The sequence below is a fragment of the Canis lupus genome, chromosome 15 (genome assembly GCF_003254725.2).
Source record: "Canis lupus dingo isolate Sandy chromosome 15, ASM325472v2, whole genome shotgun sequence".
In the NCBI taxonomy this organism is placed as follows: domain Eukaryota; kingdom Metazoa; phylum Chordata; class Mammalia; order Carnivora; family Canidae; genus Canis; species Canis lupus.
The window spans coordinates 9237377-9765488 of record NC_064257.1 but is presented as its reverse complement, the minus strand read 5'-3'; the positions used below and the strand labels follow the sequence as shown (position 1 = coordinate 9765488).

At 39.8% G+C, this 528112-nt stretch overlaps 6 protein-coding genes, 4 long non-coding RNA genes and 1 pseudogene across 37 annotated transcripts in view; 6 read left to right on the top strand and 5 right to left on the bottom strand.

The window, feature by feature from the left end:
- The first annotated feature begins 82908 nt into the window (after positions 1-82908).
- Positions 82909-243678, top strand: OSBPL9 (oxysterol binding protein like 9). 9 transcript variants are annotated; one of them, XM_025420087.3, is made up of 25 exons: positions 82909-83043; positions 113306-113356; positions 137681-137759; positions 173735-173811; positions 193984-194052; positions 198991-199086; positions 199590-199637; positions 201485-201514; positions 202329-202379; positions 211893-211931; positions 214096-214186; positions 215839-215943; positions 221771-221930; positions 228975-229087; positions 229216-229334; positions 233998-234083; positions 235227-235398; positions 236554-236638; positions 237421-237531; positions 237801-237864; positions 237984-238124; positions 240470-240548; positions 241281-241372; positions 242511-242646; positions 242912-243678. In XM_025420087.3, the coding sequence occupies exons 1-25, from the start codon at positions 82933-82935 to the stop codon at positions 242984-242986; spliced, it is 2280 nt and encodes a 759-aa protein (XP_025275872.1). In that variant the 5' UTR covers positions 82909-82932; the 3' UTR covers positions 242987-243678. The 9 variants fall into 9 exon arrangements, with proteins under 9 accessions (XP_025275872.1, XP_025275875.1, XP_025275873.1 ...); XM_025420090.3 differs by lacking the exon at positions 193984-194052; XM_025420088.3 differs by lacking the exon at positions 211893-211931.
- LOC112642682 (small nucleolar RNA U3) lies at positions 210833-210928 on the top strand (annotated as a pseudogene).
- Positions 243679-244353: 675 nt separating the features above from the next.
- Positions 244354-334967, bottom strand: NRDC (nardilysin convertase). Of its 4 annotated transcripts, none has more exons than XM_025420084.3 (33): positions 334404-334967; positions 297354-297666; positions 294679-294812; positions 293698-293767; positions 293461-293542; positions 292500-292653; positions 285130-285203; positions 279209-279304; positions 278008-278130; positions 275799-275856; positions 274081-274154; positions 272636-272705; positions 270050-270127; positions 268647-268767; positions 268513-268571; positions 268168-268222; positions 262873-262977; positions 261072-261195; positions 260451-260537; positions 258240-258359; positions 257080-257131; positions 256028-256178; positions 253213-253340; positions 251518-251680; positions 249919-249950; positions 249549-249687; positions 247634-247681; positions 247289-247341; positions 246785-246868; positions 245977-246067; positions 245661-245777; positions 244711-244800; positions 244354-244570 (listed from the first exon to the last, which is right to left on the bottom strand). In XM_025420084.3, exons 1-33 carry the CDS (start codon positions 334745-334747, stop codon positions 244376-244378), a joined length of 3684 nt encoding a protein of 1227 aa, XP_025275869.1. In that variant the 5' UTR covers positions 334748-334967; the 3' UTR covers positions 244354-244375. The 4 variants fall into 4 exon arrangements, with proteins under 4 accessions (XP_025275869.1, XP_048950247.1, XP_048950248.1 ...); XM_049094290.1 differs by lacking the exon at positions 334404-334967 and adding an exon at positions 333717-333853; XM_049094291.1 differs by lacking the exons at positions 293698-293767; positions 294679-294812.
- A 12-nt stretch (positions 334968-334979) lies between these two features.
- On the top strand, positions 334980-396069 carry LOC112642477 (uncharacterized). 4 transcript variants are annotated; one of them, XR_007402359.1, is made up of 4 exons: positions 334980-335833; positions 335984-336178; positions 349006-349212; positions 396055-396069. It is a non-coding gene; the product is annotated as an uncharacterized LOC112642477 (long non-coding RNA). The 4 variants fall into 4 exon arrangements; XR_003125273.3 differs by lacking the exon at positions 396055-396069 and adding an exon at positions 359581-359595; XR_007402360.1 differs by lacking the exon at positions 396055-396069 and adding an exon at positions 350945-353133.
- RAB3B (RAB3B, member RAS oncogene family) lies at positions 365982-448641 on the bottom strand. 6 transcript variants are annotated; one of them, XR_004805134.2, is made up of 6 exons: positions 438043-438186; positions 429425-429652; positions 392228-392346; positions 389217-389341; positions 373815-376385; positions 365982-371950 (listed from the first exon to the last, which is right to left on the bottom strand). XR_004805134.2 is itself a non-coding variant. In XM_025420081.3 (6 exons), exons 1-5 carry the CDS (start codon positions 438100-438102, stop codon positions 376198-376200), a joined length of 720 nt encoding a protein of 239 aa, XP_025275866.3. In that variant the 5' UTR covers positions 438103-438187; the 3' UTR covers positions 365982-371950. The 6 variants fall into 6 exon arrangements, 5 of the variants coding, with proteins under 5 accessions (XP_025275866.3, XP_035554970.1, XP_048950251.1 ...); XM_025420081.3 differs by having other exon boundaries at positions 376198-376385; positions 438043-438187; XM_035699077.2 differs by lacking the exon at positions 438043-438186 and adding an exon at positions 448536-448641 and having other exon boundaries at positions 365982-376385.
- Positions 410203-423154, top strand: LOC112642471 (uncharacterized). 2 transcript variants are annotated; one of them, XR_003125270.3, is made up of 5 exons: positions 410203-410394; positions 410942-411761; positions 412337-412398; positions 420865-421013; positions 421293-423154. It is a non-coding gene; the product is annotated as an uncharacterized LOC112642471 (long non-coding RNA). The 2 variants fall into 2 exon arrangements; XR_007402361.1 differs by having other exon boundaries at positions 410261-410394; positions 410942-412398; positions 421293-423152.
- On the top strand, positions 437873-438483 carry LOC125752549 (uncharacterized). The gene is made up of 2 exons (XR_007402362.1): positions 437873-438193; positions 438329-438483. It is a non-coding gene; the product is annotated as an uncharacterized LOC125752549 (long non-coding RNA).
- An 8560-nt stretch (positions 448642-457201) lies between the features above and the next one.
- Positions 457202-486772, bottom strand: TXNDC12 (thioredoxin domain containing 12). The gene is made up of 7 exons (XM_025420071.3): positions 486638-486772; positions 473005-473065; positions 464504-464556; positions 463441-463514; positions 461534-461603; positions 460544-460627; positions 457202-458056 (listed from the first exon to the last, which is right to left on the bottom strand). Exons 1-7 carry the CDS (start codon positions 486732-486734, stop codon positions 457977-457979), a joined length of 519 nt encoding a protein of 172 aa, XP_025275856.1. The 5' UTR covers positions 486735-486772; the 3' UTR covers positions 457202-457976.
- KTI12 (KTI12 chromatin associated homolog) lies at positions 468934-470766 on the bottom strand. The gene has a single exon (XM_025420069.3). It carries the CDS (start codon positions 470714-470716, stop codon positions 469697-469699), a length of 1020 nt encoding a protein of 339 aa, XP_025275854.3. The 5' UTR covers positions 470717-470766; the 3' UTR covers positions 468934-469696.
- Positions 486773-487781: 1009 nt separating the features above from the next.
- BTF3L4 (basic transcription factor 3 like 4) lies at positions 487782-508986 on the top strand. 6 transcript variants are annotated; one of them, XM_035699081.2, is made up of 6 exons: positions 487782-487957; positions 494713-494826; positions 505724-505948; positions 506881-507082; positions 507897-507956; positions 508525-508986. In XM_035699081.2, exons 4-6 carry the CDS (start codon positions 506887-506889, stop codon positions 508569-508571), a joined length of 303 nt encoding a protein of 100 aa, XP_035554974.1. In that variant the 5' UTR covers positions 487782-487957; positions 494713-494826; positions 505724-505948; positions 506881-506886; the 3' UTR covers positions 508572-508986. The 6 variants fall into 6 exon arrangements, with proteins under 6 accessions (XP_035554974.1, XP_025275864.1, XP_025275863.1 ...); XM_025420079.3 differs by lacking the exon at positions 505724-505948 and adding an exon at positions 496812-496891 and having other exon boundaries at positions 487783-487957; XM_025420073.3 differs by lacking the exon at positions 505724-505948 and adding an exon at positions 491127-491193 and having other exon boundaries at positions 487890-487957.
- Positions 490077-528112, bottom strand: part of LOC112642468 (uncharacterized) — a 59756-nt gene continuing 21720 nt past the window's right edge. The window contains exons 3-4 of one of the 3 annotated variants that reach the window (XR_003125268.3): positions 493676-493821; positions 490077-491475 (exon numbers count right to left, since the gene is read on the bottom strand). This is a non-coding gene — a long non-coding RNA (uncharacterized LOC112642468). Of the gene's footprint in view, positions 491476-493463; positions 493822-528112 lie in introns of those variants that run through there. The other 2 variants (XR_003125267.3, XR_004805136.2) reach the window with 2 other exon arrangements.

Here is a 528112-nt window from a genome sequence, read left to right as displayed (position 1 = left end):
TGGACCGTGATTAAAATAATAATAATGATAGTCAGAGCTCCCAGTAAGGGAAGACAAGCTAAAAATTATTATATGGGAGTTGTCTCAGACACCTTTCCAGACCACTAATAATTTGTACTGGCTTCCTTTTCCACTCATTGGTTCTGGTTTAAATTTAAAATTTGACACGTGATGGATGATGGGAGTGATGGTCCAAACTCACAAAAAGGCCTTAGAACTTCTGGGACTGGATTTCTTTTTAAATGACACACCAATGAGAGTTTGCAAATGCCTGTCCCAGTTCTCATCAAAGCACTGGGTCATATCCCAAATCTATTTTAGGAGAGTAGAATGTAGCTAATGGAAGATATGTTGTGATCTAATTCATTGTAACAAGAATGAGCTTCATGGAGCAGAGAAAAAACTTGACCATTTTTTCTAGGGCAACTTAATGTCTCTTGGGCTCTAAGCTTTGTATTCCTCATCTGTACATTGGAGATAATAAACACCTATTTTATAGGGATGATATAAAGACTACAAATAATGCATAAATATCCCATATCAAAGAACCTTGACTGAAATAAAGGCCTAATTAATGGTAGCTGTAAGAACACCATTCCTCAAGATCACCATTTAACTCCACCCCTCAGACAATTAACTCTCCAATTACTCAGTGAGTTTTGCAGATACACTGGCCATAAGAAAGGAGCACCTTAAACAGCTGATGTGTATGCCTGTTATAGGAAAGATAGATGTAGTAAAGTTGTGTCTGATGACTTAAATCTGGTTACTGACAATCAACAAATGCTGCTTTCATGCACATTATTTCATTTAATCCTCACAACAACCCTATATGGATTATGATCCATGTTACTTTAAAGAAGAGGAATTTGTCCAAATTCATAGTGACAAAGCTAAAAATTATACATAGATCTTCTGACTCAAACATGCCTTTTACTAGGGCATGTTGCTGGTATCCTGTAGATATTGGTCACCTCCAAGAAGACTTGATAAAATGGTGCTTTTGACCATGGAAAGCTGAAGATGAGCCTCTGGATTTATAATAACCCTAAACCCAAGATCATCCTGAAGAGAACTTAGATCATTAACAACTTTGTCATCAGCCTATCTTTCCATTTTTTTTTAATTTTTATTTATTTTTGATAGTCACAGAGAGAGAGAGAGAATGAGGCAGAGACACAGGCAGAGGGAGAAGCAGGCTCCATGCACCGGGAGCCCGACGTGGGATTCGATCCCGGGTCTCCAGGATCGCGCCCTGGGCCAAAGGCAGGCGCCAAACCGCTGCGCCACCCAGGGATCCCTCCATTTTTGTATCCTACTCTAACTCCCAATCCTCCCCAGCCAATCCTTCAGGGACACCACAGCTACTTTTATTTCTTTATATTCCAACTTTAGAGGTGACAATCATATCAGCTCTTCTTGAACACTGCATATCTGTGATGTCAGCATTTAGAAATACAGGATGCTTGATTGAAACTATGGGGGAAAAAAAACCTGAGGAGCTCTCTGAATACACAAAGAACCAGTTTATTTGCGTGACACTTTGAGAAAGGCCTTCCATATAAATGGTGCTAAGCTACAGGAAAAAAAAAAATTCAACTACAATTGTAATGATAATCTGGAGCTCATGCTTCCAAGCTGTTTGTTGCATAAATATAGCCCATTATTGTTCATGTTTGCCCAGGACAGAAAGAATATGTGAGGCTGCACAATAATAACAATTGTGCTACACAAATAACTGTCTCTGTGCCAGGAACTGAAAAGAACAAGCAGTAAGAGATTTTTAAATGCCACATACACCCAGGGTGTGATAGGGCATTTCAAAACTGTCTTCATAGCTAATTTTTCAGGGCGATGGGGTGTCCTGGGAAGAGTCTGAATTTAGAACTGGAAAGGCCGAGTCTGGTGCAGGCTTGGCTCTGCTACTTCCTAATTTTGTGACCTTGGACAAGTCAGTGAACTATACCAAGCCATTGTTTCCTATAAACTGAAAGTAATGATAGCACCTACCTAGTTGTGCTGTTATGATGCTTAAGTGAGGTTTCCTGTGAAAGCAGTTAGCCTAGTACCTGGCACATAGTGGACACTCGATAAGCATTAGCTCCTTTTTCTTCTTAACTAAAGAATACTTAGGGTTTGAGAAACCAGAAACAAAAATAGAAATCATTTTTAAAGAGCTTCAGGGGCAGTCCGGGTGGCTCAGCGGTTTAGCGCCGCCTTCACCCCAGGGCCTGATCCTGGAAACCCGGGATCCAGTCCCGTGTTGGCCTCCCTTGCGTGGAGCCTGCTTCTCCCTCTGCCTGTGTCTCTGCCTCTCTCTCTCTCTCTCTCTCTCATAAATAAATAAATAAATAAATAAATAAATAAATAAATAAATAAATAAATAAATATTTTTTAAAAATTAAAAATTAAAAAAAATAAAGAGCTTCAGTGGTTTTTCCAAAACCTACCTTAATGGTTTTTTAAAATAAAATTCAGGGGATCCCTGGGTGGCTCAGCGGTTTGGTGCCTGCCTTTGACTCAGGGCACAATCCTGGAGTCCCGGGATCGAGTCCCGCATCAGGCTCCCTGCAAGGAGCCTGCTTCTCCCTCTGCCTGTGTCTCTGCCTCTCTCTCTCTCTATGTCTATCATAAATAAATAAATAAATCTTTAAAAAAAATAAAATAAAAATAAAATTCATTCATCCATTAGTAATAGTTACCAAGTACTCAAGAACAAGGAAGATTATTATATTTATGTCCCAAGAGTTCCATTGGCTTCCAGTGAGCAAGCAAATGCAGTTTTACACTTGTCCTATTTCCTTCCTTCCTTTCTTTTCACTTCTTTTCTTTCTTTTTCTTTCTCTCTCTTATGAAGTGTCCTGGAAACTATAAGAAACCAAAAGAACACCATGGGAAAGAAAATATTTGCACTCAAGACTGTAGGTCCTTTCATCTGCAGATTTCAAAGCATTGTCTCCATCACTAATTACTAGCCCTGCTTAACAAGTGGGACTGCTGAAACACCATCAAATTAAGAAGCTTGCCCTAAATCACAAGGCAAGGCAGAGGATGGGCTGCAGACAGAACAAAGCTATCCTGTTTGCCAGCCTTGGGCTCTAAAATAGGACACATGAGAGTCAACAGAGGCTTCAAGGAACACAAAGAAAAGTTTGGGGAATCTGATTTTGTACTTTTGAATCATTGCAGTGACAAGACCATGGACTTTAGAGTCAACTTTGACTTCAAATCTCAGCTCAGTTCCTTATGAACTGTGTAACCTCGGTCAAATCATAAGTTAAATCTCAGTTTCCTTCTCTAAAATGGAGATATTAATTCCTACCTCTAAGGGTTTAGGGAGAGTTAAATGATGCAACTTTTGTGAAAATACCTAGCACAGTGTCCTACACTTAACAGGTTCATGTCGGAGAAAACTAAGACACACCACATATACACATAATGACAAATAGCTCTTTCAGTCAAAGATTTTCTAAGCCATAATCACAGTTGTGTCTCAGTTTAAAATGATGACTGTGTATTGAACATCTCATAACACAAATAGAGGATGCCTTGTTCAGTCCATCACTTTCTTCATTTATTCAGTGCTTTCTTTCATAGCCCAAGTCTAATCTATCAGCAAGTTTTGTTGGCTTAACTTCCAATATATATCTGAAATTCCAATTCTATTTTCAAAATATATTCTAGATGTAACCATTTCTCACTGTCTTCACTGCCACCATCACTTCTCTCCTGGACGACTGCTAAAACTCCTTAACTAATCTCCCCAGTCTCATGTTTGTACCTACATTTATTCTTCTTATTATAGACAGAGTGATCTCTTAAAAAAAAAAGAAAAGAAAAGAAAAGAAAGAAAGAAAGAAAAAAATGGATCTTGTCATTTCCCTATTTAAGATCCTCTGGGACTTCTCAAACTCCTGACCATCAGCTCCAGTGAAGCCAGGTCTTTCCAGGTAAAATATGAATCAGCAAAGTGCAGAAGAGCAAGTATGTTCTGGGCATACTGAGATATTTTGTTGGATGGAGCATGATGGGGACTGGAGAGGGAGGAACCTGCAGAGAAAGATAGAGGAAATATTAGGACATGCTCAGAAGGAATCATGAATGGGCCAGAAGAGGCTTAGGGAAATGTGTCTGTTTGGAGATTCTCAGACAAGCAAAATCACTACTGGACACAAAAGAAACCATTATTGTTTTGTGTTGATGACATTTTAAAATCTAATCACCTTGATTTTTTAAAAGGGCAGTCTGGAATCTATTTTACCCTTTCAAAAGGAAATCAGGAATCCTGACATCAGGACAGTGGTTAAGAGGCTGGGGGCTTTAGAATCAAACAAATTTGAGATTGGATTGAGGCCCTCCACTTATAAGCTATAGCACCAACGACAAATTATTAAAAGTCTTTGAGCCTCAGTTTTATGTAAACTACATCAGAGTGATAACAAAATTAAATGGACAATGCTTATAGAGCACATTGCACAGTGTCCGGCACACGAGAATAAGTGCTGGATAAATGGAGACTACACATTATGGTAATGATGATGATAGTTAAGTATTTAGTTATCTGTATAACTGCCCTCATATTCTTTTTTTTTCATATTCTTTACCATTACTAATAAACACTGTCAGTGTCTCACCTGTAACAAAGATCTGAAATAAATCTGTCAAATTTTGAAAGTCTGAGGAGACTGTCCTGATTCACAGCAACGTTTGGCCCTGAAAGATAACAAAAAAAGGTACATATTTTACTGGAGGCATTATCCACTCAATCCTACAGTCCAGAAAAATCAATGTATGCAAAAAGGAGAGTAGCATCACATATGCATTTAACTGTATATGAATGTAATTATACACCCTCAGTGCTCAGTGTTTAAAGGAAGGGGTTTTTGTTGTTACTTTCAATATTATCTCTTTATGCAAGCCAAGGATTTCAGCTGATACTCAAAGAGGCAAGGATTTGATTTAAGGCTGAAGAAAATAATTGGCAGTGTTGAGCTTATGCAAAGACAGTATGTCTGTATATTATACTGAATAAGTTCTTGAATTTTTCAGGGATAACCCTGACAATATACAATTTTGGCTAAGTGTCAAGCTTAACCTCAAGTAAGCTACAGCTGTTCTTTTTGCAAAATTATACATTATAAGTGGGTCAGATGAAGGAAGTAAATGGTTAAAAGTGTGGATTTATTTATTTATTTATTTATTTATTTATTTATTTATTTTTATTGGTGTTCAATTTACCAACATACAGAATAACCCCCAGTGCCCATCACCCAATCACTCCCACCCCCCGCCCTCCTCCCCTTCTACCACCCCTAGTTCGTTTCCCAGAGTTAGCAGTCTTTACGTTATGCCTCCCTTTCTGATATTTCCCACACATTTCTTCTCCCTTCCCTTATATTCCCTTTCACTATTATTTATATTCCCCATATGAATGAGAACATATAATGTTTGTCCTTCTCCGACTGACTTACTTCACTCAGCAAAAGTGTGGATTTATTGTCAAAAAGGCTTGGGTTCAAATTCTGATTCTGGCCCTGGGAACCTGGAAAAGTTACTTAACTATTCGGCCTAAGATGGGTGAAATGGGAATGATGCTCCCTACCTCACTACATGTTTTGGGCAGTTTTGTTACATCAAGATGCAGTGGGGTCTGGAAAATCATCAACTTTGAGGAATTGGATTCAAGAAAACCAATTGTGTTTGAAAGGCCATAAATAGGGGATCCCTGGGTGGCACAGCGGTTTGGTGCCTGCCTTTGGCCCAGGGCACGATCCTGGAGACCTGGGATCGAGTCCCACATCGGGCTCCCGGTGCATGGAGCCTGCTCCTCCCTCTGCCTGTGTCTCTGCCTCTCTCTCTCTCTCTGTGACTATCATAAATAAATAAATAAATTAGTTTTAAAATTTTTTTTAAAAATTGAAAGGCCATAAATATGAAATTCTATATAAAACAAATTATCCCTATAATTAAGTATCCACCCAAGGGGACGGTGAAAAAAAAATTTTTTATACTGCTTAACAGAGAAGATTCTGATTGAAACTTTAAGGGAACATTATCTCAAGCCCATAAGAGAACATTAACAACATCCTGCAAACTCCTAGACAGGTGGGCTCATTTTCAGACCACTGATTAGAACTACCAATGACAGGTTTACTGAAGTATGGGACTTATAAAGAGCAGATAAATAGGCTTCTTCCCATTTATTAATTTATTCAACAAGTTTTTAGTACATACGATACCTCAAGCATTCTGCAAGGTAGAGGAGTCACAAAAGTGAATAAGACATATCTCCACCCTCAAGGAGCACATAGCCTAGAGAAGAAGGACAAGCAAAATGGCAATTATAAACACAATGTGGGATGCCTGGGTGATTCAGTGGCTGAGCGTCTGCCTTCAGCCCAGGTCATGATCCCAGGATCAAGTCCTGCATCAGGCTCCTCGCAGGTAGCCTGCTTCTCCCTCTGCCTGTCTCTGCCTCTCTCTGTGTCTCTCGTGAATAAATAAATAAAATCTTAAAAAATAAAAATAAAATAAATAAACACAACGTGATGAAGTTAAAAGAATAAGATCTCAGTGATGTAGAAATACACAGAAGGAATATAACATCTGTGCTATGGGACAAGGAAGGGGAGGCTTCCTAGTAGAAGCTGTATATATAAGCTGATACCTGCAGGGTTGCCTGAGTGACTCAGTTGGTTAAGTGTCTGCCTTTGACTCAGGTCATGATCTCAGGGTCCTGGGATTGAGCCCCACATTGGACTCCCTGCTCAAAGGGAGCCTGCTTCTCCCTCTCCTCCTCCCCCTGCTTGTGCTCTCTCTCTCTCTCTCTTTCTCTCTGTCAAATAAATAAAAATAAAAATCTTAAAAAAAGAAGACCTAAATAAATGGAAAGACTTTTCATGTTCATGGAGAAGACTCAAGGTTGTTGAAATGGCAATACTTCCCAAATTGATCTATAGATCCAGTGCAACCCCTATTAGAATCTCAGCTAACTTCTTTGTAGGAATTCACAAGCTGATTCTAAAATACATTTGGATTTGCAAGACTCAGAATAGCCAATCTTGAAAATGAAGAACATAATTGAAAGATCATACTTCCTAATTTAAAACTTACCACCAAGGTAGAGTAACCAAGACAGTGTCTACCAAGACAGACTGGCATAAGGGAAGACATATAAATCAATGGAATGGAATTGAGACTACAAAAATTTATGGCCAGTTGGTTTTCTTTTTCTTATTTTTTAAAGTAATCTCTACACCCAATATGGGGCTCAAACTCATGACCCCAAAATCAAGAGTCTCATGCTCTACCAACTGAGCCAGCCAGGTGCCCCTTGGTTTTCAGCAAGAGTGCCAAGACAATTCAATGGAGGAAAGAATAGTCTTTTTTGACAAATTGTACTGGGACAACTGAATATCCACAAACAAAAGAATGAAGTGTGGCGCCTATGTCATTCCATATACAAAAACCAACTCAAAATAGGTCATTGATATACATGTATGTTTATAAAGATCTTAGGAGAAGGTAAGTTTCTTAACCCTAAAACTCTAAGAGGAAAATATAGATAGATGTAAATCTTTATGCTTTGGATTAGGTAATGCTTTCTTGACTATAACACCAAAAGCATTAGCAACAAGAGGAAAATAGATCAATTGAACATCAGAACCAAAAACTTTTGTGCTTCAAGGGGAGCCATCAAGAAAGTAAAGACAATCCAAGGAATGGGAGGGTATATTTGCAAATCACATATCTGATAAAGGAGTTGTTCAGAATATATTTTAAGAAGACTTTCAGCTCAATAACAAGAAGACAAATAACCCAATTTTAAAAGTGGGTAAATTCTTTGAATACACATTTCTCCAAAGTATACAAGTGGCCAAAAACTGCACAAAATACACTCTAAGTGCAACATCATTAATGTTAGGGAAATGCAAATCAAACCACAACGAAATAGCACTTCACACCCACTAAAATGGTTATAATTTTTAAATAGACAATAACAACTGCATATCTACATGCAAAAGAATGTTGTTGATATTGTTTCAATAATCCAGAATTGACAAGGATGTGAAGAAATTGGACTCCTCACACATTGCTGGTGGAAATATAAAACGATATAGCCACTTTGGAAAACAATTTGGCAGTTCCTCAAAGAATTATCATATGCCTCAACAATTCTACTCCTAGGTATATAGCCGAAAGAATTAAAAACATATGGTTGCATAAAAGCTTGCATATGAATATTCATAGTAACATTACTTATAATAACCAAAAATTTAAAAACAAATGTCCATCATCGACAAATAGATAAATACATGTGGTATATCTACACGATGAAGTTATTATTCAGCAATAAAAAGGAATGAAGTACTGATCCATGCTACAACACGAATGAACCTTGAAAACATTATGCTAGGGACACCTGGGTGGCTCAGTGGTTGAGCATCTGCCTTCGGCTGAGATCATGATCCTGGGGTCCTGTAGGGAGTCTGCTTCTCCTTCTGCCTGTGTCTCTGCCTCTCTCTGTTTGTCTCTCATGAATAAATAAATAAAATATTTTTAAAAAAGAAAGAAAGAAAAAAGGAAAGCAAGCAAGCAAGAAAGAAAACATTATCCTAAATGAAAGAACCCAGACATAAAAGGCTTTTATGCCCCACATTGTATGATTCCATTTATATAAAATCTCCAGAATAGGCAAATCCACGGGGAAAGAAATTAGATTAGCAGTTGTCAGAAGCGAGGGAAAGGAGGATAGGAGTGAGTGCTAATGGACACAGAGTTTCTTCTTGGAGTGGTGAAAATGTTCTGCAATTAGATAATGATGATGTTTGTGCAATTCTGTGAATATACGAAAAACCACTTAAATGTACATTAAAAAAAATAGAGAAAGATGTCACTCTGGCTCTGTATAAAGGATGGAGCAGTGGGTAAAAGATGCTTTAGAGGGGATCCCTGGGTGGCTCAGCGGTTTAGCGCCTGCCTTTGGCCCAGGGCACGATCCTGGAGACCCGGGATTGAGTCCCGCGTCGGGCTCCCCACATGGAGCCTGCTTCTCCCTCCTCCTGTGTCTCTGCCTCTCTCTCTCTCTCTCTATGTCTATCATAAATAAATAAATAAAAATAAAAAGTAAAAAATAAAGCTGCTTTAGAGAAAAACAGATAAGAGTTGTTAAGGCCAAAACTATAGTAGAGGCATTGTTGATACACTTAAAGGAGAATTGATTCTAGAGACGCCGAGAACACAGAATACCATCGTGGTTGATGTGGGCTCGAAAGGAAAACGCATCTTGAGTGAGACCTCAGCTCTGCTACTTGCTAGTCCCATGATTAGAGTTAAGTTCCTTAGCATTTCTGAGCCTCAGTCTCTATCATCGGTAAGACAGAGGTGACAAAAACATAGAATCTACTTCACAAAGTTATCATGAGGATTTGTTCATTAATTCAAAAATAATTATTCAGTACCTGTTATTTGCTAAGCTCTGTTCTAGATACTGAGTATATAGCAGTAAACAAAACAGACAAAACTCTGCCTTCTTGGAGCTTCTATAAATTATAAAAAGTATAAATATATACAATATGTATAAAATCATAAGTTGATATGGAGAAAAAAATCAGGAAAGAAAGAAAGATAGATGGAAGAGTATGTGAGAAGGGGGAAGGGTTGAGATTTTAAGGGTGGTCAGAAAAGTCCCCATGGATAAGGAAACATTAGAGAAAGGACTTAAAGTAAGAAGAGACTGACAAAGAGTATATCCAGGGTTGGGAGAAATTGAGGCAAAAGGTACAGCAGTGCAAGGCAGGGGTGTGCTTAGTGGGTTTGGAAACATCCAGGACATGAATATGGCTGGAGCAGAGTGAGGGTGAGGGTAAGGATGAATGATTAAGAAAGGAGGTCAGGGGGTGCCTGGGTGGCTCAGTTGGTTAAGTGGCTGCCTTTTGCTCAGGCCATGATCCCAGGATCCTGGGATGGAGCCCGGCAATGGGCTCTGCTCAGCGGGGACTCTGCTTCTCCCTTTTCCTCTGCCACTCTTCCACTGCACTCTCTCTCTGTCAAATAAAAAAATAAAATCTTAAAAAAAAAAAGAAGTCAGAGAGGGTATAGTATCCTGTATCAAATGACATATTGTAGGCCATTGTAAAGACTGTGCCTTTTACACTGAATGAGATGGAAAGTTACTGAAGTTTTGAGTAGAGGAAGAACATGGTATGGCTTAGGTTTAAAAAAGATTATTTAGACTACTGTGGAAAAAGTAGATTGTAGATAACAAGAGCAGAAAGCAGTAAAATAAATATGATATCATTTTAACAATCCAGGTATGATGGCTTGGGTCAGAGAATTAACATGGTGGGGAGGATGGAAATTTGTGGGGAGAAGTGGTAAGAAGTGGTCAGATCTGCATATATTTTGAAGGTGGGATTTGCTAAAGGTTTAACTGTCAGGTATGAGAGGAAGAAGAGCCAAGGATGATGCCAAATTTTTGCCTGAGCAACTGGAGTAATGGGGTGAGATAGGGAAGAAACCAATTTGGGAAGAACATCAGGAATTTTGTCTTGCACCGAGTTTGAGATACTTTTTAAACGTCCAAGTTGAAATGTGAAGAATGCAATTGAAATATGAGTTTGGAGTTAAGGGGGGGAATATGAGTTGGAGATATAAGTTTGGGTGTCAATAGCATATTGGGGGCATTTAAAGCCATGAGACTGGGTAAGACTATCTGTACAATGAGTATCTGTAGATCTAAGAAGTCCAACTGCAGCCACTCCAAGTTAAAGATTAAGGAAATGAAGTGAAACCAGTAAAGGAGAAGGAACTGAGAAGGAGCAACCAACAGTGAGCTTAGAGTAAAACCAGGAGAGTATCGTGTCTGTCCTGGAGTCAAATAAAGACAAGTGTTTCAAGAAGAAATGAGGAAGGAAGGAGGGAGTTAGTAAACGTATCAGATCTGACTCTGATCATAGAGTCAGTTAGATGAGAACTCAGAATACCTCCAGAGTTATCAACATGGTGGTCGTTGGTAATCTTGGTAAAAACAGTTTCAGTTAAGAAAGGGGATAAACCTGATTAAAGTGAACTCTAGAGAAAATGAAAAGGTAGGACTTGAAATCAAGGAACATAGATAATTCTTTAGAGATATTTGGCTGAAATGAAGAGCAGAGAAACAATGGGGTAGCTAGAAGAAGTTATGGAATCAAGAGAGATTTCTTTTTTAAGATGAGAGGTACCAAAAAAAAAAAAAAAAAAAAAGATGAGAGGTACCATAGCACTTTTATTTTTAGATTTATTCATTTATTTGAGAGAAAGTATGCACATGGGGCTGGGGAAGGGGCAAAGGAAGAGGGGGGAGATCTCAAGCAGACTCCCCACTGAGTGCAGAGCCAAATGCAGGGGTCCATCTCACAACCTAGAGATCATGACCTGAGCTGAGATCAGGAGTCCCGGCTTAATTAACCCACTAAACCACCCAGGCGCCCCATCATAGCACTTTTTAAGCTGATGGGTGATCTTTTGGAAAGGGAAATACTGATAACATAGATGAGAGAGTGAATTGCTGAAACATAGGGGCAATGATTGGCTTTCAGAGTACCGTCAAGGACTGGGGTATGCAGGCATGAATCATGCAGGCAGGTGAATTATCTGTTGAGAGAGAAAAAAAGAACATGCTGAATGTTTGAGGCGGGGGAAAGTATGAAATAATCATTTAGGGAGAGTGGATGGGCTTTTAAAATAAAATAATCACCAGATAGCACTAATGGCTTACTTGAGGTTAGTGGTAATGAATTTGAAGAGTCCAATTGACAACTTTGTGTTTTTTTCTTCAACCATTTTCCAAAAGGTAGAGAGAGGGTGGCGAGTTAGATTGCCCAGGGTAGGGGTTTTGAGACGCAGAATAACAAAGCAAGAAGAGGAAAAGAGGAGATATATCAAGGGAATGATTATAACATTGGACTTTGGACCTTGGAATTTAAGTGGGTAAGAAGAGAAGTGAGGACATAAGACGGGTAAGGAATGGTCAATAGGTGTTGGGATCACTGGCCCAGGAACTATTAGAGAATTGTTAGACTTGGAATGTTGGAAAGACAAGACTGCTAGAAAGGTAAGAAAGATTTTTGGTAGACTACTAATAGATGGAAATAATCCCTAAAAAATAATAGTTGTATTAAGACCCAGTCCATGCCCTCAGAGTGCTCACTAAGTAGTGCAGAAGACAAAGCAGAGATGAATACTCAAGATAAGTCCAAGCAATGCCTGTGGGAACCAAAAGGAATCTTCAAGTAAATGTGAGGGTCAGATCAAGGAAAGCATTCAAAGAAGGTGCCATTTGAGGTGAAGCTCAAAATGGAGCAAGTGGTGAGCCCAGCCCAGTATACCACAGCACCTAAACTGCAGCAAGTGTTCAGAAAATAGTGGATTGAATGGGAACCATCGCAGGACAGGAGACTAGAGAAGGGGCTGGGACCAGGTTAGGAATTCTTTGAAATGGTAGGCTAATGCGTGAGCATTTTTCTGTAGACTACAGGGAGGTTAGGGGCTCTTCTGCATAATTGAGCCTGTTTATTAGCATGATAAGAAGTCATATTGGTTTCTGTATTTTAATCAGTCTCAAGTTGCTTTCTTCTCCATTATGTATTTACGTCATATTTAGAGTTTTGTGTTTCACTAGGGTTTTCTGAATAAACTCATTTCCAGTCTACTGCACTGATCCTGTTAGTTTCTTTTTTTTTTTTTTTTTTAAGATTTTATTTATTTATGAGAGACCCACAGAGAGAGAGGCAGAGACATAGGCAGAGGGAGAAACAGGCTCCCCGCGGGGAGCCTGATGTGGGACTCGATCCCGGGACCCCAGGATCACACCCTGGACTGAATGCAGGCTTTCAACTGCTGAGCCACCCAGGCATCCCTTGTTAGTTTCTTTCCAAACAATGTACTGCCACATGCCCGTTCACTTTTTTTCCAACTTCACCTTCATCCCTCAGTGTTGGCAGGAAAGTCTGACATGTTACCCCTTAGGGCCCTGCCAGGAAGGAGTGGCTGTGACCAGCACTAATCTGTCCTGAGCATTAGGACCAGTTGAAGTGGACAAGAGTTGAAGGTGAAGAGTCACATCCTACCAGGGTAGAGAGGGACCCAAGGGGCACAGTCTCACAACAGAGGTCACAGTTTTTTCAGGAACTCAGTATCAATGCCGGTGGTGGGGTCAGTCCCTTTGTAGACTATATTTATGATGTCGTTTGCAAGTATCAGAACCTTTGTCTTTATAGACTAACCAGGTGGGTGTTGAAACTATTACCTTCTCTACCACATTATTGTGGCTTCAGCCAAGTCCCTTCCCTCCTCTGGACCCAAGGGCCTGTCTACACAGTGAGAGGGCAGGATTCATCCTTCTCTAGGCCCTCTTCCAACTCTGACATGCTCTAATCTTTCTGTTACCTTTTATTCTGTATTAAACTCATAACACGTGCCAGACATTTTTCTAAGCCTGAGACCATCATTATCACTCCTACTCTTACTCACCCCAAACCCTTGCTATGAATTATGTTGGGCTTTTCTTGTTTAAAACATTTGTAAAAAGTGGTGTGTTAGGTTTATTTCATACACACAGTTGAGAGAAAAATCACACAAAGGGCTTTGTTCTGTTCCAGCAGCTGAAACAGTAAAACTACCGGAATGATATGAAGCATCATTTTGTACTGCCCTCAAGTGGTGACCCAAATGTCTTCCTGGCTGCAGTTTACAGAATAAAATATTCTCAGAGGAGCCCGAGGCAGTTGTATTTGATCAAACGTCTTATCTTATAGACCATGGGCTGAGGCTCGTCATCATTCCCGTCGACGTACAAATCTGTTCCAGTTTCTCCTATCTTTAAAGAGCTATTTTATAAGCTTAACTCCTTCTCTAGTCTTATTTTTTTTTTTAAGAATGTATTTATTTATTACTAATGAGAGAAAAAGAGAGAGGGAGAGGCCAAGACACAGGCAGAGGGAGAAGCAGGCTCCAGGCAGGGACCCCAATGTGGGACTCGATCCCGGGACCCCAGGATCAGGCCCTGGGGCTCAAGGCAGCGCTAAACCAGCTGAGCCACCCAGGCTGCCCCCCTCTAGTCCTATTTCTCTGCTCCCTTTCACAGCCAAAGTTCTCAATAGAGTTAACTGCATACTCTATTCCCTGATCTCCAATTTACTTATAAACTTTTTACTTCAAAATAATCTCAAACTTTAAGAAGAGTTGTAACAATAACTCCTATGTGTTCTTTAGTCCAATGCACCAGAACTTTATATTTTGCCACAATCTTTTAATCTGTGTGTGCATATGTGTATGGATGCACACATATATACAAGATTTTCCCCCTAAACCATTTGATTTTTAGTATTTATTCCTAATATCCTAAATATTCCTCCCCCCACTCCCAGTATAATGATCAAATTTAGAAAATTTAACATTGATATAATCCTTATATTTAGTCCATATTTAAAGTTCTCTCATTGGTCTGATACTGTCCTATTTAGCAGTTTTCCTTCTGATCCAGGGCCTTATCTCTAATCATTTATTGCATTTAATTGATCCTGTAGTCTCCTTTAATCTAGAACAGTTTCCCAGTCTTTCATTGTTATTCATGATATTGATATTTTTGAAAAGTATAGATCAGTGTTTTGTAGAATTTCCCTCAATTTGGTTTTGCTCCATGTTTTCTTATAATTCAATTTCCTTTCCTTTTCTTTCTCTCTCTCTCTCTTTTTTTTTTTTTTTTTTTGAGGCAGTAGGAATACTACCCATAGGATATTATGTCCTCAGTGCATAAGATGAGGAAAAATATGGTGTCACTTGGTCCCATTATTTACGGTATTCACTTTGACTGGTTGGTTAAGGTGCATATGCCAGGTTTTTCCACTGTAAAGTTAGCAGTTTTTCCTATGTAAATAATGAGTAATCTTTGAAAAGGTACTTTGAGACTATATAAACAAATTGTTCCTTCTCAAACTTGTGCTCAAAGTTTTCAACATTCACTGATAATTGATAATCTCTACTACTTCTATATCTTCAAATGCTGATTATGCTAATGACTTCTAAATTCATATCTTCATCCCAGACCTCTCTTCTGGGCTCCAGATTTAAAACCAACTGCCTGATTGATATCTCCCTGGATCTCACTGACATCTTAAGTTTAACATGTTTATTTTTTTTTAAGTTTAACATGTTTAAAATAGAACTCCTAATCAATGTCTGAATTAATTACTCTAATGATTTCAAAATGGTGATTTTATAATTCCATTATTCCACCTACATTTTTTAGTTGGCATTCTACTATAAGCAAGATCTTTTTCTTTTCTCTTATTTATTCATATAGTTATTATCATTAGTATAGACTCATAGATTCTTATTTTATTTAATAGACTATGTCATTATTCATTTTAATGTTCAACTTGTTCCAGATTTGCCCAGTGAGATCCCTTCATACTGGGTCCTGTATCCTTTTCACACACACCTATCTTTTTATTAATAAATAATTTTTTTTAAGATTTTATTTATTCATGAGAGACACAGGCAGAGGAATAAGCAGACTCCATGCCGGGAGCCCGACGTGGGACCCGATCCTAGGACCCCAGGATCACGCCCTGGGCCGAAGACCAGCGCTAAACCGCTGAGCCACCCAGGCATCCCCCATCTTTTTTTTTAAAGCACTTGTCTTGCTTTTAATACAATGTTCCAGGTTCATCTTGTACTTTTTCCTGTATAGCCTTAGAAATCATCCATCTTTCCAAAGAGCTCCCCTTTTAGTGGGCAATGGTATTTAAAAATCAAGATCTGGGCACTAGATGTGCTCATTGTTACTGGGATGTAATTGCTTTTAGACTCTTTAGGTAAACAGAGCCACAAGGAAAAAAAAAAAAAAACAGAGCCAAAAGGAAAAATATAGTTCAACTATTTTTAATCATGAATACATTACTAGTACACTCTAATTCCAATTCAGCACCACAGGATTCTTTCTCCCATTACTTATTTGCATCTCCATTTTCTCACAGTGAGAATTCTGACTCCCATTAGCATCATTGTCTTTTTTCATTTGCTCTGTGTTAACACACAAAATAGTTTCAGTATCTATCTATTCAGTATACCATCAAAGTAAGAACACTTCCAATTTATTTGATGCTTACTTAGCACCTACACACACACACACACACACACATACACTCTTCACTGAAATTGTTCTTATCAACATCATTAGTGATGTTTTTTTCTATCCTTATCTTTTTTTTTTTAAGATTTTATTTATTCATTTATGAGAGATACACACACACAGAGAGGCAGAGACACAGGCAGAGGGAGAAGCAGGCTCCACGCAGGGAGCCCCATGCAGGATCCCATCCTGGGTCTGCAGGAGCAGACCCTGGGCTGAAGGTGGCACTAAACCGCTGAGCCACCTGGGCTGGCCTTCTATCCTTATCTTATTTGACCTTTCCACTCTCAGCTGACCTCTCCAATTTTCTTGACACGCTGTACTCTCTTCGTTTTTTTGTTCCATGCTCTTCTGGTTTTACTCTCTCTTCACAGGCCTCTCTTCATTCTCCCTGTTTGTTCAACCACCCTAAAATGCATTGCTCCCCAGGACTCTTCTTGGCTCCCTTTACTGCTCTCTGTATAGTCTCTTCCTAGGTAATCTCAATGGCTTCTGTGCCTTTAAATGCTGATACAAGGAAGGGAGGCTTTGAATGCTGATTATGCTAATAACTTCTAAATTCATATCTTCATCCCAGACCTCTCTTCTGGGCTCCAAACTTACAACCAACTGCTTAATTGATATCTCCTCGGATCTCACTGACATCTTAAGTTTAACATGTCTAAAATAGAACTCCTAATTTCTCTGCCAAACCTGTTTCCTCCAAGCTCCTCCTTCTCAGTAAATGTCCCCTCACTCCACCTGGTTGCTCTAGCTAGAAACCTAGGAGTGAGTGTTGATTCCTATATTTACCTCACCTCAATATCCAATCCAACTGCAAAGTACGAATAGTTTACCTCTAAAAATATGTCAAATTAGTCCATTTCTCTCTGTCCCACTGCTACCGCTGCACTCAACATCACTTACCTAGACTATTCATCAGCCTCATGACTGGCTTCCTTTCTATCCCTCACACATTCATCCTCTATATAATACTACCATGACTTTTTTTTTTTTTTTTTTACCATGACCTTTTTGAAAACAAAATAATAATACAAGCTTTTATTGGGTGTTTATCATGTGCCAGAAACTGCTGTAAGCACTTTATATATATTTAATCTTCACAATGATTCTATGAGGTAAAACCCAATTCTACCCCTAATTTTATAGAAAAGGTAACTGGGGTACAGAGAGATTAAGTAATTTGCCCAAGACCACACAGCTGGTAAATGGTAGAGTATGGGTTTGAACCTAGAGTGACTCTTTAGCTTTCAAGCTTATCTACACATTCTATTGGATCGTGTTACTCAGTCTCAAATACTTTCACTGGGACTCACTGGGACTAAATTCACTGGAACTAAATTCTCAACTCCATACATAGGCCTTCCGTGTCCATGACATGCCTCTTGCTCACTCCTCCAAACTCATGTCGTGCTGTTTCCTTTCCTTCCCTTTCCTTCAGCAGCATGGCTGATTTGTTTTGTTTCCGTTTCTCAACTTCATTGAACATGATAAGCCCTTTCCTGCCAACCAGCATTACTTATCCTCCACCTCAAATACTCTTCTCCCTGGCTTCTTCTCATTCTTTAGGTCTCTCTTTAATTATCTGTTCTGAGAGAACTTCCTTTGCAGTGCTATGTCTTAAGTGTTTCCCTCCTGATATGTTCTATCTCAGCTTCATATTTGTTTTCTTTTTAACCCTTAAAACAATGTCTAATTACCTGTTTTGTTTACTTATTTTGTCTTTCTTCCCCACCAAAATTAAGTGCAATGAAGGCAGAAGCTGCGTCTTATGTATTCAGAGCCTAATATGGAGCCTTGTTCATAGAAGGAACTCTGGGAACATTAGTTGAATGAACATGTATTATTGTTTTTTACTTCATAGCTTCTGTTCACTCATAATTTCTGCTTCCTCATCACTTTAGTTTGTCTCAGCCTAGACGCCTCTCCTCTTACATGGAGCTCTACTCAACCTTATGTCCTCTCTCTTTGTATCCTTTTAGTCATAGTTTTTATTGCTACCAATTGCCTCAATCACTTCATATTTTCCAACTCAAACTCCTGGGAGAGAAATATTGATTTGTCCAACTCATTTTTTAGGAGGCAGACCACATTTGTAGGTCATTGGCAAGCTTGTGGGTTGCTTGCCTTTAGGTCAGATTCCCAGTCCTAGTCCAAACAGTTGTGTGGGTCAGGGTGTGTGTAGGGGGGGTGGGGGGTGATGTTCTCCTTGGTGCTGCCTTTCATCAGGGCTGAGGATTTAGTGGGCACGATGATTGATGTATGAGCACAAGTGGCAGCCATAGTGGCACTGGTGGCAGATACTTAATCAGGCCTTACTTAATGGTCAGGTTCCCCAATAGTTGCCTTTAGGAGGCAGGCCTCACAGTATTTTGAGTCCTTTGAGGACTCAAACACAAAAATAAACACAAAATGAAAGCTGTCACATTTACACAGGTTTCTTTCTTTTTTTCTTTTTTTTTTTTTTTACACAGCTTTCTAAAACTAAAAAGAGTGTATCCATGTGCATTTGTAAGTCCAGCAATCTTGTGAGGCAAAGGATATTGTCTGTATTTTACAAATAAGGAAACTGAGGCTCAGTTTCCTTGCCCAAAGTCAGACACATACTAAATAAGAGCCAGCACCAATTCCCAGGTCTCTAGATTCCCATGCCTGGGCTCATTCCTCACTACCTCATTTGAATTTCTCATCAAATGTTCTGAAGAAGCTTAATGATGATCGAAGTTTTCTCTAAAATAGCACTATAGATGGGCTCCATGGGCTCTGGGTTCTCAAAACACTTATAAAGTATCTAAGGATTTACAGAGCACCTGCCATGTGCCAAGCACTCTGCTTTACAAATACTACCTCAGTTCAACTTCACAATACTCAACGGGAGGTAGATATTCCAATCCCCACTGAAGAAACTGAGATTTAAGACATTAGGTCACTGTTCCAAGTTTAAGATCTAGTATATGGCACTGCTGGGATCCTACTTTGGATCTTTCTGACTTCAAAGTCCATCTTCCTTACATTACTAGACTGTCTCCCTTCTCCTTCTCAACTATGTCACCTTGGTCAAGTTACTTAATTTACATGACCTCCTATTTCCTTGTCAGTAAAATAAGGATATTAGTCCTAATCATGGATTATTATAGGTTTATGAGCAATCATGTGCTAGAAGAGCCTATTCCAGTAAACATAGTAGGTACACACTTTCAGTCTAGTGTGGATCTCAATCTTCACATGTGAAAAAAATTAGAATTATCAACTTCAGTTGCCTATAGCAAATAGGATCTCTTGTTAGACTCTTTTCTGCTGGCAAGTATTCCTGGTCCAAGTTCTGAAGACATAAGGTTTTGAGGAAAACAACAGTTATTCCTTAGGAAAACAGAGCAAATCAATGTACTTCTGAGATGTGAAAGAACCTGGATTCAACCTAGCTGTAATGTAGCAGAACAGAAATTAATGAGAGCTCAATAAAGAGATTTGAGTATGTGTCTCACAAGCTTAAGATTTTCTCTAAGGCCAAAGCATTTTACATATTATCTTATTTAATCCTACCACAACTTTAAGAGGTAGGTCTTCTGGGGCACCTGGGTGGCTCAGTCGGTTAAATGTCTGCCTTTGACTCAGATCTCGATCCCACAGTCCTAGGATGGAGCCCCTCATCAGGCTCTCTGCTCAGTGGAGAGCTGCCTTCTTCTCTCTCTCCCTCTGCCTGCAGCTCCCCCTGCCTGTGCTTTCTCTCTGTGTGTCAAATAAATAAATAAAATATTTTTTAAAAAAAGAGGTAGGTCTTCTTATGACCTCCATTTTTCAGGCTCAGAGAGTTTAAGTCATCTGCCTCAGGCCACACATCTAATTTGAGGTAGAGAAAGAACCAGAGCCCAGTTTGGCACTATTGGATCAAACTTTCAGCTGTGTGCCATCTGGCAAGTCTACTAGCAAGTTAATCTGCTCTGAAACTCCAGGGCTCTTTGGATAGAAACTTACTCCCCAGTCAAACACCATCCTGACATCTTGCCCATTCATTGGTCTCTGGAAAGAAAAATCAGTTCTACAGGCATTGGCAAAATTTAGAGAGAGTGCTAGCTAGAATGACACTTTCCTATATAGCAATATGGACAAATACCAACAATAAATATTGATAAACAATACAAATAGATGTAAATACATACAGCTAAACAAATGATACCATGTGAGAAATGCAAGAGCAAGAATAATAACTAATCTTTGTACAGCACTTTTATGATTCATAAGAGATATGATTCATATATTTTTTAAGATTTTATTTATTTATTCATGAGAAACACAGAGAGAAAGAGGCAGAAACATAGGCAGAGGGAGAAGCAGGCTCCATGCAGGGAGGCCGATGCGGGGCTAGATCCCGGGACCCCAGGATCACACCCTGAGCCAAAGGCAGCCACTCAACCGCTGAGCCACCCAGGTGTTCTGATATGATTCATATCTATTACCCAATTTGCTCCTCTACCACCCCTTGGGGCACCCGGGTGGCTCAGTCGGTTGAGTGTCTGCCTTCAGCTCAGGTCATGATCTCAGAGGCCTGGGATCAAGCCCTGCATTGGGCTCCCTGCTAGGCCAGGAGCCTGCTCCTCCCTCTCCCTCTGCCTGCCATTCCCCCTGCTTGTGCTCTTTCTCTGTCTCAAATAAATAAATAAATAAATAAATAAATAAATAAATAAATTCTTTTAAAAAAAATAATAAAATAAAATAAAATCTTTTTTAAAAAATGAGGCTTGAAGAAATTGATTGAGTGTGGAGAAGTGGACATATATTGTTTTGTGGTCTCCTAGCCTCCATTCTTCCTTTTGTAATGGTACCCTGTGTCTCCTATAGAAATCAAGTACCTTCCATCTCAGTAACAGTGATTGAATCAACATGAGCACATGACACATCAGATCTTTGAGTGTCAAGCTTGGAACTTTTGTTTAGGCTTTTGTTCAAACTGTTAAGATGGAGGAACTCTCTTAAACCCATGGATATAAGTCTGAAGTCGGTGGCTACTACCACCAGAAATGTAATATTGTATATAAAATTTAAGCCTGCAGAAGAAAATTCAGTCTCACCAATGGAAAGTAGAAATGGAAATTAAAAATAAAAAGGAGGGCAGCCCCGGTGGCGCAGCGGTTTAGCGCCGCCTGCAGCCCAGGGCATGATCCTGGAGACCCTGGATTGAGTCTCACGTCGGGCTCTCTGTTTGATGCCTGCTTCTCCCTCTGCCTGTGTCTCTGCCTGTGTCTCTGCCTCCCTCTCTCTCTCTGTCTCTATGAATAAATAAATAAATAAATAATCTTTAAAAAAATAAAAAGGAATGCATAGTAAATGGAGGTAGGACTAAATCTTAATATTTAGTAATTACATTAAATGCAAATAAGTTAATCTCACCAATTGAATTTTTAAAAATCACATCCAACAATAAATTAGCTATAAGAGACACAGTTAAAACATAAAAAGATAGGAATATTAAAAAATAAAAGGATTAAAAAATTAAAATAAAAATAGAAAGATGAAATACATGAGGAAAATATGAACTGGGTTGTGATCTTACTTCTATCAAAAAGAAATTTTAGTCTCAAAAGATAAGTGATAAGAATAATTATTAAAAAAAAGAATAATTATATATTCATAAAAGAAACAACAGACATACACATAGATGCACTTAATTATATAGTCTTAAAATATAGAGAACTGCAAAGAGGAATAGATAGATGCATAATTATAGCTGAAGATTTTAATATCCCCCTCATAGAAACTGATATATCAAGGCTTGGATATTATAATTACCATATTTTAACAATTCTACACCTTATGCAAGGCTGGACCCTGGTAGAATTAAAGAGTAATAAATGTGAAAAAAAATTAAAAATAGGAAACTACTGTAGTTTGTGACCAAGGATAAGGGAAAGGCAAAACTTCAAAATCACAGACTATAACACAATAATGTTGATGGGTAATAAGGATTCCTATTCAAAAACACACTGTAACTAGATGAAAGACAAAGTGACTAGATGAGAGAATGGGAGATGTTTGAAATACTTAGCATACAAAACTCTTGCAAATAAATAAGAACAGCAACCTCTAGTAAAAGACATGAACAGAGAAAAAATTCAAAAATCAAAAGGCATATGAGGAGATGCACAAAAAAATCAGAGAAATATTAAAACAACAATGTGCTATTTTACATCTATTAAACTATAAAAATTAGAATATTTGAGAATGCTTGCTGGTGCAGTTGTGGGACGCTGGAGCCCTTATGCATGATGGCAGGAACACAGACTGCTATAGCTATTGCGGAAAGCAATCTGATATAAATTTTGAGAATTACGAGCTTATGAACTCTGAGCCCACAGTTCCTCTTCTGGAATACATCTCAAAGAAAATCTTCGGCAGACACACAAAAAATTGAAATATTAATCGCAGTGTTATTTATGATGGTAAGGACTTAAAGGTAACCTGTTTGGTAATCTATCACTGGAGCATAGGTGACTAAAATGTAGCAAATCTTTATATCATGAAGTATTACACAGCAGTCAGAAGCAATGGATTAGATGCATACACAGCAACATGAATGCATTTGAAAAACAGTATTCAGTGAAAAATCTGAAGAAACAAAATGAGATTTAAACACTGTACCATTTATATAAATTAAAATACATCCATACCAAACACAAATTCACATTTTATAAGACCATATATAAATGAAAAAATATATACCAACCCGAACTTAGTTGCCTGTGTGGGGAAAAGTAGGGAACTAAAAGAGAAAAAATAAATAACAAAACTTAAAAGTATAATCACCAACCTAAGATGATTAAATGCCATGTACTAAGGTGTGTGGTTAACTAAACCCTCTACACCTAAAGTCAAACCAACCAATCAATAACTGAACATGAAATTGGAAGGAAAGACAATAGGTATTGTATAGTTGTCTCTGGATTTGGGGATAAGGAAACATTTTTATAGTTTTCTTAATACGTTTGTAGACTTAAAATTTTTTACATTGAACACCTGTTACTTTCTGAAATAAAATATATAATCAGAATTGTAAAAAACAACAAACTTTGGGCACCTGGGTGGCTCAGTCAGTTGAGCATCTGATTCTTGGTTTTAGCGCAGGTCATGACCTTGGGGTCATGAATTTCAGCCCTGTGTTGGGCAATGCAGTCAGTGGAGATCTGCTTGAGATTCTCTTCCTTTTCCTCTGGTTCTGTCCTTCTCCCTAATCTTGTGCTTGTTCTCCCTCTCTCTCTCTCTGTCTCCCTCTCTGAAATAAATAATTAAATCTTTAAAAAAAACCACCTTCATTTGGAGGATTATGCTTCAGGGGTATAATGGTGGTGTTCAAAAGACTTGGAAGGAAATACAAAAAATGTCAAAGTTGGGGTCCCTGGGTGGCGCAGCGGTTTAGCGCCTGCCTTTGGCCCAGGGCGTGATCCTGGAGACCCGGGATCGAATCCCACGTCAGGCTCCCGGAGCATGGAGCCTGCTTCTCCCTCTGCCTGTGTCTCTGCCTCTCTCTCTCTCTCTGTGACTATCATAAATAAATAAAAATTAAAAAAAAAAAAGTCAAAGTCTGTGCAGAAAAGGTGGAAAAATGCATATATTTACCTGTGTTAAATGACCTTAATTTGGGCAGCCGGAGTGGCTCAGTGGTTTAGCACCATCTTTGGCCCAGGGTGTGATCCTGGAGTCGCGGGATCAAGTCCCACATAGGGCTCCCTGTGTGGAGCCTGCTTCTCCTTCTGCCTGTGTCTGCCTCTCTCTCTGTGTGTCTCTCATGAATAAATAAATAATTTTTTTAAAAAATTACCTTAATTTCTAAAATAATGTTTGTACAACTATCAAAATAAAGACAAAAGAAATTTAACAAAAGTAAAAGCAGTTTTTTTTTAAGTTATGTTTTTATTTTTAAAGTAAACTCTATGCCAATGTGGGGCCTGAGATCACAACTCCAAGATCAAGAGTTGCATGCCCCAAAGCATAAGCTTTAAATTTTAAAGATCTATTTATTTATTTGAGAGAAAGAGAGAGAGCTGGGTTTGGGGGGGGCAGAAGGAGAGGGAGAAAGACTCCCCGCAGAGTATAGAGCTTACCACAGGCTTGATCTCAGGACTCTGAGATTAAGACCTGAGCCAAAATCAAGAGTAGGATGTTCAATCGACTGAGCTGCCTGGACACCCCTATTTTTAAAAATTTATTTATTTATTTGAGAGAGAGAAAGAGAGAGAGGGGGCAGAGGGAGAGGGAGAGAATCTAAAGCAGACTTGCCCCTGAACACAGAGCCAGACGTGGGGCTCAATCTCATGAAACCAAGATTATGACCTGAGTTAAAATCAAGAGTTAGATGCCCAACTGACTGAGCTACCCAGGCACCCTTTAAAAAAAAAAAAATGTTTTTTAAGATTCCCAAAGCAACAGCTTTAAAAAGATATTTAGGGGATCCCTGGGTGGCGCAGCGGTTTAGCGCCTGCCTTTGGCCCAGGGCGCGATCCTGGAGACCCGGGATCGAATCCCACGTCGGGCTCCTGGTGCATGGAGCCTGCTTCTCCCTCTGCCTGTGTCTCTGCCTCTCTCTCTCTCTCTCTCTGTGACTATCATAAATAAATAAAATTTAAAAAAAATAAAATAAAATAAAATAAAAGATATTTAAATACATCCTTACTGTTAACTCTTTTCCCCAAATTTTGCATTAAATTCAATATCTTTATCTGGTGATATTTGGAAATACATAACAATTGGTAGAGCATATGCCCAACTATTTAGGGCAGACATTGGTTGTAAACGATGCTCCCATCAGACTGGAATGCTGAAAATATAGACTACCCACAAGCCAGCCCTCCAGTCTCAACACAGTGTTCAGGCTCAGGCACCAAAGGCCTTGCTCTTTTTCACAATGGGAAGATGCTTATGTTATAGAAATAGGTATAAAAATGAAGGGTGCCAAAATATGCCACCCAAAAAACTGCTGTTTGGCATACACCTTATTTTTAGTGAAATGCACTTGAAAAACAACAGATACAATAGGGACACTCTGATCTCCTCTTTTCTTCCTGAAAACAGGAGATAAAACTCCCACGTGAGAGCTGCTCTGCATATACCAGGAGAAAAAAAAACATTCTTATCATCAAGGACAGAAAGTTGAAACTAAGGGAATTATGCACAAACAGACCTTGTTCAAATAACTCTTATCTTCCTATAGCCTCCCTGTACATTTTCGTTATTTTTTCCACAATTGCTTCTCTTTGTTCAACCTAGTATAAAAGCATTTGAGTTTTGCTCCTTCTTTGGGTCTTCATTTCCTTATTTATACTAAATAAATTTTTATGCTTCTCTTCTGTTAATCTGTATCATGTCAATTAAATTTTCAGGCCCTGCCAAAGAGCCCAAAAGGTTAAAGGTAAAGTTTTGCCTCCACTACAAAAGCCACATTTTCCAAGCCAGAATATTCTAAAGATTATAAGGCTCAGAAACTACAGTAGGCACAAACCTACAGGAAAAAAGGAGGAATACTTGCTGTTCCTCCCTTACCACCCACCTCCTGGTATTTGGGTGCCCTGCTTTTTGATTCTGAAATTTGGTCATACTCTTAAACATTCTTCATGACCTGGCTTAAAAGTCCTTCCTTCATGAAATCTTCCCTGAAAATACCAGCCAGAGTTTTGTTTAATCTTTTTTTTTTTAAAGATTTTATTGATTTATTCATGAGAGACACAGAGAGAGAGAGACAGGCAGAGACACAGGCAGAGGGAGAAGCAGGCTCAGGCAGGGAGCCCGATGTGGGACTCGAGCCCAGGACTCCAGCATCACACCCTGGACTGAAAGCAGGCTCTAAACCACTGAGCCACCCAGGCGTCCCTTGTTCAATCTTTCAACCAATATTTATTGAGCATCTACTATGTTCCTGACCCATATGGGTAGCCCTGTGCTAGCGTACAGAGGTGTGCCTGGGCCTGAATCCCCTGGGATTAGTCCTTGATGCATTTCTTGTAAAACAAAGGCAGGAAGGAGTCAGCATTTAATTCTCACAGCTGAGTTTGGGATAGGTCCTATTATTAACCCCATCTCACAAATGTAAAAAATGAGGCACAGGAAAGTCAGATCACTTGCCCAAGAAAATACAGCTAATAAGGAAATAGAGCCAGGAATCAACCACAGTGGCCTCAAAGAGCTGGCAATCACACTAGCTGTATCACTTCTTAGTATGAAAAGGCTGTCACACTTCATTCGATGTCTTGCCTTACGTTTTTGTTTTTTTGAAAAATTTATAAGAGGAACATTACTTTTTGCTTTTTTATCTTAAAATGGTATTTCTTCGGTGTGGTATGATGCCTACTCTCCGGGTTCACTCACTCATTCTATAGCCTAGTGCAATGAAAGGGAAAGCTTTGGAACCAGACGAACCTGACTTCAGATTCTGGCCCAGGCCCTTACCAGTGGTTTGACTCTTAGCAAATGACTTGCCTGTTCTAAGCAGTTTCTACATCTGTAAAATGAAGACAATAATAGGTATCCCCTAGGATTGCTGCTATGAGGTTTAAAGAAGCGCATCACAGGAACTCTTCAAATTTATGGGAAAGTGCTTTGCAACCTGTGAAGAGCTATGTGAATGCCTATGATAATGATGTGGTGAGCGGGTGGTAAGAGAAGATAAGTGTAAGACCAGCAACCCTGCAAACAAGTAGCAATTTTTTAAAAATTAGGGTACAAAACAACAGAGAAGCAAAAGGACTTTCACAAAGTACCTTCTTTATGTTAAGAGGAAGTCTGATTTTGTTTTTAAGGGCTTGATATATCTGTAAGAAGAAAACATCATCACCCACAAGGATAACCATCAGAAGTACTCAGTAAATACTAAGTAATACAGATATTTACAGAAAATAGAGTTCTCTGGATATACTGAGATAAATTGAAAGTGAGGATCAAGTTTATATAGAGCTTATTTATCAACAATTAATTCCCTAAACACTGTGATGATGATTGTAGAGTAGTGAGTATTAGTTGACTATATATTTATATCAGGCAATATACACACATGGCCCATGTAATCCATACAAAAACCTCATGAAATGAGGAATTATCACTCTCCTTCCAGTGACAAGGAAATAGAAGCCCCAGGAGGTGATGTGACTTTCCCAAGGTCATAGAGACTAAGGAGGTAGAGTAGAAACACAAACCCAAAGTTTGTTCAAAAAGAGCACATAATTTTGCTTCCCAGATTTTGCCAACCTCGTGACATTTCTCCTTCCAAGCAACATCACTTGAGTCTGAGTGCAAGGTTTTTTACCCAGTTCCAGTTCATCCTTCTGGTCAACACAGATTTCCCCATTTTCACCCAGAAAGGCTCTTTTGGCATCATCTTCCTTCCGCTGCCTGTTATGTCCTGCTTCCTCAGCAGAATCCTCTTCACTTCCCTCTTCTTCAACTCCCCAGATGTCATCCTCCTCTCAGTCCTCCTCCTTTTTTTTTCTTCTTGGCTTCTCCTGCCTATTTTCTTTTTCCATTTCTTCACATAGTTCCCTCCATTGCTTCTCTTTGTCCTGTTTAGAATGTGAAATTTCAAAATAATTTACAGATGGTATAAACAAAGTTAACCCAGTTTAGAAATGTCTGGTGTCTTTCCACAGTCTTAAAGATTTCTGGGAAGGTGTTTGTTTACATACAAATTTTCAGTATGTGTGTGGTGGAGAGAACTCTGTGTATGTGTAATTTGTTCACAAATAAAATTGGTTCAGACTCAGCAATCATTTATTGGATGCCTACCGCACTGCTAAGCATAGTGCTAGACAGACTACACACATTATTTCTCTTCCTCACAACAATCTGTAAGGTAAATGTTACTAGTCCCACTTCCTAGATGAGCGATCTGAGGTTCAGACCGATCAAATGACTTGCCCACGTTGTACAGCTAGTGGGCGGTAGAACTAGAATTAGAAGAAACCCAGGTTTTCTGGATCTGAGGCTGGTCTTGTTTCTGCTCCATCCAGTAACACAATCTTTATGGAGCTCTTTGAATTTGCCTTTGACCTGTGATCAGTACAAACTTGCATTAGGTCAGAAATGGGACTCCTTCTTAGTTCTCTAATGTGTTCATCTAGGTCCCAGAATTTGACCCCTAAAGCCAACTTCATAGATTTTTCTACTCAAAAGTTCATTTAAGAAAAAAAAGGGGGGGGGGGCAGCTCCGGTGGCTCAGCGGTTTAGCGCCGCCTTCAACCTGGAGTGTAATCCTGGAGACCCCAGATCAAGTCCCACGTCAGGCTCCCTGCATGGAGCTTGCTTCTCCCTCTGCCTGTGTCTCTGCCTCTCTCTCCTTCTGTGTCTCTCATGAATAAATAAATAAAATCTAAAAAAAAAAAAAAAGTTCATTAAAGGAGGGATACAAAAAAAAAAAGAAGGGATACAGTCTAAATTCCTATAGGGCTTTCATCATCCAGAGCATCTGGGCCAACTGGTCTTTTACCCAGTTTGGGGGGAAAAAGCTAGACTGAGAACCTGCATGCCCAGTAGGGATGGGAGAAATCCTGCTGGGAGAAAATGCTTAACATCTTGTTGTGTTTCCCATGTTTATTAGAAGAAAAAGCTTTCTCTTTCAATCAGGACTTCATTTTCTTATGTCTGGAAAGCACTGCCTACGATTAAGAACTCTAGTTCTCCACTTCCCTCTCATTGCTCTACTCACTCATCAGCGTCCCCCCCTCCTTCCTTTCTTTATCAAAACTGCTCTTTGCCGAAGGTAACTAGAGACTGCCAACCCCATGGACTCCTCAGCTCCACCTGGACCTACAACAATCCATTGAGTCCATCTATTTTTCACTAGGCCTCATCCCTTTCACGTCCTCTCTTTTCTCCTTTCTTTATTTTTGTGTGATCACTCTCTTGCAAACATCCTCGGTTCCCCTGCCCTCCTTAATTAAGCAAACCCTCAACTCTGATTAAATCCAACTCTCCATGCCTGCCCCTAGGCAGAGAAAATATCTAAAGAAAACAGTAAAACCAAACCGGTTGTTCTCATTTTAAATCCATTATGAAAAAAATAAAAATAAAAATAAATAAATCCATTATGACTAACCTCAGGTGAGCCCTTCGTGCTAGTCAGTGAGCCCACTGTATTTCTGTGGTTGATTCACTCTCCTTCTCCTTGAATAACTATTTTTCACCTTCTTCTTTTCCTCAAACCTCCAACACATCTTTCTCAATCTTGGGTTAAGTTGTTAGCCTCACTTCCTATTTCACAATCAGAAGAAAATTTCCACATACTCTGTGGCAGCCATGGTGTTATGCCACTTGGAATTCCCTTGAAAAAGAATGGGTCAGTCAGTGGTGAGGAGTGCAGTGAGCTGCTGGCTTGTAGCTTTAGCACCTTGGGATCTACTTCAGCATTTGAACCCAGGACCTGCTGTCCCAAAGCACACCACAGACAGTGGCTGGGCATGGAGGCAGTGCTAGGGTTCAGCTATTTCTAACAGGGTGCTCCTCTACAGGGAGTCTTTCCACTGGAGCCCTGTTGGGTGGATGAGACTTTCTCAGAGCTGTGCTGCACTCATAACAATTCTTACCCAATCCTTCTTTCCCCCTCTTCTTGCCCAGGTGTTGGACCTTTCTATTTCTATACCCTCTACCCTTCAGTTCTCCCAAACTTTATTCCCAATTAATATACTACATTTCTAGCTGCATCTTGGTGTCTGTTTCCCAGAGAATCCAACTGACAAATGCCCTTCACTACCATATCTACCCACCAACCTGTTTTTAATTCTAATATTGTAATTCTTTACATCTGCAATTATGGATGAAATACCCATTCTCCTATGGAAAGCCAACTCATCTTCTTGGGCACAAAATCTCATCCACTCTCATAGTCTCAGGAGTGTTGCTCCAGAAATTCTCTTCTGCATTTCCTATATTTATTTCTCTCTTTATTGAATCATACCCCTTAGCATACATACATGTAGGCAGAAAGATAGCACTCTGTCTCTCTCTCTCTCTCTCTCTGCCTCGAGAGAGAGAGAGAATATATATATATTCTTGATATATATATATATATATATATATATATATATATATATATATATATATCTTGACCAAAATTTTCTGGTACCTACCACTCCATTCTCTCTACCCTTTTTTACAGCAGAATTCTCAAAAGACTAGTCTATATTTGCAGTCTCTAGTTCTTCTCTTTCCCTTCTTTCTTGAACCCATTTCCCCCCCCCATCTCTCCACTGAAACTATTCTTGTCAGAGTCACATGAACTCCATGTACTGAAAACAGTGGTCTATTCTCAGTCTTCATCTTTCTTGACCGTTTGACACAGTGATCATTCCTTCTCCCCTTAAAATACTTCACTTGATCTGTAGGATACTACTCTTCCTTGGTTCTTTTTCTACCTTAATTGCTACTTTTTCTGTCTTCTCTGCTTGTTCCACTTTGTCTTCCAGATCTCTAAATATTGGGGTAGCCCAAAACTCATCCTCAAATCTCCTTTACTCAATCCTTAGGGGATTTCATCCAGCTTCATGGGGCTTTAAGTATTACCTATAGGCTGATGATTCCTGAATGTATATCTCCTAACCAGATTCATATTCAATTGTCTCTTTGACATTTGGATGTCTAATAATCATATCTGACTTAACATTTAACAATTGTGTCTTTTATTTCTGTCCCCACCCCAGCCCCAAATATACTCCTTCCTTGTTCTCTATCTCGGGAATTCCATCCTCTAGTTACTTGAGTCAAAAACCTTGGAGCCATCCTTGTTTACTCTTACTCATATTCCATATCTAATCCATCACTTCTGAGAGTTTTGTCTTAAAATGGATCTAAACACTTCCTCCTGGGATCCCTGGGTGGCGCAGCAGTTTAGCGCCTGCCTTTGGCCCAGGGCGCGATCCTGGAGATGTAGGATCGAATCCCACGTCGGGCTCCCGGTGCATGGAGCCTGCTTCTCCCTCTGCCTATGTCTCTGCCTCTCTCTCTCTCTCTGTGACTATCATAAATAAAAAAAAATTTTAAATTAAATTAAAAAAAAAAACATCTCCTCCTGTCTCCACCACTATCATCTGCTTCTGCCTTTGGTCCACTGTAGTCTTTTTTTTGTTCCTATCGTCTTTTACAATACAGCAGCCAAAGTAATATTTTAAACCGTGAGTCAGTTCATATCATTCCTTTCCTAAAAATGTTTACAATGGCTCCCCATTTTACTCAGGGGTATGGACCTAACTACTCTCATCCTTTCTCACTCAGCTCTAATCACCCTGGGCTTCTTACTCTTGAGTAAGCAAGTTATGTTTCTACTTCAGGGAATTTGCATTTGCTGTTCTTTCTACCTAGGTTTTTCTTCCCCAGATACCTGCATGGCTTGCTCTTTCCTCCAAGTCTCTTAGATGCTGTTTACTCAATGAAGCCTCTCCTGACCACTCCTATAGTAAAAGAACAAAAACCTCATGATCATAGCCTTCTGTATTGCTTTATTGTTCTCCATAGCTTATCTCACCATCACACTCATATGTATTAACTTATTTATATGTTTCTTATTGGTCTCCCCTGAGTGTAAGCCCCATGAGGACAGAAACTTCTGTTTGATTTCACTAACATATCTTCAGGACCTACAACAGTGCTTTGAACAGGCATTCAACAAATACTTGTTGAGTGAATGTATGGTTTAATAATAATGGGTGCCATATATTGAGTACTTACTATATGTCAGGAACTTATAAGATAGTTATAGATGAGAAAACTAAAGATCTAAATAACTAAGTAACTTGCCCAAGGTCATACAGCTAGAAAGTGATGGAGCCTGGATTTGAACTTCAGCATTCTTGCCCTAAAATTTATGTTCTTATCCAATATGTAATATTGCCTCAACAAAACAGTATTAGATGATAACCCCAAAGTAAAAACAAAACAAACAAACAAACACAGACTAAAAGTGTAAAAAGGTTTGATAGATTTTTATTTTGCTATGATGACTACTTCGATGCTTCCTTAGAATTATTAAGTATGAAAGTTCCTGTGAAAATATTTTTTTTTGAGTGCTTGTGCTTTGCTGGTATTCTAAGCATAAGCTTAATCTGCCTACTGGGTAATCAAACCTGCCACTGGCCACAAACTTGCTTGAATGGACTTTCCTGAAGAACCAGGGAGTTGTGAAGCCATTGTCTGAATCATTACTCCACCCATAAAACAGTTCTAGGACAGCAGGAAAGCTGGTGAACAGCACTCACACCTCCCTTCTTTCTCCAAGTCATGCATCAGAAATGGGCTCAGTAGCTGCCTTCTAGATCACCACACTGTGAGCAGGGAGCGTGACACAGAAGGAGTGTAACTCAACAAGTTTAAGGCTGTGCGTGACCTTGGGCAGTTTATACATACTCTCTGAATCTCAGTTCTTAGATCTGAAAGATGGGAATAATATCTGTCTTGTTAGGTGATTTTGAGGGCTAAGTGGAATAATTTTTGGAACGTGCTCAAGTACAAATGAATGTGAGTTCTTTCCACCTCCCTCCTCTCAGGAACATATGACCAGCAAATGAGATAATGACTATTAGGCTGATTTTGCAAATGCAAAGAACACTGTCCAACTGAGGAATCAGACATCTGGAATTTAGGGTGGGGGAGTTCCTTATTTTCTTATTCCCCAGGTCTTATTTCCAACCTCTTCAGAAAACTCTTCATCATTTTTAAGAAGGAAATTGTCAAAGATGTTACCAGATTTTACCCATTGAAATGAAAACAGCAGAATTAGAATGAGGTTGAAGGGCTTAAAAATTCCCTTGGGGGCCTTGCTAAGTGCAAATTCAAAGGCCATGGGCCCAGAGATTTTAATCAATAATTGCAGCAGAATGAGGGAATACAAAAGTGATTAATAATACAGGGGGCCCAGATTGTTGTACTACCTTAGCTGATACTCGAGGTAGAGGTTAATTTACTGTTTCCCAAGATTTGTGTTTCTCAAACCTCTGACCACTATTATGAAGAAATTCTCATCATTCTGCTAGGCTCCAAATTGCTGCCCACTGGCTCTTGTGCCAGCTCAGATTGATGGCACTTACCTTTGATGTCACTTAGAGATGGCCTTTTTAAGATTCTCTCCTTAATATAATCAGAAAAACTAAGAGAACATAAGAAAAGGATTTGACAAGAAGTATGAGCAGAGTTTAGATTCTCTACAATATTTCTCTATTTTCTTAAAATAACATATTTAGTATTTACAATTAAAGGAAAATATGAATTAAGTCAATGGCATGTAATAAGTCCTCTGTTTGTTGATTTAATAATAAAGGAACAGAACACAATGAGCACAAGTCACGGAGACAGACAGACCAGCTCAATCACATACTAGTTGTATGACTTTGGACAAATTACTCAATTCCCCTAAGCCTCTTCCCTCATAAGTAAAATATTGAGAATAACTCCCTTGAAGTATTGTCATAAGAATTAGAAATAATATATGTAAAGCACAGTGTCTGGCAGATAATAATCACTCAATAAATGGTAATAATTATCATAACTTTTCAAAATCTGGATATGTTTCAGAAAGAGAAAAAGGTCATTCCATATTTCTTCACTTTAGTAATATGTTAAATAAATCAGCAAGTTAATCGTGTGGGAGCAGTTCTGTGACCAAAAGAAAGTTTGCAGTATGAGTTATCATGTGTCCCTCCTCCAAGGTTTGAAAACAGTTTTGTTTTGTTCTGTTTTTTAAGTGGGAAGACTTCTTTTTGGCTTATATCATCCCCCCAACCCTACCTCCAATAGAAGAATAAATGACAAAATAGCCACTTTGAATAGAGGTTGTTATTTTGCTCTGAGCCATTTTTAGTTGGTTTAAATAATTCTTTGTACAATTTTAAGAGATTTTTTTTTTACCTTTGGGATTTTTTTTCTCTTTTGACTTATCAGCAGTCTTGTTAGAGAACAGCTCCTTTATTGGCTCTTCCATTTTCCTTTCTCCCACAAAAAATGTTCCTAATCTTCCCTGTTCTTTTCAGTGCTCCTTGATTTCCATCCCCCCACACTAAGCTTGTGGTTCTGCATTTAACTAAAAATCAGGTCACAAGGGCCAGTTCTGCTTCCTAAAACTTACTAGTGAAGGGATGTTGGTCCACATACATCCTCTCTGTGCCTCCATGTTTTCATCCAATAAATGGAAGAAAATAGACCGTACCTGCTTTCTTCATACAGTTCTCAGAAGAAAAGAACCACGAGAAAGTACTTAGTTAGACTGTAAAGCCTGGAGAGTCAGCTCACTGAAAGTGCCGTTTCCTGTGTTATATCCCACGTGCATCATAAGGCGGAAAGAGTATAGGTTTGGGCACTTTATTGACTATAGCATCTTGACAAGTCAAGTCACCTCTCTGAGGCTTCGGCTTCCTTATCAGTTAAGAGAGAGATGGTAAGTCCTACCCTCCCAGCCTCACAGACCATAAGACTTAAGGGATATCGATGTGCTTTGCACTGTGGCTAAGCTATCTTCATTGCCTTTTGTATCATTATTCCTTCAAAGATCATAAGGGGTCCCAAAAGTGAGAGACATAATTTTCTTTCTCTGTGGCCATCTCCTCCCAGCCTTTGTCCTGATGAAACAAGGCAACCACTTCTGCCTAAACCACAACAACAAAAGCAAGGGGACTGTGTATGGAGGTATCAGAACAGAGGGCGAAAGGGTCAGGGACCAGGAAGGAAAGTTAACCAGCTTTCTAGGCCAGGTCCCACTGGGAGGACAACTGGGCTCACAGAGCATCTAAAGGCTGGAAACCCCAGTTGAGGCAGGACAGGTGAGGGAATTCCCACCCATCTCCTTGCTGAGAGTCACTAGGCTTTTCCAATGAGGTGCAGAGACCCAGTGGTAAACTAGATGTGTCCAGTTAGTTGTGTCAGGGGAAGTAGGACCTGGGAGTATCAGACCTGATTAGAACCTAGAAGGAGGGGATCCCTGGGTGGCTCAGTGGTTTAACACCAGCCTTTGGCCCAGGGCGCGATCCTGGAGTCCCGGGATCGAGTCCCACGTCAGGCTTCCGGCATGGAGACTGCTTCTCCCTCCTCCTGTGTCTCTGCCTCTCTTTCTCTCTCTGTCTATCACGAATAAATAAATAAATAAATAAATAAATAAATAAATAAATAAATCTTTAGGAAAAAAAAAAAAAAGAACCTAGAAGGAAAGGATGCCTGTAAGGGTAATGTGAGCATGACACAGAACTGTGTCATAAGAAAAACAACAATCTAAAGAGATAATGCTGGAGTTTTAGAAATGTAGTCTCTTGGCTTTGTCTCAGACTTGCTGGATTAGAATCTGCATTTTAATAAAATCCTCCAGTGATTCATACGCACATTAAAGTGTAAGAAGCATTCCTTCAGCATGGTTTAAATTCTCAAATAGAAGGTTTGCCTGCTTGGGGAGGTTGATACAACTCAGAACAATTACTGCCAAATAATTTTAAAATTTTATGGAAAGTATTGAACAAAGATACAGTTTTAAATGTATAAATTAATGTTTTCAGTAAAAAAAAAACTACAATGCATTTTAAGGAAACAATCAGATTAGGCATATTAGCATGACCATGCATTTACACAAGATGTAGAAAGTTCCTATTATTTATTAAAAAGAAACAACTGAAAAAAAGATAATAATGGGAACTTGTTCAAACTGTATCCACATTCTTCGGATAGGAAAGGAAGGAAAGAAGGACGTGTGTCTCTTCCTTCCTTCCTTCTGTCTGTCCTTCCTTTTTCTCTCCCTCCCCTCCCCTTCTCTCCTGAACCCCTTGCTGTGCATGTGGTAATTTATATATATCATCTCCTTGCCCTCCTGTGCTGGTTTCACTGAGCCAGAAAACCAAGAAAGGGGAAAATAAATAAACCAAGAAAGCTTCATCCAGGGGGTATTGTCCAACTGCCCTTTGGCAGCCCTTTACTATAGAAACCACTGGCCAGAGACAGATTTCCCTGGCTATGGAATCTTCCAGGATACACTCAAAGACAAGTGACTACAGTTTCTAGAGGCTCTTTTGTATAGTGGGTGTAGTTAATAAAGGCTGACAGGCCTTTGTTTGATTCCTGTCTCTATCACACACCTAGCTGTGTGCTCTTGGGTGTGTCGCTTGACATTTCTGAGTCACAATCCTGTCAAATGTAAACTGGGCTAATAAGAGACAATAGTACTTATTTTATACAGAGTTAAGAGAATTAAGGGAGATAATATAGGTAAAGCACTGATTCCATGCCTGTGTTTAACAAAAGTGAATTCCCTTCCTCTGCAAGGGAATTCCAAGACTATGTAGATTGAAGGGTTTTTCGTTTTGCTTTTTTGTATAGATTGTAGTCTTTCAGAGGCCTCCGCTGAAGCCTTCATTCTAAGGCCGGCACTACTCTCTTCTCCACAGTTGGGAAAGAATCCTCCCCATTTTTAATAACAGGTCTCAGGGAAGAGACAGAGGGAACGATTTTATGAAGGCCCAAGTGTCTGAGTCCTCCTCTTTCCCTTCCAACCAGAACCAGGAAAGATGGCAGAGAGCGAAAGCTGGGTCAAGAATTACCATCATGGGGCCCCTGGGAAGCTCGGTCAGTTGAGTATCACCTCTTGATTTGGGCTCAGGTCATGATCCCAAGATTGTGAGATGGAGCTCTTCTTCAGGGCCCACATTTAACAGGGAGTCTGCTTGAGATTCTTGCTCTTGGGGCACCTGGGTGTCTCCGCGGTTAAGCATCTGCCTTCAGCTCAGATCATGATCACAGGGTCCTGGAACTGAGCCCCATATCGGGCTCTGCTCAGTGAGGAGCCTGCTTCTCTCTCTCTCTCTCTCCCTCTGCCCCTCCCCCTACTTGTGCTCACTCTCTCTCTAAAATAAAATAATAAATATTTTTAAAAGTTTTTTTTAAAAAAGGTTTGCCATCATGACTGGGCCAATCACAGCTGACATCTATCTGGGGATTTTATTTTTATTTATTCATTTATTTAAAGATTTATTTAGGGGCAGCCCGGCTGGCTCAGCGGTTTAGCGCTGCCTGCGGCCCAGGGCCTGATCCTGGAGACCCAGGATCGAGTCCTGAATCAGGCTCCCTGCATGGAGCCTGCTTCTCCCTCTGCCTGTGTCTCTGCCTCTCTCTCTCTAATAAATAAAATCTTAAAAAAAAAAAAAAAAAAGATATATTTAACCTTTAAATAAGCAGGTGGTGGGGCAGAGGAAGAGAGAAAATCCTGAGGCAGACTCCCCACTGAATGGGGAGCCTGAGCCAGGCTCCATTACAGGACCCAGAGATCATGACCTGAGCCAAAAATAAGAGTTGGCTGCTTAACCAACTGAGCCACCCAGGTGCCCCTGGGGATTTTAATATTTTAAAATTTTACCATAGTTCTGATGATTCTCTTTGCCCAAAATCACTCCCAAGAATCACGCAGGACCAGCAGGGCAGTGTAAAGTACTGGAAGCCTGATTCTGGACTCAGAAAGACCTACACTCAGAGCACCTGGGTGGCTCAGTTGATTGGGCATCTGCCTTTGGGTTGGATCATGATCTCAGGGTCCTGGGATGGAGCCCACATCAAGCTCTCTGCTCAGCGGGGGTCCGCTTCTCCCTTTCCCTCTTTCTCTGCCCCTGCCCCCCACTCATGCTCTCCCTGTCTCTCTGTCTCTCACTCCATCAAATAAATAAAATCTTAAGAAATAAAAGATCTAGGGCAGTCCTGGTGGTGCAGAGGTTTAGCGCCGCCTGCAGCCCAGGGTGTGATCCTGGAGACCCTGGATCAAGTCCCACATCAGGGTCTCTCTGTATGATGCCTGCTTCTCCTCTGCCTGTGTCTCTGCCTCTCTCTCTCTGTCTCTATGAATAAATAAATAAAATCATTAAAAATTAAAAAATTTTAAAAAAGAAATAAAAGATCTACACTCAAATATCAGCTTTTCTGTTTACCAAATGTGTCTTGGCAAATTATTTATCTTTTCTGAACCTCAGTTTCCACATTCAGAAATAGGAGATTTCATAGTGAGAATTAAGTAGCGTTTGCAAAGTCTCTAACATGGTGCTTGGTACATGGTAGGGGCTCAGTACATTTTAGCTATTGTGGTTATCAGGACAAGTATAATTAGTCCCATTTTAAAGATGAGCAGTTTGAGACTTAGAAAGATCAAGACTCATTCAAATCTTGTGATTTCCAGTTTGCAGCTCCATTTTATGAAAACTTTAGAGGAACTCTTGATCAGTGGCTCTGAACCCAGAGAACTTTACCTGCCAAAGGTCCAGACCAAGAACACTGATGTTCTAATAGTAACAAATGGTGGGGTCAGGCTTACGTTTAGGGTTGTCTATTTCTGGATGAATCCACTCCCCCTGGTGATTGGGATGATCGACGATCTGATGTTTCCATTGTCCCTAAACAAAGAACCAAAGAGTGAACATGGCATTAGTATTTTTCCATTCTTCTCATACCATCAGAAAGACCAATCAATTTATAAAGACAATTGTGCACCAGAGCATGATTCCTATAGCTTCTTTCCCTTTTTTTGAGCTAATACATGAGACTCTTCAAGTTCTCCTTTCCACCCAGAGGTTGCCGAACAAAGTAGCAGAGACCCATTCTGAGCCTGGTCCCATCTCTGCATGTTTGTTCATGAAGTTAAGAAAATATAGCCTCACAGGGAACACCATCTAAGGACTTTGGCACTTGGAGCCATTCTCTTCCTGGTATGTAACACAGCAAACTGTGGCCAAATAAAATCATGCTAGCATCAGTTTTATCTCTGGACCATTCAATAGCTTATTCCTTTAGTTTCTTCTCACTTCTGACATGAGGTCAGGAATTAGTCCTTAAAGAGAAGTTCCCCATTCCTATCCTCAACACCTTTGGCTCACTCATGTCTCACCTTTCCCTTTTAGGACCAGTGCTGAGATTTCCTCTTCTTAGACCTATTTCCTGTTTTGACCATGTTCCTTTGGCTGCTTTCCACCACTTTGGACAAACCTCTTGTCTAGGGATGCTTGGACCTCCCCTACCCGGCATGACCTTTACCAGAACATCCCCTTTCAGGTAGGCACAGCCTTGAGAGCAGAGCCCAAGGCTACAGTCTTATGGACAGTGGGGGGGGGGGGGGGGGGTGAGAAGAAAACCACAGGATCTGAGTTTCTCTTCTACAAATTAAACTTTACATCTCTTCTGTCTTAGTTCTCATACCCATTGCAAGGAGAGACACCCCCCCCCCTCAACTTATACTTTGGGTTTGGTGTCAGAGGTCCTTCCCACTCCCCTTCCATTGCTTTGTTCCAGTCATCTGGCTTCTTGACATTTCTGTCTAGGATGTATTTGAAGTCTTCCCAAACCTAAAACAAAATGTTCCTCCTTGAGGACAGGTGAGTGGGCTAGGACGAAACTGGGGTCATATAGTCAGGCTACACCTGGCTCCTTAATCCTGCCAACCTCTGTCCTTACCCCTATGAAAGCCCAGCTCAAGATTCTGGAAATAAACCCAAGACAGGAGATAAAAAAGCCTTAAAGCAGCTCCAGCTCCTCCTCAAGTTCACTATTACTTTGACCTTGAATGTTTTACCTCAAATAAGACAGGAATTTCCCTTGTGTCTGACCCTCTCCCTCCCTCAGTCATGTCCCCTTATTGTCAGAACAAGTCTTCTAGCCTGTATCCCTCTCTTGGTGATCTGCTTTGTACCCAGGATGCTCCAAGACCTGTAACAGTCTTCCCTTGTACTCCTAGCCCCTTCTATTTACCAAGACAAAACTCTAAGTCACAAACAGCCTACCCTGACTGACGTTCATGTCTTCTGCTCTGGAGCCTCCAAAATTTTGCTCTACCTACCTAGAAGTTCACCCTGGTGCTGACCATTTGCCCAGACCGACTAAAAGTTTCAATGCAAGCCTACTAGACTCAGAGGCGTTCAGTAGCATTGCAACTGGGAAAGTTCTAGTTCCTGAGCTGTTTCAGTTGCCTTTTCATTCCTGACATGCAACAGTCAGCATCCCACCATGAGGACGATAGTCTTAATAGATCCCTGCCTTCTAACTACTTTCCTTTTCTTCCAGCTCTACTCAGCAGGGAGCATAGAGACCTGGAGCCTCTCTCCTCTCCCCTTGAGCCAACCCTGACTACATCAGGTGCATGGTCCTCAATACAATTGAAGGTCTATGGTTAATCTTGCTGCTCTGAGCCTGCCTGCTGGGCCTGGAAGAAACCCAGCCCCTATTTTTCCTGTGGTGCTGAAGACACAGACACAGCCTGATCATCTGTCTTAATTCCCTGGGTCCACTTCCCTCCCACTGGACTGGAGCGCTTTACTAAATCACCCTACACATGGCTGGGCCACCGCCCACCTCTCTGCAGGCCTCTTCTTCTTTTTTTTAAGATTTTATTTATTTATTTGTGAGAGACAGAGAGAGACACAGAGAGAGAGGGGCAGAGACAAAAGCAGAGGAGACCGATGTGGGACTCCATCCCGGAACTCCAGAATCACGTCCTGAGCTGAAGGCAGACGCTCAACCACTGAGCCACCCAGGTGCCCCATCTGCAGGCCTTTTCTTAGGGAGTTCTTAGGGATTCCAGCTGCTGGGTCCTATATTGCTCCTGTTTAACCCCAAACATCTCCTCTGCATGAGGCTGAATCTGCTCTGACCTGTGGAGTAGCAACAAAATAGGTGAGGCCCTCCATGACTTGGTTCCAATAGACCTTTCCAACCTTATCTCCCCCGTCTCCACCTTGAACTTTATACTAAACTAGTGCTTCCAGTTCTTTACACAACTATTGCTTTCTACCTAATTTTTGTGTTTGTTCCTGCTGTTGTCTGGGTCTGGAATGTCTTTCCTCCAATTCAATTTCCCGCTTCCCTGCTCTAATAAATTCGGTGTTTGAAATTCAGTACATTATTAACACATAAATCCCATTTACTAAGGACTTATTATATACCAGCTTCTGTACTATGTATGTTAGCTAATTTAATCTACACAACAACCTTCACCAGTGGGTATTATAGTAATCCCAGTTTGTGAAATTGACTTTCATAACAATTATGTTCCTTGCTCAAAATCTAACTGCCAGTAGATTGGAGTCTTACAGGTAGTAAAGGGTAGAACTTGGATTCAAATCCATATCTATCTGACTCCAGAGTCTATGTTTCCAACCCCTAGATTAACCCAATCACTCAAGTATTGCCTCCTCCTTCTCAGACCACCACCTGCACCCTAACACAGGCTAGGTTAAGAGCCCCTTTTAGGCTACACATGATTTGTGCTTCCCTGACTCTCAGCACTAATTATACAGTGTGACCTTTGTCTGTGTACTTGTCTGCATCCCACAGTAGATTCTGAATTCCAGAAGGATTCCCAACCCCTGGATTGTCCCATTCGTAACTATAGCCAGTAGAGCTTCCCAGTGAATGACAATAAATCAGTGAAAACACTCGATTTCTCAATTTACTGCACTCCCGTATCAGTTACTCTGGAGTCAGAGATCCAGGTTCACATCCTGATGCTAATGTGTATGTACTTGGCAAGTCACTTCATTTTCTGTCAGTTTCCTTATTCATAATGGAGAACAGAGGACACTTCACAGAGGCTACCAGAAGGATCAATAGTCTCAACAAATGTGAGTTACTTCCCTCTTTCCTCCACACCTCTTTGGACACCAATATTTAGCTGGATACCTCCTTGAGGGATTAATGCCTCAGTTTCTGCTTCTATTCCCAGCCTTCTTTTCCTATCCTCATAGCTGACATCTCCACCTGTTTTCCAGCCAAACACTGTCTAATCTCAGGTTTCTTATCTTTAGGATCTTCTATTTGCAGACATTCACCCCATTTCCTTGGTTTCCAGGCATAGAGGTCTTTTATCTTTTTGTGAGGCAGTAGGTCCCAGTCATCCTCCAGAATCTCACCTGCCATTTGCTAGTTGTTGATTTTGACCTCACAAGTAGCATTGGGGCAAATGATCAGAGTGTATAGGTGGATGTATTGATCTAGAAAGGAAACAGGAAATATTTCAGCCCATATTGGACATCTTTGGACCTCAAGCATTAAATGCACCACCGAGAATAGTTCCTGAATACCACCTCCTACATATACACAAACATACTTCACCACATCCCTCATCCCATTTCTGTGGTTAACCCAATACAGACTCTGGATCACATTCTCCTAAGTACACACTCCTTTGGTCTCTCCTGGCCCCCATTCTTCTTCTATGACAGTTCTGGTCATTCTCTGACCTTGTCTTTTTCTGTCTGTCCCCCAGATTGTAAGATTCTCAATAGGAGAGGTCATGTCTGATTCATTTATTATGTCTGCAGCTTCCAGCACAGGCCTACCCCAGAGGACGACCCCGGGGAGCCTCTGCATGTACAGTGCCTGCAACGGCCTTGAGCCTGAACACAAGTTCTCCAATGACGCAAGCCCTATGGGCTTTTCTAGACCCGATTCCTGCCTGGTTGTGCCAAATTTCTTGCAGTACCACTCTTTCTCAAGTGTTCTTGACTTTTCTCATGTGATTATCCTTCCAGGAATTAAATCCTCCCTAAAATTATCACTCTTTCACAAAACCAATTCATGTTCATCTTTTAAAACTCAGCACAGGGGAGACCTCTAAGAAGCATTTCTTAAGCCGCCAGGTTATGTAGGGGGCTTCTTTTGTGCTTCCCCAGGCCCTCAACATACTAGGTAGTCCTCTCCTTTTTTGATTCATACCTTCACCAGACTGTGAATTCTGTGAGGTCAGGGGCCATGTCTGGCGTACTCTATCACCAGCCCAAGACCCAACACAGAGTTAGCATTTGGTGAATGCCTGTTGAGTTGCTACATGAAATCCAGCTACTATCTTCCAACCAACTTAATCTCTCTAATCTGATGTTAATAAAATATACTCGTCATCCATATTTAAACTCAGCACTCCTCACCTCCCCCATCCCTTCAATATCTAGTAGTGGGTAATTAGGCCATGGCAAACATTCATGCAAGAGGGGTCTTTATCTGACTCCCTAGGCTCTTAGAAACTGCCCCTAGGTGAACTCCTATACTTTATAGCACTTTTCTATATCTATTTTCTGAGAGTATTTACTTCATAGGGTTATTGTAAGGATTAAGTGAGATAACATATATAAAATGCTTATCCTTCTCCTTCAGCTGAAGACCATCTCTCATACTCACCTGACATTTGATGGTCTTGTTGTTCTCATGGTATTTCCCTGGGTAACAAAGGATGACCTGTATTTTGTTGTTGCCAAAGCCACAGATGTCAGGGACTAGAAATCAACCCCTGGTGCATGATTTTGCATCACTTTTAGGCATTTTGCCTGTTCTGAGGCTAAGACAGATATAGCCTATGTATTATTATTATTATTTTTAAAGATTTATTTATGATAGACACAGAGAGAGAGAGAGAGAGAGAGGCAGAGACACAGGCAGAGGGAGAAGCAGGCTCCATGCACCGGGAGCCCGACGCGGGACTCGATCCTAGGACTCCAGGATCACGCCCTGGGCCAAAGGCAGGTGCTAAACCGCTGAGCCACCCAGGGATCTCCAAGCCTACGTATTATTAATCAGGGTCCCAGCAAGAAATAAATAGCACACTCAAATTTAGGATTACTTGAGGGGAATTTAATAAAGGAACTATTTACAAAGATGGGGGCAGGACAGAGAAATGACATAAAGAATAGTGCTGTGCTGTGAGCTAGCAACAATAGGGCTATTCCTACCCCTATCCTTGCAAGGAGCAAGAGTGGTTACCAGAACCTAGAAGAAAAAAATTCCTGTGGGGCGGGTTGCCAGGAGGGAAGCTGTGAATTTCAGTAGAGAGAAACAGCTCTCTTCCCTCCCTCTGGTCTCCCGCCAAGGCTTCCATCGACCAAACCCAACCAGAGAGCCCCTCCTGTGCCAGGTATCTCATACCATATCATTTAGTTCTCATGACAGGCAGCTGTTACTATCTCCACTTTTAGCTGGGAAAACTGTGGCTCAGAAAAGTTAAGTAATTCACCCAAGGTCAAAGAGCTAATAAGTAGCATTGCTGGGATTCAGCCCAAGCCTACTGAGAAACAGAGCCTGGGGTTCTTTGTGCTTTGTGAAAACTTCAGGGGCAATTGTTGATCAGTGGCTCTGAGCCTGGAGAGCTTAACATGACAAAAGTCTGAGAATAGGTTCTAACCTAGTTTTTCAACCTCATTTCCCAAGTTATTGCTCTCTGACTATCCTAAACACACACACACACACACACACACACGCACACGCATGTGAGGTGCTCCAGCTACACTAGTTTCATCATTTTTCTACTTGCATTTCAATTTCATGCCTCTGAGGTTTTGCAGTTTCCTTTGTCCTCGTTATATTCCCTCCACCTCCTTCTCTGCCTATTAAAATCTAACTCATTCTTCAAAGAACAATTAATACTCCCTTTAAAAAGCCCCCAGTTGGACTGAGTCATGCCATCTTTTGTTGTCTCATAGCACCTCACCAATATCTTTTTAAAAGTATGTCTTTCATTCTGACCTTAAAAAAAAATTCACATGCCTGTGTCCCCACCAAATAGAAGGCAAAAGTGTGGAATAGAAAAAAGCACAGGCTTTAAACCACATGAACTAAGTTCAAATTCTGGCTTCCCACTTGCTTACCTTGGGCAAATTTCTTGCCTTTGTTTCCTCATCTGTAAAATGGAGCTGATAACAGCTGAAACTGGTTTGGTTGTTTGTTTTTCTTAAAAGATTTTGTTTATTTATTCATGAGACACACACACACACACACAGAGGCAGAGACACGGGCAGAGGGAGAAGCAGGCTCCATGCGGGGAGCCTGACGTGGAACTCGATTCCGGGTCTTCAGGATCAGGCCTTGGGCTGAAGGTGGCGCTAAACCACAGAGCCACCCGGGCTGCCCAAGGTTTGGTTATTTGAACATTGAATAAATAATATTCATATGAAAAAATCACATTTCAAATTTTTTTTTCAATTTCCCTACTACACCACCTCGCACATACACACATGTAAGTTCCTCATTAGGAGGGTGGATTCTTAAGCAAACAGAGATGGGCAAAGACTCCTTTAGGCCTCCAGAGTGCTATATCGTTTTATACAGGAAAGAGATTGAAAGATGAGGAAGAAAGAGTTGGGGGGAGCGGGTGCAGAGAGGAAAAGGGAAAGAGGCCGGAGAGGAGGATTTTGTCAAGAACTTGAAGCAACAGATCTGAAACCCCTTAGGAAAAGAAAAACTTAAGGAGAATTCTAAGGAAATTTTCCTGTATGACATGTAATATGACACTTTCCTCTGACTTTGTATAAAAACATTCAGTAAAATCCACATTCTTCATCAGTGCTTTGGGAGTAGGTTTAGTTTTTGTTATTTGTTGGTTTTTTCATCTCAACCACCATTTAAGGTTGGAGTGAAGTAAGAGCTAGACTGCCTCAAGGAGGCCTAGCGACACGTTGAGGTTACAGATGCAATGTTCTGGGCTCATTATAAATGCTGGGCCTCCTGTGCCTTCTCTCATCAAGGGCAGGAATCTCCCTCAGAGCACAAAGCCTACTGTGGTAGGTACATTTGAGAGTGTCTAAACAGTTTATGGCTCTTTTCTCCCTTTTTGAGAACTGGGGAATGTCTCTCTGTAGTGCAGCCTTGTTAATACCATGCAGCTCTCTACCTCTTCTATTTACACTAACATTTAAGTTTAAAGTTGCTTTTTTCAGGTCATTGAGGAGTCTTACTGCATAAGAAGGTGGATTAGAGGGATCCCTGGGTGGCGCAGCGGTTTGGCCCTTGCCTTTGGCCCAGGGCGCGGTCCTGGAGACCTAGGATCGAATCCCACGTCGGGCTCCCGGTGCATGGAGCCTGCTTCTCCCTCTGCCTGTGTCTCTGCCTCTCTCTCTCTCTCTCTGTGACTATCATAAACAAATAAAAATTAAAAAAATAAAATCTTAAGAAGGTGGATTAGAAATTTCCTGTTTCAGGTCAATCTGAGTCTCTTCCACAGTTACCATGGCTCTCATTAAGACCTCAGGAGGAAAAAAAAAAAAAAAGACCTCAGGAGACTTGTGACGGCTATCGGAGAGCTTAAAAACATGATGTACTACTCAGATTGTGATGCATATCCTCCTGGTTCAGGGTGTCAGGAAAGAGTTTCATGTACCCACCACTACAATCGATGCCTTGCTCATGTTTTACTGAAAACTGAACCACCAAGGTCTCATTCTCATTGCTGAATGGCTTAAACCTGATTGAAATGGCATAAAACTTGGCATCTTCACTGGTCTGGACAACTGGGAGCAGAGAAAACAGAATCTTGGGATCCCTGGGTGGCGCAGCGCTTTGGCGCCTGCCTTTGGCCCAGGGCGTGATCCTGGAGACCCAGAATCGAATCCCACATCGGGCTCCCGGTGCATGGAGCCTGCTTCTCCCTCTGCCTATATCTCCGCCTCTCTCTCTCTCTCTCTCTCTCTGTGACTATCATAAATAAATAAAAATTAAAAAAAAAAAAGAAAACAGAATCTTTAAGCTTAAATATTCACAGAGCAACCAGGGAGACCCTGTGTTCAGTTTCACCAGTCTTGGGTACTTTCTCACACACCTACTATGTGCCACGTGCTATGCTGGATTCATTACCTTCTTATTCAAGTCCCAGAGGAACTCTGCAAAATGATAATTATGTCTACTTTACAAATTAGAAGTCTAAGTCATAAAGAGGTGAAGTAACATGCCTAGGGCCACATTGCTAATAAAGAGCTAAACTGGGATTTTAATTCATGTTTATCTGATTCTTTCTTCTCCTTATATAGTCTGCCTTTACTTTTCAAGAGATAGTTAAATTTCATTCTGCAGCTTTACAAAACAAGGCCCTGTTTATCCTGAGACCCCCAGAACATTTCTAGTCTAAGTACATTACCTTATAGATGAGGAAACCAAGCCCCAGAGAAGGAAATTACTTATCCAAGATCACTTAGTCACAGTAGAAGCCAAGTGTCCTGACTTCCAAGTCCGTGGTCTTTCCATTATTCCATGCTGCTGCCCAACTTCCTGGTTATGACTCTGTCACTTTAACTCTTGGAACCTGTTGCCTCATCAGAAAATGTGGATAATATTCCTACCTCACAGGGAGCCCATGAAAGTTGAATGGGTAAGAGAAGTGAGACGGACTTTGTAAACTGTCAACATAAAATGCAAGGGGCTATCATTACTTATGTTTAAAGAGGATCCTTCTTCCATGATTCCATAGCTCTCTGTACTTCCCTGGATCACAGTAGATTGCAACTAGGTTTATTTCAGTCTCTGAATAGTTTTTAAGCTCCTGAAGAGCAGGGGCATCTTTATGTTCCTAACTTCTAGCCAAGGCCTGGCACAGAAGAAGTGTTCAATAAATATATATTAAATTGCAGAGAAGAATCACAGCTCCTGATTCAGCTATCTCTCAAGCTTTTATTGCACACCAGTGTCTGTGCTAAGCACTTTCATGTCTGATACTGCATTAGAAGCTGTCTGCTTACTTCCCCAAAGACCTCACATGAGGCTAGAGTAGCCAGAAAAGACGTCAGGCGAAGAGAGTGGGCCCGAGGGAAAGAGCACTGAACCCATAAGCTGAAGACCAAGCTTTGAATCTCTGCTTTACCAGATCCTGCTATGTGGTCCAAAGCAATCCCCCTTCTTACTGAGCCTCATTGATACCCAAGAGTCCTTCTAGACAACCAAGGAGAACCTAATGAACTTGAGTAAGATGAGACATGAGGGGCAACAAACAAGAAATCAATCACACAGAGGAGATGCGTGGCGGCGCAGACTGCCCCCAGAGCCACAAAGAAGGTGTCCCACGAGTCACTCAGTCTGCAATTCTCTCTCCTTTGGAAACAATTTTCCAGAGTGGATTTAAATGAGATTTTAAAATGCTCAAGCCGGTTTATAATTCTCTCCTGTAATAAACATGAAAATGAGATTCATAATAGTAGCCAAGAGAGAGAGATGGGAAGTTACTCCAGAGGACAATCAATGGGTTCTATTTATAGGATAAAAGCTTTCTCAGACAAGAAAACCCTTGCCTGTAGACCTTGTCCTCCGAGCTCCCCCTTCCTTCATAATATTATTTGGCTCTAAGAGCAGCCCTGTCTGATGAGTGGCACTTGAGGAACTTCAGAAAGCTCAGTCTGGTGGAAGAGACAGACAAGTTCGTAGGTCCCTAAAGGGAACTTGTCAGATCCATGTCTGTGTGCTGACAGGGAGCCCGATCTGGGGCTTGATCCCAGGATCTTAGGATCATGACCTGAGCCAAAGGCAGATGCCTGACCGACTAAGCCACCCACTTGCCCCTGAATACCTGTTATTTAATAAATGAGCATTATTATTTTTGTGGACAGTTCATTCTTCTCTATCTACTACTTTTTTTTTAAAGACTTTATTTATTTATTTGTTCATGAGAGACACAGAGAGAGAGATAGAGACACAGGCAGAGGGAGAAGCAGGCTCCCTTTGGGGAGCCAGATGCAGAACTCGATCCCAGGACCCCGGGATCATGACCGGAGCCGAAGGCAGACGCTCATCCACTGAACCACCCAGCTACCTACTTCTGTTTATTCTAAGGAAGAGAAATGAATTGATAATATGGATAAAAACAATGGCATAAAAGGCAGAACTTTTTTCCTGTCAATTTGTATATTCCTGAATTTCAGCATTTACCTTTATCCTTTTCCTGCAGTAAATTTTCCCGCAGTAAACTGACATTACCACAAACCAGCCTATGTTTAGATTCCACCAGTTGCATTTTCATCCATCAATGGGAAGAAAAGCAACATATAGAAATGATTTGTGTTTTCTTAAAGACAATAAGTGCAATAAGTGCAGCTGAGGTTGACCATGCCTGCAGGGACTGTACAGGATAACACCGATATTTTCTGAAATCTCTTCTCCTATCTGATGCCTAAACTCTACCATTTACTCACTATCATGTGGTATGGCTCAACTACCCAATATTTGAGCCACTTCCACATTAACGCTCCACCCTACCATCCTCCATGGGTGTGAAGTCCTAAAAACCACCATGGCAATGTATGGTTGAAAGGCTTGGGGCATTCTCTTCAAAATAGAGAGAAAAAATATGGTTAGGGGAACGAAGCCCTTATACATATTTATGTCTAGTAAGATAAAATAATAAAATCACCTCAGCAAGTAAAGAGATTAGTAATACCATTTTATACTTCTTGAATTAGTAATGATGATATTAAATAATCAATTTCCATTTGCCCTTCTTTATTGCTTAAACTTTTTAGACTCTCCCTTGCAGTTTTGAGGAGATGCTGATAAATTTGTTTTGCTTTGGCATAGATGGCATTCAGACAAAGAGGCATTCTTTTTGGGACCTGGCACTCCATCCAAACTTTCAGTGCCTTTCTGATTTTATGCCTCAGAGTTGCTGACTCCCACTACCTGGTCCCGTGGTGGTCCCAGAGTCACAGGGCAATTTGGCAGCTCAAGATGGAAGAGGCCTCAGCTGTAGCCTTTATTTCATCTCCTCTCCACAGCTGAATGGATATTCTCAAATTCCACTACCCAATATCTGGGGTTATTGCCTAGTTCTGCCCATGAAAACCCCACTGCAACCCACATCCAGTAAGACCTCCCTCAGCTGGCTCCGTCAGCATCTTTACTCAAATCTGACAACTCACCTACCTCTTGCCAAGAGGCCTGGGGGATGGATTCGCTTTCCACGGTCTTCCCCTGTCTCTCCCAAGATGTCACTGTTAGACAGGCCAGGACCTCTCCACCACCTCAGAGGCACCACGGCCAATACGTGTATGTTGTAGCTGCTCTTCAAACCAGATGTGTATTTACTGTGTGTTCTATAACCTCTGATTCCTTCACCCAACACCGAAGCTACCTAGTCCATCTTTTTTTCTTCAGTCACATCCTGGGATCCAATGTATAAATTCAATATTGTATGTATTGTGCATCACTCTCCTAAAGGATCTTACTTCGTATACTATATATGTCAGCATATGGCGTACATTGCCATATAATGTAAGAACACAATGCAACCAACTATCTGTCATATCAACTAAAGTACCAAATAAATTCTGAACAGTGAAAAAAAAGATAACAGAGGATGAGTGTGACCACCTCGCCCACCACTCCTGACGGCGGGGCCCTATGAGCTTCTTTTCATACTTCGTTGCCATGGTTAGACTGGAGCGAACACCACTTCCCTGATTGATACCAAAGTCAAAAGATTTGTTATGTGTTTGGCCTTCATGTGGGTGCCTAAAAATTTCGTCTCATAGTTAATGCTATGAAAAGATACCATTAGTTTCATTTTGTATCTAGCAAGTAGTGGACCTGAGATGTGAACCCATGTGTCTGATTTCAGACCCAGCCTTTCTTCTGGAATAAGGGAAGATACAGGGGAAAGTGCTATGAAGAACAAAAAATTGTATAATCATACTAACAGCTACTGTTCAGCAACCCTATGTCAAGCATTGTGCTGAGCGCTTCCCATGCATTATCTCACTACATTCCTATAATGGCTCTGTGACAAATGGGCTATTTTTCTCCTATTCAAAAGATGAGAAAAGTGAAGGTTAGAAACTTGTCCAAGAGCCCAGTTCATAAGTAAGTAGGCAAGCCAGATTCAGACCCAGGCCTCCATAACACTAAAATCTTTACTTTTAACACTTGGCAGGTTAAAAGTATGGCTTCCGACAAGGTGATGTGTGTGAAAAGCCCCTTATAACCTAGAGTGCACAGCAAAGGTAAGAGACATAGTACTTTAGAGTTTGTAATTAATACAATTGTTTGTGTATAATTTGAATAATGTCTGTCTTCCCAGACAACACCACAGACTGGTAAGTTCCGTAACTATTTTACTTACTGTTGTGTACCAGTATCTCACACAGAGTTAATTGCCAAAATATTTGTTAATGACTGAATGGATGTATGTATGGCCTGCCTTTGCATATGCCATAAGATTCTCAGGTTTACAAATGGATTGATTCATTTACTAATCCATTAGACACATGTTACTTGAATTTAACAAGTATGTAGAAACAGTTGTACAACTTTAATCTTGAACTTTATGGTGAGAGAAGTTAGGACAGAATTCAGAACTTTTATAGGTAATTATTTTTCTGAAGGAACAATATCGATACATATCAAACCTGACACAATTCAAGATATCCCAATAAGGAGTCTTTCTTGTTAGAATAGTGTCACATGGTTTAATAAAGCCCTACTTTAATGTTTTATACTTCTCTTCCTAGCATCATTATATTTTAACATCATAGAAGGCTCAAGCCAGAATGACTCTTAGTAATCATTTCATCTGACCTCCTCATATTACAGGCAAGGAAACTGAAGCCCAGAGAAGGAAGTGACTTGCGCACAAAAGTTGTCAGTTGCAGAGCTGAGATTAGAACCCAGTCCTTCTGTACCCTGGCTCTGGGTTCATTATTCCTTCATTCAACAAATATTTCTTGAGCAAGGTACTTTGTGCAAGGTACGAAGCACACAGACATGGATCTGACAAGTTCCCTTTAGGGACCTACGAACTTCAGAAAGCTCAGTCTGGTGGAAGAGACAGACAAGTAGACAATCACAATTCAGTGTGGTAAGGACAGTGATAGAAGGAAGCACAAGGGCAGTGAAATTCAGAAAAGCTCTATCTGTTCTCCTAAGACAGAGCAGACTTCAGAAAAGGCAAGCCTGAAGAAGTAAGAATTGAAGGCGAAGAAAAGGTGAGTAGTGGGTGTTCCAAGTGGAATGGCCTCCACATGAAAAGACCCAGAGGCATCAAACAGCATGATGCTTCAGGGAAAGTGCAAACTGTACCATATAGTGTCCAGGGAGGAGGAGAGGAAAGCAAATAGGGGCCCGCTCAAGGAGAGCTCTTATTGAGAGCAAGAAAGCAGTGTATCAACCAAGGTTGGATGCTATTATATTTTTTCCTCTGATAAATCTTTCCTTCAAATCGGTCAAATATTGGGATGCCTGGGTGGCTCAGTGGTTGAGCATCTGCCTCCAGCTCATGGAGTGATCGCGGGGTCCTGGGATCCAGTTCTGCACAGGGCTCCCCGCAAGGAGCCTGCCTCTCCCTCTGCCTATGTCTCTGCCTCTGTCTGTGTGTCTCTCATGAATAAATAAATAAAATCTTTTAAAAAATTGGTCAAATATTGTCCCCAGAGATCCAGTCAACAAAAAAAGAAAAAAAAAAGTTTGTGTTGTGGCCAAGATTGTGAATCGGAGAAACCGCCAAGGAGCCGACACCGATGCAATCACACGACCTTGTTTATTTACAAGCTCGAGCCTGGGTCCAACTATACCCGACACAGCGGAGCAGGGACTTGGACCCTGAGACTAAGAGGCTTAGCAACTTTATAGGTGCCAGTGGCCAATGGGATAGGCAGAAAGTTGCACAGTCATGCTGGTCCTCTGAGCCGGATTTCCGGTTAGGGTATGTCCTGGTCTTTGACTAGGGCGGGGCAGTGCCCTAAGTAATAAGCAGGTCAGCACAAGGCGGGTGCAGCCCGGAATAGAGCCAGTCCTGCTCTGCTTGTCCAGGGGTAGGGGATTTTGTTAAATTTCCTGGGTCCCACAGTTTGGAAACTGGTACATCTAGCTGATGAATGCACATAATCATATCCAAGTCTGTAGAGATATAAACCAAGGAGTCCACATAGCCATGGTTCCTATGTCAAATGAACTTATCTCCACATTGCACCTCTCACCATGTCTGGCTTGTGAAGTAGCTCAAATCCAAAGACTGAGCTAGGGACTCATCTCTGCCACTAGCTTTAGCAGCCTCTTAAACCTCACTGAGATTGAAGTTCTTCATCTATAGAAAGAGGTTACCTAACTTACTGAGTTTCTGGGAGAATTAAATAAAATAGCATGCAACACAGTGTCAGGCACATTGCAAGTGCTCAATAAATACTGCTTGAAGCTAAATCTCTGCACGTGTGTGTGTATACAAAGATGTATAACATGAATGGTCAAGAGAGAGGACTATTTTTCAGCCTTGAAGGTAAAAGTTGTGCCTTCCTCAATGCCTAATCCTGAGCTTGGGACGCTATAGGTCTTTTAGAAAATGGTTGTATAATTACATGAAAATATACATTTGCTATATTTATTCAACATCATCATTATATTTTACAAAAGATAATTTTCTAGATAAAGTTCAATTCTTCAGGTGCCAACATTTTAACTACCATTTTCAATGGAAAATTTTTGTAAATGTTTTAAGAGACTCTGATCTCTTCTATAGAGTATCTCCAACAAAAATGTAAAGTTCCTTGAAGACTGTAACTCTGTATTAGGTTATAATGCACAGCAGAGTTGTGGGTTTGCTTTGACATTTTTCTGTCTCCATTGTTTCTGTTCTGCTGTGAGCATGCACACTTCTCCCTGAGGTCAATGCATTTGCCTCTGGGAATCTACTCAGCTCTCAAGACCCGGAACCCACATCCCTGCTTACCTGCCTACCAGCCTCTCTGCCCAATTACTTGCCTTTCTTTTTACCAGCCAGTCTATCAGTGTGTTGGTCACATAGATTGTAGCCATTCACATATTTATCAACTGATAAAATGCCTCGTGGGGTAGTGAAGAGCACTCGATAACAATCTGAGCCTTCCCGCCTATTTTCGTATATGACTTGAGCCAACCACTTTTCTGAATCCGTTTGCTTCTCTGTAAATAAGGTTTTTATTTAAACTCTTCAAAGAGAGGACTACTGTACACATAGTAAGTGCTCAATGTTTGTTGAATGACAGATTGGCAAGAGGATAAAGTTAAATATGATAAGAATTGTGGGACCCAGGAAATTTAACAAAAATCCCCTACCCCTGGACAAGCAGAGCAGGACTAACTCCATTTTGTGCTGCACCCGCCACCTCCTGTATGACCCCCACATGACCTGCTTATTGCTTAAGGCGCTGCCCCACCCTAGTCAAACCGCTGGGCAGACCCTAATAGGATATCGGCTCATAACAATGTAACCCCGCCTTGTGCCCGCCAAAACTGGGCGCCAATTCTGACCAAAGTAATAGACCAGCTCAAATGGATACTATAGGGTAAAATGTAATTCAATCAGCCACCTGCGTGTGGACCGGCATGACTGCAACTTTCTGCATATGTTACAATCCCATTGGCCACTGGCCCCTATAAAGCTGCTATGCCTCTTAGTCTCGGGATCCAAGTCCCTGCTCCGCTGTGTCGGTTACACTTGGACCCAAGCTCGAGCTTATAAATAAACCCTTGTGTGTTTGCATCGGTGCCGGCTCCTCGGTGGTTTCTCGGATTCGCAATCTTGGGCACAACAATAATTAAAATTATTGTGATTATTAATAATTATTAAAATAGTCATTGAATGAGCATCTCTAGTAGGTCCTCCATTCATTTTATAGGTTGTCATTTTTAAACAACTATACCCCAGGAAGCACGAAGCCAAGTCTGTTGGTAAAGTGAGCATTAGTTAGGAGCCTAATTACTCGAAGTGGAAGACACCTTACATATTTAGAGCTCCTGTACTCTTCCAGTGTGAGCGCTAGACATCAACGTACTAATAAGAATCTCTGGAGCCCAGCCTTCAAGGAGCTCACAGTCTAATGAGAAAGGCAAATAAAGTGTGTTTTTCTTATAGTTCTTGATTTTTCAAAGGAAAATAATTTTTTGTAGAAACTGTAAAAAAGGGCAGCCCCGGTGGCGCAGCAGTTTAGCGCCGCCTGCAGCCCGGGGTGTGATCCTGGAGACCCAGGATAGAGTCCCACATCGGGCTTCCTGCATGGAGCCTGCTTCTCCCTCTGCCTGTGTCTCTGCCTCTCTCTTCGCTCTCTCTGAATGAATAAATAAATAAATCTTTAAAAAAAAAAAAAAAGAAAAGAAAAAGAAACTGTAAAAAACCCAGAGGCAACTGATAAGCAGTGAAAACACCTAAAATCTACCTCGCAGAGATGACCATTGCCAATATTCTGATCTATTTCCTTCTAGCCTTGTTGTTTTCTGTATGTTAACAATGGCCCCTGCTCCCACCTCCACACCCCTGCAGCCTCTGCAGAGACCCTTACCATCAGTTTGCACTTGAGACCTGGAAAGACCAGCTGGATCTGGTCTCTTTAGTTTGGGCATCTGTCCAAGGTGATTCTTCCTCAGGCCAAGCATGTCCAAGTATCCACAATTGGCAGATGGTCTCAATCGCATATCAGTTGGAGGCCTGAGCAGCAGGCTGCTTCTCCGTCCTCTGAGCTGTCCTCCATGGGTGCGAGCCAGCTGGGCACAGAGGCCCTTTGTCTCAGAATGTCTCTTTGGCCAAGTTTTCATGGTCAAGTTTGAGAGTTGACAAAATTAACTTACACACACAAAAAACCCCCTTGTAACTTCTGCATCATTTAGATCCTCATCTGGATTCTAGTTTCTTTCTGCCTGATTTTGTACTTTTGCAAATGGCACTACCATTGCCTTAGCCCTCCCCTCACACTTATTTGTATCACTAATTCAGTGATTCTCCAATTCAATAAACCAACATTCCTGCATATTTTAATGTGCCAGCCCCTATGCAAGGTCTCAGATTCCAAAAGCTCATTTGCCCCTGAGGCCACTGGTAATACTTCCTGCTGGCCACCTGACACCTAGCAGCTTGTAACAGTGGCCAGTACTTCCTTTATGGAGGCAAGAGACCTGAGTTCAACAAGCATCTCTGCCACCGACTCACTGTGTGACGATGGGAAAACCACCTCTCCTCTCTGGGTCTCAGTTTCATCCGTACGACGAGAAGGTTGGATTCTAAAGGCCTGGCATGCCCTCTGGATGCTGGGCTGCTTTGTGGCCTGGAGTAGTCTGGGAAACAGCAGAAAGGAGCTTAAGTCAAACCCTGAAACAAATCCTTTACATGGTCCTGCCATGTCATATCCTCTCTCTGGACCTCAGTTTTCTCATCTATATATGAGAAGAAGGAGGCCATTTGGGGCTAGATGAGCTTGCTGGGCTCTCTCAGTTCTGACATCAAAGAATCTAAGATTTACCTTTTTTGAGGTTGCTACTACTACTCAAAAAATGTGAGCTAGAAGGACTTCAACTTACTGCAATCATGGGAGGCACTGAGGCAGAGGTCACACAAGAAAGATCAATTTTTATATCATATGGCCTAAGTTCATTTTCTGGCTTAGCCTTTTAATAACCATGTGACATCAGACGAATTATTCAACCCCTCTGGCTTCAGTTAGACTGTCTATAGACTGGGAAAAAGAATAACTTCTTCACAGAGTTGAGGTGAGGGTTGGAGTATGTAAAGCATCGTGCCTACTGAGTAAGACTGTGCTTAATAAAGGTTCCTTAAGATTTCTGATATAATTTCGTTGTAAAAACTAAAGTTTAAAAGGAGGAAATTTATTTCCAAGCAGAACAACACTTCTCTTAATTTTTTATTAGTGTTTTTTTTAATTAAAATACTAACTAGGGGGATCCCTGGGTGGCTCAGTGGTTTAGCGCCTGCCTTTGGCCCAGGGCATGATCCTGGAGTCCCGGGATCGAGTCCCGCATCGGGCTTCCGGCATGGAGCCTGCTTATTCCTCTGCCTGTGTCTCTGCCTCTCTCTGTCTCTCTCTCTGTCTATCATAAATAAATAAATAAATCTTTAAAAAAATAAAAAATAAAAGACTAGTTCATGGTAGGAAATAAAACATTAAATTCACTGGAACTCCATCATCTACCTTTCACATTTCGGTATATTCTATTCTTTTTTCCACACGCAAATGTATTTTATAATAGTGACAATGTATATCTTAGATATGGTCTTGTATATTTTATATCTAAGCCTCTATCATAAAAATTTCCCTATGACATTAAAGACTTTGCAAGCATTCTATGGATGTATCATATTTTACTTGACTGGGCTCCTACCATTGGACATTTAGGTTTGTCTCCAAATGTTCTCAACTATTAATCATTCACCTCCAACTCCACTGACTTTCCCTCCACACCAGTTTAGCCATCTGCCCTTACATTCACATGTTGGGCCTTATCATCACTAAGGACTCTTCCATTTCTGAAATTTCAACTCAAACTTCCCCTCCATGATCGTGGACTCCCACCCTCCAATTCTCATACTTTGTTACTTGAAGTACATCTGTTCTTTGATCCTCTCCATTTTTTTTTCCAGTTGATGGGCTCCTTCCTATCTAAATTTCACAGTGCGGGGATCCCTGGGTGGCTCAGCAGGTTGGCGCCTGCCTTTGGCCCAGGGCGCGATCCTGGAGTCCCGGGATCGAGTCCCACGTCGGGCTACCCGCATGGAGCCTGCTTCTCCCTCTGCCTGTGTCTCTGCCTCTCTCTCTATGTCTATCATGAATAAATAAATAAAATTTAAAATAAATAAATAAATACATAAATTTTACAGTGCTTCTTTCTTTCCACAAACTTTTGAGTATTTTCTGTGTGCCAGGTACTGCACCAAATGCAAATCTGTAATATTGAAAGAGATGTGGATCTATCATCTTATCACTCCTCTCAACCCCCTTGCCCATATGCCATTCTGCAAAACCATCACCTCTTTCATCCAAACCTGCCACTCTCAATTTACATTCCAAATTACCAAACTGAACTTTCTACTTCTCTCAGTTCTCCAAAATAGTGTATACCCGTTCTATTCATTTTCTGGTCCTCATCTACTCTTAAACTTACTGTAGTCAACCTTCCACCTCCACCACTCCACTGAGTCATCAGATGGTATTCTAACTATAAAATCCAATTAATGTTTTCCAGACTTTGCCTTATCTTTTGGCACTAACTGAATGACTTGAGAAAGTCATTCAAAGATGAATGGATAAAGAAGATGTGGTCTATGTATACAATGGAATATTACTCAGCCATTAGAAATGACAAATACCCACCATTTGCTTCAACGTGGATGGAACTGGAGGGTATTATGCTGAGTGAAATAAGTCAATCGGAGAAGGACGAACATTATATGGTCTCATTCATTTGGGGAATATAAAAAATAGTGACAGGGAATAAAGGGGAAAGGAGAAAAAATGAGTGGGAAATATCAGAAAGGGAGACAGAACATGAGAGACTCCTAACTCTGGGAAGCGAACTAGAGGTGGTGGAAGGGGAGGTGGGTGGGAGGTGGGGGTGACTGGGTGATGAGCACTGAGGGGGGCACTTGATAGGATGAGCACTGGGTGTTATTCTATATGTTGGCAAATTGAACACCAATAAAAAATAAATTTATATTTAAAAAAGAAAGTCATTCAACTTCTCTGAACTTCAGTTTTCTCATCAGTGAGAGATAATAGCATCTTTCTGATAGGACTGTTGAGAGAGTCAATAAAATAATGCATAAAGAAAAAGAATTCACTGTTACACCATAGGCATTCAGCAGAAATTAAGATCTGATTCACTGAATTTGATTTCCTGGGTCCTTGACAAGCAGGAAGGGTTTATCTTAGCTATTATGAGCATTCTTATCTCTAAAAAGGTCATTTCCCAGGGCAATTCTTTCATTCACTCAAAAAAATAAATAAATAAAAAATTAAGCACCTACTATGTGCCATTCTAGGGGTTGCAGATACAGCAATGAATACAACAGAGAAGCACTCTGTTATCAAAAAGCAAAACCAACAGTGACAAGAGAGAGAACGGGTAAATGCACAAATAAGAAACTTATCATATACTGAAAAGCATTCTAAAAAATTAATCATGCAGAAGTTCACAAGGGAACTTTTAGAGGAGCTGGAAATGTTCTACCTATTAATTGTGGTGGCGGTCACACAGTTTCAAAACGCATTGAATGATACATTTCATACACTTCAAATGGGTACATTTTATTGTATATAAATTATAATCTCAAATTTTCTACAAGTAACAATTAAATTTATAATGAGAAAAAATGCCATTTCGTGAAGAAATTTTTAAATAATATAATAAAAATATTTAAAATACCACCAGGAAATTGTGTTAGCTCTGAATTTGTCATGTACAGTCACATGCCTTCCTTCTGAAGGAGCTGGAAAAAGCATCATAATCCCAACAGTGATATCCTGTCAAATCCAAACAACCTCCATCCCAGTCAGGAGGCCTGGGCCCTCTCCCTCATTCTGTATCCATCTGAGCCTCCATGTGAGCTGACACTGCAATATGTCACCTTTGCAAACTTACAGACAAGTCACCACAGCCACAAATTTCCATTGTGTTTATTCAACTCCTTTTTTTCAGGAAAAGTAGCCATCACTGAGCAGTAGTTCTGTGTCACACCTTGGACCAGGCACAAAGGATAGAGCTTGTTCCTGTCCTCAAGGGGGATGAGAATCTGTTGGGAAACATAATGTGTTGCTGTGCAAGGTGATTTATGCTAAACCAGTGGTGAGCAAGGCTGTTGTTAGGGGAGCACAAAGGAGGCACCTAGTGACAGCCAGCCTGGTGCCCGGGAGAGTTCCTCAGTGAGCTAAGGAATAAGTAGCCTTTCATTCCATGTCCACTGCTACCGTCTTTGCTCAAGTCTGCCCCATTTCATGCTTGGATCGCAACATAGCTTGGAGTTATCAACTCCACTATCACCCTCTTCAACTGGACTTCCAGACTGACTGTAAGAGCCATTCATATTTCTAAAAAAAAAAAAGAAAAAGAAAAAGACAAAATTTAACTCCTTACTTTCCAATTTTACTCTTTGTATCCCTCCTCTCTCCACACCCCAATATGACACTGGTTTCCTCAATTCATCTTATTGATGATTTGTGTTGAATCTCTGCTATTTCTGCTCACTCTCGGTGGACTCTCCTTCCTTCTCTGTGTTTGTCTAGAAAATGTCTGCTCATCTTTCAGGCTCTGCTAAACGATCTGTTAGATCTTTTATGAAGATGCTCTTGATTTCTCTCCCAACGAATTAGAAATCAACATTCCCTCATTTGAATTGCTACTATAGCATGTAACACCTTTTTTGCACTTACTGGTTTACACATCTATCTTTTTCATGAGGTCATAAACTCTTTAAAGACAGGAGAATAATCTTATTCATCTCAGTGTCCCAAGTACCTACCTCAGAAGCTGGCAAACATTTTCTGTAAAGTGCCAGATAGTAAATATTTTAGGTTCTGGGGGCCAGATGTTCTGCACCAAACTACTTAATTCCGCCCCTTTATAGGGCAAAAGCACACGGGAATGGGCCTGGCTAGGCTCCGATAAAACTTTACTTACAAAAACAAGCAGCAGGCCGGATTTGCCCAGTTTGCTCATTCCTGACCCAATATATCACGGACTTACAATAAGTACCTGATGAACTTATTTTCCACGTAGAACCAAGTGGCAGAGGCAGGGTTTGTATCACAGTACGTTCTGTAGCAGATGGTAATGGTTTCTTGTCCATTCTTTCTTGGTATTTACTTCTATACACCAAAGGCCTCTTAACAAAGAACACCTACAGCTCTTTGTCTTGAAATTTGTTTGTTTTTATCTTTGCGGCCCGAGAACATACTTGGCTTGTGCTGAGAGTAAACTGGGAGTTTTAGAGATTTAATGTCACCAGAAGCAGCCTTGAACTCAGTGATGTATAGGGAGTTGGTGAATAATTCCTCACCCCGCCATTAGGATACCCTGAATGTGTCCTATACTGTCACTAAGAGCTCCCCAGCATAATTGAGCTTCAGTTGGCAACTAGCATGGTAACTAGCATGGTAATGTATACAGGCCTTCACTCCCCTGCCTCAGGACCCTACTCCTGCCCAGGTTTTCTGACATCCTAAATAAGCTACTTGGATTCTAAACTAAACCAACACACACATTCATTCTACTACACCAAAATGTTTAGCCAGAAGACCCCAGCTAAAATGCTTCTGGTACCTAAAAAGTAACATACAAATTATTATTTTTCTTCAACATCACTATTCCTCAGAGAAATGCAAATTAAAACCACAATGCACCTCACACCTGTCAGAATGACCAAAATCAAAAACACAAGAAACAAGTATTGGTGACATGGAGTAAAAGGAACACTTGTGCACTGTTGGTGGGAATACAAACTGGTGTAGCCACTATGGAAAACAGAATGGAGGTTCCTCAAAAATTTAAAACTAGAGGGGCACCTGGGTAGCCCAGTTGGCTAAGTGTCAGACTCTTGGTTTTGCCTCTGGGCATGATCTCAGGGTAATGGAACTGAGCTCCCCATCAGGCTCTGTGTTGGGTATAGACTCTCTCTCCCTCTGCCCCTCCCTCCCACTCTCTCATTCTCTCTCCCTCTCTCTTTTTATTTTAAATATTTTATTTATTTATTCATGAGAGGCAGAGAGAGAGAGAGAGAGAGAGAGGCAGAGACATAGGCAGAGGGAGAAGCAGGCTTCTTACGAGGAGCCTGATGTGGGATTCGATCCTGGACCCCAGGATCACGCCCTGAGCCAAAGGCAGATGCTCAACTGTTGAGCCACCCAGGTGTCCCGAATCTTTTTTTTTTTTTAAGATGTATTTATTTACTTGAGAATGAGAGATAGGGACTTGTATTAATATGATATTTGGTAGGGCACTTAGGTGGCTCAGTGGATTGTGTCCTTTTTTCCTTTTTTTTTTTTAAGGCAGCTGAACATGCCCCTCTTTTAAAAAAAATATTTACTTATATGATAGAGAGAGAATACAAGTAGAGAGAGGTGCAGAGGGAGAGGGGAAAGTAGGCTCCCCATTGAGCAGGGAGCCCAATGCCAGCTGGATCCCAGGACCCTGGGATCATCACTTGAGTTAAAGGCAAATGCTTAACCAACTGAGCCACCCAGGAGTTCCTAAGTATCTGACTCTTTATCTCAGTCCAGGTCTTGATCTCAGGGTCGTGAGTTTAAGCCCCGTATCAACTCTACACTGGGTTAATACATATATTTGGCAATAAAAATACATATATTTGGTAATAAAAAATTCACAAAGCTCTTTTTTTTCATTTGAATAAAGTCTTACTACTGTGTTTAAAAATAAATTACCAGTATCCCCTAGAATATTGACACAGGATAATCCAGCTATTGTTTTTTAAAAAACAAAACAAAACAAAACAAAACCCAGGGCTCTTAGAGACTGGAATCTAGAATAGGCTCTGCTATAAACCAGCTGTGTGACCTTGGGGAAAACACTTAACTTCTTAAACAAAGAGATTTTGTTCCCTTTCTGGTAAATAGTCACTTAACTGGGTTTTCGTAAAAAATGAAATAAGCTATCTTATTAAAACTGTCCCATTGGGTTCCCTAAATGGAACTCTAAGATGGTTTTGTCTCCAAGTCTAAAAATCCTTTTCTTAATCTTCATTCTCCTTGGCCTCAGTTAATTTATTATAGGGGTACGCAATATTGTTATTCCTAATACCGTTTCATTCATTATCTTTTTCACCTGCATGTAGCTTGTGTTCTCATTTATGTTACTAGCTTCCATAGTCAGGGACTCTATCTTATGCTTATTTATAATTAAATGAACTCATATATTTGAAAATGGTTTACAGACTGTGAACTGCCTTGTTTTTATTCCATCAAGATGTTTTGAGCACCCACTGTATGCCAATCATTGTACCACACATTAAGGATACAGAGAGAAGTAAGAATTGGTCTCTGGGGGCGCCTGGGTGGCTCAGTCAGTTAAGCATCTAACTTTGGCTCCTGTCATGATCTCACAGTCCTGGGATCAAGCCCCCTTTGGACTCCTCACTCCGTGGGGAGTCTGTTTGCCCCTCTGCCCCTCCTCCCACTCAGACACTCTCTCCCCCGACCCAAATATATAAAATCTTGAAGAAAAAAAAAAAAAGAGTTGGTCTCTGATTCAAGAGCTTAGTGAAGGAGACAGTTTATGCTGATATATAAATAAATTACCACACAGTGAGATGTATAAAGATAGGGGTATGAGAGCACCAGTAATGGAAAGGCTATGAGAGCACCAGTAATGGAACTGATTTTCCTGAGAGACAGCCAGACAAAACCAGGTTCCGGTGCCAATTCCATCGTTTGCTAGCATGAGATCTTAGCTAAGACACTTAACCTTTAGATCTCAGGTTCCTAACCTGGGAACTGAAAATAAGTATACCTTCCACACTAAATTGTCCTGAGGATTAAATAAGATGATAAATGCAAAGAATCCAGCATAGGGTTTCTATATAATTGTGTCCAGCACAAGTGCATTCCTTTTCTTCTCTCCTAGAAAGGGAAGGTAAGAAAAGCTTCCAAAGGAAACAGCATTTGAACTGAGCTTACCATTATAAAAAGTTCACATTCTTACTCAGGAAGAGAAGCTAATACTTGCAGAATAGCTACTAGGAAAAGGTATTCTCTCTGGGGTCTCCCAGAATGAAGAGAGGAATAACATTCCTTTTTTTTTTTTTAATATTTATTTATTTATTTATTCATAGACACATGAGGGAGAGAGGCAGAGACACAGGGAGAGGGAGAAGCAGGCTCCATGCAGGGAGCCCGATGTGGGACTCGATCCTGGGTCTCCTGGGTCTCCAGGATCACACCCCAGGCTGCAGGCAGCGCCAAGCCGCTGCACCACCAGGGCTGCCCCAGGAATAACATTCCTAACAAAGAGGACAGTATAGGTAAAGACACAACATTTTGAAAATATGTATTATGCATTTGGGAAATGGCATAACCTTCCAGATACAGTGGGATTAGGGGGAATCAGCGAACCCATGGTGGGAGATAAGGCTAGAGAAGGAGAGCAGGGCAGGACTGGATAACTGTTTGCAAAATTCTTTGACTTCTGCTGTCTATTGTTTGGAATTAAATGTTTGGCTAGCCCTGCAGAACTGCAGACACACTGTGTTTAGACAGGAAATGGTTCTTACGGATCCACAGGGTTTCCACCCTTAAGTGGGAGCATATCAATTACAAAGATCTAACCTCCTATCTAATTCCCAAGCCTACTCAGTGATTTCCAAAACATGGGCCGTGATACATAATTTATGCACTCACTTTGTAGCTTTGTAATTAAATCTGCAGAGGATTTGGAGATAGGCAGCAACACTGGCACAGCTCCTTGCATGTATAAACATACCATACAGGACTAGAGAATTGATTGTTTTCAAAACCCCCTTTCCTATCTACACAGCTAATGATAGATTGTGGTACTCCATACCACCAATGCGGTGTGATAGATCGTGTTACAAATGCAATTGAGTGGACCCAAGGCCTGGATGCACTGACAAAAAATTAAAAAAGATGTGAGCTGATTGACCCACACAATCCCTCCTGACCCAAATTCCTGTCACAGTCAGGGTCTGTACCATACACTCCGACTTTCTGATGTCTATTATGTACATCCTAAACCCTTCTCTAGGATTTCTGGTGAAAGATATCTGACAGTTGTCAAGGGTTTGCCGTATTGTGACACCGGGCAGATAATTTCACATTCGTATTATTGAGTGCTCATTCTTTTTTCTTTTTTTTTTTTTTTTTTTTTTTTTTTTGAGTGCTCATTCTGTGTTGAGTGCTCTAGGTACACAGTTGAAAATAAATTGGGCTTGGTTTCTGCCCTCATGCAGCTTCCAAGTACCACAAGTAATCCTATAACAACTCTTCAAAACTGGAATTTTAAGGCGCAGAAAATGAGAACTAGATGAGGTCAGTAATTGGCCCCAGAGCCAAATTACCATTTGGCTCAAAGACACTGTTTAGAACCCAAGAAAATGTTTTCTAACATTAATTTATTTTAAAACCAGAAGAAGGGGTGCCGGGGTGGCTCAGTCAATTTAGTGTCTGCCTTCATCTCAGGGCATGATCTCAGGTCCTGGATCGAGCTCCACATTGGACTCTGCTCAGTGGGAAGCCTGCTTCTCTCTCTCCCTCTGCTGCTCCCCCTGCTTGTACTCTCTCTCTGCCAAATAAATAAATATAAACTTTAAAAAAATAAAGTCAGAAGAAAATAATGACTATAAAATAATGAACCCAACCTACATTATGTTTGTCTTTATGCCATGCAGTCATAAATATATTTAAACACTTTTTTTTATGAGGAAGGGGCTCAGGAAGGCAAAAGTACCTCGGACCTACAAAAGTCATCATATGGCTCTAACTGCCCAAGATGACACTGATGGTAGGTGATAGAACAAAATCAGGCATGCCCTGGTAAGCCTGACATCTCTTTTGATTAGATGCATCAAGAGGATGGCCTTTACTGCTCTCCTGGTGCCTGGTTCATAGGAGTAGCCCAATAAGTGCTGAATTAAGTTGTATTGAGTCACTCTAAAGTGCTTTACACAGTGAACAATCTGTTGATTGTACATTCTTACAGATTGAAGAAAATCCTGTGGATGCTGCAAAAATCACATGGGCCTATCTGATCTGGAAAATAAACCTATAAATGAAACCTAGGCATTTTATCAATCTGTATAATTTTTGTTTGTTTGGTTTTTTTGTTTTTGTTTTTTTTAATTTTTAATTTATTTATGATAGTCACACAGAGAGAGAGAGAGAGAGAGAGGCAGAGACACAGGCAGAGGGAGAAGCAGGCTCCATGCTCTGGGAGCTCGACGTGGAACTCGATCCCGGGTCTCCAGGATCGCGCCCTGGGCCAAAGTCAGGCGCCAAACTGCTGCGCCACCCAGGGATCCCCCAATCTGTAAAATTTTTGGATGAAAAGATCAAAATGGGCATCTTTCTTTGCTTGCAAACAAAGATATTTGTTTTATACTATATACTGGACACCTGACAAATCTCTAATATTAGTACGACATCCTAAAAAGAAATATAATTATGCATATAATGAAATTTAAAGATTCACCCATTTGTTTAACATTCACTCTGCTAAGAAGTGAAAGTAATAAGAACAGAATCCACACTGTCCTTGAGGAGCACGTGGTCAACTTAATCTATTTGTTTCACAATAAATGAACAGACTGTGTGGAAATATTACAAAGTAGTATGAGGGATTCCCACTTCTCTGGGCTGAAACATAATACCAGCATTCACATGGTGAGGGTGACAATGGTAGAGATTATCACTGTTAAGAGAGCACTCTTAGTGTCCGTCATGTCACATTCCTTTTAAAACCCCAAGCCCCAGTGCATAGAGCAGCGATTCTCAACTGGGGACCAATCCTGTACACACACCTCCAGAGAGACATCTGGCAATGTTAGGAGATATTTTTAATTGTCACGGCTGTTTGGGGTGGTGTCAGCTGGTGGGTAGGGGGGTGCTAGTGGCATCTAATGTGTAAAAACCAGGGATAGTGCCAAACATCCCACAAATACAAAGGACAGTCCCCTGCAACAAAGAATTATCTGGCCCCAAATGTCATCAGTGCTGAGTTTGAAAGACCTTGGCTAGAAGAACCAAACCCAAACTCCTGCTGGCGTTCGAGGCTGGGACAAGTTTGGCCTCTCCCACCTTTTTTGCTTTATCTCCTGTGCCTTCTTCCTTTGACCCTCCATCTTCCCAGAAGCCTTATGCTTCAGCCCTACTAGATTGTCACACAATTTTATTTTTTAAAAAAGATTTTATTTATTTATTCATGAGAGACACAGAGAGAGGCAGAGACACAGGCAGACACAGGCAGAGGGAGAAGCAGGCTCCCCGCAGGGAGCCCAATGTGGGACTTGATCCCAGATTCCTTTAGGCCCTGGGCCGAAGGCAGATAGATACTCAACTGCTGAGCCACCCGGGCGTCCCAGATGGTCACACAACTTTACTATTTTTTTTATTTTTTATTTATTTTTATTATTATTATTTTTTAAAGAGTGATTGAGCACTTAGACTCTGAAGTCAGGCAGCCCTGGCTGTGTGTCCGGGCTTTCCCACCAGTCAACTGCGTATACTAGGGTAAGTTACCACCATCTCCAAGACGTGGTAACTTCTGTAAGATGAGGGTAACTACACTTGCTGTTATCTGAGGACTGCATCCTCCCTGCCTGTACTGTCTATCGACCCTTGTCTCCTCAGGACTTAGCACGAATTCTGCCCACAGCAGATGATCAGCAAATATTAGTTGAATTGGAGTTTTGACACCGGGCCCCATGGGATGAAGAGGATGCAGCTGCTGCTGCTGCTACAGGACGTCTGCATGTTGGGGGTGTGGACACGGAGCCGGGTCTACTTGTGTAAGGTGTTAGAAGACCAGGGTAAGGGGCCCTCACCAGGCTGGGGGTGGCAGGGTAGGGGAGCATGTGGAAGGAGATGGGAGACCAGACCTTACCTGCTGCTCATCAGTCACCTGCCCCTCCAGTTTGAAGTTCAAATCCCTGTTGGTTCCTTCCTGACTGTGGGACCCTGGATGAGAAGCTCACCCTGCCTGTGTACCGATTTCCTTTTCTATGAAATGAGGACAACAATATGGATCTTGCAAAATTGTTCTGAAAATGAAATGATATAAAGTATGCCAAGCATTGCCCCAGTAATAGTAGGTGTGCAATAAATGCTTGTGGTCCTCCCTTCATCCCCAAACACAAACAAATGGACTCTAGAAGGAAAATGTGGGCACTGCTTATGATAGTGAAATTTTTTATATTTCGTGAAATATCAGAGCTCAGAGGATCTTGCAGGCTACCTTGCCTAACTCTCCCTAGAACGTGTCAGGAGCACCAGGGAATTACAGCAGAGTTTACTTGCTGAAGGACAAATGTTTAACGGTACTGTTTCAGCCCATAAAATAATCTCTGTGTATGTGTGCCCCTGTATATAATCTGATTCTTTGAAAGTCGGGTGAATAGGACATTTGCCTAGAATCAGGATTTTTTGGAGTTGAGTCCATATTCACCTTGAAAACCTGGATAAGCCCTTTCCATTTTGTGAGACTCAATTTCCCAGTCCATGATACACCTAACACTGTGTCAAGAGCAAGGTGCAGAGGTGGTGCAGAGATAGTAATGCATACGGGGTCACCTGGGGTCACCTGGGATAGGGGTCACCTGGGGTGGCTCAGTCCGTTGGGCAGCTGCCTTTAGCTCCGGTCATGGTCCCAGGGTCCTGGGATCGAGCCCCGCATCAGGCTCCCTGCCTGGCGAGGAGTCTGCTTCTCCTTCTCCTTCTGCTGCTCCCCCTGCGTGCGCACGTTCTCTCTCTCTCTCTCTCTCTCTCTCTCTCTCTCAAATAAATAAATAATTAAAAAAAAAAAAAGCTGACCAAAGTTCAGATGAGAGACAGAAAAATCATTTGGGAGGCTTCGGTAATCTTCTTAGAGAAAAGTGGAGGGGCCTACATGGGGGCAGGGGAGTGGTGGGAAGGTTAGGGGAGGAGCAACCAGGAGAGATGGAGAGATGTTCAGGAGTTGGCTCAGCTTCACAGACTGGTTGTGGGGGGATCTTCTGACAAGGCACAAGCCTCATCCAAGTGTAGGTTGGTGGTCCCCCGGTTCCTGATTGGCCTCCGCTATCCTTGCAGTAAGCCCTGTGAGGCTGAGCTGCTGACTGCTAGCTCCTGGGCCCACCCCTGCCTGGGCGCCTTTACTCCCCCTGTGACTCCTCCTGCGGAAGGCTGACATCGTGGACAAACCCGCAGTTGCTTCCCCAAGGACTGAACTCCCCTTACGCAACGCGGCAGGAGTGAAATGCCCAAGGATGTTATGGACAAATATTTCTGAAATTGTCCTTGGAATCAGAAGAGGGGCTTCAAGTCTCAAGATAGTTGATGAGGCCAAAATTATGAATGAAATCCAGCGCCTTGTACGTAGGAAACATTGCTCTACATGACCTCACCTCCAGGAAGGCTTGCCCGCACCTCCCCCAGTTCCCTCCACTTCTGTGCTTCTTGTATGTGTCAGCCTTGCTCACACTGTGGTTGTTTTGTTTTGTTTTTTAAAGATTTTATTTATTTATTCATGAGAGAGACAGAGAGAGAGGCGGAGACCCAGGCAGAGGGCTGAGACCCAGGCTCCACCAGGGGAGCCCGATGTGGGACTCGATCCCGGGTCTCCAAGATCACACCCTGGGCCAAAGGCTGGTGCTAAACCCCTGAGCCACCAGGGCTGCCCTGTGGTTGTTTATTTACCTGATTCTCTTCTGTGTTGACAGCATCAAAGTCAGTGCTTGGCATAGAAAGGTGCCCAGTAAAGGATTGTTGAATGTTGAATCTAACTCTGACATACACACTCACACACACACAAAAAAATCACACTCCATTTGAGAATCGATGCTTCAAGAAATCTTCCTGCAGTAGGATTTAGAGACATGTACTTGTCGAGGTCAAATGCCTACTTTAAAGGAATCAACCCAAAATATGATAATTATGCCAAAAGGACAGAGGTCAGAGAAACATGCTGAGGGGCTGATGATGCTCACTGGTGGTGAAGAGTTGGCTAGTGGGTCATCAGGGTCCTAAGGCGTATCCCCAATTTAGTATATGCAGAATCCAATACTACTGGGGTACTCAGACTAGGAAGATGTAGGCACTGACTTATTCTACCAAACTCAGGAGTAGCTGGTATATGAACCATGTCCACAAATTCATGAGCATCTCAGACCTAACATGTCTAAAGCAAGCTCTTGTTGCAAAACAAACTCCAGACTTGTTCTCCATCAGTCTTCTCCATATTAGCAAATGGCCCAAACATTCATCTGGTTCTTTAGGTCAAAACTCTACGAGTCATCTTTGATTCTTTTGTTTTATTCTCCTTTACCAAATCCACCGGCAAGTCCAATAGAGTCTATCTTCAAAATATTTTGAATGTGATATTTCGACCTCCCATATTGTTACCCACCCTAGTCCAGGCCATCACCATCTCTCATTTGGACTACTGCAGTACCTTGAATAGCTTCTTTGCTTCTCTTTCTGCTTCTCCCTATCTCCTCTCGTCAGAATGATCCTTTGGAAATGTACATCAGATGGTATCATTCTGGAACTCAAAAACCTCCACTGCCTTCCTGTTAGATTTAAAATACTGAATAAATAAATAAATAAATCTTAAAAAAAAAAATATCCAGCCTTCTCACCGTGACCTACAAGAACCTCCATAATCTCCCTACCTCTACAGTCTTATCTCTTTCTTCATTACATTCCATCCACATTGTCTTTCTTGCTGTTTCTCAGACACTCCATGCTCAACCCCATTCCAAGGCCTTTGCACTTGTGATTTCTGTCTAGAATCTTCTTCTAGGTCTTCACATGGTTTACTCCTTCTCACCATTCAGGTTTCTACTTAAGTGTCTCCTTGGACAGGCCTTTCTTCTTCATCCTAGCAAACATTACTTCACCATATACAGTTATGCCCTCCTCCTTTATGTGACAGTTTTTAAAAACTCAACATTTTTGAGATATTATTTATTTATTTTTAATATTTATTTATTGATTTTAGAGAGAGAGAGAGAGAGAGAGACCACTCAGCCACTCAGGGGGGAGGGGCAAAGGGAGAGGGAGAGAGAGTCTTAAGCAGACTCTACACTGAGTGCAGAGCCTGACTCGGGCTCAGTCTCACAACCCTGGGGTCATAATCTGAAATCAAGAGTCAGACCCTTAAATATCATAGCATATATATCTCAGATTACTTTCTTTTTTTTTTATAAATTTTTATTTATTTATGATAGTCACACACAGATAGAGAGAGAGGCAGAGACACAGGCAGAGGGAGAAGCAGGCTCCATGCACCGGGAGCCCGACGTGAGATTCGATCCCGGGTCTCCAGGATCGCGCCCTGGGCCAAAGGCAGGCGCCAAACCGCTGTGCCACCCAGGGATCCCTCAGATTACTTTCTTATTGATAAATTCCTGGAAGTTCTTGATGATATTTTGCGGCAGCAACAGAGAATGTCCATGCTGGTCATATGAAAGGATACCATAGGTAATTGGTAGCCACAAATAATTTATAAAACTCAAATAATTTACAAACTCAACCTTTTGAGTCTTCTGCTTAGGCTCCTGAGAAAGTTTGGCAATCAGAGGAGGAGTCCTTTTGTCATTGTCATTCATCAACTTTCTTCCTTAAAGTTGTGGCACTTGTCCCAAGCTTTCTTCTCAGCTCCAACCCCTGCAATTGAATGGGTCATTTCATCTTCCATGTGAATGAATTATCCAGTATAGTGGCCTCACAATTCCTTGACTTCCAACTCTCCTATAGTCTATTCCTCCCAACACACTCCAGTTCTCCACTCTTATGGCTATTTCCTCAACCTTCCATCACCTGAAACTGTTCTGCTAGTGAAATGTGAAATTCCTCTCTCTGGTTATAACCTTCTTTTCCTCCAAGCTCTGTCTTTCTCTCTCTCTCTCTTTTTTAAAGATTTTATTTATTTATTTATTTATTTATTTATTTATTTATTTATTTATGAGAGAAAGAGTGAGCAAGATTGAGAGGGAGCATGAGCAGGGGGAGAAGCAGGCTCTCCAATGAGCAAGGAGCCCCAGTGGATGCGGGGCTCAATTCTGGAACTCCTGGATCATGACCTGAGCCAAGGCAGATGCTTAACCAACTGAGCCACCCAGGCACCCCTCCTCCAATCTCTTTTAATCCTACTAAAATTTCTAACCTTGCAGGAGATCTTATCCAGTCTCTTGTCTCCTTTCTCCTAATCTGTCCTCCTTTTCTGCCACAGTCAGCCTAAATCTCATTATCCCTCACCTCAATCAGTACTCTCAACTCCTTTCTTCCTAGCCATTTTGCCATACCTATCCTCTAAATCCTCCTAACTTGGATTATTCCAGTTATGCATCTTTTCTGTGCCTACAGTCAAGTTGCTAAGAACTGCTGGGAAAAAACAAAAACAAAAACAAAAACAAAAAAACCCCCAAACCAGATAAGCCAGAAGAGCTAATAGTTTTTATCCTTAAACTCCCACTGCTACTTGGGAATCCTTTCATTTCACAGGGCCCTTCCTACCTGCCTTTCACACCTCTTAAAGTTCACTATCCACTCTACTTCCTATCTCCCACCTCCAGTCCCGCCCCATATATCTCCTCTAATTATTTACCAATGACCTTCTGACTCACACAGAAAGAGTCCCCTGAGGAGGAGACCCCTTAATTTTCTGCATTTGACTTTTAAATATTTTCCTTCAGCCTTGGCTTCCCCAAGTCCTCTCATTTTTCTCTATTCTAATTGTCCATTTTCAGTCGATTTTTCTGGGCTTTTCCTCCGCCCCCCCCCCCTTTTTAAAATGTTGCTGTCCTCCAGGGTTCCATTCTGACCCATATACTCTGTCCATATTCCCTGTGTGATTTCAATGCTTCCCATGCCTTCAACTACCACCTCTGGATTAAAACTATCAAATTTATAATTCTAGTTCAGATTTCTTTCCTACACTCCAAATTAGTATTTCCTTTTGCCTGCTGAACATCTACTTCCATCTGGATGTGCCACATACTTCAAATTCAACATGTCCAACATTACATTTATCAGTGTTTCCCCAAATCCACACCTTTTCCAGAGTTCCTAAGCTAGAAGTTTGGAGTTCACCCGACTCCTCCTTTTTCCTCAACCTTTAACATTTCTCTACTCCATTGTCTTCTTTTTCATGCCTTCGGTTCCTGCTTTAAGCCAGTCTTTATCCTCTCTCCTCTAGACTCTTTTTACAGACTGGTCTTCTTGACTGGTCACAGTACATAGAGTTATTCTTTTTTTTTTTTTTTTTTTTTTTTTTAAGATTTTATTTATTCAGAGAGCGGGAGAGAGAGAGAGAGGCAGAGTCACAGGCAGAGGGAGAAGCAGGCTCCATGCAGGGAGCCCGATGTGGGACTCGATCCTGGGTCTCCAGGATCACACCCCGGGCTGCAGGCGGCACTAAACCACTGTGTTACTGGGGCTGCCCTAGAGTTATTCTAAAATGTATACTAATGTCACATGTACTTTCACAATACATTGTGGATGAACTCATTCAAGACATTATAAGGTATATTGCTCTCTATATTAGAAGAGTGTGTAATCTACTGTGGGACATAGTAAAGGGTAAGATCAATTCTATCTGGCTGTTGGCATAGAGTGAGTGTCTGAAGAAAGCCTCACAGTGAAACTGTCATTTGAATTGGGACTTGAATGATGAGGAAAAGTTTCCCAAAGCAAAGAAAGAAGGAAAGGAAAATCCAGAAAGAGGGAAAAACAAAAGAAAGGGAAGAGCTCAGTTCAGATCAGTTTCACAAACATTCAATGTGGGTCACTATGACTCAGGCAGTGTTCTAACATTGGATGTATAGAGGTGAATAAGTCACTGGCCTCAAAGAGATTGTAGTCCAGAGGAGCTACTTAAAAAAAAAAAAAAAAAAAAAGATTTATTTATTCATTTCAGAGAGAGAGAGAGAGAGAGAGCAGAAGGAGGAGCAGAGGGAGAGAGAGAATGCCCTAGCAGACTCCCCACTGAGCACAGAGCCCAACTCAGGGCTCGATGCAGGGCTCAAACCCAGAACCCTGAGATGATGACCTGAGCTGAAATGGAGAGCCAGCCCTTGGAGGAGCTACTTCTTGACTACTGTTTATTGAGGAGGGTGGCTCAGGAGATTTAGCTCCTTAATCTCTATTAGCTCCTCTAAGCCAACCAAATAAATATAAAATATAAGTAAAAATTGTGTTTCCAGCAAACCAACTTCCCATCACCTTTCATCCACATTGCCTAATGCTGCTAAATTGCTCCTACTGTTTCATTACTGTCCATATCGGGCACTGTGGTAAATTTGAGGAGGTACATACAACCATGTCCTCAAAAAAAAAAAAAAAGTCTGAGGCAAGGAGGCACTCAGACTGTGAATCAGTAGATGAATAGGGTGTTCTAGACTCTCTGCCAGAAGTTTGTTCAGAGTGCAGGTGGGGTACAATGGAATGAGGAGTCAATTCCAGAAAAAAAAAAAAAAAGAAAAAAGAGAGAGAGAGGCAGAGTCACAGGCAGAGGGAGAAGCAGGCTCCATGCAGGGAGCCCGATGTGGGACTCGATCCCGGGTCTTCAGGAGCACACCCGGGGCTGCAGGCAGCGCATTCCTCTTTTCCCGTTAGAACACTTACAGAGCCTAGATCTTACATGTTTTCTCTTCCTTCTCCAGCTCCCTTCTGTCTCAAAATCACAGCCATATTTTTCAATTCCAGCTGAGAGAGGGAGGATGTTTCTGAAATGTTTAAAGCCCAGGGTGAAAAAAAAAAAAAGAAAAAGCCCAGGGTGACTGAGACATGGGTCTCCAAGGGTACTTTAGGTGAGGAGGGCAAAAGATGACCGCATTCCTCTTTTCCCCTGTTAGAACACTTACAGAGCCTAGATCTTACATGTTTTCTCTTCCTTCTCCAGCTCCCTTCTGTCTCAAAAATCACAGCCATATTTTTCTTAAGTTGACATTTCACTTTCTTACTCCCTTGCTAGAGGAAAAATGGGAAAGAACTAGGACCTGTTTGTGAACAAAATAGGCTATGCTTTTTTTGTTTTTTGTTTTTTTTCCCCACATTTACACTTGATCTTCTGTTTACATGCAGCAAAGGACAGTCAAGTTTTTTTTTAGGTTTCTGTGTTTTCCCTTAAAGGCAGCATTTTGTAAATGTTGTTTTATTTGATTCCCAACAACTGCCAATTAAGAAACATGACAACAATAACAGCAACAACAAAAAGCAGTTGGTGGGAAGTTTAAGAAGAGAAGGTAGCAAACCATCAACAACAGAATGCATTGTGAAGCAATTTGCACCTAACATCTTGGCTGTGGAAAAGTTGGAAATCATCTTTGTTAGTAACTAAAAAAAAAAAAAAAAAAATCACATTTCTAAACAGCTGTGTAAAGGAAGGAAACTTCATATTGAGAAACACAAAGCCATTTTTGTTCTTCCTTAAAAACACAGAAAAAAACAAACTTGATTACTTAAATAATCATTCAGTTATACACAAGTTAGAGAACTTGGTATTGTCTTTGATTCCTCTTATTTCCTACTCATTTAATTCCATTGTTGAGTGAGAGTTTGTTTGTTGTTGTTTTTGAAGATTTACTTATTTATTTGAGACGGTGGGAGCGGCAGAGGGAGAGAATCTTCAAGCAGGCTCCCTACTGAGTGTGGAGGTGTCTCTGGGCTCCATCTCATAATCCTGAGCTAAAACCAAAAGTTGAACACTTAACCAATTGAGCCACCCAGGTGCCCTTGTTTAATGAGTTTAAAAATTACATCTCTAAATTCTTTTTTTTTTTTTTTTTTAAAGATTCCATTTACCTATTCATGAGAGACACACAGAAAGAGGCAGAGACACAGGCAGAGGAAGAAGCAGGCCCCAAGCAGGGAGATTCGATCCCGGGATCCCAGGATCCCAGGATCAGGCCCTGGGCTGAAGGTGGCGCCAAACCGCCGAGCCACCCGGAATGCCCTCTAAATTATTTCTTAATAAATAGCATAGTGTCTTTCCCACTCTCCATCTCTGTTGTCACTGACCAAATTTAGACTCTTTCTCCTGCTTGGTTGGCTTTTTAGAAGTCAGTTTGTCTTCTTGCCTCTAGTCTTACCCCTCTCCAATTTGTTCTCAATTTTGCTGAGAGTGTTCTTTTAAAAATCATATCTTCAGGGTAACATTTACTGATATTCTAAGTGGCAGGATAAATTAGTCCCTGTGTCTGCCCTTGATGAACTTATGATGTTCGATGGTTAGTATCATCTCTACCTTCTGATTCTGAATCTAATCCTCATTTTCTGTTCTGCTTCAGCCCTTACCTCATTCCATGAGAGGCCAGTCACTGAGGATTGTGGGAATGAGAGCTGATGTATTTCTGCCATGTTTAATTTTAGATGATGATCTAAAGTATGTAGTTGGATAGTTGGTGTAGAATGTAGACAGAGTGCTGTGCAATTAGACATGGTCTTAGGAATCAAGAACTGCCCTTGCTCCTGGCTTTTCTGGAGGACCTGTGTTTTGACATTTGAAGCTAAGTAGAACCTGCTAATTTCTGGTGACCTTAACAAAAGTTAAAGTTAATTCAGTAGTTGATGGTATAGCCTGTGTCATGTCTAAGACATTTATTTACACATAGACGATGCACATACAGCTTGCAGCTGGGGTGGAATGGATCTGGGGTGAAAAGACCTAGATTCCAATTTTGGTTCTGCTATTTACTAACTGTGTGACCTTGGACAAGTCGTTCAATAACTCTGTGTTCCAATGTTCTCATCCAGAAAATGGGTGTAATAATCTTAAAGGATTGTTGGGATTAAAGAAGAAGATGTAGGTGATCATTCTTAGCATAGTCTTTAGAACTTAGGTCAGTTTCAATAGAATATATAATTCAGATCAAACAATAATTATTGAGCACCTCTGTGTACCAGGCACTGGGCTAGTTTCTAGGGCTACGAGGATAAATACCTAGTTGCTGCTCTTAAGGAGCTAATAGAGAGGGCAGCCCTGGTGGCTCAGTGGTTTAGCACTGCCTTCAGTCCAGGACATGATCCTGGAGACCCAGGATCAAGTCCCACATCAGGCTCCTTGCATGGAGCCTGCTTCTCCCTCTGCCTGTGTCTCTGCCTCTCTCTCTCTCTGTGTGTCTCTCATGAATAAATAAATAAAATCTTTAAGAAAAAAAAAAAAAAAGAAAGGAGCTAATAGAGAGGTAGTAATTAACACTATGCAAATCTTTTTACTCAGGCTGAATCCTGATGTTTCAAGATCCCAACACTTGGTTTATCCCCAGATATCAGCAATATGAAGATTTCTACTGAATAATGTTTCTAGAACATCAGGTTTTTATGAGAAATGTGTAGTGTGTAGCGTGGCTATGTAACATAACAAAAAGTTAGATATGCATTTATATGGACTCAGATACTCACCAATTGATACTATTAATACTGGGTAAGTTGGTCAATCTCTTTGAATCTCACTTTGTTTAGTTGCAAAACACAGAGGCTAATACACTGACAGGGTTATTGCAATGATTAAATGTGAGAAAGTATATCACACTCCTAGCACAGTCCCTGGTGTAGGTTAGATACTCAATAAATGGGAGAATTAATGAGAAAAAATATATCCAAGAAGAGAACAGCTTTGTACTATACTCAGTTGCACTCATATTTCATGCCCCAGGTTAGCTACTGGATAGAAACTATGGTTCTCATCTTTAGCTTTCTTGAAAGTGTCAAACAAGTGCCATGTTCTCAATAAATTATGTTGAATTATAACCTACAAGAAAGGGGCTATCCAAGAAAAGGAAGGAAAGTAACTTTTATTGGATGCTGTCCCCTTCATATATATTCTCATTTACTCCTTAAATTAGATTGAGATGGGGATCCCTGGGTGGCGCAGCGGTTTAGCGCCTGCCTTTGGCCCAGGGCGCGATCCTGGAGACCCAGGATCGAATCCCACGTCGGGCTCCCAGTGCATGGAGCCTGCTTCTCCCCCTGCCTGTGTCTCTGCCTCTTTCTCTCTCTTTCACTGTGTGCCTATCATAAATAAAAAATAAAATAAAAATTTAAAAAAAATTAGATTGAGATGGTTACTTTCATGATTATAGAAGAGGAATTTAAGTCTTACAAAGGCTTATCCAAGCCACAGCCAAAATGGGAAAGCTAGGATACCTCATCCTTGGCTCTCTAATTCTAGGGTCAAGTTCTTTCTATTCCATTTTGCTGTCTCTCATGGAAAAGTACTGGAAAGTCATATAAATAAAGATAAAGAAAATATTCCTCATGCATATTGAGATCCATGGACTTCTCTTAAAAAGACAAATTGTGGTTTGCACTGAAGAACTCAAATTCTCAAATTGCAGTAGTCAGATAGACTCTTGACTCATTCTCTGAAATAACTCTTTTAAACCTTCCTCTCCTTTTTGTGCCACATTTCCTTGGAAAAAATCCTGAGAATTAATATTTATGGAGTGTTTAGTATCTAGTGGGTATTGCTCTAAGCTCTTTACACGTATGAATTCATATATCCACAGAACAACCTGCTATTATTTTCTTCATTTTAAAGATGGAGAAATTTAAGCACAAAGAAGTTAGAAAAGTTGTCTAAGGTCATAATAGCTACTAAGTGATTGGTCTGAGGATTCAAATCCAGGTACTGTGGCACCAGAGTCTACATTCTTAACCACTAAGCTTTGAGCCTCTTCTCAACTAGAAGCAGAGAGAAACTCATTCATTTCTCTATTATCAAACTAATCCATGCATTTAAACTCATACTCTCTGCTCTCCTTCTTGTTACTAGGATGAAGTATTCCTGCTCCTGGTTTCACTGGTGAATTTCACCAAACATTCTAGGAAGAATCAATGTGAATCTTTCTCAAACTCTTCCAAAAAAATTGAAGAGGAATGAACCCTCCCATACTCATTTTACGAGGTCAGCATTATCCCGATCCCAAAGCTAGACAATGACACTACGAGGAAACTACAGGCCAATATCCCTTGTGAATATAGTTGTAAAAATTTTCCACTGTGAGATTCATCCCTGGGATGCAAAAAACGGTTCAACCTATATGAATAAAAAAATATGACACCTCACATTAATAGAGTGAAAGATTAAAATCATATCATCATCTCAATAGGTGCAGAAAAAGCATCTGACAAAGTGCAACATTCTTTCATTATAAAAACCCTCAACCAGTTGGGTATTTACATAATAAAAGCCATATATGACAAATCCATGTTTCAATGTTGAAAGGTTGAAAGTCTTCACACTAAGATCAGGAATAAGACAAGGGTACACACTCTCACCACTCCTATTCACCATAGCACTGGAAGTTCTAGCCAGGGCAAGCAGGCAAGAAAAAAAAAATGTATTCAAATTAGAAAGGAAGAAGTCAAATTGTTTCTGTTTGCAGATGACATGATTGTATAAAAAAAAAAAGTTTTAAAGACTTCACCAAAAACCTTAGATCTAATCCATGAATTCAATAAAGTTGCAGGATACAAAATCAATATCCAGAATCAGTACTATCTCTACATGCAAACAATGAATTATCTGAAAAATAAATAAATAAAACAATGCCACTTACAATAGCACCAAAAGTAATAAAATACTTAGGCATAAATCTAACCAAGGAGGTGAAAGATCTGTACACTGTAAACTATAAGACAATGTAAGAAATTGAAGAATACACAAATGAATGGAAAGATATTCTATGTTTGTGGATTGGAAGAATTAATGTTAAAATATCCATACTATCCACAGTCACCTATAGATTCAATGCAATCCCTCTCAAGATTCCAAAGGCATTTTTTTACAGATGGAAAAAAATCCTAAAATTTATTTGGAAGTACAAAAGACCCTGAATAGCCAAAGCCATCCTGAGAAAGAAAAACAAAGCTGTTTAAGTATGGCGTTCTCTAATTTCAAACTATATTACAAAGCTATAGTAATCAAAACAGTATGATACTTGCTTGAAAACAGATATATAGACCAATGGAACAGAAATGAAAGCCCAGAAATAAATCCATGCATATACAGTCAACTAACATATGTATCTATTTCAAACTGGAAAATATTCATCAGAGTTGCTCTTTTATTTTTTATTGAAGTATAATTAACATAGTGTTATATTAGTTTCAGGCGTACAATATAATTCAACAATTGTATACTTTTCTCAGTGCTCATCAAGATGAGTATAGTCTTAATTCCCACCCTCACTCCCTTTTAAAAGATTCTATTTATTTTTTTTGAGAGAAAGAGGGAGATCAGGAAGAGACTGAGAGGGAGAAGCAGACTCTCCAGTGAGTAGACAGCCCAACACAGGGCTAGATCCCAGGAGCTTGAGATAATGACCTGAGCTGAAGGCAGATGCTTAATTGACTGAGCCACCCAGGGGCCCCCTCTTAATCCCCTTTATCTATTTTACCCCTCCTTCCAGCCATTTCCCTTCTGGCAACCACCAGTTTGTTCTTTGTATATGAGTCTGGTTTTGTTCTTATTGTTGTCTCTTTTATCCGTTGTTTTGTTTCTTAAATTCCACATATGAGTGAAATCATATGGTATTTATGTTTCTTTGACTTATTTCACTTAGCATCACACCCTCTAGGTCCATTCATGTTCTACAATCAACTAATATTTGACATAATAACCTAGACTATTCATAATTGGTGCTGGGAAAATTGGATATCACGTCATATGCAAAATAATAAAATTAGACCCTTCACAAAAATTAACTCGAATTAAAGATCTGAAACATCTTCAAATCATAAGATCTGAAAGCATAAAACTCCTAGAAGAAAACAGGAAAAAAGCTTCCGGACATCGGTCTCGGCAATGATTTTTTTTGGATATGGTACTTACAACATAAGCAATGAAAGCAAAAATAAACAATTGAGATGTGTCAAATTAAAAGACAATCAAAAGGTTAAAACTTCCAGTTATAGGATAAATAAGTTTTGGAAATGTACCTCATGGTGACGATAGTTATAATATATTGTGTATTTGAAAGTTCTAAGAGAGTGGATCTTAAAAGTTCTTATCACAAGAAAAAATTGTGTGATGAGGTGGTAGATATTAATAAAACAGTGCGGTAATCATTTCATGATGTATATCAAGTTGTGTATGTAATCACACATATTTATATGTATATATAAATAATTATGTGGTACACAAACTTATCCAGTGTTGTGTCAATTATATCTCAATAAAACTAGGAAAAAAGATAATGAGGAGATTAAGCATGATCAATTTAATCTTACTTTAGATTTGTACCTAGTTTGATTAGCTAGCAAATAGGTTCTCTGTTTAGCTCCCTCAGTGATATTCTGTTTCCTAGAGTTTGTGTTATCAGCAAAGAGAAAGGATTCACAACACAGAACCTGAATAAAAGTACTTTTTAGGTTCAAAAAATAAATAAAAGACAAAGAAAACCCCTCCCTTGACCTCAACTCCACTTCTAGCAAATGCCTCACTTCTCAGCTCCCTTTTTATCTCTTTCCCTCATATCTTCATGGCTGTCTCTTTCTTATCCTTTACATCTTAATTTAAATGCCATTTTCGTACCCCTCATCCCCATATAAAGTAGCCACCCACTGGCTATCTATTATATCAACTTATATTTTTTGCAAGATTTTTAAAAGATCAGTATTAGATATTTTTCTTATTTACTTTTTTGGTTAGTATTTGCTTTTTATCATCAAATTTAAGCTTTTAGAAATCAAGGAACCTGTCTGGCTCCTTTGCATTGCATTCCCAGGACTCGAACAGTGTCTTATAAAGCAGGACAATATTTTCATTGTCCTTATAGGCTCTAAGTGATCCATGCTTACATCTCCGACCTTGTTTCCTATACTTTCTCTCCAGCTCACTGTTCCACTGTAGAGAGCAAAATGGAATCTCTCATGTTAAGCAGGAGCCTGTATCAGGCAATGAAGCAAGTAGTTAAAGGTATAGCACCTACAATAGATCTCTGGGACCAACATCAGCTAACACCCCAGAACTGATAACAAGCAGAACCAGAGGAGTTCTGCAAGGTCCCAAAACCAATTAAATGCCTTCAAAACGGGCGGGGGGGGGGGGGGGGATTCTTGCAGCAAATTGTCAGACTCTTCAGACATGACCTCTCCATGACCACTTTAACAAGGCAACTGCCGGGGAAGGTTCTGCTCAACTGATCTCTGACCAGAACTGAGATCCTTCACTGCTTGAATATAATAAGCAGTAAGTGCTGAGAACTGACCTGGACCAGACTGAGGCCTTATCTCAGCTGTGTGTCCACAGACTGACTTTGCATTGGTTCCTTAATTTCCTACATCTTTCTGTATTTTTTGTTTGTTATGTGATTTGTCTTCTGTCCTGCTCTCTGTGCTGTGTAAGAAGCTAAGTTTAATCACATGGTGAAATAACATTGAGTCTGGAAGCCTGAACCTGCTTTATAATTATGATTAGCTTTGCTTTATGATTGAACAAAGCTGACATTGTGCAAAGACTCATGTATGTGCTTCACAGTGTGCTCATGACATCCACTGACACTGAACCTGCTGTTCCTTCAACATGTCTGGTCTTTTTCTTTTTTTTTTAATTTTTATTTATTTATGATAGTCACAGAGAGAGAGAGAGAGAGGCAGAGACACAGGCAGAGGGAGAAGCAGGCTCTATGCACCGGGAGCCCGATGTGGGATTCGATCCCAGGTCTCCAGGATCGCGCCCTGGGCCAAAGGCAGGCGCCAAACCGCTGCACCAGCACAGGGATCCCTGTCTGGTCTTTTTGAAATTTTTTTTTTTTAATTTCTATTTACTTATGATAGTCACACACACACACAGAGAGAGAGGGGCAGAGACATAGGCAGAGGGAGAAGCAGGCTCCATGCACCGGGAGCCCGACGTGGGATTCGATCCTGGGTCTCCAGGATCGCGCCCAGGGCCAAAGGCAGGCGCCAAACCGCTGCACCACCCAGGGATCCCTGGTCTTTGAATTTGTTATTCCTTCCCCCGAAGGCTCTTCTCCCAGGTTCCCTCCTTCACTTTCTTCCGGTCTTTGCTCAAAAGTTACCTTCTCATTCAAGCATTCTTCATTTGGGAAATTAAAATTGCATCTCCTACGTTCTGCCTCTCATTTTTCTCCATAGCACTTACCAGTGATAATTTGCTATTTATTTTGTTGCCTGTTTCCTTCTGCCCCTCATGAAGTCTGCGCCGAATCCCAAAGCCTAAAAGTGTGTCTAGCACAAAATAGCAAGTATGTCTTACGTGAATGGATTTCTTTCTTTGTGTGTATGTGTGTGTGTGTGTGAATGGATTTCTGAGATGAATGCATATATGAGTATCATATATGAAATCTTTGGGACCCGTAAGGTATCATCATGGGTAATAAAATTATTTATGTGACTCAGTAATCCTAGTGGTATTCATGCTTGCCTTTCTCACGTCCCTGGGAAGGTCTAAGGTGACGGCTGGGGGCAGGGGCGGGGGCGGGGAGCTGACCGCAGCAGCAGCGGCTGGCCCCGCCCGGCCCCGCCCGGCCCCGCCCCTTCCCGCGGCGGCCCCGCCCCCAGCCGGTGAATACCTTATAGCGAGTGACGTCAGGCCGTTTGTTGTCATTGGCGGCTCCCAAGATGGCGTCTATCATGGAAGGGCCGCTGAGTAAATGGACCAACGTGATGAAGGGGTGGCAGTACCGTTGGTTTGTGCTGGACTACAATGCAGGGCTGCTTTCCTATTACACGGTGAGACCTCAGGGGGCAGAACTCCGAGCGCCCCAGGGGTCGCTCCCGGGGCGGGGTGCTAAGCTGGGGGCGCCGCCGTGCGAGGGGTTCCCTCGAGGGGAGGCCTTACGTCCGGGGGAGCCAATGGCGGTGGAGGAGATGCCGGCGCAGCCAATAAGCAGGCAGTGGCTGTCTGGTTTACGGGCTAGGGGCGAGCCGAGTTCCGTTTTTAGGGTCCTGCGTGGAGCTGTGGTGGGATCCAGCGCGGTGTAGGCAGGTGACGGCGGTGGTAGCAGTGATTTAAAGGCTCGGGCCACGCAGTCTGTGTGCCCTCCCCCCCCCCCCCCCCGAGACCCCGAAGCCGGCCGCGCCCCTTAGCTTCCCTCCTGGGATTAAAGAGCGCGGTTTCCTGCGGGCGACGGTCACACGAGCGGGGCCCGGTGCTCAGGCTTGCGGGCGACACGGGGGAGTCTGAAGCCCCTCGCGTCTGCCCGGACGGAGTGTGTCTTTTATGGGACGCGCTCCTCCGTCCTGAGAGAGGCGAGCGGCACCGAAGCCTTAACTTTTGCAGCCGAGGGCTTCCTCCCCAGGCGTCTCCTGTTAGCGAAAGCCGCCTGGAGACTGCGGTGTCTCCTGAAAGTTGTGTCGCGGAGGGGGCTCGGGGTGGGGCTCCACCGTCATTCAGCGCTAACTAGCGGCGGGGGCAAGTGCCGGAATGGCCTTGAATCTTAGGTTCTGACTACCCGTTCCACACCTACCGCATTAGAAATAGAAGGTGAGTGGTATTAGAGAAATTACCTAAAAAGGTGCCGTCTCCGAATAGTGTATAGTTAATAATAGCCACTGAGAGGGAAGAAACCACTTAAAAGGACGAAATAGAACTCCCTGAAGGCTTCAGAAAATTAGAAGAAAAAATCATCATTTGAGAAGGATTAATATTGATGAGAGAAATATTTATTTGTTCATTTAAAAATATTTATTGAACTCCCACTGTATGTTAGTTATTATTGCTTTGGGCTAGGTGTGTGTGTGACACACGTGTGCGTTTGAGCAAGAATCAGCAGAGATCAAGGTCCATTCTTTTTCTTGGGAGCCAATATTCTAGTTTAGTGGCTCCCATAATTCATTTCACTCACAATAACTATGTAAGGTATGTACTTGTGATCCTCATTTTATAGTTTTGGAATTTGAGGCTCCAGGCTTTTAAGTAATTTGCTCAAGATCACAAAGCTAGCAGTAAGTGGTGTGATCAGGATTCCAGATTCCTGGCTTTCTGTTTTCACTGCACTTCACTTTCACTGCAGGGAGGAGGAAAGTGCAAGCTGTGAGTTACTAAAGGCAAGTCTACAGGAGTAAAAAAAAAAAAAAAAAAAAAAGTTACTTTCAACGCCCTTTAACTACTTACATCCTTTCTCTACATAATTTTTATTTTTACTTTTTTAAAGATTTTACTTATTCATGAGAGACACACAGAGAGAGACAGAGACACAGGCAGAGGGAGAAGCAGCTCCCTGCGGGGAACCTGATGTGGGACTCCATTCCAGGACCCTGATGTGGGACTCGATTTCCAGGATTACGCCCTGAGCCAAAGGCAGACACTCAATTACTGAGCCACCGAGGTACCCCATCTACATACTTTTTAAAGGGAGAAAAAGACCAAAATCTGAATGAGATTTAAGCCTATCATTCACGATTATCTTTAGGTAGCCATGAAGGAGATGCAACTGAACACTGTATCTTGAAAACTCTGGAGTAATGAAATCCTATAGCTCAGATAAATGAAGAGTAATGTTGGGTTTCAGTAGATACCATAATTAGAAATTCCCACTGACCCTTTCCAGCCTATTCAAGGTAGGGTAATTTCAATAAGTGGCAATATGGAATTAACTTAACTCTACAAATCCCAAATTTGTATTGGTTTAAATCTAGGGCCGTACTCTAGAGGCCGAAAGCTGGGTTCTTAGGAGCTCGTAGCCCTTTTTCCTGTTTTTCTGCCTTTTCTGCATCCTTTTACTGCCTCCTTTCCCTTTTAGTTTTTAAATACCTTGATAAATCTCTCCTTGCCCTAAATACAGATTTTTCATATACTACTTCTCTCCTTTCCCCCTTACCCTTCTCCCTTCTCAGAAGGGAGAAATATGTAATTTTTCCCTTCTGAGACCAGACTCAATGAAACATCATCCTTGCCAGCTGAAGGAGATATCCTATTTCTCACTAATGTCTATTTAGAAGTCTCCCCCCACTCCCCCAGTTTTTTGGTGTCAAAGCATTTGCTTGTAGAGAAACATCAGGGAAATATTATAAAGTAAAATTATCTTGTGAAAATAAAATAATACCTAATCCCAAATTAGAGGAGGAGGAGGTCCAGCAAACATGAAAAGAGGATAGGTATCTACTTAAAGACAAAATAGGAGACATGTTGAACATTGGCAAGGACTTCTGTACACTTGGACATTATTTTACTATGTTAGGATTCAGAAGGCTGGGCAGCCCTGGTGGCTCAGCGGTTTAGCGCCGCCTTCAGCCCAGGGCGTGATCCTGGAGACCCGGGATCGAGTCCCATTTTGGGCTCTCTGCATGGAGCCTGCTTCTCCCTCTGCCTGTGTCTCTGCCTCTCCCTCTCTGTGTCTCTCATGAATTAATAAATAAAATCTTAAAAAAAAAAAAAAGGATTCAGAAGGCTTAGAAGATACAGTTTAGTGATTTGTGTGGGGCTTATAACTTGGAGCTACATCTTCCAGAAAGAGTATCTGAAGTAGTTATATTAGCCTTTTAACAGAGTAATAAATAGCAAGTCACCCTGTTCCTTGTTTTCAGAATCACTTAGGCTCTGGTCTGGCTCGTGGTTGGAGGTCTATTCCAGCATGGCCATGAAAACCCTGAACTAAAGTAGATTGGCCTTGCTTTAGAGTTGTCCTGTACTGAAAATTGATATTGGAATAATCTTAGAGTTGGGTTAGAATCACTGGGATTGCCGTGAATTGAATAGATTCGCCTAAATGTCACCTCAGCCTGGATCTTTTTCTCTGGGCCTAGGCCCAGACCTAGACCTGTTCTCTGGGAATGAATGATCTTTTTATTTTATCTTTCTTTTATTTTCATACTCTGTGAATTTTCAGTTTTTTAAAAAGAGCTTCATATAGTATTGTTCTGCCCAATACAGGAAGAGAGAAACTGATTATCTCTTTTAGGAAAGTAGATTTAGGCAGTCTTTTTAGCTCTAGTTCAATCTTTTAATTATTAGAAACAATGTAATACAGTTCATTCAGCAAGTATTAATTTGGGGTTGACTTTGTAATAGGCATTGTGTTATACATGGTAGAGGTACAGAATGAAGGAGAGATTCCCTTCTACCTAGGAACTCACATTCTAGCAGCAGACACCTAAACATAATTTCAAAACAATATGATAAATTCTACAATAGAAATAAGAGTAGAGTGCTGTGGGAACATTGCCTGGAAAAGGCAAGGGAGACATTTGAGCTGAGATTTATAGGATAAAGGAAGAAGAGCATTTCAGGCAATAGGTGGGAAACTTGAGAAAATGAAAGTGCATTAAGAAGATACTGAGAATTTCTGAGTAGCTCTCATGTAAAGATGTGTATAGGAGATAGGAAGATATTGAGTCCAGAAGGCATTTGGAGCAGCTAAGGTATAATTTGGGAACAGTGTCTGAACAGCTACCATTTATGTGAATCATGATCATAGAGGAAGATGAGAAAGGAAGGAAAATTGTGGGAATTATAGGTATATGAGGAGTTAGAAGGTTAGAAAGTTAGTGAAGATCATGCCTTTTGTAACCTTTTGAGAACCTACTGTGTGCCAGGTGCTATGCTGAAAAAGGTGTTAAAATGGCAAATAAAATGGAAATAATCCTTGCTTTCATGATACCTAGAGTATCCTGGGGGATACAGCAAGTAAGACCTGTGATCTGGGAAGCATAGGATGGATGCTTTTGGGTATGTAGGTATGTTACTTGACTCAGTCTTGGAAGGTCAGGAAAGGTTTCCTAGAAGAAACAGATTTGCTGTGACCTGAACGATGAATAGAAGTTAACTATGTGAGCAGAGAGAGGTAACTGCTTGAGATAGAGGGAATAAATGTTTTCAGAGGAGACAAGAATCAGGAAATTGACAGTCATGGAGTTTGAGCTGTGAGATGGACAGTACTGAGATCTAGAGAGGTAGGAAGGGGCCAGATAATGAAAGGCTTTCTTGGTAAACCACCTAAGGAATTTAAACTTTACTCCCCAGGGCATTGGAAAGTCATTTAGGTGTTGTGAATACTTTTTATTAAAGAAAATTTCAAACATATATAAAAGAGGGTAGTAAACTGAATTACTGTCATCCAGCTTGTACAATTATCAACATATGGCCAATCTAGTTTTGTTAATACTTCCACCAACTCCTTCCTTCCCCCATTGGTTTGTTTTAACGCAGATCCCAGATACTGTATCCTTTCATTTGTGAATATTTCAAATGTATTACTAAAAATTAAGGTCTCTCTCTTTTAAAAAATGTTAAAACAATGCAATTATTACAACTAAATATTATTATTATTTTTTTACAACTAAATATTATTAATACTAATTTACTAATATCAAATATGTAGTCTGTGTTCAATTTCCTTAAATGTCTCAAACATCTTTCCCTCATCAGTTGGTTTGAGTCAGGATTCCAAACAAGATCCACACATAAATTTATAGGTCCTTCTTCCTTTTTATTTTTCTCTCTCTCTCTTTTTTTTTTATCACTTGTTGAAGAAACCGGATCTCACTTATCCTGTAGAATTTTCTGCATTCTGGATTTTGCTGGCAACATTCTTGTGGTATGTTTAAACATGTTCCTTTGTTGTCCATATTTCCTACAATAGAGGAACTGTATAAACTGATAATTAGAGCTAGAAGCTTAATCCTGTTTTTTTTTTTTTTCTTTTGGGCAAGAATTTTTCATATGTGAAACATTACATCAAGTGGCACATGATGTCTGGTTGTCTCTGATTTTAAAATTGATCAAGAGGTACAGGTAGGGATCCCTGGGTGGCGCAGCGGTTTAGTGCCTGCCTTTGGCCTGGGGCGCGATCCTGGAGACCCGGGATCGAATCCCACATCGGGCTCCCGGTGCATGGAGCCTGCTTCTCCCTCTGCCTGTGTCTCTGCCTCTCTCTCTCTCTCTCTCTCTGTGTGACTATCATAAATAAATAAAAATTAAAAAAAAATAATTTGGGGAAAATTGTAACTAATTTGACAGATAAAAAGGTCTTTAATATACAGCAAGCTTTACAAAAAAAAAAAAAGAGGTACAGGTAAAATTTGTATTCTTTAAAGAAGACTGTCATTACAGAGAAATAATCAAGTCACATTGACAGGCCTTAGTGACTGGATAGGAGTGAAAGGGGAGGAGTCATTTAATGAAATGCAGGTTTTTGGTTTTACACGGATGAATGATAGGGAAGTTAGGAAGAACAGGTTGGGGGAGCGGTTGCTTTGGGGGCATATTGAAATTGATGTAAAAATGTCCTATAGTCTGGAATTGAGGGGAAAAAATCTGGTTAGATACATATTAGCTTTATATATGGAGAATTGAGAAAGTGAGAATAGATAGGATGCTGAGAAACATCATTGGATTAGTTACTGCTTTATAACAAAGTATCCCAATACCTAGCAATTTAAAACAAAAACCATTTATTATCATAGTTTCTGTGGCTCAGAACTTTGAGTGACTTAGCTGGATGGTTCTGGTGTAGGGTCTCAAGAAGTTGCAGTCAAGATATTGGCTCAGATTGCAGTCCTGTGAAAGGCTTGACTGGAGTTGGAGGATCTGCTTCCAGGATGACTCACTCTCACAGCAGTTGGCAGCAGGCTTCAGTTCCTTGCTGGCTGTTGGAATGTGGCCTCAGTTCTTCATCAGCTAGCCTCTCCATTGGGTTAGGCTAGTGTTTATCATAGGCTTTATGGCTTCACCCAGAAGGAGTGATCAAAGTGAAAGCAAGGAGGTAGCTGCAATGCCTTTTATGACTTAGTCTGAGAACATGACTTCTGCCTTATTTGGTTCATTACAAATGCACCATACAGTTTAGCTTATGCTCATGGGGATGGGAATTTCAGGCATCGAGAGGGGAATTAGTCCCTACCTTTTGAAAGAAGTGTCAAAAGAATTTGTGGACAGTTTTTTAAGCCATAGTCATATTCAAAGAATTGGCAGAGAAGAAAGCCTACAGAGGAGAGTGACAAGGGACAGCCAGAGATGTAAGAGAAAAACCAGAAGAATGTGGCAGTCAACGTGTAGGAATAGTGAGTTGGCTTGAATATTGTTGAGAAGACTGAATAGGTAAAGACCTGTAAAAATATCCACCAGATTGATCAATTTGGACAATTGATGACCTTGGTGAGATCAATTTCTGTGGGGTGGTTAGTTTGGAAGAAAGGCAGATTGGAATGGTTTAGAGAGTAAGGTGTAAGAAGTAGAAAAAGTAGATTGCTCAAGATGTTTCATTGTGAAAGAGGCAGAGAGGGATATAGAACTAAGGGGTAGGGATTCTGAGAGGATTTTGTTTAAATGTAGGGACAAGAATCAAGGTCCATGTTAAAAATGAGGGTAGAGTCAGGACTTATGAGCATAGTGAAGATTTAGATCAATGCCATGGGACCTGGAAAAAGGAATGGCTAGGGACACATTAAAGGTTATTCCAGTTGTTTGAGGAACTAGATGAGATTATAAAGTATGATTTGTTTCATCATTACACAAAAATGTTTAACTCTCTTTATATTTTGTTTTTGTAACATTTTGGAGAGAAAGTTAGAAAGTGAATTAATTAGTAAGTTACCAGGGCGGCTCAAGGTATTCTTAGTAAAAAGAATCATTAGAAAAATCATATGTTCTTCACTATTACATGCTGCCTGGAAGAGACTCATAATGATTCTGCATTTCAGAACCACTGGTAGTTGAAACACATTTAAGTGTCATCTGAAGTCTTTAGCAGTGTTTGGAAGATGATCAAAAATTTTGAAGAGCTTAAGTATATGTATTTTTCTTGCAAAGATGTAAAAGAGGTAGTTTCAGGTTCTCCTAGAAAGGTATCAGCACCACTCTCATCAAACAGTTAAAAGTGAATTTATACTTTTGTAAATAAACTCTTTTTGACAGTTTTTATTGAGCTTAAATGGTATATGTTAAGAAGTCCAAAACTAGTAAAGTAGCTTTTGAATTGTAAAAGGAACAAAACACAGAGAGGAGAGAGAGAGGCAGAGACACAGGCAGAGGGAGAAGCAGGCCCCATGCTGGGAGCCTGATGTGGGACTCGATTCTGGGTCCTCAGGATCCCGCCCTGGCCGAAGGCGGCGCTAAACCACTGAGCCACCCAGGCTGTCAGAAAAATTGTATCTAATCTAATGTCATGAAAAGAAAACAAAGGTTCTAAAATGGTAAGTAGTATCAGTGAAGATATATATGGAAATTTTGTATCGTTTGTTTTCTTGACTACTCTAGTCTGCCTTGATTTTTTTTCTCCCCTGTTTTAATACCCTTGAAACTTGCTCATATAATTCTTTGGGCATTTAATCATTTTATATTTGTTATCATTAACTAGCTGTATCCATGGTACATTCTATATCTGTACAACAAGTTTGTAAACTTCTTAATGGCAATACTGAGCATCATGATCTTCAAGTCCTACAGTGTGGCACATTGTTCTTGTAGTGAATGGAATGTCCAAGGCCCTTAAAACTAGGTTTAGAGATGAGATTCAAAAGGCTGTTTTGGAATTGTGTCTCATGTATCCTTTTAAGTTTTTCAGACTATACTACTAATAAATATATATGTTTCCATGGTTTATGTAAAACATGAGTGAGCTTATATCCACAACAGTGGCTTTTGTTTAATTATCTGGAGCCTGTAGAACTGTGTGGGATCTTTTGCTTAGTGTGTTATATCAGATAATAATAATTATTATTATTTTTAATTATTATTTATTTTATGTTAGTCAGAGAGAGAGAGGCAGAGACATAGGCAGAGGGAGAAGCAGGCTCCATGCACCGGGAGCCCGATGTGGGATTCGATCCTGGGTCTCCAGGATCGCGCCCTGGGCCAAAGGCAGGCGCTAAACTGCTGCACCACCCAGGGATCCCTGTTATATCAGATAAGCAGTCAGCTCTTGCTTCTGTTGCAGGCAGTTTTGTGGATGGTAATAATTTGTGGAAGGACAGAAAATAGATTGTTCTTAAATATGCCACTCTATATGTGGCATATTGTCATAGGATCAGCTTTTCAAATATTTATATAGTTCCAATCAAAGCTAGGAGAATGCACAAGTGATTTAAATTAAGGATTTAATTCTTTTTATTTATAGAGAAAGACAAATGGCCAATCCAATTATTTATTTTCTTTCTCACTTTATCATGAAAGATTCTCTTGGACTAGTTCCTTTAAAAAAAAAGGGACCTAATTTTTTTTTTCCCAAAAGTTAAGTTTCAAGGTACGTGGAATCCTACAAATGGACTTATATTCAAAAGAAGTTGTTTTGAGGTATTCATAATTTTTTCCCATTTACATGACAATGTTAAGATTATTATGAAAATTGGTTTTCTGTTTCCTGGAGTTTTGTTCACATTAAGCCTTCATGCTGAGATTGTCTACCTATTTCATTTCTTGTATTTTATTTTAGCATTACTATAGCACAGATGGGTAAATATTTGCTTTGTTGCTCTGGCAACTGTCTACATTCTCTCATTTTCTTTCCTCAGTCATTCAGAGAAGGTGCCATGCCTCCCAGAGACATTTAGTGGGAACACCTTAACATCTTATACTCACACTTAATAGTATACCTACTTTCCTGCCAACGCTTATCTGCATCCTTCCCCATCAGAGTGGAAGAGGTAATCCTTGGGGGTTCTGGATTCCATCTGCTCACAAATTTTCAAGGACCTCAGTCTATAGATTTTCTCTTCTCTTTTCTCTACTCCCTTTCTCTCATGTATCTTAAACTTCCTTTCTGTGTATGGGCTTTTGTGGTTTAAGAATATTTGTTTTGCAATACAACTAGACATCATTGTAACAATTTCACAAAAATGTGAAATTTTTTAGGAAATCTTTGAGTTGCCTGTTGCTTTTTTCTTGTGTGTGTGTGTGTAACAGTTTTATTCAGGTAGTAATTTACATACCACCTATTTGAATTAAATGGTTTTTAATATATTTGCAGAATTGTGTAACCATCTCCACAATTTTAGAAAACTTTCATCACCTCCAAAAGAAACACTGTTTCCACTATATTACTAGCAATATTTTACCCCAGTCTAGGCAACCACTAATCTACTTTTGGTCTCTGACAGGTTTGCCTATTTTGTTCATTTCATATAAATAGAATCATATTATAAAAGTCGCCTTTAAATGATTTTAATGTGGCTTTTTTTCATTTAACATAATGTTTTAATTACTTTCTACTGCTAAATATTTTGTGGTATGAGCATTACACATTTGTATTTATCCATTTATCTGTTAACAGACATTTTTTTTAAATTTTTTATTTATTTATGATAGGCACACAGCGAGAGAGAGAGAGGCAGAGACACAGGCAGAGGGAGAAGCAGGCTCCATGCACCGGGAGCCTGACGTGGGATTCGATCCCGGGTCTCCAGGATTGCGCCCTGGGCCAAAGGCAGGCGCTAAACCGCTGCGCCACCCAGGGATCCCCAGTTAACAGACATTTAAGTTTTTTCCACTTTTTTGTGTATTGTGACTAATGCTACTATGAACATTTGTGTACATAAGTTTTGGTGTGAACATGTTTTCATTTCTCTTAGATGTACGTAGGGGTGACTCTATGTTTAGCCTTTTGAGGAATTGCAAGACTGTTTTCCAAAGCAGCAGCATCATTTTACATTCCCACCAGGGGTATAAAAGTTCCACGTTCTCTGCATCCTTGCCAGTACTGTTATTATCTGTCATTTTGATTATAGCCATCTCAGGTGGGTGTGAAGTAGTATGTTGTTATGGTTTATTTGTTTGCTTGTTTGTTTATTTATTTATTTATTTATTTGTTTATTTATTTATTTATTTATTTATGATAGTCACACAGTGAGAGAGAGAGAGAGAGGCAGAGACACAGGCAGAGGGAGAAGCAGGCTCCATGCACCGGGAGCCCTACATGGGAATTTTTAGCCCTACATGCTAATTTTATTTTATTTTTTTTTTAGAGAGCCCTACATGGGAATTTTTAGCCCTACATGCTAATTTTTATTTTATTTTATTTTTTTAGAGAGCCGTACATGGGAGTTTTTAGCCCTACATGCTAATTTTTATTTTATTTTTTTTTTAGAGAGAGAGTGAAAGCAAGAGCAAGGGTGGAGGGGTTGGGGGCGAGGGGCAGAAGGAGAGAAAGAGAAAATCTTAAATAGGCTCCACACTCAGCACTCTGAGATCATGACCTGAGCTGAAATCAAAAGTTGAATGCTTAACCAGCTGAGCCACTCAGGTGCCTCCAGATCATTTGCTAATTTTTATTTTTTATTTATTTATGATAGTCACACAGAGAGAGAGAGAGAGAGAGGCAGAGACACAGGCAGAGGGAGAAGCAGGCTCCATGCACCGGGAGCCCGACGTGGGATTCGATCCCGGGTCTCCAGGATCGCGCCCTGGGCCAAAGGCAGGCGCCAAAGCGCTGCGCCACCCAGGGATCCCCCATTCGCTAATTTTTAAATTGTGGAATTGTCTTTTTTGAGTTGTAAGGGTTTTTTTTTTTTAAATATATTCTAGATACAAATCCCTTATTAGATACATGATTTGCAAATATTTTTTTCTCTAAGTGTCTTCTTTCTAAATATTTTATTTATTTGATAGAAAGAGCACACGAGTGAGCATGAGCAAGTGGGAGAGGCAGAGGGAGAAGCAGACTCAAAATTTTAAAATTTGTTTATGTCTAATTTAACTTTATTTTTTCTTGCTTGTGCTTTTGGTGATATAAAACGATCTAAGATCACAGAGTTTTACACCTACTTTCTTCTAAGAATTTAAAGTATTTATTTATTTATTTGTTTATTTAGAGTTTAAAGTTTAAGCTCTTATGTTTAGGTCTTTGATTCATTTTGAATTAATTTTTTAAAAAATTTTATTTATTTATTCATGAGAGACACACAGAGAGAGAGAGAGAGATTGGCAGAGACACAGGCAGAGGAGAGGCAGGCTCCATGCAGGGAGCCCGATGTGGGGACTCGATCCGGGGTCTCCAGGATCACGCCCTGGGTTGAAGGCAGGTGCTCAACCGCTGAGCCACCTGGGCTGCCCTTGAATTAATTTTTGTATATGGTGTGAATTAAGGGTCACATTCTTTTTCTTAAATTTTATGTTCTTATTTTTTATTTTTATTTTTTGTATGTGGCTATCAAGTTATTGTAGCACCATATATTGAAAAGACTGTTCTTTACCTTGGCAGCCTTGTTGAAAATCAATTGACCATAAACCTGAGGGTTTATTTCTGGCCTCTCAATTCTACTCCATTAATCTTTATGTCTGTCCTTATGTCAATGTCACACTGTTTCAAGTATTATAGCATTGTAATACATTTTGTAATTGGGAAGTATGTCTTTCAGACTTTTTCTTTTCTTTTCTTTTCTTTTCTTTTCTTTTCTTTTCTTTTCTTTTCTTTTCTATTCTTTTCTTTTCTTTTTAAATTGTTTTGCCTATTTTGGGTCCTTTGAAGTTCTGTATGAATTTTAGGACCTACTGACTTTTTCATTAACAAATTCACATGGTCGTATTTCTCCCACATTGAAAATATCTCTCATTCTGTGTCTCCCTGGATATTCCATCCTGAACCTCTCTTCTTAAACTTGTAGTCAGAGTTTTCTACAGTGTATCCATTCCATCCATCTTACACTGACTCTGCAGCAGTTTTTACCTCCAGATTTTACTGAAAATCCTAGCAGAGGTCTCCAATGATAGCTTTGTTGCTACACTCAACGAGTACTTTTTGTTTTTCACACTTAATTTTAATAGCACTGTCTCTGCAGAATTTGGTGATATTGATTTTTATTTCTTTTAAAACAATAGTTTTATTGTTCTTGAAGAGATCACACCTTCAATTTTAGGAAAATGAAACAGTACTGAAAAGTATATACAGTAGAAGGAAGAAAAGTCTCATTTGAAATTCCCGTGTTTTGGAAAATAGCTTTTCTAAAAACTGTTTCTGCTTAAATATACATGTATGTTTATTTTATGTAACTAGATCATCTTATACATGATATTCTCCAACTTAACATTTTATTAAAGATTTTTCATGGGCAGCCATGAAACTTGTTCCTGCCTCAGGGCCTTTGTATAGGTTTTCTAGTTTTTCAGACTGTTATTACTTCAGGTCTGTAGCATGGCTGATTCCTTCTTGTTATACAGGTCTTCATTCAGATGTCACTGCTCTGAGAAGCCTTTCCATAACATCCACCTAAAGTAGACCTCACTGTCGGTCACTATCACAATGATCTTGTTTTATTTTTTCATGGCATTTGTTGTTAGCTTCTGAAGTTACTTTTTGTTGTTTATTGTCTGTATCTCTCCTCTGGAATATAAACTCCACGAGAACAGAAACTTCACTATTTTATCTGTAGCATCTAGAGCTGTAGCTGGCATTTTTGAATATTCAGTAAATATTTATAGAATGAACAATAGTGTGAAGTAGTTGATATTATTTCTATATAATGAAGACATTGAGACTTAAGAAATCACATAATAGGGACACCTGAGTGGCTCAGTGGTTGAGTGTCTGTCTTTGGCTCGAGGTGTGGTCCCAGGTCTGGGGATCGAATCTTGTATCCGGCTCCCTGTGAGGAGCCTGCTTCTCCCTCTGCCTATATCTCTGCCTCTCTCTCTGTGTCTCTCATGAGTAAATAAATAGAATCTTAAAAAAAAAGGAAAGAAATCACATAATAGGGCAGCCCTGGTGGCTCGGTGGTTTAGCGCCTGCCTTTGGCCCAGGGCGTGATCCTGGAGTCCCGGGATCGAGTCCCACGTCGGGCTCCCGGCATGGAGCCTGCTTCTCTCTCCTCCTGTGTCTCTGCCTCTCTCTCTCTCTCATAAATAAATAAATAAATAAATCTTAAAAAAATTAAAAAAAATAAATAGCCTTTTTGAAAAAAACTATCCCCCTGATTGTGAAAGTAAATTATGTTTGTTGTAAATCTTAACTAATCACAGACTTGAACATTTCTTAAGCCCTTAGGCATGGCTCTTGAATTGCTGGGAACATTTTTACCAGTTTTTTTTTTTTTTTTTTTTGGTAAAACTTTATTCTGAGTTCCAATCTCCAAAGTTGAACAAGGAGCTTTTGGAGCATATCCATTCTAAATTGAGGCTGAGGACGAGTCTTAGAATTAGAACTAAGTATCCAAAATTCTGTGGTTCTGACTATTGTTCATGCTAACTAAATTATTTTGTGTATTGTACAAATTTTTTCATCATTGACTTTTTGTATGCTCTTCTCATGGTTTGTCTTTTCACGACCTTATTATTTTGGGCCCTTACTTAGTCTTTTCCAAAAACAGAAAAACATTCCTGGGCAATTTTTGCCAGAGAAGTGAAGTTGAAAGATAATAATGGATTATCACAGCACAGAGAAGTACTAATATATAACACAAACCACCTGAAGTTTAACATGCATGCTTCTGTCATTTCCTTCAATTGTTTTTTGTGAAATAACATTAATATTATTTAGTATTCTGGGCAGTATTTGAGAAGCAAAGCAAAAATAGAAAATTTACCTTGAGGTCCATATATATTAACATCCTTTAAGTAATTTGCAGAATTTAGACTATTATTTAGTATTTAATTTCTAACTTTAGAAAGAATATGAAAACTCTAAGTTATTGTAACTGTGTTTAATTAAACTGTGAAAATGGTTTTCTTCACTGATCTATTGGCTTGAAATTCTGACTTGAAGATACTGTCTTTTTAAAGAAATAATGAGAGAATCGAGACTTTACAATGTAGTAGGTCAAGATGTAATACCACAGGGGCACCTGGGTGGCTCAGTTGGTTAAGCATCCAACTCTTGATCTCTGCTCAGAATTTTATCTCGGGGTCGTGAGTTCACCCCTGCATTGGACTCCATGCTGGACATGGAACCTACTTAAAAACACACACGTTTATATGCTCACAAACCTTTACCCATAACTTTGAAATCCCTTAATCTCTGAATTCCAAAGGTTTTTCCCCTAAATTTATTATAATCTCATTTGGAAGTAAAGTCTGTCTTGAACTGTGTGGCTGCTTTATGGTCTTTATGACAGTTAGTGTAAATATATGTTGCACTACAGAAATATTAATATGCTTCATTGTGAAATTAATTAAATCCTGATACCCTAGATCCCAGTGCAGGTATGACACAGTTTATGTGCTATGTATGTATGTGACATGTATTTATAATCTAGTAACCAAGTGTTTAACATGCTAGAGGTAGTTTGGAAGATAGGGGTACACTCTTTGGAGCACTCCTTCAAGTCTTTATAGGGTAACATTTACAGTATTGAATTCAGAAGGATTGCTGATTTGACACTCAGCCTTGTTGACTCAAAATCTTTGAAGGAGGACTTAACCAGATTTATAGTAACTGTGGTAGAAATTTATGACCTTTATGGCCGTTGAAATTAGACCTGGATATGAATCCTATGTCTCCCACTTGTTGTTTATGAGTCCATGGGCAAGTTACTAAACTTTTCTGAGACTTTGTTTCCTCGATTATAAAATGGATATAATAAAAGAACTTAAAAGATTGATGTGAGAATTAAATAAAATTGTGCTTAAAGTACTAGCACAGTATCTGGAATAGAAGTGCTCAGTAAGTAATGTTAACAGAAAACTAAGGTTTATGACAGTGTTTGACATACAACATTCACTAAATATACACTGTATATACTATTATACAAACTAATATTCCAATTTATTCATAACAAGAAATTAACTGTTGAGACTGTATAAATACTTAGGCTTTCTGATTAGTGCATTGGTAAAAGCAAGCTATATGGATTACAAAATTTCTAAACAAAAGTAGACTGAGTTATGTGTTACAGATATTTAATGGCATTTGACATTGATATCATGATACAGTATCTCCATATTAGAGACATACCTATTATGAGAACTGAATACGTTTAATCTTATGGTCAGAAAAACTTTTTTTTTTAAAGATTTTTAATTTATTTATTCATAGAGACACAGAGAAAGAGAGAGAGAGAGAGGCAGAGACACAGGCAGAGGGAGAAGCAGGCTCCATGCAGAGAGCCCGATGCGGGACTTGATCCAGGGTCTCCAGAATCACACCCTGGGCTGTAGGCGGCGCTAAACCGCTGCGCCACGGGGCTGTCCATCAGAAAAACTTTTATTCTGGCCTTCTGGTTCTTGCTCTGGCCGTCTTCCTTCAGTTCTATTACTATTAATACTTTCTTACACTTAGCATAATTAGTCATAATTAGTATAATGATTTCCAGGCTGTTCTAGCTCTTACAGATAATCTTGTGTATATTTCTGTTGGGATATATGTCTTTTCTTTAAAGGAAGGCAGCTGTCTTCCCAGGACCTTAGACCCCTAATGTTACTATCACCTTGTATCCTGATTGAGTATACATTCCTAAGGCTTTATCTGTTGTGTAAATAGACACTAAATCTTTTGTGCAAAATGAGGCATTCTGTAATGGGGGATGTGGGAGACGAGGGAGTTATCTGGGATAACATGAGAGATGATTGATGGGTAAATTCTTCCACTGTTGTGGGCCCGTGGCTCTTCAAAGTTTTTATTGGTGTAGATTTCCAGGAGCATGATGACATTTTGGTCTTGAGTGCCCATAAGACCTTAGCTAGTGAAGACTCTCTGGTACATTAAATACTATCAAGATTTTTTTTTAAGATTTATTTATTTATTTATGATAGACATAGAGAGAGAGAGAGGCAGAGACACAGGAGGAGGGAGAAGCAGGCTCCATGCCGGGAGCCCGACGTGGGACTCGATCCCGGGACTCCAGGATCGCGCCCTGGGCCAAAGGCAGGCGCCAAACCGCTGAGCCACCAGGGATCCCCCTATCAAAATGTTTTAAGGAGTCTTTGCTCTCTAAATAAAAAGGAGACTACAAGGCAGTCTGGTGGCTTGGTTTAGCGCTGCCTTTAAAAAAAATCTTTAAAAAAAAAAAAAGGAAAGACTACAGGAATGGGTATTACTGCTGTCATTTTCTATTTTGTAATTGCTGCTGTAAGCAGTGTTATCTGTATGGAATTCTGGCAAGTATTATTTATTTGCTTTTATTGAGATATAATTTATATCCAGAAAAAAAAAAAAAACAACCCACAGATTTCAAGTGTACAGATAGGTGAGTTTTGATATTTGTTTATTTTTATTTATTTATGTTTTTTTATTTATTCATGAGAGAGGCAGAGACACAGGGAGAGGGAGAAGGAGGCTCCATGCAGGGAGCCCAATGTAGGACTCGATCCCAGGACTCTGGGATCACGCCCTGAGCCAAAGACAGATGCTCAACCACTGAGCTACCCAGGCGCCCCTTCACATTTGTTTATACTCTTTTTACCAGTATCCCAAAATATAGTGCATTGCTGTTATCCTGCAGAATTCCCTCCTGTCTCTTTGCTGTCCATCTTACACCCTAGAGTCAGCCTCTTGTAATTTCTGTCTTTATAGGTGAGTTTTGCCTAGCAGGTTGACTACCTGTGTTCCAGGATATATGGCCCAAGATGCAACACTAGCTATGAGTACAACCTAATAATATACTGTTGGGAATGAAGTAACATATGACATAACTGAGACAGTGTTTACATTTATTTTAAAAGGAGAGAGAACATTTTGACATTTGTCCATAAGTACTCTACCATCAATGTATTAAATGTTTATTCTTTGCAAGGGTATAGCAGGGCTATTGGATGGGGGAGGGCAGAGGATGAATCAGAAACCCTGCCCTCTAAGAGGCACGCACATACATTATTTTCATACAAGATAGTAGTATGTGGTTTAAGAAAGGTAAGATGGGATGCTATGTGTTAAAAAGTTCAGAAGGAGACCTCACTTTTAGCTATGAGAGATTCAGAGTGTGTCAGATGAGACTCTTACTTGATCTTTTTAATACAGATTTAGTTTATTTCAAGCAAAGTAAAATTAACATTCAAATAAGAATTTAAGTGTCTTTATATAACAGGTTTGGGGACACATTCTTTGGTTTATAAGGATTGTAGAATTAGTTTAAATGGCAAACTCATCTTCCCCTGTGAATTTTGAATATGTTTGTGCAAAACTTTTCTAGGCTCATTTGCTTCATAGAGTAAATCTAAATCCATGGTTACATTTCCAATTAAACAGGTTTCGATTGATGACACTTTATATTACTGTGAATTAGTTAGTTCATTAAGATACTTTTGAATACTTAGTATAGGCTGGAATTTGCTGAACTAATCTTTAAAAGCTTATAGTCCTATTGGAGGTACAGTTAGTTAACTAGTTATAATTAAGATAAAACTAAGTGGTAAGTTTGATGCTAAGTTTTATTTGATTTAATGCTTATATAACGTTGGAGACTTGCTCTTTAGTTGTTTATGGTAATAATTTTAAATGTAATTGTAAAAAATTTGTTTAAAAGAGATATAGAGGCATCAGAAATGAGGAAAAAAGTTTCCCCTGTTTAATTGTTGAATAGCCTAAATTGGGAATGAATTGGCATATTTTGAGTGAATTATGTTGAATGAGTGGGGTGCCAAGAGACGAGGCTGGGGCTATTCATTTATTTTTTTAAAGATATTTTTATTTATTCATTTGAGAGAGAGGGAGAGAGAGGGGGAGCATGAGCAGAAGGGAGGGGCAGAAGGAGAGGGAGAAGCAGACTCCCCACTGAGCAAGGAGCCTGATGTGGAGCTGAATCCCAGCATCCCGAGATCATGACTGGAGCCTAAGGCAGACGCTTAACCAACTAGCCACCCAGGCTAGTTTAGAATTTATTTATTTATTTTAGAGACACAGAGAGAGAGAGAGAGAGAAAGAGAGTGAGAGTGTGTGTGTGTGTGTTTGTGCGTGTGTGTGTGAGTGAACGAGTGTGTGTGAGCATGAGCGAAGGAGCATGAGCGAAGGGGGAGGGAGAGAGGGAGGGAATGAATCTCAAGCAGACTGCACTGCTTGAGAGGTGGGGCTCTATTCCAGGACCCTGAATCATGACCTGCGCCAAAACCAAGAGTTATATGCTCAACTGATGGAGCCACCTGGGCAGGTTGGGGCGGCTGTTCATTTAGCAGACATTTATCTAATACCTTCCAGGTCCTAGGCATCAATTAAGTTCTGTAAGATGGGGTGGGGAATAATAGTAATATGAAGATAATCAAATCCACTGTATGACAAGGGAATAGATGTAACAAATAACTATAAAACAATAACTAGTGCAATAGTAACATTCATAAATTGAATAGATTACAATAAATTGTACCTGAGCATAGGAGCTGGATTGAGAAGGAGTTCACAAAGGAAGTGTGAGCATGAAGAAGGAGAAACTATTGATTTGTTGCTTGTTTTTTGTAGGGGCTATGTATTATTCCTAAAGCAGATTAGTTGTGTGTGTGTATATGTGTGTATGTGTAATGGGAGTAATGTCTGTAGAGGGGATTGAGCTGATGGTAGGAGACATGCTTAAAAGTTTGGTCTAACGGGCATAGGATTAGTTTAGGGCCAGCAAAAATGATTGTGCATCTCCTGCTATATTTAAGGTAGAAACAAGGAAGGGGCATGAATCTTGTGCCTTTTACATGCCAGGTATGTTATGCTAAGTGATTTACTTGTTTTAACTCAGTACTTGCAATGATCCTATGAAAATAAGTAATAGCTCAGGGAACTGAGCTGGAATTCAAAACCTTATCTCTTTTACTGTACAGCCCATGTTATTTCATTAAACTGTACTATCTATAGGATAATATAAGATCTATATCTCTGGGTATACTTAATGAAATTTTTTTTTTACAAATGGAACTCCCTTTTTTAAAAACACATATATGCTTAAGGGATTGAAAATAATTTGTACATTTTAAAGAGATATTTCATGTGTCTATAGCCTTAGAGGCATAAATGGGGAGTATTTTGAGCCATTCCTAACTTAAATTACTTTGAAATGTATGTAGCCATCCTTTCAGAAGATGTTTTTTATGTAGTATACTGAAGTTCAGATAAAGTAATAAAATATATCCGGGATGTAACAAGTAAGAGGCCCTGCTGGACTGCCTTAACCCGTTTGAAAGAACCAGTTGTACATTAAGCTGGTTTAAGAGTGACATTGAGCTCAGTAATTCTCAGTGTCTTTAAAATAACCTAAGGATTTAGGAAAGAAACAGAGCAGGCTGATTACTCTATAAATTAAGATTATTTTGTGCTGTTCTTTCGAGAACACAGGTTATTGACACACCACTCTGGTTGGGGGCTTTTTGTGTGTTTCCTAATACTCATTTCACAAATGATTTCAAATCCCATCCTCAGATGAAAGAAAAACTTACCCTTCCCACTGCAGGCTGATAGCCCAGAAGGTTTATTTAAAAATAAAATTCAGTAGCATCCCTCAGTAATTTTTTGACTGTCCACAAAGCATTTTAAAGCAACTTGAGGTTGAAATTACATTATATTCTATTTAACTTTTGTTCAGTGGGTTCCTGGTGAACTACTGCTGAGATTATATGTAAAGCGAAGTCCATTTACTTTAACTAGCATACAGATAATGTAATATGTATTTTTTATTATTTTATGTATTTGAAATAGCCCTTGCCGAGACAGAGAACAAGCTTACTAATGAATCATTCATTTCTTGCTTTTCCTTCTGCCTGAAACTTTCCCCCCAGATTCTTTAGAGGCTTTTCTCATTTACATCTCAGTGCAGATATCAAGTCCTCTAAGAGTCTTCCCAAACCATCTACATTATAGTAGAACCCCCACAATAAATTCTCTCACAAAGAATTTCTGATCAGCACCTTGCTTTATTTTCTTAACACTTGTTACTGGCTGAGATCTTGTTAATTTGATTTACTTAGGAGAAATACCTATTCAAATCCTTTACTCATTTTTAAGTTGAATTGTCTTTGTTGTTGAATTATAAGTGTTCTTCATATATTATAGATACTAGTCCTCAATCAGATGTATGATTTATAAATGTTTCCTTCCATTTTGTGGTTTGTTTTTTGCTTTCTTGATAGTGTCCTTTGAAAAGCATATTTTTTTTAAAGTTTGATGTTCAATTTATTTTTCTTTTGTTGCTTTGTACTTTTGATATCCTAAGAAACCATGGCATAATCCATGGTCATAAGGGATTATACTTGTCTTTTCTTCTAAGAGTTTCATAGTTTTAGCTTATTATTAATAGTTTAATGGTTTCATATGGTATTGGGTAGGGTTCCAATCTTATTCTTTTGCATAGGGGTATGTATATCCAGTTGTCTCAGTACTCGTTGTTAGAAAGATTATTCTTTCCCCCATTGGATAGTCTTGGCATTGTTGTCAAAAATCAATCGACTGTAGCCATATATATACGTTTATTCCTAGACTTTCAATTCTATTTCATTGTTCTAATTACTGTCTTTGTTAATGTAGCTTTTTATTATTCTGATATTAAGAAGTGTGAATCCTTCAACTTGCTGAACTCATTCATTACCTCTAATAGTGTTTTGGTGGTAGTGTTTGATATCTCATTTTCCCAGCTAGAACCTTCAGTACAATGTTGAATAGAAGTGGTGAGAAAGGGGGTCACCTGGGTGGCTCAGTGGTTGAGCATCTGCCTTGGGCTCAGGACATGATCCCAGGGTGCTGGGATCAAGTCCTGCATCAGGCTCCCACAGGGATCCCCCTTCTCCCTCTGTCTATGTTTCTGCTTCTCTCTCTGTGTCTCTCATGAATAAATAAATAAAGTATTTTTTTTTAAGAAAAGGAAGTGATGAGAGAGGACATCCTTGTCTCTTGTTCTTGCTCTTAGGTGTAAAGCCTTTAGTCCATTACCATTAAGTATGATATTAGCTGTGGGTTTTTATAGATGCCCTTAGTTACCTTTTATTCTTTGTTGAGTAGTTTTATCATGAAAGAATGTTGGATTTTGTCATACTTTTCCTGTTTTTGAGAAGATTGTTTGATTTTTGTTCCTTATTTTATTAATATGGTATATTATATTGATTTTCATATGTTGACTCAAAATTGCATTCTTGGAATAAATCCTACTTGGTTATTGTCTTAGTATATTTGGGTTGCTATAACAAAAATTCCATGGACTGGATAGCTTATAAACAACAGAAATTGGGGGATCCCTGGGTGGCTCAGCGGTTTAGCGCCTGCCTGTGGCCCAGGGTGTGATCCTGGAGACCTGGGATTGGGTCCCACATCAGGCTCCATGCATGGAGTCTGCTTCTCCCTCTGCCTGTGTGTCTCTGCCTCTCTCTCTCTGTCTCTCTCATGAATAAATAAAATCTTAAAAAAAAAAAAACGAAAACCAAAAAACCAACAACAACAGAAATTATTTCCAGTTATGGAGGCTAGGAAGTCCAGGATCAAGCACTGGTAGATTTAGTGCCTGGTAAGGACCTTCTCAGATGACCATCTTTTTTACTGTAACCTCATATAGTGGAAGGGGCGAGGGAGCTCTCATAGGCTTTTTTGTTGTTGTTGTTATTGTTATTGTTAGGGCACTAATCCCATTCATGAGGCTATTCCAAAGGCTCCACTTCCTGATACTATCATCCTGAGGGTTAGGATTTCAGCATATGAATTTGGGGAGGTAGAGGGACACAAATTTAGACTATAATAGTTAAGCTATATATAATCCTTTTTACATGTTTTTGGATTTGGTCTGCTAGTATTTTGTGGAGGATTTTTGCAACTTTATTTGCAGATGCTTTTTTTTTGTGATATTTTTGTCTGGTTTTGCTACCAGAATAATACTTGCCTCATAGAAAAAGTTGGGGAGTCTCACTTATTTTAAAATTTTAGAAGAGTATGAAAAGTTGTTGTTAATTCTTTAAACATTTTTTGGAACATTTTATTTTTAAAGATTTTATTTATTTATACATGAGAGACACAGAGAAAGAGGCAGAGACACAGGCTGAGGGAGAAGCAGGCTCCCCACAGGGAACCTGATGCGGGGACTCAATTCTAGGACCTGGGGGTCATGACCTGAGCCAAAGGAAGATGCTGTACTGCCAGTCACCCTGGTGCTCCTCTTTAAACATTTGATGGAATTTATCAGTGAAGCCATCTGGGCCTAGGGGTGTTTTTGTGAGAAGTATTTTGATTACTAATTCAATCTCTTTACTTGTTGTAGGTCTATTCAGATTTTTAATGTCTTTAGTCAGTTGTGACACTTTGTTATTAGAATTTGTCTATTTCATCTAGATTATTTAATTTGTTCATCATGTTACTTTATTTTTTTTTAATTAATTAATTTATTTATTTATGATAGAGAGAGAGAGAGAGAGAGAGAAAGAGGCAGAGACACAGGCAGAGGGAGAAGCAGGCTCCATGCACCGGGAGCCCGATGTGGGATTTGATCCTGGGTCTCCAGGATCGCGCCCTGGGCCAAAGGCAGGCGCTAAACCGCTGCGCCACCCAGAGATCCCATCATGTTACTTTAGAATCCTTTTTGTTTATCTAAGATTGTTAGTAATGTCCTTCTTTTATTCCTTACTTTAGTAATTTGAGTCCTCTTTTTTTCCTTGGTTAGTAAAGCTAAAGTTTTGTCCATTTTATTGATCTTTTCAAGGAACCAAGGTTTGGTTTCATTGATTTTTTTTTTTCATTTTTTAAAATTTCATTGATTTTTGCTTATTGCTTTTATTATTTCCTTTCTTATGCTTACTTTAGGTTTATTTGCCCACTTTGTGTAGTTACTTAAGGAATAAAGTTAGGTTCTTGATTTTAAATCCTTTTTTCTTTCTTTCTTTCTTTCTTTTTTTTTTTAAAGATTTTTATTGATTTATTTGAGACAGGGAGAGGAGAGAGAGAGCACAAGCAGGGAGGAGGGTCAGAGAGAGAAGGAGAAGCAGACTTCCTGCTGAACAGAGAGCCAGATGCGGGGGCTCCATGTGGGACTCGATCCCAGGACCTTGAGATCATACCTGAGCTGAAGGCAGATACTTAACTGACTGAGCCACCCAAGCACCCCCAGATCTTTCTTCTTAATATAGGCTTTTACAGTTATAAATTTCTAAGAATTGCTTTCACTAGCTTCTGAAGTTTTGGCATGTTATTTACATTTTCACATTGCAAATATATATATATTTTTGTAAATTTATTTTTTATTGGTGTTCAGTTTGCCAACATACAGAATAACACCCAGTGCTCATCCCATCAAGTGCCCGCCTCAGTGCCCCAGTCACCCCCACCTCCTCTTCCCCCACCCCTAGTTCATTTCCCAGTTAGGAGTCTCTCATGTTCTGTCTCCCTTTCTGATATTTCCCACTCATTTTTTCTCCTTTCCCCTTTATTCCTTGTCACTATTTTTTATATTCCCCAAATGAATGAGACCATATAATGTTTGTCCTTCTCCGATTGACTTATTTCACTCAGCATAATACGCTCCAGTTCCATCCACGTTGAAGCAAATGGTGGGTATTTGTCGTTTCTAATGGCTGAGTAATATTCCATTGTATACATAAACCACATCTTCTTTATCTGTTCATCTTTCGATGGACACCGAGGCTCCTTCCACAGTTTAGCTATTGTGGACATGCAAATATTTTCTTATTTCCCTTTTAATTTTTTTCTTTGATCTATTGGTTATTTAAGAGTATGTCATTTAATTTCCACGTATTTATGAATTTCCCAAATTAACTTTTGTTGTTGAGCTCTGCTTTTAACACATGATCAAAGAACATACTTTATATTGTTTCCATCCTTTCAAATTTATTCAGGCTCGTGTAATGGTCTAACATGTGGTCTATCCTGGAGAATGTTCCATGTGCACTTGAGAAGAATGTGTTTTCAAGGAGTTTTCTTTCTTTTTTTTTTTTTTTTTTAATTTAATTTTTTTAAGTAATCTCTACACCCAGCATGAGGCTTGAACTCATGACCCAGAGATCAGGAGTCACCTGCTCTTTTGACTGAGCCAGCCAAACACCCTGCAGGCAGTTTCCTTGTTAAAGTACAATGTGTTGCATACATTGCTTCCATTCATAGCCCACTGGCCAGTGTATAGATAAATAGCTTATACCTACCTACCTGAAAGGGACCCTTGGTATGTAATATCCAACAGGAAACCCATGTGTTCAATTAAATCTTGGGGTGGAGGATTTTATTACTGAAAAGAAGAGGAAAATGAATATTGGGGGATGTGTAGTCTATTACAGGCAGCATTAGATTGTATTTGTGGTAATTTACTTTGAAACTTTAATATGAATTGTAATCTAAATCAGTACCTTGGGGTTAGGTGATTAGCATAGGATTATTAAAATAATTTAAAAATATTTATTTATTTTGAGAGAGAGCGCACAAGCAGGAGGGGCAGAAGGAGAAGGTGAGAGAATCTCAAATAGACACTGCTGAACAAGGAGTCGGATTGGCTTCTGTCGTGACCTTGAGATCACAATCTGAACCCAGATCAAGAGTTGGACACTTAACTGACCACACCACACAGGTGCCCCTTAAAATAATTTTTTAAAAAGATTTTACTTATGAGGGACACAGAGAGAGGCAGAGACATAGGCAGAGGGAGAAGCAGGCTCCCGGTGGGGAGCCTGTTGTGGGACTGGAACCTAGGACCCCAGGATCATGACCTGAGCCAAAGGCAGGTTTGATTGAGCATCAATCACTGAGCTACCCAAGTGCCCCTAAAAATAATTTTTGATTGCATGGTTTGTCGTAACAGGACCCACTGCCCTTGTGTTAATAAATATGAGAAAGCAGCAAATTCAACTGCAAAACCCCCAAATCTTTGCTGGTTCTGGAGCCCCTTGGGGAATAGAATGTATCAACTGTGTATCTCCTCACTTCATGGGGGATCCTCATCCAGCCTAAAAGACTGTAGCATCCATTTCAGAGTGATCTTTCTTGAGGTGCTTGACCTTGTACTGGAGGCAGAGTGAGGGATCTCGTCTAAGTTACAGGTTGTGTGACTGTTCCAACCTGCTAAAAATCTGTTGACAGGTCTCGGAACATTGGTAAGATAATATTTGGAAGGAAGATTACTGGAGTCGGAGTTGCTCACCCTACCTTTTTTTTTTTTTTTTTTTTCTCTCGTTAGCAAAGCTATTTGTATCAATTTAATAAGACCCTGATGTTCAGTAAGTGGCATTTGCTTAGGCAAGTTTGCCTCAGGGCAAGGTGTAGCTGGATCCTGGCAGCTAGGACTTTCCACCTCTCATCTCTCACCTCATTGTGTAGGCTTTATTTACTACTTTCTTCGTGTGGAAGATACATGTTTCATGGCAACTATATACTTCACAGCTTTAGGAACAGATAGGAAGAGCTAGCTCTTCCTTCACCAGTAGAAAACCTTCCTGGGAAAGGACTCTATTTTGCCCTGTGGGGTAGTGCCATGGATCCAGGATAGTCCAAGGCAATGATATGAAGAAGGACTCGGAGTCTCAGTGAATTTTAATCTGTAGGGCAGAGGGACCAAGACTCAGACTCAAAATGGACTTGGACTCGAACCCTGAGCCTGTGTCTCCTCCAGTTTTTATTAAGAGAGCTAGTGGATGAGCTATAGGAATGATTAACTTTGGGAAGCAGAGAAAAACATGTTTACTTCAAAAGGTAAAAGAATAGGCTATTGACTCAAGGAGGAGGGAGCTGTATCTGGAGAACCACGCAGTCAAGAGTCAGTGTGCCGGTCAAGAGTCAGTGTGCCCTCTCAGGACCTCCCAAATTCCCAGAGTGTGGAGGACTCAGCCTCTGTAGCTGGTTCCCCGCAGGGTAGTGGATCCTGTGATACCATTCCTTCAGCGCTCACTGTGCCTGGGGTGGCTTCATCACACCAACTTCCCTTTAGCTGCATATTAGAGCTGAGTGGAGAGAGAATGAGGAAGAGGACCGTATGCCATTGTGGAAAAAGATTCCAGGTTAATAGCAGATTATGGTCTGGGGGAATGATTTGCAGGGCAGCCATTCCAAATCATGCCTGCTGTGTCAAACTCTGCTACATTTTACATATGTAATGTTGAATGCTTATTTGATCTCCTTGGTGTCACTTCCATTCGTAATACGTGAATGATTCTTACCATACAAGTTTACTATGTATAAAGTGCTTGTCATACAGAGGGCATCAGTAAGTGAGAATCTACTGCTTTGCTGCTGCTATTGCTATTATTAATGCCACCATCATTCTTTTTGTCCAAGTTCTCATATTTAAGTGTTACTTTTCTAAAACACACCTTTGAGACAAATGTTACTACCCTCCTAAAAATCCTCAATAGCTCTCCATTAACTATTGAATAGTTTGATTTCCTTAACCGCTCAATTATTTTTTCAGATTCTTCAGGATCTGGTTCCCATATCTCCTTTTTAGTCTCATCTTTCTCCACATTCTTCTTTGCACTATGTGCCTGGGTCTATAAGTTTACTCTCCTTTTATGAATAGTTTGTGTGTTGAGTTTTCTGTACCCATGCTTTGGCTGGTGGTGTTCCCTTGGATTGGAATGCCCTCTTTTTCCTACCTTCCCTCTCTTATTAGAACCTTTTTTTTTTTTTTTTTAACGTCCCACATTGAAACTTGAAACCAAGTTGCTTCCCTGTTGTCTTCCCTGATCTTTTCCCATAGCAGGGAGCCCTCTATAGCTCAGGGTACTTTGTACTTATATTTATGTAATTTATTTTTCATTGTATCAATTATTTACATGCTGGTCTTTTTTCTTTTTTGGACCTTTTTAAAGAATCTAGGCCAAATATTTTATAGGATGCTCACAATCTGGATTTGTCTGATTGTTTTCTAGTTATATTTGTTTTAATTATTTTTACTTTATTTCTTTCAGTGTTTTCTAATTCATAGCCTTAATAGTAGTACCATCATTGGGGCCTGTCTTATTCTTTTCCTGTTTATTATAATCATGTTTTTTAAAGTGGAAGAGGAATTAAGGTTGAATATGTTGGTTCTTACCTTTATTTGTATTCTAACTCTCATTGGGTATTTTCAAACCTAATTATTATTTTTATGTATGCCTTGACACTTTTGAAGAAAAGTCTGAGGTATAATAAAGGGCTATTAAATTCTTAGGGAAAATAATAGTGAAAGGGAATATAAGGGAAGGGAGAAGAAATGTGTGGGAAATATCAGAAAGGGAGACAGCACATAAGGACTCCTAACTCTGGGAAACGAACTAGGGGTGATGGAAGGGGAGGAGGGCGGGGGGTGGGGGTGAATGGGTGACGGGCACTGAGGAGGGCACTTGACGGGATGAGCACTGGGTGTTATTCTGTATGTTGGTAAATTGAACACCAATAAAAAATAAATTTATTATTAAAAAATTCTTAGGGAATGTTTTTGTTAACTGTATTTTTGCTAACTGTATTGTTAGTAAAGAACTCTAACGACTGTGCTTGGTATTGAGAATTTTAAAATAAAATGTATGAATTCTTGTTGGATTTTAAATGGAATAAAGAAGACTGTCTTTAGTTTTTTAATCATTTAAAAAATAGTCATTTTGAACATGATGAATCCCTATGGCTTGGTACTCTTTAAGAATTAACTTTGATTTATCATTACAATACTGTTACATTCATAAGTTTAGAATCAATGAAAACATGACAGGCTATATTCATAGAAACTACTACAGACAAGGGGATAAGGTAGATCTTTATGTACAGACATACACATATCCCCAATAATTTTTTCTTGTTTTATTGAGATATAATTGATTATAGCATTGTATAAATTTAAGGTATACAATGTGATGATTTGATATATGTATATGTTGCAAAATGATAACCATAATAAGATTAGTTAACATAATCTATTACCTCTCATAGTTAACCTTTTGTGTATGTGTGGTGAGGACTTTTAAGATCTTCTATTAGCAACTTTTAAGTATACAGTATAGTATTGTTAACTATAGAAAATGCTGTGTATTTAAATCCTGTACAGTTATCTTGTAACTGGAAGTTTGCCTGTGGCTCAGTACATTGGAAGGAGGGCATCCATGGTTTAAAGTGAGACAGGGGGATCCCTGGGTGGCGCAGCGGTTTAGCGCCTGCCTTTGGCCCAGGGCGCGATCCTGGAGACCCGGGCTCAAATCCCACATTGGGCTCCCGGTGCATGGAGCCTGCTTCTCTCTCTGCCTGTGTCTCTGCCTCTCTCTCTTTCTCTCTCTCTCTCTCTGACTATCATAAATAAGTAAATAAAAAAATTAAAAAAAAAAATAAAGTGAGACAGTTTTTTTAAAGCATAATTTCATGATGTTGACTTATTTTATGTCTTTCTTACATAGGAGAGTACAGAAAAATATCAGTTGTTGAGGTATTAAATATTTTAAAAACAGATTATTTGAGGATTCACTTTATTACACATGACTAAATTTAATTTTGGGAATATTTATTGAATATCAGCATAAGGCTTATTATGCAGAACATAGCCTTTACTCGGCCTAGTCAAGTAAGGGAGACTTAAAGAGTAAGCAGCACTTCCTTAGTAAATATTTTTTTGAGCATCTAATGGTGCCAGACACTGTTCTGAAGCATAAGTCAGATACAATTCCTACTCACTAAGGAATATGCAGTCTTGTGGGTGAGTTAGATAAGTAAATGACCCCTTTATAGCACAGGGTGGTGTATGCCATGACAGGAACATACAGGAGATTCTGGGAAAAGGATGGGAATGTAAATCAGAGGTAAGGTAAGGTGTTGATGAGTGACATCAAGGCAGAAAATCAGGGTCAAGGATCTCAAAAAAATTTGGGGAATTGAAAAGAGATAAAAGCAATATTTATCAAAATGTGGTCCTCCATCTGCTGAGTCATTATCACATTATCATTATCAGTCAATCTTAAACTTCTGGGTGATTCTTAGCCTTCTAGATAATTCTCAAACTCTCTAAAATCTGAGAAATACTGAGCTAGAGTTAAGGGGCATGAGGTGGAATTAAAATTGGTGTAATATGTACTACATTAAAGACACACATAAAAAAAATAAAGACATAAAATTCTAGGGCTAGGTTTATTTGTTAGACTATAAAAGATTTTCTAGTTTTTTTTTTTTTTTAAAGATTTTATTTATTTATGAAGGACACACACAGAGAGAGAGAGAGAGGCTGAGACATAGGCAGAGAGAGAAGCAGGATCCATGTAGAGAGCCTAATGCAGGACCTGATCCCGGGACTCCAGGGTCATACCCTGAGCTGAAGGCAGATGCTCAACCGCTGAGCCACCCAGGCATCCCAGACTATAAAAGATTTTCATTTCATTTTATTTTTTTTATAGTTGACATTCGATATTATGTTAGTTTCAGGTATGACATGGTGATTCAATACTTATACATGTTATTCAGTGTTCATCACAATAAATATACCTGCCATCTGTTACCATACAAAGTTATTACAGTAGTATTGAATATGTCCTCTCTACTGTACTTTTCATCCCCAAGACTTATTTATTTTATAACTAGAAATTTATACCTCTTAATCCCCTTCACCTATTTTTCCCATCTGCCAACCTTCTTCCCTCTGGCAACCACCAGTTCTCTATTTATAAGTCTGTTTGTTTGTTTTGTTTTTTAGATTCCACATATAAATGAAATCATAGGGTATTTGTCTTTCTCTGTCTACTTATTTCACTTAGTATACTACCTCCAGGTCCATCCATGTTGTCATGAATGGCAAGATTTCATTCTTTGTTATGGCTGAGTAATATTCCATTGCATGTATATTTGTGTGTGTATACCCACACTCTCTCTTTTTTACCTGCTCATCTGTTGATGTATAGTTAGGCTGGTTCTATTTCCTGGCTATTGTACATAATGCAAAAAACATAGGGTGCTTTTATCTTTTCTAATTAGTGTTTTTATTTTCTTCGGATAAATACCCAGAAGTAGAATTACGGAGTTGTATGGTATTTGTATTTTTAATTTTTTGAGGAACCCCCTTACTGTTTTCCATAGTGGCTTCACCAGTTTACATTTCTACCAACAGTGCACCAACATCTCTACCACCACTTTAGTAAAACTCAGTCATTTGAAACTAATTTCTATCTTAAAGTGACTTGGAGGGTTGGAGAGGGATGGGTGAATGGAGGGATATTACTACTGTAAATTTTTTCTCTTTATCCCCAGGAGATTCTAAAAATAGTCTATTTTTTATTCATGGAATGTTTTTGTTTTTCTTTTAGTCCAAGGACAAAATGATGAGAGGCTCTCGCAGAGGATGTGTTAGACTCAGAGTGAGTATTTATTCATTTTTATGAAAACCCAATTTTTACAGGAAAAAATATTTTGATGGAATCATGGAGGTCTGTTTTCTCACTTAATTGTTGGCACAGGCAGCCAAGGCTCAGAAAGAAAAAAATTATTTCTCCAGCTTAACTACTAGCCAGTGCCAGAACCAGGACTAGAACTATATTCTTTTTGTTAATGTTTTAATGTTGTATCCATGACTTAATGCAGCTACTGATTTTTTTTCTTTCACCTCTATTTTATAGTCAGGGACCAGGACTAGAAATTAAATAAGTTATAGTGTTGGTAATAGAACACATAGTAGAAATAGCTTTGAAAAATCCCTGCTTATAGTTGCTTTATTTTTCCTATTCAACACTATTTAATAAGGGTTTTTGCAGCAGAGATGTCCAATAGAAGTATAATGTGAGCCACATGTTAATTTAAAATTTTGTTGTAGCCACATTTAAAAAGAAAAAGAAACAGGTGAAGTTAATTTTAATATATTTTGTTTAGGCCAGTATATCCATAATACTATTATTTCAACATGTAAACATTAAAACAATAATTAATGAGGTTTACATTTTTTTTTATATTAAGTCTTCAAAATCCAGTGTGTCTTTTATGCTATAGCATATTTCAGTTCAGACTAGCTGCATATCTGGTGCCCAGTAACCACGTAAGGCTAATAGTGGCTACCTTACTGGACAGTGCGGCTTATAGTTTCACACTGCTTTTTTTTTTTAAAGATTTATTTATTTATTCATGATAGACACATAGAGAGAGGCAGAAACACAGGCAGAGGGAGAAGCAGGCTCCATGCAGGGAGCCCGACGTGGGACTCAATCCCGGGACTCCAGGATCACGCCCTGGGCCAAAGGCAGGCACTAAACTGCTGAGCCACCCAGGGATCCCTCACACTGCTTTTAATTGCTTGTTCAGTTTCCGTCATTGTCCAAATTGCTAAAGGCAAGAAAGAGTACATGGTTGGGGATACAATTTCTAGTACTCCATTATATCTGAAGGTGAGCCTACCTTTATCATAACTAGGTAAATCAGCTTCTAGTAGTCTTGTCTTCTGGCTCCTGTTTCTACCATTTTTTTCCTGCACGTTTGCTTTTGAAGATGTGAATATATTTGGTCATATTTGATTTGCATTTTTCTTTCTGCCATTTTTTTCCTGTATGTTTGCTTTTGAAGATGTGAATATATTTGGTAAACATTATTGCCTTTATTAACAGTAGCTAATTGGCAGAATTGGGAAATAACTGAGAAAGAAACCAAATTCTTCCCCTCCTCCAGTTTATTGAAACTAAAAAGCCCCCTCCCCCCACAGTGGATATTTCTCCTTCACCACCTCCAGCTTGTGGCAACTACCAATCTGTTCTCTGTATCTGTGATACAGAGTGGGTTTTTTTCTGTTGTCTTGTTTTGTTTTGTTTTTTAAGATTCCACATATAAGAGAGATTAGACAGTATTTGTCTTTCTCTGACTTATTTCTCTGGTCTCCTGGTCTATTCTTGTTATCACAAATGACCCAATTTAATTTATTTATATGGCTGAATAATAGTACAGTGTATGTGTGTATACATATTTAGATATATAAAGATATTTATAGATAGATATATAAAGAAATACATAACACAGTTTCATTATCCATTCATCCATTACTGGACACTTAAGTAGTTTCCATATCTTTGCTGTTACAAATAATGCTGCAGTGAATACAGGGGTGCTGGGTCATATAGTAGTTTTTTTTTAAATTTGGAGGGACCTCCACACAATTTTTCTGTAGCAGCCACAGACATTTACATTTCTCTCCATACTGCATGACAGTTCCCTTTTCACCACATCCTTACCAACACTTGTTATTTCTTGGCTTTCTTTTTTTTTTAGTTGCTTCATAAAAACGTTTATGAATTCTACCTTAATTTTCTTTCTTTTTGTTATTGAGGTAAAATTGGTATAGAACATTATATTAGTTTCAGGTGTATGTTATAATAATTTGATATTTTATATGATACAAATTGATCACAATAATTCTAGTTACCATTCATCACCATACAGTTGACTTCCTTCACCATTTTGTATTTTTCAACCCTCTTCCACTCTGATGTCCAATCTGTTCTCTGTATCCATGAATTTTGTTTGTTCATTTGTTTTCTTTGAACAAATAACCTAGAAGTGGAATAGCTTCATCATATATATGGTCGTTCTGTTTAATTTTTTGAGGAACTTCCATACTGTTTTCCATAGTGGCTGCACTAGTTTACTTTCCCACCAACAGTATACAAGATTTCCTTTTCTCCATGTTTTCTCTGCTTGTTATTTCTTGTCTTTTTGAGGTGTGAGGTGCTGTCTCATGGTTTTGATTTTCATTTCCCTGGTAATTAATGATTTTTTTTTTTTTACGATTTAAGAGAGAGAGAGAGAGAGACAGAGAGAGAAGCAGGCTCCATGCAGGGAGCCCACCGTGGGTCTCTATCCCAGGTCTCCAGGACCCCACCCTGGGCTGAAGGTGGCGTCAAACCGCTGCGCCACCAGGGCTGCCCTGATTAGTGATGTTAAACATCTTCTCATGTGCCTGTTGGCCATCTCTATGCCTTTTTTGGAAAAATGTCTGTTTAATCCTCTGCCCATTTTTTTTTTTCTCTTTCCATTTTTAAATTGGGTTGTTTGGGGATTTTTTTGCTGTTGAGTATGCGGGTTCTTTATATATTTTGGATATTAACCTCTTATTGGATATATGATTTCCAAGTATTTTCTTCTGTTCAGTAATTTGCCTTCTCATTTTTTCTTTAAAGATTTTATTTATTTATTCATGAGAGACAGAGAGAAAGAGACAGAGACAAAGGCAGAGGGAGAAGCAGGCTCCATGCAGGGGGAACTCGATCCCAGGACTCTGGGATCATGCCCTGATCTGAAGACGCTCAACCACTGAGCCACCCAGGCATCCCCGCCTTCTCATTTTGTTGATGATTTCCTTTGCTATGAAGACTTTAGTTTGATGTTATCCCACTTGTTTATTTTTGCTTTTGTTGCCTTTGGTTTTGGAGTCAGAACAATGCTAAGGATTAGCTTACCACTTAAGTTTTTTCTGAGTTTCATGTTTTCAGATCTTTGTTCAAGTCTTTAATTATTTTGAGTTAATTTTTGTGTATGCTGTAAGATAATGGCCTACTTTGATTCTTTTGCATTTGGTTGTCCAGTTTTCCCAGGACCGTTTATTGACAAGATTGTTCTTTTCTCATTTATGTTCTTGACTCCTTTGTTGTAAATTAAATGACGATATGTGTGTTTTTCTGGGTTCTCTATTCCATTCCATTCCATTCCAGTGGTCATTGTGTTTGAAAAATCCCCACCCGTTAAAAGCTCAGTTCTATAAGCCTGCCCTCTCCCCACTACTTCAGAGGCTAGTTGTAAGCCCCAGGCTATTACCTCTATCTGACTGACCAACTACAAATTGGAGATTCCAACAACCTCTTCCTTAAGTTCAGTTAGTTTGCTCAAGCAACTCACAGAACTCAGGAAAACATGTTTACCAGTTTACTAAAGGATGTGAATCAATAGCCAGATGGAGAGATATAAAACAATATTCGGGGAAAGAGTGTGGAGCTTCCATGCCCTCTCTAAACATACCACTCTCCCCCCATCTCCATATACTCACTAACCTGGACCCTCTCTGAACCCAGTCCTTTTGGGTTTTTATGGAAGCTTCCATGCATAGTCATAATTGACTAAGTCTTTGGCCATTGACTGATTCAGCCTCCAACCATTTCTCCTCACCCATGGTTGGAGGTGGGGAGGACTGAAAGTTCTTTTTTTTTTTTTTTAATATTTTATTTATTTATTCATGAGAGATAGAGAGAGAGAGAGAGACAGAGGCAGAGACGCAGGCAGAGGGAGAAGCAGGCTCCATGCAGGGAGCCCGATGCGGGATTCGATCCCCGGTCTCCAGGATCACGCCCTGGGCTGAAGGTGGTGCTAAACTGCTGAGCCACTGGGGCTGCCCCAGGACTGAAAGTTCTAACTTTCTTTTTTTTTTTTTTTTTTTTTAAGTTCTAACTTTCTAATCACATAATCTGTTCTCCGTGTAATCAGCCCTCATCCCCTCCCCCACTTTTAAAAGATTTTTATTTATTTAAGAGAGTATGCTTGTGAACACACAATCCAGGGTGGAGGGAGGGGAGAGTGTGGGGGAGGGGGAGGGAGAGGGAGAAGTGGTCTCTCTACTGAGCTGGAAGCCCGACTTGGGGCTTGATCCCAGGACTCTGAGATCATGACCTGAGTTGAAGGCTGACACTTAACTGTCTGAGTCACCCAGGTGCCCCAACCTGCCCTCATCCATAGGTGGGTTCCCAAAGTTGATCCATTAACATAAGAAAAGACACTTTAATCACTCTTAGTACCTAGGAAATTCCAAAGGTTTTGGGAGCTTTGAGCCAGAAACTGTAGATGAAGATCAAACACATATGAGAAATATATTTTGGTCTTCTGAATAACCAAATGTATATTTCTTATAAATCACAATGTTACATATTGATTTCTAGTTTCATACTATCATGGTCAGAGAAGATGCTTCATGTGATTTTAGTCTTCTTAAATGTAAAGAGACTTGTTTTATGATCTAACACTAGCTATCCTGGAGAATGTTGTATGTGCACTTGAGCAGAATTTATATTCTGTTGGTTTTGGATGAAATTTACTGTATTTATCTATTAAGAAGTCCATTTGGTCTAATGTGCCTTTTAAGGCCAAAGTTTTATTTGATTTTCCATCGATTATCTATCCATTTGTGAAAGTGGGGTATTGAAGTCTCTTACTATTGTATTGCTATCAATGTCTCCCTTTAGGTCTGTTAATATTTGCTTCATATATTTTGGTTCTCCTATGTTGGGTGCATAAATGTTTACAAATATTATGTCCTATTGTTGGATTGACATCTTCATCATTATATAATATCTTTCCTTGACTTTTATTACAGTTTTTGTTTTAAAGTCTATTTTGTGTGATACAAGGATAGCTATACCAGTTTTCTTTTGGTTTCCACTTGTACACAGTATCTTTTCTGCCTCACCACTTTCAGTCTGTGTGTCCTTCAATCTGAAGTGAGTCTCTTTCAGGTGACATATAAAGGAGTCTAGTTTGTTTATGCATTCAGCCACTCTGATTTTTGATTGGAGAATTTAGTTCATTTACATTTGAAGTAATGTATTTATTACTGTTTTGTTAATTGTTTTCTGGTGGTTTTTGTAGTTCCTCTTTGTTCTTTGTTCTTTTCTTGCTCTCTGTCTTTGTGGTTTCATGTCCTTCTTTACTATTATGTTTAGATTCCTTTCATTATAGGTTTTGCTTTGAGGTTCACATATTACAGCCTATATATGTGTGTGTATGTGTGTGTGTATCTATGTATATCTGTATTTTAACTTGATAGCAACTTAAATTTGAGTGCATTGTAAAAGCTATAAAGCTATATTTTTGTTACCCTCCCACTGTGTTTTATATTTTTGATGTCATATTTTACATCTTTTTATTTTGCGTATCCCTTAACTAGTTATTGTAGTTATAGTTAGTTTTACTACTTTTGTCTTTCAACCTTTATACTAGCTTTAAAGGTGGTTAATCCATCACCTTTGCTATATATTTGCCTTATGCATAAGATTTTTACTTCCACGTGTTTTCCTGTTAGTGCCTTTTCTTTTCACCCTAACAATGTCACTTTAACAATTCTTAAATGGCTGGTTTTGTGATAAGCTCCTTTATCTTGTCTGGAAAACTCTCTCCTTCACTTTTGAATGATAACTTTGCTGGGTACAGTATTCTTAGAAGCTTTTTCTTTTGGCACTTTGAATATAACATTCCACTCTCTTCTGACATGTGAAGTTTCTGCTGAAAAATCAGCTAGTGGTATTTTGTGGGTTCTCTTGTATATCACAAGGTTTTTTTTAGAGTCTCTTTAACTTCTGACATTTTATTTTTTAAAAAAGATCTTATTTATTTATTTGAGAGGGAGAACATGAGGGGAGGAAGAGGCAGAGGTAGAGGAAGAAGCAGACTCCCTGCTGAGCATGGAGCTGGATGTAGGGCTTGATTTTAGGACCATGAGATCATGACCTGAGCCAAAGCCAGATGCTTAACTGACCTCAGTCAGGCTCCCCCTAACTTCTGACATTTTAATTATATACTGTGTTTTGGTATAGATATCTTTGGGTTCCTTTTACTTGGGGATTCTCTGTACTTCCTGGACCTGAATGTGTGTTTCCTTCCCCAGGTTTAGGAAATTTTCACTCATTATTTCTTCAAATAAGATTCCTGCCCCTTTCTCTCTCTTGTTCTGGGAGCCCCATGATGTGAATGTTACTTTATTTGATGTTGTCTCATAAGTCCCCTAAGCTATATTTACTTTTTTCATTTTTTTTTTTTCCTTTTGCTGTTCTGATTGGATGAGTTCCATTGCCTTGTCATCAAGTTGACTGATCTTTTCTTCATCTAGGCTACTCTTGAACCCCTTTAGTATTTTTTAAGTTCAGTTATTGTAGTCTTCAGTTCTGTGACCTCTATTTGGTACTTTTTAATATTTTCTATTTAAGTTCTCATTTTTTTAACCCATCCTTCTCCCCAGTTTGGTTAGCATCTTTATGACCATTGACTTGAACTCTTAATCAGGTAAATTATTTTTGTTTCAAGGGTTTTTTTGTAGGATCCCTGGGTGGCGCAGCGGTTTGGCGCCTGCCTTTGGCCCAGGGCATGATCCTGGAGACCTGGGATCGAGTCCCGCATCGGGCTCCCCGTGCATGGAGCCTGCTTCTCCCTCTGCCTGTGTCTCTGCCTCTCTCTGTGTGTGTGTGACTATCATAAATAAACAAAAATTTAAAAAAAAAGGTTTTTTTTATGAGGTTTTACCATGGTCTTTCATTTGGAACATATGCCTGTTTCTCACTTTGTTTGACTCTCTTTGTTGGTTTCTATACAGTAGATGAAACAACCACCTTTCCCAGTCTTGAAGGAGTGATCACTGGCAGGAGATGAACCTTGTCATTCAACCCTACCTCAGCTCTTGGTTGTCTCAAACTTTTGTGCTTGTCTAAGCAGTGTGTCATATTTGTAAAAGCTCCCAGTAGTTGAGGATGTCCAAGACCTGTCAGAGTGCCAGAGGAGAGGATCTCAGTACCTAAATTCAAACTGACTGGGAAGCCAGACCCCGGGGCATCAGCTTTTACATGCATGCAATTATATATAGTATTGTGGGACTGCAAATGTAGGCCCCACTGGCCATCAGAGTCAGGCCATTTGGAGGTATCCCCTGGATGGCAGTCACACAGAAATATTGGGGCTGCAGATGTGTGTAAGAGCTCTTTTTTAGGTGATATCAGAAGTTGGAGCAAGATGGTGTCCACAGCCTGTGTTCCCTGAGAGCGGCTCCATAGGTCACTAAATATATGCCAAATGTGAAGCCTACCCCTCAAGCCAAAACTATGGGACAAGCCAAGGGGCCCTCTTCACAGAAAGACTGGGGAGTCTGCCTTGATCTACTGTTTGTATAGTTGTAATCTTCCAAGAACCATCTCTTTTCTTACCACAGTCTCGTGGAACCCAGCAATGCAACCTACCCTGGTCACCAGAGCCAGGTGATTAAGGGCATCCTCTGGGCAGTAGCCAGGAAATTTGGGGCACTAGGGCACCAGACATGTGTAAAACTTCCCTCCAGGAGACACTAGTACTCTGGGGTGTGGCAGAGGGTGAATGTGAAGGTAGTACCCACCCTCCAAGTCCTCTGGAAAGGAGTATAGTTGGCCCCAATTTGCATGTTTAATTAGAAGCTTGTCCCTCAGGCTGCAGTCATGATGCTTAGCTAGTAGGGGTTTCCTTCACAGAAAGACTGGGCTCCTGGGTCTGTTGCCTCTTGTGCCCTGGGGTGGTAGCTGTGTAAGATTTTTTTCTCTGTTGTTGGCACTGGGTGGCTCAGTTAGTTAAGCCACTGACTCTTGATTTTTGGCTCAGGTCATGATCTCAGGTTTGTGAGATCAAGCCCCATATCAGGCTCCACCCCCAGTGTTGAGTCTGCTTAAGATTCTCCCCTGCCCTCTGCCCTTCCTCCCATTTGTGCCCACTCACACACACTTTCTAAAATAAATAAATAAAAATCTATAATATAAAAATAATTTTCTCTGTCGGTTATAGACTGTGGGGCCCACAAGTGTAAGTAAGCCCCCCCTGGTCACTATAGCAAGGTGACATAGAGTTGTCCCCTGGTAGCAATTGCAAAAATCAGAGCACTAGACAAGTATAATTTCCTTTCTGGGTAACACTGATTATTACCCCATGGGACAGGAATGCAAGCTCCTCTGGCCTCCAGATCAAGGGGCATCCCCTAGGTAGTAGCCCCCAAAATTGGGGCAGCAGACAAATGTAAAAGCTCCCTTCCAAGAGAATGGTGGTCTGGAGCATAGCAAAGGGAGAATGTGAAAATGGCATCCATCAGTTTCTATCCTGGTGAGTGTTTCAGGAGGCTCCTAGATGCCTGCATGTTTGGCTGATGCTTTCATGTCAATAGGTGAGCCTCCTTAACTTTTTTTTTTAAGATTTTATTTTATTTTTTAAATTTATTCATGAGAGACAGAGAGAGAGAGAGAGAGAGAGAGAGAGAGAGAGAGAGAGGCAGAGACACAGGCAGAGGGAGAAGCAGGCTCCATGCAGGGAGCCTGATGTGGGACTTGATCCTGGGTCTCTAGGATCAGGCCCTGTGGTGAAGGCAGCACTAAACCGCTGAGCCACCCAGGCTGTCCCTTAACTTTTACACTTGATCTTAGCCAAAAGGCCGAGAAGCGATTGCCCCTTAACTTTTAATTCAGTGTGATCAGCTGCCCGTGAGCTGGGCCTTGGGGTGGGTGAGTCAGAGCATCTGAGCCCTTTAAGAGCAGTTTCCTAGCTCACTGGAGTCTTGTGGGTTTCCAGATGCAAGCCTAGTTGATTTTCAAAATTGTTTTGTCTCCAGTGTATGTCTTAAAAGTTGGGATGCCCAATGTGAGGTTTGAACCCCTTGCTCCCCAAGGAAAAGCTCTGGATTTTGAGTTCTCTCTAGGTTGTAGGATGCAGTACCTGGAGTATAGTTTATGGTAAAATCGTATTCCAGCCTCTCCTACCCACATTGATGTGGTTTTCTTTTTGTTTACTAGATGTGTAGTTGTCACTCAACCAGCCTTTAAGGTTTTTTTTTAAGATTTTATTTATTTATTTATGAGAGACACAGAGAGAGAGGCAGAGACACAGGCAGAGGGAGAAGCAGGCTCCATGCAGGGAGCCGGACGTGGGACTCGATTCCAGGTCTCCAGGATCAGGCCCTGGGCTGAAGGTGGCACTAAACTGCTGAGCCACCCGGGCTGCCCAGGGTTCTTTTTTTTTTTTTTAAAAGGAAATTATTCCATGTGTAACTGTAGATTTAGTATGTTTATGGGAGGAGATGAGTTCAGGATCTTCCTATGTTGGGCAACCCCGGTGGCGCAGCGGTTTAGCGCCACCTACAGCCCAGGGCGCGATCCTGGAGACCTTGGATCGAGTCCCGTGTCAGGCTCTCTGCATGGAGCCTGCTTCTCCCTCTGCCTGTGTCTCTGCCTCTCTCTCTCTCTCTCTCTGTGTCTCTATGAATAAATAAATAAAATATTAAAAAAAATAAAATCTTTAAAAAAAATTAAAATCTTTAAAAAAAAAAAAAGGATCTTCCTATGTTGACATCTTGAATTGGAACCCAGGAAGAAAATCTAATGGAAAAATTCTCATGCTGAGATAGAAAAATAAGTATGGTAAATTTGCAGGTTGGAAATGAGACAAGCTTGTTTTGAGCAGATGATGTATATGTGATAGCATAAAGATTTTTAAAAATTCAACTAATACTATTTACTGTTTTTTTTTTTCTTTCCATTGGTTTCTCTTTTGTCATCTTGGTTTTACTGCTTTTCGAAGCATTTGTTATTGACCTTAGTCTCCACTCTGTCTAGTATTAACTGCTTTCTTGGCTTGAGATAGCTAAGTAGTGAAACTTTGGCAGAGCTGTGCTGTGAGACAGCTCTTTAGTTGGCTTCAGTCTGGGTTTGGGCCACTGTCTCATTGTTACACTTAATGTACTATTTTTTTTCTTTTAAATATAACTTAATTATTAACCCTTCTGACTACCACCCAGGTTAGGAAAGAATTTTGGCAACTACTCTGGAAGCCTCTTTATATGCATCATTTAATTACAGGCCTCTTCCTGTTTCTTATATAAAACAGGCCCCTATTTTTTTTTTTTAAGATTTTATTTATTTATTCATGATAGTCACACCGAGAGAGACACAGAGGCAGAGACACAGGCAGAGGGAGAAGCAGGCCCCATGCAGGGAGCCTGACGTGGGATTCGATCCCTGGTCTCCAGGATCACGCCCGGGCCAAAGGCAGGTGCCAAACCGCTGCGCCACCCAGGGATCCCCCCCTCCCTATTTCTATTATAGTAATCACTTCTTGGATTTACATTCCTAAATTCTATACTTTTGTCTTGCTCTTCTTTTCAACTTTTACCTCTTATTTGCAATTTATCTATTGAAGAATCTAGACGCTTTGACCTATAGTTTTCCATAGTGTAGAACTCACTGATTGCACACAGCTATAATCCTGCATACTCCTTTCTCTTCTGCTTTTCCTGCAAATTAGGAACTGGATGGAGAGACTAGATCAGACTCAAGTTCGATCCCTTTGGTAAGGCTATAGGTGGTGGTGTGTTGTTTTATCAAAAAGTATATAATGTTTGGCTTTTGCTCCTTACTGATACTAGCAGCTACTGATGCTCAGTTCCTAGATTGAACAACTTATTTGGAAGTTGCAAAATTATGATATTTCATCATTTTGTTCTAATTTTTATCAGAAATAATTATAAGGAATTAGTTTTCTTCATGAATTTGGTTATCTAGTGCTGTAGATCAAATAAACAGGATAAGTGCTTAATTATTTCCTTTTACTTACCCAGTTTTCAAGATAAGGAACTGACTTAATGGCATCCTGGATGGCTCAGCGGTTTAGCGCCGCCTTCAGCCCAGGGCCTGATCCTGGAGACCCGGGATAGAGTCCCACGTCAGGCTCCCTTCATTGAGCTTGCTTCTCCCTCTGCCTATGTCTCTGCCTCTCTCTCTCTCTCTGTGTCTCTCAGGAATAAATTAAAAAAATCTTAAAAAAAAAAAAAAAGGAACTGACTTAAAACAACACTGGTTTATATATATCCAAAAAAAATTGAAAGCAGACTCAAATGGTATTTGTACAACTGATGTTCATAGCAGAATTACTCACAATAGCCTGGAAATAGAAGCAACTCAGTATTCATTCAGTGGATGAATGGATAAGCAAAAGTGAGCTATATACACACAATGGAATATTACTTAGTCTTAAAAAGGAAGTAAATTCTGATGCATGCTACAACATAGATGAACCTTGAGGACATTATGCTTAATGAAATAAGACAACCAAAAAAAGATAAATACTATATGATTCTACTTATATGAGGTACCTAGAGTACCAGGAGTTGGAAGGGAGATTGGGGAATTAGTGTTTAGTGAATATATAGTTTTAGTTTGGGAAGATTAAAAAGTTCTGGAGATGGAGATTTGTGATGGTTGCACAACAGCATGAATGTACTTAATGCCACTAAATTGAACACTTAAAAAATGTTTAAATGGTAAATTTTGTATTTTACCATAATTAAAAAGCCTCTACCTAAACAAAACAAAACAAAACAAAACAAAAAAAAACCCAAAACAGAAAACCACCTTTACCTATTTACTAACTCATAGTTCTGTAGACCAGACATTTCAAAAGCATTCTCTGCCTCAGGTCTCAGAAAGCTGAAATCAAGGTATTGAGGAGGCCTGGGCACTTATCTGGAGGCTCTGAGGAAGAATCTAAGGGAGAATCTGTTTCAAGGTCATTGGCAGAATTCAGTCCTGTGATTGTAGGACTGAGGTTGCTGTTTTCTTGGTAGCTCTCAGTTGGTTCTCTCAACTTCTAAAAGCTGCACATATTCTTTCTCATGTGACCCCTTCCATCTTCAAGGCAGCAGAGCAGGAGCATTGAATCCTTCTGGTGCTTTGACTCTAACTCCCATTTTGCTACCAGCTGCAGAAAACTCTGCTTTTAAAAAGCCTCAGGTGATTAGGTCACACCCACCAGATAATCTCCCTTTAGCTGGAATCATTCCAATGATAACTTATTCTGTAATAAATCACTTCAGAGATGGCTCATCATACTCATTAGGTTTCCACCCACATGGAAATAGGAGGAGATTATATAGGGGCAGGTGTTATTTAGGGGCCTTTTGTTTTGTTTTGTTTTTGTTTTTGTTTTGCTTACCATGCAGCATGACAGAGAAGAACCAGACATACCGGTGTTTGAATATTATTTTTGCCCTTGTTGACTGGAAGAGGGAAGTTATCTGTAAGCTTCTTGAGTTTGAGTTTTCTCTTTAAAGTGGGGATTATAATATCCTTGCAGAATTTTGTGAGGATTGGGCATCTGGCACTTAGATGGAAGCTATTAATTAATTTTGTGTGTGTGTGTTTTAAGAGTTTTTTGGTATTTTCAAAAAGCTGGACTTGCCATTTGGCTTCCTATTTATGAATCATTTGGAGAGTTTGTTTACAATTAGGTTCCCAGGTCCTATTCTCTAGATAACACTGTTTCAGAATAGGGCCTAGAACCTGTTTTTTTTTTTTTTTTTAAGATTTTATTTGTTCATGTGAGACACACACACACACACACACACACAGAGAGAGAGACAGACAGACAGACAAAGAGAGAGACAAAGAGGCAGACACAGGCAGAGGGAGAAGCAGGCTCCATGCAGGGAACCCGATGTGGGACTCGATCCTGGGGCTCCAAGATCATGCTCTGGGCTGAAAGCAGTGCTAAACCACTGAGCCACCCAGGCTGCCCTAGAACCTGTTTTTTTTAAAGTAGATTTTGTTTTGGGGTTTTATGCAGCCAAGTTTGGGAACACTGGTGTAGTAGAAGGAATCAGAGACCTGGGGTTAAATCTCAGTCAGCTTTACCTCTATGACTCTGTGCCGTTGGGCAGTTTTTTTTTTTTTTTTTTTTTAATTTTTTTTTAAGGGCAACAAACGTTTATTGGCTCGTCTAAAAGCCCGACCGGAGAGGGGTCTTCTGTCGCCATCACCCCCGCCAGCCTGAGGTGGTCCCACTCAGAGGTCCCCGGGGGCCACCCCCACTGCGCAGACGCTGGAGATGGGGGGTGCGGTAACAATTTCAGGAGAAGCAATCCTTGGCGAGGTTTTGTTTGACAGCAGGTGTGGGTAAGGGGGCTCCGCGTCCGAGACCCGCGGTGCCGGGGGCGGGGCAACCAGCCGGGTGACGTCAGGCGGAGCGCGCTGCTCCCCGGGCTTGGTGTGCGGTTCGCCCCTTGGCTCCTTCCCCGCCGGCTTCCCGAACCTTCCCCGCAGCCTGAGGCCGCCGGCCCAGGTTCTTAGGCATGGCCCGTCCGCCCTCGGTCCGCGATGAGCCGCGGCTTCTCGTTGCCTTGGTCGCCAGGTCCTTCTGGGTCAGCGCTCGCCCTGCGGGCCCCGCGGCCGCCTTGTCTGCCTTGCCCGCCGCCAGGCCCAGGCCCAGGCCCAGGCCCGCGCGCCCCTCCGCCCCGCCTCCCCTCCGACGCCCCGCACGGCCGCCGCGTTCTTGCTCATTGATCGCTGCCTGTTCCGGCCCGCGGCCCATTTCTTGGAATCCTCCACATCTGCTCCTGTCTCTGAGCTGCCAGGACGCCTGCCCGGGCTTGGCCTGGCGTCCGCGGGGCCCTACTCACACCTGCTCGCACCTGCTCGCACAGCGCCGTCACCGGGTCCCCGTCCCCGTCCCTCGGCCTCGGCCGGCGCTCAGGCCCGGCGGTCCGTCCGGCGGTTCCGCGGCCCCACTGGGCAATTTTCTTGACCTCTGTGAAGATAACCTGTAACTTGTAGGGTTGTTGTGAGGCTTAGCAATTATATACACGGTTTGGCACATAATACGTATCTAATTGAGAACTGCTGTGGTTGATAATGGTGATGATAGATAATGCATTTATCACCTAGATTCTGAGTGAGCTTAATGAACTACCATGGACTTGGGCCACAGAAGTCTCCCCACTTCTTCATCCACCCCAGACTGTGTTCCAGCTGCACTATACTTTGTGTTCCCTCACTGTGTTTCTTCAGTCCTCAGTGCTTCTGATATCCTGGTATGTTTCTTTTCTTACGTCAGAAATTCTGTGCCCTTATCTGGTGAGCCCATCTTTTAGAGACTTTTCAAATGTTCCTCCTTCTGTGTAGCATTCCTGATCCACATCCTTCTAATAGACCTGATCCTCCTCTATGTTTTCATAACACTTGCCACTTATATCCATGAAAGTATTTATTGCATGGTATTCCATGTTATTTTTTCTGTTTCCTCTACTCGATAGTAAGTTCACACCCTCTGTCACAAACAACAAAAACAAAGCAGAGACACGTATGGTTTTAGGCTACATAAAAAGGAGAATAGGGAAAGGAACCAGTAGTTACTGAGTTATTAAGCTCTTTGGATCAAGCACTGTGCTGGATGATTTTCATATGTATTTCCATGATAACCCTGTCAGGTAAATGGTATTACGAGGAGACAGATTCAAGCTACTTTCAGTAACTTAACAAGGTCAAAAAATATTGAATCTGGTATTAAATTTGTGTCTGTCTCATTCCAAAACTCTTGTTTAATCCTTAGCGTTACCAGGCTTCTATTATTTTTGATTTATAAGAGTTAAATCAGTACCTTGTACCTTGCTACAAGGTAGTGTCAAACCAGCGGAGGAAAGCAGAACAAAAACCATTTCCTTCTCATCTTTTATGGTCTTTGACTATATTGGTGGCAAACTGTATGCCACTAGGTGGTGCCCTCGCCTAGTAAAAGATGTAAAATGTTGATTGAGACCTGGGGGTCTGATTCCAGCCCCCTGAACCCCCTCCTACACACACATGCTAGCCAAAAGCAAAATATTGCCATTTATAGGGAAAATCTGCAAAAGGGAGAAATAGCAATATAAAAAAGGTAGTATGTGATACAAAGAACAAGCCATATACAAAATGGAATTCAAGTCTAGATTCTGCTATTTACTAGCTTTGTGTGTTCAGACAATTCCTGTATTCAGCTCTGAGTCCTATTTTCTGGAACAGGCATCATATAATTTACTCATAGAATTATGGATATCAAGTTAATTGACATATTAAAAAGTACTCCAACACCATGTTTGGGAACTTAGGTTCTTAATGAATGGTAGTTGCTGTTGTAATTAATAAAATGAATCTCAGATGCAGAAGAATTCTGCAGGGCCTTCAGAATCACCAAAGTAAGGTAAATTATACTGAAGATTCTTATGTTAAATGTATTGTGAGTTTTTGAAAACTGTTAATCCATATATGACTTCAAGTAACAATTTTTACCCAGTCTAATGAAACTGAATACTCCATTTACCAGTTGTGCTGGTCATCAGAATTGACTGATTGCCTGACTGATAACGTCATCTGTTCCCTTTTCTTTTAGTCCATCACAAGAGAGGTCAGCAGCATATCATGATGGATTATTAATAGTTTTAGCACTGACTTTTTCTGCTAGTGCCTTATTTCATTGACTGTACGTTATTTTTTCAAATGTTAACATCTCAGACTTTAGGATTCATCCTACAATCATTGCCATCTTAGAATGAATGCAAAAAAGTATTTTTAGGTGAATGTATAAGTGAATGTCTTCACTTTCAGAGGTGCCTGGCTGGCTCAGTTGGTAGAGAGTGTAACTTTTGATTTTGAGGTTGTGAGTTCAAACCCCATGCTGGGTGTAGAGATTACATGAAAATAAAGACTTAAAAAAAAAAAAAAGGAGGTCTTCACTTTTGTCCCCTTAGATCTGCATCCTATCAGAACTTCTACCTATTGTTTTGTCATTTCACTATGAAAAATCACTCTATTGATTTCTGCCTTTTTTGTGAAATCAGTAGCTTTTTTGGTAAGCATCATCTCTTCTTGTGAATTTGACACTGAAAATGTCCTCTTTTAGGCAAGATATAAACTTATCTTACACTTGATCTTAGCCAAAAGGCCAAGAAGCGATATAAACTTTTCCTAAATCTCTGTGAGTGGTACATAGGTATCATTTTGTTGTATTTTTCTGAATGTGTGTAATATTTCATAATTATAAATTAAAAATAAGAAAGTGATGAAATGTTAGCCAAATGAAAGCTTGGAAATTGTATTAATACGAGACCTAATAGATTTTAAGAAAAAAAAATTTAAATTGTTACAGGAAAAGAGAATAACAAAAAAGCAGTATTACCTAGATAACATTCTTAGACAACAGCAGAATAAGTTAGAAATCTCTTAACAAAATAGCCATTCACTGCCTTACACACATACCTCTAAATAATTCATTGGTGAATGTAGAATTCATAGTTGAAATTATGAATTATTTAAACCTGAATAATAATGAAGGGGCCACATGTTAAAACTGCATCTAAGGCAGTCTTTCATTTATGATCTTATATTAATATAAAACAGATTGAAAATTAATGAGCTAAGCATTAAATTTAAAAAAATAGAAAAAGGTAGTAATAAAGTAACAAGAAAATGACAGGAAATTTTTAGAGCAGAGTCCTTTCTTTATTAATATAGATGTCAAGGAGTGCCTGGGTGGCTCAGTCGGTTGGGCGTCTGCCTTTGGCTCAGGTCATGATCCCAGGCTCCTGGGATTGAGCCCCACATCAGGCTCCTTGCTCAGCAGGGGAATCTACTCCACTTTCTCCCTCTCCTTCTGCCCTTCCCCACCATGCTTGTGCTCTTTTTCCTGCTTGCTCACTCTCTCAAATAAATAAAATCTTAAAAAAAAATATAGAGATGTCAAAATCCTAAATAAAATACAGCAGACCATACCCAGTAGTGTATAAACAAAAGGTATTAGGACCAAATGGAGTTTATTCTGGGAATGCTGGGATGCTAATTTTAAAATTAATAAAATAATTTTTAAAAAGATTTTTTATTTATTTATGAGAAACAGAGAGAGAGAGAGAGAGAGAGAGGGGCAGAGACACAGGCAGAGGGAGAAGCAGGCTCCATGCAGGGAGCCCGATGTGGATCTCGATCCTGGGTCTCTAGGATCACACACCAGGCCACAGGTGGCACTAAACCGCTGAGCCACTGGGGCTGCCCTAAATAAACAAAATCTTAAAAAGAAAAAAAAAAAAGACTAAAGGAAGATCTGAACATTGGAAAAGCTCTGTACTGTTCCTGCTTGTTAAACTCATTCATATATAGACTCTTCTCATATAAATTAATCTATAAACACGTGATTTAGTAAAAACCACAATTAGACTTATCAAAAAACTTGACAAGGTGTTTTTAAAAGTCACTTAAAATAGTAAAGAGCCAAGAAAAATTTGAAGAATAAGGAGTTGAGGGACTTGCCATTCCAGATGTTAAGACTTTTTTATGAAACTGTGGTAATTAAAATGATATGGTATTAGTATAAGGGGAAAGAAATTGATCAATGGCACAGAGGAGAATGGGAATTTAGAATATGACAGCATTACAAATCAGACATTGTCACTCACTAAATGAAGCTGGATCAACTTGCTGCTTATATGGAAAAAATAAAGTTTACTTCCTATCTCATACACAAAAGTAAATTCCAGAGGTATTAAAGATATAAAGTGAAAATTCATACTTGTAAGACAGTATAGAAGAATGCCTTTATGATACCAAAACAGCATAGGATGTTTTAAAGCACAAACCATGGTAGAAGATAACCTTGGTAGATTTTATAACATTCGCATTTGAAAACTCTTAAACACCACCAACAACCAAAAGACACCACAATCAAAGAGAAAGACAGCCCATGGACAGGAGAGAACATAAATACAATGCATAAACCTGACAAAGGATTAATATCCAGAATATATAAAGGAATCCTACAAATGAATAAAAAAGACAAAAAGAAAACCCAAATAACACATACAAATCAAAAGAAGAATGCCCCCAAAAGAAAATGTATGAAGGGTATGTACATTCAGTTCATGTAAGAGGAAGTAAGAATGGCAATAAATGTGAGTAGGTTCTTATTAATATTGGAAAATGCAAATTAAAACTCCAGCAAGATAGTATTTTTATCAGATTGCCAAGGATTTATAAAGTCTGATTATACCTAGTGTTGGCTAGTGATTAGGGGTATAGGAATTTTCTTTTCTTTTCTTTTTTTTTTTTTTTTTTTTTTTTTTAATTTTCATACAGTGTCAGTTGGGATATAACAGTACAACCACCTAGGAGAGCCATTGTGCAGTATTTAGTAAAGTTGAAGATATGCCCAAATCCACACTAAAATAGAACTCTATTCCATTGCAGAGCATGTGCTTGATATTTTCTTACAGAAGTGTTACCAGGAGACGTGTAGTGATGGTTATTGCTAGATTACTGGAATAGGAAAAATTAAAAGTAACCTAAATGTTCTACATAGTAAAACTGATACATTGTGGTATACTTAGATTATGGAGTACTATATAGCAGGTAAAATATAGGTCTATATTGTCAAAATGTGTGTATATATACACACATTTGCAACATGGAAAGTATGTGTGTATGAATGTATACATATATAAATGTATAAAGTATATATATATTTACTTATTTATTCAACATGAACAAATCTCAATATTGATTGAAAAAACCAAATTACTATTCTCTTACTATTAGCTAGAACAATGTCTAGAAAATTTAATAAATTCTTGCTTAATCAATGAATGATGTTAAAGTAGGTCCTCCATGCAGTAGCATCTTTGGTGAGCAGGCTACACCTCAAGCTTTCCTGCTTCCTTCTGTTTTGTCGACTTCTCTTTTTCCCCTCTAGACGATGTGCTCTTCCAGGGTAGAGATCTATTTTATTACTGTTTATATTTCCTGGCTATTAGTGTTCCTGGCTCAGAATAGGTATTTAATAAATGTATTGAAGTAATTAGTGAATACTGCTTATTATAATAGTGCCCTTATGTTAAGGAAGGGCTTTGGATCAGGAATTGCAAGACCTTATTTCTTCTGTCTTTTGGTTGTGGGACGCTGGGCAATTTTTCTTTTCTTTATTTCCTTTTTTTTTTTTTTTAACCTCTCTGAGCCTTAGTTTTCTAATTTCTAAAGAGTAATACCTGTTCTAAATTTCCAAGATTGTATTTATTTGTTTATTTATTTATTTTTAAAGATGTTGTTTATATATTCACGAGAGACACAGAGAGAGGGACAGAGAAGCATGCTCCTTGAGGGGAGCCCGATGTGGAACTTGATCCCTGGACCCTGGAATCACGCCCTGAGCCTAAGGTGCTCAACCACTGAGCCACCTAGTCTTCCCTCCAAGGTCATATTTAAATGTATTATATGAATGTAAGAGATGTTAATATTTTAGCAGGGAGACAAAGGTATGTAGTTTTGGGTTTACAGTGGGAGTAGCTGTGCTGTGTATTCTCAGCACTGTCTATATTGTTTTTAGGAGTTGTGTGAGCAATCTGTGTCCCAGAGGAGTCATCGTTTCTTTTTTATTATCTTTGGAGCCAGTTTACCAACCCAGTTTTCTCTTCTTACAAAGGGAGGTTGGCTCTAAAATAGCCAGAACTCTGTTTTGTGGGGGTTTTTTTGTTTTTTTTTTTGTTTTTTTTCACTAAGCTCTGAGAGCAAAACTTTCTGTGTTTGGTATCACAACTGTGACTCATGTCTGAAGTATGTTTGTGTATATAGAGGAAAGAACAAGAGGGAAAGTCAGGAAATTCATCGGATTGCACTAGACTCCAACTCCAGTTACTTTCTATCTGGAACTTGGATAGTGTGACCCTGCAGCAGCAATCTTGGTTAGCCTAAGTACTGATCACCTGAAAGATTGATCATCTTATATCTTCAGAAGAAAAATCATGAAAAGTCACTGAAAGAAATATATGTTTGTTATGTTGATATAGTGGGTTATAAAAGCATGGTTGAAATAAAAACTTTGGTATTTTGATGGATTAGTATAGTAAAGAACTTTAATAATAGGATATTATTTTATACGTGGATTAGCAAAGGGAGTTTTGCTTTATCAAATGTAAAAAATAAGTGCTATAAACTCAGATAAAGAGAGACGATGGATGTTTGGTGGAAGAGAGCCTGGGACAATTGGTAAGCCTCAAGCTATCTAACTGTAGGATTTGATAAGAGAGGAGAAGTAGGCATGGAGCAAATCACCAAGAACATTAAAGGCTAAACTATGGCAGAGGGACCATAAACTCTAACCAGGATACTCTTAAGAATAAAAATTGATTGGGGACACTCTATTAAATATTATGCTAGGACAACAGGAATAATCAGAATGTCCCAGACAAATCAGGTCATTTGGTCACTTTTTTTGAAGGTAAAGAGGAGTCGTTAATAGGGTTACATATCTGACAAGGATTGGGGGGTTAAAAAATTTAGGCAGGAGGCTTGGGCAAGTCTAAATAATCTTGACTGAAAGGGAATGAGAGAGGTGGGCCAATTACTAAATGAAGATGTGTAATTGAAAATAATTGTTGTTTAAACAGGGTAAAAAATTTGAAAACACGTAAGTGCTGTTATGAGAGAACCAGTAGTCAAAGAAGTTGACAGTTGGTAGAGTAAGAGACCTAAAGAACTATGATAGGGGATGGAATCCCTTTTCCATATGACAAGTGGAAAGGAAGCAAGAGTGGGTATAGATGCAGGTGAATGTTCAGGGTAATGGCAAGACCTAATAGGACTGGGAGATTGTTATCTAGCTTCCAGTCTTCAAAAAAGCATTTTTTTTGGACAGAGGAGGGGAAAGTGTAATGGACGAGAAAAGAACACTTTCTCAGGTTGTCACAGGTATAATAGGTAGAAATAATTCTGAAGCACAGCTTAGGTAGTTAAGGGCCACTGAAGAAAGAAGTGGTCAGCAGCAGCAACAGTGTTTTAGACTGGTGGTATATGACAAAACTGGAGAGTGCTAAAGTGGTCATTGGAGACCTGTGAGAATGTAGTTTGGTGTAGTGGTGGAAAGAAGCAAGATTGCAGGAGTGGGTGAAAGTTTAAGGTGTGGCCAATTCCCAAAAGTTCCACTGTGAAAGCAGTGAGAAAGGAGGTGGTAGCTAGGGGGAGATAGGGAGTTTTGCTTTTGTTTAACAAATGGTTGGGAATTGAGCTTGAGGAAGGACATGAAAGAAGTGTACTTACTTGGTGTGTTTGGTTTTTTCCCCTAGAATGTGGAAGAAATGTTGGGGATGAGTACATACAGGGCCCTCTGTGTGTTAAGGAGCAAGGGGCTGTTTGATGACAATGGAAAGGTTGGTTGTGCCAGATTTTGAATAGTCTTGAATGGCATTATGAAGAAACGTTTACTTTATCTATTAGTTCTTGGAGACCCAAGGAGGGTTTTTAAACATTTTTATCTCCTATGAGAGTCTGTGCTTCAGAAATATTACTGTGGCAGTAACAAAGACAGGACTTGAAACGGTAGCCAGACTGAAGGGAGACAGATTGCCTCTTAAACATGTAGTGATGAGAGCCTGAATTAGGGCATTGGCAGTTCATGGAATGGAGAAGAGTTGGTATATTTGAGATTATATTTCAGAGGTGGAATGAGTACAACTTGTGATGGAATGAAGGAGAACACGTGTAGAACCTACAGGTTTCCATCTGAGTTGACTAAGTAGTAAATTCATATCAAGGGACCCAAAAGAAAGAAGACATTTGGGATTGGGGTGATTTATAACAGCTTTGTTAAGATATAATTCATGTCCGGGAATCCCTGGGTGGCTCAGCAGTTTGGTGCCTGCCTTCGGCCCAGGGCGTGGTCCTGGAGTCCTGGGATCGAGTCCCACGTCGGGCTCCCTGCATGGAGTCTGCCTCTCCCTCTGCCTATGTCTCTGCCTCTCTTTCTCTCTGGGTCTCTAATGAACAAATAAATAAAATCTTTCATTTATTTATTTATTTATTTATTAAAGATTTTACTTATTTATTCATGAGAGACAGAGAGAGAGAGAGAGAGAGAGAGAGAGAAAGGGGCAGAGACATAGGCAGAGGGAGAAGCAGGCTCCATGCAGGGAGCCTGACATGGGACTTGATCCCTGGTCTCCAGGATCACACCCTGGGCTGAAGGCAGCGATAAACCGCTGAGCCACCTGGGCTGCCCAATAAAATCTTTTTTAAAAAAAGATATAATTCACATCCAATGCAATACGCCCATTTAAAGTAAACAATTCCATGTTTTTAGTATGTTCACAGAGTTGTACAACCTTTCCTAGAATTTTAGAATGTTCTCATAAAGAAACCTATACCCATTAGAAGTCACTCCCTCTTTTACCCCACCTCTTCCCCTCCCCCCAGCCCTAGGCAACCATTAATGTATTGTGAATCTCTATGAATTTACCTCTATTGGACATTTCATATAAATTGAATTATATGGTCCTTTGTGACTAGCGTCTTTCACTTAGCATAATGTTTTCAAAGTTCATCCATGTGGAGATCACTTTTTGCTTTGTTTTTTTTTTTTTTTTTTTTTTTTTTTTTTTTTTTTTTTTTTTTTCACTTTTTGCTTTGTATTATTCTTACCTCTATGCATGTTTTATCTCCTCCTCTGCAATATAAGTACCTTGAGGGCAGGGACTGTTATATATTCCAGAGCTGTATCTAGCGCATATTTTTGTATTCAGTTGTAACTTAGCAAATATTTAACACATCATAAACTAGAAGTTAACTCAGTTAAACACAAAATAAGTTAACCAGAATGATGTGCTTGCACACATACTTGTCCACTGAGGTGTGTTTATATTCATGGTCATGGAATAAGTAGGTACCATGCTAGTGGTTCTGGTTCTGACATTAATTGTGTGACCTAGGGTCAGTCATACTTTCAGAAGACACTTTACTTACTGAAAATGGGGATAAAAATCCCAACCCAATCTGAAACTAAGGAATAACTAAAATAATTCAAGTAGATGGGATTTGGATAGAATTGAGGTTTATCCAGACAGCCTCTGAGAAGAGATTAATAAATGTTTGGCTCTCTTACCTAATCCTCTTGGGATAGGAGTAGCCTTTATTCATTGGATTGAGTATTTTGACCCTTTTTGATTCTTTTCAACCCCCATTTTTTTTTTAAGATTTTATTTATCTATTCATGAGACACACACACACACACACACAGAGAGAGAGAGAGAGGCAGAGACACAGGCAGAGGGAGAAGCAGGCTCCATGCAGGGATCCCAGGACCCCAGGATCACACCCTGGGCTGAAGGCGGCGCTAAACCTTTGAGCCATCTGGGCTGCCCCTCAACCCCCATTTTCAAGGTCCTGGCATGCTGCTGCTTTTGTCACCATCCTGGGGCATTTTACCTATTTCATGTTCTCTAGCTTTTGTCCCTGAAATTCTTTAGATACTTACTTCTTAAGGACACTGACCAATACACTCCCTGTTTTGCATAGCTTCCTATCTTTTAATTCCTGTTGTCTTAATGGGCTGCTTGTAGTTGAATACAAAAAACTAAAAGTTTAAAACCCACCCTATCTACCTTCTTCAAACAAACAACTTATAAATGCATTCCTCTTCTCCCCCATCTTTTGGAGAGTTGTTCATGCTTTTATTTAAAAAACACATACTGGATGTGTACTTGAAGATCATGTATCAAAATAAATATATAATCTTGGCTTCAAAGATCTTGTGGCAGTTCAACAGGAGGAGGCAAACATATAAACATGATCACAGCAGAAAGTGGGAAGTGCAGTTGCAAAGCCATGTACAAGTGGTTATGGAAACACATCTGGAAAAAGTGATTGGGACAATGTTTTGAAGCAAGTGTCACAACATTTCTGCACTAACAAGTGTAACACAGAAGCAGCCTGATGAAGAGGATCTGTGTTCTTTGGCCTCAGAACAACTGGGTGCCGTGGAGGTTTCTGGCTCTCCATTTTAGAGAGTGGTCTAAAGCTCAGAAAGACTCAGTGGCTGACTCTTGAACACAGATTCTAGAGTCAGCTTCTATGTTTGTCCCCTCCCCCTTCCACTGCAACCATGCCTCTCATGTAAGGATAAAAGGTAGCCATGCAGAGTATACTACAGTGCCCTGCCATCCCCTCTCCTTTAATTCTTCCTCCCTAAGCAAAAGTGGGGTATCAGATTCCTCTTTTCTGTGTCTAGCCTACTGCCAGTATCCTCGGTGCATTGAGCATACAGCATGGGCTGTAGCAGTAGTGAATATTGCTGATGTCATTGTTTGCCTTATTGGGATTTTGCTCTTTGTTTCACAGGGAGCTGTGATTGGTATAGACGATGAGGACGACAGCACCTTCACAATAACTGTTGATCAGAAAACCTTCCATTTCCAGGGTGAGCTAAACGAAGAGATTCTTTCTCTTCACAGTCCCAAATGCTTCTTTTCCTCCTCTTTTGGGTGTTTGCTGGATGACTTGAATGGTTTTGCAACTGATCCTGCATGAATGAGTGCACAGGAACGTTCTGGATGAAGTGGTACTGCAGGTTAGGCAGGGATTTGTATCTGCAGTGGATACAGATCTATTTGAGACGACTGTGGATCTGGCTGCAATTGGAGATTAAAAATTTAAAGGATAAAAATCAGTGAAGGGGAGAGAGTAATGGGCTGCTGCTGCTGCTGGCTTGTGTTTACAGAAGGTTGCTGATCTTCTTTATCGAGGAGTATGGTTCTGCCTCTGCATGAAGAGTCTAAAGACTGATTGTGAAGGTTGCAGTGTTTGTCGGTGTAAAACTAAAAATGTAAATTAAATTGAAGCTAGTGGCAACCTTTGGCTTAAAGGTTTTGCTTTGCTTCAAGAACTGCAAGTTTACATTCATTTCATCTGCATTTCTGTGTCTTGTCTGCCAGCCATCATTTCTCTGCTATTATCCTTTTTATAGTTAATAACACCAATGCCATCTGCCACTGCTATGTTTTAGCATTGCATGCTATGGTTCACTGGTAGAAAGGGTAAGGTACTGTATGATCATTCTCATTTCATATTGCTTTGAAAACTCTAAACCAGCAAATAAAAGCCAATTTTTATGATGCTGTCCTAATGTACCTCTCATCTATTAGGAGTGTTTATTTGCTTTGTTACTAATGTTTTTGTTATTTTGCCTATCCAGAGTAACCTCTATTTTATGTTTAAAGCAGTCGAAGAAACTTAGAAATGAGACGCTTTGGAGATGTTAGCAGTTTCTCTGAACTGCAAGTGACAATGCACTGAGATAGATGCTAGGTATACCAGTGTAAATAAAGATTAAGTTAAGTTGATAGCTTAAAAATGTCTTGGTTATGAAGACTAACAGTGACAGGGTATGTTACATGAGATTTGAGGCAGCTATTGTCCTTCCATTGCTAGGGTAGTATATTGAAATTATTTTTCTTCATTATCTTGTTTAAGCAATTGACACATAGAAATGAAAGATGCAGCTTATATATGAAAAAGACAAACTAGTGCTTTTAGAAAAACGCATCCTTAAAATATTTATGGTGTTTGGTCATACTCTTTATTCAGAGCTGCTTAACTAATGATGCTTTCCTGAAATTTTCCACTGCATTTAACTTTATAAAACATTTTAAATATTATGAAATATTATAAAAGTGGAGGGCCATAATTTTTAGTTTGAATATATAATGCTGCTTATAAACTAAAGCAGGTAACACCCCCACACTGAAACTCTTTACTTGAATGAAGATAAATACTTTAAGGCATTTCAAGAAATAGCTGCTGGATGCAGGTGAAGGCTGCAGTGTGGAATTCTCTCCTCTGCAGTTATTAAGGAGATCCTCCTTTGGACTTCCAGAAGCTGCATTGTTTACTGGTTTAAAGGAGAGGAGATGCAGACCTCTAGAGCAAGGGCACCTGTACCTTCTGTTTACTTTTAGATTACTTATGTTAAATATTCCCATATTTTTGTGGCTTGCTTATAAAACAAGCAATTCCTTCAATTCCTTTAATGATTTAAATGGCAAGTGTAAATGAGACTTAAATGTATTTTTTAAGTGATTTCTTATTCTGGGACTGTCAGATTGATTAGTTTATTTTCTGCTATTATAGTAAAGGGAGCTTCAGGCAACATGAGATTATCTGGCTTTTGTAAAGAACTCACTAGAACTCTCTGTATTCTATATATTCTTGGCAGTAATGAGAGTTATTTCACATAGGTCCTTACTCATAAGAAACTCTGAAAATTTGATAAAAAGCTCTCAATGTCTCATAGATCTTATATTCAAGTATGTTGAAGTTTTTGTTTACCAGAACTTTTTAAAGCAAATAAATTATCAATTGATGCATCTCTAAAGCAAATTCTACTTACTATCAACTATTAAAGGGAAAACTAGAATTTGTTGAGATACATTCATTTATTCAAGATCCATTTTAGACATTATTTTAAGTTCTGGGGATACAGTAGTAAACAAAACAGATAAAATTTCTTGCCCTCTTGGGTCATCCATTCTGGTAAAGGAGAAAGCCAATAAAATAGAAAGTTACTTATACTTAGTATATATATGTATGTGTGTATGCTAGTAAAATATAAATATTGAGAGTACTAAGTACTGGGGAGAAAAAAATAAAGCAGGAAAGGAGAAAATGAAATAGAAGTGAGATTGTGTATGGACAGAGGGAGGTGTTGAAATTTGAGAATGATCTGGGGAAGACTCATTGGGATGGTGCCCTTTGGTGAAAGACCTGAAGGAAGTGAGGAAACAAGCTTTAAGGCTTTATTAGGGATGGTGGTACATCATTACTAGCCAGAGGGAATATTAATTGCAAAAGAATGTTTCTGCCATATTTGAAGAATAGCAGGGAGGCCAGCTCTGGTTGGAGTGCAGATAATTGTGGGGAAGGGTAGTGGAAAATGAGGTATGCGAAGTAACAGAGAAGCTGATCATGTGAGGCTTCATACACCACAATAAGGACATTGAATTTTACCAAGAGAAGCCATTAGAGGGTTTTGAGCAAAGGAAAGACATGATGTGATTTTTTAACAGTATCACTCTGGCCACTCTGTTGAGAATAAAATGCAGGAGGTAGGTACAGAAGCAGGGAAACTCTTTAGGCTATTGTAATTTAGAAGAGAGATGATGGCTCCCACTGGGTAGCAGTGGGGATGGGGAGGCAGTGAGAAATGGTTAAATTAAGTATGTGTGTTTATCAACTTTATCAAGATATAATTAATATACAATAAAATGTACACGTTGTAAAGTTCAATGAGTATTGACAAATTTATTTAGTATAACTGCTACCACAATCAAGATATTGAACATTTCTATCACCCAAAAGATTCCTTTCTTCTTTTAGTTTCTACTCCCAGCCTCTGACCCCAAGCAGCCATTAATCTACTTTCTATAACTATAGATTTTTCTTTTGGAGAGTTTCATGTAAAAGGTATCATACATTATGTTTCCTCTTTTGTCTGGCTTTATTTTAGCTCAGCATATGGTTTTTAATATTCATTATGTTGTTGCTTGTATTGGTAAGTATTGTTGCTTGTATTCTTAAGTAGTAATGTGTCATATGGTACTATATTTTAAAGGTTAAACTACAGCATGTGAGAGAAGAGTCTAGGTTGACAGCAAGATTTTTGGCTTGCCACAAGAATGGAGTTGCCATTAGCTGGGGTGGGGAAGATTGCTGGAGGAATTAGTTGGGGAGGCATTGTGGGCATCAGGAGCTTAGCCTTAGACATGTGTATAAACAATCCTAGCTACCCTGCAGACAGAGATGTCAAGTAGGCAATTGAAGTATAGAGTTTAGGAGAAAAATTCATGCTGAAGAAATAAATTTGGGAGTCATTGGCATATAGATGGTATTTAGAGCCACAGAATTTAGTAATATGTGTAGAGAGACAAGAGAGGTCCAAGTAATGAGCCCTGAAGCACTCCAGCATCTATTGAGACGGCAGAGAGCTGAGGTAGAACTAGCAGAAAAGATTGAAAAGAAGCAATGAAAAAAGAGGAGGAAAACCAGGTGAATGCAGTACCCTGGAAGCCAAGAGAAAGTGTTTCTAAAAGGGAAGAGGCATCAGCAACTGTGTCAGATGCTCCGGATAGATCAAGTAAGTTGAGAGATGAGAAGGAATCAAAGGATTTAACAATTAGGAGTCTACTCATAACCTTGAGAGGAACATTTTTTTCTCAAAAGTTTTATTTGAGAGAGAGTGCACACAAACTGGAGGGAGAGAGAGGGGGAGACAGAATCTAAAGCGGACTACAGGCTGAGCATAGAACCTGACGTGGTGCTTAATCCCACAACTGCAAGATCATTACCTAAGCTGAAACCAAGAGTTGGCTGCCCAACCGGTTGAGCCATCTAGGTGCCCTGAGAAGAACGATTTTTAGATAGAAGTACACAGTGCTTTCAAGTTCTGCTATAAAGGGAAGAGGAGCAATACAGTAGTAGCTGGAGAGGAGAATAAGAACAAGAATTTTTTTTGCAGGATAAGGGACAAGCATGTTTTTATGGTTTTGGCAGTGATTCAGTAAAAGGAAAAATTGATGCAACAGAGAAAGAAGGAGAAACTTCCCCAAAACAATAGATTTTTTGTTTTTTGTTTTTTGCTGGATGAGTGTTTTTGTTTTTGGTTTTTTTTTTGTTTTTGTTTTTGTTTTTGTTTTTTTGGATGAGTGTTTTTGAAAGGCAAGAGAGGATAGGACCTAATACGCAGGTGAGGAGGCATTGCCTTTCACTAAAAGCTTAGACAGTTTATCCACAGGAGCAAGAAAGAAGGTCAGGTGTATGACCTGAATATGTATGAAAAATATGTAGATAGGATATTACCTAGTATCTTATTTTGCATGATGGTGTGAATGTCTGGCTACCCTCCATGTCCTGTATCCTGAAATCATTTGTTTATAATAAAGAGGATTGGAACCAAGAAAAAAAAAACAAACTTCCCCAAAACAATAGATTTTTTGTCATTCTCAATTCTGGTAACTTGATATTTCAGGATATCTCCAATTTTAAAGAGATGCTTTAAATTTTCAAAACAAAGTCAATTTAAATTAACTTCAGATTTGAAATAAAAAGAAAGTATTCTATAGTTTTTTTTCCCCTTTAGGTAATTATTAAAATCCTAGCATGTTAGCACTTAAAAATGTTTGAAAATTACAACTCCATTCTATCCTTTTTCAGACATTAAAAATATTTGCCAATTTATCTTTGTAAACTGGCTCCTTTTTCTTTTGATCTAGGGCAAAAAATGATCCCCTTTCCTGTCAGTCAGCCAAAGTTGTTTGCATATAGACTCCCTCATAGACATTGGATGGAAAGCAGTTTTGGTATTAGACTAGCTGTTGAGTTCAAACATTAATTGTGTATGTAGTATGTGTAACTTCCCATGCTCAGAACTGAGAATATACTGGTAAATAAGACTTGGGCCATGATCATTGGAATGTAATGTGAAATGTACTGTTGTAGTAGAAATATATCTAAGACACTGAAATAATGAAGAGGCAAAAAAGGCAGTCATTCAGTGTTTCACAGAAGAGTTAAGAGTTTTTTTGTTACCAAGTAATTGTTTTTATAATAATCAAAATTAAATCACAGTAGCTCTAAAAATTTCAAGATGTGCAGAGGTATATAATGTAAAAATTAAAAGATTCCTATCACCAGGCTTTGTCTCTCTCCTTTTCCTCTTTGCCTCCTTTCTGTGGCAGAGGTCTGAAAACGGAGAGGTTTGTTAGGCTGAGGGATGTTGCAGCACATGCAAGGGCACAGAACTGTGATGCTGCCAGTGTGTTCAGAGAACTACAAATGTTGGTACTGTTAGAACGATGAGGAGGAGATGAGGCAGAGGCTTACATCTACTATAAAGAGGTTATATTTTTATACTGAGGTCAGTGAAGAGCCAGTGAAGCAGTTTTAAGCAGAGAAGAGACAGAGAAAGACATGGGCGTTAGATAAATAGCTCTGATTGTTGGATATTTATTTTATGTCAACACTATTCAGAGTTTGATTTATGTTAACTCTGTTCTCATGACGTTATGAAGTAGGTACTGTTACTGGTTTTATTTTTGGATAATGAAACTGGGGGCCACAGATACAGGTTTTGCAAGGCAGAACTGGTATTTGAACACATACAGTTGTGCTCTAGGGACATTCTCTTTTAACTACTTCAAAAAAGTTGTAGAGCTTTGCTAAGTAGTTTATAATTTTATCAGGAAAAGAATTAATGTAAAACATAAGGAATTTTACAATTCAATTTAATGCAATTAAAAATTTTTGTGATATTAATGTTCTACATGTTCCATTACTTAGTAGAAATAGTATAGTAGTGATGGTGGTAACAACCACTATTACTACTACTAAATATCTGTTATGAACCAGGCGCAGTGTTCAACAGGCACTGTACATTACTTCCGTAGTTCCTAAACTGCATAACAACATGGGTAGTTTTAGAGTTAGAGGTTTAGAGAAGCTAAGTGTCCAGGATTGGGGGATTAGTGCTTAGGTCTCTCTAGATTAGTAGTTCTTAAAGTGTGCTTACCAGACCAGCAGGATCAGCATCACCTGGGACCTTGTTAGAGAATCTCTGGCCTGGCCCCAGGCTTGCTGAATCAGAAACTCTGGGAATGGGCCTTCTGTAGTGATTTTGATGCACTTTGAAGTTTAAGAGCCATTGGTTGGGATCTAGTGGTTTCACATGTTACTCTGTTTACTCTCCTAACAACCTTACACATTAGATGGAGTATCTCCAAACTATATATGAGTGAAATGAGACACAGAGAATCAGGTGACCTGATCTTGATCTTAGGTTGTCTCTTACTATGCCCTAACCTATACAGAAGAGGTGTCTTGCCTTAAAGCAAACCTGTTGTGCGAAAAATCTAAATTTTTTAAAGATGGAAAATTAGATATCCTTTACTTTCAAAGGACTTTATGGAAGACACGATTTGGGCCGTATGTTCTCCAAAGTGATTTCGAGTAAGAAATTTGTTTGCAAATTTTATTTGGATATACTTTTAAAGCAACACAAATTGCATAAGACAAAATACAACCTTTTAAACATTAAAAAATTAGAAGAATCTTCAGGTATTGTGTCTTAGTGGAAGTCATCTGTGCTTGGACTGAGAGCTGACCTTTTCAATACAGTCCATTAGAGCTTGCTCCACTTACTAAAATGCAGAATTACTACAAAATCAGCCCAGTGGTGAAGGAAAGTGTTTAATTCAGGAAAGTTATATTGATCAAGTATATTCGACCAACATCATCCCTACTGCATTAATTTTAATCAGTGCAGCATAGTACATCCTCATTATTAATCATTTAGAAGAATAGATGGTACATCATCAGACTAACCCTTGGTTGCAGGCTTAAGTATCTTCTGCTTTAAAATAATCATCTCGGGTGCCTGGATGGCTCAGTGGTTGAGCTATGCCTTTGGCTCAGGGCGTGATCCTGGGGTCCAGTTCCACACTGGGCTCCCCGCAGGGAGCCTGCTCCTCCCTCTGCCTATGTCTCTCCCTCTCTCTCTCTGTGTCTCTCATGAATAAATAAATAGGGATCCCTGGGTGGTGCAGCGGTTTAGCGCCTGCCTTTGGCCCAGGGCGCGATCCTGGAGACCCGGGATCAAGTCCCACGTCGGGCTCCTGGCGCGTGGGGCCTGCTTCTCCCTCAGCCTGTGTCTCTGCCTCTCTCTCTCTCTCTGTGACTATCATAAATAAATAAAAATTAAAAAAAAATAAAATCTTTAAAAAATAAAATAACCATCTCACCCTATTAGTAAACAAATTCCAATACCTTCTGTTGATTAATGACTTTTAAATAATTTCCCCCTGCAGTTTTGTATTTTTTATTTTTACATGATAACCCCTCCTCAAAACCAAATAAATAACCATTTAAAGACATTGTGTAAAGGAAGTAAATCAACCATAATTCTTTTTTTTTTTTTTTAAGGTTTTATTTATTTATTCATGAGAGACACAGGAGAGAGAGGCAGAGACACAGGCAGAGGGCGAAGCAGGCTCCATGCAGGGAGCCCAACGTGGGATGCCATCCTGGGTCTCCAGGATCATGCTCCCGGCTGAAGGTGGCGCCAAACTGCTAAGCCACCAGGGCTGCCCTTAACTATAATTCTTAATTACATACAGGCATTGAAGTGAGGGAAATACCACTGAATTAATATCAAAGGTTTGTTGTATTGCATGAAGTTTTGATCTCAGTTGGTATACTTTTTCTCTTCTTAATTTGCTTTCTATTAAGATCCTTAACTGAATATTTGCAATTATTTTCCCAAGTTTAATCAATTATAGATTGTTTGGCTTAGTTTGTAGCTAGGATTAGAGTGGATATTTAAATTGACTTTTTAGTGCTTGCTTTGGCAGCACATATATATTAAATTGGCTTTTTATTAGTAAGTTATATTTTTTATCCTATCATTCCCTTTCCCCTAATTTTTAAGTAGTAAAATTAATACCTGCTTACTGTAGAAACTTGGGAAAATGTAGAGTAATATAAAGATGATACTAATAATCATCCATAATCCTACCACCCAGAAATAATTATTAATAACAAGCTTGTGGATTTCCTTCTGATCTTTTAGTTGTTTGTGTGTATGTATATGTATTTTATAAAACTGAGTTATCCTATATACACTTTCCAGATTTAAAATTTTTTTTAGGGATGCCTGGGTGGCTCAGCGGTTGAGTGTCTGCCTTTGGCTCAGGGCATGATCCTGGGGTTCAAGGATTGAGTCCTGCATCGGGCTCGCTGCATGGAGCCTGCTTCTCCCTCTGCCTGTGTCTCTGCCTCTCTCTCTCAGTCTCTCATGAATAAATAAAATCTTTAAAAAATTTTTTTTAAAGATTTTATTTATTTTAGAAAGAGTATGTGGCAAGTGGGGTGAGGAGCAGAGGGAGACAGAGATGAAGAGGGAGAGAAACAGACCTTCCTGCTGAGCAGGGGTTCTGCTGCAGGGTGAGATTTCATGATCTTGAGTTCATGACCTGAGGTGAAACCAAGAGTTGGACACTTAACTGATTGAGCACCTAGGCACCTCTCTCTATTTTAAATAATACTATATTGAACATCCTTGCACATAAATCTTTAATAAAATCTCTGTTTACCCTCGGATAGGTAAACTCATAAGAGAATTTGTCAGAACAAAAAAACATAAATAATTTTAATGTTCCTGAAGCAATTCTTCGTAATTGCTTTCAAGAGAGATTGTGTTAATTTATATTCCCTCTGCTTCATCATACCCTTCATCAGCACTTAGTATTATCGTTTTTTTAAACGATTTTATTTATTTATTCATGAGGGACAGGCAGAGGGAGAAGCAGGCTCCATGCAGGGAGCCCGGTGTGGGACTGGACCCAGGACTCCAGGATCATGCCCTGGGCCAAAGGCAGGCACTAAACAGCTGAGCCACCTAGGGATCCCAGTATTATCATTTTAAAAGAATGTCAACCCAATGCCCCTCCTCAAAAATATATTTTGATGTGTTCGTTTCTTATTTGCTCATTCCTTTGTCCATTTTGTTGTTGGTGCTGTGCTCATCTTTTTCTTATATCCTTCTTTTATGAAAGCAAATAGGAAATAACCTTAGTCATTCATTAACCCTACCATCTGAGAAATTGCTAATAAACATTAAATAATCTTTTTATCCAGTTTGGAACATGGCTTGGTAGGTGTTAGTGTGAAGAGTAAATGAAGACATGTGAAGGAAATCATTATGTGTACTTGAAAATTGCACGAAAGTAGAGTACATGAGGGGCATGTAGTCCTACCACATACCGCAAAGTCCTTAATGGCTCTTAGACATAATATTTATTCATAAGATATATTCATACATTTTAATTCCTTTCCTTAAAAAACAGCCATATAGACAGTAGAGTAGAATCTTATTGCCACAGTCTAAGGAGTGTTCTGTTGATGATACAAGTTTACTGTTCTCAGCATGCATAGCATAATGATTTCTCAATTACATTATGTTTATAGGATTTACATTTATTGTCATTCTTACTGACACTTTAATTTTTCTCCTAATTAAAAGAATGGTAGAGTAGAATGCAAAATATATTAAAGTGGTTGCATGAGCACTGTTCTTCAAATGGAGATGCAATGCTGCAAGAATTAAATTGTTGTATGGCAGGCTTTGCATAGTGTAGTGGCACTAAATGTCCATTTGTTGCTTGATATAAGAAAATTCAGATTTTCCTCTGAGGAATCAGTGTACAAGGAATTGCAGGGTATATGAAAGTTGAATAAGAAAGTACTGCTTGGGATCCCTGGGTGGCGCAGCGGTTTGGCGCCTGCCTTTGGCCCAGGGCGCGATCCTGGAGACCCGGGATCGAATCCCACATCAGGCTCCTGGTGCATGGAGCCTGCTTCTCCCTCTGCCTATGTCTCTGCCTCTCTCTCTCTCTCTCTCTCTCTCTGTGACTATCATAAATAAATAAAAATTAAAAAAAATTAAAAAAATAAAAAAGAAAGTACTGCTTATATAAAATGTAATATCATATCTTAAGAAACTTTGGGGACTCAACAGTAATTTGAGGGGCAATAAGCATTAAATGATATGCACTTGTAAGTATAATAATTCAAGGAAAGGAGTGATAATGATAGATTTTACATGGTTTTCAAACTTTTAATGAAAGAATTTTATAAATGCAATCTTACTTAGAAACCCAAGTGTGAGATAGAAAAAATACAATTGCTCTGGTTCAAATCAGAGGGTGAAAGGGCCTAGAACTCTACCCTAGGCAGCTCCTAGGCACTTTGAGAAAATACTAGTATTTAAATTTATTTCTTCCCTCCATCCATTTATTTACTCATTTTTATAGTCAACAAATATTTGAGTGCTTACTATATACTAGGCACTAGGCTAGTTTCTGAGTATAAAGTAGTAAGCAAAGCAAAGTGCTTATCCTCAGGGACCTCACATTTTGAAAATCATTATTCTAGAGGAGGTTTTCTGATTGTACTATTTCAGATAGTTCCCTGACTTCAGGTTAAATATCCCTGAGTTAAAGCTTGTGGTAACACCTGGACTGTACTCATCCTTGTTTTACTTTTTAGACAACTAACTAGCTGATGATGAATTCTAAGAAAATACTCTGCCACGATCTCATCTTTATCTTTTCAACCTCTTTCATTAACTCCACATAACGTTTATGAACATTTTTATAAAAGATTTTATGTATTTATTCATGATAGATATATATGTAGAGAGGCAGAGACACAGGCAGAGGGAGAAAAGCAGGCTCCATGCAGGGAGCCTGATGTGGGACTCGATCCCGGGTCTCCAGGATCACACCCTGGGCCAAAGGCAGGCGCTAAACTGCTGCGCCACCCAGGGATCCCCATGTTTATGAACATTTTTAACAACCCCAAGAGACAATTTTGAGGAAAACTGAGATATAGAACACTAAATCATTTATCTAGGGTTCACAGTTTAGAACAGTAATTACAGTACAATGTAAATTGTAGAAGAGAGAACTGGTGGAGTCAGGGAAGCATCACAGAGGATATGATTTTGTGAAGTTTTACCAAACTTCAGAGAAAGGAAAAACACATCCCAGGTACAGGGAAAGTATGTGCAAAAGATTGTAAGTATGAAAAAGGGTGACTTGTTTGAGAAATGTAAGGTGTGTATTATGTTTTAGAATAGATGGCAGGTAAGGGGAAGGAGATGTGAGTTCAGTCTGGAACTAAATATATCTTCAAAGGCCTTATGGGAGCTCCTGTCTGGCTTGGTCAGTGGAGTGTACAACTCTTGATCTGGGGTTATGAGTGGCTGCCTGAGTGGCTCAGTTGTTTAGACATCTGACTCTTCATATCAGCTCAGGTCTTGATCCCAGGATTGAGAGTTCAAGCCCTATGTTGGGCTCCACACTGGGTGTAGAGACTACTTATAAAACATTTTTTGTTTAAACTTAAACAATTTAAAAAAGTCTCATGTGCCAGAATGTTAAAACATCTTCTCTAGGGATCCCTGGGTGGCTCAGTGGTATGGCGCCTGCCTTCAGCCCAGGGCGTGATCCTGGAGTCCTGGGATTGAGTCCTGCGTTGGGCTCCCTGCATGGAGCCTGCTTCTCCCTCTGCCTGTGTCTTTGCCTCTCTCTCTCTCTCTCTCTCTCTCTGTGTCTCTCATGAATGAATAAATAAATAAATCTTAAAAAAAAAACATCTTCTCTATAAATTAGGGAGAAGCATTGGGTATTTTAGCCAGGGAAATGTCATTATCATATTTGTGGCTTCAAAGAAACACTGGGAGCTGTTTGCAGGATGCTCTGGGGAGAAGTGAGATTGGAGGCAGGGAGCTCAGTTTGGAACTTCCTGCAGAGGTTTTTGGCAAAAGGTGATGAGAGCTTGAATGAAGTAGTAAGAATGCTCCAAAGGGGATAAACACAAAAGATGTATGACAGAAATTGGTAATTAAAAAAAAAAAAAAAAGAAATTGGTAATTAACTGCATGTAAGAGGATAAGAGAAAGGAAGTTCAGAATTAGCCCTAGCTTTCTGACAGAGTAATGGGAGGATTTATCAAGGACTGTGTCTTTTTCACTGCTCTGTCACCAGTGCCTACCTGCTATGGACATGTATGCTTTAAGTATTTTATTGGATGAAAGCATAATTTTGGAATATATCAGGGTAAATGCAGTTGTTAAGTAAAAATATGTAGTTATTCCACTGAAGGAAGGTTCAGGGCTTCAGATTCCTGAGAAAACAGTCTTCATTTAAAGAGTCACAAGACCATTGACTTAGACTTGAAAAGAAGTACTCAGATAAGTGGAGAGCAGTATCTGACTTTTATTTGCACAGGGTAGTGGAAAGACTTAGTAGAATATAACTGTTTGAAGTATGTACATTGATTCTTTTTTATTATTTATTATTTTTTATTACTTTGTACATTTATTCTTTTTTTTTATGTACATTGATTCTTGACCATCTTTTTGTGTGTGGGTTTGTAACTATCTTGAAGAAATTTTTTTTATTAAGATTTTATTTATTTATTCATAGAGACAGAGAGAGAGAGAGAGGCAGAGACACAGGCAGAGGGAAAAGCAGGCTCCATGCAGGGAGCCCGAAGTGGGACTCAATCCCGGGCCTCCAGGATCATACCCCAGGCCGCAGGCAGCACTAAGCTGGCACTAAACCGCTGCGCCACAGGGGCTGCCCTCTTGAAGAAATTTTGAATATGAATTGAATGGAGTCCTTTCTGTTTAGGAATCTACATTTTTATGTAAATGAAATAAATCAAGGTAATTCCATAAATGCATTGTAGTTTTAATAATGTGGACAGGATGGTTCATAGTGAACAGAGAGAAGCAAATCTGCGATCTAGGCTGTCTGGAAAGAAGTACTCTTTTCTAGTTTTATGTATAGACACTAGAACCAAGCTGGTATTGTCTGTCTTTTTTTTTTTTTTTTTTTTGAGTATGATGTATCATCAGAATTTCTTTTAATGTTATTTATACTTTGTACTTAGTGAATTGGTTAAGCATGGTGACTTGGTATAAATTATTATAATACAAGTCCTAAATTGTAGGAAGGGCTGAATCAATGACATTTTACTATATCTAGATTGTGTTTTATAAGGTAGAGTTAAAGCTTTTGGAATATGTGAGTTTATGTCTGAGTTTATACTTCAGTCTTGGTCTGGAAATACATACTTTCCTAAAGAATGGTGAGGATAGTTTATAGCTAAATATAGAGAAAGAAGGAAGTAACTTTTGGTATCTCCCTGCTTGAGCAAAATTCCTTGGAGGTCTACTGGGGACAGAGTGAAGCCTTCAGAAAAGTTGTTCACTAGGAATATGGTAAGATTATAATGTAGAAGTGCCTCTACTGTGCTTTATACTTAAGGATATTCTTACGTATTTTTTTGTCTTAAAGGGCTTCCTTACCCACAGTGTGCAATAATAACATCTGTTTTTTAAAAACTCTTGAAGCATTTATTTAAATAATAAAAATCAATCATTAGGCCGTATCTATTTTGGCCTTGTTTGCCTTGGAAGTAGATCAATTAAGTAGCAAATGCTCTTTTCTTATAGGTATATTTTATTGCCTTGCTTTAGTTTTCTTCCTGAATTTTCTAACATGTATTAAATTTTTTCCCTTTCCTTTCATTGCCTAATACAAAAGTTGAGTGATTATGTAGCTCCTTTCTTCCTTTCTGAATAACATTTACCCTTGGCAATCAGAGAAAGTACTTTTGCAGTTCTGTGTTTCTCCTCATAAACTGATACTTGGCTTCAGCTTCTCAAAATCACTCTATATCCCTTTTCAAATTCAAAATAAAATTTTGCAGCCTACCATTCCCAACTTGTTTTTCTTTTTTTATTCTCTATGCTGTGGAATAGCACTTCTACTTACCAAATTAACCAAATATGAGGGCTTCTCTTTCTCTGTTTTTATGTTCTCTGCATTCTCCTTTTATCACATGAGTCACCATGTCCTTCGGATTCTACCTTTCTGTATCCCCTAAGTCACTGGCAGAGTCCAAGTCTTTCTCACTTCTTTCTTCCCAGTTTTGTGACTATATTATTTTTAACTTTTTCTCCTTTGTTCTAGTCTCTGTTCTGCCAAACCACCGTCCCTATGATGTCTGGGTGAGCTCTCTAAAGCCTAACTTTAGATTCCTAGCTCCCTACCTCCAGTATTAGAAGTCTTAAAAGTTGAAAATTCAAATCCTAATTTTTTTTTTTAAAGATTTCTTTAATTTATTTATTTATGATAGTCACACAGAGAGAGAGAGAGAGAGAGAGAGAGAGAGAGAGAGGCAGAGACATATGCAGAGGGAGAAGCAGGCCCCATGCACCAGGAGCCCAACGTGGGATTTGATCCCGGGTCTCCAGGATCGCGCCCTGGGCCAAAGGCAGGCGCTAAACCGCTGCGCCACCCAGGGATCCCAAATCCTAATTTTTCTTAATTCAAGATTAAGGGATAATGACCCCTTTACTAAAACCTGGAGTTAAAGTGGTTAGGGAACATCTTCCACTGGAGCTGAGATCATTAGGATATATTTGTATATAAATTTGGTGAGGATTTTCATTTACCAGGAATAAATTGACCTAGAAGCATGTGATTGTAGAATGTATAGGAAAGAACCTATTTGATTTTCACTGTTTTGACTGAATCAAAGATATCCAGTTGCCCAATACAATGCTGACTCTGTCCAGGAGAAACACTGTATTGCTTCAGATAATGAAACAGAAATTATGGGGGTGAGAGAAGCACTTTTGTGAATATTTGCTTGTGTTTTATTCAACAGTTTGGAGATTTCAGCTAGAACTATTTCTAGATCTTTGAAGGAGTCAATTGTGGCAGCTTTAACGGATACTAAGCAGAAATAAATAATGATTTCATAGGAAATCAAACTTATTTTTAGATTTCAAATTTTAAATGGAACCATATACTGAATAATGAAATCAGTGGATCATTAGTCCCCATTCAACAGATACTTATCAAACACTTGTTTGCCTGGGTTGATTCTCAGGGTTTGAGTTAACATCCATAAATAAAACAAAGATACTTGCCTTAGTGGAGCTTACATTTTAGTGGCAAGAGATAGACTATAAGAAACATACACATACACACACATTTAGGAGTAAGTACAATGGAGAAAAGAAAAAGTAGAGCAGTATATAGGGAATTGTCCATGCTGGTCTGCAGGGGGGCCATGTTTTATGCTCGTCAGGAGACCTCATTGAAAATGTGTCATTTGAGAAGACGACAAATAATCATTTGTCCTGTAAATATTTATTAGTTGCTAAAAACATACTATACTTTGAGAATTAAGAAAATATGCCTCAGATTCCATCTCAGATTTCAGGTGAATGTAAATGTAAACAAACAAGCATTATATTGATATAGATGCTTTGACAAAAGTGTAAATAGATTTTTCTTTAATCTGATCTCACCATTGCTCTTATTATGGTAAGCAGATTTTTAAAACTCTGGCCCTTAAACCTGGCTATCAGAACATTGGCTTAGGTTACTTTAGGCTTAGAGTTATATGAATTGGTTTTTCTCTATATACACCTCCTTATTACTTTCTTTAAAAAAAAAAAAAAAAAAAGACCCTCTGACTGCCCAATCTGTCCAAACCTGTTAAAAATTACAGTGGCACTTTGAACCACCTGATTATCTAAGTGGAATGTTTTTATTCAGTATCAGTCCAGTTATTCATCATGTACCCATGCACAAATACATAATCAGTACCTATGAAATACAAGGCACTTTACTAAGTGCTGGGATACAACAAATAAGCTTCTGCTTTGTAGGAGCTTACTTTCTAGTGGAAGAAGCAATCAATACATAATCAGCAAGATGTTACATATATTTTATACCAGTGGTTCTCAAACCTTTTGGTCTCAGGACCACTTTACAAACTTATTGAGGACTCCAAAGAGTTTTTATGTGGGATTATATATTGATATTTACCAGGTTAGAAATTAAAACTGAAGGATTTAAAAAATTATGTATTTACTTAAAATGATCTATAATAAATCCATTATACTAATACAATGTTATGAGAAAATAACCATATTCCCAAACAAAAGAGAAATAGAAGAATGATACATAGTTTTACATTTTTGTAAATCTTTTTAATGTCTTCCGTAATAGAAGATAGCTGGATTCTTTTTTTTTTTAATATTTATTTATTTATTTATTTATGATAGTCACACACACACAGAGAGAGAGAGAGGCAGAGACACAGGCAGAGGGAGAAGCAGGCTCCATGCACCGGGAGCCCGACGTGGGATTCGATCCCGGGTCTCCAGGATCACGCCCTGGGCCAAAGGCAGGCACCAAACCGCTGCGCCACCCAGGGATCCCGATAGCTGGATTCTTATATCTGTTTCTTCATTTAATCTTTCTTTTAAGATTGTATTTATTTATTAGAGAGAGAGAGAGAGAGAGAGCACCAGTGGAGATGGAGGCAGAGGGAGAAGCAGACTCCCTGCTGAGCAAGGAGCCCGATGTGTAGGACTCCATCTCAGGACCATGGGATCATGATGAGCAGATGCTTACCCGACTGAGCCACGCAGGTGCCCCTGCGTTCAATCTTTTTGATATGTTTTGGTTGAAATATATGAAGAAAATATAGTATCATACTGATATATAGTTAGGAAAGGAAAGAGTATTTTAAGTCTTTTTGGATAATTGTGAATATTCTTTGATGGTTCATCAGAACTCAACAAGTGATAGTTTCTTAAACTAGAATAATGAAATTTACGAGAATACTGTGCTACATTAAAATCCATTGGTCTATCTGACACTTTGAAAGGATCTTTTACCCTAGGTACAATTTTGTAACATCATGTATTTGTCATATGTAGATCTTAAAATATTGACACATATCATTATGTGACATAAAGAATCACATTTGTTGGTATTTCCCTAAACTCACCACAAAAGGCCTTAAGTAGTGAAAATTTGTCAAGGTCATGGTGATTGGCAAATACAGGTTTTTAAAAATTCTAATATTTGGGCAGCCCGGGTGGCTCAGTGGTTTAGCGCTGGCTTCAGCTCAGGACTTGATCCTGGAGACCTGGGATCGAGTCCCACGTCGGGCTCCCTGCATGGAGCCTGCTTTTCCCTCTGCCTGTGTCTCTGCCTCTCTCTCCCTCTCTCTCTCTCTCCCTCTCTCTCTCTCTCTGTGTCTCTCATGAATAAATAAATAAATAATCTTAAAAAATTCTAATATTTGCTTGAAAGCCTGGATTTTATGACCGGCAGCACATACTATAAGTTTTCCCTGAAATGACAGGCTCACTAACAACATTTACAGAGAAATGTCTGTCAAATACCCCAGTTTGAATAATATAGTTTGTTAGTTATTCTTTCAAGTAAAAATGCTGTTCCGTGAGAAAAGTGCCACTTAGTTCATAACTCAATTACACAAGTACTTTTCCTTGAGATAATTGTTATACTTTGGTAAGCAGAAGTGCTTGTGCATAGTTCCTGTTTGTCACATAGACTATTATAAAGCATACTTAAGGGTTGAGATTTTATGTTTATTTCTTCAGGGGCACTCTTGAGTGAAACAGGAATGTTTTTCTTAAAAGTAGGTGGTGGTGAAGAATATAACAACTACCCATTCAGTTTGAAGCTGTTGCCTCCAGTTGTATTAAGGTGCCAGGAGTTTTATCACCATTGTTCTTGCACCATCAGTGCAAATGTCAACACACAGATAGCGTCAGTATTATCATGAAAGTAGCTTTGCCCTAGGAACACCTTGACCTTGACCTTGACCTTACTGGACCCCTGGTGGTGGTATATATCTAATTTCATCTTGTTTTCACAGTAAATCTAAATCTTTGAAGTAGTTGTGATATTAACCCCTTTTGGAATTTGAGGATACAACTAGGAAATTAAAAAAAAAAAAACAACTCAGAAATTTGTGGATACACTATTCTCCTCAGGTCAACACAAAAGTAGTAAAAGTGGGACTTGAACCCAAGTTTTTGACTAGAGTTTTTGGTTTTGTGCTTTCTATTCTGTATACTATCTCAAAAGTGTGGAAAGGTTTATATTGTTATCTCTTAAGAAGGATTTTGTTAGCAAAAGGGACTTGGGACTTAGGATAAGGCTTATTTAACAGGACAGCCCGGGTGGCTCAGTGATTTTTTTTTAAGATTTCATTTATTTATTCATGAGAGAGACACACAGAGAGAGAGAGAGGCAGAGACACAGGCAGAGGGAGAAGCAGGCTCCACGCAGAGAGCCTGATGTGGGACTCTATCCCTGGTCTCCAGGATCACGCCCTGGGCTGCAGGCACTGCTAAACCGCTGCGTCACCGGGGCTGCCCAGCTCAGTGGTTTAGCGCCGCCTTCAGCTCAGGGCCTGATCCTGGAGACCTGGGATCCAGTCCCACATCAGGCTCCCTGCATGGAGCCTGCTTCTCCCTCTGCCTGTGTCTCTGCCTGTCTCTCTCTGTGTTTCTCGTGAATAAATAAATAAAATCTTAAAAAAAAAAAAAAAAAAGCTTATTTAACAGAAGTAGGGTTGCTTGAAGTCCAGAGATTTCATTTGTATTTGTTGCTTTCTGAATCCTATGTCATTGCAAAATACTAAACTTTTTTGTTTCTCTATTCTGGAAAATAAGGATAATAGTAATATTTATCTCACATAGTTATTGTGAGGATTTAATTAGATAATACATGTTAATTGCTTAGACATGTGTCAGACTACGCTGATACAAATGAAGTGCTCAAAAGAGTTAGCTTTGATTATTTATACAGAGAGAAGACTCTGGCACTTCAGCTGAGGGGGGAATAACTTGAAGAAAATCTGGGAAGTGTGACTCATGAGAGCATTAATTACAATGTAACTGAAATAGAGTGGTTCCTGAAGGAGTATAATGGGAAGTAAGTAGGACAAAGGTAGATTTGCACCCTGATTATTGCTTGACTGTAGTTATTAACTGCTGTTCAAAGTTGTACCCCTAATGCCTGAAATAATGGCTGGCATATGGTATGTATTTATATCCTACCCCAATACTGGAATATTTGAATACATTTAAGGAAAGAGAGAGCAGGTCTTCCTAACATGAATAACACACATAGAGAAGGTGACATTTCAGCATAGCCCAGAAGAATGCGTAAGATTCTAGTAAGCAGATATATTAGAGTTTATCAGAATGGGTGAAGATAACATCTCACTCAACAGTGGGCTACCCAACCAAGTGATTGTACTTTCTAGGATAAATTAATTCAGATCATGAATTGTTTTGTCCTTGTTTATATCTCTAACACAGTACCTGATATATATTGGGGCTCAGTAGATATTTGAGCAATGTCTCAACACTTAATTTTGTAAACATGTTTTTTATGTAATGTTTTTATTTCATAATAACTTTCAGAGAAAACAAGACCTTCCTGATTTTGGAGGACAATTCTTCTTTTTACTCCAATTACAAAACAGGCAAATAACCCCTTCCTTTTGCAAATAGGTAATAATGTATTTATAGTTGTTATATCTTAATGGAGAAGAAAATGTGACTATAAGAGGACACATTCCTAAGCAGTGTGTCAGGAATGACAAAATACAGGAATTTTGGAAATGTGTCTGAAAATCTACTTCAAAAAAAATTACTTCAAATATGTATAATGTAGGGAATGTTAATAGATATATAATAAAGAGTGAAGATTGTAGAATGCTGAAAATGTAAGTATTTTACTTAATGAATATTGTTTTTCCTTCTGTGCAACTTACATTGTTTCTATATAAGCCAGGCATTATAGGAATTAGAGGAGTTACTAGTAATCCCTTCCCTACTTGTTTACTTTGGCTAATCATTTATTAGATTATTAATAGAATTTTTTTCTCTTGAGGCTATTTGTTATATTGATATTTTAGTATATGTCAGACACTATAATAAATATTGTACAAATTAATAATCTTATTTAAATGTCACAACAGTCTTGTAATTCTAACTACTACTATCATTCCCACAGGTAATATCATCATTCTTAGATTATATATAAGAAAAGTAAACTTTTTTTTTTTTAAGATTTTATTTATTTATTCATGAGAATACACAGAGAGGAGAGAGAGAGAGGCAGAGACACAGGCAGAGGGAGAAGCAGGCTCCGTGCAGGGAGCCCGACATGGGACTCAATCCCGGGTCCCCAGGATCACACCCTGAGCTGCAGGCGGCGCTAAACCCCTGAGCCACCGGGGCTGCCCAAGAAAAGTAAACTTTAGAGAGTTTAAGTAACTTGCTCAAGGTCTGGCTAAATAAGGGCAAAAGTAGGTATCATGGCCAACCTCCTAGCTTTTATACTACACTAAGGGACACTGGAAAGCAATAGCTTTGTGGGACATTGGGTGGCTTAGGGCAGTGTTTTCCAAACTGTGGAGATCAGCATTTTTTAAAAAGTGAGGTATAACACAGAGAAAATATCAGTGTGTATGACATGTGGTTAGAGCAGACATTGTTTTGTGAAACTAATGTTTCAATTTTATATGTGTATGTAGACATAGATGTGACTGTGTATTTGTGAACTGGGACATGGTTATAAAATATATATATATATATTTAAGCTTTCTATTTATTCATGAGAGACACAGAGACAGAGGCAGAGACACAGGCAGAGGGAGGAGCAGGCTCCATGCAGGGAGCCCAATGTGGGACTTGATCTCAGGACCCCAGGATCACACCCGGAGCTGAAGACAGATGCTCAACCACTGAGCCACCTAGGTGTCCCTATTTCTCTCTCTTTTTAAAAATATTTTATTTATTTATTATTTATTTGAGTGAGAGAGATAGTGACAAGAGAGCACAAACAGGGAGGAGAAAGAGAAGCAGGCTCCCCACGGAGCGGGGATCCCAAATGGGGGGCTTGATCCCAGGATCCTGGGATTATGACCTGCATCTAAGGCAGACACTTAACCGACTGAGCCACCCAGGTGCCACATAAAATGTATTTCTTTTCTTATTTTTTTTAAGGTTTATTTATTTTATTTTATTTTATTTTATTATTTTATTTTATTTTATTTTTTTAAAATAGTACTTATCTTTTTTTTAAATTTTATTATTTATTCATGAGAATACACAGAGAGGAGACAGAGAGAGAAGCAGAGGCACAGGTGGAAGGAGAAGCAGGCTCCATGCAGGGAGCCCGACGTGGGACTCGATCCGGGGTCTCCAGGGTCACGCTCTGGGATGAAGGCAGGCACTAAACCGCTGAGCCACCTGGGTTGCCCTTATTTATTTATTTGAGAGAGAGAGAGAGAGAGAGAGAGAATGAACATGGGAAGGGGCAGAGGGAGAGGGAGAGAGAGAATCTCAAGCAGATTCCCTGCTGAGTACAGAGCACAACACTGGGCTCAGTCTCACAACCCTAGGGTCATGACCTGTGCCAAAATCAAGAGTCAAATGCCACCCAGGCGCCCCAAAATCTCTTTCTTATTGTGGGTCACAGCCAAACAAAATTTGTAACCTACTGGCTCAGAGAATGGAAAGAGTTTGAAAATGTAATGAAGAGGAGACATAGATGCTAGAGAAGAAATTTTAGAGATAAACTGAGTGTATAAATAATACTATAAAAAGAGGAAAAGTTGAGATGCCTGGCTGGTACCACTCCCATTCTTGATCTTGTGGTTGTGGGTTCAAGTCCCATGTTGGGTGTAGAGATTACTAAAAAGTAAATAAACTTAAAAGAGGAAGAGTTAACCTATCTGTATATATTTGGGGGAAATAATGCAGTATTTACAAGTTGTTTTAACTAATTTGTTAAATTTAGGGCCCTTTGGACGCCTGGGTGGCTCAGTGGTTGAGTGCCTGCCTTCAGCTGAGGGCGTGGTCCTGGAGACCTGGGATCGAGTCCCACATTGGGCTCCCTGCATGGAGCCTGCTTCTCTCTCTGCCTCTCTCTCTTTGTGTCTCTCATGAATAAATAAAATCTTAAAAAAAATTTAGGTGCTTTTAGTAGGGATTCACTCATAATTAGTGTAGCTTTAATTTCATTTTTAGAGAGCTGCCTTTGCAGGTGGCTTGTGAATTGTGTGTATCATTACTAATTTTTATTTTTCATATGAACAAATAATTTATTATGAGTAAATAACCAGACATCTTATTGGTGTTTCATATACACAAAGATATTTTTCCTATTCAATTCAGTAGGGTAGAGATTTGTTTACTGACTTATGGGAGAATAGGGGAAGGTGAGTCAGGTTAGTTAGAATAATAGAGTATTGAATTTTTAGGTAGAACAGATGATTTAGTCTAAGCTGCCAATTTTATTTTTAATTATAAAAAGCATATAACATTAAATTTATCTTAATCATTTTAAGTGTACAGTTTAGTTGTGTTCAGTATCTTCACGTTGTTAAAAAATCTCCATAACTTTTTCATCCTGTGATTCTGAGACTCTATACTTGCTAAATGCTAATCCTCCCTCCCTTTTCTCCATAACCCTTGGTAACCACATTTTTACTTCCTGTTTCTATTATTTTGACTACTTTAGATATTCCATATGAGTAAAATCATACAGTATTTGTCCTTTGTGACTGGCTTAATTTGCTTAGCATAATGTCCTCAAATTTTATCCATGTAGTAGCTTGTGATAAGACTTCCTCCTTTAAAAATGCTGCATAATATTCCATTGCATGTGTATTCTACATTTTTTATAGCCAGTCATCTTTCAGTGACAGTGGGTTCTATCCACCTTTTGGCTTTTGTGAATAATGTGCTGTGAATGTGCAAATACCTCTTTGAGATTCTACTTTGAGTTCTTTTGGATAAATACTCAAGTGGAATTGCTAGATCATATGGTAATTCTATTTTTAATTTTCTTTTTTTTCTTTAAAACTTTATTTACTTATTCATGAGAGACACATAGAGAGAGGCAGAGACATAGGCAGAAGGAGACACAGACTCCCTGCAGGGAGCGTGGTGAGAGATTTGATCCCCGGACCCTGTAATCACGACCTGAGCCAAAGAGAGACGCTCAACCACTGAGCCACCCAGGTGTCCCTATTTTTAATTTTCTGAGGAATCTTCATACTGTTATCCATAATGGCTCTGCCATTTTATATTCCCACTAACAGGGCACAAGTATTCCAACTTCTCTGCATCCTCATCAATACTTATTTTTTGTTCTTTTGATAGTGACCATCCTGATAGGTGTGAGGTGATATCTCATTGTGGTTTTGGCCTGAATTTCCCTGCTGATTAATGATGCTGAGTATCCTTTCATGTGCTGATTGGAGTACTTGTATGTCTTCTTTGGAGAAATGTCTATTCAAGTCCCTGGTCCATTTTTTAATTGAGTTGTTTTAATGTTGTTGTGCTATAGAAGTTCTTAAATATTCTGGATCTTAACCTCTTATCAAATATATGATTTGAAAAAAAAATTTAAAAAAAATACATGATTTGTAGTTATTTTCTCTCATTCTGAAGATTGGTTTTTTCTTTCGATTGTTTCCTTCCCACAGAAAATTTTAAATTTGTTGTAGTTCTATTTGTCTATTTTTTTTTTCATTTTATTTCTTGTGCTTTTGATGTCATACCCAAGAAATCCTTGCCAAATCCAGTGTTCTGAAGCTTTCTTTGTTTTCTTCTAGTTTAATAGTTTTAGGTCTTAAATTTAATCTAGTTTGTTAATTTTTGCATATGGTATAAGGTAAGGAAGAGTCCAAATTCATTCTTTTGAATGTAGACATCCAGTTATCCCAGCACCATTTGTTGAAGAGACTGACTTTTCCCCATTGTGTAGTATTCCCCATTGTGTAGTCTTTTCATAAGAGCCAAAATCATTTGGCCACACATGCCAGGGTTTATTTTTGGGCTTTCTGTTCTTTTCTATTGGTCTATATGCCTGTCTTTTATGCCAGTAAGCCTCCAATTTGAAGATGGTATAGTGACTTGCTAAGGTCAACACTAGAAAAAAAATAACAAAGCATGGGCTACACTTTCTTTTTAAAAAGATTTTATTGATTAGAGAGAGAGAGAGGGAAGGAGGAAGGGAGCAGGAGAGAAGGGAGGGGCAGAGGGAGAAGGAGAAGCCGACTTCCTGCTGAGCGGGAAGCAGGAGGAGGGGCTCAATCCCAGGGCCCTTGGGATCATGACCTTAGCTGAAGGCAGACGCTTAACCGACTAAACCACTCAGGCATCCTGGGGCTATATTTTCTGATGCTTAGTTCTATATTCTCTTACAGTAATTTGCCACATGTTTACCTTTGCTTACTGTGTCTTCTTTACCTTTGAATGCCTCCCTTGTTAGCACCTCCCCCTACTATATATCTCTTCTTCCTCTCCACACCTCCCTCTCCTTCCTTTCTTCATTCCCTTCACCACACCTTTCTTCATTCCCTTCACCACACCCCCACACCTTTGCCTCTGTTTCTTAGGTTTAAGAACTCAACTCTAATCTCTTTGTTCCAGTTCATCTCAATAAACATACACCCCTTGGGATAGGTTCTTGAACTCAGCTTACACTGATTTACTCAGTAATTCTGTATATAGTAGCAGTTGTCGTTTGCATGTTTCTCGCTGTCACTTGAATGTATGTTCTGTATAGACAGGGACTAGGTCTTGTTTGAATTATATCTTCAGTTTCTAAACATTACTCGGTTATACAATAGCTATTCAACAAATGTTGGACCGATAGATGGATGGATAAGAGGATAGATGAATAGATCTAATACTGTGGTAAACACTATGGTTAATATTATCAGAAAACCTAAAATCTTATAGAGATGGAACTTAAACACGTGAAAAATGTAAATAACAGTATAGGATGAGTATAAGATTAAATTTTTTTTTTAATTTTTATTTATTTATGATAGTCACACACACACACAGAGAGAGAGAGAGAGAAAGAGAGAGGCAGAGACACAGGCAGAGGGAGAAGCAGGCTCCATGCACCGGGAGCCCGACGTGGGATTCGATCCCGGATCTCCAGGATCGTGCCCTGGGCCAAAGGCAGGCGCCAAACCGCTGCGCCACCTAGGGATCCCATGATTAAATTTTATAGATAGTAAATACTTGATCAGAGAATAATTGGATGATGCATTGGCATTTGTAAGTCCTCTAGGAGTTCAAAAGTGAAAGAGATCACTGCTGCTGTACTAGTTTGGTAAGGCTTCCTGGGGGAGAACTGGGACTTATTCTGAGGCATTTGGGGATTTAGATAGATAGGAGGAAGAATAGAGTCCATGTTAAGGTTAAAGGAGAGAGAAAGTATTCCATGAATAGGAAGATAATTTAGAGTGTTAGAGGTCATTGAGAAGATATTTTGGTTCATGTAAAACAAACGTGAAATGGAAGGTGTAGAGAGATTTTACTGTTAAACAAGGAGGTTATGTGAATTCTGTAGAATATGGTAGAATGTTGAGGTTTTTTAAAAATAGAAATAGTATTTCAATATAAGCTCAGTCTGAGGTGTGTAGGCTGCATTGAAGGTAGCAGAGTAGAGCACATTTACTACATTTGTGATGATACTTTGTTTACAGACATGAGACTATATGAATTCTTGAATCAGCATGTAGTCAGCAGGAATTGAAAGAAAGGAACTGAAAGAGGGACTATATGCAGGAAGAATCTGATGAGCCTTATATCTGATTTCAATTTTGAGGGGTGGCAGACTTAAAGATGAATGCCATTTGATGGCCTGATGGCAATGAGAATGGCATCTGTTGTCATGTCCCAGCCATTTCTCAATTCAGGCCTTACTGTTGGAACCACTTACTAACTGGTGTGGCCACCTCCAGTTTTGTCCCATGTTTCATTCTCCACAGCACTGCCAGATTAATGTTCCTGATGTGCAGATTAGATCATTGTTGTTCTCATGCTTGAACTTTGTAAGGGCTTTCCATTGTCTTAAAGATTAAGTCCATTTATACTTCTTGGGCTGGAGATCATAATCTTTTGCTATTTCTTCCTCCCCAAATCAGTCCAATGTTCTAGACACTTTCAAACCAGTTTCCCAAATATACCTCTTTTACATCTCAGTGTCATTGTTACTGTTCTTTCAAGATCTTATCCTTCTCTACTTGACAAACTATTCTATTTTATAATACCTAACTCCTCAGGATGCCTGGGTGGCTCAGTGGTTAAGCATCTGCCTTTGGCTCAGGTTGCAATCCTGGGGTCCTGGGTTGGATCTGGCATTGGGCTCCCTGCAGGGAGCCTGCTTTTCCCTCTGCCTCTCTCTCTCTCTCTCTCTCTCTCTCTCTCTTTGGTCTCTCATAAGTAAATAAATAAAAATCTTTAAAAACAACAACAACAGGGGATCCCTGGGTGGCGCAGCGGTTTGGCGCCTGCCTTTGGCCCGGGGCGTGATCCTGGAGACCCGGGATCGAATCCCACATCGGGCTCCCGGTGCATGGAGCCTGCTTCTCCCTCTGCCTGTGTCTCTGCCTCTCTGTCTCTCTCTGTGTGACTATCATGAATAAATAAATAAAATCTTTAAAAAAAATAAAAATAAAAATAAAAACAACAACAACAAAAATACCTAACTCCTCAAGGAGCTCTTCCCTGATTTTTTATTTACTTCCTTTGATGTTTATAGAGGTAAATACAAATCTGTCTTTACTAGATTTTGAGCTCCTTGAAATCAGGGCCAGTCATAATAAATGCTCAGCAGTAATAATAATAATAATATAATGCTTATTGAGCACATCCCTCATGTCATTTACCTGTCTAAATGTTTTATTTGTATTAACTCATTTAATCTCTGTATTAAACTCATTTAATAACCCTATGTGGTAGATACTATTACTGTCATTTTACAAGTGAGAACACTGAGGCTTAGAAAGATTAAGTAACTTGTTGCAAATTATATCGTTAATAACTAGCAAAGTTCAGGGTTGAACCTAGAGTCCATGTTCTTTAACTCCATATGTCACAGTGGCTTACTATGACATTCTCTAAATGGTGTCTTTAAATTTATCAGTCATTTTCTTTATAATTAGAAGTTTAGTATCTTGTTTAAGAAGTTTTTTTCTATCCCCAAATTATGATATTCTTCTGCTTTACCTTCTGGAAACTTTGCTGTTCTTTCACAGTTAAGAATAAAAGAATCACCTGGAATTAATTTTTGTGTGTAATACAAGGTAGGGTCAGGGTTCCCCCCCCCCCCCGCATACTGTCTTACCAGCATGTGTTGAAAGATTATTACTTCTCTTTGGTGCCACATTTATTACAAATCAAGGGTCTATGTGGGCCTGTTTCTGGGCTCTTAGTCTGTTTCCTTGCTGTGTTTATGTACCTTGCTCCAGTACCACATTTTCTTAATTTATAGGCTTATAATATGACTTTGTATTTGGTAGAGTAAATCCTCTAAGAATGTGACACTCTTTTCCAGAAAGCTTTCGCTATTCTTTATCTTTTGTACCATTTTGTATTTGTATTTTAGAATCAGCTTGACAAATTTCCAAAAATGCCTTTTGGAATTTTGATTGGCATTGCATTTAACATATAGATTAATTTGAACTATGTTGCAGTATTGAATTTTCTAATACCTGAAATGGTTCCATTTACTTATATTTTCTTTGACTTATCATAATTTTAATATTTTTAAAATTTGAAACAATCTCATACTTACAGGAACGTTGCAAGTACAGTACAGCCCCCCAAACTGAAAGTAAGTTGCTAATTGAATGTCCTATCACCCCTGAATGCTTTATTTTATATTTCCTGCAAATAAGGAAATTTTCCTGTATACACAGTGTACAACCACTAAAATCAGGAAATTAACAATGGTGCATTAATTCCTTCTAATCCTTAGACTGTTCAAATTTTTCTAGTTGTCCCAGTAATTTCCTTTATAGCAACAGGATCTGGTTTAGCATCACATTTTATGTTTCGTTTTCATAGCTCTTTAGTCTCTTTCAGTTTGGAATAGTTTCATAGTCTTTCCTTGACTTTTATGACTTTGACACTTTTTAAAAAAAGATTTTATTTTTAAGTAATCTCTGCATGCAACATGGGTATTGAACCCACAGCTCTGAGACCAAGAGTATTATGTTCCACCTTTTGAACCAGCCAGGTTCCCCTAACTTTGACAGTTTTAAAGGTTGTAGGCTAATTATTTTGTAGAATGTCTCCCAGTTTTTTTTTCCCTGATATTTGTTCATGATTTGTTTGAGATTGCATATCTTTGGCCCAAAGATCACAGAAATGATTCTATGTTCTTATTGCAGGGTTGGTTTGTCCCACTACTGATAATATTAACTTTGATCACCTCATTAAGGTGGTATTGCCAGGCTTTGTTGTTAAATTTCATCTTTTACCCTTCGTAATTAATATTGCGTGGGGAAGTATTTAGAAGCTATGACAATATCCCATTCCTCATCAAACTTTCAGTTTATGTATATCAGTAGTAACATGGTTTCCTGTTTTACTCAACAGACTATAATTCTTGACTATCATTATTTATTTTGATGTTCAGATTGCTCTCAGTTTGGACAGTGAGATTCCCTTTTAGCTGATTTCTGTATTCCTTTGACATGTTCCCTATAATTCTCTGAGTATTTCCTTGCTTTATGGCACAAAATATCTCTTTACTTCTTTACTTTCTGGCACACACACAAAAAGATGTTCCAGGCTTATTTTCTCCCTTCCCCATCCTAGTTTCATAATCAACCATTTTTCCAAGAAGCCCTGGTACTTTTTAATGGAGACTGGTATTTAGAAATCAATACCTAGCATTAGGTGTATTTGGTGCTGTTCGGCTCTCATAGCTAAGAGACATATAAATGTTACATACATGTGTGTGTATCCACATCCATATGTATTTATTCACTTTCTATTGAAAACTATGAGTTCATATCAATACCTTTTTCCCCAGAAATCATTCTTTCACCATATTTGTAATATTATTTTCCATCCCTTTAAAGTGAGAAACCCTTTATCCTTGTTATGTTTATGTATTTGGCCAATCCTTCTGTATGTAATTAGTTTCCCATCATTACCCATTTCCTTGTGTGAGTGTCATCCTTATTCCACTCAGCCTTGGAAAGTGACTTAACCAACCAACCATTTAACCAACTGAGCCACCCAGGCACCCCGATGACCTGTGCTGGGTTGATTCTGCCCCCTGCAAAGTGGACTCCTTCTTCACGTTTCTTAGATTCTGACTCCTCATGCTGGACTTCTGCACTGTGTAGATTTGTTCTTCATCCTGTTTGGGGCTTTGATGCCTCATGCCACCTTGTCCATTGGTATGATGGACAGTAGCCTCTCTCATGCGCAGTTTTGCTTTGTGTGGTTTCAGTTATCCACGATTAACTGAGTTCTGGAAGCAGACGATCCTTTTGATGTATTGCCAGGTTAGTAGTAGCCTAATGCTACTTCACAATACCTATATTAATTCACTTCATCTCATCACATAGATATTTTATCATCTCACATCATCACTAGAAGGGTGAGTATAGTACATTAAGATATTTTCAGAGCACATATGAATGTGAGAAATAGGCCACATTCACATAACTTTTATTATAATATATTGTTATAATTGTTCTATTTTATTAATGTTTTTAATTTCTTACTGGGATATCTTACTAATTTATAAATAAACTTTATTATAGGTATGTATGGGAAAAAAACACAGTATATTTAGGGTTTGGTACTATCCATGGTTTCAGGTATCCATTGTGTGTTTTGGAACATATCCCTTGTCAGTAAGTGGGGGGGATTATTGTAGGCCCTCATCATCTTGCTCAGGCTCTGATGTCTTGAGCTAGATCTTCCCCTCATTTGGTATAATACTTTTAACTAAACCACAGAGTTCATTTGATTTTTCCCTCTAATGTTCCTTTTCTGTTCCAGAATTCAATCCAAGGTCCCACTGCATTTAGTTACAGCAATTCCTTATTTTCTTGTCTATGATGACCTTGACTTTAAAAAAAATTTTTCACTTTTAAAAGATTTTATTTATTTGAGAGAGTATGAACAGAGAGGAGGGGCAGAGAGAAAGGGAGAAGCAGACTCTCCACTTAGCAGGGAAGCCCCAAACAGGGCTCAATCCTAGGGCCCTGGGATCATGACCTGATCCAAAGGCATCTGTTTAACCAACTGAGCCACCTAGACACCCTGATGACCTTGACATTTTTGATGAGTATTATTTTGTAGACTCTCAATTTGGGCATATATTATGTTTTCTTATGAATAGATTTGAGATTGTATATTTTTAAGAATACTACAGAAGTGATGTTTTCTTCTCAATGGATTGTATTGGGAAGTATATGGTATCAATAAATTTATTACTGGTGATGTTAACCTTAATCACTGGACTCAGATGGTGTCTGCCAGATTTCTCCATCATAAAATTACTACTTCTCCCTTTGTAATTGATAAGTATCTTTGGGAAGATACTTTGAGTCTTTTGCCCCCTGATTTTAACTTCAATATACAATTAGTGGATCTTGCTTATGATAATTACTGTTGTGATTTTTGTGGTAATGATATTTTTAAAATCTCTCTCATTCCTTCTGTACTAATGAATTGTAGCTCTTCTAAAGAAAGAGCTGTGCCTTCTTTCCCATTTATTTACTTATTTAATTACTTATATCAGTACTGGATTCTTGGATATTTATTTTATTCTGTGGGTTATAGGCCAGTACTGTCATTCTGTAGCTCTAATTCTTTAGGCCTTGGCCAATGGAGCTCCTTCAGGTTGACTCCTGTTTCCTTTCGACATGACCCCATTTTTTTTCAAGCACTTCCTTAGTCTACCTACCTACCTACCAACAATAGGTAGGTAGTTTATCAATTTCATTATTTCAGGTAACCAACTTTAAACTTTATTGCTCTGTTTTATGTTTGCTACTCTATTTGATTATTTTATGTTCTTTATCATTTCCTTTCTACTTTGAATTTAATTTACTGTTGTTTTCAGTCTTTTAGGTTCTCTAGACATGGATTTAAGGCTAGAAATTTCCCTTTATTCACTGTTTTAAACTGTGTCTAGCAAGTTTCAGTATATCCTGTTTTCATGTATGCATTTCTAACCATATTCTAATTTTTTTTTTTAATTTTATTTACTTGAGAGAGAGAGAGTGACACAGAAGCACAAGCGGTATAGAGGGTGCGGAGGGATGGGCAGAGGAAGAGGGAGAAACAGGCTTCCCGCTGAGCAGGGAGCCCCATGTGAGCCTTGATCCCAGGACCCTGGGCAGAGATTTAACTGACTAAGCCATCCAAGTGTCTCTAAACATTTTCTAATGTCTGGTGAGATATTTTTCTTTGACCAGTGGATTATCTAGTAGTATTTTCATTGCCCCAAACATCAGACTATATTTTTAAAAGATTTTATTTATTTGACAGAGCAAGTGAGAGCACAAGCAAGGGGGGCAGCAGAGGGAGAGGGAGAAGTAGGCTCCCCACTGAGCAGGGAGCCTGATGTGGGGCTCGATCTCAGGACCTTGGGATCCTGACCTGAGCTGAAGGCAGACGCTTGACTGACCTAGTCACCCAGGCACCCCTGAATTTTTTCTAATTTACACTTCTTCTTCTTCTTCTTTTTTTTTTTTTTTTAAGATTTTATTCATTTATTCATAGACACAGAGAGAGAGGCAGAGACACAGACAGAGGGAGAAGCAGGCTCCATGAAGGGAGCCCGATGTGGGACTCGATCCTGGGTCTCCAGGATCACACCCCAGGCTGCAAGTGGCACCAAACCGCTGCACCACCGGGGCTGCCCTAATTTACACTTCTATAATTGATTTCTAGCTTATATTTTCACTATAAGTATGTTTTGTATGATTTCAACCCTTTAAAAATTGTTGAGAATTATTTTAGGGTTCATTATATGGTCAGTTTTTAGAAATGTTCTGTGTGTGCTTGAAAAACATCTCTGTTTCATATTTGTACAGTGTTCTATGTATGCCCATTAGACCACGTTTATATCAGGGATTGTTCATATCTTCTAGATTCTTACTCATTTTTTCTCTTCTTCATCTAATTGGTTAACGAATGAGATGTATCAAAATTTGCCACTGTAATTGTGGTATTTTGTCTATTTTTCCTTATATTCTATAACTTTTTGCCACATACATGTATTTCTTGAATCCATATTATTAGCTACATAGAAATTTATATTTTCTTGATAGCTTGAACCTCTTTATTTGCAAAGTGAGCCTCTTGATTTTCTGGTAAAGCTTGTTTTATGTAATTTTAATAATAGCTTTTTTGGAGTTAGTGTTTCTATGATCTTTTTCTTTTTCTTTTTCTTTTTTTTTTTTAAGATTTTATCTATTTATTCATGAGAGACAGAGAGAGAGAGAGAGAGAGGCAGAGACACAGGCAGAGGCAGAAGCAGGCTCCATGCAGGGAGCCTGACATGGGATCAGGCCCTGGGCTGAAGGCAGTGCTAAACCGCTGAGCCACCCGGGCTGCCCCCTTTTTCTTTTTTTAATGGTCTTTTTTTTTATACTCTTATTATTAATATTTCTGTAACCTTTTATTTAGTAATCGTCTCTTGTATGCATCATAAAATATTATTTAAAACCCCTTTTTTAAAAGGTTTTGTTTATTGAGAGAGTGCACGCACATGCTAAGTGAGGGGAAGGAGCAGAGGGAGAGGGGATAGGGACAATGAGACTCTGTATGAGAGTGGAGCTGGTTGTGGGATTTGATCCCAGACCATGAGATCATGACCTGAGCCAAAACCCAAAAGTCTGATGCTAACTAACTGAGCCACCCAGTCATCTCTGAACTCCTCTTCTTTCTCCTCCTCCTCCTCCTTCATCCCTCCTCCTTCCTCCTCCTCCTTCTTTCTTCTTTCTTCTTTCTTCTTCATTTATTTTATTTATTTGAGGGAGGGGGGAAGGAGGCAAAGGGAAAAGGAGAGCAATCTCAAGCAGGCTCCACACACACAGCTGCCATGTGGGGCTCAGTCTTTCCACCCCAAGATCATGACCTGAGCTGAAATCAGGAGTTGGGCGCCTAACTGATGGAGCCAACCAGGTGTCCCTCCCTTCTTTAATTGGAACATTTACATACTTCATCTACATTTAATTTAATAATTGTTATTTTAGGGTTAAAAATGTATCAGTTTACCATATATTTTCTTTTTGTCTTGTATATTATTTCTTCTTTCTTTCTTGTCAGGTTTTGGATTTTTTTTTCATTATTGAATTTTTAAATTTATTATGTTGGAAGTTAAACATGTAACCTTTTAGTGATCACTCTAAAAATTATAACAAATCCTGTAGCTGCTAAAATCTGATGTCAATTGGTAGTTTTATCTTCTTCCTAAACAATACAGAACCTTAGAATTCTTTAACTCTGTTTTCTCTTTCCCAATCTATTTGCAGTTGTTTTATATTTAGTTTTATATGTATTTTTTCACAACCTCACAAGATATTATTTTATGTAGTTAGTATTCATTTAGTTTGCCTATGTGCTTATCATTTTTTAAATAATTTTTTCAAGTTTTTATTAAATTCCAGTTAGTTAACATACAGTATAATAGTAGTTTCAAGTGTACAATTTAGGGATTCAGCACTTCCGTTCAGTAGCTGATGCTCATCACAATTGTACTCCTTAATCCCCATCACCTGTTTCCCCTGTCCCCCTACCCACCTGACTTCTGGCAACCATCAATTTGTTCTCTGTAGTTACGAGTCTGTATCTTGGTTTCCCTCTCTTTTATTCTGTATGTTTTTTGTTTTGTTTCATGCTACATGTGAGTGAAATCATATGGTATTTGTCTTTCTCTGACTGATGTATTTCGCTTAGCATAATACATACTAGCTCCATCTGTGTCCTTGCAAATGGCAAGATTTCATTCTTTTTTATGGCTGAGTAATATTTCATTGTGTGTGTGTGTGTATCTCACATCTTCTTTATCCATTCATCAATCCATAGACACTTGGGCTTTTTCTATAGTTTGGCTATTGTAGATAATGCTGCTATAAACATTGAGGTGCATGTATTGCTTTGAATCCGTATTTTTGTAGTATCTGGTAATGCAACTGCTAGGTCCTAGGGTAGTTCTATTTTTAACTTTTTGAGCAACCGACATAGTGTTTCCAGAGTGGCTGCACTACTTTGCAGCCCTCTCTCCATATCCTCGCCAACACCTGTTGTTTCTTGTTTTGTTGATTATAGCCATTCTGACAGATGTGAGGTGATATGTCCTTGTGGTTTTGATTGCTATTTCCCTGATGATGAGGGATATTGCAACTTTTCATGTGTCTGTTGGCCATCTGTATGTCTTCTTTGGAAAAATGTCTATTCACATCTTCTCACTTTTTAGTTGGATTGTTTTTGGGTATTGAGTTGTATAAATTCTTTGTTTATATATTTTGGATACTAGCCCTTGGTCAGGTATGTCATTTGCAAATATCTTCTCCCATTCCATAGGTTGCCTCTTAGTTGTGCTCATTGTTTCCTTCACTGTGCAGAAGCTTTTATTTTGATGAAGTCTTAATAGTTAAATTTTTCCTTTTGTTTCCTTTGCCTCAGGAGACATTTCTAGTCAGAAAGAGGTTATTGCCTGTGTTCTCCTCTAGGATTTTGATGGTTTCTTTTCTCACATTTAGGCTTTCATCCATTTTGAATTTATTTTTGTGTATGGTGTAACAAAGTGGTCCAACTTCATTCTTTTGTATGTTCCTGTCCAGTTTTCCCAACACTCTTTGTTAAAGAGACTATATTTTTCAATTGAGTATTCTTTACTGCTTTGTCAAAGATTAATTGACCATATGGTTGTGGGTTCATTTCTGAGTTTTCTGTTCCATTGATCTGTGTGTCTATTTTTGTGGCAGTACCATATTATTTTGATGACCACAGCTTTGTAATATAACGAGAAGGCTGGAATTGTGATGCCAGCTTTGCTTTGCTTTTTTCAAGGTTGCTTTGGCTATTTCGGGTCTCTCATGGTTCCATACACATTTTAGAATGGTTTGTTCTAACTCTGAAAAATGCTTGTATTTTTTAAAAAAAGATTTTATTTATTTATTTGAGAGACAGACACAGAGATAGAGACCAAGATAGTAAAGCAAGGAGGAGAGGGAGAAGCAGGCTCCCTGCTGAGCAAGGAAATTCCCCGCTCCCCCAATGTGGGGTTCCATCCCAGGACTGTGGGATCATGACCTGAGCTGAAGGTAGAAACTCAGCCAACTGAACCACCTAGGCGCCCTGTATATGGTACTTCGATAGAGATTACATTAAATGTGTAAATTGGTTTGGGTAGTATAGACATTTTAATGACATTTGTTCTTCTAGTCCATGAGCATGGAATGTCTTTCCATTATTTGTGTCCTTTTCAGTTTCTTTCATCTGCGTTTTGTAGTTTTCAGAATACCCGTCTTTCACCTCTTTGGCTAGGTTTATTCCTAGGTTTCTTAAAGTTTTGTGTGCTTATTATTTTTGTTGCTCTGTTCTTTCCTGCTTACCACCTTCTATCAGACATTATCCAGGTACGCATGGAGATACTTTTTCAAGTTTTCTTTAGTGAATGTCTTCTCCTGGAATTTATATTCCTCATGAGAAAAGTGTCTTTAATATGAGGCTTATCTTGTAGAAGTTTGTCTTCTAGATTTTGGCTTGTTAATTCTTTTCTACCTTGTTGTTTTCTATTGTCCTCAACCAGATATTTTTATTTATTTTTATTTATTTTTATTTATTTATATATATTTTTTCAACCAGATATTTTTAAATAATTATTCCAGGTTTTCTGGTTGTTCTTATTGAGAAAGTAGCTTGCATATTATTGAGCATAATTATTTCCTTTGTTGTAAATTGCTGCAAGTAGAATTGCATGTTTAGAAAGGATAGGAAAGTGAATGTGTTAAGAAAATGGCATGACTAAAAACCTTTCAAATTAGTACTGAGGTTTAAAATTTTTATTTTCAAACATGAAGTAAGAGAATAGGAATTAATGTTTTAATTTTTATAATCTTTTATTCTAGCTCGTGATGCTGATGAGCGAGAGAAGTGGATCCATGCCTTAGAAGAAACAATTCTTCGACATACTCTTCAGCTTCAAGTAAGAGTCTTTACTTGTCTTCTGGATAGTTCATTAGGGTTTTTTTTGTTGTTTATTTTCTGCTTCTAAAAATAACTGTGATATGATATAATGAAAACTTCTTATTTCTGAATTGCTTATTCTTGCCTTTATAGTGTTATAAAGTTATAGTCATTTTCTTCTGCTTTCTATAGGGTAAAATACTGATTTTTATAAAAAATAAGACAGTGTAAGGCAATATTGAATGTGAAATGCTATGTTAAAATGTGCCAGATCATTTTGAAATTTAGTATTTATAGTTGGTTATTGATATAACCAAATTACATAGCAATGCATGATAGTAGATAAGTGCTGAGAGGTTGACCTACTGTTCTTGTTATAGGATTTATTGGCAGTTACCATATGTGTTAGGCAGGACTCTTTGGGATGAAAGTAATAGGAAAAAAACCAACAAACTAGTTTAAGAAAAAAGTAAATCTGGCAGAGATTTGAAGTAGGCACTTCAATAATGTCATTAGGACCCAGAACCACCATTTCTATTTCTAGGCCTTCTTTCTTCTAGGGTGGCTGTATTTTTAGATAGGTTCTTTTTGTGGTATTAAGATGGTTGCAGCAATTTCAGCCTCTTATTGTTGAGATGTATAACGTACTATTAGGAGAATACTGTAGGAGCTCCAAGCCCACGGAAGACTATTGTTCTTTCTGAACCATGATAGGACTAATAGGATTAGTGCTGATTACCTTAGCTTCAGCCATTATCTAAATCCTGACCAATCACAATTTTACAGTCATATGTTCCATTCCTGGAACTGGGATGTTATTTGCTTCACCAGAAACACTTTGCTGATAGGGTAGAAGATGTTACCCACCAAGCAAAGTCAGAATAGGGAAAAAGATGATACTGAGAGACAAAAACAACAAATGTCTACTCTATCATACTGAAGATAGTTTTCCACGTTTATTTTTCAACAAAATAGCTTATATTGTGGCATTGGGGGATTTTGTTTTAATTATTTTAATTGATAGGATTGAGTTGTACAAAACTGACATTTTATAACTCCTTTTCTCTACTTTTTGTCCTGTACCAGGAATTGGCTTGATTAGACAAGGTGTGGTATAGGGCATCCCAGGTCATACAAGATGGTGAACTCCTCATGACTTGAAAGTGTTCAAATAGAGGCTTAAAAAACATTATTCAAGGATGTGGTTATTAAGAGAATATAAGAAATTAATATGGAGTTAAACTAGGAGATCTGTAAGTTACTCTTTAGCTATGTTTTTTAAAAGCAACTTCGTAATTTCTAAAGGTGTCTTTGTAATTTAGTCTGTTTTATAAATGAATGTGGCATCATTTCAGCAAATTTGTGATTCAGTATGATGATAAGTGTTTCAAGAACCCTATTAGCCTGGGGTGGGGGTTGGGCGGGAAAGAATTAGACTGAATGGGGCAGTTGAGATTCCCTCCATGGTTGGTGAGACTGACATTCAAGTCTTTCTGTGATCTGTTCTCAACTTGCCTTTCTAGTCATTTCTACCATTATATCTCTCCATCAGCTTTTTACTAGAGTGTTGTTGTTTACTTACTTTCCTCTGAACCCATCTTTTCATTTCTGGTCTCCACCTTCTTGCTCATCATGTTCTCTCTTTCTGAGGTGTCATCTGTTTCCACTCTGCCTTTGTATACCACCCCTTTTCTTCAAAGCCCAGTTCGATTCACTAAGTCCCTATCATATTCTTTTTGTTTCTCTTTTAAAGTATGTGTAACTCCAACCTCCCCAATTAGGATGCAGATTCCTTAAGGTTGGGTACCTAATCTGATACAATTTTGGAATTTTTGAGCTTTTGCTCAGAGAAAATAGCAGGAAAAGAAAATTTTAAAATCTTAGGCTCCGGTAGCTTTGATATTTAAAAAACATGTAATTCAAGAGAATCTTTGTATGAATTTTTCCTAAAGTTAATGTATGCAGAAGATAGGACATCTAGAACTATGTAATTAAATGTTAATTTGATTGGCAAAAAAAGTAAAGATTTTCCTCCCAGATATAGTGAAGTATGACAAAGAACTTGACTCTGGAGCCCAAATGTCTTGGTCTATATCCCAGTGCCGCCATATACATTCAACTTTTTACATTGAACTTAGTCTGAGTTCCCATATCTTCATCTATAAAATGAAGATAATAAAAATACCTACCTTTATAGAGTTGTTTTGAAGATTAAATGAGTTAAGTGCAAATTTGTTGAAATCGTTCCTAGCTATAGTGAAAACTTGACAAATGTTGGTTATTGTTACTAATGATACTACTCTCATCATCATTTCCATTTTCAGTACTTGACATTCTAAAGAGGGCTCAGTAACTGTTAGATGAAGAAATAATTGAAAGAATGAACAAAGAAACAGATGGTGTATCGGTTGCTTTTCCATTGCTGTTTATCGAGTACTTTGAGATGTGTATTGTTCTATTAGGCACTGTGGAGTAGGTGCTCATGGAGCTCTCTGCCAAATGGGCATGGGATAAGGCATTTACATGTCTTCCTTTTCCATTGAATTTCATCTTTGCTTTAGCCATTAAACTATACTTTGGCCTTGTCATTACTGAGGGCCCCATTACCTCCAAAATACTGAATTTAAAAGTATTTTCTCTTCAACTACAGTTTTCTTACCTTCACCCCCTACCACTTTACTTCTGAACTTTTCTTCTCTCATTTTTTTTTTCCTTCTCTCATTTTGGTCTGAGCTCTACTTCTCCATTTTTCCTGGCCATTTAATACCTTTCTAGTTTAGCCTATGTCATCCTCCAGTGTAGATCTCATGTTTGCTTCTTCAACACTGATTTTACCATCACCCTTAGAATTTGTTGTCTCTGGATGTGTACCATTCTAGCTTCCATTCCCCAGGGCCCCCATTGTCTGGTTTCTCTGCTTCTAGTACTATTAGAGATCATAATATTGAGATGGTATATCACAGTTTATTAATATCAGAATATTAATATAATTAATATATTGTAATATATAATTAATATATTATAATATATAATGTATATAATATATAATGAAATATAATTAATATAATTATTATTTAAATTAATATAATTAATATCAGAGTATTGAGATGATAATATCACAGTCTAAATTTTGTCTGACTTTAATTGGATTTCTATAGCTATTTAACAGTCTTTTTATTGACTCCTTGATTTTCAGTTAAATCCCCACAGTGGAATATTTTTCATTAATGTTTAATATTTAATACAGCCTGCTTCCTTCTTTATAGAAAAAGGTATTTTTTTTTTAAGAAAAAGGTCTTTACTTCAGTAGTTCTTAGTGATTTCACCTATATTTACTTTCTCTGCTTTGCATATTTCAAAGAAAATCATTCTTACTTAACCAGAGTTAAATATAATACCCATACTCGTGACGGTGTGATGTTTCCTTTGAGATTATGACTTTACTCCCTCTTTCTCCAGTAGCCCTTAAAATTTTCATGGATTCAGCTAAAACTTCTGTGTAAGTAACTCTTCCTTCCTTCCCACACCACTCCTCTTCTTTGTATATATCTTTTCATATTTAGCTTTAGTCTCACATTCTTTCCTTTTGGATTTTCCAGTTAGGTGGTTCCCTGGAACTCAACCTCAACATGGCTAAAACTGAGCCTGTCATCTTTCTTCCTCAAACCTGTCTCTTTATTTCATTTTTCCATTTCTTTCTTTCTTTTTTTCTTTTCTAAAGATTTATTTGAGAGAGAGAGTGAGTGAGAGGGGGAGAGCAGGAGCATGAGCAGGAGCATGGGCAGAAGGAGAGGGAAAAGAAGCAGACTCCCAGCTGATCAGGGAGCCTGAAGTGGGGCTCGATTCCATAGTCGTAGGGATAAGGACCTGAACTGAAGGCAGGTACTTTACTGACTAAGCCACCTAGGTGCCCATCATTTTTCTGTTTCTGTTAATGACAGTGTAATTCTCTGAGCCACTGAATTTTGAAAGGTAATAACTTCTAACCTGCCAAACCCGATGGGTGTGTGTGTGTGTGTGTGTGTGTGTGTGTGTGTGGTCTTGCCTTTTTAATAGGATCGCTCATACTTCTTTGATGTTCACTTTGACTGTCATGTAAGTTGCATAGTGCTATTTCTAGTGCCCACATAATATTCCTGAATTTGTCTTGCCAGTCTCTCTAAGTCCTCACCATCCCTATTCCGCAAATTTGCCTCTGTAAGATTAATTACAGTCATTCAAGAACTAGTGCACATATTACCTCTTCATTTCATCTCTTTCTTACCACTATAATAAAAGTAGTCTCTTACCTCTTTAACCTCTGTTATAATTTCCCCTTCTGTGTAACCCATATAACATTCTAGTATGTAATAATAATGGTAGCAAGTAATATTTGAGCACTTTTACGTACCAGGAACTGCATGGACTTTACATGCATTATCTCTTATAATAATACATTTATTATATAACTCATTTCCCATTTAAGCTTATAAGTTTCAAAAAAAAAAGATTATAAGTTTCATGAGGTGAGAGAAAACCTATCTTTTTAATAGTATTTCTCACATAGACTTGTGCAAAGCCCAACAATCCCTGTCTAACCTTCTGAATATGGTTTAAGAAGTGGTATATTACAGTAGAAAATATTTGGAGCCAGGCTGACCAGGACTTGGGTCTTGGCTCTACCTTCTTACTAGATGTATACTATGGGATAAGTATTTAATTCTTTTAAACCTCTTTTAAACCTTAGCTGATCTTTAATAGTAAGTATAAAACTTCAGTCAAGTAGCTATGTTAAGATGTTTTAATATATCTAGTACATTATACCTTGTATGTAGAAAGTACTCAGGAGTATTCTATTCTTCCTTCCATTCTGATTAACAGTAAATTCATCTAGAGCATCTCTTGTACTTTTTTCCTTTCCTTCCATCTTTCCTCATTTCTTTTCCTGTTGTTCTAGCTCCTCTGTGGGTATCTTAAGATTTATTTTTTTAATTTTTTGAGAGATACACGCATTGGGGGAGGGGCAGAGGGAGAGAATCTTTCAAGCAAACTCCAGGCTGAGTATAGAACCTGGTGCAGGGTTCTATCGCAGGACCCATGAGATTATGACCTGAGTTGAAACCAAGAGTCAGATGCTTAACTGACTCAGCCACCCAGGCACACCCTGTTTGTGGGTATCTTAAAATTGCAATTAAGATAGTCTGAGGATGGGAGACGACTACTAAAATCTTCTCTCCTTTCAACTCCTATGGAAGTTGAGCTTCCAGTAGTCATTCTAAGCTTGTATGTTAGCTTGTGTTATCTTTTCACATATTTACACCCAGCTAAAGTAGGAGGGGTAAGAGGGGCTGTTGAGCTTCTTAATTTGTTCTTTGTAGCCTGTAAGAAGTCTTCAGTGGATATTTGATGATACTGATTAATGAAAGGAAACCTTTCAGATTCTTTATTTGCCCCAGTAAGCTTTAGTATGAACTAAATGCTGAGAGATTGTCAAGCAATGGGATTGATCATTGGAAAAAGATAGGATGCTACATTCTGTAGGTTTTACAGTATCCTCTGATATTAGACAAAGTATATAGTGAATCATACGTAGCAGCTTACCTGGATATCATACATAGACGTAAAAAAGTTGTGTAAACCTGGACCTATTTTAGAAAAAAACTCTTGCAAGCCCAGGATTCCAGTGTAAGTATTATATATATCATGTTATTTAATGTGGGAAACCAAAACTAGGTATAAACTTCTTAAATTTAAAATTTTATAGAACTAAACTTATATCCAAAAGAAAATTGCAAGTGAAATACAAATAAAACACAAAGCAATAGGGGCATCTGGTGGCTCAGTGGTTGAGTGTCTGCCTTTGGCTCAGGTCGTGATCTCAGGTCCTAGGATCAAGTGTCACATCAGGCTCCCCACAGGGAGCCTCTGCCTATATCTCTGCCTCTCTCTATGTGCCTCTCATAAATAAATAAAGTCTTTAAAATAAAAATCCACAAAGCAATAAAATCTAAATTGACATTTATTTAATGTGATAAATGATATTGCCTATAAAAATGGGTCACTACTCATAATTCGAAAATGGTACCAACTGTTAGGGTATAGATTTTTGTTTTTTAGAGTTCTATTATTTTATTTTATTTGAGAGACAGCTTAAGCAGGGGGTGAGGAGCAGAAGGAGAAGCAGACTCCCCACTGAGCAGGGAGCCTGATATGGGGCTCGATTCCAGGACCCTGAGATCATGACCTGAGCTGAAGGCAGAAGTTTAATTGACTGAGCCACCCAGGCACCCCAGGGTATAGATCCTTTATAAGTTTTTTTTTTAATTTTTTATTTAATTTTTTATTTTTTATTTATGATAGTCACACATACACAGAGAGAGAGAGGGAGAGACATAGGCAGAGGGAGAAGCAGGCTCCATGCACCGGGAGCCCGACGTGGGATTCGATCCCGGGTCTTCAGGATCGCACCCTGGGCCAAAGGCAGGCGCCAAACCGCTGCGCCACGCAGGGATCCCCCTTTTTAAGTTTAATACGAGTACAGTACTGTGGATTGTGATGACTGTCATCTTGCCACTTTTCTCTGACTACTGGGAAATCTTCATTTGTACATCACATCGTATGGGGTTATTTGGCCTTTACCTCACACATGTGCACTTTCATGGCCAAGGCTCTTCCGTGACAAGTAGTAGTACTTGGTGCCAACTTGATCATAAACAAAAATTGGCAATGAAATATCTTGGCACCACTTGGATTTAAGGTTGTTCCTGGAATGATTCAATGTGTAGTTATACAGATTTCTATAGGTTATCAAAAATGAAAATGTAAAAGATTATGGTAGATACCTATTTATTTATTTATTTATTTATTTATTTATATTTTATTTATTTATTCATGAGAGACACAGAGAGAGAGAGAGAGAGAGAGAGAGGCAGAGACACAAGCAGAGGGAAAAGCAGGCTCCACGCAAGGAGCCCGACATGGGACTCGATTCCGAGTCTCCAGGATCACGCCCTGGGCTGAAGGTGGCGCTAAACTCCTGAGCCACCCAGGCTGCCCTAGATCCCAATTTAAAAACCTTCTTGTGGATTTATACTAATTGAGTAGTAGAGACTTTTACATTTTTTTGCTTTTTTGCTATAACTTAGCTGATTTACACTAAATGGCTTCTGTGGTTGCTGTATGGGTCAAGAAGTTGGGTTATAATTGTCCTTATCTATATATAAGTTTATTTTTTTTAAAGATTTTATTTATTTATTCATAGACAGAGAGAAAGAGGCAGAGACACAGGCAGAGGGAGAAGCAGGCTCCATGCAGGGAGCCTGATACGGGACTTGATCCCGGTTTCCCAGGATCACACCATAGGTTGCAGGCGGCGCCAAACCACTGGGGCTGCCCATATATATAAGTTTATGTAGGCCACTGTAGACTCTATCTTAGGTGGTTATCAAATTCACATTTCATTGACAGTGTCCTGTAATTTTCTAATTTTTGCCCTTTACATTCACTGTTCATTGGCTTTGATCTCAAGCCCTTAGAGAGAAAGGACATGATACTTTGTGTAAGAATATGGCTGAGGGGAAACTAGAGAGGGCTGGTAGAAACTTCACCAGAAATGCCACTGAATCAGTGAGTAAAACATCATTATTCATAAAGGAAATGTGATACAATGCAGATTGCAAATCATTATTGAAGCTGAAAAAAATAATGGTGCCATTTTGAAGCCTTTTTTTTCCAAATTAGATACTTCTGTTAATTACATATATGCCAAACTTTTGTTATAGACAAATACAAATTTAGTAATTAGGTATAATTTTGGATAGTAACTGAAAAATTAATCTTTAGTATTAGGATACCTTAATTCCACCCTCTTTTCTGTAATGGCTCATGTCTGTAACTGGGTAACTAAAAATAATAGAAATCTTTTGAATACTATTCTTTTTTTATTTATTTATTTATTTATGATAGTCACACACAGAGAGAGAGAGAGAGAGAGAGAGAGAGAGGCAGAGACACAGGCAGAGGGAGAAGCAGGCTCCATGCACCGGGAGCCCGACGTGGGATTCGATCCCGGGTCTCCAGGATCGCGCCCTGGGCCAAAGGCAGGCGCCGAACCTCTGCGCCACCCAGGGATCCCTGAATACTATTCTTGACTGTTAAGCTATTTCACTGAAGATTAGCGTTTTGAACATATATTTCAATTTTTCAATGTATAAATATCTATTTGATAACATTGTATTGTTTCTTTTGCCACCTTAGATTTTGTTTTTGTATCATGTAGAAAAACAGATGTGTTTTGTTTTTCTCCCTTGAAGTGCTTTGTTTCCCCAAGAAAATGATTGCCATATAGATGTGTCACCTTTTCCATAGGTAAAATGGTATGGAGAAGTAGCCAGATACTTGGGTTTTCTGTAACAAAGGAAAATTCCCCTAAAAGTTGTTATTGCTATTACTGAGGGCAGATGAATTTCTGGCTCCTAAATTGGAATTTAGGATTCTAGGACTCATTTTTTAAAAAAGATTTTATTTATTTATTCATGATGGACACACAGAGGCAGACATATAGGTAGAGAGGGAAGCAGGCTCCCTGCAGGGAGCCCACTGCAGGACTCGATCCCAGGACCCCAGGATCATGACCTGGGCCAAAGGTAGATGCTCAACCACTGAGCCACCCAGATGCCCCTAGGATTCATTTTTTTTTTTTTTTTTTAATTCAGTTCTCTTGTCCTAGTGGTGGCTCATCTATCTAGAGCTCTTGGGAAGCATAAGAACAAATGGTCCAGTTGTATAGCTGCTAAAGGTTATTTCTTTAACTGCCAGAAATTTATCTTAACTGTACATCTTTTAGAACTTATATTTATGGATATCTTTTAGAATTTATATTTCCTGCCTTCTCTGTATAAAAATAAAGTTTAAATAAAAAAGTAGTGCATGCTTAATTCAGAACATATGGAGAATACAAAAAGTAATGCTTTTGGTAAATAATTAGGTGTATTTGATATGACCCATGTGCTATACTAGTTATAGAGGATATAAATTGTGAATAAATAACATGTTGTCCTTGTCTTTACAGAGCTCAGGCTAGTATCAAGTAGAAAATAAAAATCATGAGGATTGAAGTTTTAAAAACTATGGTAATGATATAAGTCATGCTTCTAAAAAATTTGTAGCTATGTAGAAGTGCATAAAATAAAAGCAAAAGCATTTCCCACACTCTTTCTTTCTGTTTTTTTTTTTTTTTTTTTTTAAGATTTTTTACTTATTCATGAGAGACAGAGAGAGAGAGAGGCAGAGAGAGAAGCAGGCTCCATGCCGGGAGCCTGACTTGGGACTCCATCCAGGGTCTCCAGGATCAGGCCCTGGGCTGAAGGCGGTGCTAAAACGCTGAGCCACCCAGGCTGCCCTCCCACATCCCTTTTTAGGGATAAACACATAGTTCTCATTTGTTAACTTCTTAATGTAAAGTTAGAGGGCATAAAAGTGGAGGTGATTAAAATGAAGAGTAATTACAGAATATAAAGCCATCTCACTCATCTTGTGGCAAGGAGCTATATACTTCCAACCAAATTTGGCAACTTGTGTTGGTTTTGATTTTAACTTGTGTGTGTGTGTAAGATTTTATTTATTCTTGAGAGACACATAGAGAGACGCAGAGAAGTCCTGTAGTTTCTTTTCTTTTTTTTTTTTAGTCCTGTAGTTTCTTGGGATAAAATGTGTAAAGTTGCCTTGTATCGTGTAAAATGCTACATTTTTTAATGCACATTATAGGAAAATGAGAACTATGCATCTGTAAGAAATAGTTATCTCTAGCATGAAACTGTAGGAGGGTAGACTTCGGACTGTAGCTGTGATCTTTTTAATGAGTAACTAGAACCTAGAGTTTTATATATGCAATTGGGGAAGACTCAGTTGTATTGAGACCATCATATACTCTATTGCTGTTACCCCAATCTTAACACTTAAACCTATTAATAAGAACACTAATGATACTTCGGTCTACTAAAATTTTACTGGGACTCTACTATTTACACTATTCTGTCAAAAATGACAGTGTACTAGATTTTTTAAAAAAGATTTATTCATTTATTCATGAGAGACCCAGAGATAGGTAGAGACATAGGCAGAGGGAGAAGCAGGCTCCCCAGGGGGAGCCTGATGCGGGACTCCATCCCGGGATCCCGGGATCCCAACTTGAGCCAAAGGAGCTACAAAAATTAGATGCTTAAGAATATAGTAGAGTTGCAGATATATAACCAGAAGGAAAAACAGTAAGAGAAAGAAAATGAGATTGTCCTGCAGAGCAGTAAGTTAATTATTTATGTCTGTGATTCCCTGCATTTTGGATGACTCTGTCAAAGTCCTGCTAAGTCCGAACTTTTGGTCTAATTTGTAGTTATGCCATTTGGTTTCTTGAAGCATCTTCACAAGCCACCTACATTCCTTATATAGCTGTGGGTAGCAGCAAAGCCCCGAAGTTCCCCGGACTGATGAACAAGGCCCCGGAGCTTTGCTTTCCTGGAGAAAGTATCCTCCCCCGTCGCCTGCGCCCCCCGCCACGCGACACAGACAACTTTCCGGAAGGAAGCAAAAGCAGTTATGGAGGTGAAACTTGGTCCCACAGCTGCCCAAATTCTAGGGACAGCGAGCTAGAAGTCGGTGGATGTAGGGAAGCAAGTAGTCCGCGATGCGTGCTTCCCCAGCCGCCGAGTTCCGGGGATTCCCGAGGCTGAAGACCTGAGGCCCAGCCGAGCCCCCTCGAGCAAGGCCCGCCCTTCCCGGGGGGTGAGCTCGGCGAGCAGCGGCCGCAGCTCCCGAAGCGTGGGTGGTGGCGCGGCCGTGGGTGCTCCGTGGGTGCTCGGCGCACAGCCCCCAAGGTGAGAGCCCGGGGGACCCGGGGTGTGGGGATCCGGGGGGCGGGGATCCGGGGTGCGAGGGGCCGGCAGCGGGAATCCCGGAGCGGGGAGCCGGGAGCGGGGGAGCGGGGAGCCGCGCCCTCCGCGGGGGGCCTGCCCCGCCCTCCTCTCCACCCAAAATTGTCCTAACGGCCAATCGTCCGTCGCTCACCTCGTTTCCAGCAGGTGACCGGTGGCCAATCGCCAGCGGTTTCTTTGCCAGGAGCCGCCAGGCGCGGCCAATCGGTGCGGCCTCCAGAGCCGGCGGGCGGGGCGGGCGGGGGGCCCCCGGGCCGGCCGTGCCCCAGTGGGTGGACTGGTGGACTGCCCCGCGGCGGGGGACTCGGCCGGAGGGGCAGGCGGGGGTGCGTGGACGCGGCCCGGCGCCCCGCGGAGGCACAGAGGGCGGGGCCTTGGCGGATGGCTTTCTTGCTGGCCACTTGCGGAGTGAGTAGACCCCGGGGTCTGGGAAAGGGGCCGCCCCCCGAGTCCCGGCGCCCCGGCGCCCGGGCCCTGCTCCCCGGGGAGCTGCCCTCTCCGGCCGGGATGCGCTGGAGGCCGGGCCCCGGGCCACGGGGGTCGTTCGCCGCCAAACCACAGGGCAAGACTGACTCCTCCTCTTTTTTCTCATTTTCTTTTTCGAAAGCGGTCCCGAGCCATAAATACAAAAGTTAAGCTTTCTCGTAATGTGAAAGCTTAATTTTGATCAGTTGCCCATTAATAGAGTCTTCAGTTTCAGGCCAAACATTTTGTTTTGTTTTTGGCACTGTGTGTTTCAGGCTGGCCCAGTAGCTTTTTGTGTGAAATAATTATAGGTGCCATTCGTGAGCTTGCGTGGGGAGGGGGATGGTTTTACACTTCTTGAGCAGTTTGTGCAAAAAAAATATTGAAAACTTTGGAATAGTGTGAGGTTCTCATAAAAACTGCAGGGGAAGGTATAGGTTCTAAGCACAGCTCAGTTATGGGAAGTTGAGTATAATGAATAGTCCAGGAAGCATGTATCAGGCATGTATTTTTTTCAGCATTCATACTGTACTTCCAAGTATTTTTATTAGGAAAGAGTGACAAATGTATTGAACCAGAAAACTTTCTGCTAATTTGAAGTAACCTTTCGTTTCGCTTGTCAATTTAAATTGTTTACATTTAGCTGTGTTCAGGAAATTAAAAACAAATCGAGTAATTATTTCTCCCGGTTATCAGCAGAGATATTTAGGGATGCAGTTGGCTTTCAGAGCTTTTGTAGTGAAATTTAACTTGGAAATTCTCGTCCATTGTCTGTGAATCATCTTTCAGAACATTGCCTGTATTGAACTAAATAAAAAACCCTTTTAATGAATAGTATCGATGTCTCTCATTGTCTTAAAAAATTTTTTTTAAAACTTTCCTTTTGTGTGCAGCCCAGCAAGAAACAAATTAAAATACTATATTACCTTTCCCAGCTCAGGGAAGATAATAAACTACCAAAAGACTAAAAGTCTGAGAGCTTAAATGAAAAATAAGAAATACCACAGAGAAGCCAGATCTGTTTCCCGACTGTCCTGAGTTTTTGACAGAGATGGCATTATGCTTGAAGTGCCCCTCAATAAATACTAGCCTGCAAAGGGGCTGTAGGTCACATGCATTTTGATGTTTCTGAAGTTTTGGTTGGGATTTTTTTTAATGTAAAAATATTATATTCAGTAGTAATCTTAACTACCCAGCCATCCCCAAATGCTAAGATGATGAGCGGAGCATTTAAGTTTGGCTCAGGCGGGAAAAAGCATTGTGATCGAGCCATATTCTGTTGGTTGGAAAATCCCATAGTTACATGGTTTGCAGTCTAGTACTTGAGAAAGATAATATCAGGCTTTTATTCTGAAATGCAAATTCTAGGTATCCCCTGGGATATGTCAAGTTCTATCAGTGTCTAGACTTCGTAGTGTGGAGTGATAACTGATGTTTATGGGGATTCTATAGAAAAAAAGACAGTTTTAATGATTACTGTGGTTAGCCTACAGATTGCGTTTAGAAAGATTTTTCAGTAAAGATTTAAACAGATTATGTTTGAAAAAATAGCTGTTAGCCTGAAAATATAATTAAACCATGTATTTCTCCCTAAATATTTTAATTAATTGAAGTTTCACTATACATAGGCAATTAGTCATTTAAAGCTATTTTCCATTACTCTTATTTTCCAGGTCCAATCACCAGATCCTGTTAAATTTGCCTTGTTAGTATCTCTTCAATTTGTCCTCTTTTTTTCCACAGGATAATACTTTAATTCAGGCCCTCATCATCTCTCACCTAGACTTTTGCAAAACCTTCTAACTAGTCTTCCCTCTACCTACACTCTTTATCCTGAATCAAATCAGATTGAGTAATACCTGTGCTTTAAAATCTGTTTTGAATCCGTTTGCCAAACTCAGCTGCCTATCAAGTCCTTCAAGGCCCTTCACAACCTGGTCCTGATTTATCTTTATAGTCTGAACCCAGCTGCAGGTGGGTGCTCTACCCAAGTTACCCGCTGCAGCACTGTGAACTATTAATCATTTATTTATTTTAAAGATTTTATTTATTTATTCATGAGATACACACAGAGAGAGAGGCAGAGACAAAGGCAGAGGGAGAAGCAGGTTCCCTGCAAAGAGCTCCATGTGGGATCCAGGGGCTCCAGGATCACGCCCTGGGCTGAAGGCAGGTGCTAAACCACTGAGCCGCCCAGGGATCCCCAAACTATTAATCATTTAAAACATGACTTAGTCTCTCAGGTCTTTGTCCTTTCACAGCCTTTCCCTCTTTAATTATAATTGCTCAGAATTCTAGTCAGTAACACCTCCAGTTCTTCCTTTAGCATACAGCTCATATGTTACTTGTTCTTTGATGTTTTCCTTCAGGCAGAGCAAGTTAGAGTTACTCTTGTCCTTTGTGTGCTACTATAAACACTTTGTTCATATCTCTGTATTATAGTGTTCACTAGGTTGTCGTGTAGATTTTTTGTTCAGGTGTTTGATTCTTGCATTACACCTTAACTTTAGAATTCAGAGGCCCTTACTCATCTTAGAATTCCCAGGGCCTTTGTCAATAGTCTAGTGCTTGGCACATAGTAGGTGCTCACTGAATGCTTGTTAAATGATTAAAATATGTGACTTAATGATATCCTAAGTGTGCAACCCTTTGGCTCACTTGTACTGGAGTTAGATTTATTCCTGTAAAGTAGAAATATTTCCTAAGTCGTCAAGCTCCCTGGTTGCAGCCACACCTGAGAGACAGGATTGGAGAAAATGTTTAGAAACAGTGTTATAAATGGTGAGCACATTCCCAGGCAAACTCCCCTGCCCCCCTAATCTATATGATCTGTAATATGACTTAAAGAATATTAATAGCAGTACCAACACTAATTAGTTCTATGGTAGTTAGTATCATAGGAGGTCAGAGCATGTTGCTGGGAAGGGATGAAATTTGAGCTTATTCCAAAAGATTAGGTAATGATTAATTATATTTGCTATCTGCGTTAAAAATGTCCTTTGAAGTCCATGATAGTACTGATTGTACCTGGCACAAAACAGATAATCAGTGAATATTCGTGTTGTGAAGGAATGGTTGGTGTGTGTGAGTGTGTGTGAGAGAGAGTGGGGGGATAGGGACAGACTTGTCCTTTTACATTAGAGTTCATTTATTTCTGGAGACACCTTTAAGAACTTTGCTTCTTTGCTCTATTGACTGAGCACCTCACTGTTTTTTTCAAAATGTGCCGTTTCAGTCATTATTCTACTTACTTGGTTGTTTCTTGCATTCCAAAGCCTGTTTTAAAATCTGGTCTTTCTCACTCAGTTTCAAGGTTACACTAAATGATAAAGTTTGCTTGTGTTTTAGCATTCTTTGTCATACTGTGCAGGACTTGGCTGCAGTTGGAATCTGTAAGTTCTTACTGTCTTTATTTAAATGATATTATTTTTTAAGGTAAAAAAGGGGACCCCAGGCTTTTCAAATGTGGTGTAAGGTATTTACTCACTTGATGAACATGGTTATTTACCTGGAGATATTGGCTTCACAGACTCCTAGAACTGGAAGGGATCTTAAAGTTTTAATACAACCTTTACCTAGTTTTATAATGGAGAAAACAGTTTCAGAAAAGCCAAGTGACTTGTCTAAGGTCACATAGAGACTAGAATAACCAGACTAGAGTCCAATGATTCCTGCTCTTTTGACTCTGGAGGGAACCGGGGTGCTACCCTGCTGTTGCTCTCCATCAATTGCTCTTCTCACTCTCCAAAACTTTAATTTTTTCAGTTCAGCCACTAATTTTTATTTCGTTTCAATTCATCTGAATCCGAAAAAAATATATTTTCCCAGAGCATATTGTTCCTTATTTGACTTCCTTCTGCTTTCCAGTCTCTTTGTGCTTATACTAACCTCAGACTCTGAGAGTATTACTTTTTTGGTTATTCTCCATTTCCCTGCAGATTACTTCTTTGCTCCAGAAGGCTGACCTGAAGTTCACTCCTTTAGATTCTGGTTTGGGAATAAATACCCCAACAGTTCTCTCTTTTCTTCTGACACTGCCTCCCATTGGCTAAGACCAACTGGAGGAGGAGCTACTTAAAGGACACTTTAGTTACAGTAGCTCCTCTTCCAGTTGGTTCTTGATAACACTGTTTCCTTCCTTGTTCACTCAGGCTTGGGCTAGACAAGGCTTCCTGCTGTTCCTATTTCCTGGGTACCTCAGCATCCCTTGTTAGTTTACCTAACCCTGCCCTCATTTCTATGGTCATTCCATTAAAGAGAAGTTCAAATATTCCATTTCATTATGCTGTTTCCAGCCTGTGTCCACGGCTGTAATACTTTGCCCCTCACATCTCTCTGTCCACATCCTGTACTTCACAGTGCTACCTCTGTAAAACCTTTCTCCTCCTTTCTTCAGTTTTTCCCTCTGATCTCCTTGTACTTTTCTGCTCTTATTTTACCATGCTTGGATCAGTTATTTGTAGACAGATGTTATTTTCTCTTATGGATTTGAAACTCCTAGAATAGGGTCTATGGCTGCTTCATCTTGGCATCCTCAAACATCTAGCACAGTGTAGTAGTCAAAAGAGATACCCCCAATGAATTACTGAATTCATATTACTTCAAAACTTGACATACTAAAATACTTAGTTTAAGGATTCATGTGTTTGAATATGAGTTTCTCCTAGTTATACTTAGAGTAAAGCTCCAGTATTTACCTAAAACTTTAGTTTTTGGTAGGCCCTTAATAGTAGTGAGACTTCTTTGCTTTCCAGAATGCTGTTAAAACTGACGATAGGTAGTAATCTGAGGTCAGAGAGAGAAGATTGTATTGTATTTTTTTCCATCCCATACTAGTAAGCTACTTAGAACTTATATAGATCTGTGTGTTTTAACATTCTTTGTCATACTGTGACAAAGTTAACTTATGGCTTTATGAAAGGTAGAGCCAGGAACCTGACCAACTAGCAGGTGAAAAGAAAAACTCTGGCTGATTGCCAATACCATGTAGTCAGATAGTGCTTTGTTAGGGGGAGTGATGTTGTAGGTGTTTTTGTTTTTTAGGAGTTTGCTTTCTTGAATGTTGAGTCATTATGTTAATGGCAGGAAGGATGTAGGAAAAAAAATAGGTATTTTGCTTCGTTTTACTGGCTATTTTCTTTTTTGGCATTTATTCCAATGTAGTGTTGATTGCTAATTTTCTAGTGCTTTTTTATTTTCTCCCCAAGTTTGTGCTTTTTATGTATAAGTGGTATTATAAATTTGTTACACTACATTTTGCTTGGAAAGTTGTACCTGAGCAGCTGTATTGCCAGATTTACTCTCAAGACACTTTAGGATTTTGTAGTTAATTTTAAGAGAATAGGGATCCCTGAGTGGCTCAGTGGTTTGACGCCTGCCTTTGGCCCAGGGCATGCATGATCCTGGAGTCCCAGGATGGAGTCCCACATCGGGCTTACTGCATGGGGCCTGCTTCTCCCTCTGCCTGTGTCTCTGCCTCTCTCTCTCTCTCTGTGTCTTTCATGAATAAATAAATAAGATCTTTAAAAAAATAAGCAGGTAACTTTAAAAAATTTTTAAGAGAATAATGCTGATTGATTTTGCAAGCTAAAACAGTTATAAAACTTCTGAAAAATATTTACACACTTGCACAGTTTCCAAATATTTTTATGTAAGCTTTTGAAAGAAATATATACTTATTTTTTAAAATCAGACAAATGAATCTATAAAGTAAAAATTTTTAGAGTCCCTGTCTCAAATGGTTCCCTTCCTTAATCCCAGTCCCCAGTAATAATATATGATGGATGTTGTGTGTTTTATTTCTTGTGTTGTATTTGAGGGGAGTGTGTGTATAAATAAAATAACTTAAAAATATAAGTTCTATATTATTATTCATGTCTCTATTTACCTAGCATAAATTAAGCACCCAGTTAATATTAATTGACTTGAATTCTGACAAAGCCAATTACAGAATTGTAATTGGTTTTCTACATTCAGAGCCTATAAACTCATATTTCATTTAAAATAATTTTTTAAGTAATCGCTGCATTCTGATACTTCAGAGGCAGTCTTACATGCCTTCTACACATTTATATCTCTAAAAGGCTAGTTACATGCTTTATAGAGAAGGAGCCCATAAAATTTATTGTCCAAACTAGAGCACTTTTGAGACAACAGACATGAACATTCATTATCCCAGACAAACTAAGGTATATGGTCATCCTATTCATAAACTTCAGATTTTTATGTATTTAGATTTTTTAAAAATTTTTTATTTATTTATGATAGTCACACATACACAGAGAGAGAGAGAGAGAGAGAGAGAGAGGCAGAGACATAGGCAGAGGGAGAAGCAGGCTCCATGCACCGGGCTCCAAGCACCGGGAGCCCGAAGTGGGATTCGATCCCGGGTCTCCAGGATCGTGCCCCGGGCCAAAGGCAGGCACTAAACCGCTGCGCTACCCAGGGATCCCATGTATTTAGATTTTGACAAGACTTTTTACATGACTTTATTAAAGAATAAATTAGAGTCTTGAAAAGACAAGCTATCAATGATTTAAAAATAGAGGAAATGGTGCAAAATCCTCCTATTTTGTGCAGTTGAGTAACCAAGTCACTTTATGGGATCAGTATTTTTGTTTTTGTCTGTAAGTCAAAAAGTTGCAAAATAGTGTATTAGAGATTATGAAGAATAAACGGTTGTACTAAGATTTAGGATTAAAGTTCATGAATTTTGACACTGATGTCTATACCTGATTCCTGTTTGACAAAATAGCTCTCTTTCCCAACTATATGAGCAATGCAGATTTGTTTGTGGTATATATATATATTTTAAACAAATTTAGAGACGCCTGGGTGGCTCAACGGTTGAGCATCTGTCTTTGGCTCAGGGTGTGATCCCGGGGTCCTGGGATTGAGTCCTCCATGGGGCTCCCTGTGAGGAGCCTGCCTCTTTCTGTGCCACTCTGCTTCTCTTACTCTGTCTGTCTCTCAGGAATGAATTAAAAAAAAATCTTTTAAACAAAAGAAAATACTATTTACAAGCCATTTTTTACAGATAAAAGTGATTCTATTTTTTGAAGAGCTAATGTACTTTCATTTCAAAAAATTGGTTTATATTATGGTGGAAAAAGGCTTTCTTTATATTGTTTAACGCTTTGTTACCAAGGTAATAATTCAATACAATTTACCTTTTGTGATTCAGGCATAATACCCAATCCTCTTCTGAAAATCTCATGGAATTTTTTTTTCTGATCTGTTTCCTATAACTATTTAATGATTTGTGTATTGTTCATACCTTTTAAAAATTATTTATTATTGTCAGTTTATCAACTTTACTGTTTTCCTTTTTTAAAGGAACTTTAAATACAATTTAACTTATGCTTACATCCTTTTATTGATTATAGATCTCTATTAAAATTGTTTTATGGTATTATCTGGTTGTTAATCGATTTTGTTTTATCCATCAAATATTCATTGAATGCCCTCTTTATGTTAGGCCCTTATTTTAGAGCCTGGAGATGCAATAATTAATTATGGTTATTTATGATTACAAATTAGGAAGGAGAAGTAGAAAGTTTAATCTTGTGTTACTTTACACATACTCTTTCATCTATCCAACAACTCTGAATGACTTGTTATTATGTCCATCCCTAGATGAGAAAATGATAGTGGAGAAAGTAGTTTGGCCAGATCATACAGGTTAGAAAGTTGCAGATTCAGGATTTAAAACTAAATCAGTCTAAAGCTGTGCTCACTTTACCTACAGCAAGTTCCTTCAGGCAGTTTTTAGATTACATTTTAGTCCTCTTATGCCGTGAATTCTTTTCTGGTATTATTGTTATTTAAGAGAAAAGTGTAATGGATTGAAGTCAAAAGAATGAGAATCCCAAAAGTCAAAAGAATTTAAATCCCAGTTAAAATCCCTACTTCATGATTTGGGTAAATGCTCATAAAATAGAGTTAATGTCTATTTTCCTGTCTTGTGATGATCAAATTAGAAAACTAAGTGTCTAGCAGAGGTTCTGATACTTGGAATTTTTTTTTGATATATAATGTACATCCATGGTGAATCCCTGGCGGTAGAGAACTAACTGTTCACTTAGAACTACAGAAAAAGACTTTACCTTTTAGGATATTCTTGGGGTACCTAGCATGCTGGTAAGATAACTATAGATACCATGTTGATAAAAGAGAACCCGATTTGGAGCCTTAGATTTTTAGAACATTGACTTAAATGGAAAATAACCTGAAATTACAATGAAGGAAAGCATTTAATATTAGGCTTAATTTTGTTAACAGTTTCAAATTGATAATCCTCAAATGAATTGATAGTTGAGTATTCTTTAGGATTAAAAATAGAAATTCTTGTTGTGAGAAATTCTCTATACCTCTAAATCCTGTTCTTCATTTACCTGAAGTGGATAAAGCATAGAGACAATAGGGATTATAAATGCTTAGGAATTTTCAGTAATCCAAGGAAATAACAGATTAGTATATTCCACATAAAATCGTGATCTTATTAATATTTCGGGTTTCTTTAATACACATTTTTCATCATTAAACCAACTTGTAAGGCATTTGGTATAAGGAGACAAAATGGTGTCACTTCTCAAAAAACTTAATTTGCTAACAAATTTCTAAGAACAGAAAAGTCAGTAAGTTTGACATAGTGTGTTCTTTTTTTTTTTTTTAACTTACCACTTGCTGCTCATGTACCTACTTTTCCTCTGAATAGTTATAGATTTTTCTCTTATTATTCCTTTACTTTATTATGGATGTCAGACTCACAGCATGGTAAAGTAACTTTCTATTCTCTCTTTTCCTTACTTTTATGGAAGATCAGTACCACACTTGCTTTTTTCCAGTCTTCTGGTATCTCTCCAGTTCTTGAATTTTCAAAAATAATTGTAAGTGATTCAATTGTAAGTATGCTCTATACTTCTTTCATTGGATGAAAGCATATCTGTGATGCATGTCATCTCAAATTGCTAATTGTGAACATAAGCTTTCCAGATATTCTCATATTTTAGTCAAAATGACATTTCTGCAAAGTTTTCATTATTTTAATTATAGGGTATATGTTTTGCTAGTTTTTAAAAATCATCTACTTTTGTCTGGATTCATGTTTATTTTTCATTAGGAGGCTTATTTTCTTTGATGTTTTTCCTTTATTAAATTTTTAAGCTGTTACTCCCTTCTGTGGTTCTACTACTGATAACTTATTCTGTGTTCTTGTTATTCTGAACTTTTCTATGAGACTTATATGAACTGGTTTCTCTATTTATAATTATTTTTTCTCCTTTTGCAACATTTTTATTATATACTGTTTTTTTCCTATGTAAGAGAAAACATTGAATATAGGGTCCTTAGTCCTTTATGTTTTTGCTATAAATAAGATTTGATATGAAAATAATTACTCATTTGTTAATTTCTTTTTACAGTGTTGTTATTCAGCCATAGCCCTTCCTGTTCTGTGTTATTCTCCTCAGTTCCTCAAATTACTCATGACTTTCTTATTTCCTGATTCTGACCTCAACAAGACCTTAAACCACCTTTAACCACCCCTGTTCATTACTCTTCCCGTCACCAGGAATTACTTTAAAAGCTCTTACTCCCTGCCTCAAAAATTGCCTCCTGTACTGTTACACTGAAAGAATACCTCTACAAAGCAACTACAATTCATATGTATTTCAGACAGTTTTAAGGACATCCTTGCAATACTTTTTTTTTTTTAATGGAGGTGAAGTATTTGGTTATATGTATGTATAAATAGTGTTTAATGTCCTAACTAAAGTTAATAGGAATTCATTTAATTTTGTAGACATTTGTTAGTTTTGAAGTACCTTCCGAGAAGAGAAGTTGAGGTATTTGATATAGGTATTAGAAAGATAGTAGGAAGTATTTATATGCAGCTTTGAGGCAGTTTGATATTCTTCTACCAGTCTAGATACTATTTTTGAAGTTGGGTCAGATGTTTCTCTCTTGATATATTTTAAACTAGATGAAAAGATTCTAGCTGATGTAGAGTCATGTGGTACTCCTCTTTAAAAATGTACTTTAGCTTTCTTTCTTAGCAAAGAAGACTAAAGACTATTTTGTTTTTAGTATATTTGCCACATAAATTTTTTTCCTTTGCACTGATTTCTAATTTTATGGATTTATCTTAATTTATAGATTGGGTTTAATTTCTATTATAATTTAACTCTTTTATACCACAGACCATTTACCTTTATTTCTCTGTAATGGTTGTGTTTGACTTAAACTTTAAATGAATTCACACAGAAGTCGTCATTCGAGAACTATGGCGCATCAATATAGTAAATTAGGGAGCAGCAGCAACATGACTGCCAAAAGTGCAACATAATCACTTTGGTCACAAAGTGTCTACAAGGGACATGGACAAAAAAGAAGGAAAGACAGACATGAAGAAAGGAGTGAAGGAGTAGATAAAAGGGAGGAGAAGGAGAAAAGAAACGCAAAAGAAACCTAGGGAGAAGTCATGGGGAAGACCTGTGGCACGCCATCAGCAGTTGTCAGACACTGCAATCCATGCCACATACATTTATTCAAAGCTGAACTAACCCTGAGCAGTATAGTTTTGGATGAGTGGCATAGAGAATGTGTATCTGCTTGACTCCCAACCTGCTTGTTCTCAAGAGCTATTACAAGATGTCCCTGTAAAAAGTATGAAGTCACACCCTGTCTTAAAAGGATTTGCCCTGTTCTGAGTTCTTTTCAAAGGAAGATAGACCACTCTCAAATGGTGTAAAGGACTATATTCTGATGATTTGTTTTAAAACAAAACCATTAAAAAGGACACGAGTAAGTGTAGGGTTTTATATTGTAAATGTTGGATAGAAAGAGCAATAGTTAGGACTTCAAGGGAATTTTTATGAAATAGTATATGTTAGGAGGTAATGAGCCCCTTGTCTATTAAGCTACTCAAGTGAAGATTAGAAGACTTTCAAAAACATTGTAAAAGTAACTTCTTTGAATAGGAGGTTGGACAAGAAGGCATTGTTTTTGTGTACTATAAATCATAATATGTAGCAAAAACTTTTATTTCTTGTGTGCATTATTCTTACAAGATTTGAGGAAACAGTTTAATTACTATCGGTTGTCTATGTTATTGATAACTTTGAATGTTTTATTGATTGCAGATAGGGCAACTATATATGTAGTTTTTTGTTTTTGTTTTTGTTTTTTGTTTTTTTAAAGTACACCAAAGATTTATGGATTACTGTGCAAGGAAGTTTAGGCCAGTTCTGAGATTTTATGCTAATAACTCTAGTTATAACCACTTGTTATACATTACATAAAAACAGATTGGTGAGTAGATCTTTGACTTGGATGTTATGATGTGTGGAGTTTATTCTAAGGTTGAAGGAATGAGGAAGACTATCTAGAGGCAGGTTTGAGAAGAGAGCCAGAGTGAGGTTCTAGGATTATAGCAACAATAAGGAGTTGTTTTTTAAGAATTAATTTAGATGGGTTTTAGATCTCAGTAATTTGAATCTGTTTCCATTTGTTTACTGGTTTCCATCTGTTTTTAATCAGATAAGAGATTTGTTCAAAAGGATGTGTTAATTAGATTTTTACAGTGGTAGTTCTAAATAGATTCAAAAGAGGGAAACTTAAAAATCACTTTTTCTTATTTACATGCTTCACTTTTTATTCATTTATGAATGTGCCATTGACCTTTTTAATATCTAGCAAGCATAACATATTTTACGGATTTTAACTGGATCTTATAGTTATTAATAGTCATGTTATATTGCTGTGTGAAACAAAACAAAAACTAAGCCAAACAGTTCTTCTAATTTTTTCTGTAGTACAGTAATATGGAAGGAAATCACTCCCTTTTTTTGTAATACAATACTATAGTGTCTCCAAAATACTAATAATTGATTTATCCTTCCTTTTATGCATCCTTTATTATCATATTGTATATAATAAGTGTTCTTAATAGAAAGCTTTTTGTTTATCTTTAAAAATGAAGATGTTGGGCAGTCCCGGTGGTGCAGCGGTTTAGCGCTGCCTGCAGCCCGGGGTGTGATCCTGGAGACCCGGGATCGAGTCCTGGGTCGGGCTCCCTGCATGGAGCCTGCTTCTCCCTCTGCCTGTGTCTCTGCCTCTCTCTCTCTCTCTCTCTGAATAAATAAATAAATAAATAAATAAATAAATAAATAAATCTTAAAAAAATGAAGATGCTTATAGTTTTATTACATACATTATTATTATTTTTCTTCAACTTTGTTTTTTTGTGACATCTCACCGAGAAGGGATTTTTCAATACTCATTTTAAGCAGTTTCTTTACATGTATGTGGGGGGAAAAGCAAGCTGTTAAATTTTGTTAGTTTTGAAGAAACTTGAAAAAGAAAATATATTTTACAAAATAAGTTGATTTTCCCTGGTCTATGACTTAGGGTTTTGTTTAATTTTTTTTTGTTGTTGTTGTTGTTTTGTTTTTGTTTTTGGTTTTTTTTGCTGTTCAGATTCAGAATTTGAATTTTAGTTTGGCAAGAACAACAAATAGTAATAGTAATTGATAGTGATAGTAATTGTAGTCTTTAGTAGAGGTAGTAGCTGCCACATTAATAATAGTATGAGGAGAATGATTATATTTGGCAGATAAGAAAACAGCAGCTTAGAGAGACACAATATTTTGTTAGTGGCTGAGCTGCAATTAGAGACCATGCTTGCCAACCCATTGTTGTTTTCCATAATACTGTACAGTCTCAATCTGGTGTTTGTGATAATGGCTGTAAAAGTGCTTTAGTAATAATAAAGTATTGTGCAAAGCTTAGGTGTTGGTATAATATACAATGAACTCTGGCCTCCATTTATTAAAATGAGGAATGTGAAAATAATCAGCATGTTTTGACCAAGAAGTGAAAATCAAGTGTGGTATGTTGAACCACTGTATTTTGCCCATTCAGTACAGAAGTTTGCGGTTGGGTTGGGATTGTGACATTAGTGTTTCGGGACCCTTATTTTATTTCCCTGTTTAATGCATGTTATTTGGGCATGCAAATATAACAAACTGGTAGTCTCCCAAATTTTTGTCTTTTATACCCAGGATTGTTGTGTTTTTCAGAGATGATTAAAAACTCAAGTTTCTTTTGAGTAAAGTTAAAACATAGGAATCATGCTCTTGAAGTTTAAAATTTTTAGTATACAGAAAGTAGGACATGCAAATACTGGACTGTTAAACTGAGAAATAAATGGGCCCCCTAAATAAATAAACATTTACACCATGTCCAGAGTGTAGTGTTCATGCCAAGGGTGAATGTGAGTGGGAAACTTGAGACAAAAGTGTTGTCAATTTCACTTAGAGGGCCTTCTTCTTAGAAGAGGTGAGAATTTTGAGATTCTTTTTTCTTTTAATAAGGGAGGAGGAGAAGGCATCAGAACTAATGGGGTGGGTTAGGGAATGGGAGAACTAAATAGAGTATGAAGTTAAGATTAAGGGACTGGAGGAATCCAACAAAAAGTGGAGGTAAAATAGGAGGTAATCTAGGTGGTAATCTAGGTCTTTCAGCTAAATTACTGGTGCTCTGGAGGTTACTGGAAGTAATTTTGCAGGAGAGAAGAAAGTGATTGAAGAGCAGGGTAAATCCTAATTTAAGCAGCAGCATGTGTTTGATAAGGGACAGCTAGAAGTTCATGAGAGAGATTGATGTATCGCTATTCTTGGATAATTTAAATATACCTATTATTTATATAAAAGTACTATTTTTATTTTAAAAATTGAAATGTCCTATATGAAGGATGAAGTATCTTCTGTACTGTTAAACATTGCTAGGGTACTGGTAGATTTATTACAAATTTTCTTTTTCTCTAGGGTTTGGATTCAGGATTTGTTCCTAGTGTCCAAGACTTTGATAAGAAACTTACAGAGGCTGATGCTTACCTACAAATCTTGATAGACCAATTAAAGGTATGGTATTAGTTTATATCCTGAATTGGGATAAAGTAGTAAATGGTTATTAACAAGCTTGATTTTGAGTGTAAAAAATTATCTGATTTAAAGCTGACATACTAAAAGATCTGGGTGGCCTTTAAGTATATTGATAAGTAGTGTGTGTGTATAATGTACTTTTTTGTCATTAAAAAAGTAAATACGTAGACATAATTAGAAAATTAGCATGTTCTGTTTTAAAATTCTGTGAAACTGGTAAATTTTAAAGTAGCTCAATTTCTGAGACCTTGGTTTTTCCATTTTGAGGAGGAAGGTTGGGGGAGGTGATTTCTCTAACTTCATTTATCATTAATGAAATTGTCTCCTTTAATTCCTACTTTAAAATTAATTATAAGCAAAAGTCCTGGGAAGCAAATGGCTTGTTGATAAACTTGGATGTATGCTTTTTTCTATGTTTAGTAAATATATACAGTATAGTAAAATGGTTTGATACTATAATCATTTTCTTTTTAATCCTGTAGCTTTTTGATGACAAACTTCAAAACTGCAAAGATGATGAACAGAGAAAGGTAAGTTCTATAGTCATTATTTTGCCTTAACTATTTTAAAACCAAGAGCCTTTTAGAGAACAGAAGGACCTCAGGGGTTTTTGGCTACTATAATAGTACTACTGACTATTTATGATGGTACTACCATATAGAATTCATGGGGGAGTTTTCTGGTGATTTTCTATGTTGATTTCACAATTAAACAAAAATTTTAATATGATGCCCTTTTTGTGAGTACCACCTTCCTAGGATTAAGTTCTTTCCTTTTGAGGTTTTAAATGTTGAAGCTGGTAAGAATTTACAGAATAAGCTGGAAGCCACAGATGAGGAGACAAAACGAGGATTGCTTTATTATTATTTTTTTAAGATTTTATTTTTAAGCCACTTCTCAATACCCAACTTGGATATAAAAGTTGCATGCTCTATCTACTGAGCCAGCCAGGTGCCCCTGAGTGTTGCTTTAATAGTGGTTCCACTACTGCCCCCCACCCTTGAATTTCTGAGAATTACTTTGTAGTTTGAATATTATTTTCTTTTTTCCAATTAACGTATTTCCTCCTTGACTAGGTTTCCTATTGCAGTATCATTTATTTTTTTTGTTTCTTTTGACCATAGGTTTGTATCTGGCTCTTTTATACTTTGGTAATAGTACTTGTAGTAACTCATGTTTAGCTCCCCTTCCATTCTAAGGTTTGGAATTTAGCTCCATTTCATTTTTAAGCAACTAGTCAAAGTTTAAGGTGATTCTAAAAGAAGTGTTTTTTTGAAATTTTTTACTTAAATTGAATTTAATTAACATATAGTGTATTATTAGTTTCTGAGGTAGAGTTTAGAGATTCATTAGTTGCGTATAACACCCAGTGGTCATTACATCAAGTGCCTCCTTAATGCCCATCATCCAGTTATCCCATCCCTCACCCACATCCCCTCCAGCAAACTATAGTAAAGAGTCTCATATGGTTTATCTCCCACTCTGTTTCCATCTTATTTTATTTTTCCTTTCTTCCCCATGTTCATCAGTTTTGTTTCTTAAATTTCACATATGAGTGAAATCATATGTTTGTCTTTCTCTGACTTTCTTATTTTGCTTAGCATAATACACTCTAGCTCTATCCACGTCATTGCACATGGCAAAATTTTGTTCTTTTTGATGGCTGAGTGATATTCGTTTGTGTGTGTATGTGTTGTGTGTGTGTGTGTGTGTATACACACACCACTGCTTTATCCATTCATCTGTTGATGGACTTCTGGGTTCTTTTTTTTTTTTAATTTTTATTTATTTATGATAGTCACACATACACAGAGAGAGAGGGAGAGACACAGGCAGAGGGAGAAGCAGGCTCCATGCACCGGGAGCCCGACGTGGGATTCGATCCCGGGTCTCCAGGATCGCGCCCTGGGCCAAAGGCAGGCGCCAAACTGCAGTGCCACCCAGGGATCCCGACTTCTGGGTTCTTTTCATGTTTTGGCTATTGTGGAGATTGATGTTATAAACATTGGGGTGCATGTGCCCCTTCAAATTACTGTGTAGAACAAATGTTTTAAAATCACATAGTGAGTCTATAAAAAAGACTTTTTTCCATATAAGGAATAATAATGTTTTGTGTTATTTAATGTTTTGTGTTATTATTAAAAATCTTGAATCACACGAATCTTATTTGAGGATATAATCCATAAATGTTTGAATTTTTGTTTAAATGTTTAAGTTTTTAAAAGTATAACAGAAGGTACTCCCTTCCCAACTTGCCTCCACTTGCTTAGAGTAATGGGTACATTTTGGTAAAATTCTTTAAATGACCACTAAAAAACAGTGATGGTACTTCTTTGGGCTTTTGATTATTTTCATTTAAACTTCTCATTTTTCACAGAAAATTGAAACTCTCAAAGAAACAACAAATGTAAGTTATGTGTTTAGTAAACTCTAAAACTCTTTGCATTAGAAAGTGCTTTAAGGTGTTATTTCTATTTTAAACTGCTGCTTAAATTAATAAATTGCTCTGTTAATAGGAGCAATTGAGATTTTAATTTTTATAAATTTTTGCAAGGGTGTGTATAATTTTATAAAGGAATTAAAAGGACTTGAATAATCTAACAAATTCATTTTATATACCATTTTATCTGTTTCTGGTCTTGTCTAAGATCCTTGGATAAAAGGTGTCATCCGTGCACAACATATATTCTCTTTTCTATAATTAAAACATATTGTGATTCAAGTTTTCTGATGTATTGGCCTTCTGACATTATATAATAGGCTACTAATAAGATTTGTAGTTTGACAAAAGCACTTTGGCAAAGTAGTAGTGTTCTAGGTTCACCTATATTGTGATAGGATCCTTTAACCTTCATAATTCCATAAAAGTCTTGAATAGATGTTTTAGAAATTTACACTGGGATTGCTTGCTGTTGATCTAAGAATTTGGAAGTTAATCAGACTCACATCTTTTTCTTTTTGAAGTGTTGAAAAACCAGTTAGAATGTTATTTAGTATAAATTAGCAATTTTTTTGCATTCTTTAATTTATAGAATTGCTAATGATAACTTCATCTGACACTATCGGTATATTAGAACCCACTGGATATTCAGAGAGGGTATTTCTTGTGTATTATGGAATTAAATCCTGTACATCTGAACTGATTTTTTTTTATAAGCTTTAATGTCATATAACTGTTTTATTTGATGCAAGATCCTAAAATCAGTGTTCTGTTTTTACAGAGCATGGTAGAATCAATTAAACACTGCATCGTGTTGCTGCAGATTGCTAAAGTAAGTAAATTTTACTTTTTATTACTTGCATTTAATGAGATTTAAAAATTATAATGGTGTTTTTCTTTAATAGAAGATGACTTGTTTCTGAAATATATACTTTTCTACAGTAAATTGTATTGTGAGGTTCCTGGTACTATTGAACAACTGTTGTACTGGGATATTACCTTGGTAGCATGTGCCTGTTTTTGACATGGTAATTTCTGACCCAATGACTGGGAAGGAGGGGAGCACATTTGAATTACTTATCCCTTTGTTCATTTTATACATTATCACTACTTGGAGCAAGGATCTATTTTGTAAAACCTTTCACAGAAAAGTTTTTCTTAGAAATTAAATTTTAGCAAGAGTTCTTTTTCTCATCCACAATAAGGAGTATTAATAAAGATACATATTTATTGTGTTGTAGATTTTTTTTCTGGTACTAAACTACATTAGTGAACCACTACTTTAAATTGCTGTTCTTTATTCATACCACAAAATGTATTTTGAATTGTTGTGGTTCAGTAAAAATTTCATGGCTATTGTGCCTGCTTTTCTGAAAAATGTTGGTGTATTCAACTTAAGTATAGATTTGATTGCTTTGTATTTTGCAAAATAAGCATTTTAGTGTTTGAAAATAAGAATTAAAAAGGAAATTCTGCTCCCATTATTTCTACCTGACTGTACCTCTGTATTTCCAGCTAGTGGCTTGAAAAGGGTGGGCAGGCAGTTCATCTGCCAATAAGAGGCTACTATTGGGATGTTTGCATGAGTTTTTAATTACTGGCCTATTTTACCTACTCAGTTGTATTTGTTTGCCCAATAATGGTCACTTTTAACCTAGTATTGTTAATGATACAATCTTATAGGACAGTCCATTTGTACTTAGATAGTAAGGATATTCAGCATATAAATTAAAGGAGGGCAGTGTCATTTTCTTTTGAGGCTGATTCAGTATTAAAGTGTCACAACATAAGGGCTTATGTTCACTTTCTAGGGTTTTTTTTTTTTTTTGTGACAACTCTTGTCTGATTCCTGTGTATGTGTCTAAATTTTTCATCTACTTTTGTGGATCAGAATATATACTAAAGGGAGGATAGGGTTAGAGGTATAAAAAGGTGGTAAGGTTTTTGTTTTTCTTCACTGTGCAATTACATGGGTGGGTGGATCACCTACTATTACCCAAAAGCCTCTGGAGTGTACAGATAACCAGTAAACTACACCATGCTCAGTGTGAATTGGTAGGTATTTTAGGGATGCATACTGCCACCTTTGGAAGATTGAGGAAGTAGAAGGGCTGAGAGTGTTAGGCTGGTTTGGATAATCTATAAATTACTCAAAAACAAGGCACCTGAGCCTCTTTGAGTAGGTCACCTTTTAGCTGCCCATAAAGAACGTTTTTGGTGTTCTGTCTTTGGAATGAGTTAGAATTCAAATTACTAGTACTCCTTATTTGAAGTTTCCTTTTTTTTTTTTAAGATTTTTTTTATTTTTTAAGTAATCTCTACATCCAACATGGGGGCTCAAACTTATAACCCTGAGATCAAGAGCTGCACGCTCCACTGACCAAGCCAGCGAACTGTCCCTAGTAATTTCTACTATTTAGTCTGTACCTCCTACTCTGTTTTCTTTAGCCCAGCTTGATAGTTACATTTCAAGGTCCTTCAGAATGGGTAACATAGATTAAGTAAATGGAATTTGGCTTTTTAACTCTTTTTAGAAGGAAGTTTTTCATGGCTTTTAATGTACAAACACATCCCTTAAGTTATACATGTACTCTATATAAACTCTGTGTATCTCTAATGTAAATCAGACCATTTCACTTACCTGCTCAAATCCTCCTAAATGGTTTCTCATCTCCCTTGGAATGGAATCTAAACTACTTACAGTAACTTAAATCATTTGAACCATCGTTACTCTCTCACATCTCATCTACCCTCACTTGATTACACTATTCCAACAACACTGGCTTGTTTTCCTTTTCACAGGCCAGACTTTTTCTGCTTCAGGGATTTGTATTTGCTTTCCGCATTACCTGGAAGGAACTTACCCCAGATTTCCAAGAGTCACTCCCTCACTTTATTCAGATTTCCACCCACATGAAATCTCTTTGAAGAGATCTTCCTGACCACTCTAATCTCTAACCTCTCATTTGTGATGAGAGGTCTTGCATCACTGGCCCAATTTACATGATATCTTGTTTATTGTCTCTCTGCAACCTGATTTATAATCTCCTTAAGGACTTTGTTTACCATTGTATTAGTCTGCTTGGGCTGCCATAACAAACCACCACAAACTGGGTGGCTTAAAGAACAGAAATTTATTTTCTCACAGCTTTGGAGGCTAGAAGTTGAAGATCAAGGTTCCTGCCAATTTGATTCCCTGTGAGGGGAATCAAACTTGTAGATAGCCACCATCTCAGTATGTCCTCACACAGCCTCTGCTTGGTACATGCACAAAGAACAGAGAGAGAGAAGAGAGAGAGAGAGGGAGAGTGGGGAGGAATAGAAGGGAAAGCGGGAGAGTGGGGAGAGAGAGGATGAGGAGACTTCTCTGGTATCTTATAAGGACACTTACTGGGTCAGGGCCCCATCTTTAGGACCTTATTTAACCATAATTTACTTCATTAGAGACCCCATCTCTAAATACAGCCATACTGAGGGTTAGGGCTTCTGAATTTGGTGGTGAGAGGTAGGGACACACAAATATTCACTCCATTACACCACTTATCCTCAGTGCCTAGAACAGTTTCCTGCCACATAGTAGGGGCCTGATAATTGTGAATTTTGAGTGGATGTTTCTAATACATAATTTTTATTGGCTGCACAGTTTCCACTTTATGATTTTTTTATTTAGCCACCTCTCTGTTGTGCTGTTGGTAAACATTGCAGAACTTCTAATACTGATGGGAATATAAGTTGTTACAGCCATTTTGGAGGACTATTCTTCATTGATAGGTTAATAAAATATTGAAATCAGCTACTTTGAGAGAGAGATTGCCACCTGAGACCCCAAAGGAATATAGGAATATAAGAAGATAGTCAATTTGATACCTCTATTATTTGGAATTTATTTAGTATTAGCTTTTTAAATTTATTTTTTAAAGGGATTTATTTATTTATTTGACAGAGCACAAGTAGGGGAACAGCAGGCAGAGGGAGAGGGAGAAGCAGGCTTCTCACAGGGAGCCTGCTGCAGGACTCGATCCCAGGACCCTGGGAACATGGCCTGAGCCTAAGGCAGATGCCTAACCAACTGATCCACCCAGGGACCCCAGTATTAGCTTGTCAGAAGCAGCATGCTATATAGGTAGGATTTTTAAACTCCTTCCAGTTTTGATTCTTTAATTCTCATTAGCAGAAGTTTCCCTCCTGCCTCAATGATTAATAATGCATTGGTTCCTGAATTTTGCTATCCATTAGAATCATCTGGAGATGTCTCATGCCTGGCTCCCACTCCCAGACATTGTGTGGTAATTGCTATGGGTTATCACCTGCGCTTTGGGATTTTAAACTCCCAGGTGGTTGTAATATGCAGCAAAGTTTGGGCATTACTTGGTTAGTGAGATTTTCAGGTGGCCTCTGTTAGTTCAGAATTTGTTCTTTGTACCATAGATGGAGACAGCTGGTGTTTCATGGGAAACTGTGGAAGAAGGTGAGGGAGGTAGAATAGAGTGGAAATAATCTGGGAGGCCCTGTATCTGAGGACTTGACCAGAGATTAGGTGATAAGACCATATGCCACAACTCATATAAGCAAGTGAAATTAATTTTAACACTGCATTTTATTTAACCCAATATATCCAAAATCATTTCAACATAAGCAATATAAAAATTCATTAGTGAGAAACTTCATATTCTATCTTTTTTTCTTGTACTGAGTTTTCAGTATCTTGGTTGTATTTTACAATTTGAACTAGCTCCATTTCAAGTACTCAGTAGCCATGTGTGACTAGTAGTTCCCACACTGGACAGTATGTACAGGTCTAGATTATCCTTTCAAAGTAGGTTGTATATTTAAGTTGTCTTTGGATCTCAGGTCCTCTCCCCAGGACATTTTTCTTTTGTAGAGTTTTTTTCCATAAGTGTTTATAAATATCTCATTAGACTTTTTAAAAAGATTTATTGATAAAAAAGATTTATTGATATTTACACTATAAAGTTCACTCATTAGCATGCGTCAGAACTTAATTCCTGTTCATTTCTGAATAATATTCTATTGAATGGATATTAACACATTTTGTTTATTCATCAGTTGATAGACTTTTGGGTTCTTTCCAATTTTTTTTTGGCCATTATAAATAATACTGCAATGAATGTCATTATAATGGCTTTGTGGAGGTGTATTTCCGTTTCTTTTAACTTTACACCTGGAATTGGCATTAATAGGGTCATATGGTAACTCTGTGTCTAGCTTTTTTAGAAACTGCTAAACTACTTTTCAAAGCAGCCACACCATTTTACACAGTGTGTTACAATTCCATTTTACACAGTGTGTTACAATTCCATTTTCTTCACATACTCACCAGTGTTTGTGATTTTCTTCTTCTTCTTTTCTTTTTTTTTTTTTTTTTTTGGTGACTTAAAACAGCACTCATTTATTAGCTCACAGTTCTGTAGATCAGACTCTAAAGTAACTGGGCTGGGTTCTATGCTTAAGGATATCACAAGGCCCAAATCAAGGTTCTAGACAGGTTGAACTATCTGGAGGCTCTGGGAAAGAATCTACTTCCAGGCTTATTCACGTCTTTGTTGTAGGACTGAAGTCCCCATATCCTTGATAGTTGTTAGCTAGAATTCACTGCCAGCAACTAAAGACCTCTCTCTGGTCCTTGCACAGACTCTCCCCATTTTCACAGCCAGTGGGTGACCTAGCCTAGCCTATCCTTCTCATCGTTTACATTTTTGACCTTTTTCTTCTGGCACTAGCCAGGGAAAGTTTTGCTTTTAATATTAATAGCTCATGAAATTGGATCAGTCTACCTGGATAATGCTTGTGTCTTATGGTCAACTGTAAATACCACATGATTTTACTTTTTGGAATCTGAAAAACAAAACAAATGAACAAACAAAAGCAGAAACAAACCCATAAATGCAGAGAACAGTTGGTGGTTGCCAGAGAGGAGGGGAAATTAAGGGAGTGGGAAAAATGAGTGAAGGGGAGTGCGAGGTACCGGCTTTCAGTCATGGAATTGAGTAAGTCATGGGGATGAAAGGTACAGTATAGGGAATATACTCAATGGTATTGTAATACCATGGTGACAAATGGTATTTGCACTTGCGGTAAGCATAGCATAATGTATAGACTTGTCGAATTATTGTGTTGTACATCTGAAACTAATATAACATTGTCAGCTGTACTTTAATTAATGAATAATAGATTCATGGAACCTATATATATCACTCCTGTCATTGTTTTGTTGTTGTTGTTGTAGCCATTCTAGTGGTATCTTGTGGTTTTGATTTGCATTTTCTTAAGGAATAGTGATGTTGAACATCTTTTCATGTGCTTTTTAGCTATTCATTTATCCTTGGAGAAATGTCTATTAAAATTCTTTGCTGATGTTTTAGTTGGGTTCTTTTTAATCTCATTGAGTTGTAGGAGTGATTTTATATGTTCTAAATACAAATCCTTATCAGACATGATTTGCATATTTTTCTCCAGGTTTGTGGGTTGACCTTTTCACTTTCTTGATATTGTCCTGAGAAGCATGCATATTTTTATTTTTTATGAAGTCTAGTTTATCAATCTTCTATTGTTTGTACCTTTGGTGGCTTATCTGTCATTGCCTAATCCTAGATCACAAAGATTTATTCCTTTTTCTTCAAAGAGTTTTATAGTTTTAGCTCTATTTGTATGTCATCCACTTTGGGTTCATCTTTGTAGTGTGAGGTAGGGGTCTAAATGTATTTTTCTGGGAACGCCTGGGTGGCTCAGCGGTTGAGTGTCTGCCTTCGGCTCAGGGCCTGGATCCCGGGTTCCCGGGATCGAGTCCCCCATCCGGCTACCTGCATGGAGCCTGCTTCTCCTCCCTCTGCCTGTGTTTCTGGCTCTCTTTCTGTGTCTCTCATGAATAAATAAAACCTAAAAAAAAATAATAATGTATTTTTCTGCCTGTGGATATCCGGTTGTCCTAGCCTCATTTGTTGAATCTCATCAAACTTGAATTTGTGTTTTTTTGTTTGTTTGTTTGTTTGTTTGATATAATTGGTAAGTGTGTTAGTTGCTCCATAATTTTTTTTTTGTTTTTTTTTGTTGTTGGTCCATAATTAAGGGAGTTTTTACTAGACTACATTGACTTATTACAGAGATGAGGATATATTTCATATATGTTGTTGGTAGGCATGGTTTTAAAAAACTGAAGTCTATAATTTTGGTCAGAAGTCTTACCAAATTATGTTGTGCTGATGTTTTGGTTCATTATCACATTTCCAGATCTCAGTCATGCTGGTATATTTGGAGAATAGCTTTTGTATTAAGGATTGAGGGATTTATAACCAGATAAACATATAGTTTAAGTGGGAAGTAGCATTAGACCTTTGCTTTGTTTCTTTAACATAATTCATTTTGAATGCACTCAAATCTTGAGTTCAGTAATTCTTGAGATTTAGCTTTAACAGAACCTGATTAAAGGTTACAAAACAAAAACAAAACAATTTTTAAAAAAGAAGAATGGAAGTGGGGGTAAGGCGGGGATGAACATAGCCTTTTTAGGTGATAGAACAAAATCCCTAAAGTACATGATGAGAATGATAAGGCATTTAATAGTCTATGATTTGACTGTGCCTTAAAAGACAAACCACAACAGTAACAAAAATAATGAACCCTAGTTTAAAATATGCTGTAGGTAGCATACATTATTAATTGAGAACATTTGGGGAAAAAGTTTGTCAGATACTGAAGTTTATTTTAAATTATACCACAATTAAAATTTGTGGTTTTCTTAGATAATATACATATATCTATTGTAATATATCAGTAATCAATCACTGCATAACAAACTAGTCTAAGCTGAGTGTCTTAAAATAGCAACAGTAATTTAAATTTTGCTTTCAAATATGCAATTTGGGTAGACTTCATGACTTGTTTCTGTTTCATGCAATGTCATCTGTAATGACTTGATGTGGGGCTAGAGGATTTATTTACTTTCAAGGTGGTTCACTCATATATGCCTGGAAAGTTCAGTTGGGAGCCTAGATTCTTCTCCATGTAGCTGCTTGGGTTTTCTCACAGTATGGTGGTTGGGTTCCTAGAAAACTTGGTGAAAGTTTGTAACATTTTCATGACCTTGTCTTAGAAATCACATATAGTCACTTTCTGTTGTACTTACTGGTAGAGACCATCACAAAGGCCCACCTAAGGTTCTAGGGTAAGGGACATGAACAGTCTTTCTTGTTGGGGCCATTTCTGGAAATTTTAATCTATCACATGTATGTAATATTTCTTTCTAAGAAACCCTTTGGAAAAATCAATTTAATATATAGAAATTAATAAGGGAAAGCCAGAATTAAAATGCTGTCTGAGCAAGAAACTTTAAATTTCTCTTTCTTCTTAATAATTTATTTTCAACTGTGTCTATTAAGAATTAGCTGAAACTTTGAACATATAGTATATATATATTCGATATATATTGAATATATATTCTAAATATATAGTTAATTTTGCAAATAGGGGAAAACCTCAGCATGAATTACACAGTTGACAAAGTGCAGTTATTCTCAAGGATATGTAAAAGATACCGACTGTGCTGGAAGTTCCCAAAGACCACCTTTAGGTTTGATGATCTTGATGATTTGCTTGGAGGACTCTCAGGACACAGTGTATAGTCATATTCATAGCTATCCTTTATTAGAGCAAGTGATCCAAAGCATTATCAGCAAAGGGGAAAAGCACATAAGGCAAAATTCAGAGGAAACCAATGCACAAGCTTCCAAATGTCTTCTCCCAGTAGACTCACAGAATGTGCTTAGTTCTTCCAGTAACAAATTGTGACAACATATGTAAAATGTTGTCTACCAGGGAAGCTCATTAAAGCCTCAACACCTATGGTTTTTGTTGGGACCTTGTCATGTAAGCTCCCTCTTCCTAGCACTTATCAAGATTCCAGACTTCAGAAGGAAATCAGTTTGTCAGCATAAACCATGTTCTTTGCCAACAGTTTAGGCACAGTGAGCCGCTCGTATACCAGACAGAGTGGTGGGAACCCTCCTGAAATCCAAGTTCCTAGTCATTAGCCAAAGGCTAACTTGCCAGCAGGCAGGCCTGCTATGTCAATGCTTTTTTGTACCTGCACTTAAAAAAAAAAAATTCCAAACCTTCACATTGCTCATGGTTGACCCTTCAATATATTGATTTCTGAGCAAACTAAGTAGTTAAAGAAAAGGTTACAGATAAATGAGATAAAACTTGGCCATTATGTTTAAAGCCAAGACCAAATAATGGTTTCTCTTAAGACTTTAAAATTTCCTGATAAAGACTATACTTTCAGGGATCATTTCTATAGTTTGTTACTAGAGAAGTTTCTCTGAACGTGTAGGGTACCAAAAAAAAAAAAAAAAAATTTCCTGATAGTTAGGAGCTAAAACTTAAAACAGTTTTATTTAAAATTAAACATGTTATCTACATAATACAAATAAATGGATTATAATTACAGAACCTAATATGTGTTGGTAACTTTCCACCACCTTCTTCCTGAAGTACATCCTTGGAGAAGCAAAGCAAAATAGCATATTAAGAACATGAATTCTGAAATCAGACTTTTGGAATCCTGGCTCTCCACCCTCTGTCTCATTTTTCTCATATGTCCAATATTAGTAGTACCTACCTTATAGAATCGGTAGTATTTATTATTCCACTTGGAATAATAAATGCAAAATATTTGTTAGTGTTAACTTCTAGGTCATTCCATGGATACCATGGGTATATAATTCTTATACCTTTGTTTTTTTAAAAGATTTTATTTATTTATTCATGAGAGAAACAGAGAGAGAGAGAGAGAGAGAGAGAGGCAGAGACACAGGCAGAGGGAGAAGCAGGCTCCATGCAGGGAGCCTGATGTGGGACTTGATCCCGAGTCTCCAGGATCACGCCCTGGGCTGAAGGCGGTGCTAAACCGTTGAGCCATCCAGGCTGCCCTGATTCTTATACCTTTTAAGTGCAGTAAGAGTGTTAGGGTTGTGGGTAGTTGGTAAAATTTACTATAAAATTATCTTCAATCCTAAATTAGTATATCTGCTTTTAATAGTTGGTACTGCTATGACTACACAGTCTCATCGGATATTTCTATAATGAACTTAATTAAGGATCTGTTTAGAAAAATAATTGCCATGCTATTGGTGGTGGTTGTGTAGCCAATGATAGAATTATGTTTGGCTAGCAATGTACAAATGGAATTATAATCTCAGTAGAAGCAGAGAAATGGTTTTCTAACACTGTTACTGACTAGTAAAGTAAGGTTTCTTAATAGGGAAGAAAGTACACAAGGACTTTAAATAAAAGAATGAAGTTAATATTTTTAACATTTTTCCTTAAGGACCAGTGTAATGCGGAGAAGCACGCAGATGGAATTATAGTAAGTTTAATCTAATCTTTTTGTTTCCCTTTACTTCTGCAGAGCATTATAACCAGTCATGTCAGGAGAAGCCTGAACTTCTACTCATTTTTCAACACAAATTCCTCTCTTCACCTACTCACTGCTTTTTGTTGTTGACTCTTGCAATTTTCCTTAAGCTCCTAAAGTTGGCCATCTTTCAGCAATCATTTGCAGGGAAAATATTAAAATTTTTCTAAGTGTTGGTTCAGATTGAATCACTTTGCATGTGTTAACATGAAGGGTTAATCATGGTGTGAAAATACAGCTTTTATGACTAAGGCATAACTCACAATGCTACATTTCTTGTCAAACTTCTTTTTTTCCCAGATGAAAGCAGAAGGGGAGGGATTCAGTATTGAAACATATCTTAATCTATTTAATATTTGTTTATCAGTTTCTATTTTACTTTTAGATTTTACATGTTGTGTTAACTGTCATTGCTATTGTGGTATACCTTGTGTTTTTATTAGAACAAATTGCAACATGACTTCTCTCACTTACAGCCGTTTTCTTATTCTTTCCTCCTCCTCAGCTTTTTACTCTTCCCTTAGATTCAACTTCTTTAAAAAGAAAGGAAAATTTTATTATTGGTATTTCCCATCTGAAAATAGAGTTTGAAGATTTATAGTTGGAGTGACCCTATTTTTATGATAACTGAATGACTTCTGTTTAGACTGTATTTCTAAAGCAGGAGGCAGCCCTCCCTTTTTTGCCCCAAGACTTTACAGATGCCAGCTTGTCTAGGTCTGGAAACTTCAAAATCTTCAAAACCATCTCATGGTTATACTTGAAAGGATAAGCATGTTATCTTATATTTGGTTTAAAATGAAAAAAAGTTAAATATGTTGTTTGCGTATTTCTTAAGAAGCCAGAGATAAGTATTTTTAAAGTTTGAATTAGAGACATTGGAATTTTTTATCTTTTTTCACAGTGTGAATTCAGAGTTTGAGCCATGGTGTTATAATACGATTATGTGATATGAATACAATCTCCTGCAATGTTCTCTCTCTTCCAGAGCTATCAGTTAAGACTGTGAGCCGCATGGAAAAGGACTATTTCATTTTTTGGTTTTCATCTGGTGTAGTCTTTTAAATGATAGATGTAAACTTTACTCTGGCAGAGACCTCAGTTTAAACATACCCACCTCCTCCAAGTAAAAAAAAAAAAAAATCAATAAACTACGGAGTCTTGTTTTTAAAATGTCATCATGCTGGCAGAATAAGTTCTTGGCTTGAAATCAGAAAAATTTAGATTTTTTTTCCTCTAAAATTGCAACTACATGTTTATTTTTTATTTTTATTTTTTTAAACTTTTTTTTTAAATTTTTATTTATTTATGATAGTCACAGAGAGAGAGGGAGAGAGGCAGAGACATAGGCAGGGGGAGAAGCAGGCTCCATGCACCGGGAGCCCGATGTGGGATTTGATCCCGGGTCTCCAGGATCACGCCCCGGGCCAAAGGCAGGCGCTAAACCGCTGCGTCATCCAGGGATCCCAATGTTTATTTTTTTTCTTCTTAATCCTCCAAAAGAAAGCCATCTTCTCTGCACCACCCAGTTAGAAGATATATCTCTTTGCCTTTAGTGACTGTAAAACTAGATACCTATGCAGTGTGTGCAGTGACACAATAGAAGGTGGTAGTGGTATGAGGTGGAAAGATAAAGTCCTAGTGGTGCAAGTACATTCACCAGGTAGAGTTGTAATGTTTAAAGATAGCAAAGCAAGAGAGAACATTTCTCTCTGTCTTTGATAGAGAAACAGTATTTGTGGTGAATTGAGAATTAAGTGACAAGCACCAAACTGAATCTAGAAGTTACTGTTTTGGCTTCCTAAAATTTTCCCACACCGTTTTACAACTCTTGACAAGTTTTTCCTTTTAGCTTTACCTTCCTATATGACAGAGATTCTTTCACTATCCCTCCTTCCTGAGGTTTTTTTTTTTTTTTTTTTTTTTTTTTAATAAAAACTCTTAGACTTCTGTATCATAGAGGTGTTTTATTTCCTCTTTCCATTTTGATCCGCTTATCTATATAGCTACCCTAAGGACTTTGCTGTCAGAAATGTGGGCATTTCATACATTTGGGAGGGTCAGCGCTGAAAGGGCATTTAATTAAAAATAACTATACTGTGTTTCTTTATCTCAGAGTACTATTAATCCTGTAGATGCAATATATCAACCTAGTCCCTTGGAACCTGTGATCAACACAATGCCCACCCAGACTGTCTTACCTCCAGGTATGGTATTTGCAAAAATATTTCAGATTAATTGATTAGAAAAAGCTTAATTTGTACAGCTGTCATAGTAATCTTGAAGGGCTTGTTTTTGTTTTTTAATAAGTAAAAGAAGTCACAAAGTGGTACAGCAGAAAATGAATTAGGAAAAGGTGATAATATTTTTGGTATTGAGGTTTTTTTAAATGCAGTGAAATAACTTTTGATTTTCAAAGTGATATGGAAGGAAAACTAATACTTGAATTAGCTGGTGGGACACAATCGTATGACCCAGCATTTGTGCTACGAAGGAAAGCTTAATCTACCTTGGTCTACTTGAAGGTAATCCGGGAACTTTATATTTTGGGGTATTTTTTATAACTATGAAGAATACAAATGGTTTCTTCATGGTGGACTCTAAGGTAATAGAAGGACAGGATGACATTTGTGATGCCTGCCTATTAGATAGACGTGTATTTTTAAGTATAGAGTGATCAATAATATTTTAACTAGCAAATGAAGGCTTAGGGACAATACCCATGTAACCAGTTCTTCTTACCTTTTGTTGTATCCAGCATCTCTGTTTTTTCAATGATGTGGTTAAGTCAGAAATTGTAATGAAAAAATGCCTTTAAAAATATGTAAAAGTACATGAAATCCTTTTGTGAATTTGGATTCATTAAGAAAATGAGCTTAATGTTTTGTGGGGCTAAAGAAGTACTACTGCCCTATTTTATTTTATTTCTTTAGATTTATTTATTTAGAGAGAGCGTGCGCACGCGCATGTGTGTACGAGCGGGAGAGGGGAAGAATCTCAGGCAGACTCCCTGCTGAGTGCAGAGCCTTATGCAGGGCTCAATCCCACGACCCTGAGACCAGACCTGAGCCGAAATTGAGTCAGCCACTCAACTGCCTAAGCCACCCTGGCGCCCCATGTACCCTATTTTAAAATGATTTTATGTGGTTTGATGCTTAGAAAGACTTTATCATCAGAAGTGTTTGCTGATTTTTTTTTTTCAAAGATTTTATTCATGAGAGACCGAGAAAGAGAGGGAGGCAGAGACACAGGCAGAGGGAGAAGCAGACTACATGCAGGGAGCCCGACGTGGTACTCGATGCTGGGTCTCCAGGATTGTGCCCTGGGCTGAAGGTGGCGCTAAATCGCTGAGCCCCCCCACCCCTCCCCCCCGTGTTTACTAATTTTATAGAGTATTTTTATTGAGATTTTGGCTGCTGTGATTAGTCTTATTTATTTATTTATTTATTTATTTATTTATTTATTTATTTATTTATTTATGATAGTTAGAGAGAGAAAGGCAGAGACATAGGCAGAGGGAGAAGCAGGCTCCATGCACCGGGAGCCCGATGTGGGATTCGATCCCGGGTCTCCAGGATCGCACCCTGGGCCAAAGGCAGGCGCTAAACCGCAGCGCCACCCAGGGATCCCGATTAGTCTCTTGATATCCTGCCTAATGTCTTACTACCTGGTAGCATATCACCATTGAGTTTAAAGGGGATGGAAGGTCAGGAAGGAGTAGCATGGAACTTGACTGACTTAATGGAAGACAGTTTCAAAAATTACTGATCTTTAGAATTTTGAATTCCATACAATTGCAGTTAACACACGTGTATTTGGCTTTTTCTCTTAACTTCTTTTGTATGTTCAAATCTTCTAGAACCTGCTCAGTTGTGTAAGTCAGAGCAACGCCCATCCTCCCTACCAGTTGGACCTGTCTTAGCTACCTTGGGACATCATCAGACTCCAACACCCAATAGTACAGGTACAGATTTGTGTAATTTCTTTAATTCTCATAACTCATTAACATTTAAGATTTGTGTGTGATGACTGATGGAAAAAAGGGTGAAATGTGTTGTATATTTGTGATGGAGATACCATAATTTTACCATTACAGTTCTATACTTTGTGGATAGAGCCAGAAGCTCTAGTAATAATTACATTTTAAATAAAATATTGCAGAATATTGTTTACCTTAGGAAAAGATTTATTTTAAGATCTTATTGGCTTTTTAAAGAATTTTGCTTGAGTCAGACCTGTATACTTTATTATTGTAAAGAAATCAGTACAAAAGTGTAGAGAACAAAGCTGAAAGTCTCCTTTATTTTCCCTCTCATTTGCATGTGTTTACATGTATTTTCATGTACATATGTACGTATATACCTATATTGGTTTTTTTTTTTACTTAAAAACTTCACTTATTTTAAAGATTTTGTTTGTTTATTTATTTATTTATTTATTTATTTGAGAAAGCGAGCACGAGCAGGAGGAGGGGCAGAAAGAGAAGCAGACTCCCTGATGAGCAGGGAGCCCACAGTGAGGCTCAGTCTCAGGACCCTGGGATCATGACCTGAGCAGAAAGCAGCTGCTTAACCCAACTGAGCCACCCAGGTGTCCCCCAAGTCTTTTCTTGAGTATATATATATAGTTAGCAATGTGACATTAGTTTCATGTGACAACTTAGTGATTTGACAAGTGTATATATTATGCTATGTTCTCCCAAGTGTGTTGCTACCATCTGTCCTGTTACGTCTCTGTTACAGTATTATTGACTGCATTCCCTATGCTATGCCTTTTATTCCTGTGACTTATTCAATCCATAACTGGAATTCTGTATTTCCCTCTCCCTTTCATCTGTTTTGCTCAACCCTCCACCTGTCTCCTGTCTGGCAACCATCATTTTGTTGTCTGTATTATATGTCTGATTCTGCCTTTTGTTTGTTTATTTGTGGGGGGTGTTGGGTTTTTTCCCCCACTTATGAGTGGAATCATGTGGTATTTATCTTAGTTAGACTTATTTCATTTAGCATAATAACCCTCTAGGTTCATCCATGTTGTCTCAAATGGCACAATCTCATCCTTTTTTATAACTCTGTAATATTCTCTCTGTGTGTATACACACCACATCTTTCTTTTTTCACCTGTTGATGGACCCTTAGGTTGCTTCCATATCTTGGCTATTGTACATAATGCTGCAGTAGGTATAGAGGTGTGTATATCTTTTGGATTAGTGTTTCCAGCACTTGTTATCACTTGTCATTTTGACTTGTTACTACTTGCCATTCTGTCTGGTATAAGGTGAAATCTCATTATGGTTTTGATTTGCATTTCACTGACTCATGAGAGATGTTTGTTGACCATCTGTATGACTTCTTTGGAAAAATGTTAGTCCTCTGCCCCTTTTTAAATCAGATTATTTGTTCCTTTGGTATTGAGTCGTGTAAGTTCTTTATATAATTTTGGATATTAACCCCTTATTAGGTACGTCATTTGCAAATATCTTCTCCTAGTCAGTACAGTGTCTTTTTGTTTTGTCAATAGTTTCCTTCACTGTGCAAAAGAGGTTTTTTTTTTGATGTAGTCCCAATAGTTTATTTTTGCTTTTGTTTGCCTTTCCTCAGGAGACTTATCTAGAAAAAATGTGCTGCAGCCAATGTCAGAGAAATTCCTGCCTGTTCTCTCTCCTAGGATTTTTATGCTTGAAAGTCTCACATTTAGGTCTTCAATTCATTTTTGAGTGTATTTTTGTGTATAGTATTAGTCAGTGGTCCGATTTTATTCTTTTTGCATGCAGCTGTCCAGTTTTCCCGGCACCATTTATTGAAGAGACTGTCTTTTACCCATTGTGTATGTTCTTGCCTCTTTTGTCATGGAATAATTGACTCCATAATCATGGATCCATTTTGGGGATCTCTATTCTGTTCCACTGATCTGTATGTCTGTTTTTGTGCCAGTACCATACTGTTTTGATCACTACAGCTTTGTAGTATATATTGAAATCTGATATTGTAATGTAAGTGGAGGTATTCCACTTTATTCTTCTTTCCCAGGACTGCTTTGGCTATTTGGGGTTTTCTGTGGTTCTCTACAAATTTTAGAATTATTCGTTCCAGTTTTGTGAAAATATATTGTGTATTCTTATTGTTTTAACCTGAGTGACATCATGTGTTTCTATGTCTTTCTTTTTGCATTTAACAGAACATTTAGACTGCTTTCTGTGTTTATACCATTAGGTCTACAGTGTTCTTTTTGTGGCTGCCAGTGCACATATGACCTGTTTCTCTGCTTTTTTTTGTTTGTTTTTGTTTTGTTTTGTTTTGTTTTTTTGTTTCTCTGCTTATAGACATTTAGGTTGTTTCCTGTATTTTCCTATTACAAGCAGTACTTCAGTGAATATCCTTGTACAGCCACTTTTGGCACATATATATTTTTTAAGGTTAGATTTATCATTCTTTCATATTTTTTGTCATAAGCAAAAAGAAATACTTCATCTTAATTTTATTCTGTTTATTTAGACTTATGATCTTTATTTTTTCTGTAATTTACAGGGATGCTATCAGTGTTTGTATTAGATACTGATTAGTTTTCATTGAGATACCTGTTGAACCAAATTCAAAGGAGAATTTAGTGCTTTTGTCCCTATTATACCTTGGGGAAGTAGGAGATAAGCCCCTGTTTGTTCCTCCACAGATTTACTTCTTGGACAAGACTTTTCCTCTGTAATAATGAAAAATTACCTTGTGACATTAGCCCATTTTGAAATTTGAGTTGGTAAAGATGCTGATGCTGTTACTTTACATAAGAAAAATATTACTTTTCTTTAATATTAAACAGCATGGGCTTCTGAATTTAGAAAGAAAGCAAAAATAGCTCTTATTTGAAGGTCTTCGGAACATGCTGATAAGCAATTTGCATAATAAGGCTGAAATGTTTGACTTTTTTTCTGTATTTCATTACTTGTATCACCTTTTGTTCATTTTAAAAACAGTACCTGTGTTTTGTTTTGTGTGTGTGTGTGTGTGTGTGTGTGTGTGTGTGTGTGTGTGTGTTTGTGTGTTTTGTTTTTTAAGAAAGGATACTCCATGGGCACCTTGGAGGCTCAGTTGGTTAAGCGTCCAACTCTTGATTTCAGCTCGAGTCGTGATCCTCAGGGTCTTGAGATGGAGCTCATGTAGTGACTGTGGAGCTTGCTTAAGATTATCTCTCTCCCTATCCTTCTCCCTCTTTCTTTCTCTCTCTCTCTCTCTCAAAGAAAAAAAGGATATTCTGGTTTCTTTTCAGATTGTGTAAATCTCTCACTTTTTACTAAAAGGATTATGTCAGTTTGGAAACACAGCCAAAATTGTCTATTTGGAGATACATAAAATTAGTTACAAACTTTGAAAAAGTGAGCCCTCTTTCTGTGTACATTTAGGATAATTATATATATTTTTTAAACTTTTATTTATTTATGATAGGCACACAGTGAGAGAGAGAGAGAGGCAGAGACACAGGCAGAGGGAGAAGCAGGCTCCATGCACCGGGAGCCTGATGTGGGATTCGATCCCGGATATCCAGGACCGCGCCCTGGCCAAAGGCAGGCGCTAAACCGCTGCGCCACCCAGGGATCCCTAGGATAATTATAATAAGTAATTTAGAATATAAATTATTTCAGATTTTTTAAATACAGCATTTTTGAGTAGGTAAATTTAAAGACGTTTTAGAAATGAAATTAACGTATGATTTATGTCTTAATTTTTCAACCTAATTTCATCATCTTCACTTTTAACTTTCTAATATAAAAAAGAAATAAGGTAACAACTGAGAAAAATAATATTGTTTGTTTTTCTTATAAGGATAACTCAAAAAAAAAAAAAAAAGGATAACTCAATTCTTTTGTTTGCAATTCCCAAACACGTTTTCTTTTTGGACAGATTTTCAGTTGTGTGATCACCTGGAGTGTTTGCATGTTACTTTTCATTTTTGATTCCTGGATGGTTTGGAGGCTTTCTTAAAATACCTGTTTCAGCAAGAGAAAGCCTCTTTCCCATCTTACTGCCACTATTGCAGGGGGCCAAGGGGCGGGGGAGGAATTTAGAGTCATTTGCTAAGATGAACTATTTTTGGAATTTCCACAGTAAGATTACCTTTTTTGGTGGCAGACTTTTTCTGTTATGTTTTTAAAATATCTTTGTGAACTAGGCAACTAAATGTGGCAGGTGGATGTGCTTTTTCTCTAATTATTGAACCATAGACACAAGGGTGGGCTAAAAATCCATGGGTGACTCTGGATTTGTTTTTCAAATTTTAAAAATTATTTTAAAAAATGTATTCATGAGAGAGAGAGAGAGAGAGGTAGAGACATAGGTAGACAGAAGCAGGCTCCCTGTGAGGAGCCTGTTGCAGGACTCGATCCCAGGACCCTGGGATCACAACCTGAGCCAAAGGCAGACGCTCAACCACTGAGCCACCCAGACGTCCCTCGTTTTTGTTTTTCTTTTAAAGATTTTATTTATGCATGCATATATGTATGTGTGAGAGAAATCACAAATGGGGAGGAGGGGCCGAAGGAGAAGCAGACTGCCAGCTGAGCAGACAGCCTTGATGTGGGACTTGATCCCAGGTCCTAGGATCATGACCTGAGCTCAAGGTGGACGCTCAATCAACTGAGCCACCCAGGCACCCCTCTAGGATTCATTTTTATTGCTGCTGTTTCTCAACTTCTAGGACTATGGCCTTGGCTTTTAGACTGTCAGCATTGACCTAATTAAATCTAACCTCTGCCAGGCATCTGTAGGAGTTAAGCTCAAATTGCTTGAGAGTTGTAGATGCTCTGTAAATTCTTGTTGAATTACTCTCAGTAGTCTTCCATTGTTTGATACTTTGTTCTTTTCTTTTTTTTTTTTAATTCTTGAGAGACACAGCTGGATAGAAAGGCAGAGACATAGGCTGAGGGAGAAGCAGACTCCCTGCGGGAAGTCTGATGTGGGACCCGATCCCGGATTCCGGGATCAAGCCCTGGGCCAAAAGCAGACGCTCAACCGCTGGGCCACCCAGGTTTTCCATTGTTTGATACTTTTATTGTTTTATTTTGTTACTAGACCATGGATCATGATCACAGAGATTAGCTAGTAGTCTTCTTTCTGTGGCTCTCTCTGTTCATTTCAGTTTCCTTAGACTACTTAGGTACAGAAACATGTTCTTCCTGCTTCTTTCCTTTTCCACATTCTTCCCGTGGTAGACCTCTGTTTTCCTCTGCTCCTGAGCCCCAGACACCTGACTTTAATTTAGGTAGAAAAGGAGTTTGGCATATGTGTGGTGCTTTCGTGTTTTAATGTGACAGCTGAAACATAATGACTAATGTGAATGTGTGATGTGATATCCTGGGCAATATTTTAACATTCATGTGGTCTTTGATATTCTTTCCATTGTGCATTCTCATTGTGTCGCTACTGCATTTTTAAAATATCTGGATCCTACAGTATAAAATAGGAATCCCGGCTTTCCCCTGATACTGTATTTGTTGTGGGACTTTTGACCCCAGCACTCAAACACTGTGATTATAATCAAAAGAGTTCCCTTTCTAATTATAGATCATTATAGAATGGGAACATATCAGTTCTTCATTTAAAAGTCTGTGTCCCATTCTATGACATGATTTGCCTTTTTCTATGTCTAGTTTAAATGTTGATTTTCTTTACAAAGGGTGTAAAGACTTCTACCAACTTAATTTTTCTTGATTTTAGAAAAGTCTGTTTTGACCCCATCTCCATGAATTTTTTCCCCTTTATTACCAACATTGTCTCTTAATTTAAGGTATTTTCATTTCCTAGGCAGTGGGCACTCACCACCTAGTAGCAGTTTGACTTCTCCAAGCCATGTCAACTTGTCTCCAAACACTGTCCCTGAGTTCTCTTATTCTAGCAGTGAAGATGAATTCTATGATGCTGATGAATTCCACCAAAGTGGCTCATCCCCAAAGCGCTTAATAGAGTAAGTAAATGAACTCTGTGTATTTAAATGGCTCTTGATTTTAAAAATCTGATTTTGAGACTGGTGTGAATGATGCACTCGTTAAGCGTCTTTTGTGATTGACTTACTGAGCAAATCCAGTTCTATGAGAATTGTGATTTTACTTTTGACTTCATTCAAATAGAGTAAGTTAGCATCAGCTAAAGTAATATGCCAGTATTGTTCATTGAACTCCTGGCATTATTTCTGTAGCGCCAAAATTAGCAGAGGTTCAAGTAAGCAAGAAAGCTAGGAAGTATTGTACAAGTAAGAGGGCACCAATATTTGTTTTATATTAGAGTGGAGATAACACCTGTAAGCTAGGCATTATACTAGTGGAGGAATGATCCAGAGGTGAAAAAAGACCCAGTTTCTGCCTTCAGGGAACTTGCTGTTTATTGGGAGAACAAACAGACATTAATAATCCAATGTCATACAGGCTAAGCCCAGAAAGCCATGGGAGTATTTTGGAGTCCTTAGAAGTGAGGGAAGGATTCACAGAGGAGGGAGGGGGTGTGATCCTAAGTAAGAATATGAGTAAGGAGAAGGAACATGGTGGTAAGGAGGGAGAAGTGGAAATGTTTTCTTGAAGCTAGAACCTTATTAAGGCAGGCCTATAGGCAAAGGGTGGGGAGTTGGGTTTCTTTGGGGGATCTGTAAGTTGTTAAGTTTGGCAGTAGCATAAGTTGTTAAAAAAAAAAAGATACAGAAGGGGTTGACGGGCAGGTCATCTAAGATTCTAGCCTTTTATGAATTTTGAACATTTTCTGACAAAAATTAGCAGTTGCTGGTCAGGTCTGCGTTTTAGAAAAATAGATTTGCCTAGGTATGTAGATTTGAATGAAGTGGAGCTGTGTTACAGGTAAGGAGATCAGCCTAAACCAGGTAGTAAATTGAGAAATGTTGATTAGACTTAGCTATGGTAATTGCACAGGAATGAGGGAAGCGTGTAGATTCCAGAGATACTAAGCAAGCAGATTTTGATAGATACCAATAATAGGTTTTCCTTCATTCAAAAATATTAGACCTGTTTTACACTATTGAAAAAGCTAGGTGTGTTCTATGCACAGACAAGGCTTTATATGTGTGAAGTCATTGACACGAGAGCTGATAAGCAAAATACACCCTACTGGTGTAGGTGTTGCTGTGGTTAAGCTTTTGGATTTTTTCGGAAAGAATAGGTTCTGAATCTGGTTTGCTTCAAAGGTGTGTGTCTTGGGGTACTTGGCTGGCTCAGTTGGTAGAGCATGCAACTAGATCCTCTGGGCTTTGAGTTCAAGCCCCACTCGAATGGATGTAGAAATTACTTTAAAAAATTTTTAAAGGGCAGCCCCAGTGGCGCAGCGATTTAGCGCCGCCTGCAGCACAGGACGTGATCCTGGAGACCCTGGATCGAGTCCCACATCAGGCTCTCTGTATGATGCCTGCTTCTCCCTCTGCCTGTGTCTCTGCCTCTCTCTCTCTGACTCTATGAATAAATAAATAAAATCTTTAAAAAAAAATTTAAAAAGAAACAATGGTGGGTGATCTTGGTCAAGTTATTTAGCCTATGTAATATTCAGTTTCCTCATTTGTAAAATGAGGATAACAATGGTTTCTACTTCAAGGAGTCATTGTGAACATTTAAATGAGAATAATGTCATGGGGCAGCCCTGGTGGCTCAGAGGTTTAGCTCCGCCTTCAGCGCGGGGCCTGATCTTGAAGACCCAGGATCGAGTTCTGACCAGCCCCCATCCTGCTGCCCTGTAATACACAGAACCTGTAAGGCACAGCAGCCTCCCCACACCCCTGACAGCAACGACAAAGGTCAACCCAACAGGGCACCTCAAGGAAGCAGGACCAAGCCACTAATGCAGGCTGAGGGCCTGAAGCAGGCCTCACATTGTCCTATCCTCAGCGCAGCGCCAGGTGAGGGGTGAAGAGCCCTCCTGACGTGAGGAACAAGGGCTACCACCCAAGTGAGAGGAGGTAGGATGGCAACAGCCCCACCCCGCTTCCCAGGAAAGGAGATCTCTGAGCCATAGGTCCACAGCACGTGGGCCTGAGCCCACCATCTCTCGTGGAGAGCCCACCTCCACCACTTCAGGCTCCATCTGCACTCTCCCCAAGTGCTGCGCCTCAGGCCTTGGCTGGCCTCTGCTCCTACAGACGTCCATCCTCAGGCTGGGTCACCCCTCCACACAAGGGCACCTGAGGGAGCCCAGAGCCCACTTCCCACTCAATCCAGCCTTTGACCGTGGTTACCTTTTTGCTCTCAGAAAGCTTGAGGGGTTTGCTTCCCTCTGAAGCTTCGGGACAAGCATCATCAGTGCTCTCATCTTTGCTGTCTTCCTCCTTGCCCTCCTGTTTTGGGGACTCTTCATAAACCCCGTCCTCATCTTCTGTGGACTTCACCTCTGGAGGCTCTGACATCACAGAAACCACTTCATTCCAGAGGACCTGCTTCATGTCCTTGATTTTTTCCTTCCCCTCCTCCATTTCTGTTAGATCACCTAAATCCGTGTCCCACGTCAGGCTCCCTGCATGGAGCCTGCTTCTCCCTCTCGCCTGTGTCTCTGCCTCTCTCTCTCTCTCTCTCTCTCTTTCTCTCTCATGAATAAATAAATAAAATCTTAAAAAAAAGAACTTAAAAAAAAGAATAATGTCACTCAAGTGCTTAATAAAGTATTTGGCATGTAATCACTCAAATATATAGAAAGTAAATTAATGTTTATTTGCTTTAATGTTACTGTGTTGTAGAGATAGTTGGCTTAATTTTTGTTGGGTATTTTTTCCAACTCTGCTGCTTTTTCAGGAGTTGGTATATTGTTATAGCTTGGAGTTTGCTTTGTACGACAATGCAAATTTGGGAATGATTTTATGTGAGTTTGTAAGCCCCGTACCATCAGCCACCTAGTCCTTAGGCCTCAAATCTTGGTTTCTTTTAGTGAGAAATACTGTGTGGGACTCTAGTTTTCTTAAGCGTACACATGAACTGAGAAATATAGTATTCCTATATATGGATCATAACTGCTCAAAATCTCAAAACTTGTAAGGAGAATAATGACTGGTTCAGGAAGTTTTGTGTCTTAGTGGATCAAATTTAGTTTTTGAATGTGGGGGGAGAATGAAATATCTGTGACTTGGGTGTGATACAGTATCTGTTAAGACAGGAGACTAAAGGAAGAGGAATTTGAACCCACAATTCAAGACCAGTTTAGCCCAAAGGCTTGGTTTAGCATCTTGGTTTCTTAATGATATATGTGGGAAAATAAACTATTGAGAAACTGTTATTAGCAGTTTGCTAATAGAAATAGCACTTTATTTATTTTTTAAGGATTTTGTTTATTCATAAGAGACTCCGAGAGAGAGGCAGAGACACAGGCAGAGGGAGAAGGGGGCTCCCTGCAGGGAGTCCGATGTGGGACTTGATCCCAGGACCCCGAGATCATGACTTGAGCCAAGACAGATGCTCAACCACTGAGCCACCGAGGTACCCCACGAATTTCAATTTAATTTTGTAAATTGTTTTTTTTATGACAGTGGGGTTAAAAGGAAATAAGCATTTGGAATCCAAAGTAAAGCTTATTTTTGATTTTTGATGTTTCCAAGCAAGTTTCCTTTGAATGGAATTAAGGATAGTATCTCACATTGAACTAGAGGACTCTGTTTTGATATTCAGTTGTACTTAAAGTTACAACTGAATATCAAAACAGAGTCCTCTATCGTCCAGAAGCATATAACTGTATACAGGAGAGCTTGTAGTATCTGGTTAGCTGCTGCTTCTTTTTTTTTTTTCTTCTTTCTTTCTTTCTTTTCTTTCTTTTTCTTTTCTTTCTTTCTTTCTTTTCATTCTTTTCTTTTTTCTTTCTTTCTTTCTTCTTTCTTTCTTCTTTCTTTCTTTCCCTATTTATTTATTCATGAGAGACACACAGAGAGAGAGGCAGAGAGAGAAGCAGGCTCCATGCAGGAAGCCCAATGTGGGACTCGATCCCAGAACTCCAGGACCATGCCCTGGGCCGAAGGCAGGCGCTAAACCCCTGAGCCACCCAGGGATCCCTAGTTAGCTTCTTTTTAACATCAGAGTCTGGCCCCAGTTTCAAGGGGTTCTCCTGAAATTTTTATAAAATAGAAAATTTTATTATTGTACCTGTAACGGGCATGTCTACAAAGTCACCTATAGGCTCATAGGCTTTTTTCTTTTCTCCTTCTATTATAAGCTTCCTTCTCTGGGCTTTCCTGGTACCCATCCCATGACAAATACACAGTTGATGAACCTCCCATTTGAAAGGATCCAGGGTTAAATTCTATGTCCTGCTAACCCATTGGATTCCTTTTTTCCCCTCAGTTTTATGTTCTCCTTGTATGCCCTAATCTGGATTCCCAAACTGGTAGGGACTGCAGATGGTTTATTTGGCCATCAAGGTGTTTGTTGATTTGGGGGCAGGGTGTTGTTTTTTTAAATGGGCTTAAGTCCATTCAAATGGAGTGTGTTGGCCCCTGGGGCTGTATTCCTTACTACCTAGCCCAGTTCACGTATTTATGTTCTCTGCCTGACCTTGCTGGGCATTGAGCCTGTGACACCTGCTGGTCATCGGCTGCTACTACTTATTTTCGGACTCACAGCTCAAGTTTCTGTCTACTGTTTTTCTGTCTCTGTAGAAAGAGAACTGGAAAACTTAAGTCTTTCACTATGCACTTTCCGAAGACCTGTAGCAATGGCAGCTTCAGTGTGAACTGTTAGTGAGCAGTGTGGCTGTACACGGTTATAAACTAGATGAAAGTCCGTGTTGGAAAGAACTTGTGCTTTGGAGCCAGACATGGATTTGAAATTGCTCCAGTACTTACCAGCCGTGTGAACTGAGGCCAGTCACTGAGTCTCTGAGCTGAGCATCCATGTGTGAAGAGAATAATACTGTGTAGGGTTTTTAGGGAGCTTAGATTGTTATGGAGATGAAAACACAGTGTTTGGCTCTTACCAAGGGGCTCAGTAAGACTTTGGATTCTGTTACTGTAATTCAGCTCAGCACTTCACATTTTTTGGTTTAGTTTATTTATGATATGATTACATACTATACAGGTTAGCCTGTTGCAGATAAAGCTTTCCTGTAAGCGTATTATTCTTATCAATGTTGCTCTTATTTTTTAATTAAATTCTTTAAATTTTTTGGTCCCGATTGCAATAAATTATGGAGAAATGAGGATCCCATTTTTTTTTTCATTTTGAGAGATTTTGAGCATTTCATTTGGCCCAGACATGGTTTCTTACCTGAGTAAAAAAGAAAAGCACAGCATAGATCTAACCTTTAGAATTGTATATAAAATAAGATACATATTTGAAAGGATTTGGGGTTTTTGATCTATTGATTTAAAATATTGATTCTAGGGGATCCCTGGGTGGCTCAGCGGTTTAGCATCTGCCTACAGCCAGGGGCATGATCCTGGAGACCTGGGATCAGGTTCCACATCGGGCTCCCTGCGTGGAGCCTGCTTCTCCCTCTGCCTGTGTCTCTGCCTCTTTCTGTCTCAAATAAATAAATAAATAAATAAATAAATAAATAAATAAATAAATAAATAAATAAATCTTAAAAAAATAAAATATTGATTCTATTTTGATGATGTATCAAAGAGCCACAAAACATTTTGAAAATAACTTTCATGCAGCTCTTTTATTTAATGATTTATTTAATTTGATTTCTCTTACCTAGGTCTTTTACTCATATTTTCCATTGGCTCTCAAAGCTGTGAGGTAGACATTAGTTTCAGTACCTTGTGATGTATACTACTAAATTATCAAAGAAGCAGTAGTTACCTAAGGATTTTTGAAAAATAGATCAAAGAAAGTAAGTAACTAGGACAAACTACGTTTAAATTAGAATACACATTGTTCTAATACTGTAATATTAGAATGTTCTAACGTAGGCAGAGCACAGAGGATTGTTTGGGTAGTGCAGCTATACAATACTATAATGATGTATACTTCTCTACATTTATCAAAATTCATAGACTGTTGTACCACCAAGAGTGAACCCTAATGTGAACTGTGGACATCAAGTCAGAGAATGATGTGCCAGTGTAGGTTCATTAGTTATTACAAGTGAGCACACTCTGGGGTGGGATGTTGATAATATGGGAGGGAAGTTGGGCATGTTTGCGGAAAGGAGCACATAGGAATTCTGTAGTTTCTACTCAGTTTTGCTGTGAAAAACTGCTCTAAAAATGAAGTTTATTAAATAAATCAAAAGAAGGTAAGTAATTAGGGCAAACTGTGTTTAAATTAGAATATATAATATGCTTTGCATCCATAAATCTGTAACAAAAAACTGGTCATGTGTATACTATTTTATATATAATATCTGCAGTATGAAAAATTTGGTTTCTTTTTATATTTAATAAGTAAATTATGACTTTGATTATTTTATTAATATACAACTAATTCTGGATAAGTTACAGTTATAAGTATAATAATAGAGGAAACTTTGTTTAGACCCTATTAATATTTTAACCAGCTCATAATTTCAGTTACCATAAATTTGCTTGTAAAAAATACCGTGCTTTTGTATTTTGTTATTTCAAATACAGTTTTTAAGTGACTGGAAATACTGTTAAATACCAGTGTGGGCTTTTATCAAAGGATCTCAAAAATACAGAGAAAACATCTTCTGAGACTAAGTATGACAGACTTGGCAATTTTTGAGGTTCTAGAAATTGTTGCAGAGAATTATATTTTTCTGTAAAGTAACGTGACAAGAAAATGAACTCTAGCTTTAAACTTAGATGCAGAAGCAAAAATCTTACTAATATTTGATGACCTTTTAGCATGATTTGGTTGAGCACACACTATGCAAAAAAAGTCTCGTAAAGCACGAGACAGGAAACCTAGTTCTCACACTTTACAGTTTCCAATCTCAGAAGAAGGGTTCGGAACTGTGTATGTGTGACCAGCTCACTGTCATTGATCGGCCTGTATTGGTTTCAGATAGCCTTGTAGGTTAATGCCTTACTCTGACTCTCAGTTGCTTAAGAAGGTGATTACTGGTTTTTCAGTTCATCCGGATCTGCCTCAGTCTTGACACACAGCAGCTCAGGAAATAGTCTGAAGCGCCCAGATACCACAGAGTCGCTTAATTCCTCCATGTCCAATGGAACAAGTGAAGCTGGTAAGTGACATTGGAGAATTTGACTCTTTTTCCTAAAAATATTTGTTTGAAAAAAAGATTTGTGACACTGGTAGCATCACAGGTTGGTCTGACTTAACACCAGTCTAAGCAGATCTGTTTTATTTTAGACCTTTTTGACTCACATGATGATAGAGATGATGAAGGGGAGGCAGGATCAGTAGAAGAGCACAAAAGTGTTATCATGCATCTCTTGTCACAGGTTAGGCTTGGAATGGATCTGACTAAGGTAAGAAACAAATTTGGCATTTGCTGTTAAGTCTTACTGTGTATGTGCGGGTTCTCGGTGATTGTGTAGTGAATGTGGCTTGAAAATGTAGCGTAATGACATAACTTCCGTTTATACATTTGTGGTTTAATATATATGTAGATGAGTAAACTGAGAATTTTTACAAATGGGTGAAATACATGAAGCTAGAATTCATAGAAATAGTATATGTGGATAATATGAATTAAGTAAGATTTGGGTCTTACTGGGGTCTTATATTATGAATTAATTAATAATGTTGGGCCTGATTAGTAGTTTGGATAAAACCTAAAGCAGTGTGGTTTGTCCAGAATCAAAATGAGCAGAGTTCTGATCTTGAAGTTAGAGGACCTGTGTTTGCATCCTGCCTCTGCTATCACCAAACCATGTGACCTTGAGCACGTCTCTTCCTCTCTGATCTTTGCGTTTCTTATGCAAGATGGACATACAGTGTCCACCTCCCAGGGCTGTTAAGGATTGGAACATGTAGCAAATGGGAGATTGATTGTATGACAAACCTTGAGCCACTCAATTAGTTTAGTTTAAATGTTAATTTGATTTTAAACTTGGTTCTCTAAACAGAATGCCCTGTTAATTTAGGAGACTAATGCATATAGGTGCCTATTGTATTTCCCTACCACTGTGCTAGAAACCTCATCCTTGCACTTAATTCTCCCCACAGCTCTGCAGAGGTGTTGTTAAAATTTTATGGATGAGGAAACTAAAACTCATAGAGACTGAGTAACTTGACTAGCAAAACAGATTCTGATATGATCTGTGATTTCAAAATTTGCAGTCTTTTTACTGCCAGCTCTTATCTTAAAGACTTGAGCTGCAGTCACTTAGATTGTTGCTCTATCTGGCTTTAGAAAGTTAATAAAATTTAGGATGCTCACTTCTGTTATGACCAGATCAACTCCAGTGCTAGATAGTCTTTGATACCTGTCAGCTTCACTCTGGTTTTGGATTTAGAGGGCTGTTGAGGAAAAAACTAATATATAATACTTTCTAATAAGTGTCTGTAATAAAACCTTTTTACCTCAAATCTAAATGAAAACAGAAACAGCAATAATTTGTGGAATCCAACATACTTGCCAGGAATGTTCTAGGTAAGAGAATATTTGCAGGAGTTTGTCCCAGAACTTTTTCCATGATCATTAGATTGCATAATTGCTAGGTCAGAATTCTCACTTCAAATTTGTTTGTTAGAGCTTAATTTTAGATGTTGACATCTAAATATTTCTTTTCTGTATCTTCCACTGTGGTCAGTTTTGGTCTAATGGAAGACTCCTCAGAAGATAGCTTGAACAGTACTAAGTGTATTAGCTCCTATAATGAGAAAGCTAGAAGTAGAGTGGTTCTAGGATTGATTAATTCAATCAGTTGTGTGAGAAAGAAGCTAGGTTCCTTTTGTCACTTTGTTCTTCCATCCTTAGCATGTTGACTTTCACACTCAGGCTTGTCTCCTTGTCATTGCAAAATGGCTGTCACACTTCCAGTCTTCCCATCCTTAGGCAAATAATGTCAGGAGGCAGAAAAATAATTTTTCATGGATTTTGTTGTTGTTGTTGTTGTTGGACATTCTTCTCCTGAAGTGGCCCGTCAGACTTCCAGCTGAATCTCATTGGCCAGAGCTATGCATGTCCCACGCCTAAGCCAGTCACTAGAAAGGGAGGTTAAATGATAGGAATAGATTAATCTGCATTCACCCCCTTGAGATCCAGGAGGACCCTGTGACTCTTACGGCAACCTATAGCCTCAACCTGAGCAGAATCAGAATTCTGTTACAAAGGTTGAAGCAGGAATGTGCACAGACAACCAAAAGTGTCTGCCACAATCAAGTGTGTAATCCTTGGCTCACATAATTTTCTCCGCCAGATAATCTATATTTGGTTCATAGCTATTGTATGTGCTTGTTATATTATGAAAGACATAATTCTTTTCTAACCAAAAATGTTAAAAATTAGCTATTTTAGAAATCTTTACTGGCACAAGTGGATGGCTGTGATCGCCAACAGATTCTGAAATCTCAATGCCATTATGTATTCCAAAGTATTGCAATAATGTCATAAATTTTTATCTCATTCTCCTATTTATAAAATGTATCTTTTCACTTCAGATACTTTCTAAAGTTATTTCCCAAATACTTTGTACTGTTTGGAAATACTACAGAGTCACATCTCATTTACCTTGCTTGGTCTTCAAAATAGTTCTAAGAAAGATATAAGCAGGACATATAATTATTCTCCTTTTACATAAACTTAGGTTATTTTCTAGGGCTGCCTCATACCTAAGTGGCGGCAAAGTAAGTACTGGAACCCAGGTTGAAGAAAACCTAGACCTGTTCCAGTTACTTGACATAATGGCATGTATAAGGGCTAAAAACATTGAAGATGATCTGTTTAATGAGAGTTCTCAAGAATTTTTTTAAGTAGAGAGGAAAAAAATCTTTTTTTTTTTTTTTTCTGATTACATATAAAATTTTGGGTTTTAGCCATTTCTTCTTTTTGAATGACCTGTTCAGTTCTTTTGTTCATTTTTTTTCTGTTGGTAATAGTAATCTTTTTCTTGTTGATTTACAAGAGCTATTTATGTATTAAAAGTACTTATTCCTGGGGGGCCTGGGTGGTTTAGTCCTTTTAAGTGTTCAACTCTTGATTTTGGCTCAGATTATGATCTCAGGGTCATGAAATTGAGGCCCGTGTCCAGCTTTGCACTGTGGGTAGAGCCTGCTTGGGATTCTCTCTCCCTGTCCCACCGCCTCTCCCCCCCACCACCCCGTGCTCTCGTGTGCTCGTGTGCTCTCGCTTGTTCGCTCTCGCTCTTTCTCAATCAAAAAACAAAAAAAAAGGTACTTCTGTTTTGTTCTTCAGCATTCTTACTTGACAGTTTGTAGTTTCTTCAAGAGTAGTAAAAAATTGGTTGCACCAAGTCAGCACATAAGCTTACCCACCAGTCTAAACAGATTTACATTATGAACATACATAAGATGGAAACATACATAAGAAAATGTTTACTTAAAATGTACACTCTGGAGTTGGATTATAAACATTCTAAATGTTAGAGCCGTAGTGCCCTTTTCTAAGCTGTGTCATCCCATCAGCATCTCCTATAATCTTTATATACCCAGCCACAGTGGCCCCTGGGTCAGTCGCTGTTACACACGAGTTCCTGTCTCCATGTCTTGTTTCCTGCCATGTCCATGTCTTGTTCTTCTGTTTTCTCCTCTGTTGCAGTCATACTCTTATCTAACGCTTTTCTCTAGTTCCACCTCAGTGAATCATTTCCCAGCTCTGCCCTCATTCTGGTCCACCAGCAGAGCATGATCTTTCCCTCTCCTGAACTTCCAGGATGCTTTGAATGTCTTGTATGTTTGTCACATTCCACCTAAGTTGGTTTTTTTTGAGATTTAATTTATTTCTTTGGAGAGAGGGAGGAGGGACAAAAACGGAGGGAGAGGAAAGGGAAAGAACCTCAAGCAGGCTCTTTGCTGAGTGCGGAACCTGATGCAAGGCTTGGTCCTGAGATGATGACCTGAGGTGAAACCAAGAGTCAGACGCTTAACTGATTAAGCCACCCAGGTGCCCCAACACTCCACCTAAAATTTAAATACTTGTAGTATTCTTTCCTGTTTACCTTTGCCTTCACCACATTTAACACAGGATCCTGAATAGAGCAGATATACAGTAATTACTAAATTTAAGAGAATTTTTGTTGACTTTGGTGCTCCACAGTGAATAACTTCTATTCCGATAGACATTTCAAAAACTGTTCTTTCATTCTCTAATGAAATTCTTCTCTTTTTATAATTGATTGTTCCTGATCTTTTTCATTCCTTCTTCCCAGTTTCCTCTTTATACTTTTTCCTGTGCTACATTCCCAGCCCCTCTGCATTTTTCTTCCTGGGCTCAGCCCCATGGTAGAGAGAGTTCATGGATTCCCCCATCTTTATTCTTTCCTTTATTCTTTTAATACTTAAAGCATTAATTAGCATTAAATTAATGCTAAATTTTCTTGCTGTGTAATAGTATTCATGTGGTCCTTGCATTCTAGGAGATCATTTATTTGAGGACAGAGATGTGTAAGTAGATCAATTACCTAATTAAACTGATGGTAGTAGAAAAGCAGCATTAGAAAGTGCACAGACCTCTTAGTGTCAGACCCAGTTTGAATTCCACATCATTATGGAGCAGTGAGAAAATTTCGCACTCTGAGCTTCATTTTTCTTGACTGTAAAATAGGGATAATAATTTCTTCAGAACAGGATTGTTGTACAGTTGAGTAACATGATGTGTGTCTAAGTCCCCTGCAGGTAGCAGGCATCACAGGGTAGCTGCTGAATGTGGTTTGTCATTGTTATGCTGATTCGGGAGCTGTAGGGAGATGGCGCAGGGAAAGTGACATCTGAACCTTCAAAATCTGTTTTCTGTTTCCTATCTGCTGGGCAAGTTCATGGGCATTTCTGAATCAGAATAGTTTGGGAAGTAGGTATCAGAAGCATGCCTGGGCAGTATAGGGTGGGTATTACCATGATTGCAATGAGAGTTTTGGGTTTGGGTTTTTTTTTTTTTTTTAAAGCAGTTCAGCAATCTGTTTATCTGTAGTGCAATTTGATCCTCAAGGGTCAAATGTATATGTTTTTCAGGTAGTTCTCCCAACATTCATTCTTGAAAGAAGATCTCTTTTAGAAATGTATGCAGACTTTTTTGCACATCCGGACCTGTTTGTGAGGTATTTGACTGAATACTGTAGTTTCCAATTTTTAAGATGTTACTCAGTAGCTTTCTGTTGGTACAGGATAGATGGATTCCTGACGAAATTCAATTATCTGAATTTGGCAAACCTTTCTAAAGCACCTAGTGCTTGCCAGAAAAGAAAGTTGCAGTGTCTGCCCTTGAGGAGCTTACTGTCTAGCTTCCAGATTCTGGCTCATAACTTTTAAATATCAGTTTGCAATATTAGATATATGTACAAAGGGGAAGATAAAGTTGGCACCGATTTACAAGGAGGTGAGTCCACATTGCTTTTCAGTGGTAGCAGGAAATTTTTCTTCATAGAGGATGTTATAATCCGTCTTCTCTGATTGTATTCCTTGGCCTGGGAGTGGGGTTGACTGGAGCTAGATACAGATCATTTTGAGGTTTCCCGATGGGTGGGCACATTGACTGACACTGGTGTACAGTTGACCCTCGAACAACATGGGGGTTAAAGGTGCTTACCCCCCACATAATCGAAAATCGGTCTGTACTTTTGACTCCCCAAAAGCTTCACTAATACTAGCCTACTGCTGACCAGAACTCTTGCTGATAACACAAATAGTATTAACAGATTTTTGTATGTTTCATATGTCATACATTGTGTTCTTTTTTTTTTTTTTTAAAGATTTTTATTTATCTATTCATGAGAGAAACAGAGAGGCAGAGACATAGAGGGAGAAGTAGGCTCCCTACACGGAGCCCAGTGCGGGACTTGATCCTGGGACCCCAGGCTCACGACCTGAGCCGAAGGCATACGCTCAACCACTGAGCCACCCAGGCGTCCCTGTATGTTGTATTTTTAGAATAAAGTAAGTTAGAGAAAAGACATTATTAAAATCATAAGGGAAAATACATTTACAGTACTTTACTGTGTTTATTGAAAAAAATCCACATGTAAGAGGACCCGCACAGTTTAAACCCATTCAAGGGTCAACTGTATACATTTCTCAAATTCACCGAGTAGTTTGTTCTGTCACATACATTATACCTCAGTTCTAAAACGTCTCGGTCCTGGGTCCTCTCAGCCTGGCTTAGGGTGGACCACGCTGAGGAGGGCGGCATCAGCTTGTGTCCTGTCAGAAAGCAAGACATTAAATTTTCTCTTTCTCCCTTGCAGCATTAGTGACCAGAAGGATGCCAGAGATCGAATGGTTCAGGTTGTGAAATGGTACCTCTCCGCATTTCATGCAGGAAGGAAAGGATCAGTTGCCAAAAAGCCATACAACCCTATTTTGGGTGAAATCTTTCAGTGTCACTGGACATTGCCAAATGATACTGAAGAGAATGCAGTGAGTTTTGTGCTGATGTTTTTAGTGATCTTAAGTTGCATACTGATTCAAGATTGCATTTTATTTGGGGGTAGATAATGTAAAGGCAGTATCCAAAGATGCTCAGCACCCACAGAACAGGGTTGTTGGGTCGGTCAGCATACTCTAGATATAGTGAACATGGAAGGGGTGGCATGAGATGAGATTCAGAGATCAGGTCATGCAAGGCCTTGTGGCCCATAGTGGTAATTTTGTGGCTTTTTGTTTTAAAAAGATCACTGTAATGATTTTGTGAAAAATGAATTGGAAAGGGGCAAAAATAGAAGCAAGGAGAGACCACTGAGGAAGTTTTGGCATTATTCCAGAAGAGACACAGTTTATTTGAGCTATATTGGGGAGGTAATACTGTTAAAAGAAAGGGGACAATCAGAGATGAGCCCTGCATGTGAGCTTTAGCAATTGATTGATGCCATTTACAAAAAGGAAAAAATATTACATTTGGGGAAGGGAAAATCAAGAACTCTAATTTGAAATATAAAGCATGAGTTGTACGTGTAAATGGAGTTGTCAGGGAGTCAGAATTTTGAGTCTGGAGTTAAAGGGAGAGATCTAGGCTAGAAATGAGGCTTTTAGAGATTTTAGTGTGTTTAGATGACATTTAAAGCACTGGAATTGGGTGAACTTACCTAGTAAGAGAGAGAAGAGCAGACCTGAGTCCTCAGGGCCCCAACATTTAGTAGCTGATTTGAGGAAATCTGCGGAGCCCTAGCCCACAGTCCCTGGCTCAGGATAGCCTCTGAGCAAACCATCCAGTCCTCTCTCCCTTTCTGTGGGATTCGTCACGTGTGTCCTTACTGAGGACAGAGGCAGTGCTGTGTGTCGTCCTTGCTTACTTGGCTGACATTGCTAAGTGCCTGCTGTCTGCGCACACCTGGCCGAGTCAGGCACCTCCTGCTTGCCTTCAGGGATGTCGTAAGGAGGTCTGGTCGGGGGACACCGATACAAAGCTGTAATTCCAGCAGTGACATTAAGTGCCATAATGACATTATGTGTAAGGTGCTGGGATGTGTGGAGGAGAGAACAGTTAAGCACTGGGGAGGTGGACTCCAGTTGTTAGACTATCCACAGTGTCCCTTGTTTATCCGTATCAAAAGAAAATGTTATGTTTGCTTACAGGAGCTAGTTTCCGAAGGGCCAGTTCCCTGGGTTTCCAAAAACTGCGTGACATTCGTGGCTGAGCAGGTTTCCCATCATCCACCCAGTAAGTCACCGAGCTCCTCTGCACCGTCCACTCTCAAACTGTTCTGTCTAAAGGGGGTCATTAAAAGCTCCATATAGCTGGGGCACCTGGGTGGCTCCGTCAGAGAACGTGCAACTCTTGAACTCAGGGCTGGGTGTGGAGCCTACTTAAAAAAATAATTTTAAAAAAAGCTCCACGATTGAGGTCACTTTAGTTGGTTTTGTGGCTGTCTGTATTTTTCTAGCCTTATGAAGATTGGCTCCTCCTATCTGTTCCTTGTGTAGGTACCGAAGGTTCTCTTCACTGATTAACTGCGTGTAAAAAGCAGAGATGTGGGAAACGAACTTGTTATCCTTCTACGGTCATCTTACACATAACGAGCTGTGCTCTAGAGACCTCAGCCATTTTGAGAGTTTATATAAATTAGAACAGTATGTTCCTGACATAGTGGGCAAAGTGTATATCCCTAATGTCTCCATTGCTCAACGGTGTTAAGACTGGAAATACTGGGTGGGCCCAGGTTGGGGCTAGGGCAGCAAGGACATGTGTGCTGACCAGAAGATTTCTAAGTCTCCAGGATTGCTACAGCCTCATGGTTCAGGGAGGTTCCTGCCCATATGGCCCTAAATGGTGCTTGCATTGGGATAAACAGGGTATAAAAGGCAGTTAGGTACCCCCTGGCCTCTTTCGATGCTATTCTTTGAGGGACATAAGGATTTTCCCCCTGAAGCCTGTTTTTTCTCCAGATGGAGTGGGAGAGGTGACTGTAGCTATGTAGTGTATTAAAAACAATTTTTGTTCAGTTTCAGCCTTTTATGCTGAGTGCTTTAACAAGAAGATACAATTCAATGCGCATATCTGGACCAAATCAAAATTCCTTGGCATGTCAATTGGGGTGCACAACATAGGGCAGGGTAAGTCTCTGCGCATGGGGTGTACCGGAGTATTAATAGAATTTTATTCTAATATGTGCTGGCCCCTAGCCTAGTGAGGGGAAATGGCACCAAGAAGGCCAGACTGGATGTCATTGTTGCATAAAAAGCATGTATTTTGGGGAGGAGAGCAGGCATGGAGGGTGCAAGATTGTTTTTTCCTAAATTGAATGGAGTGTCCATCAACCAGACAATAAAGCCTTACGGCCACTTGACACCACTCCTCACACTCTCTATCCTTCTCCCCACAGGCTGTGTCTCGTGTCTAGATTATGACGAACATTATATTCTCACGTTCCCCAACGGGTACGGAAGGCAAGTAGAGCTGACTCCATTTCCTCCCCTCAGCTGGCAGCAGACCCTGCTGTTCCAAAGCTGTACTTCTCCTCTCATCCTCTGAACTGTCAGCCTTACCTGTGCTTTTGATTTTGCAGGTCCATCCTCACAGTGCCCTGGGTGGAGCTGGGCGGAGAATGCAATATCAGTTGTTCCAAAACTGGCTATAGTGCAAATATCGTCTTCCACACTAAACCTTTCTATGGGGGCAAGAAGCACAGAATTACTGCTGAGATTTTGTAGGTATTTTGTTTTTCTGCTTTGGTGCTCTTCTGCTTCCCTGAAATACTTTTTGTCTTGAACTATAACTTTTATTAGGAATTGACTATTTTAATGGTTTTGCCTTTGTAAACTTCTTTCACAACCTATATTTATGTCTGTTCCTAAAACCTCGTATCAGAAAGAGACCTCAAATCTGGGTTCAGTACAATCAGAGGTCATTCATTGATGGGATTTCCTTCCAAGGAACCCAAGAGGAGTCTTCCCAGATTGCCAAGTTATGCAGATCCTAGATTCTGGACTCCGTACTGCCGATTGGACCACAGGGCTAGTGTGTGCAGTGGACACTGTGATTCCCAGTGCAGTGTCTCCCGCATCCTCACAGTCCCTTTATCTGGCCTTTGCTGGGGAAAAAGAGTAACCATCACATCTCGGCTTGGTTCCGGCTAGGGTCAAATGAATACAGCTGTACTGTCTGGGTCACAAGTCAGTTGGGTGGATTCAGAATCTGGCTGGAAGAGGAGAATCTGCAGAACTTTGTCTTCCCTGCGAGGCCTTACTGGGACCAGTGTTGCAGATGGAAGATAAATGACTGTGGTTAACCAGTTTTCCAGGGAAATAACTGGGACGACATAATTAGCATCCAAAAATATCTTGAACAGGAAGGACCATGAACACATGATGAAGTTTACTAAACTTCAGTCAGAGAAAACGGGCAGAGCTCAGAGAGCAGCCGAGCCACCACTGGAATGCACGTGCACCCCCAAACAGTCAGGTGCTGGAGACCAGCAGGTCCAGGGCAGGCGGGCGGGCCTGCTTCTCAGGGTCTGTGGAGGTCACCGGCACCCACGGGAACCGCTGGCTCCGCAGCATTTCCCTCCATCGTAGTGATAGAGTAGGAAGACTGCCCTCAAAACAGGGAGCAGAGAGAGCCCAGCCCTCCGAAGGGGCTGGAGCACAGGGTGAATCGCGGAGCTGTGTGGCTCTCAGAGTCGGTCTCCCGACTCCCTTACACTTAAAAATTAAGAACCCCAAAGAGCTTTTGTCTTATGTCAAATAATATCCATTGATATTTCGCATATTAGAAATTATTTTAAAATATTTATAAATAGGGGTGCCTGGGTGGCTCAGTGGGTTAAGCATCCGGCTCTTGATTTGGGCTCCTGTCATGATCTCAGCGTCGTGGGATTGAGCCCCACGTCAGGCTCCGAGCTCAGGGCAGAGTCTGCTTGAGTTGTCTTCTCCCTCTGCCCTGGCTTGTGCACAGGAGTGTCCTCTCTCTCAAATCTTTAAAATATTTATAAATACATTTACAAAGGACAGCAATAGCATTTTTTATGAAAAACCTTTTCCAAAACTCTTCTTTAAAACATTTGTGAGAGGAGAGGCATTGTTCATTTTTTGAATTTTGTAAATCTCTGATACCCTTACTGGAAGTTTGCGGGTGTCCCGGCCCCTGGGAAACACTGTATACTTGTGGGAAAATGAGGGTGCAAAGGGCAAGTTGACATCTTAATATGATGAAAATAGTTTTGACCTAAGAGTGTCTTGGGGAGCCCCCAGGTCCCCACCACCCTGAGAAGCGCTGCGCAAAGGCTTTCTAAATGTGGGATTCTACTGTTGTTCTTCCCCTTTGTCCCCCCTTCCAAAGCCCCCAAATCAGAAGAAACTCGTTTCAGTCCAGGAATGGCAGCTTGCACCCTTCTCCCCTGGGCATTTGCCTTTCTGAGCCTTTTAGAGCCACTTCTGTGTTCCTGCCAAACCCTTCCTAACCTGTCCTTTGTTGTGATGTTTCACTTCCCAAATTCCACACCTGCCACGCATCCCAGTCCTGTCCTCTAGAGGCCTGTTGGGTTTTTTGAGGAAAGGATCCTTCCTTGGAAAGAGGTCAATTTGACCGTTGGACCTCTGGACCCTTCCTTGGGATGGAAAGCCTGCCGTCCCGTGTTACATCCTTAAGTGAGACCTCCTGTGACCTTCATTTCAGCCCTTTCGCCCTTGCTCTCCATTGCTCACACACACACCCCATGGCACTTAGCACCCACAGTCTGAGGCGGTCTCCACATGAGGCTGTGAACAGCCTCAGGGCAGGCACGGTCTCCGCGTTTGTGGCCCCAGTACGCCCAGCGCAGGGCTCTCTTGCTCATCTGTACCCACTGCTCGTGGGACCTGGAGTCCAGTAGCGTCTTGTTTAGGGGCCTCATTCTTCCAGTTGGCTCGGAAATCCAGTTCTACGGGGCTGCTTTTATCGGAGACTTCACAGCCACTCCTCTGTGTCCTGCCCTGGGGGGGAGGGGTGCACTGACCAGATTCTTGGGAGAGCTTTCAATTTAGGACTAACAGAAATGTTTCCTTTTCTATCTAGTTCTCCAAATGACAAGAAGTCTTTTTGCTCGGTTGAAGGGGAATGGAATGGTGTAATGTATGCAAAATATGCAACAGGGGTAAGAACCTGTATTTCACTCTTACTTGAGGTGACGTTGAAGTGTAGCCTTCCTTCATCCGGAAATGGAAACACCAAGGCCAGATCTAGTGCCATCTCTTCAGGGAAATCCTTTTTCCTCCCCAGCAGTACAGTGAGATTTCTTTTCCCCCTCTCAAAACACTCAGTGTATGTTTAAAAAAAAAAAAAACAAAAAACAAAATACAAAAAAAAACCCTTGACATATATAGTAAACACCCAGTAAATGATGGCTAGATCATTACACTGGATGCTAGGTTTATAAAATTAAGTGCTAAACTAATTTGTCTGTGTTTGTATACACAGCTTGACTTTTTATGAGAAAGGTCTTTCCTGCCTGGCACCACGGGGACAGAAGCGAGTAAGCTAGTCCTTGACCTCCAGGAAGTCGCCAGCAGTACTAAAGTAGAAGGAAGGTGGCCTGGGGTTGACAGGAGCAATGAACTGGATTCTGGACTTGGAGACACTCAGCCTGAAAAGTGCTTCAGCGTTTAACATTAGAATCAGTTGTTTATGGGCCCGAGTTTTCTAAGAGATTAGCACTGAGCACGTAGCACAACCGCGCCGTCTGGGCTGAGGGGCGTGGGAAGCCGCGGCCCGCCTGCCAGTCGGGGTGGGATTTGGTTAGTAGGTCTGTTACAGGCTTCTGGAAAAAGGACTCTTCGTCCCAGAACAGGTGGGACAATACAACATCTACCTTCATTTTGTTTCCTAGGAAAATGCAGTTTTTATAGATACCAAGAAGTTGCCTATAATTAAGAAGAAAGTGAGGAAGTTGGAAGATCAGAACGAGTATGAATCCCGCTGGTAAGCGTGCTTCTGGGGCCGTGGCAGGCGGGGCCTCGAGGCCCGGGGCCTAGGGCTTAAGCCAGCCTGGTCGCCTGCTGCCCTAAACTGGGAACCGCCTGAGTTGGCGTGAGCGCCCCGGAGACGAACCCGTACGTGTCTGACGCTGGGGAGAGTAAGCATCCGCTGTGTTCTGGCCTGTCAGCAGCCTGTGGGGCCCAGTCGAGGTGTCTGCCCTCAGGTCGTACCCGGCGTGTTTCCGCACAGATCTCTGAAGGGACTTTGAAAACACTAGCCACAGTGTCAGGCTTTCAAAACGCCTCTTACTATCATCAAATAGTTTGAAACCATTGGAAAATTAGACACCAGCAGAATTTCTTCCTCTCCCATTTGCACGGTAGAATCCGGGTCTCTTGGTGACATGAGCATCACCCCCGAAGCTCTTGGTTTAGCGTATTAGGGCGTTTCTAAGTGAAGGAACGGGCTCTCGCACACCAGTACCGCACTGCTGTGTCGGACCCGTTAACAGCCTGCGTAGCTGGACTGCCCCATGGTGCTCAGCCTTCTCCGCGGGGCTACGCGTGCCCGCTTCCTGGCCCCGGTTCCTGCCCTTGCGAGGCGACGCCACACTTCCCCGGTTACCAGCTTCCGGGCCTTGGGAAGCAGCCACATCGCTTAGCCCAGTCTCTACAGTTCACCTCTTGACTCTTACTCTGTTCAGACTGTGTCTCCAAGATTTCATTGTTCAAGGGAGTTTTTTCTGAAATGGAACTTTTCTCCCCTGATCTTACTTACCCTTTTGGTTTTTAACAAAGGAAACCCAAGCCCGGGAGAGGTGAGCCACTAACCCCAGTGCTGCCTTGCTAGCCTTGGTGGAGCCCCAGACAGACCTCAGGGTCGGTTTTGCTCTCCTCTGTATCGCATATCTAGCTTTCTGCCCATCCTTCTCTTCCTTCGACACTAGCAGTGGAATCCTCCGAGCCCATTTCTCTGCTTATGCCAGTGCCTTGGTACCACTTCCAGTTCGTCCCTGAACTGTACTTAAACCCGGTTGGCTTACACTTTGACGATGCTGTACTCAGCGGGTGCTGCACGGTCATTCTCAGGTTTGCTAACTCCTCTCCATTTAGTACTTAGCACTTTGACTTCTTTTCTTTAGCCTTTGGAAGGATGTCACTTTCAACTTAAAAATCAGAGACATTGATGCAGCAACCGAAGCCAAGCATAGACTTGAAGAAAAACAAAGAGCAGAAGCCCGGGAAAGGAAAGAGAAGGAAATTCAATGGGAGACTAGGGTAAGCTTGTTTGGGGAGCCTGCCCCGGCCCTGAGCCTCGCGCCCCCGTGCCCTGAGCTGTACTTCCGCGTCCTTGTCACTGACTGCAGAAGTACCGTACGTACCCCTTGTAAATAAGCCTGCTGATTGCCACGATGAGCCCTGGTCCCTGCCGGAAACTCGTTTTAGTGTAAGGAGGGGAGAAGAACTAAGATGATTTAAAAAACTATTATTTATAGACGTACAATGCAAATGAGTAACGGAGTTCTCCCCCTTTCTTTTACAGTTATTTCATGAAGATGGAGAATGTTGGGTTTACGATGAACCATTACTGAAACGTCTTGGTGCTGCAAAGCATTAGGCTGGGAAATGCAACGTTTACACCTGATGACCAGGGCAATAGGCATAATTAAGCAACAATCTTCCTTTGGGAGAATCTGTTCACTCCCTTCTTATTGCAGTGGTTCCTATCTCAGGGATACTGGACTTTCTGATGCAGATGAACAATTAAAACGAGAAAAGCTTCCCTCTTTTCCTTTTCTGTGGCAGTTACAATTTTGAATTCAGTCCTGAGAAAAACTTCAGGTTTTGAAAGCAAGAGGTCTGCTTTTTTCCCCAAACCCCATGCTCTGAAGAGCATTTATAAATCCCAGTCTTAAACCTTGCACACCTAGTATGGCTGTTAAGATATACACCTATTTCTTAGATCATATCAGCTTGGGTTCTACACACACACATATACATATATATACATATATACCTGATGGCAGATTTTTCACAAATACTCCTACACACACACATATACATATATATACATATATACCTGATGGCAGATTTTTCACAAATACTCCATCTACTGTAAATATTGGTTCCTCTGAGTTTTAGAAACTTAGTGCAATGTATTAAAATCAAGTGTTAGGAAATTTCTTGGCCTCACCTATAACAACTTTTGTTTTGGAATTGGACTATTAAATTGTATCTAACTCTGGACTAACTATATTTAACTATACTCAGTGCTTCTTAAGGCTTCATAAAGTAATTTTTTCAAATTTTTTTAAATGTGTTTCTTTTATTTGGCAGCCTTGAATCCAAGAGCTAAGTAGCTTTACACAAGGACTCTCCTGAAGCAGTGGAGGGTCCATCCTTCTTCTCAGCCCTCCCATGTACTCTGTGCTCGGTGTTTAGCTCCCACCAGGCTATTCTCCAGAGTCCCTTGAACTCTCATACAGCACACATAGGGCTCCCAATATTTATCCAAAAATATTTTATTGCCTTAGTTTAGGAAGAGGGTTTTAGATTCCCACCCCACAAACAAAAAAGAATGCTACAGTAGCAAATGGCTCGTTCTGAAGAAGGGCATTACAGAACTGTCTTTATTTAAAAATACATTAAAAAAAAAAAAAAAAACCACCACCACGTATTAGCACCTAGCACTTAGGCACTAAGACCTGGGTTACACAGGGCCTCTCAGAGTTCCCCTACAGAACGGGGTCCTCCAGCTGAGAACTAGGACAGGCCAGGGCTTCTCTAACTGCTCCAGCAAGCTTTCTGGTCGCACTTGGCACAGCTGCTGCTCTCTGCCAGCTCCTAGGGTAACCCGTGGTTTCTGATTCACAACGTGGGGGGTAGGAGTGTAAATAAAGTTCTATGACGGCAGTGCAAAAATTCAGTGGCACTAGTAGTAGTGTAACTTCATAAGATACCAACACATTTTTAAATACACAATGCTTCAGGCCAACGAGACTGCAGTTTATTTGACTATTTTGTGGTAGGGGAGCAGGCTAAGTGTCGATGTGAAAGCCCTGATGTCGGTAATGGGAATGGTGGAGCCCACCAGCAAGGGGGAAGTCGGCAGGTAGGTTAGCTGCATCACTTCACAAGAGTGGGACTCCTCACCCGAAGGGGAGCCGTCCTCTTCTGGCTCATACTTCCCAAATCCAACGACCTGAAAGAAGCCAAAGACTTGAGAACTAGGCTCACCAGATGCGGGCAAAAACCGGTCAGAACATCTAGTACCAGCCCAAGCTCGGGGAAGGTTGCGGGGCTAACCTGATGGCTTAGAGCCAGCGTGGCAACCATACTCACGTGAACGCTGAGCATTTTACTTCCTGGTCCTCTGTGAGCCTTGAACCAGCTGACGAGGTCAGATTTTGAGAATGACTTCAGTGCTTCAATCTTACAGGGGAGAGGGAAGATAGGAAAGAAAGCTATAAAAGACAAGTGATACATTTTCTGGAAAGGTCTTACTAAACTCCCACACCCCCTAGGTTTGGTTCTGCTCAGCACCTGAGCATATCCTTTATACCTTCTAGAGAAGGATGAAAACGAGACTGTGTGACACCCTCGTGTCTCACAGCAATAGTGGTTAGCCCTGGCAAACGGTAGCGACGCCCTCGTTACAGCGGAGGAGCGCACAGCCGAAATCCACCATCACGTGTGCCGCCTCTGGGGGGCGTGCTAACTGTACACTCTGCCTTGAGAGGATACGGGGGCAGGGGCGGTGGAAACACAGGAAGAGAACTTGGTTGTCCCACAAGGAAAACTGGAGCGCTTACGAGCTGAAACCTCTTGTTAAATGGCCTTTCTGCCTCAGTGTCCTTTTCTACTCCACCATGGAGGGTTACACTGTCAAAGCGCCCTACACTGCAGGTCCCAAAGCTCTTTTGTGGGTTTTATTACTTTGGGCTAGAAGTTGTCAAAGACCTACACCCAGAATCAATAAACCTGGAGATAAATTCCATAAAGACCAGAAGAGCAGAACCTGTTTTTCCCTCCACAAATTTGGTAGGGAGCCTCAATAAAAATATAAAACAAGTATATTACACAAAAAATACCCATACAAAACTGGGCATCGCTTGGCTGCCTATGGTGCTAGACAACCCATCTGGAAATTCAAGATTTGATGAAGCAAACCTAGATGGTCTGCAATAAGCAAACCTAGGTGAGCACCCCGGGTTTCTCTTCCACACAATATTGATTTGCTTGGCAGTGTGACTCTTAGAAAATCAGGAGTTCTGGTCAGGACTTCCTACTACCTCATGGGCAAGGCGGTCAAAGAGATACTGCTGTGTCACCACTTCGTTCCAGTTCCTGTCCACCTCCTCCCCAAGGTGGGTATCCTCACATTCCTTCAGCTTGATGAGAGCTGTGACCTGTTCCATCAAAAAGAGAGACCTTCAGGTACAGCATCACCCCAGTCGTCCCAGAACACTTGGTCCTGTTCAGTCTGGTTTGTGACAGACCTGCCAGCGTGACGGGGAGGGACGAAGCTAGGAGACACGGTCCAGTCAGGTGGGGCTACAAATCTCAAGAGCCAGCCAAAGGAACAAAAGACCAGACCAGCACACGCACCTGGGTGTTGAAGGCATCCTCAGTGAGGTTCTCTATCTTCTCCTCAAAGCTTGAAAGAAACTCTTCTATCTTCTTATCAACAATTTCAGAACTGAAAACACGTTCAATGACAAGTCAGCAGAAACCTGGCCTCAAGCAGAACGCAAAGGAGAAAAAGGGCTGCGGCATGTTTCTAGGAAAGAGACTGGGGTATTTTCTTCCCCGGCCTCAGCCCTCTTCCTCTAAGCTGAGTGAGAGACAGAACAGCAAAGGACCCAGCCCCTCAGCACTGAAGCAGTGACCAGCCAAGCCTGACCGCCCCAGAGCGCGACCCAGCGAGGCTCCTCCCCTGCCTGGTTCTAGCCTAGGTGCCGAGTCAGGCACCTGTGCTTTGCTTGTGCTCGGGCTCGCCTGGAGAGAGGAAACACTGACAAGCCCTGCAGCCCCTGGAACCATCACTGATCCACCACTGATCTGTCCCGCATCAGGCCACCTACGACCCACCCTCTGTCCCCACCCTCCACAGCTGTGACTAAGTGAAGCAAACCCTACTAGATCAGAGTTCCTGAGGTTTATTTATTTATTTTTAAAGATTTATTATTTATTTATGATAGAGAGAGAGGCAGAGACACAGGAGGAGGGAGAAGCAGGCTCCATGCAGGGAGCCCGATGTGGGACTCAATCCTAGGACTCCAGGATTGCGCCCTGGACCAAAGGCAGGCGCTAAACCGCTGAGCCACCCAGGGATCCCAGTTCCTGAGGTTTAAAGGATGTGCCAATAACCCCCTCTCCAGGCCAAGAATAATAATAGCTGGGCCCATCTACTCACTTGTATTTAGTTGCCTGAGTCCCCACGGTGACAGAGAATCCTAGGATCCCAGATGTGTTCCTACATGTAGGGTAAACATGGTACCTACAGCCAGAATGAAGAATTCTATGAATGCAGGCAGTTCCCAGAGCCCTGTCCTCAGAAGCTAGGGATGAGTGGGAAGGGTTTCTATACATCCTGACTGGACCTGACTCCTGAAAGAAAATCTGCAAATGTGTATGCATCTACTTCATTTTCGGGTTAGGGTGTCCACCCCTCTCCTGAACTGAGGACTACACACTAACTTTTTTCCTTGTCAATCTTTGAAACTTGACCAAACAAAACCTGATCATAGATGGTTCAAGATGCAAATTCTAGAAGTTCTGACCAGTCGGTATGACTCTAAAGCATGGAAGGACCAGTGAGCTCTGAGAGGCTGCTCAGTCAGGGTATCTGGTAAACCTCAGCCTGCAAAGTTAGCCCCAGACCTTCATGTGAGCTCGGTGCTCTCGCCAGCAGACTTACCCAAGGGTCTGCTTGGTTCGAAGGAAGTCAAAACAAGGCTCTTCCATGTGCATCTGTAATTCAACATACTACCCATCAGCCCAACTCCTCCCAGCAGAGAAAAGCTCCACTTCTAACTCCCAAGTGTTCCACGTCACCCCGAAGTCCAGCCTCCCTACTGCCTTCTTCCTAAATCGCCCAAGCCCCCTGTCCATGCTCATATCAGAGGAGAATACGAAAATAACCATCTCACCAACAAACAGGCCTCTGACCCCTCCCGAGTCCCTAGCTCCCGGGCAGAAAGGCCCGTCCTCCGAGTGGGTCAAGGGCTTCTGAACACCTCAACTCTCCTTTATTACAACTTACCACGAGCAGCTCCATGAGAGTGTATTCTTTCAGACTCCTGGTACCTGACTGAAAGGAGAGGTTGGTCAGACCAACTGACAATCCAATGGCTTATGGGACTTTTGAAGAATCCAGCTATTCTTGGCAACCACTTTACTCAGGTATCCATCCCATTCTTCTCTTGCCCCAAGAGAAGTGATCACACCCTCTGCTGCCATATTCTCAACAATTTTGTTTATACATGTGCCTTCCCACTAGACTAGTTGGCCTGTGAGGACAGAAATCATGCCCGATTATCTGCATGAGGTGACTCCAGTAATACCCAACCTGCCAGCTCCTGCCCAAAGAACCCAAAGGACCAAACCTAAAGTCAAGTATTTGCAGTTCAAGGTCCTAAGGAGAAAAGCAGGAAATATTTGGGATCAATGAAGGATATCTGGACCTATTCCTCAGAAAGAAAGGGTATGAACAGAAGCTTCTAAGGTCATATACAGGGACCCAAAACAGCTGATAAGAGAAATACCTAAAAGGCAGATACCACACTTGGGAGACCACATCCCGGCTCTCCTGGAGAGTAGCAAAATAACATGGTTAGAATGAAAGGGGGCAGGAAGCCAACAAGCAAGGATGCTGCTAGTACACCCCACTGTCAGGCTCCTCTAACAGACCCATTTCTTTTCCTTCCCACTTCACTTGAGGAAGGGGCTGAAAGCCTATGTGCCCTGCAAGTCCTGTTTAGTCAGGCAAGGAGATTTCCTGTTCAAGATGCTCTCTGGGAAGAGGGAAGTGGTTTCCTAAGGAAAGTTTGTTTTAGAAGCCAGTGCTAAGAGGTAACGGATAGAAAGCACCTCAATAGACATGGTCTTACGATATGAAATCTCACCTAAACGGGAAAAGTACTATGGATTTTGAACAGCAGAAATACTGGAAATGTGGACAGGGCCAGGCCATTCCATTTATGAATTTTTTTTTTGGGGGGGGGGGGTGGGGAGCTGGTAGTCATTTCAGCTTCAAATAAGCTGAGAATCTGGATAAAAACAAAGTAACTATAGCCAGAGGGTGAAGGGCTCCACACACAAGCTGGGTCTCTATGGAAAGCCATAAGTTCAGGGCCAGAAACACAATAAAAGGACAAGGCAACAGACAGTAAGGCCATATACCCCTGCCCAAAGCCCAGACCAGGGAGATCGTCACAGGGCCTGATGGAGAAGTGACTTCCTACTGCAGGATACCTAGGAACCACAGAGTTTAAGAAGTCTGAGATCAATCTGGACAGGCACAGGTCCCAGCTGTTCTAGAAGTAAGTGGGACTAACCACAAGCTATGGGCCAAGTGAGACTGTTGCAAAGCTCTTATTTTAAGCCCCATCCCACCTTTTGAGAATGGTGTGGAAAGAACACAGGATCTGAGAACAGAAGGAACAGGTTTAAGCCCCACACACCTCAGGCAAGTAAAGGACTCTGGACCTCAGATTCATCAAAACAGGTGATAAATCCTGTATCTCAGATGCTTTGAAACTTTTAATTACGATTCTGGTAGTCACTCTGTTTTGCTATATATTGATGGCTTGGTTATGTTTACTTTTGTCTCTTTTTCAAAACTGTCCTTTTAACAAATGTCGTCCTGCCACTTGGGGTTCTATCAGGAGGGATAGGAACTTCCAACCACTCTTCAGTCTCTGTCCCTCTGGACTAGTAGTTGAATGATTCGATGAAGCACTGGGATTGAGAAAGGATCCATTTCGCTAACAGGAGCAATTTTTAAGTGCAATTGCTTCAAGAGGACAAATGACCCTACGGATAAAACCACAGAGGTAACTGCAGAAGGGCCTTGAAAGTCATAGGGTCACTACTCCCGGGTACTCGACCTTCCACCAAACTTAGTGCCCTACCAGTCTTAGGCACGAGGATGGCTGTGTATAAAGGAGCCAACTGACCTGGTAGTACACCGTGACCTCTGAGTTGGCATCACCCTTGTTCAGAGCTCTCACTTTGCACAGGTGGTGGCCACCGGGCAGCTCTACCACCTGGAACTGCACAGGCATCTCCTGCTCCAGGGGCATGAAGTTCAGCTTGCTGCAAAAGAATGAGTGGGTCACTGAGCAGCGCCTTTCCCCTCTTCCCCTCACCCAAAGACGACTGTGAAGAGGGCGTCCGGCCATCCACAGTCCCTTCTGAGGGACTCTGTTTACATAGCCAGCCTCAAGGGAGCACCGTTCATTGTGGATTTAGCGGTAACTGAGCTGTGGCTCAAAGCCTTCGTGCTAATAGGAAGGTCCTACAGAGAAAACTCAAAGCAATACTCACTCAACAACATATTTCAGGAAATCCATGGATTCCTAGGAGGCAAAAGAAAAAAATAACTATAGCAGGCTCTCTGGACCCTAATTGCACTCAGAACCAACTAATATCAATATTATAATTGTTCGAGAAACCCTGGAAAGCAGTACGAAAGCAGATCTAGTCTGCCAACCACACTGATTATGATTGTTGAATATTAGGCGCCTCTCAATCGACCAGCTGCTCCTCTGTTCTCCCACTGACACTGTTTACCTGCACACTGTGACGTGGTCAAACTTAACTGCCCAGTTTAGCCCACTAGGCCGCGTCCTCTATGACACTTGTGACTATGTTTTCAAAACCTCGGTCTACAAATATAGACCCAGCACAGAGCAACAGGATAACACAGAACACTAAGTGAGTGCAGCCTCTCCCCTCTCCAGGCTTCTGTTTTCTTACCTATAAAATGGGGGGGTGTAGGGAGGGTCTGCTCATCTCTACAGTGGTTTCTACCTGGAGCAACTCATGGTACTAAGTCCTCTAGACCAAAAGGACCCCCTGCCCAGTACTCTCATCATGCTCAGAAAAGCAGGTAGCTATCCCTGCTTTTAAACTTCTTTTTGTGGGAAGGAAAGAAACAAAGGCTAGTTTCGGGGCAGGGATAAAGACAGAGTGGAAGTAGAGAGGAGACAGCAGCCAGTCTCCAGAGTGGCCAGTTATATATCCCATCAAGGGGCCAGTCCCAAGAAACTGGGAAGCCATGAAGGAAGATGGTCTAGCCAAACAAATTTAGGGAGAGTCCCAAACAACCATTCTGGGCCAGAAGAGGCCTCAGTTGGTTACAAGGTCCACAGACCTATCCTACTCAATATGTATCACAACAAACTCCTCATATGCCCCCAAATCTACTATTTTCCTACTCTTCCACCAACCCACTGGTTCAAGCAAGAAATCCAGGCATCATCCTAGACCCTCCCTCCTCTCACTTCCACATCTAATTAGTCACTGAGTTTTGGCCATCCTCTACCTATTTCTTTATTCATTTACTTTGCCTAACCTCAGGCTTCAACATCTTTAGCCTCATTTTGTGTGTGTGTGTGTAGTAAAAGCATATAACAACATTTAGAATCTTAACTACTGACAGTTACATAACATAGTGTTAAATATACTTACAATATGTATTCTAAAATGGAACTCCAGAACCTTGCAAAAAAGAAACTCTATACCCATAAAACAGCACCCCCCACCTTCCTATCTTCCCAACCCTTGGTAACCACCACTCCACTTTCTGTTTCTAGGACTTTGACTACCCGTGTGCATGTGTAGACATCCCTCACCATACCCCAGAGCTCCCACTTCAATCTCTAAATTAAACTGTTGTTTCCACACACCATCTTCAACAAGTAACCAATACCGTGTATTTACCACATCCGTTTCACTCAAAGCCCTGTCCATTACCAGCAGTCTTCTTCAAGAAGAAAGTCTTGCCCAGCATAGGGTGGCTGTGCTATGACAACTCTGACCTGTCAAGACTACAGAGCTTCCCTTTTTGCAGAACTAATGCAATTCCAGAGCCCACAAGAGCATTCAGACTTAACCAATAGCAACACAACACCTCACACTCACTGTGCTGGTGACATTTCCTTGTACCAGGCCTTCAACAAAGAGCTGGGATTTGAACTCCTTGACGAAGCTCAGCAGAGACTCAAGGGAAAGGCCATCCATCAAAGCCCGGTACTTGTCAATCATAGACCAACGGGCATATTCCAGGATTAAGAGCCGCACATCTCTATTCAGAGGGCAAAGAAAAAGTTTCATTGTTTTGAAATAAATTTTAAGATAAAAAAAAGACTTGGTTCAATTTCTACAGATGACATGTTTTTGAAGAGACACAATTTCTATCATAACTTAAGATAATCACCAAAAAGCACTTAAAAATACACATATAAAGTTATACATCGATTTGCTCACGGGTACAACTCACTTATCTTAGTGGCAAAGTAAAATATTTCACATTAGTTGCCAGATGAATCACACTCCAATTTAGAATCATTACTATTTTTATTTGAAATCTCACTAGCATGTTGTTAATTACTAGAGGCCAGTATTATGAGTATCTATGACTACAGTGACAACACAGTATACGTAGTGGCTCTAGGCCAGAATCAGACCAACCCCTACTCCGCCTCCCCACTCTAAACTTCCCTCTCTCCTCACACTAAACTATTTGTACTTGGCTAGTTACTTAACATCTGTGACTCAATTTCTTCATTTGAAAAATGGTAAGTAATAATGACTACTATTATAGGGTTTGGGAGAGAGTTAAATATATATATAGTTTTTATATCTAGCAAATAACAAATCTCTAATAAAGAGGTATAATTATTAGTCTACTATATTTTAATAAGCTAGTATTCAGGAGTTATTGGATACAGAGCTATTTTTCATCATATTGATAGTTCCAGATGACTATCCTTTCTAATTTCTATCTGGTTATTAGTTTTTACGACATTTTGTGACCAGATTATCAGTTATTACAGGTATGACTCTTAAATGCCACCTGCCTTGCTTCTGAATTGTTCACTTACGGGCTTCTTTGTAACTGTGTCAAAAGTAGGGCCTCTACATATGTTTGTGCTGTTTGCCATTTATAGATGGCCAGCAAGGAGTCACGCAGGGGCTTGTAAGCCATGTGCACAAAGGGCTATCTGCTCAGAGAGGACTCTCTTCTCCCTCCCACAAAGGCTCTCCCTGTTGACAGATGGCACCCTAAAGGGGTGCTTTTTTTGATTCACATAGAGGTACCTCTCGACTACCATTACCCCTGGACAAAAGAACAGGCTCTAATGAACGACCCAAGGGGTTACGAGTGGAGGCTTTAATCACACTCTCAGAAGCCTTTTTGCTCTCCTTTGGAAACCTGAATTCTGGATAGTTGCAGTTGCCAGATAAGTGATGGGTTAAGCAGTTTAACTCAGTTACCCAATATACTAAAACCAGTAGTAAAGCAATTTTGAGCTACCACAAGGCCAGCACTTCTTTAACTTATTTACTTACAAACTTTGGGGGAAAATGCCCTTGTTTATTGTTCGCCTCTAAGTATAGTAAGCAGGCTTATTTTAGTCCTTCTCACACCTACTTAAGCTGGGTTAGAAATCCTATCACCCAATGGATGGTTTCTTAAACCACAGCCAATTCTAATTCGTCTGAAAAACAGCACTGAAACCATAGTCTCATTCCCCACACCTAACCCCTAGAAAGGCAAACCACTTTGACCACCTTCAGGCCTTCAAAATACAAGCTGATACTATGTATACCCACTTGGCCAGAGTCTCAGGCTTGATGAGGATGTTAAAGTAGGTTTTCTTCAACTGTTCAGTTATCATTGTAAATACAGCTGGTGTGGAACTGAACTCCGCTAAGTAATCAATAATGAGCTGAAATAGTAGCTAAAGAGAAAAGAAACAAGCACTTTAAGTAGAGAAGCACGAAATCCACGGTTTTGGGGCAGAGGTGGGGGGTGGGGGTGAAACCTGTTTCCATTGGTGTTTACCAGGGGCCCAGCATGGTAACAGGTATTTGTAGGAGAAATGAGAAGTACTGGTGATTCGAAGAATCTTCAGGAGCTAAAATCCTCAATAATTGTGAAATTTGGAACAATGATTCCTTTTTTTTCCTTTTTAGTAATTTTCATGGGTATTCTTAAACACTTTTTTCTTCCAAATAAATAATTTTTTTATTCAGCATCTCCACTGCACCTGAATGTGATTTTAACTGGGAGGACATTACATTTATATATTAATTTTGGTAATGATAACTTTCTATCAAGCTGTCCTATCCAGAAACATAATGAGTCTCTCTCTTAAAGTCTTTTATAATATGCTTCAGTAAGATTTCTGATTTTCTTTACATAAATTCTATACTCTTCTTTATTCCTAGGTATTTTATTTTTCTCAATATTATATAATACAATGTTTTTTCTATCCATTTCCACATGGTTATCGTTACTACAGGGAAAAAAAAAAAACCCACTGATGTTGATACCGATCTTGTGACCAGTCACATCGCATTATTTTTTACACTTCAGAGACTTGGGGTGCCTGGGTGGCTTAGTTAAGTATCTGCCTTTTGCTCAGGTTATGATCCGTCTCCCATCAGGCTCCCTAGGCAGCAGGAAGTAAATTTTTTTTTTACTTCCTACATATTTTGTATTTTTTATTCCTATTTTGTTTTTCTTGATACTACGTAATGGAACGTGTATTTTAAAGTAATCACTAAACCCAACATGGGGGATCCCTGGGTGGCGCAGCGGTTTGGCACCTGCCTTTGGCCCAGGGCGCGATCCTGGAGACCCGGGATCGAATCCCACGTCAGGCTCCCGGTGCATGGAGCCTGCTTCTCCCTCTGCCTATGTCTCTGCCTCTCTCTCTCTATGTGACTATCATAAATAAAAATAAAAAATTAAAAAAAAATAAAAAAAAAAATAAAAAATAAACCCAACATGGGGCTCAAACTGACAATCCTGACCGAGATCAAGAGCTACATGCTCTACCAACTGAGCCAGCCAGGCAACACCCCCATGAAGGTTTGTATTTATTGTATTTAACTAATTTCCTTCTATTCCTTCTTATTAAGAATGCCCACTTAATTTATCAGATTTTTTTTTGGCATTTATTACTTATTCATCTAATGTTCCGTTTGAACTGTTATAATGATTTGTGTTCAGCAACTTTCAAATACTGAGCAACAAACCTTTCATATTCCTAGCTTTTGGTCACATGAATTTTTCTTTCTGTTACATTATTGGATTTTCAAATTTTTAAAATGTCTGAATCTATATTATATAGGGTGAAACTGGTATCTAGGTTGAGAGAGAAAAAGAGAGAGATTTATAGATTCTATGCCAGGTTTTAATATGAAGGCTAGGTAAGCTTCATAAAATTAAGAGTCTCAAATACTTGTCTATGGCTTATTTTTTTAAAGATTTATTTTTATTTATTTATGATAGACATAGAGAGAGAGAGAGAGGCAGAGACACAGGCAGAGGGAGAAGCAGGCTCCATGCCGGGAGCCCAACGCGGGACTCGATCCTGGGACTCCAGGATCACGCCCTGGGCCAAAGGCAGGCGCGAAACCGCTGAGCCACCCAGGGATCCCCTATGGCTTATATTTTTAAAAAGCTCCCAAGGTAATTCTAAAATATACCTCCTAAATGACAACCAATGTATTAGGCTTTAATCTGCGTGGACCTTAAGCTATATTATATTAAGGCCTCTGAAGATTAACAAAAGTCAAATATTCTACAATGTCTCCTCCTAAGGCCAATCTTTGTTCTCTGGGGAAGATGATTAGGGCAAGGGTATAAAGAAAAGAACTATACTCGGGTTTTTGCTAAGACACAGAGGCCTCTTAGCGCAGTTCTAATTTCTGCCAGGTACTTTGCTCCAGATTTTTTCTTGTTTGAACCTAGTTCCCTAAATCTTGATATATGTTCTACAAAAGAAATCAAGATATAACATTTGTTGTTGGATATACTGCATTATTTTAGCTGGTATTTAATGGTCTATCCCTCTTAGCCAGCATTCCATGTTCTCTCTCCTTTTGCTTATGAAAGTTAACACTGAAACATTCCTTATCAAAAGATAAATTACTGACAAGGTATAGATCATGTTTCTCAAAGGCTCCTAAATTTAGAAGGAAAATACAACACATACCCGAAACAAAGGGACAGAGTGAAGGAAGAGCTTGGAAGGATACAAACACTTGACTTCTACTCTGTCAGGCAATGTTCCAGGTGCTTTAAATTTGTTATTACCGTGTGAGTATGAAATTAATCTCAAACCGGTCCAAAATGCCAGTGGTGGCCACCGAGAAACTGACAGCAAAAGGAAGTGAAATCAAGCCTGAAGCACAGGCTACATTGCATGCATTGCTAGTAATTAATGAATAGATGTTGCTCTTATGTGTGGCTCAAGTTAGAATAGCTGTCACCAGCCAAGAAAACACGATAACCCACATTAACAAACATTTCTTTCTATGTACAGCAACCCATGCATAAGCCTCTATGATTGCTGCTTTAGGGGCAACAAATAAAATCCAAAGCTCTCTACGAGCAAAACAGAACATCTGTACTTACAGGTAGTTTGTGGTTGAATCCTTTCACTCGAATAATTAAACCATGTTCTCCAGCTACCAACTTATACTCTAGCTGTGCCACATCTGCTTCATAAGCTGGTTCCGCAAGGTTATGGGTAAGGATATTGACAAAGATATCAAAGAGGACCACACTGAGAATATAAAGTGAAAACAGCATCATTAATTGGCAAGAAATAAACACGAACAAACATGTTTTGGAGTAGGAAACAAAGTGGTTATACTACTTTTACAAAGACAGTGGTTACACTACTCCAGAATGTAAAACCGTATACTGAGTTCAAAAGTAAATACAGTTTACCAAGGACTCAATTTTATAGGCACACTACAGAACACCTCCCTTCAGCAATGCTTCCCCATCTTTGAATTGTTATATACACATACTGAAAAATGGGGTAAGTGTAAAAGGCATAAAAAACAATTGGCCCAAAGGCTCTGGGCCGTCCCTGAAGCCTAAAAATCTGAGGGAAGGGAGGCAGCTAATACATTTTTTCAAGTGGTATTAATATTAATGCTGCCTGTTATTCTAAGGTTAGATTCCACAGTTTACATGGCAAAGGAAAGGAAGTAGTAGACTAACATTTCCTGAGTACCTTCTATGTTTCAGACACATTTTAGGCTCCGACCTCCCACAGTGCAGTTATCTATATATAAATACATAAGTTATTTGCTATAAAGTATAATCAGATTCCTTGCCAGTTTCTTTTTTTTTTTTTTTGCCAGTTTCTAAATATAGGATCAACAGATGCATTTGTTCCCATTACAGACTAGAGCTGATCCAAACTCATTTCTAATGAACTTTCTCAATCCAGTAATACTATGACTACCCTATATTATCAGCATGTTTTACACCTGGGTGCTAGAGATAAAGCAGCCACAATTCCATTTAATGTTTAGTATCAATATGAATAATTTGTTTGCGGCACAGAAAAAAATACACAGATCAGCAGCACAGCTCAGTACTGATAGAGAAAATGACAGAATGATTCAAAATGAAACTAAACATATTTTCCAGTAAAGTGGACAATTGCTTACTTTGCTGCAGACTTCTGTATCAAAGGTGAAATCAGATGGAAACGTATATATGCTAAAAGAAAAAAAAACATAGATGAGAAAATACAGGCCAGAGGCCTCAGATATTTTATATACCTGCTATATGCCCCTAACATCATGTTTCCTAAAAATTCTGAAATTAACTACTAGCCCTTAAATCCTTGTTACATTTTTATCCTGACATGTCTTTAAAAAGTAGTATTTACCACTCTAAAGAGTGTCCAGAAGGCACACTTTAGTCTATGGGAAGGCCAGACACATAAACAGATATAGAAAGAAGCCTAGGAATACTGTATTTATTTATTAACAACTTTGGTCAGAGAAAATGTTTACAGAGGTATACATGTCAAAAACGTTAGAGAACCCCAATACTCACAGAAAGTCATAGCAGACTTTCCAAAGAAGCTGAATTTAAGAACATTTTTGAATGTTCTTAAACAATGTTTTGAAATACTGATTGATTAATTCAAGAAACACCTTCCCAATAAATTCAAGAATCTCTGAGGGCCACAAAACAGTTGTGTTAAAATTAGGGATCTGGGTTAAATGGCAATGAAGGGCTCTCAGCTTTTTTTGATCCCAAGCTGCTTCCATAAGTTCCTATGTGATGCACAAGAACAGAAAATAAAAAAGCAACACAGTTTAAAGTCAACAACTCTGGAGTCTATTTAACTAATCAGTGTACACTGTGATTCCTTTACAATGAAAAGCAAAATGGTAAAGGGAAAGAGTGGAGGATTTTTCACATTTGTAATGCTGGAATAGGCTATCTATTGTGTTTAAGAATAATTTCCTTCAGCGTACTCTTTTTGTCTCTTTAAAAGTAATGTTTAAAACATACCACCCATTCCCTAAGATGGCTAAGCATCTGGCTCTCCTCTCATTTAACTGCAAGAATTATTTAAAAACATTCTCATTTTAGCCTTGAATCTTTATTTCCTAGAATCTATATGTATATGAGGATTTCTGTGACCTCAAAGAAGTGCAGTATGGTTCTGACAAGTTAAGCCTAGAAAAGATCTTCAACTGGAAGAGGAAGGAGAAAGGGAGACAGGTGATAGACACATGGAAATAGGTTGCTACCAAGTGGAGAAAGAGTCGCTAAGCTTATTTCACCCCTGTTATAGAAGGAAACATTTTACCTTTGGGAATTTTGAATTTGTTGTCTTTCTTATACCACAGGCAACCTTGTGGAGTGTTCACAATTTTAACAGGGTATTCTGTCTCTGGGCAATCAAAAGCCTTCAACATGAAGTCCGTGGCTAACAACAGAAAAGAGTAATAATTCATCATGTAATTCAACATGATTCCCAACAACCTGTTCTTGGGTTTAGAAGTCTAGGTAACTTTTCTTGGTGGCAAAAGTAAGCCAAATTCAAATGCTAGAATACAATACGTTAGTAGAACAATGCAAAAAAGAAAACTCTCTTGGCCTTAAACTAAATGAACTCTGAAATCTATAATTTCCTAAGGACTGGTTCTGACCTTTCCACACTCTGCTTCATTACCTTTCTCAAAGCCAATCTTAACTGTAAGAGGGACCCTTAGGATAGTTGTATAAACCAATTTATAAACAAATCCATTCCTGAATGAGAATGTCAATTTTTGTTATGTTTTATAACAAAAACGTTCTAACAAAGTCAAACTAAGTTAATGAAAAATTCTTTCATCAATATGTAGGTGAGAAATAGCTACTGAAAGGAAAACAGAAATAGAAAAAACTACTTGTTTCTTTATTAAAATGAACTGGCTTGTTTAAGATACTTAAAGTTCAAGATGTGGAACTGAATTGTCTAAAATATGCGAGATTTTTTTAAAAGGTTTTTCTTCTAATTGAGGTTAAATTTACATAAGAAATTAACCATTTTAAAGTGAATAATTCAGAGGTATTTAGTACATGCATAGTGTTGTGCAACTACCATTTCTATCCAGTTTTGAAACATTTTCAGCATCCTAAAAGGAAACTTTTATATCCCATGAAACAGTCACTTCCCATTATCCATTCCTCCCAGCCACTGGCAATCATCAATTTGTGTTCTGTCTCTGTGAATTCATATATCCTGGATATTTCATTTATAAATGGAATCATATATAACCCTTTGTGTCTGCTTCTTTAGCATAATGTTTTCAAGGTTCATCTATGTTGTAGCATATACATCATTTTTTTTAAAAGATTTTATTTATTTATTCATAGAGACAGAGAGAGAGGCAGAGACACAGGCAGAGGGAGAAGCAGGCATCATACAGAGAGCCTGACGTGAGACTCGATCCAGGGTCTCCAGGATCACGCCCTGGGCTGCAGGCGGCGCTAAACCGCTGCGCCACTGGGGCTGCCCTATACATCATTTTTTATGACTGAATATTATTCCTTTGTATATATTTACCACAATTTGTTTATCCATTCATTTACTGATGGACATATGGGCTATTTCCCATTAATGAATAATGCTGCTATGAACATGCATGTACATGTATTTGTTTGACTGTTTTTAATTCTTTTGGGTATATACCTAGGAGTGGAATTGCTGTGGAAAATAGCATTGAATAAATTAGTTATATACAGCTGTAATCTTTGACCTAGACCAGCGGCTTTCTCAAAGTTCCATTTTTCCCATTGTAAGCTAGTAGACAGGGAGACAGAAGCATACACATACACATATATATGGAACAAAAGTTCTTGAAATAGGGGTGCCTGAATGGCTCAGTTGATTAAGCATCTGCCTTTGGCTCAGGTCATGATCCCAGGGTCCTGGGATGGAGCCCCTAGTCTGGCTCCCTGCTCAGTGGGAAGCATGCTTCTCCCTCTCCTCCCAATCAGGCTCTTTCTATCTCTCTGTTGCTGTATCTGTCTCTCAAATAAATAAATAAAATCTAAAAAAACACAGTTCTTGAAATACTCTTTCTTATAAAGCAATAAAACATTTTGCTATTTTCCATCCTAACTGCTTTTTTTTTAATGCTCTCATAACCCATTACACTGATTTCACAAACCTTGTAGTTTAAAAAGCACTAGAACAACCAGCCAAAATAATGGCTAGCCCTACAGAGACTGATATGGAAGATCAGCTATATACACAGAAAAAAGAAAAAGTTTCAGAGTCCCAAGATCTACATTTAAGTAGATCTGTTTTTTTTCCATTTACCAACTGACTAATCTATGACAAGTTGCTTTACCTTTTTAAACCTCAGGTTTTCTCATTCAAAAAAGTAAGAAAACAGTAATGCCTACTCCAGAGTATTACTGGGAAGCTCAAATAGGAATTCAAATGATACTCTGTAAATGTACTATACAGATGCTATTTCCTTTATTAATATATAAATGGATTATATATAATGATTGCTATTTCACTGACCTATGTATTTATTTTCAGCTGGAAGATGAAGATCCGGATTTAATTCGAAATTAGTCTTCCATAGTTCAGCCCAAGAGTTTTCAACATCTGTAGAGATGAAAAAAAACTGATCCAACAAACAATGCAATGTTGAGCATTCTCTTAATAACAAACCAGTTAACAATAAGCCTTCACAAATCGATTCTTCTTTCTCAGGAAAACTATAATTTATCCTGGCATTCTAGCCATTTACTACTCAAAAGTATGGTTGGTAGCATTGTATCACCTGGGAGCTTATTAAAAATGCAGAACTTCAGGCCCTACCCCAGAGCTAGTGAATACCGATTTGTATTTTAATAAGATCTCTATGTAATATATATGTATACTGAAGTTTTAGAAGTACTTTTCTAAAACATAGTCAAAACTCTTCTGCAAACTATCCAGAACATAGGAGTTTTTCACTAGCTATAACAAACATAGGAGAAAGTAATTTTCTGCAAAGCAGTATAAATAATTTTCATTTCTAAAAAAAGTTTATATTATATTTTCCCATAGGACATTAGACAAATCATTAAGGAATAAAAATTCTTCTCAGATGAGTCAGATAAACCTAAATGTAGAACAATCATTAAAATATTTTACCTTCCATACTATACTGAGTCCCAAACCATTTCTCCTTGAGGTCACATTTTCCCTCATTAGCACCAGACAGCAGAACAAGATTTGCTTTTTGCGGAACTAGCTGATTAAGAGCTTCAGCAATGACCTAAGTGGGGAAGTGGGGAAACACACACACAATAACAACCTTAACCTAAGATAGCTCTCTTAAAAAGGCAAAGGACATTACGGAGGGCACATGATGTAAATGAGCACTGGGTATTATATTAAGATTGATGAATCACGGACCTCTACCTCTGAAACTAATAATACATTATAAATGTTCATTAACTGAATTTAGATTTCAAAAAAATAAAAAATAAAATCACACACACACAAAAAAGCAAGCCACATTGTTAGGCATCCCCAAGATCTTATTATCTTGATACTCATGAAACTCTTTATCTATAGTCATGAACACCCTAACTCCTAAAACTTCATTAGTCTATTAGTTGTTTCTTGATAATGCTATAAACTGTGTTCATCTCAAAACCTACATAATAACAGTACTCGCAGTAAAAATAGCTCTCATTTATAGTACTATCTGCCAGGTAGTGTTTAACATATATTATTTCATATCATCTTAAAAGCAACTGTAAAATATACCCATTTTATAAAAAATAATACTCAGGTTCCTGTTAAAAGTTAAGTAATTTGCTCAGATTACAGATTACATAATATGTACAGAACAACACAGCTAGAAGTGGCAAACCCAGAGTTCTAAAGAAGTTTGTACATGATTGATTCCAAAGACTATACTCTTAACCACTAGGTATTAGATTAATTCATCCCCAAGAATCAATAAATTGATCCCATTGCAGGGCCTCCTTCAATAATCCTTCAGGTATGATAAGAATAAACAGAAGACTTTGTGGTTAAGTTTTGAAACCCAACCTACCAATTTAAACACCATTATTCCTTTGAGAAAAAAACAACAAATGAAGTTTGGAAAAAATACTTGGACCCCTAGGCACAATCTTCCTAGGAGATAACAAGAACGTGTGATTACTGCTTCCTCCTTTACCTTTCCCTACCTTTAAGATTTTGGAATACCCTGTATCAAGGTTTCTCAACCTCAGCATTATTAACATCTTGGGCCAAATAACACTTTATTGTGGGGTGCGGTCTTTTGCACTGTCGGATGTTTAGCTGACACTTCTGGCTTCTAACCTACTAGATGCCAAGAGCATCCCCCAGTTGTGACAAGTGAAATGTCTCCAGACACTGACAAATATCCCCTGGGGGGCAAAATCACCCAACTGAGAACTGCTACTCAGTTATGGAGCAAAATGACTTACTCCCAACAAGGAAAGGAGGAAAGTCCTTTATTTGTATGTAGGAAAGGATTTATTTGTATGTAATACTGTCTATAAATCACATGTTTCAAATTCATGACATCTTACATTTCTCATAAACATTTTCAAAATGGTTAAAATGTAATTGCCCAGAGTCTCTAACTGAACTAAAAGGTAAACAAAACAACTCTCTAAATAAGCATAGCAACTAAAGCACATAATTCTTAAAAATCACTTTTTTAGATGTTGTAACACTTGAAAAATAGAATAACAGTACCTAAGAAAAGGACTTGATTTTTCTCCTCATATTTAAACATGATCATATACAGCAATCATGAAAAACTACCCACAAAACTATTTCTTCCATTTAAGCAAAAAATTTGACAAATTTATCCAAGTTTTCTATATTCCCACAGTTATTAAGTAGATCTCTGTATTGTCTCCCCCTTCTCTTTGTCTAAAAGTAACTCTTAGAAATGAAACCTCCTTACTTCTGGCTTGTATTCAAAGAGAAGCTGATCTCCAGTGAGAAAGTCCTGTAGTGGATACAGCTGCATGTTTTCACACATATTTTCCACATACTCAACTGGATCTGTCTGTAAAGAGAGAATTATTTCATGCCAGAAACTTCCATTATTCTTAATTTACTACAAAATGGAAATAATTTTCCTTTTTTTAAACAGTGAAACCAAAAACTTCTGAACAGAAATATATGAACATATGTAATTTTAGCTTAAAAATATGATGCTTACTTGAGCCCCATGTTGGGTGTAGAGATTACTTCTTTAAAAAGGGGGTGGGGGGGGCGGGATTTGATGTTCAGAATTCTAAGAAAATTTAGCCAGAGAAAATTTACCACCTTACGCAATTTAACCTGACACTCCTCTAATCCCCATCCTGAGCCCTACAACACACTAGGCTCTAGTAATGTCAGAGCCTCTTCATGAGATCAATTACAACCCTGAGCTGGAAATGCTTGTTTATATGTCAAGTGCCCCATATGACTGATGTCCCTAAAGACAGGGTCTTCATCATTTTATCACTATAGCACTATCATCTAAAACTATCTGCAAACATGAATCAAATCAATGTAGAAATCAAAATGTGTCATTAGATAAAAGTCTTGATATAAGAAATTCTATTAATCAGTATATTAACCTCCATTTAAAACTGAAAGAGTAATAAAACTATCTGCAAACATGAATCAAATCAATGTAGAAATCAAAATGTGTCATTAGATAAAAGTCTTGATATAAGAAATTCTATTAATCAGTATATTAACCTCCATTTAAAACTGAAAGAGTGACCACAGGTTCTCTAACCTATGAAATGGAAATAGTTTTTCAGAGGAAAGCAATCAATTTAAGTACTTATTGATCACCCAGACGTTCAGAATCTTAAAACTGACAAGTTCTTCAGATACCAAGTGGTTCTATTCCCACATTTTAGAAGAAACTACACTCAGATTGATCAGGTGACTTGTCCAAAATCACACAGTAATGACAGGAAGAGTAGACACTAGAATTCAGGACTCCTAACATAGCAGCAAACACTCCTTTCCAAAATACTACACTATACAGTTCTTTACTAGGCTGTAAGGGTTGTTCTCTCATCTAATGGAAGACAGAAGAGAGATGAAGGTTACTGCATTCATGGAGAAGAAATGAGACATGCATGCATCAAGCTAGTGACCATAAGTCTAAGTTATATACTACATTATCACATAAAAATAGAGTAGGAAAAAATAAAGATTGATTGTTAGCTTTTTTTGGTTCCACTTTCCACTTCAGGAAACACTCCTGAATCATCAAATTGATCATTGTCAGTCAGATGCTAGTATTATTTAAAGTGATACCTTCTTGCTGTTTTCTTTTTTTTTCTTTTTTTTTTTTTAAGTATTTTCACCAGCCACTTACTTATAAATTAACTGCTCTTGTCAGTATGCAACAAAATGAATGATTCAAAATATTTCCTATGGGAAAACATTAAAGACCCTGGCTAAAAGCAGACCTCCAGTGCCAAAGCAATGGAGCCAGTACTAAGAAAAACACTTAAATTCTAACCTTTCATTTTTTAAAGATGTAATCCGCATACAATGAAACTCACACTTTTAATGTACACAATTAAAAATGAAATAAAATATACAATTTAGTGGTTATTAGGATATTCATAAAGTTGTACAATCATCACCACCATTTAGTCGGCAAGTATTTTCATTACCCCAAAAGGAAACCCCAAGCAGTCACTCCCTGAGACCCACTCCCCCTAGCTGCTGGCAACCAACAATCTGTGCTGTATCTAGAGAAATTTCACTCTGGAAATTTCAAATAAATAGAATTATATAACAGGTAACCTGTGGTGACTGACTTCTTTCACTTAGTATGTTTTCAAGGTTCATCCATGTTGTAGCACGAATCAGTGCTTCATTCTTTTTTGTGGCTGACTACTATTCCACAGTATGCATATGCTACATTTTGTTTAACCATTCATTTGTTGACATTTGGGTGTTTCCACTTTGGGGCTATACTGATTACTGCTATAGAAATACTTGTGTAGAAGTATTCGTATGGACAGTTTTCAATGCTCATGGGTGTATACCCAGGAGAACTTATAGTACAGCTCATAGGGTAATTCTGTTTAACTTTTTAAGGAACTGCCAAACTGTTTTCCAAAGCAACTACACCACTTTACATTCCCACCAGTAATGCATGAGGGTTCTAATTCCTCTATTTCTTCTCCAGCACTTTTTACTGTTTATCCTCTAGTTTTTTTTTTTATCTATTACAAACTCTACCTGCCTACTATTACATTATTTTTCTGCCTATAGAAAAGCACTTAAACACCTTTCTTCTAGTTCATATTGTTGATATATAAAACATACTGAGTTCAAGTTTCTATGGGAAAGAATTTTTAAAAATTTAATTAAGTAAGACTGGTTTGAATAATTTGAAAAGGGCAATCCTATTTGCCTTTATTGATGAAGACCAGAAAAAGTATAAAAAGGAGATATTCCAACTTTGTTAAAAAAAAAACAAAACAGAAATTTATAAAAGTCAGTATAAGCTAAGCTACTTGAGTTTATTTAGAAGTTCACATAGAGATATAGACCTTTCTGATTAGTTCTCACTTTGCAATTAAGTTCTAATCTAATATATATTGGATTCGTGTTTTAAAAATCAAGACAAGTATTCATGAATATTGCTAATGGTAAAAAAATGATTAGCTACAAAAATGGGGAGATGTCCATAAAAAGATTATCTTGAAATGACTTGCTAATAGGAAAATGGAGGGATAGAACAAAAATGTCACTCACTCAACCAATGCTAAAAAGCTGATCCCCAAAAAAGGAATCTGGGAATCATTTACATTGTAGTCCACAATTCTCGATCCCATTCCTTCCCTGCCATAGTCCTGACCCACTTGTCACCACAACTGATAAAGACACTGGACAAAATCACTCCTGGCAAGGCAGATGACAGGACTCGTGGAGTTCTACACCTATCAGTCCACTTATAGGGAAGAGTGTCATTAGGGCCCTCTAACAGACTAATAGATGTGTCAAAGCAGCCTGATTTCATAGAATAAGATTTTTATTTCTATTTCAATGATTCAAGTATATAGTGCAGATTATATAGGAATCAACAGCAACTGGAAGTTTACAGTTTTTGTGACCTTGTCCTCATGTACCTAAATCTTCTCTATTTAGAATAGATATTCAGGAAGTCATCTCTGATGATGATCCAAAAAGGCAGCTTCAAGATGCTCTACAAAGGAGTTCTAAATCAGGGGCTTTATATCATAGTTCTTAATTAGGAGCTATGAAGCAGTTCTAAATCAGGCACCACAGACCTTTCCCACAAGATACATCAGTGGACAAATTCGAATGTGCATGGATTTGGTTGGGAAGAAATTACGTATTTATTTTCACTGATCTCTAAATGAGCATTTTCATTCTATTATGAATATAGGCACAAACCACACTTGATTATCAGCATCTATGACTAACCAATAAAAAAATCACAACAAATGGGTCAGAACTACGGCAGGGAAAGAATGGGATGTTGTGTATGGGTGGCTCAGTTGATTAAGCATCTGCCTTTAAGCTCAGGTCATGAACTCAGGGTCCTGGGATGGAGCCCTGCAACAAGCTCAATGGGGAGTCTGTTTCACCCTCTCCCTCTGTCCCTCCCTTCCCATTGGACTCATGCTTCCTCTCAAGTAAATAAATAAAATCTTTTTAAAAAAGAATCAGAGGGGCAGCCCGGGTGGCTCAGCGGTTTAGTGCCGCCTTCAGCCCAAGTTGTGATCCTGGAGACCCAGAATCGAGTCCCACACGTCTGGCTCCCTGCATGGAGCCTGCTTCTTCCTCTGCCTGTGTCTCTGCCTCTTTCTCTCGTGCTCTGTGTCTTTCATGAATAAATAAATAAAATCTTTTAAAAAAATTTAAAAATAAAAAAGAATCACAATATAGTTGTTGCAGATATCTCACACTCACCGTTACTTTAAACCAAAATAATTGTTAGACCTACTGCTAGCCCTTGTTAATATGTTATTGAAGAGACATAGTACTATTTTTTTTACTATTTTGAGTACTTTATTGCAATATTCCTTCATAAACTGCTGTATTTTATTTCATGCACTCAGAAACACTATTTTATGAATTGTGTAATATATATATATATATATATATATATATATAAATTTTTTATTTTTTTATTTATTTATTTTTTTAAGTAGGCTCCACACCCAGCGTGGAGCCCATGGCAGGGCTTGAACTAATGACTATGAAATCAAGATCTGAGCCGAGATCAAGAATTGGAAGCTTAACTGACTGAACCAGGCGCCCTGGTTTGTATAATATTTAACAATATTGTTTCAATGTAATTTCTTGAGTGTGACAAGTATCATGTCTGTAATTAAATCTCAAATGTTTTAGGAAAAAGATACATACATGCACATACATATATAAGGAAAGAGAGGAAAGAAAATATGGAAAACTATTAACTGGTGAATCTAGGTGAGAGATAAACACTGATTACTGTACCATTAAGACAATTTTCCTGAGAGGTTAAAAAGTTGAAGGAATGAAATACTATTCTGAGGAGGGGTCCACAGGATTCAAAAGATTTCCAAAGGGATCCAAGAAGCAGAAAGGGTTTTAAAGAAACCCTGCTTCAAACTCCTTACATTTCAGCCTTATATAATACCTTCCTTTCAAAGACACATAGGACCATTTACTTTTCCACGATTACCCAAAGTTCCTTACTTACATTTTTCCCATTGCTTACAATGTATCCCAACCTTATTCATTTTTCTATGCTGTACTCAATTCAAATCTACCACACCCACGGAGCCTTCCCTGATTCTATTCTGATCAAGGCAACCGCTCTCCTCACCCTGAAATCCTGAAGCCCACCATTTCTAATACTTCATGTAGTAATCACTACAGAAATTAGCCTGCAAGATGTCTTTATAACATTACAATTCCCCAATATCAAGTACCATAGCAAGTTCTCCATGAATGTTCATCAAAAGGACAGATGGATGACTACATAGGTAAAATGACTGATCCGTGTCAGTCTGCCTAATCCTCTCACTGTTACCCCACACACATACTTAAAAACACAAGAGTTAATTTTCAGATAACCTCAAGGCCATCTTGGGACTCACATGACAGAGAGTGGCAGAATTAAAACTCCAGTGACACTTCCAAAAAGAGGAATAATGTCCACACCAGTTTCAACTTGGTCACAGATAACATTCAAAAAGAATTTGACTTCCAGTACCTGTTCTTGGTAATGAAATTCATTATCCTCAATTTTCTGAATCTCTTCAAAAATTCTGTGAAAGAAGAAAATTATAAGTAAAAAATATATTTAAATTTGTTATTAGAATCCTCAGCAGGAAGAAAAGAAACAGAATGGCCACATAAGTGTAAACCCTAATGTTTCACATCTCCTATGCAGTATTCACATGTAGAACAATCAGGATATGGAGCCAGTGAAGGCACTTTAAGCAGGAAATGCCTGGAAAACCATCATGGTAGGACTAAAGCATGTCTTTTTTGGCAGCCTAAAGGCTAAAACATACTAGGATTGATTCCTACCCTAATTCTAATATGTACATATTACCTTTTTTCTGGGCCTAGCTTCTGCAGCATTTTCAAATACTGGAAGACAGTATGAGCAACCTGAAAACAAAACACCTGATTATGCTTTTGCATAAGATAATATCTGTATTTTGAAACTCCATTTTAATTATTTACCTCATAGAAATGCTCATAACCCTCATCAGTCAATGTAATTGAAATGCTGAATACTGAGTAAGTAGAATTTTGCTCAAATCCTGTCTCACCATTTCCACCAAATAGCGCAAGAGCCCAGCATCTATTGTTAGGACAAAAATGAATCCAATCAACATCTTGAGATTAACAGTCTACAAATACTTCAAATTAACAAAATAGATAGCCTTTCTATGTAAAATTTGGGAAGTGCAGGGGCAAACATGCTTTCCAAAAGTAAGTTTAGAAGTACAAATTTTTAAAGTACAAGGCCTCCCAAATAATTGCAGTGCATGCAAGAATCACCAGAAGGAAATAACAACAATATTTATATGTTTAATGGAAACATTAATTTGTATGTTTAATTATTACAACACAGTAAAGCATTAATAATTTTATGAAGACAGTAATTTCTGTTGAAGAGAACAGCACAAAATATTAAAATTATGGTTGCTGGGAGGCATTTCATTCATCCCTCTTGAACCTCCCTCCCAGAAGCAGCTTACAATACTTCACATGTATCCCTACTTAGGATGTCGAATGAGCTCTTTGAGATGAACAGCTAACCTCTATAGACTGTCTAAGAAAAAAGCAATGAGGCTATCTTTTCCTGACTAGAATAATCCCGAAAACCTAAAAATAAGGGAGGAAGGCAAAGTGAAGAATGTGAAATTATAATAAAGTCCAGTAAGGTATAAAGAGTGTACACATCTAAGTGTATTACAATTATGTAAGGCATATATGTAACTAATACCATTTGTTTATTCTTTTGTAATAACCCTGGTCTTTTAGCTTTGAGTGTTGTAGTCCTATTGGTGCTTTAAAGTATTTAAATTTCTCATCTTCCTTTCCATTCTTGAATTAGTGTATAGAAAATTCAAACAAGGAAGTTCTTTAACTACTGGTCCTGATATAAAGCTATCTTTCTATGATTTGACTAGGCAACTAAACCAAGTGCTAAAATGCATTAGAAGACATTCTGCTAACACAGCCGCATATGACATCTACAGTCCCACTATTTGTTATGATTTCTCTGCCCAAAGTAGTTTTCATTAAAGTCCACCTTCTGGGTTGGGAAAGTCTAATTGACTTCTTTACTATTCCAATCTAAATTCTTGATTACAGCTAACCTTTCACATAATTCTGGAATCCATTTACTTATGATTTTTAAAATTTTGTGTACAACAACTTCCAATAGGTGCTAAAAGGTGGCTTTTAAGGAAATGCACATATACAATAAGACTAATTAATTTTGGTGATAAAGTGACTATAATTAAACATTAGATTTGATTCTAGGCGTTTGGCAGATAAAACAACAGGTTATAGAATGCTGTCTATTATTTTTCAGAGATTGATACACTGAAATTACTTATTAATTAAATACTTGCTTTTTTCTAAGGTAAGAAAGAATGCTGCCTTTGCCTTCATGACCAACCAGCCAAGAGATATAATGAAGTGGCTTCACCCTTTAAAAAAAAAAATTTTTTTTACGGTCGAAAATAAAAATAATTAAGGTAGAACAGGAATTCTTACTTCAAAAGTTATGATATTTATGAATATGATTACAAACTTATTATAAATGTTATATAAACATGAAATTATTATTAATTTGATAATAGCAAGTAAAGACAGAAAACATGGTACAATTTAACTTCTTTATCTGAAATCACTGAATGAGTATAATCATTCCAAATGATTCTTTTTATGGTAAAAATCTTTCATTTTTGTTTCACCCAAAATGGAAATAATATAGATTCTTCATCATTTTAGAACCTAATACAGAGAATGATACCTCAGTGTCTGGAAAAGCTTTCAGTATTGCATCAGGCTCTGTAGTAAAATGAAATGTGTTGCTTTATGGGTCAGGAAATCTAGCTTATAGTTTTAGTTTTTCTTTATTTTTTTTTTTTAAAGATTTCATTTATTTATTCATAGAGACAGAGAGAGAGAGGCAGAGGAGAAGCAGGCATCATACAGAGAGAGCCCGATGTGGGACTCGATCCAGGGTCTCCAGGATCACACCCTGGGCTACAGGCGGCGCCAAACCACTGCGCCACCAGGGCTGCCCTAGTTTTTCTTTAAGTAAATGCATGATCTTGAGCAACAGACTTAACCTCATTGTATTTTTCTTTTTCTCTTCACTTGCCCAACTACTTACTCATGGAGTTTTCATGACAATGTAATATAACTGTAACAGGTGAAAAATGCTGCATTATATAATAACACACTTTAAGAGTTTGAGTAGTTGCATATATATTATTTAAATTGTATTTTCCCACTGGAAAATTTATCTACTATAAATTCAGAAATGTATTCCTATCAAAACAAAAATATGTAGAAAGATAAAGTTAGGAAATCTAAGCATTATTTAATATTAAAATTAGTTTACAGAATTCAATAAACTCTTAAAAGTTCAAGATACAGCATTATGATCTCAACTACATTAAGCAATCCCCAAGGCCCACACAACATTGTTTCAAAATATTGAATTTGAATTATATTTATCTTAAAACTGAGGTAGAAGAAGTAAATTAGTTAAAGAATGAATGCTGAAGATTACATAACATCTGCATCTGAACAAAACTAATTGTTTTGAAAAAAAAAAAAACTAATTGTTTTGTATTTGGTTACTCTGTAGGGATAAACATTTGCTTCTTTGTGGGGGAATAAAAAGGTTCCCCAAAAAGGCTAATTCCCATAATTAGAGATTTCAAATGATTCATGATGAAGGACACATTAAAACAAATAAATAGTCCATAAAAAATAACTAGATGGAAACATACAGAAATTTTAACATTCTTTGGAAAACACAATCATGAATGACTGTTTCCTGCTTTTCAGTAATTTTCAGGATTTCTATAATGAACTTCCCTGGTAATCAGAGGATAAACAAGTTTTTGTTAATTAGAAAAATAAGCATTCCCCAAAAAAGGAAGAAGAATATATATAATTTCATTTCCATAAAAAAAGATATGTTTTAAAGTCACTGTTTTAACATCTGAAGGATATATAAAAAACTATTAATGTTGGGCCTATTTTTCAGGAAACAAAAATTGAAAGCACAGCTTTACTTTTTACTTAATACTCCTTTGTCCTATTAATATTTTACAAACGTATTATTTTAACAATAAAAAGTTAAACAAAATAAACTTTTAAATATGTATATAATAATTTTAACACTTTTGGGGACACTCTACTGTAACTACACAATCAATGTATATTGCTTTTTCCTATTTATCCTTGCACCAAAGCAAGTAGATAATACACATGTTCTCTGCTTTCTCACTAGAGGTCTATCATTCTTGTTACCCTGATAGGATGACTAAAAATTTTTACTGAGCTTAGGCAACATTCATTTCCTTCTGCTTGTGTGTTTATCCTCATGGTTTTGTTTTGTTGGTAATGGTTTTTAAAAAATAAGGTAAATTTTTATCAGTTCATTAACATTTGTTTTTCATCAGAAATTTTTTTAATCAGTCAAGTCAGCATGGACCAATCCTTATCTTTAAAGAACTTCTTGGCCCATGCTATACTGCTCATATAAGATAACTGTATGAATATGCTGGGAAAATGTTTTCCTAATCTGTATAACTCTTCCCTAACTCATTACCACTTCAAAGGCATAGGTCCTTGAGATTTAGGCTATAGTCATATTCCAGGCTTAAAATTATTTACCCTTGACTTTTGACAAGCCCAAACTAAATGGTCACTATTGACAAATCATAAGCTAATATATTTTTGTATTCAAAATACTACAGAAAATAATTACAGAAGTTACATTCACACAAAGATACTTAATATCAAAGACTCAGATAAGGCAACTAGCCATAAGAAAACTCTACTTTTTGTACCTAAGAAGATATTAAAATATATAGCAAGGCTTGAAAACTCCATTAAAAGTCCCAGTTTATCACATAAGAACCTTCAAATGTAAACCATTCAGTATGCTTTAAAAATTTGTCCTGAACTCTTACCTGTAATGTTGCTGTTGAGGAGGAAGTGCCCATGTGATGGTCAGAGCATGAATTTTTCTGATTGGAACAACTAAACAAAAACATTTTTCAGAAAAACAGATATAAGTGTTTCTCCATAATTTGTATTATGCTACACGAAATTTTTAATTCAATATATTTAATCCTCCAATAAATAGGGGAAGGTTAAATACAATGAAATTATTATTTCAAGTTGCCAATTTTCCAATTTGAATAACGCAATTTTTATAAATTTCTTTTTAGTTTGATTTCACACATAAAGGAAATAAATAAGAGAACTATGAAAATATGAAATGCTCCTAAGAAGGATCCCTTCTTGCAAGAAAGGATACAGGACTAGGAGTCAGGAGACCCATGGCAGAAATCTAGTCCTACCTCTATCTTGCTGTATGTGTTTATATGACCTTGAGGAAAATCATTGCATTTAAATCTTTCTGTATATGTTTTCTTATGGTATGGTAAGGGTTAGGCTAAAGTAATTCTAAGAGTCTTCCCAGTGCTATTATTCTAGGATTCTATGAAGAGAGAATATAAAGACAGAAAGAATACAACTGAAAATAAGTGGTCTCTGGAAGAGTCAACTTAGGTAGAACGGAGACGGCAGCAGATAAAGGGTCTCACAAAACAGTCACTGATCAAAAGGGAAGAGGACAGAGACTGGCCATGGGGTAAGGAAGAAGAGGAGGGGATACCTAGGCAACCGGGAAAAAGAAAAAATCTGCCATGATAAAAAGAACAAAGAGAAAAGTTGAATTAAGAATATTTCTGCACTATACACTATGGGCAAATTGTTAAGTAAATTAGAGCATAACCATATGATGGCTCATTGGAAAACTCTTACAAATATAGTATTAAATGAAAAAAAAAACAAATATAGTATTAAATGAAAAAAGCGAGAGATAGAATCTATATACTTTATAATCTCAACTATATTAAAATATACCTATAGAAACTCAAAAGGAAATTTGCCATAATGACTTCCCTAGCTGCTAAGATTTAGGGTGATTTTCTCATTTCTTTACACTTCATTTTTATTTTTCTTCATTTAACAAAAATTGTTTTTATAATTGAAGTAAAAGGAAATAATTTCCCAAGTGTTATCCCTCCTTTATTTTTCTCTCTTTAAGTAATAAAGAGGGGAGCACAGATAAAATGAAATAGATAAGAAACCGAAACCAAAAGGGAACAAGGGGAAAACAGGGAGAAAGCATAAAACAGACTCCAGTAGCAGCAGGGCAACAGACTCCGCTGCTAAGTACTGGCCTGCTGTCTGTCACTAATTAGATCTCCTCTGTCCTTCTACTCCTTTTCCAACCCAGATGTACTTTGTTGTGTTGTCATTTTCAAAGAAAATTGGCAGCCTCAAGTAACTTTTATAGAATGCGCTGAAGTTATTTCAAACAGTTTTAAACCTTTGGTTCACGAACCTCTATAAAGTTTGTTAAATGCTGGTGTGTCAAATGGATCCGTTAAATGGCCAAAGTTTGGTTTGGGTAACCCACTGAAAATAAAACAAATATATTAAAATTTAATTGGCAAAAGCCTTTATAAGCAGTATCTTTAGGGATGCCTAACTGGTAGGTATTTATAATCTATTCCACATACTCTTGGATGAAAAGCATTCTAGGCATAAGCAAGTAGATGACAACAAAGCCACCAAATCCTGAGCTTAACCTATTCTCAACCTCAGTCCCATTAACTCAAATATCTCTAAAACTCATAGGAGACAGAATTGAAGGGGGCTCCCCTCCCAATATTTACTGCCTCTATCAGCAACTCCCATATAATGCCATTTCAGAAAGAAAACATACTAGAGATATTTAATTCAACAAAGATATATATGGAATGATTACTAGGTATCAAGCATTGTATCTGGCACTGTGGTATTTAAAAGACATGGACTCTCCTTCTAAAGGCTTCTTATCTGGTTGAGGAAATATTGCTCACTATTTTTTCTAAAACATAGTCAATATGAATTATTATTAAATACCTAGAAGACTTTTTAACCTGTCTGATCAAAGAACCAAAGTTATTAGTGAATACTATTTAAGAAAACTTCTAAAAATGCTTATCAGGGATTGACAGGACCTAATGAATCCCAGAAGTCAATATACCTCTGATTTTTCTGCTACAGTTTCACAGTAAAACACATTTCAATCATACTCATTTCTTATGAAAACAAAACAACTCCATCACTTTGACATGGTTTTCATTTTCTTTCCATACACAAAAAGTACTGCTAATTATCAATGGAAATTTACATAAAGCCAAGTTAATAATAACCAACCAGTTGTCACTACGAATTATTCTAACATTTCCACATATATTTTTTCTTTCATAAATTTAAAATAAGTTATGTCCTGGAATAAGGAACTGGAAAAAAATCTAACTTACCTGATGCAAGAAAAAAACCTGATTTCTTTTTTTCATTTATTATATTAAAATACAAACTACTAGAAGTAGGAAGAAGAACTTTAAGTGCTTTGGAATTAATTTTTTGTTAGTCTTTGTAACACAAATGTAGCAAAAGGTAGACAAAAAGCAGCAGCTTTTTAAACCGGAACCATATATACAATTTCTAATAAAAGATAATTTGGTTCAACTACATGAAATAGACTTTTTTAGTTCATATGGAAAGTCAATCATCACTAAAAGATTATTTCTTTTAAGGGGGAAAGCATTCCAAGTCCCAAGTAACTGACTTAAGAAACAAACTTTCAGAACACAATTTGTTCTGAGGCAGGGGATACAAGTGTGTGTGTATGTGTGTGTGTGTATATATATATATTCTGCCTCTCAATATAATACTTGTTTTTATATCCTAGTTTCAAACACTCTACACAGTAAGAGAAAAATTCTGAATAAATGTAAAAGGAACCATAAATTCTTCAGAATTACTGTTTACCATAAGTTTACAAGCTAATAAGTATTGAACTACAGAAACTATAGAAACTTGGGTTCTCATCTTAGATTTACCACTCAAAAGCTGCGTGATTTGCTAAACCAATTTAGGTCTTAATTTAATCACTTGTTTAAAAAACAAACCCCCTCCTGCATTAAAAAAAAAAAAAAAAGACCTCTGGGACTCATACAAGATTCCTCTTTAACTCTAAAAGTATGTGGTTTATGAAAATGAATGTCTTACTTGTTTGGTATTTGAGAGAAGATTTCAGTCACCCACTTTTCCAAAGTATCCAGTGTTTCTTGTGGGGAGGGCAGGAAGGAGACAGTGAAATGCAATGTTGTTATTTAAGGTAGAAAGGCAATTAAATTTCTCACTGATCTTTAGGTATAAAACAGGGATACTGTAATTTGGGTGTCACTTGCCACTCCTTAAGCAGTAAAACAACAACAAAAAAATAAATAACAACAGTTTAGAAAACCTTAAGACACATAATTTTGCTATGACTTTTGTATTTTCAGCTAGTAAAGTTAGAAAAAGCACACACATTTAAAAAAAAAAAGAAGTTTTTATCATCAAGCTAGTATGGAGGGCCAAGAGAAAAGAATACACCAACCATCCTCCTACTCCATTCCGAAACTTATTTCCTCTAGGAAGGTTTCTCCCAATTAACCCACACCATACTGATTCTTCTTTCTCAGCATATCTCATTAGTACTTTTACACTCATTTATTTTACATTATTTTATATTTGCTGAGGTTTCAATCTGCAAGTCTTCCTCTTAGGTTTCATATAATATGATTTCTATCTTTTGATTCTTTTATTTCAAACAAAATTCTTTTGAAATTTCTAGTAAAGCAGATATAAGTCCAAAAAGAAAGCCTTTAACCCTTACCTCACTGACTCATTACTATCACTGAATATGTTAGTTACACTAGACACAAGTTTCACTAATTTTCAAGAGGTGTCCCAACAAGATACAAATAAACCAATCAAGCTGTGAATTTATTCTATGCCATTTATATAGAATATTTAACTCTTATTTTATGCACTTAAAAACACTATTTTATTAATTGTATTACATATATAAGTATTATACATAATAACATATTTATAATAAAAGTAGGTATGTGTATATATATACATGTATATATATATACATACACACACATATACATATATATATATATATATATTTTTTTTTTTTTTTTTTAAAGCCCAATGTGGGGCTTGAACTAACAACCCTGAGATTGAGACCTGAGCTGAGATCAAGAGTCCTTCACTTAACTGAGCCATCCAGGCACCCCTAGATATTTAACTCTTAAATGGTAAAATAAATGCTAAAGTTTAAAAATAACTGAATTTAAACTGTACAAGGTTCTCTTATCAAATATCTAGGGCTTATTTTAGAAATTTTCCATAAGCATTAATATGCTCTTATATTTGTCATCACAGACGAAGCGAATGCAAAGGAAATAATACATATTTGAAGAAAAATATATGTTTGTGACAGACTTGGAAATAGTAATTAAAAACTATAAATTTTATACTGAACATGGAACTTCTTATTTGAACAAATGCTGTAAAAGGAATCTAGAAGCACATCTGTAGTCTGAACTAAAGAATCTACCATTCTATATCCATAGTTTTACATTCAAATCAACTTTAGTGGACTAATCTTGATCCTAAATGCAAAAATGTTTTATATTCAACTGCCAAGTCAGCTTTAATTTTTGAGAGAGCAAAATTGTATGCAAAATTGTATAAAAAGGAAGAGTCATATCAGGTGAAACATTACTTTTTCAAAAATAAATGTGCAAACTATTTAAGATATGTCAAAAAGAAACAGTTTGACAACTGGACTAAAGAGATTGAAATGTAAAGAAAACTACCATTTCTTTAATGAGAAAAAGTTAACACAAGTTACTGAAGATAATAAAAGGAGAAGAGAAGTATTGGTCAGTACTTTACATTTAAGACATTTTTGCTATCATTACCACGATGGATTTCAATTAATCATGCCATTTTACTGGACCCTATGTAAAGATGAGAAGACACTTTGCCCTGTCAGTGTTTATGATCAATACAGATTAAATGCAAAACCAAAGATAACAGAAGCAGATGAATGTGACTTAAAAAACCCAATTCATGACCTATTAGTACATTTGGATACTCACAGACTAGCCTAGAGACAAGGCCTGTATCTCTTAAAGAAAAAAAAAAAAAAAAAAAACACATTTGCCTGAGAATCAGATGATTTTGTGCTTCCCTAAGCTATGCCACTTGCTATGTGACTTTTCTGAATCCTCCTGATTTCCTTTAGGTCATATTCAGGTCAAGCACTCTTTAGTGCTTAGAAATTAATAGTACACTGTGACACCGATCAAGGCAAACAAAGCCTAAGAAAGCACTACTTCAAAGTAACTAAGGGCCATAACAGATAATACACTACCTTTAGATTGAACCACCAAAGTCATGTAATGAGCAGAATAGTAACGCATCCAGAATTCTCTCAATCTAGCATGTGTATCAATATTATTCCTTTTTGGCTCATGTTTGAGTGTCTCAGCATTTCCTGCAAAATTAAATAAATAAATAAATTAAAATAAATTAAAAAAAGATGATAAAGATCACAGAAAAAAATAAATTTACTTTGAGCTATATTGAAATTAATTTTTAAAGTTTACTTTGTCAAAGTCTCTACACCAAAAATGCATACTCTGCTACTAATATACTGTAACTAATGAAATAATCTATGTGACTCAACAATATAGAACTAATGTAAAACAATAACATCAATATAGGATAAAAATTCACAAGAAACAATTCTGATGTATATTTTAACACATAAGGAATTAATCTCCATTTGGCAATAACTTAACAACAGTAAATGCCCTAAGCTTCCTTTCTTAATAATTAGTTTAGTATTCAATTCAGATATTATCTCTAAATTATTTTATTAATATTTATGTAATCCTTAAAAATAAACCATATAAAGCAAGGTTGTCATAGAAAAATGTATATAATTATAAAAAATATACAGGAAAGCAAATCATCCTTTGAACGAAGTACTATTTAGATCAACTCATCCCAGATTCTACACTATGGTCAAGAGGGTTAATATGAGGTTCTAACTGAATCCTAACACTAAGAAAAAACCATTATGAAAAACAGATATCATTTAAACAGCTTACCAGTTAAACAAAATTTGGTCACAGCTCAAAAACTATTAGAGAAAATCATTGCTGAATCTCTGTTGATAAATGGAAATGTCAAGTTGGGGTAGAGCACAGACTTTATAATCATATAAACAGAGGTTCAAATCTCACATCCACCACTGTGTGACTTAAGTAAATTAAATAAGTTCCCTGAGCCTATTTCTTTACCTTTAAATGGATATATTGACACCCACCTCACAACATTGTTATGATGATCACCTGACAAAATGTTAGGGCTGTTCTTGATAATATCCAATGTTGGAGAACCAAACACATACATGCTCAACTACTTTCTATTTGAAAAGCTGTCTACTTAATCCTAAAAGGTAAAAGGTACCTAGCTACTGTGCTTTCATAATCTGCCATTCTTTATCAACTTTTCATATTTTCAATCTGCTTCAATTAGAAGATATGAAATAAGATGAAGTATCTTACCCCAAAAAAATTTCCCCATAGGATGTCCAGGTCTTGCAAGGCTTCCAAACAACATTTCCTTTCTGTTTGCATCAGAAGGTCTTGCAAGTTGATATTCTGTCAGTTTTAAAGAAACACTTTTAATAAAATACAGTATTTGCTATATTAATGGAAATTCAAGAACTGAACTGCACAGAACTGAAAGTAAGGAAGTAAAAATTATTATGAATTGTGTACTGTAAGACTGAAGTGGGGAACTAAATTACCTAGACCAGGCTCTACTACTTAACATATTCTGTAACTCTGGGCAGTCAGGGCACCTTTCTAGAGGTTTTCTCTTAGTTTCAAATGAAAAAGATAATGACTTAAAGGTTTCAATTCTAGGATACTACGTCTAAGATTTTACTGATCAAGGGCTACTAATAAAATGTTAAATCAAATTCCTTATTACCTGGGAACTCTGTCATATATATTGTTCAAATTTCCTCTAAAACTGTCACTAAGAAAGTATTGATGGTTAAGAACAATTACTTTAAAGTCAGAAATTATCTTGGCTAGAATCCAACTTCTGTCATAGATAAGCTGTACAACCTTGAGGATATTTTCTAACTTCCCTGATTCTATTTCTGCACCTATATAATGAGCGACTAGGACTTAGTTCATAGGATTTTTATAAGGATTAAATAAGATATATTCCTTCAACAATTATTTACTGAACATCTACTATGAGGTAGGTACTACTGAATCAGTTGCTAGAGGCAGAAATGTGAAAAAAAAAGGGGGGGGGGGGACCCAGGCTCTGCCCTTAAAGAGTTTACATTCTAGTAGGGGAGATGAATAATGAACATGAATGAGATGAACAATGAATAAGCCAACAAATTGATTCTAAACATAGTATCAGTGGTGGGTGAGGTAAGAAAAATCTGTGTAAGAGAATGGAGAGTGACAACAGGGTGGGCATGAAAGCTCTGAGGTGACAAGTGAGCAACACCCAAATAAAGTGAGGATGGTATCGTAAGAAATTTTGGGGAAGTCTTCTAGGTATGGAAATTATAAATTCAAAGGCTTTAAGACAAGAAAAATCTTACTGAATTAAGAGGCAGCAAAGAGGCCAATGGAACTGTTTATTAATCAGAGAAGCTGAGAGGCGATAGAAATTAGTTTGCTATGGTCAAGTGCTACAACGCATAGGGTATTATGAAAATAAAAAAGGGTTGTCACCTTACCTAATTTTGTTTTATTTGTGTGTGGGTGAATTTATTGGGGGGGTGGTTAGAAAAAGAGGCTTTCTGGGGAATGACTCAAGCTGAGCACTGAGGGACAAACTGGAGTTTTCTAGGGAATAGTTTTTTAGGGAACAGGAGAAATGGGTGTGTGTAAAACATTTTAAGGAGAAAATCTTAAAGGAGAAGGAGATTATAGAACCTCTGAAAAACAGATGTTGCTTTTTGGTTGAGCAATGTTCAGAATCAAAGCAGAAGAAGCAAGGTATCAGACTGAAGAGATAAGGAAAGAACAATTTTTGAAAAAAACTAGGGAAATGACTGATTCTGGAACTCTGAGTTAAGTACTAACCTCTCTAAGCTGTGATGTCATTACATGTCAAATACAGATAATAAGGAATAATAATCACAATAATGCGTACAATACATGCTCAATTAGAGGTCAGCTATTATTACTTATCATAGGAGTAATGTCAAGACGTTAAGAGAATGACATCAGACTCGGATTTTAGTAAGTTCATTCTAGTTATAAAAGTAGAGAATGGGTTGAAGGGAAGCAAAAGGAAAGACAAGAAAACTGATCAGGGGTCATCGCTGTTATATTTGGTAAAGAGAGTGGAAACAAAAGTGGAGAGGATTGGAAGAAACAGAAGTAAACATTTTCAAAATACTTTAGTTGTAGACTATAAAGTCTAAATCAACAATGAGACAGTAAAAAATATATACATAGCTTCAACAAAGTAAATTCTTAAAAAATTCTGTAAAAAAGTGTGAAGAGGGATCCCTGGGTGGCGCAGCGGTTTGGTGCTTGCCTTTGGCCCAGGGCGCGATCCCGGAGATCCGGGATCGAATCCCATGTCGGGCTGCCGGTGCATGGAGCCTGCTTCTCCCTCTGCTTCTCCCTCTGCCTATGTCTCTCTCTCTGTGTGACTATCATAAACAAATAAAAATTTAAAAAAAAAAAAAAAGTGTGAAGATATGGCTACAATACAAAAAAAAAAAAAAATTCCATTATTAAGTGTGGTAGGTTGAATAAAAGCCCCCGAAGATGTATATATACATCCTAATCCCCAAAACCTGTGAATAGGTTACCTTACATGGTAAAAGGAATTTCAGGGTATGAAATTAAATTAAGATCCTGAGAAGGAGAGGTTATCCTGGATTATCTGGGTGGTTCCAATTATAAACATAAGCGTCCTTATAAGAGAAAGGCAAGAGGGTCAATGTCAGAGAAAAGATGTAAGGACATAAGCAGAGTTCAGAGAGGATTCTACCCTGATGACTCTTAAGATAGAGAAAGGAGCCATAGCCCAGGGACACAAATGTAACTAGAAGGTGAAAAAGGCTTCTCTCTTAAAGCCTCCAAAAGGAATGCACCTAAGGAAATAATTTAGACTTCTGACTTTCAAAGTTTAAAAAAATAAATTTGTGATATTTTGAGTCACTAAGTTTCTGGTAATTTGTTTCAGTGGAACCAGAAAGATAATAGACATGTCAACATATCCACAAAAAGTGACATATCCACACAACTGATAAAAATAGAGTATAAATGGGATGCCTGGGTGGCTCAGCGGTTGAGAGTCTGTCTGCCTCCTAATCAAGTCCTGCACTGGGCTCCTGCATGGAAGCCTGCTTCTCCCTCTGCCTGTGTCTCTGCCTCTCTCTGTCTCTCATGAATAAATAAATAAAATATTTTTTTAAAAAATAGAGTATAAATATCTGAACACTTAGAAAACACATTCTGCTACTTGATTAGATTTTAAAAGGCTGTGGCCATATTCTCAATATCAATCACTAAGACACATCATGTAGGAAGTTATACGTTTGTGTAGGAACTATCCACTAAAATAAAAAGCTAATCATTAAGAACAATTTTTTTCTCCATGATCTTCTTTTAGCAATATGCTAATCCTATTTGAAAACCTACCCAGTGTGACCACTGACATGAGTCTGTTACCAAATGTATTCAAGAAAGCTATAAAACACTGAACACACCTATCTGTAATGCATAAATAAATGCTATAAATACAAGTGTATAACCACTCCTTTGAAAGAGTAGAACAAAAATAGATCATCAATGCAGGGCACAGTGATAGAGTAATGAAGTTAGAACTATCATAAGAAATTAAAAACCAGGGGGATCCCTGGGTGGCTCAGCGGTTTAGCGCCTGCCTTTGGCCCAGGGCGTGGTCCAGGGCGGAGTCCCTCGTCAGGCTCCCGGCATGGAGCCTGCTTCTCCCTCCTCCTGTGTCTCTGCCTCTCTCTCTCTCTATCATAAATAAATAACTCTTTAAAAAAAAAAGAAATTAAAAACCAGGGCAGCCCGGCTGGCTCAGTGGTTTAGCACTGCCTTCAGGCCAGGGCATGATCCTGGAGACCCGGGATTGAGTCCCACGTCTGGCTCCCTGGATGGAGCCTGCTTCTTCCTCTGCCTGTGTCTCTGCCTCTCTCTCTCTCTGTGTCTCTCATGAATAAATAAATAAAATCTTAATTAAAAACCAAAGAAAGAACCTTTTTTATAAGTGGAGAGGAATTAAAAAAAAAAAAAAAGGAAAATGAGAAGATGAATCTGCCAAGAAAGTTGAACTTCACTTCAACTTCTCTTACATGGAATGGGCCATCCAAGCAAGCAGGCAACTACATGTGATTGAGAGAAGAATAATACAAGAAAGACTATCACAACTGAATAGAAGAAAGCAGTATCAGACTACTGAGCTTTCAAAACTGGTTAATAAATACTAAAGTTATTACACCAGTTACAATTTAAGAGCTCCCCCATCTCCCTGATCCTAAGTAAATCCTTCATATTCAGTTCAGAAAGCTAAGTGACTAATGACATAAAATTAGTTCTTTGTATCAGGTCACAAATGGAAGTAGGTCTCCTATCATCAAAAACAAATAAACGAGCAGAGCAAAACAAAAAGAACAAAGCTTTTAGCTTAAGTTCATTTTAAACCAAACTACTTATTGCATCTGTGTGTATACACATATCATATATCACATGTATATATAAATATTTCTGCATAATATTTCAAAATATAATATATTCTCTCTTAAACTTTAAAATTGAATCAAAGGTTTAATTTTGTAAATACCAACACTTCAAACCAATCTAGAAAATATATGAAGAAAAATACACTTCAAAGTATTTAAGACAGAGAATAGTTCCTAGGTCTCAAAAAGTAGGAAAGGCTTTTAGAGTTTTCCTTGGTTATTTTGGTTTGTCATCCACTCAACAAATACTTATCTGGGCCTATGAGACATTGTGGTAGGCAAATAACAAAAATGAAGAAAATAAATCACTGGTTACAAGGAGCTAGAAGAGCTAGGAACTCCATCCCGCCCTCTTTTACAAATAAGTTGAGGGCCACAGCCAGTTAAATTTCTAGAAGTAAAACACAATCTGCTGACTCCCAGACAGATGGCTCGCTCTAGCCATCTGCAGTTTACTCAGCTTAATGAATGCACCAAGTCATTATTACAACTCAACACTGAATTAAGCCAAAGAGGAAAATGCCACAAAAGGAGAAGAAACAAGTATAGAAACTTTCCTCTTAGTTTGTTGCAAATCAAGCCTAGCCTGTATGAATTGAAAGTCCCCCCAAGTCTAGTATTACATGTTTCCAATGCTAAAATAAGGCAAGCAGGGTTATTCTATGGCGGTGCTATTTATTGGAACTCTGTAATTAAGAGATACCTACAGCACAGCTTTATAATGAAGCCTCACCCTATATAAGTACAGTTTTCCTTATAGTCTTCCTTCTTTAAAACTTAAGATAAGGAAAACTGTCAAAAAACAAACTTAAATGCATTTCCTACTCAGGAATTTAGTTTCTTCACCCATAAATATATCATAATTGTTTTCAGGACTACCAAAATTCAAACCACATGCACCTATACACAGAGGTAACAACAGGTAAGCTATTTAAATATCAGAATGGTATTTAAAACCTCAGAGAAAATGTCTCTTCATACAAAAGGAGTTACATGAACTTTTAAGGTTTTAACATCTAGTATCAGCCTTAAGAATTAGGCTACCATCCTGTAAAAGATTAGTCACTATGGTAAAACCCTCAAAAAACAAACACTGAAAAAAAATCTATCATTCTTTTATTTCAAATCTATACTGAATTATAAGACATTTAAAGGTTCAGGAATGGGGATCCCTGGGTAGCTCAGTGGTTTAGCACCTGCCTTTGAACCAGGGCGTGATCCTGGAGTCCCGGGACTGAGTCCACATCAGGCTTCCTGCATGGAGCCTGTTTCTCTCTCTGCCTCTGTCTCTGTCTCTCATGAATAAATAAATAAAATCTATAAAAAATAAATAAATAAAGGTTCAGGAATAAATGACACATTTATTCCAATTAGGCCCTTTATGATATAAAGATAAAATGATCTAATAATAGAGAATGATAAATGGGGGCGCCTGGGTGGCTCAGCAGTTGAGCATCTGTCTTTGGCTCAGAGTGTGATTCCAGGATTCCGGCATTGAGTCCTGCATCGGGCTCCCTGTGAGGAGCCTCCTTCTCTTGCTGCCTATGTCTCTGTCTCTCATGAATGAATAAATAAAATCTTAAAAAAAGAAAAAAAAGATAAATGTGCTAAATATCTAGTTCAATGCAAGAAACAGTTGTAAGACATAAAGCTATTACTTATCTTAGCTATTAGTAAGTTAAGTATAGCTATATCTATTACTTATAAAGATATTATTTATCTTACCACTATCAACAGCTTCAACTTCACGGTCAATTGCATCTCTGATCATTAGTGGATGGATGAAGAATTGAGCCCATCTGAAAAATAAAAAACAAACCCAGCATTTCTGCTTTTATTCAAAAAAAATATTTTCATCACTGAACATCTATCTTTTGATTAAGAAACTGGGATGCCTGGGTGGCTCAGCGGTTAAACATCTGCCTTTGGGTCAGGGTGTGATCCTGGAGTCCTGGGATTGAGTCCCACATTGGGCTCCCTGCATGAAAAACGCTTCTCCCTCTGCTGAGATGTTTTTCCTGTATTCTTGCAATGCTTATACTTCGTTAAAATTATTCCTAAGTATTTTATTTTGGGAATATTATTGTCACAGAAAATTTTTCTTAATTTCATTTTTGGATTTTTTATTGCTTGTGTATAGCAATGGAGGTATTTATGGCTATAAATTTCCTTTTGTGCACAGCTTTTGTTGCATCCTATACATTTTTGTATTTTGAATTTTTCCCTTTTCATTATCTCTAAGTATTTTTTTAACTTCTTTTGTGATTTCTTCTTTGACCCACTGATTATTTGAGAGTCTATGGTTTAATTTCTACACGTGTGCAAAGTTTCCTTATGTTACTAATTTTTTAAAGAATTTTATTTATTTATTCATATGAGAGAGAGAGAGAGAGAGAGAGAGAGAGAGAGAGACAGGCAGAGAGAGAAGCAGGCTCCATGCCGGAAGCCCGATGTGGGACTCAATCCTGGGACTCCAGGATCACACCCTGGGCCAAAGGCAGGTGCTGAACTGCTGAGCCACCCAGGGATCCGCTGTTACTGATTTCTAATTCCATTCCATTATGGTTACAGAACAGTCTCTATAATTTTAACCCTTTCAAATTTATTGGAATTTTTTTTAGACTTTTATATTTATTTATTCATGAGAGACACAGGGAGAGAGAGAGAGGCAGACATAAGCAGGGGAGGAGCAGGCTTCCCGCGGGGAGCCCGATATGGAACTCAATCCCAGGATCCCAAGATCCCAACCTGAGCCAAAGGCAGAGTCCGATGTGAGGCTCAATCCCAGGATCCTAAGATCATAACCTGAGCTGAATGCAGACACTGAATTGACTGAGCAACCAACCACACAGATACCCCTCAAATTGTTCTTTTAGAAGTTACCCTAAAAAATATTATATGGATCCTTTTAACAATGTCTAATGCTAATATTTTACCCCCCAAAATGCCTTTTCTCCTTTATATTACTACTAATATGCTATTATTGCTTTAATCCTGTGCACTTTCTGAATTTCCAAATTATTGTTTTAAATAATCAATGTTCATTTCTATTACATAAAATGATTTTCATTGTTCTTTTTTCATCTCTGACCATTTTCTTTCTACTTGAAATTCTTCAGAATTTCCTTCAATAAGTTGGCTGCTGGCACAGTCAGTTGTGTGTCTGAGGTCTATTTTACAATCATTCTTAAAAGATATTTTTGCTTGGTATAGAATTTGTGGTGGGTAGCTATTTTCTTTCAGGCCACTGGACATACCCTACGTCTCACACCTTCCACTATTGCTGAATAGTCATCAATCTAATATTCCTTTGAAGGAGTTTTCCCTTTTTATCTGGCAAAGATTCTCTATATTTGGTTTTCTATAAAACCACTAGGTTTTCCTACATTTGGATTTATTTTAATGTGCACTTTTGGAATTTGCTAGGTTTCTTTAACGTTGGACTTGATGTTCTGAAAGATTTCCAGCGGTCAACCTTCAAATACTGTGTCTTCTCCATTTTTCTTTCCCCTCCTAGGACTCCACTGGACATTTCTGGTCTATTCTCTATGCCTCTTTTTCTTTTCTCTGTATTGTCCCCTCTTTATGTTGTATTTCAAATTTCTTTTGGCCTATCTTCCAGTTTACTAACTCTTATCTTCAGCTGTATCTACTCTTTTCTTAAACCAGGCTATTAAGTTTTCAATTTCAATCATATTTCAGTTCAAGATGTTCTTTTTATTTTCCAAATCTCACGTTATAGTTTCCTATTCCTTGCAACTGTACTCAAACTTGTACCTTCTTTCTTTTTGTAAGATTTATTTTAGAAGAGAGTCTGAATGGGGAGAGGCAGGAGAGAATCCAAACAAATTCCTTGCTGAGCGGGGAGCCCAATGCAGAGTTCAATCCCAGGACCCCAAGATCATGATGTAAACCAAAATCAATGCTCAACTGACTAAGCCACTCAGGTGCTCCAATGCCTGATTTCATTAAAAACAAAGTATAACCATTTTTATAATCTGTCTCCAATCATTCCAATGCCTAAAATCTCTAATGCATTATTAAAAGTCTGTGTTTTTTTTTTTTTTAAGATTTTATTTATTTATTCATGATAGTCACACAGAGAGAGACAGAGAGGCAGAGACACAGGCAGAGGGAGAAGCAGGCTCCATGCAGGGAGCCCGACGTGGGATTCGATCCCGGGTCTCCAGGATCGCACCCCCGGGCCAAAGGCAGGCACCAAACCGCTGCACCACCCAGGGATCCCTTTGTTTTCTGTTCTCACTCATGTCTTGTTTTGTGTGTCCACCTACATTTGACTGAATGCTGATCATTTTACTTGAAAAACTATTTATAGGAGCACTAATGTTAAGGCCTAGGATGAAGCATTTTCTTGGGTTGTATTTTTTTTCACCTCCACAGATTTACCTCAAGTACAACTGACAAAATTATATTTTTTTTCTTTTTTTTTTTAAAGTAGGTCCCACACCTAGCACCAATGCAGGGCTTAAACTCACAACCCTGAGATCAAACCTGAGCTGAGACCAAGAGTCAAATACTTAACTAACTGAGCCACTCAGGCACCCCCCCTCCCAATTATATATATTTAAAGTGTACAACATGATGATTTTCATCATGCTGAACATTATATCTTCAGAACTTATTCATCTTATAACTGAAGATGGTGCCCTTTGACCATCATCTCCCCATCTCCCCACTCTCCAGCCTCTGGTAACCACCATTCTACTCTGTTTCTATGAATGTGGATTTTTTTCTTTCTTTTCCTTTTTACTCATTTAATTTTAATTTTTTATTTTTCTATTTGGTTCCACATAGGTGACATCATACAATATTTGTCTTTCTTGTGTGGCTTATTTCACTTAGTTTAATGTCCTCTAGGTTCATCCCAGCAGTTGCAAATGACAATTTCTTTCTTTCTCATAGCCATTATATTCCATGGAATATCTCATAATATTCCACTGTCTACCTCTATCTATAGGTATTTCACATTTCCTTCATCCATTTATCCATCAACGGAAGCATTTACTTTTTAAAGAATTTGTGCTTGCTTCTCTCAGGCATCTGAGAACACTACCAGTTCTCAACTGTGTTAGATCACAATGAAGGCTTGAAGTTCACCAGAAAACTCGGGCATTTTGAAAATAGGCTGTAATTCCTTTGAATGGCTGATCTATTTTCTCAATTTCAGTCCCAGCTTACTATAAAGGAGGGTCTTCTATTAGATATCCCACTTTGTGGACATCCAGGGCTTTGATATTTCTTGCCCTTGCCCTGAAATACTGATAAAGTCAAGTCCAAATTTATTGAAATTAGCAAATGCCACCAGGGCAAAAGCAGCTTCCATTTTCATTTACTTAGCAGAGTAAAAATTGATTTCCTCAACTTTTTACGTAAATGATCCAAGATACTAATAAACAATGTGACCTGTGTGACAGAATTGGATTTTACTGACCTATTAAAAAATACTAGCATTTAATACATGCTACATGAGTCCTTTGCAAATGAACCACAGACATTTTATTCCTTAATAAATGTATAATTTTATCATACTTTCTTTTCAAGATTTTATTCACTTATTTGAAAGAGAGAGCAAGCATGAGCAGGAGAGGCAGAGGGAGAAGCAGACTCCTCACTGAGCAGGGAGCCAGATTCGGGGCTTAATCGCAGAACCCCAGAATCATGACCTGAACTGAAGGCAGATGCGTAACTGACTGAGCCACCCAGGCACCTCTATCATACTAACTATAATAGAAGCAATACTTAACATTCTACCACTATCATTTGTCATACATTCATGATTTGGTATTCTTATTAATTTTCCAATTAATATAGTAGCATTCTTCTTTTAATCTGGTAGGTTTTTTGTAAGTAGAAATAATATGCAAATATCTTTTGATATACAAGCAATCCCTAAATCAAAAATGTACAGAACCTCTTTAATAAGAAATAAGTAAAGTTGTTTAACTTTATACCACATTCCATCAAATCTGAAGTGGTCAGCATTTATTCAACATACCCTTTGCCTAATCTTTTTTCCAATAAAATGTTTTTTTTTTCCTTCTTTGTATTTAGATATAACCAAATGTGGGTTTTTCTGGTTGGGGGAGAGGATTGTTGGTTGGTTTGTTTTAGGGTTTGGGTTTTTTTTTTGGTCTTTTTAACTTTTTTTTTTTTTTAAGATTGTATTTATTTATTCATGAGAGACACAGAGACAGAGAAGTAGAGACATAGGCAGAGGGAGAAGCAGGCTCCATGCAGGGAGCCCAGTATGGGACTTGATCTCGGGATCCCAGGACCACACCCTGAACTGAAGGCAGACACTCAATTGCCAAGCCACCCAGGCGTGCCTTGTTTGTTTTTCAGTCATATAAAATCATGAGGGGATCCCTGGGTGGCGCAGCGGTTTGGCGCCTGCCTTTGGCCCAGGGCGCGATCCTGGAGACCCGGGATCAAATCCCACATCGGGCTCACGGTGCATGGAGCCTGCTTCTCCCTCTGCCTGTGTCTCTGCCTCTCTCTCTCTCTCTCTCTCTCTCTGTGACTATCATAAATAAAAAATAATAATAATAATAAAATAAAATAAAATAAAATCATGAGAATTCAACATGACTACTGCTTAAGATTTCTTGGGATGCCTGGGTGGCTCAGTGGTTGAGTGTCTGCCTTCAGTTGAGGGCATAATTCCAGAGATGGGGATCGAGTCTCACATCGGGCTCCTTGCAGGAAGCCTGCTTTCTTCCTCTGTTAGGTTTCTGCCTCTCTCTCTCTCTCTCTCTCTCTCGGTCTCTCATGAATAAATAAAATCTAAAAAAAAAAAAAAAAAAGATTGCTTCACACATACGAATACCTGTTTGGATTTTGTGGACCTTGGGAGCTAAAAACTTTGAAATGAGCAAACATGCAATCATCCTCAAGGTATTCCTGATTTTATAAATTCACAGAAAAGATAACCTTGAGCATCATTTGCTCTGCCTTCGTTGATTTTGTCCCTATCCTTTTGTTTAATCAAAGAAACATTGAGTATCAAATATATGGGCTATGGACATGTCCTTAAGTATACAATTAAAAACAGCTATAAAATAATTCACTCAATACGGGTAGACAGCCATATTAGAGATTCATGAAGAAAACGAGAATGTCATATCCTATCATAGATAACATCATCACAGTAATAGTGTCAATTTTAATGGGATTTTGACAGTTTTAGCAAAAGAGTTGTTAATTTGGGGGTTCAGAAACACATATGTATTCCATTGAAAATAATGGTATATGTTTCCAACTTATGGGAATTTACCCAAAAGATTTTTTAGAGTCAAATTAATCTCTCAAGGGAAGAGAAAATGACCAGAGTTCTCTGGTCATTTATGGTAACTTTATGGTAATTTTTTCTACATAGAAACAGTATTAATTCATTCAACAGGTATCTGTGTGTCTGTCAAATTTTTTTTTTTTTTAAGATTTTATTTATTTATTCATGAGATAGAGAGAGGCAGAGACACAGGCAGAGGGAGAAGCAGGCTCCATGTAGGGAGCCCAACGTGGGACTTGATCCCAGGTCTCCAGGATCACACCCTGGCTGAAGGCGACGCTAAACCGCTGAGCCACCAGGGCTGCCCATGTCTGTCAAATTCTTGGTGCCGGAGAGATATCAACAAAAAAAATTGACAAAAATCTCTACCGTCAAAGGCTTACATTACACTGGTCAAATTCAAGATTTCTTTTTTTATATTACAATCTTATATTTATCTAGAATTCAGCATGAAGTGACTTCTTTTTTCTAGTGTAGACTTTGGTCTGCAACCTTGTGGTGTCAAAACTCTACTAACACATGGACATAAACTTTCTGGAAAACAATTTTGCAGTGAGTATCAAAAGCTTAAAAAGAAGCCTTACAGGAAGCCTGGGTGGCTCAACTGGTTAAGCGTTTGCCTTTGGCTCAGGTTGTGATCCTGAGTCCTGAGATCGAGCCCCATGTTGGGCTTTCTGCTCAGCAGAGAGTGTGCTTCTCCCTTTTCCTTTGCCCCTCCCCATAGTTCCTGGGTGGTCTCTCTCTGCTCACTCTTTCAAATAAATGAATAAAATTTTTTTTAAAAAGCCTTAAAATTCCACATGCAAAAAAAAAAAAAAAAAAAAAAAAAAGCAGATATACTCAGCAATTTTACTTCCTAGAAGTTAAATAATTTAAAATGTGCACAAATATTAAGATATTCATTACAGCAAATTTCCATAATACTAGAAAACTGAACACAATTCAATTAATCATAGCTGACTTGCTGAACAGATATGCTACTTTTATACAATAAAAATAACACAATCTCTTAATACTATGTTTTATAAATTATAAAATGATGTATAAAAATAATTTATCTTGTTTAAAAATATAAAAGGATTCACCCACATATGGAATTTAAGAAACAAAACAAATGAACAAAGGGAAGTAAAGGAACAAATCAAAAAATAGACCCTTAACTACAGAGATCAAATAGATGGGTGCCAGAAAGGTGGGTGGGAGGATGGGTGAAACAGTGGAAGTGATTAAGAGTACACTTATCTTAATGAGCACTGAGAAATATACAGAACTGATGAATCATTATACTGTACATGTGAAAAGAACTTAACACTTAACTTAACACTTAACACTTACTGAAACTAAAACTTTCAAATTAAAATATAAAAAAATATGAATAACATGATCTCATATATATTTAAAAAAATAGATGGCTATATACCTAACATTAGCCAGTTATCTTCAGATTATAAAACAGAATCAGTCATATCTGTTTTCTGCTTCTATTTTTCCATATTTTTTACTAAATTAGAAAAAATAATTTTAATAATGAGCCAACAGAGTATACATTACTTATGAAACTCAAAGGTATTTAAGGGTTTGCTTAATCTTCAATATAAAGACTAAATATTACAAAACATGAGCAAAGGTGCATTTCATACTTTGCTCATTTTTCCAAATAAAGTATATGATAATTCTACAGAATTAGAGTACTGTTTGAAGAGAAATACCACAGAACAATAATCATATTTACATTTGTAAAATGTTATTATATAATTAAAATAAAAACACATTTTGAGTTAGTTACCTATCCAGGGCTTCCTTGAAGTATTTTCTCTGGACATCAAATTGAAAGACTGTACGTTCACAATCAGTTGAAGCATTATCACTACCTCCATGTTTCTTCAGGAAGGCATCAAATCCATTTTCATCTGGATATTTCAAACTACCCATGAATACCACTAAGTGAAAAAGCACACAAAGTCACAGAACACCAAGATATAGACAATGTTTTTATCATCAAGGATGAAATATCTCAAATACAAAAAACTGGAAGAATATATACCAACATGTTAACATTGGTTTTGTCTGGTTAATACTTAATTTTAAAGAAATATTTTATTTGTATAAAGGTTAAAATGTAAACATAAGCATGTATGCAGGTTATTATTATGAAAATTCCTTTTTTTTTTTTTAAATCATGAAAACTCCTAAGGTGAGAAATTTACCCTCAATTAGCTTAGAAAGTCAGAATATAAATAAATAATTCAGGAAAACAAATACAGATTTAAATATCTATATTTGTATAGCATCCACACAGGTTTCATTGTGGTAAATTCATAATTAAACTGAAGATTTTGTTTGTTTTGATATTATGTCTTTTTATTTTCCGTATTTTTAATGCTTTGCCATCTTGGGGCCTTGCTAACTCTGGAAGAGACAGCCCTTCTCAAAGTTATATAGATTAGATTCCTAGAGACAGGCAATTGTCTCCTGATCTGTTGGCCTTAGCATACCTAAAACAATAATAAAATCTACATTTTAAAATAGTTTTCTAAGTGGTTTCATCCTAATCTACAAAACTAGTGCAGTTAAAGAGATTAAAATAAAGTCTTCCCCTATAATATTCATACATATATTTTTTCTTAGCCTTTTCTCTTATTAAACATATCATACTTCTATCAAACCAGTTACTTATCTTTGAAATCAATTCATACAAATTTGGAGGAAAAAATACACTCAGGAATGATATTTCACAAAGATCTTACTGTGCTCCAAAAAGTGTGCCAGCCCGGGCAGGTCATCAGGATCAGCAAAACTCCCAACTCCAACACAAAGAGCCGCTGCAGACTGGAGTAAGTAGAACACATACAAATAGTGAGTCAATCCTAAAGGAATAATACTGTCATCACATTAAGGATTCACTTGGAGATGGATGTTTTTCCAACAGAAAGTAACAAAATTCTTTCCCTGAATATCAGGAGGAGCAGCAAAGTGAAACTCACCAGAACTGTGTCAGTTTCACCCTGCTGCTCCTCCTCTTGCCATCCTGCCAAATGCTGAACAGGTGCAGACCTAAGGGAAAAAGCAGAAACAGACAGAAAAAAAAAAATGGAAGGGGACTAGCCAGCCCACCCAAGTACCATTTCCTGCCAGCATTTCAGAGTATTGAACCAAGTATGTTTCCTGATTTGTTAGATTTTGGAAATCTGCAGAAGTAATACATCTACATAGATTATCTCTAAAGATCTTAGCAATTAAAGACTCTGTGTCTAGTAACTCAGTTACCAGATGTGAGACTTCTCAGTGTCACTCAGAAAAATTTATTAAAACAGGATAAAAAATAACATGTCAGGAAAACATCTAATAAGATAATAAGTAAATGGTTAAAAAGAAAGTCTTTATTAAAAATCTATAGAACTAAGCTTTAAAGAGGCTCTTTAGTTCTTCATTTCTTGTCATATATAGAATATATATATCAGATATTCTTCCAAAACTTTGGACAAATCAGAGTTTCTAACAAAATAGATGATCAAGAGGTACACCAAACTATGGACTTATGATTAAGGCATACCATTATGTCACTGTAAATTAAAAGATTAAAGGACATAAAACAGGAGAGGAAAATAGTTAATTCAAATTCAATTCAAAGCCAAATCTTTGAAGATAGGAAGTTACTTACTTTCCCAAATTTTTCAAATGTCAATTTTAAAAAGCTAACATATTTGTTGGCACAGACTGTTTTTTGATAAATGGCTATTCTTTTAGAAAGACAGCTTTTAAGAAATATCATGTATCTGGTATAAAGTCTAAAACCATGTGTCAGAAAATGAAAATATGTTTTCAGAAGAACCAAACAGCCTCATTTGATACTGTAAATCCCATTTTGAAGACGAAGGCACATAAACTCAGTTAAAACATGGGGAAATATCCACTTCTTCAAACCACAGTCTAACCTGTTCTGTGATGTTTAATAGGTGCCTAACCTGCTTTCAGCTCCAACTACCCCATTAAGATTTCTTGTCTCGACCAGCAGGGTTGAAGACATTTTTGTATAAGTTGACTTAAACCACAGTCTATCAGTCAGCTTTGACCACAGCAAAAACAGGCTCTGCGATTGCTAGAAGAGAAATTCATACTTGAGAATTATCTACCCAAGAAATTCATACTTGAGAAATTCATACTTGAGAACTGACTTAAGAAAACCCTGAACAAATCATTAATTCTGTATATATCATACTTAAATTTCAACCTTGTTAATTTAGCAAAACTTTCAGATCAAGAACACTTCCTTTTGGGAAGAGCAAAGTGGAAGGGGAAGAAAATGATGCCTCAGAAAAGTAAACTTCTTAGCTAGGTAAGTGTCCTCCAAAAACCTCAAAATTATTTCTTCCCACTTCTTTTATTAATTCTCATATTTACCTTAAACAAAGTCCACATTTTCCAAATAAAAATTAAATCATAAAACCACAGCAAAACCCTAAACTACTCATAAGCCACCTTTTATTTAGACAAACTTAGTTTTTCTTTTGCAGACACTCATTCAATGAATATGATCAATCATAGGACCTTTCCTTTCACAGTGTAACCACTGCACCTGAATAAACAATTTGATTGCATCTTCAAACTATAATAGATTCCTGCATTCCTTTCTAATATGATCCAGAACAATCAGTATCTTATGAAGGAATATACCATACTGAGTTTTCAGAAAAGGCAGCATTTAAACCATTTTTAAATGATCACTACAATCTGCTCTCAATGCTCTAGAAAAGGTAAACATCTAGAGTCTGATCCAAATAAGCAAAATAAAAATATCTACCAAAACACTGGATGTACATCTTCATTTGTCAAAGGGGTTCACAACCGCTATATAAATCTAAGGCATTTTATTACGTCTTGACAATAAAACTGGCTGTTAAAACAAGCTTTTAATTTCACCCTGGAGTCTTGCTTATCAGTTGACAGAAGATATAAAGAAGTCCAAAGCATGGGAAGAGTTGCTGATAGACATAGAAAAACCTTTTAGACAGAAAATATTCAGTTATGAAGTTATGACACAATCAGTTTTACAGCTAAAATGGACCTTAAAAATTATGTATATAATCTAGGGACACTTAGCTGGCTCAGGTGGTAAAGCATTCAACTCTTGATCTCAAGATGAAGTAAATTTGGCCCCCATGTTGGGTAGAGAGATTACTTTAAAAAATAGTAATAATAAAACCTTTTTTAAAAAGCATGTATATAATCTAATCTCATTGTTTTAGAAATGAGAAAATGAAAAGGTGTAAAACCAAAGATAGAGCCAGAATTAAAACTCATGGTTCCTGACTGTCAGTATTCTTTCTACCCTGTGACTTTTATAATTTTTTCCTTTCTATTATTGTTCTATTTGGAATTATGAGGTCTATTTTAAATTAATGTATCAGTTCCCAATTTATTTATTCAGACCCTGATAGAGAGTATCAAGTGGCACACACATATACATTTTTTTTTCCAGTATTTTGGTTTTTATTCCTAAAGTTTTCCAACTAAAACCACTTGTCCTATCATGTTACCCTAAAACAGGCATCCTTCATATTAACCACCTTGTGGTATGTTTGACATCTAGATTTTAGTCTTAATAATATGAACCTTATTTCATTTGTATGTTGACTATATGATGTTGAATGTATTATCAATATTCAAGAAACTAGTTCTAACAAACATTTGCTGATCGATTCCCCTATATCTCCAAAATATTATCCTCTAATATAGGTACTCCCTACTGTAAAATGGAGGTATTCTTTAAAAGATATCCAGAGAGAAAAATTCTCCTTATCGAGCCCTACTGATATATTTACTTATTGTTATTAACTTGACCCTCAAACAACACAAGTTTGAACTGCCAAGGTCCACTTAACTTGGATGTTTCTTGATAAATACAATATTGTAAATGTATTTTCTCTTCCTTATGATTTTCTTCATAATGTTTTCTTTAGCTCACTTTACTATAAAAATGCACTACATAATATATAAAATATATTTAATCAACTATTTATCAGTAAGTCTTCCAGTGAAGAGTAAGCTATTAGTAGTTAAATTTAGGGGAGTCAAAAGTTATATAAAGATTTTCAACTGCATAGGAAGTTGATACCCCTAAACCCCACATTGTTCGATAGTCAACTGTATGTATTTTCATAAACAGTTTTGTAAATTCCAATTCTTCCAAATTATTTGGTGCTTTTCCATAAAAAGAAATAAAACACATGAAATTACTAAACAGAAATTACCTATGAGGGACTCTTAGAACCACAGGCCCAGGTGAGGACTCTACATTACCTTGCTCTTTTCTTTTTCCAGTCTCTCCAAAGATAATATACTCTCTCCCTCTACTCCATACTAAGAATTACACATATCCTCAAACATTACCAGTGATTACTTCTAAGAGTTATGAGTGGTTTTTATATTTTTTAAATTTTCCATTCATTTCTATCATGAGCTTTTCTATTTTTATAATCAAAGGAAAATGTTTTTAAAATGTATTTTATACAAAATAAATAGAATTAAAAGATAAATATACACTTTCCTTTTTGACACTAAGAAATAAAACATGAATTTAGGACTTATCCCAAAGAATTCCCAAATTAGAATAAGACATAGTAACAGACATGATTCACACCTGTTTTTCAGTGGTTTTCTTTCTAGCTTCTGCCCTCTCTTCTAATTCTTCCAATTCATTATCCTCAGTATCAAGATCATCATCATCATGTTCATCATCATCATCAAACTCCTCCTCCTCATCAAAACCCTCTTCATCATCATCTTCTATCTCAGCTCCAGAATCTTCATCTTCATCATCGTCATCATCATCATCTTCCTCTTCTTCCTCTTCCTCTTCTTCTTCATCATCTGTTGCATCTCCTGTTTTACCTTCCATATTACTTAGGTCTGAAATCAAAAGTGCCTGCAAGCCATTCCGTAATTTGATGTAGCTAAAAAAGAAAAAAAAAAATCACAAAGCATTTTGAGTCAGCTATTCATTACACACACCAACACAAATGATCATCTTACCAGAATAAAAAAAACAAAAAACAAGTATATATACACATACATACACACCCAACACTATGTTTATATTAATAAAATCGGGTGTTTCTGCAGAGGGGAATCTCAGACACTTAACAGTTCCTGAGTAGCTAAAGAGAAAAGAGACATTTCACTTTATCTTTGAATTCTGAACTACGAAAATACATTTACCTATTCAAAAACCGAATCTCAAAGGAGTGAAACCAACAAACCCACAACTTGGCTTCTCCTACTATTTTTTTAATTTATAAGTCCTTAATAAATATTTTACCATACCACAGGACTTAACAGAAACACCAGAAACTATCACTCAATGCACAGGGCAGTCAGGCCAGCTTAAATAGTAAAGCAAAATCTCATGTATTGAGTTGCTTCCGTTTTGTACAATGTATTTGATATTTTTTATCTCTGTTGCTTCCGTTTTGTACAATGTATTTGATATTTTTATCAGTTTCCAGAGCTGCTTTTATGATTAAAAAAAAGTGGTTACAACTCTAAGAAAATTAAAACTAAATCCCACACAGACTGGTAGCCTAGCAGGAAAATGACTATCCTATTAGTAAAACTGCTATGCCAGTTTGATAACTGAGTGCCTACTATTAAATTCTTCTGCTTATACTTATTCTTTCATGTGTTATTCAATAGCATTTACTTAACAGCCTTTAATGTATCAGGTACCATGCTACATTAAGAGTAAAGTTCGTAAAACCACATTTCACCATCTAGTAAAATATGATGCAATTAAGCCAGTACAATCTGGAATGATAGAGCTAAACATGGAATGTTAGAAAGAAGGAAGCAATAAGAGAAGCCTTTAAAGGAAGGTACAATTAAGCCCTGAAGATGAAAAACCTTTGGAAATGACATTAAATACTATGGCTCAGTGAGTGGTTCCTTTTTTCTCTCCCCTTTCATTTACAACTAATCAGACTTTCATAACTAAAACAACAACAACCAACAACAAAAATGGCCCTAAATAGCAAACCAGGAAACTGCAACATCCATCCATGTAATTCAAAGTGGATAGATTGGGCAACCCGGTGGCTCAGTGGTTTAGTGCCACCTTCAGCCCAGGGCGTGATCCTGGAGACCCGGGATCCAGTCCCACGTCGGGCTCCCTGCATGGAGCCTGCTTCTCCCTCTGCCTGTGTCTCTGCCTCTCTCTCTCTCTCTCTCTCTGTCTGTCTGTGTGTGTGTGTGTGTGTGTGTCTCATGAATAAATAAATAAAATCTTTAAAACAAACAAACAAACAAAGTGGGTAGATTGGGCCATGGAGAGGCTGTGGGAGCCAGTGTCAGCAGGTCCAGCAGCAGAACAGCACAATGTTTTGGGCACAAGAGGTAGAGGGGCAAAGCAGTGGGTTGAGGTCTACCCAGCTGTGGAATTCTGCAGCTGGAAGGACCCATTGCTCTGAGGAGTAACAGTAATGACTGTAGGGAGGGAAAAGAAAGGGAAGTAATCAAACAACCAGAATGTAAAGAAAACATCTCCTGTTGTGTGTCCCCAGGAAAGGGGGACCACATCCAAAGACCTCTGGGTACCCCAACTGGAGGATCCTCCTACCAGGCTCTGGACACACCCAAAGCCTCAAAAGCCAAGTATACCCCTTCCTCCCAACTCTGCTTGCTTGCTTCCTTCTTTCTTTCCTTCCTTCCGTCCTCTCTCCTTTCCTTCCTTCCTTCCCTTTTTCTAAATCATCTACTTCCAACCTTAGCAATAAATCAACTCTGGTGTACTATAGTACCACCTTCTGGAAAACAAAAAGAAAGCTCCTAATTTACCAACCTGTTGAACTATTAAAATCAAAGTAAACAAAACCTTGCTTATGTAAGAAAGGTGTTTGCTATAAAATGCTGCAGCAAAGGCACTTTTCATCAAACACCATCAAAAATCACAAAAAGGAAATGACAATTTTCTAGCAACTGAACCCAAAGACATGGAATATTGCAACCTTAACTGGTAAGAATTCAAAATATTATGAAGAAATTCAACAAGCTACAAAAAACTCCAGGCAATACAATGATCTCAGAAAGAAAATGAATGAACATAAAGAGTACTTTACCAAAGATACTGAAATTCTAAAAAAAATAAAAATCTAAAAAATAGAAATTCCAGAGCTGAAGAAATTAATAAATGAGAGGGATAAAGAGTGCATTGAGAATGTACTAGAAATTGAGCAGATAGGTGGAAAAGAGAATTAACAAGCTGGAAGATAGGAATCTAGAAATGATTCTGGTGAAAAAGAAGAGAAAATTAAGATTTTTTAAAAGTGAGGAAACCCAATGAAAATTATTAAAATTCATTAGGAAAGCCAACATAAGAATAATGGGCATTCCAGAAAAAGAGGAGAGAATGTAGGTGGCATTGAGTTTATTTAACAAAATAATAGCTGACAACTTCCTAAACCTGGAAAAGGAACTGGATACACAAGTCCACAAAGCCAACAGAACACCTTATTATCTCAGTGCAAAAAGACCTTCTTCAAAACACATTATACTAAAACTGTTAAGGGGCGCCTAGCTGGCTCAGTCAGTTGAGCTTCCGATTCTTTCATTTGACTCAGGTCAAACTTCTTTGATCTTGGGATTATAAATTCAAGCAGCACATCTGGTTTAGAGATTAATTAAAAATAAAATCTTTTTAAAAGAATTTTAAAAGAAATAATAAAACTGCCAAAAATCAATGATTAAAAAAAATGTTTTGAAGTAGCTAGGGAAAAGATAGTAACCTACAAAGGAACTCATATTAGGCTATCAGCAAATTTCTCAGCAGAAAACCTACAGACCAAGAAAGTGGAATGACATATTCAAAATGTTGAAAGATAAAAACTGTCAGCCAAGGATACTCTGACCAAGTTATCCTTCAAATATGAGAGAGGGGATCCCTGGTGGCTCAGCGGCTTAGCGCTTGCCTTTGGCCTGGGGTGCGATCCTGGAGTTCCGGGATCGAGTCCCACGTCGGGCTCCCGGCATGGAGCCTGCTTCTCCCTCCTCCTGTGTCTCTGCCTCTCTCTCTCTCTCTATGTCTATCATAAATAAATAAATCTTAAAAAAAAAAATTACAAAAGAGAAATAAAGGCCTTCCCAGACAAAAAACTAAGGGAGTTTACCACCATTAGACCTTACTTAACAAGAAATGCTAAAAGGAGCTCTTCAAGCTGAATGAAAAGACATAAGTACACTAAACTATGATTAAGGTAATACAAAGAAAACTGCAATTCTTTTTTTTGAATATATTAAATTCTGGGGAATGTGGGTGGCTCAGCTGGTAAACATCTACCTTGGCTCTCAGGTCATGATCCCAGAGTCCTAGGATAGAGTCTCATGTCTCTCCAGCTGGGAGTCTGCTTCTCCCTCTGCCTCTCTCCCACTCATGTTCTCTCGCTTATGCACACACATGCACTCTCTCTCTCAAATAAATATTTTTTTAAAAAAATATTAAACTCTTAATTATAAAAATTAAAGGAAAAGAGCATTAAAATAACTACAGCTATTACAACTTAGTAACAAAACCACAGCATAAAAAGAAATAATTTGCGATACCAAAAATATAAAAAAAAAAAAAACGTAAAATGATGGAACCTTTATCGACAAATGAAGATAAATTGGTATCAGAAGAAAAAGAACTATTTTATTTATGAAATTTTTTTTCATAATTGAGTTTTTATTGGTTGTCTGAGGATCAGTACAGACATTTCAATTTGTACAATTCTTAATGTACATACCAAAAATCTAAAAAAATCATGCAGTTGTGATTCTTTTCCAAGTTATTCCAGTGACCTTCTAGCTTAAAATTTGGAGGCAAATTTTCTTAAATAGTATATCAAGCACCAATATCTTCAAATGTTGATATGCTGTTACATTAAGTCCCATTAATTCACAATTTAATATCATATATACTACATACTCAAATTTTTAATATTGCATAGCACATTAACAAAGTTACTAGAAAAAACTGGACTACTACAACCGAGATGTTAGAGTGCACCCCTCCCCCCTGACTTGCATGTACCTATGTTCTCTCTCTTTCTCTCTCCCTCAAATAGATAAAATAAATCTTTAAAAAATATATTCCCCTGGATTGTACAAGAAAGGAGACAGGGAACACTGATAAGACATGGTATATGATATCAATCTGACTTGGCTTCTTTTTCTCCTGCTTCATCCAAGGTTGAACTCTCATTTTTAGTTTCTCCATTTTCTGCAAGTAGTCTTTTCATTTCTTAGCCACTTCAGCCTTTTTTTCCCCTTTGTCTGCACTTTTTTGTCTGAAGATTTATCCTTTCCTGCTGCCTCTTTTGGGTTTCATTCCTACTTTTGCAGGAGCAGGTTTAGCTGACAGCCTCACTGACCTCCTCTTGCGCTCTTTCTTTGCCACCCTCTCAGTGGAGCTGACCTTATTCTTGAGCATCAGGGTGAGTGAGGCAGGTGTGTGCTAGGTGCCTGCAGCCACAGGGACAGAGAACTTTCTCAAAGCTGGGCTGCCTGACCACTGCTGCTCCTCCTGCCCTATATCTATGAAATGTTTTATGTAATCCTCATGATAACCACAAAGCAAAAATCTAGAGCAGAGACAGAAACAAAAAAAAAAGGAGAGACTAAACAAATCACCATGGAAAACCACCAACTTACAAAAGTAGACAGAAATAGAAGGAAAAAGAAACAATGGAGACAACAAAATAACCAGATGGCAAAAAACAAGATGGCAGTAATAAATCCTTACATATCAATAACCCCCCCCCAAAGGTAATGGATTAAACTCATCAATCAAAAGGCAAAGAGTGGCTGAATGAATAAAAAAGCAAGACCCAACTATATGCTGCCTACAGGAGACTCATTTCATTCAGCTCTAAAGACACACATAGTTTAAAAAAACCAAAACGAAAACGAAACCCACATGTATTTGAAGTGGAATCAAAAGAAGGTAGACCTAGCCATACTTTGATCAGACAAAATAGACTTCAAAATAAAGACAGTCATTATATAATGATAAAGGTATCAGCTCATCAAGATAGATACATATAACAATCATAAATGTGTGTTCCCAACACCCAAGCAACAAAATATATTAAGCAAATAATAACAAATCTTAAGGGAAAAATAAACAATAATTATATCAGCAATGGGTAGATTGTCCAGAAAGAAAATCAACAAGGAAACATTGGGATTGAACCACACTTAAGAACAAATGTACTTAATAGACATATGAAACATTCCATTCAACAGCAGCAAAATACATTCCTCTCAAGTGCACATAGAACAGTCTCCAGCTTACATCATAATAGGCTACAAAACAAGTCTCAGCAAATTTAACATTGAAATCATACCAAGTATCTTCTCTGACTGCAATGGTATGAAACTAAAAGGAAAGTGAGAAGATCTATAAATATGTGGAAACTAAAAAAGACACATCTAACCAATTAAGTCAAAGAAAAAAATCAAAAGAGAAAAAATATCCCAATACAAATGAAAATGGAAATACAACATACCAAATATTGTGGGACATCCAAAAGCATTTCTGAGAGGACAACTTATAGCAACAAACACATATATTAAGAAATCAGAGGAGCACCTGAATGGCTTAGTCAGTTAAGCATCTGCCTTCGGCTCAAGTCATGTCTCAGGGTCCTGGGATAGAGCCCCACATAGGCTCCCTGCTCAGCAAGGAGTCTGCTTCTCCCTCTCCCTCTGCCCCTCCCTACTCATACTCACTGTCTCTGTCAAATAAATAAATAAAATATTTTTAAAAATTAGAAATATTTCAAATAACTTAACTTTGTACCTCAAGACATCAGAAAAGTACAAATTAAGCCCTAAATTATCAGAAGGAAGGAAATAATAAAGATCCTAGGAGAAACAAATGAAATACCAACAAATTACCTAAGCTAGAAGAAATGGATACATTTCAGGAACACACGACCTATCAAAACTGAATCTGGGACACCTGGGTGGTACAGTGGTTGAGTGTCTGCCTTCTGCCCAGGGCATGATTCTGGAGTCCCAGGATTGAGTCCCACATCAGGCTCCCTGCATGGGGCCCGTTTCTCTCTCTGCCTATCTCTACCTTTCCCTCTGTGTCTCTCATGAATAAATAAATAACATTAAAAAAAAAACTTAAAAAAAAAACTGAATCAAGAAGAAATAGAAAATCGGAATAAACCAATAACAAAGAGACTGAATCAGCAACCAAAAAACTCCCACCACAGAAAAATTTAGGACCAAATATCATCATTAGGGAATTCTACCAAATATTTAAGGAAGAATTAACATCTCAAATCTTCCTCAAATTCTTTTAACATATCAAGGAGGAGGGAACACTTCCAAACCATTCTACAAACCCAGCATTACAATGATATCACAAGAAAACTATAAGCCAATATCCCTAATGAACACAGATGCAAAAATCAAAATATTACCAAACCAAGTGAAGAATACATTAAAAGGATTATACACTATAACTAAGTGGGAACTATCTCTGGGATGCAAAGAAGATTCAATACATGCAAACCAATAAATGTAAAACATCACATCAACAAAATGAAAGATAGGGCAGCCGGGTGGCTCAGCAGTTTAGCGCCACCTTTGGCCCAGAGCGTGACCCCGAGGTCCCAGGATAGAGTCCCACGTTGGGCTCCCTGCATGGAGCCTGCTTCTCCCTCTGACTGTGTCTCTGCCCCTCTCTCTCTGTCTGTCTCTCATGAATAAATAAATAAAATCTTAAAAAATAAAATAAAATAAAATAAAATAAAATAAAATAAAATAAAATAAAATAAAATAAAATAAAATAAAAGGTAAAAATCAAATGATCATCTCCATACATGCCAAAAAAGCATTTGACATAATACATCCTTTCATGATAAAAACCCTTAACAGACTGGGCATAGAAGGAACATATCCCAAACATAATAAAGGCTCTATGTGACAAACCCACAGTTAATATTACAAGCATACCTCTGAAATACTGTATGTTGGCCCCAGATCACCACAATAAAGCAAATATCACAATAAAGCGATTCATATGAATTTGTTTTCCAATGCATATAAAAGTTATATTTATACTATTCTATTAAGTATGCAAACACCATTGTCTTTAAAAAGTACATACTTTTTTTTTTAAAGGACATACTTTAATTAAGGATATTTTATTGCTAAAAAATGCTAATCACCATCTGAGCTTTCAGCAAATCATAATCACTGATCACAGACCACATAACAAATAAAAAAAATTGAAACATTGTGAGAATTATCAAAATGGGATAGAGAGACATGGAGTGAGTGAATGCTGTTGGAAAAATGGTACCAACAGATTTGCTTGACACAGGGTTGCCATAAACGCTCTATTTGAAAAAAATGCAGTATCTGTGAAGCACAATAAAATGAAGTATGCCTGTATACTAAATGAAGAAAAATTTTAAGTGTTTTCTCTAAGATCAGAAACAAGACAATGATGTCCACTCTTACTACTTCTATTCAAATAGTACTAAAGCCCTACCTCAAGCAATTAGGCAAGACAAAGATATAAAAGGCACTCAAATCAGAAAAGAAGAATTAAAAATTACCATTATCTGCTGATGATATGATCTGAGAGAAAATCTCAAAGAATCAATCCAAAAACTATTGGAATTAATCAACATTTCAGTAAACTGGCAGATAAACTATGAATCAACAAACCAATTGCATTCCTTTATAGTAATGATAAAGCATTTGAAAAACAAAACTATCTCATTTACAGTAGCATCAAAAACTATGAAATATTTAAGAATAAATTTATGCAAGGAAGTGAAAGATCTGTACAATGAAAATAATACTTTGCTAAAAGAAACTTAAAAAGAGGTCAATGGAAAGACATCCCATGTTCATGAGTGAGAAGAATTAATATTATCAAAATGGCCATGCTACCCTACAGATTCAATGCAATCATTGAATATCAAAATATCAGAGGCATTCTTCACAGAAATAGAAGAAACAATCCTAAAAGTTGTGTGGAACCACAAAAGATTTTGAATAGCCAAAGAAACTGTGAGAAAAAAAACAATAAAGCCAGAGGTATTATTACACTTCTGGATTTCAAACTATACTATAAAGCTATACTAATAAAAAACAGTATGACACTGGCACAAAAATAAGACACATCAACCAGTAGAACAGAATAAAGAGCCCAGAATTAAATCCCTGGATATATAAATCCCTGGATATATGGTCAATCAATATTCAATAAAGCTAAGAATACCCAATGGAGAAAGGATATTCTCTTCAACAAATGGTGCTGTAAAAACCAGAGAAACACATGCAGAGCAGTGAAACTGGATCCTTATCTCACACCACTCACAAAAACTGAAATGGATTGAAGACTTAAATGTAGACCTGATACCATAAAATTCCTAGAAAAAAATGTTGGGAAGAAACTCATCAATACTGGGCTTGGCACTTGATGTGATGAGCACTGGGTGTTAAGCTATATGTTGGCAAATTGAACTCCAATAAAAAATTTTAAAAATTTTTAAAAAAAGAAGCAACATTAGAATAAAGTGGCCAGCTGCAGACATGGAAAAAAAAAATACCGGGCTTGGCAATGATTTTTCTAACACAATGTCAAAAGCACAAACAACAAAACCAAAAAACAAATAGTGCTACATCAAACCCAAAAGCATCTGTACAGCCCAAGAAACAATATGAAAAGACAACCTACAGAACAGGAGAAAATTTTTATCCAACCATATACTGAATTAGGAGTTAATATCAAAAAAAAAGGAGTTAATATCCAAAATATATAAATAACAAGGTCAACTTAATAACAAAAACAATTCAATTAAAAAATGAGAACTAAATAGACACTTTTCCAAAAAGAACATCAAAATGGCCAACAGACATGAAAAAGATGCTCAACGTCACAGTTATCTGGGAAATACAAATCAAAACCACAATAAGATACTACCTCATACCTGTTAGAACAGCTATCATCTCAAGAAGACAAAAGACAACAGCTGATGGCAAGAATGTGATGAAAAGAAATCCCTTACACATTGCTGGTAGGTATGTAAATTGGTCCAACTACTATGAAAAACAATGTGGAAATTCCTCAAAAAATTAAAAATAGATCTACCATATGATCCAGCATTTCCACCTCTGAATATATACCCAAAGAAAATGAAAACAGGAATTCGACAAGATACATGCACTCATATGCTTACGGCAGTATTAATCACAATAGCCAAGATATGGAAACAACCCAAATGCCCATCAATGAATGAATGGATAAAGCAGATGTGGCCCATATACACAAAGGAATATTATTTAGCCATGAGAAAGGACAAAATGGATAGACCTTGAGCACATTATGCTAAGTGAGATAAGTCAGAGAAAAACAAGTACTGTAAGATATCATTTATATGTGGTATCTAAATAAGTTAAATCTATAAAAAGGAAAATAGAATGGTGTGTGTGTGTGTATATATATATATACAGATAATATAGAAAATATTGTACTATAATTATGTAATGTGATAAACATCACTACATCAGCAATCATATTATGATATATAAATATATCAAAGTGTATGCTGTATACCTTAAACTTACACAGTGTTACGTGCCAAACTTACTCAACAAAAAAAGAAAAAAAAATGTCTAGCAGAAACTGGGAAGAATAATATGCAAAGAAAGACAGGGAAAGGACCCTCTGGCTTAAGATGAAAGATTGAACAAATGGATTTATCTACTTGTGTATCAAAAATCTCATGTAGGGATCCCTGGGTGGCGCAGCGGTTTGGCACCTGCCTTTGGCCCAGGGCGCGATCCTGGAGACCCGGGATCGAATCCCACATCGGGCTCCCGGTGCATGGAGCCTGCTTCTCCCTCTGCCTGTGTCTCTGCCTCTCTCTCTCTCTCTGACTATCATAAATAAATAAAAATTTTTTAAAAAATCGCATGTAAATAACAAAAAAAAAATTGTGGCTATATTTTGTTTTAGTTTTGTTTGAGAATAAAATCATGACAGACTTAGATAATAGAAAAGGACACTGCTAGCAGATTGGAAATGTTTAGAAATTATTAGAAGACACAGGGTGGCTAGATGGCTCAGGTGACTCTTGCTTTTGGCTCAGGTCATGATTGTGAGATTGAACTCTGTGGGGCTCCATGCTCAGCACAGAGTTTCCTTGAGGTTCTCTCTCTCTCTCTCTTCCTCTGCTCCTCCCCCAGCTTGCATGTGCACTCTCTTTAAAGTAAATCTTTTTAAAATAATAAAATAAAAAAATAAAATAGCACCCCAATCTCTATCCTCTTTTACCCTGCTTTAACTTTTTTCACAGCATTTATCAACACTGGGCTCCTTCTTCCTTCTCTCTTTCTTTGACTGTACCTTATTTCAGCTCTCAGGGCAAAGCTATTCTTTTTCTTCACAGCTATACCACAGCACCAAAGACACTGTCTGGCACTTAGGAAATATTTAAGAAACATTTGTTGAATGAACAAAAGGAGGTTAATGCCTGATACAAGATAGGACTCAATATTTGCTAAATGAAAATCTAACACCTAGTTTTATAAAACTAAAGAAAAGTATGTGTACACATGTACACATTAAATGTATATAAAAGGGAACACCTGGGTGGCTCAGAGGTTATGTGTCTGCCTTCGACTCAGGGCGTGATCCTGGAGTCCCCAGATCGAGTCCCATATTGGACTCCCTGCATGGAGCCTGCTTCTCCCTCTGCCTATGTGTCTGCCCCTCTGTGTGTGTGTCTCTCATGAATAAACAAAAAAAATCTTTTAAAAAAATGTATATAAAAGTATCACAAAAGAATTAAAAGGACAGAAACCAAATTTAAGTTATATATAAAGAAAGGGGAATAAAAGAGCAGCATACAAAATTCTATGCTTCATAATTTCTCTATACTCCATAATTTCTGTACTTTTTCAACCATTTTTTTAAAATTTTATTTAAATTCAATTTGCCAACATATCGTATAACACCCAGTTGCTCATCCCATCAAGTTTTCTCAATCTTTTGTAATAAAAATGTTCACTTATTATTTGTATAATAAAAATAATTTAATGAAAATCCCAAACCTACTAGTTAACAAATTACAAACATACATACAAAGCCCTTAGCTTTATAGAGGGTTAACTTTTATAAATCAACATCAAATCCATTTAAAGAGTCATGGGAAGGAAGCCTGAGTGACTCAGGGGTTGAGTGTCTGCCCTCAGCTCAGGGCATGATCTTGGGGTTCTGGGATCGAGTCTCGCATCAGGCTCTCCACGTGGAGTCTGCTTCTCCCTCTGCTTGTGTCTCTGCCTCTCTCTCTGCGTCTCTCATGAATAAATAAAATCTTATTAAAAAAAAAAAGAGTCACACACACAAAAATGTTCTTTATCATTACTTCTATTCCACATTATATTAGAAGTCCTACTCAATGAAAAATGACCAAAATATAAAAAGTAAGGCAGGGCGCCTGGGTGGCAGTGTCTGCCTTCGACTCAGGTCATGATCCTGGAGTTCTGGGATCAAATCCCGCATTGGGCTCCCTGCTCAGGGGGAGTCTGCTTTTCCCTCTGCCCCCCTCACCCTGCTCATGCGTGCGTGCTCGCTCTTTCTTTCTCTCTCTGTGAAACAAACTTTTTTTTAAAAAAGGCAAAAATACTGAAAGCTAAAAAATTACACTGCAGATTATATGATTACCTAGAGAATATGAGAATTTAGAAAAAAAAATATTAGTACTAAACAGAGTTCAGAGTAAACTATTCAAATAAGAACCATGAACAAAAAAAATCATGATCTTTCCTATCTACCAAACCAATTAAAATGAGATTTAAATATAAGACCCTATTCACAAAAACAGAAACTATAAAATACCTAAATATATACTTAATAACATTAGCTAACATGTTAAATGTGTTAACTTACACATTTTAACCACTGCATCCTCACAATAACCCTAATGAGTTATTTAAGACTCCCATTTTATGGATGAGGAACCTAAAGCACAAAAAGGGTTTTTCATTTGCCCAAGCTTCACAGAGACTGACCCAAGCAGCACGGCACTAGAACCCATTCTTGTTACTACTATTCAACAGTCAATAGGAAAACTAGAAAACTGCAGAAGAAAACAGAAGACCTGACTAGCCATACCATGCTACTGAATGGGAACAGTCAATATTAAAAAGATACAAATTCCTCCCCCAAATAAATCTCTAAATTCAAGGCAATTAAAAAAAAAAAGTTTTTTGTGGATCATACCATACAAACTTATTCTAAAATTCACGGGGACAAGAACACATAAATGGCAAGAACATTTGAAAAAGGGAAATTATGAGGTGGAATGGCCTTACCAATTATAAAAATATAAATTTTTAAATCAACTGAAATCAAACAGTATACTGATACAGGAACATAGATCAACGAAAGGACATTCTAGAAACAGCAGCGTTTACAACACTGTTGCAGCACCATTTGCTACAATTCATAAATGATGCTGAAACAACAGGCAATTCATTTGAGGGTAAAAAAAAATATTACCTCTTTACACTGAACACGTATAAATTTGAGAGATTATAGAGCTAAAAGGGAAAAATGTTCTTAAAGTATTTAAGTAATTAAGAGGAAATCTGTTATAATATTGGGGTGAAGAAAAATCTGTGTTCAAGGAGACACAAAATCCAGTTTATAAAGGAAAAAAAAAACTGGAAAGGTTTCACTATATTGTAATTTTATTTTTTTCTAAAACAAAGCATCATAAACAAAATCAAAGGGCAAACTGTATACAGGCATATCTCAGAGATACTGCAGGTTCAGGTCCAGACTGCTACAAGAAAACAAATATTGGGATCCCTGGGTGGCACAGCAGTTTGGTGCCTGCCTTTGGCCCTGGGCGCGATCCTGGAGACCCGGGATCAAATCCCGCGTCGGGCTCCCTGCATGGAGCCTGCTTCTCCCTCTGCCTGTGTCTCTGCCTCTCTCTCTCTCTGTGACTATCATGAATAAATAAATAAAATCTTTAAAAAAAAAAAAAAAAGAAAAAAGAAAACAAATATTATAATAAAGCGAGTCAAATGAATTTTTTGGTTTGTTTCCGCTATACTGCCATCTGCTAAGTGTGCAATAGCATTATATCTTTAAAAAAAAAAAAAGTACATGGGCAGCCCCGATGGCTCAGCGGTTTAGCACCGCCTTCGGCCCAGGGTGTGATCCTGGAGACCCAGGATCGAGTCCCACATCGGGCTCCCTGCATGGAGCCTGCTTCTCTCTCTGCCTGTCTCTCTCTCTCTCTCTCTCTCTCTGTGTGTGTGTCTCTTGTGAATAAATAAATACAATCTTTAAAAAAAAAATAAAAACCTGTTTAAAAGGCAGCCCCGGTGGCTCAGCAATTTAGCACCACCTTCAGCCCAGGGCCTGATCCTGGAGACCCAGGATCGAGTCCCACGTCAGGCTCCCTGTATGGAGCCTGCTTCTCCCTCTGCCTGTGTCTCTGCCTCTCTCTCTCTCTCTCTCTCTCCTGTGTCTCTGCCTCTCTCTCTCTCTCATGAATCAATAAATAAAATCTTTAAAAAAAAGATGAAAAAAAACCTGTTTAAAAAAAAAAGTACATACCCTAGTTTAAAAGTACTTTATTGCTAAAAAATGCTTATCATCACCCAAGCTTTAGTGAGTTGTAATCTTTTGGCTGGTGGAAGGTCTTGCTTCAATGTTCATGGCTGCTGACTGATCATGGTAGTGGTTGCTGAAGGATGGGTTAACTGTGGCAATTTCTTAAAATAAGACAACAGTGAAGTTGCCTCTGCATCAATTAACTCTTCCTTTCAAAAATGATCTCTCTGTAGCATGTGATGCTGTTTGAAAGCATTTTATCCACAGTAGAATTTCTCTAAAGATTAGAGGTAATCTTCTCAAACCCTGCCACTGCCTTACCAACTAAGTTTATATAATATTCTAAATCCTTTGTTGTCCTTTGAACAGTCTTCATAGCATCTTCAGCAGGAATACAGTCTATCTCAAGAAACCACTTTCTTTGTTCATCCTCATTCATTCAAGTTTTATTAAGTTTTGCAGCAATGCAGTCACACCTTCAGGCTCCACTTCTAGTTCTCTTCCTCTTTCCACCCCATCTACAGTTATTTCCCCCACAGAAACCTTAAGCCCCTTAAAAGTCATCCATGAGAGTTGGAATCAACTTCTTCCAAACTCCTGCTCATATATTTGCAGGTAGTTTGACCTATTCCCATGCATCACCAATATTCTCAACAACATCTTAGAGTGGTGAATCCTTTCCAGAAGGTTTTCAATTTACTTTGCCCAGTACTTGCCCAATTTATATTGCCCAGATCCATCAGAGGAATCACACTATCTGTGGCAGTTATAGCCTTATAAAATCTATTTGTTAAATAAAGCTTACAAGTCAAAATTATTCCTTGATACATGGGCTGCAGAATGGATGCTGTGTTAGCAGGCATGAAAACAACATTCATCTCACTGTACATCTCCATTAGAGCTCTTGGATGACCAAGTGCATTGCCAATGAGTACTAAGATTTTAAAAGCAATCTTTTTTTTCCACGTGGTAAGTCTCAACAGTGGGTTTAAATATTCAATAAGCCACATTGTAAATAGATGTGCTATCATCCAGGCTTTGTTGTTCCATTTATAGAACAGAGGCAGAGTAGATTAAGCATAATTCTAAAGGGCCTTAGGATTTTCAGAATGGTAACTGAGAACTGGCTTCAATTTAGAGTCACCAGCTGCCATTAGGTCCTAGCATGAGTCCGCCTGTCCTTTGAAGCCACGCAATGATTACTCCTCTATAGCTATCAAAGTCCTAGAGAACATCTTCTTCCAATAGAAGGCTGTTTCATTTATACTGAAAAACTGCTGTTCAGTGTAGCCACCTTCTTTAATTATCTAAACTAGATCTTCTGGATAATTTGCTGCAGCTTCTACATCTTGCTGCTTCACCCTGCAATTTTTTTAAGGTGTATTTATGGATTTGTATATATGGATGGATGGATGGATGGATGGATGGATGGATTTGAGAGAGCGAGCAAAAGAGAGAGCACAAGCAGGGAGGAGGGGTAGAAGGAGAAGCAGACTCCCGGCTGAACAGAGAGCCCAACAAAGGGTTCTGTCCCAGGACCCTGGCTGAAAGCATGACCTGAGCCAAAGGCAGACACTTAACCAAATGAGCCACCTGGCGCCCCCTGCATCTTGCGCTTTCATTTTACGGAGACAACTCTTTCTTCAAATCTCATAAACCAACCTCTGATAGCTTCAAAATTTTCTTCTGCAGCTTCACCTCTCCCAGCCTTTATAAAACTGAAGAGAGTTAGGGGCCTTGTTCTGGATTAGCCTTTTTTAAAGGAAATAATGTTCTATCCAGACCACTCAACTTTCTCCATATCAACCTGTTTTGCTCTCTCATCCTCCTTATCATTTGTGTATTCACTGAAGTAGCACTTCTAATTGCATTCACAACTTGGCTAACTGGCTGAAGAGGTCTAGTTTTCAGTCTATCTCAGCTTTCAACATGCCTTCCTCACTAAGCTAAATTTTTTCCAGCTTTTGATTTAAAGTGAGACACACAGGGTTCTTCCTTTAACTTATACACTTAAAGGTAACTATAGAGTTATTAATTGGCCTAATTTCAGTATCGTTATATATCAGGGAACAGGTAAGCCCAAATGGAGGAAAGAGACAGGGGAATGGCCAGTCACTGGACTAATCAGAATATACACTAAATTTATCAACTAAGCTTGCCATCTTATGTGGCCGTACTTTTGGCATCCCAAAACAATTACAATAGTAATATCAAAGATAACTGATATAATAATATAATAATAACTGATACTAATCTAACATGTTACATTATAGTATAACAATATAGTAATAATGGAAAAAGTCTGAAATATTGTGAGAATTACCAAAATGGGGCACAGGGATACAAAGTGAGCAAATGCTGCTAGAAAGTGGTGCTGATAGACTTCCTTGACACATGGTTGCCACAAACCTTCAACTTGTAAAAAAAAGAATATGCAGTAGCTGTGATGTGCAATAAAGCAAAGCACAATAAGGTAAGGTATGCCTGTACTGAGAGAAGAGATTAACAATATACAAAAAGTTCTTTCACGTTAATGAGCAAAGAAACAAAACAAATGAAAATGAGTTTTAAAAAGATATACAAACATTTCAAGAAATACAAGACAGCCAATAAATGATGCTGAAACTCACTAGAAATCACGATAACTGAATTAAAATAATAACATATTTTTCATCCAGCAAATTAGCTAAATAAATAAAAATTAATGCTAACCAATACCGACAAGGGGAGAGAATATTCTCACAACCTCAACTGGTATAGTATTTTTATAGGGAAATATGACTATCCCTGTTTTTTTTTTAAATGTAAACTCTACATACCTTTAATTCAGTAATTTCGTTTCTAGGTATCTTATGGAAATATTCATATACATGTACAAAGATATGTCAAGTGTCCACTAAAGTAACATTTGATAAGAGAAAACCTGGAAATCACCCAAATGTCCACAGATAGATGAATGTGCAAATATCCTGTTGCTAAAACACAGCATACTCTATTGGCTTCAAGACCTTATTTTCTTATATAGAGAGAAAAACAGCCACACAGATTCCAGCCTTAAATTGCTATTTCTGGGCCTACATAGATAGTACTAAATCATTTTAGATCAAAAGAGGTATTTGGGGACTAACTTTGTAATTACATAACTTGTCATTACTTCCCCTTAAATATTTGTATGTATATAAGATGTTGCTGTTTCTCTAAGAAAGCTTCTCTTCCTCTAGCTTATTCAATTAGTTTTCTTTTATTTGGTTTCATTCTCCCATTGCTCCTGTATTGACATGGAAGACTAAAGTAGATTTTTCAAACCATGTCCAAGAATCCAGAGTATGCTATTATTCTCTCTAGAATTATCAACCTACTCATTTATTTGTTCCTTAACAAGCTAACCTTTTGTGAAGAAATCCACTTTCAGTCATTGAATTACTAGTTAAGAGTTCATATATGAACCTTAAATCCAAAAATACTTGAGACTACGTGGTGGGGATGGGAAAGGGGGTGACAAGCTACCTAGTTACAAGGGTAAGCCCTCCCAAATATCCTCTTTTAACCTAAAGAGATTTAGCGCTGTCTGTCTAGATCTGGAATTAACAATTTAAGTATAGAGTCTTAGTCATTAATTACTCTACAGCACATTGTAGCCTTAGTCATTAATTACTCTGGAATTGTAGACATCTTTGCAGTTTAAAACTGCAGGCCTGGCTCAAGAAATCAATAAAAAGTATTAAATATTGTTATGCCCCAAAAAGCTTTAAAAAAAAAAATCAAATCCCTGTTTAAGTGCTTTGTCTATAATTCTAGGCCAGCTGCAGCTCTGAAGCTGTAACAGCCCACAAATTAAAGCCGACATGACCTGAGTCAACTAAAGCCTTCTTGCTGAATTGGCATTAGTTTACGGCTAACCATACAACTGTTTTTAAAAAACAGGAAAATTAAAAACAAAAACCGCATGGTACAATATAGTTCCTGTAAATAACCAAGCTAATAAACCCCACATATACCTCTTTACTTGTTTTTTTTTTAATTTTTATTTATTTATGATAGTTACAGAGAGAGAGAGAGAGGCAGAGACATAGGCAGAGGGAGAAGCAGGCTCCATGCACCGGGAGCCTGATGTGGGATTCGATCCCGGGTCTCCAGGATCGCGCCCTGGGCCAAAGGCAGGCGCCAAACCGCTGCACCACCCAGGGATCCCACCTCTTTACTTGTTAAAACATAATACCACGCCACCCCATTTAAGACTCACCAGAAGCACATTTTGCTCCCCAAATGGCAGTCCCTCCCCATTTCTCAAGGTTCCTTGGCTACAGAACAGCTATTAGATTATAAGTATAACCGACCATTTTAATAATGGCCCCAATTATTGACCTGGCTAATCTTTCCACAAGAGTTAAGAGACTATTTCTCCTGACCCCTTGAATCTAGGTTAGTTTTGTCAATTTTGTCCTATACATTGTGGTGAAATTGATGTGAGCCCTGAGTCTGGGCCTCAAGATGTCTTGCAGCTTCTACCTTTATTCTCTTGGGATTCAGTTGTCATGTAAATACCAGCCAGAATGAATAAAGAGAGATTCTGTGCAGAGACAAGGCCCACTTTCTTGTCCTTACCAAGGCCCCAAACATGTGATTGAAGCCATTTTACTCTAGCTCCAGCCAACCCACCAAATGAATGTAGTCATACAAATGACCCCAGGCAAAAAGCTGCTCAGTTATCCCATAGAGTTTTAAGAAATAATAAATCATTATTGCTTTGAGTCACTTATATTGTGAGGTAGATTATTACACAGCAATACTAATATACTGGGAGAACTCAAATGGTTGAGCAATACCACTTCTGGATATATATCCAAGCAAATTTAAAGCAGGGATTCAAACAGGATTTGTAAATCAATGTTCACAGCAGCATTATTCACAATAGCTAAAAGCTGCAAACAACCCAACATCTACCAACAGATGAATGCATAAACAAAATGTGGTATATACATACAATGGAATATTATTCAGCTTTAAAAAGGAAATTCTGAGGGGTCCCTGGGTGGCGCAGTGGTTTGGCGCCTGCCTTTGGCCCAGGGCGCGATCCTGGAGACCCGGGATCGAATCCCACATCGGGCTCCTGGTGCATGGAGCCTGCTTCTCCCTCTGCCTATGTCTCTGCCTCTCTCTCTCTCTCTCTCTGTGACTATCATAAATAAATTAAAAAAAATTTTTTTAAATAAAAATAAAAATAAAAAGGAAATTCTGACACATGCTACAACATGGATAAATTTTGAAGATATGTTAAATGATGTAAGCTACATACAAAGGACAAGTAGTGTATGATTTCACTTATAGTTACCTAGAATAGTCATATTCACTGAAAGAAAGTAAAATGAGAGTGGCTAAAAACTGGAAGGGAAGAAGAAATAGGGAGTTATTGTTTAATGAGTTTGGAGTTCCAAATTGAGATGAAAAGTAGTTCTGGAGACAGCTGCTTAACAATGTGAACATACTTAATGCTACTGAACAGTACACTTAAAAATTATTAAAATGGTAAATTTTGTTGTGTATGGTTTACCACATTTTTTCAGATTATTTATTTATCTGAGAGCCAGAGAGCAAGCACAATTGGAGAGGGAGGGGCAAAAGGAGAGGGAGAAACCCTCTGCTGAGCAGGAAGCCCAATGTAGGGCTCAATCGCAGGGCTCAATCCCAGGATGTGGAGATTGTGACCTGAGCCGAAGGCAAATGCCTATCCAACTGAGACACCCAGGCATCCCGGTTTACCACATTTTTAAAAAGCACTTCTTGGGCACCTGAGGTGCTTATTATATTATATATAAATATAAATATATAACAGATTACTCAGACATAAAGAAAATGAAATCTTCCCGTTTGCAAAGTCATGGATTGAGCTAGAGAGTATTATTCATGCTAAGTGAAACAAGTCAGTCAGAGAAAGACAAATACCATACGTTTTCACTCATATGTAGAATTTAAGAAACAAAAGAGATGAAGATGAGGAGGGGGAGAGAGGCAAACCATGAAACAGACTTTAAACTCCAGAGAACAAACTGAGGGTTGCTGGAAGGGACATGGGCAGGGGAATGGGTCAAATGGGTGATGAGTAGTAAGGAGGACACTTGTGATGAGCACCAGGTGTTGTTAACTAAGTGATAAATCACTAAACTCTACACATGAAACTAGTATTGCACTGTATGTTAACTGGAATTTAAATAAAAACTTGAAACTACAAAAAAAAGGAATAAATGTTGGTGAGGATGTAGAAAAGATATAATTCTCTTACACTGCTAGTGGGAACGTAAAATGGTACAGCCACTTTGGAAAATAGTCTGAAAAATCCTCAAATGGTTAGTTTCCATGTGATTCAGCAAGTCTATCTCTATTTCTTATATACCCAAAATAAATAAAAATAAGTTCACACAAAAGCTTTTACATGTATGTTGATTGCACATTACTCATAATAGTCAAAACGTGTCCACCAAAGATTGAATATATAAATAAAATGTGGCACATTCATATAATGGAATATTACCCAGCATTAACAAAAATGAAGTACTGATACATTGTAGAACACAGATGAACCTTGAAACCATTATGCCAAATGAAAGCAGCCAATCACTAAAGATGAAAAATTATGATTCCATTTATATAAAATGTCCAGAAGAGGTAAATATAAGAAACAGAAACCAGATGAGTGTTTGCCTAGGGTTGTGGAGGTGGGGAACTGGGGAGACTGACAGGTAAGGAGTATGGGATTCCCTCTTTAGATATTAAAGATATTCTAAAATTATGGTTATGGATGCACAACTCTAAATATACTAAAAGCTACTGAGTTACATACACTTTATATAAGTGCATCATATGGTATGTGAATTGTACCTTAATAATACTGTTCTTAAAATAAGGCAATTACAAGCACCCCAATTTGCTCCCCAAATGGGTGGCTCAGTCTGAAGGGTCTGCCTTCAACTCATGTGGTGATCCTGGGGGTCCTGGGATCAAGCCCCACATCGGGCTCCCTGCTCAGCGGGGAGTCTGCTTTTCCCTCTGCCCTTCCCCTTGCTCATGCTCTCTTTCTCAAATAAATAAAAATCTTAAGAAAGGAAGGAAGGAAGCAACCAAACAAGGAAGGAAGGATAAATAGGACAACTCAAGAAAGAAAATGTAATTATAGTAGAGTACATGTCTTAGTATAAACAACATGTGGATACTGTAAATACTGGTTTATCAAAAAACTGGGATTTTAAGATTTATTTACTTATTTGAGAGAGAACACAAGCAGGGAGAGGGACAGAGGGAGAGGGACAAGTAGACTCCCCACTGAAGAGGGAGTATGACGCCAGCCTCAACCCCAGGACCCTGAGATCATGACCTTAGCCTAAGTCAGATGCTCAACAAACTGAGGCACCCAGGTGCCCCTAGATATATATTAAAATAGAGAAAGGGAAGTGGGAAGAGTTAGATATAAAATTTCATTATCAGAAAAGACCTGGCTAATGAAAAAGAAATTAGTTGATTTTTAGCCACATAATCAACTAGATTAAGATTTGTGTCAAATACAATGGAAAGAGTAAGAAATCATTATTTTTTTAGTCTACATAAATGAAGATTTTTTGACAAACCCTCCATATAAATAAAATATGAACTTTTAAGGCCATGATATAATGAAATAAATCAATGAAATGAAACTTAATAAAGATCCCTGAAAAAATATCTACACATATAAGAAAACTTAACCTATGACAGAGTTAGCATTATAGGAAAAAAGATATACCAGGAATTAGGAAACTATAGCTTACACCCTTTAAATATTTTTTGCCTTTTTTAAACACTTGAAAAAAATTCAGTGAAAGAATACTTCATGATACACAAAGTGCTCTAAAATTCAAATTTCAGGGCAGCCCGGGTGGCTCAGCAGTTTAGCGCTGCCTTCAGCCCAAGGCGTGATCCTGGAGACCTGGGATTGAGTCCCATGTCAGGCTCCCTGCATAGAGCCTGCTTCTCCCTCTGCCTGTCTCTCTCTCTCCTCTCTGTGTTTCTCATGAATAAATAAAATCTTTAAACAAAAAATTCAAATTTCAGTCTCCATAAATAAAGTTTTATTGGAACACGAATGAGCTGCACTCATTCATTTACATATTTTCTATGGCTGCATTCTCATTACAATAGCACAGCTGAGTAGTTGTGACAGACTCATGTGGCATTTTCACTGCTGTGCACTGCTGTTCCAGGCCCTAAAAATCGCAGCAATGCACTTATAACTCACCAGCATTTTAAGTGCTACATGTATCATTATAGTGCAACTTTTTTTTTAAGTAGCAGTACATATTCATTGTGTCCTAATAAGGAAAGGAAAAGTGGAATTCAAATGTCACACTGTTAGTGGGGATTTTGTTATCAAATAATAGCAAAGGATTATGTTTATTATGTAATATTATAGCTGTGCCAAAAGAATAAAATATTCCCAAGACTTAACAATCATCACAATATTTGCAACTTACAGGAAAGTAACAAACAGAAAAATTAGAAAATTTAAAGTGAAATGCTTTATTACAGAATTTCTTCACATAAATTAAAAATGAAAGAAACTGCAAACAAAAAAAGTTTCTTTTTTTTTCCAAAATAAGTTTCTAGGTGGCTCCACTTTGTCAGCCAAGCAAGAGAAGCTATTCACCCATGATAAGTTAGATTGCGTTTATTTGTAGCAGCTGAAGAAATTTATCCAGAGAAAATAAACCTAAGACCATGAGCCTTTCCATGAAAACTACAGCTCAAGATTTGAGAACGTTAGTAACAGTACTGACAGGCAGTTAAAAACAAGGCAAATGGTTTTGACTCCTAATGTGCCAAGAGATGTTACCAACATCTGTTATTTGAGTAGTCAGTGCCAAGTTTGAAGTGACTGAGCAATTAGACTCCATGAATATTCTGCATGGAAGAACTATAGACAGGAATATTTCTTTTTTTTTTAAGATTTTTATTTATTTATTCATGAAAGGCACAGAGAGAGAGAGAGAGAGAGGCAGAGACACAGGCAGAGGGAGAACCAGGCGCCATTCAGGCAGACCGATGTGGGATTTGATCTGGGGAATCCAGGATCACGACCTGAGCCGAGGAGACGCTGAACCACTGAGCCACCCTGCATCCCAAGACAGGAATATTTTCAAAGGGGTCAAGAAAACATGAATGCACTACAACTAAAAATGGAATCTAATATATATTATCACTAATGTTGGTAAAAATTTATATGGAGCAGAAAAAAAGGTTTAGTTGGACAAATTTACCTTCCATGAAGTGTTTCAAAGCCTACGATTTTTCATGGTCTTATTCATTAACAGTACTTCACAAAAAATATTTGAATCTATCATGCATTAGTGAGGTAGTAGTGTCATTTACTCTTTTAGTAGTGTCATTTACAATCAATCGTCAGTTCTGTCAATTTTTTTTCTCAGAAATAGAAGCTGAATGTCTTGAATTACCTTACTATGGCTTAACAATGGAAACATTTTATTGTAATTTTTGAACTTGAGGCCAAGCCTGGAATTTTTCTGAAAAAGAACAGCCTTTGGGGGATCCCTGGGTGGCTCAGCAGTTTAGTGCCTGCCTTTGGCACAGAGCATGATCCTGGAGTCCCGGGATAGAGTCCCACATCGGGTTCCCTGCATGGAGCCTGCTTCTCCTTCTGTGTCTCTGCCTCTCTCTCTAATAAATAAATAAATAAATAAACAAACAGACAAACAAACTTAAAAAAAAAAAGAACAGCCTTGGGGCCCTTGGGTGGCTACTGACTGAGTGTCTGCCTTTAGCTCAAGTTGTGATCCCCGAGTTCTGGGATCGAGTCATCAGGCTCCCTGCAGGGAGCTTGCTTCTCCCTCTGCCTCTCCCTGTGTCTCTCATGAATAAATAAAACCTTTTGATAGAAAACTAAAAAAAAACCATCCCTCAACAACTACTGTAAAACACCAAATGGTTCTGGAAATTAACTTGTTCTGAAAGTTCCATAGTGCTTCTTGTTTTTTAAAAGATTTTATTTAGATTCTATTTTATTTAGATCTTTCTTCATGAGAGACACAGAGAGGAAGAGACATATAGGCAGAGGGAGAAGCAGGCTCGTAGTTGGGAGCCCGATGCGGGACTCAATCCCTGGACCTGGGGATCAGCCCTAAGCCGAAGGCAGGCAGATGCTCAACTGCTGAGCCCATCCCTCCATAGTGTTTCTTAATGAATTCAACCCAAAATTACAAAATAACATTTATGCAAAACACCATACGATTTTCTTCCTTGTTATAGAAGTACCTAGTAATGTCTTTAATTTTGCCTCGACTGACCAAGCCTAAAATATTTATTACATAGCCCTTTACAAAAAACATCTAATGACTTCTGGGATAGTCATAAGGTATGCTTGGACAATTGGTTGTACATATTTTTATAAAACACTAATAAAATTAGATCCATACCCAAATATAAAAAAACTGTAAAACTTCAAGAAAATAAATCAGATGAAAAAAAACAAACCATAAATATAAAGATGAAAAAAATCTAATTAAATTTTGAGACTTTATAAACAAAGGGTGAAAATAAGCTATATAGACTTAGAAAATATATTTGTAACTCATATCAACAAAGGATTCAAAATATATAAATAATTCTTACAAGTCCATTTTAAAAGGAAAAGAAGGGGGCACCTGGGTGGCTTAGTGGTTGAGCGTCTGCCTTCAGCTCAGGTCATGACCTCGGGGTCCTGGGATCGAGTCCCACGTCAGGCTCCCCACAAGAAGCCTGCTTCTTCCTCTGCCTATGTCTCTGCCTCTCTTTGCGTGCCTCTCATGAATAAGTAAATAAAAATCCTAAAAAAAAAATAAAGAGGAAAAGAATACTCCCCTCAGAAGTTCATAAAAGGAATTCATAAAAGGAGAAGGGCACTTCATAAAAGGAGAAATTCAAATGGCCAGGAAACATGAAGCAATGCTTGATCTTATTAGTAATAAGAGAAAATGCAAACAAAAGGACTTTTTAGAAGAGAAAAATAGGGGCACCTGAGTGGCTCAGTTGGTTAAGCATCCAACTCTTTTTATTTATTTTTTTTAAGATTGTATTTATTCCTGAGAGACCGGGGGGGGGGGGCGGGGTGCAGAGAGACTGGCAGAGGAAGAAGCAGGCTCCATGCCGGGAGCCTGACGTGGGACCCAATCCCAGGTCTCCAGGATCACGCCCTAGGCTGAAGGTGGCGCTAAACCACTGAGCCACCAGGGCTGCCCAGCATCCATCCAACTCTTGATTTCTGCTCAGGTCATGATCCCAGGCTCATGAGACTGAGTGAGCCCTGTGTTGGGCTCCAAGCAGGGAATGGAGCCTAATTAAGAGTTTCTCTCTCCCTTACCTGCTTCCCCTCCACTCAATGATCAAGCAATTCCGTGCCTGCTCACTCTAAAAAAAAATAAAAGAGAAAAATATTTCCTACAGATCAAGATTCTCAATAATTTTTAAAAAATCTAACAGCATCGGGATCCCTGGGTGGCGCAGCGGTTTAGCACCTGCCTTTGGCCCACGGCGCGATCCTGGAGACCCGGGATTGAATCCCACGTCGGGCTCCCGGTGTATGGAGCCTGCTTCTCCCTCTGCCTATGTCTCTGCCTCTCTCTCTCTCTCTCTGTGTGTGTGACTATCAGAAACAAATAAAAGTTAAAAAAAAATCTAACAGTATCAAGAGTTGGTAGAAAGGTATAGAAGGAGGAATCCTAATGCTCTATTGGCATAAATGTAAAAATAGTACAACCAATTAGAAGAGTACTTTGGCAACATCTAGTTAAAAATAAGTTGTTTCACTCATAGGTATATAGATAAATTCTCAAATATGTGACCAAGGTGTCAAGTATAAAACGTTCACTGAACACTGGGAACAAGTTAAATGTTAAAATAAAAAGAAAATAAATTTAAAAAAACAAACAGAAAATTGGGTATAATCTAAATGACCAGTAATAGGAAAACAGATAAATTATGATGTATTCATACAAGATATAACTAAACAGCATTTAACACAGTATTATACTTATTAGCATCAACAAATCTCAAAAGCAATGTTAAACAACAAAAAAGGTTCTGAGACATCTGACAATTTCTACTTATATGTCTCAAAACAATAATATACACTGTTTATAGATAAGTGTATATTAAATTAAAAGTGTAAAAATATACATAGGAATGGTATATATATCTAATTTAGATACTGATTAATAGTGGGAAAAGAGGGTAGGGAATGAAATGTGAGGAGCAGTTTATAAAGAGCTTCAACTCCCTTGGTACTGTTTTAGTTCTTTAAAAAATTTTTTTGCTCTGAAACAAAAGTGAGAAATAAAATGATAAAAAAAAAAGACTGAAAAACATCTTTTTTTTTTTAAGGTTTTATTTATTCATGAGAGATGGAGGGAGAGAGAGAGAGAGAGAGAGAGAGAGAGAGAGAGGAAGAAGCAGGCTACTCACAGGGAGCCTGATGTGGGACTCGATCCCAGATCCTGAGATCATAATCCGAGCCAAAGGCAGGCACCCAACCACTGAGCCACCCAGGTGTCCCTGAAAAACAGATTTTTATCTAACAATCAGGCCAGAGGAGAAAAGGATGAACGAGTAAGAGATGAAAGCAAGACTATGAGACAGGCACTAATCTAGGCACTGCTGATACAGTGAACAAAAGAAGCTCCTTGTTCTCACAAACCAGTAAATATATAGTATATCAAATGGCAGTAAGTGCTATTTTCATAGAAAACATAAAATAAGAAAGAGTATAAAGATTGGGGAACTTGAGTAAAATTGTTACTTTATATAGAGTGCTATTTAAAGCCGATGAAGCTGGATAACACAAGGAGCAAAACGGGGGGAATAAGGTCTGAGGACTGAAGCCTCAGCCCTCCAAAATTCAGAGGTCAAAGAGATAAGGAGGAATCTTTGAATGAGGCAGTAAGAGAACTAGAACAATATTGATTGAACTGGCAGCCATTTGAAAAAAGCATTTCAAGAAGGAAAGAATGATTAACCATGTCATATGACACTGAAAGGCCAAGTAAGGTAAAAACTTGAGAAGTGACAAACTAAAAAGGATATTGGTGATCCTGAAAACAGCTATTTTGATATAGCAATAATGGCAAAAGACCATTCTGAGTTCAAGAAATAATGGGAGTGTCAACTATACATCAATTAAAAAAATTTTAATGATGCTGTGGAACATACAAATGGCAATGAAAGGTATAAATCATTTACTAAATGAAAAAAATTACAGATTAAAATGGACATTATCTCAAAAAAAAAAAAAAAGATAATAGGAGTACCTGAACTGCAAATTTCAAGTACAATTCTTTTTTTTTAAAGATTTATTTATTTATTTATGAGAGAGAGAGAGAATGTGCATGTGCATACATGAGTGGGGGGGGGGGAGGCAAAGGGAGAGAATCTTCAAGCAGACACCCCACTAAGCGTGAAGTTTCACTCAGAGCAGAGCTCGATCCCACAACCCATGAGATCAAGACCTGAGCTGAAACCAAGAGTCAGAGGCTCAACTAACAGAGCCACCCAGGTGCTCCAAGAATAGACAATTCTTATAACAAGCTCTGCTATAAATAAAAAGAAATTTGAGTAGCTGGAACGGCGTAACTCAGAGGGGATATGGAGTAAAGAAATGTCTTTTTCCTGATTACAGGAACAATTACAACATATTTGTATACTTATGGACATGATTAGTAAAGGGGGAATATGATGATGCAGAAGGGGGAATACTGCTAGAATAATTGATGGACAGCATCAATAAGGAGAGGATGGGAGCTAGTGCACAAATGGAGAGAGTTCTTAGAGGTACAGACATGATTTATTAATAACAGGAGAAAAGGTATGCAAAGACTCAAAAAGACAAAACCCCTCCCTACAAAAATTTCAGAATAAGGGGAAAGATAAATGAAACATATATAAAACAGCTTGAAAAAAATTGCTACAGTGGTATGTATATAAAGTTGTAAATAACTCACTGGTGAGAGGGAAAGACTGAAATAAGAGTCAGAAGGAATTCACAAGAGGCACCTGGCTGGCTCAGTCAGTACAGCATGCAACTCTGGATCACAAAGATTACATACATACATAAAAGGATTCAAAAGGAGGTAATGCTTCAACTCACAAGGCAAACGGGACCAGAGGGTACAGCATGTGCCAAAAAAAAGAGTACAAAAAAATACAAAAAAAGAAAGAAAGAAAAAAGAAAGAGTACAAAACAGCACAACAGAAGATAAAGCTAGAAAGAAACCAAAAATGGAGGAGCTTAGAGTTTGTTATGGTAAGAAGTTATGGTTAGAAGGAAACAAATGAGAGAACACAATCCATATTTATACTAATCAGGGCTCAGTACCTGCTCAAAATGTGTTTTCACAGAACAGCTTTTTAGGCTATCATGAAATAAGAGCACTACCTAATAGGGTTACTACAAAGATTAAATGAGATAATCTACATAAACTCCTTGGAACAGGACTTCGTACATAGTAAGCATTCAACAAATGCCAATTCTCATTATTAGAAGAAGCAAGATTACTGTTGGTGGTAGTAATAAAAATATAAAATCTCTCTGAACATCTCTCCAAAGGGCCAAGTTAACTTTTCAAACTACAATCTACTTTCTACCCTTCTGGAAATAGTTAAATTCTGGTCCAACCATATAATTGAACCCTTCCAGCCTCCTGCCCCCAATACTAGAAAGGATCTATAATAGGAGTCTATAATCTACTCAGTTTCTCTAAGTTAGATTGACTTCATTCTGGGAAACAGTATGAATATGAGGCCTAGGTCAGAGTGGAAGGCCCAAATAAACCAATATTCTTGTCTGTCAGATCTCCTAATTAGAGAATATCCTTGAAATAGACCAGGTCACCAGAGGTTACCCTACATACCTACCAAATTCACTATGACTGGGTTCACTCCCAAAGGATTCTGCAGGGAATAAACAGGCTTCCTAGGTAAAGAAAATTGATGATCTAACTAATAAAATGGTAATAATTAAATTATGATATATCTACACAATGGACCACTAGGTAGACAAAGTATATTGAAAAATAATAAGTAAATGTTCATGACCATTTTTTAAATATATATCAAAACAATATGGTACTAGCACAAAACAGGTACACAGATCAATGGAATAGAATTGAGAGCACAGAAATAAACCAATACATGGTTATATGGCCAATAACCTATGACAAAGAAGGCAAAAATATACAATGAGGAAAAGACGGTCTCTTCAATAAACAGTGGTGGGGAAAACTGGACAACTACATGCGAAAGAATGGAATGGAATGGAACCAGTCTTACACCATACACACACACACACACAAAAAAAAAAACCTCAAAATAATTAAAGACCTAAATGTAAGACCTAACTAAACCGTTAAAGTCCTAAAAGAAAACACAAGCAGTAATCTCTTGGACATCAACCTCAGCAACATTTTCCTGGCTATGTTTACCCAGGTAAGGATAACAAGACCAAAAATAAATAGGGACTGTATCAAGCTAAAAGCTTTTGCAGTGAATGAAGCCACCAACAAAACAAAAAGGCAACCTCCTGAATGGGAGAAGGTATTTACAAATGATATATCCATTAAAGATTAATATCCAGAATAAAGAACTCCTCCTACAACTCAATACCGAAATATAATCTGATTAAAAATGGGCAGAAGACCTGAATAAACACATTTCCAAAGAAATCATACAGATGGCCAACAGAAACATGAAAAGATGCTTACTAATCACAAATCAAAACCACAATGGGAAATCACCTCACACCAGTCAGAATAGCTAAAGACAAGTAATAACAAGGCAAGGATGTAAAGAAAAAGGAACCATTATGCACTATTAGTGAGTGTGTAAATTGGTAAATCACTATGGAAAACTGTATAGAGATTCATCAAACTAAAAACGCAAGTACCATAGGATCCAATAATTCCACTTCCAAGAAAAACAAAAATACTAATTCAAAAAGATCTACACACCCCTATATTTACTGCATTATTTACAGTAGCCAAGATATGGAAGCAACCTAAGTACCCAATGACAGATGAATGGATAAAGATGTGGTATGCATGCATAATTAATGTTACTCAAGTCATGAGAAAGAATGAAATCTTGCCAATTGTGAAAACATGGATGGACCTATAGGACATTATACTAAGTGAAATAAGACAAGAGAAAGACAATACCATACGATTTCACTTACATATAGAATCTGAACAACAAAACAACCAAGAAAAACAGACTCACTCATAAAGAACAACTAGTGATCACCAGAGGGGAGATGGTGAAGGGATAGATGAAATAGGTGAAGGAAATTAAGAGGTACAAACTTCCAGTTATAAAACAGGGAAGTCACAGGGAAGAAAAATACAGCATAGGGAATATAGTTAATAATATTGTAGTAATTTTGTGTGGTGACAATAACTATACTTATGGTTAGCATATGACAACACATATAACTGTCAAATCACTAAGTTGTATATCTGAAACTTATGTCAACTATACTTCAATTAAAAAATATATACACAAATTGGGGGATCCCTGGGTGGCACAGCGGTTTGGTGCCTGCCTTTGGCCCAGGGCGCGATCCTGGAGAGCCGGGATCGAGTCCCACGTCGGGCTCCCGGTGCATGGAGCCTGCTTCTCCCTCTGCCTGTGTCTCTGCCTCTCTCTCTCTCTCTGTGACTATCATAAATAAATAAAAATTAAAAATATATATATATACACAAATTATAAATGCATAGGGATAAAGGCTATTAAATGTAGTTACAAGTAGTTAATGCTGGATGGAATGATTATAGGGATTTTTAATTTTTTTAATTTTCTTTTTTTTAATCTCAATTTCCTACAATGATATTTATTGACTGATCTTTTTTTGGTTATTAAAAAGATAGTAAAACAAGACAAATTCCTTCCACCTTACTATCATTCCTAACCCACTTCTGTACATATCTAAACACAAAAAATTATATTTTAGGTAAACATATAACAGGAGGTGTTATTTTTTCCTTTTAAAAATTGAATTATACAACATATTTTGGTTTGTAACGAGTATTTTCATACAACAATAAATCACAGGACACCTTTCCATTTCAATATATAAAACCATCTCTTTTTTTATGGCCACATATTATTTTCATTATATAACCATATAACAATTTAATCTTTAGCCAACTAATGGACAATAAAATTGTTGCTGGTTTTTGCTACTACAAACAGTGCTGCAAGTATCATTTAATAATTGGGACTATAGGGGATCCCTGGGTGGCACAGCGGTTTGGCACCTGCCTTAGGCCCAGGGCGCAATCCTGGAGACCCGGGATCGAATCCCACATCGGGCTCCCGGTGCATGAAGCCTGCTTCTCCCTCTGCCTATGTCTCTGCCTCTCTCTCTCTCTCTATCATAAAATAAAAAAATAAAAATTATTAAAAATTAATATTAAAAATATTATACATATTATTACTACTTGTATAATTTATATTTTTTCTTCTATAACTACCAATTCATCTTATTTTCCCTGAAAATCAAGTAATTATTTTTTAAACAGGCCAGGATACAAATTTAATCTAAAAAAATTCTAGCAGAATATCCCCAAGAGTTCCTAGCATATGAGCACTCAAGCGTTTATACATTCTACAAATATTATTTAAGAATCTACTATGCTTAACACTGAGTGAACATGAGGACATGGTCTCTATACCCATGGATTTTTAGCCTAGCTAAAATGAGTTAGTAAGGGGAAAAAAAAAAAAGTAAAAAGAGGACTACATCAATAAGAGAAAAACTAGTATCACGTATCAGTACACACCATTCGACACACAATTATAATTTCCTCTTAAGTCTTGTCACATCCTATGATCTAAACTATCTTTGATCTTTTTTTTAATTTTTTAAATTCATTTGAGACAGATATATATAAAGAATGAGCATGAACATGAGCAGGAACGGAGCCAAAGGGAGAAGCAGACTCCCCACTGAGCCAGGTGCCCAACACGGGGCTCAATCCTAAGACCCTGAGATGATGACCTGAGCTGAAGGCAGACACTTAACCAAGTGAGCTACCCACACCTTAAAACACTGGTTTAACTTATGTCATTTTCATGATCAAGAACCCACTTCTCTTGGTATTTCCCAAATATGCTTCACCCCTTCTCTATATTAGCTATTTCAACCTTCACCACTAAAGGCTTCCTCTGTTTCCCACTGCTTCTCCAACAACTTCTTAAAGAACCACTTATGTCCCAGGGTGTGATCCTGGGTCCCAGGATCGAGTCCCACGTCAGGCTCCCTGCATGGAGCCTGCTTCTCCCTCTGCCTGTGTCTCTGACTCTGTCTCTCATGAATAAATAAAATATTAAAAAAAAAAAAAAAAAAGAACCACTTACGTAAACCTCAATGCCTACTTTAAGGGCAAAAAAAAAAAAGTCTATAAAGCAAGAATGCTTTCAACACCTAACTGCCTGCATCCATACTCTTCATTACCCCTTCCTCCATTTTTTATAAAGATATTTTCTCTCCTTTTCTCTAAAACCAATCCCTTCATGAATAATGTCTAGTCCTGTCACCTCACAACCATCTAAGGATTTTGTGTTCCCTCTATTATTATCACTGTATCTTCAACCTCTCCTTCTCTACCAGTTTATTTCCCTCAGGCAATAAACATGCTCTTCTCTGCTGTCTTGAAAAAAAAATCCCTTGACCCCATATAATACTTCATCCTAAAACTTCCTCATCGTCTCCCCTTTAAAACCAAACTTCTTGGGATCCCTGGGTGGCTCAGCGGTTTAGCGCCTGCCTTCGGTCCAGGGCCTGATCCTGGAGGCCCGGGATCGAGTCCCACGTCAGGCTCCTGCATGGAGCCTGCTTCTCCCTCTGCCTGTCTCTCTGCCTCCCTCTGTGTGTCTCTCATGAATAAATAAAATCTTTAAAAACAAAACAAAACAACAACAACAAAAAAACTTCTTTAGAAATGTCTATCTCACTATCTAAAATTTCTCACTTCATAACTCACTACAATCTAGTTTCCTTCCATTCCTTTGAAACTGCTTTCACTGGAGCCAAATAATTTCTTGGTCTCCATGAGACTGTTCTCAGTTCTTATATTACCTGACTTCTCAGAATAATCAAATAATGATCACTCTTTGCTTAAAGCATTTTCCTCCACTGGCTCCTCATTTTAAAAAGGGAGGGGAGAGAGGGGACACTATCTAGTTTTTCTCCTGCTTCCTTTTCCATTCCAATGATTTACGGGCTGCTCTTCTGTGTCCTTAAAGATCTTCAGCCTTACAGAGATAAGTTAATGTGCTCAAGGTCACATAAGTAATGATGGAAAACTAGATACAAAAAGGACTAAAAATGCCATACTTACACATCCTAGCACCTATTACATTTAATGCATTTGTCCTCCAGTATCTGCTCCCTAACTCTACCAGGAGTCTAGATGAACTAGATTCTTGAGAGCTTTTTAATGCTAAATCTTATTTCCAAAAGGAACATTTTAGTTAAGACTGTTCCTATTCTTATCAGCCCATCAACTCACATTGAAGAAATCAGTCTAAGGAATGGTAACAAAAATACATTTATTAAAGTCATATTAGTATTCAAAAGATTAATGTATTTTAACCTTAGAAGCTCTCACTTTGTTAACTGAGCTTGAATCTCACAAGGTAAGATCAAATTTGTCTCCACTTTACAAGACTAAGAAGGTACAATTGAAATTAAGTTTTAAATTCAGGTATCAGACCAAGAGGTTGGATTGTCCCAAGTTCCTAGAATTTATACAGATATGAATAAGTACACGATCTCTCTGGTAGCTCTCAGAATCTATAATCTTACCAATAAGGTGTATATATACCACACTGCAAGTACTGCCTATACCAAAAAAAGCATTACTATTCCAGGGGTTCCAGCTGAAAAGGTCAAGAAATAAATCCATGTTCTTCCCATCCAATACAAAATAAAATGTTCTCTGATGTTCTGATATCTGAGATTTGCCTAGAGCTTCTGTTCAGAAGTGTGTCACCCCACTCCTAACTTTGGGAAGCCAGCAGATGTTCACTTAAATTGTGAACATCCCTCTGTTCCTCTGCAAATAATAGTAAACAATATAACATTCAGAAATAACCTGTACCTTTTTCAGCACACATCCATTATTTTCTATAGCATATTGAGAATTTAATTACAATAACTGTCTTCTCACTTCTAATAGTCTGAACAAATTTAAGTTAAAAAGCTTGCAAGCCTTTTCATATTGTTCTCCCCTTCCCCACAGAAAAACACAGGTCTTTTTACAAACTGGTTAAACAAGAAAAGTGTTTACGCTTTTAAGAATTTATTTATTTATTTTTTAAAGATTTTATTTATTTATTCATGATAGACACAGAGAGAGAAAGAGAGGCAGAGACACAGGCAGAGGGAGAAGCAGGCTCAAGCCGGGAGCCCGACGTGGGACTCGATCCCAGGACTCCAGGATCAGGCCCTGGGCCAAAGGCAGGCGCTAAACCACCAAGCCACCCAGGGATCCCCTAAGAATTTATTTTTAAACAACCTCTACACCCAGCGTGGGACTCAAACTCACAACCCCAAGATCAAGAGTTGCATGCTTGGGACACCTGGGTGGCTCAGCAGCTGAGCATCGGCCTTTGGCTCAGGGCATGATGGAGTCCTACGTTGGGCTTCCTGCATGGAGCCTGCTTCTCCCTCTGTCTGGGTCTCTGCCTCTCTCTGTGTGTCTCTCATGAAAAAATAAATGAAAGCTTTAAAAAAAAAAAAAAAGTCGCATTTTCCACAGACTGAACCAGCCAGGTGCCCCAGTGTTTTATACTTGTCAATCCAAATTTGCAGAGTGCTCTTTGTTATTAAAATAATTTACTATTTAGACTGCACTAAATAATTCTGTCCATCTAGAATTTCCTTCCCCTTTACACCAATAAAGATGTGAACAGCAGTTTCCAACCTGAAGCTCCTTAATTCTTATTAGAGATGTTTAAAGGATTCCAGCATAAAAGTTAATTCTTGCAGATGAGAAGGAAATCAACACTTACCACCTACACAGATCCCTAAAAAAAAAAAAAAAAAAAAAAAGATATCCTACAGGTAGGTTTAACATTTCAAAAAAGCTGAATACAAATTACACGTATACATATGTAAAATTCCACAAGCTATTACTTAATAAATAGTAAATCTTTCCAGGCATTATTTCACCATAATATTCCTTTAATCAGGTCTGCCTCTGGTGCTTATTCATACATTCAAAAGACATATAGTTATAATATGATGGATACATACTGTAACAGGCCCTGTACAAAACCCTACTGAAATACAGTGAAACGAGGGATTGGTTCTACATATAAAAACTTCAAGAGAGGGCAGCCCGGGTGGCTCACCGGTTTAGTGCCGCCCTCGGCCCAGAGTGTGATCCCGCAGACCCAGGATCCCGTCCCGTGTCAGGCTCCCTGCATGGAGCCTGCTTCTCCCTCTGCCTGTGTCTCTGCCTCTCTCTCTCTCTCTCTCTCTCTCTCATGAATAAATAAATAAAATCTTAAAAAAAAAAAAAGGATTTAAGATAGCACAATGCCTGGTGCACAGTAATATGTAAGCATTTGTGATATAAACTTGCCAAAATGAGATCATTAAATGAAATATCTAAAGCAGTACAGTATTTGACACATAGTGTATATTCTATAAAGATTAGTTGTTAATATGTAATTTCATACAGGCAGTAAAAGCTAAAGCTGTTACTTAACATTTAATCTGAAAAGTAAGCACTTTCTATCAAGGTTTCAATTTGTTCATTTACATATTACTAAAGCAACCACTCTCATCTTTAATGAGAAAAAGAGAAAATTTAGCCCATCCACAAAGATTTCTTGACCCTGCAGCTCGCAAAAAAACAGCACAAGGAGTTGTGTACTGTTAATCCTAGACTGGGAGTGAAAGGAGAAATTACGCCAGTCTTAAACTCGGGGCTAAATCACTTCTTTCCAGACCTCGGTTTCAGTCATCTGTCAAATGGGAGAAATGGGGAGTGGAAAAGATTATCTCCAAGGTTCTTTCCAGCTCTAACACTGTAGAGGCTTATAAGAAATTGGGATCTAGAATCCTTCACCTTCCAACCCCATAGGAGTAAGAACATTATAAAAATCATCAAATGGTACACTGGATTTGGTGTCAAATGGACAGGGTTTTCATTATCAGCTGTTACTTAGCTGTGTAATTCTAAGCAAGAAGCCAACGCTCTGGATCTTAATTTCCTCAAGCTGGAGAATGAAGTTTTTGGACAATACGATCTCTCTTTACAAAACATCACAGTCACAACATTGTATGAAATAAGCTACCTCTGAAAGAAATATTCAGATGGTACTAAGCCAACAGCTATTAGAGATGTTTGGAGGATCCCAGCACAAAAGTAGACAGTTTCAGGATTCGAAGAAACCTCACAAAGTCTTCTATGACTCACCCAACCGAGCGCCAAGTCCTCTCTAACAAGACCTTGGAAGAGATCCCCAAACACTCTAGTAAATGAGGAACAACCCAGGGAAACCAGCCCCTTCATTTTAGGCCAGCTATGATGCCCGCCTTCTTTTACTTAAGCCGCACCATCCTCTAACTTCCACCGCATTAGTTTTACCCCCCTATCAACCAAAGGCACCTGCTTATTTCTGGATAGTGATAATTTGCCCCTTAAACATCCTCCCCAGGATTAAACTCCCTCACGTAACGCCAGGGCTCCCGCACCACCCAGACCGCTGCCTCCAGAGAACCCTCCACTCTTGCTGTAGCGAACGTCAAAATGACTCGAGCAGCCCTTCCCCATCTAACACGCTGACTCCTCCCAGGGCCCGAGCCTCCCGGCCTGCCCAGCTGACACCACACGGAAGCCCCCAGGGCCCTGTCCGCCCCCGCCCGAGGAAGCGCTCGTGGTGAAGAGAGCCCCTGTCGCTCCTTCAGGAGACAGACAAGAAGTGACGGCGTCAGCAACCGAGGGGCCCGCGCCCGGCTCGCCTCCCCGGTCCACGCCTCACCGGTACTGCTTGGGGTCGCTAGGAGACTTGACGATTTCGGGGTCTCCGGCGTTATTAACAGACCCCCTCCGTCCCTCCTCCTCAGATTCATCAGCTCCCAGACGGGCAACCCGGCCGCTCTCGCCCAAATCCTGCCCATTGGGCTGCAGGTCGGGACAGCTGCAGGTCGACTTCGCCTTGTTCCTTCCAGGCATGGTCGGAGGGAGCAGGGGTCTGGCAGCAGCCGAGTCTTCGCACGGACCCCGCGCCCGGATTCTCCACAGCGCTGTGAGCTCCCGCCCGGCCTCACACCACAACTTCCCCCCGGTGGCACAGACTGCAGCAACCGCGACTCTCCTCAGCATTCACCACCAAGCCGGAGCGATGGGCATCCCGCTCGCCGGGGACCTCCTCCTCCTCCTCCTCCAGCCGCTCCTCCACCTCCGCGTTCCAGGGGCGGCAGCGGCCGGCGCTGGCGCTGGTGCTGCCGCAGCCGCAGGGGAGGACAGGCCTGAACCCCTCCCCCTATCCGGTCTGCCTCACGGCAGCTTCCCTCATTCCCCGCCCGCCCGGCCGCCGATGACGCTGCCGACTCTGGCCAATCAGAAGGCAAGAAAGGAGGTCACGCGCACGCAAACCACCAATGGAAACAGGGAATAAAAGGAACCAAAGAGACCGGGCCGGATTCTCCGAGCACCGAGAAACCCAGGGTGGGCGGGGCAAGGAAGAAGAGGCGGAGAGAGTGGCGCGGAGGACGACGGGAAGAAAAGCGCTGGCGCCGCGTTTATGACGTAACGCGCGGGGTGTCGCTATGAGGCGGCTACAGGGTAATGCTCCGCGCTTCTGAGCAAAATATTACCCGGCGGAGAATTGAGAAGCGAGTGGAGAAAATGAGTTCCCAAGACATTTTTTCAAGACTTTTTTTCCCCAGTTATACATTTTTTTGTGTTCCGTCCTTCACACCCAGGGCTTAGCCTCCGGCCGTGACTCAGCACGTAGAAGCGGGACGCCGGAAGTGTTTTTCGCCGCCGGATGGAAGCTGCGAGGCAGCCAAGCTGCGCTGGGCGCCCGCGATCCTCCTGCTGACCGCGCGGCGACCTTGGCCGGCGCCGGAGCCCGAGGAGGCGGGGCGAGCGGCGCGACGCTAGTTCCGCCCCGCGGAACCGGGCTCCGTCCGGGCGCCGGCCCGCGCGGCCTCTAGCTGCGCCGGCTCTCTGTCAGGTGGCCGCCTGCGTCTGGGTGCTTCCTTCATGTACTTTTTTCCAGAGGTTTTTTTCTGCCTGTAATGTTACTAGGATGGCCGTCACTCAGACTGTTCTTGAAACCGACATGTTAGCAAGATCCGATGTGCCGACACCATGAAGCCAAAGATCCCCACACATAAAGGGAAGAAGTACTTATAAATGAAGGGAGAAGGATCAAGCAGAAAGCGGTATTGATGACTGTTAAAGGTACTTAAATTTTTCTGGGCCTCCTGAGCTCCAGATTCAGGGAATGCAGTCATGAACAAAAACAATAACAACAACAAAAAATTTGTCTTTATGGGGCTGGCATTTTTACTTGTTTTTTTTGTTTTGTTTTGTTTTGTTTTACTTTTTTAGGTAAACTACCCGCAATGTGGGGCTCCAACTCAGGCTGAGCTGCAGGGTGGCATGTGTACCAGCGAAGCCAGCCCGGCGCCCTGGGGCTTGGGTTTTGACGGTGTAAACGGACAATAAAATCAATGATCTGTTGGAACAACAGTGAGTGCTGTGACGACAAATAATGCAGGATAAGCGAATAAGGAGTTGGGACGTGTAAGTGCAGTGATTCAGGCAGATGGTGAAAACCTGAACTAGGACAACAGACACGATAAATTAATTGAAAAATATTGTTCAAATATCCCAGTTTGTTTTCAGCCATCTTTTCAGGAACTTTCTAAACTAAGAACTCCTCTGGATTGCCCTCCTTCAGGGAAATGTTTTTTCTTCATCCAGTTCCTAGCATAGCAGCCCAATCAGTACTCTGCAAAGCAGTCAGTAATTGCTGTTGAATTGTCACCTGGAGTGACAAGTCTATTTTGAGGGTGTTTTCTTTGTTTTTACTTGTCACAGCAATAATACTGTAGGTAAGGAATCTTTGGATTCAGCCAGTAACTAGAATTTTATGACTATGAACAAAGAAAGGCTGCGTCTGAAGTGTGACCTGTTAGTTTTTCCCTTTAAAAAGAGGTCTCTGGATCTTAGAGTTTACCCAACTGTGGAGATAACATAACACCCCATATAGCAAGGCATGCATTTATTCACTCAACCAACCATTGGAGCTTCTAATATCTGCCAGGTACTGGGAATGCAGGATACTGGGAATTACAAGAGAACTACCAGGAGAGACCTTAAACAAGCGCACACTTTTAAATTTATCGTCGTGAAAAACTCTAAAAGGAAAAATACAGAGAGACCTAGTCTAGTCAGAGTTTCTCTAAACTAGACATTTAAACTTAAATTTGAAAAATGTATGGGAATTGGTATAAAATTTATGGGAATAAATGCGTTCAAAGCTCTGAGAAAGTAATTCTAATTATGGCTAAACTATAGTAATTTGGGAGCAAAGGGGAAGTGAGTCAGTGGCCAAGATCATACAGAACCTTCCTAAGAGTAAAAAGAAGTAATTGCTTTGTCTATTTTGTGTATCTCTGGGTTCCTAGCTTCTAGAAGAGTATCTGGCACATTAAAAATACTCACTAGGGGTGCCTGGCTGGCTCAGTAAATACAGCATGTGACTTTTGATCTTGAGGCCATAAGTCTGATCCCCGCATTGAGTGTAGAGATCACACTAAAGAAAAAAATTAAAGAAACCCACTAAATAATGGTTGAACCAATGAAGTAGGAAGACAAGATCACAAGAGTCTTCCAAGTAGATCACTGGTTGATGTGTGAAAAATAATTTGAATGGTGGAGGTGAGGGCAAGACTAAGAGAAATCAGGAGGGTATTAAAGTAATCCAGGTAATGAAGGGTGGTTGGAAGAAAGCAGGGACAAGGGGCCCCACCTTAAGAGGAAACCAGCCTTAAGAGGATTTTACACCACCTTGGAAGGAGCCCTCCATCCTTTCCCGAGTGATAGATAAATGACAAAAACCTGATTGGGTGACAGGCACATGGAGGGTTAATCAGATTAAAACAGACCGCCAACAAGCCCATAAAAACTCCTAGACTTAGAAACTTCTATGGCAACCCTCTTGGGTCTCCTCCCTCTTTGGGAGCTTTGTACTATCATGCAATAAACTTTGCTTTGCTGCCTACTCCTCTTCCTTCGGTCTACCTCTTCATTCTTCTAAGCAGCGGACACAGAAGGAAAAGAAATCCTGTAGCATAGGCACTCGAAAATGATAATTTGGATATGAGTGACGGACAGATGTATACAGATATGTCATATATTTAGGGTGGAATTGACTGGTTTTGGATTGTTATTAATTTGATGAAGAATAAGAGGAAAGGGTCAAGTATAATTCTGTGATGTCTTATCTTCTGCATGAGTATGAGACAAAGCAGGGACTGGACTCAGGTCCCCTCAACCTTGACTGCAAAATCCAGTGTTTGGCTTCCTCCATAAAGAGGGAGGTGCTAAATCTTTATGCCTCTTGGGTAGCATATCTTGTGGGAATGCAGAGGGACGATGCTTACCAAAAGAAGGGTGCTTACTACCAAAACTGGTGAAGACTGGACTAGTCTGTGCCAAGATGCACCCCTGTGCTGAATTTTTACCGACTTTTTCCTCATTATAATACTAAAAACCCTGCTGGGGTGGAGATTTAATATGTCAATTAGACATAAGACGCATGAAGAAGCATGACCTTTAAATATGCAAGTGCTAAAAAATCCCGGCCTTTGCATGCTTACACATCACCCTTTTCCCCACCTAAATTTCTTTAAAACAACATCCTGACCTCTCATGAAGTCAGACTGAGGATTCTTACCTTTCTGGTGTCTCCCTTGTGTTCAAGTAAAAGCCCCAGGAATGCCTTGCCTAAAACTCCCTTTGGCCTCCTATCAATTTCTATGTTTAGAGACCCCAAGGCAGATGATGATGCTGTATCTCAGTAAGCAAATTCTGAAGGACTAACAGGTTTTGGAGGAAAAAAGTATAAGCTCAGTTTTGGATATGTTAAGTTTGAGTCATGTGTGTGCCATGGAAAAGAAAGATTAGATTGAAACTCAGAAAAGAGTCTAATTGGAGATGCCAGTTTGAAGTTTATCAGCTTACAGGTGGTAACCAAAGCCTATTGAATGAGATCACTTACATTGAAGTTGTAAAATAAAAAGAGAAAAGGGCTAAAGGACCACGCTTTGTGGAGGTTTTAGAAGATAAACTCCCAAAGAGACTGAGCTGAGAAGGAACTACATGAATGGTAAGAGGAAAACCAGAAGAATGTAATATTCTAGGAAAAATACCTCTTTGTAGGTTGGCCCAATGCAATTCTGACTCTATAGCAAATGTCAGTGTCAGATTAGATGTATAGAATATGAGAACTAACAAAGGATCACAGAACCACTTTAATCTGTCCTCTTCAGATGTAAAGAGAAATACCTACCCAGAGAGGTGAAGATCATAAGCAACCCGTGGCGCAGCAGGACTTCCAAACCATTTAAAATACAGTTAACACAGGGCGCCCGGGTGGCTCAGTCCATTAAGCATCTGACTCTTGATTTTGAGCTCAGGTCATGATCTCAGGGTTGTGGGATCAAATCCCATGTTGAGCTCTGTGCTGAATGTGGAACCTGCTCCTGATTCTCTGCCTCTGCCCTTACCCCTGCTCTCTCCATCTCTAAAAAAATTAAAATAAATGCAATTTAGGGACACCTGAGTGGTTTGGCTGTGTGTGAGCCCAGATCCAAGGATTAGGTCCCGCATCTGGCTCCCTGCAAGGAGCCTGCTTCTCCCTCTGCCTGTGTCTCTGCTTCTTTCTGTGTCTCTCATGAATAAATAAATAAATAAATAAATAAATAAATAAATAAATAAATAAATAAAATCTTTAAAAAATACAATTTACCCTGAACAGTACAGACTTTAGGGACACCAAACCCCCCACATGGAAACAAAATTTTGCATATAACTGACTCCCCAAAAACATAACTACTGATAACCTACTGTTATTGGCCAAAAGACTTAAACAATAATAAAAACAGTCAACATTTATTTTATATGTTGTATGTATTACGGATTGTTTTCTTACAATAAAGTAAGCTAGAGAAAAAAGAAAACTAAGAAAATTTATAGAAAATACACTGTACCATATTTATCCAGAAAAATCTGCATATAAATGAATATACACAACTCGAACCATGTTCAAGGATCAACTGTAGTTTAGAAATTTGCCATTCTTTATTTGAATATTCATACTTATTGTTATGAGTATTCCTCAGAGAAAACAAACTATTGCCATTTTATAGGAAATCGAACCATTAGAAAGTTAAAAAAAAAAAATTTTTTTTGAGATCCACAGGAGTGCCTGACTGGCTCAGAGAATGGAGCATGTGACTCTTGATCAGGCTTGTGAGTTTGGGCCCTGTGTTGTGTGTAGAGATAACTCAAAAATAAAATCTTAAAAAGGAAAAGAAGGAAGGAGGGAGGGAAGGAAAAGAGAAGAAAAGAGAGCACAGATTATAATTTTTAGCCTAATTTACTGAGGCTTTCTCAGAGTATTCAAATACTTTCCTCTATCTTCAGCCACCCTAATACTCCTTCCCATTTTTACCTCAGAGATTCCCCTCCCATTAGGTTTGTTGACCCTTCTCTTCCTATTTTTCTGGTAAGAAGTCAGAAATTATGAAAATTAAAAACATCTCATTTCTGTGTTTGGTGCTCACCTCTGAAAGTTATTTCAGTCAATGCAATGGCTGTCTATATCCAGAGGGACAAATTAAGCCCTACTCCTAAACATTCAAAGGTAAATTATTTTATTAACCCCATTGCCACCTTCATATTTGAGAGTCATGATAAGTCAGAAATATGAAATGTTGATTCTAGGTTGAAAATATTGGAAGGGGGACACCTGGATGGCTCTGTGGTTGAGCTTCTACCTTCTGCTCAGGGCATGACCCTAGAGTCCTGGGATCTAGTCCCACATCGGGCTCCCTGCAGGGAGCCTGCTTCTCCCTCTGTTTCTGCCTCTGTGTGTGTGTCTCTCCAGAATAAATGAATAAAATTTTTGAAAAAATAAAAGATTGGGAGTGCTGTAAGCCCAATAAAGCCTCAAGCCCAAAATCTTCTATTTTACCTTATGCCTAAAATTCCCCCGTTAGTGAGCCATTGTCCTCCTTATAATTCCTTTTAAATGCCAATAATAATCCTGAAAGGAATGAAAAACTCACCATTTTGTGAACAGATTTGTTTTGTTTCCCCCGTTTTTGAAACATACTGTGGGCAACTTGAGATCACCATAAACCTGGGGTGGTTGAAGACTGCTAAAGGTGGGAAGACAGGCACGAAAGAGGAAGTAGGTAATAAGAGAAATAGTATTTACTTTATTTACAATGTTGTCCTGGGCCCACACTCTAAGCAATTATATCTTTGGAGTCTAGCCATTAAGTGTGCTGCCCACTGATTGCTCTCCATATCAGGTAGCTTTGTATCTAGGTCAAGAAGTAGGCATGTTCTTATACTCTTCTCTTGGGAGACCAGATGTGTATACAACATACCAAAGAATCGGTGTGACCATAACAATTGTTTTTTCCTATACTATTAGCACTACAGAGAATTTGGTATTCAAACTTTAAAAGAAACTAGGAGAGCAACTCGAAAAAAATCTGTCAAATGAAAAGTTATTCTATTACAAATCCAGCTGAGTGCTCTCATCTCTGATCTAAAGGTACAGATTTTGAGACTCTGCTTGGAAGGGGGAATGTTAAGGCACAAAATGATATTTAAAATATATAAATCAGGGGCACCTGGGTGGCTCAGCGGTTGAGCGTCTGCCTTTGGCTCAGGGCGTGATCCCGGGGTCCTGGGATCGAGTCCCATATTGGGCTTCCTGCATGAAGCCTGCTTCTCCCTCTGCCTGTGTCTCTGTCTCTCTCTCTCTCTCTTTCTATCTCTCATGAATAAATAAAATTTTTAAAAATATTTATATAAATCAGGGGCCCGTGGGTAGTTCAATCGGCTGAGCTTCCAACTCTTGATTTCAGCTCGGTTCATGATCTCATGGTCGTAAGATTGAGCCAAGGGCTCTGACTGGGCTTGGGGCCTGCTTAAGATTCGCTCTTCTCCTCTGCCCCACTCCCCCTAAAAATAATAAGAATAAAATTTAAAATAAAGTAAAGGGGCACCTGGGTGGCTCAGTTGGTTAAACATCTGCCTCCTCGTTTCAGCTTAGGTCATGATCTTGAGGTCATGGGTGCAGAGTCTGCTTAGGATTCTCTCTCTCCCTCCCTCTGCCCCCCCCCCCACTCTCTTAAATTAATTGATTAATTAATTAATTAAAATATATAAGCAGAACATAATGTTTCTGTTTTTAAAAACTCTCAGTGGCTTCTCTTTGCACTTTGAATAAAATTTAGCTGCTTGCCATAACTTATAAGGCTCACTTAGTAAGATTTCTGTCCTTCCTCTATGTTTGTTCCGTCTCATCTACCTTTGTGCCCTTTGCTCCATTCACATTGGCTTTTTTTTTTTTGAGAGAGAGAGAGAGAGATTGAGAATGAGTACATGCTTGCACACAATGGGGCAGGCAGCAGAGAGTAAAGAATCCCAAACAGGCTCTGTGTCCAGCTCTGAGCCCAACGCAGGGCTGGATCTCACAACCCGGAGATCATGACCTGAGCTGAAATCAAGAGTGGGCTGCTTAACAGACTGAGACCCCAGGCGCCCCACACTGCTTTTCCTAATGCCTTTCCAATGCACTAAGGTAGTTCTTGCCTTAGGGCCTTTATATCTGTTCTTATGCCGGGACTGTTCTTTAGATTTTGCGTCACTGGCTCCTTTTCACCAGTCATATGTCATTTCAAATGTCACCCCTTAAGAGAGGCCTTCTCTTATCATTCTATCTAAAATATCCCCCATTAACTGAAATTATGTTGTCTGTATATTCTCTCTATTTTATCAGGTCCATTGGAGAGTTGGTACTTTGTCTGTCTCGTTCCCTACCATGTCCCCAGCATCAGAAATAGTGTCAGGCACATAGTGGGTATTGAATTAATGAATGAATGATACAGGAAAAAGAGAGGACCATTGAAGTTACAAGGTCCCTTGGGAGGCACAAGAGAGGGATTAGCTATAAATTAGAAAGGGACACCTTTATCATCAGGCATGGAGGGAAAGAGGCTCAGACAGGTACAGAAGCAGCAAAGATTTTAAATGTTGTTAGGAGGAAAGAAGGGGTAGAAATTTAATAACTTCCACCTCTGGGGTGCCTGGGTGGCTCAGTGGGTTGAGCATCTGATTCTTGATTTTGGCTCAGGTCATGATCTCAGAATCCTGAAATCAGGCTCCACATCAGGCTCCATGCTCAGCAGAGTCTGTTTTTCCCTCTCCCTCCCCCTCTGCCCCTCCCTGCATATATGTGCATGCTTGCACGCACTCTCTTAAATAAATAAAAATCTTTAAAAGCCTCCACCTTCTTTTTGAAATGTGATACAAAGTCAATGCTGGGAATTGGGGGATAGATAGTGATGGATCCTGCTTCCGTGGGAGTCAGTAAATAAGATATTTGCTTTTTCACTTTGTTTAAATTTCACACATCTTAAAGCCAAGCCCCGTTGTAGTTTTCATTTTCTGAATAACAATAGTTTAGGCCAAGCATTTTATTTACCTTAACTCATTCAGTCCTCATAACAACCTGAGCCTGTTAATCCCTGGTTTACAGATGAAGAAACAGGTTTAGAGAGGTTAAATAACTTGCACAAAATCGCACAACCGGAAAGTAGTATTACCAAAATTCCAAAAGATTTTTTTGTCTCTTACATGCCACCTATCAAATACCCAATAAAAAGATTTTTTTTTTTTTTAGATTTTTACTTATTTATTTATGAGAGACACACAGAGAGAGGCAGAGACACAGTCAGAGGGAGAAGGAGGCTCCCTGCAGGGAGCCCAATGCAGGACTCAATCCCGGGACTCTGGGATCAGGCTCTGAGCTGAAGGCAGACGCTCAACTGCTGAGCCACTCAGGCATCCTAATAAACAGATTTCTAATTCATTACTTGATCATTGATATTCCTTGTTGTGGTTAATGCCCCGTCTAGTTTTTAAATGCAATATGCAAAATAACAAACGTCATAACTTAGATATCCCAAAAGGACAGTTTGTAACTATCATTAAGAAAGCATCTGGCTTTCCATCAGTCTTCCTTCCTTCCTTTCTGAATGATTATATCTACAAGTCATTTGCTTGGGTGGGGCTAAGCAAACGAGGCCCTGCGCCCAGGGTATGGAAGAGCTGAGAGGTGGTAGAACAATGCAAGAAGGGTGAACATGTGGGCTGATAGTGCAGAGTATGAGTCCTAGCACAGTAAGGAGGGTGAGGGATGATGGCAGCAGTGGCAATGACAATTGGTTATAAACAGCAGTGATTTATCAAATAATAAATATATTGAAGATAATGGAATATTTCTTCTCATTAAAGGGAGATGGGAGGAGTTACAAATATGGAAAAGCAGAAATTAGAGTAAACTCTGTCATGTTGGATTGGGATTGTAGGTATCAATGTGAAGCCATAATTTTCAATAGCTAGATATAGAAATATAGGTATGTGAATATATATATATATATGGGAACATGTATATACATATGTATATTCTCAAGCCTTGTTCATTGACAGGACCTGGGAGCAGTGACACCCCAACAACGATAAGCACAACTAATATCTCCATCTTGGTTTCTAAATGTTGTTCTTCACTAAAAGGCCATTTTCCTCTAAAAGGAACTGCTTCTTAGAGAAATAACTGATTCCGAGGCGAGGGCAGGGAAGGTAGAAGATGAACCTGCAACCTCTTATCTGCCAGAAAGTAAGGAAATATTCAAAGAATGATGAGGACATGTCAAAAGGACGCAGAGGACAGCTTGAAGGGGCCCCCACAGGACCAAAATGAGACAATCGAAATAAATAACAATAGCAACAGATTATAACCCCTTGTATTAAATAAGGATCCATCCAAACTGGATATGAATAAATAAAAAGTGGAATGCCAACAGTGAATGTAGAAGGGATGATAAAAAACCACCATTTGGCAACCATAATAGCAATAATTAATTAAACCAAGAAGCATCTATGTATGCTAAGCCACTTGGTGAAAATTTGATGAGGAATGGGATATTTATATAGCCTCAAAGTACTTCCCCACAAAATACTTATTAATTAAGAAAGGGGAAAGAACAACTTTACTATGGAAAAAAACACTTAATCTGTGAACAGTTAACATCAGCAATAGGAAAATTGAAATTGTTACCACCTGATGGTATGCAATGAGAAAAAAAAAACCAGCATCACTTCTGTGCTAGTGTTTCCTTTTTTTTTTTTTAAGATTTTATTTATTTATTTAGTTATTTGACAGAGACAGAGAGAGATAACACCAGAAGGGGGTGTGGCAGGCAGAGGGACAGAGAGAAGCAGACTCTCCACAGAGCAGGGCTCCATCACAAGGCCCCGGGTGATGACCTAAGCCAAAGGCAGACGCTTAACCAATGAGCCACCCAGGCGCCCCCACATCTGTGCTATTCTTGCTAAAAATGCATTACCTGAGTCTAATTAAGAAGAAATATCAGACTAACCCAAACTGAGAAATGTTCTATTAAATAACTCACCTATAATCTTTAAAAGTACCAGTCATGAAAATCAAAGAAAGGCTACAGAACTGTTTTGATTAAAGACTCATGATGGGTGATAATTAAATGCCTCACCATAAAGGCCATTATTGGGAAACCATTATTTGACTAAAATCGAGTAGAGTCTGTGAATTAGATGATAGTAAGGCATCAATGTTAAATGCCTTATTTTTATAATTTGTGGACAATGAAAAACATACAGGCAACCTACTCTCAAAGTTTTAGAAATTAAAATATCTTTTTTGTACTGTGCTTATAGCCTTCCTGTAAGTTTGAAAGCCTTTAAAATAAGAAGGAAAAATATTAGCAAGGGGGTCCAAAAGAATACCCTTCAAAACATTGGAACTGACAACCAATGTCTTAAATGGAAAATATGATTCCTGGAATTGTGGGTAGAAAAACACTGCTTTGTGGGCTTAAAAATAGCAATTGTTTTCCATATAATTACACCCTCCAAGATGCTGATAGAAACTACCTCTTCCTGCAAGCCTTCTTTGACTGTTCCAGCCCACACTCATCATCCATACCATAATTAAAATTATGAACTGTTCCAGAATGTAGGATACATATTTTTTGCATCACTTCCTTGGCATTTAATCATATATAAGCTGTGACTTCTCTTATACTATTATCATATATAATTTTGGGGTTCTTTTTTTTTTAAAGATCTATTTATTTATTTGTTCATGATAGACAGAGAGAGAGAGAGAGGCAGAGACACAGGCGAGGGAGAAGCAGGCTCCATGCCGGGAGCCGGCCCAGGACTCGATCCTGGGACTCCAGGATCGCGCCCTGGGCCAAAGGCAGGCGCTAAACCGCTGAGACACCCAGGGATCCCCTAATTTTGGGGTTCTTGCTTAAATCCTCTCATGAATATATCATCTCCATAATTACATTGCAATGTGCCTAGGAGCAAACATCATATATGATCTTTTTTTTCTTCCCAGGATCTCAGCATGTTTGTTTGTTGTTTTTTATTGAAGTATAGTTGTCACACAGCATCACGTTATTGTGAAATGTGCAGCACAGTGAGTTGACAATTCCATAGTTATGGTACCTAGCATATGTTTTGCAATCACATTTCCACATTCCAAGGACTGTCAAAGGATAATTGATCTCAATTGATATTTCTTGCATCCCTACTACATATCAGGTACTATAAACAATAATTTCTCACATGTATAGAATGCTTTACAGTTTATTCTGCACCTACAAATCCATTGTCTCATTTGTTCTACATAACTCTGTGAGGTAGGTGCTGCCATATGATAAACATGTTCAGAGAAGACCTGTGATTTACTGGAAGTCACACAGCCATTTAATAGAATTTTCTGGTCTTCAGATTCCAAGTCCAGCACTTTTTCAACATCAGCATAGGAAACAGGTAACAAGTCTGGACACACTGGTGGTCATAGGTATTGTATTAATTTTTTATTGTTGCTGTAACAAGTTATCACAAATATAGTGGCTTACACAACACAAATACATTAACTTGCAATTCTGTAGGACAGAAGTCTAACAAAGGGCTCACCGGGCTAAAATTGAGGAGTCCACAGGATTTTATTCCTTTCTACAGACTCTAGAAGAAAATCCATTTCCTTGCCTGTCTAGTTTATAGATGCTGATCATGTTCTTTGGATCGTGTCCCCCTTTCTCCATCTTCAAAGCAAGCAACAGTGGATCTCTTTGTGCTTCTGTCTATAATTACACCTTCCTCTCACTCTCTCTTCCACTTATAAAAACCCTTGGGATTAAAATTGGACCTACCAGATAATACACAATAATCACCCTATTTTAGGGTCAGTTGATTAGCAACCTTATGACCTTCTGCAACCTTAACTCCCCTTTGCTATGTGTTCTAACATATTAACAGATTCCAGAGATTAACACGTGGACGTCTTCAGGGGCCACTCTTCTGCCTATCATCTGTATGTTCTTCAAAGTTTCACTTTCCAAAGATTCCCCGAGCACTTTAACATCTTAAACCATGATATGAACAGTTTTTCATCTACTGAAAACCAACCATCAGATTCTAACAGGACATTTTGTCTACTAATACATTATTAATTTATAGAAATGAGTTATGAAAAATGAGTCAGAGTTCGTTTTACAAAAATTAGTATTCTCTGAGTCCAGTGGTTCATAATTCAACAAATTAGAGAATTGAGGCCAGTGACATTGAGTGACTTTTTCAAGGACACACAGCTAATAAGAGACAGAGTAGGAATTCAAACTTAGGGCCTAGTTCAAAGATCAGGGCTTTTCCATTATACCATTTCTCCACCAAGAATGGTTCCTCCCAGGGCCTAGTGCCCTAATTTAATGCCCGTGATGTAAATATCAATCTGTTCCTTTGGATCATACACTTTTTGTGGGCTGACTGCCTTGCAAATGTAAATCCCTGCAGAAGATTAACACAAATCCCTCCAGTAGCAAATTATATAAGATGATGGTTGTACACATATGTTGTAAAGGGAAAAAAAACATATGTTGGATAAATGTAAGCATTAGTGTATAAGCAGACAGTTGTGAAAGCTAGGGAAGGCTTAGAAGAGGCTTGATGGAATCCTGACCCTGCCACTTACATGATCATGGACAAATCCTAAACTCTGGTAAACTCTTTTAACCTTGATTTTCTGATTTGTAAAATACATAATTCGAAAGGTTAGTGTGAGAATTACACGCCATAATTCTTGAAGAGCACTTATGCCAGAGCCTGGCCCAAAGTATGTGTCTAAGAACTGTTGGCAAGTTAATAAAGATCCTGATGGCTTCTTTACCTAGTTCAGGAATTGATTCCGGAATGGGTGATTTCTTGATCGACCACAAGGTGGAGGTAGAGACACAGGAATTTTGAATTTAACGGGGTAAAAGGAGGAGCCTTTCCATTTGGAACTTGACGGAATAGATGGTATCTATCTACCTTTAAGCTACCACACATACTCCTCCATCATGAGAGCCTTTGCTGTTTGTTTGTTTGTTTGTTTGTTTGTTTTGTTTTTCAGAGAGAGACAGATAGACAAAGGAGCTTTCAATAAATGTTCTTTATTTTTTAAAAGATTTATTTATTTATTTGAGAGACAGAAAGAGAGAGAACGCGGGAGAGAGGAAGCACACACAGGGAGAGGAAGAAGCAGATTCCCTGCTGAGTAGGAAGCCCAATGTGAAGCTCTATCCCAGGACCCCGGGATCATGACCTGAGCCAAAAGCAGATGGTTAACCGACTGAGCCACCCAGATGTCTCTTAATAGACATTCCTTAATGCTGTTAATTTTACTTTGACTTGGAGAAAATGTGGTATCTGGTACAGAAGAGATGACTGTACAGTTATGAGAGAATATCTTTAATACACTTATTTTCTTCTACTTCCTCAGTCCAGAGGCAAGAGACAGATTTTTTTTAAGATTTTTAAAAATTGGGGATCCCTGGGTGGCTCAGCTGTTTGGCGCCTGCCTTTGGCCCAGGGCGTGATCCTGGAGCCCCGGGATCGAGTCCCGCGTTGGACTCCCGGTGCATGGAGCCTGCTTCTCCCTCTGCCTGTGTTTCTGCCTCTCTCTCTCTCTCTATCATGAATAAATAAATAGGGATCCCTGGGTGGCGCAGCGGTTTGGCGCCTGCCTTTGGCCCGAGGCGTGATCCTGGAGACCCGGGATCGAATCCCACGTCGGGCTCCCGGTGCATGGAGCCTGCTTCACCCTCTGCCTATGTCTCTGCTTCTCTCTCTCTCTCTCTCTGTGTGACTATCATAAATAAATAAAAAATATTTAAAAAATGAATAAATAAATAAATTTTTAAAAAAGATTTTTAAAAATTTTATTTATTTTACAGAAAGGGAGAGTGCACGCAAGGGGAGGAGCAGAGGGAGATGGAGAGGAAGATCCTAAGCAGACCCCGTGCTGAAATGGAGCCCAACATGGGGCTGGATCTCATGACTCTCAGATCATGACCTGAGCTGTAATCAAGAGTCAGACGCTCAACCAACTGAGGCACTCAGGTGTCCCAAGGCAGTTTTTGTCTGCACTCTTTGTCTAAAAGGTATACTTACCCTTTCTCCCAAGAAGTCCATTGGGTCCTCATGAAAATAGGACTCCTAGATATCTTAGTATCCCAGGATCTTAGCATCAGGGTGTAGATTTGGCTTCAGCTGTTCTCAGAGGATCACTTTCTAAGTATATTTTGATAAGTTCATTAAAAACTCAACTCTCATTACCTCCAGGCATGATCTTACAGGCTATACAACTATTATAATCTTTAAAAATTGTATATTATATACAATTAAGATTAGAATAAATAAAATCATAAAGTCTACTTAAAAGATGAGGGTACTATCAAATATCAATTTCAAAGGGCCACTACATTTAGGACTCAAGAAAGCATTACTATAGAAGCAGAGCTTCTATAGAGTTTTCCCCCAAAATCTAATTGGATGAAAGAAACTCCCCTTCCTTTCTATGTATAACTAAAGGATGAATAAGCATTAACCAAATGATGGAGAATGAAAGAGGAAAGATCATTCAAAGCTGAGTTCCAAGACATGTAAAGGGTCAAAGAAGAAAAAGCAATGTTCTTGTAGGTTTGAAAGTAATTATATATGGCTTAATGGTAAAGATTGAGAGGGGAATGGCAATAGTTAAAACTGGAGGGGTAAGCTGGAGATAAATCATTAGGCTCTATGTTTTATGTTGAGTATGAACTTTATCTGAAGACAATGCAGCGTCACCAAAGGACATCAAGGTAGGGCAAGAGAAGCTCAGATAAATGTTTTGAAAGATCATTCTGGCTGCAAGATAGAGACTAGATGGAAGGTGTGCTAAGTATTTTGTTTGTCTCTCCAGATAGTCTTTCCACCATACTCCACTTGTTTTGTGTCATAGAAGATTGACCTATAAGGGCTCCCAACAGGCTCCCTTGCCTCTGGCTTCTGGTTGGGTCCAGCATTGGGAAATAGCAGCAGAAGATCAGAGGTCGGGAGGAAAGAAAGGCCTGAGTATTTATCCCCCAGTTCCCTCCCTGCTGAGTCACTTTGTGAGGATACTTCCCTCCACCAAAGCCCATAGCTCTTAACAGACAGCAACCTTCCATTCAACTGCCCTCTTTAGACTCTGATAATCACTGTCTCCCTTATTTTTTCATGCTTTTGGCTAGTAATGACTCCCACTGTTGCTAGCCCCGGAGGAACTTAATTTCCCATGTTGATTCCCCTAAAACCTGCACACATTTTGTAAATAGTTCCTTTATTAAACATACTGGAAATTATCTAGTATGAGTGTGCTATTTCCTACCAGGACTCTAACTGATAAAGAGTAATGATAAAAGTATAATAATAATGACAGCTAACATTATGTTCCAAGCATTCTTCTAAAGAGTTTACATACATTAACTCATTTAATGCTCACAGCAACTCTATGAAGTATCCCTCCTTTGGAATGTGAGATATATAGAGATTAAGTCGTTTTCTCAAAGTCACATAGCTAGTAAGGAACTAAACCATAACTCAAAAATCCACACAGTCTGTTTTCAGAGTCTGTGTTCTTAACCACTCTACTCCTTTGATGAGGTAAGAGTTGATGCTCTAAGTTGAAGTAATAACAGTGGAATGGAGAGGAATGGAGAGGGTTAAGAGATATTATTCCTAATGTCAGCATAATTTGAAGGATTAGTTGAGATCAAGAGGCAATATAAATGTTTAAGAATGAAATGGACCCTTGTTTATAATTTGTATCTTACTACCTGGGTGATCTTGAGTAAGTCACTTTATTTTTCCAAGTTTTAGTTTCTTCATCTGTAAAATGGGACCAATAATACCTACACCATGGACTGGCTATAAGAATTAAACAAAGTAGGGACACCTGGGCAGCTCAGTGGTTGAGCTTCTGCCTATGGCTCAGGGCATGGTCCCCGAGTCCTGGGATCTAGTCCCACATCAGGCTCCCCGCAGGGAGCCTGCTTCTCCCTCTGCCTATGTCTCTGACTCTCTCTGTGTGTCTCTCATGAATAAATAAGTAAAATCTTAAAAAAAAAAAAAAGAATTAGACAAAGTACAGTTACAGCCAGAACAGTTAGGCAAGAAAAAGAAACAGAAGGCATCTAAATCAAAAAGGAAGAAGTAAAACTGTCTTCATTTGCAGAGAGAGAGAGAGAGAGAGAGAGAGACTCCACTGAAAAACTGTGAGATTAATAAATTCAGTAAAGCTACAGGACACAAAATCAATATACAAATATCACTTGTATTTCTAAACACTAATAATGAGCTATCAGAAAGAGAAATCAAGAAAACAATCCCATTTATCATTGCATCAAAAAGAATAAGATATCCAGGAATATTCTCTTACACCATACACAAAGATAAACTCAAAATGGCTGAAAGACCTAAATGTGAGACAGGAATCCATCAAAATCCTAGAGGAGAACACAAGCAGCAACCTTTCTGACTTTGGCTGCAGCAACTTCTTGCAAGACATGTCTCTAAAGGGAAGGGAAACAAAAGCAAAAATGAACTATTGGGACTTCTTTTTTTTTAAAGATTTTATTTATTTATTCATGAGACACAGAGAGAGAGAGAGAGAGAGAGAGAGACAGGTAGAGGGAGAAGCAGGCTCATGCAGGAAGCCTGATGTGGGACTCGATCCTGGGACTCTGGGATCATGCCCTGAGCCAAAGGCAGCTGCCCAACTGCTGAGCCACCCAGGCATCCTGAACTATTGGGACTTTATCAAGATAAAAAGCTTCTGCACAGCAAAGGAAATGGTCAACAAATCTAAAAGACAACCTACAGAATGGGAAAAGATATTTACAAATGACATACTGGATAAAGGGCTAGTATCCAAGATCTATAAAGAACTTACCAAACTCAGCACTCAAAAAACAAACAATCCAGGCAAGAAATGGGTAGAAGACATTACATTGACACCAGTTAGAATGACTAAAATTAACAAGACAAGAAACAACAAATGTTGGAAAGGATGTGGAGAAAGGGGAATCCTTTTACAGTGTTTGGTGGGAATGCAAGGGAAAACAGTGTGGAGGTTCCTCAGCAAGTTAAAAATAGAGTTACCCTACAACCCAGCAATTGCACTACTGTGTATTTACCCCAAGGATATGGATGTAGTGAAATGAAGGGTCACCTGCACCCCAATAGTCATAGCAGCAATGTCCTCAATAGCCAAACTGTGGAAGGGGGAGAGATATACTTCAATAGATGAATGGATAAAGAAGATGTGGTCTATACATATATAGCAGAATATTACTCAGACATCAGAGAGGATGAATACCCACCATTTACATTGATGTGGATGGAACTGGAGGGTATTATGCTGAGTGAAATAAGCCAATTGGAGAAAGTCAATTATCATATGGTTTCACTCATATGCGGCATATAAGAAATAATGCAAGGGGACGCCTGGGTGGCTCAGCGGTTGGGTGCCTGCCTTCGGCTCAGGTCGTAATCAACAGATCCGGGATTGAGTCCTACATCAGGCTCCCTGTGAGTAGCCTGCTTCTCCCTCTGCCTGTGTCCCTGCCTCTCTCTCTCTCTCAATCTCTCTCTCTCTCTCTCTCTCTCTCTCTCTCTCCATCTGTATCTCTCATGAATAAATAAATAAAATCTTTAAAAAAAGAAAAAGAAATAATGCAAGGGACCATAAAGGAAAGAGGGGAAAGTGAATGGTGAAAAAATCAGAGAGGAAGACAAGCCATGAGAAACTTAACTCTGGGAAACAAACTGAGGGTTGCTGGAGGGGAGGTGGGTAGGGGGCTGAGGTAATTGGGTGAGAGGCCTTAAGGAGGGCATCTGATGTGATGAGCACTGGGTGTTATATGCAACTGATGAATTATTGAAAACTACATCTGACACTAATGATGTACTATATGTTGGCAAATTAAATTTAAATAGAAAATAAAAATAACACTTGGAAACAATTTTAAAATAAAGATATGCTTGAAAATGACTTTAAAAAATGGTACCTAAGAATAAATTTAATCAAGTAAAAGACCTGCACACTGAAAACTGTTACATGCTGATAAAAGACACTGAAGAAGAAACAAATAAATGGAAAGGTGTTTCATGCTCATGGATTGGAAGAATTATCATTAAAATGTTGCTATGATCCAAAGCAATTTATAGATTCAGGGCAATTCCTATCAAAATTTCAATGGCATTTTTCATAGAAATAGAATAAGTAATCCTGAAATTTGTATGGCACCACGGAAGACTCTAAATAGCCAAGGCAATCTTGAGAAAGAACAAATCTAAACACATAATACCTTCTGATTTCAAACTATATTACACAGCTATAGTAATTAAAACCATATGATATGGTCAGTTACTTTATAAAGGAGCCAAGAATAAACAATGGGGAAAGGATAGTCTCTTCAATAAATGATGTTGGGAAAACAGGACAGCCACATGCAGAAGAATGAAACTGGACTCTAACTTATACCATACACAAAAACAACTGAAAATGAATTAAATACTTGAATGTAAGACCTGAAATTACAAAATTCATGGAAGAAAATATAGGGGGTAAGCTCCTTGACATAGGTCTTGGCAATGATATTTTGGATTTGACACCAACATCAAAGTCAACAAAAGCAAAAATAAACAAGTGGGGCTACATCAAAATTAAAAGCTTTTGCACAGCAAAGGAAACCATCAACCAAATTAAAAGGCAACCTACAGAATAAGAGAAAATATTTGCAAATCATATATCTGATAATAGATTAATATCCAAAACACATCAAGAACTCATACAACTCAATAGCAGCAAATAAACAAAGATATACAAATAGCCAGCAGGTATGTGAAAAGATGCCCAAATCACTAATCACCCAGGAAATACAAATCAAACTACGAGATATCCCCTCACACCCATTAGAACAGCTATTAAAATAAAAAATAAAAAACACGAAGTGTTGGTGAAGATATAGAGAAAAGGGAAGGAACCCTTGTGCACTGTTGGTGGGAATGTAAATTGGTGCAGCCACTGTGGAGACAGCAGTGTGATCCTCAAAAAGTTATGAAAAGATGTGATATCCACTTCTGGCTATTGGTTCAAATCACTTGAAAAGGTATCTGCACCCCCACATTCACAGCAGCACTTTACAATAGCCAAGGAAACAATCTAAGTGCCCACTGATGGATGAATGAATAAAGAAAATGTTGTGTGTACACACACACACACACACACACACACACACAGTGGAACATTATTCAGCCATAAAAAAGGAGATCCTGCTATTTGCAACAACACAGTTGGACTTTTCTTTCCTTCGGGTGTCCACAGTACCGTGGTCATCTACAGCATCTTTATGGCATGTCTTTAACTCCGCTGTAAAATTGAGTGGTTCATAGATCTCTTTCCCCTACGAAACTCCATTAGTCCAGGATTGAGTCGTAGAATCCTGTTTCATATCCTTAGCTTTATTTACTACCATAATTGGTAGCACACAATAAGTGCTCGGTATTACTTGGTGAATGGGCGAATAACTCAATGCTCCTAGGAAATTATTTCCTGAGTTTTATCTCAATTTGTCTCTCCTGCAAATTTTCCTCTCCTCCTCAAGAAGGCAAGAAAATTACTCTGTTACTTTATTGATTACTTTTCTTGTTTATTCACAAAGCCTGGGACACAATAGGTGCTTACCAAATATTTGTTAAATGAATGAACTAACATCAAGCAATTATAGTCCACTGGCAGCCTAGCACAGTGGAGGTTGTGGCGTCAGATTAGGTGGATTCAAATCCAGGCTCTAAAGCTGTGAGATGTTGAGCAAGTGACAGATGCTCAATGTGCCTCAATGTCCTCATATGTAATGAGGATAATAGAACTTATTTCATAGGGGCTCCTGGGAGGCATCTGCCTTCGGCTCAGGTCATGATTCCAGGATCCTGGGATCGAGTCCCAAGTTGGGCTCCCTGCTCAGTGGGGAGTCTGCTTCTCCCTCTCCCCCTGTACCTCTGCTCATGTTCTCTCTCCCACTCTATCTCAAATAAATAAATAAAATCTTTAAAAAAAACCGCTTATAGACATAAAAGAATTGTGAGAGCTAAAAATGCTGGCTGGCTCATGGTAAGGGCATAACAAATGTTATTCGCTGAAGGTAGAGAGGCACCTTGGAGCCACCATTATTTCTTTTTTAAGTCAGTATGTGAGGCCTAGTACACAGGGCATTACTCTGAGGCCAGCCTCCTAACACTAGGCAAATGAGTAAGTCTCAGACTTTAGAGAACCTAAGAAATAACTAGTTTAAACATCAAAAATGCAGATTCCTAGGTCCACATTTTGAGGAACACTGAACTAGGCCCTTCACAGATCAACCTGATCATTGAAATTGGCTTGATATTGCTACCATGTCCTTGACCCAAGGACTGAACTTTTACTGCTTCTGAAGAATGGATCCCAGTTAGCTCTAAAATTCAGTCTCTCATGATCAACATTGTTTGCTCCTGCCAGATGTTTCCTCAATGCTCACTCTCTCAACAACATGCTGATTTTCATCTCCTTACTTTGACTAGTTCTTCAGCCTGAAATACTGAGAGTTAGAGATATAGAGCATGAGGGGGTGGGGTGGGGAAGGGGCAGAGAGATAATCTTAAGCAGGCTCTACTCCCATCCTGGATCTCACCACCCTGAGATCAAATTTAGATCAAAATTAAGAGTCAGACACCTAACCAACTGAGCCACTTAGCCACTGCTGAAATGCTTTCTTTTCAGTATTTTCTTTTCTTTTTAAGGTTTTATTTGTTTATTCATGAGAGACACACAGAGAGAGAGAGAGAGAGGCAGAGACACAGGCAGAGGGAGAAGCAGGCTTCATGCAGGGATCACACCCTGGGCCAAAGACAAGTGCCAAACCGCTGAGCCACCCAGGGATCCTACTTTTTCAGTCTTTTCTATTCAACTCTTTTCCATCCACTAAGATTTGGCTCATACAACTCCTGCTCCTGGCCCAGTCACATGCACCTTCTCAGAAGCCCTCCTTGGCTATTTTACTTGGACCTCCTCTCCTCCCCATTCTGAGAAAAATAACCTCTTTTATTCTTTGCTTGTCCATCTATGCTTAAAGATTCAGTGGAGGGGCACCTGGGTGGCTCAGTAGTTGAGCATCTGCCTTTGGCTCAGGTCGTGATCCTGGGGTCCTGGGATCGAGTCCCATGTCGAGTTCACTGCATGGAGCCTGCCTCTCCTCTGCCTGTGTCTCTGCTTCTCTCTCTGTGTCTCTCCTGAATAAATAAATAAAATCTTTAAAAAAAAAAAAAAAGACTCAGTGGAGTGTTTCCTGTGAAAAATAAGGTCTTTCCAAGTTTATTTTCCAGATGGGCATCCATCTTTTATTAGTGTACCGAGAGGGTTTAGCTCGCAAAACTCATTACTGATTCCAAAGCTGTACTATGTTGTCAGCATCTGTCTCCATGAAACTAAAGAGCCTATGTGATATTTAGACTAAAAATATAATAATCTAAATTTTTTGACTCAGAGTTTCTGTTAAAGAATAAGAAAAGTATGGTGGTAGACAAAACAATCTGTTTTAGGGCTAGTCTTGGTGAAGGTCCTAGTTTCTGAAAGTTGGAACTGGTCTTTATTACCAGCGTCTTTGTATCCCCCTGCAATACCAAGCAAAATACTTTGCATCAGTATGTATCCAATATGTAAATGATTAAATCATGGCCTGCTAATCCAAGTTCTTGATTTTGTTGTCCCACTGGATAAACATTAAGGCCTGGGGAGTATGATTTACTTGTGTGATGAATTGTTCAAACATGAGATGAAAGAGAAAGCATAAAAGTATGGCCCACAAGGTGACTGTATTTAGAGATAGGGCCTTTAAGAAGGCATTTACAGTTGGGATCCCTGGGTGGCGCAGCGGTTTGGCACCTGCCTTTGGCCCAGGGCGCGATCCTGGAGACCCGGGATCGAATCCCTCGTCGGGCTCCCAGCATGGAGCCTGCTTCTCCCTCTGCCTGTGTCTCTGCCTCTCTGTCTCTCTCTGTGTGACTATCATGAATAAATAAATAAAATCTTAAAAAAAAAAAAAGAAGGCAGTTACAGTTAAATGAGGTCATAAGGGTGGGGCCCTAATGCACTATGACTAGTCTTCCTAAGGAAAGACACACCAAGGGATGCACCTAACAGAAAAGGCCATGTGATGACACAATGAGAAGCTGGCCACCTGCAGGCCACAGAGAGAGGCCTCAGGGAAAACTAAACATGCCCACATTTGATCTTGGACTTATAGCTTCCAGAAAATAAGAAAATACATTTTTTTAAGCCACCCAGTTTGTCATAGTTTGTTTATAACAAGCCTAGCAGACCAAGGTAAACTTTAATCTACTTTCTAATGGGAGCAGAATTGCCCCAAAGCATGTTCAGTAGAACTTCAGCAAAGTATTGATGGAGGCCCTGAAGAGGTTGTCCAATGGTCAATAACCTTGAGAAACATAGGGTTGAACAAATTAGAGCGGATTCTCAGGTTGCTGACGTATGTTCTGGTTTCCCAAGAGGACAAAATAGTATGTAGCATTTGCCAAACTTCCCTGACCATAGAGACACCATCTTTTTGGGGGGAGAGTGGCAATGCATGGTCTTTCAAGACCAGCATTTTGCAGGAAACAATTTAGGAAATACTTATAGTTTTGGGGTGCCTGGCTGGCTGGCTTGGTCAGTAGAACATACAACTCTTGATCTTAGGATTGTGAGTTCGAGCCCCTCTTTGGGTGTACAGATTACTTAAAAATAAAATCATTTTAAAAAAATAAAAAATACTCATTTATAGTTTTTATCTTGATCATCCTGTTCTTAGCTATCCCATTATTCACCATCAGGATCTAGACAGATGTTGAAGAACCTTTGAGAAGGGAGTCTGGGTTTGCTTCAGATGAATTATTCCCTCTAATGGCATATGACTCTTCCTGGAGGTCTGTCAAGCTTGTTCCTTCAATGATCAACCCAGAGGAAGAAGTGGTAATGACCAAACCCGAAAGAAGAATAGTTAAAAGGAAAGGACTCAAATCTAACCTAATTTCCTACATGGAAGTCAAACTACACTGCCAACCAAGACATTTGTAAATATTTATTGTTTTTTATTCCTTTTATATTTCACTAAAATTGTTGGCAATAAAATCCTTTAAAAAATAACTCTGAGCTTGCAGTGTAAGGAACAAAAAGGTGAAGAGGGAGTATATCTAATTCTGTAGCCAGATTGAGAGAGGGATGAGGTGAAAGGGTGGCAGGATACCCCAAACCCAGAGCGTATGGCGGTAACAACCACCAGGAAGAGGGAAAAGGAGACTGAGTCTGTGGTACTTGTATCAAGGAAGACAGAATTAAAGAAATTCTTTCTGGCTTGTACAATGGGATTTTAGAGTTTCTTAAAAAGTGTGAGGGGTGCCTGAGTGACTTAGTTGGTTAAGCATCTGACTCCTGATTTCGGCTCAGGTAATGATTTCAGGGTGGTGAGATTGAGCTCCATGTTGGACTCTGTGCTCAGCAGAGTCTGCATGAGATTTTCTCTCTCTCTCTCTCTCACGCTCTCTCTCTCTCTGTCCACACCCACTCCACAAGTGCATATGTGTGTGCTCTTTCTCTCAAATAAATTTTAAAATCTTAAAAAAAAAAAGTGAGTGAGGATTTCTTGGTTCTGTCTGTATTGTGGATAGAGAGGTCCTACGCCAAAGTTAGATATCCACTGGGTTAATATTCAACACATATTTATTTAGTACTTGATGTATCAACACCATTCTAGCAAAGAAACAAGACAAAAATCTGCCTTCCCAACCTTTCATTCTAGTGGGAGTTTATTTTATTTTGTTTTTGTTAGAAGATATATATACAAAAGGTCCCACAACATATGGGACCATATTAAAGAATAATCATAAAGCAAATACACATCTGCAAACAGCCCATCTTAAGAAATAGAATACTACCAGTACATAATGAGTTCCCCATCTGGCTTTTTTATATCATGTTTACACACACACAGACACACACACACACAGAAGTAATTACTATCCTGAATTTTGTGTTAACAAAATTTCTTTGCTTTTCTTTATCAGTTTTTCTGCAGTCTATACATCCCTAAACATTTTCTTTAAATTTTTATTTATTATTTATGATAGTCACAGAGAGAGAGAGAGAGGCAGAGACACAGGCAGAGGGAGAAGCAGGCTCCATGCACTGGGAGCCTGACGTGGGATTCGATCCCGGGTCTCCAGGATCGTGCCCTGGGCCAAAGGCAGGCGCCAAACCGCTGTGCCACCCAGGGATCCCCCTAAACATTATTGTATCAGTCAGGGTCTTGGCAGAAAACAGGTAGCACACTCCAATTAGAATATAAGGAGGCAGGGTATTATACGAGTACTCTAGGATATTATTTTGAGTCTAGTAACAATGCTCTTTACCACCCTAGGATTGAAGGAGGAGAGGAGGGAGTAGCTACCAAAAGTAAGAAATAGTGGGCTGTGTGGAGAAGACCGCTTGTTAGGAACTGAGACTTTGAGTGGAGGAAATCCAACCGACTCACAGCAACCCACAGTGAGAGTACCAGAGAATTAAATACCCGGCCCCATTCTCCCCTAGTTCTCTAATCCTCCGCTGATGCCTACCATCAGCCAAACCTAACCACAAGCCAGAAGTCGAAAGATTCAGTCCGTGCAGCTCAGCCTCCTGGAAATAGAATTGTGGAGAGGGAATCTGGAGGGGCAAACTGAAGATACTCAGCCTAAGTACATTGCTTACTTTGCTTTTTAAAGTCTACATAAATGGAGTCATACGGTATGTATTCTTCTGTGACTTGCCTTTTTTGTTTATTCATTAGAGTTCAAACGTGTAGATATAGTTCATTCATATTCAGTTCTGTGTAATATCCCATTGTATGAATCTATTATGATATACTTATCCATTCTACAGTTGATGGGCGTTTGGATTGTTTCCAGCTTTTTGTTAACAGATAATACCAAGCTATTTTCCAAAGTCATACAGATTGACACTCCAGATAGCATTAAATGAAGCTTCCTGTCATTCTACCATCTCGTCAATACTTGGTATTATCAGACTTTCTAACTTTTTGTGAGTTTGATAGGTGGGAAATAGTATCTTTGTGGTTCTAATGTTCATTTCCTTGAACATTTTTGCGTGCTTATTGGCAATATATGTGATTATTTTTTTCTTTTGCTCATTTGTCGATTATATTATAAATACCATCTCCCCCTAAGTACCTTGTTTTTTCACTCATGATATTGTATCTTTTGGTGTACAGAAGTTACTAACTTTAACACAATTGAATTTATACTTTTTTTCCCTTTGTGGTTTGCACTCTTTAAAAAATTCTTTTGGGATCCCTGGGTGGCGCAGTGGTTTGGCACCTGCCTTTGGCCCAGGGCGCGATCCTGGAGACCCGGGATCGAATCCCACGTCGGGCTCTCGGTGCATGGAGCCTGCTTCTCCCTCTGCCTATGTCTCTGCCTCTCTCTCTCTCTGACTATCATAAATAAATAAAAATTTTAAAAAATGTTTAAAAAATTTTTTTTAACTACTCTGAAGTCATGAAGATATTTCCTATTTTGTCATCTAAAAGGTCCATTGTTTTACATTATACTAAAAGCTTTAAGTATTTCACAGTTAAGTCTTAAATCTACCTGGAACTAATAATTGTGTATGGTGTAAGGTAGGGGTCAGATTTATTTTTCCACACACAAATAAATTTGAAAACAAAATTTCCACACCAATTTTTGAATAGTTCATTTTTCCCCCAACTGGCTGCAAATACCTTCTGTGACAAAAATTTTGTTTCAATATATGTATTAGCGTTTTCCTGGATTCTCTGTTTATTCTGCTAAACCTGCCACAGTGCCTGAGAGTCTACTCTTAGGGACTTCAGCTCCTGAAGACTTATTTGATATTAGTTCCTCTGGAGAGATTATATATTAACCAATATCTTTCAGATTATTTTAAAGGAAGACTACTTCATTAGTATCTATCGGGATCTGAGAGTGTGGTCACTTTAACATTGCAGTAATGTTGGAGAACAGGATCTAAGTCAACATGAAAACTCTGGTTACCTGAAGGGTGATGCCTTTTGCAAAGGGGAGCAAATGAAAGAAGACAGAGAGAGGTGACCCTGATCCTAGTAGCTGAGGAATATTTATGCAAATCTAATCTGCCAGGATGAGCAAGTTTGTGGAGCAGAAGTATTTCTAGAATCATATTTTCAAGATATGTAAAGAAATCTGCTTATGTGAAGATATATATATATATCATGTTTTATATATGTGTGTTGAAAAATAGCTATTCTTATTTTTATAGCTGTTCTTTTAAAGTCAGCTAATTGAATCATGCATAGATAACCCAACTATTTAATTTAGACAATTGCCAGTTGATTCACAGGCATCCTGTATACCATGACAGGCAGGAAGACACCATTCAGGAAGGCATGGAGGCTTCCCTTTCAATAGGCACAACTGCGATCTAGGCAGCTCTTACAAAAGCTGGAAGCTTGGAAAGACAGTTCCCCATAGGTGCCTGATAGTGGACTCTGGATATCACAGCCACCTTATCCGTGAAGAAAAGTGGGGGCAGGGGGAAGAGTTCTCCAACTTAAGCAGACTGTATAAGTATTAGGAGAGGATTTCAATAAGACCTTTGGCCATGAAGGGCTTTAAGCTTGTGACCACACCTCAGCAAACCATTGCCTTCATGGCCCCCTCCAGAACTAGCTTGACTGTGATTTTTCCATGTTCTTAACACCCTCCCAAAATACCAACACCACCATCACCCTTCAGCTAAAAATCCGAGATATCAGCAACTTCCCTGTCCAGCAATCATCCCATCTTTTCAGAACAAGCATTCAATTTCCTTCATTCAACTAATGATCATTGGACACCCTTAATGTGCTGACACCTGTGGAAATCAAGGGATCGAAAGAGAAATGAAACCCTCCTCCCTGACCTCCAGGGGCTCACTCTTTAGTGGTGGCAAAGAAAAACTGGCTGGGCCCCAGATCACGTTTGTTTCTTAGAGATTTCCCCAGTAGTGTTCCATAAAGCACCGATGCAGGCACCAAGGCCAGAGGTGTCTGAAACATGGGCAGTTGAGAGAAATCCTTTCCTCTGCTTCCGTGACACTACTAGAGGGGGTTGCTTTGGGTGTATCTCATGTGGGAGACTGGGTCTGATTGAAGAGCTGGTCTCCAGATTCAGTCCCTGTGCCTGCTGCTAGCGTGAATTCCCTGACCAAGCTGAAGTTCTTCAGGATGTGAAGGAGGACAACACCCTATCCCAGTGCTACATGTAGCCACGAATTACCTTGCTTTATAAATTGACCCTCAGGGCCATTTCCCCAGGCACACGCCTGCCCAAAGGAGGACAACTAGATGAAAATTTCATGCCTAATAGACTCGAACAACTATTCTCCTTCAATACTGTCTTGATTTTTGAATCAGTCCACTGGCTCTATCTCTTTCCCTTCTCTTGGTGATTTTATTCATTCAAAAAGGATTTGTATTAGGAGGCAACATAGTGTCATTGTTAAGGGCAAGGACTCTGGGGTTTCAGTCCCTGCTCTACATTTACTAATTGTATGGCCTTAGGAAAGTTAAATACCTTCTCTGTTTCCTCATCATTATGAGGCTAATAATAATATCTACCTCCTAAGGATACTAATGAAATCTATCTAATAAAGTAGTGAAGATTAAATTAATATATAGGTCAAGGACTTAGAATGGTGCCCAGAACATAGGGAGCACAGTATAAGTGCTAGCTAGTATTGACTATCACCTATGTGCCAGATGATAATTCCAGCTCTTACATAAACATCTTTAATCCTCATAATAACCCGATGAAGTTGGTACATTCTACAAATGAGAAGTAACAAAAGTTTTAAGTAAAATAGAAGTAAAGTAACTTGCCAAAGGCTCTGAGGGTACAGCAGTGAACAAAATAGTCAACGTCCCCACTGTCATGAAACTTTAAACAAATAAAATAATTCCATCATGATTAATGCCAGGAATAAGACAGTAAATAAAACAAAATGAAGTGGTATGATAAAGTTGGGGTATACTTTTGTGAGGAGTGACGTCCAGGGATGCCCTTCTCTGTCACTGGCCTGTGTCCACAGCCACCCTGGTTTACCTCAATACAGCTCAATAACTCTGAATCTTGCAAGTGAGTCTATTGGAGTCTCATTTCCTAGTTTAACTAGGTTTCCAAACTCCTTATGCACATTTGCCTACTGCTTGTCTGGTTTATTTTTCAGAAAAACTATGTTTATTTCACAGAAACATGTGGCAATCTACTCCCACAACTAACCGGGAAATTACAGTATAACACAGTAGGTTCTATGGCAAAGGAAAACAAAGGGGGATATGGTTCCCCAGAGGAAGTACCTAACTCAGTTTGGGAACCAAGAGTAGAAAGAACAACATATGCAGAGGCTCAAATCTAAAGTGTGCCCCAGTCCTCCTCTTAAACCAAGGAGAGGTTGCCCCTCACTTTATTGGCAGCCCTCACTCTATGAACTACTACCATTTGAAAATAGTATTTATTCTCTGTGTGAAGGTGAAGGTAAAAGGCACCTCCAGGGGACTCTTGGGCAGTAGGACCCATGAGCAGGCCCAGATTTTCTGTTGGGATCTCTGGGATGACCTGGACTGTCCATACCTTCTAGCAGGACACGGGGATAGAGAAGAACCATATCTTCAGGATTTCTGCTAGCTCACACAGCACCTGTATTAGTATCCAAAGGATGCTTCACAAAGTGCCACAAACTGGGGGGCTTAAAACAATAGAAATGTATTCTCTTACAGCTTTGGAAGCTGGAAATCCAAAGTCAAGGTGTTAGGAGGGTTGGTTTCTTCTGAAGGCTTTGAGGCAGACTCTGTTGTGCACCTGTCTCCCAGCTTCTAGTGGTTGCCAGAAATCTTTCGCCTTCCTTGGTGTGTAGCTGCATCACTCCAATCTCTACCTGCATCATCACATAGCCTTCCTCCTTGTGTCTCCTCTGTGTCCAAATTTCCCTCTCCTTTCCCTTATAAAGCTATCAGTCATTGGTTTTAGTGCTGACCCCAAACCAGTATAAGTTAATCTTAACTTGATTACATCTGCAAAGACTATTTCCAAATAAAGTCCCATTCTGAAGTACCAGGGATTAGAACTCACATATGCCTTCCGGAGGACACGGTTCAACCCACTGCAGCACCTTTTGCAAACTGGAGAGATAAGTGGCCCCTCCGGATGGCTTGGTGAGCAGATGACACTTTTGTGTGAATCACACAAAAGAATCCTTCCTCCCAACAGAGGCAACTCCACACCAGGGCACGAAGCCCTGCACTTAGAGCCAAGGCTGTATTTCAATCCCTTGGCGGGCACACACTCTATCCAGCTATATACACCGACCCTGACCGCTCTGTACTCTGCTGACTGCCTCAGGTCTGCCCCCCCATCCCTGCGCACTTTATGTCTTCCATTCCCACATCCTAAGGGCAAAAGCCATTTTTGTTCTCTTCTGTCCAGTTTTTAAATGTCTTTTGTGCAATGATCTGATTCTGTATCTCCTGTGAATAGCTGATATTTTCGCCTAGGCAGCATCCATTCTTTTCTTCTCTGGAAAAAGCACCCTCATTTTTTTTTTCCCGAGCAACCACTTCTCTCCCACTTTCAGTTCATCTGGTTTGAGAAGTTCTGACCCCAGCCTCCCACTCCTGAGATGGAGTTGGACAAGATCTAGGCTTAGCCAATCAACACCTCACCTTCTAGCATAATTGATCTCAGAATAGGTACATGATCCAGGACTTTTGCCAAAACAATTAAAGCAAAGACTGTTTAGATGGCTATATTGGTAGGGTAAGCCTGGAGTGTACTGAGAATGAAGCCAATCCGGAGAATACTGATAACATAATTTAATCACCTAGTTCCAGATGGGTCTGAAACTAAATATATCACTGGGCTTTACGATAACATGAGCTAACAAATTCCCCTGTCACCATGACCTCTTTCTTTTCTTGTGATTATTTAAAGTGGGGCTATGTCACGCGCATTAAGGAGCACGTGATGTGAGGAGCACTGGGGGCTACACCATATGGTGGCCAATTGAATTTAAATTTTAAAGAAGTGGGGACAGGTCACTTAAAATCAAAGGAATCTTGACTGATACAGAATCTGACACTTCTGTCACCCCTGCTCTGCATTTCCACAGCCCTTCATCCTCTCTGGCCCACCAGGGTCTCCATGCCTGAGTCCTGATGGACGAGAAGGAGTTAAGCAGGCTGAAGAAGGGGAAGGGCTCCCTACCACACTGTAGTGGGAATGGGCGAAGAACTAGACTGAATTTGCTGCCTTCTTAGACTTGTTATAGTTTGGGGGCATTGGCAGGTGGGGAATGGGTTCTGCTACTTTCCAGAGCCATCAATTGTGTCTCCATTTTGTTTCATTCTCTTGTGGGCTCATCGCTGTCTCTCCAGCTCAGCAGCCTGGCTTCCACATGCTGTCCAGCAGTATAGCCTAGCCCTCTGTTGGGGTACACTGTGCTCCCCAAGACACAGGGTCTCCAGAAGTACAAGTTGATTGGCTGTCCCTGGCCTCTGGCAGTGCCAGTCCTTCCTCCTCCTTGAAGCCTTTCCGAGAGTTATACTCATCCCGATTTCCCCCTATCTTGAGTCAGTCATGAACTTGCTTTGCCCATCATGAACTTGAATACTGCCTTGTATTGTGGCGTTCTTGTATTGTGGCTTTCATTGCAGTTCCTTCCTAAGATCTCAGAAGTCTACCCCCAAAGTTGTTAGCACATACCCAGGGAAGAGTCTCTCCATACATGAGGTACAGTTCAGATGAACTTTAATGCACATGCCATCGTTGCCATTACAATAAGGATAGGAGATACATGAAGCTAAGCCAGTCTGAATCAATAAAACATATCAACACAGAAGAGGGAGACACCACAGATATTTGCAAATGGGATCTTCCCTCTTGTTACTGTGCAAACGTGTGTGTATGTATATCTTTGCATTTGTACAAGCTCACAATACCACATAACATTTCATATATCACTTCGAATAGCTGTCAGGACACAGAATATAGGGAGAATAAAAAAGCATGAAAACATCTGCTTAGCTAGAACCTTATGGGGAGAGATAGGAGCGTTATTATTCCCTTTTCTGCTCAGTCCTCTAGAGGGAGAACTCCAAATTTGCTAATTGCTCCTCCTGAGGACTTCTGTTCAGCCTAGGCTGGCATGAGACCAGCCCAGTCCCTGGTTGAATAAATTAGAAAGAGCAACTGGAGGAGTTGAAAGTGGTGTGCAAATTGAGTAAGGTGACATTTCTCTGTGTGACTGCCGAGACCATCAGCCTCTGGGCCATGATATGAGGAAACTTCTGTTCTAAGGTTTAACTGTATTAAGGGTGTGGGTGTGTGTGTGCCTCTCCTTTCTTCTCTCCCACAAGCAGAGAGGAAGCCAGATGTAGGCACAACTGATGTTTAGGTTTTCTCTTCAGCTACCCCCAATCTCCTCAAATGGGCAGGGCTCAGGATCAGGACCTCTCACTCCTTGGGCAGACTCTCTTGTTCTAAGACCAACCAACCACTTGCTGCCTTCATTTTGTAGTCTTGAGTAGGTTGCTTCAGGTGCAGGCCTCAGTTTTCCTTATCTGAGTACTGGGAATGATAAACCCACATCACAGGGTTATGTCAAAAACCATGAAGCTTCACTGAGAAAGTACTTTGGGAACTGCAAAGTGCCAAACACACAATTGATGATTTTTGTTATAATATACTAGTCACTGTACAAATGGACTCTACTGCCTGCCTCTCCTGAGCCCCAACCCCATCCACAGCATGTCGGCCTGACATTTCTCTGTGAGGTTAGGTTCCTGGGACCAAAATGTAGGGTAAGAGGGGAAAGCTGGTAGAGGTGGAAGTGACCCTTGGAATGACTCTGGAGGGTGTGCTTTCATTCTGGAATGAACACTGCCTACTCCCAGCCCCTCATGCTGTCTCCATTTTATACGTCCACAACATTTCATAGTTTCTTTTGATTCTCACAACTATTTTGTAAAGTAGGCAAGATTATTAATCTCATTTTATAGATGAAAAGATGTGTCCTGTTACACAGCTAGTACGTTGTAGGACTTAAACCCAAGTCTTTTAGAACCCTGGTTTTCTGAGCACTGGGGTTTTGTTTTGTTTTGTTTTGTTTTGTAGTAAATGCTACCCCCAGTGTGGGGCTCAAACTCATGACCCAAGATCAATTTCACCAACTGAGCCAGCCAGGTACCTGTTGGTGGAGCATCTTTTGACAAAGGCTCCAGGACACTTTGCCTAATTGAGACCTTGTGTAGTACAATAGTCAACACATGTTCAGCACCTACTATGAATGCCAGGCTCTGCACTAAGGGCTTTACACTCATCCCCACATTTAATCCTCTCAACAACCTCTGGAGGCAGATATTATTCCATTTATATAGGAAGTAATTGAGGTATCATGAGTAACTTTCTCAAAGTCACACAACTGTTTTGTGATGAAGATCTAAGGACTGAACCCAGATCTCTTGGACTATAAACCTTATGCTGTTAACCACTCTACCACACTGCTTTCTCAGTCTTCATCCTATAACTTGATGTTTGGAGGGACTAGAAGACAGCTCAGCACAAATCTCTCAGCCCTTTAGTTTCCAGCCTCCCAGCTGAATGACAGAAATTACCCTCAAAAAGATCTTACCCAGCTCAGCCTGATGCATGTCTGGTGCTAGATAAATTCATTTCCCCTTGAATTGGAATGCATTTCTGGCCCTTAAACATGGCTGCCTAGTGTTGCTTCTCACTTGCATATGTCTGTGTGCTATTCTCAACAAGCCTCATCAGAGATTCTTGTTGTTAACCTTTAGGAACCTCTGGCCAACTACAGGCAGACGAGGACCACCCAGAAGCACTTAATTGCTAATGTGCTTTCTGGGAGCCTCAGAAACCAAGGCCACAAGCCTGGCTGATTGATGAGGGCAGGGAATCCACACAGCCTTGGCTATTTTCATCCTACCCAAGAAGAAAGAAGGCTTTCACAATGAAAGGATTCCTGCCAAAATCCTGTTTGCCACTTGCAGCTCTGACAGAAAATGGGCCTAAAATCACAGAGTATCAGCTCCAAGAGGGCCTACAGAAATTATCTAGTCTAAACTCATGAAGCCCAGAAACAGGGAGTGACTTAATCAGGGTCACACAGCCTATTAGCTTTATCCCAGTCCATTGGTAAAACTCAGGAAGAAATGAGTCAGAATCTGAAGGGTGCTGGGAATCCTAGTCACACCCCTCAGGGACTTGCTGATTTACTGTGCCAGACGTTAGTATTTCTATGACATGATTTTGTAGCAAGCAAAGGAAACTCTATTCAAGTCTCCCATAGACTTCCTGTTTAGGTATTTGCTGTTTGGCCACTTCAAAATTATAGAAGAGAAGCTGACAAAACAGATGTCACACAACTCAGTCTAGTCAATTGTATTATCAAGATGGTGGGTGTCACCAAGTTGCTAGACATAGAACAGATGTGGAGAAAGAGCAGCAGTGATGTTAGCTGTTTTGTCTAGTGTTTGAATCCCTGGGAAGCTAGTCTCTGTGTGGACCAGTAACCTAACCGTAGGAACCTTTGTCTGTGCGGTCATCAGTGTTTGTGGAGAACTACTTATCACCTTGAGAAGTCTCTTTTCCTCCTTTATTCAGGTACATGAAGAGAAAATGGTGAAGAGAGTGGGGTGTGTTCCAGATTATACAATGCCTTCATCAGAAAGTCCACAGAAGTGGAATTTTTCTGAAAGACTCAGTGTTTAGAAATTAGAATTACTGCACTTTGGAGCTGGGAGGATGTATAAAGGAGAAAACTGAAAACCAAAGAGGGGACAATATATTTTTGGTTATTGTTAAGAACTTAACTCCAATGAGCAAGACTAAATGAGGGCTTTACTGAAAACATATACTGAGGTTTGTAATAAATCAAAGGAAGATGTGATTCCACATCTTCCTCAAGACGCTGGAATCACAGCTGAGAAAGCCACAGAACACACTTTCTCATCTTATGCCTCTGTCTGCATGATAGCCTTGTTTTCCCCTCATAGATCAGCATTCTACACATTGTTTGAGGATAGGTCATCACAGTTTTAGAGCATGCATCCTCACAATATCTGCCACTTAGAAGGGAAGAAAATAGCTCCAATTTTTTCTTTTTAAATCCTAGGGAAGAATTCTGATTGGCCTTGGTTGGTCACATACTCACTTTATTGACAGTCTTCACTAGAATCACCTGGTTTGGATGAAGGTATAGCAGTACTACAAAAGAAAAGATTACTATTTCCAGAAGAAATTCTGGGGAAAAGTGATAGCTGGCTATTACAAGAAATTATTTACCAGGAGTCCTATAGTAAGTTAGGGGCAGATTCAGGGCTAGAAAGAGAATTGATGAAATAACTTTTATTAATAATAATTGAAGTCTCTGGATTCTTTTCATGTGTGGTATTAAAGTAAACCCCAGTGTTACTGAATTGTTCATTTATTTATATTTTTAAAATATTTGTGTTGTGTGGAGGATGGACTGTAAAAGAGCAAGTGTGCACTAGGGAAACTGGTTAGGAACTCTATGGTAGCTCTCCAGAAGAGAAACAAGTGGCTTGAACCAAGATCATGGCAATGGCAATGGAGAAAAGTGGGTGGACTTGAAATACGTTTTAAAAGTAGAGTCACAGGACTTGTTGCTGGATGTGGACAGAAAAAAAGAAAGAAAGAAAGAAAGAAAGAAAGAAAGAAAGAAAGAAAGAAAGAAAGAAAGAAAGAAAGAAAGAAAGAAAGAAAGAAAAAAAAAGAAAAGAAAAAGAAGGAATTAAGAATAATATCGAGGTTTCTGTGAAGACTGGGGTTGAAATAAATTTGGGGCAGAATTAAGAGTCCCAAGGTGGAGATGTTAAATTTGAGACATGGAAATATCTACTGGGCCCTGTGTATACATGTCACTACCAAAGACTTGGCATCTAAAGCCACAGGACTAGATTAGGTTGGGAGCAGAGGGCCCAAGTGTTTTTTTGTTTTGTTTTTTAGATTTTATTTTTAAGTAATCTCTACATCCAACGTGGGGCTCAAACTTACAACTCCAAAATCAAGAGTCACATGCTTTACTGACTGAGCCAGCCAGGTGCCCCTCAACTATTCTTTGAGTCATCTTTTCTGCATACACTGAATCCTTCTGCTGGGCTTCCCACCAGGAATCTCAGGTGGGAATCACAACCATTATTATAGTTAATTCCATAGAATGAGATTCCAGATTCATCCCTCAGGGAGTAGCTAAGAAATGAATGGTGAAATATGCATCAAAACTCTATAGAGAAGTTTCTTTCATTCTTTGGACAACTAAACAAATGGTGTGACTGCCCTGATGTAAACTATTTTGATGTTTCTCTTTGGGGATAATAGATTTTAAGACCCAGGGAAATTTATCAGACTTGGTTTCAGATAACTTATCATTGCTTCCTTTGGTGGGTTGAAAAAATGGCCACAATACTTTACAGCTCTTCCATCAAGGGACAGCATCTATTTTTCCACCCCTTGTATGTGACTTGCATTAGTCAGTGGGACACTGGCAAACATGATACAGAGGCTTGAGAAGTATCTTCTTTGGAGCTTGCCCTCTTGCTGCTGGAAAAACTTCTAACACCATGTGAACGAGGCTGGGCAGCCTTCTGGAAGATGGAAACACATAGAGGGGCACCTCAAGCACCCTAGTCATTTCAGCTGGGACTCCAGGCATGTGAATGAAGTCACTCTAGACCTCCCAGCCTGAGCCAGAAGAATCACTCAGCTAACCCACCGATTTATGAGAAATAATAAATGTTTGTTTTTTCAAGTCACTAAGTTTTGTGGTCATTTGTTATGTCCCTTGGAAGACAGTAATTAACTCTGAACCAGGCAGTCTAAAGATATTTCACAGGTACAAATGTTCTGTCACTCTTACTCTTTTTGGAGGATCTGTGTTTGATTAGTCATCAAAGGTTTGAACTAAAAAACGAAAGCTTGAGGAATATAAAGCAATGGCCAGTGGATAGCAGAAGTATTTGGGGGCAGTGGAGTCTTCCTAGGACTCTTGAAACAGCTCCACAAATATGATTTAGTTTTCCCAGTTGTGTTCTCACAGAATGATGTACCTTTACTTCAGAGCACTTTTTAACCGTATTTGGGTATTTTACAATGTCTAGGCTACACCACAAGCTACTAGACTACAAGCCTCATGAAGGAAAGGCTTGTGTTTAATGTGCCATTGATTGTATCCTGACATATTAGACACTTACACATACTAGTTCACTTATTAAATGAGTAAATACAAATGAATAAATCTTCATATAAGGGATAAAGACCTTAAAAAACATCGCTTAACAGTATTCATATCTCAGGGGCCTGTCTCGGGTGCAATCCCAGGCATAGGCTGATCCTCCAACTGAGACAGGTAATCAGGGGTAACTTCGTAGAGATGCAGAATCTGAAATCAGTGAGATCCCAGGACACTGGTTACTATAATTCCTTCTCCTTACCCCAAACTATTGGCAAACAAACTCAAATAAACATTCCTCAAGACACTCAAGGAATCTTGACACCCAAGCAAAGAGCCCTGGAGCAGGAGCAGGTGATGTGAACTTGAAAGTCAGGTCTGGGAGATATTCATATCATTCTGTGGAGATTACAAGGCTGTGGTCACAAAGTAATTGAGACCAAAGGACTCTCACTACCACTGCTCCATATACTCTTCATCTGAGAGACAATCTGAAGAGAGAAATTGAATGAGCATGATTCAGAAGTGAATTCAAATGATATTACTAAGTGACTTGAACACGTTAACTTTTCCAAGGCTATGTTTCCTTGACTGCCAAATTGGGATATTTTAGAAACAGCACCCCCATGAGACTATAGGTACCTTGCAGGCAGGGATCATTTGTTTTCATATATATGTATCTAGTGTTTAACAGAACCAGGTCACAGTAGATACAAAACAGATAAATTTCTACCTGGAGGTGATCCAAGACCGGGTCCTGACTCCATCACTGACATACTCTCAGAGTAGACCTTAGGAAATTCCCTTTTCTTCCATGGACCTCAACCCTCCTCTTTGTAAAATGAGGATCCGGGACAAGATTTTCTCTAAGCTCCCTTAGAGCTTATATTTGACAAGTCTGTGGCCATTCAGTGCACCCAACCCCATTGCTGCTCCTAGCTGTTAATTAATGCTACAGACTGAGGAGACGATAATAAGTCATAAATCACTCTGTATATACAGATACATATGCATTTAAAACATTCTGTGAATAGCTATAATACTGTATTGCACTTTTGGCCTACTTTTGCCTCTTTTGAGGTCAAGAGTTTTTGTTTTTAAATCTTTTTTTTTTTTAATTTATGATAGTCACACACACAGAGAGAGAGAGAGAGAGAGAGAGGGGGGCAGAGACACAGGCAGAGGGAGAAGCAGGCTCCATGCACCGGGAGCCTGACGTGGGATTCGATCCCGGGTCTCCAGGATCGTGCCCTGGGCCAAAGGCAGGCGCCAAACCGCTGCGCCACCCAGAGATCCCTTAAATCTTTTATTTGGATTGTTAAGCAAGATGAAAACCAGGACGAGTTGCCTCTAACATACCACGCAGCTTGAACCTTGGTAGCTAATTGCACTATTATCGTGATTGAGGAACATTGCACTGTAATCAGCTGGAAGCTCCTGCCTTCCACGCTGCAGAAACAAGGTCACAGAGCAGGGCTGGGGAGCTGCCCTCTAGCCAGCAGCTCTGTTTGTTGCCCAGTAGAAGAGTTTGCCACTATTACATTTAACTCTTGATTCTGTCCGTTGTGAAGAAAATTGCTCTCTTAAACTGGCTCCTGATTTTAAAGAATTTAATAATTTTAAGTAAAAATTTCAATCCTTGCCTAGATATCCAATATGAAAGAAAAGATTAATGGATATATGTACTAAAATATCCAAGGGTCACGAGGAGCTCAGTCTGAAATCCTAGTACTAGGGTGGATGGGTGTTACTGCCCAGAAAAACAGTAATTATGCCTGACCTGTATTGATTTGACAGTGTAAAAAAGCACACCTAGAGCCACTGCCTATAAAGAGGTCACATTCTTCTGTGGTCAAAGAAGTTAGCCAAGTCACTCCTGCAAAATGTCCCATTGCTGAAGTAGGGAGGCTGCTTAAAGTCCTGCTTGACAGCTACATAAGATTTGCCTGACAAAGGCAGATACTGCGACTTGGGCCTGAGAAACACTGGACAATTTTTGCTCAGGCTCTTGGAACCTGGTTGCCTCAGAGACTGACTCCAGAAGCATTAGACATCCATCACTTTGGATTAGTCTGAATCGTTGAGAGATTTGCTAACAGAGAAGAAACATAAGTCTTTTCTCCAGTGGACTTAGAACCTGATGGCCTTGGGATCGAGTCCTAATATGAGTCTAATACTCGCTAGCTGTACCATGTCTCTTAACCTTTTTGGGTCACAGTTTAATCTATTAAAAATGTAGTAAAGAGTAATGTGGTGGAGAGCACAGACCTTGGAGCCTACTGCCTGAGTTTGAACCCCAGTTCTACTATTTACTCATTATGTGGGGTTAGGCAAGCTAGAGAATCTTTTTTTTACCTTATCTTCCTCATCTTTAAATGAGGTTGATTGTAGTGCCTCCTTCACAAAGTTGATGAAAAGATAAATAAGTTAATACATGTAAAGTGCTTGGAACAATGCTAAGTACAGAGTGCGCATGGCACTGGTGTTAGCTACAACAACATTGGGGTGATAATCTTCATCTCTTAGGTTTATTTTTCAGATCAACTGAAATGATAAAGAGTCACAGAGTTATTAGGACTAGAAGGGACCTTAAAGATTACCCAAATAACCCCCTCATCTTATAGGCAGGAAATCAAGACTGGTCCAGAGTCATGCTTGATTTAAGGGCAGAGTCCAGGACTCCTGATTTCAAGTCTTTAGCATGGCATTGAAGAAAGCAACACCTCCATGGAGCTGACTCTGGAGGGTCCTTTTATGTTGTCAGTGGACCTATGCCAGTTAATGCACTTTCCTAGGAAAATGAGCTGCATTTGAAATGGACAAGAAACTTCGAGGAGACTCCCCTCTCCCCCACCAAAACTTCTAAGGTGGTGTGTTAGTGCAGCGGGAACTGGAGATTTGGGCCAAGCCTGGGAGGAAAGATTTTCAGGAATCATTGCTAGTTCCATGTCATTATTTCAGCTAAAAACCAAACATATGCCAGGTCTTAAGAAGCTAGAATCCATTCAGTTTGTTTCTGGTGTCAGAGGGTTTTTCCTGGTTGTGATTTTGGTTTGTTTTCTCCTTCAGGTGTTTAATTAAGCAGTTTTCACTAGGAGTGGCTTCACATCCACTCCTCAGTAGAAGCTAAGATTTCACTCCCAGGAGAATGAGTTTGAGATTGAGACCTCTGAGTTCAGTTCCCCTAATTTTGTTAGGGTCATGCCCTCTTAGATTTATTCTGCTTTGAATCACCTTCCCAGTTGGACTACTCAGGAGTAACTGAAAGATGGGTTGGAAGAAAGGGCAAGATGAGGGGAAGATACTATCAAGAATGGCAGAGCTACTTAACTCAGAGAAAGGGTGGAGGTCATGATTTCTGTTCTCAAATCAGCCAAGGGTCTCAAGGGTCAGAGGGAACATAGACTGTGAGGTCTCTGGCAGCAGAGCTGGGACAAATGGGGTGAGAAGAGGAAGAAGAATTTCCAAGGGAGAGATTTCAGCTTAAAGCAAGGAAAACTTTCTGATATTGCGAGCAGCCCAAAGGTGGTGTAGACAATAAGCTCCCATCCTTGCCTAGAAGGTATGTTTTAGAAGAAAGATATCTGGGGGGCGTCTGGGTTGGTTCAGTCCATTAAGCATCTCAGTGTCATGGATAGAGCCCCAAGTTGGGCTCCATGCTTAGCAGGAAGTCTGCTGGAGACACTCTCTCTCTCTCTCTCTCTCTCTCTCTCTGTCTCCCCACCCCCCACCCTGCCACCGCTCACTCTTTCTCTAAATAAATAAATAATAAATAAATAAATAAATAAATAAATAAATAAAATCTTAGAAGAAGAAGAAGAAGAAAGAGATTTGGTTGTGAGCCCTGGCAGCCACTTATCGGAGATGTGAAGATGGAAATGGACTAGTCAGACTAGGCAACTCTAAATGTTTCCAATTCTGGGAGTCTCAAAAACAAAGGCTAATTTCATGGAATTTTCACAGTTAAAACCAGCTGGAAAGCAGCAAAATCAGAAAGTCATGACCTGTTCCTTTATCTTGCCTGTTTCTCTTTCCTTTCTCTTCGTCTTTCTTGAGCTTACTCTCTTGCTCTTTTATATAGCAGGAACCTTTGACATTTTGCAAGGAATGATCTTTTCTTTTAAGTGTATTTCTGACTCAGCCTTTGCTCCTTCAGCATCATTAGAGAGTCTGAGCTCTCTGGAGATTAGCTCTGGCCTGTCACCACAGCAACTGCCCAGGCCCTGTGGGCAGCCGCAGTAATGGGCAGAGGGCTTTGAGAGTCAAAGCTTGGCTTGCAGTGAGAGGAAGCCCCACAGGGAGGCTGATATGAAGCAACTATGTTGTGTTATGAGGACGTTTTCTTAATAGGATTAGCTGTACCAGTAGGACTTACTTTCCCAGGTGGCCAAGCCCTGAAAAGTGTCTTTTGTCAAATTTTGGTAAATGGAGGAAATCTTATTTTAAAGGCAGAAAAGAAACTCCCTTTCCTAGTCCCTGAAATGAATCCCCTCTGTAAAAATGGAGTCTTCTTCTGTAAAGTGGATCTCTACCCACGTGTGACCTGGTGGTCAGTCTAGAGCTGGGTATCTGTAAGGGGGGCCACCCGCAGAGACCTCAAGGGGGAGACTTCCGCTCTGCTGCAGGCAAGAACAGCAGCAACTCAGCTTGATTGGGGCTCGGGGTGGACGGAGCATAACAGGCGAAGCAGGGGGGCTATGGGGCCACAAGAAGGGGAGATCGGGAAGGTGGGCCTTGCCTAACATGAGCAGTTCTGCTGCAGCAGTGGTGGGGTGTCTGAGAGACGGGTGTTCTTGGAGGTGCCCAACGTGGAGGGGTCTGTGTCCAGCGAATCAGACATTTTGTCACAAATGGCATCTACCAGGCGCTCGAAGGCCTGCCTCACGCTGATGTTCTCCTTGGCGCTGGCTTCAAAGAAGTCAAACCCTAAGGAGAGAAGAGAGATAACGGTAAGGATTTTTCCCTTCCTTTTTATGCCCTCTGGCCAGAATACTCTAGATTAATACAGCCAGTGCAAGAGTGAAGCAAGGAGACCTAATTCCATGGCAGAGGAGTCTGCTTTAAAGAGATGCTATAGGGGCACCTGGGCGGCTCAGCCAGGTGAGTGTCTGCCTTCAGCTCAGGTCAGGGTCCAGGGGGCTGGGACCAAGCCCCCTGTCAGGCTCCCTGCTCAGCAGGCGGTCTGCTTCTCCCTCTCCCTCTCCCCTTCTCCCCGTTCATGCTCTCTCTCTCTCTCTCTTTTAAATTAATAAAACCTAAAAATTAAAATAAAATAAGAAAGAAAGAAAGAAAGAAAGAAAGAAAGAAAGAAAAGAAAAGAAAAGAAAAGAAAGAAAGAAAGAAAGAAAGAAAGAAAGAAAGAAAGAAAGAAAGAAAGAGAGAGAGGAGAGGGGGCAACGAAGGCGCAGGGCAGGGATTACTGCACCGGCTGTAGTCAGATCCCGGCCCTACCTTCGGCGGCGGCTACGTTACCCCAACGAGTCACCTAATTCTCTTTATGAATCAATGTCCTAGTTTACCTTCCTCATTAAACGAGATAACGCAGGTATACAGCGCTGTGCCTGATGCAGAGTGGGGTCATTATATGTTTCCTGCAAGAGTGAATTCTTCCAAATGTGTATACAGCACCTCACAGTTTTCCACAGCCTTGATCACGTCCATTATTTCATCTGCTCCTCGTGTCACCCCTGGGAGAACAAATGTCTGGGCAGACCCTCTCCATTTCACTCCTGCAGACGCTGTGGCTTAAAGAAATAAGCCGACTTGCTCCAGATGCATAGAGAAGCCAGTCTGAGAAGTCCAGGCGTTGGCCTTTCTGACGGGATCTCCCTCCTCTTTGCCGTGCCTTCCCCTCGCCTCAGCCTGGCCAGCTCTAGTCTAAGGTCTGGGAGGCCCAAGATCCACAGCGGGCAAGCAGCTTCACTCGCCCTTTCCGCCCTGGACACACTGGCTTATCTCCACTCCACGAGGTTCTTCCTCCTGGATTCCCCCGGAGTTCCCCCGTGGCTCCCCTCCCCACACGAACTCAGCAGAAGGCACGCGGAGGACTGCACCTGAGGCCTGAGATAGTCTTGTCTGTTTTGTACCTTGAGATCCTTAAGGACACTTGCTGTGACAATGAACAGAACGTGGTTGTCCTGGGAGACATAAGAAAGGTCTCCCGATTCAGACCAAGTGGCTGCTTTCTAACTGTGGAATTTTGGCCAGGCTGCTGGCAGTCCTTCCCTATAGGTCCCTGCCCCAGCCTCCTCCCTCCTCTTTTGTCCATCTTCCTTTCTCTTTTCTTTTCCTTCCAGGTCCATCTTTTTTTTTTCTCCTCAAAAGCTTTTCTCTTCCCTTTTTTTGGTGTCACTCCTTCTTTTTCCTTTTTTAATTTTTATTTATTTATGATAGTCACACAGAGAGAGAGAGAGACAGGCAGAGACACAGGCAGGCTCCATGCACCAGGAGCCCGACGTGGGATTCGATCCCGGGTCTCCAGGATCGCGCCCTGGGCCAAAGGCAGGCGCTAAACCGCTGCACCACCCAGGGATCCCCACTCCTTCTTTTTCCTTATGTTCCTCACACTTTCTCCTTGGGATTCTTTATATTTATTGAGCACCTACTAAATGTCAGACACTAGGCCAGGAGCTTTAGAAATACTATCTTAATCCTCACACAGCCGGTGGGTAAATATAATCATGTCAGTTTATAAATCAGAAAACGAAGGCTTCAAGGAATTACATAACTCACACAGGTCACATGGCTGTATTAATGGAAATTGAGTTTAGATCTGGGCTTGGCTGGCTCCAAAGTCCATACTCAGCGCCGTCTCCCACTTCTTCTCTTTCTCCCTTTCAATTTCCTTTCTTTCTACCTTTTAATTTCATTTCTTCCTTCCTTTTTTTGTTCCTTCCTTTCCTCTCTCCCTTCCTTCTTTCTTTCCTTTCTTCACTATAACTTTCTCTTTCTCTTCTTTACAAGTATCTTTGGCCCTCTCTGCTTTTATCTATCACAGTGTCTGAATCTGGGCAGGTCACTTTATGTCTCTGAATCACTTAGTCTCTCTGAGTCTCAGACTCCTTGGCTGTCAAATAGGGATAGCCATAGTGTCTTCCTGCTAAGAGCAGTGGGAGAATTGAGTGAGATGATGGATAATCTGCTGTACGAAGTTGCCTGCTGGAATGACAGTTGCTTTTTCTCTATACTTCATCTTGCTCCTCTCACCTTCTCTTCATCCTGTTCTCCTTCTCTTGTCATCTTTTCCTACAAAGGAGGGGCTCTCTCTCCTCCTCCCTCCTCCTTATTATCCCACTGTCCACAGAGAGGGCTAAAGCCCCCAAGTACAAACAAGGTTCTTCCTCCCTCGCCATCTCAGCTTGAAAGCACTCTCAGCTCTTCCCAAGGCTCCTCTGGTTGACAGCCTCTCTGTGGCCCATTTCCTAACCCAAGAAAGGACAGCAGCAGAAGTGTGCCCTAACTGTGGACATGTGATAAAGGAGGCAGCTGCTGGTTCATTATCTTCAGGCCACAGAAACCCAGTCAGCTTCAGAGACCCTCCAGCATGTAGCTTTTCTTAATGACCATCATAAAAATTGACGCTCTGGTCAATTTGATAAGCAAGCCAAAGGCTGGCTTATCACAAATGACAATGTTTAGGGAGGTGGAGGAAGTGTGTTGCTTGCCTAGGAAAGGGACAAATAGGTAAAGAAGTAAATAGGCTTTAACTATTGGTTTGGATGAAGATGAGGATACAAATCAAGGCCAAGGGCCCCTTCTAAGGAACTGGCACCAAGGGGTGGACATGTCATGTTGTACAGGTGGGCAGTGAGAAGATGCCCAGGAATCATATAGCCTGGCTGTGTGACCTTAAGCAAGATGCCCAACCTCTCTCAGCCTCTGTTTCTTCATTTTTAGAATAGGGTGACTATTACCTACCTCATAGGGTGGTAATAAGAATTAAATGCACAGAAGTAAGTGAAATAATTGGCCTGTGGGATACATGTTAATTCCCTTTCCCTTCTATTCCTAGCCCACTGTAGTCCCAGCTTCCTTACACTCAGGGCCGTTAGGGAAAACTTTTTCCTCCTCACCAGGGTCAAACAATAAAATAGGTCTTTACTGAACATTGGCTTTGTTCCAGGTCTTGTGTTGAGAACCAGGGGCAAAGGGAGATCAAATCTAATTGTGGAAAAGACACACTAATCAGAGTTTCAATCCCTCATGTGTGCATAGTCTGTAACAGTTCACAAATACAATTTTATTTTATTTTTTTTCACAAATACAATTTTAAAACAACCTTGTGAGCCAGGTGGGGCAAAGCAGGAGTTATGACTTGTAATTTACAGATAGGAAAAACCAGAGCCAGAGATGGGCATAAGCCAGGGCTCTATCCCTTATGCCCCCTTGTCTCACTCTCAATTGGAACAGTGACGGAACACACTATAACATTTCTAACCCAGGTAGAGCAAACCAGAGGCTATGCAGGAATGCAGTGGAGAGAGAATGGCAGTGGGAAGACAGCAGGAGGAGGCTTCCAGAAGTTGGTGGAGAGGGGAGGCTTTAAGACTAGAATGGAGCATAACTCTTCACCTAACGTCTCATTCTTCAGGACTCAGCTTAGATAACAGCCTCTTCATTTTGCTCTGTGCTTCCTTCTGCTATAGCACATTACCCAGCATGGTAGAGGGACATTTGACAAGGAGCTCCCTGAGCAGAGATCGTGTCATTCATCTGGGTCCCAGCACTAGCCAGAGGAATAGGCATTTGTTGAGTGTTGGTTGATGAACAAATGAATGAAGGAGGTGGGGATGAGGATGGACAGTGTACTTGAGAGGATGGGGATAGTGGGGGTCATGAAACCTCACCTTAACATGCATGAGGATACTGAGGTGAATCAGTAGTTCCTACCCTGGTGGGGCTCCTAGTCTAGTGTGGGAAACAGACACACTGACAATAGTACAGTGATAAATGCTGGAGTGGTGGGAAGCGAGGGGATTAGCAGGGCACAAGAGGAGGCACCTAACTGTCCTGGGGGCCAGGGAAGGCTTCTTGGAGAAAGTGATTCCTAAGCAGGTATCAGCTAGATAAAGATAGGTGATTGTGAGTTTATGTGTGAGCACATGCATGTGTAGCATACCAGGCAGGGGAAACAGCATGAGCACAGATAAAAGACTTTGGTATGTGCCAGAATGATCATAGCAGTTTGTTATCATTAGAGCAGAAAGCTCAGTGATGAGATAAGGCATGATGAGTAAGCCTTGTGGAGACTCCTGGAGAACTCTCCATGTCATGCCAAGGAGATGTTGCCACTGTCATCTCACAGGTACCCAAGGTATGGGAGCTCTTGGCCTTAGCCAGCTCATGGGCCTCTCTTCCTAGCAGAACTGCCCCAAATGAACACCCACCCAATTACTGTCAGACTTCTGGAAGCCTCCACATTAGCAGGCCCAGGTGATAACCTTTTCCTCAGGTTCATTAGTAAGGATTCTCAGGAGTTGAGAACCTGGTGAGGTCAGGAAGATGACAACCAATTAATCAGACTCAATCCTTTCCTCCCTCTAATTGGCTTCAGAACAATATTTCTGCTCTTTAATAGGGTTCACCTCTTAGCTGAATCTGAGATAAGCCACACCACTCACCATGATCATGTTTACCTATCCTGTCCAAAGGCAGCTGCCAGACCCACAGATTCTACAGTTTGTCCACACTGCCTGCTTCTGAATTTGACATCAGAATTCTATTCAAAACTCACAGTCAACTGAACTCACTTCTCCTCATCCTGACATTGCCCCAGAACACTTCTCCACTTTTATGTTCAAATTCCTTTTCTACCTCGCTCTGATACCTCCCAACCCTGTCATGTATCAACCTTCAACTCATGCCCCTCTGGTCACTGAGGATTTAGCAAGGGATTCACCATGTTCCTTTCTGTCAAGAGTTGTTCTCATTTTCAAGAACTTTGGGTTTCATGCGAACCATTCATCCAACACCCTTTATTTCTCAATCATCTCATTTAGAGCAACTTTCTCTTCTGTTTTGCTCAACTATGCTTCTGTCCAGCTATTTTGACTTGGATTTATGTAAGTGGGACTGAAAGAGGTCTAATAATGGAATACCCAGCCTCATTGACTTAACACCCAAGGTTCTGCATGGCTTGACTTCTATCTACTTCCCTAGCCCCATCTTCCTGGCTCACACCATGTTATAGAGACATTGACACTTTATTTTTTCTTTCTTTCTGTTTTTTTTTTTTTTTAAAGATTATTTGAGAGAGAGAGAGAGAGAGCAGGGAGAGAAGTAGAAGGAGAGAAAGATTCCTGAAGCAGTCTCCCCACTGAACAGGGAACTTGACAGGCCTCAATCTCAGGACCCAGAGATCATGACCTGAGTTGAAACCAAGAGTTGGCCACTTAACCAACTGAACCATCCAAGCACCCCTTGACACTTTCTTATTTGGTGCCATTGTTTACACTATTACTCTCTAGGTCCTATTCCTTTTAAAAAAAATATTTTATTTATTTATTCTTGAGAGACACAGAGAGAGGCAGAGACACAGGCAAAGGGAGAAGCAGGCTCCCTCCATGCAGGGGACCCGATGTGGGACTCGATCCCAGGACTCCAGGATCATGCCCTGAGCAAACACTCAACCACTGAGCCACCCAGGTGTCCCAACTAGTTCCTATTCCTAATCACCTTCATTATTGACCTGTGGAATCACTGATTCCAAAGAACCTTCCCTTTCTCTTCCTGCCCCACCTCCACCACTCAGAACATATAATGTACCTCTCCCTGTACTCCCAAGGCGCCTTACACAGTTGTTTCAGTCAGATTCCAACAGGAAAATGGGAACTATTCTTAACATTTAAACCAGAGGGAATTGGTTATATAGGTGACAGAAGAACAAAGAGGCCAATAGAATAGTGAGGAAACCAGAGATCCTCAACAGCAAAGAAACAAAACAAGCTAGGTTCTTTAGCCTTAGTAATAAATGGCCAAAAGAAGCTAGAATCATGGGATCAGGAGCCAGAGAAGAGAAGCAGCCTGTACTTAAGGAGTGGGGAGTGGGAATATACAGGTTTCCCCTTTCTCCATCTCTAATCACCTGCCAGTGTCTCTCCTTGGCTAAACCCAGACAAAAGCTGCTATCTCAGGAGCCTGGGAAACACAGCCTGCAAATGTTAACTCCCTGGGATGGGGCAGGAGATGGGGGTACTTGCAGAAGAGAGAGTAGAAGAGTGAAGAATGATAGCATACGGGCTAAGGACTGACAAAGCCATCTACCCAGAGGATGTTGAAATTATCCACTATTTTGTTCCCCTAGTCAATGAGCATCTTACTCTTAAAATATTATTTATTTATTTATTTATTTATTTATTTATTTATTTATAGCAAGGAGGAGGGGCACAGAGAGAGAGAGAGAGAGAGAGAGAGATAATCTCAAGCAGACTCAGCACGGCACTGAGCACAGAGCCTGATGCAGGACTGTATCTCATGACCCTGAGATCACCACCTGAGCCAAAACCAAGAGTCAGATGCTTAACTGACTGCACCACCCATGCGCCCCATCAGGAGCATCTTGAGGGCAGGGAACCCACTCACCTCTGTGTCCCCAGGGCCCACATGTGTTAGGTGATAGTGGCAGATTATTCCCTACCCTCCCTGTAGAGGATCTGGCGTCCCCACCCACTGGCAAGTAGCCTGCAGTGCCTGATTGTGGGAGGAATATATCCCCAATCCACTGACATTAGATTTGGTCATGTAACTTGCTTTGGCCAATGGATGTGGGCATTCCAAATCCCAACAAAAAATTTAAGAGCCTTTGTCTAGTTTAGCCATCCCAGATTAGATCCCAGAGTAAGAGGACACACAGAACAGTCACAACTGACCTGCAGTTGGCATATGTGAGAAACCTTTATTACCTAAGTTCCTAACTTATATGTGTTACCACAACAGAATCTGAAGAAATCTCACAAACACTGTGACTGAGGGTAGGAATTTGATGAGAAGATATGGCAAGCTTTTGGGAAAATACCACTGGATGATGATATACTGGGAACGTTAGGAGTTTTAGTCCAAAGGCTGAGTTTGAGTGTTGGGCCTAATACCTGTTACCTATATGGCTTAGAAAAATTACATTATCTTTCAATGAAAAAGTAAAGACAGAGAAGTGTGGCACAGCTCATTATATGCAAGAAAATACACGTCTAGAATCAACGTCTTCATTAGTATAATGAAGTATAATGAAGGTACTTCCAGGCCAGAAGTAAGAGTAAAGATCACAAAAAATTGTTGTGAAAGCACCTTGTAAATTAGTTACTGCACCAAAGTTGGTTACTATCAATGTCAACTGGGTTTCTGATTCTGTCTAACTAGACTTAGTGACCCAGGTTTCAATTGTTCACCCCAATCCAAAAAAACCCACATCTAACAGGCACCTAAAATAAGCAAGGCAGTGTACAAGGAATCTGAGTGATAAGCAGGAACTATGTGAATTGAAATCATGGAATCAAAGAGGGGTAGAGCCAAATGGGCCTTCCTGTCAGTGAATCCAAATCCTCTGTTTTCAGATGGGCAAACTAAGACCCAGAGACAGGAAACAAGATGCTCAAGGTCACCTAGTAAACTAGTGGCAGGAACAGGATAAAACCCTCAGCCTCCTAACTCCTGGTCTTGTTGCTTTTCCCACTCTACTTTGCTGGAATGAGTGTATGTGTGTGTTCCAAAACCACGTTGTAAATGAGTCTCTCCTTCCCTTGTAGGCAGAAGTGTGTTTCTCTTTTACTATCCTTCGGGCTTTGGCCAGACCCATCTGCATTCAGATCTAGGGAAGGGACAAAAAGCCCCTTCCTGAAGGGCACAGGAGGGCAGAAGCCCTAAAATGCTGTGCCTCTTGGTACAGGATCTGAAACTCTCCCACACTCCCAAAGATCCACTTGCCTCAGTGATTCCACAGTCTCACCCATGTCCCAAGAACCTTGAGGATATTGATGGCCTGCTGCTACTCATAGCTTTAACAAAAGCTGGCTGCTGGCCATATCACTAGTCTTAGCCTAGTGAGCTAAGAAAAGCTAAAGGAAAGGGAGTCCTGAAGAGGAATCCCATGAAGCACAAGAGGGGCACTACTATGGTAGCAAGCAGACCACTGAAACTTAACTGCTGGCATAGCAGGGTAGGACTGATGTGGGGATGAGGAAGGCTGAGCATCCTCACTGTTCACTGATCACATCCTTGCAAAATTCTTAAATGGCCCACGAGATCTTTCATGACCCGATCCCTGCCTATCTCTCCACTCCCACCTCACACCGCTCTCCCCTTGATTGTCTAGCCCCTGTGGCATGGCTTTCTTTCAATATCATGAGTGCTTCAAGCTCTACCCCACATTAGGACTATTCTTGATCTGGAATATGGCCCTCTGCTTCCCCTCCCCCCACACACACCCACACACACACTCACACTCACTCTGCCTGGCTAACTTTTTCTAATCTTGTAGTTCTCAGCTTCAGTGTTACTTTCTCAGAAGATCTTGATTCTCCAGTCTAAAATTAGATTTTTCTTTCTCACTTTCTTCATAGCACTTGTAACTTATGTTAGTTTTATCTGCCCACCATTCCTTCTTTTGGGGAATCACTATTTTAAAGAGTTGTGGTGGCACTATAGGTTATAATACCCGCCTCCCCCAGCCACTGGGACAGGCACATGACTCACAGGTGGCCAATCATAGTCTTCCCTGACATTGATATTTAGTGGTTGAGAGACAGAAGGCCTTTTTTTGAAGGAGTTGGGAAAATATGAATCTGGCACTGCCATCATCCATCTTACTCCTCATGCAGAATTTGACTGGAGAAGGAAGGAGGCTGAAGGGATAAGCAAAGTTGAGAATCCTGGGTCTAGTGGACTTTCTAACTACATGAGTCAATGGATTCTATTTATTTAAAAATATTTTATTTAAAAAAAATAAAAATAAAAAATAAAAAAATAAAAATATTTTATTTATTTTTTTGAGAGAGTAAGTCAGAAAGAGAGAGAGAGGGAGAGAGGAGAGAGAGCACAGCTTGGGGGAGAGGCAGAGGGAGAGGGAGAAACAGACTTCTTGCTGAGCAGGGAGCCTGATGTGGGGCTTGATCACAGGACCCTGGGATTGTGACCTGAGCTGAAGGCAGACACTTAACTGAAGGCAGATACTTAACTGACTGAGCCACCGAGGTGCCCCAATAAATTCTATTTTAAAAAAAATTAAAGCTAGTTTGATTTGGGATTTTATCACTTGCCATAACAAGAGTTCTAATTCATGCAGAACTTACCACAGTTTCTAACAGGTTTATCAAGATATAATTCACACACCATTCAATTTGTCTACAACATTTTAAATTATATATTTATTTGTATAATTATTTGTTTATTGTCCCTTTTCCATGAATTCCATGACAGTAAGTATCATAGCTGTTTTGTTCACTATTAGATCCCAAGTGCCAACACAGAACCCAGCTCAGAGTAAGTGTTCAATGAGTAAGTGAATAGATGTATGAATGAATGTCTACCCTATTCTGCGTGCTTAGGATAACGGACAAATTAGGCATAACCTGGTTGCTCTCAAGATCTAGCAGGAGAGACAGGTGTCTAAATAGGCAAATACTGGCAAATAATGGAGGAAATTGTGTAGGACAGACATAGTTTACCATAGTAAACCTGCCCAAATCTGATCTATTCATTAAGGCCCTCTTTAAGCGCCTCCCTAAAACCTACACTAAGAATTAATCAGACTTCATCTATGTTCCTACATAAATCTGATAGATCTAAACTGGCTCCACTACTTCTTACCTACATAAACTTGAGCACATTATTTAACCCCTCTGCACTTCATTTTTCAGAATATTGGATATACATTATAGTACCAACTTTGAAGGGTTACAGTGAGAATTAAGTGAAATAATTAATACACAGCATTTCATATAATGCCTGGATCAATATATATCACTAATTACCATATTTACTGTACAATGAGGTTAAGTAGTTAGGAGCACAGACTATAGAGCCAGACCACTGCTTGGGTTCAAATTTTGCCTCTACCTGTTACTAGCAAGTTACTCAATTTCTCTGTGTCTGTTTTCTCATCCATTAATAAAACAAAAACCAAAAAACAAACCAAAAAAATAACCCAACCCATAGAGATAAGAGAAGCACATATATCAGAGGGCTCTAGGGGGATTAAATTAAATGAGCAATATTTTAAAACACTTAGAACAGTGCCTGGCACGATGTAAATATGTAATAAATATTTAACCAACTCACTTTAAAAAAATCTTAGTCATAAGGGCTTGGCATGCCAATTATATTTTTTCCAAACAGAAAACTAACTCACCTTTTAAAACTTAGTCTTGTTTAAGTCTAAGGACTTGACGTGCTGAATATGTATTTTTTTCTAATACATATAAAAGCATGTACATAAAATCATCTTGCACATTCCCAATGGCATAAGTCTTTCTCTTTGGAAAATGCTACTCTCGACTCATACAGTCAATGATTTATAGTTCCCTGAACACAGAGTGCTGTTCCTCACCTTTGCCAGTGTTATTCCCCTGAAATGTCCTTGCTTCTCCGCCTCACTTGGCTGCTCCTATTTGTCTTCAAGACTCAGCTTGAGCATTATGTTCTCTGATCCCCACGGAGTTAGGTGCCTCCTCTGCGCCCCCACAACCCCCAGCATATCCCTCTATCACAACACTGATCACTTGGGGTATCACTGTTTCAGATGGGGGTGTATATCCTATTTCACAGCACAGTACCTGGCATGGAGTAGGCACTCAGGAAGTCTTAATTGGATTGAAATAATATGAAGTAGCCAAATACTTAGCATAATAAAATTTAATCAAAACATATTTTTGCAGTGTCTACTTGGTGCTAGGCCATGTAAGTTGGCACTGTTGGCACAAAAATAAACTAGACTTCATTTCCTGTCCCCCTGGAACTTTAGGGACAAGTAAACAAGTGCACCCAAGTGTGATAGGTACTGTATCTGCTGTGTGTGTGAGGTGGGGGCATGAAAAAGAGCTCTCAGAGCCAGGGGAGGCTTCATAGAAGATGTGAAGCTTGAGCTGTTTTGAAAAGTGAGTGGAAGTTTACTGGCTGGATGAAGGTAGGGGGTGGGGAGTAGAAAAGAACACTCTAAACAGATGGGGTGTAGCCACTGCAGAGAAAGTGTTGGGAGTGTCCCTGGGGACAGCAGGTTGAAAGCATAAAGTGATAGCCTAAGGTCACCCAAATATATGCTTGGCCACATGCCTACTGTTTTGTGAACCTGGGGGACGGGTTGGTGACATTTTCTGGATCCTGTGAACTTCTGTGGTGGGCTAAGAATAGTAAGGTCCAAGATACTCCAACCTCTCTCTTTATTAAACACCAACAGTTTGCTTATTTCTATTCCAGGCCACCCTGGGAATAGAGGAGGGAAGAAAGAGTATAATACACTCTCCTACACATGTACTCATAATACACATAATACAAATATATACCACACACAACTCACATTTGTCTATTATACAGTTTGCTGCCCACAAGCCCAAACATCTATACTTCAGAGACCATCAGAGAATACCTTTAAACTCCCTACTCCTCAATATTTACAATACCTAGGTTGTAAGACATATTTAGAGAGATTGGCTAAAAGTTAAGCAATATATCCTTTCTTCTAGGGGAAGTTTTCTCCAAGGTAATCCTACATTGAACCTCAATATAGAAAAGACAAGAGAAGACAAGAAAACGGGACACCTGGGTGGCTCAGTCCGTTAAGCCTCTGCCTTTGGCTCAGGTCGTGATCCCGGGGTCCTGGGATGAAGCCCCATTTCTGGCCCCCTGCCCCTCCCCCTGCTTGTGCTCTCTCTTTTTCTTTCTGTCAAATAAATAAATAAAATCTAAGGAAGGGAAGGGAAGGGAAGGAAGAAGCTGATCTTTGAAGCAAGTATTGGTAGGCGTTCTGCTGTGGGGCCACTGAGACACACCTGAAGCGCCTGGGTCTTGGTGGAGCACAAAGATAAAGGCGCTTTAACTTTGGAAAAAGTCTGAGCATCACTGAGCTGCATACTTAAACCACATTGTTTCATCCCTTCATACAATTACTTTTGTTGTGATTGTGTTTTGGTAAAGAAACATCAGTTTACATTGAGAGAAATTCTAAGACACAATGTTGTGGTCGCTGTAAGGAGGTTTGATATTAAGGACACAGTCATACCCAACATATAGAGTCTGCTCTACAGTTGCCAATGGAGAGAAGTGCTTCTCTGAACAATGGGTTTGTTTTTATGTTAAGGACTCTTTCGAGACCCTGTAATTGATTATGTTTCTCTCTTTGCATGCCTGATAGGAAGCTCAAAAGCCAGTATTTTGGCCCAGTTCTCACACATGGCTGGGAATTTAAAATATATACATTTATCTCACCCCTAGCTTCCTCTTAAGTTCCTCCTCCTTCTGCTTTCCCTTTTCTCCAATTTTCTTATTTTTTTATTGATGTACTATGATGATTTTTATGGGACACCTCAAAACCTTTGTGGAAGGAACTGGTGAAGAAGAGTTCATAAATTTAAATTGTACTTATTAATTCAATGTAACAAAATATACACATCATAAATTACATAACCTAAAAGAGCAAAAAGCTTATATGCACATTGCACAAATATAAAACAACGTACACAGAGCACACATGCACATAATCCACAATCGCAGCACCCCCTTATTGTCCCACTCCCATGTAAACATGCACACACACATATGTTGTGCCCATACCAAGCTGTTCTGCAAGGAGCCGCCCCTTCTCAGTGGGAACAACCCTCTCTTCCTCCATGTCACACTTGTTCCCAACCAGGATAACCTGTGCATTGTCCCAGGAGTAGGTCTTGATCTGAGTAGCCCTAAAGAGAGACAGAGAGAGGACTGTGTTAAAGACATCCTGCATGCTGGCAAGGACCCTGCGAAACTCGAAGACATCATTTCCCTTCCAGGGAGCGAACTACATCCACATTATGTCAATGAACTCAGCTGAGGACACATAGATACCTGCCCCGGCTGGCTGCAACAGGTGGTGACCCGTAAGCCCTGCTTGCACACCTCACCCAGCCCTCCTCTCTCCTCACTGGGTGGAAAGCTCTTTCTAAAACATCTGTCTGACCACTATAAGTCCTTTCTTAAAAGGACTCATCTATAGCCCTCCCGACTAGCTGAGTGATGAAGTGTTCAAGACCTAAGGTGTTCAAGACCATTCACATCCTGTCTCTACAGCTTCATCACACTTCCTCCCACTTCCCACCCATGCTGCAATGCTCTTCCATGGCTTGTGCCTCTGCCTATACTGGGAGTCCCTTCCCCGCACTAACTCATTCCCAGAGCTGATCCCATAATTCCTTGGGGGAAGCCTTCTCAGGCTTTCTCAGGCCCAGCTAGTCTCTCCTTCCTCTTCCATGACTTATAAACATTCATTAAGGTCTCAGATGATTATTTGTAGAAACCAAAATATCAGCAGTGATTTCCTTTATATAGGATGGGTTATGAAACTTTTAAAAAATACTTTTCTGTAGGAGCGCCGGGGTGGCTCAGCTGGTTAGGTGACTCACTCTTGATTCCGGCTCAGGTCATGATCTCCGGTCACGGAATCAGAGTTTGCTTGTCCCTGTCTCTCTTTGCTCTCCTCACCCCCTCAAATAAATAAATAAAAATCCTTGAAAAAAATACTTTTCTGTATTTTTCAAGTTTTAAAACTGAACATATGCTACTTATATAATGAGAAACAAAATTTTAACATAAGGAATAAAACAGGACCCTTATATCGTGGATATATCTCTTTGTGGGGATGGGCCTAACTCTGTCTCTAACCACTCCAACAGATAGAAATGATTATTTCTCCTTTTGGTTTCCTACACCTTTACTGCGGCACCTGTTACATTTGGCTGAATTTATAAGTCTCTCCTTGAAGGCAGGGATAGTCTCATTTATCTTTGGAGTTCCTGTCCCCAGCACAGAGCACAGAGCAGAGAAGGTGTCCACAAATGTCTGATGAATGAATAGGCCAGCAAATGATTAATCCTGTAGCAGATCTTAAATGTGACCCTATCCTGACACTGACACTCAATTTAATTCAACCCTAAATACAACCTGGACGGATTACCAACTCTGCTCCTAAAGCTGATCTCACCACTAATTTTCTCTTTAAGTGCGAGAAGCCATTGCCTCAAGCTACGTAATTCGCTCAGCCACATTTGTTGTGGGCTGCCAGGTGCTGAGCACTGGGGCTCAGATGGTGGGTGGAGGCTAGTCTAGAACCAAGTTGCTCAGAGGCAAAACTGAAAGGCTAGGGCTTGGAAGAATAGACACTCAATCTTCAGCCTCAAGGCAGGGAACTAGAGCCAACTCTCCATGTGTCCTCTTCCTGTCATCTTCCTCCTTCCTCCCACCCCCATCCACTCTCAGCTTCCAGATTAGCAACTCAGGTTATTCTTGGAGGAATCGTCACCAGGTGTTAAAATCACTGTGTTCCTGAGACAGAATGAACAGGGACTGATTTGGTGAAAGGGAAGAAAGTCAAGGCCAACAGAGAATGAGCAGTGTGGAGACACTTAAAGAAAGAGCTTGTCACTCCATGGTAGGAGGTGGGGGGAAAGATGGAGAGGGAGGGAAGGAGGAGGAGGGAGACAGAGCATGATTGAAGAGAAGAGAGGAAATAAGAAAGGGGAAAAGGAAGAGAAAAGGGAAGAGAAAAAAGGGAGAAACAAGAAAAGAGAGCAAGGAAAAAAGAAAAAGGAAGATAGTACTTGTTAAAAGGGAAGAGAGAGAGAGAAAGGAGGGAGGGGAGAATGACCGGCAGGCTGAGAAGGAGAACGAATGATAGACGTATGGTTGGCACCCGGGACAGTCTGCAAAGTCACCCTCAGCTCAAGGCTACAAGGCCCCAACAGTACTTCACATACTGCAGCACCTGTTCTGTCGGAGAAGGGAAGTCCTCAAAGGGTGGCTATTGTGCAAAGGGGAGCAGATCAGCTTGGCGCTGGCCAGCACTGCTGCAGCACCCCGGGCCTGCTCAGCCTCTCTGGCTCCGAAGAAGACCCATGGCAACAGATGCTCCACCTTTTCCCATCCTCATCCTTTTCACTGATTAGGGGCAAGAATCCCGGACTGTTCCTCTTACCTATCCTCCCCCTCATGCTCCCTTCTCCCTGTGAGTTATGCTCCCGAAAGAAAGATGTAAGTTACTCAGAGGTTGTGCCTCAGGAGCTGTGCTTAGTTCCATTGTATAGTAGATCTTTACAAACTTTGAATGGATGTGCTTTAAAAAAAAAAAGATTTTAGGGCAGCCTGGGTGGCTCAGTGGTTTGGCGCCTGCCTTCGGCCCAGGGTGTGATCCTGGAGTCCCGGGATCCAGTCCCACATTGGGCTCCCTGCGTGGAGCCTGCTTCTCCCTCTGCTGATGTCTCTGCCCCACCCCCCTCTCTCTTTCTCTGTCTCTCATGAGTAAATATTTATTCATGAGAGACACAGAGACAGAGGCAGAGACACAGGCAGAGGGAGAAGCAGGCTCCCCCTGGGGAGCCCGATGTGGGACTCGATCCCGGGACTCTGGGATCATGACCTGAGCCAAAGGGAGATGCTCAACCACTTAGCCACCTAGGTGTCCTGAATAAATGTGCTCTTGAACCCCATCCTAGGGATAAACTTCATGGGGAAGTTGTACGTGGATTCACTCACACAGTAGGTTTTCCTAGACAGTTTGATGAAGAATGAATGAACAAGGTGAATGAATCTCATACCAATCCTGGACAGCATTGAAGGAATCCTCATTGGTAATGTCATACATCAGAATGAAGCCCATGGCCCCACGGTAATAGGCTGTGGTGATGGTCCGGTACCGCTCTTGTCCAGCTGTGTCCTGGGTAGGAAAAGGAAAGAGTTAGCTTCCTAGAAAGTCTGCTTTTGTTCCAAGAAATCCTTAGACTAATTAACAACTAACCCAAGGTGTATTTAAGGATCACCTATTATGTGTCTTGTACTGTACTTGGTAAGTGGAATAAAATGGTTTTTAAAACCTCATAAAGGGGGCACCTGAGCAGCCCAGTGGTGAGCATCTGCCTTCGGCTCAGGGCGTGATCCCAGGGTCCTGGGATTGAGTCCTACATCGGGCTCCACGCAGGGTACCTGCTTCTCCCTCTGCCTGTGTCTCTGCCTCTGTGTGTGTGTGTCTCTCATGAATAAATAAATAAAATCTTAAAAAAAAGAAACTCATAAAAATTGAGGTACCGTAGTTGCCTCAGTTGATTAAGCATCTGCCTTCAGCTCAGGTCATGATCCCTGCCTGGGTCCTGCGATCAAGTCCCAGGTCAGACTCCCTGTTCAATGGGAAGCCTGCTTCTCTTCTTCTTCTGCTCCTCCCTCCCCCCATGCTCTCTTGCTCTCTCTCAAGTAAATAAATAAAAATCTTTTTAAAAAATAAAGAAAACCTCATAAAAATTAATAAGAAAATAACTGAGGGGCACCTGGCTGGCTCAGTCACTAGAGCAGATGACTCTTGATCTTGGGGTTATGAGTTCAAGTCCCATGTTGAGGGGGGCAGAATTAACTTAAGAAAAAAAAAAGAAAGAAAGAAAATAATTGAAATTCCAACAGAAAAATGAGCAAGAGGAACAAACGATTCACAGGAAAAAAGGCAAATGAATAATTATTATACAAAAAGATTTTAACTATTTAATTATAATTCCCATTATAGATGAAAATGTAATGTAATGTGTGATGTGCAACCTCACACCTTGCTTGTGGAAACTTGGTTAAGTCTTTCTGAAAAATCAATTTCGAAGTCTCAAGACATTTAAAAATATTTGCACTCTTGACCCAGAAATTTTCCTCCTCAAAATTTTTGCTACAAAATTAGAAAATCAGACCTATGCACAAAAATATTTGCTGGGACATGGGACATGCTTGTATATGTGATATAATATCAGTTTTGTAACTATAAATTCAGATAAGAAAACTGGAAAGAAGCACATCAAAAGATTAATAGTGACTATCTCTGTATAAGGGTTAAGAATTACAGGGATTTTAATTTTTTTCTTGCATTTTTATTTTCTCTAAAATAAGCACATATTGCTCTTATACAAGGAGAAATAAATATTTTGCTTAAAAAGTAACCAACACATAGTGGGAACATAAGATGGTGTAGTCACTCTGGAGAACAGTGTGGAGGTTCTTCAAGAAGTTAAAAATAGAGATACCCTATGACCCAGCAATTGCACCACTGCATATTTATCCCAAAGATACAGATGTAGTGAAATGTCGGGGCACCTGCACCCCAATGTTCACAGCAGCAATGTCCACAATAGCCAAACTGTAGAAGAAGCCTCGGTGTCCACAGACAGATGAATGGATAGAGAAGATGTGGTCTATGTATGCAGTGGAATATCACTAAAAGCCATCAGAGAGGATGAACACCCACCATTTGCTTCGACGTGGATGGAACTGGAAGGTATAATGCTGAGTGAAGTAAGTCAACCGGAGAAGGACAATCACCATATGGTTTCACTCATATGTGGAATATAAGAAATAGTGAAAGGGACCATAAGGGAAAGGAGGGAAACTGAGTGGGAGAAATTAGAGAGGAAGACAAATCATGAGAGATCCTAACTCTGGGAAACAAACAAAGAGCTGTGGAAGGGGAGGAGGGTGAGGGGATGGGGGGAGGCGGGTGGGAGATGGGGTAAGTAGGTGACGGGCACTAAGGAGGGCACTTGATGGGATGAGCACTGGGTGGTATACTATATGTTGGGAAATCGAATTTAAATTTAAAAAAAGAAAAAAATAATAAATAAAATAGGCATAAGAAAAGAGATTGAGAGAAAAAGAAGCAAACTGTAAAACAAACTCTTAACTCTTGAGAACACATTGAGGGTTGCTGGCAGCGGATAGGCTAGATGGGTGATGGGTATAAAGGGAGACACTTGTGGGGAGCACTGGGTGTTGCATGGAAGTGATGAATCTCTTAAATTCTACTCCTGAAACTAATATTACATTATATGTTAACTGGACTTCAAATAAAAACTTGAAACAAACAAACAGAAAAGTAACCAACACAATTCTTTATTTTAAGCAGATCACAGTCTAGTTGGAAAGACTGTAAGCAAAACAAGCAAAAACAAGACCAACAGCTAAGTGTTATTGGAACACATTGGGATGCTTCACAAATGTCCACACAGTCCTTAGGTGAGGGACCAGCCAATCTTCTCTGTTTTGTTACAATTTTAGAATGATGATACTTGAGCATGTATAAAACATTTCCTCATGTATTAAATTATTTAAATTTTATGAAAACCCTGTGATAATCAGTATTATTAGCATTTGCATTTTATAGTTGAGAATGCAAAAATGCAGCCAGGGTAAGTGACTTTCCCAAGGTCACAAAACTGGTGACAAAAGCTATGCTTTAAATCTAGGACTTCTGATTCCAAGTCCAATGCATATACCACTAAACCTCAACCAATGATAGACATATGCACAAGTATTTCTTGAACACAATCTATAATGATAATAAAAACAAATAAGGGAACAATGATAACCTCACCATGCTATTATTTGTACATATGTTGTACTTGTTATCCACACACTTCAGGAAAAACCTGTAGGGCATATATGGTTACTCCATTTTACTCCAGGTGAGGAAATTGAGGCTCAGAGAGATGGTCACTAAGTGTCAGAATTGCAATTCAAAGTAAGTCTGGCTCCTACACTCATGACAATTTATACGTTAGCCATGAACCATGTTTTGTGTTATATAAAAATGGACCAAGCACCATCCCTGCCCTCAAGGATCCTCAGTAAAAGTGCAGAGGTACTAAGACATACCAGTAGACTGATAATTAGCAGTATGTGGCAATATGTCACTAGTTCCATTAGTTCCAGATAATCAGTATAAAGAAAACGTGTCACACAAGTCAGGTAAGATAGAAACATGTAGTTTTGGTAATTATAGAAGATGTCAAAGCAGAGAGAGTGTTGTCAGTTAGGAAATACTGAGTTATTCAATAACAAAGCAATCCTCAAATCTCAGCAGCTTAAACAAGGTTTTATTTTTTACTATTGCTACATATCCACTAAGGGTTGGCTAGATGCTCTGCTTTTTGTCTTTCTTATTCCAAGATAAAGACTGACACGGCAACAACCAGAGAGAAAAAGTGTGTGAGTCATGTGTTGGCTCTTGAAATTTCCACTTCTCTTATTTCACTAGCTAAAGCAAGTTACACACTCACATCCAAGAAAATGCATTCTCATAATATGCCCAGGAGGAGAATCATAAATGTGGTAGACAATGAAGCTCCCACTAATGGAATCTGTACCAAATCCAGAAGCATTGTCCCGAAAGATGTGCTTATTTGACAATAGTAGGAGGACAACAAGGACTTTTCTAAAGGAAAATTTTCTAAGCAGAGAGGTGAAGGAGAAGTATTTTGGCAGTAGAAAGAGTTTTTGCCATTGAGTACTCCAAAAGAACTTAAGGAATGGTAGGAAATGGAAAATTGGTTGGTGCTGAAGCTAGAGAGAGCGTTAAATGTTGTACTATGGGATTTGGACTTTACCTTTTTTTTTTTTTCAGGTTGCATGTCCAGTGCAGAGCCCAATGTGAGGCTGGAACTCATGACCTTGAGATCAAGACCTGAGCTGAGATCAAGAGTCAGACACTCAGCCAACTGAACCACTCCAGTGCCTATGGGACTTTATCTTTTAAAATAAAAGATTTTGAGGCAGGGAATTATCATAATTAGATCTGAACTTTATTTAGAAAGATCACTCTGGCTTGATGTGGAGAATGGACTGGAGGAAAAGAGGGGAGGAAGTAAGCTACTTAGAAGATCTTTGCAGTGGTTCAAGTGAATTCCAATGAGGATTTGAACAAGAACGGTAGCAATGAGAATGGAGTAGAAACAGATTCAAGAGGTATTTAAGAGGTGAGTTGTAGGGCATGGTATTGGATTAGAGCATAAGAGATGAGAAATCAAAGATAACAGTTATGTTCCTGGCAGGGCTCATTTTCTCCATATCCTCAGCAATTCAGCTCTGGCCAGACTTGCACAACCTTACTCAGCAAAACAAAATCTGTACTTACTACCCCCACCACCCTTGGGGAGCATATAAATTTCCATCTCCTTTTGTTGAGCATGGTTTTTGGGTGTCTTACTCCTTATACCCTTACACCTCAAGCAGCTTATCAGAATAGTCCTCCTAACCACATAAAGTACTTCTCCCTAAGAGTTCTGGCAAATACAATTTTCTCCAGTTTATAAATCAGTGAATGGATGAATGAATTAATGAATAAATGAAGAGATGGACGAGTGAGTGAACATGTAACACTGGGAATTTTAGGCACTACTGAGAGAAATCATCAGTGCACTATCTATGCAGAAGTTTTGTGTGTATCTATGAAACACTTCAGCAGGATTTGATCCACCCCACCCTCATACACCCTTGCCTCAACTTTCTGAGCTCCTTGGAGTCAACACCACAGATGAGACTCTTTCCACACAAATCTTGTCCCATAGGGTTTTGTCCCATTCAAACTAGTGATTCTGTGGCCCAGGCATGATTTTTGAACAGCTGCACTGCTATTGGGTCTCAACCCTTCTCACTCCATCTGTGTTGTACCATTTTCCCAGCTCTGACTGGAGCCTGGCCCTGTGCCCCAGCTCTTTTTTTTTTCTTTTTTTTTCTTTATGATAGTCACAGAGAGAGAAAGAGAGAGGGGCAGAGACATAGGCAGAGGGAGAAGCAGGCTCCATGCACCGGGAGCCCGATGTGGGATTCGATCCCGGGTCTCCAGGATCGCGCCCTGGGTCAAAGGCAGGTGCCAAACCGCTGCGCCACCCAGGGATCCCTGCCCCAGCTCTTTGACAGAAAAGTCTTGTCACCCAATTGATGTCCAGCTAAACCCCACAGTGGGTGTAGAGATTATATAAAATAAAACAATAAAGTAAAATAAAATAAAAGCTAGTATGGAATAACAAATGAGCTTGGAAATGGAACCAGTTTCATCTCTGTGCTCCTAGTGCTTAGCACAGGGCTGTGCATTTCATAGAGATTCAATCACCACTTGCTAAACAAAAATGCCACATAGCTTTGAGATTGAGAGCATGGTCTCTGGAGTTAGACTCCTGGGTGTGAATCTCTGTTCTACTGCTTCGCTTACAATGTGGCCATGGTGGGCAGCCTCTAAAATGCTTCCCAACGATCACTGTCTCCTGGTATTTATGCTCTTGTGTAATCCCCTCCTTGGGCAATTTGCCTTTTTGAGCCTTAGTCTCGTCATCTATAAAATGGGAATAATAGCAATATCTACTTATTGTGAAGAATAAGAAAGGTATTAATTCTAAAATGCTTGGAACAGTCCCTAGTACATAGTAAGTGCCATAAAAGAATCAGAATTATTATTTCTGTACTTCCAGAGTTAGCCCCAGGCACAGGGCCAGCTTCCCAGGGTCTGCCCAGCTGGAGTAGATGAGTTTCATGCTATGTGTCACTTCCCACTCATTCAAACATGCCCAGGGCTGCCTCCAGCCAGAGTCTTAATATGATGCTTCCCTCAAAGAGTAGCAAATGGCCTGATGGAAAGGGAACAGATGAGTATAAAAGTTGAGCAGGGCTTGGTCGGACTCCCAGCTCTGCGATTCATCAGTTGTGTGATTTTGGAAAGCTTGTATTTTTTTTTCATCTCTCTGACACTCAGTTTCCCCACATCTAGAATAGAAATAATAATGCTGTTTGCAATTAAATAAGATTTTAAAAAATGTCTAGCTCATAACTGGTATGTAAATATGGGAGTACATATCATTTTCATTATTACCTAACTCTTCTAAGCCTTCATTTTCTCATTTATAAAGTAGTGATGATAATAATACCACCCTTGAAGTGCTTTATGTATGATGAATACAGATCATGTATTTGTAGAGCTTGGCACAGTGCCATGCACACGGTAGGTGCTCAGAAAGGTCATAGTAGTTCCTGCTACTACTATTGATAGTGTCATTATGGTTCTTTTACTTGAAGAAAAACAAAGTTGGAAACCACAACAATCCAGCTCTCACTGTCCTGTGCTCAATGGAAAATAGCCCAGAGAATTGCTCCTGAAGCTCCCTCTCTCTCCCTCTGTCTTTTATTTTTAAAAATCACTTTGACAAACATAGATTCCCCTCCTACTGATGAGAGTCAGAAATAGAACCAAAGAGGAGACAGGAAGGAGGAGAAAGAAAGAGGCATGAGTCACTGGCTACTTGACGAAGGAGACCATGTCATCAAGAGCAATCAATTCACTTCTGTGAACCAGGCATTCATTGAGCTCTTTCTACAGGCAGAGCATTATGACAAAGACTAGACACCAGGGTGAGAAGCCACTGCCCCAGCCTCTAGCAGCCCCATGTGGCAGCAGGCACACAGGCAAGGGGGAAAGAAGCTAACATCAACTGAACATCTACTATGTGCTGGATATTTTGAAAAATGCTTCATAAATGGGATCTTATTATTTACAGTAACAAAATAAAACTGCTAGTTTTATTTTATTGAGCATTGTAATATGCCAGGCCCCATGCTAAACACCTTTCCTACTTTACTTAATTATCAAACAGCCTTGGAATACTGTTATCTCTATTTACAGAGAAGAAAAAGTTAAATAATTTGCCTAAGATCTTGCAACCAGCTCATGGCACACTGAGATTCAAACTTGGATCTGTCTGATTCCAAAGCCTATGCTCTTCCCGGGGTGCCTTTTACTCCGCATCATTTCTCTTAATTGTTACAGCAGCCTAAAGTAGAACAAGTTTGAGTCTCCATTTTATATATAAATTAACTGAGGATCTCAGAGATTAAATAAATTGCTAGAGTCACAAGATATAAGGAGACAGAGTCAGGATTCAAATTCTGTCTTTTGACCACAGCCTGTGCATTTTCAGCACAACCTATAGCCCAACCAGACTATGTATTCTTGATCCCCTTCCACCCCCAGGGCAGAACGCAGCCCACCCCGCAGCCTACAGCCCCCCACCCCTCAGAAAGGAGGTCCTCTAAGGCTTTCTGGGTAAACAATCTCTGCTTCACCAGAGGGTAAGGCCGTATATTACCCACAGAGTTTAAACAGAATCACATGTGTCTGGCACACAGGTGCTTGACCAGTATTAGTTATCTTCTTCATCTTCCACTGAATCATCAACCCAACACAGATCCTTCATTTCTTTCTAGAGTTTCCTCATGGTCGCCCACACATGCCACACTCACTTCTGCTCCATATTTCTGTTCATGCTACTCTCTGCCACATATGCCCTCTCTCAGCTCCTCCATTTGTCTTAACTACCAGATTGTTGAATTCTAAAGTTAAAAGGAAATCTTAAAAGTTATTCAATTTAGAGATGCCTGGATGGCTCAGTGGTCGAGCATCTGCCTTTGGCTCAGGTCATGATCCTGGGGTCCTTGGATCAAGTCCCACATTGGGCTGCCTGCATGGAGCCTGCTTCTCCCTCTGCCTGTGTCTCTGTGTCTCTCATGAATAAATAAATAAAATCTTTAAAAAAAGAAAAGTTATTCAATTTACCCTCTCACTCAAAACTCCATAGCACACTTGTATTGGGTGTTTCTTTTTTTCTTCTCTTTTTTTTTTTTAATCAGATTTTTATTTATTTACTTGAGAGAGAGAGTGCGTGCACGCACAAGTGGGGGTAGGGGCAGAGGGAGAAGCCAACCCCTGATGAGCAGGGAGCCCGACGGGGTACTAGATGGCAAGACCCCGAGATCATGACCCGAGCTGAGGGCAGCTGCTTAACTGACTGAACCACCCAGGCGCCATATTGTTTCTGATGTTGGCTTCCCACAACCTTAAAAGGCAGCCATTCCACTGATGGACAGTTTTGATTATTAGAACATTTCTTCCTTCTGTTGAGCTGAAATCTGCATGTGGTAATTTCTATCCATTGATTTAATTCTGTTCTCTGGAGACACAAAGAATAAATCTAATTTTTTACTCATGTGGCAGCCTTCCAAATATTTAAACTCTATGTTTGTTTAGCTCTTAGAGGTTATAAAGTTTGTTCTTATTATCTCAGTTAATTTCCAAAGAAATCCTATGAGAGAAGAACCAACTCCCCATTCCACAACAGAGGCAACTGAAGCTTGCGGAGGCGAAAGACAGTGGACGATGGAAAGGGGCTTAAATAAAACCAGGTCTTTTGGCTCCAAGGGACCACAGCTCTTTGCTACATCTCTGTTTTAAATCACCTGTCACAGGGACCTGGACAATTAGCCCAATGACCAGAACAGTGATGGGAACTTGAAACTGTATCTGGGAGGAACAACTACAGGAAGTAAGATGCTGAGTACTCTGGGGAATGGCACTGCTACCTTGGAATATCTAAAATGCCTAACAGGTTTTCCTCTTTTGTCTTTCTTTTCTTTCAAGGCTGCACTGGGTCTGGCAGTGTTGGCTAGGTCCTAAAGACCAAAGGGGGAGTACAACACAATACTTGCTTGAAACTCACCCCAGAAAGTAAACCTGTACTGGATGGGGTTCTGAGGCCTGGGAGGCTGTTACCATAGAGCCTGCCTGTGCCTTTTCTTGGGGCAACACTCTTGCTTTGGAGCTAAGCTTAGCAGAGAAGCTGCCCTGACCATCCTGGCAAAGTCAAATGCTCCAATTACATGCTGTCCTGGCACCATGTACTTCTCCTTTGTAGCTCTCATTCCCACTGTAATTTTGTATTTGTTTGTGTAATTATTTGATTAAAGTCTGTCTCCCCTGCCAAACTGCAAGTGCCACAAGAACAGGATGTCTGGTTTTGCTTACTATTGTGTCTCGGTGCCTGGCATAGCACTAGCACATAAGGTGGGGGAGATTTCCAACAAATACTTGTTGAAAGGATGAATTTATTGGGTGTCTGCAACATTTTCAAGAGAGCACACTGAATGTCGGATGGGTCTAAAATCCAAAACTCATTATTTCCCTCTTGATCTCAATCCCTTCTGTGGCCTCTCCTGTGGCCTTACACCTAAGGTCCAAACTTCTCAGTAGAACATACTTCAGGATCTAGTTCAGGCTTCCCTTCAGTTACTTCCCTCTCTCATCTCCACTGAACCCATGAGTTCCGGTTTTGCCTAACTACCTGTGGGCCTTTTGCTGATATGCAGATGTTGGCCTAGAGTCCCCTTCTCCTTTATAATTCACAAACTCATTCAAAGGTCACATCCTCTCTGAAGCCTTCCCTGACCTCCTGTCCCCTGACAAAGTAACTTCCCTCTCTATCCTTTCATGCTTTGGCATTGTATCAGTGGACACATCACAGTTATTATAGTTACTAGTTTACTTATCTGTCTCCTCTTTCAGATAATGAGCATCTTGAGACCCCATCTTATATTTAGCTAAATCCCCTGGCATATAGTAGGCACTTATGAAAGATGCTTGGGTGGCTCAGTGGTTGAATGTCTGCCTTCGGCTCGGGCATGATCCCAGGGTCCTGGAATCGAGTCCTGCATCAGGCTCCCTACAGGGAGCCTGCTTCTCCCTCTGCCTGGGTCTCTGCCTCTCTCTGTGTGTCTCTCATGAATAAATAAATAAAATCTTTTAAAAGGAAAGAAGACTGCTGAATGAAACTCAAGGGCTGACCATGTGCTGGATAGGGAAAACTCATTTAGAACTTCAAGATTGATTAGAAAAGCGTCTGTGAGATTGTACAAACCACTCCCTCTTACTGGACCCTTCCTATGTCATAGACAAAGGGGGAAGCCCAGAGCAGTGACAGAACTTGGAAGGTCACACAACTACTAAGAGGTCATTTCTGGGGCCTCCATCCCTGTGGCATTCCTTCTCCCCCTAGCCAGACTCCTCCTTCCTCCCTCTTCAATTTACTACCTCTGGGCCATGTTGGGAGTTAGAAATATTGAGCACCAAGAAGGCAGGTAAGGACAGCTTCCAGACTGGCTCTCCCCACACCCTACCCTCTGACCCACAGCTGCCAAGCTCTTTGTATTTTGCAGCAGCACGGAGCAGAGGCATTATGTCCCCTGGGAATGGGAGGAAATCAAGAGGTAGAGAGCTTCTCAGGGAGAGTCAGTGGATCCTGGGAGAAGCAGAGAGCTGAAGAATGGGTAAGTGATCTCTAGGAGCTAACTTGATGTTATACCCATCTGTCCTCAGCAGTACAGACCACACTGCAGAGCTCCTACAGTGTATAAACATTTTATTGTGTCATCTTATTGGATACTAACAATAACCCTGGATGCAGACTTTTTAGAGCCAGAAGAAATCAATCTTAGCTCATCCAGTCTGACTCCTTTATTTTGCAGGTAGGGAAACTGAGACCTAGGGAGGTCTTCCCAAAGTCATATGGTTACTGGGCTGGAATGGGACTTAAATCCAACTATTTGGACTCCACAGGATGTTTTTTTCCAGCATACTACGTATTACTGTCGCTAGTGGTTTACAGATGAGAAAATTAAAGTCTGAGGATGTATAGGTAGCAAGTGATAGATCCTTGAAAGCTCAGGGCAGGTAAGAGGTCACTGGAATCCAGGACTCGGGACTATGTAGCACTTCCCTGCCCACTGTAATCTTCTCTGACATTTGAGGTCCAGATCAAAGAGCACCTACCTACTCCAGAAAGTTCTTTGGGATCCAGCATCAAAATTTGTCATCATTCCTTCTGGGCTCCCACACAATATACATGGGACTATTTTAGTGACAGAAGAGCACAGAATATTAGAGCAGGAAGGCCCTTATAAGAATAATCAATTCCACAAATTTTTATTGAGCCCACACTATGCCAGTGAAAAAAATCCATGTAATCTCTGCTCTGGGAATTCTCAGTCTAGTGGAGAAGTTACCTCACATGTGACAAATCCCATATCACATACATAATGGGTCAACTCCCTCATCTTATAGGTGGGAAGTCAAGGCCCACAGAGACGAGTGCCCTGGATTCTTATTTAGGGCATTGGTCTCTTATACAAAATCCTCAAAAACTCAAAACTCAAGATCTCTCAGGGATATAACTATTGATTTCCATTAAGATATAGGCAATACATTTTACTTCAAGCAGATAAACTAACCATCAAAGAACTTCCTTTCATTGTTCCTCAATATATCTGGCATGTCTTGGGTGTTCAATAAATATTTTCTGAATGAATGGATGACAGCACTTATATCAGGAATTTGTTTCTACTCCGATCTGTATCTCCTCATTTAGACTGTGGGTTCGGGCTATGTCTTTCATTTCTGTACCTTCAGCAATGTCTAAAGCAGTGCCTGGTATGTGACAGGTATTCAAAAATACTAAATGAACAAAGAAATGAAAAAAGGAGAGCAGGGTAGATAATATGATCTCTCTGTTGTCCTAAAAAACAAATGACATCCCCCCAACAAACACTCCTCTTCTTGAACCCTCTCCTTTCCTCTGAGTCTATGAAACCTTGCTTCACCAAAGTGTTCCCTTTATCCCCCCCTGCTCCGTCTTCTACACGGGCTCTTTATCTTCCCTTAGGCTCCTCACTTCCAAGTTAGTTTCAGAAGGAAATTTCCAGTTATCTGGGAACCTCTCCGCTAGTCTGAATGCCTCTGAAATATATACAGTTGACTATTAATTATGACCTATTTCATTGTGTCTTCTCTAGCTAATAAGCCTTTAACAATACCCAGCACAGATCTGGGCACATAGCAGGTATTTTAAAGACACCTGCTGAATGAACCATCATTCATAAAACCCTAGTGCTTTGGCATGGACAAATTTAGCATCAGAGTTACCAACCCATTTCGTCCTCCCCCTTTTTGCCTCCAAATTGACATCAGCACCATTCAGAGCATTCTAAGAAGTCTGTCTGAGGAATTCACTTAATTTTTCTCTTCCTGTATCTTTTAGGTGACTCACCCAACTCCCCTTCAAGACAGGAAGAGGTGGGGGAAGAAGTGAGGTAAGAGAGGGCCAGGAGGAAAAAGAGAAGCTTGGAATAAGATTATACCAGGTCACAGCAAGTAAAAGGAAATAAGAGTCAGACTTTGTACTGAGAAATTGCCAGTGATAAAAATAGGAACCTTGTTGAACAGACAATTTGCAGAAAACAAATGGTTAATAAATATATAGACAATCATTCAATAACTAATCAGAGAAATGCAATTTGAAATGATGAGATAACATTTTTTGCCTATTGAATTAGCTAAGATTAAATAACATAACATCCCATGCTGGCAAAGATAGAGCAAAACCGGAATTTCACTATTGAAAATCTATTTAAAGGAAATAATCTGAAACCTAGGAAAAGTTTTACACACAAGGATGGTCACTGATCACTGTAACATGATTCAGAACAGCCCCAAACTGAAAAGTGGTTAAAAATTCAAATAATGGAGAACAACTAAGCTTTGAGAGGCCAGAGATTGTGGCTCATTCTTTTACCATGATTTAGAGTGCCCAACACATGTAAGTGCAACAACTACTGTTGAATGCATGACTTAATTAACGCATTTGGTGCAACCTCCCTATAATGTACAATGAAATCGTTAAAAACACATTCATAAAAATTAACTATACTTACATCATAAAGTTACATTTTTTTAAAAAGCAAGATATAAAAATTGAATGATCTAGCTAACTCCAGCCTCACTGGAGGCTTGGTCTTGAAGGTCTTGAATGCCAGGCCAGGTGCTTGGACAGTGTTAAAAAGTCATAGAAATGAAACTGGAAAGAAACCAATCAAAATATCAATAATGGGGATCCCTGGGTGGCGCAGCGGTTTGGCGCCTGCCTTTGGCCCAGGGCGCGATCCTGGAGACCCGGGATCGAATCCCACATCGGGCTCCCGGTGCATGGAGCCGGCTTCTCCCTCTGCCTGTGTCTCTGCGCCTCTCTCTCTCTCTCTGTGACTATCATAAATAAATAAAAATTAAAAAAAAAATTAAAAAAAAATATCAATAATGTTTTCTTCTTTATGCTTGCATGTAATCTTAAGGTATTTTTTTAAATGAGCATATATTACTTTTATAATTAAGAAAAATTAAGCTCATAGTTAAGTAGTGGCAGTTGCTATTAATATTAATATTCCTAGGAGAAAAAAATAGGGCTAACACATGGAGAATAAACCATAAGTTGATAATTGTTGTAGATACAGAGTGCATGTTTATTTATTTATTTATTTATTTATTTATTTTTATTGATGTTCAATTTGCCAACATATAGCATAACACCTGGTGTTCATCCCACCAAGTGCCTCCCTCAATGCCCATCACCCAGTCACCCCAAACCCCCGCCCACCTCCCTTTCCACCACCCCTTGTTCGTTTTCCAGAGGTAGGAGTCTCCATGTTTTGTCTCCCTCTCTGATATTTCCCACTCATTTTCTCTCCTTTCCCCTTTATTCCCTTTCACTATTTTTTATATTCCCCAAATGAATGAGACCATATAATGTTTGTCCTTCTCTGATTGACTTACTTCACTCAGCATAATACCCTCCAGTTCCATCCACGTCGAAGCAAATGGTGGGTATTTGTCGTTCCTAATGGCTGAGTAATATTCCATTGTATACATAAACCACATCTTCTTTATCCATTCATCTTTCCATGGACACCGAGGCTCCTTCCACAATTTGGCTGCTGTGAACACTGCTGCTATAAACATTGGGGTGCAGGTGTCCTGGCGTAGAGTGCATGTTATATTTAGTCTCCCTACTTGAGTGTGTGTTTGAAATTTTCCATAAGAAACAGTTAAAAAGAAAAAAAAAACAAAAGGTAAAGCCTGATACAGCATGGCATCTAGGGAGAGTATAAGCAATTCCATTTTCACTGAAGTATAAAATATTCAGAAGGATTGTAAGATGTCCACTTTTTCACATTTTACATCTCTGAAATAAGAATATAAATTACAATTGATAGCATTTTAGATTCTCTAAAACACAGTACTTAAAATACTAGGTAGGGGAGGAAGTAGGAAGTGAGGCTGGAGTTAGCTAGATTATCAAGGTCTTGAATGCCAGGCCAGGTGCTTGAACAGTGTCCTGAAGAGACCAGGGAGCTACCGAGGGTTTTGTGGTGCCCAACATGGGGCTTATCACCTGGAAGACATTCAGAAAGTGTGAGAAAGTGTGTGCTAAATGGTGAGGCCCCTGGGGATGGGGACACTGCTGTTTATGTCAAGGGTCAACGAAATTGCCGTTTATGGAAGAAGTGTTTGAGGCCTTGCTTTACCCCCTTCATCACCTCATGAGTCTCAAATCTCTTCAGCTCTGCAGGGCTGAACCATTGGGTTGTCTCATAAAAGTTGTGTTTCTCCCTCCAATCCCTTATAGTACTTCCATTTTCCTGGAAGTAAGAATCATTTCTCCAGAATTTGAGCCAGCACCATAGCTGGATAGCTCATGTGAATGTCCACAGGCTTTGGACCTTCCACAGCACCTTCTGACATGACTTCAAATCCCAAAATCTCAGCTTGGAGCCTGGTCACAGATTTACTTATGAACTCATTTTCAAACAGAGAAACAAAGAGTTAAAATACAGATGGACCCCTAGGACTTAACTAGAAAGACCGTCCAGAATCTCTGCCCTACCCTGGGCTGTACTTTCCCTTTGGTTTAATAGCTGCCTTCTTTGGGGAGTTGGCCCAAGTCACCATAGCAGACAAGTCCCCTGAGGATAATTTGCATACAGGTGCCAGAGTATTCTAGAAATAGGATAAACACAAAGCAAATGCCTTGAAATTTATTTACAAGGGATGGGAGACAATCATCTGAAGAGGGAGGGAGACTCTGTCAGAGGCAGCCTGACAATAGTAAGGGAGCCACGTGTTGCAGGCCGGGAGTCAGGAGGCCTGGGTAGGATTCATCCTACCACTAACTTGCTTTGAGGGGGGTTATAAATATGAATTATAAATAATTCACTCTGGGCCTTGGGTTTGCCATCTTTGTTTTTTTCATATTTTTTATTTAAATTCAATTTAGTGGGATCCCTGGGTGGCGCAGCGGTTTGGCGCCTGCCTTTGGCCCAGGGCACGATCCTGGAGACCCGGGATCGAATCCCACGTCGGGCTCCCGGTGCATGGGGCCTGCTTCTCCCTCTGCCTATGTCTCTGCCTCTCTCTCTCTGTGTGACTATCATAAATAAAAATTAAAAAAATAATAATAAATTCAATTTAGTTACTATATAGTATGTTATTAGTTTTAGGGGTAGACTTTAGAGATTCATCAGTTGCATATAACACCCAGGACTCATTAAGTGCCTAAGTGCCTCCTTAATGCCCATCACCCAGATACCCCATCCCCACACCCTCTTCCCTCCAGCAACCCTCAGTTGCTCCCTAGAGTTAAGAGTCTCTATGGTTTGCTTCCCTCTCTGTTTTTATCTTATTGTATTTTTCCTTCCCTTCCCCTATGTTCATCTGTTTTGTTTCTTAAATTCCATGTATGCGTGAAGGCATATGGTATTTGTCTGACTGACTTATTGCACTTAACATAATACACTCCAGCTCCACCCATGTCGTTGCAAATGGTTAAGATTTCATTCTTTTTGATGGCTGAGTAATATTCCTGTGTGTGTGTGTGTGTGTGTGTGTGTGTGTGTGTGTGTTTGTATCACATCTTCTTTATCCATTCATCTGATGATGGGGGTTTTCCATCTTTAAAATAAGGACAACTGGGCAGCCCTGGTGGCACAGCGGTTTAGTGCTGCCTGCAGCCCAGGGTGTGATCCTGGGGACCTGGGATCAAGTCCCACGTCGGGCTCCATGCATGGAGCCTGCTTCTCCCTCTGTCTGTGTCTCTGCCTCTCTCTCACTCTGTGTCTATCATGAATAAATAAAAAATAAATAAAAATTAAATCTAAAAAAAAAAAAAGACTTATTTAAAAAAATAATAAAATAAGGACAACTGGGGCACCTGGGTGGCTCAGTCAGTTAAGCAGCTGCCTTGGGCTCAGGTCATGATCTCAGGGTCCTGGGATCAGGCCCCAGGTCAGGCTCCTTGCTCAGTGGGGAGTCTGCTTCTCCCTCTGTTCCTCTCCCCCACTCATACTCTTGTGCTCTCTCTCAAGTAAATACAATCTTTTTAAAAAATTAAAATATAAACAACTAAAATAGGGCATCAGACTAGATAATTTTTAGGGCCCCTTCTAGTTCTAAGGAGTCAGGATAAATAGTAATAAAAATAATTAACACAAATCAAGTATTTACTAAGTGTCAGGCACCATGACAAGTGTTTTTCATACATTACTTCACAATCTTCACAACTGGCTCTAAGAGGTGGGTAGGACAAACCAAGGCACAGAGAGGTTAACTACTTGCCCAAGTTAGTAAATGCTGGAGCTAGTCTAACCCCTGTGCCTTCCAGGATGCAAGGCTGCTAGATTTATCCCTAACTTAATAGTTGCAAGCTTAGTAGTCTTACTGCCTTAAGCTCATGCCACCCCTCCCATTCTTTCTCCCCAGGTTCGAACAGCCCTGAGCTACACTCTGGGTCCCAAACATTGTGTTCTTCAAAGTCTGTGTTTTATGCTGTTTCCTTTGTCTAGAACAGCCTGATCTCCTGCCCTGCGGGACCAGTCGCTATCTGCCATTCAGAATTCAGTTGAAATGTTTCTGCTTCTAAAAGGAAACAAAATAAAACAAAACAACAAATGTTTCCTCTTCTATGATCCACATTTCCCCCCCAGTACCCACAGGCAGAAGGAATGACCCGCTGTGAATTGTGAAATTGTGAGCCTTAGTGTGCACCAGGCATGCGCTACCTCCCTGCTGCACTGTCGGGGCCGGGCGGGGTGGGGGGGGGTGTCCGAGGTCACATCCCTCGGCAGATGAGGGACCACCGGAGGTTAAACACCTGCGGGGAGGGGGGGGAAAGAGCTGAACCGGGCAGCCCCGCGCCCCTCCTACCTCGGCTCTGTCCTCCCTCTAATTCATTAGTACTCTAGCAATCGCCCAGTTTTCTTAGCCACGACACCACAGACTCCTCCAGTTTTGCTTTTTGTTTGCTTTGGTTTTTACTTTTTAGGGCTGCCTAAAGTGCTGGGAGGCCGTTTGGAGCAGCAGCCCCCCCCCCCGGGGTGGGGGGCGGGGAAGCAGGCTGGAACCAGAGCCAAACGGGGGGGGGGGGGGGGGGGGGGGGATGAAGTCCTTCACTCTGTCTAACCTTTCACGACCACTTTAAATCTCTTTGGGAACAAGATAAAATATATATTCTTTTAAATTCTTTTTTTAAAAGATTTATGTATGGGATCCCTGGGTGGCGCAGCGGTTTGGCGCCTGCCTTTGGCCCAGGGCGCGATCCCGGAGACCCGGGATCAAATCCCACGTCGGGCTCCCGGTGCATGGAGCCTGCTTCTCCCTCTGCCTGTGTCTCTGCCTCTCTCTCTCTCTCTCTCTGTGACTATCATAAATAAATAAAAATTAAAAAAAATAAAAATAAAAGATTTATGTATTTATTCATGAGAGACACAGAGGCCGAGACACAGGCAGAGGGAGAAGCAGGCTCCATGCAGGGAGCCTGACTAGGACTCGATCCCGGGACCCCAGGATCACGCCCTGGGCTGAAGGCAGACGCTCAGCTGCTCACCCCACCCGGGCGCCCCTATATTTTTAATATATATATTCTATATATTGATATTGGATTCTGTTCCCATCTCAGGGGTGGGGTCACCTCCTCCCAGAAGCCCTTAGAACCTTCATTCTTATCATCCCCCTAACTTTAGTGTACCTTCAACACTTGTCATTTACTTAAACATCATAAGCATGTAATGAGTGGGTACCGTGAGGGGCAGCAGTGACAGCACGGGGGTGGGGGTGGAACGCATCTTAGTTCACATCCCAGCTCGGCCACTTCCGGCGTGTGACTTCGGAGCCGTCCCCTGACCTTGGGAGAGGAGCTGCTGGCTGCGAAGCGCGCTGGAGGCGCCTGGGCTGCTGCGAGGCTCTTAGAGCATCGGCCGCGCGCACTCGGTTTGCAGCTTGCCCTCCGCCTTCTGCTGCTCCCGCCCTGGTGACCATGGGGGGTGGGGGGACAGCTCCGGGGCTGGAGGTGTGGGGGGGGGGGCAGGAGGCGGGAGCCCAAGAAGGCCCCGCTGGGAGCCACCTGCGCAAACGTCCGCTGGGAGGAAATTAAAGGGCTGGTGGAGCCTCTACCGGCGGGAGTGTCCAGGCGGCCCTTGCGCTCCGTCAGCGGCCACAGCGGCAGCGGAGGGGAGGCCAGAGGCCCGGCCGCGGGGGCTTCGCTCCTCCCCGAGTGGCCCCTCGCAGCCCGGGCGCAGCGGCCAACCTTGGAGCCGCCTCGCCTCCAATTTCCTCTCCTCGCTCTTGCTCTTTGCTCTTCGTCCCTCTTCTCTGGCTGCTCCAGCCCCGGGGGTGCGCAGCCGAGGGCCCAGCCGGCGGCCTGGAGCACACGGCCTGACCGGGAGGCGGGGGGCGGAGGGGGGGGCTCCGGGGCGCGCGACAGCCCTGCTCGGGATTGGAGCTCATTTTTTCTAAAGGCATTTTTTTTTTTTTTAAGATTTTATTTACTGATTCATGAGAGAGAGAGCGGCAGAGACCCAGGCACAGAGAGAAGCAGGCTGCACGCAGGGAGCCGACGCGGGACTCGATCCCGGGCCTCCGGGGTCACGCCCCGGGCCGCAGGGCGCCAACCCGCTGAGCCACCGGGCCGCCCAGATCTCGTTTTTGACACGCGGACACCTGGTGACCCAGCGGGGGGAGCGGGGTTCAGGGTAAGCCCCGAGGCCGCCCCCCCCGGGGGTGTGACCTCGGCCCGGCGCTAAGCCCCCACGTCTCCGGGCCTGGGCCGGGGGACACGGCGCCGCCTGCCTCTTCTGGGGCCCAACGAGGTCACCGATCGGCCAGCGGCCCGGGGAGCAGCGACAGGCCCCAGCCCGAGCCCGAGCCCGGGAGGCTCCCGGCGAGGTCAGCCGCGGGGCGGGGCCGGCGGCCGGCGGGCAGCTGGGGCCCGGGTGAGCGGAGCACAGCCGGCCGCTGCAGGAGGAAAGCCGGGCCTCCCCGGGCCAGGGCTGGGGGCCCGCAGAGCCCGCCACGCGGCCTTACGCCCGAAGCGGCCGTTAGTCAGGCGAGGGGCCCCCGGCGGCCGCACGGTGGAGCCCCGCCTCCGGCCCAGGGCGGGACCCCGCGGCCCGGGATGGAGTCCCGCGTCGGCTCCCTGCGCGCCGCCGGCCTCTCCCTCTGCCTTGTCCCTGCCTCTGTGTGTGTGTGTGTGTGTGTGTGTGTGTGTGTGTGTGTGTGTGTGTGTGTGTCTCATGAATAAATCAATAAAATCTTTAAAAAAATAAAGGCAAATGGAAGTTTGCTGGTGGAAAACAGAGGTCAGGGGGGAGGGAGGTGTGAGGGGAGGGTAATCCCTGGGGAAAGGGAGAGCGAGACACAGAAAAGTGCGCCCTGTCCCAGCCAAGAGGACCCTAAGCAGACATGATAAATACACGCAGTCTGGGATCCTGGATGGGATCCTGGAACAGAAGAGGGATATTAGGTAAAAACTAAGGAAATCTGAATAAACTCTGGACTTTGGTTAATAATAAGGTATCAATATCGGTTGATTAGAACCAACGTACCATATTAATTTAAGATGGTAATAATAGAGGAAACTGGATGCTGGGTAAATGAGAACTCTGCACTTTCTTTATAATTTTTCTGCAACTAAAGCTATTCTATTGTTTTAAAGATTTTATTTATTTATTTGAGACAGCGGGAAGGAGACGGAGCACAAGCAGGGGTAGGGGCAGAGGGAGAAGCGGACTCCTCACGGGGGTGGGGGGGTGGGGGGTGGTTCTATCCCAGTTCCTTAGGATCATGACCTGAGCTGAAGGCAGACGCTTAACCGACTCAGCCACTCAGGCGGCCCTACAACTATTCTAAAAAATAAAGTTTTTGTTTTTTTAAGTGCATCCTGTGTTTCGATTGGGGGTTTGGAGAACACATGGGTGCAGAGTGGACTGCCTGAAGGTAAGTGACTCAAGATAGAGCTGGGAAGGCAAAAAAGGGCCTGGAGTGCCAGGCAAAGGAGTTTATTGGGTACCAGTACCAGCCCTTCCTGGGCTTTGAGCAGTGGAATGACAGTGATCAGAGAGCAGATGGAGCACACAGGGGGACCCGCTCGGGCTGCTGCTACAGTCTAGGGGGTAAATAAGGAGAACCTGAGGTCGCAGAGGGGCAGAAGCGAGGCTCACAGTTAACCCTAGGTAAATATTTATGGAGCAGAACCATAAATATGGAGGAGAGGAGGGAAATGTGGGAGATAGAATTGATGGTTCTCATCAACAACTGGATGACTAGGACAAGAGCTGAGAAGAAAAAAGGAGGACCCTCGGTTTTGACGCAAAGGTTCAAAGAGAGGGACTATAGATACTCCCTGGGACTTGACCTCCCATCCTTTCCCATCTTGTCCACCTCCACCCTGGGGCTTGAGCTCAGAGCCCTGCGTCACTAGCACAGAGCTGACACACTCACAGAGGAAGGTGAGAAGCACAGGATAAGAGTCTCCAGCCGTCACCTGGCAACCCAAGGTGTGCGCCAAGGGTGTGGGGGAAAGGGGAGGTGGTAGAAGGAAGAGATCACAAATCCTCCGTTGAAAGGCCTCCCCTACCGCTGCCCCCACCTCAGCAACACATCAGGCAGGACAAGCAAGCTAGGGGAATCTTTGAAGGCTCCAGAGGCAACTGGGTATCTCTAGGAGCAGACACTGCTTCTCTCTCTATCCCTCACTGAAAATGGGGGTAGAAGGTCCACAACTCATGTGTAGTTTCTCTGCTGATGGACTCTACCCTGGAAGCCCCATGCCTCACAATCTTTAAAATGGTAGCAACCAAGAGCAGTCACAATAGTATGGTGCAATAGAACACTCACGAACCTACCCTGGCTCTACTCTCACTATGTGGCTTTGGGCAAGTTTATTGAGCCCCTAATATATAACAGGCATGGCGTTAGGTCCTTTCCTTATATTGTCTCATTTAATCTTTACTCCACTACTAAGAAGTAGTCATTAATATTATTCCTCTTTTAGAGCTAAGGAAACCAGGCTTCAGCGACATGTTATTTATCACAGTGCTGGGGCCACGTCTTCATTCTGCTTCTATCACTGCTGAACTAACCCGACTCCATTCTTCCTTTCACTCTGCCAGGGAAGCAGCTCCTTACAACCTACTACACTAAGGGCCAGGTCACTTACTTACATACCTATGTCTCAGCATCGTACAACTTTGATGCCCATCAGAATCACCTGGGAAGTTGTAGTGGGGTGGAGAGAGGGAGCAGAAGGAGCGCAGCTGGAAAGCTAAGAGGAGATAGTTTATAACACATAACCCATCCCTTTCTGGGCGTTTGCTTGGAGGCTCCAAATGTCAGCCATGATATTGGCTCCCTATCACCTGTAAGGTCTCTGCGGCATCACAGGGCAGTGGGAAGAAGGAAGGGCGCTGGCTGTGAAGAGTACAGGATCTGGGGGCCCCTGGGTGGCTCAGTCGGTTAAGTAAACCAATACTTGGTTTTGGCTCAGGTCATGATCTCATGGGTCCTGCTGGAGCCCTCAGTCAGGCTCCATGCTCAGCAGGGAGTCTACTAGAAGATTCTCTCTCTCCCCCTCCCATTCTCTCACACGTGTGTGTGCACTTTCTCTTTCTGTCAAATAAATAAATAAATCTTAAAAAAAAAAAATACAGCCTCTGGCAGCAGATGGCCCTAATTTTGAATCTCAGCTGTGCCATTTACCAATCTTAGCAAGATTTGGTTGAGTTCCTTAACTTTTGAGTCTTGGTTTTCTCATTTGTTCTGTGCAGTATAGTTGTAATAATTTTTTGAAAAATGCATGGAAAGCATTTGCACAATATACAGTTGCTTCTGAATAAATTACAACCCTTAGCAACATTTTCACCACCTATTGAGTGCTCTCTAAGTGCCCAAGCCCTTACCCACATGAAGATATAACAAGAAGGGTAGGGGAAGAGGGCACAGGACATGCAGGGGTTTTGAAGACAGATCTCAATTCATATCTGGACCTTGCCACTTGCTACTTGTGTGAACTTAAGTAAGCTACCTAACTTTGTTGGACTTTATTTTACTTATCTGTAAAATAGGGACAATAACAGTACCTAGCTCACAGGGTCTTGTGAGGATTAAATGAGTTGATAAAAGCTCTGAGCCCAAGGGTGCCTAGCTGGCTCAGTTAACGGAACATATAACTCTTGATCTCAGGGTCATGAGTTCAAGCCCCACATTGGGGATAGAGTTAATTTTAAAAAAAGAAAGAAAAAAAAATATATATAAAGGCACTGAGTACAGACGGCCACCAGCCAGTGCCACTGGCAGCTCACAGCAGCCCTGTGACAGGTGAGAATATTTTACATAAATGGTAGTTCAGGTTTATTGCCACAATAATTATTAATGTGTGAAATCAAGAGGGAGGCATTCTAAGTAGGAATGCACCTCCATCAGTCTCTTTTTTTCTTTGAAAGATTTATGTATTTATTTGAGAGAAAGGGAGCATGAGGGGAGGGGCAGAGAGGGAGGGAAAGAGAGAATCCCAAGCAGACTCCCTGCTGAACTGAACACAGAGCCAGACTCAGGGCTCCATCCCATGACCCTGAGATTGTGACCTGAGCTGAAACTAAGAATCGGACGCTTAGCGGGGGGGGGCTGGGTGGCGCAGGTGGTTAAGTGGCTGCCTTCTGCTCAGGTCATGGTCCCAAGGTCATAGGATGAAGCCCCATATCAGGCTCCCTGCTAATAGGCTGTCTGCTTCTCCCTATGCCTCTGCCCCTCCCCCTGCTTTGTGCTTTCTTTCTCTCTCTATCAAATAAATAAAATATATTTTTTAAGATTTTACTTATTTATTCATGAGAGACACAGAGAGAGAGGCAGAGACACAGGCAGAGGGAGACGCAGGCTCCTCGGGGTGAGCCCGATGTGGGACTCAATCCTGGGACTCCAGGACCATACTATGAGCCAAAGGCAGACACTCAGCCGCTGAGCAACCCAGGGATCCCGTTAATAAAATCTTTAAGAAAAAAAGAATTGGATGGCTTAATGGACTGAGCCATCCAAGTGCCCCTCCACCAGCCTCTTGACTTCTAAAAGCAGGAATCAAAAGAAAGCAAGGCTCTATTCCGCCCCCCGCCCCCCCCCCCGTCTGTCTTGGTACCATCTGTCTGCATTTTAATTTCTTACATTGTACCTTTTACTCCTCTACTCATGTCAGTCATGGCAAGCAACCCAAATCTCTCAAGCCACCTTTGATCTCTGGCCTCTGAATCCCATATAGCTCTGTACTTTATCTTTTCCAACCCTAGCCCCTCCGTTCCCCACGGACACCTCTCTCTGGGCCTTCTGACACCCAAAGTGAGTCATCAGAGAAATCTCTTTCTTCGTCTTCTCTGAATGTTTAATTCACCCCCTTGCTGTGATGGAAACCTGGTTTTCCCTGAGGACACAGCCTCCCCTAAAGTCTCCTAAATTGATGGTGGCTTCCTCTCTTACCACCTTTGAATCTCTGGGCCAGCAGGTGGAATAAATATTGTTGCTTTTCACCCCTGCTTCCAGATCATTCTCTTTCCTGCCTTCAAAAATCAAAACACCTCCAGCTTTAAATCTCACATCTTGACACTCTGCCACCCACTTATCTGCTTACTGACCAGTCAACAACTCCTGGTTCGCTTTTCATTCTCTCCATAATTCTTGGTGATTTCAAAGTCCATAGAGATGAGTCTTCCAACATCTTGGGGCTCTCACTTCCTTGAGCTTCTTTCCTCCAGCAATATTCATGTCTAACCCCTCCCAGCTCAGCCACTCACCCTCCTCATCATACCCTGCATCTTGTCATTGCCAATAGTCATTTCCAGCCTCCCATTTTCAGATCTCTAGGATTTTTCTAGCTCATTCCTTCAATGGTCATCAACCCCTATGATCTCACTGTCTTCTACCCCTCTTATGTCATCACCTCCCTCTCTGCCCAGCTTGCATCCTACGGCCAAAAATACACTGGCTTCCCTGCACACATTCCTGACTGCCCCGGCCTTCTATTGCTTTGTCCATACCCGGGAAAACAATACTTTTATTAAATCCAACTCTCGGGATCCCTGGGTGGCGCAGCGGTTTGGCGCCTGCCTTTGGCCCAGGGCGCGATCCTGGAGACCCGGGATCGAATCCCACATCGGGCTCCCGGTGCATGGAGCCTGCTTCTCCCTCTGCCTGTGTCTCTGCCTCTCTCTCTCTCTGTGTGTGACTATCACAAATAAATAAAAAAAATTAAAAAAAAATAAATCCAACTCTCTGCCTATTCTATGACTATATCCACCGAGCAAAAAGTGATTAGAGAGAAACACACAACCATGTTTCAAATTCATGAATTCATGAATTTAAATTTATGATCACTAATTTCAACTGGAGCCTTTTTTTTTAAAGATTATTTATTCATTCATTCATTCATTCATTCATTCATGATAGAGAGAGAAAGAGAGAGGCAGAGACACAACACAGGAGGAGGGAGAAGCAGGCTCCATGCCGGGAGCCCGACGCGGTACTTGATTCCGGGACTCCAGGATCGCACCCTGGGCCAAAGGCAGGTGCCAAACCGCTGAGCCACCCAGGGATCCCCTCAAGTGGAGCCTTAATGTTAATGAGCAATCAAATTACATTTCCCTAGCCTATTCACTCTCCTGCCTTCCCACAGGACAGTCTCCTCTCCCTTGAATCTCCATACTTCCTGCCCTCATCCTCGCCCTCAGCTGATGACTTTCTACTTCTTTGGAAAATGGTATCAGGAGAACTCCCACTAGTACATGTCACCTCAACCTGTGCCCATGATCCCTGCTCTCTCCCCTGTTGATGTGGATGCACAGTCTGTGCTCCTAGCAAGGGCTCAGGCTCTGCTTGTGAGGCCACCTCCTCTCATCAATTCAAGGATATCATCCCAATAATTCTCCCCTCTCTCCTGTAGCATCAGTTTTGTGTTTTTGTTTCTTTGTTGGTTGCTTAGTTGGTTGAGCTCTACTGGATTGCTCTGCCGGCATACAAACATGCTAACAACAACAACAAAAACACTCCCCCCCCTTCACCTTCAGCTACCATTTGACTCCTTTCCCTAAGAGCAAAAATCCTTGGGGGGTCTGGGGGGCTCATTCAATTAACCATCTGCATTTGGCTCAGGTCATGATCTGGGGGGGGGGTCCTAGGATTGAGCCCCACATCAGGCTCCCTGCTCAGCGGGGAGTCTGCTTGGCCCTCTGCCCCTCCCCAACTCGTGTGCACTCTCGCTCTCATAAAGTCTTTAAAAAAAAAAAAGCAAAAATTCTTGCAAGTGCTACGCATACATGGTATGTCCAATTTCCCTTCTCCCACTCCCAGCAGGCTTTCATCCCTACTACTCCACCAAATAGCTTGTATCAAGGTTACCACTGAAATCCATGTTGTTAAATCCAGAAGTCAATTCCCAAGCCTTAGCCTCACATTCATGACTAGCAGTAGCATTTGACACAGTTGGTCTCTCCTTCCTCCAAAAACTCTGTCTCTACTTGGCTGCAAAGACACCATACTTTCCCTTTTCAGTTGCTCTTTTTCAGTCTCCTTTGCTGATTCTTACTTATCTTCCAAACATCTTAGTGTTGGAATATCTCTGGGCTCAGTCTTCAGAACTTTTCTTCTTTCTATCTGTTGATTTTATTGGCTTCACCACCTCTATGCTGACGACTTGCTAATTTAGATCTCCAGCCAGGGCTTCTGCTCTGAACTCCAAACTCATTCATCCAACAGCCTATTCTATATCTCCATTCAGTTTTCCAACAGGCATCTCAAAATTAATGAAACCAAAACTCAGTCTCAATTGTCTCCTCAAATCCTGCTCTCCCTGCTTTTACAAGTATCTTTGACCTTCTGGTCACTCAACCAAACCCTCAGCATCATCCCTGACTCCTTGTCTTCCTTCTGTCCCCACACTCAACTCATCAGCAAATCCTGTCAACAATATTTTCAACATACACGCATCATCTGACCATTTTTTCTTCCACCACTACTACCTCTCTACTACCAGCCACACCATTCCTGGCCTGGATCATTGCAAATCCTAACTGATATTCCCTGCTTCTGCCCTATGTCTGTTAATAATTTATCCTTGAAATAAACATAATCCTTCCTCAGAGCAATCATATTAAATATTGAAGTGTAAGTCACTAAAATATTTTGGAGTTAGTAGTGATGGTTGCACAATTTTAGGAATACTAAAAATCACCAAACTGTATCCTTTAAAAGGGTGAATTTTATAAGATATGAATTATATCTCAACTTTTAAAGTGTTACTAACTATAACATGAATTGGACCCTGGAACAGTAAAAGGACATTATTTGAAAACTAGTGAAATGTAGATAAAGTCTATAGTTAAGTTAATAATATTGTACTAATTTTAATTTCTTAGTTCGAAAAATGTACCATGGTTATGTAAGATGTTAATATTGGGGAAACTGGGTGAAGGATATATGAGAACTTGCTGTACTCTCCTTGCAAATTTTCTATAAATCTAAAATTATCTAAAAATAAAGTTGATTTTAAAAATGTTAGTCAGATCATGTAATTCCTCTGCTCAAAACCCTCCCAACTCATTCTGAATAAAACCTGAAGCCTTTCCTTAATTTTTTGAGGAATCTTCATATGGTTTTGCTTAGTGGCTGCACCCACATTCCCAACCAACAGTGTACAAGGTTAGACAAGTGTACAGTGGAATAATGGTTCCAATGTCTCCACATCTTCACCAACACTTGTTTTTGTTTTGTTTTGTTTTGTTTTGTTTTTGTTTTGTTTTGTTTTGTTTTGTAATAGCCATCCTAACATATATGAAGTAATACCTTATGGTTTTGATTTGCATCTCCTTGATGACTAGTAATGCTGAGCCGTTTTCATATACCTGTTAACCATTTACCTGTCTTCTTTGGGAAAATGTCTTTTCAAGTCTTTTGATAGAACTGCCATATGATCTAGCAATCCCACTTCTGGGCATGTATGCAAAAGAACTGAAATCAGAATCTCAAAGAGGAGGGGATCCCTGGGTGGCTCAGCGGTTTAGCGCCACCTTTGGCCCAGGGTATGATCCCGGGGCCCTGAGATAGAGTCCCACATTGAGCTCCCCACAGGGAGCCTTCTTCTCCCTCTGCCTGTGTCTCTGCCTCTCTCTCTCTCTCTCTCTCTCTCTCTCTCTCTGTCTCTCATGAACAAATAAAATAAAATCTTAAAAAAAAAAAATCTCAAAGAGATAGCTGCAATCCCATGTTCACTGCAGCATTTTTCACAATAACCAAGATATGGAAACAATCCAAATGCCCATTGCTAAATAAATGGATATAGAAAGTGTGGTATGCACATATAATGGAATATTATCCAGCCCTTGAAAAAAGGAAATTCTGCATTTGCAACATATGAATGAACCTGAAGGACATTATGCCAAGTGAAATAAGCCAATCACAGAAAGACAAAAATTGCATGATTCTATTTATGACATATCTAAACTAGTAAAACTCATAGAAGTAGAGAATAGAACAACGGTTTCTAGGGATGCCAGGGTGGCTTAGTCGTCAAGTGTCTGCCTTCTGCTCAGGTCAGAATCCCAGGGTCCTAGGACTGAGCCCCGCGTCGGGCTCGTTGCTCAGCTGGGAGCCTGCTTCTCCCTTTCCCTGCTGTTTGTGCTCACTCTCCCTATCTCTGTCTCTCAAATAAATAAAATCTTTTAAAAACCAAAACAAAACAGTGGTTTCTGGGGCTGGAAGGAGGGGAAATGGAGAGTTGTTTATTGGTATAAAGTTTCAGTTATACAAAATGAATAAGTTCTAGAGATCTCCTGTATAACAGAGTGCCTATAATTAATAATGCTGTGTTGTGCACTTAAAATTTTATTGAAAAGGTAAATCTCATGTTAAGTGTGCTTATCACCAAAAAAAAAAAAAAAAAAAAGAAAAGAAAAAAGAAAAAGAAAAAGATGTGGAGAAGGGGACACAAGAAAACATTTAGATGTGATGAATATGTCTATTACCTTAATTGTGGGGATGGTTTCACACATGTTTGCCTAAGTCCAAATTCATCAAATGATATACATTAAATATGTACCCTTTTTTTGGTGTCATAAAACTGTTTTTAAAAACTCCAAAGTCTAGTTATGGAATAAATAAGTCATGGAAATAAAGGAGGCAGCATAGGGAATACGGTCAGTGATACCATAATAGCGTTGTGTGGTGACAGCTGATAGCTGCCCTTGTGGTGTAGCATGATGTACAGAGAGGGTGAGTCACCATGTTGTACGCCTGAAACAAACGGAACATTGTGTGTCAGCTATCTTCAAAAATAAATTTTTTTACACAAATTTTATATATAGGCCCATACACTCCGCCCCTCCCACCAGCTCTCTGGGCTCATCTCTGACCACTGTCCCCCTGTTCCAGCCACACGACCTTACTGCTCCAGGAGTGTGCCAGGGAATCCCCTGCCTCGGGGCCTCAGGGCTTCTGCACGTGCCATTCCTTCTGCTTCTTGTGGAGGGAACAGCTGCACCCCGTGGCATATGATGCAGAGGCAGGAGCTGTGACTGCAGGTACCAGAGGAGTCCCATCCCCTCACAGGAAAAGCTGCACAAAGCACACTACTGCGACACATGACCTTCCTTCATGTCAACCCCCTTTCTTGGGATGTCTCCATTACACCCTCCCTCTTTCCCCATTCTGGAGTGCCACCCCCACTGCCTTCCTTCCAGAAATCTTTTTTACCCACTCTTCCCAATACTGAACTCTTCCCTTTAAATTTCCATTGCATTCACTCAACACCACACATTTTAGTTTTTTATGGTTTTCTAACTTCTTTTTTATCTCCCCAGCTAAACTCTTTGTGCTATTAGGGCACAGCTCTGCCGAGGGAGTCAGCCACCAACCATCGCCCTCAGCACGGGACTGAGAAAGCATTCAGGTGGGCGTCCATCAGTTCCCGAAAGACACGCGGAGTCCAGCTGAGAGCACGTCCAGATGCCGGTGCCACGAGTCAATCCCTGGGAGTACCAGAGTTAATGATAACAAAAACTACAAAGTAATAATCATTTAGTAGGTGCCAGGCACAAGGTTAAGCATCATCTTATCTCATTCTCTCAGTACTATGTAGGTGCTACTGAAATTACCCTTATTTCAGAAAGAAGAAAGCGAAGCACAGGCCGGTAACAGGACCTGAACAAGGTAACAATGGCAGGAATGGGTTTGTAGCGTGGGCCTGGCTCACCGCTCACCCCACAGCCTCTGCTGCTGAGGACAGGCTGCACTGCTTCCCAAACATGCAAATCATTTCAGGGAATGTCGGAACACTGCCATGAGGCAAAAGCTGAGGCCAGCCTGGACCACAGACCCAGAGAGAGACAGCTCTGCCTCAGAGGACGTTATGATCTGTGAGACCTGACTCATTACAATATGGCCACCTCCTCCATGAAACCCTCCCTGATGTTCTCAAGCTGAGAGGGAGCACTCCCTGTCTGAACTCCTTTAGAACTTTCTGTGCCTCTCGAGGCATCATTCATGTTTACAGCATCATTAATATTTGTACACATGTTACATCTGTCTTATTGCACCAGTGCCTCTTAGAGGAAGGGATGGGTCTCACCAGTCCCTATCACAGCCAGCTATATGACGTGTCCTAAAAGCAATCACGCTTTGGCAAATGTCTTTTCTTTTGTTGGTAAAGATCTTCCCCAGCATTAACCTGAAAAACTCTGACTCATTTACCAAGACCCAGCTCAAGTGTCCCCTCATTTGTGAAGCCAAAAATAACTTCCCCAGGCAGAGGTAGCAGCTCCTTTCTCTCTCCTACAGCACTTTATCTCCTTATTGTACCATTCCTATTGTATCATAGCTGTCTATTTGCCCTCATATGACAATGCCTGGAACGTAATAGGTACGGGGTTATTGAATGAATGAGTACACAAATGGGTTGTAGGTATTTATTTTTCTCCCACACCAGTCTGGGTAGAGGTAAGGGGGTGGTGACCCAAAAAATGGAGGCCCCTTGAAGCCCCTTGGAGCCAATAAAGACTTCTGGTTAACTCATTTGCAAATTCCAAAGGCAGACTATGCCTGCAATTCTGATTTGACTTCCCATAGTCTTTGTTGTGATTTAAAAAATAAGATTAAACCTCTCCAGCAGCTGGTTCCTACTGGCTTTGGGGAGATGAAAGTGTCAACATGTCTGCAGCCACACCAGGAAACTTGCTGCCTAGAAAAATCAGTTCTGATTATCATAAGAGCTAAGTATGAGATGTTGTACTCAGGAACTGTTTCCATATTCCTGGGGCCACCGGGACCTGTCAGAGCCCCAGCATCCCTATTCAGCCTCCAGCCTCCTCTGTGCTGCCTACCAGTCTCTCTATGGCTGGCCAGCTTATGTTCAGGTGGCCAGATTTCACCTTCCTGAAGTGGTAGGAATAACTCCGGAATGTGTTAAGAAACCTCACTGTGGGGGCAGCCTGCGTGGCCCAGCAGTTTAGCGCCACCTTCAGCCCAGGGCATGATCCTGAAGACACGGAATCGAGTCCCACGTCGGGCTCCCTGCGTGGAGCCTGCTTCTCCCTCTGCCTGTCTCTGCCTCTCTCTGTGTCTCTCATGAATAAATAAGTAAAATCTTTTTAAAAAGGACTGCTTAAGAGCCACAATCCTTCTTAATGTAGATTTCTGATATGATCATATTTCCCCACATTCCTAAGCTCCATTACATTTATTTCATTCTTTTTTTTTTTTTCCTTTTAGAGAGGGAGAAAGAGAGAGAGAGAGAGCAGAGTAGAGAGGGGCAGAAGGAGAGAGAGAGAGAGACTATGAAGCAGGCTCCACACCTAGCATGGAGCCCTATGCAGGGCTTGATCTCACAACCCTGAGATCATGACCTCAACCAAAATCAAGAGTCTGATGCTTAACTGACCAAGCCACCCAGGCACTCCATATTTATTGCATCCTTATATTACTTGTTCTAAGGTATGTCTTTGACATTCTCAGATTTAATATTCACTACTTTTCATAATTTTAAGTGACTTTCAAGCCATGTGGTAACCTAAATTTCTTCAAGAGGGTGGTGTGGAAGTAAGATAGTTGGTTAGTAAGTGAATCTAGCTGGTGGCTTCCCAACAGCCTATGTCATCTGGTCTTATTGTTCTCAGCTCTCAGTTATGTAGGAAGTCACTTGTTGTTACCATAGAATTCAGGATTCCCAGAAAATCTCTTAAGGCTCCTCTTATTTTTCTCAGTTTTCATTATTCTGCCCAACTTCCCTTCAGAGTGAATGCTTACTTCTCTCTCTTTAATTATTAAGAGTTGTTAGAGGAGGGACTCTCCCTTCCCCCAAGAGTAAGACTGAACATGGAGATAGAGGCATCTAATGCCGACCTGGGTGGGATGCTTTAGGCATGAAGCATTAGTAAGTCTGGGCCACATGGACTTTGACCTTGGATGCATATCGCAGGAGCTAATTGCTGCTGTCCCATGTTGGCCTGCGATTGGGTTTCTACGTCTACCTGACTCCAGAGTGAAGTATTAGGAAGCTCCACTTCCCTGAAGACTTGGACCAGGTGCTTCACCCTAGCTTTTATCAGTCATAAGGCTGTCACATTACTCCCCATCTCTCTGACTTCTGCATCTATCTCTCATTTGTTTCCAAACTCAAGTAGGGAAGAAAAGGAGTATCATTTCTTGATCACTCAGGAACTTTAATAAAAATTACTGCCTGTTGAGTGTTTAGTCCATGCTAGGCATTATGTTAGTGCTTTACACACTTTCTCCTTTCAATATCATCACCAACACAACAAAACAAGTAGAATTATTTATCTATTTATTTATTTATTTATTTATTTATTTATTTATGAGAGCATGTGCATCCATGCATGGGTGAGGGGAGAGGGGGAGGCAGCGGGGGAGGGAAAGGAAGGCCAAGAATCCCAGGCAGACTCATACAAAGCCTGGAGTCTATCATGGGGCTCTATCTCAAGACCCCAAGATCATGACCTGAGGCAAAACCAAGAGTCAGAGGCTTAACTGACTGAACCTCCCAGGTGTCCCCAAATTAGGTATTTTTTTATTCATGTATTTAGTGTCTATCTTTCCTCCTAGAGGGCAAACTCCACGTGAGCAGGAAAGCTGTTTCCCCACAGCTAGTACACCTGGCACAATGTCCATGGAATGAGTTAAAGAATGACGTTTACAGTTTGGCTCCACGTAAGTAACTTCACATCTCTGACCTCAAACACCCATTCTTTACGGAGATAATTACCTCCCTGGGTCAGACCGAAGGTGGGAAAGAAACAGACAAATGAATGAGATCACACACAAGACGAATTCGCACGGCTGACAACGTGCACGATCCTCTGGTCTCCTGAAGGCTTCAGAGTTCTCTTTCGGCTCTCCTTTGTGTTTCCTCACTTGATCTTCATAACAACTCACGAGGCAAGAAGAGTTAAGGATTATTTTCTTCCTTTGATAGTTACGGAAACAAGCCCATGGAGGCGAAGTGTCACTCCAGATCACAGGACTGGAAGGCAGAGCCAAAGAGAACTTTGAGGCCTTCAGAAGACCAGAGGATTGTGCACACTGTCAGCCATGTGAACTCATCTTGTACGTGATTTCAGTCCGAGGTCAGCTCAGTCCTCCCACAGACCCCCAGATTCTTCCCTTGACCAGCACCAGACCCAAAAGTCCGTGCAGTGGGCCCCAAATGGAAGTAATGGAAGGCCCTCCCCCGCTCAACTCTTCCCATAGGCCTCTAATGGTTGCTTGGCAACCCTCACCCGGCAGTAAATGGCCTCTAGTCAGGTCTGTTGCTGTGGAGTTACCAAGTCTCTCTCCCTTCACACTTGTGCATGCTTCCACTCTCTATTAACGAGACTGCTCCCCTACCCTCACATCCCGAGTCTTCTCACATCCACAGACGGGGCTCTCAGGGACCTATGTAGCCAGGACTCCGAACAAAGCACTACCAATACCTTCATCATCCAACATCCTCCAGAGAGGATAGAAACTTCTTTTGTGAATGGTCCTTGCTCAGCAATGCTCATAACCTCCTCTTATTCCCTCTCTACCTTCCACTCTGACAATGGCTTTCTGAAATCCCCTAAGAGATCAAATTGGCTGGAGAAATTTAATTGAACATTTCAGACCACGCTAGTTCTGTTTCAGCACCCCTGGAACCACAGGAGGAAAGCCTGGGAGGGGACCCAGTCAGACTTTGCATATGGATCAGGAGCCAAGGAAAAAGGAACCTAACATTTATTGTGTTCCTGATATGTGCCAGGCATAAAACTATGTTATCACATGTAGCCCCCATCGACAAACCTGTGAGTCTTTTATAGCTGAAGATATTATTTATTCATGGAAATTAAGTAACTTACTAGAGCTCACGCAGCTTTAAAAAAATCACAGAACCTTTGTTTATAGAAGCAAATATGTGTAAGTAGATATATATCTATCTAGATATCTAGAGGAGATATGTGTTCCTCCTTCTTCCTAAACAATTAATTGATCATCAAATTCTATAAATTCTAGTTCTAAATCTCTCTTCTATTTCCATCTCTTAGGTCATCTTGACACTGTCTAGTATACATCCCAAATGGCTGTGTTCTCCCAAAATTCATACATTTGAAGCTCTAACCCCCAATTTGGCTCTATTTGGAGACGGGGATTCTAAGTTAGTGATTAAGGTTAACTGAGGCCATAAGGGTGGGATCCTGATCTAATAGGATTAGTGTCCTTATACGAAGAGACACCAGAGAGCCCCCTCACTCTCCATAAGCACCAAAGAAGGGCCATGTGAGCACACAGCTAGAAGGCAGCCACCTGCAACCCAAGGGGAGAGCTCTCGCCAGATATCATCCTGGCTGGCACCCTGTTCTTGGACTTCCAGTCTACAACTGTGAGAAAATAAATTTCTGTTGTTTAAGCTACTCAGTCTGTGCTATTTTGTTACTGCAGCCTGAGCAGGCCCTTATAACTTACCCAAACCACTGGTTTCTTTGCTTCCATCTGTCCTCCAAACTAAAGCAAGGGATTATTCTAAGATGCAAATCTGACCTTATTAAAACCCTTCTATGGCTCCCCACTGTCTGGTAATGGTCTCTAAATTTAAACCCCTGTAAGTAAGGCCATGTGAGCATATACCCACAATATTCGTATATTTACTTAGATTGTATATACATATATATTTACTTCTGTAACAAAAGATGCTAAAATATATTAAAATTACATGATGAATATTTAAATGTTTACATTTTAATGTATTTATGAACAGTACAGACTTTTTTTGCTATAGGAAACATATGCACACATGCACAAAATCTTTTTGCTCATTTTTTTTTGCAAAAGCTATATGATTGACTATGTCAGATCTAATCTGATCATCATTGATTTTACCTCAAAACATGTTTGACAATGAACTTGTGTTGGGAGTCAGAGAAACATCAGTTCAGCCATTTTCCGTGCCTACTTGGGCTCACTACACTGAGTATAGTCTTCAGGCAGAGGTTTCTTTGCAGGACACTTTTAAAACTATATATCCATTGTGAAGGCTTATTTAGTGAAAATTAGGTAGTATAATCAATAAAGTCACTGCAAAAGCTCACAATGCTCTGAACATAAAGAAAGGAGTGAGGGAGTCACCACTGCCAATCCTTTAGGGCAAACTGTCCTCTCTCACTTGAAGACTTTTTGAGTTCAGGATATGTGACCATGTGATGTGGAGATCAAATGAAGACATCTATGTCAGTCCATATTGGAAATATTGGTAAGCATGCATTTTATGTTCATAGATAAAAATAAACTCTAATAGTTTCTTTAGCTCTGTAAACAATCATCAGGTAGGTAAACTCTGGCCCATGACAAGAAACTTCCATATGCTGTGCAAGGTCTCCCTGACCCTCCAGCCCTTGCCTGATAGCCTATCCAGCAAATTTCTCTCTCAGCACCCTTCCCGGCTCCTCACAGCCTTGCTCCAGTTCCCCTGTATTCTCACCATGCCCCGATTTTCTGTGCTCTTACCTCTCTGTGTGTTGGCTGTGAAGAGGATGTCAGATAACACAAGAGGAAGCACCCGGCACATAACAGGTACTTAATAAATGTTTATTGATTCTCACCACGAGATTGGTGAACCAAATGGTAGTTAAACCAAAGTGGTTCTTCAATTTTAGCCTGCCTCCAAACCACCTGGAAGGCTCGTTATAACACACATTGTTGGGCCATCACTCAGAGTTTCTCATCTGAGGAGGGGCATGAGAATTTGCATTTTTTAAAATATTTTATTTATTTATTCATGAGAGACACACAGAGAGAGGCAGAGACATAGGAAGAGGGAGAAGCAGGCTCCATTCAGGGAGCCCGAAGCGGGACTCGATCCCAGGACTTCAGGATCACGCCCTGAGCCAAAGGCAGATGCTCAACCAATGAGCCACCCAGGCATCCCAAGAGAATTTGCATTTCTAACAAATTCCCAGGTAATGCTGATGATGCTGACTTGGAGACCACACTTCTAGAACCAATGAACTAAGTAGTTTGTTTAGCTTCTCACATTTCTAGTAACTCATAATTCCTCAATACTTTTAATAGAGACTAAATGAACAAAATAAACTTTTATCTCTATATAAATTAACACTTAACTTGATCATAAACAGAAATATGGGCTAGCACAAAGCTTGGAATCAGAAGGTCTGAGCAGGAATCCCACTTGCAACTGTGTGGTTGAGCTAAGGCAAGTTAATTACCAAGTTGGAATTTTTTTCTTCTGTAAAATAGGAGTGAATTAAAATAATATCTGACCCGTGGGGTTAATTGTAAGATAATAATATATGGAGAAAATTTACAAAATGAAAAGTATTGTATACAGCTAATAAGATATATGCACAATATATTAATGTACACTTAGGTTGAATGGAGAGATAATAAATAACACATACTTTGAATACTTTAAATCACTAATTTTCAAAATTTCCAATCCTAGAACTAATTTATTATTGATAAGTATATGATCTACATTTTGCTATATCATCTCAAATATGTATATATTTTATTAGTACCAGAGTAAATACCAACAATAGCTGTGGTGGCCAGCTTCTAAGATGGTCCCCAATGATCCTCACCTCCCAGGATTCATACCCTTGTGTACTTTCCTCCTACACTAAATCAGTGAACAATAGACTACTCTAAGTAATAAGAGACATTGCCACTTTCTCTATGGTTTCTTGGATCTCTCCCCCTGGGAGACGCCATGAAGATACTTAAACTCCATGGAGAGAACCACATGGAACTAAATCTTCCTGCTAACAGCCAATACTTCACACATTAGTAAGCCACTTTGGAATGGGATCCTCCAGCCTCATTCTAACCTTCAGTTGACAGCAACCCAAGCCAATATCTGGCTGCAACCTCATACGAAGCCATAAGACAGAAACCAAGCCACTCCCAAATGTTTGATCTACAGAAACTGTGTAATAATGAATTATTGTTTTAAGCCATCAAGCTTTGAAGTGATTTGTTATCCAGTGATGGATTATGGACACAGGAAATAACATTTACTGTGCATTTACCACATTCCAGGAACTATGCTAGGAACCAACAGCCCTATGCTGTAGATGATATTATAATCCCCAAAGGAAAGGGTAACCTAGAGAGATTAAATAATTTAGTCAAGATTCCAAGATTAATAAGTGGCAGAACTGGAAATCGAATCCAAATTTCTACCTCCAAAGCTCAGATTCTTAGCCACTCATTTGTATGAGCAGGATATAGGCTCTTAGACAGTTAAGCAGTAGAAGCAACCGAGCCCCACAGAGGGGAGAAACGTCTACAAGATCAGCAAGGGGCAGTTCAGGGGCTGGACCTTCAACAGCTCTAGTGCTTGATGCCATAAGACCCAGGAATTCCAAACTTGCCCCACCTCCCACTCCTCACACCAGCAGACTAGTCGCCCTCCAAGATAATCCCATGCAAGATGCCCAGGACTCACCCAGATCTGCAGCTTCACTCGCTTCTCATGGCGGTAGACAGTCTTCACCTTGAAGTCAATCCCTACAGTGCTGACAAAGGCTGGGGTAAAGGTGTCATCGGCATAGCGGAAGAGGAAGGAGGTTTTGCCAACACTGCTGTTGCCAATGATGAGCAGTTTGAACATGTAGTCAAAATTCTGGTCGGAAGCATCTTTGACTCCAGCTTTACTATCAGTCACTGAAGCCATCTGTAGGAGAGACCCATGGTCACTCAGGAACACATTTCCAGTGTCACCAATCCTTAACGGCCACTCCACCATTCACACACATACTCTCCACCCGAGCATCATTGAAGAAACACAAACAGCACAGAATCGCTCCAGTACTGCACCTGCCTCCAAATGTTGTCTCAGGATTGGGGTGGAACCTGGTTCCTCTCATTCATCCCTTCTGCAAATATTTATTGAGCATGTTGCTCTGGGTCAAGCCCTGTGCTTGGTAAAAGGACTACAGATATGAATCAGACATGGTGTATGACCTCTGAGTGGTCACAGATCAGAGTAAAAAAGCACGTAAACACAGGGTAACAAGGCAGTAGATAAGTCGTAAGACAGAGGAAAGCCTTGTCCAAGGAAGCTCACAAGAAACATCTAACATCTAACCCAACTTGAAGGCATGATGGTCAAGGAGAGTCTCTAGTAGGAAGCAGCTTCTGAGCTGAGTTTTGCAAACCAAAAGCCAAAATAGTAAACACATGAATATCCCAGGGAAGGCTCAGCACAGGGCATTCATTCCCCTTTGAAAAGCATTCATAATTCCTCATAGCTCTACGACTGAGCCCAAACTGTTCAACTTGACCAAGAACCAACTAACCAAAGAATAACCTCTGTAAACTTTATCTTCCCCTAAGCCTTGTCTCTACGGACCTTTGCCACTTTTATACCAAATTACACTTTAAATATGCCATTTTATTTCTTGCTTTGCCCTTTAGATATGTATTCTTTGTTTACAACACTCTTCTAATAAAATCCTGTTCATCCTTCCCCACTCATGCAGAGGCCTCTGTGTCCCCAGAGCACACTCACAGTACTACTATCATTTCAAAACTGTTGGAATGGGATCCTCAGCTCCTCCTTTAGACCAAGCATCCTCCTCCTCCTTTAGACCAAGCATCTTGTACTTCATGTACTTCATCCTACATCTCTAGCCTTTAGCACAAGTCCTAGTACATAATCAGCACTCAGTTAAGTGTGTGCTGGATTAATAAAAGTTACGTCATCCCCCTGGGATTTAATCTCATCATCTAGAAAATGGAGAGGACAATTTCTGCCCTTCTTTCCTTACAAGGCTTTTACAGGACTCAAATGAGATGACAATAAGTAAGACCTTAATAAATTGGTAAATCCCACACAGCTATGAACATAAGTCATTATTATTCCAAATCCTTTAAAGCCTTGATCCTTTATTTATTTGTTTGCTCACTCATCTATTCAGCAAGTATTTGTTTATGTGCCAGGGCTTCCCTGAGATCCCTGCTCTCTCAAATCTGCCACCACCTCTTTTCCTAGAACACTTTGGATCTGAACCCTATAATCCAGCACTCAGTCCCACAGTCCTGTTGGTGTAGCAGGCACCCTACTTCTCTACCTGCAATCTCGCTTTATGTTCAGCAGTGGTTTGTTAGACAGGCTGTGTAAGTGATCAGATGAGGGTGGGAGGACAGCCCTCCCGTGAGATAATGTCCAGAATATCATGCTTTTCAGAAATTCCTGTTTTTGTTTCTCAAAGGAAAAGAAAGAGATTTTGACTGGTGGATTTATCTCTGTGAGCCTCTCAGGCGAGCTGTAAGGACAAGGAACTGGCAAATGTAGAAAGTTTAAAGCTCTCTTGAAGAAAGGTAAGACAAGTAAGTGGGGTTATTAAAAGCCTTTTAATATGCCACCACTAGCCTCCAGTGGTCCCTGTTCTTCCTTCTCTTTTCTCCCAGCTCTCAAGCCTTTATCTGAGACCCTGAGCCCCATTCCTATATCAATCTGCCCCATGACAACGCTCATCAGTGGGTGTGGAACATGCCCAGGACACTTGGACACTTACAACATTTACATGGAAGAAGAAGGTGAGATTGGAGAAGAGGGTGCCATTGCTTGCTTAAACTGTCTTATAGACCTAACTTTTCAACTTTTCATGATACAAGATGCAGAGCCTGTTTCAAGAATTGGCAATTCAAAGGAATTAGCCTTTTTCCTACTTAAAACTAGAGAAGCAACCACAACAACCTCACACCATCCTCCACTCTGCTGCCAGTCGTTTTTGTTTGTTCACGAGAAATTTCTGCTTTGAAAGTATTCATTAGGGACAACTGGGTGGCTCAGCGGTTTGGTGCCTGCCTTTGGCCCAGGGCGTGATCTTGGAGTCCTGAGATCAAGTCCCACATCAGGTTCCCTGCATGGGGCCTGCTTCTCCCTCTGCCTGTGTCTCTGCCTCTCTCTCTCTCTGTCTCTCATGAATAAATAAATAAATCTTAAAAAAAAAAAAAAAAGAAAGTATCCATTATAAAAAATTAGAAAAGAACACAAGACACCCCATCCACTCAGAAACTACCACTATTAACATTTAAATGTATTCCCTCCCTTATTTTCTTTTTCAAAAATTCTATTTAAATTCAATAAACATATAATGCTCTCCCTTATTTTCTCATGTAACAAATTACCATCTGTTTTTAAATTATATTTTATTATTTTTTCATTTAAAAAGTAACACATACATTGAAAAAAATTCTAATTTCTACTATTTGCAAACATGATCATAGCACCATCTGTAGTTGGCATTATTTTCTTAATTTTTACCATAAACAATAAGTAATATGTAACCTAAGGTTTATAGTGAAGTTAGTTGAGCTTCTACCCCTGATCCCAGCCTCTCCCCTCCCCAGAAGCAAACATGTTACCAATTTATGCATCCTTCAGGGTTAGTCTTTGCATATATGAACATAGAGATCTGTTTATACTTTTTATCTATATATAAATGATAGCTTACCATATATCCTTGTCTGTATCTTCTATGTATATTTTAGTAGCTGAGATCATACTTTCCATTAGTTGTGTATCCTGCTCCTTTCCACTTAACATTATATCACAAATATTTTTCTGAGACTTGTACAGCACTTCATAAACATCATTTCAATTGACTACATTGTATTCCATCCTATGGATATGTCATAGGACCAATTTCTAATATTGCACCTTTATTTTTCTATTTTTAATTATTATAAATTAAATCAGAGTGGTTCATGTCTTTAGATAAATATTTGCTCAGTTTCTTATTTATTTCCTTAAAAACAAACTCTAGAAATGGAACTGCTGGTCAAAGAATACCATGCCTGAAACACAGATTTGATCCTTACCTCATTTCAGGTCCTCTATCTCATTTTATCCTCTAAGCCTGGGAGGCAAAATTAGATGGACAGACATTATTATTCCCATTTAATCAAGATAGAAACTGAGGACCAGAAATTAAGGATTTGCTCAAGCTTGACAGCCAACAGAAGAGACTAGACCTAGTACCATGTATCGTTATAGGGAAGTTCAAAATCCCTGCTCTGTTCTTCAGCTGAATTTTTGGGCAAGTCGTATCACCTCTCTAAGTCACAGCATTTTTACTTTAAAATATAGAAAATACCACCTACTTCACAGAGTCATGGAACAAATAGAATGAGAAGTTATCATATGTAATTAATCTAGCATGGTTTCTTGGCCCATGAGAAGTACTCAATAAATATTATTTCACTGGCCCCTTTAAGTCACTTCTGCAGTCAACTCTTGTTCAACTGTTCTCTCCCTAATCTGGACTACGTTACTGGAGCTTTACAATTAGCCACCTGCCTCCTCTTCTGGATTCATCTGGGTTTTGTCCATCCTTACACTCTATCAACACTGGACCCATAGCAAATTTTTAGGGCATGTTACTCCTTTCGATAAACATTTATTGAGCATTTGCCATGTGCCAGACTATTGATGTAAATGTCATATTATTGGTCTTCATTTTTTCTGATGCAACTGTTTACACTCTTAGATTTTTGGAATAAGAAGGGATTTGGGGGCAGCCCGGGTGGCTCAGCAGTTTAGCGCTGCCTTCAGCCCAGGGCCTGATCCTGGACACCCAGGATCGAGTCCCACGTTGGGCTCCCTGCGTGGAGCCTGCTTCTCCCTCTGCCTGTGTCTCTACCTCTGTGTGTGTGTGTGTCTCTCATGAATAAATAAATAAAATCTAAAAAAATAATAATAATAAAAAAAATTTTTTTTTAAAAAGAAGGGATTTAGGAGTGGCAGCTTTATCATAACAAAAAGCCTGGCTCCCAGTTTTCCCATAATTCAATGTATGAACTTGGGGCAAGTCACTTAAACTCTGAACCTCAATGTTCTCATCTATGATACGATATGAAAGAAAGCATAGCAGAAAGCTGCTATGAATTTAAAATAAGAGAATACATATAAATGTGCTTCATACATCATGTTGAGAAAAACACATGTGGCCTCCTGGAGAATCAGCAGGAAAAGTGCCTGCTTTTATGAGGTATGGAAGCGAGGCAAGAGTAGAAACTAGTTTGTTTTCTTTCTTCCTTTTTCTTTTTTTCTTTTTCTTTCTTTTTGATATTTTATTTATTTATTTGACAGAGAGGGAAAGAGAACACAAGCAGGGGGAGCAGCAGAAGGAGAGGGAGAAGCAGGCTCCCCTCCAAACAGGAAGCCCAATGTGGGGCTCGATCCCAGGACCCTGGGATCATGACCCAAGTTGTAGGCAGACACCTACACAACTGAGCCACCTAGGAACCCCTAAAAATTAGTTTCATTCAGTTCCTAATCTGATCCACTTCCCTTCATTTCCCAGGTTAAAAAAAATGAGGCTCCATAAAGACAAGTGATTTGTCCAAGGTTATACAGCAAATCAGTTGGAGTATTATGACTAGACCTTGTTATTTAATGACTCCCAGATTGGATTAGGCTCAGGGAAATTTAAAAATTCACATTTTTAGGGTGAGTAAAGAAGCATATCTAGCAACCTGAGCAGCTCTTTCCTAGCACTTGCTACCATACTGTCAACATCTGTTTATGGGCACACAGCATAGCTTTCCCAGTAGGTGGTGTGAGAATAGGGAGGGGCCGGAGGGCAGAGAGGTTGGGTTGAAAGGTACATTCAGATGGAAGCCTCCAAGGGAATCTGAAAATCCTGAAAGGAAGGTGGCAGGGGCTACAGACATTTGGAAGAGAGGCCAAAAGCAGCCCAGCAGGCAGCCGCCTGAGGCAGATATGAGTGCAGAATGTATTTATACGATAAGCATCAATCCCATCTTCCCTGTCTTTTGTGGCAGTCACAGAAATGATAGAGCAGGCGGAGCTCACTGTCTCCATGACAAGCAATAAAGATGAAGGCCCAGGGACTATTTGGGAAGTCATCTCTGGTCCCAAGCTGGGGCAAAGAAGGAAATGGCCCCTCCAAAGACAAATAAGGCTTCCAGTCTGATAGGCAGCAGAAACAAGCACCTAAGGAAGAAGCTAACTCCAGAGAGGAAAAAGAGGAGAGAGCCCTACTCTCTAGTAAGAGATCAACGCTTTACATTTAGTAAACAAGTGAATGAATGAACTTCTCTTTTGATGGACAGAGCACAAGATTGAGTCTGAGACCTGGGCTGGGCCCAGCTCTCTCTCGGCAGTTGTGAAACCTTAGGCTGATCAGTTTCCTCATCTATACAATGAGTTAATAAAAGACTTCCTAGAAGAGTGCTGTAAGAATTATACTCTCCCAGTATATGGGAGAGTGCTTTATAAATCTCTTAACAATTTTTTTGTCTGTCTGCTTCATGTTTTCTTCTACCAAGTCATCCTGGGTAGTGGAAATAGCTTGGGGTTCCAAATCACACAAACTAGATTCAGCTTCCAGGTCTGTCATTTATTAGCTGTGAGACCTTGGTAAGAAATTTTACATGACTAAGACACAGTTTCCTATTTGTAAAACAAGCATTGTTGGGGAAATTAGTCAATGTTGGTAAAGCATCTAGATAATACACGATATACAGCAGGTGCTCAATAAATGTACTCCATCTTCTCACTGGGAACATTTATTTAGGATAGGAAGAGGAGTTGGGCAAATGTGGACCTTATCATATTATAAACTCCTCCATAAAGCTATACTCGACTAACTTTTCTAATTCAACCTTTCTTTGGACATTCCGCAGGCCAGCACCACCAGGCCAGTGCAGCCCACCTCCTCACAGTTTCCTCCAGTCTCTTAGAGCCACAGAAACCGTATCATATTAGCTACCACTTATTGCCCACCTACTAACTGCCAGGCATGCTCAGTGCTTTCAGTGTATTCCATCTCACACAGAATGTAGGCATGCCTGCATAATACCAGTGGCCTCTCTCTTTTGTACACTGCTTTATAGTTTATGAGGCTCTTTTCACCCATGTTATCATATTTCATCCTTACAATAATTCAGGGATGGGGGATGAACAGGTCATTTGTTCCTGAATGAATCAACATTCACGGAGTACCTCCTGTGCATCACACCCTGTGCTGTACTCTGGGGAGATGGGGAGGAACTGTAAGGAGTTCCAAGCTCAGGGGGGAAATCTTTTAAAGCATCCTCTATAGGTTATTGGTATCTCTCTTCACATCATATTCCTTAAGAAACTAGCGATTTACTTATTGAACTGGAGATCATTTTAGAGTTTTGCCTTTTCCCAGAGTGTTTCCTCTGATAGGAACACACTGTGCTCCACTGCTGGCCAATCCTTCATGACCAGAAAGCCTTCCCTTACCCATCCATCTTCTTCTGGCAAAATGTCTTCTCTGGCTAACACACTATCAAGGCTTCCCACTATGAGAGCCGGGGCTTTTCATGGAATTCCAGGGTCTTTCTCTCTTAATATGCACAGAACAGGTGGGCACCCACATGTGAACACATATTCCTTTTATTGTCCCTAACCCCTTTCCATCTGAATTCCAGGAAGTTGAGATGGAAGGCCTTGCCTCTCTTGCATTCCGCTCCACACCTTTAGCAGCTTCCAGAGGCTGCCTCCTTGCCCTCCCTAAAGTCCTTGCCACATTTGGATTCTAGAACAGAGGCGGCCAGTGGATGAATTTTTCTGTCCAAAATTCTCTCCTTGTCTGTGATCCCAGGTGGCAGTGGAACAGAGTTCAGTGCCTGCACCCCCGCCCCGGCCTTCTGAGTGGCTAGGACACGTTTAGCACCCGGGTGCCCATGGACTTCACTATGGGCCCCATTATGTTTCCACCTTCACACAACCCACACCTGGCTTCCTCCAGCCCAACCCAGCAAGCACACCCACTGCGCGGTCTCCAAGCTCCCGACGGTTCCTCCGCTCCCCACCACCCGGTCCCGCCCGCTCCCGCCCGCTCCCCGCCCGATCCCCGCCGGATCCCGCTAGCTCCCCGCCCGATCCCCGCCCGATCCCGCTAGCTCTCCGCCGGATCCCTGCCCGATCCCGCCGATCCCCGCCCGATCTCCGCCGGATCCCGCTAGCTCCCCGCCCGATCCCCGCCTGATCCCGCTAGCTCTCCGCCGGATCCCTGCCCTATCCCGCCCGCTCCCCGCCCGATCTCCGCCCGCTCCCCGCCGGATCCCGCCAGCTTCCCGCCCGCCCCACGCCCGATCCCGCTTGCTCCCCGCCCGCTCCCCGCTGCCAGCCCCCAGGCGCCCGCAGCCCGGGCCCCAGGCCACCGCCCTGTCCCCCGCGCCCCGCCCCTCCCTCCGCAGTCTGGGTAGACCCAGCCGGGCCCCCGCTCCCCGCCCCGAGCCGCGCCCCCGGGCCCCCCACGGCCATCCCGCCCGCCGGCCTCGGGCTCCGCGTCCCTTCCGCTCCCAGCTCCCGGCTCACAGCCCGTCGCCCTGCTCCTCGGTCCCCGAGCAGCACCCAGCGCTGCCCAGCGCCCCTCCCCTCGCGGCCCGCACCCCCGTCCCGCACCGTCTGGCTCAGTCCGTCCCTACGTGTCCCCGCCCGCAACGCCCCGAGTCCCCCAGCGGCCGCTCGCGCTCCCCCACCTCCCGCCGCCCCTGCCCTCGGAGCAGCCCTCGGCGCCCCTCCCCGGGCCCGCGCCTCGCCCCGGCCGCGGTGCCCCCTCCGCAGGCCTCCCGCCGCCCTGCTCCTCTGGGTCCCTCCCGCCGCCCGCGCCCCTGGCCCCGCTCGCCGCCGCCCGCGCCCCGATTCCCTCCGCGAGGGGAACCCGGGCCGCGCCCCTTACCTGGGACTCCGGGCGCGGGACGAGCGGCTGGCCGCCGGCAAAGCAGCGGGACCGCAGACCGGGCGGCCGGGGGCGCAGCGGGGCTCGCGGACCGGGCGGGGCGGGCGCCCACGGCGGCTACTTGGGGCTGAGGCGCCGGCGACTGCGCGGAGGCCCCGCCCACGGCCGCCCAGGCCCCGCCCACGGCCGCCCAGGCCCCGCCCACGGCCGCCCGATGGGGGCGGAGCCCGCGTCCGTCCCGCCCCGCCCCAGGCTCGAGCTGCCGCCAGGTGTAGGAAATCCGTGGTACCTTGGGCCCCCGCCCCCCACCCCGAGTTCGCCGATATCTGGGCCACTACTGTGATTTGTCACGTCTCATCCCGCAGACTGAACTTACGACGGTGATCAGAGAGCTTTGATAATAATGTAGATGATGACGGGGACCTGGCTTTGCCATTGCCCAGGCGCTCTCCTGTCATGTCGCTTGATGCTCACAAAAGCCCAGGGAGAAAGGCCGAACTGGACCGCTGACTACGAGAAGAAATGAGGTCAGAAACCTGGGCATTGTCCTCTACCTTAAGCACTCCTTTACGTCCCGCATCCCATCGATCCCGTAATAATATCTCCTTAAATATCCCACCCTGACCTTCCTCTCTACGTCCACGGCTCTCACTCTGGTTCAGGCCTCATCTCTCGTTACCTGCACTGCTGTAACAGCCTTCTACGGACCTCCACACTTGCACTCTCCAACTCATTCTCTACACCAGCAGCCTGAGCGATTGTTCTAAATACCACCATGTTACCATCAACCTTATTAAAACAAAACAAACCCTTTCAATGGTTCCCCTTTATTAACAGTAGCTTGGAGTGAGAAAATGTTATTGCCTAGTCATTAGGAAGTCCCAGTTCTGTCAGAGGAGGCAGGTAGAGGAGGGAATTCGACCTCCCATCCTGGCTTGGACTTCACTTTAAGTCTTCCCAGGGTCACAGATATAGCTGCCAGGTTGGCTTAGAATCATGGTCCTCCCCCCCCCCCGCCCCCCCACTCTTCCTCCATTCCAAATCTTAGAGGTCTGAGTCAGCTACCAAAACCATTTTTCCTCCAAGTGCCATTATGACCCTATCTGCAATTTGTCTCTCCAACCTGGGGAACTGCCCAATTCATAGTCTCTCTGGTTGTCTAACTTCTCTCTCCAACTTATCCTTATACATTTCTGAGCTTCTCCATCCTCCTCCCACCCATTCACCTTCCCACTGCCCACCTCTCTGGCAGAACTTTCCACCTCTAGAACCCCCATTCCCTTGTCAATAAACTCTTCTACATCCTCTGCTTCTTCAGAGAGTTTTCAGGTTACTTCTTTGCCTTTTTTGAAACTTGACCCTCTTCCAAGACTCCTCTTGTAGCCCTCTGCGAGAAGGCTTCTCATTTTCCCACTCCCCACAAACCATAAAACTGGGAGGTGGAGTCAGCGTTGCCGCTTCTACCCTTGTACAAAAATCCCTTCTCCTTTGCTCTTCAGCCATCCCACCTTCTACTCCTCATCATCACAAACATCACTGACCCCCAGTTACTCCTTATGCCTTGAAGATTTCAGCCCCGGGCTTGTGGTTATCCTCACTAGTCCCTGTCCTGCCAGCCTGGCTTCACTAGCCACGTGGCTTCCTGATCCCTTAGTCCTTGGTCTCCTCTTCACATCACTTTGCTCCCTGGCTCCCACAGTCACACTGGAATGTCTTACTGGCCCCAAACAAGTGCCTCTGTGATCTCAAGATCAAATATCCTATACCACCTGCTCCCTCACTCCCCATCTCCTACAAGACCCTAGTTTACTCCTATCAAGATAGGTGAGATGATAATGACTATTCCTTCTTTGCAGGAATAATGAGATAAGATACAAAATTATCCTTTTAAAGTTGTGAAGCAATATAAGAACAGATGGTGTCATGTTTATGTAGCCTTGGATCTTCTGATTACTTTCTCTTTCTCCTTCCCCTGGAAGGCCACATTGTAAAATGGAAGGAGCACAGACTTGGAGCCAGCAAGATCGGGTTTCCAACCCTTGTTCCACCACCTCCTCACTCTGTGATCTTATGCAAATTACATACTTTTTCTGACATCCACATACCTTATACTCATTTGTAGAAATAACAGTAATGAGAGCTACCTCCCTCCCAGGGTCATTGTAAAGACCAAATAAGAAAATGAGATAGCTACTGGAACGCACTTGATAGAGAGTCAGGCACATAGTAAACATTCAATAAATGGGGAACATTGTGGTTATTATTTTTAAAAAAAATGCTACTTTTAGCCACAACTGCCTTCCAAGAAGGATAGACCCTAATGTATAGAAGGTCCTTTGTCCTACTCAGGGCCTTGAAGAATGTGGCTATGTGAGGGTGGGAGGAGGAGGAACACTATATTGTTTTGGCTAGGAAAGGGAGGAGGATTTAGAATTCACTTGGCAAAATAGGAGGGAAAGGCAATAAAGAGAACTTGGAAGGGGAAAGAAAAAAGATGAGTAGGAAAATTAGTGTAAGGGTTGGGCTACATGGGTAAAAGGTCAGAAGAAACTGTTCCATAGCAGGTGGACACAAGAGTGTTTAAGCTCTAGAATGCATAATGGGATACATTGTCCTATGTATGATGTGACCACCTTCTGCCACTCTTGAGACTTTAGTAAAGGCCATTAAACTCAGGAATGCTTTCTGAGGGGAGTACTGAGGATGAGTGAGTAGTGAAATTGTGCAATGGTCTTTGTTTTTCTGAGTTGAAAAAGAAGACTAGAGGCAGAGACTATGAGAACACAGCCCTCGTAGAATTTACAAAAATTTCCAGGAAGGCTTGGAACTTATAAGGATTATAAAATGTGAAAATTGAGGTTCAAGCCCAATGCATTTAGATCTTAAGGGGACAGAGAGGCCACTTCTGACACTTGAACTGTATCAGTTATGTCCCCCAATAGCTATCTCCCTATTGACTAGTAGGTTACCACCAGATAGAACAAATCAATTTTATTTAATTGCCTTCACTTCCAGATCTAAATGCCCAAATAAAAACAGAAAAAAGACATATTTTACTCCCAAAACTCTACTTTTTGCCTTGGATCAGATTGATTAATAGCTACGATTATCAAGGAGTGCCTGGGTAGCTCAGTCAGTTAAGCATCTGCCTTTGGCTCAGGTCATAGTCTCAGGGTCCTGGGATTGAGCCCTGCATGGGCTTCCCACTCAGCAGGAGGTCTGTTTATGCCTCTGCCACCCCCCCACTCATGGTCTCTCTCAAATAAATAAATAAAATCTTAATATATATATATATATATAACTATAACCACTAAGACCTTAAAATATGATGGGTTCATTCATATCTTTTATCTCATTTAGTCCTCAATACAATCATACAATGTTTCCTGTTTTATAAATGAGGAAACAGAATTCAGAAAATTTAAGTGATTTGCCAAGGGTGCATCTCTGGTAAATGGCAGAACCAGATACCAAGTCTGTCTGATTCCAAGTCTAGAACTCTTTCTATTAGACTCCAGAATTGTGGTTGTTCAGTGAATACCATTGTGATTAAGAGTCCTACAAACAAAATTCCCTTAAATCTTTTCTAATTCCCAGAGTAATCACCTTCTCCAGCTCCTGATATTTATATGAAATATAAAATTGATGCTTCTTATTGAATGAGAATAGTCATTTAGTAGTATCATAAGGGTGGATATCATTTGGAATGTTCAAATCTTTACAAAGTTCAAATCCACATCCCAGTATGAGTCCCTCATGACCAGCTAGGAACTTAGGCATGTTGACAGGTTAAGTGTTTTCACCTGACCCCTTCAGAGGCTGCCTCATGCAATGAGGGAGCTTAAGCAGGTGCCAGAAGGTCACCAGAACCTGTGAAGCAGCTCTAGAAACAGGGCTCAATGAGAGAAGTAGCAGAACACAGGATGAGAAGAAGCAGGGGCCAGATGATCTTAAGACCTTGTAAATCCCGGGCAGCCAGCGGGCTCAGCAGTTTAGCGCTGCCTTCAGCCCAGGGCGTGATCCTGGAGACCCGGGATCGAGTCCCACATCGGGCTCCCTGCATGGAGCCTGCTTCTCCCTCGTCCTGTGTCTCTGCCTCTCTCCCTCTCTCTCTCTCATAAATAAATAAATAAATCTTAAAAAAAAAAAACAGCAACAATGTATTATTTCTTACAATTCTGTAAATGGCTGAATGGTTAGTCTGCTTGTTTTATCTGAAATCACTCTGAGCGGTCCCTTGGACCGAGAGGTCTAAGACGGCCTCACCCATAGGTCTGGCAGTTGGTTCTGCCGGAGGCTGAAAGCCTGGTTCTTCTCCAGTCCTAACCCACCAGTAGGCTAGACCGGCTCCCACAGAGGCCTCAGGGCTACCCCCTGAGAATGCAGAAGATGCAAAGATGCAGTCCCTTAAGGCTTAGCCTCAGAAATTGCATAACATCACATATACTCTATCTGCAGGCCATGTCAAGTCACAAATACAGCCCAGATTCCAAGGAGTGGAGAAATAAACTTCACCTCTGATTGGAAAGAACACACCACAAAGGGGTATGGATAGGACACAAGGGAGGAAGATACCTGCTGCGTTTCACCAATCTACCACCAGAGTGGGAATAGATTTAGATAATGAGTATTTCAAATGGCACTTCATGCACTAACCATTCCTTCCTTCTCTGTGCTTCAGTTTCTTCATTTGTAAAATAAATAATGCGCTTGGCCATTCTCTCCACTAACATAATAAGTTTATAAGTGAAATTGGTTACATGCCCATTGAGGACACGGTCCCATCATCAGGGCAAACCACTGTCAGCAGCGGTGCAATCTGAGACACATGGGGAAACATTCAAGATGTGGATAGTCAGAGCCCGGGTGCTCCCACCAGCCCGTCCCTCTTCCTTCACCAGGCCTTCGCAGGAGCTAATCCATTCTACCTCCTGAGCGCTCTCCATTCCATTCGTTCCTCTCCATTCCAGGGCCACAGCCTCCTCCTCACTGTCCTACTGTCACCATAGCCTCCAATTTCCCCTGTAACCCAAGCTCCACATGGCAGCAGCAGAGGGCTCTCTCTAAACCCAGTTTAAAATCCCCTACCACAAGGGTGCCTGGCTGCATGTGACTTTTGATCTTGGGGTTGTGTGTTCAAGCCCCATGTGAGATGTAAAGATTACTTTAAAAAAATAAAATATTTAAATAAACAAATACACATACAGAGCCCTACTCATTGGAAGGTTATCAATCCTGGGGCAGAGGGAAAAACAAATAAGTAAACAAAATACATAAGATAACTTCAGTTAATGATGAGCACATTGAAGGAAATATTCCAACAAGATGATGGAATAAAAGTAACTAGGAGAGGGGATTATGTTAGAATGATCTAAATAGGTTGATTTAAATAGGAAAGTGACATTTGAGTTGAAACCTGTTGGAGGAGAAGGAGTCACCTCATTTTAGAGATGAGGAACTTAAGGGCCAGATAGGCCAGTATCGTCCCAGAGTGAGGCTATGGCTAACTGACCAAACTGAAAACCTCACATCTTGGAGGATGTTTATAAGGCAGCAGCAGCACGGGCACAGATATGGCCTGTGGTCGGGGTCTTCAGTCCACCCGGGACACAAAGTCCCTCTTGGTCTCATTAGTTATCACTCACCACTGACCAGTTCTCTATTTGGACAATCTCTGTTAAATAAGGGAGTTGGATGAAAATAAACCCCAAGGCTTTCTAAGGTAAAACAGCGTGGGATAATCAAAAGCACGTAAGTTTTGGAATCAGAGAGGTCTAGGTTCAAATCCAACTTTCACCATTTGTAGTCATGTGTAGTCTTGATCATACAGGTTGCTTATCTGTAAAAAGGGGATGAGAATTATTTTACTGGCTTTTTCAGAGAGTTAAATTAAAAATGATAACGTATGTAAAATAGGTGGTATATAATAGGCTAGTCAAAAATACCAGCTACTTTAAGGGATCTTTTAACTAAATCCAGCATGCTTGCCAACAGTTTCGCCCTTCAAATACATATCCAGGAACCTGAAGAACAGTTACCACTTACTTAGAATCTTTCAAATAAGTCTGGTTGCCTTTCTGATTTTGGAAGAACCTCTCCCATTTGTCTTTCTCAGAGGGCTTGCTAAGGGAGGCCCGGGCCCTGTAACCCTTTGCAAAGGTTCAGTCTCTTACTCCCTCTTGTGTTCCAAATGGGAACTTCACTCTCTCAGGACAGACCAAAAGCCATCTGGGGAAATCAACCTGACTATAGGGGTGAAAGAAAGGTAATTAACATTTTTTTAATTAAAAAAAAAATTAGATTGGGTGTACCGAACTTGGGGCTCGAGCTCACGACCTGGAGATCAAGAGTCACATGCTCTACTGACTCAGCCAGCCAGGTGCCCTCAAAGGGAACTAACATTTGATAAGCATCTAGTTTATTCCTGGAACCTCTGAAGTACCCTCCACACACTATCTCACGTCTCTTAACAGCCATTCAACAGGAAAGGAAACTGAAGCTCAGCAGGGTTAAATGACTCTTCTAAGTATCGATGTGTAAGAGACAAAGCAGACCTAAATAAAGAACTGGAAAAATCAGTGATGTTTGCTGCACTATAAGAATAAAATTCAACCTCTTTAGCAAACTTGATCTGATCCTTTTCTCTCTTTATCTTTCACTTCTAAGGTTTTTGGTCCTTGCTCTCTAGACATACAGAATGACGCATAGCTTCCAAAAACTGCTTTAAACCTCAGTGTTTTTACAAACCAGCCTCTTCTACCTTAAGTGTCTTCCTCAATATCCCTCCTTTATCTAGAAAACTTCTCAGTCATCCTGCCATCTACTCCATCCTTCTTACCCAGAGATAATTTGTACTTCTTCTGGACCTTGGGCTTGCTGTTGGTATGTGAGAGCTAAAGTAGAACAGTTAGCCCTAGGAAATTAATTAACACTGTCCATTCTTTCACACAACTATTCATTTATGGCATACAGGTCTGATTACAGTTTGGGCTGTAAGTCATGGTCACGATCCCAGGACCTGGGATTGAGCCCCACATGGGGCTCCCTGCTCAGCAGGGAGACTGCTTCTCTCTCTCATCTCTGCTTCTGCTCACTCTTGCTATCTTTCTCTCTCTCTCTCTCACTCTCAAATAAGTGAATAAATAGTCTTTTTTTAAAACAAAAGGAAAAGCAGTGAAAATATAAGGCCATTTTGGTGGCACGATTAGGAAAGGTTTTACAGAATAACATTTAGGTGGGATTTCTGAAGAATGAAGTAGGCTAAAATATGGGGAAGGACACTCCAGTGAGGGAATAGCGTGTGTTAAGGCCACGAAGAACTTTGAAAAATGGAAAGAACACAATTGTGACTGAAACACTCATGATAGAATGAGAGAATAAGATGTACTGAAGACGAAGAGTGACTTGTGGGCCAAATTATACCGTCCACTTAAACAATATTATTGATTTTGGACTTCATCCTAAGAATAATGGAAGAGAGACAATAAAGCAGGGAAGTGATATAACCTGAGTTTTAATATAAAGAGAGTAATCTCGGTGGAGAACAGTTAGAAACAGAGACAAGGATGGCTGCAAGGACACTGCTTGAGTGGCTATTCATTTATTTAATTGTTTCATCAATATTTATTAAATATCTACTATGTACCAGATTGTGTCCTAGGCTTTGAGGATATAGCAGCAAGTTAAGTAGATAAAAGCCCTTCCCTGACGGATCTGATACTGCAAAAAATCTAGGCAACAAATGCTGCTGCTGGTGGTGATAGAGACTAAGAATGTATTAGTTAGCTTGGCTTGCCATAACCAATTACTACAGGCTGGGTGGCTTAAATAACAGAAATTAATTTCCTCACAGTCCTGGAGGCTAGAAGTCTGAGATCGGATTGGCTTCTTAAGATCTCTCTTTTTAACTTGTAAATAGCCATCTTCTCCCTGTATCTTCACATGATCTTCCCTCTTGTGTCTGTGCCTTAATCTCTTCCTATGAGGACATCATTGGATTAGGGCCCACCCAATATGACCTCATTTTAATTTAATTACCTTTTTAAAGACCCCACATCCAAATGTGGTCACATTTTGAGGTATTGGTCAGCATATCAATGGAGAGGGGACATAAATCAGCCTATAACAAGGAGTGAATAGATTTTTAAAAATATTTAGGAGAAAGAATGAACAGTAATTGATGACTAAGGAGTAAGGGAGAAGAAGATGTCAAGAATAGTCTCATGTCTCTGACATGTAGAACAGTGGAGGGTGGTGCTATTTGCTTTGATAAGGAACACTATAGAAAAGTTCACTGTTAGGCCCACTGGGATACATTTCCTCTTTTTTTCAGTAGTTCTGATCCTTTGGAAGTCTTAAAGCAATGAACAAAAATACAGTATTTTGACCAGCAGCATATCAGGGTGTTTATTGGCACAGATATCAACTATGCATTAGAGGTTGGATCAAGCATTACCCATGCAAGTCAGAATTAGAAAGAGAACTTTCAAAAATAATTTTATCAGCTAAATTTCCTTCACTCACCTCCCAATCCCATATCTTCTCCATTACCTTAGTAGGAGCCATATAGGTGGAGTTGTAAAGGGATATGTCAGAATGGAGAAGGTAGAAGGTTGAAGAATGAATAAGAATGATGAAAGGTTGACAGCATAGGTCAAGTTGAAGAGACACATAAAATCTACGGATTATTTTTACTATATATATTTTTTTAAGATTTTTTTTTACTGTAATCTCTATCCCTCAAAGTGGGGCTTGAATTCATGACCCCAAGCTCAAGAGCTCCATGCTCTACTGACTGAGTCAGTCAGGCACCTCCATATGATTTTTTTAAAGGCTTATTTACTAGAGAAAGAGCACAAGCAGAGAGAAAGGGAGACAGGGGAGAGAACTCCAAGTAGACACCTCACTGAGTGTGGGGCCTGACATGGAGCTCAGTCTCTCAACCATGAGATCATGACCTGAGCCAAAACCAAGAGTCCACTGTGTAAGCAACTGTGCAATCCAGGCACTCCAGATGGTTTGTTTTTAAATGAGAAAACCAGCGCTTGTTTAAATGTGTATAGGAATGATCCAAAGGACCATAGATGGATGATACAAAAGAGAGAAAAAGAAACATTTATAGATGGAAAAAATCTAAGTACAAGGAGGGGATAGTTCCAGAGCTCAATGGAAGGATTGATTTGTCTCTGATAAGTAGGAGCCATCTTCTTCACTGAAAAAGAGGGAAAGAAGGAGAAGATGGGACAGATGTAGGGCAGGCCTATAGATCCACCAGTGGAAAGTTGAGCAAGTTACATCAGAAGAACTGGATAAGGTCAAAGTGTAATAGGAGATGTTGATCGGTGAGGTCAAAAGGACAAATAGGTGCTTGTGGTCAAAGACTAGAATTTCTGAGTTCAAGATTTCAAAGGTAGAACGATTTTGAGTGATAACAAGATGAGACCCTTGGAGTGGGTTGCTGAGAGAGTGGAGGTCATTGGTGGTGAGAAAGTCAAATAAATGAACAGCTAAGATGTTAGATGATGGTTCTTATCGTTTTTCATGGCAAGTAGTGGGAAGCTGAACTTGAGCTGTTTTAAATATAAGGGAATGTCACCTCGCATATCTCAAAGTCCAAAACCAAAGTGGGATTCAAAGCTGACGTAACCCACTGGCTCTGGCCATGTTTCACTGCAGTTTTCTCAGTGTGCCCCCCTCCCTCCGTGTGTCAGCATCATACTTGGTCTGCTAACAGGTCCAAATCTCTTTCTTGTGAGACCTCCCAGAGGTTCTAATATATTCCTCTGAATTTTGAATCATTCCAAGAGATATATTACTGTCCAAATGTAGTGAGTCAGGGACTTTCTCTTCCATGAAATATACTTTTGAAGATGCTGCTATAACCTTTTGAACAATGGTTATTGACAACTATATCAGTCACAGTGAGTGACTTACTCTGGCTTATTCATGGAAAAAATTATATAACATTGAATAGATCATAAATTCCCAGGGAGGCTGGAGAACCAGTTTGGGAGTACACGTTACAGATACGCTGGGGAAGACATGACTACTACTGTTGCCACTAAGCTATAAGCTTGTACAGCCAACACTACCAGTTTCCAACATTGCACATGGGCACTACAACCACCATTCCCCCAAGAATTCAGTCAAAATTCTGCTGCAGAAAACTGCAGAAGGCCTATCTGACTGGCTGAACCTAGGTCATGAGCCTTTAACCTAGCAGAAGAGGAGGCTGGGAAAGCACTTATCTGGTATTTCCAACTTCTAAAATGGAAAGGGGGTTTTGCCTTCTTTTCAAAATGTATAAGGTGAAGGATTTCTTAAGTCTAAGAATGAATTTTAATGCAATGGCGAAAAAGAATTCTAAATGTCCATAAAATCCACTAATTTGCCCTACATAGCCTTCCCCCTGCCCCATATCTACACTTCAGAAAAATCCCAATTAATGTAATGCTACTCAAAGTGCAATTACCCACCTCACTAAAGGTGATGCAACCCAAATCTCTTCATTTACTACATCCAGTCACAAATCTAGAACCTCAAAGTGATGACCTTGGAGTCACATCTATATATATGATATCTTAATTAGGAAAGTTTACCACTACAGCCAGTATGGTTCTGTTGTGGTTAATAGGAGCCATTCTAACTATTTTAATCAGAAAAGCATTTAATACAGAAAATTAGGTTCTAAAAAATCAGTGGAAGGGCTATAGGAAAAAGATACTGTGCTGAGCCTCAAGGAATGACTCTCAGACAATATCACAGATTGTCCTGAAACAGGACATGGAAGTTTTATATCAATAGGGAAGGTGGAGAATTCGGAATCTACTCTCTCAGGCTCTGGTTCCAGGATCAAACCACTTTAGGTACCTTCTGGGATTAAGGAAGCCACTGTTCTGCTGGAATATAACACCATAGCTACAAGCGGGGCTCAGGAAGCTGCTGCCGGAACTGTGAGCTCCAGAGCCGTGTCACACCTGCAAGGTCATGCCTTCAAAACCGACGCCTCCTAGGCTCCTGACTCTCCCCTCCCACCCCTGACCAGTTTACAATCCAGGTCTCACATGCAAGCATCGCTGTAATGTGAGTTCACTCCTCCAAGGCAATATTGAGCCAGGTAGCATGATGGTAAATAAAGCAGACTGAAAATCCACAGAGGGGGTGACACTGTAGAAGCTTGGTGGGGGGGCTCAGCGGTTTAGCGCCGCCTTCAGCCCAGGGCGTGATCCTAGAGACCCAGGATCGAGTCCCACGTGGGGCTCCCCGCATGGAACCTGCCTCTCTCTCTCTCTCCCCCTCTCTGTGTCTCTCATGAATAAATAAATAAAATCTTTAAAAAGAAGAAGAAGAAGAAGAAGAAGCAGCAGCAGCAGCTTGGTGGGAGAAAATTCCATATTAAGACTCTTCCTTTTTTTTTTTTTCTGTTAAAGATTTTATTTTATTTATTTATTTATTTATTTAATTTATTTATTTATTTATTTATGAGAGACATAGAGAGAGGGAGAGAGGCAGAGACACGGGCGGAGGGAGAAGCAGGCCCCACGCAGGGCCTGGATCCCGGGCCTCTTGGATCCCGCCCTGGGCTGCAGGCACCAAACCGCAGAGCCACCCGGGCTGCCCGAAGACTCTCTTCCAATAAAGTCAGGTCCCTGCTTCATCCCCGACAGGAGGAAAGCAGTATAACCATAAGGATTATGATTTAGTAGCTGGCTGGAGCCTCCGGATTGTGGCGTCAGGTCGGCTGCTGCTGGGGGCGAGGGGGGCAGCCGAGGCAAGCACCCCTCAGCGCCAGGCCCGGAGAGGCCGCCTAACAGTGGGCAGTCGCTCCTGCTTGAGTGGCCCGGGAGGGCGGTCAATTTTCCTGCCCACAGAAGGGACTAGAAGTGCAGTGAGGGGTTGAAGGAGCCAGAGGGGTCTTGCAGACAAGACCAAGGAACCGAGTGAGTGGACTGCCCCCTGGAGGCCGAGAGGAAGACGGACATCTCCGCAGGCGCTTTCACGGAGGGAGGCGCCAGGGCCAGGTAGGAATACCCTCCGTCTCGGATGATGTCAGCTGGGGCAACGCCATGACACTGCATGATTCTCTGAGATTCAGATGCCACCAAGGGTGAATAAAATAAACACGTAAGGAGCACGTGGGGGGCTCAGCCAGTTGAGCGTCTGACTCTTGATTTCGGCTCAGGTCATGACCTCAGGGTCGAGGGATAGAGCCCTGCCCTGGGCTCTGCGCTCAGCAGGGAGTCTGCTCAAGATTCTCTCTCTCCCTCTGCACTTCCCCCTTAAGATAAATAAATCTTTTTAAAAAGAAAAATGTAAACATCTGCCAGTTTAAACCTCAAATACCTGAAAAATCTCAGCTCTGACTATAAAAAATTTCTGTTTTCATGAAGAAAGGGGTTTTGAAAAAAAGTTTTTTGAATATACAATTATGTTTTCTTTTTTTTGTAACTGTATTAGTTATCCTGAAAATTTAGACCCCTTCTATAGCTAGGCACTGATACATTCCTTGAGCGGGTTGACTACAAACTGCATCAGATGGTACGGTGGTTAAAAGGGTGGATTCACCAAACTGCCCACATTCAAATCACTGCCCTCTGATACCTACTAGCTTGGGTAAGTTATTTATCCACTGTGTGCCTCAGTTTCCAATCTATAAAGCAGAGATGATAATGATGGTAATAGAACCCAATCCATCAGGTCGTTATCAGGATCAGAAGAGCAAATATCACTGGAAGGTTTAGAATAGTTCCTGGCACACAGTGCTACATAAATATTTGCACTATCAGATGAGGAATGTTTGAAACCAGTAGTCTTGAAATAAATTTAGGTCGAATAATCCTTGAAAGAATTTTGAGGGATCCCTGGGTGGCGCAGCGGTTTGGCGCCTGCCTTTGGCCCAGGGCGCGATCCTGGAGACCCGGGATCGAATCCCACATCGGGCTCCCGGTGCATGGAGCCTGCTTCTCCCTCTGCTTGTGTCTCTGCCTCTCTCTCTCTCTCTGTAACTATCATAAATAAATAAAAATTAAAAAAAAAAAAGAATTTTGAAAACTATGTACTTTTGACACACTTAACTTGATATTTAAAAGTTTTATTAGATAACTGCCAAGGACATAATTTCTGGCATAGTGTAAATATTAACATTCAAAAATAAAACTTACATCACTTTTTAGACTGTATACACTAGAATCTAACTGCCACAGAAATGTTATACCCACCTTATCCCCTTAAAACTAATACATACACAAGCTCTTAACAGTTGTAAATTTTCTGTCACCGATTCTCCTTAAACGTGTATTGCTTTCACCATACCCACAGGATTTTAACCAAATGAAATGCTTTTATATGCTTTACAGTCTTTTATTGAGGCGCCTGGGTGGCTCAGTCAGTTAAGCATCTGTCTTTGGCTCAGGTCATGATCCCAGGATCTGGGATGGAGCCTCACATTGGGCTCCCTGCTTAGTGGGGAGTCTGCTTCTCCCTCTGCCCCTCTCCCTTGGTCGTGCTCTCTTTCTCTCTCAAAAAAAAAAAAAAAAAAAACCTTTTTAAAAAATACACTCTTTTATTGATCACTATGCCATACTTCTCTATAGTAAAAATATGTATTTAATTGGAATTAAAATACTAAAATTTCTTTTGATTATAAGAAACTATGTTAGAGGGCAGCGCCGGTGGCTCAGCGGTTTAGTGCCACCTCCAGCTCAGGGCATGATCCTGAAGGCCCCAGATCGAGTCCCATGTGGGGCTCCCTGAATGGAGCTTGCTTCTCCCTCTGCCTGTGTCTCTGCCTTTCTCTCTCCATGTCTCTCATAAATAAATAAATAAATAAATAAATAAATAAATAAATAAATAAATAAAATCTTTAAAAAAAACTATGTTAGATAACTTTCATACCTTATTTTACATCTTTTGCCCTCTTTTATCCCCCTTTAGCTGTCACTGTGGTGACCTACTGCATTAGGAAATTGAGGATATGTACCTATCACTGTATCTCTTTTTTTTTTCTTCAAACTTTCTTTAAATGCTAGTTAACATATGTGCAATATTGATTTCAGGAGTAGAATTCATTGGTTCATTACTTACACACAACACCCAGTGCTCATCATAACAAGTGCTCTCCTTAAAACCCATTACCCATCTAGCCCAACCCCCACCCACTTCCCTCTATCAACCCTCAATTTGTTCTCTATTGTTAAGAGTCTATATGGTTTCTTTTCTTCTTTCTCTTTTTCCCCTGCTCTATATGTTCATGTTTTACTTCTTAAATTTTACACATGAATGAAATCGTATGGTATTTGTCTTTCTCTGACTGACTTTATTTCACTTAGCATAATACACTCTAGCTCTGTCCCTGTCGTTGCAAATGACAAGATTTCATTCTTTTTGATAGCTGAGTAATATTCCATCCATTAGTTGAAGGACATTTGGCCTCTTTCCATAGTTTGGTTGTTGTTAATAATGCTGCTACAAAGATTAGGGTGCATGTGCCTCTATAATACAATCTGTATTTTTGTATCCTTGGGGTAAATATCTAGTAGTGCAATTACAGGATTATAGGATAGTTTTTTTTTTTTTTTAAAGTGCTGCATTCCTTTATCTCTTGCTTTCTGCCTCAAGGCTCTCTGTCACCTCTATATGTATAGTTTCTTAGGAAATTAACTCCTCTGAGGCAATCCTTGACTAAGAAGGATAACCAGCTCAATAATGAACCCTGTTTTGATCATCCCTACTATGCTTCACTCCCCACTCCTGTTCTCTAGAATCTCCTCCTGTAATATACGACCTATACAGAAGGCCTTATCTCAGGCCCTGCTTTTAAGGGAAACTAAGTTAAAAACATAAGAGTTAAATTTTTTTTTAATTTCCAGATTTAGTTATAAAAATCATTAGTATGTCAATCAAAACAAGCATTACAGGGACAGCCCGGGTGGCTCAGTAGTTCAGCGCCGCCTTTAGCCCAGGGTCTGATCCTAGAGACCCGGGATCAAGTCCTACGTCAGGCTCCCTGCATGGAGCCTGCTTCTCCCACTGCCTATGTCTCTGCCTCTCTCTGTGTCTCTCATGAATAAATAAATAAAAATCTTTAAAAAAAAGAAAAAACAAGCATTACAAATGCTGATGATTATTAAATTTAAAGGAAAACTTTATTGAAAGTGCATCTATTAGTGACACAACTTTTAAAAAATATGATTCATGTATTTGTGGGAAGAATGTTACTTATGGCTAGCAGGATTCAGCATTAACTCTATTTTTAATACCAAAAGTAATTCTCAAAATGTTAAAAACTTAATTCTCAAACAGTTTCTGAGCACATGCCAAATTTTTTATTAACTCATTGATGAGGACCAGCAAGATGACAAAACCAATTCAAAGGAGGATATGAGAAATGTATGCATATACATATGTGTGTGTATAGCCAGTAACAAAAAGGAATCCTGAATTAAGACTGCCAAATCAAAAAAAAAAAAAAAAAAGACTGCCAAATCAAATATAAAACCGGTTAATGACCGAAAGGCAATAGAGCCAACTTTTAAAGTTATATTCTCCCTGGGAAAGAAATTATTTTCACCTAATTAACTTTCTTATAAGTTAACATCTAACTCCATTGAGTTGTAAAATGTCTGTGCCCTATTTAATAGTAAATGGTAAATCAAATTAAGTTATATTCTCTTAGAAAATCAGACAGCCCTTTATGCAAGCTTGTTACAACAATGCTCTACAAAAACATTAAGTTTCAAACAATTTTTCTTAACAGTACCTATTACGTTTAGAAATAGAAATGCTGAGAAATGTTCACATAAATAAATACATGGGAATGGAAGGAAGGAGTTTTGTTATTGCAATGACATTGAAGTCTTTCAACTCTTAACTGAGTTATATGTGCCCAAATCACAATGATCTAACATCAAAAATTTCAAATGATGTACCAGTTGATAATTCAATTAGGCCAACTTTCAATCACATTATAAGCAAAGAAATAGAAAGCATCTACTTGGTGAAAGGATTTGTTGCCCATTCGCTTTCTCAGTTTCTAGAAAGCATACCAAAAAGACTTATCAAATACTTAACTACTTGCCTTTTATTTATTTGCACATGAGAGACACAGAGGGAGAGACACAGGCACGGGGGAGCCCGATGTGGGACTTGATCCTGGGACCCCGGGATCACGCCCTGGGCCAAAGGCAGACATTCAACCACTGAGCCACCCAGGTGCCCCTCATCAGTCTTTTTAATTTTAGCAATTCCAGCAGGTAGGAAATGGCATCTCCTAGTTCTAATCTGCTTTTCTTTGATGCCTAATAATATGCTTATTGGCTATTGATATATCTTTTGTGAAGTATCTGTTAAGTTTTTGCCCAGCAACATTGTAATTCCATTTTTTGTTTCAAATAAACATGTTAACATAAATCTCTATGACAACTACTCTAGTTCCAAATTATGTTAAGATTTTATTTATTTATTCATGAGACACACACACACACACACACACACACACACACACAGAGAGAGAGAGAGAGAGAGCACGCAGAGACACAGGCAGAGGGAAAAGCAGGCCCCATGCAGGGAGCCCCCCAGGATCAGGCCCTGGGCTGAAGGCGGCGCCAAACCGCTGAGCCACGGGGCTGCCCCCTAGTTCCAAATTCTAAGATTAATTCTAAATTCTAGGAGGTAAAGACTTGTCCTGAGTTTGTCACCTGGATGCTTCTATGCTTTCTTGGAATTCTCCCTCGGGAGAAATGCCTTTCTAAATAATAATTGGGGACTGGAAGAAGTAAGTTTTCAACATTTCCACTATACGACTTGTCTGAATTCAAAACATCTCCAAATAGCACAAACTGCCCATTTCTAATGTCAAGTTTTGCTCCTGACAGAACTATGCTTAAGACAGAACCATGAAAAAAAAAAAAAAAAAAGGGATCCCTGGGTGGCGCAGCGGTTTGGCGCCTGCCTTTGGCCCAGGGTGCGATCCTGGAGACCCGGGATCGAATCCCATGTCGGGCTCCCGGTGCATGGAGCCTGCTTCTCCCTCTGCCTGTGTCTCTGCCTCTCTCTCTCTCTGTGACTATCATAAATAAATAAAAATTAAAAAAAAAAAAAAAAGACAGAACCATGGACAGGACAAAAAGACTAATCATATAGGCTTGGTACTAATTCAGTTTTCCTTTGGTACCCTAGAGGTTTTTACATAATAGGGTAACGCACCATAGTAAGATTCAAGATGAGAAGTATGTTTTTCTCCTGTAAAGTGGGGAAAAGGTGAATAGTAGAAAGGGAGGTGGGAACGTATTCTGGGAAGTATTTTTTTTTAATCGTGATAAGATATACATACCTACAAGTTACCATTTAAACCACTTTTAAGGGATCCCTGGGTGGCGCAGCGGTTTGGCGCCTGCCTTTGGCCCAGGGCGCGATCCTGGAGACCCGGGATCGAATCCCACGTCAGGCTCCCGGTGCATGGAGCCTGCTTCTCCCTCCTCCTGTGTCTCTGCCTCTTTCGCTCTCTCTATGTCTATCATGAATAAATAAATGAATCTTTAAAAAAAAAAAAAAAACCACTTTTAAGTGTACACTTCTATGGCATTAAGTGCATGCATATTGTTATGCAACCATCACCACCGTCCACCTCTAGAATTTTATCATCTTTCTCAACTGAAATTCTGTAAATACTAGCTCTCTATTCCCTCAGCCCCTGGCAACCACATTCTACTTTGACTATGAATTTGGTACCTCGTATGAGTGTAATCATACAATATTTATCCTTTTGTGACAGGCTTGTTTTACTTAGCAGAATGTCTGCAAGGTTCATTGATGTTGTAGCATGCATCAGAATTTCCTTCTTAAGACTATCTTCCATTGTATGCATACATCACATTTTGTTTATCCATTCGTCCATGGAGGACCACTTGAATTGCTTCCATCTTTTGGCTATTGTAAAAAAAATGCTGGAACGTGGGTGTGTAAATATCTACTCAAGTCCCTGCATTTGATTATTTCAGGTATATTCTCAGAGATGGAATTGGTGCACCATATGGTAATTATATGTTTAATTTTTTGAGGAATCCTGGGAAATCACTTTTAAGAAAATGAAGATCTGAGTATCAATTCACTCAAGTTTCTGTGTCCATGTATCTCTTCTAAAGTCTTTATGTACCTCAGATTGAAAACTACTGTTCTGAGTCCCACCTTGGAACATAAAGGAGATAATGCAATGTGGTGCAGAAAAGCATGAATTTGAAATAAGATAGGCATGGTTAGAATCCAGTATTTACTTGTCTAGAAACTGCGGGCAAGCCAATTCCCTCTCCAGTTTCCTTTTCCATAAATGAGGGTAACAATACCTATCCCACAGAACTGTCAAGAGAATGGATGAAAAGAACCTACCATGGAGGTTGACAATTCACTTGAAACCACATTCAACGACATTCAATGTACCTTGGTACGTAGGCCAGGGGAATAATCTCTGCCCTAGAGAAGCATGGCTACCTGGTGACAGCTGTTAAGTGTGCAGAGAACTACAGTATCATGTAGTGGGGGGCCAGGACTGATGTGCTTGTGGGGGTAGGTACAAGGACACTTTATCCTCATGAGAGGAATCAGGAAAGACTCTCAGGAAGAGGGGGCAGTGGAAAGCAAGCCAAGCAAAGACACATAAGCATAAGAAAGCATGTTGCCAAGGGGAACCTGAAGAAACTTGGTGTCACAACACAAAATGCGAAGACAGGATTGGGAACAAATGCAGTTGAAGAAGTAGGCAGCTTCTTAAAGGCCATGGTAAAGATCTTGACTTTCTTCTGTGCCTCAGTTTCACCGTGTACCTTAAATTCCTCTGTAACATGAGGATTGTTATATACCTTTCTCATAGGGCTGTTAGGACCATAATAAAAGGAAATAGGATAACACACACACACAGCACTTAGAAGAGTGCCTGGTACATACCGAGGCCCAAATATTTCCTTATGTTAATCCTATTGTCTTGAGGTGGCCAGAAACATTTTAAGTAGGGGAGTGACAGGGCAGCCCAGGTGGCTTGGTGGTTTAGCTCTGCCTTCGGCCCAGGGCCTGATCCCGGAGACCCGGGATCGAGTCCCACGTCGGGCTCCCTGCATGGAGCCTGCTTCTCCCTCTGCCTGTGTCTCTGCCTCTCTCTCTGTCTCTCATGAATAAATGAATAAAGTCTTAAAAAAAAAAAAGTAGGGAGTGACAATGTCACCTTTGCATTTTGAACAGATCAATGAGGCAAAGGGGATGGATTGTAGGAGTACAATCCTGTGTACTTGACGTAAGTACGCAAGTTAAGAGGTTGTCACAATAAACAGTCTGGGAAACAGAAAAACCCTGCCTTGTACGGAAACAGTGACAGAGGGGACAGAGGGAATTCAGCTACTTAAATAGCAGAAGAGATGAGCTCTGATGCCCATTTGGATGTGGGAGGAGGAGTGGGAAGAGTCCTAGATTGGGCCATCACGGTTAGTCTTCCTGAAGTGATCTCCATCCCTTCCTCCACTCTCCAATAACAAAAAGGCCATCACAACACATTTCCTTTCAAAGTTTTATTAAAGTTTAATGGAACAATTAATATTTTTAATTTTTTTTGTTAACCTCAGTACAAAAATACAGTTGATGACTTGACAAAAATGGCTCCACCTAGGGCTTGAAGGTTTCTGTTTCCGGAACAGTAACGGGGCAGAGCATGCTTCCAGCTGGGACTGAGTCCGAGCACACAGCCATTCCTGCACACACATGCGTGCAAACAGGGAAGCCCAAGCAGTAGAAGAGGATGGAAGTTGCCAGGATTCAGGAAGAAGCCCAAGATTATTCCCAGGAGAAAAGGAGAAGAAACAGGCTGGTCTCTGGCGGGCATAGAATTACTGATTTATATTTGAGTTTGTTGTTTTAAATGAGAAACTACTTCTGCAATTTTAATACTGTAGAAAAGATGCTACCGGTCTCCTTTCACCATCAAGGTGAATAAAGCGGGAGGAAACGGAAAAAGATTCAAATATTGACGTATGAGGAGTAAATCTCCAAATGGCTCAAGTTTTGTGTCAAAAGCTGTCATTCTTTACATTCCATGACGAACAGACATCTAGGAGGGGGCAGAAGGAAGTGTGCCGTGCTGTGCTGGATCCACAGACGTGGAGACCAGCTCCTGTCAGCAGAAGTCTTCCACAGTGACAGCGCTCCTTCCCACGTAGACAGGAGCAAGGCTTCCTGGTCGGTTGAATTGTCCTGAGCAATTCCTCAATATTCCCTTCCCTGCTGCTTTCCTTCCAGAACACTAACTTTGATGAAAGAAGGGACATATTCATGTTACAACTCATCTTCAAGATGTTTTTCTCTGAAGGCATCCCCCGTCAGTCTCTCCTGAGCTTCCTTCATCCCCTGAACAACTGTGGAATAAAGGTTGGGGGGAAAGAGTATGAAGCAGGTTTTTAATGTCTAACATTTGACAACTAATGTAGATTTTTACTATAGGAGAAATATGACAGGATCTGGACTCAAGGGGGGGAAAGTATGAAGCAAGTTTTTAATGTCTAACATTTGACAACTAATGTAGATTTTTACTATAGGAGAAATATGACAGGATCTGGACTCAAGGGGGGGAAAGTATGAAGCAGGTTTTTAATGTCTAACATTTGACAACTAATGTAGATTTTTACTATAGGAGAAATATGACAGGATCTGGACTCAAGGGGGGGGAAAGAGTATGAAGCAGGTTTTTAATGTCTAACATTTGACAACTAATGTAGATTTTTACTATAGGAGAAATATGACAGGATCTGGACTCAAGGGGGGGGAAAGAGTATGAAGCAGGTTTTTAATGTCTAACATTTGACAACTAATGTAGATTTTTACTATAGGAGAAATATGACAGGATCTGGACTCAAGGGGGGGGAAAGAGTATGAAGCAGGTTTTTAATGTCTAACATTTGACAACTAATGTAGATTTTTACTATAGGAGAAATATGACAGGATCTGGACTCAAGGGGGGGAAGAGTATGAAACAGGTTTTTAATGTCTAACATTTGACAACTAATGTAGATTTTTACTATAGGAGAAATATGACAGGATCTGGACTCAAGGTCTAGTTCTGGATTTTAGTCCTGGAAAGTCATTTATCTCTTTGTATTGGTTTCCTCATCTATAAAATGAGGTAACGCTACTTACTTCACACAGGATCACAAAAAGGCTTTATAAATTATGAAACGCTACAAAAATACTACTAGTTACTATGGTTTCTCCTCCAGGATTAGGGCTGAATCCCCGTCACAGGCTACAGATGTTCACTTGTCATTAAGGGAATAGAAAACCCTCCCACCACCCCCCGTCATATTATTTGAATGACTGCTGTGTTTGTTTCATTTTCTGTGGAAGTTACAGATGAGTGTGTGCGTGTGCTCGGAGGGGGTATGGCCTCCAATGAGGGAGGGAGTCATTGCTAGCATCAACTATACAGAAAAGCAACCAAGTTCTTAGTCAAAAAAGAAAAGAGCTGAAACTTGTCTCAGGACATCTCCCCTGTTGATTCAGCTTCAAGGGGGGCAGCTGTTTGGGTACAGGCTCTCCAGACAGTGACAGGCCAGGGGCTGGGTTGAGCCGCATTCTATAAATCTCAGAAAGGAAGCCTACAGCCGCGTTAAGAGCCAGGTAGTACAGTTTGTTATTTCTCTTTTGCTTTGTCTAAGCCTTTTGTAAAGCCAGGCTTGACGTTCCAGTTTCATGTCAGCTGAGCCATGGGGGATTCAGGCAAGGGTCTTGGGTCCACATTTGGACTACTGTGTTGAAAGATGATAGCAGTGTGGAGATAGCAATGGTAAGGTGGATGAAATACTAAAGGGAAGGTGAACTCAAGGGTCAAGAGTTGGCGACCTAAAATCTAGCCGCCTTTCCCATGTGGGAAGGTTCTTTCTAATATACCAGCCTCTGATGATCTGCAGTTAGGTAAGGAAGAAGACATGCTCCTTACCCATGGCAAGGAGATAACCTCTCCAGATCTCTTTCCTCTCCCTGTTCTGAGAAATAAGAGTTCCAAGTACTCAGAACATAAAGCGATCAACAACCCGACAGCATGGCAATGCGAGACATGTGGCAACTTAGCCAACAACCCTCTCCTATACATGATAGGAGGAACTTTGGAAGGAAAACAGGGACGGTACTTAGCAGGGATTCCAATCCTGGCCTCTAGAATGGTTGTGTTAAAAAAAAAAAAATAGAATGGTTGTGTTCAAGGATTAGAGAACAAGAAGGCATGACATGATTTCAACTTCCCTTCACCTATTTGTGCTGATGCTGTTCTCTCTGCCTGGAACGTGCTTTTTGCATTTATCTGCTGGCTAGGGCTCATTCCTCAGGATTCAGTCCAGGCACTGTGTCCTCCCGCAAGCCTGTGGACTCTCCATGTAGGGCCACCCCCCACCCTATGCCCCACCCTCATATCTGTCCATAGAGACAAATTCTTAGCCTTCTTAGGTCCAGTTAAAGCTTACTATCATGATACCTTTTAGACTTGATCAACTCCTTTGCATTCTTTAGGAAGAGTAGTGTTAGCACAGTAGGAAAAAAACTTAAGTTCTGGACAGAAATTCCAGCTCTGCAACTTAATTTTGAGACCACAGGCAAGTGACTATCTCCATGAGCCTCAGTTCTTCAGTTTCCTGTGATTCAGTTAGCGCCATACTGCACTGTAAGCAGCGAGGGAAGGGGCTCAGTCTCATCTTTCTCCTCTGTTCCACAAAGATTCTAGCCAAAAGCTGTTCTTGCTAGGGATGCTCAGCTCACGCGTGGAATCCAGCCTCCTCCCACAGACACTGCATGGGGTTCATCCTAGTTAAATTTAGCAGCAAGTCTCCTTCCTCTCTCTCTCTACGTAGCCATACCTTGCTCAGCACTGACATAGAAATACTTGTAGCTGGGGTTTCCATTCTCATTGATGATTTCAGGATGCACCTTGCCACTGGGATCTATTGTGGACAAAACGGCACAATGATTATAGTAATTAGAGAGGTATTTCAAATGCTATATAGTACATTAGGCCTGCTAGGAAATGAGACCTCCCCACTTCGCAGCCCATTAGCTCACCACTCTACCCCTGTGTTTTATGCTATAATCACAGTGAATTCCTTGCAGCTCCCTGAACTCAAGTCTCCCGTGCCTTCGCATATGCTGTTCTCTCTTCCTGGCACGTTCCCTTTCTTCTTGATAATGGTAGGATGCTATATTTCTATTTGTCTCCCCACACACACACAGAATCCAGCAGGATGCTGAGGAAACATTAGATGGTCATTAAATTTAACATCTTTTGGGGATCCCTGGGTGACTTAGCGGTTTAGCGCCCGCCTTCGGCCCAGGGCGTGATCCTGGAGTCCCGGGACTGAGTCCCACATTGGGCTCCCGGCATGAGCCTGCTTCTCCCTCTGCCTGTGTTTCTGCCTCTCTCTCATGAATAAATAAATTAAAAATCTTAAAAAAAAATTAACATCTTTTATAAATTGTTTGTGGAAAGATATCTGTCTGGTTATAGTACTCCACCCCTTGGATGCGCTATGAGGTCAAGGGTAGGAACTGTGGCTTATCTCTGTCCCTGTAGAGCCGCCTAGTGTAGAGCCCAGTGCTTGACATACAGCTAATACACAGATGAATAATGGATGATTCCAGTACTCTGTCACTGATCACAAAGACAGTTAATGGAAAAAATTTTCCTTCAGGTTTGAAGTTCTGGCATTCAGAACTCCCTGACTTTCCAGAAACTGGTTGTTTTTGTTTTTAGCCATCCTTGCATAGTTTCACTATATGGAATCAGTGCCTTCTTCACTCCTCTATCTCTCCTTCCACATCACAGATCCCCAGATTAAGATCTTTTACCTTACCCAAAAAAAGGATTCGTGGAATGTAACCCCCATCAGGGCTGAAATCTTCATCCTTTGGCTCCTCTTCATCCTATTTAAGTGTAAACCTTAAGTCAGGTCATGTCCTCTCTCTCTTCAAAACCTTTAGGTGGTGGGGTACCTGGATGGGGCAGTCAGTTGAACCTACAACTCTTGGTTTTGGATCAGGTTGTGATCTCAGGGTTAGGAGATCAAGCCCTGGGTCAGGCTCCACGCTCAGTGCAGAGTCTGCTTAAGACTCTATCTCCCTCTGCCCCTCCACCTTGCTCTTTCTCAGATAAATAAAACTTTAAACAAAAACCTTTTAGTGGCTTCCCCTCTCTCTCAGGATAAAACCCCAAGTCCCTGCAGTAGCCTAAGAGGCCCTATGTAATCCGCTACCTGGGCACCTCTCTAACTTTATGTCCTACCTCTTGTTCAGTCTTTTTCAACCACACTAACTTGCTTGCTGTTTTGTCATTAAACAAGCCAGGCATGCACCTCACTTAGGCCTTTGTACTTGCTCTTTCCCCTGCCAGGACATACTTCCTCTATTATCCATGTAGCTCACTCCCTTTTTGGTTTCAAATCTTTGTTCAAATGTCACCTTCTTTTCTAACCATCTACTTAAAATTGCAAAGTATCCCTTCCACCCTTCACTTTTAGCCACCATCTGACATATTTTAACTAGTCTATCTCCCCATATTCAATTTCCCATATGTAATTTCAGTGAGTACAGGGAATTTTGTCTGTTTTTCCATTGCTGATTCCCAATATCGACATCACTGACTTGCACACAGTATTTCTTGAATCAATGAAGTAATGAGACAAACATTTTAGCTATAATTATGGAGTTACAGTCCTCCCAGGAGATATGACCACATAATTAGCTTTCCTTTAAAATCTCTGAATTTGCAGTATGCTCACTGAAGGCATTTCTGTTTCCTCTGAGTGGTGATTCTAACTTAGAAAGTGATGCATATGAACTTAGTTCATATGCATAAGAAATAAATAGTAATTTTGTCATTCTTGGTGTGGATCCCAAATATTTAGGAGTTAAATGGGATTTCTTCAAACTGTAATATAATTTTGCCTTGAGTGAGGTGTGTCAGCATTCAGGCTATCCACTAGTTACATAAGCAATCCCTTAGCTGCCTCAACATTCCCCATTAACATGCTCAAAAGACTTCCAGTCCTATGTGTAAGTAAATATTATCTTTATAGAAACTCAGGGCTAGAAGTTGCATCATAGAGCATCTAAACATCCCTCATTTGAAGAGTACAGCCTAAAAGGAAGCATAGCTAGGTCATAGTACCTATTCTTATCACTTGGCTCTACGATCTTGACTAAATCAACTCATTCCTTCGGTCCCAAGATGCTCTTTCTGTAAAATGGCTATTACCAGTGGCCGAAAAATCCCTTCTAAAATCTGATATTCTGACTTGAGACTACAAGACCTGTAATCTATGTCAAGTACATAAAGGATAGTTCATGAAACAGAAAGGTTTTACATACAAGCCCAGCACAGAGAAGGGGCTCAGCTGCATCACATTTTGCAGGGTTCTGTGTCCTGCATGTGTTACTACTATACTTTCAGTTTAGCCACACAAAGATGTAAAACATAAAAAAAAAAAAAAAAAAAAAAGATGTAAAACATGTCATAATCATAGACTAAGATTGAAGGGACCTTAAAATTTAGTTATCTTATCCAATTTCTCTCTTCTTCCTCCAACAAATGGAGGCTGGATGGCTTTCTACACTGACACAAGACTTAGTATTAGAGTTCAAGAGGAAAACGCTCTCATAACGAAGCCAGATCCGCTGAATATGATTTTACACCACTAATGATGATAATTTTAAAACAGCAAAGACTTAAAATCATAGCAAGGAGAAACTCTCAAAGTCTTACCTCAAGATTCACCATAACAAAATTATGGGAAAGTTCTGAAATTTCTGTAGATTCTGCAAATTTGGGCTTTAAAGCTAGAGGGAAAAAGATTTTGGAATAGAAGAAAACATCATTGTCATATTCAAACCCTAATTTGCTGAGTTGATTCAAATAACTGGACCTTTTTTTTTTATTTTTAAAAAAACCCTAAGAACCAGAAATCAGGACACCTGAACTCTGGTCATGCTTCTGCCACTTACAAACATAGGTATGTGACCTGGAGCGACTGACTTCATTTCTCTGAAGCTTTTATCATAAATATAGAATAATGGCATATGAGTTTCTATTTGCTTTTTATAGCCACATTTCAATAACTTCTATTGAAGTAATAGACAATAGAATAACATTACCACATATACATATAATTACACTATTTACATTAATTTTATGCTCCTTTTCTAACTAGGATTTTGTTAAGTATAGCATACCAAATAAAGGAAAAAAAAAAAAAAAAAGCCTGGAAAGCAGTAAGGTGGCACAGCAGAAAGAACACAGACCACAAATAAACGTGGGTTGTAATTTTGTTCCCACTTCCTCCAGGAAGACTTCCCTAATCACTTCTTATGTCTCTATTTCAGTTTCCTATATCTATTCTCCATTGACTACTGTAGCTCTAATCCCATACTCTCCCTCATCATATCTCAATTGCTTTACCCTCCAACCCCTTGCAAAGATAACTGCAAACTTCTTGAGGGAAAGGAATCTATGTCATATATTTCTTTGGTATTCCTTAAAGCAATCAGCAGTGCTAGGACAAAATCTGTGCTAGTATTTTTAAAGTGTTACTATTTAAGAACACATTTGAGAGCAGCCTGGGTGGGCCAGCGGTTTAGTGCCACTTTCAGCCCAGGGTGTGATCCTAGAATCCCGGGATCGAGTCCCACGTCGGGCTCCCTGCATGGGCCTGCTTCTCCCTCTGCCTGTGTCTCTGCCTGCCCCCCCTCTCTCTGTGTCTCTCATGAATAAATAAATAAAATTAAAAAAAAAAAAAGAACACATTTGAAGTTTGATTATTTGCACTTACCTTTGCAAGCTCCACACCAGGACTTATGGATAATCACCATCAGAGGTAAGCCACTTAAAAAGATAACAAAAAAATTACAATCTAGTAATTCCATTTCTTTATGTCTATCCTAATGACCACCTTATAAAGACAAGGTTAATGTACAAAGACGTTTATTAGTATGATTTAGATTAAAAAAAATTTTCGGCAACCTAAATATTCAATATAGATTATTGTAATAAAACTATTGGTAAGTTCTGACATTCCTGTAAATTCTGCAAATTTGGGCCTAAAGCTAGGGAGACTGTAGAAGAGAACATCAAATTACAGTATTTCTAGATATGGTTATGTAATCACTGAAAATGTTAGTAAAATTTTTCAGTTATATCAAATTAAAAACTAGAATGGGGTGCCTGGCTGACTCAGTCAGTATAGCATGTGACTCCTGATACAGTCATGAGTTCAAGCCCATGTTGGGCATAGAGCTTACTTAAAACAAAACAAAACAAAACAACAAAAAAAACAAAAACAAAAAAAACAGGGATGCCTGGGTAGCTCAGCAGTGTAGCACCTGCCTTTGGCCTAGGGCGTGTTCCTGGAGTCCTGGGATTGAGTCCAGGTCCCGCAGCAGGCTCCCTGCTTCCTCTGCCTATGTTTCTGCCCTCCCCCCACCCCTCTTTCTCTCTCTCTTTCCCCGTGTCTCTCACAAATAAATAAAAATCTTAAATAAATGAATAAATAAATAAATAAATAAATAAATAAATAAATAAAAAAAATAAACCAAACCAGAATATAAAATTATCATCTGTAGTCTGGATTAAAATTACAACTATATACAGAGGAAAAGAGCCTAAAAGGAAACGACAGAAATGTACCAAAATATAATAGCAGTTTTTCCTAGATAATGGGATTGTGGATTTTACACTTTTTCTGTATTTTCTATAATTAAATGTAATTTTTACAATCAAAAGATTTATAAATCTTTTTCTTTTTTAAATGATAAACAAGACAATCCACCTGAACCAGCCTTGGCCAGATGAAGCTCTTATGTTGTCAAGGCTCAATGCCAACTTGTAGGAGAGCGCTATGTAAGCAGCCAGGGGCTTTCTTCATCATCCAACCCCTGCATCACCAGACCACCATACACTGTAGAATACAATCGATGCATTTACTGCCTTGAACTCTATTACTTACCTGTCTCCCTGAAAGACTTTTTTTTTTTTAAGATTTTTTATTTATTTGAGAGAGAGTGTGAGAGAGAGCACAAGTTGGGGAAGATGTAGAGAGAGAAGGGAGAGAGACAGAGAGAGGGAGAGAAAAAGGGAGAGATGGGGGGGGGGAGTAGGGCAGCCCGGGTGGCTCAGCGGTTTAGGGCCGCCTTCAGCCCAGGGCCTGATCCTGGAGACCCCGGATTGAGTCCCATGTCAGGCTCCCTGCATGGAGCCTGCTTGTGTCTCTGCCTCTCTCTCTCTGAGTCGCTCATGAATGAATGAATGAATGAATGAATGAATGATTAATAAAATCTTTAAAAAAAAAAGGAAAGAAAAAGGTGGGGGTGGGTGGGAGAGAACCAGACTCCCCGCTGAGCAGGGAGCCCAAAGCAGGGCTTGATCCCAGGACCCAGAGATCACAACTTGAGCCCTAAGCAGATGCTTAACCAACTGAGACACCCAGGCACCCCTCTTTTTTTGTTTTTAAAGATCTATTTATTTATTTAGGGAGAGCACAAACATGTGGCGGGAAGGAGCGGGTACAGGAGCAGGGAGAATCTTAAGCAGGCTCCACACTGAGGCTGATCTCAATGGGGCTTGAGCTCACGACCCTGAGATGAAACCTAGAGTCGGAAACTTAACTGACTGAGCCACCCAGGAGCTCCCAGACTTGGGGTTTCCTAAGGTTAAGAACTTAGCTCTTTCCACATGCCTTACATCTGGCACATAGAATATTACTGATAACAAACACTTATGTAGCATTTACTATGTAGCAGGCACTATTCCAAATATACATAATTAATTTAGAAACTGTCAAATGAATTATTCAGCTACTTCATTAGAGACCTACTACCTACTTCATTAGAGACCTACTACAAATCTGGGATGGATCTGTGCCTCTAATACTTGTAAAAGCTTATAAACCAAACAGGGCAAACTTATGTGAGAAGTGGGATCTAAGTAATCACAGTAATAATAGCCAAAATCTAACCATTTTATACATTGCGCTATGTACTTTACATGCATTATATCATTTAAATCCTCACTACAGGGCAGCCCAGGTGGCTCAGTGGTTTAATGCTGCCTTCAGCCTGGGGCCTGATCCTGGAGCCCCAGGATTGAGTCCCATGTTGGGCTCCCTGCATGGAGCCTGCTTCTCCCTCTGCCTGTTGTCTCTGCCTCTCTCTCTGTGTCTCTCATGAATAAATAAAATCTTAAAAAAATAATAATAATTCCTCACTACAGGGGCGCCTGGTGGCTCAGTCAGTTAAGCATCAGACTTTGTTTCAGGTCACGACCTCACAGTCCTGGGGTCAAGCCCTGGGACTACTGGCTCCTTGCTCAGCAGAGGGTCTGTTTCTCCTTCTCCCTCTGCCCCTTCCCCTGCTTGTGTTCTCTCTCAAATAAATAAACAAATCTTTTAAAATAAATAAATCCTCACAACAATCCTAAGGTATATACTATTACTGTTCTCAAATAGAAATGAGAAAATTGAGACTAAGACTCCTAAGAGATTAAATATATGGCCCCAAAAAACCTAGGTTCTGCCACTTACTAATTCATGAAGTCTGACACCAAAACCAATGCTCTTTCTGTTACTGTCTACTTCATTTTAGGATGGCAATCCACAATCAATAATTAACTAACTTTAAATCAGAGAAGAGGTTGGAAAAGGCCTTACAAGCTGCCTAGGCCAAGCCTCCATTTCATTCCGGAATTATAATGTATCATCTAATACGTTATATATAATTATAATATATCCAATATATTTCATATAACAAAGGGTGGTCCAGACTGCCTGAAGAAACACATGACCAACCAAGGCAGCCCATCCTTTTAATAGCTCCATGCACTTACAGAGCAGTTTAGAATGCCTTGCTCCCTCCTCTCTCCTAAGCAAACTTCTATTTATCCTTCTAGAGCAGACATCAGCAAACTAGGGTCTGTAGACCTGATTCAACACACTACCTGCTTCTGTAGAGCTGTCAGATACAAATTCCTTTTCATTTTTAAATGGTTGAAAAACAAATTAAAAAATAGTACCTTGTGGTATGTTAAGAATAAACATACTTTACCTTTCGGTGTAGTATTAAAATATACTGTTGCATACTTACTGTATATGGCTGCTCTTGTGCTACAATGTGCTACAGTTAATAAGCTGCAACAGAGACCTTATGGCCTACAAAACCTATGGCCTTCACCCTCTGTGAAGCTTTCCCAAAACGACCTTCTCTCAAACAGCTAATTAGTCCTTTCCTCCTCTGGGTTTCCAAAGCATTCTGTCTTCATCCTGCAACCACCAGCCCTTTTCATCCCATAATCATGTCTACATGTGTGTATTTTTCACCAAACTATTAGTTCTCATGGGCAAAGACTACCTCTAATTTATCTTTGAAAATCACAAGTGCTTGCTGGGGATTTACCCCAAAGATACAGATGCAATGAAATACCAGGACACCTGCACCACAATGTTTATAGCAACAATGTCCACAACAGCCAAACTGTGGAAGGAGCTTCGGTGTCCATTGAAAGATGAATGGATAAAGAAGATGTGGTGTATGTATACAATGGAATATTACCTCAGCCATTTGAAACGACAAATACCCACCATTTGCTTCGCAGGGATGGACCTGGAGGATATTATGCGGAGTGAAATAAGTCAATCAGAGAAAGACAAACATTATATGGTCTTATTCATTTGGGGAATATAAAAAATAGTGAAAGGGAATAAAGGAGAAAGGAGAGAAAATGTTTGGGAAATAACAGTGAGGGAGACAGAACACGAGAGACTCCTAATTCTGGGAAATGAACAAGGGGTGGTGTAAAGGGAGGTGGGCGGGGGTTGGGGTGACTGGGTGACGGGCACTGAGGGGGGCATTTGATGGGATGAGCACTGGGTATTATGCTATATGTTGGCAAATTGAACTCCAATAAAAAGAAATTAAAAAAAAAAGAAAATCACAAGTACTGGTAAGGTAGGTACCCACCATTTAAGGAAATCAATGAAAGAATTAAAGAAGCTTACGGTGATACTTGCCTTGAAATACAGAATGAAGCACAACAGTTATAGAAGTGTTAATTGCCCTAAGCTAGAGCAAAATATATAGTCTCTCACTAAGCACTGCCAAAGCACTACTTTGGTCAAAGGCATAATAGTGACGTAACATTCAGATACACATATATTAAGTAAGTTACATGAATAACATTAAGTTATATTAAGTGAAAAAGATTCCAGCCAACTTTCTTCTCCTAAAAGATTTTATTAGATGAAATAGTAGTTGTCTTTCACTTCCACCAAAACCAAAGCTTCCCAAGCACAGAAACCCGTGGATATATCTGTGACCTTTGGCTCCGGGACAGATTAGCAAAAAGTAGGCAGAGTACTCAAAAAATTATGATATGAAAGAAAGGCCAGTACAGATGCAGACCTGAGCCATCTTCAGGTTTTGTTCATAACTGTTTTAAGACAACCCACCCATCCAGTCTGTGCTCCCACAGTTCAGATGGGGAAAATCCATGTCTGATATGTCAAGTAGAACCCAATCTAAACAAACTCTGTCCACCTGACTGTCCCCTGGAGAAATTTGCCAAGATCCTCCGAGCCAGTTCTCTCTTTTCTTTAGTTTCAATCTATGCTGTAAACACAAGGCCTAGCACAGAGGAAAGTGTGAGTAAATCAATCACAGCAGCTCTGCCACCACACATCAACATGCCCTGCAGACACTGAAATTAGTCGATCAAGGGATCCCTGGGTGGCACAGCGGTTTGGCGCCTGCCTTTGGCCCAGAGCGCGATCCTGGAGACCCGGGATCGAATCCCACGTCGGGCTCCCGGTGCATGGAGCCTGCTTCTCCCTCTATGTCTCTGCCTCTCTCTCTCTCTGTGAGTATCATAAATAAATTTAAAAATTTTTTTTTAAAAATAAAGAAATTAGTCGATCAAGAAACTTAGGGTAGTGGAGGTTAGACGAGGAGCCACGCCCCCCCCCCCCCCCCCCCCGCCCCTAGTGCAGGCTCTGGCTCAGATACTGCAGAAACATGTTGGCCAGCTGAGGCAGGTTCTCATTGTTGGGATGCATCTTGGTATAGGAAATAAACTGGCGGCGGAGGCGACTCAGTTCTGCCATGGTCAAAGGCCGGGTAAACCGCAGGTGCTCCGTGGTGCCAGGAAGCTTAAGCAGGTCTCCAGGGACCGCGCTCTTCTGCGCTTCCATCAGTCCCGCCAACACCTGGCTCGTGACCTGATCCAACTGGTGCAAAAAGCTGCCGGAGGCAAGGGGCTGGGACTGTGTAGACTGATGAGGCGGAGGGGCCTGGTTCTCAAACAAGGCAGCCCGAATCTCGGCCAGGGGCAACGGCGCCTCTAAGCCTACCAAGGTGAACAGCGGTCGGTCCCAGCGGTTCCGAGAGTCTGGAGCCTCAAAGCGCACCCTCAGGGCTTCCATAAGCTCGGGGGGGTAAGACGCACTGGACCCGAGGTTTGCAGATTCTTCGAATTCTGGAGTCCCAAGAGCCGGGAGAGCGGGCGCCGCGGTCTCCTGCTCCGCTTCCTGAGGCTTGGCGGCCCAGGGCTCCCTGCGGACCGCGGCGCCCGCCGCCAGGGGTCTCCCTCCGTCCTCAGCGCGCGGCCTCTGACCCGCACCGCCATTCCGGCCAGGGTCCGCCGCCGCCCGAGGCCCCGCGCTCACACTGCCCGGCCGCACGCAATACACCAAGCAGAGTGGGGTGCGCGCCGCCCGCGCGAGGCAGTAGAGCTCGTAGCGGAAGCCCTTGATGTAGTTAAGCGAGTCCAGGATGACCACGTCGCGGCGGCTCAGGCGCCGCTCCACCGCGGCTCGCAGGGCGCCGCGCAGCGCCTTCTCCCGGGCGGAGTCGCCGTACACGGTCGCGTCCTCCGCGCCCAGCACCGCCGCGTCGTCCACCACGCACACCGCGCGGCCCTCGGCCGCCAGCGCCCCGCGCAGCTCCTCGGCGCGCCGGCTCCTGCCGCTGTACGGCAGCCCGCACAACACCACGAGCGGCATCCCGGCGGGGAGCGGCCGTTCGCGGCCGCCGAGCGTCACTTCCGGGCGGCCGACGTCACCGACGCAAACCGGAAGGCCACGCACTTCCGACCCCACCCGAGTCCCACGGACTGTCCCACGGGACCTGCTGTTGCTATGGCAACACGAGTTGGCTCCGAGGAGACCCAGGACCTGCTCGCTCAGGAAGGTGATGGAAACTAGAACGACGGGTTAGTTATGTCAAGAGGCCTCGAAAGGATGGGAGCCCTCTGTGGCCAAAGGCGAAGTCCGGCCATTATCCATAATGGGGCCTGAAGGAGCTTAAACACTGCAAGACAGTCCGCACCATATTCAGCACAGGACCGGGAACAAATGCTAGTTTCCGTCCATTCCTTACACCCAGTGACTCTCAGAAACGGTTAACTCCATAACCATTTCAATCACTCAACCTCTCCACGACTGGGAATTCGGAAATGAACACCAGGCAGTTCCCGCGAAGGTGGTTAAGGGTCTGAACGGGAAAAATCAAGCACCTACAAGGAGAGTCAGACATCCTACAACGGATAGAGTAGGTTGGGATGTAAAGGTATGGAAGAGAAAAACAAAGTGCCCCCAAAACTCACTTAAGACCTTATGTAGGAGTAGTCATTTGCTTTAGAACTTCAAACCTATTTTTTGTTCTTCCTTGGTAAGGTTGCCTGATTAAATACAGGATGCCTGGTTAAATTTGAATTTCAGATAAGCAACAAAAAATATTTTTACTATTTCTCAGATATTGAATGGGCATATTTAAAATTACTCCTTGTTTACCCAAAATTCAAATTTAACTGGGAGTCCTTATTTTTCTTTGTTAAGTCTGGTAACCCTGCTCTACAGAATGTGTGAGCCTCGTGCCATGAAGCTGTAGGATCTGTTCTAGCCAAAGCAAGCATTATGCAGTTGAAAAACAAGGGCTTGGATTGCACAGGTACACTTATTATGCAGATTTTTTTTTACAGTACCGTAAATGTATTTTCTCTTCCTTATGATTTCCTTTAGCTTACTCTGTTGTAAGAATACAGTATGTAATACATATAACATACAAAATATGTGTTAATTGACTGTTTATGTTACCGGTTTTCGGTTTTGGGGGGACTCAAATGTTACATGCAGATTTTGAGCATCCCTAACCGCCCCTAGCACTATTCAAAAGTCAACTGTAATTTTGCAGGTGCAGAAGTGTGTTGCTGTGCAAGGATGTGTATATATAAAGTAGATGCACATATACTGGGTCTTTGTATCTCTCCAGTATAGTATAAAACATTCAAGTACCGGTTGTGTCACTAGCTGTATAATCTATTGACAAGTTATTTAATCATCAGTGTCTCATTTTCCTCTTGTGTAAAATAGTAACAGTTCTTATTCCACAGGCTGAACCAACCCCATAGGTTATAAGGATTAAATAAATGAATGCATGTAAAGCACTTAGATCTGTGGTTAGCCTTCCCTCCCCTGCTCCGCCTTTTCTTCCTCCTTTGCATCACCTATGTGCATCAGTGCATAGGCTAAACCTAACTGAAACTTAATACTATTCACCTTGAGACTGTTAGGCAGTGTGGGTTACTGGTTGAGTGCAGGCTCCGAAGCCAGAGTGCCTGGGTTTGAATCTTGGCTCCACCACATACTAGCTGTGTGATCTTAAGCAAGTTACTTAACTGCTCTGTGCCTTAAGTTGTCTCATCTCTAAAATGAAGGTAACAGTAGTACCCACCTCAAAAGAGTTGTTATGAGAATTAAATAAATTAATTCAAATTATTCAATGTCTGGTGCAAAATAAGCACTTATTATTAGTATTTTTTGTTATCATCAGGCAACTACTAAGTTCTGGCTCTGGCATAACTTTTCATGTGAAATTAATGTTAAGCTGATGGCTGGAAAGTGTTTCACTAGCATAAATAACCTATTGAATGTATTTTTTTAAATCTCTAGGTCCAACATGGGGTTGAACGGTTAAACTCACAACACTGAGATTAAGAACTGCATGCTCTGGGATGCCTGGGTGGCTCAGCGGTTGAGAGGCTGCCTTCAGCCCAGGCCATGATCCTGGAGTCCTGGGATTGAGTCCCACATCGGGCTCCCTGCACGGAGCCTGCTTTTCCCTCTACCTATGTCTCTGCCTCTCTCTCTCTCTGTGTGTCTCTCATGAATAAGTAAATAAAATCTCAAAAAAAAAAAAAAAAAAAAAAAAAAAAAAAGAATTGCATGCTCTATCTGACTGTGCCAGCCAGGTATCCCTTCCACTATAAATAACTTAAAACCGTATCTTGTACCTGGCAGCTGCTTCCTTCTTCCCATCTTCTAGTGTCCTCCAATGAATGTGATCTCCAAAACCTGGAAGAAAAGAGCCTTATAAACATTCACCCATGAACAACGAGCAAAGACTCAAAAAGAAATGTGGCATGTTCACAAGGTATCCATAAAAAAGCTTTCCTCTGTCAAGAGCATGGTGTTCAAGTCACAGCTCCACAACTTTCTAGGTGTATAGGACCATTCAACTGAAGGTCAACTTCAATTTTCTTTTATATCTATAAAACAGAGATAACATCACCTAATTCATAGTTTTTAAGATTAAATAATGGCTGTGAAATGCTTTGTAAACTAACACCGAGTATGCAAATAATACTATAAGAATGAATGAGAATTTTCTACAGAGTAAACATAAATTAGGTCATCCAAATCATTACTAGTTGAAGACAATACAGCAACATAGATTTAGAGTCAGACATATATGGGTAAGTGACTCTACTACCTATTAAATGTGTGAATACAGTAAATTCTCCAAGTCTCAATTTCTTCATCTTTAAAATCAAGATAATAATACCTACCTCCAAGTGTTGGTGTAAAGATTAAATGACATAAAAGTATTTAAAGCTACTCTTGGGACATCTGGGCAGCTCAATGGTTGAGTGTCTGCCTTTGGCTCAGGTGGTGATCCCAGGATCCTGGGATCGAGTCCTGCATCAGGGTCCCCACAGGGAGTCTGCTTCTCCCTCTGCCTAGGTCTCTGCCTCTCTCTCTCTCTGTGTCTCTCATGACTAAATAAATAAAATCTTAAAAAATAAATAAAGCTAGTCATTCCCCACACTTCTGCCAGAGTGATCTTTTAAAATCACATCTCTGCTGGGTAAAAACCTTTCAGAGGCTCTCCAATTATCTAAAAAAAAGGTCAAACTCTGATAGCAGGCCTTACACAGCCTTTCAGAATATGGCATCTGCCCATCTCCCCAGGCTTACATACAAAACTACATACAAAACATACTACATACATACATACAAAACCACATACAAAAACTACTTTCATTTCCTTAGGCTTGCCGCCTCCTCTGCCTTTCCTTCCACCCTTGCTTCCAATTCATTCTTCAAGTACAAACCTAGAGCACATCATTACTTCTGGTAAATCTCCCTTACTCCCAGAGCACCTGGGTGGGATCAGTTGGTTAAGCATCTGACTTCAGCTCAGGTCATGATCTCAAGGTCCTGGGACTGAGCCCAACATAGGGCTCCTTGCTCAGTAGAGAGTCGGCTTCTTTCTCTGCCTTCCCCCTGCTCAGGCTCGCTTGCTCTGTCTCTCCCAAATAAATAAAATCTTAAAAAATTTTTTTTCCCTGACTCCCAAAGCACCCCATTCTTGCCCCATCACAGCAGTTCCCAGGCTGAATTGTAAATGTTTATGTGCCTGTCTCCCTCACTCTAAAGGGAATTCTCTAAGGGCTGAGATCATATCTGTCTTATTTCCTCCTGTTTCCCCAGCGTTGAGCACTACACATGGTCATAGTAAGTGCTCCATAAAATATTTTTTTGTGTAAATGAATCTTATTTAGGCCATACCATGTAAATGACCTAATTTGATATCTGGAAAATGTTGAGTGATTATAATAATGCTGTCATTTATTGGTGACCTTATATGTGCTCATGTTAACTACACATTATCTCATTTAAATTTGGCCTGAACAATAACCCTTTTTATGTTTCCCTATACTTCTGTTTTCTCATCAGTAAAATAAGTAAAATAATAGCTACATCTCATAAGATTGTTACTGAATATTACATAAGAAATACTATAGTTATTAACTTAGCAAACTGCTTAACATTTTATAAATGATCAGTATATAGCAGCTTTGTTTGTTCTTCTTTACAGCTGAGATTTCAAAGGCTCAGAGGAGTTACACAACCTGGAGCAGGTCACATTGCTGGTAAATAGCCAAGCCGGGATTTAAACTTCAATTTTATGACCCCTCGGTTATTACACTATTTTTCAGGTCCTTCTTTCCCAGAAGTAAATTCCAATTTTCATCATTGTTACCACAGGGGAATAAACAGATCATTCAGATTAGCACATGGAGGCAGTGTCCAAACTAATCATCATCACTTTTCATTCCCAACAGCATGGGCTGCTAGCCAAGAGAAAACGTGTCATTTGCCAAGCGCCTAAAGTCTAATCCTGAAGAGTCAATGATTAAGTGAGAGTGAAACTGGAACAACTAGAAGGTGCCTAATGTGACTGATCACCATCATTCTACCTTTCAATACCTAAACTCAGGCAACTGAACCCTGCTTTGGTGAGATGCCTAACTAGACAGTCTGGAGGGATATCTACCTACAAAACAATAAAATCCTAGATAAAATGGACTTTCAAAATATACTCACTGGGCTCACAGTAATAAACACAAATCCAAAGTAAGCTAAAACCAGATGAAGAATAGTGAACAACAGGCAAAAGGGAAGGCTGACCTGAAAGCAAATGTTCATTACAATAGAGCAAAATGGAGAAGATAAATCTGAGACTCAATATTAAACCAACTCAAAAAAGATTAAAGTGGTAATACCCCCAGGTTTCTAGGCAAATCCAATACCAAACCTGTCTGGAGTAAAGTACTCCCCTCTTTAGGCCTCCAGAATAGCCAAAGATGAATAACAATTATGAGTTTACAATCCTAGAGCCCCAAACATGTAAGAAAACAAGCTACCAGAAGTAAGATTCAGCAGAAGCAACAGATAGATTTAGACCCCTGAGGATTTCAGGTATTAAAATTATCAGCCATTGGATACAAAATAACTATGTATGAATGTTTAAAGAAGTAACACAGGGGATCACAAAAATGGGAATGCAATATGCAAAATAAATAGGCAAATCTATAAAGGCACCAAACAGGACTTTTAGAAATTAAAAATATATAAGAGTACCTGGCTAAGTCAGTAGAGCATTTGATCTTTGTTCTCAAGGTTGTGAGTTCAAACCCCACATTAGGCATGGAGCCTACTTTCAAAAAAATGTTGGGGTGCTTAGTGGCTCAGTTGGTTAAGTGTCTGACTCTTGATTTCAGCTCAGGTCATGATCACAGGATCATGAGATCAAGCTCTGTGCTGGGCTTGTGCCTAGGACTCTCTTTCTCCCTCTCCCTCTGCCCCCTCCCTGCTTCATTCTCTCTCTTTCTCTCTCTCTCTAAAAAAGAAAAAAAAAGTTTTTTTGAATTACTGAAATAAAAAAATCAATGGATATTCAGTGATAAAAAGAAATGAGCTATAAAGCCACAAAAATACATGGAGGAACCTTAAATGCATATTGCAAAGTGAATGATGCCAATCTGAAAAGGCTACATAATAAATGATTCCAACTACATGACACTCATGAAAAGGCAAAAGTATGAGATTGTAAAAAGATCAGTGGTTGCCAGGGGTTCATAAGGGAGGGTCAGATGAGTAGATGGAACACAGAATGTTCATAGCAGTGAAATTATTCTGTATGATTCTGTAAGGGCAGATATACGTTATTACAGGCTAAACTGTGTCTACCCCACCAAACTGATAGGCTGAAGTCCTAAACCACAATACCTCAGAATATGATTGTACTTGGAGACAGGATCTTTAAAGAGATAATTAAATTGAAATGAGGTCATTAGTGTGGGCCCTAATCCATTATAGCTGGTGTCCTTCTAAAAAGAGATTAGGACATAGACACATATAAAGGGAAGACCATGTGAAGACACAAAAAGAAGACAGCCATCTACACATAGAAACCAATCCTGCCAACCACTGACCTTGAACTTCTAGCCTCTAGAACCTGAGAAAATAAATTTTTGTTGAACCAAGTCTGTAGAATTTGTTATGGCAGCCCTAGCAAATTCATATATATATCATTATATATTTGTCAAAATCCATAGAAGGTACAGCACAAAGGTGAACCCTAATGTAAACCAGGGACTTTAGTTAATAATAATGTATCAATACTGGCTCATCAATTGTAACAAATGTGCCAAAATTAATGCAAAATGTTAATAATAGAGAAAACCAAAACCCTAGAGTGGGAAAAGTGAGGACTTACATGGGCACTCTTTTTTCAGCTCAACTTTTCTATAGACCTTACACTGCTCAAAAAACAAAATACATTGGAGGGGTGCCTGGCTGGCTCAGTTGCAAGAGTGAGCAATTCTTGATCTCCAGGTTGTGAGTTCAAGTCCCATGCTGGGTGTAGAGATTAGTAAAATGTGTGTGTGTGTGTGTGTGTGTGTGTGTGTGTAGATAGGTAGATAGATATAGACATGTATATATGTATAAATATAAATATAGGCAGCCCAGGTGGCTCAGCGGTTTAGCACCACCTTCAACCCAGGGCATGATCCTGGAGACCCAGGATCAAGTCCCACATGGGGCTCCCTGCATGGAGCCTGCTTCTCCCTCTGCCTGTGTCTCTGCCTCTCTCTCTCTCTCTTTCTGTCTCTCATGAATAAATAAATAATATCTTAAAAATAAATAATATATATAATAAACTTTAAAAATTTTAAAATAAAAAAAATAAAAAAAATTTTTTAAATAAAAAAATTCAATGGATAGGTTAAAACAGCAAATTAGAGGCAGGTGGGGAGAAAAATTAGAAGTTATCCAGACTGCAGCATAGAGAGATAAGGACAATAGAAAATGTGAAGGAGAGGGATGCCTGAGTGGCTCAGCGGTTGAGCATCTGCCTTTGGCTCAGGGCGTGATCCTGGGATCCAGGATCAAATCCCACATCAGGCTCCCTGCTTGGAGCCTGCTTCTCCCTCTGCCTGTCTGTCTCTCTCTCTCTCTCTCTCTCTCTCTCTCTCTCGTGAATAAATAAATAAAATCTTAAAAAAAAATGTGAAGGAGAGGCCAAGAGAAATTGAGTAGATCAAGAAAACTAGTATTAAAAAATTGGGAGTTTCAGGGGGTACCTCAGTGGCTCAGTCAGTTGAGTGTCAGACTCTTGAATTTGGCTCAGGTCATGATCTCAGGGTTGTGAAATCAAGCCCTACATCAAGCTCCATGCTCAATAGAGTCGTCTTGAGATTCTCTCTCCCTCCCTCCCCTCTGCTCCACCCCCTGGCTTCCACTTGTTCCCTCCATCAATAAATGGAGGCACCTGGGTGGCTCAGTTGGGTGGGATGCTGCCTCCTGCTTTGGTCATGATCTCAGGTCCTAGGATCAATCCCTGCATCAGGCTCCCTGCTCAGCAGGAAGTCTCCTTCTCCCTCTCTTTCATATTCTGTCCCAAATAAATAAATAAAATCTTTTTAAAAAGTAAATAAATAATTTTTTAAATTATAGTTTCAGAATGAAAAGATGAAAGAAAAGGACATAACTGAAAAAAATAATATCACTAGGGTGGACGCTGGTTGATTGGGGAACAAAAGTGGAAGGAAAAATACCTCTTGAAATATTAAACCATGTTAGTGTATTACCCACTTAAAATACATTTGCATCTTTTAAAAAGAAAAAAATAGCTGAGAATTTTCAAGAACTGAGATAAAACATGAATTTGCAGATATATGAAGCACAATGTATAATAACTGGGACAAATTATGAAATCAAAATACACACATTTAAACTGTAGTGAAACTGCAGAACCACAAAAATATTAAGACCTTAAAATCAGTTCAAAGACAACATATCTCCTACAAAAGAGTTTAAAAAATCAACAGGAGCAAACTAGAAATCAGAAGAAAACAGAGTATCAACTTCAAAATACTGAAAAGAAAGTATCTCTAAACTTAGAATTATGTGCCTCGCAAAACTATCAAAAACAAGGGCAAAACAGAGAGTTTTAAAAAAACTAAGGTATTTTTCCACCATCTAGTATTCACAATTAACTATTATTTCAATAAACAGACATTCATTACATAGTATTAGTGGTCAAGAGCATAAACATAGGTAGCGATTAAGAGCATAAACTGGACCTAGACTCCCTGGGTTGAATCCTAGGGCTGCAGCTTACTAGCTGCATGACTTTGGGCAAATTACTTACCCTCAATTTCCTCAGCTGTGGATAACTGAGGATAACAACAGTGTCTACCTTTTAGGATTGCTGTGAGGACTGGGAAAATGAATACATTAAAGAACTCCAGCATCTGGGATTGGAGAATTGCTACAAGTATTTCCTATTAATACAATATGCAAGGAGGCACTATTCTAAGTACTTTACAAATATTGATCCTCATAATAACCCTAGAGGTAGGTACTCTTATGAATCCCATTTTACAGATCAGCAAACTGAGACACAAAGTCTAAATAACTTTCCCAAATTCTTTATCACTAGTATCAGAGCTGAGATCTGAACCTAGGCAGGCAAGGTCCAGATTCCTTGCTTTTATTCACTAAACAATGGTGTCCCTCGAAGTAGAAGGAGGAAGAATAAAGAGGCAAAGGAGGGAGCAGACAATGCCCAGCCCGTAAACCACTGTAAAGACTCTAGCTTTTACTAAGCTCTTGGGTTTTGAGCAGAGTAGTAACATGATGTGGTCTAGGATTATTTCACCTTCTATGCTGAAAACAGACCATTGTGGGGTGTTATGAATTGAATTGAACCTCATAAGAAAGGGACATTGGAGTCCTAACCCCCAGGACTGTGATCTTATTTGGAAATAGGGTCTTTACAGAGGTTATCAAGTTGAAATGAGGTCATCAGGGTGGGCCCTAACTCAGTGTGACTGGTCTCTATATAAAAAAGGGAAACGTGGACACAGATATGCACACAGGGAGAGCATCTACAAGGAGAGAGGCCTAACACAGATCCATCCCTCACTATTCAGAGGGAGCCCATCCTGTTGATTTCATACTTCTAGCCTCCAGGACTGTGAGACAAATTTCTGCTGTTTAAGCCACAGTCTGTAGTACTTTGTTACTGTAGCACCAGTAAACTAATATAGATGGGGAAAGCAAAAATAAATGAGACTAGTAAAGTGGATACTGCAATAATCCAGGCAAACGATGATAATGGTTTGGGCCAGCTGAGATGGTAACGAGTGTGAGATATGATAGGAGTCTGGATGGATATATTTCGAAGGCAAAGACAAAAGGATTTTGCTATGGATAAGGGGTGAGAGAGTTAAGGACAACTGTAAGGTTTTGGCTTTGGCAACTGGAAGAATGGAATTGCCATGAACAGAATTGGGAGAGAGAGAGTTAGAGTGAATTTTGGAAAGAAACGTTAAGAGCTTAAGGGCACCTGGGTGGCTCAGTTGGTTAAGTGACTGCTTTCGGCTCAGGTCATGATCTCAGGGTCCTGGGATCAAGCCCAGTGTGTTGACTCCATGCTCAGCAGAGTCTGCTTCTCCCTCTGCCTCTGCCCCCGCCGCCAACTCGTGCTTTGAGACTATCTCTCAAATAAATACAATCTTTAAAAAAATAAAATAAAGAGTTCAAATTTGGATATGTTCATTTTGAGATGCTTACTAGACACCCAAGTAGAGATGCTGAATAGGCAATTGAATGTCTGAGGCTGAAATTCAAGGGAAAGTTATCAGAATGTGGATGTTAGTTAAGCCCTAAGACTGAATAAGATCACCAAGGAGTGAGTGTAGATGGAGAGGGAGTCTAATAGCCCTGGAGCACTCCCACGTCAGGTTCAAGAAGAACCAACAGGACAAGACAAGGAACTGGTAGTGAGATCAGCAGAAAGCTAACCATGGATGGAGCCCTGGAATCCAAGTGTTTCCAAGATATTTCAAGAAGGATGATCAACTTGAATGAATCAACTTAACGGATGCTCCTGTTAAATCAGAAATCATCACAATGTTTAGCAAGTGGAGAATAATGCTGACCTTGACAAGACCTGTTTCGATTAGTAGAGTGGGATAAAAGCATGATTTAGAGCAAGATCAATGTAGCCCAGGGGAAGAATTAGAGGAGTGCCCACAACTCTTGCACAGAATTTTGCTGGCAACTACCAGAGGGAACAGTGAGGAGAGGAAGGGTTTTTATTAAATATAGAGGAAAGAATAGGGCTGTTGAAAGCTGATAGAAAAATGACATAAGGGGATCTCCTGGGTGGCTCAGTGGTTTGATGCCTGCCTTTGGCCCAGAGCCTGATCCTGGAGCCCCAGAATCGAGTCCCACCTCGGGCTCCCTGCATGGAGCCTGCTTCTCTCTCTGCCTATGTCTCTGCCTCTCTCTCTCTCTCTCTTTCTCTGTGTGTCTCTCATGAATAAAGTCTTAAAAAAAAAAAAAGAAAAATGACATAATAAAGGTAGGACAATTGATGATACAGGAAGGAACAGTCAATAATATCTTGAACAGGTGAAAGAAAATGGGAGTTACTACTCAAATAGGGGGATCAGCTTTTGCTAGGAGCACAGATAGTTTATCCAGCAGACAGGGGAGGAAGAATATACGGACGCTAGTACTAGAAGGTGGGTAGATGTAGTGATGACAATTTTTGAAAGTCCTCTTCCAACTGCTTCTGTCTCTCTCTCTTTTTCTTTTTTTGTCTCCTATTAAATAGCAAGCATGGTCACCAGCTGAGAGCAAAGACTGTAGAGGAAGTATTGGGAAATACTTCCCAAGACAAAGGGTATGAAATAATCCTCTAGGGGAGAAGAACCAAAGAAACTAAAAGAACAAAAAAACAGGCACATTTCAGGAAGAAAATGATTCCAGAAGACCTGATACAAGGAATAGTGAACAAAGAAACTGACAAACATGTAGATAAATCTAAATATTTTCTGTACAAAAAAATGTTAATGCTCAATTTGTAGAGTTAAAAAAACCAAAACAAAACTAAAGCACTGAACAACAATTGCTAATAAGTAAAGAGGAGGTGACTGAAGTTGAAATGCTCTAAGAACCTCTTACCATTAGAGGGTTAGGGTATTAATGTTACATTTTGTAAGTATGCAAATAAAATTTCAAAAGTAACCACTAAAAGAATAGAACTAGAATGTCAACTTCCCAATCAATAATGGAGATAAAGTATGAACGAGAAAATACTCGACAGCATAATTTGAAACACTTCACTACATGTACAAAACTTCTTTGGAAATTCATATTAAAAAGTTCATTGGAGGGGCACCTGGGTCGCTCAGTCAGTTAAACGTCTGCCTTAGGCTCACATCATGATCTCAGGGTTCTGGAATTGAGCCCTGCATCAGGCTCCATGCTCTGCGGGGACTTGTGCACGTCCTCTAACAAATAGATAGTTTAAAAAAAAAAAAAAAAGTACATCAAAGGGTCACTTCCCTGGCTCAGCCAGTAAAACATGCAACTCTTGATCATGGGGTTGTGAGTTTGAGCCCCACATTGGGTGTAGAGATCACTTAAAAATAAAATCTTGAAAAAATAAAAATTACATTGGAATTTTTCATAATAGTAGTAATCACCACTATCATTTAATCCATATTGCATTCACTATGTGCCAAGTACTGTTTTCCATGCTTTCACATGGAAACTCTAAGTATCCCCATTTTACAGATGTGGAAGCTGAAGTTAAGCAGCTTGCCCAAGGTTACACCGCCAGTAAGTGGCAGAGCCAGGTCAAGACTCCAGGCGGTAGCCACGTGCTCTACTGCCTGTCTAGCAAAGACTGAGTGAACAAACAATGAAGGAATATGGCCTCACCAAAGCAGAATGAAAACACTGACTTCAGATCTGGAAAACTGGGTGCTTTTGCTTTCCTTCAAAAATAACTTAAAGTGTACAGGGTTAACCTTGTCACTAAAACCACCCACTTCCCTGACACCACGCATGCGTTCACGCGTGCCAACGTGGAACACGGGATGACAGTCCAGTTCCTGATGTGGCACAGGCACAGCCACTTCACGTAGGCCACTACTTGCAAGGTGAGCCGAAGGCGCCCACATCCAGCTGCCCTTTCCCTAAAACATCACCTTTAAAGGGGGAGGAGGGGAAGGGACCCTTTCTAAACATGGCTTTTATATCAGAATTTCCAAGGCCTTCATCTTAAAATTGTTTTCATGAACGAAGTGGGAGATATCAGAAAAGTATTTATTACACAACCTCCCAGGCTGACGAAATAAAGGGTCAGGTGTCAGAGCTGTAGCCAAGCCTCTAAAACAAGCAACACGGTACCTGAGAGGTAGAAAAACACTGTGGCTGAGGGAGTAGAGTCCAACTGCAGTGGAGCAGCCCCGGGTTGGAATCCTAGCTCCATCCTCTGCTTTCACAAATGCATAATATGACTAACAAAATATCGACCCCACAGGACTATTGTGAAGGGGCATAGTGTGGAAGGTAAACCCTTCATATGTGTCAGTGCTAAGTTTTTATTCCAGAGACTTGACAAAGTCCTCCGTTTCTGTTTCAGGTGGGAGAGCACAAGAACCACCCCCATTAAGAGCCTTCCCATTTCTCCTGCGAAGGCTCTACTGGAGTTCCTGCACTCTGAGGCCGGAGTGGTACATGGCTTACAAGCATGGCGTCTGGGGTTTGTACCCATTTATCAGCTGACTCCCTTGCCCCATTTAGGGTTCAGAGGGCCCCCATTTTGGGTTGTTCATCTGTGAAATGAGGATTATGAGAAAAAATACTACCCATCTTAGAGGGTTATCATGAGGATCAAACCAGTCAATACATGAAAAATGCACGCAACAGTGCCTGAAATATAATAAATGTACAGAAAACATTAGTCATTACAATCCTCCCCACAGGTGATAATATTCCAAATTTTTAGGACACAGAGAACGACAAAAATTATAGTTGACCCTTGAACAACATGGGTTTGAACTGCATGAATCTACTTATATGTGGATTTTTTTATAATACAGTGCCATGAATGTATTTTCTCTTCCTTATGATTTTAACTTTTTTCCTCTAGCTTACTTTATGATATAAAAACAGTATATAATACATATAACATAAAAAATATCTTGACTGTTTATGTTATTGGTAAGGCTTCTGATCAATAGAAAGCTATCAGTAAAGTTCTGGAAGAGTTATATGTTGATTTTTTTGACTATGGAGTGTGGGGGGATCAGCAGCCCTGCCCTTATGTTGCTCAAGAGTCAGATATATTCGAGAACACCATAATGTTAGATTTGAAAGGACTCTCAGGAATTATCTCTAGTTCAACACTCTCATTCAATAAGGAGTCCCCAGGGAAGACCAGAGCTGGCTACATGGTCTGACTAGCATTAAATCCCAGCCTCCTGATTCATCCAGTGCTCACAACACACCACCATACTTCCTGTTCTTAATGAAAACAGTACGGTCATTCGGTCTCTCCTCCATATAAACCAACAGACCATCTCCTGGAAACATCTGGGAAGAAATCTTAACTCATCAGAATTTTCAGGAACCACTGCTTCAGGTAGCACATTTTGGGTACATGGGCTCTATTTCCCAAGAATCCATACCCAAGAGACACAAAAAACAAAAGTTTGAAACATTATTAATTCCTTTCAGGAACAATTAAATATTCCTCCTTGGGAGGACATAATAATAAATATTAACTAAATTTAGCTTTCTAAGTTTCCAACACAATATTAAGTGCCTTTCATTTTTCCACTGAATCCTCACAACACAGACCTCCTTCCTCAGGATGGCTCTCCTAGAACCTCCTGCCCACAGTAAAGATGCTAGCTAGTGTCTGCAACTGCTTGCCTACTTGTCTTGACAGTCTTCAGACTAGAAGCTGAAAAGACAGGGATCTCAATGATCAGGTGTCTCATTCATTTCTTCTTCCAACAAATATTCCTGAGCATAAATGAGACAGAAATGGTCTTGGCGTACTGGGGCTTTCTTACAAAGTGACCCTCAACGTTGCTTCCATGGGGGTCCTTCCCCTTGAACATGTCCTTGCAGTGGAAGTCATGCTATGGTTTGTAAGGCTAGATAAAAATGCAATGCACTTCCACCTTGTTCTCTTGGAGCAGGCACTCTTAGAATCCAGTTGTCATGCTGTGAGGAAGCCCACACCTTGCCCATGAAAAAAAAAAACCACATGGAGAAGCCACTTGCTCAGCTGAGGCCCCAGACATGGAACCAAGGGATCTACCTTCCCCACTGTGCCTTGTTTGAATTCCTGACCCTCAGAATCCTGAGCATAATAAAATGACTTCTTTACATCACTAAATTGGGGGGTGGTTTATTATGCAGCAATGGCAACTGAAACAACCACACATAGTTTACGTCTAACAAGGAATAAAGATACTAAATAGGTGACTCCAAGGTACTGCCTACACCTAACAGTAACTGGAACACAATACATTTTTTGTTGAGTGTCCAAGGTACTTATTATTATGCCCATTTTGCAGATGAGGAACTGAGCTTTGGGAGGTTTAGCAACTTGTCCTAAGTCTCTCAGCTGGTCAACAGCAGAATAAAGTCAAACTCAGATCTATACCCACACTCCTAACACCATATTCTGTCTCCCGTGGTACTTACAATTTTGTGCTAAGTATACAGTAATCTGTTTCAAACTGGGATTGTCAGTATTGAAAACATTCTGGCCCAGTAGAATCCACTGTGCAGTTTCATCACTGAGATGGAAACCCACATACCACCTTCTTTGACCTTCCTGGCTCATGTAATGCTAGGTCCCTCATTCTCCCTAGCTATTCCACTCCATCAGTTTCCTTTCCTTCATAGCACTTCTCTAGCTGAAATTTTCTTGCTTCCTAATTTGTTCTTGTTCATGTGTCCATGTATCTCTGACTTGAATACAAACTCTGTGAGAGCAGGAACCTTATCTGTCCTGTCCACTGTTTTATCCCTAGTGCCTAGGGCAGGGCCTGGAATATGACAGGGGACCAAAAATTAATTATTTACTGAAGGAGTGACTGCATTCAGGCACACTGAATGTCCTCCCAACTCATCACCTACCAATACATATGCAAACAGGGAGGATAAAGCAGAATTTAAAACAGCAGGACTGTATCAGAATCATTCTGTCCAGTCAGGTCAGTACAAAAAATGGAAGGAAAGGGGAATCCATGCTACCACTCTTCCACTTAGAAAAGCATAAACCCCAAGTTCCAAAGAAGGTGTAGGTAAAGGGATGGAGAAGGGGGTCACACCTCCTATCCCCCATTCATAACCACTGTCCCCTCAGTCCCCAAAAAAGTTCAGTTTCTTCAGACACATTATCTGAAGCACACCAAGGACAACTCGCTGGTGATCCTCTCTCTAACATCAGGCCCTCTATCCTTCCTGGCCTTTCTTTATATACCAGTCATGCCTTCCTGGAATGCAGGTCCTATTCTCCCCAAGGCACGGAGGGGGCAATGCCCAGCTCTTCGGAGAAGAGGTGAGAAGGGTGATGTAAGACCAGGGAGAGGATCTCTGCATATGCAGGTCCAGAGGCCCTATGCCGCCCAGCAGGGAAGGGGACTGACTGTTCCTAAGGACCTTCCTTCCCAGTGCTAAGCACCGATGCTGGACTCTTAGACATGCTTTCCCTGATTTAAGGGCCATTCTTTACTCCCAACCCAAGAATTTAGGGAGGCCTCAAGCACAACTTCCCCATCTCAACCTTCCCCGGACCCGCTACTTCCTAACCCCGAGAAATCCTCAAAATCCAGGAGCGGTTAAGGAGGAAGAAAGAAACCCGGCGTGGCCTCGGAGACAGAAGGGGCGCAGGGCCGTGTGAGCACAAGTCGGGGGTTGGGCGGGCCGGGCCCAGGGTGAGTAAAGGTTAAGACAGGAAGTTGGTCTGACCCTTTCCGAGCCCGATGTGTCCATCAGAAGAGGTGACGAGCAGCAGGAGACCCAAGCCCAGCGCACAGGTGGCCCCGAGGTGAGGCCGCAGCTCCATGGCGACAGTGCGCGGGGGCGCGTCCCCGCCAAGGCCCGCGCCTCCCCGAGCGCGGCTCAGCCGCACCCCTCGCGCCCCAGAGTTTCTAGCTCGGTGACCCTGAGGAAGTGATGTCTGACGGATGTGGGTGGGGCCTCCGGGGTCCGCGTGACACGGGTAAGTTTAAAGGTGCAGATCACGCAGCTCGGTGGGTGGGTGGGGGGGCTTTCCGGCGGCCGGGCGAGAGGGCGGGGGCGGCGGCGGGGACGGTCCGCGGGGAGCGCGGCTGGGGCGGCTGCCTGCGAGCGGCCCCGCCCCCAAGAACCGCGGCCCTGAACACTCATAACGCAGATCACTGATCGGTGGGGTCAGCCGCTCCGAACAGTGGGCGCGTTGCCCATTGGCCTCCCCTTTCCTGCTCCGCAAATAAAAAACGTTGACGACCGGATTTCATTCTTCAATTCCTGCCCGGGCCACGAGACCTGGCAAACCTGTTCTGCAGCGCGTGGTCTCGTGCCTTGCAAGAATGCCCTCTTCTGCTGGAGAAGCAGCGCTGGACCTTATTTTTCCCCGCGGCCGCATCACTCACGGGTGATGCAACGAACTGGTGCAAGCTCCGGGAAAACCAAACTTCGGATTATTGCAAAACCGACCTAGCTCTTCATGGAACCAGGACAAAAGTCACTGCAGGCATTTAGAGCGTAAAGTTTCATCTAGTCAAACCTAATTGTTTTGTCGTGCTTAAACTTTGTGGGTTGACTATTTCTTCTCAATTGTTTTTTTTTTACACGACCAACAGGTCAAAATTTCCCGTCTCCTCCCTGAGTGGAGACTGGTTGAGTCTTCATACTAGTGAGTCCGCACTAGTTGAGTTCGACAGTGCGGAGTTAATGCTCAGTGAAAGCCCTGCGATAAAGTACACACCCAAACAAAAACGCACACTTCGCTACCAATCTGTAGGCACCCACACAATGGAATGGAAGGGGGACTGCAAGCTCCAGAATGCAGTGCGGCCACCTGCGCCTGCCGCGCTTCTAGTGGGAGGCGCAGAGCAGCCTGGGTTGTGTAGTCCCTGTCTGCGCTCCCCGAGATAGGCTGCCCCGGTGAGAGAGGGAGGCGGAGCCGGGCGTGTCACGTGGGCCCCGCTCCCGCCGTCGCTCCTGCCGTCGTCTTTCTCTGTCTCGACTGAGGCAGCCATCTTGCTCTTGCCGCGTGCTGTTGTTGGAGGACCTTCCCTGCTTCAGGTGAGACCCCCGGCGGTCCCGCCACTCCACGGCCATAGGCCGCTGCGCACGGTCTCCCCCCGCCCTCTTCTTCCGACACCCGCCAACCACTCCGGCTGCCACTTCCGCCGCGGCAGCCGAGTGGGGGCGGAGGCGGCTGGTTGGGATTGTCGGTTACCGGCGGCGCAGCTGGGGGTCGGCACCTGAGGGAAGGTCCCCAGCAGCACCGCCCCTGTGGGGCGAGCGGGCCCGCGCTGCTGCCGCCGGGATTTTGCCCCAGGAGCGGGGGTCTCCCGCCTCTCTCTAGTTCCTCTTCTTTATTCACAACAATGCTGTGACGACAGCCTCTTTTGTCATCTCCTTGATCCTCCCACTCTCCTGCTAGGGAGACTGAGGTCAGCGGCCCCTTCCCCCAGGCGCTTGGGACTGAAGCCGTCGCCACGCCTTCCCCTCCCGAGGGCAGTGTTTGTTTACGGTTGCGCTTCCCTGCGCGAGGCTGCCGGCCGCCTAGAGGGCCCCGCCACGCTGCCGACGCGTAGTGGGCGGTCGGGAGCTGGACTGGCCGCGCGCGCCCCGGCCCCCGGCTGGTGAATGGCGGCGTCCGCCTCCGTGCGCACGTCCTGCACCACACGTTGCTGCCCCCTCGGGAGGGCAACGATAGCTCCCCGCGTGTGAGTCTCCTGCGAGCCTTACCCTGCGCCTCGTACTGACCTTTGACCCCGAAGCGAGCTGTAGACCGTGTGGTGGTAAAGCTTTTCGGACCAGAAGGAATACAAGTTCAGAAACTAAACTACCTCTCTGAAGCCCTAATTGGTAGAACCTTGATCCTTCTGCTGCCAAAACTTGTGCCTCTCTTAGAGAAACTCCACATAATAAAAAGTCGGGACTAAAGGTTGAAATGATTGTATCTCTATGTAGACAGGTGAAAGTGCCCGCCGTATTGCTGGGAACGTAGGCACTCAGTAACTATCGATTATAACCTCATTATTTACCCCTTTCTCGAGTCCTTGAATAAAGGGCTGAACCATCCTGGGATCCCCAAGGAAGAATTGAGTCGTTTATGTTCTTGGGAAGTGACTTCTCCCTTTTGGACCCTCATTTCCAAATCTATTAGAGAGGTGAACTATTTGATTTGTTTATGATTTATTTATACCCTGTTGCTTGCAGGTATTTGGGATAGCTTCACATACAAGACAGGAATAATGGGTATAATGAAGTGAAGGTTGCTTGAGGAATAGGAAATGAAACCCGGTGATCTTTGAGGTCTAGTCCACATTCTGAGCTTGGCGGTTCATCCCTCTCAAACACCAAATCCAATCCTCTTTTCTCCTTCAATTCCACACACCCCAACCTGCTACTAAGTAGACAAAGGACTACTTTCTTCCTCCCCTGCCTCCTTGAGTTTACGACTTCCCTAAAATGCTTTTTCTCAGGTAATTCTTGGGAAGAAGTTTTCTGTTGTACTAATTACATGGAATGGAGTCTGTTCTTTCATCTACGTATTGATATAAACGGTTAATTTTCGTTTTTTGTTTTTTTTTTGTTTTTTGTTTTCAAACAAGTCAAGACTCTTCATCTTGACTTCAATCTCTTGTCTTCAAACTCTTCTCTTGGAGATTGTTATTTCAAAATGCAGAGGAGTCCCAGAAAGTTTACCCTGTGTCTGGTTCTAATATTTTCACTTAGCCCCTTTTTTTTGTAGAAAGTTCCTTAGGCTCTTTGTTAGTTCTCTATATTATCACGGCCATGTTCCTTTGGGAAAAAGTGAATATTTGTCCTTTTCTGTGGATACTGAGTATAGACATTGGGATTTGCCTCAGCAAACTTAAGTCTATGGCAGAGTTGAGACTGGCACACACCTAAGCCTGGCTTTGTATTCCTTCTGTAAAGGAGTGTTTTTAGCTGCTTGAGCATTGTGATACAATGCTGGGCAAAGATTGAGGAATCCTATATTCTGAATGTTATTTGGGAACTAGACTTTATTTAGCCTTAAAGTATATATATGTGTGTGTAAGTGCTAAAGTGCAGTATCAGAATACAGAATAGTGCTTATATAACTTTGATTCTCTTTCATCTCTCAAATGAAGACATCTTTTTCATGTGAATGATAATTATAAAGAGATTAGAGAATTGGCCAGAAAAGGTTTGATAACAGCCTTTATTTCCTCTTTCACATCTTACTAACGATCTGTTGGTCCACAGAACAAGTAAAACAAGGCTTTTAACCTTGGCTTTTATTTGTATAAACAAATAGTGTGGAATGTTACAACCCATTATAAACTTAAGAACCTTTTTTCTTTAATAGGAATATCACCAGATTAGGATTTATGATTTTACAATTTTCTTTGAATTTCCAAAATCAAAATTAGCCTTAAAAAAGTTAATTTTTAAGAATATCCTTGCCCCCCCCAAAAAAAAGAATATCCTTGCCCCTAAAGACACACAAAAATTTAAAAGTAAAGTAGTAGAGATGTTTTTATCAAATTGTGCAAGGAGGCATTTTACCATGTATGCAAGAATATCTTGACAAGTGTGACATACTATATCAGTGCAAGGTATTGAATGAACTCTGTGGAAAGGGTTGCTAAACTGCTGAATGTCTGAAAATCTGGCTCTCTTTTCCTGTTATTAACATTACCATCTGACCTTGAAGATATGCTACCTCATATCTTGACAGCTAGAGAGCCTTTGTTGAATTTTTTCTTTGGCTTTTGGTGGGTGGTTTCTGTTTATGGTTACAAAGTTATTTATGGTTCATTTATGATTTGGGAGAAAAAGTCTACTTAAAGGTTGTGCTAATAACATTTGGTAAATGCTGTCTGCTGTAAAAATCTCTGGGGTAAGAAAACTGGCTTTGTCTAGAGATTTTATAACTGGGTAGGTTTTGCTGAATGCTAAAGAATTGAATTTTTTTTTAAGGAAGGATCTTCAAATAGGTAACTTGGATCCCTTTCTATTTTCTGTTTGTATATTAGACACCTTGGTGGTCCTATTTAATTTTGGTTCTTTTAATATCTGGTTTATGAAGCCAGAACAAGTTATTAATATTTATTAAGAATATAGAGAGAGTATTAATATCATGGTGGTGATGCATATTGCAAGCCTAGTGAACCAGAAGGTACTGTTGCATAAACAGTTATTTTATTTTGGTAAAACAGTGACTTTAACAAATCTATTTTTCCCCCCCTAGATTTACCAACAGCATGAATCAAGAAAAGTTAGCCAAACTTCAGGCTCAGGTCCGGATAGGGGGCAAGGTGAGTGTGGCATAAGAAAAATTGAGAGGAGACTGTATTATTACTAGATAGTAGTATTATTTTGGATTTGTGGTCATTGAAAATCTAAAGTCATTTCAATAATCAAAATCAAACCACATTCCAATTTGAAAATAACTTGTGTAGATTGAAAATAGGTAACTAGAAGACTTCTCTGTCTGGTGGTACAATGGAAATAGCCACCTTTGTTTGAATCCTCTTAACATTTGGTAGTTATGTGACATGAACAAGTTATCCAACCTTGTTAGGCCTCCATCTTCCCATCTGCAAAACAGAAATAATCCTGCATAAGATGCTTCCGAGGATTAGAGTAATACTTATAAAACACCCAACATAGTGTCTGGCACAGAGTATATACTTAATAAATGATAGCTGGAACGCCTGGGTGGCTCAGCGGTTGGTGCCTGCTTCAGCTCGGGGCGTGATTCTGGAGTCCCTGGATCGAGTCCCACATCGGGCTCCCTGCGTGGAGCCTGCTTTTCCCTCTGCCTGTGTCTCTGCCTCTCTCTGTGTGTGTCTCTCATGAATAAATAAAATCTTAAAAAAAATGTTATTATGTTAGACTCATTTGCAGGGCATCATCTTGACTGGATACACCGACTTCTACAGTTAGGTTTATTAGGTTTAACTGGAAATGCTCAAGCTAATCGTACATTCTGTTCATTGCTAGGTTTTCCTCCCAAATTCCTGCCTATTCTTCTGTGTTGGTCAATATGAGCACAAACATTCTTATTCCATGTACTTTGAAGCCTGAGGAAGAGCTAATTCTGAGAATCTTTGATTCCCTTTAGCTCTAGCCTCTGGCTCAAGGAGAATGCCCCGCCCTTATGTCTGCCCAGTACAATCTTTGTAAAAGGAAAAGCAAGAATGGTACTCAGCTCAGACCTGGGCAGTGAGTAGGTAGGATACTGTGTAGATTCTCTACTTTTCATTTACTTTGATGATAACCATATCTATGGAGATAGAAAGGGAAAGGGAGAGGTGACTAGCACTTTCTCCTTCCATAGCTATACAGTTATAGGACTCCAGAGTCATAGTAACAAGTTCATGTAACCAATGTAGTCACATTGTAGCATCAAGCATAATGTAATGTACCAATGCAAAAACTTGGGATATTCAGAAACTATAGAATATACCTGGAAGAGCTTGATTCAGCACATTATTAGATATTTTAAACCAGGTGGTCGGCACATTCATTCATTTAACTAGTTTACTGAACACCTACTATGTGCTGGTCAAGGTTTTCTTCTAACATAGTTCAGCTTGAAAAAGAGACATGCTCACAATTACACCATAGAATAGTAAATGTTAGAATGAGATACAAGGTGCTCTTGCCTAGGAGTGACAATGAAGTCAGCACTGAGCTGAGATTTGAACGAGCAAGAATTTATAGGTAGATAGGTGAGGGTAAATGGGTAGAGTGAAAAGGGGATCATCTTTCTCAAGCATGCTAAGACACCTAAGATGCTGATAGCATGGCACTTAATGGAATGGTTTGCTTTAGTTCGGTCCAGTTAGAGTTTAGACTATATAATGGATACAGAATGGTAAGAAATGAGACAACTAGGTAATTTGGGGTTGTACCATAGTCCTATATGCCATATTAAGGGGCTTAGGATTTTATCCTATAGGCAACGGGCAACTATTGAAATATTTTTAAGAACAGTCATTATAGAAAGGTAGGTGCTGGCAACGTGGAAAAAGGAGTGACGTGGAAGTTTGGCATAGAGAACAATTCGGAGGCTGCTACTATAGTATATGGAACACAAATTTAGGAGGTGGAATCAACATAACTCAGGAGAAAGAAGAGTCTGGGATGACCCTCAGACTTCTGGTTTTAAAGACTTAGTATATGGTGGTACCATCAGCTGTAAAACTTAGGAAGTAGAGGAAAAACAGTTTGGTGGGCTGATGAGCTTTCAAACATACTAAATTTGAGGTACCTGAGGATCATTTCATTTGAGGTATACAGCAAGCAACTGAGCTGTTCCTGAGTTAAGAACATTTTACGAATAAATGACCAGCTATGAAAATAGTCCCTCGTCCATCCTCCAGCAACTGGGTTTTGCTACAACCTCTGCTGCTACTCCCAGAATTCTCTTCCACTCCCACCCGCGTTGCTGAGACTGAAGCCCCTGCCTACTCTATAAAGCTGATCCCCTGAGTCCTGCAGGAACTACCCAGAGATGGAAACCTCTCCTTTCCCCTTACTCTGCCAGGTCTCAGGAAGTTTTAGCCCTCAAGACTTAGGCTTCTTTTGGTAATGTTTTATTTCTGTGTTATAGATTACATTTTTTTAAATTGGCCCAGGAATTTAATCCATTTTTTTAGCTTTTCAATGGAAATACATATTTAAAGTTTTGAAGTATCTGTTTAGAAATATCTCAGCAAATAGTATAGTTGTCAACCTATTTGCTCAGGCCAGTATTCTAAACATCATTCCAGATTCCTTTTTTCCTCATACCCCATGTCCAATCCATCAGCATGTTGGTTCTTTTGACAGTCTAAGCTCTCACCATCTCCACTGCCAGATTTCTCTTCTTTCGTCAAACTGCTGCAGTAGCTTCCTGATTGATCTCATAGTTCACTTTCCACAGCAACTTCAGTCATCTATAACAATCATAAATGAGGTCAAATCATTTTCATGCTTAAAACCTTCCTATTACAACTGGAATAAAATCCAATTCCTGCCCATGGCATTCTAAGCTACATGATTCGGCCCTTGCCTATCTTTCTGATTGCACTTTCCTCCTCCCCTTTTGTTCACTCTGCTATAGCCACGACTGACCTGCTTTCTCTGTAGAAACAATAGGTTCACTCTTATTTCATTCTACTTGGATCGCTCTTCCCCTAGATCTTCCCATGGGTCTCAGCACATAATGTCAACTCTTCAGAGGGCTTTCCCTGAACATTCTAATAAAGTAGTGCTTTGCCTCCACCTAATATGTATTCTTATTACTGTGTTGAGGTTTTTTTCCCTTAATACCTTTATCCCATTTGAATGGTTCTGTTTATTATTGACTTTTCCCCTAGCACTATAATGTATGCTCCCTAAAGTAAGAACTTGATTTTTTTCATTCCTAGATTCTAGGAGGGTAGAACACTCATATAGTAGACATTTGATTCTTAATTATGTCAGAATCTTCAGTTTCAGAATATCTTTAGACAACTTTATTGTCAGGGTGGTAGCTATGATTTTTTTAAAAAAGCATGTTTGGAAGTTGTTACAAAACACACAATTGCTATATTGTATTTTTTTATTAGAAAACTTTTGAAACATTGAAATGATAAATGGATACTGGAAAAAATAACTGGCTAGAACTGACCCTCAAAAATCTGGGTTAAGCTAACAATCACATCTCTGAGCAGTCTTCTTAGTCATTACTATTAAGTCAGCAATTTCTTACATGAGTTTTAATTAGAGTATCGTGAATAGGAAGACATGTGACTGCAGTTGCCAAATGCAAGGCATCCTAATACTTCTGCTTGGTTATTTTTCAGGGTACAGCTCGCAGAAAGAAGAAGGTGGTACACAGAACAGCTACAGCTGATGACAAAAAACTTCAGAGTTCTCTAAAAAAACTGGCTGTGAATAATATAGCTGGTATTGAAGAGGTATGATCGTTTTGTAAATTGTTAAATTATGTGGACAAATAGTACATTCATAAATAATGATCTACACTTTTCAAATGTAAAATATCAGCTTAGAAACTCAGATATTGTCACTCAGGTGTCTTTGAAGGACTAGGTGTTGAATTTGCTTATTGTATAAGAATGGATGATTGTAAAAAAATAATTTTAGTTGACAGATAAGGAATTCATCATACTTTTGTGACTCAGAGTGTTTGCATATGTGACAATATGTGACAAAATTATGAAACTGCTCTTGAATTTTCATGCAAAATAAGATATTTTTTCTAATAGTATAGAAATAAACTCCAAGATTTCTTCAAATTAGGTGGATTTTTTTTTCCCTTTCTGCTCAACGACATCTCTTTATTACCTCAGCCAAGAAGCTCTAGCATTAGTTTTACATGGATTGGATTTCATGTTAGACCTTTTCCAGAAAGTATTGGTTAAAATTTTTTAATCATCTTATGATATTCTGATGATACTGCTCTTCTCAAATACAAAGCCAAAGACTGATGTTATTACAAAAGATACTCAAGAAAAATGATAACATCAGCTATTTATTATCTGTTACCATCTAAATTCACTTCTACCTGCTGATTCCATTTCGGAGAGTAACCATAATGTTTAAATTTTCACTGCCATAAATTAAATTGAATGTTTAAATTATATTTAATGATATCATTACTATGTGTGGTACCATCTCACATTTTTTAACAGATCTTTTAATGCACATGTGCTATAAAACAGAAATAATGTGGAGGCAAGGATCACTAATAAATAGCAGAGTACCAAAGAAAAGGCAGTGAAATGGCCACATGTTCCTTCTACTGTGCATATATGAATAAATATAATAACATCATTTAAAACTGCTTTGTACTTTCAAAATTAGTATACCAATAAAATAGTAGAAAATGTTAGCCACATGTATCTTTTTTTCCTTTCAGCTTGATGTGCTTGTGCATTCTTACTCTGGTAAAGATTAGAACTTCATTTGCAAGTCTTGAAATTAAGCATTTTATATCCATTTTTTTCTTCTGTGTTATTGAAAGCTTATATATATTTTTATTGATCTAAAATAATTTTCAGAGAGATCATTCTTTTTATCGGGGGTGAATATGAGGGGGGAAAAATCTAAGCCTCTTTTAAATCTAAGGCTTGGAAAGAAAAAATAAGTTGCAATAATAGACAATAGCTGATAATGTTAAACCTAAACAACTTATAAGTGTTTTGGCAATCTTATATCTTTGCCTACATTTCTACTCTCTGATTTCTCCCCCTCCCCCAGCCCTCCCTGCCACCTGAGCACTATTGACATTTTGAACAAGATAGCTCTTTATTGTGGGAACTGTCCTGTGCATTGTAGGATGTTTAGCAGCATCCCTACTCTCTACCCAGTAGATACCAGTAGCCTCCATTTACCCCCCAGTTATGACAACCAAAAATGTTCTCAGACTATCACATGCCCCCTGGGGAACAAAGTCAACCTTGGTTGAAAAACACCTCTTTAGAGAGAGGAAAAGATTCTATTTATGCCTTCTTGAAGCATAGATTTAACTATGTAATATCTCCAAGAGCATGTTTTTCTAAATGTTTAATTTTGTTCAGATTTGAGATACCTTCTGGTTCTTAGAATTAATAAAATTCTTGTGGTCAGATAGCATTTTATAAGTGTTTTATAATAAAATAAGGAAACCAATCAGTTAACAGTCTTTTATCTTTTCAGAATGTAGCCAAACTTGTTACAGTGCTATGCTGAGGTGATGGTAATTTTGTAGTTGAAATTGTCTTAATAAATAATGATAGTCAGCACTTAGTGGACATATACTGTGTGCCAAGCATTTTGCCAAGGATTTGCTAGGTGTTGTTCAAAAGTTATTATTCATAGTCTCTGTTCTTTGGAGCTTACAGTCTAGTCTAGTAGGGAATCTAATTAGATAACTAGACAAATATCTGTTATCCCATTTCAGATTCACAATCTCTTTGAATCAGTTGTTATTGGTTACAGAGGAGAAAGCTGAGACAGAGAATTAGGTACCTGCCCAAGCTAGTAAGTGCTGGAATCTAAATTTGAACTGAAGTATGTCAAAACTAGATGTCAATTCTGTTCATCAATTTATCCTGCTTTTTGGTCTTTTTAGTTGCACTTTCTTATATCTTGGCCTTTCTTCTCTCCTCCTGCTCCCCTCCTTCATCCCTCAAGCCCCCCAATCAAAGAAAGAATCTGCCTTATACCCTGTATTATTGAACACCTACCCTGCAGAATTTATTAGTTACACCATTACAGATAAAAGCAATCCCTACCAGGGTCGCCTGGGTGGCTCAGCAATTGAGCATCTGCCTTTGGCTCAGGGCATGATCCCGGGGTCCTGGGATTGAGTCCCACATCGGGGTCCCTCTGGAGAGCCTGCTTCTCCCTCTGCCTTATGTCTCTGCCTCTCTCTCTCTGTGTCTCTTATGAATAAATAAACAAAATCTTAAAAAAAAACAAAAACAAAAAACAATCCTTACCACTATTTCCAAGGACATTGATGTTCCTCTTTTTTCAGGTATTTAATGTTGGCATGATTCTCCCAGAAGCCTTTCTGATAGCACACATACACATTTTGTATGAAGAAGGGTCAGATGCCTTTCCTATGTGCCTTCATAATGCCCTGTATTTTTATTACAGCATTTATTAAACTGGTGTGAATTCTTCTTTGTTGGTACCATTGATGGCCGTCCTAAACTTTAAGGAGTCGTAACTCCAAAACATCGCACAGAAAATTAATGCTACAGGGGCGCCTGGTTGGCCCAGTTGCTTAAGCATCTGACTTCAGCTCAGGTCGTGATCTCAGAGTCCTGGGACCAAGCCCCACATCGGGCTCCCCCTCCCTCAGCAAGGAGTCTGTCCTTCCTGCTCATTCTCTCTCTCCCTCCCAAATAAAGAAAGAAATCTTCAGGAAAAAAAAGGAAAATTAATGCTACATAACAAGCACATATACACTCTCATTACACCCAAACTCTGCGTGAGATGTCTTCCAGTCCTCACAGACCAATTATACAGAGAAGATATGCATAAAGATAATTAACAATGCAAGGTAACAGCTATACAATTTTTGAATATTTGAACCTAAGATGGGAAACAGTTTCACTTTTTTTCCTTCTTTCCCTGTTTCTAAAATTGGTATTTTGAGGACTCAGATATTTGTACTTTATATAACACTTTGCAGATTTTGTGTAGGAATATCTTGTATACTATATATAACGTGGCTTGCCTCAAACATGTTTTGTGTTACTAAGTTTAGAGTTTTTTTCAAAAAATTTTTAAAGAAAATGATGACACATGCTTGGTTTAAAAACAGCTCCTTAGAGGGAGAAAAGAGACTACTGCATTAAATATAAACATGAAAATATATATGTACAGGGGCAGCCGGGTGGCTCAGCGGTTTAGTGCCGCCTTCGGCCCAGGGCGTGATCTTGGAGACCCGGGGTCGAGTCCCACAATGAGTCCCACATCGGGCTCCCTGCATGGAGCCCGCTTCTCCCTCTCCCTGTGTCTCTGCCTCTCTCTCTCTCTCTCTCTCTCTCTCTCTCTGTGCCTCTCATGAATAAATAAATACAATCTTTAAAAAAAAAAAAAAAAAGAAAATATATATGTACAGAAGTTTTCAGAAACACTAAGGATGTGAAAAAATATATCTTAGAAGAAACACGTTAATTACAATATTGTTATTTTTTATTTGGAATGTTTGAAACTTCATTCAAAGTGCTGAACTCACGATCTGGGTGGCTCAGTACTTAAGCATCTGCGTTTGGCTCAGATCATAATCCTAGGGTCCTGGGATTGAGCCCTGCATTGGGCTCCCTGCTTAGCAGGTAGTCTCCTTGTCTCTCTCCTCCTCACTGGAGCTTTCTCTCGCTATCTCTGTCACTATCTGTCTCTCTGACTCTCTCAAATAAATAAATAAAATCTTAAAAAAAAACAAAAAAACGAAGTGCTGAACTTTGGGGCACCTGGCTCACTTAATCAGTAGAGCAGGGGACTCTTGATCTTAGGATCATGAGTTTGAGCCCCAAATTGGGTGTAAAGTTTATTTACTTATTTATTTATTTTAAAAGATTATTTATTTGTTTATTCATGAGAGACAGAGAGAGGCAGGCTCCACGCGGGGAGCCTGACGTGGGACTCGATCCCGGGTCTCCAGCCCAATGTGGGACTTGATCCTGGGTCTCCAGGATCACACCCTGGGCTGAAGACGGTGCTAAACTGCTGAGCCACTAGGGTGTCTCAGAACTAAATTTTAAAAAATGTTTTATATTATATGACATTTGAAGGTATTTGGATATGCTTCTTATTTGGTAATCTAGTTGAATACAGTGATCATGCTGTCACCTGTCTTCACTTGATGATGTAAGTTTATCAACAGTGGGATCTGTCCATTTCTCAGAAATTATTGATTTTTATCAGGTTTATTTGGTAAGAAATGTCACCAAAAATCTGAGTTTCTGATCCAGATGGCCTAGTTGCTTCAGAGTTTTATATTCAGAGTACATCTTCTATTGTAACTAGGATATAATTCTGCCTCTATGAAACTTTTTTTTTTTTTTTTTTTTTTTTTTTTTTGCCTTTTTGTTCTATGAAACTTTTTTATTTCCAGACCTAATTAATTAATCAACCCTTTCTACTACCCTTAGCTTAAATTGTTCTGCTATCATACGTTTAATGACCACCTCGTATTGTGGGGTATAATGGTTACTTATTAACCAGTTAGTCTGTTTTTCAGATTATAGGAGTCTTGATAGCAGGGAGTGTGTTTATTCATTTATAGTCTATAGTATGCTGATTCCCGTGAGTTTGTTTGAGGCCTATTAAGTTTAAGGCATTCTGATTATTTGAGATGGAATTGTTCTCAAGAAGTTAGCCTTTGGAGTGCTGGTTTATTCAGTGGGGCTTGTAACTCTTGATCTCAAGGTCATGAGTTCAAAACTCATATTGGGTGTAGAGATTACTTTAAAAGAAAAAAAGGTTAGGCATAGAAAGCTGGAGCTCAGGAAAACACTTAAGAGCTGAAAATGTAAATTTCGTAATTGTACACATAAGGTTTTACTGTTACATTTTTCTCATTCTGGTTCTTTTCCTGAGCCACTTATACCAAAAGGAGGACTCTTTCTTTTTTTTTTTTTTTTTTTTTAATTAATTAATTTATTTATTCATGAGAGACACAGACAGAGACATAGGCAGAAGGAGAAGCAGGCTCTCTGCAGGGAGACTGATGTGGAACTCTATCCCAGCACTCTGGGATCACGCCCTGAGCCAAAGGTAGATGCTCAGCCATGGAGCCACCCAGGTGCCCCTGGAAGGAGGACTCTTAACCATAATTCCTTTTTCCTCCAACCAGAGCCTCAGGCTCTGTGTACAGGAGAATAAAAGGGAAACTTCATGTCCCATTCACCTTTCATTCCATTGCAGCCTTACTTTATATTTTAAGACCCTGCTTTTCAGGTTTTTGTTTTATTTTTTACTGTTTTTTTTTTATCATGGTAAAATATATGTAACATAAAACTTGCCATTTTAGCCATTTCTAAGTACAATTCAGTGGCACTAATTATATTCACAGTGTTGTGCAACCACAATTTTTCATCATCCCAAACAAACTATACCCATTAAGCAATAACTTTCTATCCCCTCTTCTCCAATTCCTGATAGTTTCTAACCTACCTTTTGTCAATTTGCCTGTTGCAGATATTTCACAAAATACAATATTTGTTCTTTTGTCTCTGGCTTATTTTACTTAGCATGTTTTCAAAGTTCATCCATGTTTTAGCATGTATTGGAACTTTTCTCCTTTCATAGCTGAGTAATATTCTATTGTGTGGATAATACTGCATTTACCCATTCATCTGAATATTTTGTTTTAAATATCACTTTCCCCCTCCAATATAAAAATATATTGTCATTGTAGGGGTATCTGGGTGGCTCAGTTGGTTGAGCATCTGACTCTTGGTTTCGGCTCAGGTTGTGATATCAGAGTCATAAGCTAGAGCCCCACGTCAGGCTCCACACTCAGCACAGAGTCTGCTTGAGATTCTCTCCCTCTCCCTTTCTTTCCCCCTCTGCTTCTTCTCCCCGATTACATGCTCGTGTGTGCTCACTTTCTCAAACAGATAAAATATTAAAGATATATAGTTATTGTGGAAAATTATGGTTATACAGAAAATATGAAGAAGATACTAATATTCAATGGTAATCCTCACTACCCAGAAATAACTATTATTAATTTTGTATCTTCCCCATCTTTATATGTGTGTATTTTACACATTTGAGACCGTGCTAGATGCACAATTTGGAATCTTTTTTTTTTTTCCCCCAAATAGCATTGTTATAAAAAATTGTTTCATATCATTAAAAAACTCTTCTTGGGGCACCTGGGTGGTGCAGTTGGTTAAAGTCTGACTCTTGGTTTTGGCTCATTTCATGATCTTTCAGTGTCGTGAGATCGAGCCTCATATGGGACTCCACACTCACCATGAAGTCTTTTTGGTATTCTCTCTCCCTTTCCTTCTGCCCCTCCTGCTTATGCTCTCCCCCTCCCCCTCCCCCAAAACAAATCTTTAAAAAAAAATCTCTTCTTAATTATCAATGTAGATGTCTACATATATTCCAATAAATGGTTATGCCACAATTAAACATTTATTAATTTATAATACATTATAATACTTTGATAATAAAAGAATTACATGTTTGACTTTTTTTTTTTTTTTTCAAGATTTTTTTATTTATTCATGAGAGGCACAGAGAGAGACAGAGATATGGGCAGAGGGAAGAGGAGCAGGTTCCATGCAGGAGCGTGATGCGACACTCAATCCTGGAACTCCAGGATCATGACCTAAGCCAAAGGCAGATGCTCAACTGCTTGAGCCACCCAGGTGTCCCTTGACTTTAATATACATAATATGTATCTTCATCTCTGATTTCCTTCAGAGAGATTCTTGGAAATACAGTTACTGGCTGAATGAACATGAACATTTTAGAATTCTTTTTTTTTCTTTTTTTTACATTTTAGAATTCCTCATCCATGTTACCAAATTGCTTTTCAGGGATCCCTGGGTGGCGCAGCGGTTTGGCGCCTGCCTTTGGCCCAGGGCGCGATCCTGGAAACCCGGGATCGAATCCCACGTTGGGCTCCCGGTGCATGGAGCCTGCTTCTCCCTCTGCTTGTGTCTCTGCCTCTCTCTCTCTCTCTGTGTGACTATCATAAATAAATAAAAATTAAAAAACAAAACAAAACAAAAAAAAAACATATTGCTTTTCAAAAGGTTATACCATTTTACAGTATCTACTGCATAGCTGTGAAGAATCCATCTCATCAGACTCTTGCCACCAGCACATAAGAGAAAATGATCCCAGCATATCATACAATTTAATGACAGCTGTTAGCTGTAGCTCATATCAACAATAATAGGTTATGCTTCATACAACCTTTAGAAATAAGCAAGTGCTGAGCTTAGAAGGATTGAATGTGAAAGAAACTGACTTATGGAAGTATGTGCCAAGCCCATAATCTTCAAACTCTTACATCCCTTAGCCTCACAAAACCACAGACACTTGTGTGCCTTATTCTTAAAATGTCTATCATTTTACCCCATTAAGATATGGGAGTAAGGCAACAAAAGTTGAATTTCCTGATAAACATTTAAATGCCATTACAGGAGCAGCTAGCTGGCTCAGTTGATAGAGCATACAACTCTTGATCTTGGGGTCATGAATTCAAGCCCCACATTGGATGTGGAAATTACTTAAAAATACAATCTTTTAAAAATAAATAGATAAATGCCACTACATACAGGAAGGAGTAGCAGTAAAACTTGACTTTTAAGACAACTGTCAATTCTCAGAACTGCAGCTAGCTGGCCTAGTGGGGACTTGGATACAAAAAATACCACATGGAAGAATTTAAACTTCCTCTCTAAACTGAGAAGGCAGTTGTCTGCGAGCTGTAGAGTTGAGGATAACTTTGTGAGCCTCCTAGAGCCATAAAAGCTTATTGCTGTGTAGGAATAAAGCAAGCATCAGATTTACCAGATAGAAGGTTGCTGTGATTAATATATGTGCCCCAATCAGGGTTCACCAAAGGCATAAGGTTTTGATAGCAGCATAATGGGGCCACCCAGCAGTTGCCAAGAATGACTTAAAATACCCCTGAATTCTGTTGGGCATTCACACTGATTCTGAAAAGTCAGAACAATAGAAAAAGTCAAGCCAAAGATACAGCTCAGGAGGTACTATGCATCTTCATTAAGAGTACTACTGGAGCAATTTCTAAAACTTGAAATGATCCCTCATCTAGCATTTGGGGAGTTGAAGTCTGACAGCATCCATATTTTAAAATAAATTGTATTTGAGGTGTCCATTCATTTGGCAAATTTGAGTGACTATTACGTCCTGGACACTTGGGGGCATACTATGTCTAGTAGGGGCATGGTCTCTGATCGGAAGGTATTCACCTTCTAGTAAAGTCAGACTTGCAAACACAATTATACTACAAGACATTTCTTTTTTTTTTTTTTTTAAGACATTTCTATATAATTGCAATTCCCATGAAGTGCAGAAAGTACATAAATAACCCTAAATTTTCATAGAGGAAGAAGCATCTGACCCAAGTCTTGGATAAATGAGAATATGCAGATGGAAAAGCAGAAAAAGTTTCTTCTAAACAGTGAAAACAGCATATGTAAATGTACTGGGCATGAGAGAGAAAATAGTTTTTGGTAACGATAGGACATGTCAGTATTATTTGAGCAAAAAATAAGAGCAAGGGCATCTGGTGGTGTGGACTGGGGTCTCAAAAATGCTGCTTCCTCCATAGTTCAAGTAGTATCCTTTACCTTCAGCTTCCTGTTGAAGTGGAAAAAACATTTTTTTTAAAGATTTTATTTATTTATTCATGAGAGACACACAGAGCGAGAGACAGAAGGAGAGAGAGAGAGAGGCAAAGACACAGGCAGAGGGAGAAGCAGGCTCCAAGCAGGGAGCCTGACATGGGACTCGATCCCGGGTCTCCAGGATCATGCCCTGGGCTGGAGGCGGCACTAAACCACTGAGCCCCCCGGGCTGCCCTAGGAAAAAACATTTTTATATAAAGGGGCTGTTTGATTGGAAAAATACCTGAGCTGGTACAGTAGCTGGTTTAATAGTCTTTGTTTCCTTGTCTGCTTCTTATCTTTATACTGTATATAGATTGTATTACTTGTGTTAACCAACAGCAGTAAAATCACCGGAAAAAGTGAAGTCTCCATATGAAATGCACACAGTTTGCTTTGTGAATTGAACAAATTCCTTATCCCTTCTTTGCCTCTAAAAGGGTGTGGGGGAAGTGTCTAACTGATCTTGTTCAGCCCAACAATTCATCCTTTGATCATCTCCTCTAATAGCTTGCATCTAGGAGTCTTACATAACCATGCTATTTGCTCAGTAGAGAGGAAAGAATGGTAGATGGAAATAAAATATTCTGGCCTTTATCTTCTAATACTTCATTCTCTAATCTAAAATTAAACTCTCCACCCTTTTCTGGACCTTTCTGTATTCATGAAGCTACATCTTTTGTGCAACCCCATTTAAAACAACTATTTATAAATGTATTTCTATTTCACAGTCTGAGATGGAATTCATCCTGCTTTTCACACTAAACCCAACATATTTTAAACTACAAAGACCTATATTAGGTCGTAAAATATGACTTAACATTTAGCTTTTGGTAAAGAAGCTTAAATAGGAAAATGCATGATGCAAGGCAGGGGAGAGGGGCTTGTGTTAGCCTCTTGTTTCATAGCCAGTAAGATATATATTATCCATATATCTGTGTTGAGTTTTTTTGCTTTCTCCATTAAGCCTTTATTCTGAGATAAATAATTCTCTGGCAAGCTTTCGTGGGGCCATAGAATTGAATTTTTTAGGCAAATAAACATTTCTAAGAATGAGAATGATATCACAGGAAGTAAACTAAACAAAGTTAGGACCCCAGGTTCAAGTTCTAGGTTTGCATGTAACTAGCTACTGTCCTTGGATATGTTGCTTAACCAAGAGCTCTTATCTTTAGTATTTATTTGTCTGATAAGACATTTGAATTAGAAAGCCTCTTAAGTTCAACAAATATATGGCCTGACTTCTGGAGGAGTATTGATTTCAAATTTCTTATGACTTAAATATTTATAAATAACAAATATCTCAAATTCTAGTATTTCAGATTCATTTCATGCCTGGATGTATTACAGAGATTTGGTCTTGATTTGGAATGTAAAGTCCTACTATATCCTTATTCTTTTCCCAAACTAGAATAATGTGACTCTAGGGTAGATACAGAACAACATTCCATTCCATATCCACTATGCCACCTCCTTCTCAAATCACTCCTCTTCCAAATTTTCAGCCACTTTACTATTAAACTTTTCTACCTAAACTATAATTATCTTCAGAACTATATCTTTTTCTAAAGCCAATATAAATTTTAAGACACCTGGGTAACTCAGTTAAGCATCTGCCTTCAGGTCAGGTCATGATCTCAGGGTCCTAAGATCGAATCCTGTGTCAGGCTCCCTGCTCAGCTGGGGAGTGTGCTTCTCCTTCTGCCCCTCCCCCTTACTTGTGATCTTTCTCTTTCTCTCTCTCTCAAATAAAATCTTTTTAAAGTTTTATTTTTAATTCACAATGGTATTTATTCAGAACAGCTGGATTGAATCCTTACTGTATCTAATATGTGTAATAGAACCTTAATTATAATAGAGATACAGGGAAGGGTAGAGAATTCAAATTGTGATTTTTGTCAGAGAAAATTTGGGAAATTATTTGTAGAGCTCAGTTACAATTTTCCAGGGGATTTGCCTTATTTTCTCTGTGTTCCAGGTCTTGCCTGAAATTTAGAAGCCCCTTTGTTCCTCTTCCTTTCTGGTGCTATCAGTCGTGGTGATCACTTTGAGGAAGAAAAGCCCACTTCCCACTGACCATGGAGAACACTCAGCATCTCTTCTTGATTGTGACAAAGGCAGTTTTTGGATCATGAAATGCTTCTAAAGTAGCCAAGAGTTAACTCTCCTAACCTTTTTATATAATAAGCATGTTACCATCAAGGTAACTTACCCAGTGGAATCAACTAGTAGTGGAATCACATTTTTTACACCCTTATTAACTCATGCAAATTCAACTCTACTAAAACACAGTAAGAAAGTGAATGAGTGAGAGATAAAAATACTTTAGATAGTGCATGTTTAACCTTCCTTTTCAAGCAATGGATAAAGTCCAATTTGAAATAGTCAATTCATGTTGGTGAAAGCTACCAAAAGAATGTGAGGATGGTTTTAAAGGTTTCCCAATAATTGATAAAGCATGTTCAGGTGGCCAGGCAAGTGAGAGAGCTTCTTTGATCTTTATAAGGGTTATTGAAGGTTGTTGAAAAGTCATACTTAAGAGTTAGAGGAACTGACAAAATCCTTTACAAAGAATGACATGATGAGAACAATTTGAAATTTTTGTAAATTTACTAAGTGTTCAAAGGAGTGAAACATCTGATTAAATTTCTGAGTGTTCTTTATGGATTTTCAGTGGTTATTTTTTACCATATGCTATCACCCCTTTACAACCTGTCACCTGAATACGATGCTACCCCACCCACCAAATGGAATTTGTACCAGATTAGTTTGATATAGTATAAATCAGGCAAAATAATGGGTTTTTCATTAAGAAGCCAGTTCTTGGCTGATAATTCCATTATTTTAAAAATCTGGGCATGGACTTCTTATAGTAGAAGTCTTTGAATTTAAAATCTAGGTGCTAAAATGACTATTTCTTGACTATCCTAGTAATTTATGCCATCTACACCATTTTATATTGTTGCTAGGATCTTTTTCCACCCATATCTACTGCTTAGACAATTATTACCTGGGGATTGTAAAAAAACAACAACAACAACAAAAAACCATATTTGGCTAAATTGTTATTTAAACAAATAATTGTTTTAGTTGTACCAAATACGTGAAGTACATTTTTCTTCTATGATCATATAGGTGAACATGATTAAAGATGATGGGACAGTTATTCATTTCAACAATCCCAAAGTCCAAGCTTCCCTTTCTGCTAACACCTTTGCAATTACTGGTCATGCAGAAGCCAAACCAATCACAGAAATGCTTCCTGGAATATTAAGTCAGCTTGGTGCTGACAGCTTAACAAGTCTTAGGAAGTTAGCTGAACAGTTCCCTCGGCAAGGTAGGTATTTCAGTTTGTATCTTTCCTTCTCTACCTTAATTTGAAGAGCCTAATGATTTAAAAGGTGTCCCATTTGATATTGGAAGAATTTACTTGTATGTAAATTTTACTTTTTAAAATGTTGCTTCTATACTTCATAAATGTTTGAATTTATTTCTTTAATAATTATGCATTGTGGCATATAGAATATTCGGATACATTTTGATAATAAAGAGTTGAGAGGTAATTACCTAAAAGGTCTGCAGACCACATTTTATAGACAGTATTTGATACTCACTTCTGATTAATGACAAGAAGATATTATTATTACAGAACTGTATTTTTAATATTGTTGACTAAACCTGTAGTTCAACCATGGCAACCATAAGTTCTGAATTTCCACCATAGCTCTGGTTTCAAATGTGTCTTGTTACCCCTAAAAATCAAAGCACCTTTTACATTAGTGCCCATACTACATAACTACATACTTTCTTACACCAGAAGAGATGGAAAATCTTAAATATTGATTTTTGACTTACAGCATATGGAATTCAGGGAATAAATTAACTATAATGTCTTTTTATTCCTGCCCATCTGAATTATTTCATTTTCCATATAAATTTTACCTTCACTGCCCATTGAAATTGACAGCTATATTTAGTATATACCTAATAAAGTGTTACTGATTTCTGTGTAAGTAAAAAGTATAGTCTTAGATCAGACAATCTTTAGCTTTTCTGAACTATGTAAGATTTAGATAAGAGAAAAGAATAACATTTTAAGTGTTTTGTAAAGGCCTTTGTTCTAAACTAATTTTAAAATAAATTTTTTGTAGTGTTGGATAGCAAAGCACCAAAACCAGAAGACATTGATGAAGAGGATGATGATGTTCCAGGTAACTGACATTTCTTTAGCTCTAAGATTTTTAGCAGCCTGTTTATCTCACTTAATTCACTGTATAATGATTTTTAGTTTTTGTTGATAGTGAGCTCATGAATTTAAATTGACTCATAAAAACACGGATACAATCTAATGAAAAAGAATAAAAGACCTCTCATTTAAAACTTAGAATCAGAAATTGTCACATAAAGCTCTGCTGCCTGCATTGGTTAAATTAGAATCACTGTGATTTTAAATTTGCATAGTTATTGTTAAAACATTTCTCTGGGAATTGTGATTGACATACAAAAATGCTGTTCACCTTAGTAGTTTGCACAGGCAAAAAAAAAACCTAACATTTCCTTAGGATTAGCATTTTAAAAGCAGATAAATGAAGTACCATCAGTTCATTCATTTCTGCTTCTTGTCCTGTATGTTTTCAGGCTAATTCTAGTAGCCACAATTTGGTTTTTATTAGGGCTACAAGTTAGGAATTTCATTTACCTCCTTTTTATTTATTTATTATTTATTATTAATTAATTAATTTATATATTGTGTCTTTAACTTTTTTTTTTTTTTTTCAGATCTCGTAGAAAATTTTGATGAGGCATCAAAGAATGAAGCTAACTAAAATTTTTTTTCTGTGTTTGGAAGCTGGCATGGACTAGATTTAACAAATCAGCTATGTGGTTCCAAAGTTTTACAGACATGGAGAACATCAACTGTTACTAGTTCAGTAATATAAATATTTTGTATATTAATAATGCTGTTTGTTCAGCATTTTTCGGTCATTTGATTTTGCATTTTGCACTTCCTCCCAGGATCTATTCTTTTGGTCAAAATACGAAGTATTGGTGCAGTTTGAGGGTGTTTTGGTGTTTGATTCTCAGTTTTCTGTTTTTTTTTGTTTGGGTATTTTTGGTATGTGTATGTCTGTGTATGCGTGTGGGTATGTATGTATACAGTGGAGAGCAAATTGGAAAACGGTTCTATTTATCGTCCTTCTTCCCCCCAGTAGAAAATAAAACAAATCTTTACATTTGTTACTTTTATTTTTTTTTTCTAATCACAGAATTAATGAAAAGTGACTGTCTTCGATTTCATATCTGAGGAGATTTTGCCCTTGGAAGTTTGGTTTTAATTTGCTTTGTTAACATATTTTTCATACATTCCTCTGGGTTTAAAATGTCTTGAGATATTTTACCACCAGCTCCATGTTGGCATAGTGGGTAGCATATCTTTGGTGCGTCTGCCTTAGATTCACTTACCTAGTTAGACCCAGAAGATTTTCTTCTAGCTTTCTTCCTAAATGCCTTTTTCCCTTTCCTTTTGGGCTCCCAGTGGCCTGGTCAGCCTTTGGTAATGCTCTTCCTCATCTTCTACTAGCCTGAGAAGGATGTTCTCCATATAGAGTTAAGTGAGTGCCTAATCCCTCTTTTGGTAAGACCTTTTTCCCCTCATCTTAAGGAACAACAGCTCCATCTTCAACTTTTTATTTCCCTCTTGATTTTATAGTTTGGTAGATTTCAAACAGGAATAGCTAGCATGTGCTTGCTAAATAATTTTATGCCAGCCTTATCCTGTATACTAGCTGTTCTTAATAAAACAGGGCAAAATGCCTGTTTTCAGCAAGGTTAAAATTAGGAATGTCCTTTTGAGTCAGAAAAAGATAGGCCATAGACTCATTCCCCAACACAAATGGTCATTCTATGAAATGGTACTGGGCCCAGGAGGATTTCTTCAACCACTCTCCTACTCTTGGTCTTGAACCTACCTCTGGATTAGATCTTACTGTTGTAGCTGCTCACAGCATCCTCCTGCATGCTTAGAGTAATGCTTTTGGGGGAACACTGGTAAAATACAGTATTTATTTTTTTCACCTCCTTTCAGAGGACTTGGAGGTAAGCTGCATTCATTAATTCAAGTTTCCCTCTTGCTGTCTGATGATAAAAGCTTGCATTTTGCTATATCAGCATTTGTTATAGCCAATATTTAAGGACAAGAGTTAGAAAATCTATCATTTCCTGGCTTACCCGCAGACTATGGCTTAACCTTGCAGCATATCAACTTATGTTTCAAGCTAGATATCTTTATTTGATATCTAAAGTGCAAGACCAACAACATATCAAGAGATCTATAGGCAAGAAGGCAAAGCTCTTGTATTTTTTTCATCCAGACACTTCAATTTATTTTATAAATTTGTTCATTTTTCCTGTTCTGTTTTATATAATACATGGACTTAACTACAAAATAAAGTAACAGTAATAAAATAACAAAAGAGGATAATATTTCCTCTTGTGCTTCTCTTATTATTGTCTACAGAATTTCCTTCTTTTGTATTTCCTCTCTACTCCCCACCCCCTGATGAATTTCAGCCTACTCATTGTTTGAAATATTTCAGCCATTGTTAGGTTAGTAGTTCTAAATGGTCTACATGGTCCAGAATTCTTTTTCTCTGACTGTCCCCAGGGGGCACATTGTGGGTCAGAGACAGTTAGGGAGACTTCAAGTGATTAAGGACATATAAGAGATAGTATAGCAAATTTTAAAAAGAGCACTCATCTCGAAGTCAGGAAACTTGGGTCCTAGTCCAAACTCTGGCATTAAGTATGACCTTAGGCAGGTCCCCTAACTACTCTGAAGTTCATTGTTAGACAAGTGAGATGAAATCTTAACATTTTTTCTGCTCCTGTCGTTCAGTGAATCTCATTTCTGAAAATTCTCAAAGAACTGATTTTTATATATTTTCAGAAATCTCTGTTTTTATCAAGGCCCATAAAACTTTTTGTATGTGTATACTGTTTTCCCTTTTTATCACATATTAACTATTCACCCAGAGGAGCCCTGGTCAGTATTTTCCTTTCATCCTATTGACAACTCTTAATGGCTGGCCTCTTTTGGGTGCAGTGAGCCAATATTCTTTTTTGTTTGTATTTTCATACCTTCCCCTTTCCTGGACAAAGCATATTGAGATATTGACTCAATCCAAAGAAATGTTTCTGCCTTCAGAGGGAGCAGGCATAGATAAGAGTATGTTTTTTTTTTTTTTTTTTTTTTTTTATTTATGATAGGCACACAGTGAGAGAGAGAGGCAGAGACACAGGCAGAGGGAGAAGCAGGCTCCATGCACCGGGAGCCCAACGTGGGATTCGATCCCGGGTCTCCAGGATCGCGCCCTGGGCCAAAGGCAGGCGCCAAACCGCTGCGCCACCCAGGGATCCCTAGATAAGAGTATGGATGAAACTTTTGTAAATAGTGCTCTTGGTTTAAGTATTAATTATGCAGGTTTTTTTTCACCTATGAAGTAGTAACTATATTTTATATGGTCATGTATTTATTGCTAAGATAACTACAGAATAAGCATTTTCTGGGAAATTCACCTTAAAATTGGAGGATAATTCAAGAAACATCTGTACAAAATTGATTCATGGTCTTAACTTTTTATGAGAAGTCCTTTCCATTTATGTGAAGCTCCTTGTTTATCTCTCTTGGGGAAGCCCAAAGTAAATAGTTGGGACCCTACTCTTGTTTTATCCTACCTTCCCTATTAAGTAATGGTTTAAGAATACATCCAGCATTTTGATGTGTTAAGTAACTAGTATTTATGGAATTCCATTAAATAAATTTTAATATGTATACGAGGTTCCTATGAAAACCCATAATGGGATGTATTTGATTAGTTTCTTTGTTGTAATTCAGTGTTTAATTTACCTATGCTCTATATCCATAAATGACATCATCGTTAGACATAGTATGATATAGTAGGAAATGCACAAGTTTTTAGATAGAAATCAGTTCCATTATTTACATGCTGTAACCTTTCCAACATGGCTGCTGTGATGCACAACTTTATTTTATTTATTTATTTATTTATTTTAACCAATCGATGCACAACTTTAGAGGCCATCATTCATATTTGTTGTGTTCCAGGGAACACCATTTTCTTCTTTTTTTTTTTTTTTTAAGATTTTATTTATTCACGAGAGAGAGAGAGAGAGAGAGAGAGAGGCAGAGACACAGACACAAGCAGGCTCCATGCAGGGAGCCCGACGTTGGACTACTCCAGGATCAGGCCCTGGGCTGAAGGCCGCGCTAAACTGCTGAGCCACCCAGGCTGCCCAGGAACACCATTTTCATAAATTACAGTGTGAATAGTGCCTCTGTAATAGTGCAGTGATGGCCTTGCTCTCTGAGCCTGTTTCTTCTTCTGTAAAATGGTACCTGAAAAATGGTCGAACAAGATTCCTTAGAACCTCTTAAATGGTTAATGTGAAGATGAAAGATGACTCAAGTGTGTCATCCCCTATGCCCTGGCAGAAGGGGCTCATGGTTGTAGGCACAGCAAAGCTCCATTCTGCACTGCTACCGTCCAGTTCAACCATTACTGCTCTGCCACATAAGAGTTTCCCTGGATTATCATAGCCTCTCCATTGGTTTTGCTTATGATTCACTCTTCAATTCATCCTCTACACAGGAGACCAAGTTCCTAAATTTCATATCTGAGCATATCATATAGCCTTTAAACATTTATCTTCAACATGCCATTCTGTTTCAAGCTTCCATTCCTTTGCATATATTTTTACTATAGTACAATATTCAGATTATTTGATTTTCTTTATACTTTCCCCATCTAGATTGTGAGCACCTTGAGGGCAAATGGGGTGTCCTACATCTTTTATCCCCAACATCTAGCAGAATGACCAACGTGTAGTCTGCTCATGATCATAATAACTAATACATACTGAATACTTAACCATTGGATATAGAGTTATCTCATTGAACTCTCAAACAGTCCAGTGGGACAGATATTCCAGTCCTTTTTTATTTTTACTTATTTTTTAAGTAAATTCGACATCCAACGTGGGGCTTAAATTCATGAACCCAAGATCAAGAGTTGCATGTTCTACCAACTAAGCCAGCCAAGCACCCCAGTCCTATTTTAAAGAGGAAGAAAAATGGTTTAGGGAAGGTGCAAAAGTTACACAACTGATCGGTGGGAGAACAAGGATTCCAGTCTAGATCTATCAAATTCAAGAGCCTAAACGCTAAGCATCTCCCCACACCATTCAACAAATGTTTATTGAAATGAAAATTATGTGTATGTGGCCTATAGACAGATAACTTCATATATATTCAAATATCACTCAATATTAGCCTAAAGGGGGATCCCTGGGTGGCGCAGTGGTTTAGCGCCTGCCTTTGGCCCAGGGCGCGATCCTGGAGACCCGGGATCGAATCCCATGTCGGGCTCCCGGTGCATGGAGCCTGCTTCTCCCTCTGCCTGTGTCTCTGCCTTTCTCTCTCTCTCTCTGTGACTATCATAAATAAATAAAAATTAAAAAAAAAAATATTAGCCTAAAGGTCAAACCTATCTTAAGACATATTTAAGAAGTTAAGTTTGAAGCTTTTTTTTTTTTTTTAAAGATTTTATTTATTCATGAAAGAAGCAGAGACATAGAGGGAGAAGCAGGGTCCCCTTGGGGAGGCTGGTGCGGGAATCAATCCCAGGATCCTGGGATCACGACCCGAGCCAAGTCAGACACTCAACCACTGAGCCACCCAGGTGCCCAAGTTTGAAGCCTTTTTAAAAAGGATTTGTAATTTTTTGTATATTCAGGAACTGACTTTATAAACTTCATATATTGCATACCCAGGACAGGATCCTTAGTTGTGTCTGGGAAAAAACTCTTAGGTTGCATATGTTGATCTCCTTGACAGTGGTTATTTCTTCTGAAAATTTTGACATCTTTTATGCATACCTTGTCAAAAATATTCTGTAAACTTGAGCAAAGTGGTGATGAATTTATCCTGCAGACACACTTTTTCTGTTAAAAAAAATCAAGTGTCTAGAGGTGCCTGGCTGCCTCAGTTGGAAGAGCATTTGACTCTTGATCCCAGGGTCATGAGTTTGAGCCTCACACTGTAGATATCATTAAAAAAAAAAAAAAAATAGGGGCGGCTGGGTGGTTCAGTGGTTGAGCATCTGCCTTTGGCTCAGGGTGTGATCCCAGGGTCCTGGGATCGAGTCCCACATCGTGCTCCCTGCATGGAGCCTGCTTCTCCCTCTGCCTGTGTCTCTGCCTTTCTCTCTGTCTCATGAATAAGTAAATAAAATCTTAAAAATAATAAGCTCAGTAGGTTAAGCGTCCAACTCCTGATTTTGGCTCAGGTCATGGTCTTGTCATGAGACTGAGCCCTACAGTGGCTCTGTGCTCAGTGAGGAGTTGGCTTTTCTCCCTCTCTTTTGCCCCTCCCTTGGCTTGTTCTCTCTCTCTCACTCTCTCGCTCTCATATGAATAAATAAATCTTTTTTTAAAGATTTTATTTATTTATTCATGAGACACAGAGAGAGGCAGAGACCCAGGCAGAGGGAGAAGCAGGCTCCATGCAGGGAGCCGGACGTGGGACTCGATCCCGGGTCTCCAGGATCACACCCTGGGCTGAAGGCGGCGCTAAACTGCGGGGCCATCAGGGCTGCCCAAATGAATAAATAAATCTTAAAAACAAACAAACAAACAAAAAAAATGTTTGCAAGTCACACATCTGCTAAGGAATTAATGTCCACAAAATATAAATAACTACAACTCAACAACAAAAAACAACTTAATTCAAAAATGAGCAAAAACTTTTAATAGACCTTTTTCCAAAGAAGATACATAAATAGCCAGTAGTCACATAAAAAAATGTTCAACAACACTAATCATCAGGGAAATGCGAACTAAAAGTACAATAATATACCATGTCATGCCTATTAGAATGGTTATTTTTGGGGAAAAAAAGTGTTGGGGTGCCTAGGTGGCTCAGGTTTAAGTGTCTGACTTCAGCTCAAGTCATGATCTCAGAGTCCTGGGATTCAGCTCAGTGTTGGGCTTCCTGCTCAGCAGAGTGTCTGCTTCTCCCTCTCTGCCCCTCTCCCTGCTCATGCTCTCGCTCTCAAATAAATAAAATCATCTTTAAAAAAAAGTGTTAGTTGGACAGCCCGGGTGGCTCAGCGGTTTAGCGCCACCTTCAACACAGGGCGTGATCCTAGAGATCCGGTATCGAGTCCCACGTCAGGTTTCCTGCCTGGAGCCTGCTTCTCCCTCTACCTGTGTCTCTGCCTCTCTCTCTCTCTCTCTCTCTTTCTCTGTGTCTCTCATGAATAAATACATAAAATCTTTTTAAATTTTTTAAAAAGTGTTAGCAAGGATATGGGGAAATTATAATATTTGTGCATTGTTAGTGGGATTGTAAAATGTGTAACCATGGAGAAAGACAGTATAGTGATTCCTAAAAAAATTAAACAGACATACCATATGATCCAGCATTTCTGCCTCTCGGTATATACTCAAAAGCAGAGACTCAAACATCTGCATAGCCATGTTCATAACAGCATTATTCAAGATAGCCAAAAAGTAGGAACAACCTAAACGCCTGACAACAGATGAAGGAATCAACAAAATGTATGTATACATATAATGGAATATCATTCAGCCTTAAAAAGGAATGGAATTCTGGCACATGCTAAGAATAAGGATGAAGCTTGATAACCTGTGAAGTAAGCCAGACACAAAAATACATTGTGTGGTCCTACTCACACGAGGTAACCCAGAATAGTCGAATGTAGAGGCAGGACAGTGATTACTAAGGGCTGGAAGGAAAGGGCCATGGGGAGTTCTTACCTAGTGAGTATAGAGTTTGAGTCTAATGAAAAAGTTCTGGTGATGGGTAGTGGTGGTGGGTGCACGACAGAAGTGTATTTAATATCACTGAACTGTAAATACTCAAATGGTTAAAGTGGTAAATTGTATATATTTTACCACACACACAAAAAAGTGTCAGGTACCTCAGTGGCTCAGTTGGTTAAGCATCTGACTCTTGATTTTGGCTCGGATCATGAGAGGATTGTGGGATTGATCCCCTCATCGGGCTCTGCAGGATGCAGAGCCTGCCTAGGATTCTCTCTCCCCCACCCCTTTAAAAAAAGTGTCAGCAAGCCTCTCAGCACCCCAGTTTAAGAGATCAGCCAACAATAGTGAGTGTGCTGCATCACAAATATTATGGATACAGTTTACCTCAGCATCAAGTTGTCCCCAAGGCCACAATTTTGAGAAACCTTGGATAGATGCTCTGAGGGACAGAGATGGATAGGTGCAAATCTCTACCTCCATGGTACTTACAGTAGGTTAGGAAACAGCAAACAGAAAATAAAAGATCATGTCATGAACCAGGTAAGTGTCACAGAAAAAGAAAATTTCATCTTTATGTTTTCTATACAAGGTGGTTTTTTTTTTTTAAAGGTAATGACGAGTTCTTTTTTTTTTTTTTTAATTTTTACTTATTTATGATAGTCACACAGAGAGAGAGAGAGAGAGAGAGAGGCAGAGACACAGGCAGAGGGAGAAGCAGGCTCCATGCACCAGGAGCCCGACATGGGATTCGATCCCACCCTATACACAGGTTGTTACCACAGTGTGCTAAACCCAGCTCACACCCTCTCTGAAACTGTTTTACATCCAAAGATCCTGTTCAAGCCCTGACTGCCGTATTTTCAGGGTGACTCCACCCCAGGCGTAGATGGTCAGACCAAGGGTAGAACGCTGATCCAAGATCCAATCCATAGGGTAAGCTGGGCCAATCATTTATTTCTAAGGATTTTATACTAAAGTTAGACTGAATCAGATAATAATAGACCCTTGAACTAAAAGGTCTAGAAGGATGGGGCTGGAGCACTAATGGGTCGTGTGCAAGCTGGGAAGAATGAAGCAGAAATGATAGGTTATACAACCCTACAGAGAGGACAGCCTCAGAAAATGGCTTCAAAAGTCCTGTTCTCATGAAGCTTAGCTGTCCTTTTTCTGTCCCTGGGTTGCTAACTTGCCAGTGAGATTTTTGGGTTTTTAAAATACCTCTTCTGCCATCGTTCCTGTTTGTTTAAGCTGGCTTGAGTGAGCACCCCCTGTGACTAAACGATCCTAGGAGAAGATATTTGCATTTCCTCTGTAAGAATCTCCTGATCAAAGATGAAAAAGACTGTTTTATGGGAGGGTGTCCCTGGAGGGTGTCAGATGAGAATTTAATGTTACTGAAGGAGCTGGAATAGATTAAGGCATTTTCAGATCTCTACGGACTAATGGAAGTACCATGAAGGTCCCAGCATGATGGTAAAGAGGGTTTGAGGTGCCAGCAGTGGTTGTCCATTCTAAATCTTAGCTCCACCATTCTGTATGTGACTTGGATGACTTACCTAATTTGCCTAAACCTCCATTTTCCCATGTGGTGAGTGAGTGATTATAATACCTTTTTGAATTGTTGGGGAAGGGCAGCCCAGGTGGCTCAGTGGTTTAGCGCTGCCTTCAGCTCAGGGTGTGATCCTGGAGACCCCGGATGGAGTCCCACGTCAGGCTCCCTGCGTGGAGCCTGCTTCTCCCTCTGCCTGTATCTCTGCAACCGCCCCCCCCCCCCACCGAATCTCTCATGAATAAATAAATAAAATCTCAAAAAAATAAAAAATAAAACTAAAACTCTATACCCATTAAATAACTCCCCATCTACCTGTCCCCCTAGCCCCTGGCAACCACCATTCTATTTTCTGTTTCTATTTATGTTTAGATGCTTCATATGAGTAGAAGAATACATTATTTGGATTTTTGTCAACTTATCCATTCCTGATCTTCTTTATATTATATATATATTAAGCAGTCCATCTACATTGGCCCTGAGAAAAACATGCTCTTTGAATTATCTTCAAAATCCATGAGCCAGACCTTCCTAGCTACCATTTTGACACGAAGTCCCCCTTCTAATGGTTAAGTACTGCCATCTGGGCTATACTAGTCTAAGATCTTATCGCCATTGTTACTAGGGAGCCCACCTTCACCATCAGTCCTGACTTAGAGACAACAGTTGCTACAAGATTCTCAATGATGTTAGCACTTTCCTTATCTAGTGCATTCCTTATTACTTCAGTAAATGGACTGTCTTCCAGGCCCTTCCATAAAGCATGATCAATTGGTAGATTTTTCAGTCTTAAATAATAGATTCATTATAGCAGGCCCACTTCTTTGAGCCTTTTGATTCCTTTAACCAGTTTTTTTTTTTTTTTCTGGCAGTGCTGGCATATCTACTTATGTTTTTAAAGATTTTACTTATTTATTTGAGAGAGAGTGAGAGAGAGCAAGCACGAGTGGGGTAGAGAGCAGAGGGAGAGGGAGAAGCAGGCTCTCCGCTGAGCAGGGAGCGTAACATGGAGCTCCATCCCAGGACCCCAGGATCATGACCTGAACCACAGGCAGACACTCAACTGACTGAGCCATCCAAACGCCCCTGTCTACTTGATTTAATACAGATTTGGGTAATCACTTTTTTCAAGCTTCAAAGAACCATCCCAACAGTATAGAGCCATCTCTCGGGGCTTGCAGGGTCTTAAATCCTGTGCCATAGCGGAGTGCCCCGACAGTGATGAATTTGCCCTTACCCAGCCTTAAATCCCACCCCATTTATCCAGCCCTCAGGCTTACTCTCCTTGTCATTATATGTAAGTCAGGTCCTTTAGCTACTTTGGGATATAAATATTGCCTAGTTGGGCTATTTGATTCTAGTTATGGATCTGTGGCCAGGAAGAAAAATTGAGACAGATCCTGAGGGGGTACTTATATTGCTTTATAAGGTACCTACAGAGGGGGGAGTGATGAGCCTTCATCTTCCTTCCTGAGAGAGTGGGTCACTTCTATAGGCCCAATGTCACCCATTAGACCAGGATCTGACCTTTACTGCTCACCTGCTTGTACCCACAGACCTCTGTCTCACATTTTCCCTCAAGTTCTTCTTCCCAGTTCATTTCTTAACTCAGACAAAAGACCCCACTGGTATAACTTCCCGTGATGGAAACCAAAACTCTTCTGGAAAGCAGAGGAAGAGCTCTGGTGGCCCAGATCATCCAAACCAGTTTGAGCTAACCCTCCCACTTGCACCTACACAGACAAGCTATGGAGTGACATCCGGAATGACCAACAATAACCTTTACCTCATTATAATACTAAAATCTCCACCCAAGGAAGAGTACAAGCTTCATTTATATAGCATACAATATATGTACAGGCATGTTTCCTTAGGGCACAAGTGGGACCTTCTACCTGCTTCTACATACATCATAAGGTTTCCCTATTTAAATATTCATCTTAACCTTAAATAAAAGAAACCCATTCACTCTTGCTCAGGGGGTCAGGGCTTTAGAAGTTATTCTCTGTGATCTCCTTATTTGCTGCAAATAAAGTTCCATTTGTGTGACAACTCACCTGATGCAGTTTCTATCTGTGATGCACTAAGAAGTGAACTCACATAGGTTCAGTTATAAGAGGATTCAGAGGAATCCTGGGATACAAATTTCTCAAGTGCATCTACTTAGATATCTTTACGTCAGATCTCAGGATCCTACTTCTTCCCTATCAGGATCCATCTTTTATGAGGAGGAAAAACATGCTCTTTGAACTATCTCCAAAATCCATGAGCCCTAGCTACCATTTTGACATGAAGTCCCTCTTCTAATGGTTAAGTACTGCCATCTGGCCTATACTAGTCTAAGATCTTATTACCACTGTTACTGAGAATAGTTATCGCCATTGTTACTATACTGAGAATTCAGTCTTTTCTAAAATTCTCCAATTCTCACAATTATGCTGTGTAATTAACATTCTCTGATCATTGGGTGTAAGAAAAAAGGGTCTCCTTATTTTTTTGCCTTTTTAAAAAGATGTATTTATTTGACAGAGACAGTAGGAGAGGCAGAGGGAGAGGGAGAGAATCTCAAGCAGACTCCTCAGTGAGTGTGGAACCCCATGCCAGGTTCAAGCTCACAACCCTGAGATCATGACTCAAGCCAAAACCAAGAGTCAAACATCAGGTGTGCCACCCAGGTGCCCCAAGAGATGATGCTAACAGTGAGGTCCTTTGCTAGAATTGTTGATTAACAGATCTGAGTTTGACATTATCTTTCATCAGTTAATGGCTCTTAGCAACAGTTACCCACTTCCACAATTCTTATGGTTGTTATTCCCCATATATCTTTCAAATGCTTGAGACATTGCACTTGTTGTATGGAGCATTCCCTCCCTTCTACCTATATCCACCCCAAATCACTACAGATGAAAGACTGCAGTTACATCTACAGAATGCCAGGGAATCTCATACTCCATCTATCACAGTCCTTGTGTGATCCAATTCCAGGATCCCATCATTAGGATTTGCATTAGGAGCACTCTTGGCAACAAATATCTTAGGTTCCCTAGAAGTGGAGCCTGAGATAGGGATTCTGGTTCAAGTGATTTATTGGGGGGATTTGCTCAAATGAGGAGAGAGAAGCAGCCCAGAAGAGGAGAGAAAAACTAAGTAATAGTGTAGATTTGAAGACCAGCTTCAATCTAATCCTACAGGGAAACTCTGAAACAAGAACTGTACCCCAAAATTAATCTCTTCACTCATGAGACTATGTCAGAATGCCATTGACAGTTCTCCCCACTTCCCTTGCTCGCAAGAGAGATGGTTCTTGTTTGGTTTAGGACAAGTTTCCAAGAAGTGGAAAAACTGTGAGTTGTTTTTTTTTTTTTTTAACTGTGAGTTGTTAACCAACATGGGCAGCTACTGAAGAATGTATGCATCAACTGGTAAAAAGGATTTGAATGTGGCACCAACACATCCTTCATAAAAAAACACATTTTCTTAAACTTTGGAGAGCTACATATATATAATAGTCACATTATCTTCACATAATAATACATGTTTACAATCCCTTATCCACAAGTCCAAAATCCTAACTAAATTCAAGATGGTTTGGAAAAAAAAGTATATTTTTAATAACTGTGGTACAAATTCCAGAAACATAAAAATGTTGGATTATAGGGTACTGCATCACTCACCTGGAGTCTTACTTATATAACCTATGTCCTATGTTTCATTTTTTAAACCCAAAAAAGTTCCTAATTCTAAAATAAATCTGGCTCTGAGCATTTTGGATACAAAATTATGGACCTACAGCTACCACTTGTCAATACGTAAACCATACACATGTCAAAAGTAATCCTTAACAATGCTGAAACAGGGATTTGCTTTCCCCATTTCTCACATGGTAGGGGGTCAGAAGCACAGGAAGGTTAACTAATCTGAGTTATTAATTTACTCAAAGTCACAAGCTACTGAATGGAAAATTCAGATCTGTGAGACTTCAAAGGCTGGGTCACCATGCTGTGTCTGCTAGTGAAATCATTTGTTCTTTATATAATGATTTTAGCTCTCAGTAATCTGTGATGTTTTGCAAAGAGCACTGTGACTTCCAGGACCCCTATTACCTAAACATCTTTGAAAATCCCTAGATTTGATCACTTTAATGATCTTTTTCTACGCCCTAGAATTCTGTGTGATTCTGTAAATTCTAAGCCCACTGCCACTGGTGGACTACTACCATTGTTATTTAACATCTATGGAGGGTCAGTGCATTAGCTTTGCACAAAAATGACAGCTTTCTATTTTACTCATTAGCATTTATTCCCCTCACAGAATAATTTTCATGGGATTTAGAAAGGACTGCTTTTAAGCACAACATGGACAATAGCCAAACTGTGGAAGGAGCCTCGGTGTCCATCGAAAGAGGAATGGATAAAGAAGATGTGGTTTATGGAATGGAATATTACTCAGCCATTAGAAACGACAAATACCCACCATTTGCTTCAACGTGGATGGAACTGGAGGGTATTATGCTGAGTGAAGTAAGTCAATCGGAGAAGAACAAACATTATATGTTCTCATTCATTTGGGGAATATAAATAATAGTGAAAGGGAATATAAGGGAAGGGAGAAGAAATGTGTGGGAAATATCAGAAAGGGAGACAGAACATAAAGACTCCTAACTCTGGGAAACGAACTAGGGGTGGTGGAAGGGGAGGAGGGCGGGGGGTGGGGGTGAATGGGTGACGGGCACTGAGGGGGGCACTTGACGGGATGAGCACTGGGTGTTATTCTGTATGTTGGTAAATTGAACACCAATAAAAAATAAATTTATTAAAAAATAATTTTAAAAAAAGCACAACATGGCCAAACAAAATGAAAAGTGTCTGGGAATTAGATATAAATTCAAATCTGGTTTTTGCTACTTCATTCAATAACTTACAAAGGAACTATATCACTATGAGGCACAGGGAGAAAATTGGTCCTTAGATGCCAGATTTCTATTTTACTGTCAGGTTTCTATTATGACTGAATACTATATGTTGGATTTTAATATATGTCTTCCTAATTTTTGCAAAATATTTGCCAAGTAATAAATCAAAATTCCTTTCTATGGATCACAAAAAAATGTTTGTGAAAGTGTGACATTTGTTTTACAAAATGAGTATAAGAATATTCATATCTTATGGATTCTTTGTGGAATGAGAGACCACCAAGGTCAGGTTATCTTGAGTATCACTGAATCCGGAGAGGCAGAATCTAAGCCACTGATAAACTTTCCAATGCTCATTTTGTCTAATTAGGCCTTACAGTGGTATTGGGATATCTTGTCCATCTCCTTCTCCTAGAACCAACGGGACAGCAAACAGGACACGGAGATGGCTCTGTGTTACACGGCTTCCTCAAAACTCTCGGCTATCTGCCAGAGACACTGGTTGCCTGCACCAGGGGCTACCCGGTCCTGACATTCATGAAGGGTACAAGAGGATTCTTATCCTAACACTTGTGTTATTTTGCCCCTTATTGGCCTTTTCTTCCTTCCCTCACAGGCTTGAGGGATGTTTTGGGGTGGTGGTAATAAAGCAGAACAATGAAACTCATTTGGCAGGTGCTTGTGAGAGTCATTTCCTTAACCAATAAGCCTGAGCCTAATAAAATAGAAGGAAAACCTGAGGATGTGAAGTTTTCCACAGCTTTGATTGTGCTCTATCCTCCAGAACATTATTCAATCATGACCTCAAGTTTACTAAACTACATAGCTTTTTATGATGACCTTGTTCAATGAATTAGAATTTAATTTTGACTTAGATCTCCAGGTACTTTAAAAGTCCTGTTTTATTTATTTTTTTGAAAGATTTTATTTATTTATTCATGAGAGACACAGAGATAGAGGGAGAGACATAGGCAGAGGGAGAAGCAGGCTTTTCACGGGGAGCCCCATGTGGGACTTGATCCTGAGACCCCGGGATCATGACCCGAGCCAAAGGCAGACACTCAACCACCACCCATGCATCCCTTAAAATCCTGTTTTAGAGGCAAAATTGGAAGTGGCACTGAGTTAGAGGCTTGCAAGTCACATTCTCATGGCTACCACAGGAAGGTAATCAGAAAAATATTTTGTATTGCATATGTACATGGGCAGGCATCAGCCTTACTTTTTTTTTTTTTAAATCATCATCATCATCATCTAAGGTGAGATAGGATAGGTTTACATCCATCATTCTATTTAATTCCAACAAAAATCCTGAGATAGGTACTATTGTCCCTGTTTCCCTGTTTTTTTGTTTTGTTTTTAAGATTTTATTTATTCATGAGAGACACAAAGAGGGAGAGAGGCAGAGACACAGGCAGAGGGAGAAGCAGGCTCCATGCAGGGAGCCCGACATGGGACTCGATCCCAGGTCTCCAGGATCACGCCCAGGGCTGAAGGCCGGGCTAAACCGCTGAGCCACCCAGGCTGCCCCTATTGTCCCTGTTTTATCAGTGGGGAAAATACAGATCAGAAAGGTTGAGTAACTTGTTCAAGATCACACAGCTTGCAGGTGACCAGCTGGAATTTGAACACAAATAGGTTTGTCTAACTCTAAAGCCAATGTGACAGGTATTGTGTTTGTTTGGGCCTGAGTTAACGGATAAGATAAACAGTACAATCTTCAGGGAGCTTGCAGTACTGATAATCCTCCCAGTAATCTTGTTCCTCCTCTGTCCCCTTGCCTCGCAGGCTACCTTTTAATGATTGCTTCTCTGTGCTCATCACAATGTTAGGTGCCTTACAGACATCATATCACCTAGCCCCAAAAGTTTCCCTGTCAAATGGGTATTACTAGCCCTCTTTTATACATGAAGAAACTGGAGTTTAGAAACATTATAGCTATAAAGTACAGCTAATATTTATTGAGCTGTACGTATAAAGTATAGCTCATATTTCTTGAGTTCTCACAACAACTGTATGAAGTAAGTGCTCTATCATTTCCATCTTACAGATGAGGAAGCTGAAGCACAATTCATTCAGTAGTCTTCTCAAGGAAACACAGCTAAGTAAGTGGTAGAGTCTAACCTAGGTACTTCGGTTTCAGAGCTTGCTTGCTTAACTCCTGTGCCAAGCCCCCTAACACCAAGAGTGCTGGATTTGTATCCTCCGTCTGACTGACCCCAAATTATTCTCTGTCTAGGCCATATATTACTCTTCTGCTCAACTGTTCCACATTCACTTCTTTTGTTCTTTTTTTCTTTTTGAATCACCCACTTCCCCAAAAAACACTCACTGAATACCTACTGTATATGCTACATAGTCGGCAAATAGGATACACAAGCAATGAAATACTATATAGCCATAAAAAAGGATTTCAATACACTAATAGAGCACAATCTTTGGGTTATACTATTAAGTGATAAAGCACTGTACAGAAGAGTAGATATTGTATACTTTTTTATGTGTAGGAAAGAAGGGAACTATAGAATAAATGCTATAGACTCTTGACAAGTATTGGTATGATGAATGACAAAGAAAAGTTAAAGGGTGAATATTAAAAGAGACTGGGCAAAAGAAATGCAACATGTGAGTTCTCAGTAAGATCCTGGATCTGGGGAGGAACAAAAGCTATAAAGTGTTAAGTCCAAACTGCAAAGGGTCTGAGATATTACCTTACTTGTATAGTTATACACACACACACACACACACACACACACACGAAACCTCCAGATCTGGATCAAAGAGCAACTGTTTTTACTAACACAGTAATCTTAGCACCTATTTTCTAGGCCCTACTTTCCCATAGGGTGACAGAAAAAGGGTCTGGTGTCATCTGCTTACACTATGGGAAGTTTGCACCATGGAGTTTGTACTATGTAAGAGAAACTCCAAAATTATGAATCTCAGAGCCTATCTAGAATGACCTTCATAGCTACCCATCCCTCCTTCCAGAGAGGGACAAACAGATCGTGGCTTTAGAATGTAAGCAAATCCCATCTGAGGAAAGGTGGGAATGATCTCTACTTCACCTTTGCGGAATGTAAACAAGCAGCTGAGGAGAGGGGAAGGTAAGACTTTTTATCTCTCCAGAAGTCTCTCTTTTTAGAGTTGCTATACAAACCAGCTTTGACAGATTTTTTTTTCTCTGAAAGCCCTAACCATGTAGAAAAGTGAAAATATTTGTGGAGAGTTGTTTTTTGACCTAAGGGATATCAGTGGGACAATGAGTGAAAATTACATAAGGACTATATATTAGACAAAAATATTTAACAAATGTAAAATTTCCTGAAATTGAGCATTGTATTATGATATATTTGAAAATGTCCTTTTTCTTAGGAGATAAACACCGAAGTTATTTATGGGTAAAAGGTCATGATGCCTGCAGCTTGCTCTCAAATGGTTCAGCAAATAATAATAATATGCCAGCCTAAAATAAAAAATACAAGAAACAACAAGTGTTGGTGAGAATGTAGAGAAAAAAGAGCACTGCTTACAACAATGTTTAAGGAAGGCATCATTATCCTCTCTGTACAAAGGAAGAGACGAGCTTGAAGATAAAGGTGCTTGCTTAGTGGCACAGCTAGTAGGTTAATGAGCCTGCTTTTTAAACCCAGGTATGTCTGATGCCAAAGTCATCATACTTGTTTTTCCACATGATTTCCTCAGGGGCAGAAACTACTTGTGATTTCTTTTTCTTTTTCCAAGGCCTACACTGTGCCTGGTAAGTAGCAGGCAGGCACTCCATAAATATTTCTTTGCTGAAAAATTGCTAGTTTATACCATGTTAGATCATACTTCCATGTTTTCTTTGAGTATTTTCCCCCCTGACATGCCCTGCCTTCTTTTTTGCCTTTCTTTCTTCCTTCCTTCCCTCCTTCCTTTTCCTTCCTTCCTTCCTTCCTTCCTTCCTTCCTTCCTTCCTTCCTTCCTTCCTTCCTTCCTTTCTTTCTTTCTTTCTTTTTCTCTTTTCTCTTTTCTTTCTTTCTTTCTCTTCTTTTTCTTTCTTTCTTTCTTTCTTTCTTTCTTTCTTTCTTTCTTTCTTTCTTTTCTCTTTCTTTTTCTTTTTCTCTTTTTCTTTCTCCTTTCTTTCTTTCTTTCTTTCTTTCTTTCTTTCTTTCTTTCTTTCTTTCTTCCTACCTACCTACCTACCTACCTACCTATCTTTGAAATGCCTTGAAAGGCTCCTCTGTGGGGCGTTCCTGACTGTTGAGCCTATACTGATCTCTTTCCTTCCATTTAAATAATGCCAGCCCCGCAGTTTAGTGCTGGACTACATTCTACTCTATATTGGGCTTATACTGTCTTATTCATGGTTAGCTTCTCAGGATGAGGACAGGGTCTTCTCTTTGGAATGCCTCAGAGCACATATCATAAGCCTAATCACATGGCTCACTGATTGGAAGACTTCTCATCTTGAGCCAAATAGCACTGGGAAGCTACAGTCAATTCTATACTTCTGAAAGTAGCAGTCAAAATCGTACTCTCTGATTAAGAGTCCTCCCTAATTGAGGGGTGCCTGGTTGGCTCAGTCTGTAGGTCATGTGACTCTTCTTGATCTTGGGGATGTGAGTTCAAGCCCATGTTGGACATAGAGATCACTTGAAAATAAACTTTTTTTTTTTTTAAAGATTTTATTTATTTATGATAGTCACAGAGAGAGAGAGAGAGGGGCAGAGACACAGGCAGAGGGAGAAGCAGGCTCCATGCACCGGGAGCCTGACGTGGGATTCGATCCCGGGTCTCCAGGATCGCGCCCTGGGCCAAAGGCAGGCGCCAAACCACTGCGCCACCCAGGGATCCTGAAAATAAACTTTTAAGAAGATTTTATTTATTTATTTGATAGAGAAAGAGAGCAAGAGCTCACAAGTAGGGGCAGAGAGAGAAGCAGGCTCCCCGCTGAGCAGGGAGGCTGATGCTGGACTCAATCCCAGGACCCTGGGATCATGATCTGACCTGAAGGTAGGCACTTAACCAACTGAGCCACCCAGGTGCCCAAAAATAAAATCTTAAATTAAAAAAAAGTCCTCCCTTACTGAACAGGAAAAATGATTGTTGCCGAGGCACAATAAATTCACTATTAATAAAGGATAAGTGTTGAAAACAGAGATGAAAACAACTCTATCAAGATTTTGCCAAATATAACTCCAAGTTCTACTTTCAGTCCCAGAATTCTTCAATGGCAACTCTAGATTGTTCTACGGAAATTCCCAGGTTCTATTCTGAAAAACCCAGATTCTAATATTGGACCTCCAGGTCTGAGAATACCGGATTCTACAACTAGAAGTCCATATTTCACCATCATTCTACTGTTGGAGTACAGATTCTACTCTAGGAACCTAATAATTTGTGTTCAAAATTCTAGGTTGTATTCTTTGAGTCCAATATTCTCCCAATGGACAAACAAATCCCTCTATTACAATCCAAGATGCTGCTTTTGGAATTATAATTCCTATTTTGGCAACTCCAGATTCTATTTCCCAGATTCCATATTCTAATATTCTAATAACCTCAGATTCTCAAGATTCTCAGTCAAGGCTCAAGATTTTTTTAAAAAGATTATTTTTATCTGTTTGACAGGGAGGGAGCGCACAGCAGGGGAAGCAGCAGGCCAGAGGGAGAGAGAGAGATGGAGGCTCCCCACTGAGCAGGTAGCCCAATGCAGGGCTCAATCCCAGAACCCTGGGCCATGACCTGAGCTAAACGCAGACACTTAACTGACTGAGCCACCCAGGCGCCCCAAAGCTCAAGATTCTTTTTTTTTTTTTTTTAAGATTGTATTTATTTATTCACGAGAAACACACAGAGAGAGAGAGAGGTAGAGACACAGGCAGAGAGAGAAGCAGGCTCCATGCAGGGATGCCAGGTCTCTAGGATCACACCCTAGGCTGAAGGCAGCGCTAAACCAACCTCTAAGCCCCCCAGGCTGCCCAAGGCTCAAGTTTCTAACATTGGAACTTCAGGTTCTATTTTTGGAATCACATATCTCACTTTTGGAACAAAAG

Excerpts from the sequence above, each read along its gene's own strand:
- OSBPL9 (XM_025420087.3), top strand. The coding sequence starts at position 82,933 with ATGGCGTCTATCATGGAAGGGCCGCTGAGTAAATGGACCAACGTGATG. Across the intron at positions 214,187-215,838 it reads CCAGACTGTCTTACCTCCAG|AACCTGCTCAGTTGTGTAAG; the intron begins GTATGGTATTTG and ends CAAATCTTCTAG. Across the intron at positions 241,373-242,510 it reads AACGAGTATGAATCCCGCTG|CCTTTGGAAGGATGTCACTT; the intron begins GTAAGCGTGCTT and ends TCTTTTCTTTAG.
- NRDC (XM_025420084.3), bottom strand. The coding sequence starts at position 334,747 with ATGCTGAGGAGAGTCGCGGTTGCTGCAGTCTGTGCCACCGGGGGGAAG. Across the intron at positions 275,857-278,007 it reads TTTGGTGGTTCAATCTAAAG|AAACACTGGATACTTTGGAA; the intron begins GTAGTGTATTAT and ends CCTCCCCACAAG. Across the intron at positions 274,155-275,798 it reads TTCTCTCAAATACCAAACAA|TGGGTTACCCAAACCAAACT; the intron begins GTAAGACATTCA and ends TTTTATTTTCAG.
- RAB3B (XM_025420081.3), bottom strand. The coding sequence starts at position 438,102 with ATGGCAAAGCCAGGTCCCCGTCATCATCTACATTATTATCAAAGCTCT. Across the intron at positions 429,653-438,042 it reads AAAGCTCTCTGATCACCGTC|ATGGCTTCAGTGACTGATAG; the intron begins GTAAGTTCAGTC and ends TCTCTCCTACAG. Across the intron at positions 389,342-392,227 it reads TTCAATGCTGTCCAGGATTG|GGCTACTCAGATCAAGACCT; the intron begins GTATGAGATTCA and ends GTCTCTCTTTAG.
- KTI12 (XM_025420069.3), bottom strand. The coding sequence starts at position 470,716 with ATGCCGCTCGTGGTGTTGTGCGGGCTGCCGTACAGCGGCAGGAGCCGG.
- TXNDC12 (XM_025420071.3), bottom strand. The coding sequence starts at position 486,734 with ATGGAGCTGCGGCCTCACCTCGGGGCCACCTGTGCGCTGGGCTTGGGT. Across the intron at positions 461,604-463,440 it reads TTGTTATGGTGAATCTTGAG|GATGAAGAGGAGCCAAAGGA; the intron begins GTAAGACTTTGA and ends ACACTTAAATAG. Across the intron at positions 458,057-460,543 it reads CTATGTCAGTGCTGAGCAAG|TTGTTCAGGGGATGAAGGAA; the intron begins GTATGGCTACGT and ends TTTATTCCACAG.
- BTF3L4 (XM_035699078.2), top strand. The coding sequence starts at position 488,528 with ATGGCGGCGTCCGCCTCCGTGCGCACGTCCTGCACCACACGTTGCTGC. Across the intron at positions 491,194-494,712 it reads AGGTCCGGATAGGGGGCAAG|GGTACAGCTCGCAGAAAGAA; the intron begins GTGAGTGTGGCA and ends GTTATTTTTCAG. Across the intron at positions 507,083-507,896 it reads TGAACAGTTCCCTCGGCAAG|TGTTGGATAGCAAAGCACCA; the intron begins GTAGGTATTTCA and ends AATTTTTTGTAG.